This window comes from Canis lupus, chromosome 14 (assembly GCF_048164855.1).
Source record: "Canis lupus baileyi chromosome 14, mCanLup2.hap1, whole genome shotgun sequence".
Taxonomy (NCBI): Eukaryota; Metazoa; Chordata; class Mammalia; order Carnivora; family Canidae; genus Canis; species Canis lupus.
The window spans coordinates 47,652,777-48,140,945 of NC_132851.1; the positions used below are offsets into that span (position 1 = coordinate 47,652,777).

Here is a 488,169-nt window from a genome sequence, read left to right on the forward strand (position 1 = left end):
TCTCAAAACTCACATCATATAAAGGATATTGCAGGATCCATAGAGGAAGGAGTAAGAAGCCAGCAGATTGACTAGCTGCCTCTGAACAACTTCTCTCATATGGAATCTGACCATATATAGAAAGTCATGGAAACATCCGTGAATTATTACTACACCAGAGGGACGAAGAGGTATCACAGATTCTGAAACCAGCTACCGAGAAGTTTGCTTTTCTTTGATTTGAAGGGCATTTCATACGTAATAAGAACGTATAAACATGGACAACAGATTGCAAAGGCTATTAAGGGCATAAAGAAAAACAGATAAAAGATCTGCCTGTCTTTTATCATGATACCTTGAATAAATAAAGGAAGCTGAAGTCAATACCTAATTGACCTCAAAGAATTTTTTGAAAAGCTGAACACATTGGATTTAATTTCCAGAGTCTTATCCAGCGCTCATAATGAACTGCAGTAACATAATCCAAAGGCAATAAAGGCAACGCGGACGTAACCACGAGGCCTGGTAAGAACCTGAATAGTGCACGTCGGCCGCAACGTGGAAGGGTCTCAATACGTTTAAGATTTCATCACACGTTAGAAAGGAGACGAGGGAAAGATGTCATTTCTTGAGTTAACAGATGAAATCAAAATAATTCAATTGTTTGGAATGGGAACTGAAACATGAGGTGAAGATCTGGTGAAAGAGTTTACCCCGAAATATAAGAGAGTATTTATTTTCATGGATAACATCCAGGTCAAATGGTGATGACATTTTGTTTCGAGTGGTTCCATGACTTGGTGAGGGCTTCCGTGAGAATGGGAATGGACCTTTGTGGACAGGGGCTGGATTTCAAATGGATCATTGCCCGGCTCTGTCTACACAAAACCAAAATACCTAGATAAGGAGTGTAAAGCCTTGCAGATGCCCAGTGATGCCAAGGTTTCTGATGTTTCAGAATACCCAAGTGTTTACACAGATGTTTCCAAATATGTAGACGTCGATGTTGGCCGTTTAGTAGACAAAACTCAGATAAGGGCTGGGACCTGTTATTTTTAGCACAACTATTTTTAGCGCAAGGTTCTATCAGTGTTCAGTAATGGATAATAGGGTAACTGCTTCAAATTCTTGGCCGCAGGAAGGGCTGGTGTAGTCAGAGAGGGCTTTGGAAAGATGCTTATCCTTCAGGCTGTTTTGAGAATCATCATCCCTGTCACTTGAAACCCTGGAAATCCTCTCACCATTCCTGAGTGTTCCAGAGAAGTGAAGGCATGTCAATAATATGGTGACCCGATAAAATGACCTGATGAACAGCCTAGTGCTGGACATCCTGTAGTTGCTCGGTAAGTACATGAGAAAGTTGGCAATGGGAAGAGAATGCTCGCAGACTCCCTTTACCAGTTACCAGAGCCCAAAGCTGCATCTTACTGTAGATGAATTTCCTATGCTTCAGTCTAACATGGATTTTCTCACTTTCCACTCACTCTTGCCTACTCAGGATGTCATCCTAGCAGTTCTCCTCTCTCCTACATCGGAACGTTTTCTCTCTCTCTTTAGGACACTTTCCATAGACTTGCACACATGCCATTATCTTACCCATCCTGTAACACCCTCCCCCACCCCACCCCCACACCACCTTCTGTTCATTATACTTCCTCAACTAGCTACAGTTCCTTTTATTTAATTTAATTAATTAATTTATTTTATTTTTTAAAGGTTTTATTTATTTATTCATTAGAGACAGAGAGAGAGAGAGAGAGAGAGAGAGAGGCAGAGACACAGGCAGAGGCAGAAGCAGTCCCCATGCAGGGAGCCTGATGTGGGATTAGATCCTGGGACTTTAGGATCACACCCTGGGCCAAAAGCAAGCACTAAACCACTAAACCACTGAGCCAGGGATCCCCCTACATTTATTTTAGAGCCAAACTTCTCAAAGGTCTGTCTGCAGTCACTATCTCCAAGTCTTCTCTCATTTTTTCTTAAACCTACTCTGATCAGGCTTTTAGGTCCGCCCACCACATCAAATCAGCTCTTGGGGCTGGCCAAGCTGTTGACTGCTCACGAACCCGTAGGTTCTCAGGCCTTCTGTTAACTTGATCCCTCTGTGGTTGTTGACACATGGGATCTCTCCTTCTTTCTTGCTCCTCATTCTTCTGTGTGGCTTCCAGAACATCAGACCATCCCAGTTTTCTGCCTACGTTGCCACCTGCCTCTTTTCAGTCCCCTTTGTTGTTTTTCTCTCTTTTTTTCATCTTTAAAAGTTGGAACCCTTTCCCCGCCACCCCCCCAGAATCAGTCATTGACCCTTTTCTCTTTTCTAAAATACACACTCTTGGAGATTTTATTTAATCTCATAGCTTTAAAAATTACCATGCGTAGGCCTGAATGTCTCCTGAATTTATGCCTTCATTCTAGTCCTCCCTCCCCAACTCCAGACATTCATCTCCCCAGCTAACCTTCTCAGTATCCCCATTTGGATGTCTGACAGACTCCTGATCTTCCCTCCACTCAGTTAAAGGCAACTCCATCCCCCAGATGCTTGGGTCAAAGCCGTGGAATAAAATCCCTGACTCCTAGTTCTCTCCCCCCCACACTCAATTCACAACCCACCTTCACAACATGTCTGGCATCAGACCACTCTGGTCACCTGCTCTACTCTCACACCAGGTCAGAATCACCATGACCTTCCACTGCAAAGACCCTTACCAGGCTCCCCTGTTTCCACCCTTGACCCTTGTAGTCCATTCTCAACACAGCAGCCAGAGTGTTTGTTACAAAATGCGAGACATCATGTTACTCCCCTGCTCAGAACTGTGCCATGGCTCCTCTCTCCATACAGAAAAAGGCCCCACCTGCTCTGATTCCTGATCCCCTGCAAGAGCGAGATGGTCTGCCCCTGCCACCTGTCTGAGGTCACATTCTCCTGTCCTCCTCTCAAGCCCTTGTGTCCGCCCACACTGCCCCTTGCTTGTGACCGAGGCTCGAGGCCTGCTCCTACTTAGAGCTGTTCTCCTATTATCTGCTGGTCTAACGCTCTCACCCCCTTCAAGTCTTTGCTCAACTGTCACCTTCTCACTGGCGCCTGTTCTGATTACCCTTCTTAAAATTCCAACCTGAGCCCTTTGAATTCCTGGAAATCCTTACTCGGCTCTGCTTTCCCCCCCATACCATGCTCGTTGCCTTCTAAAATGCTGTGCAATTACTTTCTTAATAAGTCTGCCTGTTTTCATGCTGTTTTTTGTCTGTCTGCTCCCTCCCTGGACTAGAACATGAGCTCCCCAGGGCCATGATCTTCCTCTGTTTGTGCACCCCAAGTGCCAGGATGGGAGCCGGCACCTGGAGGACACTCAACAGGGTTTGTTCAGGGGATTGAATCACAAGTGGAAGAATGGATGATGATCGTGAACTGCCATTTGCAGGCCTAAGCTCCTTATCTCATTTAATCCTCAAAATGGCCACATGACGTTCATTTATCTCCTCCGCTTTTCAGAAGTCTGAGGAAGACCCCATGACTGGAGGGTGGCAGAGCCAAGATGTGCCTAAAGTCTGCGTGTTCAACTTCCCCACTCTTCATACACATTTCTGGAGTGAGTATTGATTGGTGCAGCTTTTCTTTTTATTTTTTTTAAATTTTTAAAAAGATCTTATTTATTTATTCATGAGAGATACACAGAGAGAGGCAGAGACACAGGCAGAGGGAGAAGCAAGGAGCCTGACGTGGGACTCGATCCCGGGTCTCCAGGACCAGGCCCTGGGCTGAAAGCGGCGCTAAACTGCTGAGCCACCGGGGTTGCCCTGGTGCAGCTTTTCTGCAGGGTAATTCAGCCTGTATATGAACAGCTTTACAAATATTCCTACCATTTGTTCCAGAGAGCTGGTCACAGATATGCCCAAAGGCCCATCTACACCATTGTTTACAAGTGATGCATAGTAGGGAACTGATTTAAAAAAATTTTTTTTAATTTAAAATTAAAAGAAAATCACGGAATTAAATTTATTTATTTATTTATTTTTTAATCATGGAAGACTATGTAGCCAGTGCTGATGGGTTATGGAAGGGCATATCACGACGTGGAAAAACCTCCCCAGCATACATTCAGAAGAAACAACAAGGACAGCATACCAGGACACAGAATTGTAGATACACTGATTCCCCAATTTTTAGTATATGTGCTGCCGAAGTGAGCACTGATTCCCCAATTTTTAAAAATTATACTCTTTATGCAGAGAAAATGGCTAGAAAGATGACACCAGAATGTCAAGAGTGGTTCTTTCTAAAGGCGTGACTATGTGTGATTTTTATTTTCTCTGGACATTTCTGTGTAACTTTGGATAATAGGAGAAAAGTTATTTTTAAAAGCAACCTCTCAAAAAAATAAAAAATCAAAGCAACCTCTCCCTTGGAACACTTGGGTGGCTCAGTGGTTGAGCATCTGCCTTGTCTCAGGGCGTGATCCCAGGGTCCTGGGGTCGAGTCCCACACTGGGCTCCCCATGGGGAGCCTACCTCTGCCTATATCTCTGCCTCTCTCTCTGTGTCTCTCATGAATAAATAAATAAATAATTTTTTTAAAGGTTTACTTATTTATTTATGAGAGACAGAGAGAGAGAGAGGCAGAGACACAGGAGGAGGGAGAAGCAGGCTCCATGCAGGGAGCCCAATGTGGGACTCGATCCCAGGACTCCAGGATTGCGCCCTGGGCCAAAAGCAGGTGCTAAACCTCTGGGCCACCCAGAGATCCCCGAAAATAAAATATTTTTAAAAAATAAATAAAAAATAAAAGGAAACTCAACATTAAAATGTGCTTTTCTATTTCTATGATACATTAATAGATTTTATGGCAAAATTAAACATACCTGAATAGCTGAAATGAAGACAAGGTCCCTGTGAAACACTGAGTGGGTTCTCAGAAGTCAGAACATTACAACTGTATTTCATATACCCGAGACTAAAATAGTTTCATCATATGATAATGTCTTTATCTGGACCAACTATCCTGAACCGTTTCATGGAAGCACACTAGGTTTTCCAAGTTTTAGTAAAGGTTCAGTTTTTTCTGTTTCCTTTCTTTTGGAGCTACCCCACCCAAATAAGCATTACGTTGTATTTCTCTTTGGAGCACTTGGATCTCTTGACTTGGAGAGAAGTATCTCATTCCATAGCCCAAAGTACCTTGATAAGCTGTTTCAAGAACTCTGCAAGTAAAACATATTTATGCTGTGTCATCACATTAAGAAATTACTGTACTGAAGTGCATTCCAAAGCAATTGCTACAGATATAAGTTTCTCTTTTAACTCCATTCCTGAAGAATTGTATTTTTTTAAGTGTTTCTTGGAGAATATCATTTTTTTTTTTCTGATAGCAAGCTATTTTAAGAGCTGTCAGAAGTCTACATAAAGCAAGGAAGTGCTGTGGGGGTTTCTTCACATCAGAAATAAGGACAATGCCAGAACGATTCGTTAACTTACCAAACAGAGAGGGAAAAGGACACATTTAGATTTGTTCATGAAACAACTTGAAGGATTCAGAAAGGATAACGTTCCCAGATTAATGATCAAGCAATTTGAAGTGACTTTCTAAATATATGATTCCTGAAACCCAGATAGGATCTTAACACTCTTGTGGGTTTAAAGATGAAAGGTTTCAAAGGATCGGGGACAAATTTATTAAAAGAGAGGGTAGGAGTAGAATGCAAGGAATAACAGAAGGTTCCACACGGGGTGGGAACACACACACACGTGTGCACACATGCACAGATGTACGCATACACAGGCACACGTGCATGTGTGCACACACGCCCAACCATTCACACAGCCCCTACAGCAAACTGGGTTCAGTTCTGAGAACTCGAATGTGAGTCAAATGCTTACTCGAGGGACTGAGTTCAGCACAACCCAATGTAACGTAAGAAAAGAAAACAGCTATGGAAGAAAGAACATAAGTGCCATCAATCTCAAAACTGGGGGCAAAGGTGCCTGGCTGGCTCATTAAGTAGTGCCTGCGATTCTTGATCTCAGGGTCATGAGGTCAAGCCCTGTGTTGGGCATAGAGATTACTTAAAACAACAACAACAGCAACAATCACAACAACAACTGGGGACGATAGTTTCAGAGCTCTACACCAGGAATGCAGGATATAAGTGCATGGGGAGGTGCATTGTTTTCCAGAGTGTTCCAGGGCTCTCCACAGGGGTATGTGAGGACCTGGTAGAGCAGGGATTAGCAGTGAGATGCCTGGGCAGCGCTGGAAGCCCGATGGTTGCCCACCACAGCTCCACGTCCACGCACACAGTCTTGCGTGCCTCAGAGACCTTGCTCACTGGCTGACTGTGGGGAGCAGGCCGGCCAAGCCATCAGGTTTTCTCATCCTGCAAGGAAAACACTGGGCATTTTCAGCCCCACTGAGGTATGTTCACACCCATTTTATTCATGAGGAAACAGGAGCATCCGAGGTTACTTGGTGAAGAAGCAGTAGCAGTAGGATTTAACATTGATTTTGCTTTTCTCCAAGACTGAAATGTTTTCACTCACACCATCTTGGCACATAGGGGTTCCAGTCCTGAGGGTAAATGTTGACAATTTTTCATGAAATGTGGGTTTTAACTAATGGTGGCAGCAGTTTCTGACAGAAGCCAGCTGTAGCAACCCTGGTTCTCAAATTTTCTTTTTCTTTCTCTCCCTTTGGTCCATTCATTCTTTTCCTCCCTCTCTCCTTTTTTTTTTTTAAAAGATTTTATTTATTTATTCATGACAGACAGAGAGAGAGAGAGGCAGAGACACAGGCAGAGGGAGAAGCAGGCTCCACGCAGGGAGCCCGACGTGGGGCTCGATCACGGGACCCCAGGATCACGCCCTGGGCCAAAGGCAGGTGCTAAACCTCTGGGCCACCCAGGGATCCCCCCTCCCTCTCTCCCTTAATCTTTTCTTTCTTCTAACCTCGAAAGAAGAGTAGCTCCTTCCTCATCACATCCAGCCTAACCAGCTCTGACAGCGACCGGTGGCGTTTCCTGCACCGAATGTCAAGTGTGGCCTGTAAGCAAGTCCCCTGCCCACGTGCCCTCTGTGCAGCCCTTGCCCCACTGCCATCCACTGCACAAGTTCTGTGCCAGGCCCGTGTTCTAGTAAGTACTACCCAAATATCCAGAATGCTACATCTCTCAGGAGGCAAGGCCGGGGACCCAGGCTGTCTCTGCTCTTCCTTTTCCACCCTTTCTGGGTCTTACTTTCTTGCAGTGGGCTGGAGTCCCCGACTTTTCATTTTTCTTACCCCCGTGGAAAAAAAAAAAGGAAAAAAGAGAAGGAATATTCAGATGGGTGGATGCAGGACCTGGATCCTTCCATGTGAGGACCCTCAGAAAAGCAATGGAAAATTGAACATTTGCTTAAATTTTTTTCTGTTTCAAGGCTTGTGGTTCTCAGCAGAACAAAATGTTCTCCATGGAAACAATTTTTGTGGGGATAAAAGATGAGAATGAAGGTCATAACAGGCCCGTGGTAAGGAAGTGTGAGCAGAAGAAAGAACGACCTGGATCACACCAGGGGCCCAGCTCTCCAGACAGGGGTGGGGCAGGGCCAGATGTGGGCCTGGGCTCTCTCATCCCCTGAACTCTCATGTGAGGCCTGCTGGAACCAAAAATGGCACACCTGAGGCGTAAAATAGGTGAGCTGCATTTCAGGAAAGCCCACCCAGCCATCCTTACTGATGGTGACAGCAGTTCTGCTTGTAAATAAACTAGGAGGATTAAACTTGGAAGTAATTATAAAGCAATAATGTGTGTGTGTGGCACCTATACCATTTTAGACACATTCAAGACACATTTGAATCGGAGACATCAAGACTCAGCTCAAGGGTTGCCTCCCTCCAGGAGCCTCCCCTGACTGTTTCTGGCGAGGCCTCCAGGGTGGGTTAGGCTTTCCTATGCAGCAACCACTTGGCAAATCCAACAGCACGTCGACCCAGTGCACTTCTTCACCAGCTTATGAACTCCTTGAAGATGAGGCCTGTGCCTTTTTTTTTTTTTAAATCTCTGCAACACCAACACCCGGTCCAGAGCCTGGCACACAGCAGACCTTTCAGACCTGTGTGCTGAGTTGGAAGTGAGGCATCTTGAGACTTGAGGTGGCTGGAGGCAGGCAGGGTAATTAGTGGTTTACAGTCAAGGGTTATAGAGTCAGACTTCTCGGGCCAGAGCCTGCTGTTATTAGCCTAGAGTAACAGTACTGAGATCCCAATTTCCTCATCTGGAAAATGGAGGTGTGGTTGGTACCCACCTCTTTGGACTGTGGAGTGTTGAATGAGATAATTATTTAAAGAGCTTAGCCTAGAGTCTGCTGCTTAGCTTAGCTGGCAGTTCATAAACAATAGCTAATCGTATTATATTATTTGGTGGCGGGAGCTTTTCAGAGCAAGAACAAATGGGCTCTAGTTCTGTCTCTACTTTGCCTCTAATCCAGATTTTAGAGACCAACTCATCCAAAATCCTGCTTCTCGCTACGTGACCTGTGAACACATCCGGCTTTACTGGAAACTCTATTCTGGTCATTTATTTCAGAAATCTGAGTTCCAAGGCCAAAGGCTCATGACCGCTACATGCTCAGGGGGCCGCTCAGGTTAACTTTGGCAGTTCTGGGGAAGCCGATGACCCCAGCCCAATTCTGTCCACTTTAGGGCTGTGGACCTCAGCCCACTTCTACGCACCTAAAGTACTTCCTGCTGGTTGCCGGGCTACCGGGTGAACAGTGGAAGGATGGAGGGAGGGTTCCTTATTTCCAAATCTGTAAATAGTTTCCAGATTGGATACAACGAACATCCTCCCTAAAACGGATTACTTCTATCCCTGCCGAAGCGCTTTTAGTGTTACGGCCTAGTGAGTCAACGAAACACTCTTATGTGATGGGCAAGATAACCTCCCTTTGCAGATGAAGAATTGCTTCCCAGAGAAGCTAAAGGAATTCTCAAGGTCACCTGGAGAACAGTTGTGTGTGTTCTAGGGACCCTGTAGAACTTGGGACTCTTGACAATGAAACCGATGTCCTATTTTATAACACGTCTTGGCATTTTAAGAAATATTCCTTTCCTTAAAATCTTCCAGTACTATAGCAGAGACCCCTGTTTATCCCTTCTCCCTGTCTGCCTTTCTAATAAAGTATCAGATTGTAACGTAGGCACCTTCCCTTCACGAGTCTCCCCAGGAGACGGGTTTGGTTACATGATTAAGTGATTAAATTCTTGCTAGTGACAGTTGGTGGAAATGACACGTATCCTGAAAGGAGGAACAACATATCCATCCTCCTCCTTTCCATCCACTGCCATGGGGGTGTGATGGCTGGAGTTCAAGCAGCCATCTTGAACCATGAGGTAGGGGTAAACTGTGTTCTGAGGTTGGCAGATGAAAGACAGAAGGCACTAGTCCCTGAAACTATGGGCAGCCATCCTTGCTTCTGATGGATTATGCAAAACATAGTACACGGGAGAGGAAGTTATATTTTTGTCTAGTTCCATGGAGTGTTATTTTGAGTTTCTGTCACTTATAGCTGAATCTAACCTAAACAGAGCAAGCTTTTTCCCTTTGTACAAAGGAAAAAAATCCCAGATTACTCAGTGAGGGCTGCCAGGCCCTACGTGACCCATCCCTGGCTTACCTCTTCAACCTCATTTTTCACCCATCTTCCTCTTGCTTCCCTACACTTTAACCCCACTCTTGTTTCTCACGTGCTGCTCCTTCTGCTTAGAATGCTGTTCCCCTGGGTGACTCCTCCTCACCATTGGGGTCTCAGTCTATGTGCTCCATTTTTAGAGAGACATTCCTTGACCAAACTCCTTTTATTCTTTTCCTTTCCCATTGTTCTTTTCCCTTATAGCTTTTCATCGTGGACAGATGTATTTTATTGCATAGTTATCTGTCTCACATCTCCCTTGCCTACTAGATGCTAGCTCTAAGGACTGCGGAGCCCCTGGCTGTACACAGTGCTCGCCTGTGGCAGACCGTAGTTTTTAAAGATGTTGGCAACAATATTTCCCACCCCACATCCCCATTTTCAGGGTGGCTTGCCACTTTCCCATCCACAGGTGGAGTCTATTTCTCTGCCTCTTGGAATCTGGGTAGGCCTTCAGAGAGCTGTCACTCAGAATGTAGTGGAAGTGACACAGCGTCTGTTCTAAATGTGGCCCTTCCTTGGCCCTGCACCTTCTGCCTTCCACTTTGGAAGCCAATTGCCATGTAAGAAGTGCAAGTGCCCTGAGAACACCATGCTGTGCAGAGCCCAAGGCGAGTGGAGCAGCCTAAGAGGGTAAATACCACATGAAGAGAGAGGGAGCACCAAGGCTCCTACTATGTGAGGAAGCCATTGGTGGTTCAGCCCAGGTGAGCCTTTGGATGACTTCAGGTGCAGCCATGGTCCATCGGCAACAGTAGGAATCTTGAAGCGAGAACCTCCCAGCTGGCAATAGATAATGTGAATAATGGCACAGAGTAGGTGGGTGGTTAGTAAATATTTGCTGAATGGATGATGGCTAGATTTTATTATTTTCATTATTTGGTTGTTGGAGTTAAAGACCCACAGTCATTCTGAGACAGACCTAGAAGTAGAATGCCTTCCGGGGTGGAGGTCTGGCCCTGGCCCATGCCATCCTTACTGGAGGCTCGTGATTTAATCCTTGCAAGATAAATGCAAGCAGAAGATGACTTCTCTTGCAGGAGTAGACCTAGGAGTTGAGGACACAGCATGAGAGAAAAGAGGGAGTCCCCTGGTTGTCATTGTTTGTTTATGGTGGCATGTGCCATCTTAAAATCACCATAAACACAGCTAAAATATCCGGACAAAGAGTAAGATGGGCAGGAAGTGAGGAAGGTCATGAGATGCAAAAAGATGGAGGTGGGACACAGCATGGGGGATGCCCACAGCTGTCTCTGGGCAGTTGGGTTAAAGGCAATTTGAAACACTTTCTTCCTGGGGCGCCTGGCTAGCTCAGTTGTTGGGCATGCGACTCTTGATCTTGGTCAAACACACACACACACACACACACACACACACACAATAAACCCAAAACCCAACCCACTTTTTACCTTTTGCTCATCCAAATTATCTACACATCCTTCAAAACATTTCCTATTGCTTTATTAAAAATAAGAAATAAGCTTTTATTTAAAGTCTTGGTTGTGCTGTGAACTTTATAGAAGGCGAAAACAACCAAACCTGATTAAAATAACCTAATACAACCAAACAAAAATCCAAGCTTCCAACTGCATTCTTAGCACCCAATAATTTTATTTTTTTTAGTCTTAAAGGCTATTATTTCAGGAAATAAAGAAAAGAGTATATCCCAGGGTAGCTTATAGAGGACAATGTGAGTGAGCATGAGTGGGCTGCCAAGGGCGGGGCAGCAGCCTGGAAACCAGGCACAGAGCATGCTCCCCTCTCTATCGTCCCTTGGAATATTTGATTTGCTCCACTTAGGTCATCAATGCCTCAGTTAGCAGCATCTTGGATTCATCAAACCATCTGATTTATAATTATCCAGCATTAAGTTGTTCTTTGGAAACTATTTTTGGTCAATATGCTCATTGGTGGGATTAATTACACCTTATTAAGAGACCAGAATTTATTCTCTGGAAATGTAACCTTTTCTAATTTGGGGGGAATCATTTTCAGCTCAGCCAGCTCAGGAACTATTTAACACTGAATCACCAGTAGAGAATCACTGCTCCTAAAGTGGGCAGCTCAGGATTTGGAAATCTGATAAGGAAAAAAAAAATTAAAAACTAGATAAGTAACCTTCGGAAGGGGATAACTCTGCTTCTCCAGTTAGGATCTGCCAGGGTTCTCCAAAGGACAGGTTCACAACTGTTTAATCTCATTTCATTCAATAGGTATTTATTGACGTCTGCTTGTTTGCCAGTAGCTCTTTGGGCCACTGGTTTCCCATAATGTGGCATTCATTCATTCACTTATTCAGTAAAAATTTAGTGGGCACCAACTGCGTGCCAAGCATCACTGTAGGCCTAGATTCTTGTGTTACATCAATGAACAAAACTTACATTCTAGTGGGAGTTTACATCCAATGAGATGGGAGAATAATAATAAACCTATACATGCACAGAAGATGTACTATGTCAGAAGGTTTCAAGCCACAGAAAATAAGAACAAGGAAGGGGTATCAGGAGGACCACGTGGGTGCACACACATAATTTTGCAGTTATTAAATAGAATGGTATGGTGGGTTGAATAATAGTCCCCCTAGAGGTATGTCTGAGTCCCAACCCCTGGTATCTGTGAAAGTGACCATATTTGGTAAAAGGGTTTTTGCAGAAGTAATTCAGTTAAGGGTCTTGTATTAGGATTCTCCAGAGAAACAGAACTGGTAGTATGGATGGATGGATAAATGAGATAGATAGATAGATAGATAGATAGATAGATAGATAGATGATAGATAGATGATAGAAAAGATTTATTGTAGGAATTGGCCTATGCATTTATGGAGCTAAGAAGTTCCATGATTTCTGTCTGCAAGCTGGAGGACCAGGAAAGCTGGTGGTGTAATTCAGTCTAAGCCCAAAGGCCTGAGAATCAAGGGGCTAATGGTGTAAATCCTATGTAAGTCCAGAAACCCAAGCACCAGAAGCACCAAAGATCAAAGGCAGAAGATGGATGTCTCAGCTCAAGCAGAGAAAAAAACAAATCGGTCTGCCCCTTTCTCTGCAGTTTTGCTGTAGTTGGGCTTTCAGAGGATTGGATGATGCCCACTGTGTTGAGGGGGCCCTCTGTTCTACTCAGTCTCCTGATTCAAATGCTAATCTCTTCCAGAAACACCCTCATGGACATGCCCATGCCCATGATATTTTACCAGCTCTTGGAGGCCCCTGAGCCCAATCAAGTTGATGCAAAAAATGAACTACTACAGATCTTGGGATGAGATCATCCTGAATTATCCAGGCGGGCTGTAAACCCAATGACGGATGTGCTTAGGAGAGAAAGGCAGACAGAGATACAGAGTACCCAGATAAACCGTCCACAAGCACAGGTTAGCAACCCCAAGTCAAAGAATGCTTGCAGCCCGACAAAAGGAAGGATTCTTCCCTACGGCCTATGGAGGAAGTGTGGGCCTGTCAACACCTTGACTTTGGACTTCTGGCCTCACCTAAGGTTAGAAAAGAAATGTCTGTTGTTCTTAAGCCACCCGGGCTGTGGTAATGGGTAGTCCTAGGAAATGAATGCGGATGGTCAGAGTAGTTTTCACGGGGACATGGCATTTGAGGAAGTCCTAAAGGAAATAGGAAATCAGCTGTGTGGATATTGGGGGAGAGAGCTGTTTGGGCATAGGGAATGGCCCGCTCTCTGGGAAGGGTGGCTGGCGTGGGGAATGACACGGAGGCCAGTGTGGCTGAGGCAGGAGGGGTGAAAAGAAGAGGAGTAGGGGGATTCAAGGTTAAAGAAGTAACAGAGAAACCAAAGGAGGCTAACAGAGTATGTGGGGCCTGCCTCTTAGGGTGTTGTAAAACCACCTTTGGAATAATAGCACATGTGGAATTAGCCATAAAAACCACCACTACTGAGCATCGTTTACATGAGCAGTATTGTGGCAGGTTCTTCAGGTACACCATCTCAGCTAGTCCTTACAAGGCCCTCATGAGGAAGGTTCCATTTCCTTAACTCCATGGCTGGAAAATTCTGCACTACTCATATACTGTTGCATAGCTAGAGTGGTCAAGCTGAACCCCAGGGCCAGTCTGCACCAAAGCCCCTCTTTCTGTGCCATCACGCAGCCTTACAAGCTCATCGACAGTAAAAGAATAGAAAGAAAATTCTTCAGTCTTTTAGAAGACATCTACAAAAAAAGCTACAGCTAGCATCATATTGAACGATGAAAGACTGAATAGTTTTCTCTCAGGATGGAGAATAAGTCAAGGCTTTTCTTTTTTATTATTTTTTTAATGATTATTTATTTATTTATTCATGAGAGACACAGAAGGAGAGAGAGGCAGAGACACAGGCAGAGGGAGAAGCAGGCTCCATGCAGGGAGCCTGACATGGGACTCGATCCCAGGTCTCCAGGACCACACCCCGGGCTGAAGGCAGCGCCAAACCACTGAGCCACCAGGGCTTCCCAAGTCAAGGTTTTTCAACCTCTATATTCTCTCCCCCACAAACCCCAATTTCTATATTTTTGTTCAGCATCACATTGGAAGTCCTAGCAAGTGCATTAAGGCAAGAAAAAAATAAAGATTGGAAAGGAAGAAATAAAACTATCCCTGTTTGCAGATCACATGACAAGCCAAGGAATCTGATTTTTTAAAAATTCAAAAACTAAGAAGTGAGTTTGATAAGATTGCAGGATACAAAGTCAACACCAAACTTTGGTTGTATTTCTATATACTAGTGATAAACAATTGAAAACCAAAATTTAAAACAAATAGCACTTAAAATAGTTACTTCCCAAATTAAATGCTTAGTTACAAATCTAACAAGACATAAATAGGATTTATGTGAATAACACTAATGGATGAAAAAAAATCAAAGAAGACCTAAATAAACAGAGAGACATCATGTTCATGGATTGGAAGACTTTCTAATTGTAAAGATGTCAATTTTCCCCAGATTGGTTTAATGCCATTCCAAACACAATCCTAACCAAATTTAAAAAATAGGGATAGATAAGTTGATTTTGGACTTTATATGGAAAAGTGAAGGAATAAAAAGATCAAAACAATTTTTTTAAAAAAGAATAAATTTGGAAGAACCATACTACACAATATTAAGACTTATTCTCAAGTCTATAACCATCAAAGTGGTGAAGCAGTTAGCAATGTGTTGATTTCCAAAGTGATGGATATCAACAGAACAGAAAGACATCAATAGAACAGAACAGAAAGTCCAGAACTAGAGCCACACAAATATGCTTTTTGCAGAGCTAATTCAGTGGAGAAAGAATAGTCTTTCAACAAATGTGGTTTGGACAACTGGACATCTATATATCCCACCCCCCAAATAAAATAAAAATAAAGTGAAACTCAACCTAATCTTACAGCTTATACAAAAACTGACTAAAAATGGATCATAAATGTAAATATAAAACATAAGACTATAAAGTTAGGCTCCAGTGGAATAAAGTCACAGAATGAACTGGAACATTGGGTCCTCTCTGGCCATTCAAAAAAGGTGGAAATTTAATAAAAAGGCAATATCTCTGTTAATTTGGAGGGGCAAGAAGGATTGGAAGGAAAAAAATGATGCTAGGAAAGAAATTGGTGGCTCACATGAAGGAATGTGGTCTGAAGGATCTGCTAGGAACACAGCCCCCCAGAATAGCAGTGTCTTGACAGTCAGGGTTGGTACTCAGGCTTATTCATTCATTTGTTCAAAAGCTATTTCTCAAGCCCACCCGTATCTGAGATACTACATATACAATGATAAAAAAATAGACACCATGGTCTGTAGGTCATGAAGATTACACTGAAGTGGGATAAACAGGCTTGAAACCAATAAACACACTAATCAGGGTATAATGATGATTTGTGATAAATGGCATGGAAGAAAACAACAGGGCATCCTGCCATTAAAGAGAAGGGAGACCTACGGTAGGCTGGGTGGGGGTCAAGGCAGGTCCTCCCAAGGAAGAGTCAGAGAAGGATGAGTAGGAAAAAGCCAGGACAGGACTGATGGGGAGAGGACTCCAGGCAGGGGGAAGCTCCATGCCACGCCTCAGGAGGAAAGAGCTGGTGAACATGAGGAACAAAAGGAAGGCTGGGTGGGTGATGGAGGGTAAGGGAGAGAATGGCATGAAATGGTTCTGGAAAGGGAGTGACATGATTCAGGACACTTTCAGATGATGATGATGGTCCTGTATGGAAAGTGGTCTGGTCCGAGCAAAGAGGACAGCAGGGTAAATAGCTGGAAAGTTATTTCCAGTGATCTGTGGGGGGCTCATAGGCGGGATGCCAGTGGAGATGAAAAAAAGCGAACAGGTTCGGGAGAGATTTTAGAAGGATTAGTGTGAACTATATGAAAATTTCAATATTTGGTCATTTTTTTACTTATCCAAGTGGCAATTTCCCACGGCTTTGGTCTAAAAGAAGGGACAGGACTTGGTAATGGATTAGATCTGGAGGGTGAGGAAGAGGAGGAAATTTCAAGACTGACCCCCACATTTCTGGCTTTAGCAACAGAGTATACGGAAGTGCCCTTTCCCAAGATGGGGAAGACTGGAGGAGCAATAGGGATTGGGCTTCTGGATGTGAGTAGGAGTTCAGTTTACGGAGGCGAGATTGGAGTTATCTGTGTGATCTCCAAAAAGAGCTGTCACTGTGGCATGGATTTAGGATTTGAGAGCTCCAGAGAGTTCTGGTTGAGATGCATCAACCAGATGCAGCATATAATAGGATTTCAGCATATTAGATGATGATACTTAAAGACAGGGAAGTGGATGTGCTCTGGGAGAAAGTTCCGAGTGAGAAGAGCATGGCCCAGGAGTGCCCATGGTTAGGGATTAGGGAAAGGAGGAGGAGCAGTAAGAAAGTAGAAAAGGGGTCAGAGACACAGGAGGAAAACCATGAGAACTCATGGCTGCCGAGCGAGGAGCAGGTAAACAAAAAAGACAGTGATCAATTGTGCTGAATGCCGTGGGGGAAGTGGGGTGTCTAGCACGATGAGATATTGTCTCTTCGTAGTTTAAAATCCACTTCGAGAAAATGTGTCAGCTACTTTTTCCAGGGAATGATTGCAAAAACAGATGTCACCGTCCATAAAGAAGCAGAATCATTACCACCACACAAAGGAGCCCTAAACTGACGTAAGTGGATATAATAATATGAGCGCATACAACGTGGTCACTCTGTGCCAGGTACTGGGCTAAGTAGTTATGTATTCAGTCATGTGGCCCTCACGACCACTTCAGAGGTGGGTGGCATTGCCCCCGATTTATAAACGGGGTGAAGATAAACTTACCCTGAAGCCCAGGGCTGAAGTTGGGGGGGAGCTGGGATCCCATCTGGGAATTCGGGCTCCGTGCTCAGTGTTGTTAGGTACTAGACTCTCACCCATGGTTGACGGTGACAGATGGACAGAGATTCCTCAACAAACTTGAAAGCTCTTATTTGGAAAGGACTATAGAGTATCAACCCTTGATGTAAACAGCCAGCTGCTGAAGGTGAAAGAATTTTCAGTTGTGAGTTTAGTGCATTTGTGTGTGCGCGCGTGTGTTTAACTTTCTCTAATCTCGAGCAGATCTCCCTTCATAGGTGGCAAATTGCTTCCAAGACAGCCACAGCAACAGCTCCCATCCAGCCTGCCCTTCCCCTCCCTTGCAAGCTGGGCTGCACTTGGTAACCTGCTCCAGTCAATTAGAACATGGTGGAAGCAACATCTAGAACTTCCAAGGCCCAACCTTCGGGTGCTTTTAGCTTCTATTTTCCCTCAGGGAGAGCAACCACTGTGCAGGGAGCTGAGGCTATCGTGCTGGAGGGAGAGGCTTCCTGGAGAGAGAGAGAGGCCCTGGAGGGCCAGACAGAATGAACCCAGAAACCCAGAGAGGCCACAGGGAGAAGAACCAAGGCACCACAGCTGATAGCCAGCACTGAGGTCCCAAGCGGTGGGGCGGCCTCACTTTGGGCCCTCCAGCCCAGATGTACCATCGGCTGAATGCAACCGAATGAACTAGCTAACAGCATGGGAAGAAGAGCCTTCACGCTGAGCCCTTCCCAGATTCCTGACCTAAGGCATCACCGGCATAAAAGAAGACTTGTTGTGAGTAACTAAGTTCCGGGTGGTTTGTTACGCAGCAGTGCATAACTGATGCAAGCTCAATCCGAATCCTCCCTCTCTGTTCCTGAGGCGTGTTAGAGGTCAGCATAGTGATTCGTACTTTGTTTTTTTTTTTTTTTTAATTTTTTATTTATTTATGATAGTCACACAGAGAGAGAGAGAGAGACAGAGACACAGGCAGAGGGAGAAGCAGGCTCCATGCACCAGGAGCCCGACGTGGGATTCGATCCCGGGTCTCCAGGATCGCGCCCTGGGCCAAAGGCAGGCGCCAAACCGCTGCGCCACCCAGGGATCCCTGATTTGTACTTTGACTCACGGATCTACGACAGACCTGGATGGCCTCGGCCGAGGACCCTCTCTCCCTCTCTACCCAATCAAGGAGATCCAGCTCCAGTAAAAGCTACTCCTGACACTACAATGTTACCAGAGTATTTCTTTGGATCATGTAGTCATAGGTCCTTCCCTGCATTTGTTCAATTTTCCTAGAAGGAATAAAAACCGGCTCGGTAATGAGGAAAGGCATGGCATCCAGCTCTCTTCTGTTAACGAGGGTAAGCCACCGTTCCTCCTGGGGCATCCTCTCCGTCCAGCACAATAGCCTTGAGTTCTCCACACGGTGGCCCCTGTCTCCAAGTGAAAGTAGCCGGTTGGTGGGCTGCACAGTGGCCACTCTCAAGCCTTTTCATCTTTCCTGTTGGGCCTTAAAGATCCAGATATTCATCTTCTTTGTAGCTGGAGGCCCCTTGCCACTGGAGGGACCAGATGTCAAAGGACCATCCAGTAAGATACGCAGGCGAATGTGCCAAGGGGTTGTTGGCCAAGAGTCTTCCTTTCTAGGAAGAAAGGAAAGAAAGAAAAAGAGAGAGAGGGAGGGGTGAGGAAAGAAGGAAGAAAAGAAAGAAGGAAAAGAAGGAAGGAAGAAGGGAAGAAAGGAAGGATGGAAGGAAGGAAGAAAGAAAGCTACACAGGACATCTTTTTGTTTGTTTGTTTGCTTTCCTCTCTCTGCTCCCTGCCTTTGGACATGCTCACCCAAGACTGTGATGTCCTGGAGGTCCTGCAGCCATCTTGTAACCATGAGGCAACATGTCCATAATCTAAAAAAAAACAAAAACAACAAATAACCTCTGCTTAAAAACACAAAGACAAACACAAACGAGGCTGGCGGCTGAAAGCATTCTCAGATCACAGTCATCCCGTGGGTATTTAACATTTTCTTACTAGTCCTTCGGTTTTCCATGCAGCGAAATCTAGTTTCTTCCACTGTAAATTAATCTTTTTCCCTTTTGTTTTGTCTCAGTGGAGATGAGAACTTGGTGGTCACCAATCTTAGCCTAATGAAGCCTGTTCGACGTGTGACGGCTGCAGTAAAGTCACTCACAGCCTAGTTTGTGGAACCTATTTGCCTATCGTCAGCTGTGATAGTGGCAATGTCACTTTGCTGCCAGGTCCCGGTGGATTTGGCGGAAGAAGGTGGCACACGTCCTGCTGCTTTCTGTCTTGGCCTTGCGGGCGGCTTGGCATCGTACCCTCAGCAGCTCCCCTATCTCCCCTATGGGAAGACACACGCAGGAAGGCCGCGGGTCTGCGCAAGTCTATCAAAAGCAAACATAAGGAAAAATTCAGGTCTGTCTCCACCACATGACCCAAGCCAGCTTTCTGTTTTTATTTTAACTTTGTATTACGACAACTTCAAGCACATACAAAAAAAAAAAAAAGAATAGTAGAACACACCCCCATGTACCTAGCACTCAGCCTTAGCTATGAATAATTCATGGCCTTTTTTTTTTTTGCTTTCCTCCTACCCACTCTCAACTTCTTCCCATATTATTTTGAAGTAAATCCAGACATCAGATCATCTCATCTACATATATTTCAGCTTGCATCTCTGAAAGCTAACGGGTCTTTTAAAAGTATAACAACAATATTATTAGCATACTTAAAATAATTCCTTAAGGGCGTCAAGTATTCAGTCAGTGTTCATATTCCCACCGCCTACCTTTTAAAAACTGGTTGTATTATATATCGTTTTTTTTTTTTTAACTTGGCACAAAAGTAGCACATACTCATGAAAGAACTTTTGCAAAATGTGAAAAAGCACACAGAAGAGAATTTAGGCTCACCCATGGTTCCTGGAGCTGATGCCAATCTATCTGGTGCCGTGCCTGATTAGAAAAAGATGGGCCTTCCCAGCGGGCACAGCCCTGTGCCAAGACATCAGCCACTGCTTGTTCTCTGAAGTGGATGCCCTTGTGCCTTGCAGAACCAGGCCATTTGCACTGTCACGGCCCTGGGTATGTCATCAGTGCTTATATTTTGGAGGATAGCCTTTCAGATTTTCTACGGATATATACATAATTTTTTACATAATTGTTTTCATACTGCACATTCTGGTTTGCATGCAGCTTTTTTTTCCCACTTACTAGAAGACCATAAACATTTCCCCACGTCATTACATTTGCTTCCAAAGCATGACTTTCTGTGGCTGCATAGGGGGACCATAATTGATTTAAGCAGTGGCCAATTGTTTAGGCCCATTGCCCTCGGACTGTGGTGCTTGTCTTTGGTAGATAAAACTCAGACAAGAACATTATGTCCTTTTTGAGAGACACATTAAAACACACAGGGAGTTTCTGCACATGCATTGCGTGATCATGAGGTTTTAAATTGGTTCCACCCGTCGGTTTGGGAAGAAAGCAAAGGTATGGTTCCACTTAGTTCGACTCACGCCTTGAGGGGCAGGAGAACCGTCCCTTGACGTGTTTAGATTCCTAGCAATTCCATAGTAAACAAGAAGCTTCAGTGAAGAGCGGTGAGGCAAGAAGATGGAACATGTTTATTAGGACAGTCACTCCCAGAGTTATGCAACCAGGAGATTTGGGTTTGGGCAACCAACCTCGGCCAATGTCTGAGGTTAACAGAAGGCAGCGGGCTTAAGGGTTCTCTTGGATCGGTTTTGTTGGATTTTAGGGCATGAACACAGGCATCCTTGGATGCAAACCACCAGCTGATGCCTTGTGAGCAGTATCATCACAGACTCAAGGAGTTGGCTGGCAGATTCTCAGAAAATTGCCAGCTCATAATCTCCATCTCTTGAGAATTAGGATAAGCATTAAGGTTAATTGCAAAGTATCCATTTGCCCAAACCCACAACCCACGGTTAGCCCTAAGCCTGAGCCACAGTTATTTTCTACACTAGCTCTTATCTTTACTGAATCCACCGAACTAAATGACTCTGTTTAATGGAGTCACTGGGACAGGGTGAGGTCAGAGGGCAGATGTAAACCAGAAATTCCTAACCCCAGAGGCCACGCCCCATGGGTCAGAGTTTGGTAAGTGCCTTGAAATTCCTCAGACTGGTAGGCCACTTAATTGCGAATGATCAGTGTTATACCTTGGGCAGCGGAGAGAAGGATTTAGAAGGAAAGTCCCTCTGATTTTACACCAACCCATAAAGTTTAAAAATTGATAAGGAGCCCACATCACTGGGCCCTGATGGAGGGCATGTCTCAGGATAAGAGGAGGCAAGAGTCTGGGGTCCTCCCCAAAGATGACTTGCACGCGCTACACATGACCTGCTAGGGATTCTGAAGTCCTAAACCCATAATTGAGCCGTCTCTCATCAGCTCCCAAGGAACTACATTTTTATCCAGAATTTCACCCAGTTCTCATATCAGAAATGCTATTGGGTGGTGTGTTGCTTTCCTGGGGCTACTGTGTCTGCGTACTATAAACTGGATGACTTAAAACAACAGAAATGCACGCTCTCATCATCCCGGAGTTTGAAAGTGTGAAATCAGGGCGCTGGCAGGGCTATCCTATCTCTGAGGCCTCCGAGGAGGACCCTACCCTGAGCCTTCCAGCCTGGGATGGCCTCGCACAGGTGTCCCCTGGCCTGTGACTGCTTACTTCCGTTCTCCGTCTCCTCTCCACACTGAGGCCATCCCTCCTCTGTGGGTGTGGCCTGGTCCACGCTTCCCTCCGCTTATAGGAAACCAGTCGTATTGCTTTAGGGTCCTCATCTCGACTTGATTACGTCAGCGAAGATTCTATTTCCAAATAAGGTCATGTTCATAGGTGCCTGGGGTTAGGACTTCAGCTTATCTTTTTGGGGATGCCACTGAACCCATAATGGATAGAGAGTCAGAAGTTGAGGATCACAGATCCAGTTTTATCACCAATGGCTGTGTGATCCTGAGCAGGTCACCTAGCACCCCGGGTGCCCTCACCTGTCCCCCCAGGAACCCTTGCGGCCTGCAGAGTCCATGCAATTGGAATAAGAGCTGCATTTGCTTCTGGTCAGAGAATATACTCAGGGCAGAAAAGGCCTGCCAGCGTGGAAGGGGCATCGCAACTCAGAGGCGACGCCAGGCCCGGGGTAGGCGTACTGGGCTTCCTATCGTGGCAGACGGGGCGTTGAATGGGGAATGAAGGGTGCAGGGTCCCTCTTGCAGCCCCTGGCAGGCCCTCTGGGGTGCCAGCAGCCAGGCCCCAAACTACAGAGCAACCAGCCAGATGGCCATGCTCCTTCCCCCAAGTACCGCAGCCCACCAACCCCCGGGGACAGCCTGGGTGACCGGTCATCCCCAAGCCCAGAAAGCACCGTCCCCAAGCTCATCATGAAACCAGCACTAGCAGGTGAGACCCCTTGGGCTCAGACGGCTCAGGGGGACGTAGGCCCAGGAAATGGGCTCCCAGGCGGCCCCAGGCCTGTGCGCTCCGCACCGAGCCTGGGACTAGGTGAATTTCAGCTCTGGTGAGACCGAAGGACCTTGACATGTTATGGAATCTGGGGCCGCGGAAGGTGAAGCTGGTGGTGACACATTCCAGGAATGCGGATGTGGCGCTCTTGGCGTGGATCTGAGGCTGACAGGGTTTGACAGTCTCCATCTGGGAACAATAACCTGCGAGAGCCGGGCTGCCTCCCGCCTCCCCCCTTCTCTCCCTCTGCTCGCCCCCCACTTGGGCTGCGCTCAGGAATCTTGGGGAAGGCAGGCCCGGGAGGGGGTGGGCTCACGAATGCTTGCAATTCCAGGAGCAGCAGGCTGAGGACCGATCTAGCCCCCCAGCCCCCCTCCAGGAGGGCTCCCCGGGGAATGCCACAGGGTGGAGGGAGGGGGCCTTCGGGGATGCCAGCGTCCTGTCCCCCGCGGCCTGCCTGGGGCCTCATCCTGGGGCCCGGAGGTGGCAATGTGCAGTTAATACCTCGGGATTTCTTTGGGCCACTGGGGCAGGGGGCTTTCATCGGTGAAGTTCAAAGCACCCCCCCCTCAACTTCCTCTGCTAATCCTCACTCTGATCTGAGTTTTGTTGTGTAACTAAATTGATTACAAGAATTTGGTGAATCAGGCTGGGGCCTGCCCCCCCCCCCCCCGATTAGGATATATACATAATTTTCTTATGTATATAAGACGTCAGGCACTGAGGGGGGCACTTGACGCGATGAACAAGGGGTGATATGCTATATGTTGGCAAGTTGAACTCTAATAAAAAAAATTAAAAAGAAAAATAATTTGGTGAATCAGGCTGGGGCCTGCCCCCCCCCCAAGCCCCCCGACAGACTCCCTCATGCTCAGCCCCACGAGGTGCCAGGTGCCTGGCCGGGTCCGGGAAGCCAGCTGATGGTGCAGAGAATGTCAGGACAGAGACCTGGCTCCGCCACCACAAGGCGCAGCCGAGCACTGTCCCCACGTTTCTCCACCTGAGCGGCTCTGACCTTCTCCCAGGGTCGTGAGGGCCTCGGGCCCTGGTCATCCTGGAAGGGGCAGCGGCAGCTGCTCCTGGGGAGGGGGGGCGCCGGGCTGTGCAGGCCGGACTCCTCACTGAGCAAGAGGCCTTCCCTGGAGCAGGCTGTGGCCACAGGTCCTGGCCTGGGCCCCTGTGGTCTGCGGGTCCACGACACCTCCCCATCCGGAGTTCCTGAGGCCAGAAACCTGCCATCGTGTTTGAATCCCGCCTCCTGTCCCCAGCTGATCCTCCCCATCGACCAGTCACCAAGTTTTCTCGACACCACCTCCAGACTGGCTCCTGCGTGCCTCGCCTTCTCTCCATCCAACTGTCGCTGCCTCTCTTCCGCTCTCCTGGATGAAGCTACAGCCTCCTCACTGGTCTCCCTGCCTCTAGTCTGGCCCCTCTCCAATTCATTCTCTGCGTTCTGGCTAGAAGCCTCTTTCATCCTCTGATCTTGTGACTTCTTTATTATTCACGCTCTGAAATACCTCTGCTTGACCTTTGGCTCTCAACCTGGAGATCTTCTCTGGCACAGGCCCAGGTAGGATCCAGGATGCTGTCAGTGAACCACCCAGAAGCCTCACGTGTGGCCCCTCAGCACGTCCTCACCATACACTAGGGGTACCTGTGAATTTTCTAGAAACCCCAGTAGACTGTGAGCACCGTGAGGGCAGTGACATTGCACGTGCTGGTTCTTGGCGTCCACAAGGCCGAGGCACAAAGTCTAGGTTAGATGTTCAGCAAGTATTTGGTGAATGAACCAAGGGTCCATGCAGACAGTGTCATTGCTAAGACTAGGACCTACGTCTTCTAGTCAGGGCCAGACTTCTGGAGGCACCTGCCAGGTCACGTGTCCGACCACCGGGTTTTTGAAGAGTTTAAACATTGCTGTGAAGCTAACGCATCCTTGGAAATGCAGCGACGTGGAGCAAGCTCAGTTTACCAGAATTCCTCCAGAGGAGAGCACAGTATGACACAGTTGGAAGCAATCTTTGGACATTCCCTAGGGCCTATTTGAAGACCAAGTAAATATGATGCTTCACGATGTGTGATTTTTTTAAAAAAGATTTTATTTATTTATTCATGAGACACACAGAGAGAGGCAGAGACGTAGGCAGAGAGAGAAGCAGAGGGAGAAGCAGGCTCCATGCAGGGAGCCCGACGTGGGACTCGATCTGGGGATTCCAGGATCAGGCCCTGGGCCGAGGGCAGATGCTCAACCGCTGAGCCCCCTGGGCGTCCTGCGATGTGTTTTTTGTTTTTTTTTGTTTGTTTGTTTGTTTTTTGTTTTTTTTTTTTTTTTTTTTTTGCTGGGCGGGTGTGCAAGTTTGGGCCCAGAGAAGAATTGCTCAGGACAGTGAACTGGAGGCTCCGACCAACAGTCCTCGGTCTCCCCTTTCCTGCACACCACTCTTCATGTCTTCCCGTGGAGCAGCTTCCTCTGCAGCGGGAGCGGCTGTGTGGCTGGGCTCCGGCCTTTGGGATGTAAGCAGAGCTGCTGTATGGGAGCCCTGGGACGGCTCTGTAAAAAGCGGAGGGTGTGCACACTCTTTCCCCTCCCGTGGTTCCTCCTTCCTGTTGCCTGGAATGTGAGTGCGATGGCTGGAGCTCCCAGCAGCCCCGTTGGTTCAGGAGGCAAGCCGGAAGGATAAGAGCAATGTGCTGGGACAGTGGAGCAGAAAGCTGCAAGCTTGGGTCCCTAATGAGTTTGTGGGGTCCCTATCAAAGCCCCCTAGACTGCCACGTGGGAGAGGAGCAAAAGGTCTCGCGGTCAGGTCTCTGAGCCCAGCAGCCGGATACCCTTTGCCACGGAGTCAGGGGCCAAATGATGAGCTTGCCCGGGTTGCGTGTGCCTCAGTTGGGTAGGCTCCTGGCCCCCAGCCCAGAACTCTCCTTCTTCCTCCTTCCTCGGCTTCCTCTTCCCGTGTTGGCACAGCCCCATCCCGCTGGGCACCGCCCTGCATGCTGGGGAGCCTGGAGGGCCGAGGCAGTTACAGGCAGGGGCAGTCCAACCCCGAGTGGGACCCCAAAGTGTGGTAACCAGAGCCCCTCAGGAGGCTGGGCCTTTTTGTTTCTCGTGGAAACTGTTTCCCGCAATACACTGATGAGCTGCAATTGTCCTCGCGGAATGCTAGGCACGACCCACCCGGGCTAGGGCGTCGGGGGCACGTTCCGGGGAGCCAGGGTGCAAGGGGACGGGGAGCTGCAGAAGATGCCCTTCTCCCCACGGGAAAGGGAGGCAGAGCAAGAGGTGACAGGCGTGCCACTTCCCAGCTCCCCGGCCCTCCCGTGCCCACGCACCTGCCCCCAACGGCGCCTTCGTATCTGGCACACGGGCACCCCTGCAGCCCTGGGGTCATCCAGACGGGCCCCAGCGGGATTCCCCGAGGCCCAGGCCCTGGACTGGGGTACAGTGGGAGCCCCGGAGGGCAGGGGCCCAGGGCTTTGAGAAGTGAACTGACCTGCTCAAGATCACAGAACCCAGGTGGCTGCAGGGCAGGGGGGGGACCCTCAGGGCAGCGTCCTTCCCACCACAGCACGGCTGCTCCAGGAGAAGTTTCCAGATGAGAGCAGTTTTGGAAAAGGCACGTCTTTTCTTTCGTGCCTCCCTCCGGCGAGCGTGCTTCCACCTGCAGGTGAGCAGAAGAGAGAGGCTTCGGGGCCAGGCCGGGGTCCATGTGGTGCTGGGGACGGGCAGGGCGACAGACGCAGAGAGGGCCCTGCTCCCCCCGACCCCCCACACCCCCCTCGCTCTGTCCTCATCGTCTTCCCCGGACGGTGGGGGGGGCCTCGAGGGCAGCTTGGTAAGTGACGTTCCCCGGGGTGGTGCACGCGGATGACCTGCGGGTCTCTACACCTGGGGACGGGTGACACTCGAAGCAACAGGTGCACCGATAGACGCTGGCGCCGTGCCGTTTGCAGACAGGATCCTGTTTGGCTGCTCGAGCGGGCCGGGCGTGCAGCTTGCCCGTGGCAGGTCTGCGGTGACCCCTCTACCGAACCTATCCTCAGCTGTCGCCCTTCGACGTCACCCTTCCTGAACATGTCGGATTTGGATATCAGAATCGTTTAAATCTGAGTATCTCTGTATTTATGATTCTGAAGCGTGTTCTGATGCCCCAAGGGTGGGGGCGTCGGAGGATCAGTGACACGCCTCGTGACACCCACGGGGGAGTGCTCTGGGAACCTACAGGCGGACGTGGCCGAGGCCAAGAGCGAGACACTCCTCTGCCTGGTGGGGGCGGGGGGGGGCAGCTCTGCCGTGTTTCCTTCAACAAACGCTCGCGGATGCCCTTTCCCTCTTATCTCTGTTCACTCCCCCTGTGTGAGCTCCTTGCTTTGGAGCCGTCTTTTTGCTTCTGACTCTCACGTCTGTGTCCGATTGTCATTCGCTCAGCATCTCGACTTGGATGTGCCGTGGACACCACAAAGGCAACGTGTCCAAGCAGAACTTCCAATCATTCCCTCGCAAAGGCCTCACCCACAGCTCCCCTGTCTCAGTTAACGGAGATGGCCTTTCGGCTTTTCAGGCCAGGACCTTGGAGCCACCCTTGGCTTCCTTTTTTTATTTTATTATTATTTATTTCATTTATTTTTATTTTTATTTTTTTTTACACCCTTGGCTTCCTTATCCTCATAGCTGACATTCAGACTTCCAGAAAATCCTATTGGTTCAGCTCTGAAACTATTTCCGGAATTCGGCTGCTCTCACCACCCTGACGGCCACCCACAAGCCTGGCCTACTTTCTCATCTATTTCCTCCAGCCTTGTAAAGATGGCTTCTGAGCCCAATGGTCTACTCTTCCCCATCCAGGTGATTTCCCAGGAATCCCGACCAACGTCACTGTCCTCTCACGTAGATTGTAGCGTGACTGCCTAATGGGCCTCCCAGCTTCCATGCTGGCCTCTCCTGTCTACGCTCGACACCTTAGCCAGAATGAATTGTTAAGATATAAGTGGGATTATGTCCCTGCCCTGCTCAGAAACTTCCAGTGGCTTCGTGACCCTCGGAAGGGAGTCACAGTCCTCGCTGGGATCCACGGGCACCCCTATGATTTGCTCCCTCCCGCCCATGCCATGCAGACCTCACCTCCCGCTCCCATGGCCCCACGCTGCTCTGCTCCAGCCTCCCTGCTTCTCCTTCAGGCCCTGGGCCTGCTACCACCCCCCCCCCAAAGCACTTGTATTGACTCTTCCTGAATCCCTCCCCAGGACACCCCTTCCTGCCTTGGCCACACCACTAGTTCCTTCACTTCCTCTGGGTACTTTCTCAGTGAGCTTTCCCTGCCCCCCATCTCGAATTGTACCTCCCCCCACATTTTGTCTGCCCCCTCCCTCCGAGGTAGATACCACTGTTGCCTCACTCAGATTCTTCTAGGCCGTGCACCCACCCCATGCTGCTGGGAACATCAGCTGCCAATGGTTCCCGGATGTGCTGCTTCCCTGGAGACTCGCCCTTGATGCACAGGTGCCACCTGGGCTGTGAAGTTGCAGCCCCTCCTCACTCGCCCCGGGCAGCCCCGAGCCAGGGATGCCCTCATGAGCAGCAGTACTGAGCATCTGCTGTTACTGGAACCAGAGAGCGTACACGGAGTAGAAACCAAGCCCAGGGAGGTAACTAGGTCACGGACTGGTCAGGAGTGCAGAGCTTCCCAGATCTGGGCCCCACCTGGGCCCTCTGATTCCGTAGCTTCAGCCCTGCAGTCGCTCCCGGCCGACAGCAGTGCCGCCTGTGACGTCGTGACCAAAGTACCCTGCAGGATGAGTTAGGCAACGGCCTAACTCAAATTTTATTTTATTTTATTTTATTTTATTTTATTTTATTTTATTTTATTTTATTTTATTTTATTTTATTATTTTATTTTATTTTATTTTATTTTATTTTATTTTATTATTTTATTTTATTTTATTTATTTTTATTTTCTTACAGCCCAGAAAGAAAAGGAAGCTCTCTCCCTTGCCCTTGGCCGTTTCCATCTCTAGCACACATTCTGATGGCTCACGCCCGGCAAGGAGGAACAGCCTCCCTGGATGCCTTCTACCTCTTACCTTTCCTCATCCCTCTGGTTTTCAAATCGCACCTGGATGCAGATGGCTAGATTTCTCTTGTTTATCCTTTGACCGAGACAGGAGGTGGACTGTGGGAGGCAGGTGGTCCCAAGAGGAGCCAGAGATGACTTGGGACACACAAGCAGTGGTCGGGATTCCTGGGAAATCACCTGGATGGGGAAGAGTAGACCATTGGGCTCAGAAGCCATCTTTACGAGGCTGGAGGAAATAGATGAGAAAGTGGGCCAGGCTTGTGGGCGACCGTCAGGAGTCTAGGGCCCCGCCATGATCAACAAGCTCAAGATTTGTGCAAGTCTCAGACTTGCACATGGGGGTACGAGGACTCACTCATTCTTTCAACCCATATTTACTGAGCACCAACTACCGCTAAATACCAGGCGCAGTTGTGGCTACTGAAGATGTAAGAGTACAGAGAACAAGGCAGACATAGTGACCGCCCTCTGCACTATTTCAGTGAGACAGATGGGCAAGGTCACACATGTAGCGCGTTAGGTGAAGGAAAAAGCAACCAAAAACTCTTAAGTTGAAGTCTCCAGAAGCAGAGACTGAGACGGGGATTCGGTGCAGACAGGAGCTTTTATTTATTTTATTTTATTTTATTTTTATTTTTTTCTTTAAGGGGGAGCTCTCAAATGAAGGGAATGAAGGAAACAGTGAATGAGAAAAAGTCAAGTGAGAATGTGGTCTTAGATCTGATCCATAGGACTCTGAAGTATCCATGCAACACTGCAGAGCTGTCCTCACCTGGAGGCCGGGGAAATAGCCTTTTGTGTCCCCATCTTTTAGTCACTGGGGAGATGAAGTGTGGGGGCAGGTACAATTTGAGATATGGGGGCAGGGGGACAGGGAAAGCTCACTGAGAAGTACCCAGAGGAAGTGAGGGAACTGGTGGTGTGGCCAAGGCAGGAAGGGGTGTCCTGGGGAGGGATTCAGGAAGAGTCGATGCAAGGGCTCTGGGGGGTGGGGGTGGGGGTAGTGGGCCCAGGGCCTGAGGAGGAGCAGGGAGGCTGGAGCCGAGCAGCGTGGGGCCATGGGAGCAGGAGGTGAGGTCTGCATGGCATGGGGGGGGGGGGGAGCAAATCGTAGGGGTGCCCGTGGATCCCAGCGAGGACTGTGACTCCCTTCCAAGGGTCACGAAGCCACCGAGGCCGGGTTTCCTGGCTTTCTGTCAATTCTGCGAGCATCCAGTATCTTCTGAGAAATTTCCTTTTGCCTCAGTTAAGTACACACTCTGGAGTGCAAACACTGGATTCAAATCCTAGTTCCACCACTGGCTACTTCTGCAATCCTGGGCCAGCAGCTAACCCGTTTGATACCTCTAGCTCCTCTGTTAAAATGTGCATGATAACAGGGCATAGTAGGACCTACTCAACAGGACTACGGGGAGGGTTAGGTACGTTAATACATATCAAGCACTCAGAAGAGGACAGCCTTACCCGACGTGCGTAAGGGCTCCAAACATGTGAGTGTCCGAAGGTGAGGCTCCCTGGGGCCACCTTGGAAACCAGTTACTATATTCCTCATACTATATTCCTCATTCCTCCAGAGCATGGGTAGGACAGAGGGAATGGATGCTGGAAAACCACAACCCAACACAGCACCACCACCACCACCACACACACACACACACACACACACACACTCTCCCCAGATAATCTATTAGTTTCTTCCAAGTCAAATGGGAAGAGACTTGCATGGACCTTACAGAGAATTAATGCTGAGCTCGATACTTGGCACGACATAAGCAACAGACGGATGTTAGTTGGTGTGGTGGTGGCTTGTGATAGTTACTCACTTGCTGGTCACTTTCGAGCCTAAACATCCACCCCGTCAAGTGTCTACTGTACCGTGGCCCTAATGGGCGTTGTCTTTATTCACTTGTCATTGCCTTCGGACAGTTAGGCTCCTGGCACCCACTGCAGCGTGGGGTCTGGTTCTCTCATCCGCTCCCCTCTCCGCTGCCGCACCTCCTCTTTCCTGAGAATGTGTGAGCTACCCCCCATGCTGTCTTTTCTCTCTTTGAATCTCTCTATATACATTTTTTTTCCCCAAGATATTATGTATTTGATAGAGTGAGTGAGAGCAAGAGAGCAGGAGCGGGGGGCGGGGAGGGGGGAGGAACAGAGGGAGAGGGAGGAGCAGACTCCCCTCTGAGCAGGGAGCTGGACTCAGGGGCTCGATCCCGGTACCCTGAGATCATGACCTGAGCTGACGGCAGATGCTTAACCAACTGAGCCACCCAGGCGCCCCACTCTCTACACAATGTCTCATCCCTCCTTCATTATTTCTTCCTGTGACTAAGTGGTTTAAACCATCGCCTGGAAATTCTGTCTGTGCCCAGATGGTGACAGGCCTTCAAAACACAGGACTGTAGGGGAGCTTGGGTGGCTCAGTTGGCTGAGCGTCTGACTCTTGATTTCAGCTTGGGTCACGATCTCAGGGTCACGGGGCTGAGCTCCAGGTCGGGCTCTACGCTGAGCACAAGATGGGCAGCACCCATCGAGTCATTCATTCAGTTATTTTTAACAGATACTTTCAAGAATCAACTACGAATCGCTTACCGTGCGGGATTCGACAATGAATACGGCCAACTCTACCCCCCACCCCCCGCCCTCATGGAGCTGAGAGTTTGTGGGGCTGCAGGTGTGGTGGGGGCCGGAGAAAGAGACAGTAAACTAGTAATTACCCAAATATTTCATTCTGTGGTTTAATTCTGACTATTGCAGAGGGAAGAGCACAGGGTGCGAGGAGGAATGTTCTACGGAATATCTGACCTTACTCCTCTGCCCCAGCCTGCCTTTCCCCTGTCCTCTATATGGCGAGGGGCTGATCCCGGCTGGCTGTCGAGGAGGTGGAAGGCTGGGCAAGGGGAGAAAATCCAAGACATTTCTGTTCCCTTTCCCTCCCTGCCCGGGCATCGTCTTCCCCCGGCTCCTCCGCGGCCCCAGTTCCCAGGAGACAGGTCTGCCTGGATTAGGCCTCCCCACCCGGGCTCTGCTTGTGCCACGTCCTCCCTATGTCTCCCCAGGCTTCAGGTGTAGCAACGTCCCGCTGTTGCCGATTTTCGGACCTCTCACCACCCCCTGTTCGGCTTCTCAGCTCTTCCATCATCCCTACAAGCACCTCCCCGTTGGTTGTAGAAAATACCCTGTTTTCTCTCTCTTTCTTTCTTTCTTTCTTTCTTTCTTTCTTTCTTTCTTTCTTTCTTTCTTTCTTTCTTTCTTTCTTTCTTTCTTTCTTCTTTCTTTCTTTCTTTTTTCTTTCTTTCTTTCTTTCTTTCTTCTTTCTTTCTTCCTTTTTAATTTTCTTTAATTTTTAAAAATATTTTATTTACTTGTTCAGGAGAGACACACAGAGAGAGGCAGAGACACAGGCAGAGGGAGAAGCAGGCTCCATGCAGGGAGCCCGACGCGGGACTCGATCCCGGAACCCTGGGATCACACCCTGGGCCGAAGGCAGATGCTCAACCACTGAACCACCCAGGTGCCCCCAATTCCCTGTTTTCAAGCCAGAGTTGTTTCCCTTTTTCTAGTTGAACTTGGACACATCTAATTACTCATTTTATTTTTCAACCCGTACTCCTTCATGTGCCTGCTTCTGGCATGGAGCTGGGCTCTGATGCTTTCACACACCTAGCCTGGCTGTGTCCTGTCTGGGGTCCCGGATCCCAGAACCTGTCTTAGAGCTCCAAGTTTCCTGATTTGAGTCTATTCCTTTTTGTTCTTTTTTTTTTTTTTTTTTTTAAGGATTTATTTATTTACTTGAGAGACAGAGAGATGGAGAGAGAACGCTGGAGGGGCAGAGGGAGAGGGAAAGAATCTCAAGCAGACTTTGTGATGAGCATGGAGCCCGACCTGGGGCTCAATCTCATGACCCTGAGATCATGACCTGAGCCGAAACGAAGAGCCAGATGCTCAACCGACACACCCCGAGTTCACCCGGCTTCATCGCCACCCCAGCAAGAACGATCTGTCTGCCCACCCCATGACCCATACCCCCCAGCCCAGAAGGGCTGTGGTGCCTGTGGTGTCCTGGGCTGCTGGGGGACAATAGGTGGGCTGTTGCCCCAGCCTCAGAAAGCACAGGGTGTAAGAACAGGGGATTGGCTGGCAGCATGATCAGGAGGCAGGCTGGGGCTGCCGATGAAGGGGAGGAAGAGGGTGAAATTTCCAGGGGTGACCGGCTTGGTCTCAGAGCCCGCCCCAGACACCCCAGCCCCCCTGCTCCACCGCCCCAGACGAGCTGTCCTGCCCCAAGCAGCAGCAGGTTTAAATCTACTCATGCATTCTCTTTGTCCTGAACCGGCTGCTGGAGCCCAAGGGAGGATGAGGACCCGTCAGCATTTTCTCCCACAGACAAATGTTTCTCTCATCCAGCCTTTTGCGCAGAAGGCCTGACCTCCTCAGAAATAGCAGCCAGAAAAATCCACACTCCTCATAATCCTACAATTTCCCACTAATCAGATGTCTAGACGAGCATGGTCCCTGCCCCCTTTCCTGTTTGCAAATCTGCCTTGACAAGTCGTATCCTCCTGACAGTCCCATTAAAAATGTTCTTTATTTGCTCTCTGGGCCTTCTGAGACTCGGTTGCTGGAAATACTCTCAGGCTCTGGATCAGCTCCCTTCTCTTGAAATCATGCTCTGATATTCGTCCGCTTAAATTTCATTCTCTGGAGGGGAGCTCTGTTAACAAGGCAATTAGTCCTGCTTTGAGTATAAGTAGGGTACTGTGGGGTTTGCGGCCAGATGGCCCGCCAGCCCGACCTGACTCAGGGCTGCGGTGACTTTGGAGAGGGGGCCATTCTCGCCGGGGCCCGGGCCCGTTTCCGCAGCACAATGTGCTTCTGTATGTAATGCAGTGGGGGAAACGGGGCTGGGTCTCGATTTCCATCCATCCGTGTGAGACCACGGGAGGCTCTCCGTTCACGTCCTTCTCTTGGGGTGCGGGCACAGTGGGGGCTTAAAGCAAAATCTCACGTATTTATTTTTAAATTAGCAAAAGAATAATCAGGATCAAGGGCTGTTGGAGGTTGAATCCCCCCGCTGCTTCTCTGAGGAGCCAGGGAGCCTGGGCACCAGGTTCACTAGGCCTTACCGCCCCCAACCCCTTCCAGGGCCCACCTGCCCCTCCCCGTACCTGTTGCTGGGGACCGGACCTGGTGATCATGGACTGGGACTGGCATCATCTGCAAGGGCAGAACTGGCTGCAACAGCTCTTGCTGACTTTTTTTTTTTTTTTATGAGAGACACACACAGAGAGGCAGAGACACAGGCAGAGGGAGAAGCAGGCTCCATGCAGGGAGCCCCCCTGATGCGAGACTCGATCCCAGGACCCCAGGATCACGCCCTGAGCCGAAGGCAGACACTCAACCCCTGAGCCACCCCCCTCCTGCTGACATTTTAAAAAGTAGTGTCTTTTGATTTTCTAATAGTGGTGCATTGGTGATTATGGGACATGGGGTATTTGGAGCCTCCCTACTTGGGATCAGATGCCCCTTACCACCTCTAGTGCTCTCTGTACCTATTTTCTCATCTGTGAAATGCTCAGCATAATGGCTCCTATCTCTTAGGGCAGAGTGAAGATCAAGTGAGTTCATGCATGTGAAGTGCTTAGAATAGTACCTGGTATGTGATATATGCCAGGTCTATGCTGGCGTTGGGGAAAGCTCCTTAAAAAGCTTTACAACTGGGACGCCTGGGTGGCTCAGCAGTTGGGCGTCTGCCTTTGGCTCAGGGTGTGATCCCGGAGTCCCGGGATCGAGTCCCACATCAGGCTCCCTGCATGGAGCCTGCTTCTCCCTCTGCCTGTGTCTCTGCCTCTCTCTGTGTGTCTCTCATGAATAAATAAATAAAATCTTAAAAAAAAAGCTTTACAATTCAAATATTATAAATGGGTACATATAGTGACTGTACATTGTTTGGACCTCTAATTCGCAGGTCTCTAGTTCCCCTCTCTAGAAACAACCATTACCAGCTTATCAGCTCTCAGTGAGGATGGTCAAAGCACACGCGTGTGTATAGATACTGATGTAGATACACACAAACGGAGAGAGAGAAGGCTACAGATACAACTTTCCTTACAAGGAGAGTAGATATTACCTATTGGTCTGTACTTAAGAAACATATACAATAGAGGGGCGCCTGGGTGGCTCAGTTGGTTAAGGGTCCGACTTTTTTTTTTTTTTTTTTTTCTTGGTTTTGGGTCTGACTCTTGAGCTCAGCTGAGGTCATGATCTCAGGGTCAGGAGATTGAATCCTGAGGTGGGCGGGCTCAGCACTTAGTGGGGAGTCTGTTTGAGATTCTCTCTCTCTCTCTCTCTCTCTGTCTCTCTCTCTCTCTTTCCCTCCGCCCCTCCCTCTGTTCTCTCTCTCTCTCTCAAAAAAATATATATACACACTAGAAAGATGTGTTGCAAATTGAAACACAATGAAAAGATCATTCTTCATTAATCCTTGTAGATCCAGCTCCTTCTGAGCAGCAGAATAGCGCTCCTTTGTCTGATGCAGGGACTCCTTTAATGGGGCTCCTGCTGGGGGGCGTTGGGGTCGGTCTACCACCAGTATTTTGACTGCATTCGCCCCTGCTGCTGTTTTTCCTTCCCTGTCCCCACATAAGCACGAGAGACCTTCATGAATCTTTTTTTTTTTTTAAGATGTATTTATTTATTTTAGAGAGATCACGAGCAGCGGGGAGGGGCCGAGGGAGAGAATCGTCAAGCAGAGTCCCCCCACACTGAGCACGCAGTCCGATCCCACGACCCCCTTCCCCCCGAGACAGTGACCCCGAGCTGAAATAAGGAGTCGGCCACTCAACGGACTGAGCCACGCAGGTGGCCCCCGAGAATCTTTTCATGCAGAAGCTGATGCAGATCCCCGTGTCCCCCAAAATGATCCAAGCTCGGGGTAACTCCAGAAGTGAGCTGGGCAGCTTCTGGGCAGCAGGCTCCCTCTCCAGGAGGCAACTCCCCCCGCCCCCAACCCTGAGAAATCCATGAGAAAGAAATTCAGGACTCCTGGGGCTTGTCAGTCTTCTACAAGTTGGTCAAGTTTTAAAATAGTTTTGAGTTATTTTCAAGGCACCATCCCAAGAAGATATATTTGGACGGATAAATAACCGCAGATCACAGACGGATGATCGTCTGCCTATGTATTTGCACACCAAGCCTGTGTTTCTGGTCTTTGGGAATCCGCAGAACAAAAACCATGAAGCTTACACAGCCGTTGATCCCACTTTCTGATTTAATTGTATTTTTTCCTCCCCGTTGCTCTGAAGGAACATTTAATTTTAGCACCACATAACGATAGCTCTAAGAGTCTCCCTTCCAGCCCATCTGGGCTTTGCAGTGCGGCAGGAACTTCAGGTATAAATAACGATTGGCGCGTTACAGTATTGTCCAAGGATTAATAAGACGGAAAGAAAAAATTATGTCTCCATTTCTCTCTGGAATGGGAAACATCTTTTTCTGAAAGCTAAGCCTAGAGGCAAAATTTTGAATGTCGGTCAATTAGTTTGCAGGAGCCGAGAGGCGGTCTGGGCGCAGCGCTGAGTGATGGGAGGCCCAGCTCTGCGGCCTCGCTTGCCTGCCCTGCGCAGACCTCACCGACCTCAGTCTGAAATGAGGGTAGGGCTGCAGCATAAGGACCAGGTGAGGGGAAGGAGGACCGCTGTCCTCGGGGGAGCCCGGCCGGTCCCCCGCGCCCCACACACAGTGTCACTCGGTGGCTAAGGCCTTCGAAGCACCGAGATGAGAGAGAGCTTGGCAGCCTTTCTTGTTTCTCTTTCCTTTTTCATTCTCATCTTGGAACAGGAGCGAGGGAGCCCGGGCCGACCTCACAAAGGGCCAATGTCTGTGGGCTCGGGGCCCGTTTGGAAAAGCCCATTAGGCCGCAGTGGGGACCCGCCAAGGTTTCCTATGGTTTTCCTATTAGCGGTGCGCGCTGGCTTCCTCGCTCGCAAGGCGGTCCCTCTGTGGCCCGCGGAGAAGGGCAGGGCAGGCCGTCGGAAGGGGCCCAGGGTGCAGGGGGGCCGGGTGCACAGGGTCCTCTGTGCCCCTCGGCCTCCCGGGCCCGGGCAGGTCTCCGGGCTGCCGCGCTCCCAGCGGGCAGGTTGGCGGCGACCCCAGGCCACTGGCAGCGCCTGGCCCGCCTGGGGTGGCTGTCCTCAGGCCCACTGGCCAGATGTGGCCCTGTCCCCCCCCCAACAATAGGCTCCCCACGTCCCTTGCATTCAGGCTACGGTCAGCTGGGAGCAAAGACGGGTCCAGCGAACCAGGCCCTTCCTGGGCGCTGTGTAGACAGAGTGGGTCCCATGGAGCCCCTGAGCCCTGGGGGGGGTCCACCATAGGAACAACGATAAATGACGATCGAGTCCACAAATACGCACAGAGCTTTGCATATATTGAGCTCCAACTGTATACCCCACCCGGCTTTTGTCCAGAACAAAACACCAGCCAAGGGTCATCAAGTCGGTACTGGCACAAAGCACGTTCTACAGGTTACCTCAGTTGGTCCGCGCGCAGCCTCGTGAAGTAGCTATTGTCAGGAGCCCTGTTCTTCAGATGGAGAAACTGAGCCTCAGAAAGATAAAGCAACTCGCCCCAAATAACATCAGTGGAAGAGGAGCCACGGGGAAGGTGGTGGGGCAGCAAACGGACCCGGGACCCTGAGGCTGTGGGGTGACTGTGACCGCCCGGTGTAGACCACCCGAGCGGTGCACCTCCAGACTCCTGCTCCGTGTAGCCACATCTAGCAGCCACCGCTGTTCCGTAAAGTGCCTTCCAGCCCTGGAATCCTTCTTATGGCCCCGGTGCCCGCTGCCCAGCCTCTACAGCTGGACACAGCCCTGCCCCGCTCCTCCGCTTTCAGCAATCTTAACCCAGCCTGAGCCGCAGTGCGGAGCGTCCTTGAAGGACACCCCCAGCCCAGGAGGCCTGGCTCCACCTCATCTTGCAACCACTTGTAGCCCCTGAGCCGTCCCCTGGTTCTGGCGCCAGGCCTCCCTTTCTGCCAGGGCCACTCCTGCCTCCCCCTGACCCCCAGCTCCTCCTCACCCAGGGCCCTTCCTGCCCTCTTCCTGGTGCTGGGGCTCCTCCCCAGCCAGGCCCCGGCTGCGAGGTCGCTACCAGAGACGGGGAGGGAAGAAGAAAGGCTTGAAGGCTCTGCTATGTGGGGAAAAGCTTCGGATGATTGTCTTAAACGGATCGGTTCAGTGGGAAGTGGAAGGAGAGAGCCCTTGGGGCTTCGGGCCTTAGAGAGAATCAAGGGAGGAGAGCGTTGTGTCTTTTGCCTGCATTTATGACACTGGACACGGCATTTTATCACAATCTTGTTGTGACCAACCCCTGATGGTCATTCATCTCCATTTCAAGCCCCACTCCGACCACGTTTCCCTTTTCCTGCTCCCTTCCTCAGTAGCTCGTCTCCAACTCTTCTTCGGCCTCTGGGGGCTAGAAGACTCCATTAAGTCTAAAAGCAGTTTCCTGCCCCACATCCCTCCTTTTCCTAATTCCCTCCATCTCTAGCTTAGTATCCATGTGTAGTCACCTCCTTATAAAGCCCCTCAGCCCTTTTCATTGTCCCTTTATCACTATATTTTCCATGCAAGACTTGAAACCTGCTTAAATCCTAGTCCACGTGCGTGTGCAGGCCGGTGAGCATGGCTGGAGAAAAGCACGCCGGCTACTTTCACCGTGTGTTCTGGACGACTACCTCCAGGTCAGCCCGAGTCTGTGTCACCGCCTCCTTGCTGCAAAGGAGACTGAGAAATGAGGGGTGAGCTGTTTCTCCTTCAGGGGGGCAGAGGCAGCAAGGGGAGGGGGTCGGGACTAGCTGCTGGATGACAGTCAACAGCGTCAGCCACGGGCCCAGGCTTATTCCCTGTGACTCGTGTTTTCCTGCATTGTGTGTTGTTCTCCTACGGGTTCCCTCCATCATCAGCGTGTGAGACCCTCACGGACACTGTCATCCTTGGTGAAAGAGGAGGGGTGCAGCTGTTCCAGGCCTTCTGACGCCCCCAACCTCAGCTCCACCTTATCGACCCTCCGACTACTATCAATCTCTCCGTCCCTATGCTCTAAACACGAGTGGGTGGGTTGAGTTTTGTTTCTTTTCTCAGGATTTATGGATATTTCCTCTTATTCCTTCAGCTGCTTAGTGATGTTGGGAATTTAGATTGGTTTATAAAAAAAAGACAAAGATGCATTGAAACAGTGAACTGATTAAAGCCATGGTAAGAGAGCAAGGGCTTAGCAATGAAGGTGTGAAATAGTTACCCCAGAATACTCAGGAAAAGGAGTATGCCTCCAGTTAACCCTGCATCTCAGATCTGAGTTTCCTAGGAGACGTAATAGTGTGTGGTTGTCATTAAAGAATGAAAGGAGGTCTCACGGGGGGCCCGGGTGGCTCAGGCGGTCAACCATCTGCCTTCAGTTCAGGTCATGATTCCAGGGTCCTGGGATCGAGCCCTGCATTAGACTCCCTGCTCAGCACCCTCTGCTTGTCGTGTGCTTGCGCTCTCCCTCTGTCAAATAAATAAATAAAATCTTAAAAAAAAGAAAAGAAAAGAAAAAAAAGAAAAGAAAAGAAAGGATGTTTCACCAGTCCATTGATTTAGTTCATAAAATAAGCCAGTTTTAAGATCTGTCTCTTTGAGATCCTTTCTGTCATGGAAACATCCCAAAGAAGGGTCATGGTGGTGTCTACTCTAACGGCTGTCATGATAAAGTCACAGGGCTGCAGAGCATCCTCACTGGAGACCTGAAGTAGGAGATGATGAGTGGGGCCTGAGGAGCCCCATTGTGAACAATGGGGAACGTTCATCAACTGTGAGGTTTTAGAAGAGGCAAACGCCAAGCACCTCAGGGTCATGGAATTTGTCACAATGCCACTGTGGAAGAAGTACAAGCAGCCACGCATGCACAAAGGTGGATGGGCAAGAACCCCTATGGGGGAGCCAAAGAGGCCTGTCTCAAAGGAAGACTCTCGACGGCCCATTGATCTACACCAAAAGTCTTTGGTTAAGGAAGGCACTCTCGAAGAACCCCTCTCATGAGTTTACTTTGAGCAGTATGAAAGGATCAAAGTAATTAAAGTCATGAGAGAGATGCACAGCTTAGTTCATCTTCAGTGACCATAATTTTGTGAATCCAATGACTATTCAGAAGGCCCACGTGGGGAACGGCCACGGCAGCACCACAGCTGCGAAGTGAGGGGAGCATTGTTTGAGGGAGGGCCAATGCTCTGTCCAGCCCAGGGTGGACTCTTTAGTGGTGTCTGAGACTTGGTTTTGCTGGAATTCACTTTATCCACAGGCAAAAACTTCAATGGTGATGGTGGGTTTTGTTATTGTTTTTATTATCTTCTTTATTTTTTTTAAAGCTTTTATTTAAATTCCAGTACAGTTAACATACAGCGTAAGATTAGTTTCAGGTGTAACTACAGGGATTCAACACCACCATATGTCACCTGATGCTCATTTCAGTAGTTACAGTGGTTTGAATGGCAGCTGGGGAGGAAATGGGATATGGTGATGGCGGAGGAGTGAAAAATAATCAATCTTCAAAAAATTTTTTTTTTATCAGGAAAGGACCAGGATTCTAGAGGCAGAAACTCTGCCTCTTATGGTTGTGGAGGTCTTTCTTCTGTCAAACCTCATGACCAGGTGGGCCCTGGGGGCCCCAGGCAGTGGCGGGAGCTGGAAGTGGGGGCAAGAGATTTTACTCCATGCTTCAAAACAAGCCTTGGTGAGAGTGGAGGGCAGGAGAAGTGACAGGGAGGCTGCACTCCCGTCATGGCTGACAGCCACCCTATGTGCACCGTGTGGCAGCCAGGGTCCCTTCTGACAGGTCACCTCTGATGGCTCGGGTCTTGTGCTGTAAGGTTGATGAAAATTTTCAATATCACTCCTGGTTGAAACAGGATTGCGGACTCAGCCAAGCAGCACTTGGCTCTGTAAGCCATATTTTACACTGTGCCTCTTTAGGCCAAGGCTTCTGGAAATACCTCTAAATAGTTCTCCTTCTGTTCTCCCGGGCCCTCCCACAGCCCTGGTTCAGTGGTCTCCGGATCAGGGAACATTAGCATCACGGGGAGACCTTAGTTACGTTCTCATCCAGCAACTCTATTCTACAGAAGGGAAAAATAAAGCGTAGAGAGGTGGAGTGACCAACGCGATCGTGCAGTCGTACGACCAGAATTCTTGTCTCTTTACCCTCACACCTCTGTCATCCCAATTCACCTCTGTGGTGTTTGCTTATTCCCTCACCCTTCAGATTCAAATGAACACTCGAGGCTGCACCAGTTTGGATTGTACTTGGCAGCAATCACTCAAAATGAAAGGACATTTATTACTGTTTACTTACAGAAAGTCTTGGAGCGAGATGCTTTCGTTCTTTTTTTCATCGACCCAAAGCTAACAACGCAGGGGCAGCCCTTGCATTGCCACTGAGTTGACTTTTTATGCTTGTGCTTGCTGCCTTCTGATCACAAGAAGGTTGCCACAGCTCCAAGCATTTTGTCATCACATCATTGTCTCAAGCAGAAAAGAATGGGGGCGGAAGCAGGTGGGAAGCAAAACTATATTTCTTTTATGTAGCGAGAAGGCGATTCCAGAAAGCTCCCTCAGAAACTCTCATTGGCCACTCTTTGTGGCAAGGGAGCCTGGGAAAGTAAACATCTAGCAGAGGGAAATGAGATAGTTATGGTTGGCATAGATGAATCAGGCTGGGCACATTTATACTCAGAACAAAACAGGATCTTGTTGTTTGGGAGGAAAGGATGGTGCGGGGAGAAGGTGGTGTCTAGGGGCAACTTACAGCATCTGCCATAGAGACCGTTGAGCATGGTGGAGGGAATGTAGGCTTTAGGGTAAAAAAAAACCTGGGTTCAAATCCTAGCTCTACTGGTTATCAGCAGGGTGACTGTGGCTAATTCATTTTTTTTCTTTTTTAAAGATTTATTTATTTGAGAGAGAGAGAGCATGGGCATGAGAGAGTGCACAAGCGGGGTGGAGAGGCAGAGGGAGGGGGAGAAGCAGACTTTCTGCTGAGCAGGAAGCCTGGTGCTGGGCTCCATCCCAGGACTCGGGGATCATGACCTGAGCTGAAGGCAGATGCTTAACCGTCTGAGTCACCCCAGCACCCCTCATTTTTCTAACTGTAAAATGCAAGTAATCTAAATCACGTCTGTGTTGGCTGACACATTGTAGGGGCTCAGTCAATCCAGCTATTGTTGTTATGTCTACTAATCCATCAAGTACTTCCTCAGAATTTCAAGTGTTCACATTCTTTGGGGCGGGGAGTCTACGGTAATTCCCTAGGCTAAGCTGCGATCGCTTGGTGGGGGGCAGGTGGTAGAGGTGAAGCTTAGATGGGGCCATGCAGACGTCTCCACCCCCTCTCCAGCCCGTGCAGTTTTGATCGTCCAGGGCCTGTGGACCAGCCATTGGAAACACCACCGACTTCCATTTGTCTGTGTTTCAGAGATACACAGTGAAAGCAAGCAAGAGCAGCAGAAGCTCCCCAAGGGCTCCGGGGGAGCCCATTCTGGCCTGGGCTGGCTCTGTTCTATTTCCACACCGTGAGCCAGGCCCCCCATGAGTCAAGACCCCAAAGGACATGAGTCACTTATGCATGGAAGCGGGTGTAAGTCGGAGAGCTGCTCTTTTACCTGCCTGGGAATCCGTCCTACTGCGTATGACCAGGAGTGTTCTCACACCCGGTGCAAGCAGTTCAGTGGGGCTGACCCCCCCACACACACCCATCCCCCCCAACCCGCAATGCTCCAGGGCTGGCACATGATCTAGACCTGGTCAAACAGCATTTTCCATCCTCTTGGCCAAGACGATTGACTTGGGGTAGGGCATGTAACCTGAGGCAGGCCAAAGAGACCCAATTCTGGAAGTTTTGCTGGAGTTATTGGGAAAGAGGTCTTCTCGTCCGGCTGAGAGCTGTCAGCTATGTGCCTGGTGTGAGGCTGGAGCTTCCAGGGACAAACACTTGGCCAGAGCCTGGCTGCCAAGGAAGACAGGCAAGGGAGGAGAAGCGGGCCCATGGATGTTGTTGGAGTCTGTAAACCCAGCCATGCTTGAAACCACCAAATCTACCTTTGGATTTTCCAGTTACCCACGCCCAGAAATTCCATTTTGATCCTTTAACCAGTGTGAATTTTTTTTCTGCAGGAAGTATCCTAATTTGAAAAGAGAGATTTATTATTATTTTTTTCTTCCTATCTTCCCTGGATAAAATGAAAAACGCTCCCACCAGCTTTGTTGTTCGTCGGCTCCCTGGCTGAGACCAGTCCTGCTCTCCTAGCTGCCGGCATCACGGATTGTCCCTCCGCATCAAAGGTTGGCACCGTGACTGACCCCATCTCCAACAATGACCCAAGGATCGAGGGATTTCAATTCGAGTACGAGACAGCTGCGAGCAGAGGCTTTCTGTGGAAAACACTCAGGCTTTCTATTGCTTTGCTGACTCGGGCTTTCTGTGGACATCTCTATTCATCGTTCTAAGCAAGCAAACGTCTGCCGTGACATTACGGCCTGGTCACTCCTATGTTAGCCGTCAACGTGACGTTAGTGTCGACCTCCTGAAAGCATCCCTGGGCTCACTGCAGGAGACGCTTAGCTCATGTTCGGTCAATCAGGCCGCCAGTGAGAAAGCAGGGTTGCAATTTTGCAGAAATCAGGGCAAGGCAGGCCGCAATTTTTTCTTACTGACTTCACCTTTCTCAGCCAAGTGACTGTTTCACGAGGTCACTAGAAAGGTGTCATCACAGGTCTCAAATCATTCTCCACCACCAGCCTTCCAGAGGGAGTTTTAAAGCCATGTGTGCGTTGCACAGCACAGGCTGGAGGGTCGAGCCACGTCAGGTGTCCGCTCTGTCTGCGGGGGGCCCGTCCCGTGTGTACACTTGCCACCTTTCGTCATGGAAGGAAGGCGACCCCGTTGGCGGCTTTATACATTTATAAATCCAGCATCTGTCTACAGATACTCCTCAATTTCCACCTCTTTCTCAGGCACGTCTCTGCCTTCGGCTGTCGTCACATCTCTCCCGGGTGGGCACAAACAGGAGCTGCCCAAGTCCTGGGGTCTGGCAGGGTTTGCCCGGGGCCTCGGGCATCCCTGTCTTGCTCCTTGGTCCTCCCTGTGCTCTCCGATCCCTGACCTTGGCTGGTTGCCTTGCTCCTATTCCTGGACTCACCCCTAACCCCTGTTGGTGGGCCTCTGCGGCAGTGCCGGACACATAGTAGGCGTGCAACCCGGCCACCCCGGTGCCGTCCACGGCTCCTCCCCACAGAGTGCCCCGCGGTGCCACTTACGTGGAAAACGGTGTGAGTGGGGCCCCCAGAATCGGGCAACTCAGCAAATGCACTTATTTTGTTTTGTCACTGAATAGAAGGATGAGTGAATGAACGAACGGAAAGAAAGAAATCCTGGCTGCTCGTGTTGGCTTCCCTGTCTGGATACCCAGGACTCTACATTTTTGCCAGTTTGCTTTTACATCCTATTTGTAAGTCAGTAGTGAGTCAATGTTACCAGCCTCTGGATTAAGTCTCTTCCCATCTAACCGCTTGCCACGCGAGTGATTTCACTGCTTACTGTAGCTTCTGGACCAGTTCTGCTCAAGCAGCCACTTCTTTAGGGTTCTCATCATCCTCCTCCTCCAGACCTGTGGCCACTCTCCCCCTCCCCCCGCCCCCCCATCTTTCTTGTACTCCTGCTTGATCCTGCAAGAACTCCTGCCCCAGGAACATCAAGGCACCACCGTCAGTAGTGCTAGTGTCTTTGTTTCTCCCGGCAAAACAAATGTCAGGAATGGACCACGAATCGAGTCAATCACTGAATCGTGTCCATTTCTGGCATTAGCCCTTGTCACAAGGTTTCTTCTCTGCTTTCTTTTGGTCCCTCAAACCCTTTGGTTTTAGCAGGCTCTGGAGCGCACCCCTCTCGCCTCTGGGCCTCGGAGCAGGGAGCTGGCTACTGCGAGACCCCTTGTGCATGCTGGAAGCTTGGGGAGCCCCACTTGAGTCTCCCAAGTCCCGAGTCCCAAGACTCAAATTTCAATGCCCTGCTTTCCAGCTTCCAGATCCTCCCGTAAGCTGGTGAGATCTTACTCATCCACCTGAGGTCCCACTCCATCCTAACACAACTCATTCTGTCAGGGGCGTCCTCACCATGAGGCCACATCGATGCCTCCTTCCAATGCACTCCCTCAGCCATCCCCCCCTTCTCCGTCGAGGTCTATCCCAATTCCAGCTCCTCCAAGGAGCCTCCTACGGCCACCCCGGCCCTATTGATTTTCCTCTTTCTCCTTAAGTACCATCTGGTGTGATTTTAAGGCATCATCATATTCCAGAAGTTCTTTCCTTTGTAGATCTTGCCTTCCTACCTAGACCATGCATCCCTTGGAGGCAGGGATCACATCAAGTTATTTCAGCGACCTTCACCCGGCCTCCCTCGCACATGGCGATTAAACAAATAACCGTCAGTAACCCTCCCTCATAAATACCTAGCATCTCTGGAGTATCCTATTAATTATTATTATTATTATTATTATTATTAATATTTGCAAAAGCACCAACTTTCTCCACTTTTCAGCAGCACGTTGATCATGTTGATAAGGACACTTGGAGGTAAGTACGTTTGCCAGGGAAGCAGAATGAACTCTCTGTCCAAGACAGAAATAGAATCCTCTCCTCCAAACTCCTGCTGGAACCTGTCTCCCGACACAGAATGGTCACATGGGCAGAGCATAGGAAGCAGTCGAAGGTTTTGTGGATGATTAAATGCTCAAGCTGAGCTGTGGCATTTGTCAACAGCCACCAGCGTTTGGGAAATGTGCTCCTAGTCACAGTGCGAGGCCTATTGTGAAGCATTATCCCGGCTCTGAATGGAGCTGGTGTTATGTAATCGAAAGACAGAAGGTGGAAAAGCAAAACACGGAGGCACAGACCAAGGCCACGTTTCCTTTTTTTTTTTTTTAAAGCCCTTTGCGGAATACCTTGCTTATGGCTTGCTTATGGGTGGAGTTCAATTGAACTCTATTCTGCAGACTCAATTCTCAGTGATTTCTTTTTCAGGCCTTGAGACTTCCGGGCAAAATGAAGAGGTGATTGAATCCAACGCTTAAGTGAAATTCAAGAAGTCACCCTCGTTTCCCCTCCCTCCGTGGAATAAGCTGACAGTGTTGGTTTTGGCATTGCTTTCCTAGGTAACCGGTACCCAATTTCCTATACTCTATACTCCAAATCCACATGGGTGACATCCTGGCCAAATCATGGTCCTGTAGCTGTGAGCCACACGGCTCTGGGGTGGGGGGACATGCTCTTGGCCTGACAGGTTATATACAAAGTCGCTTTTAACAACTGCGGTCACTGCGGTCGATGTGGATGGACCTGGAGGGTATTATGCTGAGTGAAATAAGTCATTCGGAGAAGGACAAACATATGGTCTCATTCATTGGGGGAATATAAATAATAGTGAAAGGGAATAAAGGGGAAAGGAGTGAAAATGAGTGGGAAATATCAGAAAGGGAGACAGAACATGAGAGACTCCTAACTCTGGGAAACGAACTAGGGGTGGGGGAAGGGGAGGTGGGCGGGGGGTGGGGGTGACTGGGTGATGGGCACTGAGGGGGGCACTTGATGGGATGAGCACTGGGTGTTATGCTATACGTTGGCAAATTGAACTCCAATAAAAAATGCATTACTAAAAAAAAAAACAACAAAAAAACCCCACCAACAACTGCGGTCCCTACACCGCCCGTCCGCCCCCTCCCCGCACAGCTGGGGGCCGCAGCCTCCCCCTGCACGCTGCCCTCCTCATCCTTGCATTTCACGCATTCCATTCCAAGTACAAACCTCCTCCACCTGCAAGTCGCGTAGGAGATGAAAAAGTGAGATAAAGACTGAGGATAGCGGTGACTTTGGCCACGGTAGTTAGGACAGAAGGGCCTATTGAGAAGTGGGCAGCGGCTGTGAGCTGCGGGGCTCTGGGGCCAGACCGTCTGGGTTCAAATGCTGCCCTTCCCTTTTCTCACCTGTGTCATCTGGAGCGAACTGCCTACCTTTCCCGGATCTGGTTCCACATCTGTGAGTAGGGATGACAACAGTACTGGCCTCGTCTCGTAGGTTTGTGGTAATGAGTAAATGAGTCAGTGTGTGCGGCGCACTTGGATCAGTGCCTCTGACTGATTAAGACATGGTGTGTGCTTAATCAGTCTTAATTATCATTGTAGTTGGAAAGGCATGCAAGTCCCCCAAGGGCCAGGAAAAGACCCACGGGAGACAGTGACCCCCAGAAAACCCCGTCTGCCAGTTCTTACGTGGGATCTGCTCTGTTCACTTATTTTATTCAAACAACTATTTCTTGAGAACTTGAGAGCTAGTATATGCCGGGTACTTGCTAGATGCAGAGAAGACGGGGGTAGAAAAAACCCAGAGCATTCGCCCTTGTGAGCATTTCCCAGACAGCCTTAGCCTCTGGGGTGCGGCCACGGGGGGCTTGGTGTGTAGCACAGGGGCTGGCGGAAAGGAAGCTCGGGGGGAGGGGGGTGCTTTCCCAGTGCTCTCCCTCCAGGCAGGCTCCTCACCCACACCCTTGATCCACTCCCCATTTAGATTCCAGAATCAGCCATTCACCAAAATCCTGGAGGAGGTCAGCCCCTCTGCGCTCTGAGACACCACTCCCTCTCTCCCCTACTTCCCCAAAGGGAATGTGGGTGCCCCGAGCACCCTGCATATTCCTGTTCCATCATTTCAGTTAGCGCTTAGGTTCTCCAAAGCATTTTCAGTAGAAGTTACCTGCCTGGTTGGTTCTCCCCAAGCCTTCCCCGCTCCTGCCCTGGAACTTCCTAGTACTAACCCCATCCTGGGCCGCTCACCTAATTCTGCTCCCCTGATACCTGAGCCAGCCACATGTGTCCACCCTTACCTGGAAATCACCCGGGGCCTCAAACCCATCCTCCAGGTCCGTCGACTGGCATCAGTGGAAGGAGGGAGGCAGGGGTGAGCCAGTGCCCGGAGCAGCCCAAGATCCTGTGTCACTTCTGTGTTCTCAGCCCCGACGCTCTGGTCCTGATGCCCCCAGTCCTCCCCTCGCATGCTTCCAGGTTCCTTGGGCTCTCACCCCCGTTGCCTAACTCAAAGCATATGAAATGCATGCATTCATTCATTCATTCATTCATTCATTTTTTTCACAAACACCTAGCAAATGCTTTATGTGCCCTGTACTAAGACTTCTCTAGGTTCTGGAGATGGAGCAGGGAAGGAAACAAAAATCTCTCCCCCCACGGGCCTTACACTCTAGTGCGGAGAGGAGGACAGTAAAGGGACAGATGAGGTGGCATGTCCAACGGTGAAGAATATAATGAGCTTGACTCACTCATCCAATGGTGCTGGGCTGGAGGGGAGCTCAGGAGGGGGACGAGGCCCAGGAGGGGCTGCATCTCCACGGCGGGGGAGGAGCTGCTGAGGGCCTCAACCCTTGGCCAGTTTGTTGAGAAGCTGCTTGAGCCCGTGGCGGTGCCGGGCAGCCGGTGGATGTGGTCCTGCACCTGCGCTGCGATCCTGGGCCCGGCAGGTGCCCGAGCCACTGTCGCCGCAGGCCGAGAGCCTGGGCATGCTGCCCTGAGCCCCACGGAGGGGCTGGTTGACAAGGCCGGGCCATAGCCCCCCGGGAACGGAGGCATTCCTTCTCCGGCCTGCGGACGGCGAGCAGAAGCCCTGGCTCGTGGCTGTCCTGCGTGTTTCGGCAAATGAACACAAGAAGGGCTTACGTCTCTCCAGCCAACCCCTCCTCATCTAGGCCCAGGTAAGGACGAATTTGGGAGAGGACTGGATTGAGTTCTAAATCCACTACTTCCCCCATAACTGATTAAGGCACAGTCCAGGCTGGAGAAACAGCTCTTGGCTTCCTTCTCATACCGAAGCTATCGAAGCTCTGTAAGTCACAGGCATGTTCGTGGGCCTAATGTCGTTGGACAGCTGGCATATCATATGTCACAACATCTGTTAGGATCCATTGACCATCGAGCTAAATATACTTTCCAGTTAACACAGGGGTACACGTTCTATGCAAAAAAAAAAAAAAAAAAAGATACGTTTTTGTTGTTGTTTGCTTTTCGAGCCACTTATAAAATATCTCAAACTTCACTGGGGTTTTCCTATCTTGAAAAACTGAAGGTCCTGGATTGCATAGCTTTACATTCCGAATGAATCATTAATGGGCCTCACATAACCTCCCCAGCAGAGATGCCCCTGCATACCAACCTTCATGTTCCTCGTGCTTGGGATGTGCAATTCCTCTACAAGCTACACTGGGCTGTGGTGCAACTTCTATTTTGGGCCAGAGTTGTTTCTTTATATAGAAACCTTGTCAAATCAAGCGAGTACATGAGTCATTTCCTCAAAGCCCTCCCATCAAATGCTTCTCATCTGCTATCCATTTTCTTCTTTTTTAATCGAAAGGAAACTGCAGGAACAACGCCGATGTCTCGAGGAAAAATCCTCAACTTCCACGGACGACGGTTAGAATGGTAATAATGCTTTCAGGTGGTGGCTGGACTTCATATTCCTTTAAGAAAATGATCCCATCACCCTGTGTATTTCCACGAACCTAGCAACTCGCATACCTCTGCTAACTTCCGTACCCCCACTTCTATAATTCACACCAAGGCCTGTGATGCCTTCGACGCCTCTGAAGGGCCTGACACAGTGGTGCTAATCAGAGCTTAGAAAGAATTTGAGGGTTACTGTAATCTTGAACGCTAGATAAAGCGATGAGAATCGGTGGCTTTGCCTTAATTCCCCTTCACTCCACTGTCCGGGGGATTTGAGGAATGGAGGGAAGTGAAGCTTGTTCTTTCCTCATAGCGCAGGTGGACAGTTAGGAAGAACTTTGTTTTCCTTTTAATGTTGTATATTATGCTAAGGAGCTGGGGCTGCGGGAAGAGGCTTTGCCCTCTGTGCATGGACAAATAAGGACGCCTACGAGCGTCCTTTGGTGACCTTTAAGGCACCCCTCGGTGGAAGTTAGAGGGCAAATATTAGGTGTGTCCAATCTACTTAAGAATTTGAAACACCCCCCCCAAAAAAAAAAAAAAAAAGAATTTGAAACCCAAGGTTCTGCCGAACAATTGGCTCAATTGTCTGAATCTTTCCGAACCTTTCTGCTCAGGCATATTTCCCGATCACCGTACCTTGTCATGTATCCCAGGAGCACACATTCCTGGGGAACCAAGGCCGATACTTATTTCTCTCTGTTCCTTTGTCTTCTGCACAGACAGCGAGTGAGGAAGGAAAGGGACAGATGGGCGTGCTTGTAGGAGTCTTCCCACTGGAGAAAAGAAGAAGGAAATCACCTACAAGATCATTAGCACTATCAGGTGGCGATGTTTTTAGACTTTTCATTTAACCAAGGAAACTCCCTGACAATGGCTCTATCCATAATGCAGTAATGTCAGTCCCTTTCTGTTGTCCCCTGTTCTTTGGGCAACCAGGCCCTGGGAGCTCTCCTCCCCTCAGCGAAAGCACAGTGGAAGTTCACCAGCTGTTCCAAGGAATGTTCAAAACTTGAATATATTCTGAGTTATGGTCATCAAATGGCTGATCAGATTCATCGTCTCTATTCCCAGAAAAATGACTTGGGTTGTGAGGACTTGCATCACTGAGAGGAGAAGATAATAGCAGATTTTGCCCAGAATGAAAGAATTATTTCTTTCTCACTTTTTTTTTTTTAACCTTCAGTTTGGATATTGCATTGAAAAAAAAGAAAGAGGGTGGAGGAAATCTTCCAGAATAAGAAAGATAAAATCTGATAGAGTAGCAAGGGAACATAATTGTAGAACACTAGTGCCTCTTTTTCCCTGAGTGTGGAAAGGGGGAAATATGGGCCATTTGCTACCATAGAAACCAACCAAAGTATGTAGGAGGGGGAGGGAAAGCCCATTCTAGGAACTTAAAGATCTTACTTGTTTCAAAGTTAAAGTGTCCTAGTCAATCGGTGATCTTTGTAATGGCAAGAGGTGTGTGTGTCTGTGTGTATCCTTTTTATTTAATGGAGTTCCAACGTGCCTTCCCTCTTACTTTGCCTTTTAAACCTACTGATTCTTTCCCTATAGCTTCAACCAGGAGAGTTGACAATTAAAAAAAAAAACAAAGCCACTGGACACCCGCTGTGTATCAGGCATAGCTCTATGTGGTGGCGACATCTAACACACATAGCACAGGGCCATTGGATGAAAACCTTACGCGATGCTCATAGTTGTATTTATTCCTATTTTCATACTCAGAGATCTCTTAGAAAACAAGCAGTTTAAAATTAATTTCCTCCCCCTTAATCCAGTTCTTTAAAAATTTTAAAGTCGCATGTTAAAAACGTTCATCCTCAACACGGGTGCAGGAGACACGCCTCCTGTGTTTGCTGTTCCTTTACAATTCCCTTTCACAGGCAGCCTGCCACCTCTCCTGTTCCCTTACGGGTCCTTTAGTCCTTTGCAAACTCTGCAAACTCTGAATGACAAAGGAGCAGGAGACCAGGTGTTTGGAGAGCTCCTGGAGTGAGTCAACCTCTGTCTTCCTGCTAGGAAGCTATAGGAGAAGAGATACCAAATCAGCATAAATGTGCTGCTGGGGCTGGCGGGGGTGGGGGGGTGGGGTGGGCGGAGCCCCCGTCATGGGAAGTAGTCTCGGGTAGGCTGGACAATCTCTCAGCAGGGATATTGTAAAAGGGAGCTGGACGAGATGCCCTATTTTACATATGTAGAGATTCACAGCAAAATTGAGCAGAAGGTGCAGGTTTCCCATAGATAGCTCCTGCCCCACCTGTGCAAGGCCTTCCCGCTATCCACATCCCCCACCAGAGTGCTACATCTGTCTCAGTCGATGAACCTATAGGGACACATCACTATCACCCAGAGCCCAGAGTCGACATTAGGGTTCACCTTTGGTGTCGTATGCTCCATGGGATTGGATAAATGTATAGGGCCATGTATCCACTGTTAGAGTATCACGCAGAGTAGCTTCAGTGCCGGAGAAATCCCCTGAGCTTCACCTGTTCATCCCTCCATCTCTCCCCTCCTCTGACAACCATTGATCGCTTCCTGTCTCCATAGTTTCGCCTTTTGCACAACATCATAGATCGGAATATACAGCACGTAGCCTTTTCAGATCGGCTTCCTTCACTTAGCAATGGGCATTTAAGGTCCTCTGTGTCTTTTTGTGTCGTGATAGCTCATTTCTTTCTAGGGCTGACTGTTTCGTGGTCTGGATGTACTAACATTCTTTTCAGTCGTGGTTTGTTTCTATAGCCTGCAGGACAGCAGTGACAGGGTGGCCACAAAGATGAAATGAAAAGGAAGGGACAGCTTGATAGCCACGACTTTCCATGCCAGGGGAATGGCTGGGCTTCAGAGTTCTGGATGAGGCATGTTGCTGATGCTAGGGGTCAATCTCGGGGTGGTGCCTTGGCAGAGACCAGGGCTCCACACAAACAGGAGGTGTGTGGGCATGCTCGGTACAAGTGACAGCCAACTCAAACCAGCTTAATCACAAAAGTGACCATGTTGACTCATGTGACTGGGAATTTCAAGGGGCACGTATGGATTTTCGGGCATTGCTCTTGATACAGGGCTGAAAAGATGCCATCAGGGCCCTGGCCCTCTCTGCTTCTTAGTTTTCTTTCTTCTGGGTTAGGGTCCTTCTGAAGCAGACTCTCCCACAAGGTGCTGGGCGATGGCCACCTGAACTCCAGGCTTACTCTCTACCAGCCAATTAAGCTCTGTGGCAAATGAAGCATCCTTTTTGCCAGCAAAGCTCTCAGGGAGGAATTTTACTGACCCAGGCCCTGAGTGAACCCCGGGGGCTTATTGGTATCCACTCCTGGAATTAGGGACTGGGATCCCCCGACTACTGTTACCTGAGCAACATGAGAGCAGGGGAGGGGATGTATCCAAGGGAATATTGGGGTGATCTTAACTAAAGAAAGGAGATGGATTCTGTGCAAGTGAAATTAATAGACATTTCCCTGTGCCAGACTAGAGGAAAACAGTTCTAAAAAGCAGAGACGGGTGTCGACACATTACAGAGAAGCAAGGAAAATAGTGATTTTAAACAGTGGTTTCAAAGCAATTAATTGAAAACTTCATTATACCCCTCGATAATGGAAAATCAAATGTCTGGTGGGGCCAGATCGCTCCTCTTCTGGGCCTACATGTTCTTTGGGCTGCTGAAGTTGGGAGGAAATGTTGGGCTCACAGCTTCATATGTATCCTTTCTGCCGAGACTAGAAAGCTAAGCACGTTTCCCAGACTCCCTTGCAGCTAGGGTGACGGATGCAAACTAATCTCGTTACCTAGATGCACTCAGATAAGGTGTGCAAGGCAGAAACAGGGAGGACTCCATCCTTCTGTGGCTTGGTTGCTTTCGGCTGTCAGGCTCCACCGTGGAGATGCTGGGCTTTCCCACCATGTCTATCTCCAGCTTTGTGGGCTCCGAGGGACAGCAGAGTGGAAGAGGTAACCGATCCCTGGATGGGCCCGTTCTGCGCCTCTGGGAGGCATTTCTGCAGGTGTGGCCTATTGTCTACAACTTGAGGCCTTCTGACAACAGCAAACATAGGTAACTTCCTACATTAAATATTTTTTTCTGTACAGAGTAGCTAAAGAGGCATCTGCTTATTATATCTAAACACTCAGAGTTGACAAAAGTCTAAAAAAAAAAAAGTCTGGATGCTCATGGAGACCTGATTTGCAAGCAAATTCGGTGCCATGGGCAGGGGGAGAAGCTCATTTGACTCTCCTGGGGCATGGTTCCATGGAAGGAGGAAGGGCTGTCCAACTTCTAGGGCTTATTTTATCAATCAGTGTGTCCCTCCTTAGACATCACCAGGACTCTTCCCTCCACCCATAGAGATTCTCTCAAGCCAAGGCCTTTGCTTGTATTCACTCATTCTTTCATTCCCAGTTTATAAATATTTACTGAGCCCTGACTGTCTACTGGCAAATGCCATTTCCTCTGAAAACTGACACACCCCAGTCCACCCTCCCCACTTCTGAGGCCCCCGCTTCATACTTGCTCATGCAGGGGGAACACGTGCATGTGTACAAACACGCACATCTGTACGCCATACGCAACATTTCCAACCACTCGGATTTTTCCGCATTCTTCCTTGACTCCCACAATCCAGGTTTTCTGATCTATCACTAATCCCATGGCTCCCGAATTTTCCCTATCAAAGCATTTTCTCATGCTGTATTGAAATTGCTCATTCATTTCTGTCTCTCATGCTAAATGTAATGTTGAAGACTGTGTCTGTCCTGTTTGCCAGTGAAGACCCAGGACCTCGCTTAGTGTCTGTGATGATGCCCCTGGCCCAGACCTTCAATACTGAATTTATATAATGCTATCCTAAGGGCTTGCAGAAGCTGGATGGTCTCCGGAAGTTCTCAGATCAAAGATTAGCTCTAAAGATCAAAAGAGGTGATAGAAACACCAGGGGCTAAGGCCAAGTTAGGACCTGGGAAAATATATTTGTTTTTCCTCCCTAAGTCTCTCAGGTTCTCCACCCTCATCCTCACCTCTTCTAGCTCAGCAAAAAACAAAACAAAACAAAACAAAACAAAACAAAAACAGGGAGAGAGAGCAGTTCGAGCCACTTTGCGGCATGGCATCACAGGAGACCATCTCATTGTGCATATCCTAGCAGGTTTCTACATTCCTCAAAACTCAGATTTTGGCCCTGTCCCTTATAGGATCTGTGACCTTGGAAGCATTTTTAATCCATGACTTTATTTTCTCATTTACAAAGTGGACATGTGGTGCATTGTAGATGGCCACAAATTCTTTCCACGTATTCCCATCACGGATGGGGTGGGGTGAGGGATCTCCCCGAGCCTTGGCTGTTAATCTGGTTTGGCTCCATGATTGCTTGGCCAATGGAGTGATGCCATGCCCATTTCCACGCACAGGCCTTAAAGGGTTGGCAGCTTCTGCTTCCTGTCTTAGGATACCCACTCTCAGGGAAGCTGCCCACCGTGCTGTGCTGACCAGAGAGAAAAGTCGGATAGCGAGAGAGATGCTGGTGAGTGGCAGCTCTCCCAGACGTTCCATGCAGACACGTGGATGAAAAAGCCATCTGGACATCCAGCCCGGAAGAGCCTTCAGATGACTCCCGCGGAAGCTGCCGTCCAGCTACAACATGTGAGGCCCCCAGGAGAGAACCACCCAGAAGAGCACAGTCGACCCACAGAACCGGGAGCCACCTCGGTCTGTGGTGATTCGCTAAGCAGCAATACATGGCTGCAAGTGGAAGTGATAATATTGACCTCACAGGACTGCTGTGCGGGTAAAATGAGATTCCTGAAGGCTGAATCCCTGGTCTGCAGCCTGGAATAAAACAAGCTTTTAGTATATATCAATTCTCCTGGCCCTTCCCCTTCCTTTTTATTCACTCTGTGAATCTCCAAGAAGGGGTCACTCTCCATGTTATCTTCCAAAGCCAGGTGGGGTGGAGGTTGGTTATCTGCTAGGTGTTTTGAATTTGAAGAGCTCCGTTTTCTTTTTCCTACTTTCTCTTGTGTCTCTCTTTTCTGTGTTCTTTAAAGCACAGCCAGATCATTTAGACCTAAAATAAGAATACCAAATTCAGCCTTTGTGTGTGTGTGTGATTTTTCAGACAGAAAAATCATAGTCTTGGTACAGGCTCATGGTTGTGAAAATCAAGCTCCAGAAGCAAAAATGATTCAAAGCAAAATTCCCCTGACAACTTTTGTCTTGTGTGTGTGTGTGTGTAAAAAGCAGTTAAAAACTCTAGACTCCATAATTATTTTAGTATGTAAGCATCATGGAATTACAGGCTTTTAGGGTGGGAGAAGGGTTAAAAAATACATGATTACCTGTAATTATAGTCTTGCTAAGTTTGATTTTATAGAACAACAAAATTCAAGTTTGATTTAAACCATGCAGAAAGACACAGTACAGATTGGAAATGCTCTTTTTTTTGCCTCCCGACTCAAAGGGCTCAATTTATTTCATTCTTATGATCTTCCTAGAAGTCAACCTTTTATTATGTTTGCTGCCAAGTTTGTGTGCCTTGCTAGTTATGTTTCTGAACCTCCTAGACTTGCTACCAAGGCACTTTGAAATTACCCTTCTATTTCCCCCCTTGAATTCCTGCAAACCCCTAAACTGATAGGCAAGAGGGTTGGTTCATCTCAGAGTCTGAACTGGGTGGGCCTCATAAATACTGTCAGACACCTGATCGGTTAAGTCCAGGGTGTCAGAGGGAGTCAAACTCAAACTAGATGCCTGACAGATGTAGATGAAGGGAACTGGTTTATTTTTCCTTTTTGTATATTTCAACCCTTAATGTGGGTGTGGACAGAAAGCCACAGTGTTGCTGGCCATATGCCACCAGGACGGAAGCCTCTGGAACACCTGGCGCCCGCAGGGTTGGAAGGTTGGGGAGCAGAGTGGCTGGGATGGGGGCGTGGGGCCTGCAGTCGGTTCCAGCTACAGAATGTGCTGGGATGGGGCCTGCCCCCGAAGCCTTTCCCTACAGAGAACCTAAGGGGCCGGAGCTTGGGACCTTATGAGTGCAAGCCCACGTCTTCCGTGACACCACGTCGCTTAACTACGTCTTGCCCTTCCTGGGAACCGGACCCTGCGCGCTGTGCACCCTTTGGGGTTTCTGACTCCCAGTGCGGCCGCCATCCGGAGGCGGCCACAGCCGGGGTAACCGTTTTCCTTCCATCCCGCAGCTCTCGGGGAGGTGCGACTGCGTGTGAGGCGCTAGAAGGCTAGTTCTATAATTACCCGGGGACTTGCTCCGCGTGCGCAGCACACCCACCGGCCTTCCGCGAGTCCGTGAGCCGGGCGGCGGGGGTCGGCTCTGCAGCCGCGCACTGCGGTCGGAGGACAGTGTCGGGAATACCCGGGGCTGGGGGGCATTCCTTCGCCCCCAAATTAATGGCCACACCTCCGGGGAGCGGGGGTCTTTGCAGCCGATGGCCAGCCCAGCCCAGTCTACACTCGGGTCGGTGCCAACACGCCCCGCAGGGAGCGCACGACCCGGGCTCAAGTCGTGGGCACGAAGCCCGGCTGCAGGAGGGGGCTCCCGACCCCGAGCGCCCGCGCCCCCAGGCGCCAGGGACGGGGACTCAGGCACGGGCCCGACCCCGGGGGCCGCCGCCGCCGCGCCCCGCAACCCGAGGCGCCCCCAGCCCCGAGGCCACAGCATCGGCCGCGTGTCCGCGCAGCGGGACCCCTGGCGGCGCTTCCGGCTCGCCCCGCCCCCGCGGCCCGGGCCCCGCCCCTCGAGGCCCCGCCCCCGCGGCCCGGGCCCCCGCCCCCCGCGCTGGCTGCGGGCACCCCCGGGGGCGCGGCGAGCGCGGAGCGGCGCCGGGGGCGGAGCCTCCCGCGGGGCGCCCCGGGATTGGCTGCGGGACGCAGGGGGCGGGGCCAGCCCGGGAGAAAACAGCGCGCGCGCGTCCCGGCGGCAGTCCCGGCCCGAGCCCCCGCCCGCGCCCCGCGCCCCGCGCCCCGCGCCCCGCGCCCCGCGCCCGCTGCCTCTCCGCCGCGGAGCCCTCGGCCGCCCCCGCCCCGCGCCGCGCCCCGCCCCGCCCCGCCCGGCCGCCCGCAGGTCCCGTCCCGCGCGGGGCAGCCCCGGCTGGAGCGGCGATGCGCCTCATTCAGAACATGTGCACCATCGCCGAGTACCCCGCCCCGGGCAGCGCCGCCGCCGCCGCCGCCGCCGCCGCCGACTGCTGCGCGGGCGCCGCGGGCCGCCGCCTGGTCAAGATCGCGGTGGTGGGGGCCAGCGGCGTGGGCAAGACCGGTGAGTGTCCGCGCTGCGGCGGGAGCCGCCCACCGCGGGCCAGGACGCGGCCGGGGGGGTCCTGCCGCGGGGACCCGAGCCTGCGCCGCCCGCGCCCCGACAGGTGGGGCACCTGGGATCCAGGCCGGGAGCAGAGCTCGGGGCTCCTTGAGGCCGCCGGCGGGGCCTGCAGCACCAGGGCCGGACGAGCCCTGCTCCCCCCCCTCCCCCCCTCCCCCTCCCCCTCCTCCTCCTCGGGGTCTGGAAGGTTAGGGAGCACATCTGTCTGCTGGAAGCTAGGTGCGGCCCCGCCGGGCCCAGAGGCGGGGGCCGGGGCGCCTCCCAGCTGGACAGAGCCGCAGCTCACCGGCCCGGGCCCGCTCCCCGCTCCCCGCTCCCCGCCCCGCTCCCCGCCCCGCTCCCCGCCGTGCATGGAGGAAGGATGGAGGCACTCGGTGGCGCCCCGGCTCCCGGCCCCCTTCGCGGCCGGCGAGGTTTCCCAGGCTGGGGGTGGGGGGGCGGGGGGTGCACGCCAGTGTGACGCCTTAGGCCGCAGTTAACTCTCCTTCCTCCTCCTTCCTGGCCTGCAGCTCTGGTGGTCCGGTTCCTCACCAAACGGTTCATCGGGGACTACGAGAGAAACGCAGGTGAGGAGGCGGGCGCCGGCTCCTGCCCTTTTCCAGTGTCTCCCAGGGAGCTTCCTCCGCAGTGACAGCCCGAGCATCAGCATCCTGCCACTGCCACTTGGGCCTGCCCCCTCCCATGACTGCCATCTGGCCTCCTTCCATTCCAGGCCCATTCATCATTTTATCAAGTGCCCGAAAGTATTCTCCTTGGTATGTTTTAACTATAGGGACCCCAGTTGGAAGCACCCTTTGTACTCAGGAGCCTCTCCCTTCAAAACACTCCTGCAAAAGTCATAAAAACAAAACAAAACAAAAAGATGGGCAGCTCCTCCCCCACCCCTCTCCCTCTCCCGCTCCCTCTCCGTTGGCTGCCTTTCAGAGGTGACCTTTTAAAGCAAAGGCCGAAGGAGAGCAGTTGTAAACCTAAAGTTCTCTTTTCTGAACAAAGAAAAAAAAAATAACCACATGGGTAGAATTTGAGGAGGGGAGCTCCCAAATACATGAGAGGACGTTATTTCAATCTCTGTGATAAAAGATGGCCACCGGGGAGGCTTAAGGGCTTTCTACCTATGCTCTGTTAGCAAATTGCTTAAATCCTTAGACCATATTTAGTATCTAAGGGGATTATTTGAAATGTGCTGTATAAACCATCCCAAGATAAGGCATGACAGCCTTCTGCTTTGATGTAGATTTGGCTACCACTATGTCACATTTTTATTCCAACTGATAACGTTGGCTGTGCATTGACTAATGACATTTGCCTAAATTGACATCAGAGAGTAATGAAGTACTAAACTAAAACAAATGGCCATGCATTGTTCTTGCCGAACAAGAACATTTACTTCAAGGAGATACTCTAGGTATGGAAGATCCCTTTAAAAGTAGATAAATCACTTTCCACAAACTTGCAGACCTTGCCTTGATTTAAATAAATCCCCTAATCTGAGGTTAAAATTGCTGTTGTTGAAAACAAAAACAAAAACAAAAAAAACCCGGCTGAAATATGCTGATTATATACAATAAACTATGGCTTACTTGTGTGTATCAGTTTAGGTTGGGTATTTTTTTAAAAAAAGAAATCCCACCATGTTTTAAAAGTTGTACGGGAAGGAAAACCATAATCTCTCTCTTTTTCCTTTTTTTTTTTTTTTCCCCCTTTCTAGGTAATCTCTATACCAGACAAGTGCAAATAGAAGGTGAAACCCTGGCTATTCAGGTTCAAGACACGCCAGGTATTCAGGTAAGAAGCCCTGAGATTTGTGATTAAGTCAAAGGGAGCCCCCTTGGCTCTGGAATTGTTCAGTTGTTCTCAGAATAATGCCTTGTGCTAAAGAGGAGAGAGATTTGGGGGAGTCAGAACTAGGCTTTTACATGTTGCTTGTCACTTCAGTTGTATTTGGCTGTTGGTTGGTCTTGGCCTGGCTTCATGTGGGAGGTTTGGCTGAGGGGCAGAAGTCTTCTCTTAGGAGGGTTCTATCCGGCAGGAAAGACCAAACCAAACACACATGGAATTGGCACAGTTTCCTCGCTATGGTCAAAAAGATCAGTTTTTTACATTCGTGTATTTGGCATTAAAAATCGAACGTTTAGTCTTTAAAGACGCGGGATCATTTTTGTACTGTGGAAAGTTACTCTATAGACAAAAGAGCCCTGCTGGTGCGTGTGTGTGCGCGTGCGCGCGCGCGCGCGTGTGTGTGTGTGTGTGTGTGTGTGTTTCCCTCTTGAACTGGGCGGTTATCCAGGTTTAAATGCTTCCAGCTCCTATCTTTACTTCCCCAGACTTACTGTCTAGCCAGTTAATTTCCCATTTTGTGCAACTACAAAGTCTCTCTGCGTGGAGTTCTCTGCAGGTCAATTTTCCACTTGAGTGTGGTGAGCTGCACTGTTATTTATTCCAGCTCTGTGCAGCTGGGTCAACATACTGTCAGGAAGGCTGAAGTGTGCGGGGATAGGACTTGTTTATGGCCTGCGAGCCGGCGGTTACCGTCGAGGGTCCCTTTTGAACCGGCGGTCCAGCCGAGCCCGGGCTCTTCTCGGCCCCCCCCGGCGCTCACCTCGCCCTCCCCCCTGCCTTGCAGGTCCACGAGAACGGCCTGAGCTGCGGCGAGCAGCTGAATAGGTGCATCCGCTGGGCCGATGCTGTGGTGATCGTGTTCTCCATCACCGACTACAAGAGCTACGAACTCATCGGCCAGCTCCACCAGCACGTCCAGCAGCTGCACCTGGGCACCCGGCTGCCCGTGGTGGTCGTGGCCAACAAAGCTGACCTGCTGCACGTCAAGCAGGTTGACCCCCAGCTCGGACTGCAGCTGGCCAGCGTGCTGGGCTGCTCGTTCTACGAGGTGTCTGTCAGCGAAAATTACAACGACGTCTACAGCGCTTTCCACGTCTTGTGCAAGGAAGTGAGTCACAAACAGCAGCCCAGCAGCACACCCGAGAAGCGGAGAACCTCCCTCATCCCCAGGCCCAAGTCCCCCAACATGCAGGACCTCAAGAGGAGGTTCAAGCAAGCCCTCTCGGCCAAAGTGAGGACTGTCACCTCCGTCTGAAGCAGGGACGCTCCGGGGGTGGGGTGGGGGCGGGGTTTGGGCTTCCCAGGAAGAAGGCCTGAGCTTCTCCCACAGGAACGGGAATGGTGCAGGCTGGCAGGCATTCACGGTTCCAGAAAGGGCCAGAGCAGAAGGGCCAGGAGGGCCTGGTGGAACTGCTGCAGGAGAGCCAGCGATCCGAGAGAGGAGCCGCCCCGAAGATGCGAACTATGCTTCCTTTGGAGTGGGGAGGGCGGCTGCATCACTCTGGACTCTGGTCCTCACCTTGTAAATGACAGTAAATGACAGTCACAGCCAACTAGATTGGCGTGGTCAGCAGGGGGAATGGAAGAACAGATGAAGCGCTCGTGGCCTTTCCTCTCTCCTCTTTCTTTCTTTTCCCTTTTCTCCCCACCCCGCCCTCCATCCCACCAAGAGGAGGCACTGCTTTTTCTCCTAGAGTCCGACTGGCCTGTGACACGCTAGTCCCAGCGGAATGCCTGCCTACCCCGGACGATACCCAGATTTCTTCTTTAAAGAGCAAGGAGGCAGATGCCACCCCCACCCCCAATAAAGGGTGGGGTGTATGGGCCACATGTGTGGATACAGACGGACATCTGGAAGCTTAGAGGGCCTGCAGGAAGGCGCGGCTTCCTCCCGACACAGGATGAAGATGCTTAGTTGAACATGTGTTAAATGGTTGAGAACTCAACTCTTCAGCCCCGGACTTTTGAGTAATCGTGAGACTGTATAATTTTTTTTTTTTTTTAACTGTTGCATCAGGTACAGAAAAAAAAAATGCGTTCATAGACTTTGGTGTGATTTGTGTAAATGGCTCACGGCCATGACGTTGGGTTGTCCCCTAGGCCTGGCCGAGTCGTGGCTTGAATATGAACACACTGTCTTAACAGCGAGCGAACAGATAAGGGGCCACCGCCAAATCCCCGACACAGATGCACTTTAAAAAGCCACTCATGCTTTGGCTTAAACTGTAATTAATTTATTTTATGTACAATAAAATATCATTTTAAAAGAGCGGGCCTCTGACTTGGTCTTTATTGAAATGCCGACCTCCTGCCCTCCAGACTAAGTGTTCCTTGGCGTCTCGTACTGACTGGGCGCCTGGCGTCAGGCACTGGGCCTCCTAGGGTCCCCTCCTAGGTCTCGGAGCACACCAATGGGATGCGTTGTCTTATCCCCCTTTGTACAGGTGAGGAGACAGGCTTACGAACCAGCTAATTCACTTGTCAAAGGCCTCCCCCCTGCTCTAAGTTGTCATTTGCTGCTTTATACTCCAGAATAGTGTATCTCCTCTCTCTTCCCTGCAGGATCCTCCAGGTAAAGCCAAGACAGACGTCTGTCCCTCTGTTTTCTGCTATTAAGACATCCCTCAGCTGAGCCTTGCGAATGCTTCTGGACGAGCTCACTGCTTCTCTCCTACACGTGGTTTACTTGGCAGGCCTGCTCGGGTCCGCTGCTCTCTAAACACGCGCTTTCTTCTCACTGTAGACGCTGGGAGCCGTGGAGCCGGGGCCCTGTCGGGAGCACCTGCTTCCGTCTAGGCCTGGGAGACCAGGCAAGGCTGCGTGAGCCACCACCTTCGTGGGCAAAGAACGACACCTCTGAGTAGGGCTTTCACGTCCTTGACCTCGCCTAGTCCTCGGAGAGCCCCGCGAGCGGGTCGGGGAGCAGATCCTGCCGTTTACAGGTGAGGGAAACAGGCTCTGAGGTTTGAGTGCTGTCCTCAAGGTCACACAAGGGACAGGAATCAACATCTTGTGACTAGTGTTATTTCTTCAACGTCCCCTACCCAGGGCACTGCAGGCTCAGGCGTGGGCCTGGACCAAGGAAGCGGCCCCAAGGCCCGGCTGTCGACGGCCCCCCGCCGTGGGGTGCGGGCTCCCAAATCTGTTTCCCCCCATAAACATCCTGCCTGTTCTTGACAGGGCTTCTGGTGATGCCCCAGCCTTCCTTAGTTGGAGGACAGTTTTCGATGCTTATGCCGAACCCAGCGTCTGAGGAAGGTGTGCGTGTGCGTGTGCGTGTGCGTGTGCGTGTGCGTGTTGGGACAGGGAGGGAAAGCGTGGGCACAGCGGCACTAACAAGTGTCTCCAACTACGTTCTGCTCGATTTCAGTTTCATTCATCCTGTGTAGTTGTATCCCCACTGTCCGGGGAGAAGAGGTTACCTTTGAGGCCTTGGCAGTGGACGTCTGCCCGTGTTCTGGAATCAAAGAGGACGCGGAGTCTCCCCGGGGCGTCACCTCAGAGGGGGGCTGAGCAGGGCTGAGCCCCCACTGCTTCCGTCTCCCCTCCATTGCAGGCTCTCTGAGCCTGCGGGCCTCGGGGTGGCCTCCTCTTCCCCCTTGCGCCGCACTTGCTCTACGTCACCTCCGAGGTCTGGGTGGGTCAGGGTCCCGGGGCTCTCGTCCACCCAGGGGGCTAAAGTGTGTGTGAGACAGACAGACAGACCCTGCTGGAACCTCCCCCTCACCCCCCCCCCCCCCCCCGCCCCAGGCCCCAGTTCTGTCCAGTGTCTCAGGCTAAACTTAAATATTTACAGTTCTGGAATATACCAGATTTTCTTCTCGTGAATTTAGCTTCATGTTTCATTACCTTTGCTCATCTTTTTTATTATTAGCATTTCTTAATCCCTGAGTGTTTGTTTTAGGATTTCTGCACTGCAACCCTGTGGCTCGGGGAGACAGCCCTCTCCTGTCGCCGTGGGGGCGCCCCCTTTGCCAGCAGGGGAAGGAAGGGAGGGGTGCGAGGGTGGTGGAGAATTGATACGGTTGGAGTTTACTGAGCATTTATGATGGGTCGATTTCCCATGATCTCCTTCAGTCTTCCCAAGAATCCCAGGCGGAAGGGAGTACTACTGCTCCCATTTTAAAGATGAGAAGACTGAGGCCCGGACCCACAGCACCGCTGAGGGCCTCACAGGTAGGAACAAGGACTGTTTCTGTTGGTTGAAACCTGTGTCCCGCCCTGTGGGGTGTTTGAAATAATTACGTTCTCCACACCCACCTCATTTTTAGGGGTTTTGAGTCCTTTCTGCAGACAGGGAGGAAGGAGGCTCTGAAGAATTAGGGAGCTGATCCAGTAACTCAGAGGCCCAGTCAGGACCTCCCGCCCCAAAGCTCAGGCCCGTCTGAAGCCACAGCCTCGTCCCTGGGCAGCTCGCCCAGCTTCCCGGCCCCCCTCCTCCAAGCAAACTCCCCTGGGTGCTTTTTCCTTTTGTGTCTCACAGATGCTGGGCCTCAGGGCCCTGATCCCCTGTGCCCTGCTCCCCTGCACCCCGGCCCCCGTGCCCTGGTCCCTGCTCTGTGCCCTGGTCCCCACACCCTGGCACCCCCACACCCTGCCCCCCGTACCCTGGCCCCCTGCACCCTGGTCCCCCTGCACCCCATCCACTACCCCCAGCCCCCACCCCTCCACCCCTGTACCTCGGCCCTCCATGCACCCTGCATCCCAGCCCCCTGCACCCTGGCCCTCCCTGCCCCCTGCTCCCCTGCACCCTGGTACCCCCGCACTCCGCCCCCTGAACCCCACCCCCCTGCACCCAGGCCCTCCCCCCATGCACCCCAGCCCCCCTACACCCTGCCCCCTGCACCCTGGCCCCACCCCTACCCCCATGCACCCCAGCCCCCCTGCACCCCACCCCCTGCACCCTGGCCCCCACCCCTCCCCCCTGCACCCCACCCCTCCTCCCTGCACCCTGGCCCTCCCTGCACCCTGGCCCTCCCCGCCCCCTGCACCCCAGTACCCCTGCATCTAACCCCACACTGGCTTTCCTCCATCCCCCGGGCAGCGTGGGTTGCGGCCCCTCCCGCCTGGCTGCGCAGCCACATCTGCTGTTGTCATCAGCCTCTGGCCTCCAGTCCCGCCACTGAGTAACAGAGGCGGAGGCAGGGCTGGGGGCGGGGGGAGGGGGAGGCGCACCCGGATCCGGGGCTGCCCTGCTGTCTGGCTTCCCCGGTTCCCCGCTGCTGCCGCATCACTGGGCTGCTGTGCGGGGTGCAGGTGCAAGCACCTCCCCCCGGGGAGGCGGCCTGTTCACCCTGCGCCCGGGCCCTGGAGCACGGGGGACCCTGGCCGGGCACCCCAAGGCGGGAGAACAGACGTGTTTTCCGGACGGGCCGTGGGCAAATCCTGGGCAGCCGGGCGCTGGGCGAGGCCTGGGCCTGCCTGTGCAGGGGAGGGGTCGGCGGCCCTGCGGCTCCCCCCCCCCCCCCCCCCCCCCGGGCACCGGGCCCACCGGGGAGAACCGGCTGTTTTCTGTGCCCTTTGGAGTCCAGAGAGAGAGGCTTCCAGAAAGTTCTCACTATCCTCCTTTTACTAATTTGGTGTGGAGGGAAGGGGATCTGGGTTATAACCGAGAGGGGCAAGATCCCAGCTCCTTGGTGGCCACCCCACCTCCCTTCTCAAATACCCTCCATCATCTGGTTTTGTCTTTCAAAGCTGCCTTAAAAGAGAGATGGGGTTTCCAACGTCCCCGAAGCAGGGATGGCCGACGGCACTCAGGACACTGGATTGTTTGTTGTTGAGACCGTTTCTGGTAACCAGGGTAAAATAAGTAGTAGTGGTCTGGAGGGGAGCTCGATGGAGCTCTGTTACTGGGGTGAGGCTGCGCCGCGGGGGGCCGGTGGAAACAGAGCCCCTCGGGGGACCCTGGGCTGACGCAGCCCGAGCGCTGTGCCCGCTGTGTCTCCGGGAAGCAGACTCCAGCAGGAGGGCGACAGGCAGAGCACTTACACCTGTCGGTGGTCCCACGGGCGGGGCAGCCGGGGTTCAGGGCCAACCGCCCGAGCCAGGCCCCAGAGACGGGGAAGCGGCTCTAGCCACTCAGCTTGGCCAAGCAGTCCCTCCCGAGCGGGTTCGTGTTCGTGGGCTCGTGAGCCTGTGGTGGAGACGGCCGTCGGGCTCCGAACCCGCGCCGGCTGCTGGGTGGCTGGCGCTGCCGGTGGGGAAGCTTCCCCGAGGGACACGGGCCTGGTGCGCAGGCAGGGGCCACGCCAGCCTCCCACGACGTGCCGGGTCATTCCGACAGCAGCCCCATGAGGCAGGCCCGGGTCCCGTCCAACTGCCGGGCCAGCCGAGGGCAGAGGGGACCGCGGGGTGGAGCTCGGCGCCGACAAGGTCCCTCCTCCTCCCTTTCCTGTCTCCACGCGGGCCCGGGCACGCCTCTCCTCTGAATTTTCCCTTCGCTTGGCGTCGTGCTCCGGGTGGGACTTCATCGCCTCGAGAGGGGACTCGCTCGGCGTCCCGGCTACTCAAGACCCACGGTCCTGGTGTCACGCGCCAGCCGCTGCGTGAGGGACGGCCTCCCTCCCCTGGGCTAGGTCCCCCGCAGTCGTGTCCGTGTCTCCCAGGTGGAGGCGTGGAGGTGTGAGGGGCCCCCCACCGCCCTCGGGGGCCCCGGACACAGCCTGGCAGGCGGTCCAGGACGCCATCCCTTCCCGCTCATCCTCTCGGGCTCCTGGGTAGTGAGCACCAGAGAGGTCCTAGGGGGCTCAGGCCAGGGGCCCACATGCCTCTGCCTCAGTGTCTTCTTTTTCCTTATCTGACGAAGGCCCTTGGTAGAATTTATACCAAGTTTCCATTATGCTTCTGCTTTTATTTTTTTTTAAAGATTTTATTTATTCAGAAGAGACAGAGAAAGAGAGAGGCAGAGACACAGGCAGAGGCAGAAGCAGGCTCCATGCAGGGAGCCCGACGTGGGACTCGGTCCCAGGACTCCAGGGTCACGCCCTGGGCCGAAGGCAGGCGCTGAACCGCTGGGCCCCCCGGGGATCCCATGCTTCTGCTCCTAATTCAAGGAGCCGTGCTCTGTCCCATGGGCCCTACCTTCTTCCAAACACACTCCGGTCACCGTGAGCCTTCTCGTTTGTCCAAAGCCTTCCGCTAACTGATTGCCTGTCTAGCTCCCTTAGGCCAACCGGCCACCACAGAGATGCAAGAGGATGGTTCTAAGGCAAACCTGTGACATCTTCCCCCTCGCACCCCCTGGCCCCCTTGGGGGGGCACAGTACCTGCTGGACGACCACACTTAACAATCAGGGGCGTCCTGCTTGTGTGAGTCCAGATTAGAAGCTTGTGAGTATCCTTTTTTTAAAAGAAGAACTTGTAGGGCTGCACTAAAGCCACACAAGTGATACACCAGTACGTGTTCGCTGCGAAGAAAACTCAAACAACACAGAAGTCTACAGAGAACGAGGCTCCCCCTTTTCTGAGCCCTCCCACCTGTACCCCTTCCCAGAGGTCACTACTTGTTAGCAGTTTGGTTTTTAAATTTCCAGAGAGTTTGTTTTCCTTTTCTTTTTTTAAAAATATTTTATTATTTAATCATGAGAGAGGCAGAGACACAGGCAGAGGGAGAAGCAGGCTCCCTGCGGGGAGCCCGATGCGGGACTCGATCCCAGGACCCCAGGATCGCACCCTGAGCCAAAGGCAGACGCTCAACCGCTGAGCCCCCCAGGTGCCCCGAGAGTGACCTTTGCACACAGACATACGGTGTAAAACTTCTCACAGGGCCAGGGCACCAGGAGCCCCAGCTGCTCAGTCGGCGAGAGCCCCAGAGTCAGGGGCGTCGCGTCTGGGTCCCTCACCAGCGTGGCCGGAACCCAGCCCAGTGCCTGGAACGTGTCACTCAGTACCTGGAAATGAATGAACACATACTGACACACATAACAGGTTATTATTATTATTATTATTTTTAATTTTAGAAAAGAGCGATCTCTGCTGTAATTACCATTTCTTTCGGGCTATTGCCATTTTCTTCCTTCCTCAGATTCAAGCTTCTAGATAAAGAGGAATGAAAGAGGCGTGGGGGCTCTCCAGGATCAGCACCACTGGAGTTAGCTGGAAAGCATACTCGGACCAAAAAAAGAAAAAAAAAAAAAAAAGGAAAAAGGAAAGAAAAAGAACACTGGTGTATATAAGACCTGCTGTGATCGTGTCTCCGAATGCTTTCCAACTTCACAGTCTTTTTCATAAAATGACATTATTTTAGAGGGAACTAAAATCTGAGACATGTGTGAGTGTTTTGATTGACATTTCGCGTCCCTACCTGTTTAATCCACTCTAGAGCGGTTTTTCCGCTTCCCCTCTTCATTACAAACATCTTTCGGAGGCGCTAGAAATTTCCACGAACCCTACACCTACACAAATGCATAGCTGGGTTCCAAGCAGTTAATGTTTGCCGGGGTTCTTAACTAGCTTCACTCGTGGGGTCGAGGGTTTTCTGTCATAACCGGAAGGAAAAGTCAGACCAACAGAAAAAGCGAGCTTTCTATTTCAGTAGAAACGCGGACTCCTGGAGGTCCCGGGGGTCGGGGTCCCCGTCTGGACTCCCTGGACCAGACACCTTTAGGGGGCCTTCCCTTGGGCGGGGAGGAAGCCCTTTGCTAGGCAGGGACAGCCGCCCAATCCACCTCCCCCACCACTGTTCCAAGTGGGCCGGTGGGCCTGCGTGCGAGCACGGGGGACAGTGGCCGGACGGGTGGACAGGGCAGGCCCCGGCTGCCACCCGCCCCTCCGGCCTCTCAGCGAGGTCCCAGATCCCATCTGCAATGTTCCCCCCAGTTACATGATCTTAGGGAAAGCCACACTTCCCTCGCACCCGGAAGTCCAAAGCAGGTCTCATTTCTTGAGCGACTGCAGACCAAACGGCTCGTAATCCGCCAGCGCTTGCCAACAGGTGTTTACGTAGCGCTGACAACCTTGCCCTTGGAATCGGGAAGGTCAACAGGGCGAAGGAGAAATGAGAATTAGGTTGAGTGAAGCAGGCCGAAAGTTTGATACCTTTAGGAAGATGATTTTTTTTTTTTTTTTTTTTTAAAGAATCGCTGGCAATCCGAGCGCAGTCCTTCGCTACGTGTGGTCAAGACCCTTCAGGGAGAATTCCGTCCTCCCCACAATGGGCAGAGGACGTTGGTTTCGGAGGCGGGTCGTGAAGGGCGGCAGGCGGCAATACAGGTGTTTCCACCACGGGCAGGTGTCATCGCAGCAGCAGCAGCATCGCTCAGAAGCCAAGGTCTGGATGCAGCCGGTCGGTGGCAAATAACAGCTCAGGAATGTTAAGCGGCTTCAGGAGTCGCGTGGACAGCACGATGACCTACCAGCGGGAGGGGACAAACACACCGCAGACCATTAGGGAAGCCGACCCCAGGTTATCGGACGTCGGGAAAGAAAAGGCAATGTGTTTCTATGGGGGAAGGCGTGGAGTGGGGCACTGTGGGGGGAAAGCCGGGGGGGCAGCTCGAAGGCCACTGGAGGCTAGTGTCCTGGGTGGGAGGACGGGTGCCCAGGCTGGGAAGGATGGCCCGTGGGACAGCAGGGTTCCTGAACCTTTAAGCCGCTGGCACCCAGGATGGCCTCGCCCAGCCACCACCCGGCGGCTGAACCGAATCCGATCATACTGTAGCTTTGGGATCCAGTGATGTGACCAAGGGGGGCGGGGGGGAGAGAAGAGAGAGAGAGGTTTCTCTCTTCTCCAGGGAGCCTCCGCTCCTTCAGGGAGCATGAGAAGGACACCCAAGAGGCGGACGGCGTTGTGGGTGAAAATGATGATGACTCTGTTAACTTCCTAGTCCCCAGAACTGGACATTTTGAATAACAGTAATTTATTGTCTCATGGTTCTGAATGCCGCAAGTCCAAGACGAGGGTGTTGTTGGGGTCGGTGCCTCCCAAGGGTTGTGAGGGAGAATCAGTTCCATGCTTTCCTCTCAGCTTCCTTGTGCCTTCGCACTGTCTTCCATCTATGTGTGTCTTTCTGTCCAAATTCCCCCCTCACCCCCCCTTTTTTTTAATAAGGTCACAGTCATACCGGATGAGAGCTCACCCTAATGATCTCATCTTAACACGATCACCTGCCAAGACCTATGTCCAATAAGGTCACATTTGCAGGCTGTAGGGGTTCAGACTTCAGCATCTTTTGGGAGGAGGACACGATTCGACCTATAACGATGGTGGGCTAATGATGGTATTGGCTAATATTTATTGGTTCTTAGGATGCGCCAGGCTCTGAGGCTGGTCTCTCTTGGTAGCCACGTAATCTTCATCACAACCTTGTGCCATGCGTACACACGTTACTCCTATTTTGTAGTTAAGGGAGATAAAGTACAGAAAGGCTCAACCCACTTGCCCAAGGACACACAGGAGATAGCTGGGCTAGGATTCCGACCAGACAGGCTGACCCCAGCATCCAGTTGCCCACGTGGTCACTCCTGTCACGTCAAGGGGTCTGGGCAAGGTTGGTTTGCTCCCCTAGCCCACGGGGACCTTGGGGCCTCTCTGCCCTGCTGCGTCCTTTGGTCTGGACCTTGCGTCTCAGGCAGTTTTCTCTCTGTAGCACCCGAGCAACTTGTTCAGCGGGGCTGGGCTGGGTCTGGTGAGGTTTGCAGAGATGGCCAGCTGGGGAGCTGCCGCTGGGAATGGGGGAGGAGGTTCTAGACCTGGAATTCCTCAGCCCAGCTCCTGAGCAGAGGGGACCGGGCTTCACCTGGCCATACGGCCCGGGAATGCGCATGCTCGCGCACCTCCTCCTTCTGCACCCCCACCCCCAGACCTTCCAGGTGTACCCAAGCCGATGACGTGGCCAGCTCCCAGCTCCCATCGGTCAAAAACAAGAGTCCACACTCCCACATGGAGGAAAGGCAGGTGGGGCCGAAGTCAAGGGAGGAAGGAGAGAAGAAAACATTTTATCGTTTTCTTCCCTTTGTTCAAGAAGCGAGGATTATGAAAACGTTTTCTGCTTAAAACAAAAGGTAGCCCTTGCACGCAGCTATTTTTACTTTTTCTCCAGAGAGAATCTTCTTAAACAGTATACAGTTAATGTCAGCCAAGCTGTAGTTTTGGCGGAAAAACAAATACTAAAGTCCGGGCCCACAGTCATCCTTAAAGCCAGGTGATGAGAGCTTGAGGGCAGCAAATGCACGTTAGCATCCCCTTATCTGCGCGCACGGCGTAGACACCATTCGGACACGGACTCTCGGGAGGGTCTTCACTGACTCCTCGGGATCTCCCCACGCCAAGCCGCCCGGGTGGCGCCTAGGCGGGCACCCGCATCAGAGCCCCGGAGAGCCCGGCTCCACTGCAGACTGGCCACGTGCCCCAGAGGAAGTCACTTCCCTGGGAGCTTTCCTGTGCGCATCCCAGAAGGAAAGCAGCAGCCCCTGGCTGCAGCGAGGATTACGTAAAGTCCAGTGCGCAGAGCACAGGAGGCGCTCGGCAATTGTGAGCTGCTGTTTTATTCTGGCTTTGTGATTGGGTCACAGGTCTCCTTTTGCATGTTGCAAAAGCTAAGAACGCTCTAGAAAAATACGTGTCTGTGCACACACACAGGATTCTGAATATAGTTCTGGGTGGGCTTTGTGTACAGCTAGGACTCCTCCACCACCAAGTAGGACACCCTTATTCGGGTATTTTTTTTAAATGTGTGCACAGGAACCAAAGTCTCTTCTGTACTCTCTAGCGGTGGACTCCTGTGAGGCTGCAGAGGGCCCCCCTCCTGCCCTCGGGACCTGCCTGTGCCCCCCAGCACTGCAGGCCCCTGCGGTCCTTCCAGAGCCAGAACGGCACGTTCCTCTCCGGCCGAGGGGAGGGCACGCAGTAGGGCCAGCGAGCAAGAGCCCTCAGGATGGGTGAGTCATGCTGGCAGGACCGAGGAACTGGGAGAGAAAAGGCTGGAGACTCAGATGCCAACGCTTCTGGAGCCCAGAGTCCATCCCTCGGACCGTGTGCTGGGCTTCCCCTGAGCTGTGACCTCCCCTGAGCTGGAACCAAAGACCAGGCCCCTCCCGTCTAAACAGGCAGGTATTTAGCACGCAGGCTGGAGCAGAGGGGCCTGGGACGAGCCCGGTGGAGGGCCGAAAAGAAACAGATGGAGGGATCCCTGGGTGGCTCAGTGGTTTAGCGCCTGCCTTTGGCCCAGGGCGCAATCCTGGAGACCCAGGATCGAGTCCCACATCGGGCTCCCTGCATGGAGCCTGCTTCTCCCTCTGCCTGTGTCTCTGCCTCTCTCTCTCTCTCTGTGTCTCTATGAATAAATAAAATCTTAAAAAAAAAAAAAAAGAAACAGATGGAAAACCAGGGCAGCGTGTGAAGGGAGCCAGGGGGTCTCTGAGGAGGGGGAGGTGGAGACCAAGGCCTCCTGCTGGGTGGTACTGGGTGAGAGCACAGACTTAGGGGTGTCTGACCTGGGCCTCATCTTCCTCCCCCTGGGCTCGATGGCCTCGTCTGTGAAGTGGGAGTAAGGATGCCACCCGACGTGACCCTTAGGAAGGGCGCACGGGATCGGCGCAGCTGACAGGCCCTCGTGGGGCTGAGAACAGTACTTGTGTTGCTGTGCTCATTAGCGTCACATCCTGACCACTTTCACCCTCTGCGACATTCCCTCTCTCCAGCTCACAGCAGCCCCGGGGCCACCACGGGGGAAGTCGAGTCACCGTCCTCCCCAAGTATAAACCTAAACCTGTGTTTCTCATGGGCCTAAAACCCTGACCGCCTCCTCCCCGCCCTTTGATAAACCCAACACCCCCCAGAGCATTCCAGGACCTGGGAATCCGATGGCTGCTCAGCGCCCCAGGCCCCACCCCCCCCGCCAGCAGGTGCACATTCTGCCGCCCTAAACTACTGGCAGCTGCGCAGCTGGGACTTTGGGGGTGCTTCTTGCCCCGGAATGTGAGTTCCCCTGCTCTTTGCCTGAGGCCCTCTCGGTCCTTCAACAGTCTGCTCCGGCATCACCACCTGCAGGAAGCCTTCCAGGACCACCCCTCCTCAAGACAGAGAGTGTTCCCACGGCTGTTGGTATCACACCGCGTCCCCTGTTGCCTTCCCCGCGTCCTCCTGCTGTGTCTTCGCACAGTGCCTGACACCCAGCGGGCCCCGGAGACAGTGACTTAGTGATCAAGTGGGTGAACGGTCAGACGAGGAAGGAGGCAGTGGGTTTAGCAACGGTCGGTGGGAAGGTTTTCGCACCGGGAGGCTCTCGTAGCAGAGCGCCAACAGCTCTGGGAAAATGGTCTCTAATCAGCTCAACTATTTGTGTGAGTTTCCTGCTGGGACGCGGGCAGGGCTGCGTGGCCATCGCCCCATTAGCCTGTTGCCGTCGAGGGGCCGCGAGCTTTGGCGTATTCTCGGTGTCTGTTGGTCTTCAGACCCATCTGAACGTTTTTAGAGGTTTTCAGCCCATTCAACCGAGGCATGTCTGCATTAGTGGATGAAAAACAGTTCTAAGAATTCTAAAAAAATTAGCCAAGCGGGGGACCAGAAGATGGCCAAAGATGGGAAGGAATTTAAGAGGGTCTGAGACTGGCCTGTTAGACAATTAGGATTTTATAAGCAGCCATCGAATGTTTGGTTGTTGGCAATATTCCTTCAGAGAACTGGTTTCTGTCCAGACGGCCGAGGGTATGGATGAAGACTTACATGTCTGGGCTGGGGGCTGGGAGCGGGGACCCCAGGGCCCCCCAGGGCCTCCAGAGCCGCTGAACAAGCCCGAGGTGGCCTGGGGGCTCCGAGCCGGCCCTGCGCTCCAGCGCATATTCAAGGCCCGGCCTACCCCTGCTTGCACAGGTGCCACATGCGTGCGCACACCCACTCATACGTGCGTGTTAGACGCGGAAGGTTTGTGTCATTAAGCCGGTGGGAGAGCAGATTAACGACCAGGCCTTCTGGGAACCCCCTGTGAACTGTCTGACCTGCTAACACACCGCCTCTGAGCTTGGCGGACTGAGTAGCCCAAAGAACCAGACGCGGGACATCGCAGGTCACTTCCTCACCTGTGTGCCTTCTGAGGGTTGTTTAACAAGTTCCTTGTGGAGGGGACGTGAGAACAAAACCTCACGCTGCAAATGATCTCAGAATTGTTGATTCACAGGAGTGAAGGGCGGCGTGGACGAGAGTACGGTGAACTCGTGGACTGCCTGCCATCCAATACCCCCATCTGTACTTTCTCCAGAGTTTCAAGGGCAGGTTATAAGGGCTCCAGGCTAACTCGGGCAAAAAAGATCCATTTAAAACCCCACTGATGTTTTCCTCAGAGTAAGAAACTTCAGAATAAAATGAATCTAGGGGTGCCGGGGAGGCTCGGGCAGTTAAGCGGCTGACTCTTGATTCCAGCTCAGGTCGTCAGGGTCAGGGTCATGTGATCGAGCCCCGGGTCCGGCTCTCTGCTCCGTGTGGAGTCTGCCTGAGATTCTCACCCTCTCCCTCAGGCCCTCTCCACCTCCCAAATAAAGAAATAAATCTCAAAAAGAGAGAGAGAGAGAGAGTGAGAATAAAATAAATCTAGACTGGAAAAAGAAAGGACAGGAAGTCACTGGACTCCTCTCCTTGGGCCTTTCAATCAATCTGAGAAGAACCCGGAGCCGGGTTTTAGGGTCAGGATTTCGGCATCCTGAACCCCTAAAGTTATGCGAAACTGTGTATGAACATGCTTCTCAGTTGACCTTTTTTTCTATTACACGCTGAGTAAACAGGCAGCTCCAGAAACGCAGAACTGCTAGAAAGTGTGGGTGGGCAGCATGTGCCCGCCTATGAAAAGCAGTGGATGGCGGGGCCGATGTGCCCACACGGCCTTCCTCTGTTTCCCGAGCTGGTCCTCCCCTGTGTTTTCTGGGACGGTCCCTCCCTTGGGGCCTCGTGGCCACCATCCAGGCACGGAGCCTAGCCTGCAGGGCCGCCTGGGCCCGGGCCCCACAGCAGGCAGCAAGTGAGACGGAGGCCGGTGCCAGGCACGCGCTCCGGAGCGAGGGGAAGCCTACACAGCTTCCCGCCTCACGGTGGGGGGGGTGTGGGGTGGGGTGGCGGGAGCCGCCTCTTCGATCCCCTTTTTCTGTAGTCAGGACGGAGGAGGGCCTTCTCCAGCTGCCGGCTTTTTCCCATCGGCACGCGGACCAACAACCGAGGATGGAGAGCGGAGGACACACGCCCGTTTTAGAGTGTGACAACCGTCCTGGAAGACGAGCAGGTGCAGACGTGGTCTCTGGATCCCATGTGTCATGCTTCGCGGGAGAGAAATCATTTCTCCTGTGCCTCAAATGGGTTCTATGATTTTCCTTGGTCCCTGAAAGCTTCTCAAAGCCTTCTCCTCCACGGGGAGCCTGTGCCGTGGGAAGGAGCATCCCCCTCCACTTCTTCCCACCATAACCCCGCCTGTGTTCTTGGGACACTTGTCTCTGGCTGGAGTTTCTCGTGTTCCACGTTGGTCACTCACGATGAGAATGTAAGTCCCATGAGAGCAAGCGTGGGGCTGGCTCGCTTGCTGCTCTACCCCTGGCACAAGAGCGGTGCTGGGCACTCAGCAGACATTCAACGAATGTCACCGGATAGCCCACTAACCCGATTTGGTAGCTGTGACCGTAGGCTCCCGTACTGGGGTCCCCATAGCACCCAGGCACACGGAGATAGAAGATGTGCATCTGGAGAAGATGGGGATTAATAGGAACGGATACAAGAGTCAGGCTGGTTTTAGTTTGTCCAGGCTCTCAGGAGCCGATCAACAGGTTGGCGAATTCCCCGGAAGAGCCCCTTTGACCTTCTGCGACAGTAATACCAGGAAAGTTGCTAGTGTTCAGTACTCAGCAATCAACCCGCAATCATGACACCCAGCAAGCCTGACCCTACTTCAAGTGCTTGGGAACAAAATAGTAAAAAAAAAAAAAAAAAAAGAAAGAAACTCAAAGTCCTGAGGCTGGAGGGGAGCAAGCAAGCAGAATAGTAGTAGGAAGAGGCCCCCCGGCAGGCGGTGGACTCCTGCGAGGGCCCGGGCAGCTCCTGGGCCCGAGGTCCCTCTCCCATCCTGGGGACCTGCTGGGCCCTGCAGTCCTTCCAGAGCCAGAACTGCACGTTCCTCTCCGGCCGAGGGGAGGGCACGCAGTAGGGCCAGCGAGCAAGAGCCCCCAGGATGGGTGAGTCATACTGGCAGGACCGAGGAACTGGGAGAGAAAAGGCTGGAGACTCAGTCGATGCCGACGCTTCTGGAGCAGTGAAAACCGAGCCCAGAGTCCATCCCTCGGACGGTGTGCTGCGCCGCGTGGGCTGCGGTGGGCCCGAGGCGGGCGGGGGCTGAGGAGGGCCCCCCAGGGCCTGCCAGGGCACACTCAGAGGCACGTCGGGGGACTGAGAGGCCTCGGTGTGCAGAAGAGCAGACCCAGGGGCGAACCCGTGGAAGGGGGACGGGGCTGGTTCGCCTGTCAGTCCTGCGGGGAAGCGGCACTGAGGAGCGGGGCTCCGAGGGGGCAGACACGGGCTCATCCAGGGGAGCGAGTCGTAGCAGTGAGGCCCTCCGAGACTCAGGAGGGCTGCGGGGGGCCGGGAGGGGGGCAAGTCCTCGCCCCTGGAGACGTTGGAGTGCAGGCTGGCTGGTCCAACAGGATACGGGGTCGGATCCGTCCACTACCGCTGTTCCTGTCGGCAGTCACGTCGGCGTTGGCTTCTTGGTTGAAGGTCTGTTGGCAACGCCGATCCAGGAGAACCGGTGCTTTTCGGTTAGTTGGCCCGTGTTCCCCAACTGACCTGAGCGTCGGAGCGGGTCACGGCCCCAGTATGAGGGCCACCGCGGCCAGCCGGGGCAGCAGGGCCTGATCTCCACTGCACCTGCAAAAGCCGGCAGCGGCCCCGGTCCCAGATTTGCACAGAGGTGGCCGCAGACCCAGGGCAGCTGCGAGTCTGCTGAGGTCGGAGTAAGGGGGAGCGGCCTCCGCAGGTGTCCCTCCAGCCAACACCCGGTACCCACCGCCTCTCAGCAGCTAGGGGACGAAGGGCTCTACAATAGAGAACCCCTCCGCTCTTCTCCGCTGCTGCCTTGGGAGGAGCGGGGCGTCTTCCTGGGGCCCCGCTAGCTCTTCGGTGGAACTTTCTGCACAACGGACACACAGCAATCCCGGCGGTGCCTTGAGCCCCAAACTCTTGGAGGGGCTCCCTCTGCAGAAGCCTGAGCACGGGGTCAGGTTGTGGCAAAGCCGCTGCAGGTTCCGGGGCCGGGTTGTCAACCTCAGGTCACGCCGCTTTGAACAACATCCGCCTTTTATACTTTTAGAGTGAGGGTTAGGGTGTCCGTCGGGCTGTTAGGATGCGGCGCCGTTCTGGAGAGCTAAGGATTTGGTTCACCCTGTTAGGGGCGGTGAGAAGTGTGCTTTCTGATTTAAAAAAAAAACAAAACTAAAAAGTCTTGCTCAGAAAGGCTCGGTAGACAGATCCTTGGTGCTGCCGAAAGGATGTTACATGGGGCAGGATTTGCCAGTTTGTCCGAAATTCCGCCAGCTATGACCTCGACAGGTGGTAGTGAGGGCAGGAATGGTCACAGCCAGCGACTGTCACCCCCAGTTCAAGAACGTACGGCAGCTGCCGAGATCCTCAGGTCCCTTCTGAGGCCAGGTGTCTGGAGGCCCCGGGCCCAGGTCTTCTGTGCCTCACGGCGGTGCGGCCCCTCCACCCGCCGGGCCAGCTCTGTACCCCGTCAAGCCGGCAGGCCAGGCCTGCAGAGCTCCTGCCACGTGCTCAGGCCCGGGGCGCCCCGGCTTTGGTTACGGAATCCACGTCCACTTGAGGAGATGGGGCAGGCCGGGGTGGGCCACCAAGTGCAGATGCGGGCAGGGCCATCACGGAGGCTCCCTGGGCTGGCCAGGGGGACAGGCACTGTCGTGGGTGCAGGTGGGAGCCCAAGCCCCGGCCCCCCGGCCCGGAACCCCCTCTGGATGCTGTGCGGCTCTGATGGACAGTCCCCTGCGTGAGCCCGCGTGCCATCCAGAGCACGGCCCCTGCATGTCTTTTGCTGTCTCCAAACCCCGGAGGCCCACGCAGCTGCCTGCAGAGGCGGCACAGAACTGGAGACCGGCCCCCAAAGGCAAGTCTCAGGTGGGGAGCAGGAGGCGAGGCTCGATGGGAAGATGCTCCGGACACCCCCGTCTTCCAGCAGGACGGTTCTGGGGTGTGTCGTCCGAGTTCCTCGGGGCCCCCAGGGCACGGAGCCTGGGCTTCCCTGGCTTTCCTTTCTCCAGTGTCTTGTCTTTTCAGACTCCCTCCTGGGGTCATCCCCCACGTAAGCCACCCGCTCTCATGTCCCTGTCCCATGGTCTGCTTTGGGGAGCCTGCGCAAGCGAGGACTTGACGTCTTACCGCGTGACAGGCTCCGCTTCCCCAGACAGATGGAACTTCCGGAGGCAGGGCAGGGGCTCTGCGCCCAGGGTGCCTCCCCGGGCTCCCCAAGCATCATGCCAGCAGCCGAATCTCCTCCTGCAGAGCGTGCTCGGTCACACCCAGGAGCAGCTGATGCGAAGGGTGGCCCCCCTTTATGGAGAGCGAGAGCCGTGCAGCCGCCACCGACCTGGGAGTGCCTTCTCTCCCTTTCCCTCGTCTAAGGCTCGCAGCCACCCTAGCCCGGCTCCTCCGTGGGAAAACCGAAGCCTGTGCTCGCCCACATCCGCCAGCTGCTCAACGGCAGAGCTGTACCAGCGAGGGGTCTGTGTTCCTGACCCCGGGCCACTTACGAGGGGGATGAGTGGGACCCGGCAGGAGGTGACAGAGAGAGGCTACCTACGTGTGTCACTGCCTTGATGATGTGCCTCCCCCAATTCCTCCAGCCCTCCAGGTGCCACGGTGGGGACGTGGTCCCTGGGAGTCGCCCTCAGGTATCTGGAGCCTGGAAAGCAGTAGCAACTCTTGAGTGATCAAGAGCTGACTGGCCACTAGAGAATACGTGCCCTTCAGGAATCGGGACTAGGGATGGCAGCAGCTGGAAGCCCAGAGGCGGGCGAGGACCGTAAGGGACAGCTCTCCCCGGGCCTCCCCATCAAGGGACACTGGCCCTGGGGCAGACGGAGGGGGTGGGAGCAGGAAGGTAGGTGGAGATGGGGAGAGGCGCTGGGAAGCTGCAGGAAGGGCCCTAAGCGGCCACCCTCCTGCTTCTGCGCCCCCAGCAGTCCCGGTACCTGGGTTCCCGGCTTCAGGGACGGCACGAGGTCTTTGAGCATCTTGGCTTCGGAGACAGTGACTCCGCCCACCACGAAGAGGATCAGCAGAGGGTGGTCGCTGGGATGAGGCCGGCTCACCTGCAGAACAAAGCGGGGTGGGCTCCAGCGGCTGGGTGGGGGCAGAGAGCGCCGTGCGGCCGGGCATCCTGTCCCCGTCCCTCCGGGGCCCCCAGGGCTGCCACCCCCTACTGCAGCCGGCGTGAACAACCCGTACCCCGTCACCTCATGATACCCCTTGGATGGTTTTATGGAAAGAAACGCTGAGGTCGAGGGGCAACTGCTTATTCCCTCCCTGGCCGCCTTCAGGTCGGAGCACAAGCAGGCCCCTTATTCGTTACGGAGCTCGTCCTTCCGGGAGCTTGCCACAGCCTGTGGTTATCGGACTTGGTCGTCCGTTCGTTGTCCCCTTGGCCGTCTCCGCTTCCAGAACCCGGGATCTGGCTCACTGCTGAACTCTTGGCTGACCTCGTGCAGTTTCTGGCACCCAGGAGGTGCCCAGTAAATGTCTGTGGGATGGATGGACGGCCAGAGCCCGAGGGAGCTGGCGGTGGAGGGGTAAAGACACGCACGAGCCGAGCACCTGCCCGGGGAGCCCATGTCCAGGGCAGATGTCGCGCCCTCGCCCTCTCGCGAGCCAACCTTAGCTGAGCGCCTCACCGCGTGGGATGGCCCACCTGACGTCGTGGAGCATCACCCCGAGGCCCTGTGATGTCCTATATGCTAACGGGAGAATGACTCACAGAACCCCTCAGGAAGTGGCAAAATGACCAACACTCAGGGACTAACCGAAGGCCACAGAGGGAGGTTCTGAAGACCGTGTGCTCCGAGCCCTACCTGAAGCTGGCGCGGGTCTGGCAGTGTGGGCGAGAACCCAAGTTCTCGGGGCAGGTGGAAGCCCGCGGGGTGGACCGGGCTGGGGCGCAGCCAGGACACAGCTCGCAGGGCATCACGGCAGGGAGCGCGGTGCCAGCTCCCCTACGCGGTGGGCCCAACAGGCTGTGACGCCGCCGAGGCAGGGTCCCCAAAGGCGGGGATTGTGTCCGCTCAGTCACACTCACACCCAAACCATCTTCCCACACAGACGGACCCCGGGGGGTGGGGGGCAGCGGGCCCAGGGCAAGCCCTTTCTCCTGGCCCTGCTCCAACTCCCTGCTCAGCTGGGTTCCTCTGGCTTCCTTGCCCCAGCATACCCAATTTTCAACATCTTATTTTTAAAATACTTAGAAAGGTAATAGATTCGGTGTTTCCCATTATAGAAGTTACTCTTTGGCTTCTGGAGAAGGAACTCAGAATGGAAAAAAAGGAAGGAGGAAGGGAGAGAGGGAGAGAAGGAAAGAGAGATGGTGTGTGTGTGTGTGGGGGGGGGGGGGATCGAGACCCAGATCTAACCTTCTCCAAAACAGGTCGTGGTGAATCCTGGAAACTGTGATCTTTAGGAAAAGACTGACTCCTCATTCCCCTCCAGCTCCTTGCCCTCTAGCTCCCCTTCCCCAGGATTGCATCTGTTGGCTGCTTTCTTCCAAGTCACGGGACACACACCCGGGACAATCCTGCTTGCGTCCCACTATGCCCCCGGACTAGCTGTCACCGAAGTCACCACGGCCATCCTGTGTAGGGTCAGTGAACACTGCTTTGTCTTCATTTAACGGGTTATTTCCATGGCATCTGTCACAGTTGGCGACACCTGCCTGGCTACTCCAGCAGCACTCTCCGCGGGTTGTTCCCTCTACCTTTCTCATTGTTTCTTCTCACATTTCTTCACAGGTTCCTTTCCTTGGTCTGTCCCTTAAAAGTCCATGCTCCTTAGGGGCTCTATCTTTGGCCCCCGGCCCTTCTCACTCAATACATCATCCCCGAAGGATCTCACCTACTCACTCGCCTTCAACAATCTTTTCTATCCTTCCCAAATCTATGTCTTTAGCTCCAACACCTCTACTGAGTTCCTATGGACATGCCCACCTGGCTGTCCCCAGGACCCCTACACTCAACAGGTTCCAAATTGGATGCATGATCTTGCCACGACTATTCCCCATGTTGAACTTCTTCTTCCTTCCTTCCTTCCTTCCTTCCTTCCTTCCTTCCTTCCTTCCTTCCTTCCTTCCTTCCTTCCCTCCTTCCTAGATTTTATTTATTTATTCATGAGAGACACAGAAAGAGGCAGAGACACAGGCAGAGAGAGATGCAGGCTCCATGCAGGGAGCCCAATGTGGGACTCGATCCCGGGACCCCGGGATCACAACCTGAGCCACAGGCAGATGCTCAACCCCTGAGCCACCCAGGCGCCCCTCATGTTGACTTTCTAACGGCATCACCATCCTCACAGAGCCCTGAGCCAGACGCCTGACAGTCACCTTGGACTTTGCTCCCTTTCATTTCCCAGGTCAAGCCTGTTCATTGTAACCCCCCTTCCCCCAAATTTGTGGACCTCTCCTTGAGATCTCCCACTGTCCCTATTCCGGCCAGGCTCTCATTCTGTCTTCCCCAGATGACTGGCACAGCCTCCTGGGTTATCTCCCTGTGCTGGTATGGCCGTCCCCCATCCGTTGTCCTCGTTGAGGTTTTCTAAAATGCAAACGTTTCTTGTCACCTACGGTGAGCACTCTCCTAAATATTCCTGCGCATTATCTTATTCAATCCTCAAAATAGCTTCTGGAGGCAAACACAACCATGGCTGCATTTTGCAGGTGGCGAGTTTCAAGTTTTCACACCATAACTCAGTTGTGACACGAGGGGCCAAGCTCCGGAGGCCACGCTCTGAAACACTCCTCAGCTCCTTTGCGTGCTTGCTCCCTCCGTGAGTCTTTGGGAACGAAGCTGGAACTCCTTACCTCGGCATCCAGGGCTGTCTCAGCGTGACTTTGCTTCATGTCTCTATCTCCACCTTCTACGCCCGCTGTTAGCTGGAGCCATTCCTGAGAATTTGAGCCATGCCCGACTGCAGGGTACGTGGGGTGTTTGAATGTTATTGAACATTTGCACTGAAAATGCATTTATCACAGTGTTCTGTTTGGTTTACTTTCACAAAGTAAACGAAGCCATCAAGAAACAGGAAGCTGGCACCCTGGAGCCCCTCATGCCCCACCCTGGTCACGACCTCACCAAGGGTAACTACCACCCGGACTTCCGATACTCGACGTTGTACTTTGCTCTTTTCCCCTCTCTCTGAACCCTGGAGAAGCTCCATGTTAGTGGGAAAGATCCGTGACCCACAGGCCCCGGTTGGGACCACACCAGTGTGCTCTGGCCTCTGTCCGTGCCCTGGTCCTGCAGTTATTCAACAGTTAAAGCCCCCCTTCTCCTCTGAAGAGGTGTCTCTCACCATCTCGGGACCCGCAGCCGACCACACCTCCGCCGTGGCCCTTGTCAAACTGCTCTGCTGCCCGGATACACCTGCCTGTCTCCTCTTCTAGACTCTGGGCTACTGAAAGGGAAGCACAGATCGTATTTATCTTGGGATTCTGGTATTTCGGGCATTGAGCACAGACCCTGCTTACAGTAAACTTCGTCCAAATGTTGTGTGAATAAAAATAAATGGATGGACAAATGAGTAAGACCCACGGGCCAACTGGAGATGCGCTTCCTTTCCTTAGGGATCTTTGAGAAAGTCTTTCTTTGCTTCCAGTGTGATTTATACTGGCTGAGTCGCTAACCCGAGGTTCCTCCCAGCCCTGCAGATCACTTTCTCCCTCAATCCTGGAACCGAAACACAGCTGCCTTCAGAACTTCAAGTGGTACAGTCTGTTCCCAAAGACACGTGCTTCCTGGAAGAGCCTGGGCTCTGAAGCGCACTGCGAGGATCCTGGGAGGATGTCCTGAGAGATGAAGAGGAGGCAAAGAGCAGTAACAACAAGGAGCAGGCCCCTGGGGCCAAGGAGCTGGGGGCATGTTGGGGTTGGCACAAATAAAAGGGTCCCCCTCATGCGCACTGCCATTTGCTCTTTTGGTTTCTGTTCAGATTTATGTTTTGATACCGGACTTTCCTTCTAGAACATGTCAAGTGGGCAGGCCCTTGGGAGGCGGAATCCCTTAACGTCTCTTCCAGCAGAGTAACACGTTCCCTGTAGTTGCCCCCACCCCCCGGCTGCAACCTGGGGGTCTGCGAGTTCACAGTGTGAGGCACCTTGGGGATGAAGGAGGTGAGCGCTGTTCGTGCCATCACAGGTGCCCAGATGAATGAAGCGAGTCAGACTCTCCGCTCTTCCACCTTCCGGGCCTTCGCTGGCTGGGATGTCAGGCGCGGGTTCCGGTCAGAGAGGGCGGCTTCTCTCCCCCCGCCGCCCAGCCCAGCCTCTGAAGCTCAGGCTGTGGGAACCTTCTGTGCAGCCGTGGGCGCCCCGAGGCTCCCTGATGTCCTGACTGGTTCGGACGGACACGGTGTCCTCTGGCCCCGTCCAGGAGTCCCGGGAATCCCGCTGCACGTGTGACTCCTGCGCTGTGTCCCCAGCACAGGCAGGGCCGGGCCCCCATCCTCCAGCCCTGGAGAACGGAGACAGCGCAACAGGAGCTCAGGCCTCAATGCGCCCTCGGCCCTGGGAACAGCTGTACCGACTCTGAAGGTGGCCCCGCGACGGCTTTTCTCCCGAAAGAAACTAGGAGCACGGCCACTGCCACCAAACGGCGCATGTCCAGCGTGGCGCTTCTTACTCAGTCATTCATCCGTCCACGATACGTAAGTGAGCAGCGGCTGAGGGCGGCCGGCTCTGGGCCTCAGTGGTGTCGGGGACGCCGCAGCGGACGGACGACACCCCCTGCTGGGGTGGCGCTTCTCTCTCGGTCACGGTCACGGAGAATGACAAAGTCCCCGAGCACACAGGTAAGGGAGCGCGCGGGGGACAGGCAGCAGGGGCTGGGGCGGGCATGACCCGAGGAGGGAGCATCAGGGCGACTCTGCAAGTAGGCGACGCTCTCAGCTCGGGTCCGCAGATGGGGATGGGGCGCGCCGAGGGGCCTCTGGTCCCAAGTCCCCCAGTCGGTTACCTGGAGGGCCCAGCCCGACATCCAGGCCCGTCCACCGCAGCCGGCTGTCATCTCCTCTGGCCGGGCTCCTCTTTCTCTAGCAGCTCCGGGCAGTTAGCAGGCCCCTGGGGGACCCCTCACGGAGTCGCCCGCGCCGCTCTGTGTTCCGCTCCACCTCCCTGCCCCATCGGCTGCGGTGCAGGGCTTCCTCTTTCTGGAAACATCCCCCTCCGGCGTCAGAGCCTCCTCAGCATCTCTCCTGTGTCCCTGGACTCTCCTGGGAGGGCTCGGCTTGCTTGACCTGCCCCACGCCGGGTCCCCGACGGCTCGGGCTCTGGGCCCTGCTCTGCTCCTGAGCTCCAGACGGTGGCCCAGCCGCTGCCCATGGCTCTCGGCTCCCTTGTGCCACTGCCCCAGATGGCGCCGCTGGCCCCCAGGCCGTGCCGAGCTGCAGAGCTAAGCTCTCCAGTCAGTGATCTCACTCTCCATTCCTGCTTCTCAGTCCGAGAGAATGTTGACGCCGGTCACCCAGTCACCCCACGCCAGGCGAATGACCCCAGACGGTGTCCTCTCATTGGTGTCCACATCCAAGCAACCGCCGGTCCTGTGGGACCTGCCAGCACTGCGTCTGGGCCCTGCTTGAGCTCTGGATCTCCTCACCGCACCGGCCTGGCGCCGCTCTGGCCACGCTGCCCCCCCACGCGCCACTCTCAGGGCCACCTCCCTAACATACAAACCGGTTATACATTCCTAACAACCATTCAAGGGCACCTCGGCGTTTTGGTCAAGGTTTCCACGTCCAGCCCGGCCTCATCTGGCTTTTGCTTCTCTCTTTGTCCTCCTATGCTTCCATTCCCTACGTTTGTCCTCGGCCCCAGCCTTTGGGAACTACCTGTAACTCCTTCGGGGGACCAGGCCTGGGTCCCCCGTTGCTAAGTCCTGCTGCCCCGCCGGCACTGAGCTCTCCTGGGAGCTCTCTCCGGCTCACGGCCTGGCTCCCCCTCCTCCGTGCCCTTCCGTCTGGCCTGGCACACGGCTTCTGGCTCCTGCCCACGGTCCTCCGTGTTCCTGTCCGTCTCCCTAGCTAGCTGCGTGCCACACAAGGTGAGCTCAGCCGTGGCAGGTGGGGCACCTCGTTGGTCTCTGGGTCTTCCCTGCCCACCACCGTGGCAAGCGCACAGAAGAGGCCCTCAGCGGCCCCGCGCAGGCAGACAAGGTCCGTAGGCTGCCGAACCAAGTTTCTTTGCTTAATGAATCCTGCCGTGACAATCCACCTCACTAGACCTTACGGGTCGTATTCAGCTGGGGTTAGACACGCATCAAGCCTTACCTCACGGGATGAAGCACAGTTATAGGGAGAAGAAAATAGAAACAGTGGCTGTGGCATCGCTGCCCTGCCCCGTCGGCCTGGACGGCCAAAGGCATAGTCAGGCCGAGCGCAGATTGTGTTTTCCAAGAGTGTCGCAAACAGGAATCCCAGGACGTGCGCTGATTTACTCAAGAGACACCAAATGCTGACATGCTTTCTTCTCGTCAGAAATGCCATTACGTATAAGGGACCTGGGCCAACCAGTCACCTCTCTGGCTTGTTTTCTTACGTAAACGATGAAGAGCTGGATTAGATGATCCGCAGGCACGTCTCACTCTTACTACAGTCCAAGGACCTGACAGCAAATATTGCCTGAGGCTCGTTGTTTTTGCCTTCATCGCCATGGCTTCCTTCACCCCTGGCTGTAGGCATGCCTGTGTCTGTCTGTCCAACCTGCACGTGAATGGCCTCCTTTACACTCACGGTTGTGGGGTGGGCTCCCAACGGTGATGTGGGGGCATGTGATCCTGCCCCTCAGCCACAGTTGACTGGCTCGGGGCAGGGCCGCTGACCTAGGTTGGGCCAATTCGAGACACTTCCATGGGAGTCAAGACTTGACCTAAGATAGATGAGGTTCGGGCAAAGAACCGAAGGCTGTGGCATCGCTACCCAGCCACTCATTCAACTGCCGCTTACAGAGCACCTGCTCTACGCTGGCCGCTGTTGTGTGCATCTTGTGCAGGCCAGAGCAAGTCCCAAAGAACTGCTGGGTTTCCTGATGGCTTCCCAGCTCTCAGTCCCAATCCTTGCTGCCCGCCATACTGCTGTCCCGAGGTCCCCGAGACCCTCCTTGGTCTTCACCATAAATGGTCCACAATAGATCATAACGTCGTGCACTTGGTTGGCACCTTTACCGCAAACTGAAAGAGTTTCGATTCTGTTCCCCTCTCACTACCAGCTTCTCAGGGCCTGCCGAGCAGCGGCTTCATCTCCCCTCATGCACCCAAGGTGAGGGAGCTCTCGTATCAATTCAGAGAAGGGTCCAGAGGCAAGAGCCTGGTCTTCTTTGAGTCTTTTGCACAAATCTTTTATTTTTCCCCAATTAAGCATGGCCACATAGGAAATGGACAGGAACAAACCAAAACCTTCTTAAAAAATACGTATAAAAGGAGGTGAAAGGGCCTCACGCAATTTCATTAGATAAAACCCACCCTCCTCATGCCAATTCCAGCAGAGAAAACATCTTGACAAATCATGTCCTTTAGTCAAAACAAGCAGGGGGCCAAACACATGGAGTAGATATAAAATATATTATTTTCAGGAGACCGAAACCCAAACCACACATTCCAGAGATGCATTTTAAAAGTGCTGCCCATTAGACATGCTAGTTCTAAATTAAATTAACGTTGAAGCGAGAAGGGGTAAGGTATGTTTCGATTTATTTATGAGATCACTATCACGCTTTCCTGTAAGGAGATCAAGGTGCTCCGTGCAGAAAGAAGCCTCTTGGAGAAATGCTTGGTTCTTTGAAGAATGTCAGGTTCTTCCAAAGCTGTTTCTCTCCAGTTCAAGAGCCACCCCCAACCCCCGAGAAGGGCACTGCCCTTTGAAGCCCACAGTTGCTTGTGGCTAAACACAAGTCTATCCTCCACGTGAGGAGTGCATGTAGCTGATGGAAACACTGTCCCGGAACCGTCTTGTGGCCTCACTCACTTTTCTCCCCAGCCTGTCTGCTCCACCTTCCAGGGCCTGGCACACTGAGCCTGCCAGAGCAAAGTCCTGCAGTGTCTCATCACGCAGGAAGGCTTTGTTTTGTTTTTGTTTGGTTGGTTGGTTTTGAGATTATATTGCTAAAAAAAAAAAAAAAAAAAAAAAAAAAAATTATGGCAGACAGGCAGGTCTCTCATTACTGAAGGCTTTCTGGGAGGTTTGTTTTGAAACCAGGTCAGGAGCATGAGTGAATTTTCTGTCCCCTAGACTGGGGGGAAAACTCTTAGAATTAGCCACACACCGCCCTGTCAGGCTGCACAGCCAGGTACGTGGTTCAGGCCGAGTGAGCGCAGACTGTGTTTCCCAAGAGTGGCCACGACAAACATTTCTGCTCCTCCTGCACTTGCTCCCTTTCCAAGAGGAAGAGAGCAAGTCGTCTCTCTTCAAACCCGAGTGGGTATGTGACTGCTTCAACAGAGCACCGTGGAGAGCATGCTGCATGACCTCTGAGGCTTCCATCTGGCTCCTCCTAGGACGCTCGCCCCTGAATGCAGCCGCCGTGCTGGGAGGAAGCTCAGGCCGATGGAGAGGAACTGTGTCCCTTAGCTCACAGGCCAGGCTGGGCCACCGGCTGGCTGATGGTCAGTGCGCCACCTTGAAAGCGAATCCTTTCCTGTCGTGATCTGCACAGAGTGCAGAGTCATAAACAAAATCAGTGATCGACGGTATGTCAGGTCAGTGTTTTGGGATGGCTTGTTACGCAGCAAGAGATAACCAGAACAGGTGGGGAAGGAAGGCTTCTCTGGACAGTCTTTATAGAGGAAAGCCCATTAGCGCAACGTGGGAACGAGATGATAACAAGCAGTAGTAGGATGCAAGTGACGTTCCCACTTACTAAAGGCAAAATCCAGTGGCCTCGACTTCCCTCTCACAGAGCTTTGGTTTGGTGCAGAGAATCTCGGATACGTGTCTTGCATCCTCTTCTCTCCATGGGCCTTAAAGAAGAATAGAAGACACGCTCTCCTGGTGGCTTCCCTCCAGCTCAAAGACATCGCTCCTTGGGAACTCGCAGTTATCCCTCGAAGCCCGACTGACTGTTCCTCTTTACATTTATCCATTTATTTTGTTCAAGCCCTGAACACATGAGCCAGAGGTAATGCTCCTTTACAAGTTCTATGGTGTGGTAGGAAGAGCCAGCCACGGAAGCCCAGGTAGCTAGAGACCGAAACGACTCTCCGCTGGGGTGCTGGGGTGGGGAGGGCTCTGTGGCCAGCCCACGGAGACACTTCCCACCCCCTGCAGGCAGATGACATCCTCTGGCAATTGAGAGAAGATGCCTGGCAGCTGGGGGCTGAGGGATGGATTCTGACAGCTGCCGGGAAGACACAAATTCCCCCCTTTTCCTGAAATGCATTACTTGGAAACCTCCTTTGGAGATCTGCCTCAAGGGGCCAGGGCATTACTTCACAAGCTCTAACTCCAGGGATATGAAGGCAGAGACACACAGCAGCCCAGGATGGCTCCAAACACCATCCTGGGCAAAACCCTCCTAAGGACAGCGAAGCGAAGCTTCTGATCAGGGAAAGAGCTGCAGAAAACACTCTGCAGAGTGTAAAAGGATTAATTTAAAAATGTGACATGTCACGATTCACAAAACAGTACCGGAAAACGCAGGCTGGTGGGTTCCGACAGGGGAGGCTCCACATTGGCTGGACACCTGCAAAGTCCATCGGCCTGTTAAGGGGACTGTCCCCTTGGAAGGAAGCAATTTCATTGGTTGCTTCATCCAGTGTTTCCTGGACATATTTGGTCATTGGATCCTTTTTTGCTAGGAAACAGCAGTGTCTGTGGCACACGGTTGGACAGGAGCGGGTCGGAGGCCTCACCTTGCCTGGACTGTGCCTCTCTGCACCTGGGAGCGTGTGCAGTGAGTGGAGTGCAGGCCTGAGCCTTCACCGGGCCCCTGGCTGACGGTGAAGGCAGCAGCCTGAGCGGGGAAGCACGTGTGGCCTGTTGGGCTACCCCAGGCCTCGCTGGCCAGGGCCTGAAAGTCCACACTTGTTATTATAGTCGCACCCTAGGGCGAAGCCCAAGCCTGAGAAGGAAGGAAGAGGGTGTTCAAGTGGAGAAGGCTTTGGAGACCATGTCTAGCCTGGAAGTTTCTATACAATGTAGCCACCATGAAGGGCTCCCAGACACCTCAGGCTTCCATTCAACACAGGAGCCCCCACACGCTTTTAAGAAGCTGATCTGTAATACATTATTTACCAAAAAAAAAAAAAAAAAAAAAAAAAAGGAAGGGGAACATCCAGCAGCCACTTGACTTGCTAACCAGAGACAGCAGGAAGGAGACCCGCCCCCCTCCCCCCCACCCAAGCCGGTTTACTGCTTTGTCTCGAGTTTGATTGTCTGCCTTCTGTCCTCTGGCTTTTCCAGGGGACCAGTTTTCCTGGCATATGCATTTACCGAACTCTGAAAGGCCAGATCTTCTATGTAGATTAATTCATGATTTCAAAGACGCTTTGAAGTAGGCAAAACATTCTGTTATTTCCAAGAGTTATTACAACTGAAATCCTGGCATAGACTGGGAGGCCAGTCCATAATCTTGTTTAGATCCCTTTAAATTTAGAAACTTTATAGTGAGTTAAAAATAGATCTCATTTGTGTACTTTTCGTCCTTTCATCCCCAAGGCAAAGGCTGTTCCATCATTTTGACCTACCCTTGATAGCAGCCAGGGGAAAGTCTAGCACATGTCACCTGGGAGCCCGCCGGGCTAAAACAAAAGTCATTTCCAAAGGGACCTGGGGGTGATGTTAGTCATATGACTAAGCAGAGTTATTCATTATTCTACAGAAGTTCTAGAATGAAGAGCAACAGACCATCATTAAGACCTGTGAATAGTGGGATCCCTGGGTGGCACAGCGGTTTGGCGCCTCCCTTTGGCCCAGGGTGCGATCCTGGGGATCCAGGATCGAATCCCACGTTGGGCTTCCGGTGCATGGAGCCTGCTTCTCCCTCTGCCTGTGTCTCTGCCTCTCTCTCTCTCTCTCTCTGTGTCACTATCATAAATAAATAAAAGTTTAAAAAAAAAAAAAAAAGACCTGTGAATAGTATGTGGATGAAGCCAGAATGTGGGTCTGGAGAAGAGTTTGCAGTAGTGCTATCCCAGGGGGCTTGCTTATGTCCTAATATATTGATTGAAAAAAAAAAAAGACCATGATGCTTAGGTCAAAGGAAGTCATATAAGTCTGGAAGGTCAGGCTGCTTAGAACCAAAGTTAAATATAGATTGCACCTGATTTCAGACGACCCAAAACACCGATGTTATCTTATAGGATCCTCACCAAGGTGAACGGGGTGCCAGCATTTTCATGCCCAGCAAAGAGAGCATTACAATCAGGATTACCTCTTCATGGTTACTTTACCTTCATAAACATGCTAAATCCAGTTTTAAGGAGATCAGTGAGGCCTGAAGACATGTGTTCAATATCCACTGGATCTGGCCTCTCAGGATTAAATATTTCTTCCACAACCTGCTTCAACAATGGCTTATAGGATGCCTGGAAAGACAAAATATTGTGCTGTGAGTAAAAGGGTTTGTTTGCTTTGTCTGGAGAGACGATAGCTTTATCTGCACCCAATGAAGCCAAACAAGTTTATTTTGACACTGAGCAGTGGCTATGATTCTGTGTGTATGAAAAGCCAACTATAACAACATTGGTTTTTTTTTTTTTTTTGAGTAAATCTCACCCTAATGCCCTAACGCTATTTTTTTGTTTTTACCCCCTTCTGTAAGCAAATGTCTCTTACCGGGGCTATAATCCTAGTGGGACTACTTTTTTTTTTTTTTTTTTGGTGGGACCACTTTTTAAAATCTGGGTTTAAGATGACGATTTTATAGATGAAGAAAACTGGAAAGCAAAGTATCGTCTTTTGACACAGACATGAAGATGGTCTCCAGTTTTCCTCAACATTCTTAGAATTATGCTCCCCTCTGCTAGGAACTGGAATGTTTTCGTAGGATGTATTGTCACGATCCAAGCCCAAAGCAATCCCTTCTTCCTCTATAGAGCTCAACTCCAAGTATGACTTGGCCAGAAAACAAAGCCAAGATGCCAAACAGGAATCTGACCAAGGTCAGGGCTTAGAAAAAGCAGGCCACATGGTACCATAAGAATTTCAGTAGAATTAAGCTGATGTGGATTCGGTACAGCTCCTACGGTTTGATAAATGGTGCTACATCTATGCATGTTTAGATAATATTTGGAGGCAGCTGTTCCTGACCAGTGTACTTCCTGCGCATGGTCCCCACTCCTCGTGCCTTGTTCTCCTTCCTACCAAGCTCTTCCTCCCTCCCCATCAGCTGACTCACCCCTCCTCCCAGTCCCGTTGCTGTCTCTGCTCTCTGGTCCCATGGGGCACCCGAGTTTGGAACCCGAATGCTGAAAGAAGGAGGGACGTCTCCTCTCCACACCCTCTGAGGATTATCACAGCCTCACAAAAGCCAGGTCCCAAGAGTCCTGCCCAGACGTTTTCAACTCTTTGCCTCTTTGCATTGGCTGAATCTGTGACCTGCCTCTAGCTAGTGTTGAGGCTATGGGGTGAACTGACTTCATCTGGCTTTCCTTACAGTCATTTTTTTTTTTTAACTCTTATTTCCCCTTTATTCCAACTTGCTTATTTAAAATATTTTAGAAATAAAGCAGGATATAAACCATCAAAATAACAAACAATTATTTAGAGGGTGCCTGGCTGGCTTGGTCGGAAGAATAGGTGACTCTTGATCTTGGGGTTGTAGGTTCGGGCCCCATGTGGCACCTAGAGATTGCTTAAAAATAAAACTGTAGAAAAACACAATTAAGGGTGCGTTGGTGGCTTAGTGGGTGGCTTAGTCAGTTAAGCATCTGCCTTCGGCTCAGGTCCTGATCCCGGGGCCCTGGGATCCAGCCCTGCATCAGGCTCCCTGCTTGGGACGGGAGTCTGCTTCTTCCTCTCCCTCTGTCCCTCCCCCTGCTTGTGCTCTCTACCTTTCTCTCAAATAAAATCTTAAAAAAAAACAAGACAAAATAACCCTCAACACCCTCCCCCCAAAAATTGTTTAGCTAGAATGTGCCTTTATGAGGGATAAGATGCAGGGAGAAACAGCAACTGTTCAGCTGAGAGGTGCAGCCCTCTTGTTTATTAGACCAACCGACTACTGCATCCCCAGAGATCTCCCAGGTAAATCTTCAAAAGACAGAAATTTAAAAAAAAAAAAAAAGGCAAATACTATGACTCAACCTTCCCCATGCTAAAGCTATACTAAGATAGATTTTTAAAATTTATCATATAGGCAAAAATGGAGAGGTTTGAAAGCATGCACTTTTGACGAGTCCGTGGGGGAAACAGACCCTCACATATATTGCTGGTGGGAGTGCAAATTGTTGCAATCAGCGTGGCGAGCAATGTGGCAGGCCTATCACAATGACAAGTGCATTTGGCCTGGCAATTCCACCTCTAGGAATCTGTCCTGTAAATATGTTAACCTATGCAGATGAGACCTATAAAAGGCCCTTTAGTGTTTGTCATAGCAGAAGACTGGAAACAACTCAAGGGCCCATCGGTAGGAGCAGTTTAATAACTGGGATCCCACCACAGGAACTGGCAAAAAGCAGGGTGCGGAATAAAGTGTGGGCGGAAAAAGCAAGGTGAGGAACAGTGTGTGTGCTGGGCTGGCATTCGTGTAACATGTGTCACCGGGGATTTGGAGGTCTGTATCTGCTGGACTGTACCAAAGAGAAATTGTGATGTGTTTACAGAGACGGCCGTGAGCAGTGATCGTGGACTGGAGGGCAGGACAAGGGACCACGGCGGGAGGAAGACTTCAATATATCGCTTTGCCTAAAACAGTTAAAACACCACTGCAAACAGCAAGAATGATCTTTTTTTTTTTTTTAAACAATTGTTAAAAATTAAATTTTTATGCATGGATGAGACTGAAAATAAAGCACAGCAGAACATTAATTAGGGCTACCTCTAGGTTCTGGGACTCGGGGGCATTATTTTTTTTTTTTCCAAATTTTCTACAGTTCACAGGTGTACTTCTGGAATCCTAAAATAATCCAATAAATATTTTTGGCATTAAAGAAAACCGAGGTCGCGGAATGGCCTCTGACTTTTGCACATCATCTTCTCCGAGTAAGCGGTCTTGAGAGCCCCTCTATCATTTCAGCCTTTCTGGACATTTACCCTCAATTTAAACTTTAATCCCTTTAAACTGCTCCCCAAAGAGAAGTCCTTTGGCCAATAGTCTGCTACCTTACCAGCATTGTTGTCAAATATCCATCGACTTCTTGCTTAGTAATAGAATCTATTTTTTTTAGGGAGGCACATTACCCGCTGGCTACAAGTCTGCACTCTCCAGCTTTCCTTGCAGCTGGGTACAGCCACATAACTAGGTTCTGGACAATGAGATATAAGCAAAAGAGCTTGAAAAATCTCCTTTTTCAAAAGGGAAGAGTTTACTCTTTTTCTTTCTCTGTTCCACTGCTTAGAACATGGAAGTGGGGCCCAAGGTGCCAGCAGCCACCATGGGAAACAGGGTCATTCCTTAGCGAGGCTGGAGCAGAGCACTGGATGCAAGGCAGGCTGGCGATGGCTGGTGGGGCTGCAGAACCACAACACAGACGGACTATAAAGCCACCTACTTCACATGCCAGCACAAACCCTCCTAAGTGTAAGCCATTATTTTTCAGATCTTTGTTACACGTGGCAACTGAACGAAATTCTAACTGATACAAAGTGCAAAGGGAAGATAAGGAAATTTGGGGTGCCTGGGTGGCTAGAGCATCTAACTCTCGATCTCAGCTCAGGTCTTGATCTCAGGGTCATGAGTTCATGCCCTGTGATGGGCTGCACGCTGGCTACCCATGGGGCCCACTTAAAATAAATAAAAATAAAAATAAATTAAAAAGAAATAAATAAATGGCCAGGCCTTCCTTCCAGGAGCTTACACTTATTTATTTTATTAACCTATATGCGGTTATATAGAGTAATGTGGAGCAGAACCCCACAGAATTACACTGAGGCTGTTGTGATTGAGAGAGGACAGAGAGTATGTCCCCCAACCTACAAAAAACACAACAAGGTTTGTTGCTGGCTGTAGGATGTACTTCCTGCAAGGGAGAAGCGTGGTGATGGTAGGAGCTCAGACACAGGAAAAGTCTATAATCTGGCTAAAATACTAGACTTAGTACCTGCCCTGTGCAAGGAGCAGTAGGCTGGGGGTGGTGGGACTGTCCTCCCCAGGGCGGTGCGGGCAGGGGAAAGCAGGAAGTGTGGAGGGACTGGGGATCTTGCCCCCTGCCCTGCTCCACTTTCTGCTAAGCTCTGGGCAACGAAGCACCCAGCACAAAATACCCACCAAGCTGGGGTTCCCCTTGGGGGTGATCAGAGATTTGGAAGGGCCAGTCCCTTAATCCCTTCATTCTTGGGATTTTGTCATCATTGTGCCACTGGAGAAGGTTGTAAATCTTTTTTATTTTATTTTTTTGAGGTTTTCTACAATTTTATTTGTAAAACAGAGAGCTAGACCTCTAAGATAAGATCCAGCTCAAACAACTTGGAAATACCTTGAACTTTGTTTTATTTTATTTATTTATTTATTTATTTATTTATTTATTTATTTATTTATTTATTTATTTTAATAATAAATTTATTTTTTATTGGTGTTCAATTTGCCAACATACAGAATAACACCCAGTGCTCATCCCGTCAAGTGCCCCCTCAGTGCCCGTCACCCAGTCACCCCCACCGCCGGCCCTCCTCCCCTTCCACCACCACTAGTTCATTTCCCAGAGTTAGGAGTCTTCATGTTCTGTCTCCCTTTCTATTTTATTTTATTTTCAAGTAGGTAGGTAACATTTATTTAGAGCAGGAAAAGAAATTACAACTTCGACACGGAAAACAACAGATCACAAACACATCACATAATCCAGAACAATAACATCAATGCTTTCGTTAATTAATTGCCTGACCCAGCTCCGTGATACTCATTTCTTAGATTGCTTGGCTGCACTCTGTCTGATTATCTTTTCACTGGACAGCAATTTTGAAAAAATCATTTTCTATAGAGATGTGATAGTGATGAAGCTATCGTGTCTCAACTCCAAACCCTGTCTCCTGTACTTAGTTCTGCGATGCTGGCCGGGACTCAGCAAACCGTACATGCTTTGCCAACCAGACCTTGTAGACTCTGCTGACAGGGGCCACTAGAGGGATATAGTGGAGGCAGGAAGCCCAATGGGGAACATGCTCTTCCCGGCTTGTTCCCACCACATCACCCCGGCACTGGCTCCTCACCACTGGACGCCGTCCCTTCTCTTGACTTTGAAGTCATAGCATCCAATAAATTATCTTTCTCGTTAAAGCCAGTCTGAACTTTTTTCTGTTATTTTCTATTTTTACTTATAATCAAAAGTACACTAAACCTTATATTTTATTAAAGAGACATCGACAGGTTTTTCCCACTTCAATATACAGAAGAAGACCTCTAATTCTTTACTAAAACAACAAAGCACAGCAGAACGAAATAATCGTCCATTTCAAGAGCACAGATTGGGAAAAGCTTTCTCAGGCATAAAAGTAGTACTGGCCTCACGACTTCTTAGCAAACACATTTCTTAGTTTTTCCAATTAGGGTTTTTAATGATGAGAACCCTTGGCTCCTTCCTCTCAGCCACTTTGGTTGGATCGCTTTGTGTCCTGAATCATGTCCCTGAAATCTGATTGGAATGCACTGCTTCAGCAATGGCTTCTTAGCTGGAAACCCTCCGACTGTCCTGGAATTTCCCATTTAGCCAAAAGCCACCCACTTCTCAGCAAAGGATCACGCAGAAGGTGGTGATCGGGGAGGCCCATGTCCCCCCCTAGTGCTCTGCGTAACGTTTTCCTTATGTGTTAGGGAGGGATGGAGGGGGGATCAGCTTGTGGTTTACTCCAACATTAAGAGAGTTGGGCGAGTAATTTAATTTTCCTAATCAAATGTTCTCTGTCAGTTCACCTTTGGGGGGTAGGGAGGTGAGGAATTAAAAACACAAGCAAATTTGTTCTTTCCTTTTCTTGTTGGTCATTTATTCCTCGCTTACATCACATCCGGTGTGTGTTGACCATGGGAGGGGGGGTGTCTCTGGCCCGCACCCCCATACAGTACCCAGGCTCCTTCTATCCGGTGGCTCCACCATCTAGGGCACTCGAATCCCACACGGAAGCTTTTGCACCTCATCCGCAGATGATGAAAGGGGGAGAGCGTGGAGGATTTCCAGAGAGATTTTATGGGCTCAGCCTGAAAGCGATCTGTACCACTTCTACCCATTGTTCATTGGCCAGAGTTAGTCACAAACCTACACTTGCCCAAAAAGGCATCTGGAAATTGTGGTCTAACTGTGCCCAGGAGGACAAGGAAAATGGGAGTCTGGGGAACATATGGATTGTCTCTGCCACAGCCACACCGTAGAGTCTGCATTGAAACATTAATATGATTATTTCCTTAAGTGGCAAGTTGCATGTTATAGGCAAAGGATTATTAGACCCTTTTCCCTTCTTCTGCGTAAGAATTTGACCTTTGGTTAACTTTCCAGCTCTGTTTCCCTGGAAACCTGATAAGAGAAGAATGTCAAACTGTAGCCAGGCAAGATGGCTTATGATAAAAATGACCCCTGCTTAAGTAAATTGCATTAGACTGGAGAGAGCTTTAAATATTGGACAGAAAGCCAGAGCTTTGGGCTTTAATGACTCTTGCATAGCTGGGCATGTCCCTTGGAGGAACGCTGGAAGCTACGTCCGTGGAATTGTTCTAGAAAAACTGGCTCCTATAGGATATGAAGTTTTTAAGCCAGGAGACTCCCACCCCCAACCCTCCCCCACGAATGAGTCTAGTTCTCTCACTTCTGAGCTTGGGACCTAAGTCAAGGAACTCCAGGGTAACTGCATGGACTACTCCATGAGCGGTCTCGAGGACTAGAAAGAAAATGCCTGCTGCTTGCTCGTGGCTAGCTCTGTTCCTGTCCCAGGCAGACTGGTGCCAAGTGGGGGCTTTGACCACACAGCCAACTAATCCATTAGGCACAGAAGGCACAGTGCCTAGAGCCCACAAGACTCTTAGGGGCCTGCGGAAATGTATTAGTTTAAGATCAGAAGGAAAAAAAAATGGACTTTTAAGTCAAAGATAATGTTTTGATATATAATATTGTCTGTACCAATGCAATTGTACAATATAATTTTTAATTTTTTTTAATGGAGGAAGGGGTCTATAAAGGCAAAATGAGTAGGACCATGAAAATCATAATGTGGCCCTTTACGACAGTCTCATGAGGATAGCCTGAAGGTTTGGTAGAGCCTAACGAGGTCCCTGGTTGGTATTATATGTGAAAAAGTTCAAAAAGAGATTGATCTTTTACCAGAAACTCTCTTTTTCCTTTAAATGGCCAGTATCCCTTCCAGAACAAACTAGGCTTTTAAAAATAACCATATTTAATCAAACTATGAAGAACAGAATATTTGTGTCTATGTCTCTGGTTACTCTTTTTGTGGTGGAGGCCTAAAAGATTCTTTTATTGACCTGATTCTAGCTCTTGAACAGAGGTATCGAGTACAGCAGCAGTTTCTGACATTCTACGCAAGTCAGCGACAGTTTCTAGAAACTAGTCTAACTCCAACATCTTCCTGAATTTGGCGCACCTTCATGATGGCCCAGGATAATCAGTTTCCAAGAAAATCTCAATTGTTGCCACAACCACATCTCATCAGTCAGCGCCGCTGCCCTTGGCTTTGTTGGTTGGTGTTGGGCAGCCACGGACCCTCTCGGCCCGATTACTGAAAAGGCTACTCCCTTTTCTGCAAGACTGACTCTAAGTAACCAAGTCCTCAGGAAAACCAGACTTGTAGAGAGAGCATTCATTTTGTCTCAATCCATGACTGTACAGAAAAAAACATCTGCTCAAAACTGCTGATGGCTTTGACTGTTCCGTGGCTTATTTATTTTTATTTTTTGCTATACTAGCCCTGATTTTTTCCCCCTTTCATCTTCTTAAAGGAAATGGTTTGAGCTGCAGATTAAAAAGTGGTTCATTTGCCTCTCTGTTCACCCATCTATCCATCCATCTATCCATCCTTCCTTCAAGCCAGCAGATTCCTTGGTAAAAATTTGAGTGTAGTCCCTTTGCCTTCAATATAAAACAACAACAACAACAACAAAACAAAAACAAAAACAAAAAACAAAAAACAAAAAAAAAATCCCAAAGTCCAAAGCCTTGAACTAATTGGCAGGAATTTGCCTAGGCATTTAGAAGTGGACTACAGGAAAGAGCCAAGTGTCCTGGCGCCCACTGTAGTCCCATCTTGAGTTGGCTTCTTTTAAAAAAGGGGCACTAGCAGGTCTGGAGTTAGGAAGATAGAATCAGGAGGAGGAAAAAGAAGAGAGCTTAGCACTTGGAAGGAACAGCCAGGGCTGGGGATTTTTGACGAAGGGCCTGGGCCTACAGACCCTTCGGAGAGCCACATTTCACCAGGCACCAGAGGAGTCGGGCCTCCCTGGGCACCGCTGGTTCTAAATGCTCTTGCTCAGCCTGCCAGAGGCACAAGAGACAGTACGCATCTGTGGCCAGTCCTCTCCAGCACAGCACGGCACAGCGCTTTGAGACTTCTGCCAAAGCAAGTCATGCAAGAGTCAGACAGCATTTTGTCTGAAAGGGCACATAAGCTCTTCGCCCTGAGACGTCGGCCTAATATCCTCCTGATGCTGCGGCTCGGGGAAAGCTGCACATCAAACGCCGCGGCGTTCGGGGAGGAGGTGAAGCCTCCCGTTATACTGGAACATTCGCAGTAAGAAACAAAAGCATAAGAAGACTTGCTGCACAGGCCAAACCAGGGGCTTAGGTTTCCACTCACTAGAGTCTAGGAACAAACACAACCTTTCCAAACCATCGGGCGTCAGCTGGAAACCCTTACTGTACCCAGCAGCTAACAGTACAGTCAGCTTGAGAATGATTCCCCTTCGATGTGGCCCATCTCCCAGCAAAGGAGAAGGTGAAATGCTACAAGAGAGGACGAAAAAGAGGCCTATTTTGTCGTCACTGCGACTGTTACAGCTAATGCTTACCCAGTGCTGTCTTCGCCAGCTCCTGTCCTAAGAGTTTCACATTTATTCAATCATTTGAGCATCTTTATGAGGGCGCTACTACTATTATTAGCTCCTTGGTTCAGTCGAGGAACTAGGCACAGAGGGGTGAAGTAACCTGCTTCAGGGCACAGAGTTGGTGGGCCTATGGACCTATGAACTCAATGCTGCTCTGCTGGGCTGTGAACCTCCATGCTAACCTCTGTCTCACTAAGAATTAAGAGCATAAGAAATGCCATTGTGGATAAGACTCCTAGTCCAGAATCCTTCAGTCCATCCATCCATCCATCCATCCATCCATCCATCCATCCATCCACCAACCTACCCACCTGCTAGGTGGCAAGCACGGAGCTAGGCCCTACAGATACACCATGGTGACAAACATGGGTGCTGTGTCCAGCTTTGGTGGAATGTTCTGCAAGTTGAAAGCTTCAGTGGCAGCCTTGTGATCCCCATCATGCCCACTCTCCTGGCTGCAGCCAGCAGTGGGACCAGTTCCCTTGGAGAGCCAGGTCTGTAGTGCCCTTCTGGGGTCATTTCTGGACATGCAGTCTAGATCCCACTCCTCCAGCTCTTCCAGAGATTTTATATGTAGTTAATTTCTTATATGAAATCATGTTCTCCTTGAAATGCTGAGAGTGATCTGCTCTCTGGCCTGTGACTGTGGCTGACATACTTTCCTAAATTTTAGGGCGAAGGGACGGAGGTAGAAGAAGAGGTGCCTCAGGTGCTAGCAGGGGTAGTGGGAGTGGCTGTGAGAGAGGAGAGGGGTGCTAGAAGGGGGAGTGGGGCAGGTAGGGGCCCTGGGAATTCACAGCACTGGTCAGAGCTGGAATAGGAATCTGCAGCTAGACCAGGGCTAGTGCTTTCCTTGGTATCCCAGGGAGCCCAGAACATCTCAACTAGACATTGTAGAAATAGCATGGAGCTAGATAGAAAGCACACTTTTTAAATTTTTATTTTATTTTATTATTATTTTTTTAATTTTTATTTTATTTTTCCTGGAGGCTTAGGGCTGAGGACCAAGTTGGGAGAATACCTAGAGAGTTGCCCAGTCAAGGCCCATCCTCAAAACTAGACACAGCTGGACTCTGACTCTAATGTCAACATTTATTTCTTTCTCATTATACATACTTTGCATCCCCCCAAATCCTCCAATATATGATGAAAATATATGTACTGCATTCAAGATGCCCCAACAAATATTCCTTAAGCATTCATTATATGGGAAATACCACTCTAGACCCTGAGGATATGGCAGTGAACAGACCAGATCAAAATTCCTGTCCTCGCTGGGCTTACGTCTATGGTTGAAAAACTTTAAATTCAAAAATTATCAAAAAATCCAGACAGGTAAAAATCACCCATGATATCATCAAAAACTCATTCTCTATCCACATAAATACAAAGCAGGAGGTCAGAGTTCCTCCTCGTCTTTCCAACCCTTCCCATCCCCCACAGGGTAACCATTATACAGTTTTCCTTAATTTTTAAAGACTTACTAAATGTACATAACCATATAGTTTTTATTTTATTTTTTAAATGAGGATAGAGAAATACTTGAATGATCTACATGTTTTTTTTTCTTCATTGAACAGATCATAAACCTCTGTTTTGGTTTGAGTTCTCCAAGAAGCGGAGCCTGAGCCAAGGATTCACATACAGTCCTGCTAAGCACATTTGAAGTCATCTCATTCATTTTAATGGTCTCACAGCATTTCAAAGCATGTGTCTGTATCATCATTTACTAAATCCCCTTAAGATACACACATACTCCCCAGCTCGCCCCTATCTCCCACTCACTGACATTTAGGATTTTCAGTGAATGGGTTGATGGCATTGACTCACTGTAAGGGAGTAACCGCAGAACAGGGTTCCCAAGGCTATAACCGCAGAACAGGGTTCTGGGGTCCAGAAAATGACAGTGTTGGCAGCAGGGAGATAAAGTCTAGGAAATTTATCATCGTCCTTATCATGCCCGAGATTTATAGCTAATGCATGTTTATGTGAATCTGGCTAAACTAGTCACAATGGTCACAAAACTGAAAAAAGCTTATTACCTTAGTGGTTTATTTGCACTTTATCAACTATAGCAGCCACTTCCTTCTTGACATTCCTTGGTCTAAATCTCATCATAAACCATCAGTTCTGTGTCTCCTAGACCTAGTCCATACCGCTGTACTTAAGACTGGAGACTTTTTCAGTGACCAAACTACATACGATGAATGATCTGAGTGATTTTGTCTGTATTTTGTGGTGGTGGTGTTCTCAGGTCATTGAGCAAAGGATGGGAATTTATGTTACTAAGTTGAGAGCCAGTTTCCAAGGTCTTTCATATGTTGGTGGGTGATTTCAGATGCCCATCAGGACCATCAACCAGTATTTCTAGAGCCTCCATGAAATCCATGATACGGCGGGGAGGAGGTTTCGTATTGGGAGCCCAAACCCTGCATCTGGCCCTGGCCACCTGCGTGTCTGTGGCATGTCACCTGGCCTTCCTGAATCTTGGTAATAATGCTTCCCTGGCTTACTTCTTGTGAGGATCAAAGGACAAGCTGAATATGGGAGCGCTCTTCAAGTATCGGCTACTGTAAGACTATATGAGAGGAAGAGTCTGGATTTTGCTAGCTGTAGCAGATAGCCTTAGCTCCTGTCTACATGCCCAGCTTAAAGCACCAGCATCCTTCCTGCAGCTGAACCCCTCACTACGGCAGAGTCCCCACTAACAGCACACTCAGCTCCCCAAACAGTTGTAGCAAATAGAGTGGATTTTACTTAGATTTCATGGGGAGACGAAGGGGAAGATGCTTGCACACACTCCACTAATGAGCTTTCCCATCAGAAACATCTGTTTTTTCTTCAGCGCTCATCTTTGGCCACCAGGAACCTTAGTTCTGTCTCCATCCTTGTCCAATAGGGACGGCCCAGCTTCAATGACTCCAGCTCTTCTTCATTCCTTAAGCTTCCCTTTGGGTCTTTGTGGCCCTTCCCCCATCACTGAGCTTTTAATCTTGGATTCTCATACTATCTTCCCAATCACTGTTCAAAACACTCTTCTAAAGTTCCCCCACTGCCCTTAGCAAGTATGAGGGTGTGGGGGTGGGGGTGGATGTCAAATAAGAAAGGTTTTGCTGTCACATACTTCTTTTTTTCTTGCCACAGTATTATCGGTAATTTTGTTCAAGTTGTTCAGAATGTTTTGGGACTGCTTAGATCTAGAAGCCTGGGTATCACAGGCCAGATCCTCACCAGCACCCACAGTAACTAGGGCCCAAAAGGACTTGCCTAAGATTGTAGAATAAGTATGTGACAGCTACAGAGCAGTGGCTGGCCCCCAGTCCAGTGCTCATCTCCCTGCATCAAGCCTGTGGTGCAAATGAATCAAGAGGCTTTCAGACTCAGGCGAACTCAGATCTCTCAACTGGAAGGAGGCTTGGAGTTCATCTAGAACAAATCCCTCATTGTAGAGAGGCCATAATGGAAACCTTTTTTTTTTGCAGTCTCTGAATCCTAAAACTACAACACAGATTAGATGGTTACTTTAAAACATATGTACTTGCCTGGTGGGTATGGTTTCCAGGAACATACACAGACTTAAACTGTTTCATGAGATTCCGAGCTCCAGCGATATCCCGAAGCGAGGCAAAGAGCTCATCCACAGCAATTTTGGATTTGTGAAATGTCAGCTTAATTGAAGAGTCACAGCCTGAAACAATCCAGAGATATTTTCTTGGGTGAACAAATCTTTAAAATAAGTTTTAATCATGACAGCTGGAGCTTCGTGTAACACAGTTGGATTTTTTTTTTAACCCTATTTTACCCTGGCTGTTCCCCAGCAGGGCCGTCTTAATCATCTATGAGCAAGGAAACGTACTACAGGTAAATGCCTTTGACAGAAGTAGAACTCAGAATTGCCTGGGATGGCAGCCACTGGCTTCAGGCCCCACACTGTAGAAGCGTCACAGAAAGAAAGCTCGCTAGGGTCTGACTATCCTCAGAACAGAGCTGTGGGAAAATAGGGAGAGACAAAAAGGAAAGTCCCAGACAGTGCTGTGATGAACCTCTCTTGCTTGAATCCCACCAGCAGTTTCCATAAAATAGAAGAGCAAGACTGGGAGGTTATAGAGCTGTTCCAGGAACAGATCTTGCTGGGATGGGCATCTGCCTAATGTGCCAACAAAGCATATGGTGTATTTCAAAAGGCAGCCCTTCAGAGCTGATAACACACAAAGAGGGCCTAATAAGAAGACTATTCTCGGCAACGATTCTATTTTTCTTTGACACTTATAATAGCCAGATTTATTCTCTATCTTGTTAGAAGCCCATTCAGGAGAGAAATGATCATGGAGAAGTCAGAAGTTTAAAAAATCAAGATCCAAGATGAGTTGTTTTTTTTTTTTTTTTGGCTGTCTCTAATACTCTGATACATTAACTCATTAATGCTCACGGCACCCTTACGAGATAGGAGCTATTATTTCCCCCACTTTAAGGACGCAGGAACCAAGGTTCAGAGTGGTTAAGTAACACCCCTGTGAGCATGTGCTGTCAATGCTCTGCCCACATCCCCTCGTCACCCTGGACGCACCACCCGTAGGTCTGGGGAACAGTTCTTGCGTACTCTGACTCTGCATGTCTCTCTGTTTGTCTCTGTGTTTCTGTCTCTGTCTCTATCTCTCTTCTTGTCTGTGGGCTTCCTCTGGTTGTGGAAGCATGCTTTGCCTTTGTGTGGGGGCAGGCTGGAAGTCCTAGGAGGTTGGCATTCGTAGGAACAACCCAGCTTCTCATTCCCTGGGGGGACAATTCTGAATTGCCATCTCCAAAGCCTTTGCTCAGTCCCAGAAGGATGGAGACCTACTTGTCCCCAATGGTATCTCACTAATTAATGCAACTTTATTGGTTTTCCTTCCTTTCTTCCCCAGCTCACTTTCCTACTTCTTGACCATGCTTCCTCTAATAGCTTTCCAAATACAGTACCTGCACCCAAATCCCTGTCACAGGACACCAGAACTTCCAGAGGCATTTATCTACATCTATGTATTTATTTAGATTTTATTTATTTATCCATGAGAGCCACACAGAGAGAGGCAGAGACACAGGCAGAGGGAGAAGCAGGCTCCCTGCGGGGAGCCCAATGTGGGACTCGATTTGGGACCCTGGGATCACGACCTGAGCCAAAGACAGATGCTCAACCCCTGAGCCACCCAGGTGCCCCTTCCAGAGGCACTTAAATACAAACAGCCTGGATCCAGAGCCTGTTTTTTTTTTTGGGGGGGGGGGTTCATGTACCATACAAATGAAAGTGTACAATCCAGTAGCTCTTAGTGTATTCACATAGTTGTACGACCACCATCAGCACAATACAAGAGAGGAAAGTCCATTCTTGGAACCATCACGCCCCTTTACTACCCTGTTCCCAGGCCCTGACACCACTGATCTGTGTTCTGTGTCTATGGATTTAGCATTTTTGGACATTTCATATAAATGGACCCACAGAATATATGATCTTTTGGGGACTGGCTTCTTTTACTTAGTACACTGGCTTCAAGGTGCATCCAGGTTGCAGTATACATCACTACTTCATTTCTTTTTATTGCTGACTAATATTCGCCATATGGCTACACCACATTTTATACAGGCGTTCATCAGTTGATGGGCATTTGGGTATTTTCACGTTTTGGCTATCACGAATAACGCTGCTGGTTTTCTATCTATATAAGGTTTTGTGTAGACCTACATTTTTCATTTCTCTTGACTATATATCTGGGAGTAGTACTGTTGCCAGAGAGTTGGCAACTCTGTGTTTGACCCTTTGAGGAATCGCCAGGCTGTTGTCCGAAGTGACCGCACCATTTGACACTCCTACCAGCAGTGGAAGAGGGTTGCAATTTTTTCTGCATCCTCAACAATGCTTGTCATTATCTTCTTGATTGATCCTAGTGGGTGTGAGATGTGGAGACGCTTGTTGATTCTGATAGGGAGAAGTTGTTTTTAGGGAATAGAGGTAGATCCAAACAAGCTTAATGTACGGTGGAATGTATCTAAAGTATACCTACTTTAAAGATCACCTACAGGAACCCGGCCACAGCAGACACAGCCAGGTGGCATGTGAGTCCCTGGCACACTGTATATAATAACTCTCAAAGGGAGAGCAAATTCTGAACCGTCTTTACCAACAACACTTTTGACATGGAATGTGCAGATCTTTTCCCCACACCTGCCGATTCTCTGATTCTCCAGGCACCCACTGAGGTCCAAAGATTCAGTTCAAATCTGACACTAAATAAAGTGTTAGTGGAGACCTTGCAGTTGAGGGACTCGGGTCCTCAAGGCTGTTCCCACTCCACACGTCAGATGCAAGTGCCAGATGGCCACGGCCACTCCTGACAGACCGGCTACCAATGGAGGGTTCCTGTGACCCCTTCCTCAGGTTCAGCAATTTGCTAGGACAGCTCACGGAACTCAGGAAAGTGCTATTACCGGTTCATTACAAGGGATAAGAAGACTCAGGAACAGTCAAAGGGAGGAAATGCATAGTGCAACATAAGGCGGAAGGAGCACAGAGCTTCCCTGCCCCCTTGAGGTACTCTACCTTTCCAGCACCTTCATGTGTTCACTAACCCAGAAGCTCTTCCAAGCCTGTCGGTTAAGGGTTTGTATGGAGGTTTCATTACATGGCATCATTGATTAAATCACTGGCCCTTGGTGCTTCACCCAACTTCCAGCTCCTCTCCCTTCGCTGGAGGTTGGGGGGTAGGGCTGAAAACTCCAACTCTCTAAACATGCCCTTGTTTTTCTGGCAATCAGCCCTCCATCCTGAGGCTGTTAGGGGACCCCAACCACCAGTCATCCCATCAGCATACAAGACACTCTTATCACTCTGGAGATTCCAAGGGTTCTAATAGCTGTGTGCCAGGACCTGGGGACCAAGACCAATATGTCTATATCTTATTGTTCCTAAAAATGCTCTGACCAGTATTTAATTCTTGGTTTCCAGAAAATGTCCGACTCATGTCATTAAAAAAAATAAGTTAGGGGCACCTGGGCGGCTTAGTCAGTTAAGTGGCTGCCTTCTGCTCAGGTTATGATCTCAGGGTCCTGGGATGAGGCTCCAAGTCAGGCTCCCTCCTTAGCGGGGAGTCTGCTTCTCCCTCTTTCCCTTCCTTGCTTGTGCTCTGTCTCTTAAATAAATAAATAAATAAATAAATAAATAAAATTTTTTAGAAAAAAAATCAGTGTGGTCAAGCATAGTGAGAGAAAGCTTCCATGTTCAGTGAACTGTGGTGAGGGGAGGAGAGGGATAGAGCGAAGTCAGGAGCTCATGTGAATTCCCCAGAATTCTATGTCAAGCTTTATGGAAAGGAGCAAGTGTGTTGTTTTCTGAGGAGCATGTCCATAACTTCCTCCCGACTGTTACAGGGGCTCATGACCAAGAAGAGTTAAGAGCCACAGGTACCTAGTAGGTATGGATATCGCACCATGCTCACCCTCGGCATGGCAGCCCTAGCTGAGATAGATGTACCAGCGTGTGCTTTAGTCAATAACCAATAAGAAGAAACCCTGGAAGGTTATGGCTTCTCACTCATTCATGTAGCCTCTTTCCTTAAACTCTTAGTTGAGCCATTCAAAACATGGGAAATCCTATCAATTATATCTAAGTGGTGGACATTCTGTACTAGTCTTTGAGGTAAAAAAAAAAAAAAAAGGCATAAAACCAAGAAGAAGGCATCACTAGTTCCAATACCATGCACAATGTTTCAATTCTTCTAAAACACAATTCAGCTAATAGGCTTAATCTTTTTTTTTTTTTTTTTTGAGAGAGAGAGAAATAGAGTGGGTACACAAGCAACGGAGGAGGGGCTGGGGCAGATGGAGAGGGCGAGATAATCTTTTTTTTTTTTTCTTAAAGATTTACTTAGTTATTTGAGAGAAAGAGAGAGAGAGAGAGAGAGAGCATGAGGGACAAAGGGAGAGGAAGAGAGACAATCTCAAGCAGACTCCCTGCTGAGTGTGGAGCCAGAGGTGGGGCTCCATCTCAAGACCCTAAGATCATGACTTGAGCTGAAATCGAGAGGCAGCTGTTTAACTGACTGAGCCACCCAGGTACCCCCGGGCTAACTTTTTAAATTTAAAGTAAATTATTTTCTATCAAACAGAAAGATTCACCTGATTCTTCATATGGTCTGTTTCAAGTTTTTTGGAAAGTGAGTAATATGAGGTTCATCCATGAACCGAGTGGAATAGAATCATCTACTGGATTATAGATTACTGAAAATTATAGACAAACTCATGGAAATTGTGGATTATGCATTAAATTAATGTATAATTGCAAAGAGTCAGCTCAACTGTGGAGCAGATTGACAGAAACACTGTTTACAGATCACTGGTAAATTAAGCTCAAAGGAATCCAACTGAAGAATAAGGCTATCACACCATCAGGAAGGAAAACACAAAGTCCTAAATTCACAAATAAAATAAAACTTTCCTGAAAAATAGTCAATTATTTTCATTGTTCATCCAAACTGCACATGAGCAACTTCTGTCCAAAGCATTAACTCTTTTGAATTATGTTCCGCAACGTACATGTTTCTGGGACTCCAGGCCAGTCTCAGAGCATTATCTGTACTTACATCAATCTTCACCAAAAGCGGGATTTACACTCACTTCCCCAAAACCTATAATGGGAGTTTAACACACACACACACACATACACACACACACACACACACTTTAGAAACGCGCATCAGAGAAGATAAATGACTTTAGGCCAGATCACACGGCCATCCCTGGCAAAGTCAGCGTTCACCATGTCCCGCTGACCACAACCCGAGCTCCTCCGTGTCCACTGCCTCCCCCATCCAGAATCTCCTCTGTGAACGTGGCTCATCCCAGATTCACGCTGCCATCAGTAGCTAACGGTGATGTGGGCACAAAAGCTGCGACACAGGGTGACTTTTTTTCCGTGACATTAGTCGTAGCTACAATCGCTGGAGGCTCCCTGCGTCCTCACCTGTGCCTGGTGCTTCGCTAAGAAGTTTGCACCTGTCAGCTTACTGAACCTCCAGAGAGACACAACGAGGTAGGCACTAGGGGCGCTCCCACTTTGCGGATGGGGAAACTGAGCCACAGAGCAGGTAAGCGACACGGTGGTCACTCCACTGACGAGCAGCAAAGCTAAGAGTCAAACCCTTGCAGTCTGACTCCAGGGACGGTCCCGGCCGCTCTGCTGTCGTTCCCATGCGCTGCGACCACAGACAGAAAAGATCAATGACACTCTTCATTCAGCCTTGATACCGAAGAAACGCTTTTAAAACGGAGCGAGGAGCAAATGCCTTTCTTCCCGGTTAGACCTGTGCCCATCCCTCGGGGTGGCTGCTGACGTGGTGCTTGGCAGTCATGCCCCGGGCCCGACTTTTGCAGGCGCACGAGGTGTGAGGTCCCCCAGGCAGGCCGTATCCCCTCCTCTGGATCTTCGCTCCGCAAGGCGCTGTATTCAGTTACTTCTAATAACCCCGACAGCCCTTCCATTAAGCCAGCTTGGGAGATAACAGTGTTTTGTAAGGGAACTCTTAAGTGTACAGTTCCAGTCAATTCTCATTTAATCCACTTAGTTAAATAGATAATAAACCAGAAGCTGATCCTAGCCTTTAGCCAAGCACGGTGTGTGTAGTTCAGTTGCCTACGTCTTGATAAGGGAGGCCCCAGGTCCCCCAGGGCACCCCTGTGTTCTTCTAAAAGAGGGGATGACTCATTCCCCTGCAATTTCTTTCTCTGGAGGGCTTGGGGCTCTCCTGGGCAGGGGTCCGGTTACTCCTCGGAGCAATAAAATAGGGCTCCTGTGCCCATGGCTCCCCTCCCTCTCCGGCTGGTCCCCTCTCCCCCGTCTCCACTTACTGAGGTTCCTTAACTGCAGCAGAAAAAGAGAGAAAGAGAGAGAGCGAAGTGGTTTCCATGGCTCTGTTCGCTGCAGGAACCCACATTTCCCGCGACAACAAAGCGAAAATGAAGTGAGGCTGCATAGCTGACGTCCCCCTGGGAGGGCTGAAATGAAGCTGTGCCCCTCACTCCAGTCGGCCTGGTTCTCTCCTGTTTGCTCTCTCGGGGAGCAGGCTTGAAGCCTTCTGGCGCTCGGGGAACCTTTTCAAATAAGCCCCCTTTCCATACGTCGGGTACTAAGGAAAATACAGCGTCTCCTGACCAGGAGGCTGCTGTGTGCAAGGTCTTTGTCTGGCCTGGAGCTGAAGCAGCCCTCATCCGAGGCCTTCCAAAACACACACGTGAGCGCACATGCACACACGAGCGCACACACGCACATACGTGCCCATGCATGCCTGCGCACACACGCAAGCAGAGGCAGGTCACTTCGTCACTTGCGTGGCTGGGTACGTGGGGGCGGGTAAGGCATGGCCATAATGGGATTTGACATGTTTCCCCCTTTAGCAGGATGACTGTCCTCCCAGGCCAAAAGGTCCCTTGCATCTGATCGGGAAAGAGCTAGGGTCAAAAAATACGTGAACCTCGTCGAAAGGCCCTTTTCTCATCTGGACCCAAGTTATCGAAGGCTAGCTTGATAGTTACCCTCCCGCGGGCCCCGAGTTGGCGAACATCAGGCCGCTTCAGGGGGCCCAGCTCCGTGGGCTCCTGGGGCAGTGAGAGAAAAGGTCAGCTGCGAGTGTGACTGGCCAGAAAGGACAGAGCCCTGGGAGGTCATGACCTCCCCCATCCATCCAGCAGCCTGACATTGCCTTTATCTCCCTCTTCAAACCATCATTTCAAAAATAGGGTCTTTTCTCCTGGCTCTCACTAAATGTTTGGCAAATGAGAACAAAACCAAACAATATAAACAGCCGAGGAAACCATAGCAAGTGCCATCGCGACTGGGATCTTTTAGGGAGGTTGGGTTACTGCATAAAACCACTCTCGTGTAGGGCAGTCCTCATAAGCATAAAGGTACAAGTATAAGAAAAGTCAATTTTCGAAGGTGGTTGGGATGGATAGGTGATTGTGAGTCCTTCATTTCTTTTTTTTTTTCTTTTTTAAAGATTGTATTTATTTATCCATGAGAAATATACAGAGAGAGGCAGAGACACAGGCAGAGGGAGAAGCAGGCTCCCTGAGGGAAGTCCCGTGCAGAACTCGATCCCAGGACCCCATATCACGTCCTGAGCCAAAGGCAGATGCTCAACCACTGAGCCACCCAGCTGTCCTGATTGTGAGTCCTTCAAACAGGGGATCAATTTTGTTTAAAATTAAATCACAAGGGCAGCCCGGGTAGCTCAGTGGTTTAGCACCGCCTTCGGCCCAGGGCCTGATCCTGGAGACCTAGGATCGAGTCCCACGTCGGGCTCCCTGTATGGAGCCTGCTTCTCCCTCTGCCTGTGTCTCTGCCTCTCTCTCTCTGTGTCTCTCATGAATAAATAAATACAATCTTTAAAAAAAATTTATAAAATTAAATCACAAATGTCCATTTATTCACTATTCTTTGAGGAAAGGCTAAGATCCTCTCTTTGAGTATTATCTGTTGAACACAGTTCTGCCTTTAAAAAACCCACCAGGTATCATGTACAATTTCTAACTCGAGTCCATTTCAAGTAGAACAAGAAGTCAGAGACATCTGCAGCATGATCTGAGAGCAGGGTGCTTCTAGATTTTAACTCTCTCCTTCAGTCTTTTACAGTCACCTTGTTCACACCTAGTCCAAAAGGGATTTTACAGTGACTCATCTTGACTGAGTCTTTCATAAAGTCTTCAGTTCGGTTTTTACTGAAACGATTTTCTTGTCAAGTTCGTATCTCATCCCGAATGCGGGAACATTTAATTAAAGTTTGCAACTTAATAAGAAGCACGACTGGCATAAGCAGGCTTTGACTCTTGGGAATCACACCATGCAGCTGGGAAGAACAGATGTGCCCGGCACATGGAGATGGCCCTGGAGCCACGAGGGGTCAGAGTTTTGGCATCAGTCATTGTATTTTACGGAGGGATCGCAGAATGTCAGTTATTCTGGTGAACGGGTCACGTGGAAGCTGGTTGAGAACACATGAGTTATACACATGTTATTTGTAGTCATCATGTTTATACCATATACAAATGAAAAAGGTGTATATATAAGCGTATTTCTGAGGTTCCATGCTTATATACAGGCAATTGTATCAACTGTACTAATCAATCTCCCATTTGATGACCTCATGTGACTTTTAAGTTCTTTTACTATAAAAAAAAATCATAATCTGGGTTGTCAGCTCGAGCACTTACAGGGCTGATTCCTTCCTTCCTTCCTTCCTTCCTTCCTTCCTTCTTTTCTTTCTTTCTTTCTTTCTTTCTTTCTTTCTTTCTTTCTTTCTTTCTTTCTTTCTCTTTCTTTCTTTCTTTCTTTCTTTCTCTCTCTCTCTCTCTCTTTCTCTCTCTCTTTCTTTCTTTCTTTCTTTCTTTCTTTCTTTCTTTCTTTCTTTCTTTCTTTTCTTTCTTTCCTTCTTTTCTTTCTTTTCCTCTTTCATTGTAAAGTCCTGCATCTATACCACACGGCAAAGGCCAGCCACCTCGGCAGGTGTGGAGCCGATGGTGTAAATATGAAAGGTGTGTTGGTGAGGCTGGCCTAACAGAGAAATGTGGAGTCAGAAATAAACAGGTGAGGCCACGGAGGGCCCAGGACGGGGCACATGGGGGCTGACCATGTCCTGAAGTCCTTCTATAAGCTTCTTCTGGGGCTCCCAGTCCACACGGATCCCATGGCCTCTTTGTTCACTGAATCCTGTTCAAGGGCCTGAAATCTCCTGGCCTGTGGCCTAAGTGATGGCTCACATGGCAAAGGAGGAAAGGAGGAGGGGCTGGCATAAGCTCGGGAGGGAGCAGGGGCGCTCCTTGGTTTACCACGGGTTTCTATCTAGCACGGTGCCTGGTTCACAGGAGCACCCACTAAATATTTCTTAAATAAATGAATGGGGGAAATAGGGAGGCGATAGGAAAGAAGAGTTGAATCAGACCAAGCGTGTTATAAAGCAACAGCGCGGATTCTTGAGGAGCTAATAAACTATCTCCGCAGGAAATTTCAAACAAAGAGCTCCCCGATGGTTTTGAGCAATTGCAGCCTACATTCGTAAGTGGATCAGCTCCCAAAAAGGCTACTTCAGAAGAGCAACCTCAATTGACCACATAAATTCTGAATGTTTAACAAGCAAAACGAAACTCTGCATGGTTTAGAGAGACCTGCGTATGAGAGCAAACTTTTAGAAAGAAGAAGAATGAGGAATACAGACTTCAGAGAGACGTGGTGACCTCTGCAGGGCGGGGTGGTGGTGGGAGTAGGTGCGTAAGCAGCCCCCTAAGATAGGGTGGTGGGGTCATGGGTGTTATTATATAATTATGCTATATACCATATATCAGACAACCTTTTAAATGTATCAGCTATCATCTTAAAAAATATACCAAAACAAAAACCAGTCACGCCACTTTTTAAGCCTTCCGGCAAATTCGGGTTTTTAAAACCGTTGACAAAAGTAAGAAGTGACAGCTGCAATCTTTGATCATCAGGCAGGTCTGGGATGTGTCGTGGGCTGGGAAAGACTTGTATAGTCACGAGATGATGTGACTGCCCAGAATTCTAGCCTGAGCTCTGAGGCTCTTCCGTGGAAAAAAAAAAAAAAGGGTGGCAGGGAAACCTGAAGGAAGAAAACCCGTCAGGAATATGCTTTGGAACTTGCATTTTTCATGGCAGGCTGCAAGGTCAAGTTGGCAGCCAGGCCCAGAATGCAGGATGCAGGCCGTGGGACAAGCAGCCCTTGATGCTGAACGTCTGTGCTGCTTCAGGACGTGCCAAGGAGGCGGTGAATCAGACAACCCTGGTTCATCGCTGGAACGAGGAAAGAGCCCCTACTCTTTCAAAACACTCCAAGATGCCTCTGAAAGATCTCTCTGAGGCAAGCTTTTCTGACTGCCCTAACTATAATCATAGTTTCTTGATCTTAAGATTTTGTGGTTACGTAAGGGAGGCACGAAGGACTTTGTAAAAACTGTTGCGATCCTGCATCATATTAAATAATACAATTGCACCTGCTGGTCATATGTTATCCTATTAAATCGAGCCAAATCACCTTGAACAAAGAGACCCTCAAGCACATACCCTGTTTGAGGTGATTTCTTGGAAAAGGCAGGATTGGATGTTTGGATGGGTTATATAATCTACGACCAGGCTTATCACCAACAGGAAAATCAGATCTCTCTCGTATCATTTAGACTTTTCCAAGAATGCGACCTGCTACAAGCGCGGGAAGTGCCCACAGAGCCACTCACACCAGAGTTCGCGTTCACAAACCTTCCCATTCCCAAGGCGGGCAGCACGCAGGCTGCGGACGGTGATCTCAGACATGTTCTCAAAGCAGCATGTCTCACTCTGAGTGTTTTCCCAACAGGCTCATAGTTTTTACTCTGTTGCATCTGTTTCTACTGAATTATAAATTTGCCATTTCTACTATATGACCCCTTTCGAATGTTGACACGTCTGGTGGTTTGGAATAGCTCAAAACGGCTCGCTGGACTCCCAGACAAGGGACAAGGGATCACCTGCATCTGGTCGTTTTCAAAAGCTGGCAGGTGTCAGAGCACCTGGGAGCCACGTGGCACCTCACGGGAGACTTGTGACAAAGGACTACCACTGATCTCATCTTCTGAACCAGGAGGAAAACGAGCCTATATTATGCGCACACCAAGGGCGTCGTCCAAGCATTACGCATGGGGTAAAGCACAGTTGGCAGTTTTTATGTTGGTATTTGCTTGTTGGGTTCTTGTTTGTTCTTTTTGTTCTTTTTGGGTGCCACGAAGCTGAAGCAACCCCAAAGGTAAGAAAACACGAAGACATAAACCTATGATGGGAAAAATCTGACCTGCTCAGTTTAGCTTTCTTTGCATTGGGAAGGCAGCCATAACTTTATGTTAGCGGGGAAGTGCACGGTTTCAGAACCAACAGGCCCATGTGACATTTGGAAAGAAAGGGAAAGAGAAGCCCCGATGCTCCTTCCATGGATGGTCTCTCCGAGACCCGCTAGATCTCATGTGTCCTCCAGGAAGCGTGCCTGAGGTGGACACCTGCAGCCAGCTCCGTACCATCCCCCCACACACTGTCTCCCCCTGTTCTTTTTTTTTTTTAAATTTTTAAAAAATTTTTTTTATTTATTTATGATAGTCACAGAGAGAGAGAGAGAGAGAGAGGCAGAGACACAGGCAGAGGGAGAAGCAGGCTCCATGCACCGGGAGCCTGACGTGGGATTCGATCCCGGGTCTTCAGGATCGCGCCTTGGGCCAAAGGCAGGCGCCAAACCACTGCGCCACCCAGGGATCCCTCCCCCTGTTCTTTAGTGCAGAGAAGTGTGTGTGTCGTGGGGACAGGGCTGCTCTATCTGATGCAGCTACAGCTGCACCCGGAAGGCTCCCTGGAGGTGGAGGCCAAGAAGGAAGCTGCGAGAGACCAGGCTGAAGGCACTCCTTCTGCTCCTTTCCACATCTTAGCCTAGGTCCAGTCTTGTCGCTGGTTTTAAAAGCAGCACCAAAGGTCCACTGCCCATGAAGGATCCTTAGGAGATAAGGCTGTATTTTATTTTAGGAAGGCTAATAAAATCGAGGGTGCGGGAATAATGCGGTGTCGTTTCTGGCTGTGATGGGTCCCTGGGAAATGCTCTCACCCAGGTTACGATGAATAAATCACTCAGGGTCTGGCTTGCCTGCGCATTACACCAACCTGCGCTAGGGCTAATTGTCCATTTGTAAGAAAGGATGAAATAAAAAAGTTGAAATCATGGCACATTTAAAAGCTTTTCAAATTACCGCCTGACCTTCCTTGCTTCTTGTTCTCATTGTCATCCGAGGAGTTTTTTTGCCCCCCCCCCTTTTTTTTTTTTTCAAACCTAAGACTTTTCTTTTCCATTATGTTTCTTGAGCTCCAGCCTTGCTGGGCTTGTTATCATGAGATTTGTTAAGCACGGAGGAACAGTCGTGTTCTTTTAATTCATATTTTGGGAGAAGGCTAGGTGGTTAATAATATGGGATCATTTTCTGATCTATTTGAGAAAAAGGGAAGAATAAAAGGGAAGCTTATTGGCCTAAGGTTTCTTTCATCCCTTTTGTTTCTTAAAAGAATAGCAGAGCAAATGGAGTTTATTTTCCTTCCAGTAGCAGACAGATCAAATGAGCCCCCCTCCTCTGCCCTCCCCCAACACACAAAATCCCTCTCTGCCTCAGTCTCAGCTTCCCTTGCACCTGCTGTTGTAAATCTCCATTGAACCGAGCCAGCATCCCCACGCCTGAAATTTAAGCTCCCACTAAATGAGGCCTCTGATCTATCACTTCTCTGTGCTTTCTTTTGGAGGCGGTGTGGATTAGCGTGTGGGTTTGCCATGCCTGATTCAGAGATGGGACAAAGTCCAGAGAGGGCTGCCAGTGGGTCCGGGTCATGGGGAGAAGGGGAGAAGACCGTATTTCCCTCATCTCTCTGGGAGGCAAAGGAAAACCTTGAGGGTGGACCCCAGGAACACATGCAGAGAACTCAGGGGAGCTGATGGGCAGATGCCCGGCCCCCCAACCTCAGTGTTCAGGGCACACTGAGGGAGCAGGAGAGAAGGCGGCTGCTTCCCCTGCCTGGCTGGCCCTGGGGATGGGGCCAGGCTTCCCGCGTGGTGGAGTGGGCCCCTGTGTGCAGCCTTCTGTGTGCTTGGACCTGTCCCGAGCCCAATCCAGCCTCGCTCCTGTGGTGTCTCTCAGCCACCCCCTCCGGCCTCCAATGGAGAGAGCTCAGGTGGAGGGTACATCTGCAGGGCAACGCAAATGAGTGATCACAAAGTCTTAGGGTTTCCAGGCTTTCACCGGCTTCCCAGGGACATTCTTGGGCTCACAGCTGTTTTCACAGTGACTCGATGGCCACCATGTGTCATGCAGGGTGAGTATGGTGGGGGGGCCTGGGCTCCCAGCAGGTGCCCCTCCCCCCTGATGGGGATGGGGAGGCATGGGAGAGCTGGTGAGCTCTGGCCAGCTCTGCGATCTCAAGGCAGAACAGACACTTCACAGCAGACGGTCGCAACCTCCCTGGCCTTGCAACGGCAGGGGAGTGGGGAGCTAGTTTAGAAACAAAAACTCACAAATGGTTGGGGTTTCTTGTGGCCTTCCGCTGGGGGCACCAAGAGCAGTCGACCCAGAGGTCCAGGCTGGTGACATTTGAATTCTCTCTCGTGCACCACCTCACAGCTGCCTTCATTTCTACACCAATTCTCGCCTCTCCCCAGGTCATAAAACCAAACCAAACTGTGTGGACAGCACAGGACCAGGCCTAACCAACAGTCCCATTGCCACAAAGGTTTCATTGTGAGCTCATAAAACGAGCCGGTTCTCAGAACTCAACGGGTTTGGCGCCTCCTGTGGAGCTGGGTACCCAGGAGGTGGTCAGTACGTGCAACATGTGGCTAGAAGCACAATGTGTGGTTCTCTTGACGAGAACAACAAAACCTACAAAACCAAACTGAAACTCTAGGGAGAGTTTTGGCTGTGGCTTCAGGGTACTGCGTTTCCCGGGGCGAGCGCTGGCAGTCTGGGCTGCTGGTTGTGAAAAGCCTGAGGGCCTGATCTCAGGGAGAAGCAGCAGCTCCCTGAAAGCCCAGCCCCAGGGCCTTCTGCGAGGCCTGCCACAGTCACAGCCCCCCGGAGCTCTCCCGGGGCTCTCCCGGGGTGCTCCAGAGCTCACACGCATCATCTCGGGTCACTTTGCGGACTTGTGCTAAGAAAGGGCTGAGGAAATGACCACGGATACAAGTTCCAGGGCTGGTCACAGCTATACTGCTTATAGAAGTGAGACTGAAACGAAACGTCCGTCAATATGAGGATAAAAACTGCTGTGTTTGATCCGTTACTTACTGATACTGAGTAATATCGATCTATTGATATCTGGTACTTCTCGACCACACTAGATTGCTAGGCGGTCCAGGGAGGCTCCTGAACGGGAGGTACAGCACATGTGCTATGTAGTATGTGTGCCACCACTGGGGCCCTGGGTGGTGACTCAGCGAAGCGTCCTGCTCTTGGTTTCAGCTCAAGTCGTGACCTCAGGGTTGTGAGACTGAGCCTCGTGTTGGGCTCCATGCTCACCGCAGAGTCTGCTCGAGATTCTCTCTCCCTCTCCTTTTGCCCCTCCCGCTTGTGCGCTCTCTCTAAAATAAATAAATAATTAATTAATTAAATACACACACACACACACAATACTGTCATATACCTAGATATGTCTATATACATATACAAACATGAACACATGTATACACACAAATATATATACACATACGTGTATATATACACACAAGTATATGATATATAATCACACGTACATACACATACAGATATACACATATATGCACATGAATATATACGTACACACAAGTATATATATACATGCACACACATGTACACACACGCACACACATACACATGCACACATATCTGCACATGCATGCATACATACACCTGTACACACATATATACACACACACGAACACATTTATGCACACATGTATATACACATGCACACACATGAGCACATTTATGTACACACAGGCATATATACGCATGCACGCATACACCTGTACATACATATACACATGCACACACATATATACACATGTACACAATACACACATGTACATACACATGCATCTCTACACATGTATGTACATACACACGTATATGCACAAGTGCACATATATTTATACACACACGTATACACACATGCACAGACACATGTACACACACATATATACACATGTACACATATATGTACACACTCATACATTTCTAGGTGCTGCTTGTTCTGTTATTCACTGTCTTTTCTTGTGGTATAACTTTATTTTCTTATTTTAAAAAGATTTATTCATCTATTTTGGACAGAGCATGTGAGCAGGGGAGGGGCCGAGGGAGAGGGAGAGAGATTCCTCAAGCAGACTCCCTGCTGAGCGTGGAGCCCGACACAGGGCTCGATCCCAGGACCCGGAGATCATGACCTGGGCTGAAACCCAGAGTCAGGAGCTTAACTTACTGAACTACCCAGGCGCCCCACTTGTGAGTTAACTTTAAATCAACTTATTTATCTATCCGTTCTATGTAAGCTGATCTGAAGTGTGAGTGTTTGCTTATTTTAACAAGCATCGGAAAGAAAACATAACTATGAAGACAAATGCTCATCGGCATCCCTCTGAATTCCTCTTGCAGACCGCGGGTGGAGCGTGTGCGCCCTTGGGATACACTGCGCTAGACTGGTGGCACTGGTGGCCGTGTGGTGGACATTCTTCTTGGAGTGTGTGTGTGTGTGTGTGTGTGTGTGTGTCAGAAGCACACGTCCTTTCTGAAGACGTTCCTGCGCTCCTCAGAGGCAAGGTCCTCTCTTCCTTCTGCTCCCCACCACAGCACCTGTACCGAGCACCACATGAGGGAAATTCAGGGGCCCCAATGGTAACGAGGTGGCTCCTAGGTGCCGGGGACTGTGCCAACGACAACCAGAGTAGGTGTTGTCACGTTCACTGTTCAGGTGACAGAGTGGAAGCTGCGATGGCTTCAGGAAGGCCTGTTCAGTGAGGAACCCACACAAAGGGGTCGTGGTTTCAGAAGTCCAGGGAGGCACGTGCCTTCCTTGCCGTACGGGCCTGCTTCCCCAAGTCTTCATGACCGCCCGGCCCCCAGAATACGCCTTTATTCAAACCTGCTTTGCTCCGCACTCGCCTCAGTAGGGCTGTCACCCTGTTAGAGAACTGGATCGGGCCAAGCCCCCCCAGCTCGCTTGTCTGCCGGGTTCTAGCCACTGCGGCCTTCTCGTGGCCCGGCAGGCCTCGCGGTTGGTGCCTTGCACATTCTCTGGTCTCTACCCTCTATCTGGTCTCAGCTCTAAACAGTGTCTTCTCCTCCAGGAAGGCTTTTCTGATCTCCCCATCTCTACTAGACTTACTTTTAGTCTCTCCTAAAGCATCTTATTAACGTTTATAAATACACATACATTTATTTCCTTCTTTTCCCTCCTTTCCTCCCTTCCTCTTCTCTTCCCTTCCTCCTCCCTTCCCTTCCCTTCCTCTTCCCTTTCTCTTCCCCTTCCTCTTTCCTTCCTTTCCCTCCCCTTCCCTTTCTTTCTCTTTGATCCCAGGAAGAGATTTCCCTTCCCTTTGTCTTTCCTTCCCTTCCCTTTGTCTTCCCTTCCCCTTCCTTTCCTTCTCCCTTCCCTTCCTTTTCCTGCCTCTTCCTTTCCCCTTCCTGTCTCTTCCCTGCCCTCTCTTCCCTTCCCTTCCCTTCTATTTCCCTTCCCTTGTCTTCCTTTTCCTCTCCTCCTTCCTTCCAGTCAATAAATACTTAGTGAGTGCTAACTACTTGCTAGGTACTCAAGGTTCAGTGTCTGTTCTCATACAGCCTCCATTTCAATGGCGGAGACAAATGATATAGAAGTAAACATGCAGGTAAACAAATCCTAACATGTCATTAGAGCTAAGTGCTCAGAAAGAAAATGGAGGTAGGAGCTGTTTTAGACATGATCAAGAAGGGCTTCTTGGAGGAGGAAGCATTTCAGCAGAACCCTTCTGAAGTGAGCGGGCCGGCACTGCAGGGACCCGGGCAAGAGCTCTCTAGGCATAGAAGCAGCCAGTGCCAAAGGCAGAAGTGTGCTTTGTGGGCTCCAGGAGAGCAAGAGGATGGAGTGGCTGGAGAGGAGTAGAGGAAATAGAGAGCAGAGGAAGTCAGAGAAAGGAAAGGTCAGAGAGGCAGGCAGAGCCAGACCATGTGTGGCCTTCTCCAGAGTCCACGGCAGAAGGGGGGAGGGGAGAGGGTGCACACCGATGAAGATTGGAAAGGAAGGTACATACTAATAAGCCTGGATACCTCTCTAGTGCCGATGAGTGGACCTGGGAGTAGCAGGTCATCTGGAAGGGCTGCTGGCTGGGGGGAGAGCACACATGCCCAAACATGATAGCAAGGACATGTGAAGGTCAGTGGGGCAAAGAGCTACATTAAGGAACATCACAACCCTCCAAACTGCCATAGGAGGAAGCCGGCCCCTCAGCACGACTTCATCATCACCAGCCTCTGCTCTGAGGGGCTCAATATTTAATGCCAGGGTCACTAATGAACAGTGCATGAAAAGGAGTCAGCAAAACTCAAGACTGGCTTCACTGCCACCATGTGTTGGAGTGAGTCAGCAGGCGAAGGGGAAATTCAAACCATCAGTCAGGGAGGTCAGGGCCTGGTTCTGACAGAAAGTTCACGTTTGGTCAAGAGAATTTTAAGAGAAGGGAGTTCTCAGGGCACCTGGGTGGCTCAATCAGTTGAGCATCTGCCTTTGGCTCATGTCATGGTCCCAGGGTCCTGGGATCGAGCCCTGCATCAGGCTCCGCTCAGCTGGGAGTCAGCTTCTTTCTCTACCCTCTGCCTGCTACTTTCCCTGCTTGTGCTCTTTCTCTATCTCTCAAATAAATAAAGTCTTTTAAAAAAAAAGAGAGAGAGAGAGGGAAGGAAGTTCTCTTGTAGTCCAAGAAAGGAATCAAGGATTAGGCTGGCTTTTAAATTTCATGAGGGTGGAGCCCATTCATTGATTCACTCAGTAAATATTTACTGAGTCCTTATATGTAACTGTTCGAAGCACGGATACAACAGCAAACAAAACAGAAATTTCTGGCTGCATCAAGCTTCCTGTGCACTTTTCTACTGCGCCTAAAAATGATGATAATAGTTAACACCTATCGAGCACTTACTATGGTACCAAGTACTATTCTAGGTACTATCTGTATTAATTGATTTAATCTTCAGAACTATGCTATGAGGTATGTGCTATCATCGTCCCCATTTCCCAGATGAGAAGAATGAGGTACAGAGAGTTGAATAACTTGCCAGCCTCTGCCTCACACAGCCAATGGCAGAACCATAGTTTGAACCCATACAATTCGGACCTGGAGCCTGGACTCTTTAATGTTGCCTTTTTACCATAGCAAGCAACCAATAAACAACAGAGAGATAATGATAAAAAGTATGGTATAAACACAATAAAATAGCCCAAAGTTAAGTAGATAACTAGGAAAAAGGTCAGTTTAAATGATGACAAGCTTAGCTTCCAGGTTATCTGGAAAGAAATGTGCTTTTATTACCTGCAAGTACATACAGACACCAGGCCTCATTAGCAATCTACTAACAAGCAGAGAGCTCCCTGCCTGCTGTGATGAATATTTAAGACTGGACTGCAACTCAGTGGCCCTCCTCCTCATGAAATATCCTTAAACTAGTTTGTTTTCTCAAGAAGGCCTTCCAGTTGCTATTACAATCTTATTGATTTTACTCATTTGCTCAAAAGTCCTCACTCTCAAACTAGGTCAAGGTAACTTAAGATTTCCTTGTCCTTTAAAGTCAGGTCCCCTTAGATATTTTTAGGGGTAGCCATCGGTGTTCAACAGCATACCGGCTCTCCTCTGGAGAACCTGGAGTGTGAGGGGATGATACGCTTTCCTAAGTGAGATGGGACCATCTTCACTTGGACCTTCCTCAGTGATCAGGGACCGCGGTGTCGAGAGGAGGTCCCTGGCTGTTGGGCAGAGACCCCACAGACACAAGTGGACACAAAGCCCAGAGAAGAAACTACCCATTGTTGTTTGAAGCCACGGAGATTTCTGGGGTTGTTTTTAAGCTCAACCTAACCAATTCAAATACCAGCCCTCCAAATTTGGGGTGAAAAAGAGGAAAATGAAGAAAGAATCTATATAGCCAGCTGGAAGGGAAATGAAATCAAACCCCGACCATTACTAGAGCTTAGATATCTACAGGTTGCACAACAATCCTCTTGGCAATGGAGAGAAGTCGGTATTATCTTCATTTTACAGACATGGAAGCTGAGGGTCAGAGAGGGAAGGGACTTAGCCAAGGTTATATGGCTAGAAAGTGACAGAGGTGAGTTTCAAAGCCAAGTCTGTCTGAATCTTGTGATTGATTATGTTATGCTGTCTATAAAAAGTGTACACAACTCTATCACTTTAAGTATGGCTAACCACACACACACACACACACACACACACACATACATACAAGAAATAACAAGGGTTGGAGAGGTTGTGGAAAAAAGGAATCCTTGTGCACTGTTGGTGGGAATGCAAATTAGTGCAGCCACTGTGGGAAACCGTATGGGAGTTCCTCAAAAAATTAAAAATAGAATTACCATATGATACAGTAATTTCGCTATTCAGTATTTACCCAAAAAGACAAAGTGCTAGCATAAAAAGATATATATGCCCCTATATTTACTACAGCACTATTACCAATCACCAAGATACGGATGCAGCCCAGGCGTCCATCCATAGACAAACACGTAAAGAAGATACACACACACACACACACACACACACTGGAATATTACTCAGCCATAAAAAAAACGAAACTTTGCCATTTGCAACATGGATAGACCTAGAGAGCATAATGCTAGGTGAAATAATTTAATCAAGAAAAGACAAATACTGTATGACTTCACTCATATGTGGAATTTAAGAAACAAATGAACAAAGAAAAAAAAGACAAACAAAAAACCCAGACTCTTAAATATAGAGAACAAACTGGTGGTTGCTAGAGGGGAGATGGGTGGGGGAATGGGTGAAACAGATAAGAGGGATTAAGAGTACACTTTTCTTTTTTTTTTTTTTTTTTAGAGTGGTGGGGAGGGGCAGAGGGAAAGGGAGAAAGAGAATCTAAAGCAGGCTCCACACCCAGTATGGAGCCTGGCATGTGGGAATTGAGCTCACACCCCTGAGATCACGACCTCGACCTGAGCTGAAATCAAGAACCAGACAGACCCTCAGCCAACTGAGCCACCCAGGGGCCCCAAGAGTACACTTATCCTGATGAGCACGGAGTAATGTACAGAACTGCTGGAGCATTATATCGTATACCCGAAACTCTGTATGTTAATTATATTTCAATTAAAAAAAGTAAAAGCCAAGCACAGGAACACTAGGTGGGAAAGGCATTCAGTCATTCACCAAACATGCACAGCATGTGTACTTCCTACGTGCCAGGCACTGGTGCAGGATCATATGGCCTCTGCCCTTGAGGAGTTGACAGTGTAGTGTAGGCTACGGATCATATTCAATCTGTGTAACAAGAGCCATTTAGCTAGGGTAACGGTGGGTGGGGTTCGGGGGGGTACACTTGAAAGAAAACTGGGGGAGGCAAACAGCAGAGAAGGGAAAGCATATGAGTACTAATGGCCAAAGGAAGAAGTGTCATTAACGTAATTCTAGTACCGCTCAGATCTGCACACATTTGGTAAGAATATGCCATATGCCTCACCCTGGCACGTACAACTATGGCAGCACGCGGTCACTGGCTGATGACATCAAAGCAGCCTTGAAAGCCAAGAGGGGCAGCTCTGCCTCGTTGGTGACCACAGCCCTCCACCCAGCTGGCTCAGGAATTCAGACCCAAACAGGCAACAACATTCCCAGGGGCGGCTGGCGGCCCAACCCAGGAGGACCGAGGGCAATTTTCTCTCTGGTCTTGCCTGCTCATCTATGACGCCTGGTCATATTCATCAGACCGAGCCCAACAGGCAAGTCACCCAGTCAATGTTGACTGGTCACCTGACAGAGAATGAACAGAAGAGGTGGAGGCTAAAAGGCCTTTGAGGAAACTGAGGCCACTGAGCACCAATGGGTCTGACGTACTTGACAATGGGCCTCAGAACGGCTCAGGCTCCTTCTGACCATCTCAGCAATGCAGGTCTGAATTCTGAGCTGCAGAAGGCGCTCTCTCCCATTTAGAAATTAAAACACAAATGGTCCTCCTGGGTGGACATGTGTCAGGATGGAGACTGCTAGGCCACAACCCAGGCCCGTGGGACCTAGGGAGAGGAGGAAATCCTCCTGTCGAAGTTAATGGTATGGTCTCTGTCTTTGGGTAACTTAAAAATCCAGTTATTGGGAGGTGCCTGAGTGGCTCAGTTAAGCGTCTGCCTTCGGCTCAGGTTGTGATCTCCAAGCCCATAAATGACATTGCTAAATTCTGGCTGGCTTTTTTTCCCCCTATAGAAGTAAGAAGTAGCCTCACACCCCTTCTTAGCACAGTTCCAGAAAGCCACTTGCCTGGTGACCAAAATCAAACACATATTTATCAAGAACTTACTATGTACTGGTACAGTTTCTAGATGCATCTATGAATAAACACAACACTCTTGCTTTATGGAGTGTTCTTACATTCTAGTTAAGTCCTCTTACATTCTAGTTAAGGAGATAGACAATAAACAAATAGACTCATAACACATGTTAGAGTAGAGTAGGTGCTAGGAATAAAACAAAGCCGTGCAGGGCACATAGGGTAGGTTGCTTTTCTGACATCTCTTCCAGCTTCCTTTGGTGGGCTTTTCCATATAGTAGAGGCTGGGAAACTAAATGTTCCACTTCTCAGGCTTCTTTCCCAGGAGCTTAGACACTCTCCCACGGTAGCTCAAAGCTCCCAGAAATGCTATATTGGAATGTCATCCCATTGTGTTGAACCCAACTATTTCCATCATGGACATGGAGTTTCTGGAAGTCAGGCACTCGCGTCGGTTTACTTATCTGGCACGCAGAAGGCACACACCACATGCCTGTTGAATAAATGGCTGCATTCAAGACCGACTGCCTGGCTTAACCTGAACACCTGCCCTAGAGGGGAATGAGGGAAATTCAGAAAGTCATGCCATGAGAACAAGCTGGATGGTGAATGCTAGGAGGCTGTGTTCATGCTACAGATTAAGAGAAGCTACTACTGCTGGTTCTTCAGCAGGGGTGGGTGGGAGTCTGATGACATAGTATGTGACAGGAAATGTTTTCTAGTGTGTTCGTGTGGAAGGGCTAGCGTGCACAGAAAATGGAGGTGAAGGGTTAAAATACTGATTCCAGATGGAGGAAAATTGGTAGCCAAGGAAAAAGGAAAGCAAAAAGCAGATGCTGCAGAAGATTTGCAAAAAACACTGGCTTCTGAGCCATGTCCCTAAGGGGCAGGAGAGAGACAGGCCCGTGGAGCCTGACGGAGAAGTTGGAAAGAAAGCGCATGCTAGTTTGAAGGAAGTTGGGAGTCCTGATTCCGGTGCTGACACTATCTGAGAGTTGCTGGGAGCTGACGTGGAGAGATGTGACCATCTGGGCTAGACGTGCTGAACTAGGAGAGGTGGGATCATGTGGCCACTGGGAGCAGGGGCTCCGGAGCCAAGGAGGCCGGTGTGGTTTTGCTAAGCACTAGCAGTGTGGGCCACGATGCATTACCTAGCTTCTCCGGGCTCCCGCAGCCAAACGTGGGCAATCACAGTGCCTCCTTCAGAGGGTCAGTGAGGGGAATAAATGAGTTAAAATACTGAAGGTCTTGAAATAGTGCCTGATGCTCAGTGAAAGGCACCTAAGCTATTGGTCACATCATCAGGAAGTACTCAGCGAGTACTCGAGGCAGTACCGCAAGGTGAGTAGTGCAGACGGGAGGGGCCTGAGGTCCAGGGAGAAAGCATTTCACTTGTTTTATTTTAATTTATTTATTTTTAAAGATTTTATTTGTTTATTCATGAGAGACAGAGAGAGAGAGAGAGAGAGAGAGAGGCAGAGACACAGGCAGAGGGAGAAGCAGGCCCCATGCAAGGAGCCTGACATGGGACTCAATCCTGGGTCTCCAGGATCACGTCCTGGGCTGAAGGCAGGCGCCAAACCACTGAGCCACCCAGGGATCCCTCGCTCTGTTTTAAATACGACTCAAACCAAGTGGGCCAGTCGTTTGGCCTGGGAAATACTGCAGCTCTCCTGAGCATTTTGATAGGAGAACAGTCCTTGTCAGAATGAGATATGCTTCTAAAACACTGCTTAGGGACAGCTGAAGCTACGACCCGTGTAAGTCTATCATGAGAACGAAAAGCCAAAGAAGCAAAGCACTGAGCAGGAGGGAAGTTGGCATTATTTGAATGTGAGAGTACCCTGCTGCTACTCAAGAAAATCTTCTAAAATAGTAAAAATAAATGAATGAATGAATGAATGAATGAATGAATGAATAAATAAATAAATAAATAAATAAATAAATAAATAAATAAAAATAATAATAAACAAAACAAAGGTGTGGGCATAGCTTAATGATTTAAGATGGTGCACCTAACACCAGAAGACAAGCATGCGGCCCAGCTTCTCTGGCAGCAATGTGGAGTACGCCTGATGGAATGTGCTGAATTCTAAACATCTGAAACAAAAGAAACCATGCTAGCCACTCAGTTTTCTTAAAAAAAAAAAAAAAAAAAAAAAAAAAAATATATATATATATATATATATATATATATATATATATATATAAAAATAATATATCTCCCTGTCAAAGAGAAGCATTGGGTTTACTCACTAACCCCAACCTAGTGGAACAGGGCTGGGGTGAAGAGGCAGCTGGGCTCACAATGCAATGGCTCTGTGTGGCCTGTCTCAGCTTCCTTGAGCTTTCCAACCCTTCAGTGTGCCTCAAATAGAACCACAAGGGAGGGGTGAATTCAGACACATGGCACACCTTTATTTTTAGCCCACTGAGAACATTTTATTTACTAAACAATGTAATGAAATGAGCGCTTAAACCATAAAAGCTCCAGGATGTCAAAGTGTCAGTGATGCAGACAGTTATTCAGCAGATAAACCTGAGAAACTGGCAGAGATAATGCGCACTAAAAAATCTTCTGAAAGCACATTATTGAGTGACAGGGAACACTTGCCATTTTAAACACATTCTGTCTCTTTCAGTTGTGTCTGAATTAATGCGATTAAGCATAAGACTTATTTTGTCAGTTGAGACCGAGACTGAGAATTCTTTTATCTCTTTACTCATACACATGGTGTGTTACTATTTATTGCATTTTTAAAAAAGATTTCTATGCTGCAACACTGTTACAGAATCCAACACCCAGAAGGCCAGTGGGGAGGGCCCTGAGAGTGATACTGTTTTATAAAAACCACTTCTTCAAAATGTCACGCTCCCTCTCATGCCCCGCAGATCTGGAATTTAAGAGTAGAACCTTGACAAACAGGATTAAACTCTGAAGGAAGAGACCATAAAGCAAAAAGAATAACATCACCCTGAGTCCTTCTTATCTTTCAGAGTCGTGCCAGAGAATCATGTGACAGCGTAAAGAAATAGATGCTATGACTGTTCTGTACAGGAAAGTCTGATCGCCACTATCTGTTGTCCTAATGACATATTTCTCACCTAAATTTTGCTCTCAGTGACATAATTTGCCGGCCTCACTTCCCATGTGTCTTAACTGACATCATAGAAGAGCTATTTCGGCTCTTTCAAGATACATTTTCGTTGATCAGCTGGGTGCTGTCACCTAGTGCTTGACCAGATGCATCCTTCTGAGTAGAGCTACAGGCAGGCGAGAAAACCTCCAGGTCAACTGGTGGACCCGGAAAGATGGTCTCCTGTTGATGCCTCTCCCTGCAATTAGTCGGTGTCCTCGAGCGACCCAAAGGTCATCAAACCTTGCGTCCACCTGACCTGCAGATGCTGCTGACCGCCAACTCCCTCCTGAATCCCATTCCCTCAAGGATCCACTTACTCCTAGCAACTGGCTAATCTCAGAGAAGAATCATAGAACTTCAGAGCTGAAAGGGACCGTGGACACCATCCAGTGTTCTCCCATCATAAACCAACTCCTTTGTTTTCCAAAGGGTCAGTGCAAAAGGGGTTTGTTTTCCTAAAGACATTTCCAGGCATCAATTTACATCAGCAGGAAGGATATTTTCTAGAAGCCATTGTTTCCACCCCTCTCATCGTGGGATAATCACCCCTTGTTGCAGGCATCTAGTGCAAAGCTGGTTTCCATTGTAGAGAACTCTTCTGTCTTCAAATTGGGCTCTGGAGGCAGTACTGACTTCCGGCTATAACAAGGCATATTTACAGTGAAGCTGAACATGAGCATATGGGCAAGGAGTTCATCTGTGTGTGCATGTATATTTACTAATATGACAACACTTACAAAGCATTAAATACAAAATCTCATTAAGTCAAAATACAAGATAATTTTTTTCCCCCTTCACCACGGATCCCAAACATTTTAGAGCTTAATAATCTCAGGCGCTGATGGTAACGGTCAGAGTTGGGGGAAATGCAGATTAGTAAAGTTATTTTGGAGGATGAAAAAGAGGCACCTACTAAAATTATAGATGTGCAGGCTCTTTGACCCACTGACTTTACTTTTTAGGGAATCTACCTGAGAAATCATCTTTTTTTTTTTTTAGAAATCATCTTATTTAGGTTCAAAGAGGCATGTGGAAGGGTGGTCGTTATACATGAGACTATAATTGAGAATAATTAGAAACAATTACTTGATATGTACATCTGTGGGCTGTGATTAAATTGTTGGCACAGAAGGTTATGCAGCCATTAAAAATAGAATGAGGCAGATCTATAGGTGGAGGCCTGGAAAGAACTCTAAGACATATTAAGTGGAAAAAGAGAGTCGCAGAACAGTTTATGTGTACCATAATATCGTAAAGCCGATATACTTCTAGGTATACCTTTGTACATATATTTGTATGTGAATACTTCTTAGAAAAGAGCGTAGAAGGTTATATCCCAACTGATGACAAGGGTTTCTGATGGAAGATGAGTGGAATTAGAACAAAGGGTCATTAAGAGGAACTTGTACTTTTATCTGTGCTGTTAAACTTTCATTCAGTGAGATTGATGCATATATTACAGTGCTATGAATTTTATTTAATTATACATTTAGCTTATCTTTCTTTAGGAGAACTAAAGGCCTCGCCCAGAAAAATCTGGTTGCCTCTCGATTTCTATAGCCTGAGGCCCCCCTTAAGATTTTCTTACTTAAATCCTCTTCCCACCCTGCAACACATTCATCTGGAACTTAGTCAGGCAACATCATCCCAGATCCTTATTATGGAAATACATACGAGGATGTAATGCTGAGCTTTTCATAAATGTTTCTTTTCTCATCAGTTCTTAGTGTTTATCCATGAGAAAATGAGTTGTGCTTCTGCTAAAGTCAAGGGCAAAAACGTCCAATCCCAAAACACCATCTCCAATAAACAAAACCCAAGGAGAGAGAATTCTTTATCAACAGAAAGTCACAGCTCCCACTAGAACACGGCCTTCCTACAGGCCTCAGTAGCCAGATATTCCTGGACATACTTTTCAAGAAATATATAACTACACAAGTTTCATATGGAGTGATTCCTTTACTAACTTTAAATTTAACTCTTCTCTCTCTCTCCCCATTTTTTTCCCCTCCAAACTTCCACTTACAGAAAGACCCATGAGAATTGTAATATTCTTTTCTTTCTTTTCAAGAAAGAAGAATGACTTTGGGATTTATGCATCAAAGATTTGTCTTATTCTTCCCTGATCGTTGAATTAACTGGATTTTAAAAGCAGATGCTGCATCTTTTTAAATCATCTTCCGGATCTTATAGTTTAAGGAAAAAATAAAAGCCTGTGACTTGGAAAGATTAAGTACGGTGGAAAAATGGAATATGTTACTTGAAAGAAGTTGAGAGAATAAGAGGCCTGTTTCAAAAGCATAGAAAATAGTCACAGATGCATACAGAATCTCTTGGAGTGGGCCTTGAGGATCTGTACTTTCAGTGCCACCGTGGGTTCTGAGGGTCAGTGGGGTATGTTTTCCATCTTGGTATAAAATGCATCTTTCAAAGCAGTCATGGTCACCTGGGGATACCACAGGCTTATCCCAGAAGGATCCCAAAAAAATCCTCACAATCTCAGAGCAAAATATTAAAAAAATTATCCATTTAAAAAATAAATATATTCTGGGGTACCTGGGTGGCTCCGTCAGTTAAGCATCTGACACTTGATTTCGGCTCAGGTCATGATCTGAGGGTCCTGGGGTCGAGCCCCACATCAGGCTCTACGCTCAGTGGGGAGGCTGTTTGGGATTCTTTCTGTCTCTCCCACTGCCCCCACCATGCTTTCTCTCTCTAAAATCTTTAAAAATAAATATATTCTATTGAGTCCTTTAGGAAGGATAGGGAATGCCATGTCTCAAATTAACAAAGGCTATAGTATTCCAACTCTAAAAAGGCTGAAATGGGTGACGGGCACTGAGGGGGGCACTTGAAGGGATGAGCACTGGGTGATATGCTATATGTTGGCAAATTGAACTCCGATAAAAAATTTAAAAAATAAAATAAAATAAAAAGGCTGAGAATATCTGCCTCCCTTTACCTCTAAAAAAACATTGGCTGTCCAAACCTCAAATCTGTTATTCCTTCTTGAACAAAGAAAAAGTATTACTACAATTCTCATGATATCTGGAACTACAAATGATTTACCGTGACAGTGACTAGGATGCAAATCATGAGCAATCAGTTTTTATCCCCTCCCTCCATTAGAAATAATAGTCCATGTGTTTCTGTAGTTTAATATAATATAGACACTTCTCTGATTTTCTTGGAAAATCCTAAGATAAAATGAAATAGTCTCTCATCTTTTAAAAAATCCCCATGTAACAGTATGAGAGCCTACAGGATAAAGGATCGGTGCTACTCCTCATCAGAACTCAGAGATGGCTTCTCTTTCTCTCTTAGGTATTTATGGCAGGAAGGCTGAGAGGAACAGGACAGTACTCATCAGAGGAAAAGGGGTAATAATCTTTGGAAAGAAATTGGCCGGGACATGTGAAACGCAGCAGGCTTGAGGACACTGTTCTTATTTCTGAGCGTTCTATTCTGAATCCCTGTCTTGCTGGCAGAGTTTCCAGCCTATGAGGCCTGTTCACTGGGCCCTGATGTATGTGAGCGCTCTCCTGCAAACCACCATGGGGGTCCAGCTATCACATGGACCCTTGCACCGTTCTCATGTGTTCTCCTCTCCCTAATTACATATATTTGATCACTCAGCTAGAAAAAGTCTTGACAAATTGCACTAGAATAATCATTTCCCACCTGAGCTCACCATGGAGAAAAATATCTGTTGTTATGTACCCAAAGTACAGTCAAGGAGGGCCATTTGGAAAGGGCTCTCCATTCACAGGGAAACTGCCAGACAGAAGCCAGGCATCATCTCATTCTTCAGAACGAGCTCTGGCCTTCATGTACCAACAGCAGATCAAACTCAAGTTCCATTAGGGATTAAGACTGTAAAAATATCACTTCTCTCCAAATTAATCTATTAATTTAGTACACTTTCAATGGGAATCATAAAAGTGAGTTTGTGTGTATGTGAAATTGAATAATTTGATTCTAAAGCTACTATGGGAGAGCAAAGGGTTAAGAGAACCAAGACAAATGTGAAGACTAATAAGGCTCATTACACATACGTAGTGATTTAGGCAGTGTGGTCCTGGCGCAAGGAGAGATCGAGGAGTGAAACAGAACAGGGAGCTGCTAAGGGTCCCATGCAGCTATGGACACTTGATACACAGCCAAGATGATGCTGAAATCTTGTGGGGAAGGAACGAGTGGTTCCTTCACCAAAGTGGTGATTGGATGTAATCAATATCAAATTTCATCCCTTGCATTAACTGTATGGGAAAAAAAATCCCAAGGTATTAAAGACCTAAATGTGAAAAAAAAATTTTTTACCTTTTTAGAAAAATAGAAAGACACTATAAACAAGGTGAAAAGATGAGCCTTCTGCTAGTGTAAGATACCTGCAACCTATAAGATCCACAAAGGATTACCGAGACGAATGAAGAAATCAATAAGAAAAGCAATCGGCAAAAAGCAGACCACCAAGTGGAAAAATAGGCCAAGAATCCAGACAGGACACATCATGGAAGACAACTGCATGAACCATGAACAACATGCACCTGGATGCAACTTGCCGAGTAATTGGGGAAAGAAGGAGCGACATAAAAGCCTGGTCCTGGCCAGGCCCACCAGGGCAGCACAGAGGCTATGCAGTGCTGTACACACGACCGCACGACAGACAGAGCAGAGGACATCAGTGCCCCAAGGGCAGCGAGGGCTCCTGCCTCCCTGGCACTCTCATGTGGCATCGTCATCCCTAAAAGACAGAAGCCACTGAGGAATTGAGGGGCTCTGAGGCATGTACCTCGACTCACTGTGGACCTTCGCCCAGGTTCTTCAACTCTGCATCTGCTTCCTCTTCTGCAGACAGGTAACTACAGTGACCTTGACCTGACCTTGCTGATGCCCGTGAGCTAGTGGGTGCAGCTTCAAGGGGACCGAGGCCCACAAAGGGGGTCAGCACTAATGCCCCACTGCTGGGGGGTCATCACGGGCCAGGTCTCATTGTCACCAATGGTGCCCGCATGGAAATAGCATCAGCCTTTCAACTCCTACTTATGGGGAGGACGTCAGGACGCCACCACCTGCACAAGCAACCAGCAGGAGAAAATGGTAGCTCCTTTCTGTTTCCTGCCAGTGTGTAACCTTCCCGGGGGTGGACAGGCTAGATTTCAAACAATGGGCGGGCTGATTCTTTCTACGTGCCTATTTCCAGAGTTGTAATGTATATTCTCTTTCACCCACATCCTGTTTTCTATTTCCTTCTCTCTACAAGGCATTTTTAATACCAATTTATTAAAAACAAGTATTTTAAGATGCGGCTTAAAAAGATCCTCTTGCATCATCAGGCTTAGTTGCAATTCTGAGCATAAAGGCTTCTGGAGGAGAAACGCAGGACAAGCAGCCAAAGGATTTTGATTTTGCTACATGTTCCTGAGCCAACAACTCCCTATGGGACCCGAGGCAAAGCCATATGACCTCCTTGGGGCTCCACGTTCTCATGATAGTTCTTACGAGACACGGAAATACCCTCAGAACACTAGTTTGCTCTACACACACATGTTTGTATTTAACACCTACATTTATGTCTTTATACTTTAACAAGTGGGATCTTTTCCAATATGTACATTATGAAACTCTGTGAGAGCCAAGGAACCTGGGAGGACGCAGGGTTGCTCTTTATGGGCGCACTGTCTCCGTCTCTAACCACCACCTGCATCGTCAGCTGTTGCCCAAATCAGCCACTTTCCCTTTTGATGTCTGGGACCCATTACTTTCGTTTTTTGACTTAACCAACAGGTGTTCTCAGACTCTTCTCATGATGGGCTGTCTTCCCTCGGGGTTCCAGGCAGATGGAGTTTTTCCTAAAAGATTACTGAGGAACACAGAGAAATATATTTCCCCTGATCCACTGTCGGAACTGCAGTCTGCTGTGACCACTCTGACGGTCCTCACATTTCCTACTTCTTAGAAGATGCAGAGATACGTGGGCAAACCATCAATGTTCCACCGAAACAATGAAAGTACCACTCTTTCGTCCTTTGGTTTAGGGCCTAAGTAGGCCAGGTCTGCGCCAAAATGTAAGAATGGGCAAAGATGTCTTGGTGCAGAGTCCGGGAGAGCAGAGGGAAGTCTAGCTTCTGGGGAGACAGTCTCTCGCTGAGCAGGTCACGCTTGGCACTGCAGCATGCATCTCAGATGCACTATGTAAAGCTGACTGTGAGTCCGCTCTGGGTCAAAATGGTGAGCTGATGGCCTCAACCAACACATCTGTGTACCCAACAGACGCCAGTGGACAGGGTATGGAACGAGATTGAAGATGCCTCTAGACCACATGGGGACAAGACAAGTGAGTTACCCTGAGCGTGACATTAGCATGGCAAAATAATATTTTAAAGTATTCATGTATTTCATATATATGCATACAATCATAGTTCACTTGACCCGTAACTCATCTCCTCTCAGTCAGCTGGGTGTTGAGTTTTCAAAGTTAGGACTGAGAATACTCAGGGGATTGAAACAAGCAGAGGTAGGCTTCTAGCTCCCGAGACCACAGAAAGGTCCATGGGTCAGGGATATCCCGGGAAAGAGTGAGAGAACCCTTGGACACATTTGCAGGTTTATAGAACAAAGGGCATCCGCGTTTCACCTCTTGAATGGAACCCAAGAAAGCAAAAGATCCAGAACAGAAATGGCTGTGTCATGTGTCAGATGAGGTCACAGAGCGTTCTGTGGCCCAGCACAGCATGTGGCTCAGAGTGACATGGCTATAGATGAAGCCTCCAACAGACTCTGCGTTCCTTGGGTTGCTGCTCAAGGACAGCGGAAAGCTTCCAAAGGGCCAGCTGCCATGGCCTTGTGGACTGACGGTGGAGGGGCAGTGGGATGAAAGATGTGGCCGGGATGCCTTCAGGGGCAGCAGCACCCACAGAGCAGGCACCAGGTCCTCACAGCCTTGGTCCCTGGAACTTAGACATGGCTGTGGGTAAGACTGGATGGAACCGCCAGGCAGGAAGTTTCTACCACTAGGAGAAAGGGAGCACGATGCATGGATTAAAAGTTAAAGAAAGAAGATTGAAGTTGCATTTGTTATATACCTAAACATTTATCCTGAGATTGGTGCCCACTACATTGGTAAAAATCAGCCTTTAAGAGATGAGTCTAGTTTACGACTCACCCATTCTAAGAGGTGACTTCATTTCCTCCCTCCCTCTCTCCCTCCTTCCTTCTCCCCCTCCTTCTTCCTCCCTCCCTCCCTCCCTCCCTCCCTCCCTCCTTTCCTTCCTTCCCTCCCTCCCTCCCTCCCTTTCCTTCCTTCCTTCCTTCCTTCCTTCCTTCCTTCCTTCCTTCCTTCCTTCCTTCCTTCCTTCCTTCTCTTCCTCCCTCTTTCCCTGACCCACCAGATAGCCAGATATTCTGCTGAATACTAGCAATGCTTTAAAAAAAAAACAAAAAAACACAACAACAACAACCCAAATACCTCTTTTCTGCTGTCAAGATTTGGTCATGTAGCTGGGAGTGGGTGGGAAAGGGAGAGACAGAAATGGAGACACTGACAACTAAATCTAAGGCACTGTGGTGAGGGCTGTAACGGAAGCGCATCCTAAGTGGTGTAGGAGCACCGAGGAGAGCTTGCTAATCTGAGACTGGGATGTCTCTGAAAATGACAACTCCCTATCTGTCCAACCAGTACCTGTAGAAAAACTAAATTGTGACCAGAAAGCTCTAATCTAGTCAGTTGTATGGAAAATGTGGGGGGATGGATTGTGGCATCATCTGCATATGGAATAGCCACGCCATCCCTCTCATTTTCCAGCCCCCTTGCCATTAGGAAGGGCCATGTGCCTGGTTTTGGTCACTACACCAGAAGAAGGGCTACTCCAAGAACTTATGTGACTCCCCAGCTCGGCTCTTCTCCTCCGTCACCATCACGTCTGCAGAGGCCTCTTTCTCCAGGGGGCGTAGCTTCAAGATGTCTGAGCCTCCAACAGCGTGGGTCTTTGAGAAGATGTGTGGAACAGAGACCCCACCCAGCCCCGGTGAACACGTGGCATGAGCAAGAAGGCCGTTCCTAACTGAACCACCTCCCTGATCTTTGCGGTTATTTCGTTCCTACAACAACAAAACACAATATCCTGACTTGGTGATCATGATGATGGATGAGAAGGGGGAGGTGGGTTATTAAAATGCATTCTGATGCTGTTCGGAGAACAAAATGCTCTGCTCCCAGCTGACCAGTATTTTAAGAACAAAATCCGGAAAAGGATGGTGCAGTGACAGGCAGTAGCATGATGTGTGCACAAAGAGAAAGTACCCGGACATGGGTTCAGGTGCCAGGTTGGTATAAAGAAGCCTGAACTGGGAGCAGAAGATAGGAGGAACCCAGGGGAGCCGCACCCCTACCTTCTCTCTGTCTCCCTGAGCGAAGGCCCAAAGATGCTCCCTACCCCACCCTCTCACACCTCCCCTACCCCAGGTGGTCCCGTGTGGGGCCCAGGTGGGTGACACACCACAGTCAGGGATCTCTGGACGGGGTGGCCATCTAAAGGTGGCTGCTCTCCTGCCCGCAGCCCCCTGGAGTCTACTCCCAGGGAATGCCTAGCTTCAGACTTGGCGCCTTGGCAGGGTAACAGCCCTGCGAGAGAAACCAAGCAAACAGCAACACTAGGCCAGTTTAATTTTACTCTGGAATGATGTTTATCTTCTCCCCCTCCCCAATACTAGACGTAGACCTTAAAATATTTCCATTATTACTGCAACAGTTAATTTTAAAATAGCATTTGAAGTAAGGAGTAACCACATATGGGCACCGTCCAGGCGGACCAGGCATCAGGGAGCTGCAGGGCGGACAGCCGAAGGTAGGCTCCTTTCCTGAACTGTGACTCATGATTGAGTGTGGAGCAGGAAGGTTTACAGCTTTGCAACCTGGTGGTGGTAAGGGGACACATGTCGGACACAGGTCTATTAGAAAAATGATAATCCTTTCATTCCCTACAATGTTCCTCATGCTCTCCCCGGCTTTCTCCCAGGTAAGAATCGAAATCTTCATGCGACCTAACCATTCCCCGGGAAAGCCATCCAATAGCAGGGAACCAATGATAAAATGACAACTGGCATCTTGGAGTCTAGTAAAAGTCTCTGTGTGGTAGCTGTAGAAGAGAAGAAAAGTGTTCACGACTTTACAGGGTCCCCCAGGACTGGCAACGTACCCCCGCCGGCTGGGCTGACACTCCGGGCCTGCTGGCCGGGTACCACCACCACCAGGCACAGCAACAGCTCCACCAGCGACGTCAGCCGAGTGCTCGGAAAACACCAGACCAGGAGCTCCACCCGCCAGCTCCTTCACCCTTCACGACGAACCCTGAGGGACTTACTATGACAATTGTCCCCTCTGGGAAATGAAAAGCTTTAGAAGCAGTCACTTCATAATAATAGTTTACAGCAATAGAGTAGGAGAGAATGTGCATGTAGGTGGGTTTGTTTTATACCCTATAGGCCTGGTGTCTGTTTAGAGACTGTGACTTCAGTATCGGGGCAGCCAGACGCGGGCACAAAGGAAGGAAAGAAAACTCTAGTATGTCTACTACAAAAAGAAATTCATGGTTGTGTTGGACTCCAATCCTGCCAGGTATAAATACCTCCGATCTTTCTAAAATTAAACAAACAGAAGCTCAGGGAGGGGAGCTCACCTCATCACACTCACACAGTCCTAAGCAGTGGATGGGGTGGGTGTGGGTCTCGCATGCCTTCAACAGGATCAACTGAGTCCTGGGGAGAGCCTCGCATGGACTCAAGGCCAGGGCTTGTCTACAGATGGGAGTCACGTGTGTGACCCGGAGAGGTCCTCTCCACCATCAGGGCATGGGTTTCCCCATCTGGGAGATGGGGATGTCGGGGGGTGAATGAGAAGATGAATATGGAAAGGCTCTGTGAAGTCTCAGGGGCCGCGTATGCGAAGACAGGGAAACGGGGTGTGGGAGGGTGGGGATAAAATCCCAAATAAAGACAAAATCCGCAAGTGGGTAATTACTAATGGATTTATATTACAGTGTATGCAGAAAAAGGACTTCACTCGAGCCAACAATAATACCAGGATCTCCAAAAACTGAAAAGGGCAGGAAAATTTGATGAATCCTAACGGTAGACGAGCCAGATGAGCACTGTTGCCTACTGACTGGTCAGTTGTTCTGGAGCATAGTGGTTAGGACCAGGGACTCCCAGCCAGGCCATCTGGGTTCGAATCCCAGTTCCGCCACCTACCGGCTGTGTAACATGGGCAAGCTCTCTTACTTCTCTGCCCCTGCCTCGTGATGCCAGGTGGGGATGCTCAGGTACCCAGGATGCTCCAGGTACCCATGCCCTGGGGTTGATGGGAGCTCTTTGAGCAGTGCCTGCCATGGAAAGTCACTGTCTACTGTGAGCTGGTCTCACGTCCCTTCTTTGATCTTGGCAGTTAACCAGCTCTGGGTCACGTCAGGCTATACTTGGGTGAAGGGACTCAGTGCCCGTGGCTATGTCCCGCTGCTCTGGAAACTTGCAGTTGGAACCTACACTTGAAAAAATTCAGTTGAACCATATGAAACTGCTGTTCTGTAGGTCAGATATGGGGGAAAATGAGCAGTTTCGGACATTTCAACCTAATACATACGGGCAAATGGATCGAAGGCTCAGAAAAGCAGCAAAAAAGAAAGAAAAAAAGGGAACAGGCAGTCCTGCAAAAATCATAAAGGGAGAGTCTGAAGAAATGTAAATAAAATAACTGTGGCTTACACAGCTGCATCAATATCAAAGAAAGGCATAAATTAAGTCCAGGATTTCATCATGTCCTTTAAGCATAAACATTAGCTCAAGGGGCCGGTGGGTTTGCAGATGTGCATATCTGACTAAGAAGTGGGAAGAGGAGGGTTTTTTTTTTTTTTTTTTTTTTTTTTTTAGGGCCATAAAAGAGACACGGAAGGGGCTCTCTCCTCCCCTGAGGAGCCAGCTCCTATCTGCGTGGTCACACACTCCTCTTTCATCTGCTGCCTCTTCTTCCCAGCTCCTTTTGATCCACAAAAGAGAATCTCAGCCCACCCTCTTCACCCACCCCTCCTACTCCTGACGTCAAGCCTTCTCCCACGCCGTACCCTCTTCTTGAGACTTCCTTGCTCCATCTGTCGGCTACTTTCCTCCCACCCTCGAGGCTCACCTCCCAGCCCCTCTCTCCCACAAAGGCAGCCCTGTTGGGGACGAAGCAGGGAGCAGACACATGGCCAGGCTTTCCACAGTTGGCAGCTGGCATTCAAGAACTTTCCCTTTGCGCTTGTACTGGACAGGAGGGCTCTGGGTGGTGGGTTTCAACACAAGCAAGAGATCACGACAGCATCTTTCTCTTCCTACACCCCACACTGGTCTTCCTTCTGCCAATTTTGCCAAGTTCATTCCCAGAAACAAAATATAGGGCCATCATTTAAGAAGCCAGTTCTCACAGGCTCTGTGTGAAACAACTGTTACTATTATTTTTAAAAGATGATTTATTTACTTATTTATTTGATAAAGAGAGAGAGAGAAAAAAAGAAAGAGAGAGAGAGAGTGCCAGAGAGCATACGTGGGGGAATGGCAGAGGGAGAGGGAGAAGCAGGGAACCCAATACGGAGCTCATTCCCAGGACCTTGAGGTCATGACCTGAGCTGAAGGCAGACGCTTAACCGACTGAGCCACCCAGGTACCCCCAACTATTACTATTATTGTTACTATTTTTAAATGATTTCTAACGTTACAGAATCTATGCAAAGCCCTTTAAGTCTTTTTTTTTAAAGATTTTATTTATTTATTCATGAGAGACACACAGAGAGAGGCAGAGACACAGGCAGAAGGAGAAGCAGGCTCCCTGCAGGGAGCCCGATGAAAGACTCGATCCCAGGACCCGGGATCATGTCCCGAGCCGAAGGCAGATGCTCAACCACTGAGCCACCCAGATGCCCCAAGCCCTTTAAGTCTTTTAGAACATTTACTCTTCACAATGGTCCTGGACAACAGGTGCTATTATTATCGTCATTTGTCATATGTGGGAACTGAGGCACAGAAGGGTTCAGTGACTTGCTTATGGGGCCACTCGTAGGTGGCAGAGCTGGGAGTCTATGGCGGCCTTTGGACTCCAGAGTCGCTGCTTGTAGCCTTACCCTAAATACCATTGGAAGACCAGTCTTTGCCATTGTAGGATATTCATGAAAAGACTGTGGCAGCATAACAAACCTCAAGACTTGGAATAGAACACGTAACATACTTGCACACACAGAAGTAGGAAACCGTATGCTTTTTCCATGATGGTACTTTGGGACCAAGGCAGTGGTCAACCATAATGATTTGGGTGAGAAAAATAATCCCTATATTGCCTCAAATGGGGTGCAGCAGTATTTAAGGAAAAGCAGCTCGTTAGCTGTGGGAAGACTTCCCAAGGATGTAAGATAAATGAGTAGATCAACCCGGGGTCGCACAAGAGGCTGATACCCGCCGCTATGGGCAGCTATGCTATGGGGACTGTAGATTTGTTGGTGAAGTGAAGGTTATAGAGGCTCCCCATCTCCTTCCTGGCCTTGGGGTCTCTGAGACATCATATAAGGGGCCTTAAAACATACTTCTCCACAGCCAGAGCTCTGAGCCTGAAAGAAGCCCAAGACCACCTTTAGGAGCTCGAAGAACTGTCATCCCTGGAAACAGTGGCTGTCTCCCCAACGCACTTCAGAAACACCTGTCACACCTGGAAGGAAAACCTCCTTCCCTTGTAGGTTGGGAGTAATAATGCTGCTGAGGAGCCAGAGGAGGGTGGAGTGATGTTATAAGAGGGATCAAGGGGACTACAGTAATCAGGACTCTTGGTCGCAAGTGACAGAAATCCAACATAAATCTCGTACGGCAGAGACGGGAGTTTACTGGCTCAGGTAACCAAGCCCAAGGAAGGCGGCCAGCTGGGTCCCGGGACAGTGAAACCAGGACCTGGAGCCCCCATGCCCTTCCTGTCTCTTGTCTCTTCTCTCTGATGATGAGCTTCACTCTCCTGCAGACTGGCATCACCTAGGAAACAGGAGCAGCTGTCATGAGCACTTCTGCCCAGCTTCATGGCTAGGAAGGTACGCTCGTCCTTCCATTTCAGTTAGTAAACTCCCGGACAACACAGCCACCTGGCTTGCTTCCGTGGCCAAAGAGGTAAATCCGTGTGATCGACTGGGCCCCACTAAACACAAATATAGGAAGAGGAAGAGCAGTTCTTCATGAAGGATTCTCAAAAGGAGGGCCAGAGCGGGGCCATCACCCACATCCACCTCAGGCCTCGGCACTACTGCAGGGAGTGGCTCCAGGGCGCACAGTCCGAGGGGTGGCCAAGGGGGAAGCATCAGAGGGGATGGGGCTGCAGAAGTCCCAGCAAAATTGGCTTGGAGAAGGGGCGCCTGGCTCAGTCAGTAGAGCACACGACCCTTGATCTCAGGCTCCTGAGTTTGAGCCCTGTGTCGTGGGTAGGGTTTACTTAAAAGGGGTATTAAAAAAAACAACAACAAAAAACAGTTGGTGCAGAGGTCAGAATGAAACAGTTCATAACTCCGACCTTTGATGTTCTGGGGGCTCACAGAGCCTGGGAGACTGAGGTCCTACAGGGGAAGTGGGGGGAGGGTAGAGATCCCCCACTGTTCCAGAAGACAGTCTGGGGTGCAAGGGCAAGTGACATGCTTCCAGAGGAGTGGGGTGCCACCGCAATCATAGGGCCTGGAGGGCTGCAAAATGTAAGGGACCCCGGCCGGGCTCAGCACTCCACCCGTGTGGCGCAGAGCCACGGCCTGGGTGTGCGACCCCACCGACCTAAATCACGCCGGGCCCCGCAGAAACATCGCACAGGTGTGCGAGCTGCAACATCTGCAGCACCGCCACCATCTGCCACGCCGAGAGGGGCCCGCAAAGAATCAGCAGGATGGCAGCAGGATGGGGCCTGGGTTTAAAAAACAACAGCCCCAGCTGGGCCGCGGTTCTCCCCGACCGGGCGGTTTTGGGCTCTCGCAGGGCCCCGCCGCCTGGTCCCAGGGGCCGAGGCCCCCGTCCCGAGTGTCTCCACTGGCCACGGCCGGCCGATCGCACCTCCTCCCTGGCCTCACGCTGCAGATGCACCCCGGGGCCCCCGGCAGAGGAGGCTGGAGGCGGAGGTCACAGCGGAGAACTGTCCTGGGCCTGACTTCTTGGACTCGAGCCCTGTTCGGTCGCGTCCACAGACAGGCTTCCAGGCGCGGTGCTGGGTGCTGGGTGCTGGGTGCTGGGTGCTGGGCCAGGCATGCCAGGAGGAGACGGACCCCCAGGCCCGGGAGAGGTAGGCGTTCGCGTCCCACTGGTTAGCATCCCTGGCAGGGAACCGGCCCAGGCGGGACTCGGCCGGGCTGCTTTTTATTAGCTGGCTGGTCGTTGCTGTTTTTAAGAGCACACCATTAAACCTGACAGATGGCCCCCTTGTGCAGCCGAACAGTAAACGTGATTGTTAGGATCCCAATTGCCATCTCCAGGCACTCCTGGAAACACAAGTCCTTTGTACAAGAGGAATAAAGTCAGACACAAAGGGGAGAAAGGGGCCCATTTTCTCCTATTGCCTCAGAATTGATCCTTCAGACTAAAGAGGGCTGTTTTTGCTTCCCAAGGTGGGGAAGAAAAGCCATGACACTCTGGGCGCAATTAGAAAACACGCCCATGCGTAGACACTTCGCCCTGGCCTTGACGGCAGGGTTATGAACTCAGGCTTACGTATTAAACTGTGCTGGGGCTGTGAGGCCCTTTTGTTAATATTGTAAGGCAGGTACTACGTGTTTGTTTATTTCTGGTCGGGAAGGGAATGAACTGGGCCCTTATTCTCCAGCTCTGTCTCGAACCCGGGTACTTTTCTCACTTACTAATTGAGGAGGGCAGGGTGCTGGGCAAGGTGTTTGCCGAGGCTCCTTTCAGGACTAACATTCTATGACGCGGTACAGTTTTTTACGTGCTTGGGAAGTTCTCATTACTGACCTCTCATTGGTGTTTCACCCCCACCCCGACAACTGACTTTTGTGCGCCCCACCATCTGATCCAAACTCCTGGGCCTGCGACACACCAGCTCCCTCACAGCCACCACAGCACAAAGGAAAAGCTCCCAGATGCGCAGCCTTGAGTTGGAGACAGTTGAGTCCCGGGTCAGTCACCCCAAGGCCAGAACTGTGGGGTGAAACGTGGCTAGAGCTGAGGAAGTAGTTCCCTACGTAGCTCTGGAGAGCCTCTCTTGGGCCCCAGGGATGCCTCGGGGGTCCATCCCAAGTGGCCCTTGCACCTTTTGGCAAGCTCTACTGGTAGATGCAGTTCCAGCAGGGCAATAATTTACCATAAATAGTCACAATGGGCTGATCGTGACACTTCAGCACTGACCTGAACTTACTATGTATCAGGCATCATAGGAAGTGCCGTGCATATATGATCATACGTAACCCTCCCAGCAGCCCTCAGAAATAGACACTCCTCCTCCCCTTGCTTTCCTGAGTAAGGAACTGACACTGACAGGGGACAGGTCTGTGACAGCAGTGTGAGACCCAGCAGGTCACCTCACGACCTATGGCCGAAGTCTGTTCATGCCTAAAAGCAGGAGACCAGGCTGGGCTGGTGTCTTCCGAAGTGCGGTGTATGGACTACGCGGGACAATCACCTGGGGTGCTTGCTCACATGCAGACCCCTGGCTCCACCCCAGATCTACGAAGTCAGAATTCCTGGGCGCGAGGCCCAGGAATCTATCTGTTTAACAAGAACCCCAGGTGATTCTTAAGCATATGGAAGTCTGAGAGCCCCGAGGTATAGGATTCTGAAATCTCTGGCCAGCTCTGGTACAATGGCCCATGCTTTCCCTCTGCTAGAGAGCCTTCAAGAATGTAGGCTTTTCTCTTTCCCTGGACCCAAAGTTAACCCCCAAATATCCTGAACATCTTCTTTAGATATCAGCTCTACACAACTCAAGATCTTGTTTCCTATAGGACACGGGCACGTTTTCCATTCTCTAAAATGTTTAAACCGTACCAGACAAATTCTTCCCATTTAGAAGGAATGCAAGGACAAGATGACATGACCTTAGTTAATTAAGTTATTGTGCAAATGCAAGTCAATAAGCATATGGAACTAGTTACTGAGGAAAGGGTCACTGGCTCAGAGAACACGGACAGTAATGAGAGAGAGGGGAGGAAGAGAGAAGGAGACGGAGACCAAGAGAGACATTGCTAACTTGGAACACACACACACACACACACACACACACTGGGATCATACACAGAAGAAAACAGGTAAAATCAGGCTGTAAGCAAAGAGCGTAAGAACAAATAGGCCTTATGTTCACTGAGAACAAGGAGGTTTTGTCACCTCTGGCCACGATCTTGACTTTTTCTCCTAATTTATGTCCTTAATTCCCTTAAATGTCTCTCTCATCCCTTTGTCCTCATGCTTTCCTCTAATTTGCCTCTTGGTCTATTTATTTTTGTCCTTTCCGGCTGAAACTGAGGTCAGAGTGACAACACAGCCTGCCTGCATTCAGCCCACCTTGTCATTTCATCATCTTCCTGTAATGATGCAGCAAATCTCCTCAGCAGAGGCCTCAACCCTGGCTTCCAAGATGGCCAAAACCCTGCATTGACCATGTGGCCGCCAGGCCCAGGGGCTGCCTGCTGAGACGTTTCCATGGAGATGCACATATGCTTTTCCCATGCACCTCAGCCCACTTACACACACACACACACACACACACACACACACACATGCCAAAGTCACCAGCACAATAAAAATCTATTATGTGTCAATTGTGCAAAGCACAGTCCTAAGTACAATGAAGAAAACCATGATAAAGATGCATAAGATGTGGTCTCAGCCTTCCGGGACCTTAGCACCTTTTAGGAGACTTCGAAGGCTCCCAAGAGCAAGTATGGTAGGAGTTCAGGAGTCATGGTGTGTAGGCCGGTTACAAAGTAGCCTCCTGGTAGCAGTGGCACCTGGGCTGGACTGTGGAGGAGAAGCCGAGGAGACTGGGCATTTTGGGTCTCCATTCCTACATTTTGGGATAATAGTACCCTGATTTTCTTTAAATTTACCTTACCTCTTGTGATTCAGGTGGGGCTGAATGTGAACTTGCTAATCAAAGCAACCCCATGCACCTGGTCCCCATGAGCCTCGGTTCAGAATGGGTACATGATCCAGACCAGCCCAATAGGACCCGATTTGGGGACTTCTGCAGGAACTATGGGGAAAGGAGAGTTTCCCTTTGTTTGCTGAGAAGATATATCCTGGAGACACTGGAGGTCATTTTGCTACTACATGGAGGGAGTGACCTCTGGGTGAAACCAACACTGAGGAAAGAGGAATCAAGGTAGAAACAGACTCCTGAGGATGCAGATTGAGGAAACCAGCTCTATCTCTGGACTCTTAAGGTAAGCTGATTTTGTTTTTTTTTTTGTTTTTGTTTTTTGTTTTTTTAAAGATTTCATTTATTTATTCATGAAAGACACAGAGAGAGAGACACAGGCAGAGGAAGAAGCAGGCTCCATGCAAGGAGCCGGATGTGGGACTCGATCCCAGGCCTCCAGGATCACACCTCGGGCTGCAGGCGGCACTAAACCGCTGCACCACTGGGGCTGCCCTTGGTTTTGTTTTTTAAAGCAATTATGGTCAATTTGCTGTCATTAGTAACTTGGAGGTAGAAGTATGTAAGGGTGTGCGTGGAAGAGTGGGAAAACCAGCCTCACTGGTTGATGCTGGTCAAAGACCAGCTGGAAGGGTGAATTGCAGGCTGACTTGGTGGGAGATGGCAAGGGAGGCATGAACAGAAAGCTAAGGCATAAGAACTTTATGTCCTATGGGCAAGGCAAGCCACTGATGACCTCTGAGAAAGGGAAGGCTGAGGAAAGAGGGAACGTTTCGGTGATGGATCATGCATGACATGGGCAGCAGAACAAGATGGGTTCCCTGGTTTCTTCAAATTAGTCGCTTTGGTGACAAGCTGCGGGTGGCAAGGGAAAGAGAAGGCCAATTGAGTGTCTGTGCCTCTGAGTTGGGAGGATGGTGGTTCCACTGATGGAAAGCAGGGGTGGGGCTGGCTTGAAAGGGAGAATGAATTCTCCTCCTGAGACCTAAGGGGGCAGCATTCAAAGGAGAGGGACTAGAGCTCATCAAGGGGGGCCGTGGCCCTCAACCTCTCTGTGTGGGGTTGGATAAGGTAGCCTCCAAAGTCATGGACAATTCTGCAGATTCCAGGAGGGAGGTCAGGGCTGCAAGGGCAGATGTGCTAGTGAGCACTCACAGCTCCTAGTGACCTCGGAGGGTCCCCAGCATAAGCTCTGACCCAAAGCACGGATCTCCTGTGCACAAATTCTGCCAGATGGCCATTCGCCTGGAACGCTTTTTACATCTGGCACCTTACAAACTGTTTAAGACCATCAACTTCGTTGCCAGGTGGCTTTAACATTAAATGATCCCTTTAAGTGAGCTGACTTCCCCACAGATTCGATCCACATTGCAGTAGGTGACACAGTGTAGAAGAACACACTGGGCTGGCGAGGAGCACGGCGGAAGTCATCTTCTTTGGCCACACTCAAAAAGTGGCCATTCTCTTGCCTCTTTCCTCTTTTTTTAAGCAACATGTTAAAATGACAGCTGTGTTAAGACTGATGAAAACGGTTTAGCGGAACCAGCGTGACCATGAAACAGTAAGGAGGGAGTCAAAAGTTGAATATTCTTGCCGCCTCTTCCCTCTCCTGTAATCAGTGGTAGGAGACTTGCCCCTCCCCAGGCTGGCTTCCCTGAGGATGCAATGGGGCTGTCTCTGAAATGAAGCCTGATTCCTTTTACTCAGAACAGACTATCCACTACTTTACTATCATGGTCATGGTGAACCTCACTTTTCCAAATGAATTATCTCCACGGATGCCACAGCTGCTGAAGTCTCGATCTTGGGTGAAATCCCAAAAGGAGACAGAATAAAAAGCCGGGCTCAGGCCTCAAAATCACACAAGTGGTTTGTTTATACACAAGTTCATTGATGTCCTTCTTCCTCCTTCTGCAGTACCACACACACGCACGCACACACACACACACAGAGGGTTTGTTTAAATCAAGAGGCTACTAAACAAACACGAGTTTGACCAACTTTAAATATCTGAAAGTATTCCATTGGCTGCCGAAGCATTTTAGTTACCCTGCATTAAATAGAACAAAAGTGTTTTTCTCAGTTTGCCACTCATTATCAGAAATGCCCTGGTCACTAATCAAGAAAAAAAAATATTGCAAGTGAGATTGCTGAGAGCATATGAGCTCATCTGTTTTCTGGATTGAAAAAAGAAAATATTTCTCTCCATCATCATTATTTTTGCTATTGTTGTTTTCTTCTGATGCCAAACATAAGGTCAGAAGTGCAGCAGGAATATTTGGGGTCGCTCACTCCCATGCTTTAAAAATGTTTATATACACTTAATTCTTTTGCACTAAGAATTTGCTATAAGGTCCTTGCACTGCTTTCTCCTCCTCATTTCTTGGAGCCAGGTTCTAAAAGGCGCTCTCTCTTTCTGAAAGCACCCATGATCTTGACTTGACATTTTGTTTTTGTGATCCCGTCTCCTCCCTGCAATGTTCCTTATCCTAAGTTGAACTACTTCAGATACAAACATTTAAGGTTCAGTTACAGACTCCATTGGGTTCAAAAGTCTCTCCATCGACTGAACTCAAATCCTCTCTCTTCTGGCCATGACTATCTCTTTGGTTGTCTTAAGAAGAGGAGAAAGGAGCTTCTCCAAGACCGGTGTCTCTTCTGTAAACCCAATGAGCAGCTGTCTTGGTTCTCTCCCAGGCTTAGCTCCGCCCTCCACAAGATATGCTACTGATGAGAGCACAGGTGGTGGTCAGGAGAAAATGCTGCTTTCTGATTTCGTAACTTGGACAAGAGAAGAAGCCGTAACTACAAACTTCAAAGTCCCGTGCCATACCATGATCCCAATGGTTAATCTAACACATGGAAATCAAAACTGCCTAAGAAAAATTAGACATGGGAGTGAAAAATTAGTCATACATTTGTTTTTCTCAAATTACATTATTCTCTTGTGATTAATTGGGAGAAAGAATAACACGAAGATTTTATTGAATTATTTCCATTGAAAAGCTCCACGATGGGTTAATTAAAACTAACACATCTTTCCCTACAGCAAACCACTTAGCAATGTTCTGGGCACCAAATTTAGAAATGGAAAGCTTCCAAGCTGTTGGGTTCCAAGACTTCTCAGTTAATTAGTGCAGAGAAATTATTTTTATCTATGCATCATGTTAAGATTCAAAAACTAGGTCAGGAATTTTTCTGCCTTTTGTTATTTAAGTTCAGGACTGGTCAAAGGCACAAGAAGTTAGTAGAAGGATGAAGATGTATGTACCATCAGATTGGATTTGATCAGTGTTAGGTCATTAGGAGTGACTATTAATTGCTTTAGCCAAGAAGGCCCAACATTTTCAAAATATTAAAGAAAGATTAAAGAAAGACATTTTACTACACTAAGAGGAGTCTTACGCTTTCCTAAAGCCAAAGTCTTTTCCGGTGGTCACTGAAGCACCTTGCTTATCTCCACCCATGTTCCCAGGAACATCCTATAAGAGTTCCAATGGAGTGGCCTGAGTTTTCATGTCATCCAATGAATGGTTCCGGCTACACAATACTGGTTTTGCAAGGAGAAGACATGGTCCTCAAAGTACTGCATATTGCAAACAGAATGTTGACCTTGGAAGATTTGGGGGGCCATAGAAGAAAGGGCTCAGAGTCAGAAGGAGCCCCTGAATCTTTTAACCCCAGATCCCATCCAATATACAGTCATAACCCTTACCCACAGTGGATCTGTTCCAAGACCCCCAGTCAATGCCCGAAACCACAAACAGTATCAAACCCTTTATGTACTATGTTTTTTTCCTATATATATATATACCTATGATGAAGCTTCGTTTATATATTAGGCACAGTAAGAGATGACAACAAAAACTAATAATAGAACAATATAACAACACACTGTAAAAGAGCCGTGTGAATGTGGTCTCTCTCTCTCTCTCTTTCAAAATCTTTTTGCACTGTACTCATCCGTCCTCTTAGGATGATGGGAGGTGATAAAATGCCTATGTGATGAGATGAAGCGAGGTGAATAATGTAGGCATCGTGATATGGCGTTAGGCTATTACTGACCTTCTGACGATACATCAGAAGGAGGATCACCTGGTTCTGGACCACAGTTCCCTGTGGGTAACTGGAACCACGGAAGGTGAAACTGCAGATAAGGGGGATGGGGGGTGGGCCACTGTAGTTGGTCGTCCAGCCTTTACTTCAGTGCTTCTAACGATGGGCCAGCATGAAAGAAGATGGTCTGAGATAAGCATTTTAAGTAAAATAACACCATGTGAACTTAGTCTGTAATTTAAAAAACTGTATCACTTTAGACTCCATCCCACAATGGAAAAAGCCTCACAGAAGCTGTTAATACTTACAAGGATGACATTAATTACATGGTTCTCGACTTCAAAGGGAGAACATATGGTGGTAAATAGATGCATTTAAAAAAAAATCTCACATAGTAACCAAAGTTGCACAGATACACACACACACACACACACACACACACACACACACAAGTGTCAATGACATTTATTCCATGTCACAGCCATTCAAAAAGCACTTAGTGAACCCTCCTATGTGCCGTGACCACCATGAGTGGTGGAGGCCAGGCTGGAGAAGACTAGGTTCCGTGCTAACCCTCCCGCACTATTTTGCCTCCTGCTGCATGTCTCCCCTTTCCTGGGGGCCACATGAAAAGCATCCCATGGGCAGCCTGGGTGGCTCAGCGGTTTAAGCGCCTGCCTTCGGCCCAGGGCGTGATTCTGGAGTCCCAGGATCGAATCCCCTGTCGGGTCCCCTGCATGGAGCCTGCTTCTCTCTCTGCCACCCCCCCATTTCTCTCTCTCATGAATAAACAAAATTTTTAAAAGAAAAGAAAAGCATCCCAGTAGGTGGCACGGGCTATGAAAGGTCCAAAACACGAGAGGCCTAATGTTGAGGTTTTCATAGCGTAGTACTGACTTCTAAAGATGTCTTCATCCACAGCATAGACATTATTCCTGATCTGGCTCAGCCCCAGGCTCTGGGTCCTTCTGGCAGCCCTGCCCCGGTGCTCATTTTCCTCCCACTGCTGAGCGCATGGTCCCTTCATTCTGTCCCCGTTGCACGAGGCCCCCATCATCTCCCCATCGTTCTGCCCACACTGTGACACGCATTCTGGGACCCTCTAGAGCTTCCTCACCCTCCTCCCATATTGGCTGGTCAGCATCGGAACCTGCCCAGTTATTCAAGATGATGCCAATGCTGCTGACATTGTGGCGCCTCTAGCACCTCCTTCTGCAGCCAGGATATCTGGCTGGATCAGGCCTCGAGGCCAGCACCTCACCACCACACAATTCGGTTCCATGTGGTTTGACAGTGTTACAGAAGGAGCTTAGAAACTCACGATTCACTCTTTCATAGCTATGGTGAGGAGATCTTGGTTTGAGTCCTTCCTTTATCACTTACTATTCAGATGATTTGATTCTAGATTTTCCCCGAAATAGTCTATGGTAATAATACTACGAGTTATGAGAATTGAGACAACATGGGTAGACACGCCAAATACAGACCTTCATGGGTGCTAAAAGTGTGTTGAATTTGGATTGGATTCATAAAGACTTTTTAGGAACTTTTAGAGACAAGAATTTAAAACAGCGAATCTTATTTTTAAAATGACATCTAATTCATACTATCAACCCTTGACAGTTCAGTCCTGACATGCTTACATAAGTTTATGTAGACCCACGTGGCCACCTGGACCCTGGGGCCGGTGCCTCATGCCCTGCTCCATACCATTCTGTGCATTCCTAATTGTCCACTTGTTGTTCTGCTTGAAGGAAATGTCCAAGAACACAGGTTCAGTGACCTTTCTTATTTGGAATCTGAAACATGCTCAACTGATTAGATGTGTGCTTATATGGCTTTTTCCTGCATATGTGCAAGGTGGGATTGGGGTGAGCACAAGTCCATTTGGTGACCTGAATCCCTTCCCAGTCATTATCATGGTCATCTCTTTAGAGGACACTGCAAGAAATCTTCCCATCTTAGGTATTTTTCCTCCTTACCACATCACCTTCAAAACCGCACTTACAATCTGTTTTTAGACTCCTAGTGATCATTCCAGTAATCTCAGTTATCTCTTACTTGAGCCAAAGCAGCTCTTTATCTGGCTCTTCCCATCTTTCGGAGCTATTTTGTTTAAAACAAGCTTGATTTTATAGAACAGTTTTAGATTTACCAAAAAAATCATGAAGATAGAACAGAGATTTCTCATCTACTCCTGAATCCAGTTGCCCCTAGCACTGACATCTCACATCAGTATGGTATGGTTGCTGCTATTAATTAACAAAAATTGATACATTATCATTACTCACGTCCATATTTTATATAGACTTTTTTAGATTTTAAACAATTGTGGTAAAATACATATAACCTATAATTTACCATCTTAATCATTTTTAAAGTGCATAGTTCAGTGGGAGTAAGTACATTCATATTGTTGAGCAACCATCACCACCAGCCATCTCCAGAACCCTCTTCATCTTGCAAAACCGAAACCCTGTGCCCATTAAACAATAGCTCTCCATTCACTAGCCCCCTCGACAATTACCATTCTTTCTGTCTCTATGAATTTGACTACGCTAGATACGTCACGAAAGTGCGGTCATCCGGTATTTGTACTTCTGTGACCGGTTCATTTCACTTAGCATAACGTCTTTAAGGCTTGTCTACGTCACCCATCATCTCCATCTTCAACAAACTTCAAAAAAGGATGTTCCTGCACTTTCTACATCTTTCTTTAACAAAAGATCTTATTTATTTATTCATGAGAGACACACAGAGGGCAGAGACACAGGCAGAGGGAGAAGCAGGCTCCGCTCAGGGAGTGCAATATGGGACTTGATCCTGGGACCCTGGGATCACACCCTGAGCTGAAGGCAGACACTCAACCACTGAGCCACCCAGGCGTCCCACATTCTACAACTTTCTGCTCTCACCTATCTATCTCCTGATTCTCTAGTGTAGAGTTGGCCCTCTTCTTCAAGGAACACCAGCTTGCCTCTATTTCTGAGCCTTTGTCCTAAATACGATTTAGCATCTGGGGCACAAGAACCCCTGCGAGAACTAACATTTTAAAGCACTTATGAGAGGCTTCAGCTCTTATTCTAAGAAATATACACCTATTATATAATATGTATAATATTACATGTGTATAACATACCTATGTAATGTAGCGGCCCTCTGTCCACTAGCCCTGTGGGCCACCTCGGCTCATGCTCTGTGCCATCCTGTCCCATCCCCTTCTCTATCTGACTCACATGGCTGTTGAGTTGCTTCCAGTTCTTTTTTTTTTTTTTCTTAAATATTTTATTTATTCATGAGAGACACAGAGAGAGGCAGAGACACAGAGGGAGAAGCAGGCTCCATGCAGGGAGCCCAATGTGGGACTTGATTCCAGGACTCTGGGATCACACCCTGGGCTGAAGGCAGCCGCTGAACCGCCGAGCCACCCAAGTGCTCCTGAGTCACTAATTTTTTAATTAAATGTATGTACTCCACTACAGGACAGGTGGCTCTAGCATCCCACTAACATTTTACTTTATAATCTGAAAGACCGGCAATACACAGTAATTCCACTCAGAAGCCACCATGGTCCTATGACCCGGATTTATAGACGACATTTTATGACTGGGGAATGACACCACTTTCACAGGGGCAGCACAAGCTTCCATGTGCCCTCTCTTCACGCCTAAAATCATCTCTCTTCTCACTTGGATGTGACTTCTGGGTGCCAGGCACTGTGCTAGGGCCAAGGGCACAGCTCTCCGTCATTCAGCTGTGCAGAGAGAGCTGAGAGAGCTGCTGCTGGACCTTTTAAATGCTAGGCCCAAAAGGCAATCTTAGGACAGGGCAGGGTCTATAAGGTACTTATGACCACAATCTGAGTTCAAATGGGAACAAATCAGAACATGCAAGCCCGTTTGGTCGTATTGCTGAGCTAAGCTTTGTGTCTGATCTTCCAATCTGTGGCCTCAGGGCAAACAGGTGATCACACGTGTATGCATGTGAGTGTGTGCGTGCGCGTGGTGCTCAGTATTTGTGCAGCTGGCTGGCATGCATTCCTTACCACAAAAGAGGAAGGCTGTGCAGAGGCGGCCAAGAACCCAGCTACGGCAAAGTGGGTATGACAGGACCTCTGATTTATACTCCTCTTGCTGCAAAACACAACTGGGAAGTGGTGGGGAGGAAGCCACTGGCGTGGGGATCGGCAGCCTGCTGTGTGTCTGGGTGCCTGTGTGTGTGTGTGGGGGGGATGTGTGTGCACACGTACAAGGGATCTCATATAGGGGCAGCCATGTGTTACCTGGAGATGGTGCCACAGAACACATCCAAATACCTATTCTAAAATCATATATAAATTCATGGCTTCGGCTGAAACCATTAACAGCCGAAAAGCAGTTTGGTAAAGAACAGTTCCATGTAGAATATAATAATAATACAGTCATGGAGTTGACAAGGGCTGCTCTGTCGCGTCCCATTCCTTGTCTTCCCGGGAGCACACGTATACCCCATCTTCCTTGCAGCTGCGCTGGCTACAGGACTTCTTCGGCTGGTGGGAAGGAGCTAAGGGGTTGGGTGTTACTTTCAGAGCAAATTTCTAGGGCCTGTCCGTGATCTGCTGTTTCTCCTCCCCCTGTCCCCGTGATGGTGGAAGTGTGGGTCTGGATCCTTCCCACGGAGGCCTGAGTGATTGCCACAAGCAGAGCCCTCTGCGGACAGGAGTTAGAGATGCAGAGCGAGCGAGGTGTGACTCTGAGCTGTGTTTAAGCCTCTCGGTTTCCAGGACTGTGTTGCTGGAGTTATTCTACTACTATGAGCTGCAAGGACATTAGGGAAACATGTTAATAATCTGCTCCCGGGGTGGAAGACAACAGGCGAAAAATGGAAATAATTGCTCATTTTGCTAAAAGGGACTCTTTTCTTTAATTCAGGGTGGTGGTGGTTGCTTTTTCTTATAAAAAGGATAGAAAGCCCAGGGAACACGAAGGAAATGGTTGGCTGTTTCTAAGATTCTATTCTCATACAAATTTGAATTTATAGAGAAGACTTTGTGAAAGAAAGCAGTGGGAATAAAGTTCAGCTACTTAGCTGAAGGGTGCTGCTGTATTTAAATTTTTTTTAAAGATTTATTTATTTATTTATGATAGACATAGAGAGAGAGAGAGGCAGAGACAAAGGAGGAGGGAGAAGCAGGCTCCATACCAGGAGCCTGACCTGGGACTCGATCCCGGGACTCCAGGATCACGCCCTAGGCCAAAGGCAGGCGCCAAACCGCTGAGCCAGCCAGGGATCCCCCCGTGCTGCTGTATTTAAATCAAGCAACTCCTACCTAGCAGCTTCGATGCTCTGAAGGTGTTAGGGGGAGGCATTTCCCTGGTTTTCCAGAGGCAGGTAGAAAACTATTTGCTCCTTTTAAGTCATAGGAAATAGTTGCTTCCTTCCCCTCAGCCTTCTCTTACATCAGAAATATTGTCTCCAGACCCAGAGCTTTCTCCCAGGGCTTAGCCTCCTCCTGAAAGGTGGAAAAGTCTGGTGGAGGGGAAGGGGGCTGCCACAAACTAGAAATACACAGCTTGATGAACTGGAGAGGAAGTGGGCCCAGTGACTTTGGAAGGCCAACATGTCCCCAGCACTGAAGGGGTTCACATTCCCGGGGACCCAGACACCTAAGACGGGTGACAATCTGCCACTGGCCTCAAGCATGGATTCGAATGCCACGCACTGGTGGCAGGTATGGGTGCTCCACTCACAGAGAGCCCAGCCAACCGCTCTGGAACTGCGGCGCATCCCAACTTTATTATTTGCTCATGTTGAGAGAGATTCCAGACTTGAGGTGGTGGCATTGATGCTGGGGACAGGCGGCCCGGATCGGTATCCTCGTCACACTCCTCGCTAGCTGGGGGAGTCTTGGGTGAGTTATTCAGTGTCTCTGTGCTTTAGTGTTCTCCTCTGAGAAATGGGGGAAATCATAGCATCTACCTTGCAAGTTGCTGGAGGATTAGGAGTCAGTTATGTAAAGCTTTCAGCACAGAGCCTCACCCACAGGGAGCACTGTGCCAGTTTTTATTATCCTCCTGCTGTTCTCGATCTGCCCGTAGGCACTGGACCTCCCTTGCCGTGGCAACTCTTCCTTGCACCAACTGCCCCACAGGAGCTGACTCCGTGTACTGCTGCTGGAGGTGGGGAGAAGCGTGAGTTGTGTACATCTGACAATTCTTAGAAGAAATTCAAGTATCTTTGCATAATATTTATGGCATCATCATGGTTTTGGAGAGGCCACTTACACTTGACTGCACTCTGTGGGAGAAATTATGTGCTATTATAGCATCATTTATGAACCTGAGCATGGGCTAAAGGCTTAGGACGAGTTCCTAAGAATGTTAAGGGTCTATCATATTCCACCCTTAAGGTGGAGAGGCATTCACACCCTCTCCCTCTTCACAGGGCTGAGGAGGTGAGAACTTTGCGGGAGGAGTGCCAATCAGGCATCATCGGAGGAGAACTAGAGCAGCAGGGGCTGCCTTTGGGTCTACGTGGGCTCAGGGGGCCCGACCACAGGCCAGAGGAGAGATGCAGGCATCTGGCCAGGGAGGACGAGAAAACCAGGCATCAGGTTTGCTTCTAGATTATTCCACTCAGCTAAAGATGGAGAGATCTGAAGCAGACCCTCTGCTCAGGAATAAAGAAGGAGTGACTGGCTAGTTTCTCTAACAGCAGCTGGGAGGCTGAACATATAATAAGGAGTTTGATAGGGATGAATTAGATGGACACAGCCTTGCCCAGGATTCAGGCTTGTAAGTAAGGCTCGCTGAGGCCGGGGCTCTCCCTCAGGTAAGTTCTGACGGCCTGAGAAGGAGAAAGAGAACTGCTTACTGCAGACGAGAGAAAGCCCCTGCAAGGGTTTTTTGATGTGGGGTTGGTCAGAAGCCTGGAGTCATGTATGAGATTGAATGGGGTTGGATTTCAAAGCCAGATTCAGGGTGATTTCTTATTTTTTAGGCATTTCCAACAAACACCCTCTTCAGAGTATGGGTGAACTTATCTACGGCTAGGATTCAACAAACAGTAGCTATTACTGTTATTATTATTATTAATTATTTTTATTATAAAATTATCAAATTGTATGATGGTTTATTTCTTTAACGTTTGTTTTTAGTTTTTTTTTTTTTCCCCTAAGTAGAGGATGTTCATTATGAGCAATTGTTTTGAAAAATGGAAGGGAGTATTTTGCTTTAAAAAAAACAAAAAGGAAGGAGCAGCGGGTAAAGGGTAAACCGTGTGACATGAAGTCTCAGCTCAAATGTGTGCTCTACGGAGGGGACCTGGGATATGATCAAGGCGTCGACAGCGCTCTGGTTCTGGCCCCCCTTGGAGTGAAGAAGCCACACTTCAAATGTGGCACATCTGAGGAGGTATCGCCCTTGGGGAAGGCAGGGGCAAAAATGAAATCCCCTCCAGAAATGTGGTTTGGCTAAATGCGAGGTATTAAACTAATTCTGGTTTTCTTTGAATGGAGTTAATAGGTGAACTAGAAGAGACATTCTGGGACCCGACAGGGGCAAAGGAAAGCTCCCTGCAGGCCTCCAGCCACCAAGCCTTCCCCCAGCCTCCAGGTGTGGAGATTAGACCCTGCACCCAGGCTTGCCCGGGACCAGGCGGTGACACAACCACTGCTCTTCTCTGCCTCTCTCATTGCAGGTGGTTCCGAGGTTACCTTTACAAAAGGATACACAGATTTTCCTTCTTCTGTGTCATTAAAACCCCATGCTCCTCATGCTCCCATGAAGAGGCACATTTAAACGTTCAGTAGCAAAATGAAGAACTCTCCTACAACTCCTAGGGGACGACACTGAAATGGTGCCTTCGGTGACGGAAATTATGAATGCAGTATTAGCTGGGTCAGTCTTGCAGAAGATTGCTGCAACAGCAAACCCAAACAAGATCCCGCCACTAGTCCTGGCCCTGCAGCTCGCTGGGTTAGGTTATGGAGTCAATCCCAGTTATGTAGACTCCTAAGAGGAAGAGACACGCTTGGTAGGACAAAATTGCTCTCATCTAAAATCATGTGTACTTTGCCTTTGGAGAGAAGTTGGAGACACAGATTCAGAAACAGATGCTAGGGCGCCTGGGTGGCTGAGTGGCTGAGCATCTGCCTTTGGCCCAGGGCGTGACCCCGGGGTCCTGGGATCCAGTCCTGCATCGGGCTCCCTGCAGGGAGCCTGCTTCTCCCTCTGCCTGGGTCTCTGCCTCTCTCTCTGTGTCTCTCATGAATAAATAAGTAAAATCTTTAAAAAATAATAAAATGAAAGTTCCCTCCTGGGCAGTCCGGGTGGCTCAGCAGTTTAGCACCTGCCTTCAGCCCAGGGCCTGATCCTGGAGACCCAGGATCGAGTCCCACATTGGGTTCCTGCATGGAGCCTGCTTCTCCCTCTGCCTGGGTCTCTGCCTCCCTCTCTGTGTCTCTCATGAATAAATAAGTAAAATCTTAAAAAGAAAAGAAAAGAAGCAGACGCTAATCTGAGTTGAATCCCACAGCGCACCTCTGCCCTCAGCACACCCGCTGCAGCCAGCAACCCACAGTTGCTCAGGTGGGCCCGCACGTCCTTACCGTCCCCACCTGCTCAGTCACTGCCACTACAAACCTCCTACCACCTGCTCTCCCCACTCCCCCCCACTCCAGTTTTCCTGTCTCCGGATTACTTCCCATCTTGCTTTCCCTTGAGCTGCTGCATGGCCCAGTCTGAGGGACACATTTATCCTGGCTGCAAAGTCAACGGCGTCCCCCAGAGCTGGCAATCCGGCCGTTCGGCCCCGTTAGACACCTTCCACATGCACATATGGTTGGGCGGTCCCATCCCGCTCCTGAACCCAGCCTTAAGAATGGGTCACGATGATGCTGTTGGAGACGCTCATGACGGCAGGTGCGCACTGCGGGCGAGGCACGGTGCTAACCCAGCCCTCCACATTTCTTCACTTGGTCTGTTCTCGCAACAACCCAATCATCCCCGTCTTACAGGTGGTGAAGCACAGTTCAGAGGTGTCGAGGAATTTGCCCAGGGTCCCCCCAGTCTTCAGGCTCCTCTTCTCTACACAGTGGTGCCCAGCAGGGGTGAAGAGATGTCCCACGTCCCAGCGACAAAGGATGGCAGGAGTCATTTCAGGTACGGCTGCATATCGGCCCATCACACTTCGCCTTTTCCCTCCACACTGAGAAGATTGCTCTGTTGCCCGAGAGACCCCAGCCTCTCCTCTACTATTTCACCAGCCCCCCAACGCGATCTGTTTGCGTCTGGGTCAGCCTGCTGCTCCAGGATGCTTCTGAGGGCTAAGCCCCGGATCTCCTTGTTGCAGCCTGGAGCTGGCAGGTGCCTGGCCTCTAACAGAGACTCAACAAAGCTTGCAGAACTGGATTGACTTGGCGTGGGGGTGGCTCTGTTTATAGGAAATTTGGCCCAGAATTCTGGTTTGGGTGCCCGACAATAGGAAATTGGAAACCTGACAATACTGTCCTGCTGATGAGAATAGTATAAGCCTTGAAAACCTCAAAAATGCACTTTTAAAAAGGATGGCCAGAGTGCCAGTTTCGATCTGTACCCCCATGCAGCTGGGGTACTCAGACAGAACCTAGTGAGACAGCAGTGAATTTACTTTCTAAGGATTAAGTCTCCTCTCCTGCTGTAATTTAAGCTGTAAGGCTTCTCATATGGTATAAACATCCCTCTATTAATTGAAAACATTGCTGGTTAACAGATACATCTCAGTTTCAAAGCATTTTATATTCTGTACTATACTTGGAAAATATTTTCCAGTGGGCATGTGGCTAACTTCTCATATTATTTCAGGATCAGTGCTTGGTAGAATTTATTAAAAGATAAATTCAAGAGAACTTGTCTTCTCAAAGGAAACAGGAAGGTCACTGTTGGAAAAAGACCAAGCTCCTCTTTTATGGTGGAGAAAACCAAGGCCCAGAAGGTTAGGTGACTTCCCCAGATCACACAGCCTTCAGGCTAGAGACATCATGTGGGAAGGTCCTAAGTCAGAGGACTTGGAGTGGGTGTGGTGTGAGGGTGTTGGCGGGGGAGGCGGGGTTGGTCACGGCATGGTGGGCCATCATGAGGGGTTTGGATTGCATTCCAAGTTCAATGGGCACCAGCCAAAGGGTTTCATGCAGGGAAGTGCTAGGATCTGATCCATCTTTTCTAATATAAAGACCAAACTTCTGCTGGAAGGAGAAAGACCAGGCTTTAGCTGTGGTGAAGGTGTGAGATGCCTGTCACCCTGTGAGGGTGTGACCGTGGAATTGGAAAGAAGGGAATGGGAGCGAAGTATATTTTAGGATCAGAATCCAGAGAACTTGTCATGGGAGATAAGGAAGAAGGAAGGATCAAGGGTGACTACTTGGGTGGATGAGGATACCATTTAAGAGATGGACAGGAATAAGGACAAGGCACTAAGAATTGGGTTTTGGACATGAACTCAAGTCAGGTTTGAAATGGAAACATTGGGGGCACCTGGGTGACTCGTGGTTGAGCATCTGCCTTCGGCTCAGGTCATGATCCCGGGATCCTGGGTTCGAGTCCCACATTGGGCTTCCCGCAGGTACCCTGCTTCTCCCTCTGCCTGTGTCTCTGCTTCTCCTTCTGTGCCTCTCATGAGTAAATAAAAGAAATTTTAGAAAAGAGAAAGGTTATTGAAATGGAAACAGTGTAATAGATGTGAACCGCATGGTGTCTGGCACAGGGTAGGCGTGGTGGCAGTGATACCGCTGTTTTTATCACAGGCATTTTCACCACACCAGTGGGGTTACTAAGGCCAAGGAGAAAAGAGATTTATATTGTAAATTATGGTGTCCTTTGTGCACAGGCTCCTTGACTAGGTCGTGGGTGACAGACACACTTACTAGCAAATTGATGCAAGTGTCGTGAATGTTCGGTATAAACTGGCATTCATAGATACGATATGATTTTGGTTCTTCCCCTATATGACGAGTCTGAGACCCGCTTTCGGTTATGGCTATTGACGATGATCTGAAGCTTGTACAGAATTTGTTACTGAATTTTTCCACTCTTCCAAAGGAAAGAGCTTTACCTTTACAAGGAATAGCTTATCAGTATTCCTGGCATTCCTGTGTGATGGCTTATTGTTCGGATGTTCCTTATCCATTCTCTGAAATGGATACATGTACAACATACATGACAGAGTTCAAACTCTGTCAGTAGAAACTGCACATCCTTTTAAGAGAACATGCCTTTATTTTGTTCCCCAGTATCTTGATTTTTGGCCAGCTCTGTGCTCTGATACTCCTCTACTGCTCTCTACTGTTCAAAATGGTCCAGCCGCCAGCGAACTGCGCGCAAAGCAATCCACTGGGGCAGAAGTAGCAACCTTTACTCTCTATCTACGCTTTATTTTAGGGAGATTTATATGACAGAAATAGTCAAAATAATGATCCACGGGGGGGCGACAAACATATTTTAGACAATCCATTTTCAAGGATTTCCATTGGGCACTATTTATGATCATTATTCCCTATTCTCTCTTAAAGTATTTTTATTGAGTTCCAGCGTGAACTCCTTGATCCCTTGCTTTATTATAAAGGCTTGTGAGAATGTTACGGTTCAACCTACACGAGGTATTGTTTTGATGCCTTAACTGTAAGTTCTGGATGCTTGCCAGACAAGTGTCTACATAAGTTCACAAGAAACAAGAGGCCACGATAACTGCCTAGCCACTTAAGGGCATCGGATCCTATAAAACTAAATTCAAATGGTTAGTTATCTGCGATCATCATTTTCAATGGCTGTAAAATTGGTTTCAAAGGTAGATACAACCGAAATCACAGTGCAGCAGAGCTTTGTAATAAGTAATATTTATGACCCTTCTTTCATATTAAATATCCTAAACGGGAGAAGACCCACATTTTAAAGCAGCCAAAGTAATTTTAAGACCACAGTTGCACGCCTGTGCACACAAATGTTCAAGAGAGACGTGTTTAGGTTAGTAGGGACTTATCTCAAATACCAAGATCTATGTTAAACTGCTCGAATGACCTACATTTTCTAAATAATTGCTATTTTTTCTTTCTCTACAAGGATAAAGTAGCTTGTAGAGGGTTTGTTCTCAGTTCCAGAAACCAAGGGCTCCTTTCAATAACTTGTTGATTGTAATTTATAGAACTAACCGGCTTCAGACTCGGAAACCCATCTTACATTGTGAAAGTGGTGACCTCTGCTGGAAACACGCAGGAGGAGCCAGAGTCACACACCGGCTCCTTTTCTCCGGCTTGGCTCCATTGCTCAGAACATGGGAAAAACAACATCCACTCCTGTTTGCTTCAGGAGCGAACCTCGTATGCGAGTCTGCTGCTAAAAAAAGCATTCCTTAAGACTGACACCTCATCTGATCTCATCTGTCCTGGAGAATTTAAGCTCTTTTGGTGGGACATCTGCTTTCCTAAGAGAAAGGCTCTCCCCAAACCTGATGCCACCTAGCTCTGTGACTGCCCAGCTAGGGTAATTAGCTTAACGCTTCTTTGCCAAGCGGCTGGAGCACCTTGGGTGGATGAAGGAGGGGATCACGGCCCCTTTGAAAGCATGTCTTAGGCCTGCTCATTGCTGCCTCTGCCAGCTTCCCAAACAGGAAGCCAGTGAAGTACCTTGTAAATATGACCCCAGTTGGCGAGTGACTTCAAAGGCACTTTCTGCAAAACTCTCACTTTGGGAGGGGCCGGGGCCTCGTTGGATATATTCATCTTGAAACAAAAAGGAAGGAGCGTGTGTAAAGTTAAAACCACCGACATGGCCAGTTGAGGAATTTGAGTGTTGGCTTGTGCCTCCGAGCACCTTTCTGTGCTGCTTTAGAAAATGATGACCTCAGCACTGTGCCACAAAGCCACTATTGTCAAGGGTGCCCTACAAACACTGCTATGAGGATCCAGGCCGCTTTGGGTTCTTTATCAGGGAAACAAAAGAGCCACAAGGTGATTGTCCCTGGGATCTAATGCTTTCCAATGGGACTGGCCTCATAAAAGAGCTTACAAAGGTTGAAGCTGCTCTGAAATCAGGGTCCTCTGGGGCACACATGAACTAAAAGTGACCATCATATGACAGATGAATGGGCAATTGCTTATGAACTGTGAATGCTGAACAGGCCTAAGTAGCTCTTGCTGTTGAATCATCAGTGGCAAACCCTTAGGTCAGCAGAGGCTTAAAATGGCCCAGCATCTGGTGTAGAGGGAGAGAGGCACAGAGAACCAAGTGCAATGTGTAGCCTCAGGTTCCAAGTACGGACTTTCGAGTCCTCTTTTCCTCATGCGCTGTCTCGGACTTTCCAAAACCGCTTTAATGAAACACAGCTGGATTTTGTACTCTTCCCAACCATGCAGAGGATGGGGAAAACGATTTTGCTTACTTGCCTACGTCGTTTGTAGGCTAAAGTGTGAATGAACTATCAAAACCTTCTGAAACTTATTAAAGGTGAATTTTGTCGCCAGAGACACATTTTACAGCTTTAAAAAAAAAAAAAAAGCTATGGGGAATTTTCAGCAGGACATGGGTATTTAAAAACACAACTCGCTCAGTTAATTGGGAGCCACAGAGCTAAACCTCAGACAGTTGAAGCTTTAAAATTTCTCTTGGGGGTTTAAGGGTATTGATCATAATATGCTTATTTAATACTGTTTGACTGTGTGACTGCTCCCTGGCATTAGGGGTAATCCTTGCCCTGCTCCTACCCAGCCCTGGAGAGCTGGACATAATATTCAGCATGTGTTTGTGAAAACATAGCAACATATTCTGCATTCCTTCGAGCACAGTTTTAGGACCTCTCTACTGCAGCAAAGTTGTTTTAGTTATTTCCAATAAATATTTATTTCATTTGGCATGATACTTAGCTCCATATTTTATTAATTAGCCTTATGTTTCATCCTAAATGCTAAAATAGGAGCCTTTCAAGTTACTGAGGACCCCAAATGCATTTGTAATGAAATGCTAATACGGTCTTTGTGACTTTAGGGATTTTGGTGTTGATAAATTTGAGGGTGTTTTGGAGCTGCATCTAATGCCTTATAGAAGCATTTTATGAAACCATGGTGGTTTTATTCTATTAAGAAATCACACCCCTAGAGGTGTCTGAAAAACTTCTTTTAGAAGATTCCAAAATGCCAGATGCAAATAGTTTTGCACTGGAACACCAATTTAGGAACACAAACATCAGGTGACTTTTGATTTTTTTTTTTTTAAGAAGACTTTCTGATTTTAGAAGATGTAAATATCTGATTGAAATTCTAGGGGTCACAGCAGGTTAATGTCAAGTTAGGTTTTAAAAAGTTTCTCCAGATATGCAACAGATGACACTCTGCAATTCTAGCAATGTTCACCCATTCTAGAACAAAGCTCTAAACACACTTGGGAATTTCCAATCAGATCAGAAAAACACCAGCGAGCGGGCCGGGACTGGGATTTTTAAAAATGCTGAAACCCCTGCCAAGAAATAATTTCTCCTTAGACACTGTGTGGGCAGAAGTGGTGTATGATTCCTCTCGACAACGTTCCTGCTTCTGTTCTTGTCCCTGCCTGACATCAGGGGAGGAGCACAGGCTCGTCCTGGCCGCCTCTTTGGATTGGTTGGGTATCTGAGGCTGGAGGGCGAGCCCCATCTCTTCCCAGCAGAGCTGACCCTCTTCACATCCTGGAGGACACAACCCCCTTTTCCTGTCCTTCTTTCCCTGGGCAGTTTAGAGGGGAATCATGAAGCTTTCTTGAGATTGTTGATCACACATAAGGTTTTAAAACTTCTTCTCCCTTCCACTTTGTGTATCAAGGGAAAGACCGGTGATCAAAATCTAATTTTGCCATTTGGTGGCTAATAATTTGGTGGTTCAAGTTCAAGCATGGCTCTGAGTTTGTGATATGAGTTCATGAGCATTCTCTCAGCAACCCCTGTGCGCTGGGTACTGCAGGGAATGCAAAAGTAAGTCGGTCTCCGTTCCCCACCTCAAGAAGCTTAAGATCTGGTCGTGAGGTTACAGAAGTACCTCATCTAAATTTATAATTTCGAGACAACTATGAGGTGGAATTCAGTATTAGAGATGAGAGGTTAAGAAAAATCTGAACCAGATTGAATTGTCAACATTTGAGCATTTTTTTTTAAAAAAAATCTATAAAATCGCAATTTCATATGGCTCAACCCAGAACTTGGTGAGAACCTAGAGCTTGCTACATCATGCTTCATAACTCAGTTGCAAACTCATAAAAGTCTGAAATGATTTTGAAATGAATGAGGGCACCACTCCCTTTCTCCCTTCACTAGAACTTGTTTTCCAAAAACACAGAGGAGCTAACTCATTTTCAATGGCCTTCCCTTTCTTCAAAAAGGTTCTCCTCTTCAACACAGCCCTTTTTCTAGATCTTACTCTCCTTTTTCTTGAGGTTCCCCAGAGCACACGTTTCTGTGCCTTCATTTTTACAGGATTTCCCTTTGTTTTTATTTTTATTTTTTTTATTGAAGCAAAGTCGACACACAATGTGGCGCTGGTTGCAGGTGTGTGAGTGATTCACGGTGAGGCCGCCCTCCCCTCAGGAGTAGCTCCATCTGTCATCACACAACACTATTACAATACCATTGACCATGTTCCCTGTGCTGCTCTATAGGATTTCTCTTTTAAGGGAACTCATGGGGAGGTGAGCTATCCCATCTGAGAAGAGCGGACCTATCACACTGGGGATTGGCAACCTGCCAGTAACATCAGAGCCTCTTGTGAACTGGAACAAGCAAGAAGTTCGTCACTGAACAAACTCTAAGCAGGAGCATTTCTGCTCACATTTACTTAACCTTCATTTTTTTTTTTTTTTCATTTACTTGAGTTAACTAACCTTCATGGTTTTTACGCTGTCAACTGTGGAGGTGATGGTACACAACTACTCATTCTCAAAGTAAAAAATAACCACCACAGTGCAATTTCCTCTCATCAAACCGCCCCCCCCTCCCCCGGGATAGCTAGAATGGCATTTCCGCACACAGAAAAACCTGCAGATGAGAGTCGCCAGTGATGGGGGTGTCCCCAAAGACCCCACCCAAGTGCATATAAGAGAACAAGCAGGTTGAGACCTCTACCATGACCAGTGTCCCCCTTGCTCTTCTCCTGTCGCTCTGAACTCTACCCTTGCAGGGGTGGAAAGTGTGATTTATCAGCTCTGGGAGGAGGAGGAGGAGGAGGAGGAGGAGGAGGAGGATGGAATCTCACAGGAGGGAAGACAGAGGCAGCCTGTCACAGTCCCTTCTTCAGCTGCAGCAGACAGAAAATGCCTGGGAGTCCAGCTGGAAGGCATGACTATTCCATGGGGTTAGCCAACCAATTACTAACTAAGGGCTGTGTTTCCTAAGGGTGACCAGAAAAGTTGTGACCTTGCCCAAATATTCACTCAGAGATAGAGGAAGAACTAGGCCTCTACCGAATAAAGTAACAGTGAGAAACAAAATGGATTGCTTTATGATTGGGCTCGGTGAGCCATGTTTATCCAACACACTAGTTCCAAACATAATGTAGAAGGCCTGTGTGTCCTGGGGCTCTAGAAGGGATTTAAATTCAGCCCATCAAGTACAGGAGGGTATGGCTGCTGCTAATTCACAGGTTTAAAACAAAAACAAAAACAAAAACAAAAACAAAAATAAATAAAACAAAAACAAAACAAAACAAAACAAAAAAAACAGGCTTCGGGGCACCCGGGGGGCTCCAAGGTTGAGCATCTGCCTTTGGGTCAGGTTGTGATCCTGGGGTCCTGGGATCGAGTCCCACATTGGGTTCCCTGCATGGAGCCTGCCTCTCCCTCTGCCTGTGTCTCTGCCTCTCTCTGTGTCTCTCATGAATAAAGAAATAAAATCTTAAAAAAAACCCACCAGGCTTCTATCTGTGTAAGACTTGTTTTTATAGTTTGGTTTCTACTTATCTTACTACCTTAATCTTCAAGTACATATTAAAATATCTTCTGAGGGATGCCAAGCCTTTTTTTTTTAATAGCAGTTCATGAAGTCTGTGGCTGACTTTACTCCACTTCTATGCTTCTTTCCATTTCAGCACACTGACCCAGGGACAATAAAGGAATACATTTCCCTTCACCATATAATACACTGACACCAGCATGCTTTTCCAAGTAATTATTTTCTTTCTTTTCCTTGATTTAATCTTGCCGCCCTCTTCCCCCTACTTTTTTGCTAATGCAATGCCACCTTTTCAACTATCTTCTGTTGCATGAAGATAATGGCTAAAATTTGGTGACCATCTACTTGTTCCAAATGCTTTATATATTTTATCTCAATAGTTACCATAATCCGGGGGAAAAACTAACAGTATCCCCATTTTGCAGAAGGAGGAAAGGGAACCTCGGAGAGGCCAGTTTATAAGGTTAACACATCAGAGAGCCTGGACTCTCACCTGAGCCTGTCTAATCCCTCGGTCCATTTGCTTCCAAAAAATGAGCAGAATGGGCAGTAAGAATGTTCATTGTAAGAGTAGACCAGGGATCTAGTTCTGCAAATGACTTATGGATTATTTGGTTAGTCCTTTAATCTTTTTTGGTGAAATAAAAACCACACTACATCCATCTATTTATCGTAAGGGATTATGATACGAGACAGACATGCCATTATTGATCAAGCACACCGAGCACAGGTGATGGAAATAGTCTTAGTAACACAGTACGACTTCCGTTTTGCCTTCATCCATACTATAATTTCCTCTGTAATATTATCATATCATGTCATATTATTTCTGTATTTGAAATACTATAATTTAGGAGTTTCAACTTACAATAAAGACACTCTGTAGGTTTCCCCAGCGTATCCCTTTCGAATATAATGCAAAAAAATTTAAAAATGTGGGGAGGGGATAAAGCCACAGTGGAATATTCACAGTAGTGACTTCAGAGGAGCTCAGTAATTTCCTATCAGGCAAAACATTTGCTCCTTTGTTTACATAAAATAGACATAATCTAATCTATGTTTTCCATTTCTGCATTGAATTATATTCACCCTGAGTTTCTTTTTCCATTTCTTTTATCCCACCTTCTTCCCAACTTGCCTGAGGCATTTCGCTGATCTGAACTTCAGCCTTTTCTGTTGGTGGACAATGACCTCTCCTTCCCTCTGTGCTCCTCTCACCTGACTCCCTGTGCCCCCTTCCTGCCCTCTCTGAGTGCTTCCAGCCCAGCTGTTGGCCTCCCTTTGTGTTTTCCTCCTCTGCCCTCACTGTTAACATTCTGGCATCACCTCCCATCCCTCCCTCCCTCATCCTTCGTGCCTCCTTCCACGTTTCCTCATTATTGCTGCATTTATAAATAGCCTCCAAGTAATCTATCATTTATCCCAACACGCTCAGATAATCTCTTGACACAGCTCACAGGCAGTAGTTAACGGCGGCAGGAAAATTTACCAGGCTCATTTATTATCCCCTTAGAGGAGTGCTGAAGCAGGAGTCCACACCGAAACATCTTACCTGGTTCAGCAGCCCCTGAAGAACCACCAACAGTCAGTAAGGAAGCAGACTTCTTACGTCTAAGGATGACACGAGGCGCTGAATGACAGGGATCCCTGGATGCCCCGTGCGTTTTGTTAGCCTTGTTTTCCTGTCACAATTAATACCAACCCACTCTCGTGCACCTGCAAGGTGCCTGCCTGGTTTTAGCTGTGAAAAGTGAATTGTTTAATTCAGGGCTCTTCGTGCAGGTGTGCAGTCTGTGTACCGCCTGGTGGGGTCCAGCAGAGGGGTGAGCTGAGGCTACTTGTCAAACCATAGGTGGAGACTCTCATGATACTATTTTTCAGAGGAAGAAAATGAGGCTCAGATGAGTTAAGCAACTTGCCATGTAAATTTGACAAACGTATAACCTATCACCCGTAGACTATTCCCTTACTAAACTGTAAACAAATTGAGGGCAGGCTCTGTGTCCACCGTGCTCACCCTTGCAGCTACTAGTTTTTGAATGAATGAAAAAATAAAGGGTACAAGTCATGAAGCACCTAAAAGCTTGGTTTTTCCAACAGAGGAGATATAGGTGATCTTGACGAAAAAGCCCACCGTTCTAACTCTTAGGCATCCCCTCTATGCTCCCTCCTTCACTTCCACCAGAACAGGGCTGAGGTGGTGGGGGACAGTGCGGGAGAGTCTGGACACACCCACTTGGCCATGGGGCAGGTGCGGCTGCAGGAAGCAAGGCAAGGCAGGTGTGCAGCATCAGGACATCATACTGACTGGGGAGAGAACCTGGGCTGGAGGAAGGAGGGAGGTTCAGTGAGGGGTACTGGAGGGCCTCCTGATGGCCTGAGTAGATTTGGCCTGCAGGGGAGCTTGTTTACTGGCAATACTGGGGGCTCAGGAGGTTGACGGTCGATGTCCAGTGTGCACGGGGAGACATAAGTTAATAACAATGGCAACTGTGCATTAATACTTGTGTCAGGTCCTGTGTGTTGTAGGTGACCCTTCCCATTTCAAAGTCAGGAAAATGAGGCTTTAAGCAGCAAAAGGCAGACTCCAGATTCATTCATTCCCAGATCTGTGGTTTTGAAAATTCATGTTCTTGCCTTTCTACCTTAGGAAGAGAGACTGGGGCTCAAGGAGATGCCCTCGGGGATTGGGGTTGAAGGGAGAGCCCCACCACCAACTTCGGCGAACTTAGAACTCAGCTTACGCAAACAACACTGGCACTGAGATAGAACTTTGGCTAAGGCTGCGCAAAAGGAGTACGTCACTGGAGACAGATGAAGAGCCTGCTTACCACCACCTCACCTCTGAACAGCACCAGCCTCAAGGGGACTTGGCATTGATCCGCCCCACTGCCCTGCGAGGGAAGCACTTTTAATTCTCTCTGGTTCCAGAACCTGGGGTGGTAGTGTGACTGTGGAAATGGGAGCCTTGGGCAGGCAGGAAATCACACTGGCATTAAAATGTTGAGTTCAGATCGTTCTATCTGCTGATATGTGACCCGAAGCTATCTTAAATCCTTTTGGAAAGAGGTAGGGTACAAACTTTAAACATGGACAGGTCTGTCCAGTGGATACATTTGCCCAAGCAACCTTAAAACGTGTGTATTTTTCTTATATACTTTTTTTTTCTTTAATCAGATCTTTTATTTACATGCTGCAACTAAATCATCAAAATCCTTTCAGTGGCTCTTTCACCAGGATGCCTGTCTGAACGCGGCTCTATGTTTCGGCCTTAAGTGTGTTCATAGGCTCCATGTAATTTTCTTACATATGCTGTTTCTCTCCTCAAAATGACTGCTTTAAGAATGTTGAGGGAACAAGGACAGGGACAAGGGGCTGGGACACGTGGTTGTTTGGTGAAAGTAAAATGCTATGCCATTTTAATGAAGACAGGTACAGTATATTTCTTGACGGTAAAATTATTCATAGACTGCTTCGTACCTGACAGAAAAAGAGCTGTACCCTTAGCAAAAGAGCTGAGGACAGAAGGAAGTGTAGGAGAGAACTGGGGTTATCAAAAAGATGACTAGTGCCCCAAACTGTGGGTCTGCTGGGAGCGCCATGGTGAAGGAGCTGGGGGTACCCATGTGCCTTGCCCGGCCCCCCACCCATCTCCGTCCTGGGGCTGGCCCCACTCTAGACAACTGGGTTTGGAAGGGGCAGCCGTGGAGGCCACTCCTGGGTCAGGGGGCACCCTCAGGCTAGTAGGTGGCTCCCCTGAATGGCTGGGAGAGAAATGACAAATATCCGCCGGGCTGTGGGTTACCACTGGGTATACCAGAAAGCCGGGCTGTTCTGGACACATTTTGGATGGACTGTGTGACCAAGGTCAGAGGATCCCTACTTTTCCTTCACATTGCCTTGCTAATTTACTGTTCTGCAAAGTGCCAGCACTTCACTAGCATCTTACACTGTCCCTGGCCACCCTGAAATGGTAGTGGGGAAGTGGGAAGCCCAGGGGACTCAGAGCCAGAGAACTGGGTTCTACTTCTGGCTCTGCTAGAACTGACCTTGGATGGGGTGATTAAATGCTCTGGCCACGGTGTCCTCATCTGTCAAAGGTGGAGGATGGGCTGGGAGGCACAGTGTTCAGTGAGGAACTTAGAGATGATGTGGTCCATCTGACCCAGGGGCCTCACCCCAGAGGCCGGGTAAGCACGGATCAGCCACGCGCGCCCCGGGAACGTCGGGTGGTGGGGCCTGCCCTCTGTCTGCACAGCTCTCTCCCTTCCTCCACCCTACTCTCCACACACACAGGCCGCCGCCCAGGGAAGTCCTGTCTGCCCCTGAGACTCTACAGAGCCATGTACACTGACATCCTTTCTGCTCTCACTGTTGACGATGCAAAGGAATCCACCTCATTACACTAGTAAAGAATGAGGGTATCTGCGTAATATCAGAAAGCGTATTCATCACTGTCATCAACATTTAAAAAAAAAAACAATTTTACAAATCTCTCCCGCATCAATGATCTTACCAACGCCTGTTGCTGGAGAAGAAGTTAACTCACCCCTGAATGATACCTACTGTAAGAGAGGAAGCAAATGGACGCCATGGAGTGATTATTGTGTTTACTGTGTCTCCCTTCTAGATGCTTCTTAAAAGCAAGAAGCAAGATTGAGTCACTGCTGTTGGAGAAGCACTTAATTGATGAGCATCACGCCCCGTCTCAGTAAAATGGGAAGAGAAATAGCAGGTCATCGATAATCCCCAAACCTTTCATCTCCTTCAGCCTTTCCCAACAAACCTTGTTGAAAGCTGCTAAGTACTGTGTACTTTGAGGGATGGACACCTCCCCTGACTCCATCTCAAAGGGAAGGGGCAGAGACAGGGCCAGAGGGGAGGGAGAAGGGACAAACGTGAAGCCTGAGGTAGAAAGGGTAGACATAAGTGGGATTCCCGGTGCATTCCACTGCTGGCCTGGCTCCCACACACAGCCAGCCAATGGGGTCCCCCACTCCTCCTCTCCAGGGATTGGGGGGCCAGGACAGTGGGCAGTGAGCCGGGACGCCCTGCTGATGCCAGCGGATGCTCTGAGCTGGGGTCTCTGTCCACCCCAGATGGAGCCCAAGCGTCACTCTGGTCCATTTAGCCACCGCTCTGTGCCTCAATGACATTACTCAGAAGACCAAGGTCTGCCTTTTGAGTCACTTTCTTCCTCAATCTCTGGTTAAAAGGGAATTAAGTCCCAAAGGACAGGTCACTCCGGATGACGGGGTTGACAACTCTGAGTCAGGCTGGGCTTATTACTTGAATTTTTAAAATGCAAAAGAGACAGAGGGTGCCACAGGCATTCAGAGGGTCACGCTGACATTCCCAGCCTCTTTGAGCCTTAGGACCCACTGTCTCCGGAGCTGGAGCAAAAAGATCTCGGGGCCCTGCTGCGCAGACGACAAGAGGACAAGAGAGATGAGAAAAGCCATCCAGCTGGAGCGGACTCCCCCGAGAGGGCCTGCAGCCTCCTGCCCGGGGCCTATGGGCCCATACTGGAAACACATTGGAGCGATTTTCCCTTTTAAAAATGCTGTTTTATGTTTTGCCTTTCAAGATGTCCCAGTTTCTGCATCACAGCATCTTCACATACCAACTCAATGTGTTTTATGTTCATCTGGAGAGAGCTCTCCTCCCTTCCCCTTCTAAGGAATAAGAGGGGGAGATGCTGGCTTAGGGCAGAAGCGGCTACAGGGGTGGATGGGGTTTGGGGGGAACACAATGAAATTCTGGCTAATTTGGCCCATCACATCTCAGAAAACCAGAACCCTATGAATTATTTATGATACTCCTGACCCCACAGAAATGCAGATTGTGGTTCTTGCCAAGAACAAATTAGGCTTGTCTGCATCTGTTACTCTTCCCAATCAAGCGACTGCCTCGTGTTGAGGAAGGAGAAAGGTCAGCAGCCAGGACGAAGGATCAGCCCAAGAGAAGGGGAAGATAAGGCTGCATTCCAGGGCTTCTACTGGAAAAGCTACTCACTGGAAGCACAGTCAAATCTCTTTTCAAAGAGAGCGTAGGGTTGCGTGTGTGTGTGTGTGTGTGTGTCTAAAACATCGGAATAGCAGTGCCATTAGGGACATTTCAAATGTTTGACTTTTATCTTCCTACAGGGGCATGCATAATGACTTCAGGCCAAGTACTAACTAGGTCTGGCTCAGGGGACCATGACCTTCTTTTCCCAAACCAAGGACCTCTCTCGGCTGCGGCACTGGAGACATTAAGGCCTGTATCCCTCTGAGCCCGCTCTGGAATCTCTCCCTTGTGCCCTTGCCTGTCTATAGCAGGTTGTTATTGTTGGCTCCACATGAGCTTTTGAAGAGAGCTCCAGGCTCCCCTCCTCCCACCCAACCCTCAAGACAGGGACCCTCTGGAGTGGGATCAAGGGATAAAAGAGCTTTGGGAAAACACGGGTGGGCCCGGTGGTAGGAACGTCCCATGGCAAAAAATAAAAAGACAAAAAGCCTTTTGTCATGTGTGCTCTGGTCTTTCCTGGGAGCAGGTGTGGAGGGACAAGCCTTCTGCTTCTGTGGGGCCTTCTCTGGAGTAGAACCAGGAGGAGGAGGTCTGGAGTGGACCATGCAGACAAGCGCCCTACAGCCTTCAGGGAGACACTCTCTGACATCACTTTTTCTTGTTTTCCTCTCGGCCTTGGGAATGGTAAAAGGTACAAAGGGCCAAGCCCAGGGTTTGAGGCCTGGGGAAAAGACACCCCTTCACCTTCCTGGGAAATAGGCCGTAAGCAGAAAGAGACCCAGAGGTTCCTGTATGTGTAACGGGGTCACCAGTGTAGATGGTCAGATAAGAAATTGCAGCCAAAGTCCAACTATTTCAGGAGGAGAAATAGTTTGCCTTTGCCTTTGGGATCTTCTAGGCCTGGATCCCTGGCCTCTCTTGGATTCTGAGATCTGGGATGCTGGTAAATTCTCTTTTTAAGAGAGACTTAACTAAAAGTCAAGATGATATCTTGGTCTCACTGTTAATCAAGAGTAGCAATAAATGGGACCCCTGGGTGGCTCAGTCGGTTGAATGTCTGACTCCTGACTTCGGCTCAGGTCATGATCTCGGGGTCATGGGATTGAGCCCCATGCTGGGCTCTGTATTCAGCATGGAGTCTGTTTGAGATTCTCTCCCTTGCTCCCTCTGTCCCTCCCCTGACTTGTGCAGATTTTACTCTCTCTCTAAAATACATAAAAATCTAAAAAAAAAAAAAAAGTAGCAATAAATAATGTTATTTTTTTCTATATTTTTCCTTATTAGATGATGTGATCCTTTTAAACACTCGGTAAAATATTAGTATGAATCCAAGAGACTTTTGAGTTGATGAAACTCAATTTCTTCATTTTAGAGATAAATTGATTTAGGATCCAGAGAGATTATTTGACCAGGTCACACTGTTAGTGGTGAAACTGGGAATAGTTTACAAAGAAAGTTTTGGGTATTAGCGAAGGCTGGGATCATCAGAAAGCACTTAACATGGAAGTGGCAAAGTCTTTTTATTTTTTATTTTTTATTTTTTTGGAAGTGGCGAAGTCTTAACAATCATTCATCAGATATTGAGTCAGGGCCTCCTCTGTGTGGGGCTGCAGGGCGGAGTCAGACAGACACGACCCCCAGCCTTACAGGAGATAGAAAGTATTATTACTTTAAAGATAAAGCATTATAAAATGTTACCAAACAATGGGAAAATGGCAGCAAGGCTGCTTGTATTTCAAGAAAGAATTAATTTATCTGCAGGGTGTCCCTCTGAGCACTTTACATCATGAGAAAGTTGTAGTCATCAGGCTGATGTCACACTGGCCTTCTGGAGGCTCCCATAAGAGGTTAAATCCCCTTTGTTCATTCTCAAATGCATAGTCCCATGTTCACAAACATCAAAGGGAATATTAATTCCAAAAGAGTTAGCTCTGCCTTCCTAGAGCCTACCTCTCCGTCCTCAGCCAAGGAAATAACCATAGATGGGAGCCACTCTTCTCCATAGTCAAGAATCCCTTTCTGGCTGGATCCCACAAAAAGACAACAGATGCTTGGTCATCACTGCCATGAATGACAAAATCACAAATGTGCCGTGCATGTACTTCTGATTCTGCAATAATTGAAAATCTACATGTTTTAAAATAGTACTTGATTATTAGACTACTTAACCTAATGCTTTAAAATACTATTTCAAATGTCTTTCAATAATAGTTAATGATGATGATGATGATGATAATGACATGGAGTGTTAATAATATTGTTCCGCCTGAATGCATTCTGGGCATCATAACCCATTCCAACCGTCCCTGAGTCATAGGGCTGGAGCAAAAGATGTCTACAGGGCAAATCCTCCTCTTGGGCAAAAAGTGCCTTATCCTCTTCTGTAAACCCAACCATGCTTATGCTTCCTACAGTTTCCCTCTGAAATTTAATTTGAATGGAAACTTGAATGAACAATTAAAGGAGGGCAGCTCGGGTGGCTCAGCGGTTTAGCACGGCCTGCAGCCCAGGGTGTGATCCTGGAGACCTGGGATCAGGTCCTGCGTCGGGCTCCCTGCATGGAGCCTGCTTCTCCCTCTGCCTGTGTCTCTGCCTCTCTCTCTCTCTCTCTCTCTTTCTCTGTCTCATGAATAAATAAATAAAATCTTAAAAAAACAATTAAAGGGATAATAATCAGGAATTGATTTCTAAAGAATTGAACGATTATTACTTTCAAGAACATCAGGTGACCTTTCCATGTGGACAAGAGAATGTTGGCAAATCAAATCCATGGGGATCCGCTGAGTTGACAAGGACCACATAGAATTAGCATCTCAATCACCTGTGCCTGAAAACTGTTTACTTGGTTTTGAATCCCTTATTTCAAAGAACAAAGGAAAATCCAGTCCATTACTAGTAAGAATTACCACAGTTTTAAAAGCAATGGATTATGAATTAACTCGTTTTTATTCGATTTAATAATAGTCATCAAGTTGCAGGATAACTCCACTCCATTCCTCCTGCCCAGGAGACGAGGGCAGAGTGTTAATAAAACGGCAGGGTCAGGGGAGGTTAACACCAATATGAAGGAATTGAGGGAGGTCTATTCACAAGATGGGGCAATAATTTTTCTTTGCCTTGGTTTCTACCTTGATGAATTATTTGTAAAAACAAATAGAACTAAGGCTTATATTCCACATTCAACATAGCTGACTTCATATATAGACGCATGCCCAACAGTCACAGAACATTTTTCCCCTGGACCCTGAAAGCGGGGGACATCATACTTTAATGTGGAAGAGGTCATTTCTCCTACTGCCCCCCGCCCCCTCCGCCATGTGCTGTAGCACTTGTGCTCTATTCCTATTCAAAGGGAAGGTGGGAGGCCTCAGGTTAAACACCGGGTGCCTTCTGGAAGCCCTTCACCATCTGGCCCTGGCTTATCCCCCCACCACCACCCCCAGCTTCACTTCTCACTAGTCTCCAACCTGCATTCAAGCCTTGGCCAGCTTGGAACTTTGTCCCCTCCAGAGGGCCTATGCTACGCGATTTCCCCTACCCCGAACATTCTTTTCTTTCTCCTCTGCATCTGGCTAACTCCTACTTACCCATCGAGTTCAGTTTTCATGTTGCTTCTTCCAGGAAGCTTTCCATGGACCCCAGGTCTTGTTTTGAATACAGCCCAACCCACCGGAAAGCTCTTAACCAGAGTTTGTACCAACTGTTCCCACAGATCTCGTGCTAAGTAAGTACACTGTTAATTAATGGTGTGCCACCTAGACAACCAGTCACCGATTTTGACTCCGTCTTGGGGAAGCCCCAAGTGCCAGGGCTGTGTGGGAAACCACGTACCACGCTTTCTCTTTAGAGGGCAACTGACATTTCACAGGGCATGCAAACCAACAGAGAGAAGAAAGGGATTTGATTTTTTAAAGTCTGGCACACCTGGATGCCAGGAAAATTACGAAGCCTCCTTTGCTCTCTGCAGTGTAAATCACACCTTGTGAGCTGATCCAGCTGAGAATAGCTGGTTTGTTTGTACTGTTTCGTTTGTGCCCCCCACAAACCCTACCCTCCACCCAACCCCAGGTGTTAGGCTGGATTCCCCTCACCTGTCATATCTGGCTTTCACGCTGTGAAGCCTAAGCCAAAGCCTCCAGTAGAAATGTTACGAGCCTGGCATTTGGGTAATCAAGGGGAGCCTTAAAGTAATACTGCAGTAGCTTTTGCCTCCAAGCCCCTCACGCATAGAACAAAAGAAAAATTTATTTTACATAAGGCATCAGAAATACAAATGAGGCCTCTCAGTTTATTGCCACCTAAGATAGGAAGAGTCTCTGTGTCATATTCTTGTCCTTTTGACCTTGGGCTTTATACTTCATGTCCGCTTCTGTAATTCTTGGGTTAACTATGCCTTTCTGAAGTCATCGGAGAGCCGTCTGCTGATGATGGATCAGCGTGACAGTCAGGTCACTGTGGACAGTCCCAAAAGCTATCAAGGATGAATTCCTCACTGTCCTCTCTGGTCCTTGCTGGGCTGTCCGGGCAGTGACAGTCTCTGAGCTCCTGGGACACTCCATACCCAACTTAGATCAGCGGGGACACAGTCTGTTTACCTGTGTGTTCCGCGTAAGCAGGAGCTCTCCGGGGACTGCACTGTTCACATCTTGGCCCTTCCCTTCAGCATCAAGGCCCCAGCACAGTGCTCGGGATCTCGCAGGGCCTCCGTGAATGCTGGGAATGCTGGGGGAGGTGGGAGCTCTGAATGCAAGTGCTCTCAGGGGGTGTCCCCTGGGATCCCAGTGTGAGGAGAGCACAGGATGGGAAAGGCCAGAAGAGCTGCGTACCTGGAAGGCCTACCGGGCAGTCAGGCGATAAATACTTGAGTTCCCCCAGGGGTCACAAACAGATCTTGTCTCCAATATTTGAAAAAAAAATCAAAAGATTTCACAGACAAATTGGGATTTTCCATCTTCTTTCAAGAACTCAGATCTTGCAATTGAGGCTTGGCGACAATCGGCTGGAGCCGAGCAGCGGTCACCCCTTCAGATGGGACGCGGTCCCCTCCCTTTGGTGTGGTCCCTGAGGCATCTGAGTGTGCCCTGTCCCACCGCATCCAGGTTAGAGGCCCAGCTGGATTGTGCACAGAGGGTAAGGGGGACTGAAAGACGAAGCCTGAGTCCTGAGGTTGCCGGGATACAGAACCGAGCCTTAGGACACCCAGAAGTCTGGTCTGTCTTCCAGGCCAACCCAGTCCTGGCCGCTGCGTCCTAGAAGCAGCGTTGGTGGACTCATGCCAGCAGAGAGAAGGCCTGGTCTCTCCAGGGGAAGGGCAGCGAGTCATCGTAGGACCATTACCCTCGCACAGTACTCTCGCCGGGGAATCACTCGACACAAGTGCTAAAATAGATAAAATATGCACAATGAATCCTATCCTCATTGATTTTCTTATATTGGAGAGATGCTTTTAACATTGGGGCAATGATCCCTAAGATTTAATAAAATCACACACAAGGTGACAGAGAAGAATTCGAGGTCCCATCCCCAGAGAGGTCATGCTTCTCTTTAAGAGGTCAGGTTTCTCTTCTCTTTAGTGCTGCGGGCACTAAAAGTCCAAGTGGACAGATTCCAAAAAGGAAAGTTCTACTTTTAATGTGGCCCCGAGAATCCAATCAGGCTGCTCCTCTAATTTAAGCGTTCAGCAGCTCTATACTGATTCTAGAATAAAGCCTTTGCTTTGACATATGAGGCCTTTTGTGACTGTCACACCTCCTGACTCATTCTCTCTCTCTCACACACACGCATGTGAAGACCACGCTGCCACTTAGCAACATGTAGTGCTCCGAACGTGCCATGTCCTCCAACACCTCCATGCTCCATCCACCTGGAAAATCGTACCCAGTCATCAAGGCCCCCACCCCCGCCCCCCCAGGAGACCACTGCCCACTCCAAGGGCAGAGGTGGGCGGTCCTGAGCTCCAGGGCACTGTGTTGATCTCTTGTTCTGGCCTTTGAGCCCCTGTGGACAGGCCTGTGGTCTTCTTCAACTCTACACTGCTCAGCACCTTGCTTAGGCCACAGAGGGAATTGTGCATGTATTGACTGCATGGGTAAACTTAGCAATGGCATTAAAGTTCTACAAGAAAAAAGGGGAAACATAAAAATACTTCTCCATCCCAAGATGAAGAAGACTCTACATCTCTTTATTTCCTACGCCTGTAAATGGACTGGAATCCCTAAGCTGCATTTCAGTCCAAAGGCTGAAGTGGTCTAATAACCTACTCTGGATCAGTTATAAAGATGCTTCAGAGCATCCTCAGTGATCTATACTGTCCCTGCACATGCCGAGTAGCCACGTACCATATCGCACACGTGTCATAGGTGAGATCATACAATAGAACAGCTACCCTCCTCCCGCCTCCTCAGTTGGCAGATAAGGAAACTGCAGCCTCAAGAACCTACTCTAGGTCACACAGCTAAGTGATGGCAAAACTAAGACCAGAGTTGAGCCTATCCAGCGCTGATCTGAAAGGATCTAGAATTCTTCTGGCATTGCAGTCATTAATTCTCAGGTGTCGCACTAAATGCCATGACACTGGCTGCTTTCACTGTAAAACAAAAACAACTAGCATTTTTGATGCTCCTCAAACATAATCTTGCAATACAGTAATCAAAGCTAATTGCAATTGTGTGGGATGGTTTGGCTTCCTCCTTGAGGGCTACGTTTGCTGCAGGGAGTTCATGCTTGTTTCGGAGGAAGGGAGCCCACGGAGAGCCGTAGGTGTCTCCTTCAAGGGGCTGCTCTACGGTGATCATTTGTGAGTAAATTGTGGCCCCTTCTCCCAAGACAGTCAAGACATGCACAGTGGAATGGAAATTAACCCTAATTCACTACTTTCCTGCCTTCTACTGAGTGGTTTTCCACTGTTTTAGTCCTCTTTCTCTGTTTGGCTTGATTTCGTGGTTTGCTTGGTTTGCAGTGGAGAGAAGAGATGAGAATTTGCCTTTTACTTACTTGTAAATGGGGTTTCTACAATACTGCACCAAGACCAGGCTTACCTTTATTATAATAATTAAACCAGTTTTATAGATGAAGAGTAAATGAGTTAGATTGTTATTTTGGTCATTTAATCTTTCAATAGTGGAAAAGGTATGTAGGAGAATGCAAAAGGGTGACGTGCAATTAAAACATGAATACCCCAATTGGCTTTAAATTCACCTGTATTGATGTGTTTAGGAATAGGTGGATGTAGGTATATTCACAGAGGGAAGAGAGCTGACAGTTGCTGAGCACCAAGCATTGTGCTACGAGCTTTACATACCATGTCTCAAGCTTAGTACATTTATGAGAACGGCATTATTCTGCCACTTTATAGATGAGGAAACTGATGATCTAAGTGTTTTGTAACTAGCCCAAGTTCACATAAAGCAGTAAGCTGTAAAGCTGATGTTTCTTTTTTCATTTTTTAAAAAAAGATTTCATTTATTTATTCATGAGAGACACGCAGAGAGAGAGGCAGAGACACAGGCAGAGGCAGAAGCAGGCTCCCTGCAGGGAACCTGATGCGGGACTCGATCCCAGGACCCCGGGATCATGACTTGAGCAGAAGGCAGACGCTCAACCACTGAGCCACCCAGGTGCCCTGCTAATATTTGAATCTCAGAGGCTAACTCTGAAGTTACTGTTCTTCCCGTTATATGCTATTAAGTGGTGTTGCAGTTAGTGTGACCACAGAATAATCTGCCAGCGAGTCTGGCTGCCAAGAAGGGAAGGCGAGGCAGAGGAAGGCCAGAGGGTACGGTATGACAGAGGAAGCACCAGAGCAGGGACAGGCACCAAGGGAGGGCATTAGTAAGGAATCCATGGTTATGGGGGAAGATAGAGGAGGAGCTTGAGGGTAGTGAGGCGAGTATTATTTGGTTTAATTGGTATGTAGCTGGACGACCAAGTCAGGCAGGGAGCCAAAGGTGAGGACATGTCAGAAAAGTCAGATTCTCCTGCTGGCTTGGAAGGTCTGGAGAACCAGACAGCACCGCCACTGCCTGTCAGAGCAAGAGACAGTGTAACTTTCCGTTCTGCTAATAACAATAACCGCTACTATTATTAATATTACCACCATTACCAATCTTGCATTTTTTCAGGACCTGGTTCAATTGAACTTGCATTTCTTGAGCACCTCCTATGGCCTTGATATGGTTCTAGACTGTAGGTCTCAGGGTATGGGCACAGAAAAGTCAATCCCTGCCTTCCGGACTCCAAGATCTGTAAACAAATAGGTAGGTTCTTGCTATATCTTGAGCTCTACAAGGATGGAGAACTTGCCCCCCCCGCTCCCTCCCATACCCCAACTCCCTTTCCTCTTCTCTTCATACCACATGCCAGGCATTGTTCTTGGTGCTGGGAGCATGGCAATAAATGGAAGAGAAAGACCTCTGTTCTCAGGAGGCTTATGACCTAGAGCCATGCTGTCCCTAGTCACGTGTAACTGTTTAAATGTAAATTTAAATGAACAAGATTACACGTGGAGTTTCTCACTTGAGCTCATCATGCATCAAGTGCACAACAGCCACACGCGTCCAGTGGCTACCACAGTGGGTTGCACACATACAGAACATTTCCAGCACCACCAGAAGTTCTGTTAGATAGCAGGGTTCTAGAATCCTGTTTGTGGTTAGATCTTTAGCCTGGCATAGGTGCTGTCAAATAGTCACTCAACGTTAAAGCAATATGCCCAACAATAAAGGCCTGAGCCAGCGTAGAAACAGCGGACAGGAGGAAAGATTTTACATAATCGATGGGGGCAAGGATTACCTCACAGAGGAGAGAGGAATCTGTGACGGGATTTGAACTACAGGAAAGGTTTCGATATACATTTGGTCAACCAAGGTAGCTTGCTCCAGTCCTAACGGGAGAGAGGAGGAGAATTCCTTTCAAAGGTAAATGCCAACTTGAAGGATGACAGTGGTCAGCTGCTTCTTGGCCGGGGAGGGCTGATATAGGGGGGAAGGGAGAGGGGGCACAATAACAGCTTTCAAACTCCTGAGGAATTCTCATTAGGAGGAAGTAAACAGAAAGCATGCCCTCCTTATTTTAGGAAATAAACAGTTTGCAGTAAATGCCTGAAATAGTCCTGGTTCTTAAGTATTACTATGCTCTTCAAAATGAATGTTCTGTGAGGCCTCCCTTTTAATCAGCAAATGTGCTAGTCAGAGCCTTCTATAAAAAGAAGCAGTACTTAGGTGTCCAGTCCTTAGCCACAAAAGGAAACCGAATAACAACGTACACACGATATGCGGTCAGCGATGGAGACCTCTGGGGTCGGATTCAGACTCGCTCTGGTCTGGAGCTGTCCGACCCATGGGGATCTCAGCTCCCCGAGAACCAGAAGATTGGAGAGTGTGGAGGGAGATGTAAAACAGGCGCTGTGCGGAGGCCAGGTTGGGGCGACTCCAATCACCAATGTCCACTTACAGAGAAGCATTAGGGCAAACCTGGTTAGATCTTTCTTCCAGGGGACCGGGTGGCTGGCGAGACCCCCCACCCCCACTGTCATTGTCATTTAAATAAGTCCCATAACTAACACTTAGCATAGCTCTTATTAAATGCCAGGTGCTCACTCACTTAAGCCCTACGAGATGGGTACTAGTATGATTCCTCTTGACAGATGTAGGAATTAGGGCACAGAGAGGGTATATAATGTGCCTAAGGTCACACAACTAACAAGTAAGTGCTTCAGCTGGCATTTGAGAGTACTGGTCATATGCCAAGTGTGGTTGGACAAAGAAAGGCCAAAATGAGGGCAGGGTGGTGAGAAGGTTCAATATTTGCTTAAACTTTAGGGGGCATCCTAGAAACTCTTCAAAGTGAGTCCTCCTCCTGACACCCTGGAACACCCCTGGAAGTGAGAAGGGTGGAGAGTCAGAGACACTGCTCACTGGTGGGGGTATTTTCAGGGTTTATCTTTCCCTGACCCCCCCACACCCCTATCCTCCACCACCCCAAAAGGTCCCTGTTCTTGAGAGATGGGGATTTCTCTTAATTTTCATCATGCCTGCACTCCCCAAATCCATAGAGGCCAATGCAAGAGATGTTGAAGAGATCTTCAAATTCGGTACTTTTCCATGAAATCCCAAGGGGAGGGAAGAAGTGTGACCTCCCTCCCCCCCCCACAGTTGGCCTCTGCTGATGGGAAAGTCCCTGGCTTGCCTGGCCGCGGTCAGGCATCTGACCCCACTCAGCAAGGACCAAGAGCCCCAAGTCTTGGCCAACTCTTGGCCCCCAACCGCCTACAGTTTTTCTTACTCATGAGGAAGGGTTTGTGAGACCCTCCTCTCCTTGTACATTAAACTGAAGAGACAGCTGCAAGCACGATAGGCTCTGTGGGTTCCTTTATTGGCAGGTATGTGGATAACGCCGTTATAAACACACCAGCCCCCGTTTTTGGAAAGATGATTCATTTCCCTAAATTGGCATCTATTTCTTGAAGTCCGTTGGTCCCACAAGGGCAGGTCAAACTATAACAAGATGTAATAATAAAACTTGCAATCAAAGAGACCCAGAGAGAATCACACTGAAAAAGATAAGACTACGTGCTCTTAACATGACCAAAGTAAGCTTTTTAGCCGTGTTTTATAGTAACATCCAAATTTCACCGAAATCTTCCAGATTTTGTGTGCACTCACAAATGGCAAAGTCATCATTCTGCACAAGGCCTTCTGCCGTGTACTCCAGAGTGACACCCGCCTCTGAATAAGCATTTCTGTGTGTCACACACTCCACTACGCACTCCGGGAGGAAAGAGAAATAAAGACGGGCCTGAAGCTCTGTGTGCTGCTGACAAAATCCCACCCCCCCCACCCCGGTCTCTCCTTCAATATGCACAATCTCACCCCAACATCTGCCTGGGAGATCATCAGGACTAAGCCCAACATGTCCTGCACTCCTTGTCACATCTGTCACCCAAACTCCCTGTCATTCCCCATCACTCCTGCTCTCGAGAGCTCTGCACGCACCTCCCTCTTTGGTCTCCATTTCCCTCTGACCAGCTTCCAAATCTCTGTGCCTTCTGGAACTCAGGTCGATTAGCACTAAGTTCCTCTATATTCTCAATTTCTTTGAAACCTCCCTTTCCCTTCTTGCTCTCCCCTCCCTGACAACTCTCTCAAGTAGTGGCTGCTTTCTCTCCCCCAAACTTCACGCCACTGGGCCTGGACGTGAGGTCCATATTCTTTAGTCAGCAGTGCTAGCAATATTGCCATCAGCAGCTATACTGTAGGAATATGATAGACTTGACTTGTTAGGCTTTATAGGGAGACTGCTCTAAGGGATTAAACCCAGTCCAAGGGCAAGGATGCCTGCCATGTCCTTGTTGACTTACTTTGCTTAGCTAACTTAGAGAACTTAAACAAGTTGTCTTTTCCAAATTCACAGGTTTTTATCAAGTTATAACCTACTCTGTGCTAGGGGATATGAGAAGCTTGAAATATAAATGCTGCCCTCCTCAAACTTATCTACCTAGAGAAACGGGTTCATGTGGGATAATGATTAAGAAGGGCATGCAAGTGGTTTCCAAAAGCCCACACACAAAAATTACTCTCATGTGGTCATTGAGAAGGAACATGAATGCAGGACCAGGCTGGGTGTGAGTCAACACCCAAACAGGTCGCACCCAAACAGGTCAGCTCCTACTTACTTCTGGCCCACTGTTGCAATGGCCTATGGGTCCTAACAGCCAGATAGTTCATTTTTTCAAGAGACACTAGAAATGTAGATTTTTAAAGTGAAATCTGAATTTTATTTTAGTTATTATCATTATTTATTTTAAGTAGGCTCCACACCCAGCATGGGGCTCAACCTCATAACACTGAGATCAAGAGTCACACTTTTTACCAACTGAGCCAGCCAAGCACCCCAAAATCTGAATTTTAGATAACTGATCATTCTTTTAAAAAATGATCATTTTTTTAAAAGTTAACACTGTGAGAGGTAGCCTAGTGGAGTGTTAAGAGCCTGGATTCTGAGCTAGACCACCTAGGTTCAAATCCTAGCTCCATTATTCACTATGGGTGTGTCCTGGGCCCACTAGCAAACTTTTCTGGGTGAGCATCAGTATTTATAAAATGGACATAAAAATAGCACCCAACTCCTCACTCTATAACCTGCTTGACAGTGTCTGGAAGCACTCTATAAAAGTTTTATAAGTGGCCAAGAGCAGCCAGCCTTCTTGCACACCCATGAGAGATCAGGTCTAAGCATGGCGAGCCTCAGCCGCAGTGCACTCAAGTCGACGTAGGAGAGAGCATTTTTAGGGGCTTAGAAATAGGGCAGAGTGTAAGAACTAGGACATCCCAAGAGGGGGCCCATGTGGGATGGAGAGGCTTCTTGGAGGCGAACCTAAGCTGGGCTCCTCTGGACAGTGTCACGGGCAGAGACAGAGAAGGACACAGAAAGGTGGGTGTTTCAGTCAGGGACTCCGCAGGAAACAGGGGACACGTTCAAGCTGGGCAATGTGAGGAGAGTTCAAGGAAAGGGCTCCATACAAAGATGTGGGCAGGGCTTAAGGACATGAGCAAGGAGACGTAGAAGACTCCAGGGCTAGTGACCACAGAGGCCATGCCCAGACCTGAGAGGTGAGGGAAGGAAGCAAGCAGTGTCCAGAACATGAGAGAGGAGCGCTGTGGGAGGCTGGCCTGACGGGAGGAGAGGCGATGAGCACCCAGCCTCATTTGCCTCCTAAAATCTCCTGCTGATGCTTCCCCATTAGCTGGTGCCAACCAGAAGCCAGAGGCAATGGAGCCCACGGATCCGGGTGATACGGGGGTGACCCTCCCTCCTCCCCCAGCCCTACACAAAGCAGAGTGAAGAGTGAGGAGAACAGCTAGCAGAAGGAACGGAGGCTGACATGGTTAGAGAGTAAGAAAGCTGCTCAGGCCTTCGTTTTTCTACCTATTATACTCATTTGCTGTCCCTAAAGTCCAACAAAGAACAGGAAAACATTTTACGGTGTTGGAAGGACACTGGGGCTGCACACACCTGCTTGGTGAGGCGGGGAGTGAGAGAGAGGAGGCCCAGGGGATGGGGAGGGGTGCGTATAAAACACTAGGCGAAACAGCGAGAGGTTTCTAGAGAGGGAAAGAAACATGCACACAAGTCTACAAAACTGTTAGACTTGAACGCTTAGCCAGGTTTTTGGAGACAACCTATAGAAAGCACATAATGGACATGACCTCGAAGTTTAAATAATGGAGAGTGGCCAAGGAGCCCAAGAGGAGTGTTTCCCAATTGTCTATAATTAAAAAAAAGTGTGTGGCGGGGGAACGCCTGAGTGGCTCAGCGGTGGAGCATCTGCCTTTGGCTCAGGTCATGATCCCAGGGGTCCCGGGATTGAGTCCCGCGTCCGGCTCCCTGTGTGGAGCCTGCTTCTCCCTCTACCTGTGTCTCTGTCTCTGTCTCTCTCTCTCTGTTTCTCATGAATAAATAAATAAAATCTTAAAAACAAAACAAAACACGCAGAACTATCTGCTTGATTCAGCCAAAACCTAAATGAGCTGCTCTCTACATCCTTTTCCATTTGGTGGTGCACATTATGTCCTGATGGAACAATCTAAGCCCTGACGTGGAGACCTGAGTCTCAGTAGCAGCTCCAAAGAGCACATGTGGACTACAGTGCCTTTCCCTGGTGGCCTCGCCTCCCAATCACCTTTGATAAATCCACTGTCGTCGGTAAACAGCCATAAACCCCTATTCCTTGCAAACCATGACTTTCTTCCTGTAGGAGCTCTAGAAGCAACAAGTTCCACCTGCCAGGCAGCACTTCCTGTGGCTGGGACTAACTTCCTTCCAGGGACCTCCAGGATTTTGGAATTCAGTTTTCCCAAAAACATTTTCAAAAGTCCCTGTAGGTGCTCAATGAACAAAGGATTCCACGGTCAAACGAGTTTGGGGAAATGCTGGTTGAGATCTACAAAAGGTAAACAGGCTTTCCTTAGGGATACCCTGGGGCTTCTGATATCAAATGCAAAGAGCAAATCTACTGGAGGAAGATATGGTATGCGGAGACGTTCAGACTTACCTGGCCAAAGAATACCTTTCCTTCAGCAAGCATCTGGAGGGACAGGTGTGCTGCTGAACACGCTCTGGAATGGGGCTTAAAAAGGAGACTGGGGTGGAAAGAAGGGAAATGTCATGCTCAAGGCTCCCCGCCCGACTGACTGGCTCCCTGGTTGTAGCAATACTGAGATTCAGAGTTGACCTTACGTGTAACCTTCTTTTATAGCCAAAACTCATCGAACCTCCACTTAGACGAAAAAGTCTCATCCAGACAAAAAAAAAAAAAAAAAAAAGTCTCATCCATTTTGTCTTTTCCTAATACAGCAGGCGTCCTCTCTGGCCATCACCTCTTGCTCCCCTTTACCATGTTAAGTGCATTCCTCTGAACCTTGCCCAATTCTAAACTGTCCTTCTTGAGGGACAAGACCAGGGACATCATACACATTCCAGGGAGGAACACACGATGGCTCTGTACAGGCTTTCAGCCTGGTTTCCTGTAACTTTGCCAAACACCCAATATTCCGTTGGCCCTCTGGCCTACAGGGGCTCAGTGGCCATTGGACTTTGCAGGGCTGTGGTGATAGGTTGAAGCACATCATCTAAGTCAAGGGCTTACGTTTCATTTCCTGCCCTAGGTCAGGCTAGAGATCATCTACCCTATCTTGTATCTCCCAGTGTCCAGTCTCCCACAGGATTGCTGATTCCCCAAAAAACCTTGCATTTGCTTTGCTGAGTTGATATTTCAGAAGTTTCTTCCCTAATTGTTATTCTGCCTGGTCCCAAAGAAAACACATTTACTACATGTCTATAGCTTTGCAGGATCTTCTTCATGTTTATCCCCGACAGCTAACTTTGGAATTATGCCAAATTACAATGCCTTCCTTTAAATGACTTACAAATATTTTCTATAAAAAGTATTTTTCATAAACTGTTTCTTAGGTCCTTGCACTGCTTCTTCTAGATATGACAAAGATTTATGTCCAGTTGGAGGATAGCCTTTAACATAAATGATGGCTTTCACACAATAGCAAAGATGCCGGCAATCGAAAGGCAGCCAAGCAAACAGGTTTGTGCTTTTAACGGAGTAAAGAACCGTGGAATCATTCTATTTTACACCTGAAACGAACACAACACTGTATGTTAATTATACTTGAATTAGGAAAAAAAACCCAAAAAACCCAGGCTTGTGCCTTTAGATGCAGACACACTTGAGTTCTGCTGAATGTCAAGGCTGAATTGGGGAATCCAGCTGCTTCTCAGACTTCAGCAATGAGGACAGAACATTCTTGGCAGAAAGCCCTGTCCTTGTGGGCAAGCTGCCTTTGAGTTAGACTTCCCAGTACCCGGCATAGTTCTAGGGCTCAGAGTAGATGCTCAATAAACACTTTATAAGAGGAATGAATGACTGAATAGAGGAATGAATAAATGAACAAAGAAATATTCTGGAAAAGGAATGTCTTAGGCACAGTATTGGTCTCAGCAGCCAAGCAAAAGTTTTCAGTGTCCTTTCTTCTCTTCCTCATTCCTTGAAATCCACCCCTTTCAACAAATCCTTTGTACTCTACAGACATTCCTCAGATCCCCACACAGCAGGAGGAGATCTAGTCAGTCACATCTTTAGATTATGAAAATTTTAAATTTCCAAGGAGAATTAAGGCCGTAAAATTATCAGTGGCAAACCCTTCAAGATGCCGTTAGGAACTGAAGGCGACATTTGTGTCTATAGAATAGAATAGAGACGCATTCAGTTCAAACACTGTCCTAAAGCAGCACATATGTCAAATTTTATGCTTAACATTTGGATTCTATTTTTCCCTCTAAAAAAGGCACAATGATAGCAAAATATTGTGTTTGCCAATTCATGGAACAGTTGTAACCCTTCTGTATCTATTTCTACGGGGATATTGTTGTGGAGCTGTGCTCATAATAGAAACTTCCTTCTAAATCTCTGTGCACCTTATGAATTTCACTCCATCTTATCCACCCCCCCCCCCAAGAAGTCACTCAGGTTCCTTTAATAATACCAGTAAATAGCTCCAGCCTTCCACAGCTGCAGAGGTTTACCGTCCTGGGAGATTTTCAACGTTACAATTCATGCTTCCAATGAAAACAGTGACAGAGCTGACATGATTTACGGGAGAGAAGGACTGATTAGGGACTCGCGCACTACTGAGCAAATATTAAACAACTACGGGAACTTTTAATATGCGATGCTCTTCTCTGTTCATAACAAAAACAAGCCAGAAACACTTTCCTGCACTACAGTTAAGTGAAATGGAAACTTGTCGTGTGTTGTACACATTTCAGCGAAGCAGCCTCCACCTAGGAGAGCCACTGGCTCCTTCAAGGACTCCATCCTTTCCATTTCAAATGGAAACCAGCTGTACCTCTCAAGTGTTACAAGGACACCTATGCAGGAGGTCAACGCTGAACTGGAAAACGCCTCACTGTGAAATGCATCAAGCTTTTTTTTTTTTTTTTTTTAAGATTTTACTTATTTATTCACGAGAGACAGAGAGAGAGGCAGAGATACAGGCAGAGGGAGAAGCAGGCTCCCTGCGGGGAGCCCAATGCAAGACTCGATCCCAGGACCCTGGGATCATGACCTGAGCCAAAGGCAGATGCTCAACCACTGAGCCACCCAGGCACCCCTGCATCCAGCTCTTTATCTCACTTTGTCTGCAGTGAATTCTCAGTGACAACCTGAAGTTCCTTGATGCTTTCGGGTCACTTTTATCTCTCCCTCTCTGGAGAGATAAATAAGCACACAACAGACTATGAACTGGGGGCTGAAATAGACATTGATTTGGAGAGACAGAAAAGATTCTGAAAAGATAAACCTATGGATTTTCCATCAAGAACAAGTAATTTTAAAAAGCCAGTTTTAGATTTTTTTTTTCCCCTTTAACGACTTAACTCCCGGATGATTTGAGTACACCCCATGCCTCAACTCTCTGTCCCCAAATTTCCCAAAACAACAGTAAAAAAAAAAAAAAAAAAAAAAAATCCTGGCTGAAGTCAGAGGGTCAGTGGATCCTAAACAGCTTTCGGGCTCAAGTACGTACCTTCAGCAAGGAGAGAAGTTCAGCCGGGTTGTAATGAGTCCCCCCTGGACCAGAGGTTCCAAGCCATAAAAATGAACAAGTGCATATTTAGTGCTATGGACTGTATGACTTATAAATCTCAAGGGGGTAAATCTGAAATTGGGAAAGGCTGGGATATCTTATTAGTCTAAAATTGCGCGTGTGCATGCGCGCGCACACACACACACACACACACACACAGACACACACACAGCAAGGGCAGGGGAGACAGAAGCAGAGACAGCTCTCCCATCCTGGCCCCGGAAGTTGTGCTCTGTGATGTGCTCCGTGAATCTAGAGGAACCCAGGGCTATTTGTCTGGCCTGGAGGCCAGGCCTGATCACCTTTTTGATACAAGTCTTAAAACAAGATTCAAAAAAGAATATTCTCTCTGTTTCTTTGTTCACGGAGGACAAAATATGTGCTGACTTCATTTTCAGAGCTTTTCACAAGGGACCAACCAGCCAGCGCCTTGCTGGTACTGCTCACAAGCACGGTTCCAGCCAGTCAGCAAAATAACCGTCTGCATTTATGGAGTTAATTGACGTCGATTAATTTTGCTCAGATTCTCTCTCCTCCTTCCACCTCCCTATCCTTCGCCCCCCCCCCCCTTTTTAAAGAGAGAAAGCTAATGAAAACCATGTTTATGTGCTCAAAGGCACAGAGGAAATTCATTACTCTGAGGAATAGCACACTCCACAAGTGAAATGAAAGTAATCTTATTTATGACAGGAAGGGGCCCTGGTTAGACTGAACTGCACCACACTTAGGCCGTTTCGTGGAGAAGGATCTGCAGACAGAGCTGCTGCACCAATTCCAAATGGCGGCCTCGCTGACAACAAGCACATTTGCAGTTCCGTGTTTGGAAACTCTTAGAAGCCCCCAGAAAAAAAAAAAAAGCCTTCTAAGAGACACGAGGAAAGGAACCTGTTTAGAAGAGACCGTTGGTCCTTCACACCTTCCAGCACCTTCCTTGGACTCCATGTTACTAAATTTCAAAAAAGGACACTCCATCAAGTCATTGGTTCGCGACATTTATCAAGTACTGGCCGGTGAATACAGCTACGCTACGTGCAGAGCCGAATTCCCTTAGTATAAGGGTCTTCCATGGTAGATTCATGGGCTATTTCCCAAGTAAATAAATAATGGAACTGTTTAAATGACATGTTTTCACAATAAATGTCCACTTGTGCCCTGGCAGACGGGTTTCCCTTTCCTTCCTGAAAATCTCATCAAGAGTGAGTATACATCTCACTTATTGCATTTTTCCCCCCTCATTCATTTAGTCCACAAAAATCGCTTAGGTCTTGTATACTAGATGGGAGCTACTGGAGGGCTAGTCTCTTCTAAACTACTCATGAGGACTCCACAAAATCTTAATAAACATTATGTGGAATTTTGGCAGAATGAGATGGTTTTTATAGTATTTACGGTGTGGCTTCCTAGAACAACTTTTGCTGGAAGGTCCTCTGAGATCATTAGGCCCAACCCCTTGTTTATGGATGAGGAAAGAGGCTCAAGAGTAAATCCTTTTTATTTAGAAAAACATACTTTCCAATACTTTAAGCAACTTCCCCTGTTTACCACTGAAGGAAAGGATATTATTGCTTGGATTCTGTGCAGTGAGGGATTTTATAGTCCCCTCATCCATGTGAGAAGGGCTGTCTCTTCCTCCAGCATAAAATGAAAAGAGTCGACTAAAAAAATACCTGGTCTTCTAAAGCCACATACAGAGAGATCCAATACGGGAGAGCCACTGGGAATTCATCCATCAACTATTTTGATCAGGACATCTTTATTAAGCCTTGTGACAAACGAGTGGTGGGAGCTAAGCAAGGCACAAACTCTTGCACACGTGGCTCCGGGTCGTACAGCGGAGGCAGACAGGGAAACGGGTGAATGTGTGCTGGGTGCTCCGATGCAGGAGCACCGAGCACTGTGAGAGAAGGGGGGCTCCTCCAGGATGAAGGGGAGAGTTGCTCTGGAGACGGACTGGCAGCGACTCTTCTAGGCAGAAGGAACAACTTTTATAAGAGCCTGAAAAAGCAAGTCTCAGTGTTTTGGGGGAGTCAATGTCAGTGGTCCACACTGATGGGGAGGGAAGAAAGGGACTATAGTTACAGTCTCTGATTTTTACCAGCCACACCTAAAGTCCAAGTGTTCCTTCCTTGCCTTGCCCAAGTTAAATGTTTTTAAGTGTGGTCTGTGACATTATTTGCCTGGCTATTTTCCCTGTAACCCAAGACACTATTCTCTGTGCAGCTTTGCAAAACACAAAGGTGTTTCCATTTACCTTAAAAAGGCCCTGAATTCAATCTACCCAGCATTTATCAAGCACCTCATAGGGCTCCCCCGCCTTCCCTTGAGGTTTAGGGAGCCCAGGCTTGATCCTACGTGCTTCTGTAATCCTAGCACAATGCCAAACACAGAGGAAGAAATCAGCAAATGCTTGTGAATGATACATGTGTGGGGTGGGACCTAGCTCAATTCTCAAAAAATAGTTAAGGGTACCCCCCCCCCCAAAAGTGTTTCTTGCATAGCATGTTTCATTGCAAATGGCAAGTGGACAATCAAAAAAATGGTTAGGGGTCCCTGTTCTCTGCAAACTAGCATAACTCAGCACTCCCTGCTATTAGGGTACATGGCACTGTTTGTTGCTCTGAGCTTATAGTATCCACTAGAAAATTTTACTGGTGTAGTGCCATACTGGGTGGCAGATGTTTTGAATAAAAAGTAGACATTACAAGCTAATGATTTAGCAAAACAAACCTAAAGCCAGCAATTCGGGAAGGAGAACAGGAACTATGTCAAAATGTCCAGCATTATTATAGGGTCTACTAGTTGCTACCTTAGTTTTTCATTAAGAAAAACTCACTGTATTTAAGGCAATTTTCTAAGAGTAAGTACAGAAAAACACAGTAATAAAGACTAACCATATACTCAGATGGTCAGGACACAGACCAAGATCATGGATTTTATGACTCTGATCCACAACAGTCGGTCCTTAAACACCCATCATTCACTGAGTGTTTACTGAGGACCTACTATGTGCCAGGCACTGTCCTACACCCTGGGAATCCCTAACAACTCCGACTTGAGGGAATCTCTAACCTAGTAAGGGATACAGAGAAGCAAGTTTAAAAAGAATTGCAACTAACCCAATCTTTGGAGGAAGCTGCATGAGAGTCAGGGCAGGCTTCCCAGGAGAAGCTAAATCTCTCAAAGCACGTTGTCCATCATCAGGCGGTTCAGATAAGACTTTGAAAACTGATCAGCACATGGTTTCCATCACTATTAGAAAAATAACTCAAGTCAGAATGCTCACTAACACCGGCCTGTCTTCCAAGACGGTAGAGCTGTTCTCAGAGGCTCTGTAGTCCGACTACTTCATCAAACAACACGCTCATTAAAATACATTTGCCTTTAAAAAGGCATTAAGTTTGGGGGAGGTGGGGGAAATGAAGAGCAACGTGGTAAACAGTTTGGATTCTTTCATCTTCCTGCTGCAGTAACTTGTGGAGGCCACACGGAGACGCTCTGGGCTAAAGAATAAGGGGGCTTTCCCTTCCCACCCTGATTTCTTTCTCTTCCCCAGGAGGGGCTTTCAGAGAGCAACGTGGGCTCAGGGAACGTCGGGAGGGCCAGCAGCCCTTGTAGGAAAGCAGATGTTTGTCCAGCACGGAGTACAGATGTTTTTGACTGCAGGGCCAAAATAAATCTTATTTATGCGGGAAGAATTAAATGAAGGAGGAGACTACTTCTTAAGGGGGGGGGGGGCTTCTGTTACTAAAAATAATCATTTTCCCCCTGCCCCATCACCTTCAGGGGAGGAGGGGGATAAATACATAATTAGCCAAATTAAAACATTAAACAGTTAATGACAACAAAAACCCTCAAAAAATCAAAAGCAAGCTCTCAGGATAATGAGAACATTTTTGAAAAGGACGCAAGGCTGGAAGCAGCTCGGATGATATTCCCTTTGGTGCTGGTTTTGGATGATCCTGTTCAAACAGGAATCTTCCTTATTAACCTTCATCCTGAACCACTCGATAATCCAATATTTGTGATATTACAGTCAGTTGTCATGGAAATAAATTTAAGGCTGCAAACCTAGCTTTTTGGTTACCATCCTGGATCACACAGGAGCAGAAAGCAGGACAATCCCATCTGTCCTGAGCTAGTATTTTCATTTCTTTTTTTATTTTTAAGATTTTATTTATTATTTATTTGAGAGAGAGAGAGAGCACACGCACAAGTGGGGGGGTGGGTAGAGGGAGAGGGATAAGCAGACTCCCCACTGAGCAGCGAGCATGGGGCTGGATCTCAGGACCCCGAGATCGTGACCTGAGCCAAAGGCAGACACTAAACCGAATGAGCCACCCAGATGCCCCTAACATTTTCATTTCTTGGGGGTCAAGCAGGTTCACAAATATTGGACAAACTGTCTACTGTTATAACATGAATTCAAATCTTTATGTAGATTTTCAAAACTCTAGTGCTTCACTGTATAAAATTTTTGTCTAGCTAAAACTCCTGAGGTCTTTAGCCATGAGTGGGTATTCTCAATTTTCTTTGAACTAGACAAAATAAACGAACTGCGTTAGAAATGAGTAAGAGGTTCTAATTAGAAGATCGCTGAATGAAAACATATACTTGTTATTTTTTGAAACATTTAGTTTTAAATTGGGTTTGGGTGGATTTTTTCTTTTTTTTTTTCAGTATCCTGGGGAACCTGAAAAACCACGAAATCTTTCCCAAGATGATATGTCAGGACATTAAAAAATGATCAAAATCTTATCCTCCCTCCCGCTTCCACCCCCACTCCCTAAAAGAGAAAAGAAGCAAAAGTTCTTGCATAATACTCGTGTTTGGGTGGGCACCATTGACTAATTATAACACAATAGGCTATTTTCTGCTTCCTAAAAATAAGAAGGGCGATTATCCAGGGGTAGCGGTGGTTATGCAATGGTACCACATGGACCACACTTCACCCACTGGAAATAAATGTGGAAAACATTTCAATCACATCTAAAAAAACACGGAGAAAGAGGATGAATAAAAACTCACTCAATAAAAACATGCTGTATAATATAGCGAAGTAACTCGCCCAAATCCCCAATGATGACCATGATGACGATGCTCTCTGTTTTAGGTCTGTATTTAATATGGAAGATGAAGTAGTAAGTGCTGCATGGGTTTCACAGACCTCAACCCAATGTTTATAAATGATTTGCCCTAACTTTCCTTTATCTTTTAAACTTAAACCGGTTACAGTCCATCAGAATCCAGACTAGAAAATACCCAACACTGGTAAGATTAAGTTCTTTTAAAATGAATTTTTGGGGAAAAAAAATACAGGTCCAGTGCTGTCCCCTAAAAAGCCCTGGGATGGGAATCATGAGACAGGGTCTGAGGTCAGCTCCACAATGCCTGAGTTCCGTGCCCTGGATGGGGCAGGTGGCTTTCTCTCACTCTTTTCTCTGGAAAGTGAAGGTGGTCAGATTCTATGATTTCTAACCTTTTCTAGCTCTTTCCATTCGGGATGTTGGTTCTTCTAACCAGGCTTTCAGAGGAGTAATGTACCAAGATGGGCAGAGACAATCAGCCTAAGCTACAGGTGGAAGGGTGGAGGGGCAGCTGGCTGAAGGAAGATTCAAAAACAATTTCAAAAAAAGTTTTATACAACCGATCCTTTACTCAAGTTACTAATAATAATGGTGCTCACGGCCATGTCAATTCTTATTCCTCCGACTTTTCTCCATTTGGTCTTCCACCCTCCCCAACCGTAACCTCAAACCCTTCCTTCAATCCTCCAAGGGCTTCCTCCCTCAACCCTGCCACTGCCCGGTGGCCCGACTTCCTGCTTCAGCAAGAAGCAGAAGCCATCAGTGAGGCCTTTCACAGGTTCCCACCTCCCACCTTGCAAGCTCTGCACCTGTGCCCGCAGAACTCTGGCTTTCCTCCTGCTTCCGTGAATAAACCACCTCTGTTGCCAACAGAAACTGAAGTCAGATCATGTCACTTCTCTTCTCAGAACCCTCTGGCTCATGCAGACCCAAAGCCAAAGTCTCCATGAAGGCTGACTATGTCCTACTTGCTCTACACCCTGCCATCTGTCCTCCTGCCCCCCACTTGCTCATTCCAACCTTCTGGCTGTGTGTCTGGAACAGACCAAGCAAGCTGCTGCTTCAGGGCCTTTGCATTTGCAAGTTCCCCTACCTGGAATGGCATTCCCCAGAATATCAGAGGGCCTCCCTGCCTTGCTCTCTTTAGGTCTGCTCAAATGTCTCCTTTGCGGGAGGCCTCTCTTGACCATCCCATATATAATGGGATCCTACTCAGTGCCCTCCTGGGCCCCCTTCCCTGCCCTGTTTTTTCTCCAAAGCTATCATCAGCATGTGACATGCTCTGTATTTGTTTATTGTCTTCCCACACCAGAACGTAAGCTCTATGATGGCAGGGATTTGCTGGATTTATTCACTGTTCAAATCCCAGGGAGAGTAAGAGGGCAAGACAGTCACATTTATTGAATGACTTACTTGATTTGTGTGACACTGTTAAGCATTTAAGAAAAAAAAAGAAAAAGAGGGACGCATGAGGGGCTCAGTGGTTGAGCATCTGCCTTCCACCCAGGGCCTGATTCTGGAGACCCGGGATCGAGTCCCACGTCTGGCTCCCTGCACGGAGCCTGTTCTCCCTCTACCTGTGTCTCTGCCTCTCTATCTCTCTCTCTGTTTCTCATGAATAAATAAATAAAATCTTGAAAAAAAAAAAAAGAAAAAAAATCGGGTGAAATTTTGATATTGTCACAGAATAAACCAAGCGTTAAAAACTAAAATGAACGGTTACCAATCTGTTGTTCACAGATCACTAAAACGGAAAAGGAAATAAGCAGAATGTGTACACCTACAGAAAGGTTGCTCTAATCCTTACGGGCACCCCAACAGTGCTCCACAGAACATGAGACGCAAAATAAGGCAAAGAGGCAATGCTCCTGACAAGCATCGCTCCTGACGGCAGTAATCCAATGTTCTCACACTTCAGAGGCCAATTTCCTTCTGGTGCTTTCTCCCCAATTCATCCTGAGTGGATAGAATCACTCAAGTCAGAGTGATTTATATTCAGTCAATCAGTTCTTTGTCAGCAGGAAAACTCCACTGGGCTGTGACGTGCCGTTTTCAGGCTTACGGCCTCCTTGATTGCTAGATGGTCACTTCTGGGGAAGAGCCCCAGCCTAGTGGCTCCGGGACCAGACGCAGCCCTCCCACAGGATGCTGAGGACACACAAATATAACAAAACTCACACCAGCCTGACTTTGCTCATTAGAACTCTGCAATGCATGTGCCCCTGCTGGATACGGCTCCGACTGCGTCCGTTATTAGGCTCCAGCCCAACGGCAGCCACAGCGAGGCCTGCAGTGATGGCCTGTCGCAGTAGGTACCCACACTGGCCAGTTCTTAAGCAGCACAGCCTCTCAAGCTACAGATAGCACGGCCCAGTGGAATGTTCCAACCCTCACTCGATGCGTGGAGAACACTGCTCAGTGCAGACACGGTTTCAGGCAGACAGGCTCTCTCAGACCCAGATGAGACGAATAAACCGTCGCAAATTTCCTGGGGTGCAATGTGACTCGTGTTCATCAGGGGCCTTAAAAAGAATTGTGCCCTTTGACCTAGTAGTTCCATTTCTCTGACTTTATCCTAAGGAAGTAATCAAAGATAAGGACAAAGATTTATGCCCAAGGATGTTCAAAATCTGGAAACAACTGACATGTCCCAAAATAGGAAGTGCTTCAATAAATAACAGTAGCTCTTAAAACATAACACGACTATTGGAGAGGAATCTTTTAAAATAACTTGAAAATAAGTACTCCCGATAGCAAGGTTAATTTGTATTTAAGTTTTATTTATCTAGGTAGATGTCTATTTATATGTACACATGCCTATGAATCGGAAGAAACTTCACCGAAATATTTACAGGGATTATCTCTGGTGATGGGCTTGAAGTTGATTGGAAAAATTTGGCTTCATAGTTTGCTACCATAAACAGATATTTCTGAGTTTTGAAAAATATCACAGGACTGACTGTCAAGTGACATCATCAGGCAAAGAAATAAGGAACCAAAATCCCACTTGAGCTTAAAGGGACGGGAGGGCCCTGGTGCTTGAGAAGCTCGTGAGCATATCTGCGTTGCTGATTCTCATTCTCGCAGATACATCACTTTTGTAGAAAATCACCTCCAAATGGGCTTCCAAACAAACCAAATACAAAGGTACGAAGCTCTGCTCCTCAGCTGCCCACCCCCATCTCCCTAGCGGGGTCTCTGGTGGTCACTCACTGATTTAATTTAGATTAATATGGGAGGTCTTAGGTGGCTACTCTGCTTTGGATCCCAAGCAAGGCTAATTATCATCCTAAAGGACGAGCCACTCGGGAGGTTTAAAGTTCAGGCACAGAGACCGCCGTCTACATCTCTGCCATTTGGCTGACCAAATTACAAGAGTCTGGTGAGTCAATATGAAAGATTCCAAACACAAAGGTCAACGCTGGGCTACTGACCTTCCTGACCCCACCTCAGAGCCAAGAATTGCAAGGCAGTTTTGCCTCCCACGCCAAAACCATTAGCGACCAGCTTGTCTTGGTTGATCCTCTTCTGTTACAAGTATTTCTGAATAGATAATCGCTTTCCCGGTGCCCACACACTGAATGAGCCTGTCGTCTCACGGCTTTTCTTCACCGGAGAGGCTGTTGAATGTATTTGTTAACGGTGCTGTAGCTGCTAATGTTAGTGCACATTAATTAGATGATACTCTCTTTCAAATCAGAGTATGGTCCCACTGAACACTCACATGTATGGTCTAGAAGGGTTGGGGAAGGCCAAGGCCAGCTTACGCTCTGCATCTGTGAGTTAACGGGTCAAAGCTGTGGAACTGAGTAATACACGGACTATCCAGAGCCCGTCCAGCCAGTTTTTACAAATAGTTTTTAGGGAGCCTGAAGATGCTCAGGAAACTTAGGCAACTGCCAGTACTGTTCTCGCCTTCCTACCTCCCCACCCAGTCAGTCTGTTACCAACTCTTCAGTGATTCGCGTCCAAGTCGCTCTGGCGTTGGGATGGCCCAGTCCTTTCTCACTACCCGATGCCAGGGCCTATGTTTTTACAGAGACCAATTCAGATCTCCGAGGGGGCAGCCATCCTTCACCTTCCTGGGCAGTGGTGTGTGCCAGGCCTAGCCCCTACAGGCCTCCCAGACGTGGCCAGCGCAAGCAGGCATTGAAGAAGATGCAACTTGCATGTCTAGATTACTATTCAGCTGAGAGCCAAGCATGAATACTTGTCTCTGCCCTTTGATGAAAAGTTGGTGTAGAGGGTCTTAGACCAGGGTAGATGGTCTGGCTTATGTTCGAGTCGAAATTCTGTCCCAGACATTCCTCCCTCTAGAATTGCTCTTGCAGCCCCTCATCATCTTTCTGTAAACTCGAAGCCAGCATTAACATGATCCATTAAAAAAGCCTTCCATTCTTTTAGGAGTAATTTCTTTTTTTTTTTTTTAAAGATTTTATTTATTTATTCATGAGAGACACAGAGAGAGAAGCAGAGACACAGGCAGAGGGAGAAGCAGGCTCCCTGCGGGGAGCCCGATGTGGGACTCGATCCCAAGACCCCGGGGTCACGCCCTGAGCTGAAGGCAGATGCTCAACTGCTGAGCTACCCAGGTGTCCTTTAGGCTACCATGGCTAACATCTCTATCACTTGGATGATGGAACACAAATAATGTGAAATTTCCAATTAAAGCAGAAACCCATCTTAGAGCCACAAGCATCAACTTACCTGGCCATCATTGATGAATGATGCATTTGTCAAGCGTGTAAGGTCAATTTTAAATTATATCGAACACTTTCAAATACCCTGTCGATTTTCAACAACAAAAACTTTCAGTTGTTTTTTTAAAAATTGTCTTTAAAAGGCAATCTGGGGCAACTGGCTGGCTCAGTGGGTTAAGCATCTGCCTTCGGCTCAGCTCATGATGCCAGGGTCCTGGGGTGGAGCCCCGTGTCAGGCTCCCTGCTCAGCGGGGAGTCTGCTTCTCTCTCTTCCTCGGCTCCTTCTCCCCTACTCATGGTCTCTATCTCTCTCTCTTTCTCTCAAATAAATAAAATCTTCAAAAAAAAGTAAAAACCACAACACTGAACTTTTTATAAAAGGGAAAAGGTTTTACCTAGTTGATTTTTTATAATGGCAACTTCAATCTTTATTTATTTATTTATTTATTTATTTATCATTTTATTTCTGTAGATTCAGTTTAAAACTAACAGAGAGGGGGGCACCTGGGTGGTTCGGTGGTTGAGCGTCTGCCTTTGGCTCAGGTCATGATCCTGGGGTTCCAGGATCAAGTCCTGCATCAGACTCCCCGCAGGAAGCCTCCTTCTCCCTCTGCCTCTGCCTCTTTCTCTCTCTGTGTGTCTCATGAATAAATAAAATCTTAAAACAAAAATTAACAGAGATGACTACTTTTTTTTCTAAACTTGCAAATCACTCCCTGAATGGAAACACACTGTATGGTATGAACTTTCAAAGACACAGTGCTTGTTCTCCTTTGAAGTGTTTACAGTCTAGTGAGAGAGAGAAATACAAATAAATAATGGCGATACAATGCAGGATGAAATAAGTTCTCCAGGGGCATGTGTGGGGGGGGGTGAGGGTGTTAGGAACCGCTCCTCGGAGAAGATGACACTGGAGGTCTGTCAGAGTCTGAAGATGTGGGGGGAGAGGAAAGGAAGCGAGATGGTGGGGAAACGCATTTTAGGCCCTTTTGACGAGACTTTTCCAGTAAATTTCTTTTATATATACTTCAGCAAAATCTTGTTTTGTTCACACAGAATAAACAGTGCTGACAGATGAATAAGGTAGTTGTTCTTCTGCAGTGCTTCTAGCCTTGGCCCTGGAGACCGTAAGATAGAACCCAGGTGACACTCTGTGACGACTGGTGCCAAGCCAGCAGATGGAAAACATTACTGGGCCAATTCGAATCCAATGACTGGATGCCAGCGTCCCAATGTGAAAAATGAGGAGGGGCCACAGGTCCATGTATCATAGAGCATGATGGTTAACGCCACTAGGGATGTCAGCAAGTGATTTGTGGTTCTGTCGGAAGCACTTCTATCATTTCTTGTTAAGTTTTGAGGGGGTAGGAAACATATTATCTCTGGGAGGTTGGGAAAGGAGGGCGGACAGCAAAATGATGTCAAATGCAAGTTAACTCTTGGGCGATGCATATAAAAAGGCACAAACGTTGAAGAATGCTATTTTCTCTTCCTGGGGCCTGAATTTTTGAAATTGATAGTGACAAGGAGTAAGAACACAGTATCTTTCTGTCTTCTCTCTCCATAAGGCAGCCCTGAAAACATGCCCGAGCCGACCCGAACGGGGCCTCTGAGGCTATTAGAAGTGGACATTAAATCAGCCAGCAAATCTAGGAAGCCTGTATTCTGATTATTTCTTCCGATCTGCTTGGTTTTCTGAGAAATGTGCATGCCCGTTTCTAGAGTGCCACAAAGAGCTAGCAAATGAGAGGTCAGAAGGCAAAGGGAAAATATCTAATTGGGAGAATGGTGTACTTGAGAAAGGTTAGGCATTAGAGCTGAGAGACCTGGTTTGGAACCCCAGTTCTGTGTGACTTTGGCAAGTTTCAGCTTTTTCCTGATCTCTAAAGGGGGGGATTAATTCCTGCCAAACTACCTCACAGGGTAATTTAGAGATCAAAACAGAAGAGAGATAATACTTATGAGACTCAGCTGCAAAAAAAATGCAAGAGTAAAGTTTTTCTTCTTAACATTAAGTAACAACAGCAAAATAATTATAAACTGTATGTGTGTGGAGATTTTGCCATTTTTACTCACTGCTTTATCCCCAGTGCCTGGCACAAAGTTGCAGGGCAAGAATTACTTATTATATAAGTGAAAAAATGAGGCCTGTAAATCTATAGATTGAGCGGTGCTTAATACCCAGAAGGGTAAAGAAAGACACATTGCATTTCTTCAGTACATCACAGGCAAGTGATTTATGGTACATGTGGGTAGTTGTTTCTTCTTGAGGCCTTTGTGCATAGAGCCCAGTAAATATTTAGACTCAGGGGTGCATGGATCTAAATGTAGAATTAGCCATCAGGGAGGGAAAACCCTTTCCTGTGATACCACATCTAATTTTAAACAACTAGTTCCCTTCCCTACTTTCCATTCCTTCCTTCTGACCAGAATTTTCTCCCCAAAAGAGGAGTACTGCTGAGATGAGAAGTTGAAATCTGCAGCTGTGTCTCCAATTCAAGGAACTCCTGACTCCAACGGTACATTGGGAACATCGCGACACCGGCTTTCCAAAGCCTACTTTGGGAAAAGGAATCACAGACCCCTGTGGACCTGGCCCTGAAAATGATGGTGTGGCTACAGGCCATTCCAGGAATTCAGCAGACATAGCTCTTACTGAGAAGGTAGCGTCCAGGTGGGCAGAAGGCTGTGACATCAGTCCCCCCTTCCAAATTCTGACTAATCTGAGTTCTCTCTTTTCTTTGACTGCTAGGAAGCTCTGTGCCAAATCTAGACCAATATCAACTATATAAGATCCCGTGGCTTTTTAAAAAAATATTTTATGATTACATCAATGATTATCTTACATTCTGCTTCATTTTATTTTCTATTCGTCTTTTTGCCCTGGCATTACCACGTTTCTCTGGAAAACACTTTGGATCTCTTTCGGCCTAGTGTTAATAAATGCAACTCCCAGTGCCCATCTGGAGTGGAACCTGTTGAGTGTGAACCTGTAGTGGGTGTGCTCGTCATCACTGGCTGTGGCACACCCTTACCATGTGAAGGTAATCACTCTAGGGAAAACTGCATCCCCAACAGTGAGGTGGGAGGTTGCAGGTGGTAGGGGAAGCCCTGCTGGCGACAAGTTAGAGTTCCAGAGACGGGGTCCTCCCAGTGAAGCTGAGGCTGACTTGGAACGTAAACTCCACAGTCAGCAGCGTCTGTGTTCCTGGGCATGTGGAAACAGCCAATGGAAACCTCCTATTTTCAAGCCGTCTGCTTTCGTTAAATACTTGTGGCTGAGTTTCTAAAACCATAATGGCCAGTCCTAGCCTTCCCCAGGAAACATGAAGACTTGAAGATTCGTTAATCTCCCCAATATGAAGGATTCTGGGCTACATTTTGGCGTCAGAAGAGTTCACTAGAGTGGTGATGGCTGGCTCAATTCTTTTCTCGTTCAACTCAAACAGGCTAACACTGAAAACCAGACTTTTTACCTGGCATATTCCAGGCAATGGGGTAATGGGATTTAAAGCCTTGTATTAAAAAAAAAAAAAAAAAAAAAGGCATGATTGACTTGGAGGACTCTATGTAAGAAAAAGAAAACAAAAAAACTTCCTCCCCTATGTAAGGGGAGTAAGTTTGAGGAAAAATGACAGAGTAGCCAATTAATAGGTATTTGGTGAGTAAAAGTTTGAATGAATAAATGGTAGGCTAGGACACTATCAGTCCTTTGTAAACTCTTAGTTTGGCCTGTTTTGAAGACTGGCTATCTAATGCCAAATTGGAACAATTACCTTCTGCCAAAATTTTACAAATTCTATTATAAAAATAAAATATTCTATTTCTCCCCAGTAATCATTGATAGCATTTTTATTAAAAGGTTATTTTTTAAATATTTATTTATTCATGAGAGACAGAAAAAGAGAGAGAGAGAGAGAGAGGCAGAGACACAGGCAGAGGGAGAAGCAGGCTCCACGCAGAGAGCCTGACGCGGGACTCGATCCTGGGTGCCCAGGATCACGCCCTGGGCTGAAGGTGGCGCTAAACCGCTGAGCCATCCGGGCTGCTCTAAAAGGTTATTTTTGATGCCTACAGCTGTCTCCTTTTCCTGCAGCTGCTCTGAATAAGGTTCTTCACTGACCTGTGGAATTATGTTACTGCAGAAGGGGTCCAGTATCCCTTGGTCCCTGTTCTGTCCCCACTCCCACAATCACATAGTGGGTCAGATTATCCCAAGCTCAAGCAGTCTGAAAAAGGCAGTCCTTGTAACCCAGAGGCATTAATACGGCTTCTAAAATTGTGCGTTTTTTCCCCCTTCTCAGAATATATCTACTTAGACTCTGTATCTGGTATACTGGGTCCCCTGGTTATACTGTCCTCATGTATTCGTGGCCAAACAGGGCACGTATGATTGAGCCATCCTTTGAGCACCTCCATAGCCCTGCTGCGTTTGGTTTGCTGAAAGCTTCTATTATGATAGTTAGGAATCAGAGGAATGGAATGAAAAGGAGAAGGGGGGCAGGAATAGAAGGGAAGGTGGCCTTCTGGGTGGCCACCTCTGAAATAGAAATCTACACTTGCTCATATAAACACCACACTAAGTTCTTCAAATTCTCAAATCACATTTATACACTTAAAAATATCTTTATTTCCAAGTTGTCCTGGATGAAACACAGATGGGGATATCTATTTTATAACAAAATGAGAAAATCAACACTAAAGCAAACATTTTTGCTAGTCCACGAAAAAACATTTTTCAGTTTAATTGATGCCAAACAGCACTGATAGTTCCAAACCCAGAAATGCATCAAAGAAAATGGAATACTCTCTGTGCTGCTGATAGAAAATGCCTAGGAAGTACAATTTAGAGATCACGCCTCCAGGAGGAAGAGAGGTCCTTCCAATCTCCAGGGTTTTGGTCAAAGCACAAGTCTGTACTTCCAAAGCCTTCACAGCATGTTGTATGGTGCTATCGCACCTCCCAGCCCCCTCTTGATATGGCCAAGGTCATCATATTTCCATTATAAATGCTAAAGACTCGAGTACAAAACAAAAAGGAATTTATAAAAGGTACTTAGTCCATGTAGAAGAAACTACACACTGTGAGCTCTTTGAAGGCAAGGACCTTGTTTCTCATTCCTTCTGATAGCCCACGTGGCCTGCTGAGTTGCCCTACAGGAGACTCGGAATTCATTAATTGGAGTATGATTCTTGAGTTCATGGATCTAATTTTTAAAGAGCAGTTTGTCAAAATCTCCTCTTTGTTAAATACAAGTATATAATGAATTTGCTTTGAACAAATGCAATATTTTTTGGCACAAGGACAATATTCATTCCATATATTTTAAGTTTCAAGAATCTTTTTACTTAGACTGAATTGTTCTCAACACCTACTTGAATTAACAAGGATGATATAAACTACTAAGGTTTTTCATTTTCTTCTTTCCTCTTCTCAGAAAAACTCCATCAAATTTTTCCCAAAAAGTAAGCTCTTATCCCAGGAAAAAAATATACTACCTCCCCGCCTCCAATTCTTTGTGTTAAGTTGTTACACTAGGAGTTTTTGTTCCCTACTGTTGAAGCTGTGCTTCTGTTCTCCTTAAGAGATACTGGGGATGCTCTGCTTCTAGGAATAGAATTTCCTACTTGTAAAGGAACCTTTGAGAACATGCGGTCCAGGTCCTTTATCTACAGAAGAGAAAAACTTGCCCAAAGCCCACTGCTAATTCAAGGTGTGACTAAGCTCCACTAGGGTAGGAACTAACACTGCGTTTCCAGCGTCTCATACAATGCCTGGCACACAGTAGATATTCAATAGATACTTGCTGGATAAACAGATGGCTTCAGAGGAGCTGAAAATGCCATCCCTGAGTGTCCTGACCAGTCCTTCTAGGACACCATGGTCAAACCACAAGCCCAGTTTTGCAGCCCCAAAAGGGAAATGGGGATACACAGTGCATGCTTGGAGATGGGCTTCTCTGGGGCTTAACTAATCTCCTGCTGGTTGTGGATACCAGGATGAAGTTGTATTGAGAATCCTACAAATCCACACTGGCTTACTGTCGTATTGCTCTTTCCTAACCTCTTTTAGACAGTCATTCTGGGAACCAGATCCTTCTGATTGTCTGAACTACTCCAGAACTTCCAGGCAACCAGAGCAGTGACAAAAGTTTCTTCAAGGTCACTGGAATAGGGTGTGGTCCATGGCAATAGAAGCTTAATGAAACGCAAACTTTCTAACTTAAACCATTAAAAAAGAAAAAGAGGAAAAAGCAAGGACTGGAGAATGACAAATTCCAAAGTTGAAAATGGTTACTAAACTCTTCCAGATTTTCCCTACTAGTAAAAGTGTGAAGTTATAACTTCTGACCAAATGAGCTGTGCACGCTTTACTCTTTGGAAACAGCAGTGTATTATGAACTGTCACTCTAATACCCCAACCGAATCAATATACGCCAACAGAATAGATGCTCTTGGGTTCCTACTGACTAGAGCAGCAGTGAGTGGGCCTGTCTCTAACTGAGACAGCCCCATCCAGAGCCATGGACTTGTCTGCCTGGAGTGCTCCAAACTCAGAGGTCTGCAAACACACTGCCAGCCCAGCCAGCTCCTCCACCCTTGCTGGCTGCCTTCGTCTGCTCCTTCTGGGGGCCTGCACCATCATTCCTCAGGCCCACACTCTCCTTCCAGACTGTCTGAGGTCCTCTTTGTGCAGTTCTTCCCAGGAAAGAACTGGTCCAGTTCTGCAGTGACCTGGTGGTGACCTTGGTAAAAATGGGTGAGGCTGCCCAGTGTTGGTTTGCTGACAGGCTTGGACAAGGTGATTAGAGAGATCCCTCTCAGCCCCCAGGGTCTATTCCAAGTACTCTTTGCATTCATCACTTTGGTGGTTCTTTAAATTCTTTACCTGGAAATCTGGTCATAGAAGAGTAGGAGTAATTAATATACAGATATTTAATGAAAACTAAGTACATTTTTGTGCTAATTCAGATTCCATTATTTTTTCTGAGATGGACTTTTTTTGGCAGGGGCTAATTAGACAAAGGCTGCCACTATTTTTATTTTATTGGTAAAAAAAAAAAAAGAAGTATCAGTGCATCGTGGTAAAACTCGGGTTTTGTAGAATTCTTTGTGAATTGTACTCATTACTTCTGTGTTCTGCAGATATGTGTTCTTTGTCCAACTAAATTATCAGGAAGTAACTGTTATATTCCTTCCTGACATGGCTCAATGCCACCTATTCAGTATGGATGGAAGAAAAAAAGGGAGGGAAGGATAGAGGAAGGGAAAGAGGAAGAAAAGAAAGATCTTCCCCAGGGTTCTGAGCTTCCCCTGGTCAAGCATTCAATGGGTTAAGTATATAGAGGGAATGACTGCCTGGCTCTTTTCAAGTTTGCTAAAGTAGTTTTTTTTTTTTTTTTTTAAATTTCTCTACCACAGTGTTGTTTCACTTGCTTGATGAAAAGTCCTCAGGGCTTTTGAGGGTTAGGTAGGCCAGCATATAGTAAGCTAGTAATCTAAACAGGAGAGACAGATGGAAGGGGGTTGTTTTCTGAACATTTCATTGATAAAGGCCTGTGGCATGTTAGGTACCTTGCTTTAGGATCCTGTTGGTCAAAACCAGAAAAAAAAAAAAAAAGGCAATTTCTAATACTCTGTCCTGTTATAAGAAGACAAACTTTTAGTAGTAAAAGGTTATATATTTTTGAGTTTATGCCAATATCAAATGTTTTCAAGCTATAAACTTTTCCTTCTGATGTGTGGTGTGTATGTGTGTGTGCACGTGTGTGTTTGAGTGTAAGAGGGAATTATTTTGGAATTTCACACTTTCCTTATTAGGAAGAATCTGGAAAAGTTTAACATTAAACTTCATTTTGGGAAAAATCCTACTAAGACTATTTAAACCAAAGGGTGCACATATTATTTCTTATTAACTTTGTTCTCCCCCATGCCCAACTCTGCCTTAAACAATGCAAGTGTTTAATGACCTGAGTTTAACTATGAAATGTGTTCTCTTGGACTTCATTAAGTTATAAAGAAATGCATAGTCTAAATGGGATTTGGTAGCTTCATTTCTCGGGATGGATTTAGCGGCAATATGGCAGACCTTTAAAGTTCATTACTTTGAATAAAGTGTCTAAAATATAACCACATATATATGATCATCTGATTTTGGTAAATGTGCAAGGCAGTTCAATGGACAAAGATAAATCTCCAAAGAATGGTGCTAAAACAATTGGACATTCATAAGTAGAAAGATGAACCTCAATATCTCCCTCTTTTTTAAAAAAGATTTTTATTTATTCATGAGGCACACAGAGAGAGGCAGAGACACAAGCAGAGGGAGAAGCAGGCTCCCCACAGGAAGCCCAATGTGAGACTCAATCTCAGGACCTTAGGACTACAACTTATGCCACAGGCAGATGCTCAACCACTGAGCTACCCAGCGTCCCAATATCTTCCATTTTATATGAAAACTAACTCTACATGGATCAAAGATCTGAGAGTATGAAATAAAACTATAAAACTTTTGGAAGAAAATGTAGGAGACAATTGTTGAGGTTTTAGGTTAGGCAAAGCTTTAGATGATAACAAAATCATAATCCATTTTTAAAAAGATAAATTGGACATCATCAAAATGTAAAGCTTCTGATCTGCAAAAAGACACAGTCTGCAAAGACAAATATGATCTGGGAGAAATATTTGTATAACAACATCTGATAAAGAACTTGTATCCAGAAAATACAAAGGATGCTTAAAACGCAATAAGAAAACAATCCAAGGAGAAAATGGGAAAAGATTTGAATAGACACATTACCTAAGAAGATACATGAATGGCAAATAAGTATACAAAAGACACCCAATATTATGAGTCACTAGGGAAATGCAAATTTAAACCACAATGAGACACCATGACATACTATCAGAATGGTTCAAAAAACAAAAAAAGCTGACAATATCAAGTACTGGCGAGAGTATACATAACTAGAATGCTCACACATTGCTGGTGGGAACCAAAAATGGTTACAGGCACTTTGGAAACAATCTAGCAGTTTCTTAGAAAGTTAAACCTATACTTATCATGTGACCCAGTAATCCCACTTTTGGGCATGTACTCAAATGAAATTAAAGCTTACATTAACACAAAAACCTAAACATGAATATTTATAGTGGTTTTATTCATAATTTTAAAAACCGGAAAGAATCCAAATGTCCTTGAGCTGGTGAACGGACACAGGAACTGGCACCTCCATACAATGGAAGACTATTGAACAATAAAAATAAATGAACTACAGGTACACATAGGAACACTGATGGATAAAGACACATTATACTAAGTGCAAGAAGCCGTATCCAAAAGGCTACATCCTGCATGATTCCATTTTTATGCTATTCTAGAAAGAGTAAGAGTATAGGAACAGAAAATAGCATAGGGATTGCCAAGGGCTGGTGGTGGGGGAAGAGTCGACTACAAAGGAACAGTATAGTAAAAGTGTTAGAGTGATGAACTCTGCATCTCCATTGCCATGGTAGTTACATGACTGCACTCATTCGTCTAAACTCATAGAACTTTACTCTACTTTCACATACAGTGAATTTTCCTGTATGTAAATTAAAAAGTAAATTGAACAATATCTCATATAAATGTCCATCAACAGAGGATTGTTCAAATAAATTATGGGCCACTTCCCCCACGGAATGAAATATTTGTTAAAAAAGAATAAAGTAGGTTTGTACATAATAGCAAGAAAATGTGTAAGAGAGAAAAACAAGTTGTAGAAGTGTAAGCAGAGGGTGAATCCAATCCATTTTAATGAATATATGCGTGTGTTTATTAGTAACTCTCTAGAAAGAAAATATGGAGAAATACTCTCCAAGATAGTCTCAGAAAGACATTTTGAGAGGTTGGATGATAAAGGGCTTTCATATTCTATACTTGCCATATTATAATGATGTATGGACTTTTTAGACAAATAGATTTTTATTCAGAATGCAAAGTTATAAAGTTATAAAATCTGATATCTTGAGCTGAAGATATGCATGTATTTTCCTATAAAAGCACAGAATTTAAGTGAGTTTTCCTCCAGGCACTTAAAAATAGGTTTTTAGCAATATTTGAAATGGAAGTTCTATTCTGAGGTTAGAGTCATATTTGAAGGTGAGATTGGCAATTTCCCTTTGAGCCGGCATTTGTATTCCCAATCAGCAGCTGTTTGCTAGGTTTAAAAGAATATTTTATATAACTAAATGAAAAAGGCAAACCAATACAAGACATATCTTACAAGCACTAGTGCAGGTAAAATCAAAGCTTTTTACATCTCCAAACCTTAGGACTTTTAAACACTTAATGTTCTCTCAGATATAAAGTTGTCTTTTCACAGAAAAATGTCTAATCACTTTAAAACCACATCTATCTGTTACAGGCCAGAGAACTCACCCCAGCCAAACAAGACAAGAAAAATCTATGATAAACATGAGAACAATCCAACAATGAACACAATGTCACAGTTCAACTAAACCCTGGGATCTTGGATATTTTCTTGGAACGTACCACTTCAATGCAAGCCAGAATATGGAAGTTTTTATTACGATTGCATTCAGGAAAATAAAATGGCGGTCCTACAAAATTTTTAAGACTGTTGGCCAATGTTAGGCTTTAAGTGTAATATTTTTTGAAAACGTTAATTGGAAGCACAAATTGACTCTTCAAGAGTCACACAGTTCCCAGAACATTCCTTAATAAGAACAGCATGTGGAAGAGATGCTTCTGAACAGAAAAATGAATACAAGTCTAGAAAATCCCGGCTTTCTGATTTACCAAGCTATGTATTGGGACTCCCTGGAATCCACTAAGAGAACTCTATAGATATAGTTGTGGTTGCCCCCACAACCCCCAACCCTGCTCTCCCACAGGGCTGGCAAATCTCTTCATGAGTCTGAAGACAATTCCATCGACCAGGGAGTCTGCCAAAATGGAGTCACCTTTCCTTGGATCACTCTCAAATAAAGGTGATTGGATTTTTTGTTTTTGGATACTTTTCAGATTGATAAATGGGCTTCTATGTATTTCCTTACAGATGTCCAAATGTTCACAGAAGAGCTTGTATTATATAGCTTCCATTTTAACAGTTTGGTTTTAATGAATACGGATTTGAATGGAGAAATCATGCCTTTCATCTGAAGCCCCCAAAACTTCGCTGTTAGGATTTTGACTCTAAGTATAAAAGGATAGGGGAAGAGAACATAGAAGACACCCTTGTTATAAGGGGAAAAAAATTATACTATTTTAATGCTAAATATAAAATAGTATTAAAATAGTATTAAATATTTTAAATATTTAATAATATTTAATTTAATATTTTAATACAAAAATATTCCTTCAAACAATTTGCATCTTGCTGTTTCCTTCCACAAGCACCATGGTTTTCTCTCATTCCACTATAGACGGTAGTTGGGTTGCTCTAACCAACTCCCCTAAGAATTCGGAAAAGCTCGTCTGTGCTTTCACTTTCCATTTCATTAAAGAGGAAGAGAAATTGATTCTTCCTTAGTGGAGAATCCATTTGGAATCAGAGACTGGTTTTCGGACCATGGTCTAAAATATATACCATAGGTGTTCAATAAACGTTCATTCTCCCTCTCTGCTCACCCTTAACTCTTGACTCTCTCACTTCCAATCCAGGTTGCATATCCAATGATCAGATCTATCAAAATAAGAGCCTTAAAACATCAATCTCATCCAGCAACTTCCTTGGTCAATATTTTCCAAGTGACTCCCGACTGCCCATAAAACATAGTCTGAATTTCTCTTCCTATTCAAGGAAGAGGGTATTCAAGGCCCTCTGTAATCTGACTCTGACTCCGGCCCATTTTTAAGACAAATTTCTAATAGATTAGCCTTCTCACTGACTCCTTCTTCTTCTTCTTTTTTTTTTTTTTTTAATTATTCCTGTCTTTAAATGGTAGGTCCTAGGCAAATCCTCCACTATCCTTGAGGTAAAGCCGATCTTTTGCATGAGGACTGACTGCCCCACTCTTGCCTCTGCTGGGTCACAATAATCATAGGGATAGCTGTCATGTAATTGGTGCCTCTTGCACCAGTCATGCACTTCCCATACATTATGTCATTTCATCATCAGCACAATGTGTACCAAAGGCATTTTGATCTTTACTTTCTAGACAAGGGAACTGGAGCCCAGGGATATTGACTTAACACCATGCTGCTGTCACAGAATGGTGAAAACAAGATTCTCTCTTGACTCTCTGATCCTAGAGCCACCTCTCTTTCTCTGTCTCTATGTTGCCTTCTTCTATCTCTTCTGCTCAGAACCTTGTCCAGATTTTTCTTGGAATCACTTGATGCTTAATCTCATTCTGTCTTGAGTTGCTAATTACATGTTCATGTTTGCTTATCTTCTTGGTGTGGCTTCCACTGTGAGAGGACAATGACCTCACCCTACTAACAAACCGCCTACACCAGCATCTAGCACAGTGCTGTGGACATATAACAGGGATGCAATGGGTGAGCATGGCCTGAAATCCTGCATGCATATTCCTTTTTGAACTGGATTCTTCCCTGGCTTCCTATTTCTGTCACTGGCACTCTTTGTTGGGGTACCTGGGGTAGTTCAGTTGGTTGAGCATCTGACTTGTGGTTTTGGCTGGGGTTGGTTGTGGTCTCATGAGTCATGGGATTGAGCCCCACATCAGACTCCGTGCTCAGCAGGGAGTCTCCTTGAGATCCTCTCTTTCCCTCTTCTCCTGCCTCTCCAGGTTCGCTCAGGTGTGCTCTCTCTCTAAAATAAATAAATAATATTAAAAAAAATAGCACTCTTTGCTGAGTTACTATTATTAAATGAATTGCTAGATCTTTCTATCCTTAGCTCATGTACCTACCAGAGAGTGTGACTCATAAAGGATACTATGTAAGAGATGAGTTTACTCTAACACCAATTTTCTAGAATTAATGAAGTACTGAATGAACACACAGAGTTAAGTAAATCATCTGAAGGATCTTTATTTATAAACAATCCACACAATTCTCTAACCACACCTCAATTTCATATTATGGGGCTCATTCAAACCAAAATTTAATTTCCTACAATGTAATAAAGATGAAATAATTTGAGATTCAAATGTTTCATTATGGAAGCTTGTTAGTATGAAAAACAGAAAGCATATAGCTGTGTTTAGTATAGATACTTTGCTTTCTGACTAGTTTGGCTGAAAATTTCTTTAGAATGCTCTCAATTGTATTGCGTCTTGGCCTTTTGGCTAAGATCAAGTGTAAAATGCTCTAAATTGTGCAATGATAAATCTCTCTGTTCTTTGAGTTTCCTGCCCGTTCTGCAAACCACAGCTACATTAAGTTCTTCCAACGTACACTTATTGCACATTACCTCTTAGTAGCAAGTTCCTTATGGAACTTCCAACGTTGCCAACACGCACTGTGCTTTTCTAATGGCTCATCTTACTGGTGGATTTTGTAAAGGATCTTTACCAAAAGTGAAGATAACTAATTTTGAAAAACAGAGGTTAAGATTTAAGGTTAAACTTGTTGATATGAGAATGAGTGAATGAGATAAAACCCTTGCTGAACCTAAATATTTGCTCAGGTTTGGCATATTTATTCATTTCCCTTCTTTGGTGAAAAGAGAGAGAACCACAGGGACTATTTCATCTATAAATCTGCTACTAGACATATGCTGTGCGCGCATTTTCATAAAGACTTTTATTATGTGATCCTTAAGCAGCATATCCGTGCCAGCTGGTGGGCTGGAATATAAAACACATCTCTCAGAAAAAGCTATTATTGGGTCAATAATATGCTAATTAAAAGGGCTTGTGCAACCATCTGTGGGATCCCCTATAGTAGAGGCTTGTTTCTAGAACCCTCAGCATCGCTGCATCTTATGTTGTCTCTAATGGTTTACTGATGCCTGACATTCTCACGGATGATGATGGGGAAAAAAGTGTTGGTGAGCCTAGTGGATCCCCAGCTATGTTTTACAGTTAATAGGGATTTACAATCATTGCACCTAACTTGATAAACTTCAAGAGTTTCTTTTTTTTTTTAATATTTTTTTCTTTATTTATTTATGATAGTCACACACACACACAGAGAGAGAGAGAGAGAGAGAGGCAGAGACATAGGCAGAGGGAGAAGCAGGCTCCATGCACCGGGAGCCCGACGTGGGATTCGATCCCGGGTCTCCAGGATCACGCCCTGGGCCAAAGGCAGGCGCCAAACCGCTGCGCCACCCAGGGATCCCAACTTCAAGAGTTTCTATGGAGTTAAGTTACTCTAATGCATAGAATTCTATGCAGAATATATCAACATCACATTACATTTACCTATTTACAACACATGTGCACAGTAAAACGGCATTTAGGTCAGGAGAGGAGACGCCTGGTGTAAGCAACTAAGTGAATAACTTGTGCATCTCGGGCCAGCACTTTGGGTAGTGTAAGAATTTCATTTTGCAACAGTAAGTATTGGGTGAAGATGAGAAGGATAAAGAGAATGAGACACTGTCTCTGGCTCTGAAAATGGAAGAGCCACTTCGTACATGTGGTTAAGGGTTGGTTCTACGTAGCTCTTGAGAAATGCACAAATAGTTGCTTCAAAATCATGCTTCACTGTTTCAATGGCAATAAAATTATTTGGAACTGGTGATGCTAAAATACTTGAGTTTTATTGTCAAGTATTCCATAGCATAGTCTATTTCCCTAACCTTACCCAGCTCCTCATTTCTGTTTTGCGCTGCCCTCGAGAGTTTCTTTCTTTCTATATTTGTCCTCTTTCAATGTAATAGCATGGAGCACAGAACACTCCATTCTGCTGAGATAAGCTGAGGGACAAAAAGACTATGTCAAAAAGATAAAATATCTCTCAAATATACATAGAGCCAATGCCTGGTCTCCTAGGTCTAATGAAGTTATAGACAGGCTTTTCTCAGCAGAGCCGTGTAGCACTTCTGATGGCTTCTAGGTCCTTTGGTAATTGATATCCTTGACATGGTTTATCAAGCTGGTCTTGGTTGGACTGTTACAGGGTTTTCTCTGGTTGTCTAATATGCCACGGCAGTAGAACTGCCATCAGTTAGTTCCCCAACCCAAATCTAGAAGTGCATAAAGTCACTGCTCTGGTTTCAACAACCCGATATTAAAGACATTTATTTCTACATAGGTAGTATAAGGCTTCTCCTAAACAACAACAAAAACCCCCAAAAAACAAAACGAGACACCCCTCCTCCCCCACCGCCAAAATCTGAGAATGTGGCTCTGACTCCCAAATGGCCACAATCAGCTAGTGCTGAGCAGGAGTGCCCAGTCCCTGTGGCATGATTCAGGTCTCCTTAGCACATTTCTACCTGTCTGGTCCCCGCAAGCATTTGACTCTGTAATCTCTGTAGAATTTAGGCTAAGACACATTACATAAGGCCTAGTCAATATGATTTCCGTATTTGTATGAATCAAAACAAACTTGGCTTTTACCAAGATGTATGACTAATTTTAGGATGCCATTGAATGTGTGTGTTTGACAGCTGATAGTGATGGAGCGGAGGGAAAAAAAAGCACAAGACTGAGAAACCTAATCCTTGTCTTGGTTTTGTGAGTCTCATTTTTAGGCCTCAGTTTCCAAGGAGTCCATAAGTATCTGATTTATGTCATTAAAAAATGAAGTCCAAAAAAACCAAGATGCATGCTTACCTGTACTACATGTCCACTGGAGTTCCCCGGAGAACTACTATGTGCCACACAGATAACAGAATTAGTCCTAATGCTCGGCTGAAGAGTATTCAGGTATTATAAGGCAAGCCTGCCGACGTCTATCAGTGTTCTGACAATATTTTGCAACGTTAGCAGGAATTGTTGCTTTTCAACAGTATCTACATGCTCTTTTACGTTGCCTAGCCTTCCTAGGGGTAGCTTGGCCACCTGACTAATCTGAACAAAATTAGTGAAGGTTATTTGTGTAATTGCTCAGCTAATATGGTTAAGGGCATGTGTTCCATCCTGACATTCCGTCTCCCTTGCTCCCCACGCCTTCTACCTTATTTGCCTGCTTCGAGTAGAAGTCGGCAGAGCCTCAGGAGGGCTCCTAAGTCCCTAATTAGGGGCAAGGTGCCTGACCACGTCAGGGTTTAATGTGAGGGAGAAATAAGCTGCTGTTGCAGGAAGCCACAACAATTTCAGGATTCACTTGTTATCACAGTGTAACTTAGCTTTTTAATAGAACAAGGGAGAGAAGTAAATTGTCTGCCAATGCCGAGAGAAGACCGCAGCTGTCATCTACAATCCAGAACTTCAAATTTTTTGTATTCACCAAAATGCTTTAATTCATTTCAAGCATTGTATTAAGCTTATATTAAACTAATGAATTTTAATTGTTTTTTGTAATATTTTCATGTTTCAAGTTATAAACTATATTTAACTAATGAAAACACTAATCTATTCTATTTCAGGTATTAGGGCTCCATGCAAATTTGGGTGGAATAAAAAGGATTCCACTTCTAAAAGTGCTAGGCTAGAAAATCACTAGGCTAGATAATATGAAAGGTTCCATAAAATAATAAAATTCAGTAACATGTCCAGTATTTCCCATAAGAGAACAAAAGGAAAACCACTGCCTTGAAGCTCCAAAGAAGCAGGCACCCTATCTGTGAAATTCATGCTATTTCATTGATTTTTACATTTCACAGGTATAATAGATTAAGATTTCCCAGGAGCTGCAGAAAATCCTTAAAGAATGGATGAACCCTGTCATTTTTTCAATGAATGAATAATGAATATGAATAATGGGACTCACAATAACGTGTGAGGCTAAAACGTGGATTCAAAACATGTGGCCACACTTCCACATCTCAACTCCTCATGTCAGGATTTTGACACCGTCTGTATTAGTTACCTGTTTCTGAGTAATAAATCACCTCCAAATTTAGAGGCTTAAATAATAACAAATATTTTATCTCACAGTTTCTGTGAGTCAAGAATTCAGGAGTGGCTTAGCTGGGGAGTTCCGGCCCTACGAGGTCTGCTTCCAAACAGCATGCTCACGGGGCTGGCAAACTGGTGCTGAGTGTGGCAGGAGGTTTCTATTCTCTTCCACCTGGACCTCACTGAAGACTGAAGACAGTCACTGAAGACTGACTGTCCTCATGATGTGATGGCTGCCTTCCACTTCCCCGAGGGAGAGCAAGGTGGAAGTCATAATATTTTTTATGACCTAGCCTCGGAAATCACATGCTGTCATTTCTACAATATCCCATTAGTCACTGAAAAGGTCTGCCTGTTTCAGTATAGGAGAGGGCTACCCAGGGTATGGACACCAGGAAGTGGGAACCACTGGGCACCACCTTGCAGGCTGGCTACCACATGGCTCTCATCCCAAAGGAAAGCGGTATCCATCATTAAACATGCAGAGTGGACACTGCTCAGACTGTATTTATCAGTAAGGGGTGAAATGTCTCCCTAAAATACATCCACCTTACTCATGCTTTTCAAGAAATGTCACATTTTAAGGAAAACACTGGAGAATTTTCATGAGAATTTTGTTGGCCTCCAAACAACAGACATTCAACTGGAACATATATAGTTAAAAGGAACCAGAAACATCTTGTTGACATAGTAAGTCTGTTATTAATCTTCCTACGTACTGATATCCAATTAAAACAAAGAAACTTTTCAGCTTGGCTGAACACATTATGTACTTTGCCTTTCTCATTCCAACAGGAAAAAAAAAGGCAGCATGTACTGAATTTCCTAGAGATTGGAACTTTAAGGGAGGACCTAAATATCACAATAAATAAATAAAATAATGTGTCCAGGAAAACATATATGGAAAAGTTCTAGTGTAAGATAAAATATTCTTTAGTTGGGGGAGGGGGGGAACCACACTCAAAGTAGTTTCCTCTTAATTTTTCCTAACCAATTTTTTTCCAGCTGGTTATCATTTTATCCAAATTTCATCCGTTTCTGCAGATATTAGATTTCCAAACATAGGAACCCAATGGAACCTCAGAACCACTCTGAACTATCTTTCTTAGAGCAGCTTCCTGCAGCGTCTTCTTAGGACCTCACGATTGCTACCCAAATGCTATTTCTGGTTTGTCTTGGAGCAAGATTGGGCTGGATCTTCACAGCTTGAGGTACGAGCACTTCTTCTGTCTTTTTGGGACCAGAGAAACCAGAAAGCACCTGGATTTCATAAAGGGACCACAGTCGCTACTTCTGAAAAGAAATACCACCTCACCATTTCCGACCATGGCAGTGGGTTTAGCTATCAACAAAAAAACCCAACTTTATCAGAACTTAATCAGCTGACTTCCGGCTAAAGAAAAAGGGCTGAGAGGGAAGGAAGCTCGGAAAACATCTCAGTAAAGCTGTGCTTCAGATTGCTGAGGCCAAGAGCAGATCAGATGGAACCAAGAAAAGCACTGTGGGGAAATCAGATGAAGCCCACACCACTGACGAGGGAAGTAGAAGTGATGGCTTCAAGCCAAAAAGAGGCTAAAAACAGATGGCAGAAAATTAAAGCATCTGATTAGGCTGGAGATCTTAGGTGGCTGTCAACTAACAAATATAAATGAATTAGAGCGACTTGGCATCTAAGAAATAGTGTTAAGGAAAGAAACCAGTCGTGCTTAAACTCTAAATAATTGCTGACCATATTGTGTGAAATTTCATGCATTTGTAAGTAAAGGTGAACTACGCCGAAGAAATATGAAGTGGAAAAAATAATAATTATCTGGAAGAAAATGTCTAGATAATTGTAACAACGCAGGGGTAAGGGCAGAGGAAAGATGCTAGAGGGCACGAGAGATATGATCTTGTTGAATAAAGAAAGCAATCTGTAAAAAATATTACTTTTAATATTGTTTGCTTTTGTATATATAAAATATATAAACATACATGGCAGAGAAAAAACTTTGTTAGGATGACATGCGAGATTTCTGTAGCGGTAACTGAGAGAACATTTGTGTACTTCCATATTATTTAAATTTAAAAATTCCTCTTTTAAGACATATCCTTGTAAATAAATACTTTATGGAATAGGATTTCTGCCCATGGGTCCTATCCATGTGCTTTAATAAAAACAGCTTTTTGCACCAAAAAATTTTAATAAATAAATAAAATAAAAATGTAAATTCTCCCCAATATATTTTTGAAGTATGGAATCTCTTATTTTTTGACATTGATATGCTGATTATGCGCTTCCTGCATTTTGTGAGTAAAACAGTTCATGTTAGACATTGTGGCTGCCCTCCCGGAGTTCACTGTGATCTCCCTTTTTTTTTTTTTTTTTGTATATTTTTTTATTGGAGTTCGATTTGCCAACATATAGCATAACACCCAGTGCTCATCCCATCAAGTGATCTCCCTTCAAGAAAGAACTTGCCTTTGAGCTGCAAGGAGTGCAATTAATGGGCAGCCTTCAGCTGTTAGCTCACTGGCAACCTCGTTGGTCTGAGCGACGGTCAAGCACATTCCTCTCAGGCAGTACCAGCCCATGACTGAGGATGGTGCAGGTGTGATCATCTAGGGCCTGGCCATTTCCTTCTAGAAATCTCCTCTGACAGGCAATCTTTGCTCTAAAACTGCCCCTTGCATGGGCGTCACTTTTGTCAGACCTGCATCATGGTATGAGGCTCTCCCTCCCTGCACCTGCTTCTCCTTCTTTCCTTTCAGTTTTCAGATCTCTATACTAGTCAGAGACTTTTCCTGCTCTTTCCTGCTCCCTCCTCTCTTTATCTTTTAAAGCTGCTACCTCCTACCCCATAAAGCTCTTGCCCTTCTAACTGGGTCTCGGCACCTACTTCTTGGGGATCCAATCCACAGAGACATCTTTTGAAGTTCTATACACTTCGCAGGGACCTCCTTTCTTCTGAGAATGCCTTCTCTGCCCCTACCCCATAATCCCTTGCCAAGCTTTGTTTTTACCATATAGCTTGGTCCTGGGCTTACTGTGGGTGCAGGGAGCAGGATACACAATCCAAGCTACACCAGTCACTATAGCAACCTATAACAAAGTCTTCCTGGTTTCTCCTTTGTGCTTTGTAGGCTAGCTCAAGTAGCTTTCTATTACTTACAACCACAATTCTTAACTAATATATTCAATAACTAGGTCTCTCATTTCCAGAATACTTGTGCACTATTTTTTATGGAGGTTCCTGAAAAGTAAGCTGAAAAGTGCGTATTTAAAAAAATACCATTTCCCCATTTTCATGATAAAATAACAAGCTTATGTCTTTAAAAGGCTTGATCCCAAGAAATGAGAACAGCATGATGTTGGCGATTGAGCACTGATTTTGAGTCTGAAGATCCAGGTTTGAATTCCAGCTTCGCCGCTGACTGGTTTTGTGATACTTGTCAAGCCACTTCACATTTCTGGAGTTTGGTTTTGTGATTTATAAAGTATAGTGATTTTCAGACTAACTTATTTCTAAGGTCCTTTCCAACTCTGTAATACCATAATGTGCCTAGCACTGTTTCTCCGGAGACTATGACAGTGTCTGGCATATGGTATGTGCTCAAGAGATATTTTCTGAACTGAAAAAAATTAATAAGTAAGAACTGGAAGGATATTTTTGAGTCTTTAGAAGTAAATGAAAATATTTCCTCATGTCTTTCTTTTTAAAAAAAAATTTTTTTTTGTAATTTCTGGGACTTTGCTTTCTTCCTACTTCAGCCCAAGCCTCATTATCCAGTATTTTAACTCTTCTTGCAAGCATCCCTGTCTCTGTCACTACCTTCTACTAAATCTGAACTCGAGTTAGTCCTTTCTCCTATCCTCCTGCTCCTATATCAGGTTTGTTGAGCAACTGACATAGAAACACCATGCAATAATATGATGCATTACATTTACTTGTTCATTGTCTGTTTCCCTAGGTTAGGGTGTATCTCCACCAGGGCATGGATATTTGTGTTTTGGTCACTGCTGCATCTCCAGTGCTTACAACAATGCCTAGCACTTAGTGGGGCCTTAATAAATATTTCATTGAATGAATAATGAATGAATATAATTCTAAATATGGTTTTGTCTTTCAGAAGCCTATTTTTTTAAAGATCTTATTTATTTATTCATGAGACACACACACACACACACAGAGAGAGAGAGAGAGAGAGAGAGAGAGATTGAGAGAGAGAGAGAGAGGCAGAGACATAGGCAGAGGGAGAAGCAGGATCCATGGAGGAAGCCCAATGTGGGACTCAATCCCGGGACTCCAGGATCACGCCCTGGGCCAAAGGCAGGTGCTAAACCTCTGAGCCACCCAGGGATCCCCCCAGAAACCTATTTAAGGTAGAAATTTAAATATGAAAATCTTGGTAGAGTGAGTGCCAGGAGAAAGGCACATGTAATTTTAAATAGGGTGGGAGATATTCCAGCAAAGATCTGAAACAAGTAGGCAAAGAGCCATTCTCTCACCTACTAAGGTCCCAGTTCCTGTTTTTAGCTTCAACATCATCCAGCGCAACATCCAGAGCAAAGACCCTGAGGCAGGAGTTTTCCTGGTCTTTTTGAGGGGCGATACAGAGGTCAATGTAGCTAAAGTGAAGTGAGCAAGGTAAGAACAGAAGGTGAAGTCATGGCAACGTGGCAGGTGGGGCCTGTAGGCTACAGGGAGACTGGCTTTCACTGAGTAAAGTGAGAAGCTGTTACAGGATTTTTTGTGTAGAAGAATGACATGGTCTGAATTATGTTTTTAAAGGACAATTTTGGCTGCTGTGATAAGGAAAGATTACAAAGGAGCACAGGTGGGAGCACGGAGACCAGTTTGGAGATACCATTACTCCTATTAGACAAATGTTCTATAGTCATTCCAAAGCCATTTAACACTATGTCCTTCCCACGCTGGGTTACTTTACCTACCCTTTCTTTCTTTTTTTTTTTTAAATATTTTATTTATTTATTCATGAGAGACACAGAGAGAGAGAGAGAGAGGCAGAGACACAGGCAGAGGGAGAAGCAGGCTCCACACAGGGAGCCTGATGTGGGACTTGATCCCGGGTCTCCAGGATCACGCCCTGGGCCGAAGGCGGCGCTAAACCGCTGAGCCACCCGGGCTGCCCTACCCTTTCCTTCTTAACACCTACTTGGGAATCTTGATACCAAGTTGTCTAATCCAAAAACCTTTTTTTTTTTTTTTTTAAATTAACCACTCACAGCAGAGCCTGTTGACCTTCCCCTTCAGCACCTTTGGAAGCTGTCACCTTTTCTCCATCTCATAACAATGGCTCATTTATCACTAGGCCAGTATCCTCCTGCCAGGGGCCTTGTTTCCAGTTTCACCCCCCTGAACAGTAATTTGTTCCAGACCCAAATGTGATCCCATTCATCATCAGCTTCTCTGGCTCCCCACTGAAGTCTCTTCTGCTTGGCAGGGCACACAGGGCTCTTCCCCAAGTAGCTTCTGCTTAGCCTTCACCATGGTGCTCGTGGGGCCTATCATCCAGCCTCAGTAGAAGAGTTGTTCAAAATACCCTCTCTGCCAAAATTGTAGATTTTGTAGGTCTTAGATTACATTTCCCTTTCTTCCTTTTGAGATTTACAATGCTCCTTCAGAGATCTGGCACAGCCAGGGTTAGAGTGAGCAGCTACCACATAAAATGCTTTATAGTTCCGATCCTGGCCTACATGGTGAGTCCATTAGGAGGCAAGACTATGTCTTATGGTCACTTTTTGGTTTGGTTTGGTTTTGCCAGCACATACATTGTCTCACCCACCTCCCCACACCAACTTCTACCTCCATTCCATTCCCCACAGAAGGAAACCTGCCTGGGGTCTGGAGTGAGCTGTATTAACTTAGAGGCCACCTCATATGAAACTACGCTACTGAAACTAAGCAAAACTACTGCAATAGAAAATTCAACTAGCACATCTGCCATGTGAATTCAGTGGACAGTAGTGGGAAACAAGAGCCAGACATTTCACCGACTGAGCCACCCAGGCACCCTTAGAAAATAGCGTATTAAAAGGAACTAGAAAGTTCTGGTTTAAATGGTACCCCCTGACACTCCTACTTCAGCAATGTAATGTGCACCTGCAAAGATGTATATGGTAACTATTCCCCAAATTTTTCTTTCTTTTCATATTTCATATTCAGCAAATATTTGTTGAATGCCTACTGTATTTTGAGAATTATTCTAGGACTTGAAGATAGTGAATTTTTTTTAAAAGCCAAATTTCCTGCTCCCATGGAGCTTACTGTTCAGTGCTTTCTGCAAAGTAAGACCCACACAATATGAACGTATCATCACACCTCCTCCCCGTCATTCCCAAAAGAGTAAGAACATAATTCTCTTCAAGCATTTTTCTTATAGGTTATGTTTCCTTCCGACTCTTTAACCATCTGCTCCCCACCACATCCCCTCATTTGTTCACATGCGCGTGCGTGCACACCCACACATGCATGTACACACTCATATGAGGGAACTGATATTTACACTTTCTCACAATTCTGAAATCGACCAAGACTAAAGCCTTCCCCCATCTTTAGATCTGGGGTTCTACTTAGGTTGTTGATAACCAAAGAAAGCCATGAGGGATTTTTATTTCTTCCCAAGGGCCTCATGGAACATTCTGCTATTTTGTTTCCTTGGAGACATGAGGTTGAAATTTTTTCTGAAATGGGCATCTCATAATGGGTCACCTCCTGGATTTAAACTGATCCTATTTTACAGGTGTCTAATTCTGAAAATGTGACCTCTAGCTTGTCCAGCCCCGACAGGCCTCCTGCTCTGAGTGGCCACATTCAAGGAAGTGTACCCACTGGCTGGTGATCACTGAATGTGGGCCAGGCATGCAGCCAGTGGACAGGACCCAGGGCTTTGGGGGCAAGGTGGCTTGAAATTATTCTAACTAAATAGCCTAATTAAAACTTAGTGGCTTACTTTAACCTTTGTGGTATTGTCTTGACCTGAAAAAAAAAAAAAAAAAGGAAACCATCATAACAATCTTGGGGACCACTTTTAGCTTGCAGAGTGAACCAGATGAACAGCTGAGAGAAAGTCAGAGTACATGTCCCAGGGGCACTGGACTGGCTCAGTCAGTAGAGCATGCAACTCCTGATCTTGGGGTTGTGAGTTCAAGCCCCACGTTGGGCACAGAGCTTATTTTAAAATAATCATAATAATACATTTCCCAAAGAATGAGCCCAAAGGAGTAGAGTACCTGCTTTTATCCCAGTTCAGTTTATTTAGCTCAGGAGACTTCACATGTTTATTTCCATGTGGAGAGGGACAGATCTCAACCTTTGGGAGTCTGGAATTTACCAGTGAGGGCAAAAACACACACTTTCAAGAACATCTGCCCAGAATTGCCATTAGAAATCTTAAGCCATGGAGCTCTGTCTGGCACACGTAGAATCCTTTTTTTCTCTTTAAAGATTTTATATATTTATTACAGAGAGAGAGAGAGAGAGAGAGATTGTACAAGAGATTGTACGAGCAACAGCAAGGGCAGTGGGAGAGGGAGAAGCAGACTCTGCACTGAGCACGGAGCCAGAGGCAGGGCTCGAACCCAGGACCTCTGGATCATGACCTCAGCTGAAGGCAGATGCTCAACCAACTGAGCCATGAGCCACCCCGGCGCCCCCCCATCCATAATCTTCATGGTGGTAGAGGAATGAACAGTGACCTGGATGTAGATTACCAGTAGCAAGAGTAACAACAGCAATGACCACAAGCACTCACGTCGTGCATATCACTTGCCACACATGTGCCATGCACTTTTCATGCTGTATTAATTTATTTAATCCTTAGGACAGCCCGAAGTGGTAGGTGTCCAGAGGCTGTTAAGTACCTTGTGCAAGTTCACGCAGAGGAACTGGGATTGAAATCCAGGCGGTCTGGCTTCCTGGTTCTCTAAACCACTGCGTGTCACTGTCATTAGCCACCTCCCCCCTCATTTTGTTCCCAAGTGACAGGATGACATATAAGAGTAAACAGAGAGGCAGCAGGGCACGGCGAGTGGAAGGAATGCGTCTTTTGGAATCAGGGGACTTTGCCTGGCTGTGCCCTTGTACCCCGCCATCTAATCGGAGTCTGAGTTTATCTTTGTCAAATTTCTGATAATGGTATCAACTCTACCTCATGTCAGACAATTATACAAAATATTTTAGGAGAAAGGCCATTAAAATGTTCCTTTAGAAAAACAGGATACAAAATGGTCCATTAGAACTGCATAAAAATGCACACGCAAAATCTGTGCATTTCAGTGGAGGGATTATGGGTTCGTTTGCCGTTGTTGCTGAGTTTATTTTAGGTCATTCTAATGTTTCTCCTTGTAGCCTTTCAGCACGTCTAGAAATGTCTTCAATTAGCATTTATTCACTCACGTTCTTTGATGCAGCCAGCAAGTATTTATTTACTTCTGTTGTAGACCAGAAGACACTGTACTGAGGCAAAAACAAGAGAAAAGAAAACAAAAACAACCCAACAGTAGACAGTCTGGTCCATGCACACAGGCCCACAAGCCCTCTTCTGCGATCCACGGAAGCAAAACTGTCCTATCGTGGAGTTAAGGGACTTTTCCCCCTTTAATATTGGTTTCTAATGTTCACTTTAGAAACCAGAAGAAAAAAAATTTTTTCTTTAAGTCTTGAAAACAACTCTGGGTGCTTCCGAGGCCCAGGATGGGGTGGGGACAGCTGCTCGCGACAACGCGGGCCACACGGCGAGTGGCCGGGCCGGTGCGGTGTCGGGACACATGTGGTTGACAAACCAGGGGACCGCGGGGAACGTGCGGGTCCTGCGGGGCGATGGGGGCGCCACCCGGCCAGGGGGCTCCAGCAACAGTGCGGAGCCCGCCTGCACCCCACCTGCCAGGTGCCACCGCTCGGGCCCTGGGAGCGGCCCCCGACTCCTGTCGCCGGCCCGGGGCCCCCAGTTCCTGCTCCTCGGAACGTCGCTGCCTCCCTCACGGCCTCCGTGCAACGTCACGAGCCAATGTCCATTGGTGCCACCGTGTCACGTCTGTCTCTTGGCCCCCCGCTAGGCCCACGGAGCAGGGCCCGCCGGCGCCCCTGGCCCGCGTGTCCCCAGAGCCGCGGCAGCTCCCGGCGCTCAGCGACCGACAGGACGAAGAATCGCGCCGCCAGGAAGCCACTGGTTCTGGCTCCTTCACGTCAGGGCAGCGGGCCGGCTGGGTGTGTCCACCGCTGGTCTTCACTGCGGCGCCCGGAAGGCCACCTGTCGGCCTCCCCCCTTCCCGCTGGGTCCCGGGGCCCTGGCGGCGGGCGCGCAGCCTCGGGTCACTCCTGGGCCACCCAACCGTGTGGCTGGGAGCTAAGGACTCCGGGACTGTAGGGGCACCTGGGGAGGGAGCCCGGGCTCGGGGCCACTTCTTGGGTGACGGTTATCACAACTCTACGGGCCCGGCCTGACGGAGATTATGCCACTTTGAGTTGGGTTTTAACATAGTTTATTTTTATTTTTTTTAAATATTTTATTTATTTATTCATGAGAGACACAGAGACGGAGAGAGAGGCAGAGACACAGGCAGAGGGAGAAGCAGGCTCCACGCAGGGAGCCCGACGTGGGATTCGATCCCGGGACTCCAGGATCACACCCTGGGCCAAAGGCAGATGCTGAACTGCTGAGCCACTGGGCTGCGATGTTTTTTCTTTTTTAATTACAGTGGCTACGGTTAATTAGTCTGTTGAATACGATTGCTTATGTCACTAAATGGTTTCTCAGTCTGGACACAGAATAAAGCTAATGATACTGAAGTACACTATTGATGTATCGGAGTGTTCTCCATTCTAAACTTAAAATCCTGAGGTACCATCTTTGAAAGAAGATTTCAATGAAAAGGAAAGTAAGGATTTTATTATTTTATTTTATTTTATTTCATTTTATTTTATCTTATTTTATTTATTCATGAGAGACACAGAGAGAGAGAGAGGCAGAGACACAAGCAGAGGGAGAAGCAGACTCCACGCAGGGAGCCCGTTGCGGGACTCGATCCCGGGTCTCCAGGATCACGTCCTGGGCTGAAAGCAGACGCTCAACCACTGAGCCACTTGGGCTGCCTGGAAAGTAAGGATTTTAAAATGAGTGCTACTGAGCACTTCATATTCATATTCAGGTCAAAGGAAGGCAGTTCCAGAAGTCTTGGTTGCAAGGAAGAAAAAAAACATAAAGACCTAGACATGTTAGAAGTGAGATGAGACCATCAAAAAACAGTGACTGGTCCCCCCATTGCAGCTAATTTTCCCACAGGGCCTGAGCCTATACGTCAGGTAGATATCTGGCAGTGGGTGCCCCTTTCTGTATAAAAGTGCCCAAGGGATTCTAATGTCTTAAAAAACGCAAAGACAGAGATCACATCACTCCCCTTCTTAAAACCTTTCAAAGGCTTTACATTGCTTTTGTTTTTTAAAAAAGAGTTAAATTATTTATTTGACAGAGAGAAAGAGAGAGAGAGAACAAGCAAGGATGTGGCAGGCAGAGGGAGGAGACTCCCCGCTGAGCAGGGAGCCCGACACAGGGCTCGACCCCAGGACCCTGGGATCATGAGCTGAGCCAAAGGCAGACACTTAACGGACTGAACCACCCAGGTGCACCTACATCGCCTTTATAATAAAATCCAAGATCCTTAAGGGATCACAATCTCTTCCATGATTGGGTCATTGTCTAGGTCTCCCACTCCCACTCTGTTACCCTTTCCCTTTTCTTCTTCATTCCAGATACACCAGCTTATTTTTAGATTCTGGGACTTTGAGGGGGTCTTCCCACCTTAGGGCCTTTGCATATGCTGCTCCCCTCCCTTCTCCCAGCTAACTCCTGCTCATCCTTCTCAGATCAAGTGTTATTTCGTTAGGAAAGCACTTTCCAATCCTCCAGATCAAGGCAGAATCTTAACCAACCGCTCATTACAAACTTCTGGTCAGGTATCCTAGTGTCTGGCACATAGTGCTCAATAATCAGTTGTTAATCGATGAAGTAGAGACCTTCCATGACCATGACCATGGGAGGCAATAAAGAGTAAAAAGAAAATAAAGACCTTACATCATGAACTAGAACAACCAATGGCCATTTGAGATGTTCACGGTTTTAAGGGCACCAGCTACTGACAGATGCTTGGTCCTCCAGGGGTGGTAGTGGGACAGCTCCCAACTTAAAGGCCAAATGGTCACTGAGACTTTTGTAAATGACCATTTTATTAAAAGGGGCAGAAAAGAAAGTGGGGAAGGAGTTTATTCTTGGTCCAGTTTCAGGTAGTTTGAGGACAACTGAAAAAAAAAAAATCAGCAATCGCGAGTGACTGCAGAGGCGCTGCCAGACGACGCGCCACCATTCGGAAAGAACAGGCAACTGCTTTATGCAAGAGCATGGATGGCTCTCCCAGATGCAATGCTAAATAAGAGAAGCCAGACACAAGAGAGCACAAACTGTGTGAATCCAGTTATATAAAGCTCAACACCAGCAAAACTAATGGATGGTGGGAGGGGTCAGGAGGGTGGTTACCTCTCGGGGGACCGAGGGAAAGACGGACGAGGCTGCTGCTGGAAATGCTGTATACACACGCAGGTGCGCACACATGCAAAAGTCATTAGGCCCAGACTTCCGGTTCCTGCACTTTACTATATGCAAGTGGTACCCGACTGAAAAAGAAAACAGGGAGTTCACTGCTGAAAACCCCACACGGGCTCTCCCACAGTGGACAGGCCCGAGTCTGCATCCCTCGGAAGGAGAGACAAAGCTCTCTGCGATCTAGGCTCCCCCACTACCATATGCCCTGGTCTCGATCCCAGGGGTTCTCCTGCAACTCTCTAAATGTACCATTCTACTGCTCACTGCCAGGCCTCGGCAGCTGCCGTCCCCCTGCCTGGACAGGAAGCCGCCAGCTCTCTACCTGGCCGTCTACCATCCTTGGTGAAGACCCCCCTGGCTCTTCTGGGCCTGAGTCAGGAGCATCTTCTCCTTGGGCCCTTGTGTATTTTTCATCTCTCCTATAATTTCCGACAAGTTAGCCTGTTGTATCTTAGTTGACTTTTTACAGGGCTGCTGACCCACTACATTTAAGGTTCCTCGAGGGCAAGAATCAAGTATTCATCACTTCTGCATTCCTACCTCCTGGTGGGGTACCTATCAAGTAGAAGATCCCTGATGGACATTTGTTGAACTTGAATTGAAAAATATACGGTGATCCATAAAAATCGGTGGCAAAGAACAAGAGGACATCTTAACCAATGCTGTTTCAAGAAAACTAAAAGCTTGAGTAAAAAAGAAGCCAGAGATGGGCAGAATAATGAATCACAAGGATCAACGTGGTCATCAAAAATGAAGCCTTTTAAGTCCATCATTAAAAAGTTAAACTTGGGATGCTTGGGTCACTCAGCCATTAAGTGTCTGCCTTTGGCTCAGGTCGTGATCCCAGAGACCTGGAATTGAGTCCCACGTCAGGCTCCCTGCATGGAGCCTGCTTCTCCCTCTGCCTCTCTGTCTCTGTGTCTCTCATGAAAAAAATAAAATAAAAATCAAATAAATAAATAAATAAATAAATAAATAGTTAAATTTAACAGATTAAGGGGAGGGGGTGGCAATAATGACAATTTAGGGGTTTGTGTTTGTAGGTATAGGGCATGGGTTAAGGTCAGGATATTCAGAGTCATAGCAGTAATCACACCTAATTACAGTAGCTAACATTTATTGAACACTTACTATCTACTAGGCACTTTGCATTCAGTGTCTGATTTAATCTTTGAAGCAACCCCTTAAAGATCTGCTATTAATCTCCATCTTACATATTAGGAAGCTGACATTCCAAGACGTTAAGTAGCTTGCTGGTGGCCACACAGCAGGATTGTGGCTAGGGTTTGATTCTAACTGACGCCTGCAAAAGTCCAGAGCCTGTGGCAATGGGACTGGGATCAATGACCCTCTGAAGAAAGCATCTCAGAGGCCACACCACAGCAGGGTGATTGACAGAAAAGTGCCATGGCCCCTCTCCTGTGTTCACTTGTAGCACTGAAATGTCCGAAGCTGGAAGCTGACCCTTGGGAAAGAATGCCTGGGAGTCCCAGGGGTATGGAAAGTAGCCCAAAAATAAGCCTGCTACAAAACCACATATGAAGCTGGGTGGCGATTTCCTGTAAGGTATTCATCCCAATACCTACAAGAATAAAACAGAACCACCCTAGAAGAACCCACAGGAAGACATATCTAAAGAAATGGCTACCGATGTCTCTATGCCAAAAAGAAAAAAACAAAACAAAAAGAAAAACACCAGGACTTGAGAGAATCTTATGACAGACACATGAGTCCTGCAACGATCCACAACAAACTATGCCAAACGCCCTGGCAAGTCCAATGCCATCTGCTTTATTTTGGGTAAGTGTTGGGCTCCGTATGTATTTAGTGTGGCTTCCTGGGGTTCTGGGTATCGGAGCATGTGCCCCTTTGCTTGGCTGCTACCATGAAAATGACTTCTCCAGCCACAGCAGACCACCATCAGAAGAACCACCAGCCTCTTAGAGACTCTTAATGTGGTTCACTCCTAGTCCTGGTACTTAGCGAAAAAGAAAGGGTAATACAGTACCCCCAAATGAACATGTGTACCTCTGGCACCTTTACCAAATTATGTTGCCAGAATTTTTTTATGTTATTCTTCACGGTACCTTCCAAAACCAACATTTCCAGGGTGTCCTGCTACTCTGCAATATAGCTAAAAAAAAAAAAAAAAATTCAGGTCATAAGGGAAGGCAAACAGACACATTTTTTACATTGACAGGCTTAGAAAAATAACAATGCACTGCCTGTATTACACAAAGGGGCCTTGTATTTTTACAGCTAAGCTGCATTAAAATACAACCAGTGGGCCTAGACTAAATCAATTTAATGACCTCAGGTGAGGACCCAGGGGATGTCCATTCTTATGGCAAATCCTGAGCATTCAGCTTCAGCCACAGTTTAGATTGGGCCCCATCGACATCTCTTAAATGTTAATGTGAAATGTATTTCTTGGCCTTCAAAGAAGTGACAGCTTTGGACTTCAGTAAAGGAAAAAGAGCAGATTTTATAGAAAAGTGCTGATTCTGTTTTATCCGCAACGGAGGGGCTGATATTTAATATTTCTCTAAATATTATTCAATTAAATCACACAACCACATATGAAAGGGAATTTGAACCCTGACAAGTAGCATGAACTATCAGGACTCCCTCCTAGAGACAGGATCTCCCGTAATATACGGTGTGTTTCTCGTTGTTCAATTGCTCTCATAAAGAACTATCATTAGCCACTAATAATTTACATTCCTATACATCCCTCTGTCTCCTTTGGTTCTAGATCCTTGCATACATTGGAACACAGTGAGGGAAGGGGAAGAGGAATCCGAGCAGAATGAAAGCTCCTAAGAGCAGGGACGAGGCATGTGCCATTCAAGGCTGAGAGCAAGGATACTAGGCTTCTTGTAGTTTTCCAATGTGGTAGAGCAGAAAAATAAAGTCATATACACCTCGTATTGGGTGTGCAGCCAGAAAGTCATCAGCACTAATTCAGAGCAGCTGGGTGGGCAGGGACTCACGCAGCACTCCTTACAGGCCATCTCCAGAATTTAAGCAAAGGACATCTCTCCCCTACCCTCAGTGCTTAACTGCAGTGTCACGAACACTATCAGATGACATCCGACCATTCAGCAGGCAGTTGGATTTTACAGTTAATTACAAGTCTAATTACACATATGACTAATATTAAGTCTACTTTAAATAACAATGCTAGGACAGAGATGGTAGTTTTAGTGTTCTGTACTATTAAATAGATTATTTAAATAAGAGAGTCCTATTTTGTTTATAAGTAATATTTATTGGTATGTTTTCACATAATTTTGGAAGGGAGAAGAGATTCACTTATTTTAGGAAAAGACATGAAGTGCCTGTATATTTAGTAAAACAAAAATAATGTATGTTTTTAATAATATTCAAGTCAGACAACCACATAGATAGCTGTGTCTTCAGTTCAAATACACCTAATGTCCGAGGGAAAGTGGCTTTTCAAAATATATGCAGGATTTCCAGACCACAGACTGTATTAACAGTGGACTGGCTGTATCTTACAGTCACCTGGAGAGTTTTAAAAATTGTTATTCTCAGGCCACGCCTCAGGCCAGCATCAGAAGCTCTGAAGGTGGGCTTAGACATCAATAGTTTTAAAACTCTTCGGGTGATCCTGATTTGTAGCCAAAGTTCAAAACTATTGTCAAAAAAGAATGCAAGATTGCCCCTCACAGGCTGCCTTTAATGAACTTTTGGCTTGAATCTCTGAGTTTGCATTCTATCAATTGCTTAAGAAACAACTGTTGAGAACTTTCAGTTAAATGTGGAAGATTGAATATACAAGCTTATATCAGCTTCCAAAACTGACAGGAAAGCAGGAAAGAAGGCACTAACCCACAAGGACAAGAAAATAGGACAGGGGATGAACCTGATGCAAGGTCAAAAAGCACAGGGTGGGGCAACTGGTTGGCTCAGTGGTTGGTGTCTGTCTTTGGCTCAGGTCGTGGTCCCAGGGTCCTGGGATCGAGTCCCACATCAGGCTCCCCTTGGGGAGCCTGCTTCTCCCTCTGCCTGTGTCTCTGCCTCTCCATGTCTCTCATGAATAAATAGAAAAATCTTAAAAAAAAAAAAAAAAGGACATGATGAGAAAACCCTTGAGTAACCTGCCATTCAGCCACGACACCTCAGAAACACTCTGGAATTGGGGTACCAGGAGCTGCTGCAGGTGGAGAGTGGAGGTTAGTGTTTGAAAGTCAGACTATCAGATATCTTCCCCAGATCAACCTCAGCTAGGTGACTGATTTCTCCCTTGCTTCCAAGGAGAAGGAGGTTAATCTTGGCTAAAATGAAATAGAGGGCCTCCCCATGCCTGGGACACCAAAAATAGCAAAGGTGGGGGCTCTCACTTAAAGGTGATTCTTAGCTCACCCCTCTTTCCCTGAGCAGTTCTGGGAATGTTGGCAGTAAGCCTTAAAGCTTCAGAAAGGCAACTGAAAGGAAACTCTTTTTTCTTTTTTCTTTCTTTTCTTTTTTTTTTTTTTTTGACTGCAAGAGAATTCTGGACCATTTTGTGTGTGCCTGTGTGCCACAGGCATGTCCGGCAGTCTGGCGAAGCTTATGGAATCATGTGCAGCATGATGCTTTTGAATGTATGAAATAAAATGCATAAGATTGCTAAGAAAACTCATTATATTGAAATACAATTCCCAAAATGGACAAAAATTGTGATAGATGTAGTTTTTTATTGCCATATAAAATAGTAAGATCTAGTGTTAGGTCCCAAGCTGCTGTATTTCAAATTAGTGGTGAGTATAAATAGTCCCTCAAGACACCCGCAACAGCAATAGTATGATTCAACATACCTTGATTGCTATTGGTAAAAAATTATATAAATACAAAAAAGTAGGTCTTAGCCTACAGACCTAAGAAGCCTTGGGTTGGACGAGCCCTTTCTGGAGAAATGGACCAACCTGAGAGAAAAGGCCCACAGATACTTCTATTTAGGTGCAGGGGCTTGTTTGCTTAGTGAGGCCCACCAGGTAGGAAAAGCAGTCCTACCCATGCACAGAACCACTTAGTGCCTCACTCTTAAAGATGAATAAGGTCGGGACACCTGGGTGGCTCAATGGTTAAGCATTTGCCTTTGGCTCAGGGTGTGATCTGGGGTCCTGGGATCGAATCCCACATTGGGGTCCCTGCGAGGAGCCTGCTTCTCCCTCTGCCTTTGTCTCTGCCTCTCTCTGTGTCTCTCATGAATAAGTAAATAAATAATCTTTAAAACAATAAAAATAAATAAATCAAGATGAATACAGTTGCCAGACATCTAAGATAAGCCTCCAGCATAAAGACACGGATCAAAAAAACAGAATCAAGAAATTCAGAGGCTATACAAATAATGTAGGGGATTACCAAAATGATAAGGGATACCTTGAGAAAAGAGAATTGCATCCATGTAATAGGAACAGGATGCCTTAAAACACTCAGAGAATAAGAAAGAGCTCTCGTGAGTTCAAAATGATAACAGAAATAATTTGAAAGACCAAAAAAAGTGTTGAAAGATAAAGCTGAAGTAATCTTACACCTAGAAAAAAAGGGAAATGAAGTGGAAAATTGGAAAGAAAAAAACCTTTAGAGAATTATTCTGGGTTCAGGATGTGAACAGAAAGAGGTATAAAAAATGTGCCAAGTATCAAAGAAACACTATAAGAACATTTCCTAGAATGAAGGACACCAGTCTTGAGATGGTCACCACAGAAACCATAGAGTTTATTGGATAAAAGCAGAATTCCCTAAGCAATCTCGAGAAAGATTTTGTTCAATCAATTGAATTGGTGGGGTTTTTTGTTGTTGTTGTTGTTCATTTGTTTTAGCATTTCCAGAACAGAGTGAGAGGATATACTGCTTTGGCAAAATGTCTAAAGTCCCAATGCCCCTGACATCATTCACCTACCGTTGAATAAACTGTTCACACGGTGACAACTGCAAAACCTTTGCCACCATAGGGAATTTCTAGGTTATCTTGCTCAACATTCAGCTGGTAGGCAGATGGAGCAAAATGAAGCCTCGGGCTACTTTTGGAGGTGAGTGGGAGGAGAATGGAGGAAGAGTGGGGAGCAGACAGCGTCTAGTAGATAGCGGCAGACAGGAAGGCGGGAAGGGGCCCACAGAAAGAATACAAATATTCCTTTTACTCAAGGCAACCAAACGATCAATCCCTGTCCAGCCTCAACTCCCTGCAGGGAAATGCAGCTGAGTAGCAACAGACACTGGGAGGAGGAGACTACCCAGCTTTGAGAGTCGCGAGACCACCCTGGGACCCATATGATAGCTCCCTCTTCTCTTAGCCCACATCTGGGGTCTCACCTACCACCAGGATGGGGATCTGCCTGCCAAAATAACCGAACAGACACACAAACTGAAGAATACAACATCTTTTGTACAGTACACAATAGCATAGCAGATGTTTCGGAATACTTGCGTAAGAGTAATAAAATATAATGAACTATTGTATGTTACATAAATTATAGAAATTTTACATGACTCTATTTCTAGAAATAGACAACTATTATGCAATTTATATGATAGTATGTAATAGTAAATTATATATTATTATTATTGATCGAACTCTTCCTATATGCTAGGCCTTGTACTGGTTAAATCCTCCCACAACTGTGAAAGGGAGGTGTCATCAGCGCCATCCCACAGACAAAGGGACCCAGTGAAGAACAGAGTCACCATTTGGAACCACTGTGGGCCTAGCATGACAGTATCTTGTCTCGTCCAATCTTCACGGCAACCCCATGAGGTAGGCATTCTAGAGACGAGGAAACAGAGGCTCGGCGATGGGAATCTCAGAGGTCCCGTGAGTGCCAGGTGGCAGGTGGGTCTGTGTGGGTCCTGGTTGTGTCAGACGTCAGAGCCTGACTGATTGTTGACACACTAATTCATAAACAAGCAGAGCTCAGCTTACGCGTCTCCAGTTTGCAAATGCCTTTTGGTAAAATCTATTCTTTTTCCAGACGGGCCGGGAAGGGGTAATCTTGCAAGCCGCTTCTTCCATACAGCTGAGTTTCAGTCACTAATTCAGTGCAATGTAATTCAGTTCAAGACTCCCTGAAAGGGCAGAAGGCCGAGTGCGATCCCTTCAGAAAATCTCGGAACAAATTTATTGCTCCTTGCGATTGGGCAAGCTGAAACTGCATGCAGTAAAAGATCCTTAGATCTATAGGAACTAGACACATCAAGCAAGCTCTTTCTTCCATTTTAATGATAATCTGTTCACTTTAATTGAGAAAAACAACATCACACCAAAAGGATTCTTGGGCTCAATTGGTCCAATTTTCTCATTTGTTTACAAATGGCGACACTGAGGTCCAGAAAAATAATTATTTCAGATGAGCCCCCGGGGTGCCTGGGTGGCCTAGTTGGTTAGGCGTCTGCTATTGGCTCAGGTCATGATTGCAGGGTCCTGGGATCAAGCCCCACGTTGGGCTTCCTCCTCAGTGGGGAGTCTGCTTCTCCCTCACTCTCTGCCCCTCTCATGTGCTCTTTCTCTCTCTTAAATAAATAAGTAAATAAATAAATAAGATCTTTTAAAAAATGAGCCCCTAATATTTTTCCATAATACTCGGAAGCCAAGACAAAATGCCCTGCTCAGTGAATTACTGAAGAACAAATATTTTAAATTAAAAAAAAAAAAAAAGTCAGAGTTAGATCAGAGAGTAAGAAAGTAGAAGCCCAGGTAATTTCACTTCCTCTGTGAAAAAATTACTGTGTGCTGTATTATCCAAAGCTGTCACAGGGCTACTCAGAGGGCCACTCGGTAGAGCCTCTGACCTACGAAGGGCCTCAAAATGTGGGTATGTGGCATGATACATTATTTGTCTTTTTCATTTTCATTGTCTAATGAATACACAGTAGCTACCCGACATGATAATGCAACAGACTAAACACAAAAGGAGATAGGAGAATCCACTTGCCTTTTATTGAGCAAGACATCAAAAGAAATTTGCAAAAATTTAAAATAATGCTACTCATTATATATATATGCATATATATATAAATTGTTATTGAAAATGTAGTTATTTTTTGTAAAGATATGTTATGTGTTAACCGGTAATGGGTTTATTATTGTCTGGTTTAATTTCACACAGATAAAACTTACATAAACAAAGCTTTTTGGGGTTTCTGAAGTATTTATAAGAATATAAAGAGGTCCCAAAAGACCATAAAGTTCAAGAACTGCTGCCTTACTGGGCCATAGTGCCTAGAAGTCAACTATGAATTCGGAATTTATCCTGGAATTATATTGTGAGTGGCAAAAATACATTGCATCATATTTTCAGTTAAAAGCATTACCCAAGTGCTTTTTAAATAGAATATAATAGGGGATCCCTGGGTGGCTCGGTGGTTTGGTGCCTGCCTTTGGCCCAGGGCGTGATCCTGGAGTCCTGGGATCAAGTCCCACGTTGGGCTCCCAGCATGGAGCCTGTTTCTCCCTCCTCCTGTGTCTCTGACTCTTTCTCTCTCTCTCTCTGTGTCTATCATAAATAGAAATAAATGAATCTTTAAAAAAATAAATAAATAGAATACAATAGAAATGTCAATCCTTAAATCATGCTATAATTTTATAGGTCTGTGTTGACATTTCTCTATTTTCAATATGCTGAAAGCTTATATAACGTTGGGCATTTCTTGAATTCCAAACATCCACCGGTGGGGAAAACACAAAGGCGAACTCCTACACTCTGCTGCCAATACTGATGGCTAATATTTACTGAGCCCTTACTCCCTGCCAGGCCCGTTGCTAAGTGTTTTCCGCTTGTTCTCTCAGCAAGTCCTAACAACGCTACACAGAAGGCCTGTCCAAGGCTGGACTTCTGGTAAGTGGGACAGCTGGGATTCGGACCCAGGTCGTCTGCCTCCAGAGCCCCTGCTCTAAACCACTACTAACTAGCACATACCAGTCCACTCCTGTCTCAGGAGACCTTCTTCTACTTTGCAGAATAGAAGGCATTTTCGGTACAAACGAGGAGATGGGAGATACACATCAGCAAGGCTTTTAAGAGTACGATGGGTTGTGGATGAGAGTCCACGGTTCTGCCTTCTGTTGCCTTTCGTTGCGGCTCCTCTAGGGCAGGCTTCTGCTTACTGCAGTTGTGTTATTTATTCATTTGGAAAATGAACCCTATGTGCGAAGTGCTCTAGGGCTGGGAGATCAGATGGTAGTTTTTAAGGACTTTTTCCCTGGGGAGGTGTGTCACAAGAAATTCTCATAAAGGCAATATGTCCCCCTATTTCCATTATGCAAATCTGATTGCTTTGCTCAGTCCTTCCTCAGCCCTTGGAAAGGAAACGCGACACTAGTAGACAATGGTACGAGAGAAACGATCAGTCACTTTTGCCAAACCCACAGTTTGGGTGGACAGAGGGGTGACGGAGCCAGCTGGCCTGATGTCATTACATCCAGATGTGGCATAAGCCTTTTAGTCAAGGGAGCTATGCTATTAGGCGACTTAAAAATATGTATAATTATAATTATAAAATATGATACATGAAATGACAGCAGTAGTAATATTAGTACTCCTAGTACTATACTAGTAGCAGTAGTAGTAGTTGTTGCCCATGGAAGAATTATTTTGGGTTTCCATCAGTCTACTTAGTTCCAAGTACACGGGAGCTGATTTGGAAATTTTCGTCTTCATTTCTGTTCAAACTCAAATCCTAGTTATCAGAGAACCAAACAAAGAATGATAGGTATTGTTTTGCATGTTAACACACATATCTAGTAGCAAAAATATTATTTCTAGTCAGTTGGGGAATTGAGGAGTGGGATGGATGGTATTCTGATTGATACCCAAAATCAAGAGCTCGATTTTATTTATTTATTTGAGAGAGAGCGAGAGGGAGCATGGGGGGCGGAGGGGCAGAGGGAGAAGCAGACTCCTTGCTGAGCAGGAGCCCCTTGGGGCTTAATCCCAGGACCCTGGGGTCATGACCTGAGTTAAAGGCAGACACTCAACCGACTGAGCCAGCCTGGCGGCCCCCTACCTACATTTTTTAAAATTGATTCAAACACATTGACTTTTCTCCTACCATGATATAGATGTAATAGCAGGATAAAATATGATTCAACTGTGACACACAGTAAAAGAAAGTATTTTCGCTCCAAGGGAGAGGAGATGTAATATCATATGTGTGATTAGACACAAGGAAACCTACTTTTTGAGTACATTCCAGGAATTTAGTCTCTTGAGTAACAAGACTGCTAATCGTTACATGGAACACACATAAAGTAACAAATGCGTGGTGATATGAAAGCACAAATACAAATGTGAATGAGCTTGGCCTACCAAAAAGAATCATTCATCTAGTAACATTCTGAATTATTTTCACATTGAGATGACAAAATGGAAGCTTTGTTCATAGAAATATATGTTCATACTTAAAAGCCATAAGACAAAGTCCTGCAAGTCATAATAGGAGCTTAATACATGCTACTTAATAAGACAGATTTCATCTTCTAGACAATTGGAAGTAGTATTTGGAATAATGTTTTTGTTGGACTTTATTCATAATTTATAAATACTGACTTTATGACTTTCAACTTTAAAAGTATAAAACTGCATAATCAAACTTTATATTCGAAGCCCTAATGTAACAAAAACCCAGAGCAATTATTCTGTGTGCAACTTATTCCCCCAGTGTAACAATTCTGCAGAGCTAGTAAGAGAGGCATAATTTCTTAGAGAAAAGCTATCAAACATTTAAAATAGTTCCCATTTTATAAAGAGACAAAAAGAAAACAAAGGAGAGGTGACTGGTCTCATGTTCATAAATCCACTTAAAGATCCTTATCCTTTAACAGATTAAAAAAAGTAAAGTTCAGAGAGGTGAAATTATTTGCCCAAAGTCTCAAACCTGATAAACAGGGAAGTTAGGATTCAAACCAAATCTGTCTGATTCTAGGACATTCCTGCTTATCTCTCAAGGGAAGACCCCTACATAACTTGAATAAGATTCACTGCTATTTGATGAAGGTGCTCAGAATTTATTCAAGGTCTCTTCATCCCAAATGACTTCCTTAATCACTAAAATTAGATTACTTGATTAAATTAACCTCTATGACCACCCCAGATGAATATAAGTAGTTCTTGGACAAGGGCGCCTGTGGCAAATTCTCTGCTTATCAAAATTTTATTCTAGCTTAAGCTCAAGGCATCAGCAGTCTATCCTGGATCTTCTACCATTTGCTGCTAATTTTGAGGCAAACTGCAATCACATACTCCCTTTTCCCTCTTTCCTTAAGACATTTGTTCTTTATATAAAATATCAAAGTCATCCCAAGTTTACCTTCTTTTGGCAATAGCTCCCAAAACATCCATTTCTTGATCAAACACTTGAATGCAATGGGAAAGCTGTTATTAAAGAAATGTCAAACAATACCCTGGTAATGGAATGAAACTTGCAGAAATTATAAATGGAGGGAGAGATTCATTACTTGGGCAGATGTCCTAAAGACATCATAGAGCCCATTTATGCCTCATCTTCAAGCTACATTATTATACCAACCTCAGGGGGTTCTGAAGACAATTCGGGAGAAAGTTCTAGATCACTAACGTCTTTGAAAGCAGGCATGAGACAGTGGGGGCATAATGGGTGGGGGTGAAGACTCTATTATCGAATAAGCTCACATTCAGAAGATACTTTAATACAATGAAGTGTGACTTTATTTATGTGGAAAAAGAAACAACCACCATGTTAAAATATGCCCCATGCGGTTTGAATTCTAGCTTCACCATTGCCTGTTTATGAGATGTTGGGCAAGTTTCTTTCCTTACTTGAGCTTCAATTTCCTCATTTGAGAAGTTGACATAAAAGAGGCCTACCCACGGGTTTCAATTAGATAATCATATAAAGTAGTGAGCTTAATTAGTGCCTGGCACATAAAAAGCGCTCAATAAACTATGATTTATAATTTAGAATATTATTAATATATTCTTGGGAGGAGTCATCTACAGTTTTCCACTAGGATGAGTGCTTCTAGAAGCCTACTTATGTAAGCATGTTTCTTTTTTGAAGAAAATAACCAATTAGTTGTCCCATTAGTTACAGAAGGCAAAAACAGCCGAAAAGAAAAACAGAGAAAGGGAGAGAAGAGAAGTCTAGTCCTGGCAGCAGATGCCTTGAGAGTGGCAGGGAAACTTCCAGCTTCGGATCATCTCAGTAGAATAATTATTATGCAAATGACAGGCTCGTAACCAGCAGTGGTCATAGGTTGCGAATGCCAGTCAGCACAGTAAATTCAATATGGCTCTAATAAGCTGGGATTATTTATACCGTATATAAATTAATTCAAGGATATAGATCAGGGAAGTAACCTGGGGAAAAGGATAACAGAGACAAACTTGGGTCTAAATACAAAAGGGAAGTCTGGAAAGAAAATGAATCCTTCTACTGTAAGAACACTTTACAGTACAAATAATAAGTCAGATGTCATATGTGGAGAAAGCATGGAAAATCTTTGCAATCCTGCTGAGAAACTGTCCTAACAACCCATCAATAATACTCTGGGTCATCTAACAGAGTTTATTATTTTTCTCCAGCTACACTTAGTCATATTTAAAGACACTAACTGTTATTCTGCATTTATGTTCATAATATCATACTTCAAACTATGTCATACTATCTTTTAGGTCAACATTTTTCAAAAACATTACCATTCTATTTCAATTTCTTTTTGTCTTAAAAGATGATTTGATAATAATTTTCTCTCTCTCTCCATTTGGCTTCTGTTACCATATCTTATCAAGACAGAGTTTGGAGTCTTTCTAACTCAAAAACTTAAACACACATAACGCTTCCTGCTGCCACTCCACCACGATGCCGTATGTTTTGTCATTTTTCAACAGTTTTAACATGGGCACAGTACCATTCTGTACAAGGAAGAAATGAATGACGTTACTGGCTGAAGGTTTAAAGAAAGAAAGTGACCAATCAAGCCCTGGAACAAGAACCCCATCTGTTTTTCATCCATTTTCTTGCTACTGTATTCCTTGAACAGCTCTTCGAAGAATAAAACCTTAAAGAATGTGAACTTGTGGCAAGACCATACAGAATATTCTGGAACCGTGCTTTGAAGTAAAAATCATTCTCTTAACATCAGGGAGATTTAATACTACCATTTCACCATGAAAATAATCACAGATGAGTGCTCTGACCAGGACTAATTGTCTTTGAAGTTCTCTAAATTCAAGCATTGAAAACAGTGCTTGACAAAACTCTTTATCAAAAAATTACAAAGAAAACAACTTGCAGGCAAAGCTCAATCTAATTTAGCTTGGACCCAAAATTAAAGCTGCGACATTAAGCAAAATTAAAAAGTGTATGAGAATCACGTTATTAAGACAGCCTAAATTTGAGAGCCTGACCTTTGATGCTTATTTTATAATTATCAAGGTGACGAAATAACTGCTGGGTGACAGCAGCCATTTAGCAATCAGAATCTGAACAATCAGTATGTGTACTCTTTCCTTGGGACCGTTTTATGATATGTGTTCAAATTCTGGACCAGAAAGTACAGCTGTAAAAACAAATGTTAGAGCTGAAGCAAAACAGAAACAATGAATATCATAGGTTTAGAAGAACATTCACTTGCACCTGAATGAGTCCCTTGGGGTGTTCAGGAGTCAGAACATTAAAAATTGAAGGTTTTTCAGGACTCTAGTAGACCCCTACCAAACAACAATATTAGGTAGAGCACATGCTGTTCGTTCTCTCTGGAAAACCCTTCACTGTCTCTGCCTTGTGCTCGTTCAACTCACCCTTCAGATCTCAGCTGAAGTGTTCCTTCCTGGGGCTGCCTTGCCTGGCTTCCTAGATTCACCACATCCCCACCCCAATAAACACACCTCTCTTTCATATCACTTGTCACAGCTGCAGCTTTACATTTTTATGTGTGGTTATTTGACCAGTTCTCTCCCTTTAGACTGTAAGCCTCGTAAGGAAAAGGGGTTATAGATGTTTGTTCTCACCATGTTAGCCCCAGAACCTAGCACAGAGCTGGGCACAGAGTAGACATCTCATACGAAATGATGAAAGGGAAGAGGATGAAGTAATTACAATTAGTTGGTGAAATCGTTACTATAGGTTGGTTAGGTAAAAATCATGACCAGGATTCTACTTCAAGCCAAGCACAGGGAACATCAAGGAAGATATACAGGATTGGGATGAGATCTCAGTCCTACGTATCTTGGCTTTCTTGCTCCTATACTCATCTCAAACATTGCTTTATTCATCCTGGACCTCACATCTTGCTTTTTGGTCAAACATGGTCAGTATTCATGCTTACATTTCAAAAAAGGTTTTCTGGAGGCTGGATCATAATAAAAAAAAAGACCTGTAATGGCACCTTTTAGAATCCATGTGTACACTGGACTGATTTCTCAGTAAAGCCACCAATGATAAGGCCAAGGACAGGAGTCATCACCACCTCATTCGCTAAACCAGGGGGTAAAGAGTCTGCTTTGGTCTATGACAAGGATAGACAGGAGGCTGATAGAGTCTGAGGTTCAAGAGGCCAAGAGGAATCAGTCAGAGGGAGAAATCCACAGTATCACGTCCTACCAGTGCTTCCCAGACTCCGGCCAGGACCACCTTGCTCTAAAACACTGCCCTATGGCTTGTTAAAACTCAAGTATTAATGTAACCTGTGCTAAACAACATAACCTGTGAAGGTGAGAAAATAAAAGATGGCTAAGCAGTGCAAGTATAAAGGGGATTTTTGAGTGTTAATGAATACTTCTTATTTTTAGATAAGTTTTAGGTTTAGAGGAAAATAAAAAAAAAAAAAAAAAGAAAAGCAGAGCTCCTGTATCACCCCTAACTCCCCTCCAGTTTCAAAAGTGTCTTTTTTAAAATATAAAGTTAAATGCCAGAGATAAAATGCTCTAAAACCTGTCCCCATTGTTTCATGTTAATTGGCAAGCTTTCTATTTTAGATAAGGATCAACACTAATTAATGTATTTTAAACAGCTTTTTCATTTATTTCAACAGTAGAAAATTTAAATACTGATGAAAGACAGAAGGAGGGAAGAAGAAAGGAAGGAAGGAAAGAAGAGAAATGAAAAGTTCAAACATAATCCTTTCACTCAACAGTAACTAAAAAAAATATATTGGTCTATATCCTCCTATACTTTTTCCTGTGTATATATTTTTAGAAAACTGGAATAATATTTTCCATGGTATTTTAGTTAAACACATGATTATTTAAACACATTCATAGAATGGAATAACCTGGCCATATTGGCATTTTTATTAAATGTTCTTCAATACTGGGGTCCCTGGGTGGCTCAGCCGGTTACGTATCTGCCTTTGGCTCACGTCATGATCGGGGCTCTGGGATCCAGCCCTGCATCAGCCTTCCTGCTCAGCGGGGAGTTGGCTTCTCCCTTTCTCTCTGCCCTTCCCCCCATATTCTCTCTCTCTCTCTAATAAACAAATAAAATCTTTTTAAAAATTTAGAAAATATTCTTCAACATTATTTTTAGTGGTAGCATAATATTCCATTTTATGAATAACCTTCATCTATTTAACCAATGCCTCCTAGTTTTGAACATTCAACATTTATTTGTGAAATTGCCAGCATCTATTTCCCCAAATTCACTCTTATACATTTTTAAAGAATGGCACTTTGTAGGGTGGGAAAACCAATGCAGTGAAACACTAGATGAGTTATTTTAATCTCTATACAAGATACTAGTGTTGGCAAGGCGGGAGAGAAGAAAAGCTCTTCCTATGACCCTTGTATAGCTTTGGACGGATGTGCACGGTTCAAGGCCAGCAAAGTGATAAATAGGTTTTGGCAGCTCATTCTCCCCACCTTGAGTAGTATTACAGTGTGTCATTGGAGTGGATCATTTAGAACAGGAAGCCAAGGACACTGTGTGGTGTTCTCCCGGGGTAAATTCACAGATACCTCATAGAAGGCTTTGGCAAGATTCTCTGTATGCACAGAGAAGCATAGAAAGTGGCTTTATTTTTAAGGCTCAGATTCAGCTGAAGGATCCGCCAGGGAATCCAGAGAAGGGAATGCCTGGGCTTGGGTTAAAATAGCTGGCTTATTCTTGCTTTCACAGTGCACAAAAGCTTTACTCATGTGCCCAGCAGTCATCTGCTAATCTCACACCTTGAGATAAGTAGTACACACACATCCTCATTAACATGGAGTCAGTGACTCTGAAGGGAAGGATATCGAGGAGACTGAATTTCTAATTCACATTGAGTGACTAGATTTTCATATCTCATTGCAATTCAGTGCAGCTATCAGCCACCGCAGGCAATGCAAAGAAGCTTCTTGGACAGAAGTAGCAACATATGAAATTTCCTGGGAAATGTCCCAAATGCTATGCTTCACATTTGTGGTAGTAAGTCATGGGTATATAATTTTACCTTCTAAGTGCCTATTTTACATTTAAAGATAGAGCTCTGTGGTGAAAAAAATGCTAACTAGTTTACTCATTTTATTATAACTAACTTTTGTCCAAAATTGGAAAAGCTTCCTAGTTTTTTTTTCCTCCCAGAAATAAAAATATTGCAACATATTATAAAAATCCATACAATATGGAAAGGAATACTCTAGAAAGTAAAAATCACCTTTAATCCCATCATTCAAAGATATATGCTGTGAAGTGGTTGGATAGCTGGTATATATTGTAAGAGGTAGTTTTCTCCTTGACACTTAAATATTTTTAAAAACATATTAGACATACTTGCTTTGTAATCCACTCCACTTTAGCAATGTAAATGTACATCTTCCTGTGTCGATCAAGACTGATGTTTTTATAGCTGTATAATCAACTACTTTTAAACCTGTAAAGAATCCTGATATATTTTCACTTTGACGATTGAGTTAGTAAGATGTTTTTTGGTCATGTGTTTAATGTTGACATCTGACTTGTTTCTAAAGAGAGAAACTTCTTAGTAGACACTAATTAAAATAAATAACCCAATCATTTATAGCTATAAATGACTGCGCAAGCAAAGACTATGCACAATAAAAACAAAAATAAAACTATTAAAATGTCTAAAAACTGTTTATTTTCTTAGAGTTGGTTTTATCAGTTGTTTACTTTTGAAATGAATTAAATCAGAATTTTTAACATTTTATGTGTTGCTCAACTTGTGCTACTCAAAATGAGGTAAAAATAAAAAGATGAAGTGATTTGTACAAAGCACAAGCATTAAAAGTAAAAATTCAATTAAACCAAGAAAAGCTTTACTAATTTGAAATGAAATTAATTATGAAAAACAAAAGTCAATAATTCTCAAAAGGAATCTTGATTAGTATCTGAAATGATGAAAGGAGAAGAGTGTAGATAAAATTTTAAGTTGTTTAAAAACCTCTTAAGTAATAAATTACAAGCAGAATTTATGAAAAAGAAGTCACTTTATGATATATAAAGTGATTGACTTAAGAGGGTGAATTAAAATACTAAACCATCATTACGAAACAGTATCTATACTGTGTAGGCAACAGCACCAAAGCTATGCTTATTGATTGACTGATTATTTTGTACTTTTCTGCTCACAGCACAGATAGGAGATGATCTAGAAGATAGCCTTCTCTATAAGTTGACCCTTATCTATAGGTGGCTGATTCCCTTTGGAATAGTGCTTTCTTTTTTAGTGTTTGTACACTGTAACAGATCTCTTGGATACTGATGAAAGCTATAGATTCTCTCCCTATACTTGTATGTCCGTACTGTCACAGACATACAGGAGTTCTCATTAGTCTCCTTTCTTGCTTATTAATGGACCCTCCAGAATAAAGATGACATTTCTAATGTGGTCATGTGACTAAGTTCTGGTCAATGCAATATAAGCATAGGCATCATGCTCAACTAGGAAGTATTCCTAAAGGTAGGGATCGTGGCCTTCCTCTTTCTTTATTGCTGGCTTAAATGTTTAACTGTCATTTTAGACTATGAGAAAGGACTTAATAAAGCAAAGTAAAACCAGAGGCTAATCAAGAGGAAAGGATCCTGGGCCACTAATGATTATGGAACTGCTATACTTGTCCAGGATGGCTTATTTCTGGAGTTTTTGTATGTTTGAGAAAGAAAGAAACTTGTATCTCATTAAGCCACAATTACTTGGTGTTCTGTTACCGCTGAAACTAGTATTAACTGATATATGTATAAACACATACAAGTTTGCGTGTAATTTTAGGGGTGTGAGGGTTCTATGGATTGGGATTAAGAAATATATATATCTCCCCACTAATATTTTCTCCATTTATTTAGAGTGATATAGGAGGCTTAGTCTTAATTTTTTTTTTTTGGATTCTTATAGTGAATTTAATCTTCACCAGGCAAATAGATTTGCATATACAACTAGGAATTATCAATAGTAGCTCCCTTTTAAGATAATCTGAATCAAATCACTAACATTTTCTCCATTTATTTAGGTGAGCATTGAATAATGTATAGAATTGCTGAATCTTGAAATGTTGTACAACTGAAAGTTAATTACACTTCAATAAAAAAAACATTCACATAAAAGATTTTTGCCAATAAATAGTAAAAAATCATGGATGACACAATGATAATCACTTCACGTTTTTACCCTGTAACTAACAACTTTTTTCCACATCCATTATCTTTCTTGATCTCCACAATCATCCTGTAAAGTAAATACTGTTTTTAATCCCATTGGTGTATAGACTTAAAAACAAACAACAAAAACCCACAAAACTGATTTAAAAGTAAGAACAAACAGACACAAAACAGGCTCAGGCTGTTTCTTGCTCAAAGTTAAATGGAGTAAAAACTATAACCAAGGAGACTATTTCCAAACCCCATGCCCTTATCACTGTTCCAATGACTATATTAGAAGTATAAGCATCCCCTATTTTGTAAAAAGATCATTCTTAAAAACACAGAAGGAAGTTAAATATATATATATATATATATATATATATATATAACTTAAAAGTTATGTTCTAAAAGGGTGATTCTCTTCTCATATAACTAAACAATATTTTAGACATTATAAAGTTCTTTCTTTAAAAAAAAGATTTTATTTATTTATTCATGAGATAAAGAGAAAGGCAGAGACACAGACAGAGGGCTCCATGCAGGGAGCCTGACATGGGACTTGATCTTGGGTCTCCAGGATCATGCCCTGGGCTGAAGGTGGCGCTAAACCACTGAGCAACTGGGCTGCCCTATAAGTTCTTTTTTTTTTTTTTTTTTTTTTTTTTAAGTTCTTTATTAAAATTGTTTCTACGTCTTTTTAGCACCAGATAGTAATACAATTAGCATGCAATTATTTAAAATACAAAAAGCCAAAAAACAAACAAACAAACAAAAAAAGAAAATCTTTGTTTAAAATGCAATTCTTCCCTAACACTGCTGCTGGCCTTTCTCCTGGTGATAGATGTTTTCCTCAATAGTATAAAACCCAAGGCAGACCAATCCAAGTGCTAGCTACCGTAAGAACTTTATTTTTAAAATTTTTAAAGATTTATTTATTTATTTTAGAGGGAGAGATACAGAGAGTGAGCATGAGTGTACAAGCAGGGACAGGGAGGGGGAAGGACAGAGGGAGAGGGAGAAAGAGAGAATCTCCAGCAGACTTCCCACTGAGTGCAGAACCTGACTTGGGGTTTGATCTCACAACCTTGTGATCATGACCTGAGTGGAAATCAACTCAGATGCTTAATCGACTGTGCCACCCAGGTGCCTCACCCAAAACAATGTTAAAAGTGGAGCTAGTAGGACAAAATTTCTTCTCTGGTAGGTAAGTTGCTAGGATTTAAGTCCAGGGACTCAGATATTTAAAAAAAACCTCATGTAAGAAGAGACCAAGACCAAAGAATGAGAAAGAGATGGAGAGTGAGAGAGAAACAGAGAGTCCAGCCAGCAATCCAAACACCAATTTTAGTCCCTGGGATATCCAGGCTGCCCTGGCTGCTGTAGTCTTTGATTGGACTGAGTCTCCTCCTAATAAGACCATCTTCTTCATGTAGTTGGTCTGAGTTGGGTTTCTGTTATTTGCCACCAAAAGGATATCAGTAAAAACATTAAATATAATATTGTAAGTTAAATTCCTAGGTGTTCATTGCTGCACTCATTTGACATTTATTAGGCATCCACTATATGCCAGGCACTGGGCTAGGAGCCAAAGATACCACAGGAAGCCAAATAGGCATGGTGCCTGACCTTATGTAGATAAACAGTCTTAAGGACAAAACAGCCACAAACTAAAGAAGAGAACAATTTTAATATTGAGCCTTGGGACTTGCTGATGGGAATTTTGTGATGCTAGGTCAAATACTCTTTCTCTAAAATTTTGTCATGAAAAAGTTGAACTACCTTCCTTCCTTTGTAGAAGATTCTGTAGTGGACCATATCCCTATCAACATAACATGATTCTGGAATTTCTTTCAGCATTAAAACACTAGAGTGACACTATGAATCCAGAATTTAGAGCTCTCAAACCACCATTTCTTCAGTGGCATCTTTCTAGCATTTTGTAGATCTTCTTTTCTTTAACAAATGAAAAATCAAGTGATCAATTAAAGGTAATATTTAATTGAGCCTAAAATTTACTATTTTTAGGGCTTGTAATCATTTCCAATTCGCCTCAGTGAAAATCCATTCATTGATTGTTTTCATTCATTCAACAAATATGTACTGAGAACCTATTATATGTCATACTCTTTTAGGTGCCAGGAATAAAGCAGAGAACAAAAAGACAAAATCCCCAGTTCTCAAGGATTTCATATTCTATTAAATTCTAGCAGCAATCTCACTGACAGCAAAACTTTCATTTTTTTCATTGCTCATTAATATTTATAAATAATGAAACAATAAAATGTTCAAATAATTGTCAAAACATGGCTGAACAAATCTGGTGACATTGTCAAAACAGGATTGCTCAGAATGAGACAATGCCATCAAGAGTTAGAGATCTTTATCAACTAAAATATGAATCCAACTACAAATTTTCTTTAAGGGTTTTATTTCATTGTATAAAAATGCAGATTATAGCAACTTCACTTTTGGGGACCTATCCTATTGAAATAACAGTGCAAGTATGTAGCATATATGTACAAGCACGTTAATATAGTATTGACTGTAATGGCAAAAAAAAAGTCAAAATAATTTGTATATCTGTCAGTAAGAGAAGGCTGTGACCACATGACTAAATTCTGTGACACAGGAGAATAAAGGCAATGACTGTAATTTCTGGCTGCATCCATTAAAGGGATGGGTCATGCCGTCCCCTGCTCCAGTCACCCTTCTGACTGGTTAGAAGGGGATGTGCTGGTGGGCCATCCTGAAGCGTGAGGATGAAGATAACACCCAGAAATGCCTGGGTCCCTAACATGCCACAGCTGCTGTCCAACCCTGACTGCTCTTCTGAACTGTTACTTGGAAGAGAAGTTTCTATGATAGCTTAAGCCAGTCTTAGAGAAATCAAACTTATATCCCCATTCATACATAGACAATGGAATATCTTGCAGCTATTTTTAAGAACAAGTTAGATCCATGCCTATTTATTGGGAGATATCCTTGATATGTTAGGTAACTATGTGATAAGTAGCCCAAATTTTGTAAAACAAAAGAAAACAAACAAAAACACATCAAAGCCTATGTTGTACATAAATGCTCATATGACCACAAGAAAAAAGGTATGGAAAGATAACCTGAGTACTGTAGGAAGAGTGGGAATTTGGGGAAGGGGATGGTGGAGGTGACTATTATTTCTAATTATCTCACATTACATGTATAATTTTAAAAATATCAGTTGTATAAAACTCAAAGACAGGGACGCCTGGGTGGCTCAGCACTTGAGCATCTGCCTTCAGCTCAGGGCGTGATCCCGGGGTCCTGGGATCGAGTCCTGCATCGGGCTCCCAGCATGAAGCCTGCTTCTCCCTCTCCCTGTGTCTCTGCCTCTCTCTGTGTCTCTCTCATGAATAAATAAATAAAATCTTAAAACAAAAAAACCCCTCAAAGTTATATGAGCTAAATATTCAGAGTGGTATGAATGAATGAGGTCTTGTTGAATTAAAACTTTTTTTTTTTGACTTTTAAAAAAAGTTTTTATTTAAATTCCAGTTAGTTGGGATGCCTGCGTGGCTCAGCGGTTGAGCATCTGTCTTCGGGGCAGGTCATGATCCTGGGGTCCTAGGATCGAGTCCCACATCAGGCTCTCCACAGGGAGCCTGCTTCTCCCTCTGCCTGTGTCTCTGCCTCTCTGTGTGTCTCTCATGAATAAATAAAATCTTAAAAGAAATAAATCCCAGTTAGTTAACATACAGTGTAATATTAGTTTCAGGTATGCAATTATTGACTCCACACTTCCATATACCACCCGGTGCTTGTCACAACAACCACAGTTCTTAATCCCCATCACTAATTTAACCCATCTCTGCCCCCAACCACCCCTCTGCTAACCAGTTTGTTTTCTATACTTAAGAGTCTGTTTCTTGGTTTGCCACCCCCCTCTCTCTTTTCCATATGATCAGTTGTTTTGTTTCTTAAATTCCACATATGTGTGAAATCATTCAGCATTTGTCTTTCTCTGACTGACTTATTTCACGTAGCATAATACCCTCTAGCTCTTTGTGTTGCACGTCATTGCAAATGGCAAGATTTCATTCTTTTTTTTATGGCTGCCTAATGTTCTATTGTATATATATATATATGGATAAAATCATATGCTATCTGGAATTTACTTCAAAATAATTTGGGGGGGGGTTGATTTTATCTGCAAATATTTCAAAACCTTTCCTTAAAAGGACTTTTAAAAACACAATCATAAATAAATAAATAAATAAATAAATAAATAAATAAATAAATAAATAAAAACACAATCACAATACCATTAGGATACTTAAAAAAATTAACAATTTCTTATATTTTATCTGGTACAAACCAATGAAGGTTAGCGACTTAGTTGGGGCAAAAACCACATAGAAACCCCGATCCCCAGAGCTTCCATTCAGCGAGACCTCATTCATTTTTACCACTTAGTTAATGTTAAGGAAGCCCTTATTAATGAAGGCCACCTTCTGTGAGCTGTACTGTACAGTCATACATCATCTCATTTTATTTCAAGAACCACGGGAGGTACATATTTTTGTAGGACTAAACGGGAGGTTGCAGATGGAATGGTTAAGATTACATAAGATAGGACAGACCTATGGAGTGTTGAACCCAAGACCTGGCTCAGAAAAACAACTCAAAATACAGTGACTTTTTTGTATTAAGGTGGATCCAAGGCCAACAAACTGATAGGCCGGGCTCAGGAAGATTCTCTTTCTTGGGAATTTGAAATTGGGATGCAAAAATTGAGTTAGTTAGCTGTGGGAAAGTGAAGCATAAGACTGTGTAGATCAAGGGATCCATGGGTGGCTCAGGGGTTTAGCGCCTGCCTTCAGCCCAGAGGCATGATCCTGGAGCCCGGGGATCGAGTCCCACGTCGGGCTCCCTGCACAGAACCTGCTTCTCCCTGTGTCTCTGCCTCTCTCTCTCTCTCTCTCTGTGTCTTTCATGAATAAATAAATAAAAATCTTTAAAAAAAGAAAAAAGAGTGTGTAGATCACAGTCAGACAGTTCTACAGGGCACATCAAAGCTCTGTGTTGACCAAGCTTAGAGAGAAGCAGAAACCTAGAGTGAGCGCAAGATAAGGGTCTGTGAGGAAGAGGACAGGAAGATGGTGTGCAGAGAAGCAAGACAAGAGGCTGTCGGAGCAAGGCTGTTTGGAGGAGACTGCACGCTCAAAGATGCTTTGGATCATCTTGAGCTTGGCTGTACTTCCGCAATTGGATTCCATCTTTCCCATCTTTCCTTATAATCAATCCCCTTTTCACGTGATCTAGTTGGTTGGGTTTTTGCTTCTTGCTGCCAGCTCTTCCTTCCTCTCTGATTAGCAGTAATTCTACTACCACTACTCTCCATCATGACTGTTTTGTCTCCAAGTACTCCTAGTGTGGTATCTATAGCATAGGACATGCTCAATGAACACCTGGTCAGGACTTAGGCTTCTCATCCCTTCTGCTCAATATTCTAACACAAGAGCAACAAAAATTCACCCCTGAGGGGACTTCCGTTGCCTTTCTCAATGGTTTCATGTCAGATCTGTACCATGCGGTCCCTTTTAGGCCAGTCTGGTACAGCAAATCAGGATGGATTTTCTGGTGGTCATCAGAGCACCACTGTAGAGAGAGAGATTTTTATCTTTGCCTCAGAAATTACATGAGAACCATATTTTAATTAATAGGGTTATATTTTCCCTCAGATTTACTTGTTCCTAATATCTCAGAGAGAGACTTCTGCTGTCAAAAACCACTCTAACATCGGACATTTCTTTCTGATTGTGTGATACATTCTTACTGTGTCATACGGCCATTCCTTAAACACTTATACCCAGAACTGTCTCTACTGACTCTTTAACGGTTTGCCATGTATTCTCATTGTCAGGTAATACTAATCTGAACGTAAATGTAGAAGGGTATAAAATCACCACCTACTTTGCATGTTTTTACTGTTTCTATGTTTACATATTAGAGTTCCTTAAAAGTAGGACACACTTGGGTTTCTACTACATGGAAATTACAGAAATATGTTATTTTTCATTCTGGAAATGTACAAAGTTTTGAAGTTTCTTTACTTTCCACTGCTTGGATAAAGCTCATTTTATGAGTCTAATAAGGTTGATCGGTCTCTATAATTTACCTGGGCCATGTTTAGCCTGTAGCCGTAAATACCATCTGAATGAGGCTAGCATACCAAGCATTCCAAATTCTGCTCACCCTATGAACACCACATTTGGATAGTCCCTCTGAAAATGAGATCAAGATGCTGAAAAGAAAAGGTGAAGACATTATTTTTCCTGCCAAAAGATTTGTAGACATGAGTGGGGCAAAATGACATATACGTGCAAGGATTGTTTACAAAAAAAATAAGGCAGAGTAGTTTTATAGCAAAAGGTTTAATTTTTTAATGGCATTTAATGAAATCTGAGCCTGGAAAAGGTTGTTCTCCTCAGTCTTAATTTTCAGGCATTACCCAAAAAAAAAAAAAAAAAAAAAAAAAAATCTTCTATCACAGTTACAACTTTTCACTTGGACATCTGGGCTGGTTACTCCACCCCCTTTTAATCTTTTCTAAAGAAACCTTTTTATACTCAAAAACATTCAGTTATTTTCTTTTAGCTAAAAAAAAAAAAAAAAATCCAATCTTATAAAGTAGGTGTTCTCTACAGCATCAAGGTTGATGAAAACCATACCCTTGAACAGGAAGTTCAAAAGACAGAATGGCAGGCAAGAGCTGACCCATCTGCTATGGAAACATGTTAGCATCCTCCCAGGGCCGAGCCACTGACAAGAACACAGCATTATTCATGCAGAGCCTCTGCGTCCTGCTCTGGTCAGATTCCTTCCAGAGCCCCTGTCGGGCTGAGCAAGCCTGCTGATATCTGGCTGGCGTTGGGTCCTCATAACTGTCAGAGGCAGAGGTGCTAGTGAAATATTAGGAGGAAAATGAGGTGGATGGACCAATCGGTGGCAAAAGAAGTAATTTTAAAAGCTGTGAGGAAAAAGGACCTGCCAACTCCAAGTATCTAAATATAATTCTCCATCAAATTTGATGAACCTTCTAATGGTGACAAACAAGGGCTCCTCAGCAATGCTTCTCTATGCAGCCCCAGAGCCTGCTGCTGGCACACTTGGGGTTACCCAATGGGGCTTATTTTCCCTATCTGCTTTTTTTTTTTTTTTTTTTTTTGAGAACAAATTGTTTCTTCCTTCAGCAGCAGAGTCAAATCTGGAGACAAAGGCTTGGTAATTACCTTAATTTAAATGCACCAGAAGAGATTTCATATATTGCTCAAACTTTGCCAAGAAAGGTCTAAGAATACAATTCAGCTATAAGATGTATATTGTTCTAGCATCCAATGGAATTATCATGGATCTTATGCCAGATTTTCTTCCTGTAAGAAAGAATATTCCTTTGTTCTTCTGAGGAAATCTAATATTGGGTGGTATGTACATAGGTAATCACCCTAACTAAGTGTGATCACATTTAATTTTAAGAGATCATGATATGATAATAAAAAATAACAGAAATAGAAGTTTTTCTACATGTAGTTATTTTAATGTTAGATCAGTGCTTTTAAAACCTTATTCATAGGATTCCTTTAAGTGCTTGACTGTTTCACAGTTTAGATTCAGCTTTAAGATGCAATTTTCACTCCTCCTTTCCTCATACCCCCAAGTTTGCTGAAAAAATCATGGCAAACTCTAGTAATATTTATATCCTAGTTTGATAAATGCTCAGTCATCTCTATGGTATTAAAGCTTATTCTATCTTTCTTGAACTCATGGACATTTATTTCTCAAAATCTAGGCCAATCATTTCATATCAAGAATGAGGCCTAGAATAATTATAGAACTCACATAGTTCATATAATTAGCAGTCATTATTAGTCTACATCTAAAATATATACCGATTTTCTTTGTAATATGCTTTGACTCTCTTTTCAGGCCAAAATTCTACATGAGAGCTTGTGTACATCAGGGTCAGACAGATGTACCATGATCATTGTTAAGTGCCAGCATGTTTAGGAGCATTGTAAAATCAAGATCATTACCACTGGAATACTGGGTAAATATCTACTGAGGGGTATTTACCTGAAGAAAGCAAAAACAAAAAATTTGAAAAAATACATGCACTCTTATGCTCTTTTCAGTATTATTTACAATAGTCAAGATATGGAAGCAACCTAAGTGTCCATCAATAAATGAATGGATAAAGAAGGTGTAGTGTACAGGACGCCTGGGTGGCTTAGTAGTTGAGCATCTGCCTTCAGCTCAGGGCATGATCCCGGGGTCCGGGATCGAGTCCCACATCAGGCTCCTTGCATGGAGCCTGCTTCTCCCTCTGCCTCTATCTCTGCAGTTCTCTGTGTCTCTCATGAACAAATAAATAAAATCTTTTTTTTTAAAGATGTAGTGTACATATACACACGTACAAGCACACACACCATGAAATATTATTCAGCCATAAAAAAGAAAGGAATCTTGCCATTTGTGACACCATGAATGGACCTAGAGGGTATTATGCTAAGTGCAATAAGTCAGACAGAAAAAGACAAACACCATATGTTTTTACTTATATGTGGAATCTGAAAAACAAAACAAAAACAGGAATGGAGTCATAAATACAGAGAACAAACTGGTGGTTGTCAGAGGGGAGGGAGTGGGGATAAGGGTAAAACAGGCAAAGGGAATTAAGAAGTACAAACTTCCAATTATAAAATAAATAAGTCACAGGGATTAAAAGTACACCATAGGGAATATAGTCAATAATATTGTACAAACTTAGTATGGTGACAGATGGTGACTACACTTATTGAGGTGAATAATTGTCAAATGACTATATTGTACACTTGAAACTAATATAATATTGTATATCAACTCTACTTCAATAATTAAAAAAAATCATCCCCACTGGAACTATATCATAAGACTGCTGATTTTTCAAAATCTTTTGTATGGTTAATAGGAACCAGTTATTGGTTAAATTATAGGAGACTTTTTCTGAGCACCATCTTTTGCCTTGTACTATGATAGACCAAATGACTTCTTAGTGTCATTTTACAACCTGGAAACTGAGGCTCAGAGAAGTTAAGTGTGTGTTTGGGGTCACAAAGTAATAAGTGGTGAAGTGGAATCTTACAACCAGGTCTTTATATCTCCCAAACTCCTATTCTTTCTACTATACTAATCTGCTTTTAGTTTTATTTATCCTTCATTTAATCGCAAATAATTCAAATTACCAAAGCATTCACTGGTCAGAAATCTATTTTGGTTCTAGAAATGCAAAGAGAGCAGTCATAATTAGTTAATTAATAAACTTTTTTTTGGCAGAGCCTGATTTTAAAGGTTCCATTTTGAAACTGAAACAATTTATTATTTTACAAGTCATTTTTAAAAATTTGGGCGAGGAAATATTCCCAAGGCTTCCATTTTTATGCTGCACATTGTGTGCTTCTCTAAACAATAAGATCTAAATTAGAAGTCCTATTTTCTTTAGAAATCAGGAAGCAATTTACTCTGTGTGCTGGTAATGGAAGTTCTAAGGGGTTTCACATATAAACTCACTTCATTATGATGACACTGCTATATGGCTTATGCTATTGCTAGTTGTATGTTACAGATAAGAATCCTAAGGTACAGGGATCCCTGGGTGGCGCAGCGGTTTGGTGCCTGCCTTTGGCCCAGGGCGCGATCCTGGAGACCCGGGATCGAATCCCACATCGGGCTCCCGGTGCGTGGAGCCTGCTTCTCTCTCTGCCTGTGTCTCTGCCCCTCTCTCTCTCACTGTGTGACTATCATAAATAAATAAATAAAATTTAAAAAAAAAAAAAAAAGAATCCTAAGGTACAGAGAGGTTAAATAACTTGCCCAAAGTCAGTCACATAGGTAGTAAATAACAGAATCAGAAAATGAACCCATATGATCTGGTTCCACTACCCATGGTCTTCTCCACAATGCTGTATTGCCTAGTGTAATAAAACAATCTGTCAAATAGCTACAACCTTTTCTTTGTACTTGCTAAGTAAAGATGGAATACAGAATGTGGTATAAATTAGGCAAGAACACTGCCTTATCTTAGGTCTGAAATGAGTTTTTCATAAGATATCCTGCAATTAGGCCATGTGTGCCATGACTGGCTCTAATGCCCAGGCAGGGAGCTAGGCAGATTTAGAACTAAGTTTATTGACCTCTGTGGTTGTCTTTTCCCTCTAAAAGCTACTCCCCTTTCACCAGGAGAGATTTGAACAGTCTTGGTAGGAAAGTGGGAGAGGAGAGATGTACCTTGCTCATCCAAACACCTAAAAGATTTTTTTTAACAAGAACCCAAACCGAAAGAGTGTTCAAAGTGCCCAGTAATTACTATAATATGGTTCCTGGCAAAGCAATTATTAGGCTCTTATAAATGCTTCTCCTCCCCTCACATTGTGCTTTATAACTTGGACTTAAACTATCCAATTTCAAATCCTCAACCCAGAGCATGAGAAAGTCACTCTCTGTGTTACAAATCACCATTGAGCTAAGACCCCAGAGGATATTTGATGGCTATGAGGCACACATTGATACATATCTATGCTATATAGAAAGCACGCATGAAGATATATATGCATAAATATACATTTTAATATCTACATGAAGACATTCCTTTCTTCACTATGGGAATACTTAGGTATTCCTGTGGTGTAACACGTATAAACAGATGGTTAGGATGATATCTGCTTAAAGGCAACACCAGCAAAGTTTGCCTTTGTAAAAGGATACTATCACATAGAACCAAATGTTCTAAAAAATGAGAATATTCCCTCTCTCTCCACTCCCTCTGACAACTGCCTCTTAGGCTAAGTACACTTTGAGAGTTTTCATCTCATGTTTATATTTTTAAGAAGTATCACCATTTGTAATTACCAGGTTCTTTGTGTTTAGGGGTAAAACAAACATTTCATAAACTATGGATTAACAATATCCTCTGAATCCCCACTCAGGAATCCAAAACCTTCTGGACCCAAAAGCCTTAGAGGAGATACTGGGACAAAAGTAGAACTATCTTCTATTGTACGATGGTATGGTATGATTAGAATACGTTATGGCAATTTTCAAAAAAATATTACGGTACCGTCAATGGCACAGACTTTGAAGACTTTACTCTCGAGATTTTAAATCCAAATATTATATGTAGAAATGGGATTTTTTAAATGTCTGCTTAATTTAAGTTTTCACTTCCTTAAATGGCCCAACGTAACAGAAGGAATTAAGAAGGGAGGACAACTTGAGAGGCCAACCTCCTTCTAGTTTATAAAGAAATGAAGGAGGGAAATCATTCTTAGTACTCATAATACAAAAAGATAGGGAGGGGGTGTGGGAAGCTTTCATTTAACCTCTGAGAACTATTTTTTATGCAATTAGGAGATATGTCAACAACTGGGTTTCAAAGCCTCAAAATAAACATACCGCTGGGGGTGCTCTGGCAATGATATTTTAATATAAATAGGCCTTTAGGGAACAGCAAAGTTAATCTTGTATGGCTAACCACTCTAGAGAGGCATTAAAAGCAAACAGACACAATACAAAACTGCCATCTTTCATCAAATCCAAGACACCATCAATTGTAAGATACATCCCAAAGATGTTAACATCTGAAAAAAAAATGTACACCCTAGAATAGATGAAATACAATAAGTATGTGATAGTTCCAGCTTCAGGGCTTATCCACTATCTTATTTCAATTAGTACTGCAACTACAATCTACCTCCTAGTGCTCTGTAAACGCTGCTGAAATCTACCCTTGACCGCACTTAAAGCAGAATTTCAGGCAACTGTCTTAGTGTGTGGGTTAACAAAGTCTAGTTGATTTCTGTAAAATCTATCCTTAATATCCTGCGAGGGATATTTGTTGTCATAAACAATTTTTAAATAAGACCTCAAAGAGAAAATCACAATTTTGGATGACTGTTATTTTCATATCAAGATGATTTTTCATTGAGTAAGTGATCTTTTAACAGGTTTTCTTAGCTAATTTTTAAAAGTTGGGACATAGCTCACATGCCACAAAATCCACTATTTTAAAGCATGCAATCCAGGAGATTTTAGTACATTCACAAGGTTATGCAACTGTCACCACAGTCTAATTCCAAAACATTTTCGTCACTCCGTAAAGAAATCCAGACTCTTTAGCAGTCACTCCCTATTCCTTTCCCTCCTCCCTTCTCCCCATTCCACAAGCCCCTGGCAACCACTAATCTACTTTCTATCTCTATAGATTTGCCTATTCCAAATATTCCCTATAAATGGAATCACACAATACGTGGCCTTTTGTGTTTGTTTTCTTTCTTTTAACATAATGTTTCCAGGATTTATCCTGGTTGTAGCGTGTGTCAGTACTTCATCTATTTTTAGGACTGAATAGTATTTCATTATATGGATGCATCACATTTTGTTAAACCAAACCAATCATCAGGTGATGAGCATTTGGGTTGTTTTTCCTTTGGGGGCAATTTTGAGTGCTATTACTAATAAAAGTCACATGCAAATTGTGTGAACATATGTCCTCAAATCCCCTGGGTACAGGGGTCGAATTGTTGGGTCATATGATAACTTTATGTTTAATTTTTCCAAAGTGGCTGTACATTTTACATTCCCCCCAGCAATGTATAAAGGTTCCAAATTCTCCACCTTCTCATTAATATTTGTTATTGTATCTTTTTTAATAGTCATTCTGGTGTCTCAGGATGGTTTTGATTTACATTTCCTTAATGGCTAATGAAGTTGAGCATCTTTTCATATGCTTATTGGTTAGTTATCTTCTTTGTAGAAAGGTTAATTTAAAACTTTTGCTCATTTTTTGATTGGGTTGTCTTTTTTTATTATTGAATTGTAAGAGTTCTTTATACATCCTGAATTCTATACTATTATCAGATATATGATTTGCAAGCATTTTCTCCAATTCTGTGGACTGTCTTTCTTGATTTGAAGTAAACAAGGTTTTAAGTTTGGCTAAGTCCGATTGTGCTGATTTATTTATTCAGGTAAAGAGATGTGTCAATGACCAGGTTTCCAGTTTAATTTATATTTCTATTCAATCCTATAGTTACAAAAGAGGCAGTATCTATGAAGTAGACAAAGACTGCATAGTCAGAAGACACCAAATTCATTTTGTCATGAGACATGGAAATAAAAAAATGTTTTTCTATATAAGTTAGGGCAAAATTGCATGACAAGACATCAAAATAAATCTGAGCAATTTCTTTGACAATGGATAGAAGTTAGGATGATCTCTATCTAGATGGCCTATCTGCTTGTAGAATTTCTGTATTTTTAAATGTTTTGGAATCTGTCCCTAGACTAAATGGTAATTTTATTAATTCGCACATCTTTGCTTGGCATCATTTCTGAAGATGTGCAGTTATACAAACATATTTCCCCTGTGACATTTCAAAATGTTCTCAATCGTTAAAATTAATTTTAAAGACATCTGTGCCAATATGTATGATATATTTGCTTCTCCTACAGAGAGCTGCAATAGCCAGAACTTCACTAGGGTAATAACAAAATATGCTATAGCGACTTCCAAGTACTGTATAGTTTTGTAATGGAAAACAAGTTGGAGAAACTTTGAAGGTTTGTCAGAAACTGCAATGCCTGGGTGGCAAGTGGGATTTCATTAGGCCTAGGGGACATTGTGAAACCCTCTTCGCAGCCATCTGTTGCTTTGTATCTCATATTCTACTGGAAGCCAGTCCAAAGAGGATAACAAGTGAAAACTATTTTGGCAACAAAACAAAATATAAGAAACTCAAAACAAACATCTCCTCATAAACAGATTTTCTGTTGGATTCAAATCACACATGACAACAATGTTTAGAAAATGCACATATTAAACTCACTAAAAAGTGCCAAAAGAGATAGAGTGAAGAAAGGAAGGAAAACAGGAGGGGACACTTTTCAGAAAGCAATTTGTCTGTTTAGTTGTGCTTCTTCAATAAGGCAGTATTTCCTTGAGGGCAGAGACCGTCTTCTTCACTCTCTAGTGCTAGAACCTCAGGGCTGGCTAAGAATGCTAAGAGAAAATATAGGAAAGGATGGTATGGTCCAGATAAGAAATGAGCTTGAATGAAAATACCTACAGCATGCAATTAGAGAGTAGAGAAGAATACTGATGGTGGAAGTGGAATTCTAGAGTGAGGTCTTTAAGGCCCATGCCTTCACTCATTCAGCACCTATTTCTGGAGAACTGACCACGGGTACTGTGTGAGGTGCTGGGGATAAGAGCTATACACAAAACAGAACAAATCCCCACCTTCATGATAGAGTTTATAATTAAAAGCTAATACTTATGAGGCACAGAAATTGTGCCGAGCATTGTATTCAGAGCTCGTGTGTATTATTTCTTTGGATCTTCACACCAATCCTATGGTCTCACCTACAGATGAGATAATAGACGTTTAGCTTGAGAGACTTGCAGAGAACCAGGAACCAGGGACTTAAAAGCACTGAGCCTCTGATCTTCCCTCCATCACAGGTTCACCATGTGACTCTAAGACCACAATCTTCTAGTTGCTATGCATTGTTTAATTCAGGAAGACAATTATGCAAATGAGCGTTATATCATCGTACCCTATATTTTAGCATTACAGTCACTTATAGATGAGAGAGAAAACCTCAATATTTGTAAAGTCTCAATCCATGGACTTCAAAAAGGGAACTCTGTGTCTCTGATGGCTCTTGAAAGGAGAAAGGAGGGAATGAGGACATATAAAGAGATGCTCACATAAGGGAGAGTAATGCTGAGTTTTTCTAAGAAAGAAAAGTGCCATTCTCATGAGGGATAAAGAATTGACCTTCAGTGCCTAGGGAAAAGAGGAGAAGAGGTAAAAAGAAGAAACCTGGCAAGCTCTGTGCTAGGGAGGTGTAGAAGTCATAAAGTGATTATTAATGAGAGGATGGGGGTATAAAAAAACCTGAGAAACCATTCAACTGTTTGTTATTTCTGATGGTCTTTCTGTAATTCAGATTCTGGAAAATACCTCATACTAGTACAACCCTCCAGGAAGATCTACAGAAATCAGATTGCTAAATGAAAGCTAATTATGACTTATTGTCCCACCTAATGTCATTTGTGGGTTTTTCAACCTTCAACGGTTCAAATTTAGAACACTGAAAGTCCTTCCAGGGGCTCGTGGCCACAGCTGTCATAAACACTGCTTAGGTGATGTGTGATAGAGCACAGCAGACTGTGATAGAGCACAGTGGACAGCGGACTCCTGGGAGAAAAAGATACATGGCAGTACATGACTATGGGGTCTGTGACTTTGTAATCCGTTTTAACAATGTTGCATCTTCACTACTAAGACACAGCAAGTCATGTTTTTCCCCCCAATTCTCATAATTTATAGCTTTTCTCTTAAAAGCATTGTTTTAGTTTATATTCTACTGGGATATCAAGTCTCAACAGATGTAATGATTCAAAATTAAAGAAATATAAATCCTTGAGTCAAAGTCAACTTCACTTCAGGCTTCTAATATGTGTGGCAGAAAAGGAGATCTCAAAATCACAACAGAATGTTATAATGCGCGATAATCCTAGGGAATCAAAAGCTAAATTAGAAATTGCCATGTGATGTATTGTGTAAATTGCAGCCCACATTTGTGCTTCATTCCGTTCAACAAATATTTGCAGAGTGCAATATGCCAGGCTTTGTGCTACGGGCCTGTATACAGAGACAGAATGGCACAGTCCCAGGTTTTGTTGGATTTACTCTACGATTTGTCTGATAAAACACATAACAATACAATACATGATAAGTTTCCATGTATTTTCTACACCATAAAAAGGAAATGACCTTACATTGCTAGCAGAAATGTAAAGTGGTATAGCTGCTCTGGAAAATAGTTTGACAATTCATTTTATTTTATTTTATTTTTATTTTTTGACAATTCATTTTAAAACTAAATACACACACACACACAATAAATAAATTAAAATTAAATACACACTTACCATACAACCCAGCAATTATGCTTGAAGGCATAGAGCCTAGGGAAATGAAAATGTGCAGAAAAACCTGTACATGAATGTTCATAACAGCTTTACTTATAATAGCCCCAAACTGGAAACAACCCATCCATCCATCCATAAGTGAGACACATCTGCCACAGAATACTCTCAGCAACAAAACGCAATGAACTATCGATACACATCACAACTTCGATCTCAAGGCCCTTTGAGCACAAAAGTCAATCTCAAAAGGTCACTTACTGTATGATTCCATTTATATACAACATTCTGGAAATGGTAAAAGTATAAAAGTGGAAAACACATGAATGGTTGGTATGAGATAGAGATGGTGGAAGTAAAACTATACCATGTCAGTAAGTGCAGTGGAAAAAATAAAGCAGAGGGCTGATTTGGGGAGAGGGCTATTACTAATTTTTGTAAGATGGTCAGAAAGGCTGCTCTGGAGGAAATCAGAGAGAGCCGAATGAGAATCTGAGGACAAGAAGATGGAAGAGTCAGGCCCTGGGCAGGTACGTGCTTGGTGTATTTGAATCAGTGTAGCTGAATTAAGGAGGGCAGAGGGGCAAGAGGTACTGCTGAAAGGTTGAGAAGGTCTAGAAAACAGAGGACAGACCGTGAAGAGTCTTGTAAGAAACTGCGTGGATTTTGGCTTCTTTGCTGATTGATGCCCAGAACTCTTAGCCTTCACTTCTGCTAAGTGTTTACTTCTATGGTGCCTAGAGAGCTCAGGAAGAATTACCAACACTTACTACCTAGGTAAGTTGGCCTCAGTTTCCCCGTTTGTTCAATGCAGGATAATAAAAGCAGTACCTTAATAGGGCTCCTATGAAGAATCAATCCACTGTTTGCAATAGTGCCTGGCACAGATGTGTACAATAAATACTATCTATTATTATTATTTATTATATTCTAAAATGATAAGCACTTCTGATCGTGGCCCTGAGGTTAAGGATGAGGAATTCCATCACACTATTAAGAAGGAGAGACTAAATAAATGATACATAAAAATAAATGTATGCACATGCATGTGTGTATATGTGAAAAGAGAAAATGGTTTCTTAATCTGATTATTTCATTAGTCATAATAGCCATTATTTATCCCTGCTAGATACCAAAATTTAATTGGCTTCATTAAATTAGGTGTTGAAAGGTCATTAGGACTACATTACACATTGCTATTAAAAGGATGCTTTACCAGGCATTCTGACAAAGTATCCTGTGAGAATAAGACATGGACGAGACATGAATAGTGTAGGTGAACAAATGTACAAGGTTCCCTGTGGAATCACATATGGCCTCAGCCCAAACTCCATAAGTATCAAGGGATTACAGAAGTTGAACTCCTGCTTTTATTTCAGCATTACTCTGGGTCCTGAAAAGTTGCTTTCTTTTTTTTAGTATTTTCTAGTATCTATGTTTCCCAGTGAGTATAAAGTATATCAGAGCTGGAAGTAATTCATAAAAAATGGCTTGTAAGTTTCCATTAAAATCTCATGACTATGCAAATGTTCAGAACTCCAGCATAAATAATCACCACCATCCTTCCCCGTCCCCAAACTGTTGTAGTATGAATCATGAAAACACACAGCTGTGAGAATTAGTGTAGGGAAGACAGAGCTCCACTTCTGGCACAACTTCAAATGCCTCAGTGGAGCCTGAAAAATGTCAGGCGCCAAGTTCACACTGAAGCACTGCAGCTCCCATGGACAAACAAGATGCAGCCAACATGTTCTACAAGGTAAAATACTTAACACACATCACCCTTCATGCATTATAAAAAGGACTGGCTTGCAGAAATTCAGGATGAGGGACTTACGGGCCGCGCTAGTCACCTCTATGTTTGTTGTAAGGAAACCCAGGAGAAGAGCTGCACATCCAGAATGCTGATGTTTCAGTAAGATCTGGTGTTGATCTCTGGTCCTGCTTGTTTTTCCTTTTTCTTTTTCTCTCTCTCTTTGTTTCTTTTACCATGGTTACAACATTCCTGCTGTACTAATCCAAAGTGCAACTCACAGAGCTCCCAGAATGATATGCTCCTTTTGATAACAACTTCTCAATTCTGGATGGTGACGGTTCCAGCGGGTTCTAGTCCACAGTACATGTGTAAAGGTTTAAACTTTTTTGCTGACATAGAGGAAGTTACTCATGGAATAATTATCTTTGGTCCATAGCACACAGTCTGGCTGTGCTGAGATAGTTGTTTAAAATGAAAAAAAAAAAAATGTGTTAAGCAGCACTTTCAAACAGAATTTTTAAAAACACTGGTTGAAGTTAAAAGGTATGATGGTAGAGAAAATCCCATTTATAATAACAATGAAAAAGATAAAATACTTACAAATAAACTTAAAAAGTTTAAAGCTTGTATGAAAAACACTGTTCTAAAATGCTCCTGTAAAACACAATTGTAGGTTTGAACAAATGGAAAAACAAATGCCCAGTTCTTGATTAGAATAGCTCAGTATCATTAAAGATGCCTGAGCTAAGTCAATTTCTAAATTTTGTGAAATCGCAAAATACTTACAATAAACCTTTTTCTTCCTGAAAATAAACAAATTGACCTTACTAAATAATAAAGTTTATGTGAAAAAAAAATAACAACGGAAGATTATCTAAGGAAAACAATGTAAAAGGAAGTGCTATGAGAGAGGAATAGCCAAACAAAATATTAAAACCTACTACAAAGTCTTTATAACTAAAATGGTGTGGTTGTGGAACATGAATAGACAGGCCAATGAAACAGAAGAACAAGTCCAGAAAGATACCTGACCACAGAAGGAAATTAGTATAGGATGTGGGTGCTTCTCAATATGTGGAGGCAAAGGTGGACTTTTTAATATATGGTGTAGAACAACTGGAAAGTCACTTGAGAAATGATAAATTTTGATCCATTCTTCATGCTAATCATAAGCACAAAAACTCCAAACTGACCAGGTATTTAAAAAATAAAATTAAAAAATTTTATTTATTTAAGATTTTATTGATTTACTCATTAGAGACACAGAGAAATGAGGCAGAGACATAAGCAGAGGGAGAAGCAGGCTCCTTTCAGGGAGCCTGATGTGGGACTTGGTCCCAGGACCCCGATTCACAACCTGAGCCAAAGGCAGACATTCAACCACTGAGTCTTCAGATGCCTCCTTAAACAATTTTAAATCAGTAAAGTCCTCTATAATTCTTCCATAACCTGAAAGTTAAAAAGACTTTGTAACTCTGAATCAAAAATCCAAATGCTCAATAAAAGGATTGATATATCTGACCATCTTTAAAAAAATGCATGGCAAGAACACTATATGCAAAATCAAATGGGAACAAATTATAAAACATGGGCAAATATCCCATAAAAAACTAATGTCCCTAATTTATAAAGAACTTTAAATAAATTGTTGAAAAAGAATCCATAAATACTATAGAGAAATATATGTAAAAGATAGGAATTAAAAATTCCCATGTAACATATAAATGACAATGAAGTAGAATTAGACGTTCAACTTCACTTAAAAGAGAAATGTGTACTAAATTAACATTGAAATACGATTTCTCATTCATCAGATTAGCAAAACTCAAAAGCTTGACAATAGAGTCTGTTGTGAGGCTGAAGACACACAGGCCTCCTGCAACATGGCTGGTGGGAAAGCAATAGCGTACTACCCCTAAGGAGGGGAACTTGGCAATATCTAATAGAGCTGGATGCATCTATCACCATGCCAGCAATACCAGGACTACGGTGACACAACTAGGAATTTACCCTGATTATATATCTCAAACACATATACACAGGGTTATCTACTGCATTATTAGATGTAAGCACAAAATATTAGAAACTACCTAAATTTCCAAAGACAGGATATGGTTGGATAAAGTATGGTGCATGCACACAATGAAATACTAGGCAAATGTAACAAAGAACAAGAAAGCTCTCTACGAACTGGTATGTAACAGTTTCAAGGCTATATTGTTAAGTAAATAAAGCACAATGCAAAAGAGTACATATATATGCTGCCTTTGAGTAAGAAAAAGGGAGATATAAGAAACCATACATTTCCCAACTTACTTTTGCAAGAGGAAACACAGAAGAATAAATCAGAAACCAATGAAATTGTTTGCCTAGAAAAGGGTAAATGAAGCATGAGGATCAAGTGATGGAAGGGATGGAGGAGTAAGTGACATTTCTGAAAACAACTTTTTGTATGGTTTTAAATTTGGAAGAATGTTAATGTTGCATATATTTAAAAACACAATTAAATTAATAAGCATAGGAAATAACCCTAAAGTTGAACACAAACAGAAATAAATAAGTGATCCCAACTGAATAACAGAACCATATGGGGGTGGGGAGAGGCTAGGGAAGAACTGATCCAAGTAACTTGAGAGCACAATGCTTTGATAAATACCCTTGGTCTAGGGGAAAAAAAAGAACTGTAAGTAAATCCTGAACTATTTTTAGTAGGTGTCTTTTTTATAGTGGTATGACTACAGCAATTGTGAAACTACTTTTTCTTTTTGTTTGTGTACTGTAGGATTAAGCAAATGGAATACATATGGAGACACTGCTGAGAGCCACGGCTCTTACTGTGAAAAAGTGAAATAAAATATCATATAAATATATATATATATACACACACATACACACATATACATGTACACTGTATGTGTGTGTGTATGCAGTGATATCCAGTAACAATGAGTATATCTAGTGACTAGATCTTGGTTTTTATATAGCACTCCCCACTGAAAGGAACCAGGGAATTCTGAAAAACGGCAGATTCCAGGGATGAAGTAAGAAAGGTATAAGACAAGCTTGGCACAACTGTTGTGCCAGAAGGGAAACTGTCCACAAATAATGGGGCATGTCAAATGCACATGGAAGTCAGCTTGATGAGGCTAACACTTGCTATATCTGAGTCAATTGAGCACCAAAATCAGTGAATTACAATGCATTTAATTAAGTAGGAATCCATAAGTCCATACTGATAATAACTAAACATTATACATAGACAGTTATGGGAGAAGAGAGCTTTTCTTTCTAATAGATGTCAACTGATGAGTAGTAGCCTTGAAAATCATCCTTTACAACCATCATTGTAACATTGGTTTGAGCAAGAATCAGCAGGTGAAAGTTGATGTGGAGTACGATATTTGTACAGTCTCAAAGTAAATGACCATAAATGGCTTATTATTTGCAAAGGATAATATAGTAATTATATTACAGGAAGAAGTGAGACAATACCTTGACATGATGATCAAAACTAACATCACAACCGAAGAAGGATGGCTCTAGAGATGCTACCCTGAAAATGTTACAACTTCATTTATGTAGTTTGCTGGCTGGAGGGCGAGGTGTGTAAACTGAAATTAAATAAATGGATTCCGGGAGCCAGGTTTCTAACTGTTGGTGTGGAAGTATACAGATAAAAAAGGGAGTGAAAACAGAATGATCCATGTGATAAATGGATTAGAGCTGGAAACATCAGTGTACACTAATATATGTATTACACAGATTTGTATACATACACACATTTGGTTATTCAATCAGCCAAAAGAGTCTAGAAGACTAATGGCATCCCAGTAACAATGAGCTTATCTAATATTATTCAAAGTTCTCGATTTCTAAAATTATTCCAGTGAAAAGAACCAGGGCTCTCTGAAGAAATAGCTGCATCTAGGACTATAAGGCATGAAATATAAAGATGAGTCTGGATAATCTTGCAGCGTTAGAAAGTAAGGAAAAGCTGAAAAATAAGACAAATCTCATAAGGATTTATCAAAGGAACCAATTGAAAGAGCTCCCAAAGGTCAAACTAGAACAATCTGAGCAACAAAAAATAAAGTAGTATTGGATTATAGCTTCACATATAAACTGTTTCATTAGTATATATCAATATAAATAAATAATTGAATAAATTAACAAATGAAGGATAAAAGAAAATGTCTTGTATAGGGGAATTTAAAATAATTTATGTAGATACTTTGCCCTCAAGGAGGTGGAATATAACTCCTCACTCTTGCATATAGGACTTCTGTCTGACAAGGTCAGTATGTAAAGGGTTGAAAAGGAGTAACTGCTGTTGAGAAACCTGACAAATACTATCTCAGCCACCTGGTCAACATCATGTTGATAGTATGCATCCTTGATACCATGTGATGATAATGGCACTTTATCTTTGTGGTCTTCCTCCTCAAAACATATAATGCTAGTGTAATCATCAGAAAAATCCCAGTTGAGATACATCCCACAAAATATCTTAGCAGTATTTAAGACTGTCAAGGTCACCAAAAATATTGAAAGTCTAAAAAACTGTCATATCCAAGAAAAACCTAAGGAGACGTGATGACTAAATGTAACATGGTATCCTGGATGAGATCTTGGAACAGAAAAAGGATACTAGGCAATGATGATTTTACCATTTAAATTTTTTCATATTTAAGTATGTTAATTTGGTTTATGTTATATGAAATTCTGTTACTGATTATATTTCAAGACCACTTGTGTTTCACAGTTTATCATGTTTAAAAGTCAATGCCATATAAAGATTAAGATAAAATTCATTCTTCTATTCTTGAGGGCATTAGGAAGTAGCTATGTACTTAGCACCATGATGAGTACATTTGGGAAATTGAGCACTAGGGAGTTAGTCTAAGATAAATTGCACTTAAATAACTTAAAATAACTATAAGTGAAAGTCCTTTACAACTGGTTGACAGAGGCTAAAAGGTTTCATGGACTGGTGGATCTGGATCTAGGCCTAGAATTCTGATGTCAGTGGAAGATAAGGAAAGGGTTTTCATGGAAGGACTTTAGGATCCACATTATGAATCACTTTGCTGTGTTACCTGCAATAAACGTCACTCAAAAAATGACTGATGACCGTATGAATGGATGAAAGAAAGAAAAAGGGAGCATAGAATGGAAGAAGGAGGGACAGGGAAAGGAAGAACTAAGACACATAAAATCTCTAAGGCATCTCAACCAACTTCAGAACATCACACTTCTAGCCTTAATACATACATTAATTTAAAAGAACGCATTTACATAAGATTCTTAACTTTGACTTTAACAACACAAAGATATAAACCCAGCTGGGATTTACTGTGCAGACAGTAGGGCTCAGAATCCCAAATCTATAAGGTGAGCAGAGAACAATAAAAGTCCTAGCATCTACTCTCAAAGGGTCTGCAAGCTCCATTGGCCAAGTGGGCGACCTGAAAATTTGCACTGGAAGCTCTCCCATCCTTACTCCAAGACAGGGACATAAAATGTTGTCAATGTATTCCACTGAAGTAGTATGACATGGTGGTTAAGAGTACAAGTTTTGGAATCAGGACAGGTTTGAATTCTTGGTTTGCCACTCACTAGCAAAGTTTTGCTATTTCTCCAAGCTTTAATTTCCTCCAGGAGAAAATGAAGATTATAGTAGATTCCTCAGGAGATGGTAGAGGATTATCCCCTCAGTCGACAAGCCCTGTTTCTCCAATCCACCCACTTCTGTCAATTGTTACTGCATAAACCAAGTTACCATCTTCTCTAGCCCATAGGACAGCAGCTTCTCCACTGGCCTATCCTTATTTTTCACCTCCTCCCATTCCATACATTCTCCACGCTAGTCATGGGATCCCATCTAAAATGCAAATATCATTATTATCTTTACATTAAACATTGACTTCCCCATGGTTCTCAGGATAAAAACCCAAGGCCTTAAACTAGCTTTCAAGGCCTATGTAATCCTACTGTCTTCCATCACTTGGGTCACATTTGCTTTTCCATCTAACCTCCCAATCCCAATCCCTTTGCCTTTTGCCTCAGGTTTTTGTGTTTTTGTTTGTTTGTTTGTTTGTTTGTTTTTAAGATTTTATCTACTCATGAGAGACACAGAGAGAGAGAGGCAGAGACACAGGGAGAGGGAGAAGCAGGCTCCATGCAGGGAGCTGGATGTGGGACTCGATCCGGGACTCCAGGATTATGCCCCGGGCCGAAGGCAGGCGCTAAACCACTGAGCCACCCAGGGATCCCTTGCCTCCGAATTCAACCCAAACCTCATTTCCTAAGGAAACCTCCCCTGACCTCAAGACCAGCCAGGCAGAGCTTAGTGCTGCTCCCCAAATATTTGTGGATTTCCTTCTTCCAGGTACATGGTAGGGCTGCACTTTTCCTAGCACCTGTAAGTTAAGAGTCACCCATACCCTTGACTAAGTCTGGCCAAGGAAATATGAGCAGAAACTATTGGGTTATTTCTTGGTAAAAAGTTCAATAGCCAGCCCTGTTTACTATGCTTTTTTTTTTCTTCTTCTAATAAAAATGGCCATGTGATTATGGGTGGATGTTGTCTCACTGTGCCTTGGATTGAGGCAGACAAAAATAATGATGTAGAACAGAGCCTTCAGCCCACTCCTGATGGACACGTAGTACAAGCAAGAAATAAATCTTCATTATTTTCTGCCACTAAAAGTTTGAGGCTGTCTGTTTTTTCATAATAATCTATCTTATCCTTACTGGTAGATTTGTTAGAAATCCCACTAGAATACTCTCCCCACTAACAATCTCACTTTTCACAACTGTAATCACATAATTATATGAGTGGGAGTCATTTGTTTAATGACCCTCCTCCTGCTAAAATATAATCTTCACTAGGGCAGGGACTGTTTTCTTGTTCACTTTTGAGGCCTAAGCACTAGCATAGTATCTAACACAATTCTCAATAAAAATCAGAATCATGAACAAATTCAAGAGATAATGTGTATAAAATCATTAGTATAGAACAAAGATACACAAAATGCTCAATAATGATAGATTATTTCATCTTTTTTCCTCTTGTTTCTATTTATTATTTTATTATATAATTACAACAATTTAATTAGAGACAGCTTAGTGTAACGGTTAAGATTTGAACTTTCAAAGTCCCTGGGGATCTGAATCCTGGCTCCCCCAACTACTGGCTATGTGACCTTGGACAACTAACTTAAACTTTGTGCTCCTCAATTTCCTTGTCTGTAAAGTATGACACAATACCTCATAGGGACTGTCATAAGGATTAAATTAACTTATAATATAGCTAGAACTATATTACATAATAAGTAATATTGTACATAATAAGTAATAAGTGCTTGGGTACATAATAAGTAATATGTGTTTGTTAAATACATGCATATATGCCTACAAACCACACATAATTTATTAATATAAAAAGGGGTTTAGCAGCTCCTATTGAACTACATATCCAATCTTCCCCAAAAGAGCTGCACAGAGAGGCTCTGGGTTAGATGAGGTAAACACACTCTATTATTTCTTTCCCACTACATGCAACTATAAACCCCCCCACAGAATTCATGAAACCAAAATGTGAGAAGCTAGACTTTGAAATCCTATCAAACTGTGGTAAATATTCTCTCCTCCAGCTTGAACTCAACACAGTCTCAAACCCAGAAATTCAATTAGAATGACTGTAGATTTCTCATCAGAAACTACGGAGGCCAGAAAGAAATGAAAAAATATTTTTTAAGTGCCAATATTTTTTAAGTGCCATATTCAGTGAAAATATTCTTCAGGATTGAAGGTGAAATAAATATTATTAGATGAAAGAAAATTAAGAGAATTCCTTTCTGCCAGACCTATTTTTAACAGCTACAGGAAGTTTTCAGACAGAAGGAAACTTGGTATCAGAAAGAAATGATAATCAGAAGGAAACTTGGAACATTGGAAATAAAGGAAGAACAATGGAGAGGGTAAATATCTTGGCAGATATAATAGATTATTCTTTTCTTATTGAGCTCTTTAAAACACATTTGGTGACTGAAATAAAAAATTATAACATCTGATGAAGTTTTTAATGTACACAGATGTAATACACATGAGAACTAAAACATAAAAATATTTAGATATATGAATAGTATTTCTACATTCCATTTGTAGTAAAAGTATTGATAGCAGTAATTAGTTAAGTACACATATTACAATTCCTAGAGCAACCTCTATAAACACTATACAAATAGATTATTAAAAAATGTTCAAACTACCTAAAAGGAAGGCAAGGGAAAACAACAGAATGAAAAACACAAGGGAGAAACAGAAGACAAATAATAAAGAGGTAGACTATCTCTAAACATTGCAAGACCTACAATAAATCTAAATGGTCCAAACATACCAAATTAAAAGAGATTACAGATTAAAGAATGAAAGGAAAACAGATGCATGACAAACTGGAACACAAGAAGAAGAAAACAGTGTAGTTAGGAGACTTAGAAGTATGTCATTCAAAGAAAAACTGAAAACACATAAGAGCAGCTCAAAAAAGAAAAGGTTGGGACAGGGTATCTTTAAATTTTTAAGAAATCTACAGTAAGAACCTGTTCTTTATTCTACACCAGGTCCATGCTAGGAGCTTCCAAATACTTGGAAGTGGTATAAGATTTGCTTTCATCTTGACTTCCAGAGGCCAGGATGAATGAGTGTCAATTGAAGTACAGAGATCAGTAATTGTAAGAAACCAAAGAAAGAATGAGAGAGCCCAAGACCCATGCCCTCTTCGGTAGTGTTTGCAGTAGAGCTGGATAAATACTGGAGTTAGGTGATACCATGGGAGGAACTTATGGGAAGGAATGGCAATTGCATTAATATTTAAATCTTTTATTTTATTACAACATCTAGATATGAGGCTGACAGGTTCTTCCACTTCAGGCTTGCTAATTTACATATTTTCTTGATATATCATCTATTTATAGTATGGAAATAAAGAAAATTGCAAAACTCTCTTCAGCAGGCTCGTGAGACACTAGCCTTCCAAAGATCAGACAATGGGATGCCTTCTCCAGAATGAAAAAGAAAATGCTGCAGAAATTTTTTTATTACTTCTCATAGAGGACATATTTAATTTTAATCTACCCAGCATTCATCTTCCATTCTCTTTTAAAAAATATACTTTTGTAAAAGATTCTATTTATTTGAGAGAGAGAGAGAGAGAGTATAAGTGGGTGGTGGGGGTGTACAGAAGGAGAAGCAGACTCCCCACTGAGCAGGGAGCCCAATCTCGGGCTTGATCCCAGGACCCTGAGATCATCATCTGCCATTTTCTGATACCTCTACCTCCTTCACTCTGTTCCCGAGCACTGAGTAGGCTGACTGTCTCTATAGCTTAAGGGTAAAGATTGGACCTTGGCCTGGCCACTCAGGGCACTGCACTCCTAGGTCACAGAATTGATTCAGAGATGGGTACATCATCTAACTAAAGTTATTCAGAGCAAGTAACTAAGACTCTTATTCAAGAAACTAGGATAGAAATACTTTTTGTTCCTTCCTTGTATATGAGTATAGACAAGGAGGACATATATTGCTCAGGGTAGGCTAGATTATGTCACAGGAAGATGGGAAAACCTCAGTGACTTAATGTAACAAAAGTTCTCCCTCACCCACACATCCACCATGGATTACCAGAGGAGCCTTGCTCACTTAAGTCACGTAGGGACCTAAGTGGGGAGGCCCCATCTTGACACATGCTTTGGTATTCACCATGGTTAAGGAGAAAGGGACACAGTGAATAATGCAATGGTTCTAAAAGCTTCTACCCAGAAGTTACGCATGCTTCCTATGTTCACATTTTATTGGTGAAAGCAAATCGCACGGTCACATCTAACTTCAGGGGACAGAAAAGTGTAATTTTACTATGTACCCAGATGAAGGAAAGCTAGAAATATATAGTGAACAACTAACAATTATTCAGGATAGAAGCTTGGAGTTGCCAGGCTTGTGAAAAACACTGACAGGCAGGGAAAGATGGAGTCCCAATGACACAGTTGAAGTTTCTGGATCTAGCTATGCCTGAAGGAGAATGGCCTTGAACTGTTAGTTTATAGTGAAACAATAAACCCCCCTTTTTTGCTTAATTCAGTTGGGTTTTCTTCTATAACTGACAAATTAAAGTATCCTGAGCCACCTACTTCTCAAAAAACAACAGTCAGATAGTAATTTTGGTTCTGAGGGATAATGGTAGAAGGTAGAAGGATGTTAACCTATCCCTGAAATACCAACAGGTTTTTGAGAAACCACAGAGCCTCTAGGTGCCACCACCTTTTCAGAGATAGCTCAGATTCTGTGTGTAATAAAAGTTGAAAACTCATTAATTCTTATTGCACCCAGACAAAATTTCTGCATCTTACCTTGACAGGCTGAAAAGCAGACCAAGGAGAGAAGAGTTTTTATTTTCTACAGGAGAGTGGCACGCTGTGTAACTAAAACCCATCCTGGCACCAAAACCATGAGGCCATGATGGTTCTTCTTGAGTCCATCCATGTGTCCCACCGGCCTAAGGAAAGTTGAACACAAAAGCACACCCCAACTTACTACATCCTGTGACCTGTCACCTGCCCCAGAGCAGCTTTGAGGAAGACAGTCTTGACTTCAGGAGACTTAGCCAAGAATATCAAACAGGTAGAGAAGGGGTGTGGCCTTATCATAGACAGCACCTTGGGGTAGGCGAGCCTGGGCTCAAATCCTGCCTCTGCATCCCCCATGGGTGTCCTTGGAAATGCTTCAGCCTATAAGCCTCGGGTTCCTCATCTGTACCAGGCAGAGGGGGAGAGCACCTACCTCAGAGCTAAGAGGTGATTTTAAGAAAGCAGAAAGCATTCTATACAAGGCCAAGCACCGGAGAGGCCTGCCCCTGCTGCCTTCTTCCCACCCTACTGCCTACTGTCTTTTTCTTTATCTGTAGGTGTAGAAGGGGAGGCTGCCGGTGTGCAGGCCGACCAGGAGTTTTGTGTATGTTCGAGAAAGCATTCTTGTCAAGCTTTGCAAAGTCTGGAGCATTCAAGGGCAAGTCTGCCACTGTGGTCTATATTCCTGTTAAACCTCCTTTATGCGTTTCCTTACACACACAAACACCTCAGGTAATTTTACATAAATAGGATCACGGTGAAGAGCTTCTTCAAACAGCAAGAGGATAGTAATCAGCTAGATCAATTTTTCCATCTAACTATACTGATGGAGATTTTTAATAAATGGAATAACATAAAGACAAGGTGGCTCTTCCATGGAAAAATCTTGGATTTTTTTTTTCTTAAAAGATACATTTCTGGAAAGAGCACACTGGACTTCCTTTTCGGTAAGTCACACCCAATTCACCAATCAACCCTGCATTTACTAATTACTGTATGCCAGGTACTAGGCAGCATGAGTAGGACGCAAATATGAGTAAGAAGCAACGTTGCTGCTGAAACACAAGCTCTTTTAGGGCATGGGCTTTCTCTTGTTCACCGCCATAGCCCCAGAACCAACTCCTACCTGGCGTACAGTAGGCACTCCGCAAACAAGTGATGGCTGATGAGATGACTGGCCCAAGCAGCTCAAGGTCTACCAGGAGTTTGCTTGGTGATTAACGCAATTTGAAATGAGATAAGATCACCAAGAGAGAGTTAATTCAAATATTTCTGTCAGGAAAAAAATAGTGTTGAGAAATGTTTTGACAACATAAGTTCTCCTAATTTGAATAAGTGGAATTTTCTTTGAGGTTGTCTAGAGCAAGTCATGATAATAGTAATGATGATAATGGTAACAACCTATTCACTGAGTGCTCCCCACACTGTATGGGGGCGGTACTCGTGATTCCCAGCTCCACAGAGGAAGAGACTGACAGATAAGAACTAGCCAAGGTCACGGGCCTAATTGGCAAAAACATTCTCAATTCTGACTCTCAAAGACTCCCTTCCACACCTCCCTCCTCTCTCTTGTAATCACCACACTACATTTATTTCCTCTCATAATCTGCAAGGCATTCACTTTGTTCCCTCTTTTTTTTTTTTAAAGTGGCATCCATAGCACCTGGGGTTCAAAAGCCGTTTTGGGAACCAACTGTAACTGATAGAATTCATTTCCTCCTCGTGTAGACCTGAAAGGAATCTTTAAGTAACTGGATAAAAAAGGCCCAACATGGACACTTACTTTACAACATTGCCTCCTGACACTGAGTTTTTGCCCAAAGTAAGTAAGGGGGCAGACTAGAGGGAGAGATAAATAAATAAAGCCCATTTACAAGTCTTGTGGTTTGATGGCTAAGAAAAAGACAGTTCCTTAAGGTTAACATACACTCTTAACCTTCTGAGGACCACCGGTGTTTGTGAGAGGCATCTCTTACCCCTGAAGGATGCTTTCATTCCAGAACTTTCTGGACCCCCAAGAGTGCTGTAATCTCCTGTAGGAAGCAGATAAACTGAGGCATTCCAACAACATAGATGAAACCCACATCTCTGTGGCAAATCAGCAGGGACATCACAGCACATTCCGAAGGCAGCCCTTATGACCAGGAGCTCCTCGAGAAAGCAGAGTCTTGTTTCCCTCCAGTAATCCGGGCTGAGACAGTGGTGGGTCCTATAGAATAGTAATTACGATAGAAAGATAATTACCTTTCCTCACACAGGCCTGATCTGCCTTGCATGACCAGGAAAGCCGTGGATGCCCTGTGCGTAGCTGAAAGGTTCTCGTCTTATTAAATCAAACTTGATCATCCACTGAGGGATGGGAAAGCATCTGATACTTTTACAGTCTGGTGACAAAAGGACTTTGTAATTCTTGAAGTATTAAATGCATTTAAGACAAAAAGTAAATCATACAAAAGTTCTTAGAGGCTACATTCTTATAATTTAAGACAGATGTTATGGCCGCTGTCCCTACCACCACCAACACAGCAGCTCTTGTTTAACTGAGCACTCATGATGAGCCAGGGACTCTTCTAACAATGCTATGATGTAGGCGCTTCCAGGATACCCATTTTGCAGGCGAGAAAATTAAGACACAGAAATGACACATATCTTGCAGGGCTGCACAATGAATAGGCAGCAGAATTAGGATTCCAGCCCAGGCAATCTTTTGGGATCCTCATCCTAAAGTACTGTTACAGTGGCACTGAGAACGTGTATTTGGCCTGTTAGGGCAGAGCCTACGTGTTATTAACGAAACAAAATTCACAGTTAACTCCCAAAGTCTCTGGAGCATAGAGACAAGAGAGATGTGGAATGCAGTCCCTGTTTCATAGCCCATGCTGGGAGGAAGAGACAGTATCAGGTTAGGGAGACTGTCAGACCCAACTGAGCCCAAGAGGACTTTTTTGCTTGGATGAGAAGAAAGAAAATTTATTGCAATTTTATAAGGTCACTAAAGTTTAATGTCCCCACAAGGGCTTAAGTATAAAGTGGCCAAGGTATTCCATCACAAAATAAAAATAAAGTCCCGTATTTCATGGAAACTGAAAAATTGCTAGCTGTCATCCAAGCTTTGCTTGTACTTTAAGAGTGCCATTAATATCCCAAGCTGCCCCATGATGTCTCTTCTTCCAGCCAAACAAATGACCCTGAGTCCCCAAGCACCTGTGACTTGTAGTTGCAGATTCAATCATTCAACAGATGTCTACTAAAGGGCTACTATGTGCCACAGTCTGTGCTTGATGTGTTTCTAGGCCCCGAAGGACACTCAAAAATGTGTGCATCTTGAGCTTCTGTTCACAAAAGAGTGACACAATGATAAGCTAACCATCTGCAAACGGATCAGAACTGCTGTTCTTTCATTCTCCTAACCGGGACATGGAGAAAAGACAAGGCAGTGATGGTAAGGCGGGGGCAGAGGCCACAAACTGCCCTGCATCTGGGGGCCTGCAGGTAATACAAGAGAACAAAGCAAGGGATGGATTCTGGAGAACACAGGCTCCTTCTAAGGGCCAGCCATGACTCAGTTCTGGCCAATTCCTGCCATTCTTTAAATTTTTTTTCAAAGAGAAACTAAAATATCATTTCCAAGAGAGACTAAAAAATATACATATTTATCTCCAGCAATGTGAAGTCTCTCTAGGGTTCTAAGTTGGCTTTCCTTTGAAAGTTTTCATAAACACTGCATAAGCCAAACAAAACGGTGCCACAGAACAGCTAAGGCTTGCTGGTTATGAATTTGCAATCCAGTTTGCTTTCCAAGGTGTAGCAGGAAAGAAGCGGCCTGCCTGGGAAGAATGCTGTCATGGGCAACTGCTTGGGGTCCCTTCCAAGTCCACAAAACAATCAACTGTGACTTAACTGGCAGAGCTGAGTGAGTGCTCTGCTGAGACCTGATCACAACCAGAATGGTGGCCTGGCAAGTACGAGGTACAGAGAGAAGGAGCAAGGCATGTAATCTTGACTCCCTTCATGGAAGGAAGTGACCTTCCAGCCAGCCCTGCCTGTGCAGTGGGTAGTATTACATAAACACAACTAACTGGCTATGACTGGTACAGTGATTAGAGATGCATTAGCAATTTGATTCTTTTAAAAGCAGACATTAATCAAGAACACTAATATGAGTAGCTACCAAGATTGGTCTCATTTTTCTTATCTTCTTTTCCAAAATGCATTGTTGCTTTTAATATATTAGCTGCCATCATCACGTCTTATGATACATTTAAACCAGGTTCTGACCTAATGGGATCATGCAAGGAATAACTTTCCAAGACTCATTTACTTTGGTGCCAAATAAAAAAATCTGCAGGAAAAAGAATCCTGGACTGTGACTTCTGAACCTTGACATGCTGACAAGCCCCAGCTCACTCACCATAAACAGGAAGGAAGACTCCCAGCAAAAACTCTGGCATGGCAAGAACTTCAGCCATCAAATGGAACAGCTATGTCACAGTAAACAATCAGAAATAAACAGAATAAATAGGTAGGAAGGAGTGACTGGAGCAGCCTAATCTGGAACTGGTAGGCAGCACAGTGTAGACTTGAAGATCTCTGGCCCTGACTCCAGAGGGGGCCTAGTTTGAATTCTAGCTCTTTCACTCAATAGCTGTGTGATGGGCACTGACAGACACCACCAGCTGAGTGCCTGTAAGAAGTGATGCTTGCTTATATCCAAGACGACGGCAACCAACCCACTCCAAGCAGCAACTCCCACCCTGCTGGATGACCTAGGACGATGTTTAAGTGCTCCAGAGAAGAGGCTGAAGTCTTAGATATCTTGACCGGGATGACATCTCAAGGAAAAAGCCCTCCCCATGCCTGATGGAAGGGGTTCCAGATAGAACACCCTGTTCTAGTTCCATACAGATCCCCAGAGCTGACCCCGCAACTTTCTGACTTAGGTCTGGTGTAGGACCTGCAAAGCTACATGTTGAACGATACTCTTAGGTGATTCTAACACAACTGGTTTGCAGAATAGTGCTTAGAAACCACTCTAGAGAAGAATTCAAATAGATCTTCACAGGCACATCTGTGGTAACATTCTAAGAATTCCCATCCTGGAAAGCAGGAGACCAAAGCCTGTGGGGCCCCATGATAAGCCTATTGGAATAGAATATTGCTAGGGTAGGGCTCTATCTTCTTAGAGGGCCCAACATCTTACTGTATTGTTTAGACCGTGAGCCCAGTTAACTAGATCACCCCACAACATAGTTTCGGGCAATATCTAGACATTTTTGGTTTAAAATAAAAATCGATTCCTATTAGTGCTGGTTAGTGTGCTAGGAACATGGGGCCAAGCATTTGAGAAGGAGAGACAAATTCTATCAGTCCTCTTTCTCTCATGTAGGCAAAGCCATTGGTGTCTGATGGGTCAGGTGATTTTAACTCAACCATAAGGGTTTCTTTTCAGAGAAAAGAAGTGTAAAGAAGTAGTTCATCTTTGTTTTATAAAAGCAAATTTATTATCATTTTTTAGATTATTTATTAGAGAGAGGGGGAGAGAGGGAACAAGCAAGGGGAGAGGCAGGAAGAAGGAGGGGGAGAAGCAGGCTCCCTACTGAGCAGAGATTCCCAACATGGGGCTCAATCCCAGGACCCCAGGATCCTGACCTGAGCTGAAGGCAGATGCTTAACTGACTGAGCCACTCAGGTGCCTCAAAAGTAAATTCATCTTAATTATGCATCAGTTAAATGGTTTTTTTTCCTTAGGAAGTTAAAAAAAAATCCAGTTCCAAATATGTATGTGTGAGAAAAAAGCATGAGAGTCAATTGCTAGACAAAGTGGCTTTGGGGAAGAATATTTAGATTTACTGCCAAGATGATGATATACTGTGTATAGTATTTGGCTTATCAGTAATAGAAGGGAAACTTTTCTGCAATACAGCAAACAGTTTTTTATAAAGTAGAAAGACCTCTACAAAAATGGGAACCCTTATGAAATACTTCTGTCACCACCCATACCACCTCAGAGTCAGTTCTAGATCCCAAAGGGTGAGCTGGCAATAGAGTCCCCATTCAGTTTGAAACAAGTGTAGGCTCAGAGAAAGTGGAGAGCATCATGACAATGTCAAAACCCAGTATTTATCCCTTTCTTCATTCAGCACCGCCATCTTAAAATGGGAGCTAGAATGCAAGGGTGACTAATATCTGGTTGCTGCCCTTGAGGAGGTAACGTATTGAAGAGCTAACAAACAACAACAGCTATCTACAGCTAAGAGCTATCGAAGGCAATCTCATGGGATAGGTGTTATTATATCTCCATTTGAAAGATGGAGCAGTGAAGGTAAAGAGAGATGAAGGAACTTGTCCAAAAATCACCACGTAGGAAGAACACACATGTACAACTGTCAACCATATGAGGCAATAAAAATCGAAGCATCCCAGGATCATCACTAACCAGTACTGATGGACAAGCGCCACTGTGGGTTGGGATGATTAGGGGAGGAATAAGAAAGGTGAAAGGTGATGATGTGCAGCACCTTAAAGGATAGATGGGAGGGGCACCTGGGTGATTCAGCTGGTTAAATGTGTGCCTTCGGCTCAGGTCCTTATCCCAGGACTCTGGGATGGCACCCTGCATCTGGACTCCGGCTCAGCGGGGAGCCTGCTACTCCCTCTCCCTTTGCCAGCCCCCTCCCTGCTCATGCTCTCTCTTGTACTCTCTGTCTCAAATAAATAAATAAAATCTTAGAAAAAGAGAATAGGTGGAAAATATCAGGAAAGAATGGGGGGCATGGGGATGTATTTTAGGTACAGGAAATGGTATTAACATATAGCCCAGTTGGAAAATATTGTAGAGATGGAAATAAAATTGCTTAAATTCTGAGAAGAGAAAATAGAAGGGTTCTTAAACATTGTCTACCTGCATCTAAAATCTTTCTCATTCTCCCTCAATAGCATATTGCAAATTCATTCTAGGCGACAGAAGGTTATCACATATTGTACTGTATGCATGAAAATAGCCAAAGGTGGTACTCAGGCTAGTTGGCTCCTGCTGTTGAGAAGCTAAACTCAGAAGCCAGGATGCATGTTCATGGTTCTATTGATGGGTATACACACCTGATGACGGGGTCCCAGGCTACACGTAAGGAGATAAACAGATACATGGAGCTGGGGGCAAACTCCCTCCTCCACTTTATATTAAACATTATACGCTCTAAGTCTTTTCCTTATAAGTGAATACCTACTATAATTAGGTATATTATATTGATTTCGGAATGCTGATTTCATGACTGACTCCTGTGGTTTAGGGCCTGATAACTGGCGGGGGTGGGTTGCAGATGCTGTACAAAAAGAAGTTGTTGTAGAAAATATCTCTGGTTTTCACCCATGTTGGGAGGGTTTGGGAGAGCAGCCAGGAGGGCCAACAGAAGCTAGATGAGGAGAGAGGTGCTAAGAAATGTTAGCTAAGAGAGACTACAACTGGGAACTCTCAACAGGTATTCCTACTATTGAGGATAATGGGAAGGGAATCATGTTGAGGGGGTCTGAGAGAAAACTGGAGAGATTAAGCCAAAACTAAGGGATATTTGTGGATAGAAGAGAGACACTCATCAATTAAAATGATCTCCATGACAACATACACTTTGTCTACCCCATCCCCTCCTACACTCAGCACCACCTAAGATGCACAGTCCCTCCTGCATCATAATTGGGCAAAAGAAGAAAGGAAAGAAGAGAGCAGGGAGTGAAGACGGAAGAACTGTCCATTTAAGAAGCCAGATTGGGTTAGATTACATCCTACTGGTTCTCAAATGATGGTGCATATGGAATTTCCTTTCCTTCATATAATGGGTCCTTTGGAGCTGCCTCATGATGCAGGACAAGTAATTTGCTCACCTAACTACAGAGTATGAGCTGCGTGGAAGAGAAAGCGGGGTTCACCATTTGGAGAAAAAGCTTTTCTGCTCCCCATGGTTCCTTGCACAGGCCAAGAACTGCCACAGACGTTCATCTTTGTTATGTTCAGGTTGGAGAGCTGTCAGAGACCCAGAGGTTTAAAAGTTAAGGCTACGAACATTTTGGATCCCAGGTGTAGCTGAACGGTTTGCTCAGAAGCTGCACAGGAAAACAAGATGAGAGGGTGAAAAAGAAGAAGAGTTGAGCAATCAAGGTAAAAAAAAAAAAAAAAATATATATATATATATATGGAGAAATGGGGAAAGCAACAATTTAACCAAAACCCTCTGCATTTTAAAAGCTGGTAGCATAAAAATATTAAAACACCAAACAACAGCTCCTTACTAATGGCTGATATCACTTGTTTTGACTGCGTGAAGTATTTTCTTCACTGTATTTCAAACAACGGGACATCAGAACTCTCATTTCTGTATCTTGGCTTCTTTTAATGTTCCACTCTTCAATTCAGCCAACCTTTCCGTTCTCTAAAGCGGAGTTCCTCCGGTAAAGCTGCAACCTGTTTGCCATGCCGTGTCAGGTGAGATGCTGCAGGTGAGTCAGGGCATCTTTCTAATTCCCTGATTCATTCAAGAGGCTTCCACGTGCGCCAAGGCACAGTCAGTGCTTGAGACACAATGGTGAGCAAAACTGATGCAGGTTATCGTGTGGGAGGGAAGGCAGGCACTAATCAAAATATTGCACAAATATATGACCAACAGTTCGCTTTCGACACAGGACAGAGGTGAGGAGCGCTGGGCTAGTTCGGAGAGTCACAGGAGGCCGACCCCAGGCCCCACAGTCCGAACCGAGCTCCAAAGGGGCTAACTGGGTTTGGGGTGGGGAGTCAGTTGTGGAGAGCCGCTCTTGCAAGGACCTTAAGTCTAAGAGGGACTGTAATGTATTTAAGGAACTGTAAAACCTGTGGCTGGAACAAAGGGCACGAGAGAATAAAACAGCCTCCAGAGTGAGACGGTGATCACAGAAAAATGACATTGTCCTGCTCTAGAGAGGCCAGTGCAGAGGGTGTGTCACACTTTGGTCCAGACACAGAGAACATCGTGGGTGTAACACACTATTTGGTAACCATTTCTAGCTCCTCCCTACCCTGGAGAGTAATGACCCAGATATTTTTCAGGCCGATCATGTCCATTTTTTTGCTATTCTATTATTTTAAGCAAAATACTGACTTTTTTCACTGCCAAATCACGAATATGAGCCATGTCCTTAAAAAAAAAAAAAAAAGCCCAATCAAACACACACACACACACACACACACACAGATTTTTTTTCACTGATTTTTCATGCTGAATCTGAATTTAAAATAAATGTAGGCATAAACTGGCTCAAGAAAGAACTGCAAAGATTATTATCACTAAGGAAGTAACAGGGTTTGATATTTTGATGTTAATTCACACATATCCTACCAAAAAGTTCACACAAATACACCCGGTGGCTTCTGTTCTATTGTAAACCCTGTAGTTATCTGCCCGGATACGGAACAGCTTCAGCACTCGCATTCTAATATCTGGAGGGGCTGCTGCTCTGAAATGCTATAATCTCTCTGAAGTCAAAAGCCATTAAATATCCATTTCTAAAATAAAAGGCTGTACTCATCTCAGATGATGTCATTTCTGTCTGGGCTTCGGCATTCTCAAGGAGAACAACGTGAAATAATCAGAAATAGAGTGTGCAAACTCCCAAGGTGACTAGTTTTCGGATTTCTCTTATATAAGTGTGAGATTAGGAGGGAGGAAGGAAGCAGGGGGATGGTAAGCAGAAGGTTAAAGTTTAATAACAAAGATACGATGACAGAATCAATTCCTGCCCTTGAAATCTGTTTCTGGGAACAAAATTCTAAGCATTCTAAGAAAGCACTCTAAGCTTTTTTAACAGATGAAAACATACGCTTATGCTTCACTTCTTGTGCATCAAAGACACGTGCAAACTACTGTGAACTAAACTAACGTGTTATTGTTTACTTCATGCATTGTTTCTATACTTTGGCCGAAAGGGTCTGAATTCCCAGTTAGGAAGTATCCAACCACATCTTAACTCTAAAGAAACCTTTCCTGGCCAAAGATTGAATTCTTCACAAGTTGGTGATTTGTATAGCGAAGAAACCCCAAATCCTACAATATGGTCTGAAAAGAGCAAACCAGATTTAACTGTTTTTCTTCACCACCACAACACAAATAAGGAAATAAAGAGTCCGACGATATTAGAGTATAGTTTGGACCAAACCACAGCTTCTAAAATTAAAACCCCAAACGATTTGCATGTTAGAAAACGTAAATTGTTAATGAACGCTGAGTCGTATCAGTTTCCTGTTCCAGATGGCTCTCTGTCGGGTTGGCAACAAGTCAAGAGCCTGACGAAGAGGTGCAGGCATATGTCTTGTGTTTAAAATGAAAGGAAAAAAAAGGAGAAGGGGGTTTCATTTTATAAACACTTCAGTGAAAATTACCATTCCTTTTGGGACCAATTCAGTCCAGGTGCTAAAGACAGAATAAACAGGCAACACATGAAGGCAGAAAAAGTCAGGCTTCTCTGGGAATTACATTCCTGGTTACATTTAAAACTAAATTTCAAAATACAAATCACTATCACACATATGTTCTCCTTCTGGTTTTTTAAATATTAATCTTTTATTCTCACATAATAAACTGATATAAGTCAAAGCCTACAGCTGGTCGTGCCCCTTTTTAATTTTCTTCTGCTGCAATTTTAGGCTGAACTGCTTGTACCTAAATGTTTTTATTTTTACCCAGGGTCCTCAAGAATCTCCTTTTGGGCTTACAGGATCTTCCTTTATACTGTGGTTAAAGGTAATTTTACTTTTGAGGAACACTGTTTCCTAGGACTGGGACAAGGATTCAGCACTCCAATTCTCAACAACTTCCTTTCCAATGTTAGTTTTAAAAACCTTATGTTGACAATATACCTGCACCTTCCTTATTCTAGGCACTATGACCTTAATAGAAAAACTGTCTAAAAGATTTAAGACCAAATCCTACCTGATACCTTTACCTGTGAAGCATATGTGAAACCTGAATTTCTACTTAGTAGTAGATCATCAAATACACATCAAAATACTAACAGTAGTTTGCTCTGGGTTTATGGGTAATTTTTTATTTTATTCTGTGTTTGTTAAGGTGCAAAAGCTCTTTCAAGTGTTTTATGAACAGATGATTTCCATAACCAGAAATAAATCCAATTATAGATATTTTAAGAACATATAACATGAATGGAGCTATGCAATTCATCTGAATGACAATCCCTACCCTTCAAAAGCTTATATTCGAGAATTACAAATAATTACACAGTGATGCATGACAGACACAATTACTGCTACTTGAGTGTTGAGGGGCAATCACAGGGTGAAAGCAGCTTCAGTTCTAAGATTTACTTGACAGTAGCTCTGATATTATTTTCGAAGACACTAGTGAGAATTCTGGACAGTTATTTTTAGGTATACAAATTCTTACTCTCAAAGCCATTATTCAGGTGTCCATGACATACTGGTCCACTTAAAGCTAAGATATCAAACTCAAGTGATGGAAGACAAGATAGTTGTTATTTTTCTAATGATAAAGATGTAAAACTGATTTATTAGTGAATGTTCTCAAGATGTGCATGTCAGTACGTCAGGACTGTATGTCAGCAACCCCTCCTTTGTGGAATCACTCCAACCCCCATTCTAAGAGGCAGTGATAGATGGTCAATCACAGTCCGCTGTCCATTTCTCCAAATCCCTGTCCCTGCCTCCCTCCCTCGTGCCTCCTCACACAGTTACCCACATGACTCAGCATGGCTAGAGGAAACCCCACTCCCCTGACAACAGTAGTGGAAAGTCAGTCAGCTTTGCTTCCTGTGATTGATCAGAGAAGTCCTCTTTTTTTTCCCCCCTGGGTTGCTATTCTGGAATGACATAAGCCAGGAATGGCTGGGAGGGATGAGAGGTCCACAGAGGAGTTGTAATTTGAAAGAATGAGGCCAGTACTTTCAAGGAAGAATAGCTTAGAAAATGCAAAGAGTTCTGATCACACCGTTGGAGCCCTTGCCCTAACTCTCTGGAATTCCCAGCTGAGCCAATATGAAAGGCAAATACTAACTAGCAAAACATATTAGTAAAATATATGACGAAGTGTTAATAACCTTAATAAAACAAATGTTATTCTTAAATCATTAAGAATAAAATGAATGATACAGTAGGAAAAAAGGGAAAGGTCATGAACAGGCAATTCACAAAAGAGTAAATGCAAATGGCAAAATCTGTTTTTCATCAGTACCCAATAACATGAAATTTATATGTGGCCTCTATACCGTTCATTTCCAAATTTTCTCCGGTGAGAAAGTCTGATTAAAATAGTGGAGAAAAAACCTTAAAGTAAAGGTATTAAAATATAAAATCAAGTTCAAGAATGTTAGCCTGAAATCAGATGGCATAATGATTGGGTGGCTAGACATACAGAGAAGGCCATGGCCAATATGTGCCTGGGGTAAGGGAGCATCTTTGGAGAGATGTAAACAGCATCTTAAAGACAACAGAGATGGGCTGCAGGGAGTAGCCAGCTCCCATAGGGGCTGAAGTTGAGTCAGCGACTCCAGTGCCCCCCTCCTGAGATGAGAGTGGTAAACCGAAAAAGAGAAAATGGTATTGAGGAGAACCTGATTTAGAAAAAGGGAAGAAAAAAAAAAAAAAAAAGAAAAAGGGAAGAGAGCATTCGGATTCAGATAAAAATAAAAAGCATATAAAGTTAGAACCATAGAATGGTAGAGAAAGAAGAGAACTTAGATTCACCTAATAAGGCTCTCATTTTATGAGGAGGATCCTGAGTTCAAAGCAAATAAGTGACTTACTTTCAGGTTACATACCTATGGGCATATTTAGGAGTAAAAATTAGGTCCCCTCCCTACTATGCTCTTTTCTTCTTCTCTTTATTTTTCTTTCTTTCTTTTTTTTTTTTTACCTTTTGATCTCCCTCATCCTATTCATCTGTCAATGGATAACTCGTCTGCTCATTTTTTAACCTGATTTTTTTTCCTATTGAGTTGTAGGATTTCCTGATATATCTTGGATATTAGCCCCTTGTCATATACATGACTTAAATATTTTCTCCCATTCAATAAGTCATCTTTTCATTTTGTTGATAATTTCTTTTGCTGGGCAGAAGCTTTTCAGTATGATGTAGTCCTACTTATTTATTGATTTATTTATTTTTGCTTTTGTTGCATTTGGTGTCAGATTTAAAAAATCATCACTAAGATCTATGTCAAGAAGTTTCTGCCTAGGTTTTCTTCTAGGATTTTTATGGTTTCAGGTCTAACATTCAAATTTTTAAATCTATTTTTAGTTAATTTTTCTGTATGGCATATAATAGTGGTCAAGTTTCATTCTTTTGCATGTGGCTGTCCAGTTTTCCCAACACCATTTATTAAAGTGTCCTTTACCCAGTATATATTCTTTACCCAGTGTATGTTCTTGGCTCCTCGTTGTAAATTAATTGACCATATATGCATAGGTATATTTCTGGGCTCTTTATTCTCTTCCAGTGACCCATGTGTCTGTTTTTATGTCAATACAATACTGTTTTAATTACTAAAGCTTGTAATATAGTTTGATATAAGAAAGCATGATACCTCTAGCTTTGTTCTTTCTCTAGATTGCTTTGGCTATTCTGGTTTTATTGTGTTTCTGTGCATATTTTAGGATTATTTATTCTATTTCTTCGAAAAATGGCTTTGGCGTTCTATTAGAGATTGCACTGAATTTGTAGATTGTGGTAGTATGGACAATATTAACAATATTGATTCTCCCAAGCAATAAGCACAGCATCTTTCCATGTATTTGTGTCTTCTTCAATCTTTCATTAATGTCTTATAGTTTACAATATATGTCTTTCATCTCCTTGAATTTATTCCTATATTTTATTTTTGATGCAATTGTAAATGGGAATGTTTTCTTACATTCTCTGATAGTTTGTTATAGAAACATAACAAATTTTTGTGTGTTGATTTGGTATCCTGAAACTTTATTGATTAGTTCTAACATTTTTTGATGGAGTCTTTTAGGATTTTCCATATATAATATGTTATCTGTGACAGCTTTACTTCTTCCTTTCTAATTTGGATGCCTTTTTCTTTTCTTTTCCTTCTTTCTTGTGTGTGTGTGTGTATGTGTGCACATGCGTGTGTGTGCGCCTATTTGTTCTGGCTAGGACTTCCAATATTATGTTTAATGAAAGTGGTGAAAGTAGGTATCCTTGTCTTCTTCTTGATCTTAGAGGAAACCTTTAAGCTTTTCACTACTGAGTATAATGTTAGTTGTAGACTTGTCATATATGGCCTTCATTAAGTTGAGATACATTCCCTCTCCACCCACTTCATTGAGAATTTTTATCATAAATGGGAGTTGAATTTTGTCAAATACTTTTTCTCCATCTAGGATATGATTTTTATCCTTCATTTTTGTTAATGTGGTATATCATCTTGACTATGTGAAGATGTTGAACCACGCTTGCGTTCCTGGAATAAATCCACTTGAGAATGGTATACAATCCTTTTAATGTATTGTGAATTCAGTTTGCTAACATTCTGTTGAGAATTTTTATATCTAAGTTTATTGGGGATATTGGCCTTTAATTTTCTTTTCATATAGTGGCCTTGTCTGCTTTTGGTATCAGGGTGCCTTGAAAAATTAGTTTTGAAGAGTTCCCTCCTCTTCTGTTTTTTTGGAAGAGTTTGAGAAGGATTGGCATTAATTCCAAATGCTTGGTAGAAATCAACAGTGAAGCTGTTTGCTCCTGGACTTTGTTTCGGGGGAGATTTTTGACTCCTTACTCCTTACTCCTTGATTCAATCTCCTTACTAATAATTGGTCTGTCCCAATTTTCTACTTTACCATGATTCAGTCTTGGTAAACTGTATGTTTCTAGGAATTTATACATTTCTTCTAGGTTCTCCAAATTCTGGCATATAGTTGTTCATAGCCGTCTTTTACATTCCTTTGTATTTTATAGTATTGGTTGTAACATCTCCTTTATCATTTCTGATTTTTTTTAAAGATTTTATTTATTTATTCATGAGAGACAGAGAGAGACAGAGATATAGGCAGAGGGAGAAGCAGGTCCCATGCAGGGAGCCTGATGTGGGACTTGATCTCGGGACTCTAGGATCATGCCCTGAGCCAAAGGCAGGTGCTCAACCACTGAGACACCCAGGTGTCCCTCATTTCTGATTTTATTTGAGTTCTTTTTTTTTTTTTTCTTGGTGAGTCCAGCTAAAGGCTTGTCAAAGGCTTTTCAAAGAACCAGCTCTTCTCTAATGTCTTTTTAATCTGTTTTTACTCTATTCTTTGTAATTTCTCTTGTTCAACTAATTTTGGACTTCATTCTTCTTCTTCTTTTTTTTTTTTTTAAGATTTTATTTACTTATTCATGAGAGACACAGAGGCATAGGTGTAAGGACTTGATCCCAGGACTCTGGGATCATTACCTGAGCCACAGGCAGATGCTCAACCACTGAGGCACCCAAGTGTCCCTGTTCTTCTTTTTCTAGCTCCTTAAGGTGTGAAATTAGGTTGTTTGAGGCTTTTCTTATTTCATAATTATTTCACAATGAACTTCCCCCTTAGAACTGTTTTTGCTGTATCCCCCAAATTTTGATATATTATTTTCATTTGTCTCTCTCTTTTTTTTTTTAATTTCTCCTATGGGTTTTTGTTTTAATTTCTCCCTTGATTTCCTCATTGACTCACTAGTTATTCAGTAGCATGTTATTTAATCTCTACATATTTGCAATTTTTTTAGTACTCTGTCATTGATTTCATACCTTGTTTCATGCCATTGTGATTAGAAAAGATCCTTGATATGATTTTGATCCTCTTAAATTTATTAATACTTGTTTTGTGGCTTAACATGTGATCTACCTTGAAAAGTGTTCCATATGCACTTGAGAATAATGTGTATTCTGTTGCTTTTGGATGGAATGCTCTGTATATTTCAGTTAAGTCCATCTGTTCTAAAGTGTTACTTAATGCTGATATTATTGATATTCTGTCTGGATAATCTATTAATGTAAGTAGAGTATTAAAATTCCCTACTAATGTTTTGATGTTTACTTCTCCCTATTTAGATCTGTTAATATTTGCTTTGTTTATTTAGGAGCATCTATGTCAGGTACATAAATATTTACAAATGTTATATCCTCTTGTTGGACTGACCTATTTATCATTATCTAAGTCCATCTTTGTGTCTTTAAAGTTTGTTCTAAAGTCTATTTGGTTTGATATAAATAGAGTTATTCCAGCTGTCTTTCACTACCATTTGCATGGAATATCTTTTTCCATTGCTTTCATTTCCAGTCTGTGCATGTCCTTACATCTAAAATGAGTCTCTTATAGGCAGCCTACAGATGGGTCTTTTTTTTTTTTTTTTTAATCCATTCAGCTACTCTATGTCTTTTAACTGGAGAATTTAGTTCATTTGCACTTAAAGTACTAATTCATAGGTATTACTTATTGCCATTTTTTTGTTCATTGTTTGTTGACTATTTTTGTAGCTCCTTTTTGTTCCTGTCATCTTCTCTTGGTATCTTCCTTTGTTGTTTAGTGAATTTCTTCAAAGGTATGTTTATATTCCTTTCTCTTCATCTTCTATGTATTTACTATAGGATTTGCTTTGTGGTTACCATGAGACTTACATATAACAGTCTACTTAAGTTGATAACAACTTAAGTTTGATCCTATTCTAAAACTCAACATTTTTACTTTCCTCCCTCTCCATTTCATGTTTTTAATGTCATATTTAACATTTTTATCTTGACTATCCATTAATTAATCACTATGATCGTACTTATTTTTACTATTTTTGTCTTTTAACCTTCATACTAGCTTTATGATATGGGCATATTTAGGAGTAAAAATTAGCACCCCCCCCACAGTTGTACTCTCTTCACCTACATCACCCCATCTCTCCTATTTCATCCATAGCTATATGTTCAAGAAAACTATTCTTGTATTCCATGCACTCTACTTTTTCTTTTCATGATTGAGAAATTTATACCACATGTAATGTGCAATTAATAAGAATCAGCAATAATTAATCTATATCTGTCATATTAACAATTAATATTGACATCATGTGCAGACACAAAAATTAGTGATATGCACAGTATATCTTATACAGTTGTGCATATATAAATACCAACGCAAGAATATCTGTTCTAGTGTCTTATTTAAGAATGATTATTTTTATCATGTGACATGGAAAAATTAAGTACTTGAGAAAGTAATTTGTAGTGAACCCTTAATATGCTAGCAAAACTACTTAACTAGCTAGCTACCTTAATAGGCAGATCTAAATATCTTTCTACACAGCCTGTGATATATTTTAAATATGAAATAAATATTTTAAACTTCACTTGATATAGCTGTTTTGTAATATGTGGTGTGGTTAACTATTTTAATATGTTGGACAGTAAAACTAAATGTAACAGTTCCAACATTTCTCATGGGAGAGATTTAGGGCAGACATATGTTCTTCATCAGAGTTTCCAGCAGAAATCTTAGAAATCAAGAGGAAAAATAGACCTTATTATACCAAACTGTGTTGCAAACCATAATGGAAAACAACAGTCTTAAAGTTGTTTTTTGTTTTGTTTTGTTCTGGCAGCCCTGAAGCCAAAAAAAAAAAAAAAAAAAAAAAAAAGAAGGAAAGAAAAAAAAAGAAAAGAAAAAAAAAATCTGTAACACTAGAATTGAAGGTGTACTCCTTAATAAAAAGTCCAATATTGGAATGCCACAATAACTGAAAATCCATAAATTAGAAGCAAGAAATGAGGTAGGATCCTTTCTAAAATAAATTTTATCGTACTTCCTGAACTCCTCCAGCTGAGTGGGTGGATTCTGTAATCATGGTTTTGTACACTGTCACCTATTGCAATGAGCTAAAGTTTTCATTCAAGTGTGGGTAACATGAAGGTTGGTAACAAGCTTTTAGGATCACTCTTCCAGTTACCACAGCAACAGCCTTGTCATTGCCAAACTAGGAGGGATACTTAAGGTCTAAGGAACAACTTCTCCAGGGAAAGAGTTTTAAAATTTTGAAAACTGTTTTTCAATTGGAATAGTGCCCTCAGGAACAATAATCTGCAGATCTGCACAGTCTGAAATTTGATTAATTACTGAGGCAAACCTGTGAGATGAGGAAAGAATGCAGGGTAATACAGTAAAGGAAGCATAAGAGAAGAATTTCTTATTGGATCCTCATCTTTTACAATTTTCTGTTTGGAAGTACTTCATATTTTACTAAGAAGACCAACTTTCTACAAGGCTGGGAAAAGTACTTGGCCAACCATGAAAAATGCTTTGTTTGAAAGACATATCTCTACTAACATAATAAAGCATCTATGCCTTGTGGTAACAGAGATGAAAGTTTTTATAATAAAGTGGCAGACACAAATGGCAATAATAATTTTATATGGTCTGTGTTTACCTGAGCTTTTCAAAAGAGGAAAGCTGACATAAATCATTGCAACTAGATTTTTACTGTTGGTTGTAGAATGTGGCTTTGTTTCTCTATGGATAAGGGCCCAAAAATGCTTTCCATTTGGAAAGTGGACCTGACAGTACCATGAGGTACCTACCACAACCCACTGAAAAACAAATTCTCAACTGCCTCCTCATTCAAAATGGATGAAGAGACTCTCCTCTATTACGTTTTCCTGTAGGGGATGCAAGGGAACTAGTCAAGAGCTCACTAGACTATGTTTATCCTCCTAGTGTCCTTAAGAACAATGCTTTCCAAACTGGACCTGCCTTTCCTCATTTGTCTTATGTGATTGATCCTAAAAAGGGCCTTGGAACATAAGAAGGGATAGAGAAAAAAAAACAAAACAAAAACAAAAAAAAACAAAAACAAACCTTAGGAAACAAGATCCCTTGAAGTGAAACACTAACAAAGTTGAAGAGAATGTAAAAAATCATGGTCACCCCCCCCAAAAAAAATCATGGTCTGCCATGAAGATAATTTATGAATTTTACCCAAATCAATGTGAACTTCTGATTATTCCAGTTAGAGGAACAGGCATCCTGCCACTATTTTATGCAAAAGTCCTGTGAATTATGTGGTAAAGGAAGCACAACCATACAGTTAGCAAGAAAAATACCATCTTCACAGGAGAACTTATGTAACATTTCTCCCACAAAACCTGCTCTTCATACTGTATTAAAAAATAATATTCCTGGTTTCTTGAGAGATTGGAGTGTCAGATTCGTGATCTCCTGGCAACAGTCAGAGGATCCCCAGCTTGACATCATCCCTCCCATGCCCTATCACCCTCTCTACTAAGACTGAATATCCTTTGCTAATTGTCATCACATTTTCAACGTTGTTTTTCTGTAACTGAACCACTTTACTTATATTACGTGCTGGACCCCATAAACACTTGAGTTTGAGACTCCTATTGTAACACATGGTTCCAAATGTACTTAAAGTCTGAGGATGCTATATAATCATGCTTTTGATATTTCTTAATTGAAAGATACTAGGAAAAATATTTTATAACTTCAACAATATCTTTAAATGAATTTACAATTTATAAATCATAATGGTATCTATAGAAACTTGCATATTTATATGTGAAGAGTAATAGTTTATAGATGATGCATAAAGCACACATGGAGCTGTGAACCTTTTGCTCTAAATCCTGTATTTTCCTAGGGATGCATGAGCCAAAAAGTTGGGAATCACTAGCCAGGTAAAAAGAATTCTGGCCTGTTAATTAGGAAACACAGACTCCAGTCCTATCCACGAACTGGCTGTTGGTTGGTGATTTGAGGCAAGTCAATCAGCATTTCAGGACCTTGATTTTCTCATGTGCAAAGTGAATAGACTGGATAACTGTTGATAGCCTTTCTAACCATAAAACATAATAACGTATGCCTTATGAGCCCTTACACTTATAAAAATCTTGGAAACTATGGGACCTACCAAAAGTGTACCGGGGTTTTGCCTAAAGACAAAAGGTTTATTAGGAAAGGAATCACCATGGAAAAAATGGTAACATAGTGTGACAACTACAACTCTACTGTTTCCAAATTTAGATACCATGTTAGACGCTCTGTCCCAAACCATGTTTGAAACATTAGCAGTAAGTTATGTGAATAAATTATCTCAAACAGGTGTGCCTGGGTGGCTCAGCAGTTGAGTGTCTGCCTTAGGCTCAGGGCATGATCCCGCCGTCCTGGAATCGAGTCCCACCTTGGGCTCCTCACATGGAGCCTGTTTCTCCCTCTGCCTTTCTGTGTCTCTCATAAATAAATAAATAAAATCTTTAAAAAAAATGATCTCAGAACACAGCACTATATATATATATATATTTCATTTGAGTTTGGGGCATATTTTTTAGACATGTAAGCTATGGGCTCAGACTCACATATCTGTTTCAGATCAAAGGAGATACTGGGTATGAAAGTGCTTTAAACACTGTCATATTATTCAGAAATATCAGATACTATAATAATGATGTTATTAACTATTATTTTTCCAATGCTTCATGGCAACAAAATACCAATGATGATAAAAATAATGATAATGATGTAGAGAACAAACACTGACAGCATATGCACCAGGGTCTGCACCAAGCACACTGAAGATTTTATCTCATGAGTTTGGTACTATCATTACTATCCCTACTTGACTTATGAGGAAACTGTGAATCAGCGAAGTTAAATGACTTACTCAAGATCACACAACTACTAAGATCCAGAGTCAGAACTAAAACCCAGATACACAATTCCTAATCCTGTGCTTAGAGCTTTTACATTCCACCACCATTGTCCCTAGGGGTTCTATGCCTCAAGACCCTAGAGTAACAGCAAGTGTGGAGACATCTCCAATAAATATTGATCGATTGAAAATATTTGTGATGTAAGTCCAGTGATACTAGCACATAATAGCACATTATTTCAGCATATCCTATAAAAGAAACTTCAATATTATAACTGTAAAATTAAAGTACCTTGGGCATCACTCCACCTCATAGTATACTATCTTGCCTTAGAACTCTCCCTGTCAGGGAAGCCTAAAATGATAATTATAGCAAGTTTAATACAAGTTTGTTTTTTGGTTCTTGTTTTTTTACCTACTATTCATTCTCATCTTCTGTCTTCTAACAGAACCTTGACTTTGTTCATGATAAATATATGCCCAGTTAAAAATATTTAAATTCTCTAGGAGCCAGAGGTGGTCATGAAACTCACTTCTAGCTAACAATTAAAGTAGGACAGGAGAAATGTTATTGTTTTCCTAATACAAAAAAGGGCAGACTCTGTTAGTATATGCCTTTTACTTTCAACTTTCTTTCTTTATTGTGTGAAGCATGGACATAATAAGTCAAGGAGGGGTACCCACCTCATGACCATGGTGACAAAACCATGAAGGAAGGAAGGAAGGAAGGAAGGAAGGAAGGAAGGAAGGAAGGAAGGAAGGAAGGAAGGAAGGAAGGAAGACATTGGAAAGAGCATGAGTTTTGCTGCCTGTCTCTGAACTTCCGGCTGAGAAAAAAATAAATCCCTGTTTGTTAAATTAATTTGGTTAATTTCCCACTACCTATATCCAGGTGTAACCCTTATACAATGATACAATAAGTGATAATCCCAAATTATCAACAGGAAGAAGAATAAGAGTGTAATAAATATAAATATAGTTTCCATGGTATTAGCATGCCTCTATCTTGAAGTACAGATTTTTTTTAGATACTTTGAATCACTCATTCCCTAGCTTTACACTAAACTCAACAGATCTAGTCCCTACTGACCTTTCTTTAAAGACATAAAAATCCAGAGACATAAATCAATGAGTAATATAAAAGCTGTTTACCAAAAATAAATTTTTCCAAAATAGTTTTGGGTGTCAAAACTACATGCAAGTTTTGTTCTCCTTGTTTTCTGGTTCCAGAACCTTCTGACCAACACACCCTCGAGTTCTGATTTGCTCCTAATAGGTTACATGTGTGCCAAGCTGTTTCACTTCAGTTTACAGGTTAGGTAGGTAGCGCTTGGAGTGGGCAAAGCCCCAGGGCTGGTTGCTTCTGACCAGAAAGTTCTGTCCAGTTACCTGAGTATACTATGCAAATGTACTCATTGTCTATGGGTGTAACGATGTGAATAAAGCTGGGAAGCGCTGCCCGACATGACAGCTAGATGCTATCAAAAGAACAACAGCCATAGAAGAAGATTTACAGTGTGTATGGATTGGAACTTAGCTCACACAGATAATATCATCTTATTTTCAGTAAAGTCATTGAGTGGTCATCAATATGGCACTTATGTTTACTATCAACGTTTAAAGGTGGATGATATGAAGACTGACAAACTCTGCTAGGAAATGACAGAGCCAGGACTTTTGCATCAAGAATTTCTACTTCTAAGCTTTATGCTTTATCTGATATACACCCCCTTGTATCATGAGATTCCAAGTTTACACAAATTTTTAAAATTAGAATTTTTTTCATTCTCTGAAGAAAGTTCAAATGGCTTTCCTTGGTTTTCTCTTGTGACTGCTATGCAAACACTAACGTATATGGAAACCGATACTCTCTTTGAACTTAGCAAGACTGAGAAAGCACAGTCAATGACATTTTCAGGTCATACCAATTCTCTTTTTACAACTCCTATCCCTGACACCCAGAGAACCAGCACTTGTCATTTTGTATGAGTAGAAAAGAGAGGTTTTTTTGCCCACCGTTCTCCATAAAATTAGCTATCAAAAGGAAAATAGTATGCTGCTGTTGACCATGCTTAAGTTCTAGTTTGTTTTGCCAATTACAATTGTTCACTGTCCTTTCCATAAAAGGGAAGAATAGGGAGAAATGAAAGAAATCGCCAAAAGTAAATTATATATTCAACAAATAAAAAGGAAGTAAGAATTTTAAACACAGGGCAATTATTGTCAAGAGATATTATTGAAATAAAAATAATTTTAAAAAGAATTTTGCTACACCTATTTTGGAAAGTCAGACAACCAATAGATTACAGTGACTAGAAATAATATTTTAATTTCTTTTTTTTTTAATTTTATTTATTTACGATAGTCACACACACACACAGAGAGAGAGAGAGAGAGAGAGAGAGAGGCAGAGACATAGGCAGAGGGAGAAGCAGGCTCCATGCACCGGGAGCCTGACGTCGGATTTGATCCCGGGTCTCCAGGATCGCGCCCTGAGCCAAAGGCAGGCGCTAAACAGCTGCGCTACCCAGGGATCCCAATATTTTAATTTCTTAATAGCAATGCAGAAACAAAGAGAATACATGCACAAAAACAGGAAAGTATGAGGAAACATAAGTAGCTACTATAGACAGAGTAAAAAGAACAGGTGATATCTACAATATTACCCAAGTATTAATATTATTTACTGTTTGTAAAATACAAACATGACGGAATGGCTGAGCATGCACAGCATACAACAAACAGTAAGTGTAAGCACGTGTTAAGTCATAAAATATATTAAATGCAATCGTTATGGAAGTGAGCTGATGGTAGGTTTTAAACATCTGGGCTCCAGGACCAGAACGCCTGGGTTCAAATTCTGATCCTTTTTTACTTTTGGGTGATGATCACATGCTTGAATATTCAGTACAGAAAAAGTATTATCTCCTTGGTTCTATGAACATTTAGATTAGTAAAAGTATAATGAGTGGAATTCTACTGATTAACTGCTTGTTTTCAATAATACTTTTAAACCAAATTTCATCCACCCCAAGGTGTGTATAAGGCATGAAACAAATTCCGCCACTCAGGAACAGGTAGGTGAGCCATGACCAGAAACTGGAATCACATCAACCCAACACTGTGCACAAGTTCATGGTAAAGCCAGGCTAACCTAGTTTCACAATGGGCCAGGCACTGGGAAGGTGATTCAAGTCTTCCAGGATATGATGGACTATCCCCCCTTGTTCTACAAGATCGAGTCACTGCTACCCCAACACCATCCTAGTGCTCTCTGTCCTGAGATGTAAACAGTTGCGTCAGCAGCTCACTGGAAACATAAATCCTACTTATCGAGACATTTGACTTTCCAACGTACTTAACAGGGGTATGTCTATGGCCAAATAATAGTCTATCTTCAGAAATAAAGTTCTTTTGGTGTCCATGGAGGTGGATCAAGGCACATGTATTCCACTGGTAGGTTCACTTACGTCAAATTTAAGTAGCGCATCGTGTCCACCCTGTTTAAACTATACATCCAAAGTTAATCTTGGTAGGAATGTATACTTTATATTATAAAATAATAATAAGATGCCTCTCAAGTTTTTAAATACACTAAGCTTTCCACAAATTCTCATTTTTTTAAGCTTTGTTTGCTAAACTTACTAATTTTCCTGATATAAACATGAGTGTACGGAAGTGTTTTTAAATGTGAAATCACATCTAAAAGCAAGAGAATGCAATATCCTAAGCAACTGCAAACAGAGAAAGTAATAAAGAGTGAAATGCTAGGTCAATAAACACCTTGAGCTAGTATTAAATGAAGACTCTTCCAGCATGACTTCAATTCCCGAAATAATACAGTAACATCAAAGCGTTACAGAAAAGCCATCCAAAGAACCTCGGCTAAAACAAATCATCTTTGTTGTCTGTTTCTGAAATTATGCATTTTAAGAATAATTCTAATTAAATTCTCCCAGCATTCGAATCTACTTTGAATCAAATTACTGTTCGAAGCACTGCATAAACTATATTAAACCTTTTGAAGTCTATATCCACTTATAGCCGAACAAACACACGCAATCACATATAGTGCTGTAACCTAATGAAATGGAAGCAAATTCCACAAGTTTTCCTTCAGCAGGTTTTTAGTTGGCAAATAGGTTCTAGATGAAGCAAGGAAATGCTTCATTTTTGTGGAAACTTCATTCGGTTTCCATCTCATCAGGGTTTCATTTTCCATAAGCAAACATAGGAAAGGTCACTGTGGGCACGAAGGCCAGCACACAGGCATGGGGCACCTAGGTGGCCAGCCACGCAGCCTCTGTCTCAGTGATCCAGACACTCCCTTCAGGGAGGCACAGCAGGCAACAGGAGGAGACGCTGGAAAATATGGAACGTGCCTCAGTGGAGCCTTCCTGAATGCTGAGGTCTACACACACCTACACACACACACATGCATTCACGAATGAATCGGAGCTAGGTAATGTTTTCAGAGTATTTAAATTTTGCATGTAAGCTCTACATTTCTCATTCTTAAACAGATCTGGGCTCAATCCATATTAACGGAAATAAATTTTGCCCAAAATATAAACAATAAGGAGTTCAATAAGAAAAACACAAATGAATGTCTCTGTGAGTTACACCACAGTTCTTACTAAAAGTAAAAATGGTTAGATTTTATGATATTTAACTAGATGCTTTTCCCAAATCAGTACCGCCTACTTTACTGGCATGTTTGGATATTATTTGGGATACCACACTTAATTCAGATTCAAAATGAAATACAAGAAGTAAAAAATATGAGAGTATTCTTGGAAATTGCAATTTTCAATCTTATGACATAGCATAACATTAATCTTAGGGAACAGCTTTGTGTGTGTGTGTGTGTGTGTGTGTGTGTGTGTGTGTGTGTATGTTTTAAGTTTGAATGACAATCTCAAAGAAAATATGTCAACAAAAGCCCTTTGAATAGGTTGTACATTTTATTTGTTCTTAAAGATATTACACCCTATGAGACTTTTGCTATTTTAACAAGGCTCTAAAAATAGGATCTTCGACAAGCAACTAGAAGGCAATTTCACTACAACTGGGGGAAAAAAAACCTACAATGAAAACCCCTAATCCTAAAGGCTGGCTAGCATTCATCAGGCCTCATAAAATTCCAAACAACTCCAAAGAAGATGGTTACATCCTCTTCCTAAAATGCCTTTACTTTTAAACCTTTTCAGTATCAGTGATGTTTACATCCTGTATTTTTTATTAAACACCCACCTGTGATTTTTTGTAGCAAAGGTGACAACTCAGATTCTTCACAAAAGACCCGAGCCAATGCTTCCTTCACTTTTTCATCAGCTTCTCCCAGGTCTTTGTCCACTGTGAACTCTCCACTGACAGAGTAAACATATATCAGGAGGATCAACAGCTCTTCAGGGCTGTAGTCATCCTTGGTTCTCTGGTTCAAAGGCTTAATCATGGGCAGCAGCTGATTTAACACAACAGACATTGTCGACTCCCCAATGCTCTGAAATTAAAGGTAGTAATAGGAAAATAGATCATTCTTGTACAAAGACATGATTAATGTCCTGCACCAGTCCAAAGATAGCTTGCAAACAAGTTTGTGATGTTCACCGACTAGACTGCTTTTTATTTGTCTGTTTCTTGTCCTGGAGAGAATGCTGCAAGAAATTTGGCAGTAGGTTGACTGGTGTGATCTAGTTTATAACACAACTAATGAAGCTGTAGACACTTTTACATTCTCTTACATATTGCTGAAACAAATGAGAGCCCACTAGTTTAATAAGTGTGAAGTACTTCAGATACCAGAGGTTTTACATTTTAAAAATGCATTTTTAAGCAATATGATTTAAAAATGACATATTTAAAGTGATATGACATAAAAACATGTCAGCATCTATATATCCAAACAAATGCTGACATTCTTTTGGAGGAATTCCCTCCAATTTCACAGTATATTCTTTTTCATATTCTCCATTTTGGCAAATATCAGAATAGATTTTATTTTAAAATCAAGTTTGTTTTAATTTTAATTTATTTAAAAAATTTTTAAATTTCAATTCCAATACAGTTAACAAACAGTGTTAGTTTCAGGAGTACAAAGCAGTAATTCAACAATTTTATACATTACTCAGTGCTTATCATGAAAAATGCACTCCTTAATCTCCACCACCTATTTCACCCACATTCCCTCAGGAAACATCAGTTTGTTCTCTATAGCTAGAGTCTGGTTTTTCGGTTTTCTTCTTCTTTTTTTTTTTCCTGTGTTTTGTTTCTTAAAGTCCACATCTGAATGAATCATATGGTATTTGTCTTTCTCTGACTGACTTACTTTGCTTAGCATAAAAATACCCTCTAGCTCCATCCATGTCATTGCAAATGGTAAAATTTCATTCTTTTTTATGGCTGAGTAATATTCTGTTGTATATATACATGACTTCTTTATCCATTCATCTTTTGAGGAACACTTGGGCTGCTTCCATAATTTGGCTATTGTAAATAATGCTGCAATAAATATAAGGGTGCATATATCCTTTCAAATTAGTGCTTTTTTATTGTTTGGGTAAATATCCAATAGTGCGATTACTGGATCATAGGTTTTTTTTTTTTGTTGTTATAACAATGAACAATCATTTTCTGCTAAACCTGGTGAACAGACTAAGGGATCAAACTGGGCAATATCACGTAGGGCTCAAGATATCTTTGGGTGAAACTGAAGGTAATTTACTTTAAAACTTAAAAAGGGGGGCTCCTGGGTGGCTCAGTGGTTGAGCGTCGGCCTTTGGCTCAGGTGGTGATCCCAGGGTCCTGGGATTGAGTCCCACATTGGGCTCCCTGCATGGAGCCTGCTTCTCCCTCTGCCTGTGTCTCTCATGAATAAATAAATAAAATATTAAAAAAAAAAAACTTAAAAAATGTTTCCTTTTAGTTCTTCCACTAATTTCAAAATTCCTTGCATGTGATAAGAGCATTGCATTTCTGGAGTAACTGCATAACGTCTAAGTAACTATACCATGTCTCATACAAATTCTGAGATTTTTGGTGAATAAATTCTCATTTTAAATATGTATTTTAGGGGATCCCTGGGTGGCTCAGCGGTTAAGTGCCTGCCTTCGGCCCAGGGCATGATTCTGGAGTCCTGGGATCAAGTCCCGTGTCAGGCTCCCTGCATAGAGCCTGCTTCTCCCTCTGCCTGTGTCTCTGCACCTCTCTCTCTCTCTCTCTCTCTCTGTGTGTGTGTCTCTCATGAGTGAATAAATAAAATCTTTAAAAATAAAAAATAAGTATGCGTTTAATTTCACTTATAAGATAAAATAATCCTATAAAATAAAACTCGACTATTTGTATTTATATTAAAATCAGGGGCCAAATGATCATAACTGCAACTTTCATGTCATTCATTTAGAAGGGTTCGTTGAGGACCTACTATGATCTAGGTACTACACTGGGTCTAGGGATACAGCAGTGAACAAAACAAATCCCTTGCTCTCAAAGAGCTTACATTCTAGTTGGGTGAAGCAGATAATTAAAAAGCTGAAGAAGCAAAATATATAATATAGTAGATGGTGATAAGGGCTATGGAGAGGAATAAAGCAGGAAACAAGGAAGATGAGACTGTAGGGTGTGGGTATGTTTATGTGTATGAAAATATACTATTTTAAAGAGGAAAGGCGAAGTTAAGGGAGTGTTGGAATTTAAAAAATAAAATGGCCTATAGAAATGCTCTTTGAATGAAGTTGATGGCAAGCAGCTGGATGTGATTCTTTATTGGGATGACTACCCCAAAACGAACTTTTCTAGTCAAGTCATTTCCACACCTGGAAAAATTTGGATATATCATCTCAAGGTTAAGGTTCACAATTATATTATTTAGTACATGAAAAACAGCTGTTACCATTTATGTCCACTAAAAGTCTTGGATGTTCACAATGCACCAAACAAAAACAAAATGATAAGTCTCTGGAATGAATAGGTACAGATGGAAAAGAACAGGAAGATTTTACTGTTACATGGTGACAAGACACAATTTACCAAGTGTAAACACACCCACTTCTCAAAGGAAATGGCTGAAACGTTTGAAGTCATCCTAGGACTGTCCTACCGCCTCAGGAGTCTCTCGAGAAAAACATTTAAGTATTCTTTGCTTTACAAGCTGCCAAGAGCAATTTAAAATAAAGGAGCTGTGTGGTTGGCCTGTTAGAAGTGAGGCCATGGGGGCTGCAGCTCTCATTTTTCCTTTTTACCCTATCACCAACATTTTGGATAACATTAAGCAGATTCCTTCATTGCTTTATATCCCATTTCTAAAAACCAGGTATGTACATCAAGTATCCTATAGGAGCCCTATGATTGATTCTCTTCCAAGACCAAAAGGATTTTTTATTTTTATTTTTATTTTTTTTTATCTATTTATGATAGTCACACAGAGAGAGAGAGAGAGAGGCAGAGACATAGGCAGAGGGAGAAGCAGGCTCCATGCACCGGGAGCCCGACGTGGGATTCGATCCCAGGTCTCCAGGATCATGCCCTGGGCCAAAGGCAGGCGCCAAACCGCTGCGCCACTCAAGGATCCCCCAAAAGGATTTTTTAAAAGATAGTCACAAAAAGTAAAATATGATAGAATGATCATCATAATCATCTGAAAAGATTCGTCCACTAACATCTGGCCTTGTAAGCATCATTTTCAAGTTTTGCTCTAATATTTTTCCTGGAGAACAAACTCCCTCATTAGTGACCCTCTAGCAGACCTCTGTCAGCTAGGTAATGGCTCTGCACATTTATAAAATTTGTAATTTTATAAAATTAATTCTAATTTATAAAATTTATAAATTTATTTATAAAATTACATTCTAATCTGCTTAAAGCATTCCCAAAAGCTAATTATTGAATTGAATACAAAGCTAAGAATACTTATAAGTCTTAAATAGGCATGAGATGTTGTGGAAATAAAGACTCCATTTCAAATGCCCAGATTCCAAACTTGTCTGTACCACTAACTAGCTCCTTAACTTCATAGGATTCCTCAGGATCTCTTTGTCTCTAAAATAACATGATCTGACCAGAAGATGGCCATTACCATTGGTGACTGTAGCAGTGAATCACATTTCATTGTTGGCTACACAGAAAAATATAAATGCTCAGAAAAGAAAAGTTTTACTGCAGAAACAAATGTAGATATGGAAATATCATAGGTATTTGTATGACATGGGCTGATATACATACATCTATTTCCTAGTTCTGCCACCGAGAGGATCTTGAAGTAATGACACCCTGGTAGCAATGAGCACACCCAGTAGTCAGATCTTGGTTTCTAAATATCATTTGCAAATAAAAGGAATCAGGGTGCTCAGAGAAATGGCCAATTCTAGGAATGAGACAGGAGAAATATAAGAAGAAATTGGAAGATATTGTTGTGATGGAAAGTAAGTCCTTAAAAAACAAAAGGATGAGTAATGTCAACAGGACACAGGAAACAACTGGAAGGCCTTCCAGTGGGCAAAACTGAAACAATTTGTGTAAGAAAATAAAATAGTAACGGATTATAACCCCAAGACAAACAAATGTGCTTCGCCCCATACTGATATAAATAAGTGATTGAATGAATGAATGAATAAATAAATAAATGTAGGAGAAGAGATAAATGTTCCTTTCAGAAGAATTCCAAATAACTTACATAAATGTTGTCCCCTAACGGAGGTAGAGTTTAATGCCCCCACTTCTTGAGTGTGAGCTGCACATAATGACTTGCTTCTAAAAAACTGTGTATGGAAAAAGGAGGGAGGAGAATTTTATCTTAGAAGATCAACATTAACATCACCAGTGATAAGTCAAATGATATCATGCATCCTTGATACGATGTGATGAGAATGGCACTTCACTTTTGTGGTATGTTTCTCCCAATCCCATATTCCCACAACAAAAATAACAGATATATCCTAATTAAAGAACATTCTACAAAATGCCTAACTAGTACTCCTTGAAACTGTCAAGTCATAAAAAATAAGGGAAGACTAAAAAAGTAGCACACACCAGATGTGACTAATGACAAAATGTAATGGGATCCTGGGACAGAGGAAGAGCATGAGGGGCAGGCGAGGGGAATAGTGAAATCAGAATAAAGTCTGGAGTCTATAGTTAATAGTGAACCAATATTGGCTTCTTCATTTTGACAAATGTATGACAGTATTGTAAGATTTTAACAATAAGGTGAGAGATATACAGAACCCCCTGTACTATCCTGACAACTTTTCTATACATCTAAAAATAATCTAGACTAAAATATTTATTGGCAAGATGGGGAGGGGAGGAGAGAGGAAGCAAAGTTGAGGGAAGGGAAGATAAGAAGAGACAAATCCAGGTACTTTGGGATCTCCTTCTGTCAGACTGAAAATTCCAGGAAAGACGGTTCCAGCTGATAGCATCAGAACTCCTCACAAATGGAGCCATCAGCCAAGGTAAGGGACCAACTGGAAGCAATGAACTTCCCGGCAACAGCAAAGGGAGGCAGGGGGATCGTCTGGCAAGGACGAACAGGAGGGAATCCTACACACCTTGGCTTAGAAAGCCAACTAGACCCCCCTAGTACTCTCCACAAAAGCATGGCTCCAGACTGGATGCATTTCCATTTTCCAACACTCTCTGCTCTTAGAATGAAACCTCAATGAGAAGAAGGAAACGACCTAGATTGAAACCTTTTTAAGGTTGAAAGAATCTGGGGAGGATATATAATGAGGCTATAGGAGTAAAATTATCTGCCTGGGAACTGGCTGTAGCCCTTAATAAGTTGTGTGAACTCGGGCAACTTAACTTCTCCAAGACTCAGTTTCGTCACCTGTAAAATGGACAAAATACCACAAATGTCTGTGTATTAAGTAACCCCTCTACTCATTTTCATATTGGGGCAATTACTCAAACTACTTCGTGGTTTATAAGACAGGAGTCCCCACAATGGGGCAGTCTTTGTAAGGACCCAAATGTAAAAGGACTCCCTGTGTTCTGAGGGTTGATTTTGGGGAAAACACTTTACCTTACATTTGAGGCCAGACAACAGAAGGTTGCTCTCGAGAGCTAATAACAGAAGTAAATCACAAAGCACACTGCCTGGTGCACAGCCTCCGATAAATATTAAATGCCTACCACCACTACTGCCTACTACCCCCTGGACTCCCTGCTTAGCCGGTAGGAGAGATTAAGAGGAGTGGTAGGGATCGAGAGACCTTCTAGGAATAAGAAGCTCATAGTCTCAAAGGAGGGAGGAGCAGCCTGCGAGTGGTGGATGTGACACCACATCTGGGAACTTAACTGCAAAGTTAGTCAAAGGTTAAAGGCAATATAAACATTATTAAACACTGCCATGAAAAAAGCACACACAGAGCAAACCACAACCAAAGCAAAAAAAAAAAAAAAAAAAAAAGACTTCTTTATAAAGTACCAGGGATTAAATTTCTCATTCATTTTGATATAAACGGGCCAACCAGTAGGAGGTGGAAAACTAGAGCTGTGTCTACAGTGACAGAAACTTTTTTTTTTTTTTTTTTAAATTCTGCAGTCTGGAGCTCATGTTATTTTTGAATGAGTCCCCAGTAACTCCATACAAAAGGCTCTCTGTAAAATGCATGTTGTCTTTAGAAAAGCCTTTTTCTTTTTTGGCTGAATTAAAGCACCTCGGTGAAGTCAGAGTCGGGCTCTATGCTGGCTACGTCTGCAGGCCTGAGGGGCCAACAGGCCATCTTCCTGGTGGCTGCCTAGCAAGGCAGGGCTCGTTCCTCACCTGCTCCTCTGAGGGGTCGCCTGCAGGCCCTCAGTGAAACTCGAAGCCACTCTACCGTACTGCTGGAGAACCCATCTCTGCAGCTCCTCCAAGGTTCAGCTCAGTCTCCGCTCACAGGCTTATGGAGTGCTGCCAACGAGGGGAGGGAGTGTCGAAGGCTCTTTGGCCCCAAAACCTCACTTGCCTTCCTCGTCATCCTTTAAATTCCCAGGATTAAGGCCACTCTGCTTCTTTGGGGGAAATTCTATATATGCCCTCAGGCAAAATGCAAAAATACACCAACGTACCTTGGTATATGTGGGGCTAATTCACTGATGCACTCCTGAATTCTTCAAAAAATGTTTACTGGGTACATACTAAGGGCCAGGCACCGGGCTACACTCTAGGCATACAAAGAACAAGGCAAGACACAAGATTCCAGGAGCTTACAGGTGAGCAGGGGTACGAGTAAACAGTAGGGGAGATGCAGTAAATCCTTTAGATGTTTTTGTCCCTTGTGGAAACACACCAGAGGGACACCAAGTCCTGGAAGAGATGGTAATTCAACTGAGTCTTACACCATCGACTATCATCTCAGGGAGGAGCAAAGTTCTGGGAAACGACCAATAGGATAAGAACCTTTTTTCATTCCTTCAGCAACTATTTAACATACACTTACTAAGAGTGTTTGGTAGGTAGAGTAATGACCCTTGAAAAAGGCCCACACTCTAACACCCAGAATATGAATATGTTATAAGCAAATACGGCAGACTTTGCCAATGTGATTGCGGTTACAGATCTTGCGACGGAGATTATCCTGCATGACCTGGTGGGCCCAGTCTACTCACAAGAATCCCTAAAGTAGAGACCCTGTCCTGGCTATGGTCAGAGAGAAGCGCAATGCTGCCAGCTGTGAAGGTGGAGGAAGGGGGCCACAAGCCAAGGAACGCAGGGGTGTCTAGACCAGAAAATGGGAGGAGATACATGTTCCCCTAGAGCCTCCAAAAAGGAATGCAGCACTGCCAACACCTCGATTTTTTTAAAATGATTTTGCTTATTTATTTATTTGAGAGAGAGAGAGAGAGAGACAGAGAGAGCGTGTGCTCGCACAAGCAGTGGGAGGGGCAGAGGAAGAGGGAGAAGCAGGCTCCCCACCGAGCAGGGACCCCCAACATGGGGCTCCATCCCAGGACCCCAGGATCATGCCTGAGCCAAAAGCAGACACTTAACTGACTGAGCCGCCCAGGTGCCCCTTCAACACCTCAATTTTTGTCTAGTGAGACCGGTGTTGGACTTCTGACCTACAGAGTGTAAGATGGTACACTTATGCTGTTTTAAGCTTCTAGGTTTGTTTTGCTTCACTACAACAGCAATAGGAAATGAATACAAGTGGTTTTGTGAGGGAGGGCATGACAAGCTCCGCATCAGGACCCAGAGCCCAGACAAAGAACCTGGTACATGGCAAGGCCCCATCAATACTTGCCAAAGGACTAATTAAGCAAACAGAGCAAGCATGAATAGGTACCTCGGTGGCACTCATTCCATCTGTCCCAAAGGGACAGTGCTGGGGAGTGCCTTCAGGGGTATCGCAAAAAGGGAGAGCAGAGAGACACACCAAATTTAAAATTTGCTACTTAACAATTTTTTTCTAGAATTAGTCCCAAACCATGCAATCTCATATAAGCTAATATTCATCAAGCTCCGAATAATCATTAAGACAGTGGTTTTCAAGATGTGGTCTATAGACCCAAGATCCCGGTGGTCTTTTCAGGATGTCAAAACTATTTTTTTTAACGCTACTAGAACATTCTTTGCCTTTTTCACATTACTGTGTTGACATTCTCACTAATAGCGCAAAAATAACGGTAGGTAAGATTGCTGGTGTCTTAACAGAACAAAGAGAATGGCTCCAAACTATGCTAGCAGTCACTGTACTCTTTACCATTATACTATGTATCCACAGATGGAATTTCTTAAAAGCCTAATTCACGTAAGAATGCCATTGATGAACCAGTAAAAATTATTAATCTTACAAAACCTCAAGCCTTAAATGAATGTCTCTTTAATATGTTGTGTAACAAAGTAGGAACTATGCATAAAGCATTTCTCCGCTATCCTAAAGCACAATGGTTAACTCAAGGAAAAACATCTATGCAATTATTTGGGTTGTGAACTGAACTAATTATTTCTGTCATGTAAAACCATTGTTACTTGAAAGAATGACAGAGAAATTGCTATTATTAAGACTCAGATATTTGGCAAACATTTTCTCAAAAATGAACAAAGTAATCTTGTTCCTTCAAGAAAAACAACTGACATATTTATTGCCAATGATAAAATTCTGGCTTTTAAACAAAAATTCAAATTTTGGAAAACTTATGTCGGCCACTGGCAGATTCTCTGTACTTAAACATTTTTCTGATGAGATCAATGGTGACATTAAAAATGTGATTATTTTCAATTGCATAATGAATTGTGTCAACATTTGGAAGATCTATATAACTCAGTGAGCCAATATTGCAAATGACCAAGATATGATGTAAGAAATCAAGAATAGACAGAATATCTATCCAAAATACATGGTAGACCAGTGGATTTTAATGTAAAAGAGCACAAAAAGCTCAGTGGTATGGTTTCAGATTCCACATTACAATTTACCCTTAAGAAATCACTGTTTGTATCAAAATATCCCTCCCTTTTCCAACTATGTATCTGCACGAGGCTGGATTTTCTTCATAACCTTCAACCAAAACAACATATGGCAGCGTACTGAGTGAGGAGGCAAATATGAAGATCCAGCTGTTTTCTGCTCAGTGAGACATTAAAGAGATTTGCAAAAATATAAACCAATGCCATTCTTGCTTACTCTTTTTTGTTTTGGAAGTATAGTTATTTTTCATAAAAATATTAATGTTAGCATGTAACGGGTTTGTTACTTTTAAAGGAATTAGAAATAAATTAAAATTTTCTCAGTTTTAATTTCTAATATGGTAAATACCAATAATCATCAACTTAAAAAGAAAGTTCATCATTTTCTACTCTCTTTTCCCCTCCTTGTGGCTAAAACACAGATAAAGTAGTGGCAGGATTGCTTCAACTGTGTTCTTTGGAGGAAAGCAGAGCAGTGTGCTTCTTTAAATCAGAGCTTCTAAAAATGTAATGTGCCTGTGGATTACCTGTTGAGCACCGATGCTGATTCACTAGGTTTGGGATAGGGCCCGAAGATTCTGTACGTCCTAGAAGTTCTCAGGTGATACCAAGGCTGCTGGTCCGTGGACCACATTTGAGTGGCATCTGGACAGGATCACCTAACAACTTCCAGACAGCCGTGTGTATAGGAAATGAAATATCCTGTTGGAGTCACTGTAATCCTAGATTCCTTCAGTCTCACCTTAATCTGGATACTAATATAGCTCATAAACTTGTATCTCCAACCAAATCTCTCTTCTCTGTTCCCTACCCATAAAGTCAACTGTCTGTTGGACTTTTCCACTTATATATCTCATCTACACATTTTTTAAAAAGATTTATTTGTTTATTTTAAAGAGGCAGTGCACCAATGGGAGGGGCAGAGGTAGAGCAGAGAGTCTTAAGCAGACTCCTCGCTGATTGTGGAGCCTGACTTGGCTCGATCTCATGACTCCAAGATCACAACTCAAGTGAAAAATCAAGAGACAGATGGTTAAGTGACTGCACCACCCAGGTGCCCCTCATCTGCAAATTTAACTCAACATATGTAAAAGTGAAATGAAGGGTTTTTTTGAAATGAAGGTTTTTACTGCCAAATCTGCTCTTTCTTCTGCATTCCCTATCCTGTTTTCTGGTGCCACTCTTCTTCCATTTGACCAAGATGGAACCCTGCGCTCTACTGAAGCTCTCTCTTGTCCCTGCCACATCGAATCAGCCACCAAGTCCTCATGACTTTTTATCTCCATCTCCTCTTCTCTGTTCCTTCCTCGATGCCCTAAATTGTAACTACCATTATCTCTAGCCATGATTTATCTCATTTTAAACCAAAAATTTAATCTCTTTAAAATTATGTTATGCTTTCTACTGCCTTCAAGATCACGCCTTTAATATGACATGCACAATTCTGTTTTGTCTTTACCTTCATAGCCCACATATCTGTTCAGCCTCGCCCATCATGAATACTTTCCTTACAGGTGATTCTTCAGCTTTGCTGAACTACTAGCATTTGCCTCTGTGCTTATCTCTCTGCCTAGAATGTTCTCTTCCCTCTTCTCTACCTGGTTTCATGATTCAACTCAAGCGTCATCTCCTCAGAGCTTCCCTAGATGTGTAAAATGTGCCTACTGTGATCCTGGAGAAGCCTCTTTTTCCCTCTACCATGGCTCTATCACACTGAATTGAATTATTTATGTCTAGCTCCCTTCTAGTACTGAATAATCCTTGGTGGCAAGAATCACGTCTTATTCCAAAAGCTATCTCCAGCACTTAATTCACTCCTTTGAACATTACCTCTATAATGAAGCAGCTGACCCCAGAATAAGAGAAATGAACACTTACAAAGATGTAATTATAGATTATCTCATTTAATCTTCCTGATTACCCTGTAACACAGGCATGATTATTTCAGAGGCAGAAAATGAGGATGAGAAAGGTTGCTTGTCAAGGACAGCAGCTAGTGAACAGCTGAATTGGGATCCAACTCAGGACTGTCTTTCTCCAGAACCTGTATCTGGCTACTATGCATCTCCTCCTCCAGGGTTTCCTGGTCACAGGGAATCCTGAATTTATGGGGAAAGCAAATCCAGACCCTTGAGACCGAGTATGATACCAGGATTCTGACTAAAACAAATCATCAAGGGAACCCAGCAGATGAGATAAGTCACAGGTGATTTACTGACTTGCAACTCCTTAGAATCTCCCAAAAAGGTACAGGACAGGCTCCAGAACCTCATTCCAGGTTTAAATTCCTCTGGTAGAGGGATATGTAGTTTTGGCCACAAATGTTAAGGCAGTATTTCTCATTTAGGGTGTCACCATGCCATGTTTACCTCCCACTCCAAGCCCTGTGACAGCTGGGGGGCACCCAGGGCAGGCAGACCACCAGGCAAGACCTCCGGTTCTGTGTAGCTGTTAACCCAGGGTATCCTGCACAAACAGCCTAGCTTTCCACATGTATCTGCAACTACGTGAAGAAAAGGACAGGATGCACTGGAGAGATACGCAACAAAATGAATCAGATGCTGAAGTCACCAAAGATGGCAGGAGTGGTCTCCGGGGGCTGCTGAATTAAAGACAGTAGATCAGGGCTACAGCGTGGGCTTCAGATGAGGAGCAACAGAAAGAAAGTGGTAGATTAATGATGTAGACCTTAGTATGGACAGGCTCAGTTCCTTTCACAAGAGAAATGGGAAGGTGGTAAGATGGGGCAGAGAAGAACACAGATGACTCAGAGCCACGCGGCCCGCTGTTAGAACTGCTGCTTTCCTTTCCAGATGAAGCAAAGGAATGGTATAAATCAGAAAGGTGTTGTAAGAGGCTATCATGCAGGGTGTGGCGAAGAGAACAGAGTGTGAGGGGCCAGGACAGAAGCAGGGAGACGGTTAGGAGGCAATCAGTAACCTAAGTTATTGGGCTTGCTCTGCAGTTGGCACATTGCAGGTGGTGTGGATTGGTGGAGTCCAGAAATACTGTGAAGCTAAATCCAGCACAATTTGCTGATGGACTGAATACACCGTGTGAGAGAAGAGATGAATGTAGAATTACTCCAATGTTTTTGGAAGGAAGTTCAGAGTAAAAGGAGGTGATTCAAAGGAGATGACGGAGAGGGTGGGATTGGAGGATAAGAAGGGGACAGATGTAAGTATTTCAGAAAGGGGGATGTCTAAGCTCAGGATGGTGAGAAAGGGGACCAGCATGAAACGAAGGATTCTGGAGTGAGCAAAATGATGGCACGAGTGATGCATGAAAAAGTTAAGAGAGTGTACCGAAAAGGCTTCATAGAAAGAATAGGCAGTGTAAAGTAGCCCAGAGAGTCTAATTTCAAAGTATGAATGTGTTTGCCCGAATTTATCCCTGTAAGGGCCACTTGCCGCTAGCTGGCATTCTGTGTCTGTGGGGCGAATGACCCCTCGGCACTGAAAAATGATGAAGTCCTCGGAGGCAGTGAAATAGCTCCTACAAACGTTCTCTCCCACTAAAAATGCCATCACAGAAAAGTCATGGCATGGTCACACAGCGGAATAATACTACATCACAACTATAAAGAGTGATCCACATTCTCCTAAGACAACAAATGGTTGACTCTCACAAATACAATGTTGGATGAAAAAGGCCAGAGAAAAAGGCCATATTGAATGATTCCATTTATGTAAAATACAAAAACCAGGGAAAACTAATCTATGTTTTTAGAAGTCCCTGTCCATGGGAAGGAGGGAGTCACTGGGAGGCAGCAAAAGCGGGGGCTTCCACGGTTGCTGGTAATAGTCTGTTTCTTGATCTGGGCGCTGATTTCACAGATGTCTTCAGTTAGTAAAAATTCGTTGAGCTGTACTTTTGTGTATGACATTTTACTTCAATAAAACCTTTTAAAAATGCCATTACACCGGGCCACACTTCCTGTATCCTGGGAAGAACAGAGCTATCTACTTGGAGTTCTTATTACAGATTAGCATTTATCCAAAGCAAGAGCAGGAACCTGTAAGAAGCTTACAGGAGTTATCAAATCATCTAATTCAGTTACGACTTCACTTGGGCTAGCAGGAAAGGCGAAGGCCTTGATTTCAGAGAAAGACAAAAAGAACAACTTTCAATGGCTGTTGAGTTTAAAACACACATGTGTTTTAGGAGGGATATAAACTTTTTTTTTTTTTTTTTGTACTGTTTTCTTCCCCATCTCCTGGGAAATGATGTTACACTGTGCTTCAAACAGAACTGCCAAGTTTAAGAGGCTGTTTTCTGTAAACAGGCCAGCTGGGCCATAAGTTGCAGAAATGAGGGACAAACTACTTCTTCAGAAAAGCAGAACAGAACACCATAGGGAGTTGGGAACTGTGCATCCAACAAAATCTCCAGCCGTTTGTCTTTACTGGGCCACCTTTCATGATTTAAGAGCTCTCTTTGCCATGTTATCATCAATCAATTACAATGATTGAGAAGCCTCTAAAAACTGGAGTTTTTAAAATGCAACTATCCGTGACCTAAATTTCCTGCTGGCTCTGTTGGCCCCAGGTTAGGCCAGTTTGTCTATCATCAAGGGAGCCAATAAAAATAATAAAAACAGGTCAACGCTGGGCTTTCTGAAGCTTGTATAAAAATATTCGCACTCTTCCAATCAGCACCAACTCAACGTGTCCATTCTTTGCTGGAGCTCTCAGTAAATTCTGCCTCTAATAACAAAATAGTCTATAGGATGTATATATTATCTGAGAACTCATCTTTTCTCTCCTCCCCTCCCCCCTTTTCTTCCTTCCTTGCTTGCTTGCTTTCTTTTCAATTTGGCTAAGCAACAATTTTGCAACTCTTAGCAGACAACTGAAATGATGTCATTTTGCTGACTCCAGCAAAGGAGTAACATTTTGGCAAACTAGGAGATATATGAGAAGATGAAAATATAAATTTTAGCTATCTTAATGGAGAATGTGATACTGCACCTCCAAGCCTGTGATAGAATTTGACTTTCAGGTTCCACAGAGCAAAGCAAAGACTACTGAATGAGGAGGAGGGAGAGAAAGGTGGCGAAGGCAGCAGTAAAAGAGGTCAGTTTAAAGGTTGTCTGTAAAAACCAGAACAGATATCTTAAATACTATTTCCAAATATTTCATATCAGTTGATGGGAAGTAAGAAAAAAAAAAAAAAAAGATGCTGTGCCGTCCAAGGCCTCAAGCTCCTTTATGAGAGTGACCAGTGACAGGGAAATCCCAGTAACAAAGCAGCGCTGCTTACACCCATGACTTGCCTGCAGAAACCTGCAAGCTCGGTGGATCTGGGACAAGGCCCCAGAGCCCCCTCTCCTCGAAAGCATCCCAGCAAAAATCTCAGCAGGCTGGACCATCTTATTCAGAAGCAATTACGATGCTCTCTGCTTGGAGGAGAAGTTTGGACAAATTCCAAAGAAGGCCTAAAGTCAGAGTGAGGACCCAAAGGTACCATCATGAAGGCAGCGAATCTGACTTTAGTGGTCTCTCCTTTCTCTGACTTTGCCCCTCCCTGAGGCAGGGAGGCCCCACCTGTATCAGAACTCATTGGCCTCCTGCCCATCAGTAAAATGAGGCACTCCTCCTATGCAAAATGAATCACTGGATGGCTAAATTCTTCCAGGAGAATCCCTCATTTTAAAAGAAAAAAACAGAATCTTAGAGGAAGTGAAATGACTCTATAATGGTTAAATTCTGGGTTCAGTGGTAGTCGAGCAGAAATTTGTCTTAGAAAGTCTTTCTAGAGCTCCACTGATCCCATTTTACAGAAATTAACTGAAAGATAATACTAATTTCTCCCTCTTTTGAAAATGCACTAGTGTCTACGGCCATACCACCCTGAACGCACCCGATCTCGTCTGATCTCGGAAGCTAAGCAGGGTCGGGCCTGGTTAGTACTTGGATGAAAATGCACTAGTATAGTTCAGAAAGTAAACATCTCATTTCCTGAAAGGCACAGGATGACAGGGTATAATTTAAGCCTCACCGTACCCCTTAACTGTAGTGAGGCATTTGACCATTTTGGGGCCTCAAGTTCTTGGTAAAAAGGAGGATAATACCACATACCTCACCTCAGATTTTTAGCTCATACCTCAGAACAAATGAGATGGCCACTTTATAATCTATAAAGTAGTCTATATTTGCTCTACTATTATATTTATTACTACTTTATTACCTTCCTCTCCAAAACTATGCTTCTATTTAGAAGAAAGCCTGGCATACCAGATGTATTTATATACTTCCAAAGATTCAGCTGCCCCTGAGAGTTGGCCACATGCTTAATGAAGGTCTAGGCCACTGCTGCGCTGCTTCATCCCCATGCTGCCAACGTCCCTGGGGACAATGGTGACATGCCTCCATCATATCCACCACAGTGGAAACCACACCAGCAACATGCCTAGGTCCAACCAACTAGTCTCACGAAGACTCTTGACTTTTCTCATGTTCTTCTAGAGGACCCAGAGAACATCACCTGCGAGGGTAGTATCACCTCTTACAATAAACTTTAAGGCCAATGAAAGGCAGGGAGACTGTTAAGAAGGTAGATAAATTCTTAGCCCACCTTCTCCCATAGGAACGATTCCAGGTAGCATTAGTGTTATATAAAGTCGTTCCAGAGTTATCTCCCATGACTGAGCAACCACCTGTGTTTTGTAAGAGGCCATGGCCAGCTCGTAATGTGTCCCCTGGTATTTGCTTTTCTTCCTTCCTTCCTTAATCCCTGTCACCCAGTTACTACTTCCTTCCTTGACTCATTTTCCCTTTCCCTCACTCTTGTTGCTCTCAGATTCCACCTCCTTCCCTTTTAAAGGAATTAGGTCAATTTTGCCTTAAACTCTGTTTCCTAGGAAAACAGAGCAAAGATTATTCAAGAGGTCACAAAGAACAGTTAGGGAAGGAGAAGGGTCTTGGTATCACTCAGCTGTTTGAGCGTTTATGTGTTGTTACTACAGGTATATACACTTGCAAAATTGGGGGGATAAAAGTTCTGAAGAAAGGGGAAATCTCTGCCTGTGCTTATGTAATCCATGAAAAACAATCACTAAGCAGTGTGATGAGAAAAAGAATCTAATTATTACTCTAAGGCTGATGGAGTTTTAGTCCCTGTGAGCTATGGAGCACAATGACGTCTACATACCCTCCACTGACCTGCACAGCCCTATGTGACCACCTGCCTCCCTCTCTGGTTTTATCAAGGAATCCTTCCCACCTGTCCCCCTCCCTTCCTTCGGCTCTCTCCATCCACACTGATCACCCCATGCCATTCTGTGTCGGGGGCCTGTGCACTTGCAGTTATTCCCAGTGCTCCAAATGTTCCTTTTTTTAGGACTTCCCATGATGGAAGTTCACTGAGCTGATGTCACATCATTTGGGTTTCAGCTCAGCTGTCCACTTCTCAGAGCTTTCTTTGCTGTCTGAAGTGGTATCTTTCTGTCCCATTTTAGTGCTAGTTACTCTTTAAGCCATGATGTTATATTCACAGCTTTTATCACTAGCTAAAAAATTTGCTTAATTACTTACTGCAAAGGTAAATAAAAATAAGCTTGTTAGGTAAATGAATAAACTCCTTTCAAGAGTCAGATCCGTCTGTGAGCACTGTGAGTGGAAGAATTAGCATTGGACAAGTGCCATCTTGTGCCCTCCTTAATGCCTGTTACCCAGTTACTACTTCCTTCCAACAAGTGTACTTGTTGCCCCAAGAAATGACAGTGATTAGACTAGACCTGCACTGGCCAATACGGTACCTGTTAGCCCCATATCGCTGATTAATACTTAAAATGTGACTAGTCCAAATGGAGCTGTGTTCTACATGTAAAACAAAGGCAATATTTTGAAGACATAATGCAAAAAAAATAACTCATTGATAATTTTTATTGCATCTTCTTAAAATATTTTTTCCTCTTTTTAATTATATATATTTTTTATTGGAATTCAATTTGCCAAAATATAGTATAGCACCCAGTGCTCATTTCGTCAAGTGCCCCCTCAGTGCCTGTCACCCAGTCACCCATCCCCCCGCCCACCTCCCCTGCCATTTCCCCTTGCATCCTATTGAAATAATAATATCTTGGATATTTTAGATATATTTGGTAAAATAAAATATTTTGCTACCAGTATTTCACTCATTCCCTTTTATCTTTTAACTATTAACAAATGTAAGATAATATATGTGGCTTACATTGTAGCTCACATTATATTTCTGTTGGATAGTTCTGCTCCAGGCTTAGTAATTTCACCAAACTCCAAGTTTAAAACCTCACTGAATTAGATATAAATGCATTTTCACATCTCATTTTAATTCCTAATGGCGAAATATTATTATCTCTATTTTACTGGTAAGGAAACTAAGGTTTAGAGATGGAGTAAATTGCCCAGAATAGAAAAGACCATTCAGACCACAGAATAATGAGATGTCCAGGTCCTGATCTCCAGAATTTATGACTATGTCATTCCTCATGGCAAGAGAAATTTGAGATGGGGAGATTATCCTGGATTATTCATGTTGGCCCAATGTAGTCACAAAGGTTCTTACAAGAGGGAGGCAAAAGGGTCAAAGTTAGAGAAAACATATGACAAGAGGAGCAGAGGTTGGAGTAATGTGCTTTCAAGATGGAGAAAGGGGCCATGAACCAAGGAATGTAGGCAGCCTTTAAAAGCTGGAAAAGGGGCACCTGGGTGGCTCAGTGGTTGAGCGTCTGCCTTTGGCTCAGGTCGCGATTCTGGGGTTCTGGGATCGAGTCCCACGTCAGTCTCCTTGCAGGGAGCCTGCTTCTCCCTCTGCCTCTGTCTAAAATGAATGAATAAACAAATAAAAGCTGGAAAAGGTAAGGAAATGTTTTCTTTCCTAGAGCCTTCAGAAAGAACATAGCCTTGCCAACACCTTCATTTTGGCTCTTCAAGACACATTTTCAACCTCCAGAACTGTAGGATAATCAATTTTTATTGTTTAAAGCCACTAACTTTGTGCTAATTTGCTATAGCAGCCATAGGAAACTGACACAATATAATCACCAATGTAGAGTCAGGGATTTAGAATCTGATGAGCATGAGATTGCAACCATGGTTCAGGACGAATAGTCAAAACAATAATAATGATCATAATTATGATTTTAGTATATAAATTTATCCCCAAATCAAATGAGACTTTCCTAATGAGCCTATTTAACAATAAAAAATTAAGTACTTTTGGGGCGGCTCGGTGGCTCAGGGGGTTAAGTGTTCCACTCTTGATATCAGCTCAGGTCATAACCTCAGGGTCATGAGATGGAGCCCCAACTTGGGCTCCATACTGGGCATACAGCCTACTTAAGATTCTTTCTATTCCTCTCCCCCTCCACTTCCTTCTCTCTCTCTCTCTCTCTTAAAAAAATAAATAAAAAAAATTTTTTAGAAGGTTTATGTGATTTTTTTAAGGACTATTTTTTAAGAGCAGTTTTAGGTTTGCAATAAAATTGGACGGAGATTTCTCATATACTCCCTGCCCCCACACATGAATAGCCTCCCCCATTATCAATATCACTTATAAGTCTGGCACTTTCTTTTACCAAGAATCACCCAAAGCCCATAGTTTACTTTAGGGTTCACTTACGGTGTTGTACATTCTATGGGTTTGGATGAAACTATAATGATATGTATCCATCATTATGATATACAGAGTATTTTCAGTGTCTTAAAAATCACTGTTCTCCACCTATTCATCTCTGCCCCAACTCCCTACTCTGGCAACCAGTGATCTTTTTATTGTCTCCATAATTAGTCTTGTCCACAATGTCATATAAATGGAATCATATAGTACACAGTTTTTTCAGACTGCCTTCTTTCACATAGGAATATGCATTTAGGATTCCTCATGGTTTTTCATGGTTTGATAGCTCTTTTTAGCACTGAATAATATTCCATTGTCTGGATGTACCACGGTTTATTTATCTATTCACCTACTGAAGGAAATCTTGGTTGCTTCCAAGTTTTGGCAACTGTGAATAGAACTACAATGAACATTCATGTGCAGATTTTTGCGTGGACATTAATTTTCAACTTCTTTGGGTAAATACCAAGGAACATAATTTCTGAATGGTATGGCAAGAATAGGGCTAGTTTTCTAAGAGACTGCTAAACATTTTTTCAAAATGACTATGCCATTTTTCATTACCACCAACGATACGTAAGAGTTCCTATTGCCCCACATCCTCACCAGCATTTGGTGCTATCGTTCCAGATTTGGGCCATTCTAACAGGTGTGCAGTAACTATTTTAATTCTCAGTTCCCTGATGATATTTAATGTAGAGCATTTTCTTATATGCTTATATGCCATCTGGGTATCTTATTTGGTGAGGTGTCTTTGGCCCATTTTCATACTACTGAATTTTAAGAGGTTTTTTATTTTATGTGTTTTGAATAATAATCCTTTATCAAGGGCACCTGGGTGGCTTAATCAGTTAAGCATCTGCCTTCAGCTCAGGTTGTGGTCTTAGAGTCCTGGGATTGAACCCTGGGTCAGGCTCCCTGCTCAGTGGGGAGTCTGCTTCTTCCTCTGCCCTTCCACCCCACTCATGCTCTCTCGCTCTCTCAGTCTCTCAAATAAATAAATAAATAAAATCTTTTTTAAAAACCCTTTATCAGATGCGTCTTTTGCAAATATTTTCTCACAGTCTGTGACTTGTCTGTTAATTCTTTTGATACGGTCTTTCACAGAGAATTACTTAATTTTAATTACATATAGCTTATCAATTATTTCTTTCATGGATCATTTCTTTGATGATGTATCTAAAATGTCATCACCATCCCAACGTCATCTAGGTTTTCTCCTATTTCATCTTCCAGGAGTTTTATAGTTTTACAGTTTATATTTACATCTATGATCTATTTCATGTTAATTTTTGTGAAGGGTGTAAAGTCTACATCCAGATTTGTGTATGTGTGGGTAGAATGTCCAGTTGTTATATCACTATTTGAAAAGAATACCTTTACTGTGTTGTCATTGTTTCTTTGTCAAAGATCAGCAGACTATATTTATGGATTTTTTTTTTTTCTGGTCTCTCTATTCTGTTCTATTGATCTATTTTTTCACCAAAACCACACATCTTAATTATTATAGCTTTATAGTAAGACTTGAAGTCAGGTAGCATCAGTCTTCTAACCTCATTCTTTGCCTTCAATATTGTGTTGGCTAATCTGGATCTTTTGTCTTTCTATATACATTTTAGAATCATTTGTTGATATCCATAAAATAACTTCCTGGGATTTTGATTAGGATTACATTGAATCTATGGATCAATTTGGGAAAAACTTACATCTTAACAGTCTTCTTATAAAAGGACAATATCTCTTCATTCATTTAGCTCTTTCTTAATTTAATTCATCAGCTTGTATATATTTTATTAGATTTATACCTAAGTATTTCATTTTGGGGGGTGGTGATGCAAATAGTATTGTATTTTTAATTTCAAACTCCACTTGTTCACTTTTACTATATAGGAAATTAACTGACTTTTGTATACTAACTTTGCATTCTACAACCTTGCTATAATTGCTTATTAGTTCCAGGAGTGTTTTTGTCAATTATTTCTGATTTTCTACATAGATAATCATGTCATCTGTAAACAATGACAGTTTTATATCTTCCTTCTCAATTTGTATGCCTTTAGTTTTCTTTTCTTGTCTTATTGCATTAGCAAGGACTTTTGGTACAGTGTTAAAAAGGAATAGTGAGAAGGGGCATTTTTGCCTTGTACCTGATCTTAGCGGGAAAGCCTCAAGTTTCTCACCATTAAGTATGATGTTAGCATAGGATTTTTGTTCAATAGTCTTTATCAAGTTGAGAAAGTTCCCCTCTTTTCTTAGTTTACTGAGAGTTTTTTTTTTTTTCATGAATATGTATTCGATTTTATCAGCGGCTTTTCTGTATTTACTGATATGATCATATAATTGAAAATCTGTTGATATTATGGATTACAATAATTGATTTTCAAATGCTGTATCAGTCTTGCTTATCTAGGATAAATCCAACTTGGTCATGGTGTGTAATTTATACATTTTTGGGTTATATTTTCTAATAATATTTTGCTGAGGATTTTTGTATCTATGTTCACAAGAGATATTATTCTGTAGTTTTCTTGTAATATCTTTGTCTGGTTTTGTTATTAGGGTATTACTGGCCTCATAGAATGAGTTAAAATGCAGTCTTTCTGCTTCTATTCTCTGAAATAAGTTTCAGAGAATTGGTAAAATTTCTTTCTTCAGGGTTTGGTAGAATTCAGCCATCAAACCATCTAGGCATGGTGCTTTCTGTTTTGAAAGTTATTAATTATTGATTCAATTTCTTTAACAGGTATAGGCCTATTCAGATCATCTATTTTTTTCTTCTATGAATTTTGGTAGATTGTATCTTTCAAGGAATTGGTCCATTTCAATCTAGGTTATCAAATTTGTACGCACAAAGTTGTTTATAGTATTCCTTTATCATCCTTTTAATTTCCATGGAATCTGTAGTGATGTCTCTCCTTTCATTTCTGATATCAGTAATTTGTGTCCGATGTGTTTTTGCTTAGCCTGGCTACAGCCTTATCATTTTTATTGATCTTTTCAAGGAACCAGCTTTGGTTTCATTGATTTTTCTCTATTGCTTTCTTATTTTTAACTTCATTGGATTTTACTCTCATTATTACTTCTTTTCTTCTGCTTACTTCAGATTTAATTTGCTCTTCTTTTTCTAGTTTTCTAAAATGGAAATTAGATTATTAATCTTGGATCTTTCTTCTTTTCTAGTATATGCCTAAAATGCCATAAATTCCTTCTAAGCCTTGCTTTTGCTGCATCTCACAAGTTTTAATAAGTTGTGCTTTATCTTGAGATTTCTTCTTTACCCCATGTTAAAAGAAAACCATATTATTTCTAAATAACCCATGAGTTATTTAGAAATATGTTCTTTACTCTCTATGTATTTGGGGATTTTCCAATTATCTTTCTGTTAGTGAATTTGAGCTTTACTCCACTGTGGTTTGAAAGTAGACATTATATGATTTCTATTCTTTTAAATTTATTAAGATATATTTATGGCCCAGATTGTGGTCTAACACTTACATGTGTGAATTTTCCATATAAGCTTAAGAAAAATGTGTATTTTGCTATTGTTGGATAAAGTAGTCTACAGATGTCAATTATATCCTGTTGATTGATGGTATTGCAGAGTTCAACTATATTCTTACTGACTTCCTGCCAGCTGGATCTGTCCATTTCTGAGAGAAGGGTGTTGAAGTCTCCAACTATGATAGTGGATTCATATATTTCTCCGTCCAGTTCTATCAGTTTTGCCTTAAGTAGTTTAATACTCTACTGTTAACACATACACATTAAGAATTGTTGTTTTCAAAAAAAAAAGAATTGTTGTTTTCTTAGAGAATTGACCCCTCTATCATGATATAATCACCTTTATGACTGATAATGCCCCTTACTCTGAATTCTGCTGTCTGAAATTAATATAACTACTGCTACTTTCTTTTGATTAGTGTTAGCAATGATATATTTTTTCTGCCCACTTATTTTAATCTATATGGTCTTTATCCTTAAATTTGGCTTTTTGTAAAAACACATAGTTGAGTCATATTTTTTTATTCACTCTGACAATTTTTCTTAATTGATGCATTAAGATCATTAACACTCAAAGCGATACTATATTCATTACTGTTTTCTATTTGTTGTCTTTCTTCTTTGTTCATATTTCATCTTCCAATTTTATCTGCCATTTGTGCTCCAAAGCACAATTAAAATTGGACATTTTACAGGATTCAGTTTTTCTCTTATTAGCATATCAGTTATTCTTCTCTTTTAACTTTTTTTAGTGATTGTCTTAGAGTTTGCAATATAAATTTACAACTAATACAAGTCCACTTTCAAGTAGCACTATACCACTTCACGAGTAGTATGAGTACCTTATAATAACAAAATACCTAATTCTTCTCTTTTTTCCCTCCCATTACTTATATCATTGCCATTATTCATCTCACTTATATGTAAGCATACCTAAACATAATTATGCATAAGTATACATAATTTAATATAGTGTTACCATTATTTTGAGTAAACTGTTGCTTCTTACATCAATTAAGAAAAAAATGTAAGTTTTTATTTTACCTTGACTTATTTCTTCTTTAAACTTTCCTTTACAGAACTGACTTTCTGATCTATATTATTTTCCTTCTCTCTAAACAACTTCTTTTATTATTTCTTGCAAGGGAGTCTACAGACAACAAATTCCCTTCATTTTTGTTTGTCTGAAAAAATCTTTACTTCTCTTTCACTTTTGAAGGAAAATTTCACAGGCTTACAGAATTCTAAGTTGATGGGCCTTTTTCTCTCAACACTTTAAATATTTCATTCCATTCACTTCTTGTTTGTGTGGTTTCTGAGGAAAACTTGGATAGAATTCTTCTCTTTATTCCCCTACAGGTAAGCTGTATTTCCCCCTGTGGCTTTTTTCAGGATTTTATTTCTTTATCTTCAATTTTCTATAATTTTAAAATGATACGCCCAGGATTTTTGTTTTTGTTTTGGCATTTATCCTGCTTGGTGATCTCTGACCTTCCTGGATCTGTGGCTTGGTGGCAGACATTAATTTGGGGAAATTCTCAGTCATTACTGTTTCAAATATTTCTTCTGTTCTTTTCTCTTTTGCTTCTCCCTCTGATATTCCAATTGCACATATTTTACCCTTTGTAGTTATACCACAATCCTTCGATATTCTCTTCTGGTTTTTTTTTTTGGGGGGGGGGTTAATTTTTTCTCTTCATTTTCCAGTTTTCAAGAATTCTTTTGATATAGCCTCTAGCTCAGATATTCTTTCCTCAGTCATGTCCGGACTACTAGTAATCCTATCAAAAGAATTCTTTGTTTTTGTTACAGTATTTTTTAATCTCTGGCATTTTAGAATTTCCATCTCTCTGCTTACACTGCCTATCTGTTCTTATAATGCTATCTACTTTATCCATTAGAGTCCTTAGCTTATTAATCATAGTTGTCTTAAGTTCCTTTTCCTTTTTTCAAGATTTTATTTATTTATTCATGAGAGACACAGAGAGAGGCAGACACATAGGCAGAGAGAGAAGCTGGCTCCCCAAAGGGAGCCTGATTTGGGACTCGATCCCAAGACCCCGAGTCCCAGGACCCTGGGGTCATGACCTGAGCCAAAGGCAGATGCTCAACCACTGAGCCATGCAGGTGTCCCAGTTGTTTTAAATTCCTGATCTGAAAATTCCAACATCCCTGCCATGTCTGGTTCTGATGCTTGCTCTACCTCTTCAAATTGTGTTTTGGCATGCCTTATAATTTTTTTGATAGCCTGATACAAAGTACTAGATACAAAGAACTGCTATAAATTGATCTTTAATAACGTGGTAGCGCAGTGTGGGGTTTGGAGAAGCATTCTATAATCCAATGATTAGGTCTCAGGATTTCAGTGAGCCTGTGAGTCTGAACTGTAAATTTCACAAGTGTTTCTCAGGATTTTTTTCTCCTCTTTTAGTTGAGACAGGATAGCGGCAGTGGGCTGGAATTATGTATTTCATTCTCCAGGTCAGTTAGGCTCTGATCGTACCCCAGCAGGTTAGGCTCTGGTTAACTAGTTTCCCCTGAGGTTAGGCCTTGCTGAGAAGAGAGTGCTCTGGCATATTTCAAAATAGTTCGTTTTCCCTCTCAGAAGCCTAAGGGGGTTTTCCCCCTGTATTTGCTGTGTGAAGGTAGTCAAGTTCACCTGGAGGTGAATCTCGCAATACTGTGCCCCGCCCCCCCGCCTGGGTCCCCCTGGAGTTCTTAATTCTCAGAGTTGTTTGCACTGAGCCTCCAGCAATTCATCAATTACAGTTCAAGTTTCCCTACCTGGACTGGTTCTTGTGGCAATTTCCACTATGAGTCTCTGTTCTAAAAAGCTGGGACCCCCTTGTATTTGTCTTTCTGTCTCTTCAATCTTGGGGACACAGTTTGCCCTGTGTTCTCTCCTCTCTTGTGGATCCAAGAAGAGCTGATTTTTTCAGTCTGTTCAGCTTCTTACTTGTTTGGACAGAGTGGCAATTTCCCAGTTTCTTACTTATGAATACAGAAACTGGAAGTCTGTTTGTGTGATTTTTATTATCCTTATCGCAAACTATAATTTAAAAGAGCCCACATGATACTCTAAGGAATGCTTTTAAATGCTGAGCAACTCATTCATTGGGGATACTCAATTAATATTGTTACCTTTGTGCCATCCAAGGCTACATGGAAAAGCAGAAAGACAGAGATATTTAGTCACACAGACATGGTTGCAAATTCCTGCTTTGCCACATGCTGACTAAGTGAACTTGTAGAAGCTGTGTTAACTTACACAAACTACAACAGCCACATCTGGAAAATAAGACCTACTTGCAGAATTATTTTAAAGATTAATAGTGGGGATCCCTGGGTGGCGCAGCTGTTTGGCGCCTGCCTTTGGCCCAGGGTGCGATCCTGGAGACCCGGGATCGAGTCCCACGTCGGGCTCCCGGTGCATGGAGCCTGCTTCTCCCTCTGCCTGTGTCTCTGCCTCTTTCTCTCTCTCTGTGACTATCATAAAATAAAAAAAAAAAAAAAAAAAAGATTAATAGTAAACTATATGAAACTAGTGCTCAGCAAATGAAATCTATTGTTATTCCTCTAAGTCCATCTCAGGGTCTCTATTCTCATTGTTCTTTCTGCCTGGAACACATTTTCCTCAGATATCCATATAGCTGACCCCACACTGATTTCAGGTGTTTACTTCTCAGAGAGAACTAACCTAACAAAATTTAACAGTTCTCACCTAATCCCAACTCACCCTATCCTTCTCAGTTTTATATTTCTCAACAGAACTTTTCACTACATGTTCACTACATTTTTTAAAATCGATTTACTTTGTTTACTGTCTGTCTCACCTCACTAAAATGCTCAGTGAGGTTAGGATCGTTGTCTGTTTTATTCATTGCTCTGTCCCTAGTGTCTAGAACATATGTCATACATAGTAGGAACTCAATATTTGCTGAATAGATGAATGACTGAATCAATGAAGTCTCTGAAATAATGACTCCTGACACAATATGATTTTCTCCAACTCAACTTTTCTCAGATGTACTTTTTAAAAATTGTAACAAAATATCCACGACACAAAATTAACATTTTTAACTGTACAGCTGAAAACATTAAATACATGCACACTGTTGGGCAACCGTCACCACTATCCATCACCAGAACTTTTCCATCTTTCCAAACTGAAACTATACCCTTTAAACAATACCTCTCCCTTCCTCTGACCCAAGCCCTACTTTGTCTTTATGAATTTGACTACTTTATATACCTCACAGAGCTGAAATCCAATGCGTGTCCTTTTGTGTCTGTCTTACTTCACTTAGTATAAAGTCTTAGTCCATGCTGTAGCATGTGTCAGAATTTCCTTCCTCTTTGAGGTTGGGTAATATTCCATGGCAAGTACATACCACATTTAAAAATATGTTCATCTGTTGATAGACATTTCAGTTGCTTCCACCTTTTGGTGAGTGTGAATAATACCACTAGGAACCCTGGTGTATCAGATGCACTTTTCATTAGCAAGTAAAGCAGGATGAGGAAGTCAATTAGAAGTCAACACGCCAATACTTTTTTTGCCTTAGTAGCAAAAAGAAAAAAATCTGTGAAGCAAACTAAGCTACTTAAGAACAGAAACTATTAATTTTGCATTGGTAATGGCTGATATACCTTTCCCCTTCAAGCTTCTGAAACAGGCCTATTCTATGTCAAGGTACACAGAATGGTATGAAAGCTAAAGGACATAATGGAAAGAGAAAAATTTTTCAAGTCATAAGAAAATAAACTGAGACCAAAATAAAGTCATTGTTTAACTTAAAAAAGGCAAAACTTCTAAAAATAAAATAAAAAAGAATTATGGCAACCTGGGGTGAAGCAACATATTTTCCCCACTCCTGCTGCAAATAGTGGCATATGAACACAAGGAACAAGGTGGAGCCCATTCACAACAAGGGCAGTCAGCAATCAAGATCTGGCTTGTAGATGCTGGAAGGACCAGAGATCATATTCTAAGAAACAGAAAATGCTGTAATATCAAAGATGGTCCCTCCTACAGCTGCCCATAATACTTTGTATCCTCTTCTACATTAGAGCTTAGCCCACAGCCCACTGCACTATAATTATTCATGCACACAACTTTCCTCTTTGACTTCCATGTCCAAGGTCCATGTTTCATGTATGTGTACGTTACCATTTAATGGTAACTGATCCAGCAGAACTTGAAGAATGATGAGAAAGGCAAAACTAACTTACAGAAAATCATTCAAACATTCAGCAGGAACACTGATATGATCAAAGTATAAACAACAGGTCAAGAAATTCCACCCCTGAAACAGTCTCATTTCAAGATATCCAGCTGACCAGTTGCTCCCAGGCATTTCTAAATGCTACTTTATGAGCTAGTCCCTATCTGTAATCTTGTAAATGAACTGACACTTGATTTGAGTGTTTCTTTTATTTAAAAATTATGTAAAAATACCTGTTAACCTAGCATAAAGACAATGCCAAAAGGTAAGATTTTTCATTGACTATACTGTCCACCCAAATCAAGAGGAGAGAAGAGTTCTTTCTTCATATGGGACTAATCTGTAACTTACAAGTCTCCCCCACGTGAAAGTGCCTCAATACGGACACTTGGGTGGCTCAATGGTTGGGCATCTGCCTTTGGCTCAGGGTGTGATCCCGGAGTCCGGGGATTGAGTCCCACATCCAGCTCCCCTCGAGGAGCCTGCTTCTCCCTCTGCCTGTGCCTCTGCCTCTCTCTGTGTCTCTCATGAATAAATGAAATCTTTAAAAAAAAAAGTGCTTCAATATTCAAATTTCTCAGGATTAATTATCTCATATGTTTTATTTTCTTAACAATACAGATTATTGGTGGGCCAAAATTAGAAGTGTATTATAGTGTCTTGGAGTAACACTAGGCTAAATACTATGATAGGCCCTCTTGCTACAATAATACATATGTGCAATACAATCACATATAAATGACAGAAAGACTTTCTCTTTAATTCATTCTTGGCTTATAAGAAAGTATGCAAAACCTGTACAGACAACAACACTAAAACACAAATCAACCAGTGAGCTGAAACGAGACTCTAGATAACAAGCCAAGAGAAAGCTGCTGTTGCCTTGGCAACACCATTGGCTTCTGTGTAGGAATCTGAATATTTGGCCTTGGGAACCCTTCAAGGTGGGAGAGTTAAACTTGCAACTTTTATATTAATTCAGGACATTGAAGTGAGCTAAACCAGTCATAGATTGGCAGTATCCCTAGTAACCCCTAGCTCTAGTGGAAGAGCCTAGCCAAATTATCTCTGAAAGAACATATTCCTCCTTTATTATACCTGGAGAGTAACAAAAGATTAATTTACCAGATATGAGCTCACAACCAAAAACTACAAAACACACAAGAAAGCAAACAATGGATGAATCAGCAGACATGTTATTTAAACAGGTACAGATCCCAGTGACTTCAAGAGCGGAATTATCAATTAAGGAATATAAACTGATAATATATAAAATGTTCAAAGAAACAAAAGATGAAAATACTAAAGTGGGAATAGTAAACTATCTAAATAATTTTTTTTTTTTTTTTTTTATAAAAGGATAAGGGGCACCTGGGTGGCTCAGTTACTAAAGCATCCAACCCTTGATTTTGGCTCAGGTCATGATCTCAGGGTTATGAGATCAAACCCCATCCCATGCAGCCTGCTGGGGATTCTCTCTCTTCCTCTCCTTCTACCCCTCCCCACCTCCCTCCTCTCTTACAAAAAATAAAAACAGACTAAAACTGTTTTTAAAAGTGAAAAACACAGTACTTGAAAGTAAAAACTAAAATGCTCACTTCAAATACTAAAGATAAAAAGACGAAATAAAAAATAAATCTGAAGGTGTCGTCAAAAATACGGCAAAGAAAGAAAAGACAAAAATATGAAAAGAAGATTAAATGAGAAAGCCTAAGATATATTTAATTGGAGTCTGAGAATGAAAAAAAAAATAGAAAAGAGACAACACAGACAGTCCCCAACTTACAATGGTTCAACTTATTAATCATTTTTTTGACTTTACAAAACTGTAAAATTCATGCCCCTTCAGTAGAAACTATACTTTCAATTTTTATCATTTTCCTGGGCTAGTAATGTAAAGTAAAATACTTTCTTGTGATGCTGGGCAAGGACAGGGCATTGCAGCTCTCAATCGGTGACACTATCACAAGGATAAACAATCAATACGCCTACGGCCATTCTGTACCCACACAACCATTCTGTTTCTTACTTTCAGTACAATAGTCAATAAATTACATGGATATTCAACACTTTATTATAAAATGGGCTTTGTGTTAGAAGATTTTGCCCAACTATAGGCTAATTAAAGTGTTCTGAGCACATAGATAGGCTAGTGTAGGCTATGGTGTTTGGTGGGTTAGTTGTATGAAAATGAAAAGAAACCCGAAATTAGACATCATAACATTGTAATGAAATTGTAGAAAATACACACAGGTACATGCAAACACACACACACACACACAGACACACACACACCTGAAAAGCAGCCAAAGAAAAATGGATCACATTCACAGGAATTATATTACAGTGACTACAGATGTCAATAGTAACAGTAAAAGCTGGATATAGTAGAACAAAAAATATTGTTAAAGTCCTGAGTACCAGTCATCTTTGTGCACTTAGCTTCTATCATTTTGCCAAGTACCTCCTAATGTGTTTCGAAAATGCTGGTTTAATAAATCAACTCTATTTTCCATCTCTACTCCAATTAAATGATTAGTCATTGAGAAGAATGAAACAGGACTCACAGTAATGAAATCTGAACTTGGCTTATTTCTTCGTTTTGTCAGAATCGTGGGGTGGGAAAATGCAACAATAAATTCACCACAAAGTGGAAAACATCTGCGAATGTGAAACAGCGAGTCCCTACACCCCCACGTCTCACCCCTGCTCTCAGTCAAAAGAAATGCTTTTTATTCAGCATAGTTGGTGTGGAATGATTTTGTGTATAATAAAGATTCCTATCATCATGCAAATGATGCTGCCCAGGCTGTGCAGCAGAGGTGACTGTTTCATATGTTTGCGACAGACCATTGTACCATACTGACTAGAAAAAGTCTCCTTATTCCACTCCCAGTTCAGTTTACTTTGGGGTTTCATATTCTGCTGACTGCAGATCAAACTTTCTTCCCTGTCAATGGCTGCATATATTTAGCTATCCCCAAAGAACTGCAAGGAAATTTGAACTGAAATTCAGGAACTTACAAGGTAACTGACAAATAGTAAAAACTTGAAATCACTTTTAGAGTTAATATACTTCCCACTTATGTAAAAAGCAAATATTATTAGTATAGAAATAAGTTTTATTTCTTACAACAAAGCCATGCAATGTGATATATTTTAGCTTGGTTTGAATTTTTGAGTTTCCTGTCTTCAGGGACTAAGAAATTGGATGTGCAAATCCACTTGAGACAAATTTATAATATTTTCCAAATTATTCAAATATAACCTCCCAAAATCTTGCTAAATTTACATTTTCATTTGCGCATGGAGTGAGGCTAAATAATTGATTTAATCTGCAAGTAGTTCAGTGAGTTATATGATAACTATGTTCTTATGAAATCTTTCCATTTTCTTTAGCATTCATTTTTGATTGAAATTAACTCCAAAGTTGACTGAAATCCTACCACGAATCAGATTCACATTTGCTATTAGTGTGTTTTTCCAAAAAGAGTTTTTCTTCCCCCAAAAAGATCTAACATAAAAAAAAGAGCAATGACTTAGAAGAGTTTGGCATCTTTAAACTTGCCCCCCATGGAATATTTCATCAGGCCACATGATTACAGGCCATGATAGTTTTAAATAACAAGCAAGAAAGACAACGGCCACTTCCAGTGACTTTGAATATGTAACTTTTTTTTTTAATTTTTATTTATTATTTATGATAGTCACACAGAGAGAGAGAGAGGCAGAGACACAGGCAGAGGGAGAAGCAGGCTCCATGCCCGACGTGGGATTCGATCCCGGGTCTCCAGGACCGCGCCCTGGGCCAAAGGCAGGCGCCAAATTGCTGCGCCACCCAGGGATCCCTGAATATGTAACTTGGTCTCTCTCTCCTCATCTGTAAAATGGAAGCACCGCACAAGAGGCTTTCTGGGCTCCTGGTTCCAGCTTTACCATCCCACAGTACAAAGCCCCAGTTTCCTTAATTATTCACCAAGAATCCATCACCAAGGCTGTGAATTCATAACCATAGCGATGGTTTTCCACCCATTTCATTCTGTGCATTTCTCTACCCTCCAGATAATAGCCCGCATTCAATTATTCTTATCTATTCAAATTATATTTTTCCCTTTATTTTACAGAGCAGGCATATTAACTGGGAAAGAGTTCTCAATATGGAAGATAATAGTGGAATGCACGATAATAAAACTATCACTGAAGGCTTAGATTTAAATTACACAAATTAGAAACAAATGCACAAAATCTTCCAGAAGTCTACAACTTAAACCATAAATACACATATTTTATTAAGTCTGAGAACACTAGGTGGATTTTTAAATTAGAAATGCTTGAAGATACGGATAACAGCCAAAGGAAACTTATATTGGTGAACTGGTATATACCACATGGTTGAGATACTCCATGAATCACTCACTCTTTAAGCCTTCCGGAGCCCCCCAGAAGTGAATGGATGAGATGCCCTGGGGAGGAAATGGAACCCTTACCTTGGCCAGCAGGCCAGGGAGCCAGCACAGAAATGCTCTCTCCCCCACCACACCCTATATTGTCTCTGCTCCCCACCATAAGCTTAGAGGAGGGATCTGATTAGGGGAAAAGGAATGAGCGCCATGCTAAGTGAGTGGGCATCTGACGGACAAAGCTTTCTAGACCACTGGTCTGACTGCTCTGTGAGGAGGCTGCCAAGTGAGTGGATCAGATAGAAACTGTTTTCCAACATGTCAATACAAAGGAAATCAAATGTACTTCCTCCTCTTCTATTTCCCCTTCTCTTTTTGTTAGCTTTTCCTTCCTTCACCTTCTTTTCTTTGTCCATTCCTTCTTAACCTTCATTTAACAAATGTGTGTCTAGACACTATGTGCTGGATAGAAGAGACACATTGCTAAATGAACAACAAGCTTTGCATAGCTCAGAGTCTACTGGTGGATAACAACATAAGAGCAGACAATTACAATGTAGAGGGTTGGTCTGAAGAGAATAAATTCCTGGTGCTACAGTAGAATCCATTTGGGGTACTCAATCCAGAGTTGGGAGATCAAGTAAGGCTTCCCAGGAAAAGGGATGACCACACAAAATCTGTAGGAGAGACAGAGTGAACTAAGAGAGAGGAGAGGGAATTAAGAATTTCTTTTTTGGAAGTCAAAGGAAATTGAGCAAAAACAAAACAAAATAAAATCTTAAGACACGAAAGCTAACATTTAATGGAATTACAAGGAGAATGTGCCCAAATTTTGAGACTCATGAAATGGGTCTCCCTTACATTTTGGTTATTAGGATGAGGAAGGCTACCTAGTAGGTAGACGACAAGGCCTTTAAGAACAAAGTACTTGCTTCCATTTAGAAGTCGTACATACTTCCATTTGTGAGAGTACCACAGGCTGTGTGCTTCTGGTTTTTTATTCACACAACACTGACACATACAACAGTTAATCTGAGCAAGCACAATAGTTGATCTCAGCAAAGACAATGACGTGGCCAATTCCATCAGCATTACCCAATGTAACAAATGCCTTTCAAAGATTATAAAATGTGCTAGGAAAAGTTTTCTATTCCAAAGAAATGTTTCATCAAAATAATGTATTTCATTTCACGGACTTTCAGTACTATAACTAATAGGAGGAACCATTTTAGCAGACCTTATTTCTTATGCCTCAATATTTAATTTCCTCACTTCATTTGGCCACACGACCAACTCTTTAGCCTGGTATATAGTCACCCAGAAAAAAGACTATGTTTCCCAACCTCCCTTTCAACTAGGTACGGCCATGCAACCCACTAAACTCTGACAAGCAGGATGTTGAGCTGTGGTGACAGGTGGGTCACAATTTTAAAGGGAGCATGTTGTACTCATCACTTTCTCTCTGTCCCTAGCTTTGATCTGTGGAATAAGGAAATGATTGCAAGAGTTGAAGTAACTATATGAGACCACAAAATGAAAGTGTGGGCAGCAAAACAACCAAACTGAGGGTGCCTGGGCCCCCAGCATCAAGAAGCTGCTTTACTGGCCCTTGAACACTGATGGGAGTTTTTATATGAGAATGAATGAAATTTCTATCTTGCTTGTGTCTACTATATTTTCAAGTCTATTTACTATAGCAACCTAAGGTGTATCTTAACTACCTGAGCTGCTGTCTGTCCTGTGTGTCCCAAGGCTCTTCCAGATGGCTGGTGTGGTACCCCTACGCAAACTTTGGCAGCAGAGAACCTAAGTCATCAATGCCTCACTTGTGTACTTATTATTTGTTTCTTGACAAATGGCAATAGTGCTAAGTAGAAAGAACAACCTTTGTTATCATGAGTTCTTGCATGAGCTGGGGAACATTTTTCTTACTAGAGTATATCCTCGCCATCCATGAAACAATCTTTATAGTGGCCTTACGAAGTTAACTTTCCTGATAAGCAAGCATTCTTTTTATAGAGGGATTTATTGTGATGAATTTGACCTGTGTCCTGCCAGAAATAAAAGCATTTAAGACAAATCAAATGAAATATAAAAATGCCTTCTCCAAACTGGAGTCAGTGAACCTTACCCATAGTTCGACTCTCACACACCACAGAGTAATAAGAGGGGAAAATATTCTTCACTTACTTCAGGACACAGGGGCTGACTCGATGGAACTCACAGTGATAAAATGGAAATGAGAATCCTTTGCAATATAAAGTTTAAGACAAGCCACTTATGCAGAAACCATATCAGAAAACATCTTATCTTATTCCATTAAGTGGTAGAGAACCACGGCAACCATGACCTAGAATAATATTTTATACTAGCAAACCAACAGCCCAGAAGATTTGTGATTCCTAGTATGACTAGGAAACATTTTAGAAATATTACATAAGCAATTCCCAAATACTTTGAATTATAATATATTATGTCTTTATTTTGTTGATTTCAGGAGGCACTTAATTAAGCAAAATGTTTTAACAAATTAAAAATAAGTTTTTGAGATTTTTAAAATTTTAGTTGAGAAAGGAGAAAATTTTCTACTGAGAAAGGAGAGGAAAAGCTTCCCAAGAAGATGCAAGGACTGTGCTAGACACTCTGGATATTAGGATGACAACATTATCCCCAACCTCTTATAGGTCAAAGTCTAATAGGGGGACAGAGCTAGACCCTCAAATCCAACCACAAAGTAGTGCGGTACTTGTCCTAATAGTTGTCAATATAAGGTGCTCTTTGGGAGCACAGAGTCAGGGATCATTTCTGTCTAGACAGAAAACTGGAAATATTCACGGAGGTGGTGACATGAAGGGTAAGCTTTTATACATGGCATCCTGAAGAATGAAGGATTAGTACTGCGAGGCCACAGGAGAGGTTCTCAACCTGAATGATACTGTCCCTCGAGGGGGCATCTGAAAACAGGAGTGGGTGTTTTGGGCTGACACAGTAACAGGGGAGCAGGCATATAGTATAGGAAGTGGGAAAGGGGACCAGGGGCACTAAATAACCTTCAGCGCCCAAGGCACTTGTGCCCAACAAAGAATGTGCAATCCAGAATGTCAACTGCCTCTCTACTGGAGGACAAAGGAGGTAAAGTTATGTGGTAAGAGAAAAGATTACAAAGATGAAAGTATCTTCAAGATGGCCTTTATAATTATTCCTCCTTTTTTTCCTAACAGGCTTTACTTCAGGGTAGTACTACATGGTTGTACACTCTACACCTAAGGGGACACAGCTAAAATCATAAACATCATGGATTTGTATACTAATTCTGACAATTTCCCAGCAGAAGCAGTAGAGTGTCTTGAGGAAGAACAGCCTTTTCTCATTCCTATGAAAGTACCATTATGGGCTACTGGTAGTTCCAAGTTTTTCTCCCCAAATCTGCACATGTACAATGGCAAATAGTCCCAGTGAGGAAGGGAGTGATGGTTCTGAGAGCATGGGTAGAAAGGAAAGAGGAAGGGAGATGGTCTGGTTTTTCACTGGGTCCCACTCAAGTGTTCCGTAAATATTAAAGATACTGCAACTAGGCCTTGGTCCATCTACATTGAACTACTGCCTGTTGCCTGTCCTCAAGCCATAGGGACTGGCTTCTGTTCTCAAGGTAAGACAGAGACAAGCTTAGCAGTCATCATCTATTTGATTTAGTCCTGGTCCCACGGTTCAGACTCTACGGTGCTGCTCCCGTGATTCCATTCTGAGCTTCCAGTTTCTTGCTTCCTAACCTCTGATGGTGACTGCTGCTTGCTGGCAAGCCCTACCTCCAATCAGGAGAGTCCCTCAACCACCCAAATGACCCAAGCAAAGGTATCAAACATGTTTTTTAAAAACACCACTCACTGTCTGACTTAAATTTGAATTATTCCAGTATATTATTTTAAGCTATTGTTTTAATTACTAAGAGTAATAAAAGCACACAGGCATGCACATGCACACGTGCACACACACACACACATGCTCAGAACTGTTTGAAGATACTCAAATCTGTGATTGTAATCTGTAAGTGAGACCACCAGACTCCAAATGAAACAGAAGTCTAAGGTTAATTTGTAACAAATGAACAATTTTCAAAATAAAAGCATGATATATAAAAGTTAATAAAACTGGCTCCAAGTTAATTAAACTTATTTTTCTTTACAGGCAGCCTGCCGTCCTCCAAATGCAACATGAAGAGCTTTTGTGAAAGCACAGTAGAAGATCATGAAGCATACAAACCAGCAGTAAACATACAACACACACACAAAAAAAAAAAAAAAATCAAGAGGGATACTCTAATATATAAATAAACGTCTAGAAGGTAGGACTTATTCTATGGTCAGCATTTTCCAAGGTTTTGCTCAAGTCATAACGATGATGATTATGCTCAACATTGACTCTAGAGCCTTAATTGCACGCCAGACGCTGTTCCACACTTTACATGTACTAACTCATTTGATCTTTACAACAGCACTATGAGATGGTTCTATGATCAGCCTTGTGTTATAGTTTGAGTCGTTCCCATCTTTCAAAGTCTGATTTAAATTTCCCTTCCTCCCAAGCCCTTCCTTAATTACTTCTTCCTTCTTCACCGATTCAAATTATTTTCTACCTCTCCCCCTCTCACTCTCTTGTGTATCTCTCTTTTATAAGACTTATCATAGTTTACCTTAAAGTTTGTTATGTTTCTCCTTCTTACAGTTACATCACAGGCTCTAGAGAGATAGGTTTTGTCTTATTCACTCTTGTATTCCTACCTTAACTGAGATTCTTGCATAAAATACACACCCAGCAAATGTTTGTTGAACTAACCTTGGCATTAACAGCAGAAGAAAGGAGAAGGGAATTTAGCGGTAGCTTTAAAAACAAAGAGAGTCCTGAATAAGAAAGCAATAAGCAATTATTCTCTGTGTCTGCAGATGAGAGAACAAAAGAGATCCAGAGATTATGGGATAAAAACAGATAAATTAAATAACAGGTAAACATTAAACTATAATTATACTGAAAGAAAATACAGGTGAATGTTTACATAATCTTGAGAGGTAGAGGCATTTCTAAACATGACACCAAGAGCAAAATCAAGCAAGTGAGGAATTAGATAGATGGTCAAGAGAGCCAGCTCTGAGTCAGACTGCATGGGTCTAGTACCCAAGTCGCCATTGATGGAGTCAGTTTCTTCACTGTAAAATGGGGGTGATAATAACAATATTTGACTCATACAATTTGTGGGGGTAGACTGAATTAGATAATGACTATAGGTTCTTATGATACTGATACTATGTCTTCTATAAGTATTTAAAAATGAGACAAGGAATGAAAAATAATTTGATTGTATATGATGGATATCATAAATATATGATGAACTTTTTTACAAATTGACAAGAAGGTGAAAATCCCAGGTGAAAACTGGAAAGTAGAGTTGAACATTTCCCAAAATATGAATACAGACAATGAAATGAGCAAACATGAAAAAACATCTGCCTTCATTGATTAGAAGGTGCTTGTTAAAATGAAATTTAAAAGTTGCACATTAAATTACCAATACTGATGATGGTATGGAGCACTGGGCATGCTCACAGAGCTTTGTGGAGAGTTTAAATTGTCACATTTCTAGAGGGTATTGTCAGGAAGCATCAAAAACCTTAAAATGCACAAACCTCTTGACCTAGGAAATTTTTATTTTTCTACCGAGGAAATGATCATATTGATACACACAAATACTGCAGCCTCATTCATGAGAGTGAAAAATGACATAACCCAGCGATTCAACAACAGAATGGTTAGTAAATTACAATACCTTTACAATGCTGTGAATACTGTCATCTCATGGAATACATTTAGTGCCATGAGTGAAAAATACAAATGACAGAACAACATTATTACATGATTCCATTTTCAACAAAAAGCAACAATAATAGGGTAAAAAGGATCTGAAAGGAAACGTACAAAACACTAACACTGATTCTCTCTAAATAATTAACTTAAACGTGGTTTCGGGACGCTGCAACATATTCTAATTTTTATGATAAACATATTTTTGTGATTAATAAAATAATAAAAATTATTTCTTCCAAAAGAAAAAATTATACAGAAGGACGCAGTCCTGCTCCAGTGCTCCAGATACCCCAACACTAGAACATGTCCTCAATGGTGGTATCATGCTCTCAGAAGAGGCAAAGGAGAATGAGCGCCAGCCCTCGGGTTCTATGGGTGTGCAAGCAGTTCAAGCAGCTCAGTGGAGTTCAATTAAATACCAAAGCAAATTAAAGGAAGATCATATGCTTAATGGTTGAATAGCAATGGAGAGACAAAAACAGAATAAAACTAAGCAGTACTGGATAAAGCTAAAACCTTAATCTCATGCTTACTCAGCAGCAGAAAGAAAAAACAAAAACAAACATTAATTATGGAAGATTTAGTGATCTGCATGGTTATAATTCTAGAAACACTTCCAGTGTGTGTTTATCTATGCTATAACTCATTGCTTTCTACAAATTTAAAGGAACCTCTTGGCTGATAATTCAAATGCTTGGTCATAGTTGAGGGAGAAAAAATCTGTTCAATCAGGTTGTAATAGGCAAAAGGAGAAAGCCCTCATGCTTCAACAATGGTGTTGTGTGTGGGTTTAAATGGCTTCCCAACTTCATAATAAGTCTAAGAAAGGTCCAACCTCATAATGAAGCCAGTTTGAATACAAATCCATCCGACTGCCACGGGAAAAAGGGAGTAGGCCCAGCACTGTGTTTCTAGACTGTACACTGATTAATTCTCACAACTATTACTGAACAAAGATCCCAAGAGTTAACAGTACAGCCATATAGTCACAGTATTACAGGGTTGAAAGCAGCCTATTGTCTTGTGACTCTTCAAAACCAAGAGAAAATAGGTGCAACTGAAGTTTCTTCATTTCATCTAACAAATATTTAATATAAAATTATTTTAAAAACAAAAAAAATGGGACTAAGCGAGTAACTGCTTAAATTTCCATCCATTGTCTACCTCCAGATAGAGTCACTTGTTTTTTCCTGCCCAGCATCCACTCCCCTTCTCTGGTTAATAAAACCCAGTTTTCCTTTGAGGGACGACTGCTCACATTTTGGCTTATATGGGTGGAGTTGACCTCATTTGCTAATTTCAGGAACTGAAAGGTAACCCAGGAATGGTCATGCAATATATACATCCCCCCAGACAGAATGAATATTCAGCAGCCACATGGCCCAAGTCAGGTCCTTTGGGAGCAAAAGATCATCAGCTCTGAAAATTTCCCTTAAGTTCCTGGGAAGGAAGCACAGTTTTTCTTCTTTAGTTCCGTACTGAGAGGATATAAGCCTATTGCTGCTAGAAACATCGTTGCTATCGCTTGGGAAGAATCTACTTAAACATTAATAAAGAAAGGAGAAGAACCAAGAAACAGAAACTATTTTTAAGAGCTAGATCCAACCCTGCCTGAAACTGATCATCATCATTTAATTTAGAGTTTTGTCACATGAAACCAGAAAGGAGACAATAAATATGGTGAAAGGTTGGATGGCTGTCTACCTATCTTAGCTGGGGCTGCTTTAACAAAATACTGCGGACCGGCTGGTCTCGATGGCAGACATTTATTTCTTACAGTTCTGGAGGCTGGAAGTCTAAGGTCAGGGTGTTAGCATGGTCAGGGGGCTGAGGGCAGGACCGAGGGTCTCCCCATTAATCAGCAGTCTCTTTCTACACCCTGGGTCAGACCCAAGGCAGTGGAGGGCTGCTGAACGATGCTTAGAAGGTCTGGTCCTGGGTCCTGGCTTCAGTCTGAGTTGAGACAGAGAGGATCCCTTCCTTGCTGGCCCAGGTTTACCCAGTCTCACACTGCCCAGGGTAGCCTCAGAGCTCTCAGTGCCCGATATGGGCCTGACAAGTGTCTGACACCCAGCCTGGTTCCTGACCTCTCATTACCTGGCTGGGAAAACCCAGCCCAGGTCAGGTAGGAAAACACTGCTGGGTTTTCCATCTAGATAGTAATAAACACCATTTTGACATTAAAAAAAAAAAAAAAAAAAAAAAAGTAAGGGCTTTCTTCCTGGGTTGCAGACTTTTCTGGCTTCTTGCTGTGTCCTCACATGGTGTGAGATCTCTTATCATAAGGGTACTAATCCCAGAGGAAGGTATCACCATCATGATCTCATCCAAGCTTAATCACCTCCAAGACGCCCACCTCCAAGTGCTATCACATTGGGGTAAAGCTTTAGGTCTTCAGCATATGAATGGAGGCAGTAGGGACACAAATATTTTATTCTTAATGCTACCTAAATTGGTTTCGGACGCACCAAAAAGTAGACTGGGGGAGGCTATCCTACGCTACCTCCAAGCACATCTGTGTAATCTTCATTATGCTAGAATCCATCACTAGAATGTAGGCTTTTCCATAAGTGCACACCACTTCTTATCCCAAAGCCTCGTCCAGTGCCTGGCACATAACATCACTCAAGAAGTATTTGCTGGAAATGAATATGTAAATTAACTAATCCTTCAGGGACTTATGTTCAATATAAACAATAAACTGAATGCTATAATAAAGGTATCAGCAACATGATATGAAAATACACAGCAGGGGTCTAATTCTATATGGGGAAACTAGAGATTCTGGAGTCACATTCCAACCCTTAATTAATCTGAATCGCTCCTAATACAGCCGACCTATTTCTTCTTCATCTTTTCTTTAACCCAATGTTCAGCAGGAACAGAATACTGTAATAATGGAAAATAGCCCTTAATCACTGGCCTTTTCCATTTAATCAACAGGGGAAACAGCTCTGAAATTTTAGTGGAGACAGATGGTTGTGCGTGTGTTTGTGTGTGTGTGTGTGTGTCTCCTTATCATGGCCTATAAGGTCCTACAGGATCTGTCTGACCTCATCAACTCCCCATGCTTGCTCTGCTCTAGTCAGACAGGCCTCCTTGTTCTCTGAAAACAGCTGGCACCTCTCACCTAAGGACCTTTGCTTTTGCTATAGCCTCTGCCTGCAGATGATCTACATGGCTTACCCCATATCTATCTTCATTCCTTGCCCAAATGTCATCTTCTCAGTGAGGCCTTCTTGAACATTCTATTTACAGTTATAAACTTCTCCATCACTAATACTTCCTATCCCGTAGCACTTGGCCTTTGAATGCACTACGTATTTAAGCTCTTTATTTTCTTTATCATCTCTCTCTCTCTGTGCTAGAAGATAAACTCCAGGAGAGCAGAGATTTCTGTGTTTTTTGTTCTCTGTTCAACCCCCAATGCCAGAGAAATAATCAGTGCTAAATAAATGAGTGAAGACATATGAACCAATATAACCACAACTGGATTATTAAGTTCTCTGATTCAAATTAAATTAAATATGAATATTTTCCAATCCAATAAACCATAGCAGGTTATGTCTGTGAACTCTTCCAGAAGTTGAGATTGGAGAATTACTATAAATATTTTTAAAACCAGAGTTGCTGTAAAGAGGTCCCCAGTATAACAAAAATAGACATATAAGATTACTTAAGAACAAAATTATGTTATCACAGAAAAACCATACTGTAACCAAAAAGTATAAGGTTTGCATTTACTTTGCTTTAGATCTAAAATAATAATGAATTTAAAGTTGACTAGCATTTACTAGCAGAAAAATCAGTTTGAAAATAACGCATGAATTATTTTTTCCTAGATACATCAAAAATTACCATTGTTATATGGCCTCTTAACATAAATATCTAGGAAACAACAGGCTCACACTTTGTCACTCCAAAAAGGTTTTTCCATAGGAAAATCAGAAAATACCAATTAGAAAGGGCGTTCGTGGATGCAACAAGTTCCTAGGTCCACAGCCTGACACCTCTTCTGTCCCGAGAGCACATGGTCTCCTCACCAAGCAAAATCACCCCGGTGCAAGGAAAGATGAGCTCAGCCCCTGGAGTGGCCTCAGCACTGGCTCCCCTTATTTGCCCAGACAGAGGAATGGTAACAGTTATGTCAGAGGTCCCAAATGAAAGGCCCTGAGAGTGAAATATTTTGTTTAGCAAAAAGAGTGTTTGAATATTGGGAAATTTTGCATTTAAAAAATTCAAACTTCCAGCTTCTCTTAAAAATCTGTAAGTTTAGGGGCACCTGGGTGGCTCAGTGGGTTAAGCATCTGCCTTCAGCTCATGTCATGATCCTGGGGTCCTGAGATTGAGCACTACATCGAGCTCCCTGCTCAGTGGGGAGCCTGCTTCTCCCTCTCCTTCTGCCTCTCCCCCTGCTTGTGCTTTCTCTTTCTCTCTCTTGAATAAATAAATAAAGTCTATCCAAAAAAAAAAATCTATAAGTTTAAGCAACACTGAGGCTAAATTGCTGACTAAAAGGAAGGTCTAAAGAGCTGTCGCCCACTCTGGGCACCTACTGTCAGTGTCACTACTGTCCTGGAAATCCCTCAGTGTCTTCTTACACTGCATTTATATTACGTGCCTGGCTCCTGGTGAGTTTGAAAGTCCTGCTCTGCAGAGTCCAATACAACTCCTGATAGCTTTTAAGCAGGAACGCTGATTGCTGCATCCTGCTGCTTATTTCATTAAACCCCTGGCTCTTGCACTAGATTTAAATCCTTTTGCAATGTTACGTGAAGTCAAGTTCAGAGCACCAAACTTTTGTTCTGCTTCTAACTGTGGGACTGCCTGCAAGTAACTCCTCCCCCAGTCTATGAGATGGGCATGATGAGTCCTCCCCAAGCCTACATCACAGGGTTGCTGTGATAACTAAACAGGATAAGGATGTCAAAGTGCTCTGCAGAAGAAAGGTGTCACCATATAGAAATGTTCATCTTTGGATAGGATGGTACATTTTTAAAATATTAGAAAACAACAGTATCTTCTGGGAATCTTTTAGGATGGTACACTGAGAAAGCTTGACTTTCTATTCAAGGTTAATAGTTAACAAATTATTAAGCCTAAAACTACACACTTGGGAAATACATATATATTTATACACACACACACACACACACACACACACACACACACACACACATCCTGAAAACCATCTCCTCATTTAAAAAAACCTATAAGCATAACTAACATCAAACTTGTCAGAGGGCTAAACTGGGAAATCACTAAATCTCCTGAGAACTAAAGATAAGTTTAAGGTCAAACGAGTTCAGCCAAATAAGGTTTTCAGGAACAATATATACGATAAACAAAAAAAGTCTGTCTAGGAATGACGCTGTTAAGAAATGAGCAAAAATAGTCTGCAAAGGAAACTAAGACAAATGCTGATATGAAAAAGTATGTAGAGAGCTGGGATTACCAACCACCTCCAAAGAGAACACAGGAGGATTTCGTGAGCGGTTAACCAGCTTTAAGATTCCAGACAGTCAAGGTTACTGTGATTATCTGTTACAAAGAAACAGACCTACAGAATACAAGTACATTCCGGTGACCGTAATGAAAAGGCAAAGATAATCTAAGAAGTCCTTGAGGCATCATGGCACTACATCCATCACTTAAATCTATGGACCTCGGTAATTTGGGATCAAAAATTAATCAAACGGTCCACAGGTCATTGGTCAGGTTTATTTAGTCATCAAAAAAGCTGGCCTAATTAACCAAACAGTTTTGAAAAATGTCTTCTCTGAAACCCTTCACCTTACCAACAAAGGGAACTTTTGAGACTAAACAAAAACCAAGAACAGTTACTTATATGCTGTATTCTACTGAATTCTTCAGATCCCTGCTTCCAGGGTGAAAGGAAAGTACAACTGGACCCAAGAGATTTTTCTTCTCTCTTGTTTTAAAGTAGAACGTTGAATGTTATTTTGTTTCTCTCACTATTGTCTCTCTCTCTTTTTTAAATTTTATTTATTTATTCATGAGAGACACAGAGAGAGGCAAGAGACACAGGCAGAGGGAGAAGCAGGCTCCATGCAGGGAGCCCGAGATGGGACTCCATCCCAGGACCCGGGATCATGATCTGAGCCGAAGGCAGGTGCTCAACCGTTGAGCCACCCAGGTGCCCCCCTCACTATTGTCTTAAAAACATGTTGATTCTTACGGAAGTAAACCACGAATATGGTCCAAGTAGTACAGAAGCGTTTGTAACAGAAAGCAACAGTCTTCTGCCTCACCTCCCCCCCACCCCCCAAATCAGCTCTTACTTCTCAGAGCAAACCATTTTGGGTTGATTTTTGGTTTCAGTTTAACTGGGGATGGTTATGAAGTGACTTAATAAGTTATAATAACACCACTTCTTTCATTAATCAGTTTTTTGACATTATCTACTGACTTCCTACCATGATAAGACTAGAATTTAGCTCACTAGTATCCCTACCTACACCCTCACATGCAGCCCCACACATATAGATGCCAACCATTTATACGACAACTGTGGTTTCTTTACTGGGAAATGTAGTTCCTACTTAGGTAAGTTGCTAGTATGAACTACCCCAGTCCGAACTCTTGTCAACTTCAAATCCATACACACTTCTTTTAATCATATTTAATTTTCAAATAAAGACCATAGTAAAATCATGCTATGTCCATATGATGCAACTATCTCTCATACCCCCCAAAACAGCTCCCCCCCACCCCAAAGAGTATAGAATCTTTGAATGACGTTCATCCCTCTTCCTGATGAGTCATATTATCCCTCTAATATCCTGTAAAAGAAAAAAAAAAGGGAACTTTTGAGACTAAACAAAAACATTTTCCCTTCTTCATTTTAAACACTATAAATATAATACTTACATTCTGTTTCTCCTTTAATCAGTTATGGACCACATATCCTTACCTCTCAGGTAAACATCCTAACAAGAGTAGGATTTTCCTCCTCCTCTTCCTCTCACCACTACTACCACTCTGTTGTCAGCTACGAATTCTAGGTGTTCCTTTCTGTAGGTCAATGTTTTACTCCAATAATGTAAAATACAAAAGAAATTCACTGTTATCTCTTATAACCTCTTTAGAACCTAAGATTAAATGTCATTGTTAGTGGTGTGTTTCTGCCTGACTTTTGAAGACTGGCTGCTATTCATTACAGAAATCCATTCTAACAACATATATATATATATATATGTTGTATAGCATATATATATATACATATATATATATGTATATATATATACACTTCATATAACAGAGAGATAGAAGTCAAATTTGTCAACCAAATTTTATGCAACCAAGGAAGTAGTAGTTGTAAATGATTATGAACACTGCCTTTGACTTCAGGTCAGTTTATCTTTGACATGAAGGGTCTTCCACAGTAGAATTCTAGCTATCACTAGAAAATATTACAGACTTAAAATAATTAAATTGTTTGGAAGGACAAATCATGGACGGGCTAGGAAGATTAGGAAGAAGCATCCCGTAACATAATCCTTTCATACAGAGCACTAGGCTCCCTTGACCAGAGTTCTTTTCATCACTATCTGACAGCCTTGGGCACAAATTATCCTGTATCCCTTCTGCCTCCAGCCCAGTTCACAACACAAAAGAGTCTGTTATCAAGCTCAGAGTCACTGATCTGAGTCTTATATGGGTACAGATTTAGGTGCTGATAAAAAGTCCACGGATCTAAACTGGACAAGGTTTGGCATTAATAGGATTACAACTTAGAGATGTAGTATGGAAATCCCAAGTATCCTTAAAAACAAGAAAAATTCATGGTAAAGGCTAAGAGCATGGCTCTAGATCAGAATGCCTGGTTTCAATGGCCAGTTTTGTGTCCCAAGCATATGACCCAAGCTTCTGCAACCTGGGTTCCTCATTTAAGAAATCAAGCTGTTGCAAAACACAAACAAACGAAAACAACAGGAAATCAAGTTGTTGCAAAGATGAAAAATAATGATGTAGGGAAAGCATTTTGCATGGTGCATAGCATATAATAAGAGCCTAACAAACCAGAACCACTAACATCACTATTATTATTATTATTGCTATTATTATTAGCCAGAGAGCTAATATCATGTTGGACCTAATCACATCTTCCATTTCTGCACAGCTGGTGAAGTAAAACGAATGTTCTTCCTTTTCAGAAATCTGCCTTTATCTTTAATTGCAGTCACAGCTAATAGTCCTGGTGAGCAAACAGCCCATGCTGGCCTTCCCGGGCGGGGCTCCCTGAGATGTTAACCCCCACACTCCTGCAGGTCCCGGTTTTGTTATGTCCTTCAAAGGCTTCCACCATGTCACCTCTTACAGTCAGTCCTGATTTTTAAGATGCATTTGAAATAACTTTATGTTTGGAACCAGCTAAGAATGCTAAAAACGCATGTGCTATCTTTCGGCCAGACTAAAGAAATCCTATGAAAAACTGGATCAGTACTACCTGGATTGTGACTAGGACCCATCAAATCGTAGCTACGGCTAACAAGTTGAAAGGAAAAAAAAAAAAAAAAAGATAATTTAGTCTTAGTAAGCATTTGGCATATTTGGGGCAAAGGAAAGTACATTTTTATGGCAATTTCCAAAATATTAAAAATGAGGTAAAAACAGATGAGAGGAAAACAGAAATTTAGCTCATAGACCTAAAATCACCATATGCGAAATATCAAATAAATAGCTACTCTAATCTCAAATGGTAATCTTTCCTTGCAGCCTTTCTCATTTTATTGGAACAAATATTTCAAGTCTCATCTGTGTTCCATTATAATCCTAAAGATAACATGATATCTAGGATACTGTTTATATATAAAAATCATTTTAAATCAGGGGATGATATAAACTGAGGTCTAGATTCCCCTTACCCCAACACTTTAGTTAATTATGTTGTCTTTTTTTTTTCCCCCTTAATCCCAAAATGACAATTTTCTCCTTTGGCACAGAGTTTGTTGGCTCTGCTTTTGATGCCAACATGGTCTCGTCATGAAAATAAATTAAAAGTAGGTGGTCTGGTTAGTCTTCACAATGCTACATTTTAATCAGGCAAAGCAGTGAAAAAGATGATTGTCGAAATGCTGGCGTAGCTTCAAACAACAGTGCAAGCTGTCCATTTTACTCACAATGGAAAAGCTCTTCGAGAGATTTCGATAAAGGTTTCCCTCCTACTTGCAGTCCACATTTGTGATGTTTATATAAGTGGGGGATATAAATCTTTCTCCAATGAACCCCATGGTTTTTAAAGCAGACTCCTTGTTATAAACTGCCTATTTCCGTTTTGCCTGCCTAAGCAAGCCAGGCCAAGCCCATTCGCGAGAGACTGGAACTAATTTAATGTGCTTCAGGTTTAAGCCCCCAAACTCTGCGTCCTTACAGGGAGATTTTATACAGTGGATTACTGCTGACTTTCACAATGATTCATATGATAAGTGGTTTTTGATTTGTTTTTTAATGTCAGAAAATATGCATCGGCAAAAGAAATGTCATCAAAATCATTTTGTTAAAGCAATGCCCATAAAAAAGGGGAAAAGATTTCAACTCAAAAAAAAAAAAAAAAAAAAGAGGCAGTCTGAATCTTATTTATGCCAAAGTCTTGTTCACATGAATTTGTAGTTTTGCTCAACACAAAAGAACACAAAGTTGTTTACAGACAGTTAGATTTAAGACTGGATGAATTCCAAGATATGATTTGTTGAGTTGATATACTTTACCACAAGCCTTGTTCCTATTATTAAAAATACCAAAGCTACACTGAAGATAGACAAAAGCATCATTCTTTATCCAGCCTCAAAGATACCCTGTGTGCTTTTTTTTTTTTCAAAGCAGCAAAATTCCTTGAAACCAGCGCTAATTAAAACAAAAACACATTCACAAAACCCGAATAAGATCCATCATCTCAAAGTATGTCAGGGGAGGGAAGTCTCCTCTGTTTAACTCAAAGGAACAGAATGGCAACGACGTTAATTCAAAAGAAAACAAACTGAGAAACAAAAGTATATAATGTACTATTATTCTAGATTCCTGTACTTAAGGGGCCTGAACTACTCGTCAGAACACACTTTTAAAATGCCAGATGTAATAAGAAAGACTTGTCCCAGTCTTCTATCACTTTTCTCTTGTTCACTCAGAGGGCTGGATAAAATCTTACAGTAGGGGGCAGTATTGTAACGTCATGCTCACACTTGAACACTCCAGGCCTGACCAGAGAAGGAAAAAAGACTCTTACTCTTCACTACGGTTTAACCGTGTTGGCATAATTTCCTAATTTATTACAAAATTCTAGATTTTTTTCCCCTGAAATCCAACTTGCCTTTGCACCACCTTACCTATAATATTAAAATGCCTTATATAATACAAAAAGCAAATGCTTTTCATAAAAAAACCTACCCAAATTTCTGAGACGTGCTGATTGCTACCTAACAGTGAAGGGAGGACTATTTATTGAATGTCATATTTCAAAAGCCTGAAGACTTCTCCAATTGCAAATATCCAGATGTTCTTTATTGTAAATATAATATCACATTGGGAGATGGTAAAAAAATGAATATTTCATCTTGGTCTAAAATGAAATGCAGAGCTGGTTTATAACACAAGTCAATGTGACCCAAGCTAATTGATGTTAATATAAAAAATATGGGGTAAGAAAATATTTACAAGTATAAGAATGTATTTGCATTTTCCAGAAATAAACTTTTTCTTTCCATTTTGCCTAGGTTGGCTCTTGGCTGGACTGATAGGAAATATGGAAAATGAAACTGTTTGTACTGAATGCTTGGCTTCCAATGACTTACAATGCTTTGGGAGTTTGCAGAGGGAAAAAAGCAAATTCTTTGCCAGATTCCAAGACTAAAACCTATAGATACATAATGGGATTATTTTTTACCATACATAATGATAATCCGTATGACTCTAAATTCTGTAAATTTGAGTGATTAAAAAAAAATCTGAAAACCTTAAAGTCACTAAACGAAACAACTAATTATTTGACTTCAAAAGAATCGAGCCTCATACAGTCTTAGTAAGTACTTATCTTTGTTTTTAATTTCAACTCAGTTTTGTTTGTTTGCTTGTTTTAAGTGTGAGGTGCTATGGATTTCAACAATAAATTTTTTTCCAATCTAGTAATTCTAATGAAAAATTCCATTTTAAAGCTATTCCTTGGATCCCTGGGTGGCGCAGCGGTTTAGCGCCTGCCTTTGGCCCAGGGCGTGATCCTGGAGACCCAGGATCGAATCCCACATCAGGCTCCCAGTGCATGGAGCCTGCTTCTCCCTCTGCCTGTGTCTCTGCCTCTCTCTCTCTCTCTCTCTCTCTGTGACTATCATAAATAAATAAAAAATTAAAAAAAAATAAAGCTATTCCTTTATGTAATATAAGCTAATATTTTAAATGAACAAAAAAAGAGACCCTAAAAAGCAAAATATTGTTGAGAAATCATAAGAGGCCAGCAAGAACTCATGCAATCAATATTTAAATGCTATAAAGTCTAAATTTCAGTACTTCAAGTTATGTTATAGTTTATTCCTTAGTCTTTCTCTACCTCTCCATTTCTGTTCCAACTGTTTTGGAGTTGGGGCTTTTTTGGTTTCATATTGTCAGTAAGTGTGTGTGTGAGAGAGAGTGGGGGGGGGGAGTGTGTGAGAGAGCTGCGAGGGTTGTGTGTGTGTACACACAAGCACACATGATTCTACAAGACTTCTATGTAGTAAGCTTCTTGGAGAATGTGGTCGGCCTATGCCTTTTCATCAAAGTCTTCTCAACTGTTGTGATAGTTTCCTTTCAGGACTTAACATAAAAACTGGACCTATAATTACCACCAAATTTCCCTCCAATTGAGCTAAATGATGTACATTTGAGTTGCCAGTTGGGACATAATTCTTCATAATTGCTGAAGGAAAGAAAGAGCCTGTGACAGTTGCAACAAAGTAATTGGCTAATGGAAGAGCACCAGGTATGCATTTCCCTGAAACATCTGTTGAAACTCTGTGTCATTTCAAGAGTATGTAAAATGGTCCCATCTTCTAATTAGTTTCTCACCAGCCAAGAAAATATCACTGCCAACGTTGTTGTAAGTAGTACACAGGGGGCAAAGTTCTTCTGTAGCAAAGCTGATGTAACCACTCAGTTCCTCCTCCAGAGGCATTCTTTTTTTTTTTTTTTTGGCAAGCATTCTTTTACCTCTAAATGCTGCCCTTTGGGGATCCCTGGGTGGCTCAGCGGTTTAGCACCTGCCTTCCACCCAGGGCGTGACCCCTGGGTCCCAGGATTGAGTCCCACGTTGGGCTCCCTGCATGGAGCCTACTTCTCCCTCTACCTGTGTCTCTGCCTCTCTCTCTGTGTGTCCCTCATGAATAAATAAATAAAATCTTAAAAAAAAAAAAAAATGCTGTCGTTTGTGGCAGAGAAGGGCACAGCATTTTTCTCTTCATAACATATTCTCCTTATTATTTAAGTCATCTCTCTGTCACCTATAGTCAAAAAGCATCCCAACACACCACGTAAGTGGGTTACTTGCTTTTTTGCCTCCCTTCCTGCTGATCAGATCTGATGAATGAGTGAAGAGCTGACCCACACACAACAAGGTAGGACCTTTGGAATGCAAAGCCTAATAAAGAATTGTGCTTGGTCTCTGTCCCAGGTTCCTGGCACAGAGCTCCTGCAACCCTAGGAATTTTCCGAATGACAAAAGTGTCTTTTGCTATTCAGAATAAGCTCCTTTGCAGGATCACATGTGAGTTTATATTAAGGAGGTGACCTAGGGTAGGGCCCTTAGATAGGCTCAGCATGGGGCTGGTCACCAGAAAGACCAAGGGATAAGTGGGCTGGAACTTTCTGCCCCGCTCCCAGTCCTAAAGGAAGAGGAGAGGGCTGGAGATTGAGCTCTATAAAAATTCTTCAACAACGAGATCTGATGATTTCCTGGCTATCTGGATTGGTGAACAAATCCACTTGCTGGAAGGGTGGTACACAAGAGAGGACATAGAAGCTCTGTGTCCTCCATCCAAACCCCCCATGTTTTTCCTACTCGGCTCTTCCACTTGGCTGTTCCTGAATTGTATCCTTTATAATAAATTGGTAAATGTGAAAAAAAAGGTTTTTGTAATATTAGGTAGAATGTAGATCTGAGCAGTGGGAAGAACACCTGAGGAACTGGAACTTTATCCTCCCTTATTTTTTTTTTTAAGATTTTTGTTTATTTATTCATGAGAGACACACACACAGAGAGAGAGGCAGAGACACAGGCAGAGGGAGAAGCAGGTCCCATGCAGGGAGCCCGACGTGGGACTCGATCCCGCGTCTCCAGGATCACATCTTGGGCTGAAGGCGGCGCCAAACCGCTGAACCACCAGCTGCCTGGAACTTTGTCCCTTGACCTGAAAGATTAGAGTCCTAAGTCCTTGAGTGGGCAGTTAGCTAGATCTAAGAAAGTGGCAAGGATTTTGATAAGTTACATATTAGAAGCCTGAGGGCACAACATCCTGATTTTGTGGCTTCCAAGACCCTGGGGCTAAGAGACCAAGAGCCATAGCTGTAAGAGCATGAGCTCTCCAGTTCCACCTCTGCCTCAGTGTACCCCTAGACTTATTATAATGCATTTGCATTGTGGTTATAGTCTCCCCCATCCCCCACCCCCAGTGGAGGATCTAACAACTACCATGACGGTTCTGGGACCAATTATGTAGGATTAAAAACTTCTCCCAAGCTGTGGGAGGAATCACCCAAATGATTGTAAGTAGCCACCCTTAGAAACCATCCTGTTCATGACACGAGACCCTGCTCACATAAAAGGAAAGGACCCCTGTAGCCCCAGGGGAGTTGCCACCTCCAAGCCTGCCTAGTCTCCCACCTTGAGAGTCTACTGTCCTTAATAAAGCTTTCTGCTTTCACTTTCGATGCCAATCTCTAACTCTTTATTACCAAAAGCGGGACACAATGCTTTTCACGCTGATATTAAGGTCTACAAGCCATTCTAGCAAATCCCTGAACCTGAAAAGGGGTCATGAGAACTCTGATTCATAGCTAGTCAGTCAGTATAGCTGGCCTGAAACTTGCAACTGGCATCTGAAGTGGGGGCAGTCTGTAGGACTGAGATCCGATAACTTGGGGGATCTGCTGGTAACTCCAGGTAGAGAGTGTCAGAATTAACTGAATTACTGAACAACCAGCTGGTGTGCGGAGAATTGGAGAGTTGGCTGGTATCAGAAGACATCACCAGCTATATATCCAAAGTAGGGATGAGTTGAAGCCAGGCTATCTCCCATTATAACTAATGACAGAAATTTCCAAGTGTATTATCAGCCTGGGCTGCCAGGATAAAATATCATAGATTGGTTAAAACAATAGAAATTATTTTCCCACAGCTCTGTAGGCTACAAGTCCAAGACCAGAGTGCCAGCATAGTTGGGTTTTGGTGAGAATGCTCTTCCTGGCTTACATGTGGCTGCCTTCTCATTTTGTTCTCATGTGGCAGACAGAAAGAGAGTGTGCCTTCCGTTTACTCTTTCAAGTGTGCAAATACCATCCTGAGGGCCCCACCCTCATGATCTCATCTGAACATAACTATCTCCCAAATGCCCTATCTCCAAATACCATCACACTGGGGGTTTGAGGGCCTTCACATATAAACTTTAGGGGGACATAATTCCATATATAGAACTGAGATTGTTCTATAGAAGAAATCAGAAATACAGCTTGTAGTCATGGAATATTTCTTTGTATGAGTGGGTGATTATTCTGCATGTAAAATCTTTAAATCAGGATATAAAAAAAAGGAGTCAACTCTAGATTCATTGTACTAGAGGTTCATCTAATTCCTACCTAGCAATTTTTCCTGTTTCTCTTTCCACCTCTCCAATTCCACACTCACTCTCAACAAAACACTCACTGTAGGATGCAGGAAGTATTTTCATATACACACACATGTATTTATACACACACACACATATAGTTACAAAAAATTTTTTCTTATAATAAGAACTTTTAAGATTTACTCTTAGCAACATTCAAATACAAGATTTACTCTTGTCAACATTCAATCATTGACAACAGTCCCCAAGTTGTACATTACATTCCCATGATTTATTTCTTTTATAATTGGAAGTTTGTATCTCTTGACTTAACTGCACCCATTTTGCCAGCTGCCCACCAACCCCCTCTCTTCTGGTGAATTCTCTATTATCTATATCTTTTATTGATTGTTCATTTGTTTTGTTTCTTAGACTCCACATAAAAGTGAAATAGTATGTTACCTATCTTTGACTTATTTCACTCACCGTAATACCCTCAGGACCCATCCATGTTGTCACAAATGGCAAGATTTCATTCTTTTTTATGGCTGAATATGCTTGAATATCCCATTGTATATACACCACATTTCTTTATCTATTGATGGACACTTAGGTTGCTTCAATATCACTATTCTGAATAACGCTAGAGTAGAACACAGTGTTTTCATTTTCTTCAAATAAATACCCAGAAGTAGAATTACTGAATCACATGGTAATTCTATTTTTAATTTTTGAGGAACTGCCATACTGTTTTCCAGAGTGGATGCACCAATTTCCATTCCCATCTATAATATACAAGGATTTCCAATCTTGCCAACATTTGTTACTTCTAGTCTTTTCTAGAATAGCCATACTACAGGTGTGAGGTGATATCTCATTGTGGTTTTGATGTGCATTTTGATGATTAGTGATGTTGAGCTTCTTTTCATGCATTGGTTGGCCCTGTATGTCTTCTTTGGAAAAATGCCTCATCCGGTCCTCTGTACATTTTATAATCAGATTGGTGTTTTTGGTGTCGAGTTGTCTAAGTTCTTTATGTATTTTAGATATCAACCCCTTATCAGGCATATCATTTGCAAATATCCTCTCCTATTCAAAAAGTTTTGATGATTTCCTTTGCTAAACAAAAGCTTTTTATTTTGATGTAGCCTCACCCATTTATTTTTGCTTGTTTTACCTTTACTTGTGGAGTCAGATCCAAAAAAAAAAAAAAAAATCATCCCCAAGACTGATGATGTCAAGCAGCTTACTACCTGTTTTCTTCTAAGAGTTTTATGGTTTCGAGTCTTATCTGCAAGTTTTTAATTCATTTTGAGTTAATTTTTGTGTATAGTATAAGATAGTGATCTAGTTTCATTATTTTGCATGTAGCTGTCCCGTTTTTCTCATCATTTATCAAAGAGAGTGCCCTTTGCCCATTGCATTTTCTTCTTCCTTTGTGGTGAATTAATTGACCATATTTGTGTGGGCTTATTTCTGAGCCTATTGATTATGTGTCTGTTTTTATGCCAATAACATACTGTCTTGACTACTGTAGCTTTATAATATAGTTTGAAATCAGGAAGTTTAATGCCTCCAGTTTTGTTCTTTCTCAAGATTCCTTTGGCTATTCAGTCTTTTGTGGTTCTATTTCTGTGACAAGTGCCACAGGAATTCTGTTAGGGATTGCATTCGATCTGTCTATTGCTTTGGGTAATAGATCATTTTAACAATATTAATTATTCTAATCCATAAGCACAGAATATTTTTCCATATTTATGTATTTTTCAATTTCTTTCATCAATGTCTTATAGCTTTTAGTATATATACGTCTTTCACTTCCTTGGTTAAATTTAGTCCTAGATTTAGAATTCTGGGATCTAAAATTCCTAAATTTTATTCTTTGGGATGCAATTGTAAATAGGATTGTTTCCCTAATTTCTCTTTCAAAGAGTTTGCTTTTAGTGTACAGGAACGCAACTGATTTTCATATACTGGTTTTGTATCCTGCAACTCTACTGAATTAATTTATTAGTTCTAACAATTTCTTTGGTGTAGTCTTCAGGGTTTTCTGTATATGACATCATTCCATCTGCAAAAAAGGCCAGCTTTACTTCTTCCTTTCCAATCGGAATGCTTTTTCTTGCCTAACTGCTCCTGCTAGAACTTCCAATATGATGTTGAATAAAAGTGATGAGAGTGGGCATCCTTGCCTTGTTCCCAATCTTAGATGAAAAGCATTCAGCTCTTCACCACTGAGTATAATGTTAGCTGTGGGCTCATCATATAGGGGCTTCATTATTTGAGGTCCATTCCCTCAATACTCAAATTTCTTAGGAGTCTTTAGAATAAATAGATGGATATCGAATTTTGTCAAATACTTTTTCTGCATCTATTGAGATGATATGACTTTTATCTTTCATTTTGCTAATGTGGTGGATCACACTGACTTGTGAATGTTGAGCCATCCTTGCATCACTGAAATAAATCCCACTTCTTCATTGTGTATCGCTGAATTGGTTTGCTAATATTTTGTTGAGTATTTTTGCATCTATGTTCACCAGGGATATTGGCCTGCAATTTTCTTTCTTTGGTGGCATCCTTGTCTGCTTTTGGTAGCAGGGATATGCTGGCTTCATAAATTGAATTTGGAAGACTTACTTTCTCTTCAATTTTGTTGGGAGAGTTTGAGAATAGATATTAAATCTTCTTTGAAGGTTTTGTACAATTCACCAGTGAAGCAGTCTGTTGGGAGGTTTTTGATCACTGATTCAATCTCCTTACTTGTAATCAGTCTATTCAGATTTTCTATTCATGATTTAGTCTTGGAAGATGATTTGTTTCTAGGAACTTATCCATTACTCCTAGGTTGTCCAATTTTTTGTGTATGATTGTTAATCATGGTCTCTTGAGATCCTTTGTATTTCTGTGGTATGAGCTGTAACCAACTCTTTCACTTCTAACTTTATTTACTTGAACCTCCTCTCTTTTTTTCTTATTGAGTCTAGTAAAAGTTTGTCAAATTTGTTTATCTTTACAAAGAACAAGCCCTTAGTTTCATTGATCTTTTTTATTGTCCTATTAGTCTCTACCTAATTTATTTCCACTCTGATCTTTATTATTTCCTTCCCTCTACCAATTTTGGGCTTCGTTTGTTCTTTTTTTTTTTTTTTTTTTTTTTCTCCTAGTTCCTTTAGGTATAAGTCAGATTGTTTTATTTGAGGGTTTTCTGTTTGTTGAGGTAGGCCTGTATCACTAAGAGCTTCTTTCTTAATTAACTGCTTTTACCATATCCCATAGATTTTGGTTTGCTGTATTTCCATTTTCATTTGTCTCAAGGTATTTTTAATTTCTCTTTTGATTCTTTGTTGACCCATTGGTTTTTCAGTAGCATATCATTTAATCTCCAGATATTTGTGATTATCCAGTTTTTTTCTTCTGATTTCTAGTGTCACACCATTTTGGTTGGTAAGGATCCTTGATATAATTTCAATCTTCTTAAATTTATTGAGACTTGTTTTATGCCCTAACATACGATCTGTCCTGGAGAATGTTCATGTGCACTTGAAAAGAATGTGTATTATTTGTTTTTGAATGAGATACTCTGTATACCTGTTAAGTCGATCAGGTCTAATATTTCCATTAAGGTTATTTCTTTATTGATTTTCTGTCTGGGTAATCTATTGTTTGATGTAAATAGGAAATTAAAGTCTCCTACTATTGTTGTATTAATGTCAGTTTCTCTCTTTAGGTTGATTAATATTGTTTATATATTTAGGTGCTTCTATGTTGGGTGCACAATTATAAATCTTATATCTTTCTTCTTGGACTGACCCTTTGATCATTATATAATATCCACCTCTGTCTTTTATTACAGCTTTTTAAAAAAAATTCTATTACTGTCTGATATAAGTATAGCTATTCCAGTTTTCTTCTAGTTTCCATTTGCATGGAACATCTTTTTCCAGTCTATAGTTTATTGTGCATATATATATTTTTTAATTGATAGCAAGTTAAGTTTGAATGCATTGTAAAACTCTACACTTTTATTCCCCCCTCCCAGATTTTATGTTTTTGATGTCATTTTCCATATTGTGTGTATCCCTTAACTAATTATTTTAGTTACAGGGTTTTTTTTTTTTAAGATTTTATCTATTTATTCATGAGAGACACACACACAGAGAGAGAGAGAGAGGCAGAGACACAGGCAGAGGGAGAAGCAGGCTTCACGCAGGGAGCCCAATGTGGGACTCGATCCCAGGTTCCCAGGATCAGGCCCTGGGCCAAAGGCAGCGCCAAACCACTGAACCACCCAGGCTGCCCTGTAGTTATAATTCTTTTTACACTTTTGTCTTTTAATCATCATACTAGCCTTATAAATAATTAATCCACTACCTTTCCTGCATATGTACCTTTACTAGTGAAGATTTTTACTTTCATGTGTTTTCTTATTACTAGTTAATGCCTTTCTTTTCAGCTTAAAGAAGTCTCTTTAACATTTCTTGTAAGACTGGCTTAATGGTGATAAACCCCTTTATCTTTCATTTGTCTGGAAAACTCTTTCTCTGTCAATTCTGAATGATAATTTTGTTTGGTAGAGTATTCTTGGTTGGAACGTTTTTCCTCTTAGCATTTTTAATATGTCATGTTACTCTCTTGTGGCCTGCAAATTTTCTGCTGAAAATCTCAAATGAAAGTCTTATGGGGGTTCCCTTGTATGTAACAGGTTGTTTTTCTCTTGCTGCTTTAAGATTCTCTCTTTTTCTTGGGGGTGCCTGGGTGGCACAGTCAGCTAAGTGTCCAACTCTTGATTTTGACTCAGGTCATGATCTCAATCTCAGAGTCATAAGATCACAACCCCATGTTGAGCTCTGTGCTCTCTCTCTCCCTCTCCCTCTGCCTCATGTCTACTGGCTCACTTTCTCTCTCTCTCTCTCTCTCTCTCTCTCTCTCAAAAAAATCTCTATTTTTATTTAACATTTGACATTTTAATTATAATGTGTCTTGGTATGGATCTCTTTGAATTCGTCTCATTTAGACATCTCCAGTTTTCCTGGATTTGGATGTCTGTTTCCTTCTTCACGTTAGGTAAGTTTTCAGACACTATTTCTTCAAATAACTTTTCTATCCCTTTCTCTCTTCTCCTTCTGTGATCCATGCAAATGATATTCTGCTTGATGTTTTTTCATAGGTCCCTTAATCTATCTTAACTTTTTTAAATTCTTTTTCTTTTTGTGGATATGTTGAGTTCTACCACTATGTGTTCCAGATCACTGATCCTTTCTTCTGCTTCATCGTGTCTGCTATTGAACCCTTCTAATAAATTTTTCATTTCAATTATTTTATTCTTCAGCTCTGTGGCTCCTGTCTGGCACTTTTTAATATTTTCTTTCTCTTCATTGAAGTTTTCACTGTGTTCATCCATGTCTTTCCTGAGTCTCGTGAGCATCTTTATGACCCTTAATTTGAACTCTTCACTAGATAAAATACTTATCTCCATTTTAGTAAGGGTTTTTTTTCTGAGGTTTTATCTTGTTTTTGTTTTTGTTTTCCATTTGGAACATATTCCTCTGCTTCCTCATTTTGTCTCTCTCTTTATGTATTAAATGTAACAGCTACCTCTCCCAGTCCTGTAGGAGAGGATCTGTGTAGGAGATGAAGCTTATCATTCAACTTTGCCCTAGCTCTGGATTTGTCTTTTAAACCTTGTAATGGTCTAAACAGCTTGATTCATTCTTGACAGGTCCCAGTTGTTGAGGGTGTGCCAAGACCTATCAGTGTTCCAAAGGGACCGATCTCAGTCAGCACCTGGTTTCAGACTCACTGTAAGTCAGATCTTTAGGCAACCACTTTAAAGTGTTTAACTCCTCTAGGACCAGAGTCCTAAGCTCCACTGGCCTCCAGATCTGATGATATGGAAGTATTCCCTGGGTGACAGTTACAAAAATCAGAGCTTCAGACAAGTGTATAAGCTCCTTTTGGAGAAGTACCAATGAGCAGTAGCAAGGCCAAGGGAGAGCACAAAGACAGGATTCCCATTCTATGCTACCTGAGAGTACCTCCCTAGCCTCTAGATGTGTGGCAAACCTGATGCCTGCCCCTCAGATTGAAGCTCCAGGACAACTAAATAGGCTTTTTTTTTTTTTTAACTGAAAGATTGAGGATATGTATCAATCTTCTGTCTGTGCAGTGGCCTGCCAAGAACTCTTCCTCCAATTGTTTCAGGCCTGCGGGTCCAGAAACACATGACCCTTTGGCCACTAGAGCCAGGAGATCAAAGAGTATCTTCTGAATGGACTACACACACCTACCAGCTTTGGCAAGGTTGCGGGAGAGCGCAGGGATGGATGTGCCCTCTGACTCAGCAAGGCAGTAAGAGAGTGCACCAGATGTTTTCAGCAAAGGAGCACAGTACAGAGATGGGACACACTTCCCAGGTGTAGTAGGAAAGCTGGAGAGTGTTGTCACTGCATACAACTACCAGTGCTAGCAAGGTGGCAGGACCATGTGAAACTGGCACCTACCAGTGCCTCCATTCCCTGAGAAAGTCCCAAGTAGCCCCTGGCTCTCCAGCAGACACTCTAAGATAAGCCAATTAATCTCCTTCATGGTCTAAGTGCTTTCTAAACTGTTGCTTTTGCAGTGGATCCCAGGGCAAGTGAGTATTGTATAAATCCTTTAAGAAGAAAATTTCTAGGTTCCCTATAGCCCTTTGGGTCCCTTGGATATAAACCCTGTTGGTTTTTCAAAGCCAGACATTTTGCAGGCTCATCTCTCTAGGACAAGTCTGTGCAAGTCCCAAGGGCTGGGGTGCCTGATGTGGGGCATAAACCCCTTACTCCTCAGGAAAGAGCTCTATATTTGTGCGATTCCTTCTAATTGTGGGTTGTCACACCAGGGCCTTTTGGCAAGACTATGTCTCTGCCTCTATTATTCATCTCAACGTGGCCTTTTTATCCTTTGTTGTAGTACAGCTGTTCAGCTAGTTTTCAGGTCTTTTTCGGAGGGAACTCTTCCATAGGCAGCTGTGGACTTGGTGTATCCATGGGAGGAGGTCAGTTCAGGATCTTCCTACACCACCATCTTGAACCACCCCACATAAGAAGTGTTATGAACATGAATCTTGAAAACTTGGAACTCTTAAAGCGGATTACAAATGAAAAGAATTACCACAGCATCCTAATATAATAATATTTGAAAGGAAAATGTAAGCACTGTCTCTGTGACTAATCACAGAATTTTTTCTCTACTTAAGGTGAAAGCAATAATCTGTATGTGGAAAGAAGATTGAGGCTTCCTGTTTAGAAAGTTGGGATGAGAAAGTTTGGAAAGATAGGATAAGCGTTCTGCTAAAAACTGAAAGTTTTCCTCCACGAAATAGATTCTCTGGTTTTAGCAAAATGTGTTCAGATCAAATTCTGACTATGTATTTACTTGTGAGGAATAAATGTAGATAAAAGTATATTTTGTGTTAAGGGAATAAATTTAACCTATATTATGATGTGTGTGGCTTCTGATAGACTTAATGTCATCACATACATACAAACACATACTCAGTGAATTCACTTCAGTCATCCATCTCTGTGCACATTTCCATGATCTTCATCAGAGACATATAAATACATTCTCAAAATCAAAAATTAAAAAATTTAGTAAAGTTTGAGTATTTGTTGGAAAATACAGTTGATATTATCATTTATAAGTAATAGAAACACAGATTTTAAAAAAAGAAAACATGGTCAAATATTCTGTTTAGTTTGTATTTGACTCTAGTTAGATCGGGAATTGTAATTGAAGATTTGTAAGTAGGATTTTCATTTCTAGAAAGATTAAAGGGATTTATAGTTAAGATGGCAGATAAAACAAATATGTGTAAATATTCTACCTCCCCAAACCCTACTAAAACTACCCAGAAAACAGGAAAAAAAAAGTTTATTTTGTTTTTTAATAAATAAACCCATAAATACAAAGAAAACTGGAGATGAAATAACAGCAACAAGTTTTGGAAGCTTGAAAGTCAAAGCTTCCGTGTTGAGAGACATAGGAGAAACTAAGAAAACCAAATCCTAACTGGAGGAAAAGCAGAGACACAATTCTGTTTACACCACAGGAACCACAAAAGGCCCAAGATATGGTACCAAAATGTTCCTCTGAAGTTAGGAGGAAACTGGGGTACATTTATAATAAGTGGGTTGAAATTATTTGAGAAGTAGTTAGATCCCTAAGTCCTTTCCAATACTCCATCCATATCACTTAGCAACTGCCCCTCCCTTACCTTGGTAGCAGGTAAGAAGTTTATTCTGTGACTGAGTAAAACAGAGAGTTGTAGTCTAGGGACTGACCAGCAAAAATTTGGGAATTAAGTAAATGTACACCAAAAGCTAGATGCTAACACTATCCACAGGCTATGGCCTGAATTTTTGTGTTCCCCAAAACTCATGTGTTGAAATTTTAACCTACAATGATAATGATATTATGAGGTGAGACCCTTGGGAGAGGCTTAAGTCATGAGGCTCAGCCTTCACATATGGGATTAGTGCTCCAGAAAGATCTCTAAGCCTTTCTACTGTGTCCTGACACACACAGAAGGTGCTGCCTATGAACCAGGAAGAAAGCCTTCACCAGAATATAACCATCCTGGCATCCTGATCTTGGACTTTCCAGGCTTCAACATTATGAGAAACAAATTCTTGTTGTTTATAAGCTTTCCAGTATGTGGCATTTAAAACAGCCCAAGTAGATGTGGATACCACCCCTTCTTTTACACGGCTCTCATCCAGACCCTTTCCATTTTATGCAAGAAACTGGAAGGGTGCTCTTTGGGGGAATACCTCTAGCTCAAGACAAAAGACCTAATACTGATTCTGATGGTGCCCTAGCAAACAACTCATCTATTACCTATAATAAACTTCAAATCTATAAGCCCACCTTAGGGTCAGCATATCCAATCAGCATTTTAGACATCTTCTCTTAATCCTTATAACCAGGAATTATCCAACATCTGAGGAAAGCTTCTAACATAGAACATGGAGAAAAAAAAACTTTTTAAAAAAAAGCATCATGGAAAAAACCATGTAGGGATAATATATTGTATCCAAAGAACAAAATACTATTTTTAAAAAATAATAGCATACAGAATATACACATGTACACATATAAACACACTCACAAAGAACCCTTGAAATTAAAAATATGACAGCAAAAATTTTAAAACACACACAAAAAAGCTTGGAAGATAACGTGGAGGATATCTCTTACAAGAGCAAAAAAGAAAGCAAACACAAGAAATAGAAAACAAGGGTAAAATATTTTAAAATGAGAAGACTAGTTAAAGGGCAGCCGCGGTGGCCCAGCGGTTTAGCGCCCGCCTTTGGCCCAGAGTGTGATCCCGGAGACCAGGGATCAAGTCCCACATTGGGCTCCCTGCATGGAGCCTGCTTCTCCCTCTGCCTGTGTCTCTGCCTCTCTCTCTCTCTCTCTCTCTCTCTCTCTGTGCCTCTCATGAATAAATAAATAAAATCTTAAAAAAAAAGAAGAAGACTAGTTAAGGAGGGTTAACATCAAAATGACAGTAATTCCAGAAAGAAAACATGGAAAAAGATGGAGAAATGGAATCACCAAAACATCAACAAACAAAAAACAAAAACAAGAAACAAGAAAATTTCACAGAGCTGAACAATGGGCAAGGTAGAGCTACCAGGCAAAAACAGATCCACAGTATATCACATAACTGTGAAATTTTAGAATACTGATAATGAAGGTAAGATCATGTACATTTCCATAGGGGAAAAAAAGAGTTACAATGAATTAGGAATTAAAACAGGCTCAGATATCTCAAAAGCAGCATCAACAGCAAGAAAACAATAAGCAATACCTTCAAAATTTCAAAATAAAAATGACTGCTAAGCTGGAATTCTACGTCTAGTCAAATTATCAATATAATAGGAGGGTAGCATACAGGCATTTTCAGTTATTCGAGGTCTAAAGAGACACTACCTTATGTCCTCTTTCTCAGGAAATGTACTCTATAATGAGGAAAAATAAAGAGAAGAAGGCATGTGATACAGAAAAGACAGGAGATTCAAAACAGAGAAGAAGAAAAGGGAATTTGTGATGGTATAGAAAGAACTTAGGATCACAACTGTGCATTATACATGCACGACAAGCCATCCAGATTGAAGAAGTATGACTCAGGAGACAAGTATGGTGAAGGCTGTCATCACCATGCCTTTGCCACTGAACCATCTTTCTTATCTGACAAAATACTGGAGGATGTGCTCCACCAAATCAAAGAAATAAACCAGGAGAGATAAAGACAAGAGATCCAAGAAAAAGTTACTCCATTCTAGGGGAAAAAAAGCAAATGAAATTAAAATGAGGAAAGTAAAGAATGATGATGCCTAGGATGAGAACCGGGCATACCAAGAGAGAAAGAAAATGAAGGTAGGTTAGTTAGTTAGTTAGTTAGTTAGTTAGTTAGTTAGTTAGTTAGTTAAGAGAGACAGACAGACAGACAGACAGACCCCAAGCAGGGGAAGTTGCAGGCAGAGGGAGACAGAAAAGCAGGCTCAATCCCAGGACCCTGAGATTATGACCTGAGCTAAAGGCAGATGCTTAACCAACTAAACCACCCAGGCACCCTGAAAATGAAGGTTAAAAAAAAAAAAAACAGGGATCCCTGGGTGGCGCAGCGGTTTGGCGCCTGCCTTTGGCCCAGGGCGCGATCCTGGAGACCCGGGATCGAATCCCACATCAGGCTCCCAGTGCATGGAGCCTGCTTCTCCCTCTGCCTATGTCTCTGCCTCTCTCTCTTTCTCTCTCTGTGACTATCATAAATAAATAAAAATTAAAAAAAAAAAAACACTGCTTAAAACTCTGTAATATGATTAATCTTATGGAAAAGAAAGAAAGAGAGAAAGAAGGAAGGAAGGAATGAAGGAAGGAAGGGAGGGAGGGAGGGAAGGGGGGAGGGAAAAAAGTATTGAAAGATGTGTAAAAATTAGTCCTAGGTACATATCAAACTTAACAAATAAAAAAATAATTACCTCTTAACTCCAGAACACAAAAAGTAAACATAATCATAATATATTATAAGGCTCAGCAGCTGTGAACAATATTTGTCTAGGCCTTAATAACACTATTAACATCAGTTCCCCAAAACACAGCTCAAATTTCAATTACTTTGGTAAATTAACTGTGAGTAATTGTATAAAGTACAAATTTCACTGTTAGATCCTCAGTCCACAAATTACTATGTAAACAATAGATGCACATCACAGTCAGTGACCAATCGTCACTTCTTACAAAGTTTGTCGGTGACTGGTCACTATGTATCTGTCATTCAGTTCACACACAGACAACAAAGTATGTAGTAACCTTACCTCTCAGTGATGAATTCAAGGTACATTTTACAAAAATGAATAACAGAAAGTGGAAATTGGTCAGTCAATAAATAAATAAATAAACAGGAAATAGAAAGTGGTAACACTAGGAGTGAAATTCAAACAGAGTGAGAATGTCATTATAGAAAAACTATCTGTGAGAATGTTGACACTGCTGCCGTTCAAAGAGATCCTACTTGTGCAGCCAGAGGATCTTAGTGATGGTGAACTTATCCACATAAATGAGGAAAGTGGTTGTGATGAGGAGATGAAGGTGTTCGAGAGAAAGGGATGTGGGAACTCCCACATGGTCACGACATTCAAAGTGCAAAGGATAAAACGCTAGAAGAACCTTAAAGAATGTGAGTATGACAGTTCGCCAAGATATAGAAAAGGTGCTTGCTCCATATGGTCGGTTATAAGACAAGGAAAGGCAAGCAATGTTCCAACATTTAGTCTTGATAAATTTTCTATTAAAATAATAAGAAGAAACCCATTTTAATTCTCAACATTTCTAATGTTTTAAATTACAGTGTGCTAAGGGAAACAAATGCAAAAATGAATTGTTGGGACTAGATCAGAATAAAAAGCTTCTGTACAGCCAAGGAAATAATCAACAAAATGAAAAGGCAATCTATGGAATGGGAAAAGATATTTGCAAATGACATGTCTGAGAAAAGGCTAGTATCCAAAATATTTAAACAATTTATAAAACTCAACACCCAAAAACCAAATAATCCAATTAAAAAATGGGCAGAGGACATGAACTGACATTTCTCTACTACTTCATTCATTCATGTATGTGTGCCCTCACTATGTTCTCAACTAACAACCATTCAGGGAATATCTACTATTGTCAGGCACTGTATTAAGATTAGGAAAAAGATGACAAAACAGTCTCTTTCCTTAAGAAACTACACTATAGAGAAGGGGCAGACCGGTGTTCTTAAAGCCCTTAGATTATCTTGCAAACGACTTTAAGTTCTGACTCCATTTTTTAAAAACACAAAATTGGAAATGGGAGATGATGTATTTTGAATGTGGTTTATGCAATAAAAGATGGAAATACCCAATCAGCAAATTCTTACTCAAGAAAAGACCTGGCATTACATCAAAAGGTTGGATAAATGGATATACTATATATAAGTGAAAAATTGTTGATGTGTGTATCTTTTCTTATGACTTTATTTTGAATTGCTTTTTCGATTAACCTTCTCAACCATCTCAGGGCCTGTTTCACGGGTAAGACTTCAACTATAGCTTTAATTTCAAGGATGTGAGTTCACTCATTTTCAATTGACCCTTTTGTTATTTTAATACCTTGAGTTGAGCACTTCTATGATATTCATCTGTAGTAGGTAGACTCTACTTAATGCTTTAGATTCTGGGCAGCCAGGAAAACAAATGGGTTGGGGTGGGGAGAAGAATAGGCTAAAGTATTGATACTAAGAGGCTACATGGGGGGTTGACACAAGAGTGTGACAGGAAAGATGTATTTAGGCCAACAGTTCTCAAACTGTGGTCAGGAGACCCCCTGGGGAACTGTTTCAGGAGGTCCACAAGGTCAAAAGTATTTTCATGATAATAGTGAGACATCATTTGCCTTTTTTCACTCATTCTCTCAGGAGCATACAGTGAAGTTTTCCAGAAGCTATGTAATGTGTGATATGACAACAGATTGAATGCAGAAGCAGATAGGAGAGCCCAGCTGTCTTCTATTAAGCCAGACATTTTAAAGAGATTTCCAAAACATAAAACAATGCCACTCTTCTCACTGTTTCTGCTTTGAATTTTTTCATTAAAAAATGTATTATTTATATCAACATGCAATGAACTTATTATTGTTATTTTTAACAAGTATTTTTATAACTTCACAGGTCTAATTTCTAAGATGGTTAATATCAACAGATATAGCTCATATACACAAAAGTTTCTTGGGGTCCATAACAATGTTTAAGAACCTAACGGAGTCCTGTGACCAGAAAATTTGAGATCCATCGGTTTAAACTACATGCTAAAAAATCAAAACTGCCAACTAAGGAGTTTGAATTTTAGGCTTAACGAGGCTATTTTCTACTTTCTATTGCTACTTCACCTACAGTTTTCCTGCTCTCCTTCAGTTCCATAATATTGGATGGGTAGTATACTCCTAAGATAAATTTCCTCTGGCTGAATGTTAAAGTGTCAATCAACATGGCATCTCTGTTCTTTCTGTGGGGAAGAAGATTCCAGAACTTAATAGAATTTAATACTGGGAAACATGCTCCTTCCCTCAAAACCAAATACTCCTTTCTTTCCCCAAAGTCGGTAAAGCTTATCATATCATATCATAGCTTAAAAAGGACCGACCTGCAGGCAACACAAAATGTGGGAAGAATGTTTAGGTTGCTGTGTTTGTACACCCAAGTGGACACAGCCATAGTGCAATTCCCTTGTCAGCAAGTTATTTGTCCATCTCACTTTCCAAACCGACAACATAGTCCCAGACAGACTAGAGAGAGTATCCAAATCAAAAGAAAGGGGCAGGGATCCCCGGGTGGCACAGCGGTTTGGCGCCTGCCTTTGGCCCAGGGCGTGATCCTGGAGACCCAGGATCGAGTCCCACGTCGGGCTCCCTGCATGGAGCCTGCTTCTCCCTCTGCCTGTGTCTCTGCCTCTCTCTCTCTCTGTCTCTCATAAATAAATAAATAATTTTTTTAAAAAATCAAAAGAAACCATAAAACTATTTGCACGTTAGTAGAGAACAGCATAATAAAGCATTCAGGAGATGAAGAAGGGAGAGACAGAAAGAGAGAGTAAGAGAAAGTGTTGGAGTGAGGGAGAGAAGGTGAATTATGTACAAATGACTAACATTCATTAAGGTACAAGGAGAATGGTTCATACTGCACATGGGGGTTTAGAGTAGTTATTTTTATACAACTGCTACAAGGGATCATTGGTTCTCTTGAAATGATGTCAGTTTTTAAAAGGAAACCAATTCAACCATTCAAATTCTGCTTCACAAGTGAACCTTTAGTCATTTGCAATGACTACATCACCAATTTTTTTTAGCCAGCATATTCTATTTTTTCTACCTTGTTAGCAAATAGGGTTGACATAAACAAAAAAATTCTAGACATAACTGGGTGCGGGTAGACAGTGGGCCAAAGAAAATACTCAGCTTGTATGTATCAGTATGACTATTCCAGTTGTTAAAATACTGAAGCACTTCTGTAATAATGAGAAATGAAGTGTACGTAAACACATATGGTATGCATAAATACTTTCTAGTAATGATGATTACACTAGAATTATTTATTTGTCTTTGTGCAAAAAGCACTACCTTTTTACAAAGTTTAATGCCGAAAGACAACCCAAATGCATTTAAGACTTAACATAGAACAGTCTCTAGCATAAATGACTATAGGACTTAAGATCACTATCCTTTTATATCTTATTGCTGCAGATGTATAGGGAAAGAATTCCTCTAAGAGATGCACTGCGCCAAAAGAAAAACTCCAAAATCTTCACTGGATTAGAATAAAAAAAAAAAAGTTTAAAGCCTCTGACTTAATTCATTTCTCTTTAGGGACCTGACTTTTTCATACAAAGAGGGGCTGAAATTAAAACCAGAATGAGCAGGACCTCCTCCTGAGTCTACCCACTCTTGGTTATGCCTGTAAAAAAAACCTCTTTTGTCACAACTCTCAAGAAGAGCTCATACGCAAAAATTGCATGCTAGTTCAAGCAAAAAGAAAATTCAAGAATTAAGAGGTGTAACCAATGATGCCACATCTAAAAGTACCAGTGGAATTCTGCTTCAATGCATACTTAAAATTTTCTCATTCGTCCAAATAAAAATACCATGTGTTTTTTCCAATGTTTACCATTATTATAGAACATATTAAGATCAAAATAACAAATGATAATATTGGTTACTGCCAGGGCTTATAAGGCCTCCAACTCTGCCCTCTGCCGTCCCCACCGCAGCAGCTCCCTACTACCTGACCCTCACACCCCAGCAGTGGCATCCAATCTGCCGCAGGGTTTCGGCCCTTCCTGCTGCCTCTGCCTAGAACACGCTCTCCTGAGATGAACGCTCTCTCTCTCTCTCTCTCTTCACTCAAGTCTCCACTCAAATGTCACATCTTTAGAAATATCCAACCCTCTCAGTCCCTTAAACCTCCAGCTCTTGGTTTTGGTTCAAGTCATGATCTCTGGGTTGTGAGATGGTGTAACCCTTCCTCCAGCTCCACGCTCAACACAGGGTCTGCTTGAAGATTCTCTGCCTCCCCCTCTGCCCCTCCCCAGGTGCACGTTCCTGCTCTCTCTCTCTCTCTCTCTCAAATAAAATCTTAAAAAAAAAAAAGTCTAACCCTGACCACACTGTACATAGTAGCTCTCCCACCCCTACCCCCGTTTATTATCCCCATGACCCAGATTTCATTTTCGTCATAGCACTTATCACCAACAGTGATACTCAAATTATTTAGGAACCACTACAGGAAAGGCACTGATCAATGGAACAGATGCTCTAGACAACTTGATCAGTTTCTAAGCTCACTACCATCCATGCTATTACCCAGACATGCTTCATGTGTTTCTTTACTGTCTTCTTAACTAGAATGTAAATTCTATGAGGGAAGGGAGTTTGTAATATTCCTTGCTCTATCCCTACCACATGGAACATGACTATTAATCACATAGTAGGTATTCAATAATTATTTGGGTTTTTTTATTGAAGTACAATAGACGTACATTGTGTTAGTTTCAGGTGTACAACATACTGATTGACTTGATACTTGTATGTATTAAAAAATGGTCACCACAGTAAGTCTAGTTAACATCTGTCATCATACACAGTTATAGAAATTTCTGTTTTTATGATGAAAACTTTTAAACTCTATTCCCTTAGCAACTTTCAAATATGCAACACAGTATTACTAAGCACAGTTGCCACTAGTTATTTGTTGACATAAGTAACCAAGTACTTTCTGTGTATCTATGTGTTAATATATTCTAATCATTCATCAGAAATGCAAAGAATTTCTTATATTAAATGTGGCCATATAAATGTACACACATGTACAATTTTACAGCATTAGATACAATCAAACAGTTAGTAATAACATCTTACTAACCATAACTCAATACCTTTGATGATTCAAAGGTCGGCTTCAGGGCTTCACATATAATAAGAGCCCCAAAGACTCCATCCAGCTCTAATTGATTCTGCTGTTGAGAGTCTAGGGGAGGGCAAATCTAAGAAAATAAATACACTTTACTGAAATAAAAAATTTTGAAAGCCTCATTAAAATTACATGCAGTGATATTTGAAAAGCTTAACTTGTCTTTCCTTTCAATAAAACAGAACAAAATTTTGAATGACAAAAGCGGTAGAAATGAGTCAGTTGTACCATGAGGCTTATTTTAAGCGTAGGAAAGTATTAGTACTGATAAAGTACTGGCAAACAATAAAGTAACCGTAGTATGAGTAACAGCAGCAGAATGGCAAAAGTAACAGTAGTAACTACAATGGCAAATGTGTCTTTCCAATACCCATAACCTAGCAGGCTGTACATAGGGGAATGCATACATTATTTCTAACACCCAGAACCACAGCAAAGTCACCCCCATTACACAAATGAAAAAAGGGGGGGCGGGATGCCTGGGTGGCTCAGCAGTTTGGCGCCTGCCTTCGGCCCAGGCCGGGATCCTGGAGACCTGGGATCGAGGCCCACGTCAGGCTCCCTGCATGGAGCCTATTTCTCCCTCTGCCTGTGTATCTTCCTCTCTCTCTCTCTGTATCTCTCGTTAATAAATAAATAAAACTTAAAAAAAAAAGAAAAAGAAAAAGAAAAAAGGGGGGTGGCTTATAAAGATGAAGCAATTCTCCTTGGAGGCTTGAGAGTAAGGGAGTGCTGAGCATCACAGAACCTCCCAAAGAACAGAAGAGAAGAAAATACCCCCATTTGATTGATGAAGCAGCTGAGAAGTGCAGGCTTTTAAAGACTGAAAGGAGTCTTTGTCAATGGAGACTAAATTACCCTATGCGTTCTAAGTTTTGGCAAGAGGTTGCCTTGTAACAAAAATTGTAAAATTAAATTAAAACCCCACCCAATCCAAATCTTAGGAATTAAAAAGACCTTGCAGGAGCTGTCTGTTCTGGACAATGCTACCACAGTTTGGAATGTTTATGCCTCTCCATCTCTAACTCCGTCTCCAGCGGTGACTCATGATTTGCCACCTGATGGATTTGTCCAGATTTTTATTATAGTTTTTAGACTATGACTGCATTGATTGTTTGCTCACTCTTTCCTTACTTCTTATTAGTCATGTGAACTTCATATCAAGACTATTGAGCTGGAAAAGAAAAATTAGGTTAAGATTAAAATGGCATTGCCACGAGACAGATAATGGGAGGAAGGCAGAACAGGATTAATATTGCTGGAAGATGGTGATTAGGAGCTGAGGAGGGAAAACCCAGCAGCTCCACTGCAGCTGGCAACGTGTCCAGGCCGTGAACACCAGCAACACCACATAAGGCTATAAGAGGCAGCAGAGGAACAAAACAAAAAAAAACCCCATGTTTAACAACACATGGGACTGATTCTGCTCATTGTGTTGCTTTGTTCCTGGTACCTGACATTACTTTGAAAGAGTTAAATTTCAGTATCACCGAGTTTCCTGACCACATTGTTTTCCCATTAGACTTATTACTAAAACAGCTTTTCAAAACATCAGTTAACACTTTGAAAATCTGTTCCTATACTACCATCTTATGTGGATTATGTCTTTCCTTTTTTTTTTTCGCTTTGTTTCTTTAACACAGGAAAAACGGTACAAATTTTAATCATGTTCTCAAACAGTGAGAGAGGCAACAATGACTGAATGAGTTAAGAAGAGAATAAAAACCTTGGTGTTGAAACACAGAATCCTGATTGTGTCACTAACACAGTATTGCACATGTCTATGCTCCAACATTCTTCTGGTAGCTTTGTTTTTTTTTTTTTTTTTTTTTCTTCTGGTAGCTTTGATTGAAGAAATGAGTGGTTGCCAAAAAGCTTAATTGTCTTTTTTTATCCAGAGGACAACGGAAATCTGTCTAAAATAAATTTTTTAAATATTAAGTGATAAACATTTGCTAATAATAGCTTGAACTTACTTTTTTATTTAAAGGTTTTTTTATTTGGTTTAATAACTTGTTGAGATAATGACTTTAATGACAGTTCTGGAGGGGAAAAAAATAAAAGACTTAGAACATCAACACAAATTAAATTCATTAAAAGTAGAAGAGCTATTCCAAATAGCATTTTTCCCCCTTATAATATTGATTCCGAATGGCTTGCCCAGTACAAGAAGTCAGTACTAGCTCTGGTTACCATATTTAATCGTGATTTCAGAGATATGTCAAAACATCAAAGGGATATCATTGCAAGTAATATGCTGGAAGAAAAGAACTGGTGCCAAAACGTTTAAAGCTCTAATTTGTATTGTGTCTTATTTAATTACTGTTATCTTTGAAAAGTAATATAATTTCAGCGTTATGCATTTAATTTGGGACCCAGATATTTGCAGACGTGGGCAGTAGCAGATTCTACAGAAATGTATTTATGTAGTACCTCAAAGGAAATTTTGTTTTTCCCCCCAAAAGAGCCTAGACTGGTCACCAGATGTGGAGGCCATATGGCACATGAACGTGAGAGCCCTGGGACAATAAGAATGGAGCTAATAAGCTCAACAGGCAGGAGCAACCATTCTGAGATGATGGACAAATGTTTGGTTCTGTTGACTTTTTGAAAAAGGATACATATAAATCACTTTGTTTTAAACCTAGAAATACAGCAAGGCCAGTCATTTTCTCCAACTCTTTATATTTTGGGTTTGAAAGGAAATTTATCCATGTGTATTTTATTACTTGGTCTGAATTCTGTCCTTTTCACATACAATTCATGTTGAAATTAAAAGAAAACTGAATCAGGAGCAGATAGCATGAGTGCTTTAGTGAACAGATAAATTTTATTTGCTGCAACTCTCAAGGAATTGTTATAGGTAATCAGTCACTAAGATTTCTATATTCTGTTTCTGGAGTATCATTCGAATTTAATCCTTGCTCCCCAGGCTTCAGCCCTTTTCCCACAAAGGTGGCTTCTCTATCTGAACCCTGTCACACTAAAAGATCCTGCAACATGCCATGCATTATCAGAACTCCCCGTCTTTGAATATGCAGCTCCCACTACTTTGAGAGCCTTCCCTGCACTTTCTTAGTTGGTGAATTCCCTTTCACCCTTCAAAACATAGTTTCGTTACCAACTGCTCATGAAATCTTGTTTGGCTTACCCGGGCAAAACTGTGCCTCTTTAATGCCTTTGTGAATGAGCCCCCCGCATCGCTTCTCAGCCTTCTGGCTAAGATCAAGTGAATGAGCCCCCACAAATAAACCCACCAATACATCTCTATTCTAATGAGAAAAGAGTAAAGCTAATGCTGATGGCAGTTGACATTTATATGGGGCTCTATCTATGCCAGGCACAACGTTAAGTACCTCATGCAAACTAATTCAAAGTTTATATATAAAGAGCTCTCACAAACGTACAAAGAATAATACATTTGCATTATAGACTTTGCAGAAACACCTAAAAATTTTTTTAAAAATCACCCAAGTCATTGAGGTAGACTAAAGGTGGCTACAAATTATTTGCTTCTCCTGCCCTTGAGAAGTGGAGTCTAATTTTCCCCCTTGATTCCCAGATGGTCAGAAGAAGTGATGTTCCCAGGCTTCTGAGGCTAGTTTCTAAGGATAAGAAGTCTTGAAGCTTCTACCAGTTTCTCTGGGACATTTGAGCCTCCACCTCTGAGACAGCCACGCTGGAGAGGCCATGGGTAGACACTATAAGGGAGCCCATAGTTCCAACTACTCCCTACTGGGCCCAGACACACAGCGGATGCCATGCAGGGTTCTTTAGATCAGCCCCTCTACCAGCTAAATGACATCAAGTCACCTCACCATCTCCCATGTGGAACTGAAGAACTGCCTAGCTGAGTTCTCCTTGAATTCCTGCCTCACAAAATTACAACCTAGGCACTAAGCTTTGGGGTGATTTTCTGTGCAGCAATAATTAACTGGAAAACCCACTACTCAGAGAAAATGATGATAATCATTTTCATATCTTTCCTACTTTTTTCCCCCCTGATTTTGTCTAAGTACCTAACTTGCCTTTACTTTTCATCTTTTTTTCTTGTTGTTCTTTAACAGAATTGGGTTCACACTCTAAGTGCAGTTTTGCTTTTCATATCTACATAAATAAACTTTCTCTACTAACATTACAGGATTAACATTTCCTCACCTCATTAAAAATATTACCAGGAAAAGTATAAACCTCTTCAAGGGTCTCATCATATACTGCCAAAGTGCCACGACAAAATTCATTCTCCCAAGAGTAATATCTCTTGATCACCATTGCCATTAAGCTTTGGCCAACACTAAATTATCATTTGTCAATCTTTGCTAACTGGAAGTGGTAAATTGCTTCTCTTTTTAAAAAAATATCTTATTTAAGTTCAATTTGCCAACATACAGTATAATATCCAGTGCTCATCTCATGGTAAACTGTTTCTCAATGTAGTTTGAGTTTACATTTCTTATTACTAGGGAAAATGGACATTTTATCATAGCTTATTATCCACTGTTATTTCATCTATAAAATAGCTGACCACATTTTTTTAACCATTTCTACTGAACAGTTATGTTTTTCTTATCCATATGAATATATTCCAATCATTGTCTTTAGGGCAATACTTCTATTTTGTTTGCCCTTTATAGGGGTTTTGATTTATTATTATCCTATGTAACAATTTTAAAGGTAATAATAATGGCTATTGTGTTTTCTATGTGATTGGCAAAGGGCAGATATTTTACATAAGTTTTTGTCTTATAAAGGCTTGATGAGTTTGCTATGACTATTATCCCCTCCAATTTACAAATGAAGAAACTAAGACTTAAAGAGTAAATAAGTTCCCATAAGATCACTCAGTAAGCATCAGGCAACAAAACTGAGATCCAGGACCATCTGATCCTAAAGTAATTTCTTTTAACTTCTAAGCCCTATTGCTACTCTATCTCGTGATTTTCCCCCTTTGTGATTAATTCCATGGCTTTTATGTCTGGAATGTTTTCCCTATTTCAGGATAAATTATATGCTTACCAATATTTTACAGTAGATTTCTTTTGGATTTTAATTTACCCTTTTAATACAGTCATAACTTCCCATTTATCTCTGATTTTACTAAATACACTGAATTCAATAAATTACTAAAATACTCTAGTATCTGTCTCTGAACTATTTTGTAGCAGTAATACATCCTTAATAACTTTTTTTGATAGGAAGGATAGTGGTTATTACTGAATTAAAAGGGTAAGTAGAAAAAAAAAAGGGTAAGTAGAAAAAACAAAACCATAAAAAAACCCTAGAAAATATTCATAAGCAGTGCTGATATATATTTGATATATGGTGATATATAATACTGATAAATATCACATTCTGATAAATATCACAATGTGGATTAACTGGATAAGTTTTTCAGCCAACATTATTGGGGTATTTTTGGTTTTATTGGCTATATTTTAAAAATAACTTCATCTAAAAATGATTGTTTTAGAATTTTAGAATTCTGATTGACATTGCATTAAACTTATAAGTTGAGAGGAAACTTTTATTTAATATCTACTATGTGTCAGGTGGAAAACAGCAATTAACAAGACCTCTGCGATCCCCACATTCAGAGAGCTGAGGAGACACAACTAAATCAGGCAGTAAAAACAAAGGGTGATCACTGCAAGATGATGGGAAGCATCCAGGAAAAGCAGCTAATTTGAACAGGATGAAGAGAGCATTCTGGATAAAGAAAGCGATCCAATCAAAGAAAACAACAATGTGCACACACAGACGACAATGAAATAGTCAGAAATAGATTTGTATATTAAGGTCACTATGGCTAAATATCTCATCAGAACCATCACCTCCACCACCAGAAACCAACCAACCTGCAAAAACCTCTCTGTTACTAACTAAATAATTTTTAACACTCTGTGTAGTTGTTATGTGATTACATTTTGCTCTGGGTTATTTACCTCTAATCATTCTAATCAAAAACCAGAAGCCCTGATAGAGGTACATTTCAGAGATCTCTTAGCTGCTAAGGATGTCTTGGATCTCATGTTTCTTTACCATTTTATCTTCCTAAGGAAGATGATGGAGCGTCTGGCTGCTGGAATTTTAAAATTATGGCTGGTATGGATGACATCTGTGAGCACCTACTCTGGCCTCTTTGTTAAACATCCCCTGTCCCTCAATAATAAAGATCCTTCCTATCACCACTCAATAATTTTGTAAAAAAAAGAACAGCAACTGTAATTTCAGCTATGGAAAGATAACAAAAATAAATACAAAAGTTTGGTAAAGAAAGCGATCCAAACAAAGAACACCGTATGTGAGGAACACCAATACAAATTTTTATTTATTTTATTTATTTTATTTCATTTTTTAATACAAATTTTTAAATAAAGAAGTTTAAAAAAAAAAAGCAAATAGTCCACTGTCTGGATTATGTTTCCCCTCCAAACAAACAGTAAAATTCATTTGTGTGCCCAGTATTCAGAAAGAAATGTAGGTCCATAATAGACTGACACAAGTTGTCTACAGAGAAGATTTGCTATAGAGAGGATTCTTACAAAGATGACTGCGAAAGCACTTCCCAACAATGAGAATCTACAGTTAGTATGTACAAACATGGCTAAGATTTCTGAAGAAAATGCAAATAACAATACAAACTCTTTGGAAGAACCCAAAACCTGTGTTTGTTGTTTACATCAAACTTCACTCCACTAGAACATTCAGCCTTTGGAATTAAGGCACTGGGGAGCCTAAATCCTCTATTCCTAGATCCATCACTGGCTGCAAAATGGCAAATAAAATAAATCAGATGTCCCGGAGAAGCCTGCTCCCTGAAAAACATTCAAAGGTGTGTTATCTATTCACAAAGCAAAAGTAAAGAATCTTTGCAAAAAATAAAAATTCATGACCCTGACTTTATATTTCCTGATAAGCTGATATACAGGGGGTGCCTGGGTGGCTCAGTCAAGTAAGTGTCTGCCTTTGGCTCAGGCCATGATCCTGAGGTCCTGGGACTAAGCCTTGGGTCAAGCTTCCTGCTCAATGGGGAGCCTGCTTCTCCCCCACACCCACCCTGGCTCATGCTCTCTCTCTCTCTCACTCATGCTCATTCTCTCTCAAATAAATAATATCTTTAAAAAAAAACTGACGTACAGATGATTTGCTTATAAATAGGCAGAGCTACTTCTCCTCTACTAAATATGTAGCTGGATGATGACTTTTATTGAACTTATTTTTCAAATGCACCTTTTAATGCAGTGTATAACTACTGAGTGCACAGACTCTCGGGTCAGGCAGAGGCAGGATGGAAGCCAAGCTCCACCAGTCATATATAACCTGAGGCAGATACTTAACTCGGCCAAGCTTCTGTTTCATCTGGAAAACAGTTTCCAGAATTGTAAGGTTTGAAGAAGACAACGCACACAAAGCAGGTGAGCCTGGCTCCTGGCACTCTCAAGAGCTCAGTGGTGGTGGATGACACGGCAGTGAGGAGCAACTATCTTTTAACTTCAGTCCTAATATCTTGTACAAACCTCAGAGTGGTTTCACAAAGTGAAAGATAAAAGTGGGAATCGTTTGGCAAAAGAAAGATAATCGAATTTTTTGGTGAGATTCATAGATTTGACAAGATGAAACTCAAGTTATAGACAAGATCAGCTGCACCGTCCTCTATGACCTTTTGGAACAAGGGAAACCTGAGGTCAAATTCATGTACTTAAAGCAGGTTTACCTATGACCCATGGCTCTCTCAGGGGTGCATAAAAGACATATACATTCCTCCTGACCATAAATAGTCACTTAAACTCTTAGCTTTTTTTATTCTCTTCTAAGGGTGTGGTGTAGGTTATTTTGAGATAAATCAGAGGAAAATACCTCACTAACTAGAAGGAACTGCACATTCACTGAACCAACATGCACTGTGTGTTTCTTATATATCAGGTATATTCCAAGTGACAGGAAAGCATAGATAAATAAATTATAAGGTGCTGTCCTGCGCAGGTGCGGCTGTGGCAGAGGGAGAGGGACGCACAGCCATGCTGTGACTGATGTGTCATTATGGATGCATGTGGGGGGGGGGGGGCTATGGCACACTAAAAAGAAATCATTCCTGTGTTAAGACACATATCCTTTATCAATTGAAAAGCCCTTTTTAACATTTCATAGGATGTTTCACACTCAACAAGCGCTCAAAATTTGTGCTGACCACACAGTCCTTATTATTTGACTCTTTACTGCTTCTCTACTCACTATATAGTCAATGCTGCAAGAGCAGAGAGCTTGTTTTTCTCATTTACTAATACAGCCTCAGTGCCAAAGAATGTTGTGTGGTGTCCAGTAGATGCTCAATAAATATTTGTTGGCTGGCAGGATGGATTTTATGTTGTGGCTACGTAAGAAATAATCTCCATTTAGAGATTAGTTTATTAGCACTCCTACAAAAATGAAATATCTTTGCTTATAAACTTTGGTCTGTATTTTCCTTTTTTTAACTTTATTCTTTTTGTCATGCTCAGAAGGAATACACTGAATCAGTTCCTTTCCTAATCAGTATATTAATTATTCATAAAGAATTTAAATCCAGTGGGTGCCACTAGGAACTATCTGGTCAGTAAAAAATGCTGATGACATACACCTTGGCTAGTATATTTAAATGGGCACTTTCCTCTAAATGGTCATATTTTTTATGAGATTACGGCTAATATACCTTTCTCTCTTTTTTTCTGATTTAGAATATGATTTTTTAAAAAATCTCTATAGGAGCAAAAGAAAACAAATCCATCAAACAAAAGTTACCTGAATACAACACCAACAAGAACAACAATAGGACATTTATAGTACAGTGACATGTAAGTAAGTATCTTCCTTCTACTACTAAAATGCCTTAATATACTCTACATCTGTAAGTTTTATATTTTTATATTTTATAATGTTCTTCTACCAAAACTAAAGTTAAAGAATACAAAGTAAAAAAGTAGAAGAAAAATTCTCTATTTTTCATTTAGAGTTAATGACTAGGAATATCAAACCCAAATTTTTCCCATTTTTATCTCCTCAGTTTAAAAAAAAATTATTTATTTATTTGAGAGAAAGAAAGGGCATGAGCAGGGGGAGGGTCAGACGGAGAAGCAAACTCCCAAATAAGCAGGAAGCCTGATGTGGGGCTCGATCTCGGGACCCCAGGATCATGACCTAAGCCGAAGGCAGACAGTCAACTGACTGAGCTACCCAGAAGCCCCTCCTCATTTTTTTTCTATTTAAAAACTGTGCATCCAAAATGGTGCAAGAAAAACAAACTTCAAACACTTAGTAATATATCAAACAAACAAAAGAGCAACACTAAACAAAACAAAATAATTCACTGAAAAAAAAAAGACTATACCAACACTACATGGACTGAGTACAAAAAGGAATCTTCTGTACTCTTGTCAAACCACAATAAAGATTTAAAAATCAAAATCACATGAGTGGATAATAATAGAAACAGCTCCATGTGGCAGGGTGGTAATTTATCAATTTTTAACACATATTTTCCCCTGAAATAGACTTCTTCAGAATTCTGTTTTGCTCACTGTTTCTTTTTTAAGAGTTCAAAATCAAGATATTGGAAAAAAATAAGAATAGTGTTTCTGCATGCAGTCAGAAAATATTCCCCATCAAAAACATAGGGTATAACCAGTATGTAATTGGCCAGCTGCAGATTTTTTTTTCCTGCACAGACACATAATGACATAAATTATTCCAGGAGAAATATTTCCATAATAGTTGTAAAATGAAACTGCAACACTATCCTGCAAGTTATAAGTTAGCGCTGCCCCTACTGGAAAACACTGAGGAAAGAAAGTGCTGAGGAGAACCACATACAGTGCTCCCCCCTAAAGAATGTGTGTGACTGGAGGATATTTGGGTCATGTGACATTCCTCATTCAAAATTCATCACTTCCAGTGCCAACACATTCTGGAGGAAAAGGGATAGACTGATTGGCTTCCATTTACCACTATCTCCCTCTGCTTTGAGTCCCTCGATTCAGAAATAAAGAATGGGAGGAACAGAGGACACCAAGGCACAGATACTCAGTCAAGGTGCTCGGGTTGGCCTAAACCTCACAGTATCCCTTCCTAGAAAAAAACCTGAGATCCTGAACAAATATTTCTCTTACTTTTAAGGATTAGCAGCCTCTGGAAGAAGAAAAGAAAGAGAAAGAGAAGAAAGAGAAGGAAGAGAAGGAAGAGAAGGAAGAGAAGGAAGGAAGGAAGGAAGGAAGGAAGGAAGGAAGGAAGGAAGGTAAAGAAAAGAAAAGAGAGAAAGAAAGAAAAGAAAGAAAGAAAAGAAAAGAAAAAAAGAAAAGAAAAGAAAAGAAAAGAAAAGAAAAGAAAAGAAAAAAAGAAAAGAAAAGAAAAGAAAAGAAAAGAAAAGAAAAGAAAAGAAAAGAAAAGAAAGAAGGAAGGAAGGAGGAAGGAAGGAAAGAAAGAGGGAAAGAAAGAAGGAAGGAAAGAAAGAAAGAAGAGAGAAAGAAAGAGGGGGGAAAGGGAGAGGGAGAGAGAAGGAAGGAAGGAAAGAAAGAAAGAAAAGAGAGAAGAAAGCAAGTGAAAGAAAAGGAAGGAGGAAAGAAGAAAGAAAGGAAGAAAGAAAAGAAAGAAAGAAAGAAAGAAAGAAAGAAAGAAAGAAAGAAAGGGAGGGAGGGAGAGAGAAGGAAAGAAGAAAGAAAGAAAGAAAGAAAGAAAGAAAGAAAGAAAGAAAGAAAGAAAGAAAGAAAAAGAAAGAAAGAAGAAAGAAAGAAAGAAAGAAAGAAAGAAAGAAAGAAAGAAAGAAAAAGAAAGAAAGAAAGAAAAGAGAGAAGCAAGTGAAAGAAAGAAAAGGAAGGAAGGAAGGAAGGAAGGAAGGAAGGAAGGAAGGAAGGAAGGAAGGAAAAAAGAAAGAAAGAAAGAAAGAAAGAAAGAAAGAAAGAAAGAAAGAAAGAAAAGAAAAGAGAAAAAGAAAGAGAGGAGAGGGAGAGAGAAGGAAGGAAGGAAGGAAAGAAAGAAAAGGAGGGAAGCAAGCAAGTGAAAGAAGAAGGAAGGAAGGAAGGAAGGAAGGAAGGGAGGGAGGGAGGGAGGGAGGGAGGAAGGAAGGAAGGAAGGAAGGAAGGAAGGAAGGAAGGAAGGAAGGAAGGAAGGAAGGAAGGAGAGAAATCCGTACCCAGACCCAAGTCTATCATCTAGTCTCTGGTACCCACTAACATCATGCTAACCTCTGGCACTCTCAGAATCCTTAAGTCAGAAATAAAGGGGTAAGTAAGATCTTCTAGATAATTCAGTCAACCTTGGCATAGGTTTCCTTCAGAAAAAGACCTGCCCTTAAGTTATACCCAAGATTTCCTGTGAATGAGCATAAACAAGACTTGGTTTCTCTAAGGCTAACATTAAAAAAAAAAAAAAAATCAATGAAGCTGTGTTCTTTCCTTCAATTCTTAGGAGTCCAGATGTTTAAAAAAGAAAAAGAAAAAAGTGCCAGCAACCATTGGAGTAGACAGCATAGTACAAACAGAGAGAGGGAGTGGCTCAGGACAGAAGATTCCGTCAGTGTAGGGAAGCACAAATCATTATTATTTCCCTTTTGGTCAAGCAAACCAGAATGGTTGTAGCCCTTCTTGTTTTTCACAAAACAAAGACCCACCCAGATGTGCCTATGGCCACTGGCATAAATCTATATTTGAAACTTTTTTGGTAGACCCACAAAATGCTAAGAACCAAAATTGTTAGCCTTAAGCTTACTTTGCCTGATTACTAACTCTGGCTTCCAGCTGGAATAACATATGATATCACTGCTTCTAAGGCAAGCCCAGTTTAAAAGCAATAGTTTACTTAGCCTATATATTCGGCTCTCGCTTTCTAATCAGATGGTTGGCACAAATTCACCTAACTCCAAAACCTGGCAATGTGCCCTCGCTGGGCAAAGAAACAAGAGATTCATGGGTGGTTTTTGTTTTTTTTTTTCTGTTTTCCATTTCTCTCTTTTATTATTCAAGAATACAATACTTTAATGTGATAAAGGAGAAGAACGACATTAAAATAAAATATTCTGCAAGAGAAAAGGGAAATGCAGATGATGCATCCTTATGGAGAAGTGCACAAGTCTCATAAGGTTTCAGTAAAAGGTTTGCTGGGAAGTAAAACTCAAGATGAAAATCTAGTCTGGTTGTCAAATTTACAGATATATCAAGAAAAAATAAATTAGTGGACAATGAAGCATTTTAATCATCTCAGTACTCACAGATGAAGTTATCAAATAAATATATGTTATCAAATAAATGCATATAAATTGAATGTTTAATTAACGGGCTATGCAGACTCTACGATGTTTTGAAAACTTTTATCAGAATGCCTGGTAACAAGAATGAGTGGAATGTGAGACAGAGGTGGCCAATAGTTATTCTGACGTTTTGCCCCAGGACAAATACTCCAGCAATACATAGTAGTGAAGGGCAAGGCTTCAATTGGACACAACTAGGTTTTACCTGGACTCCAACACTTCCTAGCAGTAAGACCCTAGTCAAATTCATAACTTGTCCAATCTCTACTATATGGTGCTCAAATCTGAATCAGGAATTCGAAAAGTTTATTTATAAATTGATGAGATGAGATGGTTGATGAGAATCTAGGACTTATTTTTTCACAGAGGCAGCACTGTAAGTGCAGTACTCAGGTTCTCAGACCTCCTCAGAAAATCCCATCTGGTCCCACATCCCTGAAAATGGCACAAATGATACTAGTGTACTGATAGCTAATCCACATTACAAAATAAACCATATGCATATCCGAGAAACCATGAATGTTTCAGTTGTGTCCAGCAGACAACATGTGCTCAATGATTGTTATTACATGGAATGAAGAGAATATTAAAAAAAAAAAAAAAAGGCTTTTGGGCTGATTTTCTTTCCACCTTTCAGAAGTGAAAACTCTCTTGGCAGAGAACTAGAAGGCAGCGGCTTCCCTGGGAGAAGATTGAAAGTGATGAAGAGATGATTTATATTTCTGAGAACCAGGAAAGTTTATTCTAGTTACAGTGTCTTGCCAGGTGTTCTGAATTGTGGGGGAAAAGAGGGGTAGAGAAGTCTTGTCAATTAATAAAAGAGTCTAATCATGCGGGCCCCTGAGACCAACATGTGAATCTATTCAGATCTCTTTAATTCCAAATGTCTTTCATTTGGGACTCTGCCAGTAAATTTGGAAAATTTTAAAACTCTAACAATTTATGGCTGCATGAAAATGAGCTGAATCTCATGTGCTATTTCCAAATATTCCAGAATCTGGTGATATTTAAGAGTACAGGTATCGTGACAATTCATTATTTTGACTACTTTCTCATGAGATCATAAAATGATAAAAATTACAAAGCTCACAGAACAAACTGCTGGTGAAAATGTCAGCAAAAGATGTCCATGTGTATCAAAATGTAGTTTACCTACTATCACAAAGACCCAAAATTATAGTGGCTTAGGCAAGATAGGAACGTTTTTCTCAGTTACATAAAGTCCAGGTAGGTGGTCCAGGGTCAGCACGATGTTGACTGCATTTTCAGCAAACTAACCAGGGTCCTTCTATCATTTGTTCAAATATCTCCAACACAGCTTCTTCTCCTGACCTGAGGTGGGACACCTGCACCTGCCATCCTGGCCACATGTTCAGCATGTAGGAAAAAAGATTAAAAGCCGTGTACCTGCCCTTTCTGTGCTCAGCCTGAAAGTGGCTCACATCACTTCTACTTATGTCTCACTTGCCAGAACCTAGCTGCAAAGGTGACTGGGAAACACAGTTATTATGTTGGGTGGCCACATGCTACCTAAGAAGTCAGAATAGGTGTTAACATAAAGAAGTCCCTGTCCTGAGTCCATATATAAGACATTATTTTTTTATTCTAATAAAACTCTTAAGTATTTATTCATACTCAGGTACTAACCTGTGGCAAGTAAACCCCATGTTGATAACTTCTCAAATTCCCACAGGCCGGCAATTAAGCCTGCTAGTGCAATCGTGAAAATGAGAGTACATTCTGGAACATCCTTGCAAACAAGGGCAACAGAGTCCCTAGTCTCACCTCTCTTACGGTCTAGTGAGGAAGACAATGAATGTGCAAACAAAAAAATGTCAGCAAAGGAGAAGCAAAATTAAAACAAAGTGATGCACAAAGCTACTCAAGAAAGGCTTGACTTCCCTGAGGAGATGGCATTTAAGTTTGGCGTTTACGTTTTGATCTGGACCAGCCATGACAAAAGCTGGGGGAAAAAAAATTCTAATATTTTAAAGCTCCAAGGTTCTCTATTTATCAGAATCAAAGTTGTTTCAGCTCTAGTTTTCTTTTCTCAAGCCCTATTATGCACAGAAGAGGAAGAGTGCGTGTGTGTGTGTGTGTGTGTGCGTGTACACATGCATGTGTTCGCATGTGGATGTGCCTGGGAAGAGGAGATCTCTAACTCAGTCCTGAAGCTAATACTTAAGAGCTAAGAATAATGTGAAACACTCCAAAAGGAGGCCCTGCAGCAATCTATAGACGGAGAAAGGAAGACAAACAAAGCAAATGGTTAGAAGTGTTGGGAGACTATACCAACCTTTGTACTTGTTATTTTTTTCACTTGTTCTTTTTTTTTTTTTTTAAGATTTTATTTATGTAATCATGAGAGACACACAAAGAGGCAGAGACATAGGCAGACATAGGCAGGCTCCCTGCGGGGAGCCGGATGAGAGACTCGATCCCCAGACTCGGGATCACACATCGTGGGCCAAAGGCACACGCTCAACCCTGAGCCACCCAGGCGTCCCTTTTCTCAGTGTTCTAAGTAGTGTTTCTTGGTGGTTCTATTTCTTAAATCAAAGTAACTAACTTCAGGTCTGTTGTTCTAACTAAATTTTAGTTCAAAGCAAGTAATCAGGGATCCCTGAGGGGCTCAGCGGTTTAGCACCTGTCTTCAGCCCAGCACATGATCCTGGAGTCCCGGTATCGAGTCCCGTCTCAGGCTCCCTGCATGGAGCCTGCTTCTCCCTCTGCCTCTCTCTCTCTCTGTCTCTCATGAATAAATAAATAAAATCTTTAAAAAAAAAAAACGACAACAAGTAATCAGCAGCTGCAAATAAAAGGTCTCGCATGTTTTTAATCAAAATGAGTTACATACAAAATATTAAAAAAAGCAAATAAGTAAATTTTGCACATTAGTATTGCTTTAAAACACTAATCATGTGTTTATTTTAAATAATATATTTATATTTATATAAATAAATTATTATAAATAATTTATAAATAAAATTTAATGATTTTTAACTATTTACAAGCACTGTTTTAATATTTTTTTAAAAGATTTTATTCACTTATTCATGAGAGACACAGAGAGAGAGAGGTAGAGACACAGGCAGAGGGAGAAGCAGGCTCCATGCAGGGACCCCAACGTGGGACTCGATCCCAGGTCGCCAGGATTGGGCCCTGGGCTGAAGGTGGCACTAAACCGCTGAGCCACCCAGGCTGCCCAATATTTAAAATATTATACAAATTGTATTTCACTATAGGGACCCAAGCTAAGTCAACACATTCCTGAGCTATCAAGAATCCAATTGGAAAAATCTTAACCTAAGACCTCATAGTGCTAGCCTAAGAGGTCATCCCCAAAGCATTCATCCCTAGTCCTAAAGCATATTAGGGGAAAGTTCAGTGTCCCTTAAATAGTCCTGATGTATTCACAGCATAGTTCACTGGGCACAAACTTGCTGGGGAAAAAAAAAAAAAATCACCTCCTCAACTTAAAAAGGTGCTAAAGTGAAATGAATATCCCAAGTGACAAACCTTTTATCACACAGCCAACAAAGACAAACTGCCACTATTTTAACCCAATGGGCAATGCAACAATCAGGAAGACACCAAGTCAGACCTAAGGTCTGGATGGGATTTTTCATCTGCTTCCTACCTTCGAAGCCCCGTGTGATTGACTTTAAGATATCACTGATTACAACACACACCATTATTTTACATACTCTAGTAAGAAACAGAACACTGCCATTAAACAGAGAAATACCATGGATTTCAGGATGTGTCTCAATTTCAGAAATATTAAAATGCAAAAAAATGAACATCCTAAGATCAATGAAAAATGGTAGCACTCTTCTGCCCAAATCTGCTCCCTTTGTTTTCAGAATGGAAAACTACCTTTGCTATTTTCAACCTAATTATCAAAAAAGAAAGTTTTCCTCTGCATTATGTCATAGTCTCCCTCCTACCTCTCTTTGTAACAACTGCTTAATACAAATGTCCAAAGAGGTAACTGACAAATCTCCATTTAACTCTTCTCCAAAAATATTTAAGAAATTTCATTCAAAACTACTGCTGATGACTGTAGGGCTCTCCAAGGGAGCCACCAAAAAAAGCACCCCTCTTCCCAGCCACGGTTCTGAACACGTTGAGAAAGCAGACCTTAGTAAAGGCATGAGTCTAAACATCACTCTTATTAATGATAAAGGCCAGCCTGGGTGGTAAAAGTACCAGGTCTGTTGGCCACTTGTCCCTATGGAGCTCCAGGCAGTCTATTCCTCCAGGTTGCGAGCCAGCTCTGACCAGGGAAGCCCTCCCACGAAGACGCAGGCCACAGCACCTGCTCCCTGCTTCCAGCATGCTTTAAAGAGTAAGAAGAGTAGAGAAAGAAGAAGGCAGATTCTCGCCCTGGAAGAGCTGAAGTGCTCTCCACAAGCAGAGCCCCTCTCGAGAGGAAAAAAGGCAGAGTGTATGTAGCCTGTCCCATCATCCCAAATTGGCCAACCAGAAAAAAACACCTCTCTTCCCAAGAGAGGAGGGTGTAAAGGGTCAGAGACAGACTAGGAACATGCCTACAAAAACCCCCTCCTGGTGGAAATCAGGAATGAGGGAACTTCTTCCTCTCTACTATTTGCCTTTGTGAGTCATTTTGATGTAATACTGTGAAAAACACCGTGACATAATAAGAAATATATATTTAGTCTCTGCCCCCAGTTCCTGGCACACAAAACTCCTGTATTTTCCTGAGCGATAGGGGTGCTAAGAGCATCATTTGTTCTAATATTTAGTCTTAGACTCTGGTTCCTGGTACACAGAACTTCTAAATCCTTTGGAATTTCTTGGATGATAGGAGCATCTTTCATTCTAACAAGGTTACTCTTGGTGAATTCCTAGATAGTTCCTGCGGACTGGTCACTAAAAAGACCAAGCCATGCATAGAAGCCTGAAACTTTCAGCTTCACCCTATCCCCATCCTCCAGGAAGGGGAGGGGCTATAGTCTGAGTCAATCAATCCTGCCCATGTAATGAAGCCTCCACAAAAATCCCTAAAGTATACAGCTTTGGGGTTGGTAAACTCATGCATGTGCTGGGAGGGTAGCACATCCCAACCACATGGGGACAGAAGCCACTGCACTCAAGACCTTTCCAGACCTCACCCGATGTACCTCTTAATCTGAATATTTATCTTTATCCTTGTAACATCCTTTATAATAAATTGGTAAACTTAAATAAATATATCTCTGAGTTTTGTGAGCCATTATAGCAAATTACCAAACCCAAGGAAGAGGTCATGGGAGACCCAATACAGAAGAAGTTGGTGAGAAGTAGGAGAGGCCCAGATTTGCAGTTGGTGTCTGGAGTTGGGGGCAGTCCTGTGGCACTGAGCCTGTAACCTGTGGGGTTTGCACTAGATCCAGGTAGTTAGTGTCATGACTGAAATGCGGGCCACTTAGTTGCTATTTAGAGTTGGAGAACTGGTTGGTATAGGAAAAGCCCTACATGTTTGGTGTCAGAACTGTTGAAAGTGGAGTATAAAAGAAGTAAGAGGTTTCCTTTTAAACATGCTCCACAATTTTCCTTTTCAGGAAAAACCTATTTAAAAAAATCTCCTTAATCTATAAATGACACTCAGGTCTGACTTTGGGGATCATCTTTTTCTACTTACCTCACTTTTTTTAAGATTTTATTTATTTATTCATGAGAAACACCGAGAGAGAGGCAGAGACATAGGCAGAGGGAGAAGCAGGCTCCATGCAGGGACCCCGATAGGGGACTCGATCCCAGGACCCCAGGATCACACTCTGGGCTGAAGGCAGATGCTCAACTGCTGAGCCACCCAGGCATCCCCTTGCCTTACTCTTCACTCGAATGATGTCACCAGTACTTTTGTAAGTGACAAATTATAACAAAATAGGACCTCCCAGGTTGTCAGTGAGGTCAGGTATGGAACTGAAATGAGGCATGACATTTCCAAACCAAGCCAAAGGGCCGGGAACATCACAGAAGCTCTAGAGGACTGGGAAGGCAAACCCTTAATTTATTATAGCACAAGCAGACACACTTATTTAGCTTAGGGAAATCTGATTTGTTATAGAAGAGATATTTTGAAATTTAGTATATCACAAAAGGAACTCATTCTACCCATTAAAACTGCTTTGACAACTAGTAACTAGTATGCCTACTTTTCATTGCAAAGGAAGGTGGAATTTAAAACTAAAGCAACGTGCACGTGGCTTATCTTGAATAGCTTTGTAACTCCTTTATATTTTATTTAAAAATCACTTTCCAAGTTGGATATTTTAATTTAGAAATATAAATTCTGCCTAAAGAAATAACTGGAGATAGAAAACATGGTCTGTTTTTTAGGAAGTATAAACCCAGCTCCCTTCTCTACACACAGTTTGCGACTGCTTCATAGCCATGGTAAATTATGGTCAATAAAGTTTTTCTTTGTGACAATTATAAAAACATTAGATATGCATTGTAGAAACAATGGGATTTATGTCTACATTTAAAGAAAAATGCTGTGAAACATTATCAAACAGTAAATACAAGGAGTCGGTAGCATTTTTCTAAGTAACAATCTCATTTTTCCTTAACAAATTTTAAGTAAAAAAACAAAATCTAGGTGAGAGTATGTTAAAAGGCATTACTCGCATAAAATAAATTGGCAATGTGATATTTCTGGTTCAGCTGAAAGAATAAAAAAATAACTGCTATTTATTGAGCACTTACTATATGCCAAGCACTGTACTTAGTGATACACATACATAATTTTATTCTGTCCTAACAACAGCAAACACTATGAGATAAGCAATTTAAACCGAATTAGATGAGGTGACTAAATCAAACTTGCGTGGTATATAATAAAAAGAGAATTCTCCATAGACTACCATCCAAATTAAGTAAATCCATATTTGTATTTAAAAAAAAAAGCAAAGCTACTCTTACAAATGAATACATTCCTTAATAGAATCATAAACGTATCCATGTTCAAGTTAACTTTTGCTCTTTTCTACATTTTAAACTTGAAACAGAAATAATTATCTCTTAATGAGCCCATATGTACCAAACGCCTTAAACACAGACTGATTTTGGAACTTTGGAGATAAGGGAGAGGAAAAGGAATTGAGAAGATATTTTATCTCCTTTGGTTTTTAAAAGCATATTCACTGCTAATAAATATTAGATTTTTCCCAACAACACTCAAAACGGTTTCTCTTTCGAGCACGTAACATTATCTTTCTGTCATTTTCAGAAGCCTGAGCCAAACGTAAGTCTCATGAATTGTACTCAGATCTGTTGCTGACTTGTCATAAAATTGCCAAAACCACTGAACTGAGAGACGGTAGTGCAGAGGAAAGGCAGTTAACCTGTGTTTAATTACAGATCTCCAGGACCAATTTCTTTTTCTTAACCAAGATTGTCTGTAATGTTAGTTATAAAGTCAACATTGAGGTCTCAGTGACAGAGGCCTGGTAGAGAGTGGTGGAAATGAGTCTTCAAAGAAATAAACAACTCTCAATGCCGGCTGAGATCTGCATCTAGGTGGCTCTCAAGCTCTTTGGGAAAAGCTAGAAGTTGCCCTCATCCTCAAAATAAACTTAGATGGTCTCCTTTCAAACCAAAGTCTGTAAAAGGGATGCTCCCTTTTACATCAGGCCTTGTTACCCTGATGGATAAGTGTACACACTATATAAAGGAAGCATGTCCATAACCAAAGAGCAATTATGATGACCGGCCTACAGGTTCGCCTATGCTAAAACACTAATTTGCAAGGACCCAGAAATGACTGAGAACACCGCACTAGCCTGGGTAATGTGCAATTAGGATAAAAGTAGGGTCTTAGCATTTTAAATGCTTACGTCTTAAAAAAAATAAAAAATAAAAAATAAATAAATAAATGCTTACGTCTTTTTCCCAGTGTTTTTATTCCTTGCCACTTGCTAAAGGAACCACATCAAGTCCCATGGTCACATCTGAGGCAGTCTAATATGGAACAGGATTCTAAAAATTAATTATAAATATAAAATAGCTTGGACTTTATATGCATCAAGTTTCTTCAGGAGCTTCTCTAGTGAGCTGAGAGATGATCATTCCTGAGAGAAAACTGCTCTGCCTTGTTTTGAAACACTTTTGTCAGATTTTGGAACTACAGGCAGCAGAGGGTGAGGGAGCTGTCTCTGTGGCAGGGCAGTGAGGAGGAAAGAATTGGAGAAGAGGCCTTGAGCAGGTGATCAGAGCTGAAAGGAACGAAAGGGGTACCCATGGGGTGGGGGGAGCAACAGTGTAGGCTGTTGCCATCAAAGGCGGGTGAGGAGAGCATCTTCACCTACTGAGTGGCAGGACCCAGCACTGTTGGAACCCCAGGAGGAGAGAGAGGACATCCATGTGGAGGCCAGAGGCAATGAGGGCCCAGTGCAGGGTAGCAGAACCTGAGCAAGGGGGTCGGGGGAAGGGTGGCAGGTCGAAGGAAGCATACAGAAGTCTATCAAGGCCCCTGGGGCTCGTGAGGAGGGCATGGTGGGATGGGGGTCATGGGATGTGGGGGGAAATGAAGCAGCAGGCCTCTATGGGTTGTCAGAACCAAAGGAGGTGAGAAAAGCATTCATTGGAGGTTGGAAGAGAGTACTATCCCAAGACCCTGTTAGAGCCTGAGCAGGAAGTATAAACATCTCAACAGGGGAGTGGCAACGGCAGGATACTGGCAGGGAGCCAGAGTCTGCCCAATGAGGAGACATCTGTGCCAGGGGAGCAGCCGTGGAGCCTGCTGGGGGGTCCTGAAGACTGTGGAGTGAGGAGGGCACCCATGCCTGAGGGTGAGACAGGGGCAGCACAGTGCAAGGTGTTGGACCTCAAGTGATGTGAGAAGGGCATCCACATGGGGGCTTCAGCAGGGCGCCGGTGTGTGAAGCATAAGAGAACATCCACGTGGACTTGGCCATGGCCTGCAGCAGGAAGACAGAGCCCAGGTGAGGCAGCAGTGAGAGAGGCAGCAGCTCTAATGGAACACGTTACATATCGGGGAGAATTTGTCACGTCATGAAATATGTTGAGGGTGATGAGAGACAGGTTCTTCACTGTCAGAGAGGGGGAGTTTCAGATATGGAAAGGAGAATGCCACAGTAACCCCTGGTATTCTAGTAGAACTGTGGTATTCCTCTGAACTCCTGGCCTTTAATAGAGAAGTACAGGCAAGGGCATAGAAGAGGCTCACCGGTGCAGGGACAGACCACTGGATCTTCAGAACGAGTCATTATGCCGCTCAAACCAAAAGAAACCAAAAGAGCTCAAACCAAAAGAGCACAAAAGTGTGCTCACTTTGACCAAAAGAAGGCCAAAGTGAGCACAATAAAAATACTAGGCATTCAAAAATGGAATATGGCTATGGATTCAGAGGAGATTTAAATTCTTCAGAATTCTATGAATAAATGTATGCCAATAAACTTGAAAGTACAAACGAGTAGCCAACTTAAGCTAATAGAAACTACCAAAATAATCTCACGAAAAAACAGATTAAATAGATCGAGAAATATTTACATAATTAAATCGGAAATAAAAATCTAAATCTAGCAACAACAGAGCTATGTTGAGATGATTCCTTAGAGATTTTTATTTCACCATTGAGCAAACAGCTCTGGAAAAATTAAACTCGCCCTGATTTTTAAAAACTGCCAAAACCTTTGTTTCAAAACCATACAAAGGCAGCACAATAAGGAAAAAGTATATGCTAATCTCATCTATGAGCATAAATGCAAACAGCTAAGTAAAATATTAGCAAACTAAATCCAGTAGTATGTGTGTGTATGTGTGTGTAGGACCAAGTTGAACTTATCCAGGAATGCAATTAACAATTACTTAACATTAAAAAATTATAAATACAATTCACCACATTAACAATTAAGGGAGAAAAAAACCCTACATAGTCATCTAAAAAAATTCATAGTATTTAGAACTGAAATTCAACACTTATACATGATAAAAACAACAACAAAATAAGAACTCAGCAAACGTGGTTTAGGAAGGAACTTTCTTAGCCTGATTAAAAAAAAAAAAAAAGAACTCAGCAAACATAATATTTAATGGTTTTAAAATTTTAGAACATTTTCTTTAACGACAAGAGTAAGATGACGATGCCTCTTTTCACTGCCTCTATTGAACAGCGTCCTAGTATGTGGTCATGCACCCAAAAAGAAAGTGGTATCAAGAAAGTGGAGAAAGGAAGAAACAAGCACAAATACAAATGCAAAGTTGTTGGGCAAAGTCAAGAGTAACCCTATAAGGCAGCAAAGGACAGTCAGAAAACTGTTTCTTAAAAAATTTCAACTAACAATGGTATTAAAGCCTTTAAAATACCCACAGATCTAATAATTCCCTCTTATAAGGAAAAGTATAAAACTGGACATACTGATTTTAAAACACTGTAGTATTAATTCTGTGATGGATAAACTGGCCACTGGAACAGACCAGAAACAGAAATCAACCCACTTTTCTATGGGATTTTAGTATATTACATATCACTAGGAAAAGGATGAAGATCTCTTGGCTCCAAATAACTGAAAACCAACGTTTTTTAAGTGGTTCAAACAATAAGAATTATTCTCTTACAAAACAAGGTATTTGAGCTGAAGTTCAAAGTCATCAAAGATCCAGGTTCTGTCTGTCTTCCTCAGGATCACAGTGAGTTCCCTTCATTAGCACAAAATGCTCACATCCTAAGCATACATCAAGAAGCAGAAAAAGGAGATTGTTTCTTTATTATATACTTATATCTATATCTACACCCTTTGCCTATCTTTGGCTTGAACTGCTAAACTAATCATTAGGTAGGGAAATGAGAATGCCAATGTATTCTGAGAACAATCTGGATTTGCCCGAATCATTTGGGGAAAAAGTAGACATTGGAACAAAATTGACTGGTCTTCGGACAACACGAGAAAGAGGAAAACAACTCTTAGGTAAGTAATTTACGATACAATGTAGTATTTCATAAATATGTGGCAGACTAGACTATCCATACGGAAGAAAAGAAAGCTCTGAATAATATCAAAAACAAAAACAAATTCCATGTGGATTAAAATTTCAAATGCCAAAAATTAATTTTTAGCAAAAAAATACAGAACAATATATTTGGAAATTAGGGGTAGAAATAGATTTTAATATCAAACATAAACACAAATCATAAAGGATAATATTAATTAGCTAGACTACATTAAAACTCTAAACTCTTGTACAAGATGCTGGAATTGAAAGACAAACCACAGCCTCGGAGAAGTATTTGCATGATATAAGACAGCTTTTCTGTTACCAATGAATAAAAATGGGCACAGTTATAAGAACAAGCAATTGACAGAAGAGGAAAACTGAAGAGTCAATAAATAGTATAAAAGATGCTCGACCTCATCAGTAGTCAGAGAATTGCAAACTTATATAAAGAAATAGCACTGACCCACTCTTAAAAAATGTTATAATTTGATAATACTGAGTACTGGACACTATGAAGGGAAACAAAATATCATATATGCCTAGTAGAAGGGTCAACTAGGTCAACCTCTTCAATGATTATTTTGTTGATATTTAGTAAATTCAACAATATGCATGTCAACAACCTAACATTCTTTCTAAGATATGTGTCTTAGAGAAACTTTCACATGTACCCAAAACACATGTTCTGGGATATTTACTACATTCTTTCTTCTTTCTTCTCTCTCTTTCTCACTCTCTTTCTCTCTCCCTCCCTCTACACACACACACACACACACACACACACACACACGAATATGAAATAGTCTATATATCCATATGAATTGGATAAATAAAGTGTTGTATGTTCATACAATCAAATAGTATGGTATGGTATAGTTTAAATAAATGAACTAGATCTATATGTGTCACCTTGAATGATCTTAAAAATAGAATGTTGAGAGGAAAACACAAGTTGTTGAGGACTATCTATAGTACAATATTACTTACATAAAAAGTAAAACTCAGAGCACAATACTCTATTTATGGCTAAATATTTAATAAAAATACAGAAATAAGAAATCAAGCTTGTGATTACTCTGGGAAAGGACAAAGGAGAATCAGAGCAAGGAAGGGTTATATAAGTATCAGAGATATTTCTATTTTATTTCTAGTCTTAGTTGTTAAATGAAAGAGTATAAAATAAATATTAAAAATGAGTAAATTATATTGAGTCTATGTGGAGAGCACTTAGGATTAGAGATTAGTATCAGGAGAAATGTAAATAGTAGTAATATTCTGCAAAGACTGAATAAAGATGCCAGGAAGATCAAGAAAGTTCCAGATGGCATAAAATTGAAAAGAGGTTAGTCAAATGCTCAAAATATGTTCTTGGTACGAGTGAAAAACCAAAGATGTCACTGTCAAAAACAACAACAACAACAACAACCAAAACAGAGGTATGGAAAATTTCTACTATAATTATAATTTAGAGGCTCTTAGAGAACATGATACAGAGTATATGCCAATAATATGACTTATAACTAAGACTATAATAAACATCAAAAATTTTCCTCCGGAAGCGAAAATTTTAATTCTTAATATCCCAAGAAACTCCTATAGCAACATACCTGGAGGAGGAGTCTTTCAAAAGCCAGGAAGTTGTCCCACTTGGCAGTCTGCGGGTGTTTCAGGGTTTGAACTGTGGCCAGCCCAAGCTGTAGAAGCCCACAGTGATTCACTATAGCTTTGAGATTGTTCTTAAAGAGCTGAATATAGGACATGAGCTGCCCTGGGGTGACTCTTCCTGGAGAAACATAATAATTTATCAGTGTTAAAATCATGAGAAGAATGCCATTAATAATACTACTGCCTCATACTGGCACAGAACTTTGGAGCTTCTGGCAGCTTTCCTAAGCTATAGTGATTCCTACAGCAACATGGTAGCAATAGCAAATTTGAAACTATTGCCTGCATTTTACAAGTAAAGAAACAGGAGGCATCTGAGTAGCTCAGCTGGTTAAGCATCCAACTCTTGACCTCAGCTTAGATCTTGATCTCAAAGTCGTGAGCTCAAGCCATGTTGGGGCTCCATGCTGGGCATGGAGTCAACTTAAAAAAAAAAAAAAGAACTGAGGCACCTGAATGGTGCAGTCAGTTACGTGTTCAACTCTTGGTTTCAGCTCAGGTCTTGATCTCATGACCCAGAGATTAAGCCTCCATGCTCAGCAAGGAGTCTGCTTGAGATTCTCTCTCCCTCTGCCCCTCCTATTCGTGTTCTCTCTCTAAAAATAAATGAATAAATCTTTTAAAAATAAATAAGAATTTTTTTAATTAAAAAAAACACACGAAGTCACGCAAATAAGTATTTGTTGAGCTCAACCTGAAGTGCCTCTACAAGACAGAGTACATAGCGATCTAAGAAGCAAAAAGGCAAAATTTCTAATGGTGTGTGTATGTATAGAAAGAAGAGAAATCTGTTACGACTGTAGCTAAAACCTTATCACTGACACCAGTGGGTTCATGAGAATACTCATGAGGATAAAAGCTGGCTATTACATGAAATAAAAATCTATGGAGAACTGAAGTGGCAAAAACACTGGAAGATGAGGCATCAGAAGAAAATGTTGGGTATGAGTGATACAGCACATTTATAGCGATGGTCACCTGGACTAAAGCAAGAGGAGCCCCATCTCATAAAAGACTAGACATAGCACAGAAAAACAAAATAATACAAAACACCTGTTGAAGATTCACTCCTTCAGAGCCTCTAAGTTCAACTTTTGCCAATTGCGGTCCTTTGACTAAGTCACTTCACATTGTCCAATGTGTGGAATTGCATTCCTGCCATTCATGGGTGCTTTGGACAAAACCCCTGAACACCAGATTCACTCTATTGGACAAGGAGGCAGCAGTGGGTCAGCACAGAAGCAAGTCAGGTGCATCTTTCCTACACATCTTATCCATACTATGTTTGTGGGTTGCTCTCCAATGCCTGATATCCAAGTTTGCTTATTATATCTAGGTTTAATATTTGGCAATGAAATCACATATATTTCTTTAGTACTTTACAGTTTACACAGTGCAGGCACGCCATCTTCTGATTCTCTCAGCAAATCTGTGGGGTGGCAAACAGGGCATGTGCTGCATCAACTAGACCCACTTGATGAGGCACTGGGGGTTCGGGGTCTTACACAATGCTAAATGGCAGCTATCACTTAATAAAAGGTTTTTGATCCTTGATCCTGATAAACAAAATCGAAAGACCTTGCCACAAGAAACTTAAAAGCCTGCAACAAAAAGAATAACAATAGTGGGATGATAAGTAGTGGGGCAAGTCTCAGGCATTTCTTTGGTGGGAAAGTCTGAGTTCATTCCTGATTCTCAAAGCAGCAGACTAATGATCTACTCACCTACTTACAGAGAAAAGCCTCATCAACTCCTTCTTTGTCTGGTTCTGAGTCAGGTTTATTAAGGTCTAATTTAAATGCAGTAAAATGCACCCTTTTTCTGGTGTCCAGCTCTATGAATTGTGACAAATGTATAGAGTTGGGTAAGCACCATCACAGTCAAGATGGAGAACATTTCCATCATTCCAAAGAGTTCTCCCTCTTTGTAGTCAATTCTCTGTTTCCACCCCAGCCCCTGGTGAGCTCTTCTCCATGTTTATCTGATCTCTGTTCCATAGTTTTGCTTTTCCAGAATGTTATATAAATGGTATTATACAGTAGCCTTTTGAGTCTGGCTTCTTTCACTTTAGCGTAATGCACTTGATAGTCATCCATGTTGTTGCTTGTGTTAGTGGTTTGTCCCCTTTTCTTGCTGCATAATATTCCATTGTATGAATGTGTCATAGTTTATTTAGCCATTTATTTATCCATTCACCAGTTAGTGATGATTTGGACTATTTCCAATTTTTAGAAATTATGAATAAACCCTTCACAAATAACCCATGTTCAGGCTTTCGTGTGAGTGTATATGTGTGGACTTATGGTTTCACTTTTCTTGGGTAAATATTGAGGACTGAGGTTGCTGGGTCATATGCTAAATGTATATGAACTTTTTTTTTTTTGTATTTTTTTTACGATTCTATTTATTTATTCATGAAAGACACAGAGAAAGAGGCAGAGACATAGGCAGAGGGAGAAGCAGGCCCCTCACAGGGAGCCCAATGCAGGACTTGATCCATGGACCGCGGATCACCCCCTGAGCCAAAGGCAGATACTCAACCACTGAGCCACCCAGGCGTCCCTGTATGTTTAACTTTGTAAGAAACTGACTAACTGATTTCCAGAGTGGCCTATTCCACCACCAACCAATGAGAGCTCTAACACCTCACATCCTCACCAGCACTTGCTACTGCTAGTTATTTTTATTTTAGTCATTCTAATATGTGTGTAGCAACATCTCACTGGGGGTTTAATTTGTATTTTTCTAATGATGAATAATGTTGGTCATCTTTTTATGTGCCATCCTGTATGTTTTTTGTGAAGTGTCTATTTGAATCTTTTGGGCATTTTTTTATCAGGTTTTTTTTACTTTCTTACTCTTAAATTGTGTCATTACTTTTATTAATCCATTGATTCAACATATATTTCTGTGACAGGCACTGTTCTTGCTGCTAGAAATAAACCCATGAACAAATCAGATAAAACTCCTTGTCCTCACAGTGAACAAATTTAGAAGACAGGCATCTCCTCGATGCTGTCCTAATTAATTCAGCATATTACATATCATTCTCATTTAGGGGATGGAGGCCTTTTGTGCAAATGATTAACATGTTTACACAATGATGTTTTCTAACACCTATTAAATATTAACATTAAATATGTGAAAAGAATGTTCACATGATATGGGTTCAAACTAAGATTGCCATGACCTCCATGTATTTGATTATACATTGTACCGCTGGTGATGGTAATTTGGTTTCTGGATACATAGAGCTTATTCTATCAAGAGAGGTATTCATTAAATAACTATACAAATAATTACTTAATCATAATCGTGGTACTACTGCTAAAGAAAAATACAAAATGTCTTTAAAGCGTGAAAGGTTCTGTAAGATTCAAAACTGCCAAACTATCCAACCCAATCTCCTTAACTAAGGAGGAGGAATTAAACAAGCTCAAAATACATAAAACTCATTTGTAATAGAACTGTCTTTTACAGAGACAAGAAATAGAAATTATCAGAGAAAGTCTTCGGAAAGTCTGTTTAGATTTCTATTGTAATAACCATATGGTCACTTAAAAGATAAAAGGTTTTGATTCAAAAATATAGTTGACCATTTTACCCAGTTAGTGTTTTCTAGCACAGACTCAATCATCATATTTATGTAAGGCTGCCTTCCCACATAAGGCATGTGACTCAAAGGAACAAATGAGTATACAGAATTTGGTAATTGGAAATGCAACAAAACACTACATTGTGAATTTAGTAATTATTCGCCTTTGCTGACCAATTCTGTTCCCCTCTAAATAGCTTTTTCTTACACACAAATGCTATTAACATTATTAGGTACATCTTGATAACAGTTTCTTTTTATTCCATAACATGCTAATTGGAATTCAGTAAAAAAAAAAAAAAAAAAAAGGGTACGGCACACAGATGCTTTAAAATAGGTAGTGAGGTATCTTTTAATTTTAAACTTAATCACGACCTTACAGAAACAAATGGAAATCAACCAACTGACTACCAACAACGCTGCAGTGAGACTAATGACTTGAGGAAGCTGCCCAGTTCACATCAACTAAAACAGCAAGCAACCAGGAGCAGGTGTTAAAAAAGTAACAGCAGGACATGTATTCACAGCTCACATCACAAAACAACAACAACAACAACAGCTTGTCAGGCAGACTAACACGGTGATTTCAAAATATCTGTTCAGAAGGCCTTGCAACAAACACACTTTTTAAAGCCATAAAAAACAAAGGTTATTTGATATCAAGACTGCATAATAAATACATAGCAACTTTTTGAAAAGTGACAATTTGAAATATGAAAAATAGTTTTCAAGTAAGAAAAGCTATTTTTAAAGAGTTTTTAAGAAAGAGAAATAGGCTTCTTATTTAGTTAAGAGAAAAACAAAACTTTATCAACCATCAATTCTCTATTTTTAAACGCTTATTAAAATATAATTATCTCTTAAGGGAAAGTGGATAGATTTGGAAAATAAAAGGATTTAAACATTTTAATGTTTGTGATCCTTACAATATTGAATTCAACTGAATTCAAATGCATCATAGAGCCTATTTTTCCATTTACTATATACACTTGATAAATTATAACTTTCTCAACCTGTCTTGTGGCTTGTTAAAATATATTTAAAATACCTACACCAATCTACACATATATGATTCTTTGTTGAAATGTTTGAAATAAAGAATATTCAGTCAGTGCTGGGTTTGATTTAATCATAAAACAACGCCTTAATAGTAGAAAGCAAACACCAACAGAAACTTTGCCTAAAATAGCATATTTGGCTCCCAAATTTTTAAAAAACTTCCTGGCATGAGAAATAATACTACTGACATTGCATGTTTTTTATTCTTCATTTTTATGAAAACCCAGTGTATAAAATTTGAATGAACAAACTTAGGTGTTTTAAGTCCTCCCAGAAATGAGCATTTCCCCTGTATCCTTTTCAATCATTTTTCCTAATATAATAAAAGTACAGTACATTAAAATGTTTACATATAACATGTCCTGCTAAAACTCTGGTTAATTTGCACATACAGAGTTGGCAAACAAAATAATTTCAATATTACAAAATAGTGACATCTCTTCATCTGTTGGTTTTTTTCTCATTGTCTCAACTTTTGTGCCACCTAATAACAGCCCCTGAACACAAAGTAAACAAGCACAGCTGGACCCGGCAAGCCACAAGAGGGCCCATTCACCACATGCAGGGCCCACGCATGTCCAGCTCTTCCTCTTGGCTCTGCCTAGACACGTGCCCTGTCTAGGAAGTGCTTCCTGTTTGACTCTCCCCCAATCTTTGGTGCAACTAAAAGCCTCTGCTCCTCTTTATATCCCCCTCCAGTGAGAACTCCTTCAGCTCCTTTGTTCACAAAGTCCTATATATACTGTAGCATTTATTTATAGAAATTTAGCATATCCTTTTTAACTATGCTGGTATTTTATCAAGACTTTTACTGGTTTTTTCAGTTAGTTACTGGTTATTAATTTGCAAAGATTTTTGAATGGGCCTCTCTACTCATAGTATTTTTTTTATCATGAACCCTGATTTCTAGTATGTGTGCAAAACAATTTTTCCAGGAATGTATATACATTATAGCAAAAACAATGAGATATATATGTGTGTGTGTATATAAAAATATATAAAAGGTGGCAACTCTACTAAAATTAAACATTTGATTGGTAGGCAGCACCATTAGAGAAAATTTCTAATGTTCATTCAATAGTTGATGGAAGAGAGCCAGAATCTTGTGCATGAAAGATGGTTTAGGAGCTTTGTGAATAACATACAAAAGGCTCACAGTGTAGACTGAGCACACAGGTTTACAGCCTCTCCTTACTCCATCAGAATGATAGAAAAAAATAAGAAGGGATGGGAACACACAACAAAGAGACTGTGAGATAGTCTATAAGCAGATATAAGAGTTCAAACATTTTGCCCCCATCTGTTGGTTATCTTTGTAACCTACATTATACACTAAAACTTTCTTTTTTGTTCTGTCAAATACAGATGGTATCATACATTTTATGTTCTAAGAGGGTAACAGCCCCCCTTACACTTCCCCTTACTTCTTATTTTCCCCTTTCATCTTGCAAATCATCTGTACTTTTATTTTTACCTTGTCAGGATGACTGGCATTTACATTTTGTTCTGTAACCATAATTTAGTCTTATGTGCTTTTTCTATGGTTTCTCTAGGAAAGTTTGAAATCAATCAACAGTGCTTACATCATTATAAACTATATAACTATTAATGACAGAGTCAAATTATGTGCCATGATTACATTTCCTTATGCATATAATACACTTTGTTCCTAGAATGCTTTGTGGTATATTTTCTTCCTTCTTCCCTCCCTCTTTCTTCACTCCCTCCCTCCCCTCTTCCTTCTTTCTTCCTTTTTTTTTTTTTTCTCTCTTTCCTCTTTCTTTCTTTGCATTATCTGCCTTAACCAAAGTTTTACAGTATACTAACCTCAAACACACTATCCTATCTTTGGAATCTATGGGAGTTTTTTCCCTCCCTGAATACTGTCAAACCTTTCATTCTCCCATTCCAACATGGGCAGATTGTTTTCCAGGCCTTTCTGCACAGCCAGCAGCTTGGAACTCCTTTTATTACTCTCTTCTGTTGGAACGGTTTCCTTAAATCCCTGGTTTTTCTTTCTTGGTATACTGTCTTGTTTTACTGGACATTCTCAAGTAACTTCCTTAGAAAAACAACTTTGAAGAAAGCAGAGTTTTTGTATCCCTGAAAAGGCATTTTCTTGCCCTCAGAGTTTCATGATAGTTGATTAGGGTCTGGTATTCTAGGTGGCCAAAAATGCATTGTTCATAATCTTCTGGTTTTCTGGGTTGCTGATAAAGAATGTGTGCCAGTCTCATTCCTGTTTCATTGTAGGTGAGCTTTTTTTTTTTTTTTTCCATCTTTGGGCCTTTAGAATCCTATTCTCTTGTACTCTAAGGATTCACAGTGATTATGTTTAGTTTAGAGGTCTTTTTTTCGTTCCACTTTCTTCTCAATAAGCCTATTCAATTTGATTATATCTTTCTTCACCTTGGGGAAATTCTCACATGCTTTCTTTGCTAATTTCTTATTCTCTGCTTTCTTTTTTTTTTTTAAGATTTTATTTATTTATTCATGAGAGACACAGAGAGTGAGGCAGAGACACAGGCAGAGGGAGAAGCAGGTTCCATGCAGGGAGCCTGATGTGGGACTCAATCCCGGGACTCCAGGATCATGCCCTGAGCCAAAGGTGGATGCTTAACCACTGAGTCAGCTAGGCGTCCTTTTCTCTTTCTTTCTGAAACTCCTAATATAGTTCTTGGATAGTCTGGATTGGTTCTCTATATCTTTTATCTTTTCTGTCATCTTTTTAATGCCCTGTTCTTTCTACATTTTAAGGGAGTTTCTCAATTTATGTTTAAACTTTGGCTGAATTTTGTTTTGTTACATACCATAAAGTTCACCCTTAAAGTATACAATTGAGTGGTTTTTGGTATATTTAGAGAGTTGTGTAATTATCACCACCATATAATTTGAGAACATTTTCTTTAAAAAAAAATAGGTTTTTTTATTTATTCATGAGAAACACAGAGAGAGGCAGAAAGGTAGGCAGAGGGAGAAGCAGGCTCTATGCAGAACTTGATCCCAGGACCCCTGGGATCATGACCTGAGCCAAAGGCAGATAGATGCACAACCATTGAGCCACCCAGGTACCCTAATTTGAGAACATTTTCATCACCTAAGAAAAAACCCAAATCCAAATTTCCTCAGTTATGAAAGAGATATACTGTTATAATCCACTTATATTGGAATATAACCTGAATGAAATTTTTCACTGGGAGACATAACTGTGCTTAGTTATAGTTATAAATGAGAAAAGCAGAAATGAGAATATTCAAGTAATTATAACTCTAAGTGAACTCTAACTTTTAAATATAATACTATTATCATTTTATCATATTTTTTAAAAATGTAACTAAAGTATAAATGCCTGGAAGGTAAAAGAGGAAAGGAAGAGTACTAAATGATGGAGCAAAACAGACAATAAAAATAAACCTCCTACCCTCAGTCACCCAAAAAAGCTTTGCCTAGAATACATAAAAGGGTAGTACAACAGAGGGAGCCACCTCCCCAGAAGGTACCAGCAACTCCAGACTCGGTACGATGGAGGTGGAAAGTGAGGAATATAACATAAAGCAAAGTAGACAAATATTAAGTACATAGATCAATTAATTTTTAAATACGTACCTACGCATGTAACCACCATCCAGATCAACATATAGAATATGTCCAATACTCTCAAAGATTCCTGCATATACTTATCCAGTCAATAATCCCACAGAGCTAGACCATTACTTCTTTTTTTTTTTTAATTTTTATTTATTTATGATAGTGACACAGAGAGAGAGAGAGAGAGGCAGGGACACAGGCAGAGGGAGAAGCAGGCTCTATACACCGGGAGCCCGACGTGGGATTCAATCCCGGGTCTCCAGGATCGTGCCCTGGGCCAAAGGCAGGCGCTAAACCACTGCGCCACCCAGGGATCCCTAGACCATTACTTCTATCTCTACTACCATAGACCATTTTTTACATGCTTTTGAGCTTCATATAAATGAAGTTATACATATGTATTCTTTTGGGTCTAGCTTTTTGCTCAACATTATCCAGAATTAAAAAAAAAAACCATTATCCAGAATTTCAATCATTTTTTATAACTGTGCTTTATTGCTCTATATGACTATACCAGTTTCTTTATCTCTTCTGCTTTGAAGGACACTTAGATTTTACAGTTCGGGGCCATTACAAATAATGATGCTACGAACATTCTATTACATGTCTTTTGGTGGCCATAAGCACTCATTTCTATTATATGCCCACGTTTGCTGGGTGGGTGTATACTTAGCTTTAGTCGATACTGTCAGTTTTCCATGATTGTATCAATATTTTCACACATTTTTAATTTGATTAAATTTTACAATTTAACATAATTTAAAAACTGTACATGTAGTGTTTAAAATGAAACACTACTGTATCACTAAGTTTCCTTCTGGTATTTTATGTTGGGGAACCAAAACACTAATAAGAATGAGAGAAAAGAATCACAATGGAAACCACATTACCATATGATTAGCATGAATCTTTATTTTATTGTTCTCATAATATTTTTACAGATTTATTTACTTACTTCCTGACCTAGTTACATAGAAAAAGGCCTGGAAAGCAACATACTAATTTAGGAACAAAGATTACGTTGAAGAGCAAGATGGTGGAAGGGAGGATATACTTTTGCTTTTTATTTCATATACATTATTATTTATTTGAATTTTCTAGAAGCATGTGCTAGTATTATTTTTTAAATAGTCTCGATTCTGAAATAAAATCATGCCTGTCTCAGGTACAATAAACAGATTTGTACAATGGATGAAGCATTGTCTTTCAACAGATTATTAAAGAAATAGAAGAGTAATAATAATAATGGCCTGCTTCCCACTTCTATTGAGGTCAAAGGGCAAAGAAATATGGTTAACGGGCAGGTAGAGAGATTTAAGTCAGAAATGAGAAAAAAACTTCACCATCGCGATGACTATTAGACACTGAAACAAGTTATTAAAGGAGGAAGAAGGGAGATGTTATAAATCTTCTCCCGTAGGGATCTGAAGGGCAGTATACACAGCCATCTGTATAGTGAAACCTGGATAAAGTCCAGCTGGGAATTGATGTATATTTTTATAACACCATATATACTGAAGGTGTCCCGGGATATCCTTTAAATTGTGTATGTTTCTCGTTACACAAATTTTGAGCTCTACAGCATTACAAAGGTAGGCTAAGAAACTAATGCGAAAAGTGCATTTTAATTATACAAATCAACTCAATCAAATGGTTCCAAAATTCAGAAGTTTATTGTAAAACGTTTTCAGGATAGCATGCATTAAAGTGTAACTGCTGAAAGACCAGGGGTCACAAATAGAAAATAAATAGTTCTCCCTGAAAATTATACAAAACACTGAAATATAAAACCACCAGAAACATTTAAGGTTTGGTTTTCCTTGGAAATGCAGCCTTCCTGAGGTTAAACATTGCATCAACATTTATAAACTCAAGAGAGAACGTGGAAGGGAACAGATATATTATTCTTGTTTTCTAGAGGGTTGTATCCCAGCCTGCCAGGGAAGGAGCATTTCCTTGGTGGGTCTGCTCTGACGTGGAAAGGAATTTCTGCTTTTAGGGGAGCCTCCAGGTAAAGAAACTCCCACCCTATAGCCACGGGCTTCTCATCATATCATTCTCTTGAGTTTTTTTTTCTCTTCTCTTGAGTTTTTAAACTCTTAGCCCATATTCTCATGTTGAAGATCTCTAATGTTGAAGAAACACAAAAATGAGTAAGAAGAGGAAGAGGCAGATGAGGAAAAAAGAAGAGAAAAAAGATGTACCAATTTAAGTTAAAAATATAGAGCCAGAAGGTAAATGCCTGAAGAAGGGATGTTAGAAATTCAGATTCCCATTTTGCAGATGAGGAAAACAGAGAAACAGAGGCAATTGAAGTTCTGTTTTAGGTGATGAAGTGTAAGAGAGAAGATCTCTTTACTGACCTTAGAGATTTCTGGCATTATTAATTATTAATTCAATAAAAACTCTTTCTGTTTCTCTAGATCCTCTAATTTCATACCCTTAAATAGAGATATTCTTTATGGCTCTGCCCTCAGCCCTTCTTGTCAACCATTCTACCTTCTAGCTCTAGTTGATCAATCTTATATTTTCTTTAGAAATTCACTACTTAGGTTTCAACATAATCACTAGGTAACTAAATCCCAAATCTCTACTTTCACTTCTGGAAACCATTTCTCTAGCCACACATTTTCCAACCGAGATGATCAGGAACAAATCTTTCAAACAGAATAATTCCAACCCTACATGTGGTAGAGTACTCTTCACATGCAGTTGCACAATCATTGGTTTATAATGTGTCTTACCTGCCCAGGAGACAATAAATAATTCCATTATACTATACCCTACTTTTACAGAATGCCTTGAAATTTTACAGACACTGTTTCATATAAGTCATTTCATCTAATTATCATATTAGCAGATAATCTGCTAACTCCTCATTTTGCAGAAACAGAAAACAGATTCAGAAAAATTAAATGACTTATTCATGTGAAGATAAAATAATACTTCATACATTTATTATCCCCTATAAGGACTTAAAATATAGTATGTGCAGATAATAAATACCTTTTAAATGAATAAAAATTATTATCTACTACCTGTAGATCTGGATAACATCTAGGCAAAAACTTTCAGTGAGCTTTTTTCCCTCCTATTTTGACACCCAACTATGATTCCACTGATCTCTAGGAAATTGTGCCAATCTTATATCCCAGGGAATGTGGAATTCTTTCAAATGATGGTTCTCGAAGATGTTCCACAGACCTCTGTATTCCTGAGACACTATCAGGTAGTCAAAAAAGACAAAGTTATTTTCACAATAGTACTAGATGTTACTTGACTTTGTTACTGTGTAGTGTTGACAATGGTACAAAAACAATGGTGGGTAAAAGTGCTAGGGCCTTCCCACCAATACAGGCAGTGGTGCTGAATTACACAAGTAGTCAGTTTCACTTCAGAATGGTCATGATGAAACAGTAAATGTTAATTTTATCAAATCTCAACTCTTAAGAAAACATCAATATCCTGTGTAAAGAAATGGGAAATACACAAAAAGTACTTCTGGTACAAATTGAAGTATAGTGATTGGCTTGAGGAAAAGCACTGGTGCAATTACTTGAGTTGTGAACTGAACTAGCCCCTATTTTCATGGCATACAATTTTTATTGGTAAAGACAAATGAAAAAATCTGGTTCTTTATACATTTTCCCAAAGAAAAGAATGAAGTGGGCCTGTCACTTCAAGGATAATGGTTTGTATTGTCAATAGCAAAAGTCAAGTTTTATGTGAAAATTATGATTTTTGGAAAACTTCTATCTGTCCCTGTATCTTTATATTCCAAATAATTAGACATTTTCTAATGATTTAATTGGGATATCAACAGATACTTTTTTTATATTATAGAATAAGTGTCAACATATGGAAGATCTGTAAAATTTAGAGAACCAATACTTTCCAAGTGACTAATGCACATGGCATAAAATAATGTGTGTATAAAAGATCCATTTAAAGCCCAAGAGAGATCAACGGGTTTTAATGTAACACAGTATGGAAAATTCACTGATATAGTTTCATATTCCACAATGTAATTAAATGTAAAAAATTGCCTCTTGTAAAATTGGTATATACCAAAGAAGAATATCTTTAATTTTCTGGAAAGGTATTAAAATAGTCCTCCATTTTCTAACTATGTATCTTTCTAAGGCCATTTTATTTTTATATACTTCATCCAAAATGCTATATCATAACAGATTAAAGGAAGAAGCAAATATGAGAACACAGCTGCCTTCTATTAAACCAGACATTAGAGGTGCACAAAAAAGTAAAACAGTGCTATTCTATGCTATTTTGTTTTAGAAACATTATTTTTCATAAAAATGTTACTCATTTCACATGCACTGTTTGCTGTATTTTTATATTAATAAATATTTTTTAAAAACTGTCCCTGCTTGAATTTCTAATGCAATATTATCTACCTATTGGAGAGTCAATAGATATAAACCACATAAACAAAAGCTTGTGGGGTCCTCAATAATTTTTAAGAACTGAAAGGGGTTCTAAGACCAAAAAGTTAAAGAACTAGAGTTCTAAATCAATGTCACTCTTGGATTCCAAAACAGAGTGAAAGAAAAGAACAATTCATTAAACAAGTATATAACAAATACCAACTGACAGTATTAATTTTAAAATGTACTTATTGATTTCGTGAACATTTATTGGATATGGAGTAAGTTCAAGGTCTGGTGTTATGTGTGGAGAATACTAAGAATAGACAAGAGTTCTTGGCCCCAACTACTCAGGGTCTGCTAATAACTGCTGCAACACCAATATGAACAAAAACAGTACCGACAGGAATATAAGATACTGTCTATTAGAGAGGATGGAAGGGGATAAGAGATATGATGGAGAAAGTGTTAGATAAGATAAAGCCAGGAGACTGAATGAATATTCCAGGGGTTTGGGGGTGGGGAGATAGAAGTAGGCTTTAAGGGCAGTCCTGGTGCCTTAGCGGTTTAGCGCCGCCTTCAGCCCAAGGTGTGATCCTGGAGACCCAAAATCAAGTCCCGTGTTGGGCCCCCTGCGTGGAGCCTGCTTCTCCCTCTACCTGTGTCTCTGCCTCTCTCTCTTCTCTGTATCTCCCATGAATAAATAAATAAAAATCTTAAAAAAAAAAAAGAAGTAGGCTTTAAGATCAGTAGCAATCATTAACTGAATGTCTATGTATAAGACACAACAGGAGATGCAAAAATACCTACAGTCTTCTAGGAAACCAGAACTAAGGAACAGAAGGCATAAAATAATTATCAGAAAGAGAAAGATAATCAAGGATGGCCTCTCAGTAGAATTCTACCAAATATTTCAAGAACGAATACCTATTCTTCTCAAACTGTTCCAAAAAACAAAACTGAAAGGAAAACTTCCAAACTCACTCTATCAGGCTGGATAAAAAAGCAAGACCCATTGATATGCTCTCTGCAAGAGACTCATTTTAGACCCAAAGACATCTCCAGATTGAGATGCAAAAATTCTCACCAAGATACAAGCTAATAATATCCAATAGTACATTAAAAGGATTATTCACCACAACCAAGTAGGATTTATTCCTGGGCTACAAAGGTGGTTCAGCGTCTGCAAATCAATCAATGCAATACACCACATTAATAAAAGAAAGGACAAGAACCATATGATCCTCTCAATAGATAATGAAAAAGCATTTGACAAAATACAGCATCTTTTCTTCATTAAAACTCTTCACAGTATAGGGATAGAAAGAACATACCTTATTATCATAAAAGCCATACATGAAAAAACCCACAGTGAATATCATCCTCAATGGAGAAAAACTGAGACCTTTTACTCTAAGGTCAGGAACACAACAGGGATGTCCACTCTCACCGCTGTTATTAAACTTACTACTAGAAGTCCCAGCCTCAGCAACCTAGGAACCTGTGACTCAAGATGCCTGAGCCTGAGAATGAAGCACTCCTCAGCTGGGCTGGCTTCCCTGAGGAGGTAAGCCCATGAAGCTGCTTCTGCCTGGGTGGGAGAGGTGCAGAGAGGACGGCCCTGCCGCTGCTGGGGTGCAGTAGTGCTGCCCTGACCCACAAACAGAAGGGAAGTCCACAGGAGGCTCCTTCCCTGCCAGCCTTGCCATCTCCCTCTAGCAATGGAGGCAGCAGGAGAGCAGAAATGTTGTCTGCAGAGTCCCAGCCGTAGCCTTACAGAGTGGAAGGGTGAGGTTAAATCTGAGAGACAATAACTTCACAACTGACACAGGCATCCTGGAAAAGAAACTTCACTTTTCTTGGGTCTCATTTCTCCTTGTCTGTGAAATGGAAATTAAAAAATGACCAAATTCATAAAATCATGGAAAGGATTGCATGAAATTAACCATGCAAAACTCTGTTAGAGTAAAATCAAATTCCCTTCCCCATGCTCCAAATTGTGGTAACAGCTTCTATATGGAGACAAGGAAGTGTGAGAGTTCATAATCAGCGTATGTGTCCTATCCATCCAGGCATCCAGATTTTCTCATCCTTGAAAAATTACCACATATCACACATATGTGGATTTTATTGGGTTTTAACCTATCCTTTTCGCAGTTTGACAATTCCCTCACACACACACACAGTTGTATATACACACATGCTCCCCTTAATCCCAGATTTTAAAAAATCCTCCAAAATGAAGACATAAGTTACAAATGTAATAAAAATGTAGTTGTTACCCAGTTCATCCAGTTGGATGAACTCAAGCACCAGTAAAGGAAACACAGTATTCTCAATGATGTTGAAAAGTATATATTGAGTAAAACTGTAGAGTGTTTTGACTTATTGCTGTTTTTTTTAAGCCAGTATTATGAAGTGGTAAAAGAGGAGATGATAGTAAATGTGGCACTGGTGGGAAGCAAAAAATCACTAATCTCATTTAGAGCTTCATTAGAAGCATAGAATCCAAAAAAGAGGTGACAACCAAGACAGCATTCTTCAGCTCTAGACATTACATTTTAGGAGGGACATTAACGACTAGGACTCTGTAGCTCCAAACTAGAGGCAATTGCAATGGTCAAGGTGGAAAAGGCTTGTCTTTTCACAAATGGTTGAAAGAACTCATCCCATTTAATAGTACATATATGAAGCAGACACTACAGTGCCCAGAACTCAGAAAGTAAGACATATCTCCATGTAATGGATCAGATTATCATCTGGAAATGTAGCTCAAGAGATCTTTCTATAGAAGTGATGAGAGAAGCTTGGAAATCCCAAGTACAAGCAAGGTGATTTGGGGGTGGGGGTGAACAAGACTCCCCCAAGGTACAAGGGACAAGGTAACAATGTGATCGTACCTAAGCTGAAAATGGGAAAACTATTTGGAATTCTGCATAAGGGAAGAACACATCATCAAAAAGGAGATACTCATCATAAAGACTAGAAAAGGACAAGTGAATTGGAAAAAAATGAGTAAGCATATTTCCCAGAAAGAAAGGGGAACATTACTGAACTCGGTTCACTTGCTTTGACTTCCCTCTTGTCAAACTACCTTCATACAACCTGGTTTCCCATGTAGATTCATTCTCCCAGACTTCTGCTTCGACGCCCATAGCATACCAATCCCAGTCTGCTTCATCAGGACCTTCACTCTGCTCAGGGCTTTCTTTCTCCTTCCATATTCCAGGAAATAGATATTTTCCCTATTTTTGTGGATAGAGAAATGGAAGTTTGGCTCTTTGGTGACAGAACCAGACATAGCTGGCTTTGCACCCCATCACAATCACAGAACACACATGCACAAGGCAGTGGTGAGTCTAGAGGTGAATGCTGCAAAAAAGTCAAGAAGGATGACGACTGAGAAAAAAAAAACTTGTATTTAGTGGTCTGGGAGACTTTTCAGTAAAAAAGTGTCAGAAGTCAGACTGCACTAGATTAATAAGTAAGGAAATAATGAAGAAACGGAGGTATCAGGCAAAGAATACTTTCTCAAGAAATCTGGCCTACAAAAGAAAGAATGAGGTCATTGGGATCTGTTTTCCTTCAGCTCCAATATGATCTTCCTGCCACCCATTAAACACTGGACAGTTTGTCCACTCTGCAGAGAGCAATAGGACAAATTGGTGAAGACCCTCCAACCACAGAAGTACTCCAGAGAAACAGAATCTGTGTAAAATGTCGGAATTCAGACAGGCATCTTGTACTTATTTCTTTTGTAAATGGACATTTTGAATCCAAACAAACGGCTTTCTCAGAGTCTAGTTCTTTTGTACTTTCAGGATACATTTTTCATCTTGAAAGCCAGTGGGGAAAATGCAATTCAGTTTACAACGTTTAAAAAATCACTTTTCTGGAACACATATATTTAGCTAACTGAGAATTTAATAACAAGCTCTTGGAAAGATGGCATATGTTTATACGTAAAATGATAAAATGAATTTTCTTTGTTTTAGTAATTAAACTTTTTTCCTTTCACAGAATGTTAATTTCTATTGGTATTCAAATGTTTTAATATGAGTTTACCTTGTACTGAGAAATTTTATATTTAAAATCTGAGGTTTCAATTAGAGGTCCATCTCAGTGAATTTAGGTATAAGAGAATCCTCAATCTCGAATTAAAATTTGTTTAATGTCTCAAAAGTTCTAGAAGCCTCTGTCACAGAAAAATTTATACTTCAGAAGAATTACAGTAGGGATTGGGAGAATGGTACATAGTTTAAAGCATATTTCATAGTTTTAAATGGTGCTAGAAAATGCATTCCAGCCAGCTAAGACACCAGAGTATGATTTTTTTTTATGATAAGCTATATGATAAGGAATTTTCAAATACCAATGTTTTATTATGTTTAAACTCCAGATCTTTTTCTTACTGTTCATGGTTATATATCTGTTAGTATATGAAAATGAGACACACCAGAAATTCTGACTAGTGATATGAAACAGAAACGGGGAGCCGCACTGTTCAGCTTTTACCAAATTATAGTTGACACATGGATAAAGTGTGATTTGGGCCAATGTTTTCAGTTCTTCTTACAATCAAAGTTTGCTAACAACTGTCTGTATCTTTTCTACTTTTTTCTCCCCCATGTCTGGAGTTTTGGAATAATGCAACTCATTACATCTGAGGCTTTTTCCTCCCCTTTGGTCAACGAAAACTCAAACTTTAAGTTTGAATTCCTCATAGGGTTGCCAGTCTTATTTAAAAATTTATTTTTGGCTTTGATATTATTTAAAAGATACAGTCCTTTAGAAAAGTAAAGTATGTTGATCTTTCAAGAGTCCTGTATTGAGCAATCAAAAATGACTTAGGCTCTGTGATAGCATCATAAGGTTACATCATTGAAATGCAATATAAATCAACCTTATCACCAAAACCTTTGTGCAATCCTACTTTTCTTGATTCACAATATGAACCTGTTCTTGTTTCAACATGATCATGGATAAGGAACTCTATACAGTAAACACACTTACCAATGTGTATCTAGACTTGAGGACAGAAAAAGGGAGAGAGAAAGGGGGTAGGGAAGGAGAGTGGGGAGAATAGTTAAACTCCAGGATAGTCTCAAAGAAGCACTTTCTTTCTACTCCAAAACAACACATAGGATTTCTGGCATTGGTTATATGGAAATAGAATGATTTTATAAATAAAGTATACTCTCTCACATCAGAATGTCTGAATGTGAATTGTAGTCCTACCCCTTATCAGCTAAATGGCTACTTAATTTTTCTCAATACCAGTTTCCTTCTCTGAAAAATGGGATATTAATGGTCCTTATTTTGCAGAATTACCCTAAGGATTAAATGAGATTAACACATGAAAAGAGATGAGAACCTGACTCAATAAATGCTAGTTACTTTTACTTTTCTATCATCATTATGCTCCTTAAAGCCCTTGTATATAGTCACCTTACACACTCAGAGTCATGATATTTTTTTATCATGATCCTATAACTTTTTCCCTTTCTATATTCACCCATTCTTTTACTTTTAAAATTTCATTCTTCTATTTCAACTTGATAGTTTGATTTTTATACTTATAAATAATCAAGAACTTGGGCTACAAATCTCAGCAAAGAAAAACTTTCCCATCCAATAAGATGGTAAGAGAAAATTTTTATTTTTAAAGAAATAAACTTCTGAAAGTTTCAGAATTAAATTCTACCTATTAACCAGATTCAAGTCCATATTTAAATATTTCCATGTTAAGAAAATTATTTAATTTTAAAAATAAGTAAAACATCAGATTCCTTTTCTAAAATCAAAACACGAGTCCTCTGATTTTTTTTAGCCAAAAGAAAAAAGTCATTTAAAACTCAAATTCTATTGCAGCCAGATTCTTCTAATACTGAAGACAAAAGTGAATGTGAAAAAAAAAAGCCTGAGAAATGAGAAAGATGTAGTATGTAACACCTTGGTTGGAGAAGAGACAGCACTTGTGTGAGTAGACAATTAGCAGACTACGCTAAGAGTGAAGGGCCAGGTCAGAACATGTCTGTCCACTCAACTGTTTCGTCAGCACAGTAGTTCACTCAAGTCAAACTAATGAAAGACCCTTCATATCCACAATAAGTGGGTGGGGGCAAGGGGCGGAGTAGTAATGGAACAGAATGAAGAGGAGGTGGTCCAGCCGAATTTTGATAGCTCCAGATCAAATAAAAAAACTAAATATGTTACTCTTTGTAAGCAAGGAGTTCCCAAAGTTGAGTCTAAGAAAGGAGGGTCACTGCTGAACCCTGAGGGCTGTGTGTCCATACTCCTTGCCTACTCTCTCAACAGCTTATAAATGTCTTCAATACTTTCACTGAGATGACATACTGGCCAGACTGGCCCATAGTTTAGAGAAGCTTAAGTCAAGTTCCCCAGAGCCTGTGATCACTGTCTGTCCTAGAAGAGGATATACTTACCCATACTCATTTTGATTGGCAGGTTTTCTCTGCTTGCTGCTTCCACTAGATGTCTCCGGACTTCCATCACTGCCTCTTTATGCTTGGTGCTCAGTAAGGCTTCCCACAGAGCTTTGGCAGCTGTGTCACTGCAATAAAACCACAAAAGAGCTTTAGAATAAATTTCTACTGGATAACGAAAAGAGTTGAAAGCAAAACAATTTCTTAAATATCCTTTCTAAGAACTAATGTAACCTTTCCTACTGATAGGCTTTAAGTCTTAGGATTAAATAAAGAATATCTAATCCATTTTAATCAGTGCAAATTTTTGAGAAATTAAGGAGATAAGAAAATCAAGCCCTCCCCCCAGAAACGGGGAAGAAAAGCTACATTGTACTATGAGAAGTATGAGAAAAGTGTATGATAAATTGCTTTGAGGATTTGCATTTAAAAATATTTCAGACTATAATTCAACATTGCTAGAGTAACATATAAATGGTTTGTAAGCCAAAATTAAAAACATGTCTAAAAATGATTTAGCAGTGATTATAAGCATATCAGTTTGAGAGAGCATACTTGTCTGGGAAACACAAAGCAAACAGCAATAAGCATTCCTGTTCCAAAACTACTCAATAGAATTCCTAATGAATGGGTTTTCTACTGAATGAAAGTCAGGAATTAGGCAAAGCAACCATGGCCTTAAGCAGCCCACTTTGGGCCTTAGGTTGTAAGGATGGCACTTCTGAAGCCTTTACAATTAACCGTTGATCCAGCACGAAGCGCTGCATTATGCAAGGTTTCATCTGGGCTCACTTTTCCAACAGCCCTCTGTCTCACCCACCATGCCATGTTCAAATTATAAATGAGTACAGTGTTCCTTCCGGAAGATCTCTGCATGTAGCCAAGTATACACATTTGTGGTAACGCTTTAAAAACTGAGTATAAAAAAACAAAGATGACAACTGTCCCTTTCTAAGGACATTTTCCCTCCACTTAAAGCCCCACTAACACCTCCTACTATCCAGTTTGCAAGAGTTTGAAAATGAATGCATTTTTTTAAGTTTAGTTTTAAAAGTTCTAATACGACATTAATTTAGCTTTAAAGTTATACCTAATAAGGTATACCTTTCAAGTTTGAATTTCATTTAGAATAATGGAATAATGTGTTTCAGCAATGAATTTAATATCTGGCACAAAATAATCTTTCATTAAGTAGTACTATTTTTATTACCATCTATTTTTTTCTGAGTGAATTAACATCACTGCTCAACATGTTCTACTTATTTTGCTCTGAACAAAACTGTCATCATTAGAACTCAGCATCTAATATTCTAGGTTTAAATGAAATGAACTGATAACTATATGCCAAGTGTTCTTCTCAGTTGGTTGCCATAGAGCTAAAAATGATGCATAAGCTCTCAATGACAGAGCCCAAAAGAAGAGGCAGAAAAATAACTGCCCCAAAATGTGATAAGAGGCAGATCCATGCTTCCTTGGATTTTTCTGATAGTGCAGACCAAGGGCTCTAATCCTGGCTAGGAAGGCAGGGACTCAAAGAATGATTTCCACTGGAAATGATGAGCAAGTACAGAGATGTGTAAGCTCTGAAAGCAGCCAAGGCAAAAATTGTAACTCAGTCTAGGAAGGAAAATTGTAACTCAGTCTTTATATCTTCAAGGAGGATATAAAATCTTGTGCACAAAATAATAGGAAGAATGTCATTTCAGTACAAAGTCCCATGCACATGGAACTAAAGAGTATTGTTTTGCTCCATGCCAGGATGCAAGAAGACAGGCAATAGAAATAAGGGCAAAGGGGAAGGAAGGAGCGACTCTACATAGGGCCCTGCCCTCCCTGCCAAGGCTTATCATTCTGTAGGTGACAGGAAACCAAGGACTACACAATGGCTTTCTCATTCTAAAAAGAGCAGCATAGCTTAGCAGTAATGAAAACAGTCTTTATCATCACTCAAAACTAGATCAATTTCATATGGGTCTTTGGGAAAGCTATATAATTTCCCCAAAACTCTGAAGACAATAGAGAACCACTGAAGTAATCTGAGCAGGGGAGGTATACTTCCAGATTTCCAAACTTATGGTCCATAATTGTGCCCTACTTTTGTTCTCCAAAGCACTTCTCCCCAAACCACAGGGATTTCACACATATTCTTGACTCTACACACAACTTCTAGAGTAGACCTTCACTGTCCTCCTCTTTTCTGTGACAGCAGGCATTTTGCTAATACAGTGTGTCTCCAAAATCACAGTGGGTTATGTAATACTGTGGTTGCCCCATTAGATTACTGTAGTGGTTAAAATGTGGGCTTTGGGGTCAGATGAAATCTGGGTTCAAATTCTGACCATTCTCCCCTTCACCCATAGCAACTGAACAGCCTCTCTGATCTTCCTCAGACACTCCAAGCACAGGCAGCTCTTCCCCTCCTTTGCCAGGAATGCTCTTCCTCTACATGTATCCCTCTCTCTCTTCCAGTGCCTGCTGAAACGTTGCCTTATCAGAGAGGTCCCCCTTGCTATCCTGTATAAAGAAGTAACAACAGCCCATTCCCGCACCTTACCTTCTCCTCTTTCCTGGGCTTCACTGTTCTACATAATCTTTAATACCATCTGACTGATCATAGGTTTCCATGTTGATCTATTGTTGTCTACCTCCCTCACAGAAGGTAAGGTCCTTCTACAAAAGTTTGTTTTACTCATTGCTAAGTCCTGACTCCCTAGAATAGTACCAGGGCCCTGGTAAGTATACCCAACAAATACTGAATAAGTAAATGAATAATGCTTGCTAGTTGTATAACCTTGCACATGTAACTAACTCTGCTTTCCTCCATTTTCCCATCGGTGAGACAGAGGGAACAGCAGTGATTACCTCACAGGGCTGTTGTAAGGGTTAACTGTGATAATGCATACAAAGCACTTTCCTGATTCACAATAAATGTAAGTAGATATGTTTGTTGTGATGGCTGTGACTCATGGCTATGAATGATATTGTCTCAAAATTCAATGTGTTCAAAGGATTGTAATATATTCAGGTACTTTCACTTAATTACACTGAGCAGTTTTTCTCATACAATCCTGATTTCCTTATATTCCCTAACATCACTCAGGGCTTGTACTCTTTGGCTCTTTTCTGTTGAAACATTTTACAAGAAATACATAAGGTTTCCATGATCTCTAACACTGATGCAGAGTCAGGGCATGTTTCCTTGAAAATTATTTTGTGACTATAAACAATTCTGATTGTCTAGATATGTGTGACAGTTCCTAATGTTTCTTCCTGAACAACACAGTTTCCTAAACACATCAAACTGACCCACACATCATCCACAATCATTTTAAGTTTACCAAGTTAACATGCATGAACTAATTCTGGCTCTCTGAATGACTGGCTCTAAAGAAGATCCAACTGTACTTACTGGCAGGTCTGCTGTATCCTGCACGCATTTCTTCTCCAAATCACACTGTTACTGTTGTGTGGTGGTTTACACGCTTACCCCTATATCAGCATCTGAGTTGAGTGTGGGAGTTCATCACTGCCTTTCTCTAGTGGGGTTCATAAGAGTGATCCAACAGACATTTGACACTATTGAAACTTCACATGAAATCAATTCCTGATGTAAAAGTTTGTAAGTCAGAAGAAGTTAACTTAAATCCACACACTATAATCGTTAACAGTGTATTTAATTCAATTATTTATCCTTTCCAACTGTGCAAATTTTCTGTTTTCCTGATGAGGGAATAAGCAATATACAGAGTGCTATCGCAACAGGGCCAGTGTAATGGATTAGTAGTAGGCAGTACTGTAGAAGCATGCATTCTGGAGCCAAACTATAAAGGGTCTGGTTCTGTACTCATTAGCTCAGGAGAGTTACCTAACCTCTCTGTACTTGTTTCCTACTCTGTTAAGTCAGGGATGATAATCATACATAGTCAGCAAATTACTACGAAAATTGACTGTGCTAGTATGTCTAGGGCACCTATAACAATGCCTGGCACATACTAAGTACTCCATAGACATCGCAGTAGCTGCAGCAGTAAGAAAAAAAATCAAAGGTCAAAATTTTCTCATAAGACATTGAAGGAAGTCTGTTTTGGAACTATATTACTCTTTTCCAAATATTTGCATACATGTGTGGATAAACACTCCCAGGAGCTTCATTTTGTAATATGAAAAGGTCAACAATACATAATGCCGAATTCATAATGATACAAACAGAATCAGCCACAGAAAACCTTCAGGGAACAAAAGCCACAGTAGAACAATCCAGACCAGATTAGTTAGCCTGGCCCCCTGGCAAGGACGGTACAGTTCCGCCTGGGGCAAAGATACTTGAGAATCTACACAACAGGCCCTTCCCCCAGAGGATCACCTAGAGGATCCTGCTAAGACTAAGTCTAATGATCACATAGAACTGCAAAACTCACTCCAGGGCTAGGCGAAAATAGTATATAGAACTCAAGATTGTTTTCTCATGATTATTTAGTCTTTCAATTTTAATTTTTTTCTTTTTCCTCTTCAACTAATTTATCAACTCTTAAAGTCTTTTAATTTTTGTTTTTACACTTACATTCTATCCTTTCATTGTATTTAATTTTTGTATATATATTGTGTAAATATATACATACATGTGTATATATCATATATACATACATATGTTTTTCACATATCTGAAACATATATGTGTATACATAAATGTGTGTGTATGTATATATATATGTATATATACACATACATGTGTTTTTCTTTTTTTTACAATTTTGGGATGTAGTTTCTTCTAACAGACCAAAATACACCCAGAACCAAATGTATTGCTCTATTCTGTTCACCTGTCTGATATTCTTCTTTTCTTTTTTAAAATTTTATGATTTTATCTCTTCTGATTTGTTTAGTATATAATTCTCTAGAATCCTTGTTGTTGTTTTAGTATTTTGTTCTCTCATTCATCTATTCTTCCCTCGACAGAATGACAAGACAGAAAAATTCCCCTGAAAAAAGAGAACAAGAAGCAGTACTGACTGCCAAGGACCTAATCAGAATGGATATATGTAGGATGACGGAACTAGAGTTCAGAATAATGATTATATACTACTTGGGCTTGAAAAAAAGCATGGAACACTAGAGAATCCCTTACCGGAGAAATAACTTAAAACCTAATCAGGTTGAAATAAAAAAGGCTATTAATGAGATGCAATAAAAAATGGAGGCTCTTGGGTACCTGGGTGACTCAGTGGTTGAATATCTGCCTTTGGCTCAGGTTGTGATCCCAGGGTCCTGGGATCAAGTTCCACATCGGGCTCCCCACAGGGAGTCTGCTTCTACCTATGCCTATGTCTCTGCCTCTCTGTGTCTCTCACGAATGAATGAATAAATAAATAAATTTTTTTTTAATGGAGGCGAACTGCTAGGGATAAATGAGACAGAAAAGACAATTAATGATAGAGAAAACAAAATGATGGAGAATAAAGAAGCTGAGGAAAAAGAGAGATAAACCACTACAGGATCACAAGGGGAGAATTCAAGAGATAAGTGATATCATAAAGTGAAACAATATTAGAATAATTGGGATCCCAGAAGAAGAGGAAACAGGGGTGGGGGGGTAGAGTAGAAGGTATACTGGAGCAAATTATAGCTGAGAATATCACCAATTTGGAGAAGTAAACAAGCATTCAACAGGAGGCACAGAGAACCCCCCTCAAAGTCAATAAAAATAGATCACCACTTCAACATATAATAGTTAAGTTTACAAATTTCAGAAACAAAGAGAAAATCCTGAAAGCAGCTCAGGGAGAAGAGGTCCTTAACCTATAGAGGTAGAAACATAAGACTGGCAACATACCTATCCAAAAGACTTGTCAGGCCAAGAAAGGACTCATATGATATATTCAGGGTGCTAAATGAGAAAAATATGTAGCCAAGAATACTTTATCCAGGAAAGCTATCATTCAGAAAGAAGGAGAGATAAAGAGCTTCCAGGACAAAAAGAAAACAAAATAATTTGTGATCACTAAACTAGACCTGCAAGAACTATTAAAGGAGAAACTTTAGGTGAATAGACATCCTGAAAGTAACAGACCATAAAAGAAAGGAAACAATATACAGAAAGAGTGAATTTATAGGTAATACAATGGCACTAAGTTTATATCTTTCAATAGTTACTCAAATGAAAAAGTGCAAAATGCTCTAATCAAAAGACATCTGCAAATCAATCAATGCAATACACATTAATAAAAGAAAGGACAAGAACCATATGATTCTCTCAATAGATGATGAAAAAGCATTTGACAAAATATAGCATCCTTTCTTCATTAAAACTCTTCAGAGTGTAGGGATAGAGGGAACATACCTCAATATCCTAAAAGCCATATATGAAAAGGCCACAATAAATATCATTCTCAATGGGGAAAAACTGAGAGCTTTTCCTCTAAGGTCAAGAACACAACAGGAATGTCCACTCTCATCACTGTTGTCAACATACTACTAGTAGTCTAGTAGTAGCAATCATAACAGCAAAAAGGAATATGAATTGGCAAAGAAGAGGTCAAACTCTCACTCTTTGTAAAGGACATGATATGCTATGTGGAAAATACAAAAGACTCCACCCCAAAATTGCTAGAAATCATACAGTAATTCAGCAAAGTGGCAGGACATAAACTCAATGCACAGAAGTCAGTTGCATTTCTATACACTAACAATGAGACAGAAGAAAGAAAAATCAAGGAATCAATCCCATATACAATTGCACCAAAAACCATAAGATACCTAAGAATAAACCTAACCAAAGAGGCAAAGGATCTATACTCTGAAAGCTAGAGAACACTCATGAAAGAAATTGAGGAAGACACAAAAAAATGGAAAAATGTTCCATGCTCATGGATTGGAAGAACAAATACTGTTAAAATGTCTGTGTTACTCTCTGAAAGAACAGGAGGAAGATGCAAAGAGATGGAAAAATATTCCATGCTCATGGATTGGAAGAATTAATATTGTGAAAATGTCAATGTCACACAGGGCAATTCACACATTTAATCCAATCCCTATCAAAATACCATGGACTTTCTTCAGACAGTTGGAACAAATCATCTTAAGATCTGTGTAGAATCAGAAAAGACCCCAAATAGACAGGGGAATATTGGAAAAGAAAACCAGAGCCGGGGGCATCATAATGCCGGATTTCAAGTTGTACTACGAAGCTGTGATTGTCAAGACAGTGTAGTACTGGCACAAAAACAGACACATAGATCAATGCAAAAGAATAGAGAACCCAGAAATGGGCCCTCAGCTCTATGGTCAACTAATATTCGACAAAGCAGGAAACACTATCCACTGGAAAAAAGACAGTCTCTTCATAAATGGTGCTGGGAAAACTGATCAGCCATGTGCAGAAGAATGAAACTGGTCCATTCTCTTACACCGTATACAAAGATACACTCATAATGGATTAAAGATCTAAATGTAAGACAAGAATCCATCAAAATCCTAGGGGAGAACACAGGCAACACCCTTTTTGAACTTGGCCACAACAACTTCTTGCAAGATACATCTATGAAGGCAAGGGAAACAAAAGCAAAATGAACTATTGGGACCTAATCAAGATCAAAAGCTTCTGCACAGCAAAAGAAACAGTCAACAGAACTAAAAGACAACCTACAGAATGGGAGAAGATATTTGCAAATGACATATCAGATAAAGGGCTAGTATCCAAGATCTATAAAGAACTTATCAAACTCAGCAGCAAAGAAACAAACAATCCAATCATGAAATGGTCAAAAGACATGAACAGAAATTTCACCAAAGGAGACATGGACATGGCCAACAAGCACATGAGAAAATGCTCCACATCACTGGCCATCAGGGAAATACAAATCAAAACCACAATGAGATACCACCTCACACCAATGAGAATGGTGAAAATTAACAAGACAGGAAATAAAAGTTGGAGAGGATGTGGAGAAAGGGGAACCCTCTTGCACTGTTGGTGAGAATGTGAACTGATGCAGCCACTCTGGAAAACCATGTGGAGATTCCTCAAAGAGTTAAAAATAGAGCTACCCTAGGACCCAGCAACTGCACTGCTGAGGATTACCCCAAAGATACAGATGCAGTGAAACGGCAGGACACCTGCACCCCACTGTTCAGAGCAGCAATGTCCACAATAGCCAAACTGTGGAAGGAGCCTCAGTGTCCATCGAAAGATGAATGGATAAAGAAGATGTGGTCTACATATACAGTGGAATATTACTCAGCCATTAGAAACGACAAATACCCACCATTTGCTTCAACATGGATGGAACTGGAAGGTATTATGCTGAGTGAAGTAAGTCAATCAGAGAAGGACAAACATTATATGGTCTCATTCATTCAGGGAATATAAAAAATAGTGAAAGGGAATAAAGGGAAAAGGAGAGAAAATGAGTAGGAATTATCAGTGAGGGAGACAGAACATGAGAGACTCCTAACTCTGGGAAATGAATAAGGGGTAGTGGAAAAGGACTAGTGGAATAAGGGGTAGTGGAAAGTGGGGGATGGGGGTGACTGGGTGACAGGCACTGAGGGGGGCACTTGACAGGATGAGCACTGGGTGTTATACTATATGTTGGTAAATTGAACTCCAATGAAAAAATATACAAAAAAAATGTCTGTGTTACCTAGAGGAATCTGTACATTCAATGCAATCCCTATCAAAATACCATGAACATTTTTCACAGAGCTGGAACAAACAATCCTAAAATTTGTATGGAACCAGAAAAGACCCCAAATAGCCAAAGCAATCTTGAAAAAGAAAATGAAACCTGGAGCCATCACAATTCCAGACTTCCAGGTGTACTACAAAGCTGTAATCATCAACACAGTAAGGTACTGGCACAAAAACACATAGATCAGTGGAACAGAATAGAGAATCCAGAAATGGACCCTCAACTCTATGGTTAACTCATCTTTGACAAAGCAGGAAAGAATATCCAATGGAAAAAAAGACCATCTCTTCAACAAATGGTGTTGGGAAAATTGGACGGCCACATTTAGAAGAATGAAACTGGGCTATTTTCTTACACTATACACAAAAATAGACTCAATATGAATGAGAGACCTAAATGTGAGACAAGAATCCATCAAAATCCTAGAGGAGAATCCTAAAGGCAGCAAACTCTTTGTCCTCAGCTGCAGCAACTTCCTGCTAGACACGTCTTCAAATGCAAGGAAAACAAAGGCAAAAATGAACTATTAGGATAAAAACCTTTTCACTAGCAAAGGAAACAGCTGGCAAAACCAAAGACAACCAACAGAATGGGAGAAGATATTTGCAAATGTCTTATCAGATAAAGGGCTAGTATCCAAGATCTATAACGAACTTATCAAACTCAACACTCAAAAACCAAAAAATCCAGACAAGAAATGGGTAAAAAACATGAACAGACATTTCTCCAAAGAAGACACACAAACAGCCAACAGACATATGAAAAAAAATGTTCAACATCACTCCATATCAGGAAAATACAAATCAAAACCACAGTGAGATACCACCTCACACTGGTTAGAGTGGCTAAAATTAACCAGTTAGGAAATCACAGATGTTGGTGAGGATGTGGAGAAAGAGGAACCCTCTTACACTGTTGGTGGGAATGCAAGCTGGTGTAGTCACTCTGGAGAACAGCATGGAGGTTCCTCAAAAAGTTGAAAATAGAGCTACCCTATAGCCCAGCATTGTACCAATAGGGATTTATCCAAAAGATACAAACATAATGATCCAAAGGGGCACCTGCACTCCAATGTTTATAGCAATAACGTCCACAGGAGCCAAACTATGGGAGGAGCCCAGGTGTTCATCTAGAGATGAAAGAATAAAGAAGATGTGGTATATATACGATGGGATACTACTCAGCCATCAAAGAAATGAAATCTTACCATTTGCCACAAAGTGGATGGAACTAGAAAGTATTATGCTAAGTGAAATCAGAGAAAGATAATTATATGATTTCACTCATATGTGGAATTTAAGTAACAAAACAGAGGATCATAGGGGAAGGAAGAGAAAAATAAAAAGGATGAAATCAGAGAGGGAGACAAACCATGAGAGACTCTTAACCATAGGAAACAAAGTGAGGGTTGCTGGAGGGGAGAGGGTGAGGGGATAACTGGGTGACAGACATTAGGAGGGCACTGGGTGTTATATGCAACTGATGAATCACTGACCTCTACCTCTGATACTAATAATACACTATATGTTAATCAATTTAATTTAAATTTTAAAAATGAAGAAAATGAAAAAAAAATATTACATTACTTCCCTTGTAGGTCACCCATAGCCACTGACAGTCACTTTGCTATACAATGCCAGTCATTTTCCACTTTTATTCCGTTTTCTTTAAATGTTTCCCTCTATGTTTCCCACTTTGCTGAATTTTAAATTATTCTGCATAAATATCATTTATATAACTGAAAAGGCAAAAACTGGGGCACCTGGGTGGCTCAGATGGTTAAGTGTCTGCCTTTGGCTCACATCATGACCCCAGGGTCCTGGGATGGAGCCTCCATCGGGCTCCCAGCTCAGCGGGAAGTCTGCTTCTCCCTCCACCTTTCCCCCTGTCCATGCTCTTTCTCAGAAAGAAAGAAACAAACAAACAAACAAACAGATAGACAAATACCTACAGTCTAAATGGTCCTGAGGTATTACTTACAATCTAGCTCTTATTTACCATTTACTTTCTCCTTAGGAAAGAGAGAAGAAGAAATGGCCTCTAGCTATTTGACCACTAATAAGACTGAGACAACAGGAAGCCACTTGCCCAACATTCATTGTCAATAAGAAAGGAAGCAAGGTTTAGAGCTTGGGGATACCCTCAAAGAGCTATGGGCTGCTTCAGTGACCTTGGGTAATTCAATTAATTGTTCTTTTTTTTTTCATTTGTTGAGAACTTACTATGTCATAGGCAATACTTATTGAATAACAACCCTCCAGGATAAGTACCATTGCCTCATTTCATCAATGAGAAAGCTGATTCATTTTTTTTAATAATAAATTTATTTTTTATTGGTGTTCAATTTACCAACATACAGAATAACACCCAGTGCTCATCCCGTCAAGTGCCCCCCTCAGTGCCCATCACCCATTCTCTCCCACCCCCCGCCCTCCTCCCCTTCCATCACCCCTAGTTCGTTTCCCAGAGTTAGGAGTCTTTATGTTCTGTCTCCCTTTCTGATATTTCCCACACATTTCTTCTCCCTTCTCTTATATTCCCTTTCACTATTATTTATATTCCCCAAATGAATGAGAACATACAATGTTTGTCCTTCTCCGACTGACTTACTTCACTCAGCATAATACCCTCCAGTTCCATCCATGTTGAAGCAAATGGTGGGTATTTGTCATTTCTAATGGCTGAGTAATATCCCATTGTATATATAAACCACATCTTCTTTATCCATTCATCTTTCGATGGACACCGAGGCTCCTTCCACAGTTTGGCTATCGTGGCCATTGCTGCTATAAACATCGGGGTGCAGGTGTCCCGGCGTTTCACTGCATCTGTATCTTTGGGGTAAATCCCCAGCAGTGCAATTGCTGGGTCGTAGGGCAGGTCTATTTTTAACTCTTTGAGGAACCTCCACACAGTTTTCCAGAGTGGCTGCACCAGTTCACATTCCCACCAACAGTGTAAGAGGGTTCCCTTTTCTCCGCATCCTCTCCAACATTTGTGGTTTCCTGCCTTGTTAATGTTCCCCATTCTCACTGGGGCGAGGTGGTATCTCATTGTGGTTTTGATTTGTATTTCCCTGATGGCAAGTGATGCCGAGCATTTTCTTATGTGCATGTTGGCCATGTCTATGTCTTCCTCTGTGAGAGAGAAAGCTGATTCTTAAAGAGATGAAATATCTTGCCCAAATCACATAACCAATAAGTAGAGATTTGAACCCAGGTCCCTGTGAACTCCAAAATCCATTTACTAACCATGCATGATTCCACACCATTCTGTAAAATAAAAGGCTTGAACTAGAATGCTAATGTCTGAGTTTCCTTGGATTTCTAACTAGAAATATATATAGTTTCTTTTAAGCCCTGGTTCTCCAAGTTCACAGGTAACTTTTTTTTTTTTAAGATTTTTTAAAAGACTGATTGATTGATTTGAGAGAGAGAAGGAGAGTATGAGCAGGGGTTAGAGGGAGAGAGAGAATCCTCAAGCAAACTCCCCACTGAGCATGGAGACCCATGTAGGGCTCCATCTCAGGACTGTGAGATCATGACCTGAGCCAAAATCCAGAATCAGCCACTTAACAGACTAAGCCACCCAAGCATCCCCACAGGTATCAATCTAACTTTGTGACACTCAGTTAAAGATGGGTAAATATTCTATGCTGTTATTTATTTTATTAAAATTATTTTCTTTTTCTCAAATCCAGTGATAGTAATAAAATGTTAATGAAATAACATTCCCAACAGCTTGCAGAATTTATTAAACAATTTCTACCCTTTTCTCTGTTTTTAAAGTCAAGTTTCCCAATAAGATTAATTTCATTTCGTCATAGCTACTAGAAAACAATTTTTTTCAATAGATTCCTTGAAATATACAATACAAGGCAGGATATTTGTCCTATGAAAAAAAATCCATTCTATGACTATGAAATTTAATTAGTTCCAATATTGTCAGTAACTACATAAAATGTCAAATATATGCAAAATGTACGTTCTTTTATGATCAGCTGATTATCTTGTATCTTGTAGTATCTTAAAAATTAAACTATTATGCCAAATTGTGATGTTTGAAGAAGACTAGAAGCCAGCAATATACACATAATAATAACCTGCTAGATTTAGCTTTTCTAAGTGTCATGAAGATATGTTCTGTACATGAAGATATGTTCTCTTCAGTCAATTCTTGGCTCTTTATTCACCAGAATTACTCAACTATAAATGAAATCTTAGAAGCTGCCTCGGTTTGGCATGCACAAAATGTCAAATGCAGTCTGCTAGAACCTAACAGGAAATAGTCATCACCAAATAAAATATAAAGAGGACAGCATTAATTTTTAAGGGATGGCTGAATGTTGAATCATGGTGCTACTTCAGTCAAATGGAAGGCATGCAATTAGGAGACTAAGGGTGAAATATGAATGTACATCATTATCTTGTGACTAAACTCAGAGAATTGGCTTCTTCATGGCGTGCATGGGAAGTTATGCTCACTCACAGGATTTGCAGTAACAGTCACAGTATTCTAACAGGAATACAATGATAACAGCTATAACAACAACAAAGATTATCAACTAATTTTAAACATAGAGCAATCTGAGTCACAGTTCTCCACAGCAGGGAATAATGGTTTCCATCAGTGGTGAATTTAATGAGCTCTGAAGGTAGGTTTGTCCATTAAATTACTCACAGAGCTTTCAACAGTCATCTTTCCTCTTGACTACTTTTTTAAACAATTACCTCATATTTAACAAAATTATCCGTTAACCTTCATCTCAATAGGAGAGAAAACAAACACAGAAAAATATATGAGGTAGACCCTTGGTACTGGAAAGCAGTCCTTCATCCATTCCTTCTTTCCACATAGAAGCCCTCTCTGTGGGCCAACCACAGCTGCAAGTGGGCCCTGCCCTCATGGAGCTAGCAATCTAGCAGGGAAGCTGGAACCGAGCATGCTCCCACAGAGGTGACAAAGCAGAGAATGGGCGCTCTGGAAGACTGCAACACCTAACATGGTCTGAGTGCGGAAGTGTGGCAGTCAAGGGGTGGCTGAAGATGTGACAGTGAACCCCAAAAGAGGAATAGGTGTTGGCCAGTTAAAGAATGGAGTGAGAGCAGTCCAGGCAGGAGCAACATATGGTCAGGAGTCCTGAAAGAGAATTTGAGACCTTTTTGAGGAAATGAGACATACGAATGGAGTATAAAGATTTTGTATGCCACTGTCCTCAGTTTATGTCAAATCTTACCCAAGGCCTGATAACCTACATTAGGATTGCAGACTTTCTTCCAAGGACAATTGATGAATCTTCAGCAACAGACTGACCTGATCACATTGCATTAAAAAGATCACTCACTAAAAAAAAAAAAAAAAAATCACTCACTGTAGAGAATGGACCTGAATTCTGGATGAGAGGCTACTACATAATTCAGGCAAGAACTGAGGATGGCTGGACTAGGGTGACTTCCTAAAACTATCAGATCATATCATTCTCCTTCTCAAAACCTTTCCATGCTTCCCACAACCATTACACTAAAATCTAAGTTCCTTATCTACGTACAAATTCATCTCTTACCTCCTCAACTTCATCCATTAGTCTGTCACACTGGCCTGATTTCAGTCCCTTGAATGGGTCAAAGTGTATTCCTAACTCAGGGTCTTTGTATTTGCTATTCCTTTGCCTACAACCCTGTTCTTCCAGATGTTTACTAATAAGGTCTCATTCATTCAACAAACATTTATTGCATAACTACCAAATGCTAGTTCTGTTCTAGATACCACTCAAGGGTTCACTCTAGCTAATGTGGCATTTTTTTTTTTTAAGATTTTATTTTTAAATAATCTTCACGCTCAACATGGGGCTCAAACTCACAACTCTGAGATCAAGAGTCACCTGCTCCACCAACTGAGCCAGCCAGGTACCCTACGAATGTGGCACTTTCTTTTTTTAAGGTTTTATTTATTCATTCATGAGAGACACAGAGAGTAAGGCAGAGACACAGGCAGAGGAAGAAGCAGGCTCCATGCAGGGAGCCTGACATGGGACTCGATCCCTGGTCTCCAGGCAGGCCCTGGGCTGAAGGTGGCGCTCAAGTGCTGGGCCACCCGGGCTGCCCTGCACTTCTTATTCTAGATCCCACTTGCCATATTTTATTCTATTTATAACACTTGTCACTAAATCAAATTATATTTATTAAAGAGAATTTGTTTTCATGAATTGGGAGTGGGCACAGGGTATTAAGAACAGCAGCATTCTAGTTTTATCAGAATGACAGCATCCTGGGCCCATGGATGGCAGTGCACTCAGACCACTAACACCCCATGGGCCATAAACTGTGCCAGGCACTAGAACTACAACAGTGTACAAGGGTGAACAAGTCAGGTGCAGACCTTCTCTTAGCAAGCTTCCAAAGTCTGGTTGGAGAAGTAGATATTAAACTAGTAATTTTAAGATAATATATTATGAGCTGGTATAGGAAATAAAAGTACTATCAATGGAAGCAAAGATAAAAATGGGGGTGAGGCAAAAGAAAGAGCATTATGTAGAATGACCAAAGGGAGTCAGCATCAGTCTGAAGATTTGAAAGAAGTCTAGTGTAGCTGCAGCCAAGAGTGTGAGCATATATAGGAAGGTCGGGAAGGAAGTAACAGGAAAAGATAGAGAAGTTGAAGTCTAAAAGTTAGCAGGGAGGAGATCTGAGAAGGCTTTCTAAAACAAGTTAAGGGATCCCTGGGTGGCGCAGCGGTTTCGCGCCTGCCTTTGGCCCAGGGCGTGATCCTGGAGACCAGGGATTGAATCCCACGTCGGGCTCCCGCTGCATGGAGCCTCTTCTCCCTCTGCCTATGTCTCTCTCTCTCTCTTTCTCTCTCTCTGTGTGTGTGACTATCATAAATAAATTAAAAATTAAAAAAATAAAATAAAAAAATAAAACAAGTTAAAAGTGACAGTTTTTATCCAGAGGGCAATGGAGAGCTATTAAAGAATTTTAACAGGGAAGGGTTAGAATCAGATGTACTCTTACTTACACTGCTGAATAAGAAGATATATATAAATATAGTGCCAGTCTTACAAAAATAACCCCAACTAGACTCTAAAACTATAATGCTTTCAGAGTATGAAGATAAAATTTAATTTAATGAAAATATAATTCATCAAAAAAAAAAAGAAATATAATTCATCTATTTCTTCTTACTAGTGGTTCTTACATTGGGTTTTGTTCATTTTATCAAGAAGTATGAGTTCCCACTATGCACAAGCTCTAATCTTGGGTAAAGAGGATCCAACAGTGAACAAAACAGACATAAAGCCACTGTCCTCATGTAATTCCTGTTCTGGACTTAATTTTCTGAACACAGCACATGGAAATCATAAAGTAAAAGGAATTCAAATCAAAGGTTTCTTAGAAATCACCCAGTGTGCTTAACTTTTACAGAGAAGAAAACTGTGACTATGAGCCATTAAGTACCTTGTTCAAGGTCCCAAGGTTTTGCTGGAAAAGCAACTATGCCACAATAATGACTAGAAAATAAAAACTGCACAGAAGCTGCTCAAGGACACCAAAAAAAAAAAAAAAAAAAAATTCACAGCAACAGAAACAGTCCCTCCTGCTTTAACAGCTGAAAGGAGGAGACTGTTTTAGTGAGCTTTTGTATCTGCTGTAACATTTGTTAAAGAATATTCTCAAAACTATCAAACACATTATTGAAAAAACTAAGATGATTTTAAAAATGTTTAACCCAAATATCACCTTGAAATACATTTAAGGGATGAAGTGGAAAAAACACAAACCCTAAGGCAGCTCATACTTGGAACAAGTCACTGGTATCTACCCCTCAAGTTTCATTGATACTATATATCTCTTATACTACAGAAAAGTGATTTTCATGATTTGCTCAACAAGAATATAGCACCATACAAATTTAGTTTTCATTGTTCTGAGGAAAAATCTGTCATTTTAAAAGCATGAATAAATGTATTATCTCTTATAAATTTTTCACTAACATAATAATCTTATTGTGACTTATATACTTTTGGTTTGGTATTCAAAAACAACAAATGTCCTAAAAAATCCATAGTCCTTCTGTATCAATCCACAGCTAACAGAAAATCTATCTGTGTGATTGGTTCCAGAGAATAAATGTATTGGAATGTCTTTTTTTTTTTTAAAGATTTTATTTATTTATTTATGAGAGACACAGAGAGAGAGGCAGGCAGAGACATAGGCAGAGGGAGAAGCAGGCTCCATGCAGGGAGCCTGATGTGGGACTCGATCCTGGGTCTCCAGGATCATGCCCTGGGCTGAAGGCAGACGCTCAAAAGCTGAGCCACCCAGGCATCCCTGGAATGTTTTTGATAGTACAGAAATCACAACCACGTGTTAAGGAAATTAAATAAAATCCAAGATAAAATGTTGTTTAATCCCACGATAAACAATGCACACAAGCTTTCTAGTGTTCAGAATAATAAAAGAACAATCTCCAACTGATATATAATCAAAGTTTCATCTCTTTCCAAGGAATACTCTAGTTCATCATTTTGTCCTTCATTCAGCACTCCAAGAGGCATGTGGAACCTCTTAAAAAAATGGACCAGAAATGATGGGGACTAAGAGTGCACTTGTCATGATGAGCACCAGATGATTAAAATTTAAAAAAAAATTTAAATCCCACAAAATTGGAAAACAGTATTTAAACACCAATGTCAAAAATAAATAAATATATAAAAACCATAATGGAAGGGCAGAGGAAGGAATGGACCAGAACATAACATATAAATTGCTTAATCATTGTATAAAATAAGTGGGGGTAACTGAACTTCATTCATCTCAGTACAGATAAACTTTTTTTATTCATATCTCTATCAGCTCATTACTGATAATACCATAATCAAAACAAACTTATTCAAAATTTCTTCATAGCAAACAATAATCCATAGAAACAATTGTTTTTCATATGGATTTCTAATGCATAAACAGAGGAACTCAACATGAGCGTTTTATTTATTTTTATTTTTTTTAGTAATTTTTTTAATTTTTAAAATTTATTTCTTTGAGAGAGAGAGAGTGAGCACAGGGAGTGGCAAAGAGAGAGAGAGAGAGAACTTCAAGTGGACTCTGCATTGAGCATGGAACCCCATACAGAGTTTGATCCCATAACCCTGAGATCACAACCTAAGCAGAAATCAAGAGTTCAATGCTTAAGCAACTGAGCCACTCAGGTACCCTTCACTATGAGGATTTTAAACTATGAACAGGAAAGTTAAGGATTCTTTCATGTGGCAAGAAACTCTAAGATAAAGAGTTAGTGACAGTTTTATAGATGCTCTTAGAAGCAAACTCATCTGGTCACTTTATCCCTTCCCTCACACCACTCCATGAAGAAGGGTCATATCAAAATGAGCATAACCTTTTATTCTATTATGATACAGTGATTCTGGTATTTATTACCCTACTCACCATGAGTGACACCATTTTATCTATGCATACATAGGTGTGAAGCTTCAAATATACTAAATTGGGAAAACTCGATTTGTTAATATTAGCATAGTCATGTTTAATTCTTTTTTTATGTTTTATTCTTCACTGGTTTTGCTTTAAATTGTGGTTCAGGTAAAATGTGAATTTATGTTACTTATATTATTTACCATCTTAATTCACATATAATTCCTACCTCCCTTGACACCTTAGAAATACAGAACAGCATTAAAGTGTTAATAGGGATGCAACTCTGAGGAGAGCAGGACATATAATACTAGTTATTTTCCCAAGAGGAGTTTAGTGGCTGCCATCTCTTTAGGGGTACAAAAGAGGATTTATTTTGAAGTTGCATTTGCATAGCAACACATTATTTTTACTTACAAGGATGAGGTAACTTCTCATAAAGCTAAATTATTTGATTTAAAGTATTTCCAATATTCTAAGATAAATAATTGGTGTGTGTGATGTATGACAAAACTAAAGGACCTCATTTGACTAATAAAGAGTAGAAAGTTCTATGTTGTTGTTTAATTTCTCTGTTCCATGAAATCCAAAAATTTGGGAACCACTTCACAAAGCTCCATGCTTAAGGAATAGAGTAAAAAGGAATCTTCAGGTTTTCTTCTAGATTTTGGCAGCCAAAACTACCCTGTTAGAAAAGGAAACAGGAATTCAGAATAAAAACCCTAAATGAGGGACACCTGGGGGGCTCAGCAGTTGAGTGCTCAGAGCGTGATCCTGGGGTCCAGGATCAAGCCCACATAGAGCTCCTCATGGGAAGCCTGCTTCTCCCTCTGCCTCTGTCTCTGCCTCTCTCTCTGCATCTCTCATGAATAAAAAATCCTTTAAAAAAAAAAAAAGAAAAACAAAATGAAGGGATTAAACAAGTATAGGTGTCTGGAACATACTCCAAAAGGAACGGACATCTTGGAAATAATTCAGCCAGGAAATACTGATAGATGCTAAAGCCACTGGGTTAGTTTGATGAGGAAAAGCATATTTACATAATCTCAAAATGTCTCCTTTAATCAAGTGATCAAAGTTATCACCATGAGTGGACAAGGTTAAATTGTGTGCTACCTGATAGGATGCAATGAAGAGAACAGAGCATTACTGGTTTGATATTCTTGCCAAAAATGTATAATCTGAATCGAATCATGAGGACACATGAGGCAAATCTGAACTGAAGGGCATTCGACAAGATAACTGGTCTGTACTCTTCAAAAGTTTTAAGGTCATGAATGTCAAGGAAAGATGGAGGAACTGTTATAGATTAAAAGAGACGAAAGAGACATAGCAAACAAATGCAATGTGTGATTCTAACCAATATCCCTTTGTTTTTATAAAGGATGTTGAGATTAAGTGGCAAAACTTGTGTATCAGATACTAGTGATGTACCAGTGTTAATTTCATGATGTGATACATTGGAGAATATTTCTTTGAAAGATTTACATGCTAAAGTATGTGGAAGTGATGGAGATAGGCAAATTATTTTTTTTTAATTTTTATTTATTTATTTATGATAGTCACAGAGAGAGAGAGAGAGAGGCAGAGATACAGGCAGAGGGAGAAGCAGGCTCCATGCACCAGGAGCCCGATGTGGGATTCGATCCCGGGTCTCCAGGATCACGCCCCCGGCCAAAGGCAGGCGCCAAACCGCTGCGCCACCCAGGGATCCCGGCAAATTATTTTCAAATGATTCAAGGAGGAAAAATATTTCTTATACTATTCTTGCAACTTTTTTGGATGCTTGAAATTATTTGAAAAAAAATTAAGAACTGTCATTCAATTCAAAGAATGATGTCAAGTAGCTCTCCAATTAACAAAGTTTAGAAACACTGTTCTAAGTAAATGCAAGGAGAAAACTCAATAATGCCAAGTACCTAAATGCTCACAGCTCTTCTCCTAAGTTAAAAATTATGCTGGGAGCTGCTGAAACAAATTAAAAACACTCACAGTAATCTTTGTATCAAATGTAGGCTCTAAGGACCTGTGGCTTCTTCCATGTGAAGCCTAACATTTTTTTAAAGCATGGGAATCCTTAAAACAAAGAAAATCCTAAATTATAAATGCAAAGCCAAACTCTGGGAAATTCCTCAGAGACTATATTGTGCTCTTCAGAGTAACGGAGAAATTTAGTCACAGACTAGTGCTGGGTGTGAATAGATTTTGGCTACATTCTGAAAAATCCCATTTTTCATCCCACCATTAATATGGTCATAAAGCAATTATTCAAATTTAATTCTAATATCAGGAATGCCATTATTGGAACAGTTACACAATAGTACTCAGTGATAAAGTCCCAGAAAAAAAAGTATATATAATCCTGGAAGTAAAAGAAAGTAATATTATCCCACTCTGAAAGTGTCAGCCTTCTGTAAGTAAAGTACAAATATGGAGATAGATTTAATGTAAAAAAATAAAAATTAACAAAAGATTAATTCTGTAATGAAAACCTGGGCTCAAGACAGAGTATTCTTTTTTTTTTTTTGTATATTTTTTTATTGGAGTTCAATTTGCCAACATATAGTATAACATCCAGTGCTCATCCAGCCAAGTGCCCCCCTCAGTGCCCGTCACCCAGTCACCCCCTCATCCTGCCCACCTCCCCTTCCACTACCCCTTGTTCGTTTCACAGAGTTAGGAGTCTCTCATGTGCTGTCACCCTCACTGATATTTCCCACTCATTTTCTCTCCTTTCCCTTTTAATCCCTTTCACTATCTTTTATATTCCCCAAATGAATGAGACCATATGTTTGTCCTTCTCTGATTGACTTACTTCACTGAGCATAATACCCTCCAGTTCTATTCACATTGAAGTAAATGGTGGGTATTCATTGTTTCATATGGTTGAGTAATATTCCATTATATATATAGACCACATCTTCTTTATCCATTCATCTTTTGATGGACACCAAGGCTCCTTCCACAGTTTGGATACCTAGGAATAAACCTAACCAAAGAGGTAAAGGATCTATACCCTAAAAACTATATAGAACACTTCTGAAAGAAATTGAGGAAGACACAAAGAGATGGAAAAATATTCCATGCTCATGGATTGGAAGAATTAACATTGTGAAAATGTCAATGCTACCCAGGGCAATTCACACATTTAATGCAATCCCTATCAAAATATCATGGACTTTCTTCAGAGAGTTGGAACAAATAATCTTAAGATTTGTGTGGAATCAGAAAAGACCCCAAATAGCCAGGGGAATATTGAAAAAGAAAACCAGAGCCGGGGGCATCACAATACTGGATTTCGAGTTGTACTACAAAGCTGTGATCATCAAGACAGTGTGGTACTGGGCAGCCCCGATGGCTCAGTGGTTTAGCGCCACCTTCAGCCCAGGGTGTGATCCTGGAGACCTGGATCGAGTCCCACCATCAGGCTCCCTGAATGGAGCCTGCTTCTTCCTCTGCCTGTGTCTCTGCCTCTCTTCTCTCTTTCTCTCTGCATCTCTCATGAATAAATAAATAAAATCTTAAAAAAAAAAAGGGATCCCTGGGTGGCGCAGCGGTTTGGCGCCTGCCTTTGGCCCAGGGCGCGATCCTGGAGACCCGGGATCGAATCCCACGTCGGGCTCCCGGTGCATGGAGCCTGCTTCTCTCTCTGCCTGTGTCTCTGCCTCTCTCTCTCTCTCTCTCTCTCTCTGTGTGACTATCATAAATAAAAAAAAATTAAAAAAAAAAAAGACAGTGTGGTACTGGCTCAAAAACAGACACATAGATCAATGCAACAGAGTCTATGAAGGCAAGGGAAACAAAAGCAAAAAAAAAAAAAAAAAAGCAAAAGCAAAACTACTGGGACCTAATCAAGATCAAAAGCTTCTGCACAGCAAAAGAAACAGTCAACAGAACTAAAAGACAACCTACAGAATGGGAGAAGATATTTGCAAATTACATATCAGATAAAGGGCTAGTATTCAAGATCTATAAAGAATTTATCAAACTCAACACCCAAGAAATAAACAAACCAATCATGAAATGGGCAAAAGACATGAACAGAAATTTCACCAAAGGAGACATAGACATGACCAACAAGCACATGAGAAAATGCCCTGCATCACTGGCCATCAGGGAAATACAATCAAAACCACAATGAAAAAAAAAAAAAAAAAAAAAAAAAAGAACCACAATGAGATACCACCCCACACAATGAGAATGGGGGAAATTAACAAGACAGGAAACAAATGTTGGAGAGGATGTGGAGAAAGGGGAACCCTCTTGCACTGTTGGTGGGAATGTGAACTGGTACGGCCACTCTGGAAAACTGTGTGGAGGTTCCTTAAAGAGTTAAAAACAGAACTACTCTATGACCCAGCAATTGCACTACTGGGTATTTACCCCAAAGATACAGATGCAGTGAAAAACCGAGACACCTGCACCCCAATGTTTATAAAGCAGCAATGTCCACAAAAGACACAGTATTCTTATTGGTTCTATAACCTTCAACATGGTAACTGACTTCCATGAACCTCAGTTTTTCTCCTTTCTAACATAAAAATAATGATACTCACTTTAAGGATTGCTTGGGTGATTATATTAAGAGGATAAGTAAAGTAGCTAACCCCTAACGAACACTAAACTGTCATGAAGTATTCTTTACTCTTCCATAGAAGAAGAGCAAAATACCTAAATTATGGGGGAAAAAATAGATCTAAATTTAGGAGTCAATGTTTCTGTCAACGAGAAAAATTTAGTAATCAGTTATGAAAACGGGCAAAATGTCTGTTACAGAAGCTCTTACCCAGCTATATCCTTGGAAAATACTTAATAAATTGAGTTATAAAGAACAGTATTCTAGGGGTACCTGGATAGCTCAGTCGAAAGAGTGTATGACTCTTGATCTCAGGATTGTGAGTTCAAGTACTGTATTAGGTATTAGAGATTACTTAAACAAATAAATAAACGTAAAAAATAAAACTAAATATTCTAAAGTGATATTACTATGAAAAAAAACAATTTGGAATTATATATAGAGATCATCATAATTAAAAACTTAGAAGTGGTGAGCATAATGCATTTAATCCACAAAATAAAATTCCTACTCTCAATGAGTTCATTGTTATTGATATTAACACTGTAGGTAATTTATGGAAGATTACTGGCAACAAATATTGTCCCCAATTTTATTTTTCAACCTTTTAAATATTTTTTCCCACAATGAAAATAATTGTATTGTTTTTTTCTGAATATATAAATGTTATGTATTTTTAAAGAATTCAAACACATAAAAGTTAAAGGAAGTAAAAGTCACCTGAAATTCTACCATCCTGGGATTTTATTACCTGATATATCAATCAAGATAGGCTAGGTTATATTGTGGTAATAAACAACTCCAAAAAAAATCTCAGTGGCTCACAACAACAAAGACTATTGACCACTCATATTTCAGGTTTACTAAACTTTGCCTCATTTCCACTCTAGGATCCAACAACGCATATGAGTTCTGGTTGATCCACATTCTTGCTAACGTTTGGTATTATCTGTTGTTATGGACTGAGCTGTGTCTCCACCCCAAATTCATATGTTTCTGTTCAAATCCCTAATACCCCACAATGTGATTGTATTTAGAGATAAAGCCTTTACATAGGTAATTAAGTTAAAATGAGTCCCTTAGGATAGGCCTTGATCTGATAAGACGATTCATCTTACAACAAGAGAAGATTAGGATTTACCAAGAGACAGCAGACACAGAGAAAAGGCCTTGTGGAGACACAGTTAGAAGGCAGCTATCTGCAAGCCAAGGACAGAGGCCTCAGAATCAACATGACCTGCTGACATGGTGATCTTGGAGCTTCAGCCTCCAAAACTGTGAAAAAATTAATTTCTGTTGTTTAAACCAACAGACTGTGGTATTTTGTTATAGCAGTCTGAGCAGACTGATTCAACATTTTAATTTTAGTTTTAAGTTTTAAATTTTAAGAAAAATTTAATTTTCTTAGGGGCATAAAGTGGGATCTCATTGTGCTATAAATTTGTATTTCCCTGATGACTAGTGATAGTGAGCACTTCTTCATGTACTTACTGTGTAGAGAAACTGGAACCCTCATGCACTGCTGGGAGGAATATAAAATCTGTGAAATACACTTTGGGAATTCCTCAAAAAGTTAAACATAGACTAATAAATGACTTAGCAATTCCATCCCTAGATAACCACTGACCCTTGAGCAAGGTGGGAGTTTAGCACCACTGACCTGTACAGTTGGAAATCTGTGTGTAACTTGTGACTACCCCTAAGCTAATAATCCACTGTTCACCAGAAGCCTGATAACATACACAATAGATTAACACATATTTTGTATGTTATACATACTATATACTTATTCTTACAATAAGGTAAACTGGAGAAAAGAAAGTTACTGAGAAAATCCTAAGAAAGAAAATATATTTATAGTACTATGTGGATATTTATTGAAAAAAATCCACGTGTAAGTGGATTGAATGTTAAGGATTAAGTGTTAAGAGACAGTACATCTCTTTTCTCTTTGTCTCAACAGCTGGCAATGTTAAGCCTGGATCCTAGAATGGAGCTTAGTAAACCTGAAATATGAGTGGTAAATATAACTTTGTTGTGATAAGCCACTGGGATTTTTGGAGTCATTTATTATCACAATATAACCTAGGCTATTTTGATTGATATATCAAGTAATAAAATCTCAGGATAGTAGAATTTCAGGTTTTAAAAAACCTTCTAGTAGGTTTTTTTAAATTAAATATATTCCAACCCTAACACATAGCAATTCTACTTAAGTAAAGAATAACCCAGAAAATCCACTGAAAGGAAAAATGACACTATATCTTCCTCCAAAACACTTGTTTGATGATGCTCACAGTAATCTTATTCATAATAGTAAAAAAAGGGAAACAGATCAGGTTTCTATCAAAAGGAAAACAGCTAACTCATTGTGATATACTCATGCAATGAAATATTACTACTCAGCATTAAAAAGGGATAAAATAATGTGGCAAATCTTAAAATCATTACACTTAATGAATGAAGCTTGACACAAAAGAGTGCATACTACATGATTCCATTTGTGCATTCTACAATTTATAAATTTTGCTCCAGAAATCCATCCAGGTGGACCCAATGTAATCATAACCATCATTATATGAGGACATAAGAGGAGTGAGGGTCAGATGAAAAGGCTATGTGAGAATGGAAGTTAAGATTAGAATGATGTCGCTATAGGCAGCCACTAGAAGCTGGAAGAGGCAAAAAACAGAAACTGCCCTGTAGTGTCCAGAATAAACCAGCCCGCCAAGACCTTGATTTTAGGGTTGTGTAAGACTGAATCTAGACTTCTGACCTCCAGAACACTAGAAAATAAATTTGTGTTGGTTAAACCACTAAATTTAATTTGCTACAGCGCAAATAGAAAACTCATACACCTATCACTGAAAAGAGAAGAGAAGAAAGTGGACGGGGCTGAAAAGGTATTGGAAGAAACTATGGCTGAAAAATTCCTAAAATAACAAAGACATAAAGCATAGATAAATAAAATGAGTTGAACTCCAAACAAGATAATCACAAAGAAACCCACATCAGGATACATTGTAACTAAACTTCTAAAGACAAAGGAAACATTTTGAAAGCAATATAAGGCAAATGATACCTTAGCTACAGAGGGAAAACAATTCAAATAACAGTGGATTTCTCATTAGGAACCATGGAGGTCAGAAGAAAGTCGCACCTTTTTCAAGTATTGAAAAAAAAGAACTGTCTACCCAGAACACTGTATCCAGTGAAAATATCATTCAGCTATGAGAGGAAATAAAAATACTATTGGATGAATGAAAACTAAGAGATTTTATCACCAGCAAACCCAGTATTCTACTAGAATGGCAAAAGGAAATTCTCTAAAAAGAAAAAAAATCTTGAAACATCAAGAAAGAAGAATGAACACAATAAGCAAAAATAGAGGTAAATATAGTAAATATTCCTTCCTGTCTTGAGTTTTTTAAACTACATTTGATGATAGATATAAAATAACACTGTCTGATGTGGTTCTAAATGTATATAAAGGAAATGTTTAAGATGATTATAAGTATGGAAAAGTAAAGAGAAAATGAGACACCAGTGCATTGTGATAAGCTATGTATATATAAAATGCAGTAACTAGTAAAACCACTGGAAAAAAATACAAAAAATAAAAACCAATGTAGATAAATCAAATGGAATTCTGAAAAAACATTCAAATAACTGATAGGAAGACTGAATAAAAGAAATAAAGAAATGAAAAAACAGAGATAACAAACAGAAAATGAAAACGGTAAACTCAAGCTCTGACATATCAATAATGCAATTAAACGTAAGTGGTCTAAATATACCAATTAAAGATGGAAGTTCATAAGAGTAGTTTTAAAAACATGACTCAGTCATATGCTTTCTATAACAAAATAACTTCAAATAGAATGATATTGCAAGTTGAAAGTAAAAAGAAGTAAAATGATATATCAAGCGAACATTAATCAAAGGAAAGCAGGAGTAGTAGCTATATTAATATCAGACAAAGTATACTTCAGAGCAAAAATTACCTGAGACAGAGAAGTACATCATATAATGAAGAAAGGGTCAATGCACAATGACAGAGCAGTACTAAAGTACATGCACCAAATAACAGAGCTGAGAAATCTGAGAAGCAAAAACTGATAGAACTGAAAGGAAAAACAGATAAATTTATAATTACAGTTGTTAAATATATTTCTTCATCCATCTCTGAACAATTGATAGAAAAACTAAAGAAAATCAGAAAAAAAAAAAAAAACTAAGAATTCAACATCACCAACCAAGAGGAAATAATCAACATTTATAAACCACTCAACAATAGCATTATACACTTTATTTTCAAGTGGTCATGAAACTGATTTTAAAAACCCATAAAGCAAACCTCAATAAATTAAAGTCACTGAAACCCTCAATGGAAAAAAAAAAAACTACAATAAAAATATAATAGGAAAATCTCCAAAGATTCGGAAATTTAAAAAAAATACATACTTCTAAATAATCTAACAGTCAAAAAGAAAGTCTCAAGATACATCATAAAATAGAGCGAACACAATAAAAATGAAAATACAACATACCAAAATTTGTGGAACACAACTAAACCAGTACTGAAACTTTATAGCTCTAAATGCATACCTTTAGTGGTTTAGAAATATGTATTGCTTAGAAAAGAAATTCTCAAGCCAACAATCTAAGCTTCCACCTCAATAACCTAGTGAAAGAAGAGCAAAATAAACTCAAAACAAGCAGAAGAAAGAAAATAGTGAAGAGCATAAATCAATGAAATTGAAAATTAAACACAATAGATAAATCACTGAAAAAACGGTTTCCTTGAAAAATATCAACAAATTGACAAGTTTCTAGCAAGATTACAAAGGAAAAGAGAACACATAAATTACTAATGCCAAAAATGAAACAAGATATCAGTACAGAATCTACATACATCAAAAGGATAATAAGGGAACACTAGGAATAAATATATATAATTATATAAAATTATATATATATATATATATATATATATATGTTTGATAGTTTAGATGAAATAGACCAACTCCTCAAAAAACATTATAACAAGTCACCCAATAGATAATGTGAGTAGTCTTATAACTACTAAAGAAGTTAAATTTATAATTTAAAACCATTAGAATAAAAATTTCCAGTCCAGATTGTTCCATTAGAGAATTCTACCAAAGATTTAAGAATTAATACCATTTCTACACAAATTTCTTCTAGAAACTAAAATAGGAAGGAACACTTCTCAAATAATTTAATGAAAAAAAAATCAGACAATATAAAAAAAAGGCTGTTGACCAATATCCCTCATAAATACAGAGACAAAAATCTCTAACAAAATATTAGCAATTTTAGATCACTATACATAAAATACTAGCAAACAGAATTCAACAATAAGTAAAAAGAATTATACACCATGACCAAGTAGAGTTTATTCCAGGGATGTGAGACTAGCTTAATATTTGAAAACCCATCAGCAGAAAAACAATATGGAGGTTCTCAAAAAGTTAAAATAGAACTACCCTAAAAAAAAAAAAAAATACTACCCTAAGATCCAGCAATTGCACTACTAGGTATTTACCCAAAGGATACAAAACTACTAATTTGAAGAGATACATGCACCCTGATATTTACCAAAGCATTGTCAACAGTAGCCAAACTATGGAAAGAGCCCAAAGGCCCATCGACCAATGAACAAATAAAGAAGATATGGCATATGTATACAATGGAATATTACTAAGCCATAAAAAAGAATGAATTCTTGCCATTTGCAACAACGTGGATGGAACTAGAAAGTATTATGCTAAGCAAAATAAGTCAAAGAAAGACATGCTATATGATTTCACTTATATGTGGAATTTAAGAAACAAAACAAACAGGGGAAAGAAGAGAGAGAAGCAAACTAAGAAACAGATTTTTTTTTTAATTTTTATTTATTTATGATAGTCACAGAGAGAGAGAGGCAGAGACACAGGCAGAGGGAGAAGCAGGCTCCATGCACCGGGAGCCCGACGTGGGATTCGATCCCAGGTCTCCAGGATCGCGCCCTGGGCCAAAGGCAGGCGCCAAACCGCTGCGCCACCCAGGGATCCCCGAAACAGATTCTTAACTACAGAATCTGACGCCTGGGTGGATCAGCGGTTGAGTGCCTGCCTTTGGGCTAGGGCATGATCCTGCAGTCCTGGGAATGAGTCCCACATCAGGCTCCCTTCGTGGAGCCTGCTTCTCCCTCTGCCTGTATCTCTGCCTCTCTCTCTCTCTCTCTCTCTCTGTCTCTTATCAATAAATAAATAATAAAAAATCTTTAAAAAAAATAAAGATTTCATTTACTTATTCATGAGAGACACAGAGAGAGAGGGGCAGAGACACAGGCAGAGGGAGAAGCAGGCTCCACGCAGGGAGCCCGACGTGGGACTCGATCCCGGGTCTCCAGGATCAGGCCCTGGGCTGAAGGCAGCACTTAACCACTGAGCCACCAGGCTGCCCAATAAAATCTTTAAAAAAAAAAACAAAAATCTACAGAGAGCATTCTACTTAATAGTGAAAGACTGAATATCTTCCCCCTAAGATTGGGAACAAGGCTAGGATGTATGTTCTCACCATTATATTCAAAATAATGCTGGAAGTACTAGCCAGGGCAAAAAGGCTCAAAAGAAAATAAAAGAATCATGAAGGAATAAATTATCCCTATTTGCAGATGACATGATAATCTACCCAGAAAATTCAAAGGAATCTAACAGAAAAAAGCCTAGAACCAAAAAGTAAATTCAGCAAAGTTTAAGGATTTAAGATACACACACAAAAATCATTATATTTTTACATATGTCAAAAATACATGGACATAGATTTAAAATTACAATATTGTTACAATTAGTCAAGAAAAGAAATAATTAATATGTAAACCTAACAACACATAGAAGACTTTTATGCTGAAAAGTATAAAAGATTGATGAAAAATAATCAAAGACAATCTAAATAAATGGAGAGACATACTGAGTTCATGGGTACATGACTCAGTGTAGCAAAGATGTCAATTCTCCCCAAATTGTTATTAGCTTAATGAAATTTCTATCAAAATTCAAGCAATATTTTTTATAATATAGATAAAATTATTCTAAATTTTATACAGAAAGGCAAAGGAACTAAAATAGCAAAAACAAGTTTGAAAAAGAAGTCAAAATGAGAGGAATCGGTCTACCTGACTTTGAGACTCATTATATAGCTATATTTATCAAGACTATGGTTTTGGTAGAAGGATAGACATACGTATCAATGGAACAAAATAGGGAAGACAGAAATAGATTCAAGTAGATGTGCTCGACTGATTTTTGTCAAAGGTGCTAAAAGTGATCCAATGGAGAGAAAATAAATGATACTACAACAGTTGGACATGTATAGGCCCAAAACAAGCAAAAACAAAATATAACAAAAGAAAGAACCTCAATCTGCCTTATACCTTATTTAAAAAAATTAACTCAAAACCAATCACAGACTTGATAAGAGGAAGACAGTGTAGGAAATTGCCGAGCTCACTTCATCCCAAAAATATACCTAGATAACAGCCACATCGGTGTAACTAACCCAGAAAACAAACCAAAGACGGGCAGAACAGACTCTCTACAGTTAAACATAGAAGGCCTCATCAAAAAAATGGTAAAAAGAAAAAGTCAGAGTCCCATTTGGGAACCCAACTAGAGAGCCAGACTAACCACAAATGGGAGGAAGAAGACAAGCATAAAGGAAGGAGAGGAACAGACACCAAACCAAACACTCAGTACCCAGGGACCTGTAGTTGGAGGATGAGTCCCCATAACATTTGGAAAATCAGAGGGGCTTAACTTCAGGAGTTTTTATAATCAGTGGTGCTTAACACTGAGAACTTTCAAAATCACCAGGCTTGGCTTTGGGAGAGCCACAAGGCTACAGGAAACAGTCTTAACCCTTAAAAAGACAGCATAACAACAACCTCACAGAGATACAGCATAGAAGCAGCAGTTTGAAAAGCACCTGGGGTATTTGGGAAGATTTATCTACTAATTTCAGAATGTATGCAGGAGGGGTAGGGATCTTTAGGAGACTTCTCCAAGAACAAAAGAGGTGGCAGATGCCATTCTTCCCCCTTGCCCCCGGGGCCTAGAGACCTGGACACCTGCAGGAACCAGTGTAGACATTCACACTTAGCTTGCACACTGTACACCTTGTCCTGGCATTCTCCTGTGGATCTGCTCTAGCCAACCCAACCCACTCTGCTGGAGTCCCTCCAAAACAGCACCTGGAGTGTCTCATTCTACAAGCAGCCCCAGCAGTGGCCAGCACCACTCCAAAGTGTCTCTTGCCCTGGGAAGAGGGGAAGAGAACCATGGATACCAGTTCAACTGCAGCTCCAATAGTGGATTGGGGACAGACATTTGATCTGACTGCTGGCCTTGCCCACCAAAAGAAACCTCACAGGGTGTAGCACAAAGAGAATACCATGTAGTTTGGGGTCACTACAACCCTAGGAGACAGACTGGAAGCAAACATTTTATCTGACTTCCAGCCCTGCCTACCAATGAAAGCCTTCCACGGGACAATGCAGGAGAAAACCCTGAGGTTTGGTATAACTACAGTTCTGGAAAATGGGCAGCCATCTGACCCAACATTAGCTCAAGGCAACCCCAAACTGGCCCCTTAATGGTACAGAGACCGAATCCTGCAAAGAGGGCCATTGGAGCTCACTGGACTGAAGGTAAACATGGTTCAACCACAATAGTATGGTGCATACAACACACAAACACACATATGAGACATCTCTGAAGTACCAGAATCTGGTGAATAGGGACACTGCACTACAGGAACTACGGACCTCTTCTTAAGGCCACTACTTTCAAAATCAGGAGATGTAGCTGACTTTCCTAACACATAGGAACAAACACAGAGAGATAGATAAAATTAGGAAATAGGGAAATATGTCCCAAATGAAAGAACTGGACAAAATCACAGGAAAAGAACTAAATGAAATGAGATAAGTAATATGCCTGATAGAGAATTCAAGAAATGGTTACAAAGATACTTACTAGACTTGAGAAAAGAGTGGAGGATCATAGTGAGACCTTCAATAGGCAATATAAGATATAAAAAAGAACCAATCAGAAATGAGGAATTCAATAACTAAAAATACACTAGAGAGAATAAATAGTACACTAAAGGAAGCAGAGGCATGGATGGATAAGCAAGCTAGAAGACAAAGTAATGGAAAATAACCAAGCAGAAAAACAAAAAGAAAAAAAAAGAATAATACAAAATGAAAATAGGGAAGGGAATCTGGTGACATTATCAAGCATAATAACATTTCCATTATAAGGATCTCAGAAAAAGAAGAGAAAGAAAAGGGGGCAGAACACTGACTTGGAGAAATAATAGCTGAAAATTTCCCAAACCAGAAGAAGAAACAGACAACCAATTCCATCAGGCATAGAAAGATCCCAACAAAATCAACTCAGCAAGACAGATAATTAAAATGGAAAGAGTAGTCCACACCAAGACACATAATGAAATGGAAAGCACAGCGACAAAGAGAGGATTTTATTTTTTCTTATTTTTTCAAAGACAGAATTTTAAAAGCAGCAAGAGAAAAGAAAATAGTTACATATGAGGAAAACTCCATTAAGACTTTAGGCTGATTTTTTAATAGAAACTTTGCAGGCCAGAAGAAAGTGGCATGATATACTCAAGTGCTGAAAGAAAAAAAACTTATAAGCAAGAATAGTCTATCCAGCAAGGCTATCATTCAGAATGGAAGGATAGATGGAGTTTCCCAAACAAAAGCTAAAGGAATTCATTCCCATTAAACCAATCTTACAAAAAACATTAAACAGAATTCTTTGAGTAGAAAGAAAGGCCATTATCAGGAATAAGACAATTAAGAAAGGGAAAAATCTCACAGGTCCATATGAACATAATAAAAGTAGTAGATTAATCACTTATGAAGCCAACACAGAGGTTAAAGCACAAATGTAATAAAATCAATTATATCAATAAAAATCAGTCAAGGGATTTACAAAATAAAAGGATGTAAAATATAATATCTTACACATGAGACGTGGGGCAGGGGGAATAAAAATTTAGTGCTTTTAGAATGGGTTCAAACCTAAGTAAACATCACCCTAATGTAGACTGCTATTATGTATAAGATGTTATGTATAAATCTGATGGTAACCACAAATCAAAAACCAGAAATAGAAAAGCACAAAATAAAGAGAAAAGAATCCAAACATATCACTAAAGAAAGTCATCAAACCACAAAGGAAGACAGCAAAAGAAGAACATAGAAGAACTACAAAAATAACCATCTAACAGGTATCAAAGTGGTAATAAGGGGGTGCCTGGCTAGCTCAGTCGATAGAGCATGTGACTCTTATTCTAAGGGTCATGAATACAAGTTCCATGTTGGTTGTGAAGTCGACTTAAAATTAAAAACAAAATAAAGCAAAATGGCAATAAGTATGTACTTATCAATAATTACTTTTAATTTAAATGGACTAAAAACTACGATCAAAAGATATAGGGTGAATGAATGGATAAAAATGCAAGACCCATCTATTTGCTGCCTAAAATAGACTCCTAAAGAAGTTTGAAAAAGAACAAAGCTCAAAGCCAACAGAAGAATAGAAATAAATGAATTAGAGACTAAAAAAACACAATAGAATAGGTCATTAAAACCAGGAACTGGATCTTTGAGAAAATCATCAAATTTCATAAATCATTAGCCAGATTCATGAGAAAAAAAAAAAAAGGACTCAAAAAAAGAAAGAAGAGGAAAAACAACTGACACAACATAAACACGAATGATTAAAAAAGAATACTATGAAAAATCATATGATCAATAAACTGGACAAACTAGAAGAAATGGATAAATTCCTAGAAACATGTAACTTCCCCAAACTGAATCAGGAAGAAATAAAAAATCTGAACAGAACAATTATTAGCAATGATGTTGAATCAATAATCAAAAAACTCCCAAAACTAAAAGCCAAGGACCAGATGGCTCTACAGATAAAGTTGATCAAACATTTAAAGAAGAGATAATACCTATTCTTTTCAAACTATTCTCCCAAAAAGGAATATAACGGAAAGCTTCAAACCTATTCTACAAGGCCAGCATTAAACTGATTCCAAAACCAGATAAAGACACTGCAAAAAAAGAGAACTACAAGCCAGTATTTCTGATGAACATAGATGCAAAAATCCCCAACAAAATATTAGCAAACTGAATCCAACAATATGTTTATAATAAACATTCACCATGATCAAATGGGATTGATACTAGGGATGCAAAGGTGGTTCTTCAACATTCACAAATCAATCACTATCACACTAACAAGGGAAAAGATAAAAACCATATGATCATTTCATAGATACAGAAAAAGTATCTGACAATGTACAACATTCATTTATTATTTTTTAAAAAGTAGGCTTAGAGGAAAAATAGCTCAACATAAAAAAGGCCCTATATGAAAAACCAACAGCTAAAACATGTACTCTAAGGTGAAAAACTGAGAGAGCTTTTCCCCTAAGATTAGAACAAGACAAGGATGTCTATTCTCAGCACTTTTACTGAACATGGCACTGAAAGTTTTAGCCACAAAAGTCAGACAATTAAAAGAAATAAAAGGCACCTAAATTGGAACAGAGGAAGTAAAACTGTCCTTATTTGCAGATGATATGATACTCTCTATAGAAAACCCTAAAGACTCCACCAAAAAATTACTAAAACCAATAAATTCAGTAAAGTCATGGATACAAAATTAATACACAGAAATCAGTTGCCTCTCTACACACTAATACTAAAGTATCAGAAAGAAATTAAGAAAACAATCCCATTGTCAATTGCACCAAAATAAAATACCTGGGAATAAGCTTAACCAAGGAGGAAAAACACCTGTACTCCAAAAACTATAAACATCGAATGAAGGGTACCTGGCTGGCTCAGTCAGTAGAAAATGCAACTCTTGGTCACAGGGTCACGAGTTCAAGCCCCACACTGGACACAGAACTTTCTTAATAATAGTATTGTTATTATTAAATAAATAAATCTATTTAAAGAAAAACCACTGATAAAAGAAATTAAAAACACAAATGGAAAGATACTCATGTTCAGGATTTGGAAGAACCGATATTGTTAAAACGTCCATATTACCCAAAGCAATCTACAGATATAATGTAATCCCTATCAAAATAACAACAGCATTTTTCACACAGCTAGAACAAATAATCCTAAAATTTGTATGGAACCACAAAAGATCCTGAATAGCCAGAGCAATCTTGAAAGAGAAAATGAACAAAACTAGACATGTCACAATCCCAAATTTCAATATATACTACAAAGCTGTAATGATCAAAACAGTATGGTACTGGCATAAAAACAGACATATACATCAACAGAACAGAACAGAGAATCCAGAAATAAACCCACAGTCTTGTGGTCAAGTGTTGTTGTTGTTGTTATTGTTGTTGTTTTCCTTTTGTGGTCAATCTATGACAAATGAAGCAAGAATATACAATGGGAAAAAGATAGTCTCTTCAACAAATGGTGCTGGGAAAACTGGACAGCAACATGCAAAAGAACAAAACTGGACCACTTTTTTACACCATATACAAAAATAAACTAAAATGGACTAAAGACCTAAATGTGAGACCTGACACAATAAAATTCCTGGAAGAAAACATAGGCAGTAATCTCTTTGACTTCAGCCACAGAAACATTTTTCTAGATAGATCTCCTTTGGCAAGGGAAATAAAAGCAAAAATAAACTATTGGGACTAAAATAGTTAGTCCCACTGAGGGGGGCACTTGACGGGATGAGCACTGGGTGTTATTCTGTATGTTGGCAAATTGAACACCAATAAAAAATAAATTTATTATTAAAAAAAAAAAAAAAGGAAAATAGGGATCCCTGGGTGGCGCAGCGGTTTAGCGCCTGCCTTTGGCCCAGGGTGCGATCCTGGAGATCCGGGATCGAATCCCACGTTGGGCTCCCGGTGCATGGAGCCTGCTTCTCTGTCTGCCTGTGTCTCTGCCTCTCTCTCTCTCTCTCTCTCTCTCTCTGTGACTATCATAAATAAATAAAAATTAAGAAAAAAAAAGAAAAATAGAGAGAGAAACCAAAAAATAGATTCAAATATAGAGAACAAACTGGTGGTAGCTACAGGAGAGGTACATAGAGGAATGGGTGAAATCACTGAAAGGTATTAATACACTTATCATAATGAGCACCAAATAATTTACAGAATTGTTGAAATCATTATACTGTACATCTGAAACTAATATAAGACTGTATGTTAATTATACTTGAATAATGAATGTCTAAAAAAGTAATCAGACTTAACTATAAGACATAAGCCTGGGCACCCAGGCTGCCCAGGTTAGGAGAGTTCTTAAACTTCATGCCAACAGCACAATTTGTAACAGGAAAAATTGATAAACTGAACATCAAAATTTTAAAACTTCTCTTTATGAAATGACCTATTAAGAGGATAAAAAGACAAGCTACAAACTAGAAGAAAATATTTGCAGATTACTTACCTGACAAAGGCTTACATATACTTAACACCAATAACAACATATGGGCAAAAGACGTGAAGAGACATTTTATTTAAGAAGATATGCAGATGGGAGGGGAGCTAAGATGGAGGCATAGTAGGAGGTCAGAAGGCAAGTCTTACCCCTGGCTCACAACTAGATAACTACCAAATCATTCTGAATACCCAAGAAATTGACTTGAGGACAAATCAAACTGCTCATTTAGAGGGAGAGGAGAGGCTACAATGAGGAAGGGAGGAAGTGTGGAGATGTGGTTTGGGGGAGAAATGGACTGTGGGTGCAGCAGAGGGGAGGGAGTCCTGGTAGTGGAGGAAGGCAGGAGAGTGGAGCACACAAGGATGTACACAGGAGAACGTTTCCATAAAGCCTTTAGCTGAGAAAACTAAAGGGACTGATTTTCATGAGTTTTTGCCACCAGCGGGACTCAAAGACTGGAGTTTAGATGTCTGCAGGCTTGGCGGGGATAGAGCCTGAGGGCACTGCCCTACTCCTGGAAAGAAGGCTTGCCAACAATCTGGAGACAGACCGCACCACCTGAGGATTGCCTAAAGTGTACAGGGAAAGACGGTTTGCTATTCTTGAAACATATCTGTGGGAGGTAGGGTTCGCAGAGATGCCTCTTCAAGGACAAAAGAGCTGGCGGGCACCATTTCCCTTCCCTGACCCTCAGCATAGGCACAGAGACACCTGCTGAGGACATCTCATCCCCAACACTGGCTGCCTAACCTGCTTGCTCCAAGTCCCCCATCCCTGCGCTCTGGCATGACTGTCCTCAGTCAAACCTGCCTCAGTCCCAGTGCAGTGAGACCCTCCACCAGAAGTCTGGCACAGCTCCCTGCCACATCAGGTCCCTGAAGTTTGGAATTTTAAAAGTTAGCAGGCTTGGCTGGGACAGAGTCCAGATGGCACTGAGCTGCTCCTGGAGAGAAGGCAGGCAAACATCCTAGAGAAAGACAGAAAATGACAATCTGAAAAACACCCGGGACACAAAGAAGGGAGATTATTCGCTCCTCTGGGAGTGCTTCCCAAAGAAGCAAGCACAGAGACCCCTCTCTAGGGTAAAAAGGAACCGGCTGGCACCATTTCCCTCCCCCATCCCTCAGCATAAACCAACTTCAGTAAACAGCAGTACCAATAGTGGCTGCCTAACCTGCTTACACTAAGTCCCACCCCACCCAACCCCCATACTCTGCTGGAACTGCTTTTCAAGTGTGCCTCAGAACCAGTGCAGCGGGTCTCTGTAGGAGACCGCAAAAACCTCCGCCCACACCACATCTTCTGACCAGAGAGTTCTGAAGGCTTCAGTTCTAGTGGGAGTAGAATCGGGTCCCATTTAACAAGCAGAGCAGAGCACACCTAGTTAAAACTCGCCACACTCTGGTCAAAGTCCAAACACTGCCCACTGCAGGCACGGAGAAGCTCTGCAGATGACTGGCCTGAAGGATAGAGTAGCCAAAATTCAACAGGAAAGCACATGCAACCCACACCAGAGACACTCCTCGAAGTGCCAGGCCTTGGACACTCTTCATAGGAAGAAAATCTCTTCTTCATAAAGCCATTACTCTTAGGAGCAGGAGCTTTGCTAACACAGAGAGAAAGGCAGAGACTAGACAAAAAGCCAAGGCAAAGGAATTTATCCAAAATGAAAGAACAAGATAAGGTTATAGCTAGAGATCTAATCAAAACAGATATAAGGAATATGTCTGTTGGAGAATTTAAAGCAATAGTCAGAAGCACATAGCTGGACTTGAGAAAAGAATGGAAGATTTCAGGGAGGCCCTTACTGCAGAGATAAGAGTTAAAAAAAAAACAGTCAGAAATGAAAAATGCAATAACTGAGATTCAAAACAGACTGGAGGGGATCCCTGGGTGGCTCAGCGGTTTAGCGCCTGCCTTTGGCCTGGGGCGTGATCCTGGAGTCCCCGGATGGAGTCTCGCATCAGGCTCCCTGCATGGAGCCTGCTTCTCCCTCTGCCTGTGTCTCTGACTCTTTCTTTCTCTGTATCTCTCATGAATAAATAAATAAAAATCTTTAACAAAAAAACAAAAAAAATGAAACAGACTGGATGTAATGCATTATTTAACAAATAATATAGAAGAAAGAATTATGGAAACTAATAAAGAATTACAGAACACAAGATAGACTTAGGGAACTCAATGACTCCATCAAATGTAATAACATTCCTATCATAGGAGTTGCAGAAGAAGAGAGAGAAAAGGGGGTAGAAAATTTGAGGAAATATATAGTTAAAAACTTCCCTAATTTGGGGAAGAAAACAGACATGCAGATCCAAGAAACATAGAGAACCCCCATCAAAATCAACAAAAGGGGCAGCCCTGGTGGCACAGCAGTTTAGCGCTGCCTGCAGCCCAGGGTGTGATCCTGGAGACCTGGGATTGAGTCCCATGTCAGGCTCCCTGCATTGGAGCCTGCTTCTCCCTCTGCCTGTGTCCCTGCTTCTCTCTCTGTCTCTCATGAATAAATAAATAAAATCTTTTTAAAAAATCAACAAAAGAAGGCCAACATCAAAACATATGGTAATGAAATTCCCAAAATATAATAATAAAGAAAAAAAATCCTAAAAGCAACAAGATAAAAGAAGTCCCTAACTTACAAGGAAAGAGCCATAAGACTAGCTACAGATTTATCCACAGAAACTTGGCAAGCCAGAAGAGAGTGGCATGATATATTCAGCACGCTGAATGGGGAAAATGTACAGCCAAAAATACCCTATCCCACAAGGTTGTGGGATAGAGTCATTCAGAATAGGAGGAGAGATCAAGAGTTTCCCAGACAAACAAAAACTAAAGGAGTTTGTCACCACTAATCCAGCCTTGCAGGAAATATTCAAGAGTATTCTTTGAATGGGAAAGAAGGATCAAAAGCAACAAAGACTAGAAAGGAACAGAGAAAATCTCCAGAGACAATGACAAAACAGGTAATAAAATAGCACTAAATACATAGCTATCAATAATTACTCTAAATGTAAATGGACTAAACACTCCAATCAAAAGATATAAGGTGTCAGAATGGTTACAAAGAAACAAGACCCATCTAATGATGCCTGCAAGAGACTCACGTTAGATCTAAAGACACCTGCGTATTGAAAGTGAGGGCATGCAGAAACATTTATCAGGCAAATGGATGTCAAAAGAAAGCCAGAGTAGCAATATTTACATCAAACTAGATTTTAAACTAAACACTGTAACAAGAGATGAAAAAAGGTACTATGTCATAAAAAGGGGACTATCCAACAATATCTAACAATTGTACTATCTATACTCCCAACATGGAAATACCTAAATACATAAAATACTAACAAACATAAAGAAACTCATTGATAATACAATAACAGTGAGGGACTTTAACACTCCAATTACAGCAAAGGACAGATAATCTAAGCAGAAAATCGACAAGGAAATAATGGCTTTGAATGACACAAATGGACTTAACAGATATATTCATAACATTTCATCTGAAAGCACCAGAATACACATTCTTTTCAAGCACACATGGAACATTCTCCAGAACAGATCACATACTGGGAGAGGCCTCAACAAGTACAAAAAGATTGAGCTCATACCACACATACTCTGATCACAATGCTATGAAACTTAAAGTCACCCACAAGAAAAAATTTGGAAAGATCACAAATACATGGAGGTTAAACAACATGTTATCAAAGAATGAATGGGTCAACCAGGAAATCAAGGAAGAAATTAAAAAATACATGGAAACATATGAAAATGAAAACACAACAGACCAAAACCTTTGCAGTCCTAATAGGAAAGTACATAGCAATACAGGCTCCTTAAGAAACAAGAAAAATCTCAAACAACCTCAACTTACACCTAGAAGAGCTAGAAAAAGAATGAGAAACAAAGCTTAAAGACAGGAGAAGAAGGGAAATAATAAATATTAGAGCAGAAATAAATAAAGTAGAACCTAAAAAAAACAATAGAACAGATGCATGAAACCAGGAGCTGGTTTTCTGAAAAGATTAATAAAATTGATAAACTCTTCCCCAGACTTTTCAGAAAGAAGAGAGGAAGGACCCAAACATATAAAGTCACAAATGAGGGAGCAGAAATAACAACCAACACCGTAATAATACAAACAATTATAAGTGAATATTATGAAAAGCTATATACCAACAAATTGGACAACCTGGAGAAATGGGTAAATTCCTGAAAACATATAAGCCACCAAAACTAAAACAGGAAGAAATAGAAAACTTGAACAGACTAATAACCAACAAAGAAATTGAAACAGTAATCAAAAATCTCCCAATAAATAAAGTCCAAGGGCAGATGGCTACAGGTGAATTCTACTGTACATTTATTTTTTTTTAAGATTTTATTTATTTATTCTGAGAGACAGAGAGAGAGAGAGAGAGAGAGAGAGGCAGAGACACAGGCAGAGGGAACAGCAGGTTCCATACAGGGAGCCCAACGCAGGACTCGATCCCAGTCTACAGGATCACGCACGCCCTGGGCTGAAGGCGATGCTAAACCACTGAGCCACCCGGGCTGCCCTCTACTGTACATTTAAAGGAAGAGTTAATACCTATTCTTCACAAATTGCTCCAAAAAAAAAAAAAAAAAAAATAGAAATAAAAGCTTCTTGACTCATTCTATGAGGCCAGCATTACTCTGATTCCAAAACCAAAGACTCCACTAAAAGAAAAAAAAAAAAAAAAGAATTACGGGGCAGCTCTGGTGGCTCAGTGGTTTAGCACCGCCTTCGGCCCAGGGCATGATCCTGGAGCCCCGGGATCAAGTCCCACATCGGGCTCCCTGCATGGGGCCTGCTTCTCCCTCTTCCTATGTCTCTGCCTCTCTCTCTCTCTCTGTCTCTCATGAATAAATAAATAAAATCTTAAAAAAAAAAAAAAAGAATTACAGGCCAATATCCCTGATGAACATAGATGCAAAAACTCTCAATAAAATACTAACAAATCGAATCCAACAATACACTGAAAAAATCATTCACCACAACCAGGTGGGATTTACTCCTAAGCTGCAAAGCTAGTTCAATATTCACAAATCAATCAATATGATGCACCTCGTTAATAAAAGGATAAGAAACATATGATCCTTTCAATAGATACAGAAAACACGTTTGACAAAAAGTACAACATCCACTCATGATAAAAGCCCTTAAAAAAGTAAGATTAGAAGGAACATACCTCAACATAATAAAGGCCATATACAAAAAACCAGCAGCAAATATTATCACAGAAATACTAATTCAAAGGGATACATGCACCCCGATGTTCACAGCAGCATTATCAACAATAGCCAAATTGTGGTAGGAGCCCAAATGTCCATTGACTGATGAATGGATAAAGAAAATGTGGTGTGTATATATATATATACACACACACACACACACACACATATATTTTCACACACAGTGGAATATTACTCAGCCATCAAAAAAGAATGAACTCTCACCATTTGTAATGATATGGACAGAGCTATAGAGTATTATGCTAAGCAAAATAATTCATTCAGAGAAAGACAAAACACCATATGATTTTACTCATATGTGGAATATAAGAAACAAAACAAATGAATGTAGGGGTGAAAAAAGAGACAAACCAAAAAACAGACTTTTAATTATAGAGAAAAAACTGAGGGTTGCTGTAGAGGAGAATGGGGGATGGTTAAATAGGTAATGGGTCATAAGGAGGGTAGTCACTGCGATGACCTCTGGGTGGTTTATATTAAGTGATGAATCACTAAATTTTACACCTGAAACTAAAATACTGCATGTTAATTAACTGGAATTGAAATAAAAACTTGGAAAGAAAAAAACTATATCTGTGAATTAATTATATGTAATATGATAGGCTTTACAGAAATATAGAGATGAAAATATAGTACCTTGGTCACTTGTCAAAAAAAAGAGAATATGCAGATGGAACCTAAGTACAGGAAAAGATGTTCAACATCATTGGCCATTAGGGGAAAGCAAATTAACACCACAAGTTATCTGTGAACTAGTCCTTTCCTTAGGATAGAATGTTCTAGACTCCGATATCCACAAGGCTTATAATTTACTTCCCTGAAGTCTCTGTTTGAAAGGCATCTTAGAGGGACACCTGGGTGGCTCAGGGGCTGAGCATCTGCCTTCAGCTCAGGTCGTGATCCCGGGGTCCTGGGATCGAGTACCTCATCAGGCTCCCTGCATGGGACGTGCTTCTCCCTCCGCCTGTGTCTCTGTCATTAAATTTCCCTGTGTCTCTCATGAATAAATAAAGTCTCTCTTGACGGCATGAGCACTGGGTGTTAATGCTATATGTTGGCAAATTGAACTCCAATAAAAAAATATACAAAAATAAATACATAAAATAAAAAATGAAAAGTTATTCCACAAAAAAATATAAATAAATAAATAAAATCTTTTAACAAAAAAAAAAAGACATCTTAGAAAGACCTTTTCTATCTCCTCCATACCCCTCACCACCCGAAATCCTTAGTCACTCTTGATTCCCTTACCTTCCTTTATTTGCTTTATAGCGTTTATTCCTGACACTATACATCCACTTGTTTGTCCACTTGTCTCCCATGTTAGAAAAAAATTCCATGATGTCAGAGATCTTGTCTTCACCAAGTGCCTATCACACAGTAGTCAATTAACAAATAATTGTGAATAAATTGCAACATACATTTACATGCTTGGAAGGTTTGCTTCCATATTTTTAATCTATGATGAGCTTCCTGAATTTTCGCCCAAATGAACTTCCTGGATATCAGACCTCTCCTGCCTTGAACCCCCAAAATGCCTCTTTATTGCTAAAGCCATCTCATTCTTCTTATTTTCTTCTTCCTAGAGGAAGGGCAACTACTCCTACCCTGTTGATTCCACCCACCCTACCACCAGTCACTATCCCAGGGTGACATGGTTATTAGAAGGCAGAAGTAAAAGAAAAGAAAGGAAAGGGGCCCTCAGGCAGGAATATCAGCAGGCACTAGAGGGGAGAAGCTGTAGCCAGAGTATAGGAAAGTCCTGCCATGCTACTGAATATACTCTAGTCTGCATAACCTAAGATCTAGAAGCACCCCAATAGAGGCTGTGGTTGGTTAACTCATGAGGAGTTAGATGTTGGGACTTGCTGACTGATTGGCAGTAAACATCAACTTGTCATTCAAATGTAATGAGTCTTTCCCATTCCTCCTTCTCTGTTTTAGCTGACCTCAGAGAATTTTTATTTTCTAAAGGGGCCATAGTTTCCATTTAAATTATGGATCCCAAAGCCACAATGACCCAGAGTTCAGTGTTCTCACAACATAGAGACCACAGGCCCCTTTAAATTTTTCAATATGAAAAAAACTCTGGGGATGCCTGCACTATTCCTTCACTAACAAATACCATGACAGAGTTGTAATATGTAAGCAATTATAGAAAATGAATTTCTACCTTCAAACTTTCTTTTTTTAATATACATTTTAAAAAATAAGTCTAAAAAAATAACTATTAAACATAATTCTTTATCAAAAAAATAACTTAAACATCTCTGGCATATTAAATTATTTAACTATTTAGAAGATCCCTTTATCCCTTCATTTTCAGAAATGAACCCTACTTTATTTCACCCCACCATCCACAAATTATTCATTAAATCTTTTTTCAAAACCTGTAACTGAGACAAGCTGATCTTTAGAATTCCAAAAAAAAGTTAAATATAGCAAGGGGTACGCTGAAAAGAGGCAGGCCTTCCTCCTACTCAATTGGTAACGTTTACTTGAACAGCTTCTTGGGTTTTTTTGTTTGTGTGTGTATGTGTGTTTTTAATAAATGTGGCTTTTTTTTCAAGCGTTTATTTATTTATTCATGAGGCAGAGACACAGGCAGAGGGAGAAGCAGGCGCCCTATGGGGGGGCCCAATGCGGGACTCGATCCCAGGACCCTGGGATCACGCCCTGAGCCAAAGGCAGATGCTCAACCATGAGTCACCCAGGTGCCCCGTTTGTGCGTTTTTAAAGTAAGCTCTACGGCCAGTGTGGGGCTTGAATTTACAACACTGAGATCAAGAGTTGGATGTTCTACAACTGAGCCAGCAAGGCATCCCAAAAAGTTGTTATTGTTGTTCTTTTTTAATATCATTTATTTTTTGGTACAGGCTGAGGAAATGTCCATAGCCTGTATCAGTAGCAAGGTCTCTACCTCAACCTCAACATTAAACATTCCCTACATAATGTTCACACCCAAGTTCAGTCATTCTACCCATAGGTAAATTTAAAATCAGACTAGTACCTCTGGCTCTGCGCTAGGAAAAATCACCCTTTATTCCCTCTGAAAATGTTGTCTCTAATAATAATAATATTTAATTGGTATTTAGAAACCAAGGAAATAGGAAAAAAATGTGTGACTATTAAGGGGTGATTAAACAATTTTTTACTTTAAGGGTCTAGTTAGTGACTTTGATATGCATCATTATCAGGTTACCTGACATTGTAAAAGTTAACAACAAATCAGTTCATCATTGTTTAGGTTGAAACCACTGTGGCATTTGTCTCTTTTCTATAAGATCTACTTCATTTATTTCTGTATGGTCTAGGAAACAGACATCCCCACCTCCAAAATAAAAACTAACAAGAAAACTGGTCTTAAATGTTTCTTTTTATAAACTAGGATACCCACTATTTCTGAATTTACTGGTTTGTACTGGTTTATTTGTACATTCATTCAAATAAGCATGGATCAGAGTCGTGATATAGTGGAAAAGAAATGTGCCCTGGAATTAAAAAATAATTTTGTGGGATCCCTGGGTGGCGCAGGAAGCCTCCAATGGACAAGGCCTGGAAAGCCAAGTTATGATGCATTTAAGTTATCAATTTCTCATTTGCATGGGCAGTAACTTTAATTGCTAGGATTATAAACAGTCTTTTGTAAAAATTCTATTAGCAGTAAATTTTGGTTATCAAAGATTATATCATAGTTAGAGACTTGCTTTCTAAAGATTATCCCAGCAGGCACATTGTTTAGTGCCAAGCACCCATCTGTTTTCATTTTAGTACTAACTTTTTTATTCTTACACTCCTTTCCCTGAGGAGTTTAGGAGTGGTGTAGGAGGTAGTAGTGGTTATTACCTTGATGGAAGTATAGTTTATACTACAAAAGCTGTAATCTATTTCAATTCCTCTTTTCCAGAGAAATTGATTAGCACAATTCTCTCAGTATTATAAGCAATTATAAAGAAACTTCCTATTTTTCTATTTATTGCTTGAAACCTTTATTTGCTTGTCACTTTTTCACCACCTATCTCTTTACCTTCTGCAATCTGATTCCTAGTCCTGTGTCACCAAACTTGCTCTCATGAGAGCTTTCTTCTTTATTCAGATCCTTCTAGAACTCATCACTGCCTTTGACATTTATGACCACACCCTCACACCTGGATGGCTCTCAAAGCTCATATTCCATGACAATACTCATTCACAGTTAAATGAAAGAAAAAGGCACCCGATGAAAATAAAGTCTGGGGTGTGTGTGTGTGTGTGTATAATATATGTATATATACATATATATATACACGTATATATATGTGATATATATATGAATGAATTTAGTTGTAGATACTCAGAAGCAGAGCTGAGTTACAGCAAGGACTCAGGAAGAATTTTTATTTTAAAAACCAAGAGGGGATCCCTGGGTGGCTCAGCGGTTTAGCTCCTGCTTTTGGCCCAGGGCGCGATCCTGGAGTCCCAGGATTGAGTCCCGCATCGGGCTCCTGGCATTCTCCCTGTGTCTCTGCCTCTCTCTCTCTAGCTCTATCATGAATAAATAAATAAATATTAAAAAAAAAAAAAACAAGAGCCTTAGAAGTCATTTAGGCAAATGCCCTTGTTTTATATATGAAATAATGAGGTACAGAAAATATATAAGTTAGGATGTCTTTGGTTGCAAGTAATAGAAAACAGAGACTTCATTTGGCTTAAACAGTAAGGAACTGCTCTCTCCTACATAATATGAGGCCTAGACACAGTATCGCATCATTGCTCTCCTCTGTGGCACCTGTGGCCATGCCACCTTCCATGTGTCAGCTTCAACTTCAGGTTGTAAGCAGATTGCCTCGGCAGTTTCAAGACCTACATCAGAGTCCTGCACGTTGGGGAGGAGGATGAGGAAGAGGGGAAAGCATGTCTCTTTCTTGAGTCTCTTCAGAAGCAAAGAAACCTGATCAAGGAGCCCTAAAAAGACTTTCTCGTCACCTTCTCATTTCTAAAGTTACCAATGGCAAGGGAAATGAGATTCTAAGGTTGGTTTGATTCAAGCCTTGGACTAAGCTTAGGGTAGAATGAGTGCTGAAAAATTAAGGTTAAATAAATTAGTCATCATCGCAATATAACTTGTAGATCTAAGAGATTCTTTACATTTGTCTTTCTACACTTGTTGGAATTTTCTTCGTCCCTGCTCATTAATGCTGGATTCAACTCTTCTCTCTTCTTGCAAACTTCTCTGGGGTGCTCACTTGGTTTTTTGGTAATTATCTTAGGCTTCTGAGGAGGCAGCACAGAGTAATGGTAAGCACTGACATTAGAGCCAGACTGCTGGGGTTCACTTGTGTGTGTGTGTGGCACAATAGGCATGTCAATCGCTTTCCTCTTCTATAAAAGGGGATGGTACTAGAACCCACCTCACAGAGAGGTGAAATTAAATAAGCCACCATGTATAAAATGATCAAAACAATGCCTGTTACAAGGTAAGTCCTACAAGTGTCTCCTATTATTATTAAAGGGCATCTGCCTGTCCAGCAGCCCTTCCCCCCCTTCTTTTGATAAATGTTTCTGTTTTCCTTTAAGGAGTAGACATCTCCACCATCCCATACAATCTTGGCACAATTCTCAATCAGTAGGAACTGCTCCCACTCCCCATTGGGCAGAGGGTGGGCATGAGGCCCAAGAGAGGCCAATCTCACATTTTCCCTTGGAATCTGAAGTTTAAACAGAATGACTCATGACAGAAAACCATCAAAATTCAGCCTTTCTCATATCAAGATATTCCTAATTTCTATACCCCTGGAACTATGTTCCAGATTCAGAGTGCTTACTCAAAAAAAAAAGAGAGAGAAAGAGAAAAAATTTCTTCCCTTGTGTTAGCTATCCAATTCCTTTAATAAGTTCCTTTTTGCTGAAATTGGCCAAAATTGATTGATGTTGTCAATGTAACTGCTATGTTGAATGAATAGGACTCTCAAAATTAAATCATCAAGCAACTTCGTTTTTTTGTCTCTGTCTCTTTAAATTTCCTCATGAGCCTACCTCCTATCTGGCCTTTGCATATATAGCAAGGAAATCAAGAATGTAGCTCTGCAGCCTAACGTTCTGGGCTCAAGTCCTAGCTCTACCTCCTGCTAACCATGCTACTTAAAGTCTCTTTGGCTCAGTTTCCTTACTGGTAAGTGGGGGAAACACTACACCTGCCACATTAGGTTATCAGAAAATTTAAATGACTTCCCAAATATAAAGTACCTGGAAGTACACTTGGCATGTGGTTAAGTTCTAAGAAATGTGATGATAGCACTGGTGGTTCAGCGAGGCTGTCTTTCTTCCTCACACCCCATCATATCAGGCCCTGACCATTCTTGTTTCCATACCTATGTTCATGTTAGGCCTTCTCTTTCTCTTCAAGACATAATCAAGTCAAGCATCAACACTTCCACAAGGACTACATTGATCTACAGAGACCTTGTTGATCTGACACTTTGTAGGATTTATAATCTGTAACAGACACTTGAGTCTTGAGTTCATGTCATTTCTGTTGTTTTTTCATTGAACAGTGTGTACAAAGCACTGCCCAAACAAAAGTCATTGCTGAAGGCAGAAAAGATACTTGATATTTTCCTATGTCCTTCATATCACTTACTCCAGAGAAGACTCATGGTAAATCCTTGATAAGTAACTTTTGAATGGCCCTCTGAAGAGCTAAAAATATTTCTAGTCACAATTAACTTTCAAATTTGTATAGCTGCAAGCCCACAGGTCTATGTTTTAGTATATGTGCTACTAAAGTGAGCTCATGGCCTATGTTTTTATTGTGTGCATACGTATACAGAAAAGACAGGGTACAGAACTTCCCATTTTCATCCCACGCTGGCCCATACACTCCGGGCACTCAATAAATGGTATAAACTACCTTAAAAAAAAAAAAAAGAGCTGAAAACTTTAAGAGCTGAAAATCAATTCCAGATATGATAGGAAATTCCAAATATATCTGTTACCAGTTAGATTTGAAACTATAATACAAAAAGTCCTGTTCTGTTTAAAAACTAACAACAGAGATAAGGGAAATAGATACTTTTTCACCAATACTTTTTTTTCTCATAAGAATTATTGATGAAAGGGGGATCCCTGGGTGGCTCAACGGTTTAGCGCCTGCCTTCAGCCCGCGGCGTGATCCCAGAGTCCTGGGATCAAGTCCCACATCGGGCTCCCTGCATGGGGCCTGTTTCTCCCTCTGTCTGTGCCTCTGCCTCTCTCTCTCTCTCTCTCTCTCTCTCTCTCCCTCTCTCTCTGTATCTCTCATGAATAAATAAAATCTTAAAAAAAAAAGAATTATTGATGAAGGACAAAGTAGAGGAGGTAACTATTATTAGCTTATTGTCATGTCTCTGGAGAAATGTTCTATTGTTGAAACTCTGTATAAACATAAAGTATATCATCTTCTTTTACTGACTTCTCTAAGCATGTGAAACATACACGCAGAAATAAAAACTTCTCTCATTGATGTCCCAGAGCATATTGTTTACATGCAGAAACATGGCACTGTTTCATAGCTTTGTGGGCAATTATTTAATCATGTGAAAAAGCCCACTGGGAAAAAGAAATTGAGTAAGCCTGGACTCGATTCCATGTGAAACCATGTGTGGGATGGAGACATATAAATTGACTCACTTATCCAATTCTCAGAACAAACTTATGTTACATCAAAATGACACTTCTATAAATGACACCTCCATACTTTTTTGGCTTATTGTTGTTTAACGGATATAGTTATTTCAAAGTTAGCAGGGAAAGATGCTTCTTTTCTAAATGTTATCCACTGTGAATTTCTCAACCACACCAACTCTTCAACATTTCCTTCCTTACAGAAACAGTTGGCCTCAGAGAAAAAGGAAAGGGAAGAGGGAGAAGGATGAGAGAGAAAAAAGAAAAAAGCTGTATATCTTACTTGGATTGTGCAAGACAGCCTGGTGCAATCATACTTTGATTTTTCTCCTCATTCTGGAGTGCCGTAAGTTCCACCATGTTAACCATCACATCGTTGGTGTGGCCTGGAAGCTGGGGAAGCACTGAAATAATCTTCTCTACCAAGTTGTCTCCATGATGCCCAGCTGCTCCTGTTTAAGCAGACAAGAAAATTTAAATTCACAAAATAGGAGGGAAAAAATATAGATTAATGTTTTATAATGGCCCTTCTATCAAAAGTAATATATATATATTTATATATATATATATATTGCTTCTATTACATAAATCTGTAACACAAGCTGAGCATTTTTCCCTCGTTTATTTTAAATATTTTTAAATATTTTAAATATTTTATTTATTTACTCATGAGAGACACACAGAGAGAGAGAGAAGCAGAGACACAGGCAGAGGGAGAAGCAGGCTCCATGCAGGGAGCCCGACGTGGAACGATCCGGGATCTCCAGGATCATGCCCTGGGCTGAAGGCAGCGCTAAACCGCTGAGCCCCCTGAGCCACTCAGGGATCCCCACATTTTTCTCTCTTTAACACTAATCAAGATCACGATTACCTAGTCAACCAGTCTGTACCTTGTGCATTGAACTTAATGCTCCATGAAGGCATATGCAATGTCTGCTCTGGTTACTACTATATTCCTATCACCTAGCACAGTACCTATACATGGTAGGTATCAATAAATTTTAATATATAAATAGGTAATTAGCATATATTTAGTCAGGAAAATAGTGTCATCAGATGATCCTATTGTAAGATTTTACAGCCAAACTTTATTTTACTGATGAAGACGTTAAGACCCAGAAGGGCTTAGAGACCTGACCAAGAATAGCAGATCTCCCCTCTGCTAGAATCTTATCTTCAAAATAGCAACTGTTCATTTAATTCCCCCTGTACTCAGCACATCTAGTAGGCAGCTTGGCAGCTAGTAGGCTCTCACTACATATTTGTTAGATTATGGGAAAAATAAATGAATGAATGAATGAACTAACGAACAAATGAATGAATGAATAACAGTTTGTAACAACAGAAACATTAACGGAGTACTTTCTGCATAACAGGCACTGTTCTAGGTACTTCACATGTATTAACTCTTTTAATAACAAATGACTTGGGACCTCGAACTGAAATTCAAGACTAGTGACAGTGTAATATTTTTTCCATGAAACCATGTTATCTTTCCAAAAACCATCACTCGCTTGGGAGACCTCTTTCCAACAATGGATGGGACTTGGTGCATCTTGTTCTGATCCCATCCACTCCAAATCAATCAACCTTTTGTTTCCTGATGTCTATCTCTCATTTTTGCTATATCACATTAACTGGACAGAACTAAGTAGAAAGCACCAAATCAGGCACCCAAGGAATCCTTGTCACCACAACCACAATAACCAACATTTTATTGAAACCATGTATTAAGGTTCATACTGTACATTTATTATCCACGTAATTCTCACAGCTCTAAATAGGTATTATTATGATTATTTACAGAGTAGAAGATTCAGTTTAAGTAACTTACTCAGGATTACATAACTTGTAAGTACAGAGCAAGAATTCAAACTCAAAAGGCAGAAATCACCAAAACCACACTATTAACAACAACAACAAAATCAGGGCCCATGAAAGTGACTTAAGATAGACCCAAGATGACTTCTAATGGTAAAGAGGAAAGAGTTCTCATACCACCAGTAGAAGATTGATTTATTAGGCCTGGAAGGAACCACATCTTAGTTCTGCTGTCTAAGGTTTATGGTTGTCTTCTCGGCACTCAGACTTAACGAGCAGCTCTTTAAATACTTGCTGAATGAAAGCCTAGTGACTATAAGTGTCCTATGATCCAAATGCGGGTCAGAAGTCCCCAAGTGACTTAAACTAAGCCTGGAATGGAGATACTAGGATTACCTCATAGCATCATGAATTTATTTCTCCATCAGTTCTCTCATCACTCACTAAAAATTTTCATAAATATACATTCATCACCAAAATAATGTTTCTTTGAACTTGGTACCTAAAATCGGAACCCTGCTCCAAGCTATTCTCATTTTTCGACTGCTATTTGTTGACACATGGTACACATAAGTGGTCTATATGTGCTACCATTCTTCCCTAACTTCTTCAGCCCCTATAGTCTGGCTGCTTCTCACTCCTACCCCTATGTCAAACTCAGGGGTCCTTCTTAAGTTCATTAAACCCTCTGCAAATTGTTGATTATTCCAATCCTGAAACTCTCCAAATATTAGAAGTCAAAACACAGCATACTTATTTTTTCTTATCAGGTTTAAAACCTGAGAGCTATTTCTATATATCCAAAGTATTATTCATATGCTTAAAATATTATGTACTAATAACCTAAATATTCAAAGGTAGAGAAATAATTTTTTTCTCATTATGGCATATTTATTGAAGCAGTTCTCAAATTGTGGTTTCCATTTTCTTCTAATTATTTATAGCCTCTAAACTCTCTATGATGAACATACATTCCTATTGTAATAGGAATAAAAAATGTTACACACACACACACACACACACACACACACACACAAATATCCCAACATTTTAACAAGGGTTATCTTTGGATAGTAGGATATTTTGGTTGATATAAACTCTACAAAAACTTCATTTTCTCCCAATATCTTCTAGAAGGAGTATATGAGACTTACCTAACTGGAAAAATAATTTAACATTCCATCAGGAACTGTTTCTATTACTATATCAAAGAATTAACAAAATGCTAAATTTTCATGAACACAATTATTCAACTTCTTAGATTTAATCAAAAGGATATGTATAGTTAACATGTTTGATAATGACAGATAAAGCAGGTATGGGCTTTCAACTAAGTGTCTTGCTCTTCTGAATACAGTTTCTCCTATCTCTGGCTTTAGAGGGTTTTTTTAAAGGGTAAAGGGTTTAATATTCATTTTTAAATTAATTAGTGCCATTTATATGACTCAAACATAGACTAAGAATTCTGGGTCTCTCAATTTCATAACTTCAGATTATTTTATGAAATGAATAAAATGCTGAAATTTGTATCACAGTCAAATTTTCAGAGAGCTTAATTTTTCCTTTATTACAGAAATTTTAAAATATTATTTGAAGACTCAAGAGTGGGAGTCAACCAGAACTCAGTTATTTTGGCCAACAGCAATGTGGTCTAGTATGGCCAGAGAATGGTTTATTTCCCAATGTCATCTTTTCCAAGAGGGGTATAGGAAAAAGAAACTGGAGACATGGGTCCTAGTGGTCCTGTCCTCCACTAGTTCATCATGTGATCTGACATAAATTCATTAAATGTGGTGCTATTTTACCAAGCTAAAACTCAGAGTTGGTCCAAATGACACCTAAATATCTTTGAACCTCAAGATTTGAAATCCTAAGTCAATTACTTCAAGAGCTAAACTTGTTTAGTTAACAGCATGAGAAAAACACCAATCCTCCATTACTTTGTGGATTATATGTGAAGGTATATGCTAGTATTATCATAAGGCAGGTAAAATCTACACTTGCCCCTACTCATATAGAATAACATGAGCAGCAAGAATCTTGGAGCCCTCAATATCATATAGTAAGTATACTGGAACTAAAATTATATGTATAGTTAGTTAGTTAGTTAGTTAGTTAGTTAGTTAGTTAGTTAGATAGATAGATGATAGAAAAAAAGGATAGGAGTTAAGATGGCAGAGCAGTAGGGGACCCAAATCATTCAAACACCCAAGAAATTGATCAGAATGCTGAGAGAACAAACTGCAGGACTGGAGGGAGAAAAGTCACAATGTAGAAGATACGAGTTACAGAGATGTGATTCCGGAGAGAAAAGACTCATGGGTGCTATGGAGAGGAGGGATCCTTGATCATGAAGTGAAGAGAGAGCAAGAGCAAGAGAGAGAAATAGAAAGCATTGTGCAGGAGATTGCACTGAAGAAATACTTCCCCAAAACCACTGACTGAGAAAACTAGAGCAACTGATTATCACAAGTTTTTACAAGCAGTGGAGCTCAAAGTCTGAGGTTTAAGCAGTCGGAGCCACTGCCAAGTGGAGGCTGGTGGGCATCACGGTGCTCCCATGGGGAAGGAGGGCAAAGGCCACCTGGGAGCAGACAATGTGCTTTGAGGATCCCCTGGGTCGCACTGAAAGAGAAGGTTCCCCTTCTTGGAGCCATTTGGGAGAGGTAGCATGACTTCTCAGGGGACAAAAGAGCTGGCGGGTGCCAAACACCTGCCCCATTTAGTAGCATAGAATCAGAAACACCTCCTGAAGGCAGCAAAGCTTAGTGCAGGCTTTTTGCTGCACTTTACCATAAACTCTGAGCCCCTGTGTGATCATGTGACTGCTTTTCCTGGGACAAACCAGCACTACCCGCAGCATGGCAAGAAGATCAGAAGATCAGCCCAGGGCCACACAGCAGTGGGTCTCTAAAATTTGGAGTTTGGAAATCCAGCAACATGCCTGAAATAAAGCACAGGAGTGCTGCCTAGCAGACAGACAGCCCAGACACAGGCAGGATAAAGTCAGGTAACTGACAGAAGCCAAGGGCATAAGAGGGGAGATTATTTGCTCTTTTGTGAGGGCTTCCTGAATAGCAGTGGGCATGAACTCCCTGCTCAGGGAATGAGAGAGTTGTGCATCTCCTCCACCCCCATCAGCACTGACTTACCTCAGTGAGCAACACAGTGTGCCCAGTGGAGGCTGGAGCCACTGACACCAGGCCCCCACCTCCTGCGCTCTGCAGGTGCATCTTTCCTAGGGCAAGTCAGCCTGAGAACCAGCGGAGCATGCCCATCCCCAGAAGGCCAGCACAAACCCCCTGCACAAACCAAGTCCACTGATGACAGGGTGCTAGAGCTTGAGCTCTAGTAGAAATAGGATCAGGCTTATTTTAACAAACAGATCAAAGCACACCTGGCTAAAATGCCACACACAGGACAAGGTCCAAACACTCCCCACTGCAGGCAAGGAGAAACTCTTCAGAGGACTGACCTGAGGGTAAAGGCAATCAAAACACAACAGCAGAGTATACATTTGAAACACTTCCTGGGGATCCCTGGGTGGCTCAGCAGTTTGGCGCCTGCCTTCAGCCCAGGGCATGATCCTGGAGACCCGGGATCGAGTCCCTTGTCGGGCTCCCTGCATGGAGCCTGCTTCTCCCTCTGCCTGTGTCTCTGCCTCTCTCTCCCTCTCTGTGTGTGTCTCATGAATAAATAAATAAAATTTTTTTAAAAATTTCCTGAAGCACCAGGCCCTGGACAGTAAAGGACCTCCTCTTAATATAGCCATTACTCTCAGGAACAGGAATTATAACAGGCTTTCCTAACACACACACACACACACACACACACACACACACACTCACACTGACCCAGAAAAAATGATAAGATGGAGGACTTCACCCCAAAAGAAAGAACAATAAGAGGTCATGGCCAGGGATCTAACCAAAACAGATATAATTAAAAACAGATTTTAAAACAACAATCACAAGGATGCTAGCTGGACTTGAAAAAAACATAAAAGACACTAGAGAATCCCTTACTGTAGAGATTTTTAAAAAATTAAAAACTAGGCAGGCTGAAACAAAAAATGCTATAACCAAGATGCAAAACTGACTAGATATAATGACACATGGATGTATGAAGTAGAGGAACAAATCAGTATTATAGAAGATAAAATTATGAAATATAATGAAGCTGAAAACAAGAGGGAAAAGAAAAAGTATTGGTTCACGAATGTAGACTTAGGGAACTCAGTGACTCCATAAAGCATAATAACATTCATATCATAAAAGTCCCAGAAGGAGAAGCAAAGGAAAGGGGGTAGAAGGTTAATTTGAGCAAATTATAGCTGAAAACTTCCCTAATTTGGGGAAGGAAACAGACATCAAAATCCAAGAGGCAAAAGAGAACTCCCATAAGAATCAACAAAGGCCAGCCAACACCAAGATATATCTTATTAAAACTTACAAAATACACAAAGAAAAATCCTGAAAACAGCAAGGGAAAAATGTCCTTGACCTACAAGGGAATATGAATCAGGTTAACAGCAGTTCTTTCCACAGAACTTGGCAGGCCAGAAGGCAGTGACATGATATATTCAATGTGCTGAATGGGAAAAATGTGCAACCAAGGATACTCTATCCAGCAAGGCTATCATTCAGAATAGAAGGAAAAATAAAGAGTTTCCCAGACAAAAACAAAAGGCGTTCATGACCACTAAACTAGCCCTGTAAAAAATATCAAAGGGTACTCTTTGAATGGGAAAGAAAAAACAAAAGCAACAAAGACCAGAAAAAGGAACAAAGAACACCAGAATCATCAACTTTACAGGTAACACAATGGCACTAAATTCAGATCTATTAATAATCACTCTGAATGTAAATGGACTAAATGCTCTAATCTAAAGACAGAGGGTATCAGAATGGATTAAAAAGAAAAAAAGACCCATCAATATGCTGCCTACAAGAGGCTCATTTTAGACCTAAACACACCTGTAAATTGAAAGTTAGAAGATGGAGAATCATCTATCATGCTAACATACATCAAAAGAAAGACAGAGTAGCCATAGTCATACCAGAAAAAACAGATTTTAAACCAAAGACTGTTACAAGAGATGAAAAAGGACACTATATCATAATTAAAGAGTCTATCCAACAAGAACTAATCTATACCTCAAATATATAAATATATATTTGGTAATAATACAACAATAGTAGGAGACTTTAGCACTTCACTTACAGCAACAGACAGATCATCTAAGCAGAAGATCAACAAGGAAATAATGGCTTTGAATGACACACTGAACCAAATGGATCTAACAGATATACACAGAACATTTCATTCTAAAGCACCAGAACATACATTCTTTTTGAGTATACATGGAACAATCTGCAGAGTAGATCACATACTGGGTCACAAATCAGGCTTCAACAAGTACGAAAAGATTGAGATTATACCACATGTACTCTTAGACCACAACACTATGAAACTTGATGTCAACCACAAAAAAAAAAAAAAGAAAAAATTGGAAAGACCACAAATAGATGGAGTTAAAGAATATCCTACTGAAGAATGAATGGGTTAACCAGGAAATTAAAGAAGAAATTTTTAAAAAATACATAAGCAAATGAAAATGAAAACATGACAGCCCAAAACCTTTGGAATGCAGCAAAGGCAGTCCTAAGAAGGAAGTGTATAGTAATACAGGCCTATCTCAAGAATCAAGAAAAGTCTCAAATACACAGCCTAATCTTACACAAGAAGGGCTAAAAGAGGAACAACAAATAAAGGCAAACGCCACCATAAGAAGAGAAATAATAAAGATTACAGCAGAAATAAATGATATAGGGGATCCCTGGGTGGCTCAGCAGTTTAGCGCCTGCCTTTGGCCCAGGGCAGGGTCCTGCAGTCCCAGGATTGAGTCCCACATCGGGCTCCCAGCACGGAACCTGCCTCTTCCTCTGCCTGTCTCTGCCTCTCTATTTCTCTCTCTGTGTGTGTGTGTGTGTGTGTGTGTATCATGAATAAATAAACAAAATCTTTAAAAAAAAAAAAAGAAAAGAAAGAAAGAAAGAAAGAAAGAAAAAAAGAAAAGAAAAAAAGAAAGAAAGAAAGAAGAAAGAAAGAAAGAAAGAAAGAAAGAAAGAAAGAAAGAAAGAAAGAAGAAAGAAAGAAAATAGAAACAAGCAAAAAACAATAGAACAGCTCAATGAAACTAAGAGCTGATTCTTTGGAAGAATTAATAAAACTTATTAACCCTTCACCAGACTTATCAAAAATAAAAGAGAAAGGACCTAAACAAAGTCATGAATGAAAGGGGAGAAATCACAACCAGCACCACAGAAATACAAACAATTACTGGAGAATATTATGAAAAAGTATATGCCAACAAATAATCTGGGCATCTGAAAAAAATAGGTAAATTCTTAGAAACTTACAAATTGCCAAAACTGAAACAGGAAGAAATAGAAAATTTGAACATTACCCATAACCAGCAAAAAAATTGAATCAGTAATCAAAAATTTCCCAACAAACAAAAGTCCAGCCCAGATGGCTTCCCAGGGGAATTCTATCAGACATTTAAAGAAAAGTTAATACCTATTCTTCTCAAACAGTTCCAAAAAATAGAAATGGAAAGAAAACTTCCAAACTCATTCTATGAGGCCAGCATTACCCTGATTTCAAAACCAGACAAAGACCCTACTAAACAAGACAATTACAAGCCAATAGCCTTGATGAACATGGATGCAAAAATACTCAACAAAGTAACAAATGGAATCCAACAATACATTAAAAGAGTTATATTCACCACAATCAAGTGGGATTTATTCCTGGGTTGCAGGAATGGCTCAAAATTTACAAATCAATCAATGTGATGCACCACGTTAATAAAAGAAAGGACAAGAACCATATGATCCTCTCAAAAGACACAGAAAAAGCATTTGACAAAATACAGCATCCATTCAAATCCCTCAACAAAGTAGGGATAGAGGGCACATACCTCAACATCATAAAGGCCATATAAAAAAGACCCATACTAATATTATCCTCAATGAGGAAAAACCGAGAGCTTTTTCTCTACAATCAGGAATAAGACAGGGATGTCCACTCTCATTAGTACTTAACACAGTACTGGAAGTCCTAGCTTCATCAATCAGATAACAAAAAGAAATAAAATGCATGGGATCCCTGGTTGGCGCAGCGGTTTGGCGCCTGCCTTTGGCCCAGGGCGCGATCCTGGAGACCTGGGATCGAATCCCACGTCGGGCTCCCGGTGCATGGAGCCTGCTTCTCCCTCTGCCTGTGTCTTTGCCTCTCTGTGTGTGTGACTATCATAGATTTAAAAAAAAAAAAAAAGAAAAGAAATAAAATGCATCCAAATCACCAAGAAAGAAGTCAAACTTCACTATCTGCAGATGATATGATACACTGTAGAAAACCCAAAAGACTTCACCAAAAAAAATTGCTAATTTTGCTAATTCGGCGAAGCTGCGGGATACAAAATCAATGTACAGAAGCCTGTTGCATTCGTATACACTAATAATGAAGCAGCAGAAAGAGAAGTCAAGAAATCAATCCCATTTACAATTCTACCAAAAATCATAAGATATCTAGTTGTAAATCTAATCAAAGAGGTAAAAGATCTATACTCTGAAAACTACAGGACACTTGCAAAGGAAATTGAAGAAGACACAAAGAAATGGAAAAACATTCCATGTTTATGGATTGGAAGAACAATTATTGGTAAAATACCTGTACTACCCAAAGCAATCCACAAATTTAATGCAATCCCTATCAAAATACAATCAGCATTCTTCACTCAGTATAATATCCTCCAGTTCCACCCGTGTCCATGTAAATGCGAAGTATTCATCCTTTCTGATGGCTGAGTAATATTCCATTGTATATATCTACCACATTTTCTTTATCCATTCATCTCTCGATGGACATCTGGGCTCTTTCCACAGTTTGGCTATTGTGAACACTGTTGCTATGAACACTGGGGTGCAGGTGCCCCTTCAGATCACTACATTTGTACCATTGTGGTAAATATCTAGTAGTGTGATTACTGGGTCATAAGGTAGTTCTATTTTTAACTTCTTAAAGAACTTCCATACCATTTTCCAGAGTGGCTGTTCCAGCTTGCATTCCCACCAAAAGTTTTAAACTCACATCATTTCCCACCTAGATATTATAATAGCCTTCTGATTGATCTCCACAATGTCTTGATTATGGGTTTTGGTTTCACAACTATATGTTGTTTGACAAAATTTTGTGCTAAAAATGATAAATGTTACTATATGTAAATTATGCTTTAATAAACTGGACTGGGGCGGGGGAAGCAAGTAAAACAACAGCAACAAACCCATCCCATCGGAGTCTGACTCATCTCTCAGTTCCCACTTTGGAATCAATAAATCTATCCACCACATTGCCCACCAGAGAACTCATTCAACAGGAAATGTATGCATGCAGTTTGCCTGCCTAAAAATTTATTATGACTCCTCACTGAGCATGAAATTTAAGGCTTTTGAAACATGGCCCCAACTTCCTTCCTCATTATCTCCATCACCCTTCCTCATCCCTTGCCAATCCCTATTTCATCCCAACCTTTATGCACCTTAAACCCTAATAAAAAAATGATCTAAAAGGAATTCCCAGAACCACCTATGCTCCTTTTTACATTTTTGCACATGTGGGGACCTTTTAAAAGAATGCTGATACTAGTCTCTGCCCAGACCCATTTTTTAAGAACCAGGCTTTCTGGAGTGGTGCAAATGTGAAACCGGGTTGAGAACCACTGGTCTAGTAACGGCCACCCCTTAAAGGAGAATTTTGTACCTAAACCCTATGAAGGCATTTATCATTCATACTTTAATTTGCTGAACTTCGTGCTTCATTTAACTCTGCTTCATTCCTCATGGACAAGAGCCTTGATTGCTCTTTACATCAGCGCTTCTCAAACTTTATTATTCATTTAAATCACCTAGAGATGTTGTTAAAGTACAGGTTCTGATTTTAAGTCTGCAAAGAGGCCTGAGAGTCTACATTTTTAATCAGCTTCAGCTGAGCCAAGGCTTCCCGTCCCCAGGACATGAGTAGGGAAGCTTTATGTCACTATCACCTAGCACAGAACCTGCATGTGAAAGTCGCTCAAGAAACATTTATCGATTATAGGTATCATCTGCATCATTCTTCACACCTTCCCCAGGTAACCAAAACATGGAGCTATCTTGCAGGACCAGTTAGGAGGAATCTCACTTATTCTGCTGCTTCTTATTTTTTTTTCAAGTATGACAGAACAGAGTTCCTGACAAATGGTCAATTCTAACCAACTCTCATTTCCTTTAGTGGCAGGTGAGAGGTCAGGTAAAAGGATTCTTCTGGGTTATGTGTACGGCAAATCACTCTCGTATGTACACTCTTAATCTTAGAGAGAAAACATATTTGAAGTAATAAAACTTAAGTAATTTCTTTTTTTTTAAGATTTTATTTATTTATTCATGACAGACAGAGAGAGAAAGAGGCAGAGACACAGGCAGAGGGAGAAGCAGGCTCCATGCAGGGAGCCCGATGTGGGACTTGATCCCAGGTCTCCAGGATCACGCCCAGAATCACGCCCGGAAGGCAGCCCTAAACCGCTGAGCCACAGGGGCTGCCCTAAAACTTAAGTAATTTCAAATGCATACCATTGATTAATAAAATTAAGAAACATTTATTTTCCGGTGCCCACTATATACCAGGCACTGTTTTAGGAGCTAGCTGTGTTAACTTATATTATCTTCTCAACAACCCTGTTGGGTATCTTTATTTTATAGATCACGAGACTGAGACCTATATGTTAGACAGTGGCTCAAGGACTTATGACTAGAAAGAGGCAGAGCTAAGACTTCGTAACTAACCAGTCATGCTTGTTACCCAACCTAGATAGTAGTTGCAGCTCCCATACATTGAGGATCTACCTCAATCCTCTGCCTCCTTCCATGTAGGATTCCATGTAACACAAGTCTGATCATGTAACATCACAGCTCAGAACTCCCCAAGGTTCTGATCATACTTTGGCTTTTATATAGTCCTTACTTTGCCCTACGGTACATGGCCTCTGCCTATCTCTGCAACTTCATCTCCTCCCAAGGCAAGCTGAAGGGACCCACACCGGCCTCCTACTGTTCCTCGAACCTGTCAAACATATTCCCACCTCAAATCCTTTGCACCTGCCGCTCGGACTGTATGTTCTACACCAAGACAGCTTTATGGCCTGCTTCCTCTCTTCTTTCCATCTCTGCTAAAATGTCACATCCTCAGAAAGGCCTTCCCCAACTAAAATGGAAACCCTGTCACTCTTTAATCTTACCCACTGTATTAGTTATATATTCAATGAATGAATGAATGATTTTGTATCCTTCCAACAGTAATTTAAGGTCATTATCTAACCCTGTTCACAAATGAGAAAACCCTCAAAAGGCTCAATGCAAAGGCATCTACCTTTGGGTGGCTCAGTGCATGAGCGTCTGCCTTTGGCTCAGGTCGTGATCCTTAAGTAATTAAGCCAGGACTTGAAACTATACTAGCCTGGATCTAACACTAGCCATCTAATCAGAGCCTTGAAAGGCTTCTCAATCATTTCTCACACTTACGTTTATTTTAAACAGTATCCACTGAACACTAAGATGAAGATAGTAGTTGATAATTTTTTGGGGGTGGAAAATCAGATTGAGGGAAGAATAAGTCACTTTTCTGAACACTAGAGCAGCACCAGGGCCCAACAAGTGTGTTTAGTCTTTAAAGCTGCTAGCTTCTGGACAACCTAGCAGCAGCATCTATACTGTCCAGGACAAGGCTTCTCAAACATTTTTCTATAGTAACATATATGAGATGGGTCATGAACATAGGCTTTGGAGTAAGCTGCCAACATTCAAATCCTGACTACCATTTACGAGCTGCATGATTTTGGACAAGTTACTTAATTCCTCAATTTCTCTGTTTCCTCATCTGTAAAATGGGGATAAGCATACTACCTCACAGAACAATTTTGAAAATTAAAAAAGCTTAGATATGTTGATGGCTAAGAAAAGTAATATGCTCTCATATATTAGCTATTAATAGTCTCGAATTTCAGTACTTTAACAAATCATATACATACCTTAAAGCAAATATAAATGCATCAGTGTATCATAATCTCAGGAATACGAATTACCCTTTGCACTGAAAGTTAATCTTTAATTGAATGGATTTGACTTAAAAGTTTACATGAAACTAAAATTCAGAATGGAACCAGGGGAGGAAATTAAATTCCCAGAGTTACTGCCACCTTCTATCTTTTGAATTTTTTTAAATTTTTATATATTTATTCATGAGAGACACAGAGAGAGGCAGAGATATAGGCAGAGGGAGAACCAGGCTCCCTATGGGGAGACCAATTCAGAACTCGATCCCAGGACTCCAGGATCGCGCACTGAGCTGAAGGCAGACGCTCAATCATTGACCCACCCAGACATCCCCCTATCTTTTGATTTTGAACTTGAAGCATTCTAGTCAATCCTAAGAGCCAAAAAAGAATGGAAAGGAAACCAGACTCAAACCTTTGAAAGATTAATAAATCACATCTACCTTTTTAATTCTCCCCTGAAACAAATCAGCAGCCAGAACAGTCCATAGAATGTTGTACTTAGGGGATCCCTGGGTGGCTCAACGATTTAGTGCCTGCCTTTGGCCCGGGACGTAATCCTGGAGTCCCGGGATCAAGTCCCCCATTGGGCTCCCTGCATGGAGCCTACTTCTCTCTCTGCCTGTGTCTCTCATGAATAAATAAATAAAATCTAAAAAAAAAAAAAAAAAAAAAAAGAATGTTGTACTTAAATCTCCTGTGCAAACATGCCTGATGCACTCTGCAGAGACACAAGCTTCTGAGTGGTTGGGACACGTAAACCAACATCACTGCAAACAGACATCAGCGACTATTTACTTCTCACATAATTACAACAAACTTCCTATATTTTTAGGTGTTGAGAGCTTATCAACTGTTTCAGGAGAGCAAGGAAATAGCCTATCTTGTTCATCACTGTTTCCCTAAACCTGTATCAATGCTTGGCACACAGTAGGCTTTCAATAAATATTTACTGAAAATAATAAACCAACTTATTAGACAAATTAATGTTACTTTCAGCAAAGATAATGACAAAAATATGAGAAAGAAACTTGTCTGTACTATAAGCAGGATGTTAAGAATGTTGGATATCTACGAATTATTGGAGGTTATTTTTGGTAGTGCTAATTTTACATCTAGAAGACATATAAGCCTACAAACCTTCTAGTGGTAAATACCAAGGATGTTTTCCAAAATACTTAACAACTAATAGTAAAAGTTAATATATGTTTATGGAAATGAACACCTAAATCAAAATCTAAAAAATGTATTTCCCTTTGATCTCTATATTAAAACTGCTGTCAAGTAATTTAAATTGAAATTCAAACCATTCAAGTCTTTCCAATAATTTTCAAATCAGCTTTTAATTTTTAGAAATTGTTGGTGTAATCTTTTGTATGCTGCAGTATCACTGGCTAAACAATACCAGTCACAGTTTGTCATAAGACTCCACACCAAACTCTTGTAACAATTTCTCCATCAAACTTATTGTTATGAGGGATCCCTGGGTGGCGCAGCGGTTTGGCGCCTGCCTTTGGCCCAGGGCACGATCCTGGAGACCCAGGATCGAATCCCACGTCGGGCTCCCGGTGCATGGAGCCTGCTTCTCCCTCTGCCTGTGTCTCTGCCTCTCTCTCTCTCTCTGTGACTATCATAAATAAATAAAATTTAAAAAAAAAAAAAAAACTTATTGTTATGACTCACAGCTCCTTATGCTTGTTACATTCAAGACATATCAGAAAAAACAGTGAGGTTTTTTTTGTTTTTGTTTTTGTTTTTGATCAGGTATGTTCCTGGTCACCAGAGTCTGGACCAAAGACAGAGAGCACCCAAGACAATAATAAGGCTACCAACACACCTACCTCCCTACCACCTTGGAGGAGAGAACAAATGCCACATCTCTACAATCATCACAACCTCCCTCGCTGCCTCAGTACCTTTAGCAACTCTGGAGGACCAGCTGTGTCCACACCAGCACTCTCCTCTTCTCCACTAAGCAACAGTATTCAGTGGCTTGTGGGCCCAATAAGTAATTTCCTTTTACTCATTAGTACAGAAGAATTTTAATGATTAAAAAGTAGGTTCTACAACACAGCTATGTACCAAATCAGCCCTGAATATTACTAACATGGCACTATGTTGAAACAACTGTGACACAAATGAATCATTAATCTGCTCATCTGGAATATAGTTTGAGTGATTATTCAAAAGGTATCCATTAAAAAGACTTCAACTTATAAATTACTTGGACCCCAGGAACAAACGATTCCCATTGAGGGTTACAGAGTAGCTAAAGGAGGTCCCGGAAGGCTTGTCTGAGAAGCAAAAATCTGAGCACAGATTTAAAGGAAGTGAACAAGAAAGCCATGTAGATACCTGAAGGAAGAACGTTCCAAGCTGAGCTGCAGAACACCAAAGGCTCTGAGGCTGGGACATACTTGGTGAGGTGGCCAGTGTGGTGGGAAAATAACATGTGAGGGGAGATTAGTGGAAGATGAGGTAGGAAAGGTACACATAGGCAGGTCATGTATGGCCTTGAAAACAATGGTAAGGAATTTGGATTTGACAGTAGGTACGTTGGAAGGCTGTGGGAGGACTGTGAGCAAGCAAATGACATGTCAGATTTACATTCTGATGGGGTTACACAAGAAACTGGATTTATCCGTGTATCTTTTGTGCATCTTTTAATATTTTTTATTATTTTTAATTCTTTGCATCCTCTACTCTGCTGTATCAAATGCTGCTTTGAGATTGAGTAAAATGAATCCTGATAACTGAACATTGGATGTGGCAACATGGAGGCCATTCGTGATCCTGAAAGAAGAAATTGCTGTACAGAGAGCATGTATGGACGACTCTTTCAAGTTTGTTGTAAAATGGAGCAAAAAAAAAAAAGAAAAAATAGAACAAGTTGGAGGAGCATGAGGTGTTAAGAGAGGAGATGTTACATTCTGTTTGTATGCTGACCAGGAAAATCCAGTAAAAAAGATTTTTTCCAATGAAGATCTAGAAACAAGGGAGGGTATGTGACAAAAGTAAATCTATGAGACAAGTGAAAAGGGAGAGGACCTTGTCTGCAAAAGTGAAGAAGTTGGCATTTGATAGTAGCAGGGACAGTACATCTCTTCTTAATACAAAGGAAGGAAAGGAAAATATGTGGGTACAGATGTACAAAGGCTGGGTAATTTGGTGATAGGAAGATATGAAAGTTTTCTGATGGCTTATATTTTCAAGAGTCCTATACAAGGAAAGCATGCCTAAGACTTACAAGAGCTGTTACCATGATGCTGGAGGGCAGGGACGTTAAAGTCTGCCCAGCCGAAATCATAGGGGTGGAGGAGAGGCACAACACTATGTGACCTTGATTAATTATGAAACAATGTCATATTTGGGGCCTAAGAAAGAAGTAGAAACAGTATATGCCGCACACTCAAAAATTCAGCAAGCATAAACTCCTCGGGTGCTTTTTAGTCCTCTAAGAGTTCTGAGATGTTATGATTTTTACTTGTACTTAAATCACAATGACGGACTATTTTTATGGTCACATCATTAAGCTTACATCACTGTATTACCACTTAGCTTAGTTTCTATTTTATGATCTAAAACTTAGTCTTATAAAGTCAAAAACTCAAATACAGCTATTGTGGTTTTTGTGACTTCATTCCACTTTTTTCCTGACCTACTAAGAAGAATATTTACTAAGATCAGTTTCCTGACCATGACCCCTGAATATGGGTGTGGCCAAACCATACTGCTAGCAACACGCATCTACCTAATCAGGGAACAATAAATGTGACCTTTGAAAATATGCACATGTCACTATCAGAAAGTGTTTTCTGTTCACCTATTTTCAGGTTACCCTTGTTTTCTATGCACATAAATAACTGATCGCTATTAAAATTTGACATCACCTATCCAATCCTCAATAGAGTAACAGCTAAGAATAAATCAATGAACATTTGAAAATATTTTCTACGATTGGATTTAATCTCAATTTCTGGTAATACTTCAAGTTTACTTATTAACACTCACTTAAAGAAACCTATAACTGGGCAGCCCGGGTGGCTCAGTGGTTTAGCACCTGCCGTCGGCCCAGGGCATGATCCTGGAGACCCGGGATCGAGTCCCACGTCCGGCTCCCTGCATGGAGCCTGCTTCTCCCTCTGCCTGTGTCTCTGCCTCTCTCTCTCTCTGTCTCTCATGAATAAGTAAATAAAATTAAAATAAAGAAACCTAAAACTAAACTACCTATGATAATTTCATGTATTGTTGCACGGTTTTCCTTCCACTGGTTCACCTGTCAACAACTCTCTCCAACAAATCAGAGCATTCTTATGGAGGATTGCTGTGAGTCTTGGCGACTGCACATTTCTAAAAGGTTCCCAGGTGTACAGTTCTCCTCAATGTCAGCATAATTTCCCCCAGTATCTTTGGTTAGATGTAGTTGTGAAACAAAACAGTGCATGTTAAAGATGCATTTAACAATTTGACTGTAATTGCTGATTTGCTCGCCTGTATTCCCCCCTAGATGGAAAACTCTGTGAGACCTGGATTGTGTCCGTCTAGTTCATCTCTGTATCCTCAGCCTGACATAGAGTAAGAGGTCAATAGAATAAATGCTGAAGGGATCCCTGGGTGGCTCAGCGGTTTAGCGCCTGCCTTTGGCCTGGGCTGTGATCCTGGAGTCTCGGGATGGAGTCCTGCGTTGGGCTCCTTGCATAGAGCCTGCTTCTTCCTCTGCCTGTGTCTCTGCCTCTCTCTCTCTCTCTCTCTCTCTCTCTCTGTCGTCTATCATGAATAAATAAAAAATAAAAAAATATTTTAAAAGACAGAATAAATGCTGAATCAGTGAAAGTGCCAGCACCCTGGGGAGAGGTTCGGAAGACCTACAGCAGCCCCACTTACCCGTGAGATCCAGAGTCCTGTCCACAAAGACCACTGAGGCCCTGCCCGCGGCGGTCTTCCTCCTGTTCTTGGCAGGGGCGTAACTAGCCAGATCTGCAGCGATGATCCGGCTGAGGGAACCTACAGCAAAACACTCCTCCCGCACCCCCAAATGTTCACACAGAGAACTGAGGCCTGACACCAGGCACCTGATCTGCAGAAGCAGCTCGGGGGGCAGGGCGGCGGCATCCACCTCGCTCAGGCTTCCTAGCCTCCTCTTGTCTGGACGAGCCCTGTTGAGGAGATGCACATCCCGGGGCAGTAGCGGGAAGAGGGAAGCAAAGGCCGGGGTCAAGGCAAGGTGGGGCGCCACGGGGGCGAGCCACAGCGGGACGTGCAGCACCTCGGCCGTGTAGTTCATGTTGCCCATCCACTCACACAGCTTCTCCTCCAGCTGCTCGAACACCGGCTGCCCCTCCAGCTCCGCCGCTGCAGCCGCCGGCACGTGATTAGCGGTGAGGTGGGCAGCGTGGCTCACGGCGGTGACCACCACGCAGTACTGGAAGCGACTGCGGCCGATGATCTCCCGGAGGGTCTCCACGGTCCGGCCCTTCAGCAGGCAGCTCAGCACGAACACGGCCTTGGGCTGCTCGGCGCCCCCGCCCACGGCCGCGGGCTCGAACTCCCGCAGGTGACACGCCGGGCCTCCCACCGCCTCCAGCAGCCGCGACGCTCCGCAGCCCCAGTGCAGGCTCTCGGCGCAGGCGGCGTCCAGGTAGACGAGCGCGCGTTTCACTTTGGCCAGCACCTGCTCCCAGCCTTGCTGGGTGAACGACAGCACGCCCGGGGCGCTCATGGTTCGGGGTTCGCAGCGTCGGGACTCACCGCTTCCGGGAACCGGGCTCCTGGACGCCTTGACAGTCAACACCGTACACGTGGTGCGGCTCGGGCTCGGCCCGGGTCGGCGCGCGCTGATGACGCGGCGGAGCGTGATTGGCCGGCGAGGAGAGGCGGTGGGCGGGGCTCCGGGTCGTGGGGAGAGGTCTGTGAACCGCCCGCCCGCTGCTCCCCTTCCTTTCCCGTCCCTCCAGGCTCTGGTTGGCCCTCCCCGTGTCTTGGGAAATCTCAGAAAAAAAAAAAAAAAGCTAACGCGAAGTTTGGCATTTTCCTTGCACCCTAAAAGTCGCTTTGCCCATCTAAACTAAGAGACACCAGAGAGGATGAAAAAAAAAACAAGTGTGGTGTTTTGTAGTTTCTGGATTGTTGTCTCCTATGTATGTTATAGAGCTCGAGCCTCATGAAAAACCTACTGGCCTCGTTTTCACTTTCTCCATCCCCATCCTCCTTCCCTCATCTTACTGGCACTAAATCTTGATCTGAATCAAAAATCCTGGAATCCAGCCCCTTGGGCGCATCCATCCTTGCCCATCACTGGCTTAATCCACCATCATCACTCAACTGGACAATAGCAATGACCTACCGCCCCCCCCCCCAACATTTCCCAGTTTTGCGTCTCTTCTCCCTCCAATTCAGTTTTCTTCCTAATGAACTAACGGGGCCCTACCATTTTCCTGCTTAAAAGCCTCTCCTGGCCCAGTTGCCTACAGGATACAGCCAGATTCCTTATAATAGCACCAAAATCTTTCATGATTTCTCAATTTCTCTACACCTACTCCCTGCCTGGAACATTATATACCTGCACAATTAAGTCAACAGGTTGAGCCCAGAATGTTTCACAGGTTGAATTCAATTCAACCACTACTTATTAAGCACTTATTAAGTATAATCCCTGACCTAGGCTCCAAGGACACAATGGTTAATAAGTTCCCTGATCCAGGAAGAATTTTCACCTCTGCTAAGTACTTGCCATATCATGAGGTAAGTTTTAACATACCTTTTTTCCGACAAGATTGTGCACTAGAGGCCTAGTCACTCCAACACTAGAAAATACACAAGTATTCAATAAATGTTTGTTGACTAAATGATCAATAAATGGTCAATTTATTTTTTTAAGATTTTATTTATTTATTCATGAGAGACACACAGAGAGAGGCAGAGAGAGGCAGAGAGAAGCAGAGGGAGAAGCAGGCTCCATGCAGGGAGCCCGACATGGGACTCGATCCTGCGACTCCAGGATCACACCCCCGGCTGATGGCGGCGCTAAACCGCTGAGCCACCCAGGGATCCCTTCAATTTATTTTTTTAATAAATCTTCAACTTATATCCATATAATAAATGATATACTTAACTGACTTTTAATGAACACGTACAATACTGCAGACATGGTGTTTGGCATTAAGAATATAAATAGAAATAAGGCGCAGTCTTGCCTTCAAAGGGATCTGAGATAAGGGACCCACACATGTAAAGAAAGCAAGTGTAATACAACGTTACAGAAGCAACTGAGTGAAGGAAAAAGGGAAGTGGTCAGAAGAAGTTTCATATGAGACATGAGTTTTGAGTAGTCTTCAAAGAAAACCAGGTGTTCACCAGGTGGACAGGATGAGGAGGAGCATTCCTGGCAGCTCAAGCAGAGAGTGCAGCATGGACAAAGGTGTAGAGACATACAACATGTTCTCTGGAACTACAGTTTAGTATAGCTGGAGTGTATTGTACAAAAAGAGAGGCCCAAACTGAGACAAGCTAGTAACTAGAAAATAGGGACCAGATCAGAGTGAGTCTAACTTTTTATTCTAAAGTAGCAGCCAATGGAGTATAGTTAAAGTATTGTTAGGAGTGAATATAATTTGTTCATATTAGGAGTTTTAGGGGAAAACATATTAAAATGGAAAAATGGCTTAAATGAGTAAGATTTAGGAGAGGGAGAGTATTTAGAAAGCAGTCACATCAACAACTCGGAGTGAGAACAGATAAGGATACCCACAGAGGGGCTGGAGAGCTTGGGGTATATAAAGAGATGTTAAGTAGATGGAGCCCAAAAGCCTGATGACTGGATTGACAAAAAGAATGAGGCAGAGAGAGAATTTCTGATTCATACCCAGTTTTCTGCCTGGATGACTGGTAAGTGGCTGTCCTTGAGATTCAGAAAACTGGAAGAAAAGTGGATTGGGAATAAATGTACTGAGTTCAGTTAGGACATTTTTAAAAATTTAAATCCATTAAATTAACATATAATGTGTTATTGGTTTCAGAGGTAGAGGTCAGTGATTCATCAGTCTTATGCAATATCCAGTGATCCTTACATCACAGACCCTCCGTAATGTCTATCACCCAGTTACGCCATCCCCCCATCCCCTGCCCTCCAGCAACCCTCAGTTTGTTTCCTATGATTAAGAAGAGTCTCTTATGGTTTGTCTCCCTGATTTCATCTTGTTTTATTTTTTCCTCTCTTCCCTTAAAATCCTGTTTTGTTTCTTAAATTCCGCATATAAATGAGATCATATGATAATTGTCTTTCTTTGATTGACTTATCTCACTAAGCATAATGCCCTCCAGTTCTATCCATGTCGTGGCAAATGGCAAGATTTCATTTTTTGATGGCTGAGTAATATTCCGTTGTATATCTGTACCATATCTTCTTTATCCATTCATCTGTCGATGGACATTTGGGCTTTTTCCATAGGTTGACTATCATGGACATTACTGCTATAAACATTGGGGTGAAAGTGCCCCTTTGGATCACTACATTTGCATCTTTGGGGTAAATACCCAGTAGTGCAATTGCTGGATCATAGGGTAGCTCTATTTTCAACTTTTTGAGGAACCTCTATACTGTTTTGGGACATGTTTTTGTCTTTTTTTAATTGTAGCATAACACATAAAATTTACCATCTTGGCCATCTTTAAGTGGACGGGTCAGCAAAATTAAGTATTTGTATAGTGTTGTACAACCAATCTCCAGAATTTTCATGTTGTGAAACTGAAACTTTATATCCATTTAACAACAACTCACCATTTCCCCTTCCCACTGGCTAGCTTGTTTCATTTAGCATAATATCGTCAAGGTTCATCTAACATATGTCAGAATTTTCTTCCTTTTTTAAGGCTGAATTATATTCCATGGTATATATCATTGTGTATACCACATTTTCTTTATCCATTCATCTGTCAGTGGACTTCTGGATTGCTTTCACATTTTGGCTATTGTGAATAGTGCTGCTAGTTACATGGCTATACAAATAATTCTTTGAGATCATGATTTCAGTTCTTTTCTACGTGTACCCAGAAGTGGAATTGCTAGATCATCTAGTAATTCTATTTTTTAATTTTCTTGAGGACCCTCTGTTTTCCATAGGTCCTGTATCATTTTAGATTTCCACCAATGGGGCACAAGGGTTCTAATTTCTCTACATTCTCACCAACATTTGTTGTTTTCTGTTAGCTGTTTTAATTGGTGTGGGGACTCATCATTTTGAAGGTACTGTGGGACATCCAGGTGGAAACATCTAGTAAGCAGTTGGATGTATGATTATGGATTACAGAAGAGAACTCTGGTATTTGGGAATCATCTGCAAATGCATGTGATTGAGATTGCTTAAAGAGAGCACAAGAAAGAAAGACAATAAGAGTGATGGATAGATCTCTGAGCAACATTTCCGGGTCTGCAGAAGAATTGAAACCAGTGAGTAGGCTTATGGGGAAAACAAGTTTCAAAGAGAACAGAGTACAGCAGTGGCAAGTGCCAGAAAAGGGAAAAATGGTATTGAATCTAAAAAAAAAAAAAAAAAGGTGGGGAATAATATGAAATTAAAGTCAAAGAAAGTAAGTTGGCCCCTAAAGTGCAAGGAAGGAATAGTTTTGTGATACTATAAGATCCAGAGCATGGCCTTGAATGTGGACTGATGAAGTAGAGTAAATGGGGTTTGCCAAATAATTAGATTCTAGGAGGTCAAAAAATATGAGACAAGCAGGATGTGCAAGTCACTCATCATGTTGTCAAGTGGTAGAGAAAAGGAAGACTGTGAATCAGACCCCAACATTGTATCTGTGAATGAGGGGATGTGAAAAGAGAAAGGTAGAGGTAGTAAATGAGGTTGCTAAGAGCTGGCAAAGAGGATGATTTTTATGGAAAATCCTTCAACTGTAATGGTCCAGTGGTGACCCCCAAAATCCAGGGAAAAGGCAACATTATTTTCAGGTTCTACAGTACAATAGGGTGAAAAGAAATGGTAGGCATCTGGTATGGAAAGAGCAGGAAAAGTGCTGTCCTTGGAGGGAAGTTAAATTTCAGTTTCAGTGAATGAATAAAGACATCCTTCTGCTAGAATAGTGATAATACTAGACACACACACATCTATATATATAATTGAACAAAGGTGGGGGCCCAGAGGCAAATACAGAGTTGAGATGCAGGACTGAAGAAATGGGGGGGGGGGGGCGGAGATAAGCACAGAAAACGTGAGGGAATGACACTGTAAGAGTTGACAAAAAGTAACTGAAGAATGAGGAGGTGTGGAGGGGCCTCTAAAGTTGTGCAATGCATGATCTATATGGCCACATGCAACCCCAGATCGTGATGGGACTTGTAGGTCATGTGGTAGGATATTTGGATTTTACTCTGTGTAACAGGAAGCCACGGAAAGGTTTGTGTTACTTGAAATGCAGTATGGCAGTAGAGATGGAAGGAATTAGACAGATTTGGGATATATTTTGTAGGAAGAACTAATGGATCTTGCTAATGGGCTTTCCAGGGTGTGAGAGGGACTCATAGGGGAAAGAGAGGTATCAAGGGTCATTCTTTGAGTTTTGGCTGGAACAATGCTGGATAATGGTTATCGACCCTAAGAGGGATTATGGAAGTGGGATAGAATAGGTTTGGGAGGGCAGTTCATAAGTTCTGTTTGAGGCATGAATTTCACATATCTATTAAATATCTAAGGAAGGTATGAGTGAAGCATTGGAGAGAGCTTAAGGAAAAGTTGAGACTGCAAATGGAAAATTGGGAGTCATTGGCTGTCAATGACACATATCACATAGATAGTATTAAAAGTCATGGGACTAGGGGCACCCGGGTGGCACAGTCTATTAAGCATCTGACTCTTGGTTTCAGCTCAGGTTGTGATCTCAGGGTCTTAGATCGAGCCCCATGAGGAGCCCGTGTCTGGCTCCATGCTCTGTGGGGAGTCTGCTTGAGATTCTCTCCTTTTCCCTCTCCCTCTCCCCCTGCTCACGGATTCTCTCTCTCTTAAATGAATACATAAATTTTTTTTTTTTAAGTCATGGGACTGGATAAAATGACCTTAGAAGACAGGGTAGACAGAAAACAGAAGAGAATCCAGGAATCTTGCTTTTAGGTATTATGGTGGAGTCAAATGGATTTCTGCTGAAATTGCATGCTTACAATAATCATATTTACCTTATTTCAATGTAATTTGTACTTCTTTGCTCAAAATAACTAGCAATTATTTCCTATTTCTCATAAAATCAAGCATATCTCCCTTTGCCTCATTTCTAAGTCCTCCATGTGCACAATCAATATTTAGCTTAAGGATTTACTAAGCACTTAACTGGTGAATACCAGTTAATCTGGTGAATACAGAAATAAATTTGTTTTAACCTTTAAAGCATGTGCAGTTCATGTAACAGTACAGATGTGAAAAGGAGATGACACAATTTTCCAGAAACAACTAGCAATATAAAATTTCATATTAAAATATGTCAGAATGCAGAGGAAGATGGATAATTGGGGCTTAATTCCCCATTGAGATATCTAGAAAGGAAGGAAACTCTCTCTCTCTATATATATAGTTATTGAGGTCATTCAAGGACAAACCTAAACCATTTTGCTTACCATAGCATGCCACCATTTTGCCTCTAACTCGTCAAGTGCTTTGACATTGAAACTTCATTTTTAGCTTTGTTATCCTTCTAGGAAGCAAGGGTAATATGTTGTTTTAATATATCAATTTACTGATGAAGAAACTGAAGAACACTGAAATTTAAGTGACATAACTAAAGTTGGCAGTAAATAAAACAGTTGGATCTAAGTGCCACATTCATCCAAAACACAATTATGAGTACTCACTACTAGATATTGAGCAAGGCACTTTTGTTTGATCTTTACCCCTTGCCATCATTTTAATCACCATCTATTGGGCATCTATTTAGTACTTCCAGAAATGGATACATTAAAACTGATGTTTGTTGTTTTGTTGTGGTTGTTGTGTGCTGAGAACCAACAAACCACACACACATACACACACACATAAAACAGAAAACAAATAAATATAATCAGAATATATGGAGTACTGTAATTTGATAAGTTCGTAAGTTTACACAATATCTTTGAACTACCTATCTTTAAACTCTTCCATGGTGAATAGGGAGATAAAGACATCTTTAATAAGGAAGCTCATCCAGGCAAGGAACTCAGTTTAAAAGCAAGGAAGGAAGAGGCCTTTTCAGAGTGGTTATTAGTGATTTATAGGCTTCCCTGCTTGTGACAATCTTTATTTTCAAAGCTTAGCTGCAATGCTCCCACCACCATAAAGGCAATTCTGATGCCTCAGCAAATATTCATCAAGTCTTCAGTGTAAGTAGTGTCTTGAAAGAGAAGCTTATTTTAAGCAGCTGAAAGGAGAAAGATGATTCTCGGCAGAAGGCAGTTGGTTCTTCCATGAAACCACCAAATTTCATTATAGACTCATAGAAAAACAAAGAGACAGGACTATGTGATTGCTGCATGATACTCCTAAGCAGAACGTAAACTCTACATTCCATTACTGTCGGGAGAGGTCAAGACCTACTGAGTGTTAGGCACCATATTACCAATAAGTGACATGTAAGGAGATGCTTTGAGGAAGAACTCCACCTAGGGAAGAGTGCTAGGGAAACACATATGTAGTCAAATAATTACTATAGGATGTGATAGACACATGCCATAGAGGCAGCGGAGTCTAAAATTGTGTGATTAGCCCTGCTCTACCCACCCTCCAATAACTCTGATCTCTTCTATATCCTCTATCTCACTCCCTCCACTCCAGCTCATTATGGGTTCCTTGAATGCACAGGGTATGCTTCTGCCTCAGGGTCTTTGCACTTCCTGTTCTGATAGGGCTTTACCCAGAAATCCACAAGGGCTTACTTCTTTTTTTCTATTCAGCTCTTTACTCTTATGTCACCTTATTAGAATAACTTTCTTTCCCTGACCCCTTTTTTTTTTTAAGATTTTATTTATTTATTCATGAGAGACACAGAGAGAGAGAGAGAGAGGCAGAGACACAGGCAGAGGGAGAAGCAGGCTCCATGCAGGGAGCCCGACGTGGGACTGGATCCCAAGGTCTTCAGGATCAGGCCCTGGGCTGAAGGCGGCGCTAAATCGCTGAGCCACCTAGGCTGCCCCCCCCCCCCCCCCGCTTTTTTTAAAGATTTTATTTATTTATTCATGAGAGACACACACACACACACACAGAGAGAGAGAGAGAGGCACAGGCACAGGCAGAGGAAAAAGCAGGCTCCATGCAGGGAGTCCCATGCGGGACTCAGTCCTGGGTCTCCAGGATCACGCCCTGAGCCAAAGGCAGGAGCTTTAACTGCTGAGCCACCCAAGTGTCCCTTCCCTTGACCTCTTGAAATAAAACTGCCCCTAATCCCTCTTCATCACTCCGCCCTAGGTCCCCCTATCCTGCTTACTCTTGTACAGCTTCCGTGCTGTACATTAATATGGTTATTGTCTGTCTTCATCAGAATGAAAGCTTCACAAGAAGGACTTTGTTCTACTCACCGCTGAATCTACAGAGCCTCTGGCACTTGGTAGGCCCTTCATAATAGGGTCTACAAAGAAATGGAAGGAGGCAAGGTGAGATTCAGGAAAGACTTTTTGTTGGCTACACCTTAATGGAGTTTAGAACGATGCAAGGGATTATCCTAAACAGATAAGAGAACTGGAGAATAGCAATGGAGTTTTCAAAAGTAAGGGGAGATTAAAACCATAGCATTTGTTTAAATAATGGGAGATGGTGTGGCATTGTTGGGATGTAAAAGTTTCCTCTGTGTTTCTATTTTTTTTTAATATTTTATTTATTTATTCTTGAGAGACACAGAGACACAGGCAGAGGGAGAAGCAGGCTCCATGCAGGGAACCAGACGT

At 42.7% G+C, this 488,169-nt stretch overlaps 2 protein-coding genes and 2 long non-coding RNA genes across 12 annotated transcripts; 2 read left to right on the forward strand and 2 right to left on the reverse strand.

The window, feature by feature from the left end:
- The first annotated feature begins 57,159 nt into the window (after positions 1 to 57,159).
- RASL11B (RAS like family 11 member B) lies at positions 57,160 to 61,534 on the forward strand. The gene is made up of 4 exons (XM_072775038.1): positions 57,160 to 57,366; positions 57,936 to 57,992; positions 59,135 to 59,211; positions 60,050 to 61,534. Exons 1-4 carry the CDS (start codon positions 57,210 to 57,212, stop codon positions 60,518 to 60,520), a joined length of 762 nt encoding a protein of 253 aa, XP_072631139.1. The 5' UTR covers positions 57,160 to 57,209; the 3' UTR covers positions 60,521 to 61,534.
- A 5,267-nt stretch (positions 61,535 to 66,801) lies between these two features.
- On the reverse strand, positions 66,802 to 480,075 carry SCFD2 (sec1 family domain containing 2). 9 transcript variants are annotated; one of them, XR_012007121.1, is made up of 11 exons: positions 479,142 to 480,075; positions 461,568 to 461,736; positions 412,130 to 412,257; positions 392,999 to 393,174; positions 299,091 to 299,340; positions 102,164 to 102,309; positions 89,875 to 90,009; positions 78,433 to 78,552; positions 67,568 to 68,614; positions 67,250 to 67,359; positions 66,802 to 67,154 (listed from the first exon to the last, which is right to left on the reverse strand). XR_012007121.1 is itself a non-coding variant. In XM_072775040.1 (9 exons), exons 1-9 carry the CDS (start codon positions 479,974 to 479,976, stop codon positions 68,522 to 68,524), a joined length of 2,052 nt encoding a protein of 683 aa, XP_072631141.1. In that variant the 5' UTR covers positions 479,977 to 480,075; the 3' UTR covers positions 67,193 to 68,521. The 9 variants fall into 9 exon arrangements, 2 of the variants coding, with proteins under 2 accessions (XP_072631141.1, XP_072631142.1); XR_012007122.1 differs by having other exon boundaries at positions 66,802 to 67,175; XR_012007124.1 differs by lacking the exon at positions 66,802 to 67,154 and adding exons at positions 77,621 to 77,737; positions 78,042 to 78,143 and having other exon boundaries at positions 67,193 to 68,614.
- On the reverse strand, positions 176,380 to 180,977 carry LOC140604079 (uncharacterized). The gene is made up of 3 exons (XR_012007125.1): positions 179,339 to 180,977; positions 179,111 to 179,228; positions 176,380 to 179,008 (listed from the first exon to the last, which is right to left on the reverse strand). It is a non-coding gene; the product is annotated as an uncharacterized lncRNA (long non-coding RNA).
- LOC140604080 (uncharacterized) lies at positions 179,643 to 208,930 on the forward strand. Its single transcript, XR_012007126.1, has 2 exons — positions 179,643 to 179,902; positions 208,331 to 208,930. It is a non-coding gene; the product is annotated as an uncharacterized lncRNA (long non-coding RNA).
- Positions 480,076 to 488,169: the final 8,094 nt, after the last annotated feature.

Bases quoted from the DNA above. Each gene is read 5' to 3' on its own strand.
- RASL11B (XM_072775038.1), top strand. From the start codon at position 57,210: ATGCGCCTCATTCAGAACATGTGCACCATCGCCGAGTACCCCGCCCCG. The intron at 57,367-57,935 runs GTGAGTGTCCGC...CCTGGCCTGCAG, and splicing joins CAGCGGCGTGGGCAAGACCG to CTCTGGTGGTCCGGTTCCTC. The intron at 59,212-60,049 runs GTAAGAAGCCCT...CCTGCCTTGCAG, and splicing joins AAGACACGCCAGGTATTCAG to GTCCACGAGAACGGCCTGAG.
- SCFD2 (XM_072775040.1), bottom strand. From the start codon at position 479,976: ATGAGCGCCCCGGGCGTGCTGTCGTTCACCCAGCAAGGCTGGGAGCAG. The intron at 461,737-479,141 runs GTAAGTGGGGCT...CTGCTTAAACAG, and splicing joins CAGGACTCTGGATCTCACGG to GAGCAGCTGGGCATCATGGA. The intron at 78,553-89,874 runs GTAAAGTAACCA...TTTGTTCTGCAG, and splicing joins GATTTAGCATGTTTATGAAG to GTGAGCCGGCCTCATCCCAG.